The following is a 576,716-nucleotide window of genomic DNA, read 5'->3' on the forward strand; positions in this document are numbered from 1 at the left end:
GGCTAGGCCTTTGTTGGTCCAAGGAAAAAAGAAATACAAAAGTGTGAGCAATGAACACAGCTCAGGGACACAGTAAGCGTTCAATAAATACATACAGAAATTGGTTCTAAAACAAGGTTTCTGCAAAGCAGCCTCAGAGAGCCATATGATGTCATGGCAGTCAGCAGGAAGGAAATACTGTACAAGACAAGAATTCACAATATCTACTTTATAGTTATGCAAATTAATGAGTTTGTTGTATAGAAGATTTAATGGGAGCTCCTTGGGGTAAAGCAAACAAACATATAAACAAAAACTTGTCTTTCTTTGTCTCTTTACCCTCAGAAATCTACATAATAATGAAACACTAGAAAATGCCTATTAAAAGTATAAATGAGTGAGTGAATGATTGAATAGTAAGTTTAGGATAATTGCTCATTTATTTGGTATTCAATGAGGGTGACAAATGTTGGGAAGCCATTCCAACTTTGCCTGCCCCACTCTCACCATTCTTGTTGCTTCTCAGTCACTCTTGCCTTCTTTTAATGTTTTGAATGTTCTTTGCTTCCTTTCTGATTCAGAACCTGTGTCCGTTCTGTTTCCAGTATTAGTCACTTTTTTTTTTCTTTCCCATCAGTGGAATTAACTCTTATCCATTCTCAGACCTTGGCTCACACATTTTATTTTAGGGGAGATTTCCCTGAACTCTAGTTTTCATAGTTTGTTTAATTTTCTACCAATTACTTTAACCTAAATTTAGGGATTTTTTTTATTTGATAAGCAAATGATTTGAAAATTTCAGGTTTTATCATTAATTAAACAGTATTATAACTGAAAGGAAACATGGAATAATTGTCTAATTAATGCCATTGGTGTGAACTACTAATTTAGATAACCACCTTGAAATAATTTGTATTTTTCCTTTAGAGTAAATTCTTTTAACTTTGTTTAATTTTCCAAATGAATCTACTCAATTAACCTATCTAAGATAATAAGAATAGTACTGGATGTATTAAGCAATCTACTATTATAAATTTTTTTCTAGTAATAACATTTCTACCAGATAAATGAAGTATTAAGTATAAGGAATGTTTGAAAGTTATTTTGTTCTTACTACACAATCACATAGACATTTCTAGTTACTGCTCTATCTATTCCATTTTTAGATTTAATTAACTAATACATTTGATTAATTAAATGAGAAAAATATGTATGCGGAATTTTAGAGGGCATATACTAAAACTCACAGAAGAATCAACTTTAAGGGAAGTAAAATCACAAGCTTTTCTTCCTGCTGGTGAACCACTGCTCCAGGAGATTTTTTGGCAAGTGGACATGATGAAAATAGACATGATGACTTTCGACTATTAAACCCAACTCTCAACAGTTTATCCAATACCATTTCCTAGGCCTCATGAATCCACATGGAATCAGGTGAGTCATTCTTCCAATGGTGAATAAGCAGAGCTGGCCTGTCTCTCTGGTCTTGACATACATACGTGGATATGTTTTCCTCAAGCTTTATCTCTTCTCAGCAAAGGTATAAATAAAGGATTGTGCAGTGACAAAGTTGAGAGGAAGAAGAAACCTAGTCTTTGAAATACTTGCTGGAAGGCAGCCATAAACCACCTCATCAGCACTAGGCTTGGGTTATGTTATGCCAGGAAGATTCTGGATTTATTTATTACCATGGTGTAGCCTTGCTTTGCCTGAGTATAACATGTCTTGAGATGCCTAAACAAACTATCACAGATGCTTGAGAAACAAAATCAATCCACAAAATTCTCTTTAGTGAGAACTAAGTAGTATATTGCATATTGCAAACATAGACAGAAATATTATCCCTGCTCTCTAGGAACAAAAACTCAGCGGGAGAAGTCTGGTTTTACAAATCACTAAACAGAGTTATCATAGATCCTATAATCCCACTTCTGAACATATATCTGGAAAAAAAAACTCTAATTCTAAAAGACACATGCACCCTAATGTTCACAGCTGCACTATTTACAACAGCTAGGACATGGAAGGAACCTGAGGGTCCAATGACAGATGAATGAATAAAGAAGATTATTCATTCCAAATATATATAATGGAATATTAGTCACAAAAAGAATGAAGATTGTATATATATATACATATATATAGGAATATATATATATTGGAATATTACTCAGTCATAAAAAGAATGAAATGCTGCTATTTGCAGCAACATGAAGAGACCTAGAGATGATCATATTAAATGAAGTAGGTCAAAGGCAAATATCATAGGATATCACTTATATGTGGAATACTAAAAAAAATGATACAAATCAATTATTTACAGAACAGAAATAGATTCACAAGACATAGAAAGTGAATATATGGTTACCAAAGGGAATGAGGGGGATAAATTAGGAGTTTGGTACTAACAGATTCATACTGCTATAAATAAAATAAGTAAACAAGGATCTACTATATAGCACAGGGAACTATACTCAATATCTTATAATTATCAGAAATGGAAAAGAATCTGAAAAAGAACATAACTCTATCCATTTATCTATCAATCTATCTATCCACACACACACACACACACCAAAAAACAAGGTTATCACAATTTACAAGTTAAAAGGAAAACCATTAGCTGAAGAAGGGAGTTAGAGAGTGCTGAAGAAATTTGGAGAGGGTGAGAACATAGGATGTTAATATCCTTTTATATGTCATAATGTGTAGAAATTATTTCTAAATTTGATAAAATGATGTGATTTAAATGTAATATTTATAGATTCAAAAGCAATTAGTAGGATATCTAAAAATAATACTAGCAAATAAAACTTCAAGATCGTAAGGAAAGAAATTAGGTGATAAGTTTTTGGATTATAAGTTAGAAGATATTGTCTAGGAAAGTGATGTCACCAGGATGATGACATAGGTCATTCCTGACCTTGCTCTCCATCACAAAAACAACTAACACCTATTCAAGAACATGACACCAGTGAAAGAATCCCAGAATGTGGGGAAGAGAATGAAGCACTTCCTGCAGCTAAGGGATCAAAACAGACTGCTCTGGAAGGTAAGAAAAGCAGCCTGACAGTGCCCACATTTTCTCTCTCCCAGGACAGTGCAGCCTGAATCTCTGGTACTGAAACCTTGAGCTGAATTAATTTCACTTGTCTTCACTAACCAAAGTTATTTTAAGACTTGCATACCCTTCAAGCAGCATGTAGCCTAAACAAAAAGATGTTTCCTGGAAGCTGTTTTCCAGAAACTTGGGGTCAGCTGTGTCTTGTTCACACTGAACTGGTTAAGACTAATTGGAGCACCAGGTAACCCATGTGCACAGCCTTACTTACAGTGCATTTCAAACAGAAAAGACAGCCTGAGGTTCCCACTAACCACAGAGCAAAACCAGTGGCCTCACCTGACCAGGGAATTCAATGCACATTTGGGCCTGATTTGGACTCACAAACAGTGAGTTATACAGGTCCTGGGCCCTGGCCTGCTGCCCTACTAGCTTAGCGAAGCTAATTCATAGCTCTGTCTACTACTGAATATAAAGTACCCAGTCCTCATCCTCTAGTGAATCCAGAGAATTCAAGCAACTGCAGAGCCCATCCTATTGCCTCAACTGGGTAGGGAACAAGGCCAATGATCCTATTCAACTGTTCTCAGTCAGTGGCACAACCTCCACCCAACATCAAAGCTTGAATCATTGTTTTGCTCAAAAATAGACTATAATAGCAGGCCCTATCCAAAGAAACACCAGAAACCAAAAAAAAAAAAAAAAAAACAAAAAAAACAAAAAAAACAAAAAAAAAAAACCCAAAAAACAAACAACAACAACAACAACAAAAAACCAAAACCAAACAAAACAAGAAAACCCTTTAAGCATGGAAGAGGAACCCCTTTACTTAAATGAACAGGTATCAAGATAAAGAATCAAGGATCATTAAAAGTCAGGTAAATAGGACACCACCAAAGGAAACAAATAAATTTCCAATAACTGATCCTAAAGAAATGGAGTTGTGTGAATTATTAGACAAAGAAAATAGAATAATCATCTTAAGACTTGAAAAATATAACAACTGAACTGAAGAATTCAAAAACATTTCCAAAGTAGACTTGACCATGTAGAAGAAAGAATCAATGACCTAGAGGAACAATTAAAAAAAGGAATGAAAGGGTGAAGAAGGCCTACCAATACAACCCTGCCAAAACAATATTTACATCACAGAAATTCCAGTAGCAGAGAAAGAGTGGGGGACAGAAAGAATATTTAAAGCAATAATGGCTGAAAACTTTCCAAACCTGGGGATAGAAATAGACACCAAAGGATCCCAAATAGTTTGAACCTGAATGGGGCTACACCTAGACACACAAAAATTAAGTAGTCAAAAGTCAAAGATAAGTGAATTTTTAGAGCAGAAAGAGATAAGAGAAACTGCATGAAAAGTTACCACCTAAGACCATAGGCAGATTTCTCAACAGAAACTTTCCAGGACAGAAGAGAATGGAGTGACAATTCAAAGTATTGAAAGAAAGTAATCAACCAAGAATTTTATAGCTACTAGGCTATCTTTCAGAAATAAAGGACAGATAAAGAATATCCTAAACAAATAAAGCTGAGGGAGTTTCTTACCACTAGACAGACCTGTCTTATAAGAAATTCTAAATCCCGTACAATAGGAGATAAACTCGCAAAGGCTTTGGGACTGCTGCTTTAGCATTTTTTAGGTGTCCAAATATTTGTGACATCCTGAGACATGCCTTCTATGACAGAAAAATTTATTTCATCAATAAAGAGGTACATCACTGGTTGGGCCTTCTGAGTCTTTCAGCTAAGATATATTGTACCTGGAAATACTGGCCAACTGAAAGAAGAAGAAAAACATAAATCAAGCCTATACAACAATTCAATTGTTGTGAGATATTGGTGTGAGCCAAAAATGGACTACTCTCTCATTATATCCCATTTACAGAGTGGCTCTAAACTGAGTGGTAAATAGCACTGGTGCAATAAGCCACTGAACTGAGTGGCCATGGCCTCATAAATGGAAATATGCATAAATTTAATAGCATGCACTTCTTCAGTGTATGGATGAGTAGCTACAGCCACTGATGACCCCCTAGTCTGCTGGAAATAGAGACCAGTCATGACTCTTCAACATTGCACCATTCCTCAGGAATCCAGACATCCACTCAATGATACATTGATTCTAAATGGACATTATCTGTCTTGCACAAAGCAGTGATTTATTCTTATCAGAACTGAAAGCTACACTGGATATAGATTTTCCTTCCCTGTCTGCAATTCCTTTGGCAACATCACTATCTTGAATTTACAGAATGCCTAATCTATCGTTATGGTATCATTTACATCATTGCCTAAGCTCATACTTTTATGTTAAAGTATGAGTGACAATGGGTGAATAACAATGGAATTTTCAATATTTGTGCTATGTACCCTTCTCACTTAGAGAGAGCCAGTCAAATATAATGATGGAATGAACTGTTCAAGACATGGCTAGATTGATAGCTCCAGGGCCACACCCTACAGTTAAAGCCCAGTCATCTAGGACATAATATATGTTAAACTTGCATTTGATATATGGTGGTGTCCACAATGAGTGGAATATGTAGATTCATGAACTGAAGGGCAGCGGCACAATCATTCTTTCTTACCACCATGCCCAATTACCCAGTTGCAGAATTTGTGCTCCCATCCCTGCAATTTCAGAACACTTAGCTTAGTGGTTCTGAATCCTATGGGAAGAAAACTTTTATTAGGAGACCTAATAAATATTCTATGACCTGTACCTGACCTCCTTAATTATCTTATTCTAGTGACCCATAGAAAAAGAAAGTTAATATATTGCTGGGACTAGTCACCTTAATACCATTAGGAACAACATTTTCTACTACACAGTAGAGTCTTGGAGGAGTATATCTATAATGCTGACTGTACAATGGAATATCTCCTAGATTTTAGTGTAAAATTATTTAGGAAAAGGCAAGGGCAGTGATATGCTCTCACTAGGGCAAGGGATCTAAGGATACAGTCTCCCTGGGGAAATAGTCCTTGGTTACCCAAACCCAGACAAACTTCTAGCTGAGGGTAAGGAAAATGTAGTTTGGGTGGTAAAGAAATGCAATGATAGATATCAATTACTATCAACAGTTTCTGTAGAGTTGTAGCTATTTTTCTCTAAGCCTCTTGTTCCTAAGTCATTGCAGAGAATTTGTCTGGCTCAACATAGAATTAACTTGGTTACTGACCGGACTTAATGGAAGGCTTTGAGTAAATCTGAGTGGGGCAAAGTAAGAGGCAAATTCAAGGCCATTTCCTGCATAATTTCAAATCTTCTCAGTCAGACCAAATATTCAAGGCAATATTTCACCTAAGATAGATGTTACCTGACAAATTTTATCTTACACAACTCTCATTTTCTATTCAGCAGTTTTTCTGATTCCATGTATTGAGTGCACACACACTCTTGAATGACATTCATGCATTTGTATCATGGATGTGTAGAAGAGTTAATGTCTCCTAAAGCAATCTTGGACCAGTATGCAGGGTGAACACATGTGCTCAATGGCCCAAAATAGATCTGAGTTATACAAGTTGTGCCCTCACTACTGTTAATACTTTCTCCTTTCATTGTATGATTGCCTTGTTTTACATGATGAAGGAAATGATCACCTTAACAATGGATATGGAAGCAAATAGATAAATGCTTCCCCCAGGCTCAATCTCAGTGGATGTCCCAGAGGGGCATTGAATATGATACAATTTTTAGATGTTTACATATTATTGAACAATCATTCATACTTAGTGTTGGAAAACTCAATGAAACATTTTGTATTGGTTTTTCTTGCTCCCTTTTTAACTCTTCCTGCCCCTCTTCCCTCTGAGATCACATTTTCAAATAAATTACTCATGTGGAAGAAAAGACGAAAAGTCCTTATCTCTGGATCTGCTCTAAGAAGACTACAGACTACATTGATTTGCGTTCAAGGAGTGATAATATCTATGTTGGCCAGCTATTGCTGCATGACAAATCACCCCCAAATTTAGTGGCTTACAATAATAATAATTGATTTCATCTCTTGTGTTTACAAGACAGCTGAGGTTTAGCTCAACTGGGCTGCACTTAGCCAGGTAGCCTGCTTATTACCCAAGTATATGAATTAGCTAAAGAAACACTTCTCCAAGTATCTCTTGTTCTCCTTGGACAGCAGGCTACCCAAAACATGTTTTTTTTCTGATGGTAATACCAAAGGAACAAGAGGGTGAGAAGAAATAGGTGTACTGAAAACCTAGGTCCACAGCCAGCACCCTGTGACTTATACTCACATGCTATTGGTCAAAGCAAGTCACATGTCAAGTCCAAAACCAAAGAGCTCCACTTATAATAAAGCAATAGTAACTTGGATTGAAGGTAATAAATCAATCTACCACATGATTATGAAAGAAATACCAATACGTTGTCAGTGAGAAAAATCTGTGCAACATTTCTATTAATGATGCCAATGGGCCAAGAGGTAAATTCTTCTTCATGAAAACTGAGGAAACATATTTTCTATGTATAGCTGCTATTAAAACTCAATGCATCCTTGTCTTGTTCCAGATTTTAGTGGGAAGGCTTTCAGCTTTTCTCCATTGAGTATTATATTTGCTGTGGGTTTGTCATAAATGGCTTTGATTATTTTAAGGAATGTTCCCTCTATACCCACTTTGGTAAGAGTTTTGATAATGAATGGATGTTGGACTTTGTCAAATGCTTTTTCTGCATCTATTGAGATGATCCTGTGGTCTTTGACTTTTCTTTTGTTAATGTGGTGTATGACATTGATTGATTTGCATATGTTGAACCATCTTTGTGCACCGGGGATGAATCCCAACTTGTCGTGGTGTATGATCTTTTTTATATGCTGTTGGATTCAGTTGCCTAAAATTTTCTTGAGAATTTTTGCATCTATATTCATCAAAGATATTGGCTGATAGTTTTCTTTTTTGGTAATATCTTTGTCTTGTTTTGGAATTAGGGTGATGGAGGCATCATAGAATGTCTTTGGGAGTGTGCCTTCTTTTCCAACCTTTTGAAAAAGTTTAAGGAGGATGGGTATAAGTTCCTCTTTGTATGTTTGCTAGAATTCACCTGTGAAGCCATCTGGTCCTGAACTTTTATTTGTAGGAAGTGTTTTTATGACATATTCATGTTCATTTCTAGTAATCAGTCAGTTCAGTTGATCTATCTCTTCTTGATTCAGTTTTTGCAGGCTGTAAGTCTCTAGAAAGATGTCCATTTCTTCTACATTGTCAAATTTGTTAGCATGCAATTGTTCATAGTATTCTCTCATTGTTTTTTGTATTTCTGTAGTATCCGTTATGACTTCATTTTAATTTCTTATTTTATTTGGGTTTTTTCTCCCCTCTTCTTGGTGAGTTTAGCCAGAGGTTTGTCTATTTTGTTTACCTTTTCAAAGGACCAGCTCTTTGATTGATTTTTTCTATTGCTTTTTTAATATCTATTTTATTGACTTCCTCTTTGATCTTTATGATTTCCTTCCTTCTGCTGACATTAGGTTTCTTTTGTTCTTTTTCTTTTTCATTTCTTTTTTTTTTATTTTTGCCTTTTTATAGAATTGCACCCATGGCATATGGAGGTTCCCAGGCTAGGGGTCTAATTGGAGCTGTTCCTGCCAGCCTATGCCAGAGCCACAGCAATGCAGGATCTGAGCCGTGTCTGCAACCTACACCACAGCCCACAGCAATGCTGGATCCTTAACCCACTGAGTGAGGCCAGGGATCGTACCCGCAACCTCATGGTTCTTAGTCCGATTTGTTAACCAATGAGCCATGACAGAAACTCCTGTTCTTTTTCTAATTCATTTAGGTGGTGGGCTAAGTTGTCAATTTGAGATTTGTCTTCTTTTTTGAGGAAGGCCCTCTGAGCATTGCTTTTGTGGCATCCCATAGATTTTGAGTGGTTGTGTCTTCATTATCATTTGTCTCCAGGTATTTTTTAATTTACTTCTTGATTTCCTCATTGACCTATGAGTTTTTTAGTACCATGTTGTTTAGTCTCCATGTAGTAGGTTTTTTCTCATTTCTTTTCCTGTGGTTGATTTCTAGTTTCATGCCATTGTGGTCAGAGAAGATACTTGATATAACTTCCATACTCTTAAATTTGTTGAGGTTAGCTTTGTGCCCCAATATGTGATCAATTCTTGATAATATTTCATATGCACTTGAGAAAAATGTATATTCTTATTTTTTTTTGATGTAATGTCCTGAAAATGTCAATTAAGTCTAACTTTTCTATAGTTTCCTTTAGGATCTCTGTTGCTTTATTGATTTTCTGTCTAGAGGATCTGTCCATTGTTGTGAGTGGGGTGTTAAATTCTCCTATTATGATTATATTTCCATCAATTTCTCCTTTTATGTCTGTTAGCATTTGTTGTAGGTATCTGGGTGCTCCTATATTAGGGCCATCATTAACAAGTCCACAAATAACAAATGCTGGAGGGGGTGTGGAGAAAAGAGAACCCTCCTGCACTGTTGGTGGAAATGTAAGCTGGTACAATCACCACGGAGAACAGTATGGAGGTACCTTAGAAAACTGTGCATAGAAAAACCATATGACCCAACCATCCCACTCTTGGGCATATATCCGGACAAAACTCTTCTAAAAAAAGACACAGGTACCCGCATGTTCATTGTAGCACTATTCACAATAGCCAAGACATGGAATCACCCAAATGTCCACCAACAGATGATTGAATTAGGAAGATGTGGCATATGTACACAATGGAATACTACTCAGCCATAAAAAGAACAAAATAATGCCATTTGCAGCAACATGGATGGAACTAGAGACTCTCATACTGACTAAAGTAAGTCAGAAAGAGAAATGCAAATACCATATGATATCACTTAATATATGTCAGAATGGAAACTTTGAACAGAAAAGAAAATCATGGACTTGGAGAATAGACTTATAGTTGCCAAGGGGGAAGGGGAGGGAGTGAGAGGGACTGGGAGCTTGGGGTTCATAGATGCAGACCGTTGCCTTCGGGATGGTTTAGCAATGGGATCCTGCTGTATAGCACTGGGAACTCTGTCTAGTCACTTACGATGTAACATGTAATGTGAGAAAAAAGAATGTATACATGTATATGTAACTGGGTCACCATGCTGTACAGTAGAAAAAATAAATCAATAAGTAAAAGATAAAAAAAAAAAAACCTCAATGCAATAGTCGGTATATTTCATAAATGAAGGACAAGAATGGGAAAGCCCAACAGGTGTTTAAGCAGCTAAACTTTAGATTTTAGAGTTTATGTGCTGTGACCTCTTCAGTGTTTCTAGGAAATAGGATACAATCACAATTATTATGTATGGAAAATCTCTAAATCTTCAAAGTTAAAAAGATTAGACTAGAAGAGGAGCTGCATTAATGAAATATATTTATTTTCACTGAGGCCCAAGCAATTTACTCTATAATTTAGAAAGATCACAGTGGGCCTCACTGTAAATAATCCTCCTAAAATAGTGAGTCTTGCAGAGCAATTGGTGCTTATTAAAATTCAGTGTTGGAAGCAGCAGGTGGCGGGCAGTTCCATAGAACAATTTTGCAATGTCCTTCTGTGGTTGAAGCAAAACAATTCATGTCACAAGATACCAGGTCTTCCGTACTCCCTGTTGTAACTTATCATTGTGTAAAAATTTTAAATGACTTATTGGAGTATACTTTTCTTACTTGTGGTTGAAGAAGAATATATGCATTTCCCCGACACTAGTATCCCCTTGAAAAGCAATACATTTCAAAGCAAAATGTTGTATCTCTTTTTCCAAGAGGGAAGTGAATTTCTGTATATCTGTAAAATTATACATATGTGATATAAAGTGAAAAAAAAAATTCGTGTTGGGGCAAAAGACTAAGAAAACTGTTATCACCCTTTCCTCAATGTACATTATCCTGAGGGAAAGTAAATGTGACATGTGTACTGAATTTCTCTTCGTAACACTCTAATCCTTACCTCTCTCTCACCAAAAAGGAAGAGAAAAAGGTAAGGGAAAGAATATAGTTTAGAGATCTGGAACCATTTAGCACTTCTTTCCTTTTCAAAGCACAGTGGAGAGTTGGTACAAATATTTACATTAAGGCCATTTATATAAGAAATAAACAGTTCTATAAATAATATAGGTCTTAACTATCTACTTAATTGTAAAAGTTTCTGCGATTATAGCTTAAGGAATTGTGTTCACGAGAAACATTTCATTATGTCTTTAAGAGTGAGATAACCATAAAAATTACAGCAGTTATTTTTGCCTTCCATTTGAAATGCCAATGAACATGGCAAATAACTTCTGGCAGAGAAGTTCAGGAGACAGATGTTAGGGGTAATGGACCTGTGTTCAAATCCCCGTTTGGCCTTTTACTATTTGTGTAATATTGGCATGGTGTTTAATCTTTCCAAAAGCAGGTACCAATAAAGAAAAGGTGATAGTAACTACCTCATAGAATTGTAAAAATTAAGCAAGATTTTCGAGTTACTGTCTGAGAAAGCACTCAGGAAATTAGAGAAAATTGTTTTCATTTTGATGTCTTGGTAATATTAGGAGAATTGTCTATGGTGGGCAGAGGAAAATAAAATATATATTTTAAGCAAAGCTTATTTAGAGCAGGTGTGCATACCAATCAAAGTATCTGAATAAAGAAGAAAGGAAACAAAAAAAATAACATCAACAAGATGATACCTCTATGTTGGCATATCATATATCTTTAAATAATTGTATTAGTTCAATCAAGTGTTACATGTCAACCTTTCTTTTAATTCATTTAGAGAAAGAATGTCGTTAGAGATTTCTTCACAGTAAGGCAATTGTTTATGAGTGAGAATTAATAGTGATGTTTTTCCTGCAAGGGAAAGAAATAAATCAAGATTTTGCAGGGCTTGAAGCTTATAAAATTTGGGGGACCTACCAAGAGTTGACAGGTGAGAGGAGCCTATATATTCTATTGAAAAGTATTAGAAGAAAGGCACTGGATTTTTTTTTTTCCTCTCTCTCTCTCTCTCTCTCTCTCTCTCTCTTTGGTACAGGAGTGCAGAGGAAATTGCAACTATGAAAGGGAATTCTCCTCAAAGCCTTGAGGGGAAAAAAAGCAGTGTTTCTTATTTTCCTGAAGTTGATTTCACTATTGAAGGAACTTTGTAATGGACTTCCGTGAGAGGGGCTCTACACCTGTCAGTCTGTGCCTAATGTTGGGAGTCCTGCTGAATGATATGGCTCCACTGCACTGGGGAGAACCTGAACTGTTGGTTTCAGTGTCTCCCAGACCATGTGGGTATGTGGTGAATACATGCATATAGGGAGGCTCCAGACTCCCTGCTTCAGCCAAACGGAGAAGGAAGAGATTTCAATACAAAAGCCAGATACCACTCTAAACACAAGTCCACTAAGCAAACCTATCCAAAAGCAGAATAAAATAGTATTTAAAAGGCCAACTGTATGATTATTACAAGAAAGATACTTAAAACAAGGTGGCAAATATTTTTGTTAATGTGCAGGGATATATGAGAAAATGCAAACCAGAAACCAGGGATGCTTAATAGAATTCAAATTCAAGAGATGGAAACACATTTAAAAGGATTCCTAAAGATGCTGTAGTATAAAGATGCAATTATATATACATATATACTCCTAAAGATGCAATTCGCTGGATAGATATTATATAGAGAGATATTAAATACACTATATGTAGTAAGATACACACACATACACATATATAATGTTTATATATTAGGCAATATAGCAGCAGTGTGCATAGTGCAAAGGGTTCTTGAAAAATAAGGTTTACTTGTTTTTAAAAATCTTTGTGGAAAATATTTAATATGCCTCTCATAGTATTTGATATGTCAAGTAGAGAAAATGTAAAAAGGAATATAAAGATATGACTAATAAAATTAATCTTAATATGAATTCCTGAGCCAGACTGCCTGGGTTTACCTCCTTCACTAACATCTGGCTAGCTGCTCTTGAACAATTTAGTTATTACTCTCTGTGTGTTTATTTCCTTGTTTGCTATATGTGGAAAATAATAACATAATACTAATCAGGTTATTCTGAGGATTAAATAAATAACACTACCTGGCATTTATTGGGGGCTATAAAAGTTACCTCTGAATACCATCATCATCATTGTCCCCTAGGAAAATATAAGTGAGTCAAACTGACACAGGTAGATCAAAAAACGGATTGAAATGACTAACAATCATAGAAGAGATTGAAGAAGACAGTTTTCACTTTCCACTAAAATTAGTAATAACAATAAGAAACAATAATAAATTTTGGTCAGAATGATAGACTTCTCAATATTTATTTTTCCAAAGCCTTTAAGGAAAGCTACTATCTACCATCATCATCTTTTAATTTATTAAAAGTCAGCTTTTTTCTTTTTTTTTTGGCTGCTTCCATGGCAAGTGGAAGTTCCCAGGCCAGGGATCGAACCTGTACCGCAGCAGCCTGAGCTGCTGCGATGATAATGCAGAATCCTTGATGTACTATGTCACAAGGCAACTCCCAAACTCAACTTTGTACAGTATACTTTACATGAAATAAAACATACCCACTTGTAGAGTATAAATTTTTCAAATGTGCATGCCCATGTAATAGTATCACCCAAGGAAAAACAATATTTCCATCACTTTAGACTATCCCCTGATGCCTAATTGCAATTAATCTCCTCCCATCTCAGTCTTAAGGAGTCATTTTAGTTTTCCATCAAAATAAAATTGCTATGGCTTTCCTTTCCTTTTTGTTACCATCCTATTTTCTAGTCTAACTCAAGTATTAGTAATTTTTGTCTTTTTAGTGCTAACTAGTAATGCATTTGTGAAAGTAGCACAGTTTATTTTATTCTTTTTTGTTTTTGTTTTTGTCTTTTTGCCATTTCTTGGGCTGCTCCCACAGTATATGGAGGTTCCCAGGCTAGGGGTCTAATCAGAGCTGCAGCTGCCGGCCTATGTCAGAGCCACAGCAACGCAGGATCCAAGCTGCATCTGCAACCTACACCACAGCTCATGGCAAAGCCGGATCCTTAACCCACTGAGTAAGGCCAGGGATCGAACCCGCAACCTCATGGTTCCTAGTTGGTTTCGTTAACCACTGAGCCACAACGGGAACTCCATGTGAAAGTAGCACGGTTTTTTAATGCATTAATTTTCTCATGGATGTTTGTGAAGTTTCCAGCTTTTGGCTATTATGAAAAAATTTGCTCTGAATCTTCATTCACACTTTGTGTGGACACGTTTTACTTCTTTTGGGAAAACAAAAAGGAGTAGAGTTTCTTGGTAATAATATTTTAAGAAACTGCCAAATTATTTTTCAAAGTAGTTTTAACACTTTACACTCTTAGCAGCCAGGTGTAAGAATCCAGTTGTCTCACATCCTTAAAAAGCTTCGATATTTTCAGTGTCCTTAACTTTAGCCTTTCTAATAGGTATGCAGTGGGATTTCACTGTATTTTTCTGATAAATAATGATGTTGAATAACTTTTTTATGTGATGAAATGTTATTCCCATATCTTTGGTGAAATGTATGTTTATATATTTTTTAAAAAATTAAATTGGTTGTCGTCTTGTTATTGAGTTGTAAAAATTCCTTAATGATACACTTCAAAGATCAGTTATTTTCCATTTTGATGAAGCCCAATATTTCTATTTTTTTCTCTATGTTTTGTGTTATTGGTATAAATATGTCTGTGTGTATATCCTAAGGAATCTTTGTCTACCCCAATAACTCATTTATATTTTCTTCTAGAAGTTTTGAAATTTGACTTCTCACTTTGTAATCCAATTCAAGTTTTACTTTTAGGTTTGCAATCCATTTGAGTGTGTGTGTGTGTGTGACAGGTCAGGTTAATTTATTCCAATTAACCACCCATTTGTTAAAACACTATTTCATGAAATATGATGCTTTTATCATTGAATTATCTTGACATCTTTGTCTAAAGTCAATTGATTATATAAAGTAGTTCTATTTTTAGACACTCTATTATGTTCTATTGAGCTATACTGTCAATACTACACCACCTTGGTCCTTTTAGGATAGGGTAAGTGATACTTCCAATTTTGTTCTTGATCTTGTGTGTGTGTGTGTGTGTGTGTTTGTCTTTTCTAGGGCCGCACTTGCAGCACATAGAGGTTCCTAGGCTAGAGGTCTAATTGGAGCTGTAGCCACAGGCCTTCACCACAGCCACAGCAACATGGGATCCAAGCCACATCTGCGACCTTCACCACAGCTCATGACAATGCTGGATCCTTAACCCACTGACGAGGCCAGAGATTGAACCCGCAAACTCGTGGTTCCTAATCGGACTCGTTAACCACTGAGCCACAACAGGAACTCCTGTTCTTGATCATTTTGATTTTACTTTTCTCAGCTCTTTTCATTCGATATAAATTTTATCATCACTTGACACTACTCTAAGAAAACCTGCTGAGACTTCCATTAGAATTATTTTAAATCTAAAGGCCTATTTGTAGATAACTGAGATCTCAAAATATTGAGTTTTCTGGTTCATGAATATGGTATGTGTGTCTGTCTATCTATCTAGCTAGCTAGCTAGCTATATGTTTTTACTTATTTAGGTCTTATTTGATTTCTCTCCATACTCCTTTGTAATTTTTAGTGTACGGGCCTTAATTTAAAACTTTGGTGCCCCCAGTGATTAAAGATTAAGAAAATGATAAAATACCACCAAAAGTTTCTGAGAGGGATGAGCTAATGAGAACTGGAGCAGTTCAAACAACCGATTAAATTAGATTGAATATAGAAAGAAAAAGGATGAATTTTTTTTCTTTTTTTTATGGCCACACCTACAGCATATGGAAGTTCCCAGACTAGGGGTTGAACTGGGCTGCAGCCGCAGACCTACGTCACAGCCACAGCAACATGGGATCTAAGCCGCATCTGTGACCTACACCTCAGCTCAGGGCAACCCGAGATCCTTAACCCACTGAGTAAGGCCAGGGATCAAACCTGCATCCTTATGGATACTAGTTGGGTCCTTAACCTGCTGAGCCACAACAGGAATTCTTAAAAAAATTAAATAAATAAGGATGATTTGAAGATGATGAGTACGGATAATTCTTTTAAGTTGCTTTACTGAAAACAAGGCAGGGCTAGGGAAATGACAGAGGTAGCTGGAGGGCAATGTGAGATCTAACACATTGTTGACTTTTAACATGTGTGAAACAGTAGGAAATCTCCATGCTGTATTGATAGAGAAGAGGGGGAGAACAGATTCTGAAGAGGGGTACAATTAGTGAAAAACAGTCTCTTAAGTATGTAAGAGAGTACAGCAACTAATGCACTGTGGAGAGCTTGTCCTGAGGAAGAAGCATGGCTCACCACAGAAGCAGGAGTGAAGTCAGCGTCTGTGGACACAGGGGCAGGTATGTGACTAGACACAATAATAGGAGGTACTGGAGGTGTCTTCTAGTATTCTCACAGTTGTCTTCTATTCCCTTCTCACAGTAACAGGAAGAAAAGCAACCAGCTGTCTTTGAATATGGGCAGAAGTTTGGATATTTGACTAAAGAGGTATCCTTTAAATAAATTTCTCTTCATGGAAAAAACATACTACATTGTGACTATTCTTCTCTTATGTCCTCAGAAAAATTCAGCATGTTGACAATTTATAAGGAAATAATATTTTTATTTCAAAAGAGAGATATACCTTTAAATTAAAAAATGCAGAGGTTCAAGTAAGACAAATACCATCCCTATAAAATAATTCATCCAATTTGCCTCCCCTGAATTGGAAGAGTATAGCCCATTTTGAGTTTACCTAGTGTTATGAAATATTAACTTCTGTCTAAAGCCTCCTTTGATGGTGTTAGACTCTGTGTAGAAAAGAAGTATGTTTATATTTATATTTACAGAAGAATATAATCATAGAAATTCATAGAATGTAGTCATAACATGTAGTCACAGAAACCTCCTGGCTCATCATATGAAAGCAAACTGAGTCTGAAAGATACCCATACTTGATTTGTGGATTTCATATTCCCAATATCCATTTACTTTTAAAATGCTATAAATATCACAGACACAATGGAATATATCATAGACACAATGGAATGGAATATTACTTAGCCATAAAAAAGATAATGCCATATACAGCAACATGGATGGAGATTATTATATTAAGTGAAGTAAATCAGACAGAGACAAATATCATGTAATATCACTTATATATGGTGTCTAAAATAAAGATACAAATGAATTTATTTATAAAATAAAAATAGACTCAGACATGGAAAACTAACTTTTGGTTATAAAAATAGAAACAAGGGGAAGGATAAACTAGGAGGTCTGGATATAGTATATAGTATATATACATGCTACTACATATAAAACAGATAACCAACGAGGACCTTCTGTACATATGCTCAATATTTTGTAATAATTTCTAAGGGAAAATAATCTGAAGAAGAATGTGTGTGTGTGCCCATGCATGCTTGCATGTGTGTAACTGAATCACTGTGCTGCACATCTGAAAGTAATGTAACATTGTAAATAAACTATATTTCAATTTTAAAAGATTAAAATTAAAAAAACTAAAAAATTAAGATGCTGAAAGTGTAATTTATTTTTATTCCAACACAAAAATAAGTCCAAGAAATTTTTCTAACATGTTGTAGCCATGTGTGAATGTGTTGGTGTCTCTGTTTGTATACAAGTGCCCTTCCTATCTCTTAGCTTTTATTCAACAAGCTGTCACTCCCCTCAAAACCAATGGCAGAATCGAAACATTAAAAAGTTTAAATGAAGGACTGAGTGTGAAACACAAACAGCATCTTTTTCCTTACAGAGCTGTTTTGCAAAACATACACACAGTAGTTCACAGACTCAGATTATACATATGTTACTTGGGAAAGCTGCTATACTCTTTTGGACTTAACACCACTTTCTTTATGTGCTTACCTGTCTTCTGGAAGCCTCATACATATATTTTTAAAAATATGGTTTACAAAGGATTTAGTGAGAGTACATAAGATTCTCTGATTTTATTTTCCTTTTCTCTTCATGCTAACTAGTCGCAGTAGTTACAGGCATCCTTCAGAAAGCTTATGTTTGAATACAGTCTAAATCAGGGCAGACCCTTGACCAGCTTAATTGCTGCTTACAAATGACAATACATTGAAATCTGAAGAAGAAAAATATTACCTCCTTTCCTGTTAGAAACCTAATAAGTAGTTAGCCTGACCCAGTTTTCAATGAGAAATTTTCTGATGACCCAACAGGAGTGACTATCTCTAGTCAAAAAAAGGGGAGGGTGAATTTAATCTTTCATGCCACTGGAATGGCAGCTGCTCTCAGCTCTCTCTGATTCTGTGAAGGATGATGAAGATAGAGCTGGCTTTTCAATGTAGGGAGAATTTTCCTTTTGAATATTCCAAACGGGAGATTTGCACATGTGCCTCAAGAACTAATTGTCTAGGTTCCGTCAGGAATGCAGCAGGAGAGGAGCGTATTTTATGCTTAAGACCAGAGAAGAGACACGCAGTACTCAGTGGATAAAAGGCTTGCAGTCCCAGCTGGGAAAAAGAGTCCCATTATCTCCCAGCTGCATAGACATTCCATACGGCTTGGTTCTGCCTGGATGCACAGCATGCCTGGCTGAGAGCTTGAAACAGAGTTCTGCAGAAAAATTGTAAAGATCCCGAGACATTTCCCTGGTAAGATCTGTAAGTACAAAATTGTGCTGTCTGCTGCAATGAGAATATTGCTGGGCAAGCTGCAGCTTTTCTTCCTTTCAATGTCTTTGTATTAACATAACAGGTAAAAGCTGGGGTTGGGGGAGAAGTCACTGCTTTATTTATGCTGTATTTCTATAATGCTGATGCTTAAAATGCATTTATTCCTATGAAAGAAAATGTATTGAATCTGTATTCCGGGGAGCTTAGGATCAAACCAGGGAAAGAGACTACAGGTATATTGTTCAATGTTTCACTAGTCTTTGCTGCAGTAAAACTAATGGGCAAGACGGGATGACAGTGCTAATTCTGGTACTTTCAGATGGCTTCATGCCCTATCTGTAATGGCAAATGGATAAATGTAATCGCTAATTTTTTTTTTCATCAAAGGGTAGAGGGGTGGGGTTTGCATTGTCCAACGGATGATTTAAAGGAATGGTTATAAAAAGTTTCCTGGGGGAGGGTTTCAGTTAGGGGAGCAAAGCAAGACTGGAGGTCACATGAACTTACCAAATTTATCTGGCATTTTGCCTCTTACCTAGCATCTAGATAATAACTCCTGGAATTTCCATTTACAATACTTAAGCTTGTCAGTGTTAAGGTACATATATTACTTTATGAAAGTTTCAAAAGTTGATGACTTGGGAATAGAACTTTTAAGAGCTCTGAGATCAGCCACATATAACCCATTATGTTAATGGAATACTGTCAACTTTGGGGGTTTGGGGAGAAATTGAAATTCATAGTTTTGCTTCTCCAATTGTAAACTACTTATGTTTAAATAATCAGCATCCTGACTATGTCCTCTGAGAAGCATTCACAGAATGACTAAATAGTTATATCAAGAGAAAAAACAAGGAGAACAGTAGAAATACACAGAATCAATCTGGAAAATGAGGAATTCATAATCTTATCTACAGTGGCAATATTTTTCAAAGATCTTCACAAAAAAAAAAAAGCCATAAGTTGCCTGTTTTGAACAATTTTCTTTTGTCTGATGGGTTTATCATGTTGTTAAAGGTTTTGCCAATTGTTAAAGGTTTGTTGTTAAAGGTTTTGCCAATTTATTTTAGAAAAAGGAGGAGATATTTAAGCACACTCTCCCTTGCCATTCCTCCTCTCACATGTATAAACCTACACAAATTCACAAAACAAATATACCTACACACAAATACTAACATAGTTTGTATAACAAACAGAAATACAGAATCATTTTATCTTTGATGATTCAGTGATTTTTTTTTTTTTTTTAGAGCAAACTTAGGGCTGTGTACTCCAAAGATGTCAAACATATAAATCTGCAAACTTTTGTATAAGGCTTTACATGAGTTTATATAAATGCATAACTTATCACATCTTAGCAAAGGAAAAAAAAGCCCATAATTTATAAACTACAGTACATTACTTTCTTTGAACATTATTGGTAAAGTACCAGAATAGTTGGTTTTTAGAATTCTCCATGTAGCTTTCCTTAATAAAACAAATTTACATTGTAATTTAAAAATTATTACCTATTTGGTCCAAGCTTAAACAAAAAATTAATTATCTTGTAAAAATAATGTGAAGTATATTAAGTTATTTGCATAACATACTTTTTTGGCAAATAAAAATAGTGGTACAAAAGTAAATCTGCACCTTTTAAATTATTTTAGTGGAAGGAGGAAGGTTATGAAATATTTGCTTATTTATTCACTTATGTATTTATTTTAACATCATATTAATTAGAAAGCAGTAGCATAAGGTATACTCATTAGAAAAAACTCAAGCTAATCATAAAAGTTTGAAAAAGAAATCTCAACACCGTATATAATAGTTATGAAATTTAGACTGTCATTGGAAACATCCTATGCCAACACCTAAATTCAAATTTAAAAATGAGAGAGATAAAGGCTTTAGTAAGGACACTTTCTTGCCATACATATTCTTTATTTTTTACAAATAAGACATATAACATGATCGATGATAGATAAATGGATATAGATAGATAAACAGATGTTCTTTTAAAGGATATTATCTTACCTTACTCGTTAAGAAAGGCATTGAATTTAATTTTAGATTTGGGTTAAACAGAAAAAAACAAGCTTGTATGAAACAAGAAAAGGCTAAATTTCAGGCATTTGTTTCTTTCCAACAAGACGTAATTCCAGAAAAATTATCTTAAAGTTAAGAACAATTATGAGAATGTTAATAGTTTGAAGTCATTTTTAGAATGCACATTTAAATATTAAACATCTCTTCTAAGTCCTTATTGTGATAAAGAAATTAACACATGTACTTTACGGGTTGTCCCTTACACATACCACCTGAATTTTAATTATATTATCAGTTTTACATTATTGAGATTTACAGTATTTATATCCTGGCTGAATTCCCACAGGTTTGCTTTGGACTTATTTCAAATTTGAAAAGATTCAGTCTTTACCAACTGCTCAATTCACCATTACTGTATTTTTTTTATTTTGCATTATTTCCTGGGTTGTTGGAATTCACTGTCAAGTAGTGCCCCTCCACCAAAGAAACTATCATAGATGCTATATTTTTCACATGCTCAGATTGAATCTTTGTTTCATTTCCCTTATATATGGAACATAATTTGTCTTTCTTGACTCAGACTTAGTTTTTCCTTGCTGAGGATACTTCCCATATTGAATTCTGCTGTCCAGTGGTTTTTTGATATGTTTGAAATTTTTATCCTTATCTATAATTTGCTTTTATTGCAAATAGATGTGTGCACAATTCTTATTTGTGTGTTTGCTGCCAGAACATGTTCTGAAAGTTGGTTGGTCTTCAAGTTTGCTTGAATACAGATTACCTCATCAATATAAGATTCTTTTATTTCAAAAATTTTTGTTGTTACATTATGTATTTGATTTCTTTTTCCCAGGGACTGAGAGATTGTTTTTATACTGCTCCTTCTTTTTCTTCAGGATCACCAATTATGGGCATGTTGGATCTCATTTGTCTGTCTTCAATATCTATCATGGTTTCCAGATTGTTTTTAATTTTACACTTTTTTAGTTCATTTTGTTTGATTTTCTTTATAAAACTATATGCAAAAACAATGTGTTTTAGAGCTATTATATCTATGTAAGAGTAACTGTTAGAGGACTTTCCCTAAACTGAGACTGATTCTTCTTGAGATTTCATTTTTACACTGCATTTCCCCTTTTCCCTCCTTTGATCTTTTTTTTTTTTTCCAAAATGTATGCATGAGAGATGAAAATGTAGAGCACAGAGGATTTTTAGGGCACTGAAATAATTTTGTATGATACTATAATGGTAGCTAAATGTCATTATATATTTCTCATACCCATAGAATGTACAAGATCAAGAGTGTACCTTAATATGAACTATGGATTTTTGGTGATAGTGATATATCAATATAGGTTCACCATTGTAAGAAATTGTAGAAATATGTGTCAGTATGGTGGGGGATGTTGACAGTGGGGGAGGCTGTGCATGTGTGGGGGCAGGGATTGCAAGCTAGCATCTTTGAGGGCAAACTGCATGCTCCTTAAAGTTAGAATAGAGTAACTGTCACTTTTCCCTGATGCATCCTCCCTTAGGTCCATGTTTTTATAAGAAATTGGGAGTGATGGAAATATACCTCAGAGACTGTGTTTTGGGGTAATGTCTACTTACATTTTTCATTGAAGATAGAGGGTTTTTGGCTTTGTTTTTGTAGCCTACCACAACCATGTTTTTCTTCTTTGTTGTTTCTGTGAACAAGAGAAGAATAACAAATCTCTTTAATGAGCTTTAAGCAAAAGTCTTTCAGTTTGGGAAAATTCTTTTAAATGGAAATTTCATTAGAAAATTAAATTATTCTCATTATTCATATTGACAACAACTATTCTAGTTAAAATTTAGTTTGTGTGCACTGTGTATTCTAGGATTAAAAACCTGTTATAGTGAAGTTATAACACAGCACATAACCAAAAAAAGAAAAGAAAACAAGTTATTGGGCTTTATTTTTATTTTTTTGAACTCCTATTAATCTTTCATGATGAAGTCTATGGCCTACTTAACTACATTACAATGAATCCTAAGATAATTTGCAGTATATTTTAATGTTCTAAAAAAGTAATACATACACCTGGAAACAATAAAAATGAAATTTGAAACCACAGAAAGATACAAAGATAAAAAATATCTTCCCACACATTTTCAGTCCCACTTTTCAGAGAGAAATTCAACAATTTATTTTATTGTAATTATTGTTTACTGCCTTTATTGGATTGTGATTATTCTTTATACATTTTTTACTAGCTTAAAAATTAGATACTCTACTACATTTTAGTGAACATATATGCTCTAACATAAAATGTAACTCTATATTTTCTAATAAAGCTAGAGATAATGTATCTCTCCTCTTCACCAACAGGGCAGTGACTTGTTTAAATTTTCTCCAAATTATTTTACCCAGTGTCCACATTTCTACTGTTTTATTTTCATTTTATTTGTAAACTGTTTTCAATATTTTTTAATGTTTATTTAGATTCATGATGTTTTTCTGAGTTACTTAACATTTTTTTCTGCTAAATATATGTATCTCCTGGATTCATTTCCTATGTACTGAAGATAATTTAAAGTTGATTATAGAAATAGTATTAAACTCTCTTAAAATTTATATTTGAAAATTACATATTTTACTTATAATGTCAAATAGTATAGTTGTTCATAGAACTTGATAGTGACTGATATTTGATTTTTTATCTCAACATTTGTTGCATATGCTATTCCATGATCTTCCAGAATATAATTTGGCTCATGAGAAGACTGCTCATCATCTAATTATAACATCTTTAAAGATATACTTGTCTGTCATTCTTGTAGATTTTAAGAATTCTTCTTTGTATTGATGTCATAGGGCTCACTATAATGTATGTATGTATGGGTTTGTTTTAAATGTATCCTGTCTGGACTCCACAAAATCCTAAATCTATATTTCCTCAGTTCTGAAAAATTCTCAGCTACTGTTCATTTATATTGCTTCTCTTTCACCTCCTTCTTTTCTACTTCAGGACACTCATTAAGTATTTGATTCTTCTTCTATTCTTCCTTGCCATATTCTATATATTCTTATATCTTCCCTTTTTTTTGTGTTGTATTCTGTGTGACTTCCTCTGATGTGTACTTCATATATTTTCCTTTTCAGAAGATATTTTTAATTTCTGTAATTTCTATTTTTTTTAAAACTTATCCTCCTATTCTGTTTGGGCTTAACAGTTTTTTCCCTACTGTTTAGCTCTTCAAAAATTTAACTAAGCTTTTTTAAAGTTGAATTTTGATTGTTGAACTAATTTTAATTTTTTAAAGACAAATATTCCATTACCTGTGTCTGCTGGATTTCCCTAAATACAGCTCATTTTTTTCTGGTGTTTATGATTTCCTTTTATGACAAGTTCACCTTCAGGGGATGTTGATTTCCATAAGAGACCAGCATTATGTGAATAGAAGATATTTCTCTAGCATCACTTCACTTTTGCCTCTAGAGTGGCTCTGCAAGTTCCTCCTGTTTTGGACTAGTTTCTATGTTAATGTTTTGGACTAAAATTATATTACTATACATATGGAAAAAATTTCTGACCTACTACCAAGCTTGGTACAAACTTGGTGTTCTGGCTACCTGTGGAAGGCTCTTTTTCCACCAGATAACTAGAATCCTTTGAGATCCCTTATTTCATGCAGGGTCCTCTTTTCCTTGGGTTATTTTAGCTTTACTGCCTCCTCACCAGTCTTCCTTTGAGTTTCCTCTTCATTTGGAGACCCTAAGAATTTATCATTCTCATTTACAAACTTGACCATATATAGTTTTATATTTTTTGAAGTATATTATATCTATGTAGCATTTTATGGTGGAAATGATACCCTTTTCATTATATTGCATAATACCATATACTTTCCCATTGACTGGAACTTTCTCCATCTTCTTTCTATCTTTCAGAAAGTCATCAAACTTTCTGGCTGGCTGGGTTTTGTTGTTGTTGTTGTCATTGTTTTCTTTTCTTTTTCTGGTACTCTTATGATTTCATATATTTCCTTTGCTATCAGTTCAGTAGTGCTTTGGGGTGGAGATACATTTATTGCAAAATACTGAACCGAAAGTTAATTCCAAGGTTTAAAAACAGATTTTTCACAGAAATGAAAGATGGTTACCTTCCTTAATTTCCGGTAATTCACTAGATACTCACATTATCTAATAAGGAAAGGTTGAAATCAACCATATTGGTGTTTCCACTGGTTCTATAAACATTAACCTACTAAAATGTCAAATTTAGTCCAAAAGGACAGATCATTCAATGAGAAAATATACTAAGTAATACTCTAGAATTTAGTTAGAAAAACTGAAAGTATATATACATATACTTCAGGGAATGGTAGCTATATTAGTTTTTTAAGCTTAATGATGTGCAAATTCTTAAAATGTAGAGGCAATTGTTGATAATGTTTGTTAGCAAAGCAATTCCTAATGATAACAGTAAAGCTGAGTGCTAAACAGACCATTCTTCCTTTATGTGGCTTCTGCTGATCAAAAGTGAGAATAATAGATTGGATATATTTTTTAAAAGCTTTATTATTTTTTATTTTTTTGGCTTTTTAGGGCCACACCAAAGGCATATGGAAGTTGCCAGGCTAGGGTTCTAATCAGAGCTGCAGCTGCTGGCCTATGTAATAAGCCACAGCCACATCAACAGTAACATGGGATGTGAACCACATCTGGGCTTCAAACTCAATGCAATGCCTGAACCTTAACCCATTGAGCAAGGCCAGTTATCGAACCCACATCCTCATGGATACTGGTCAGGTTCATAACCTGCTGAGCCACAACAGGAACTCCCTTTTATTTTATTTATTTATTTATTTATTTATTGGTCTTTTTGCCATTTCTTGGGCCGCTCCAGTGGCATATGGAGGTTCCCAGGCTAAGGGTCGAATCGGAGCTATAGCTGCCAGCCTATGCCAGAGCCACAGCAACGCAGAATCCGAGCCACGTCTGCAACCTACACCACAGCTCATGGCAACACTGGATCCTTAACCCACTGAGCAAGGTCAGGGATCCTAGTCAGATTCATTAACCACTGAGCCACGATGGGAACTCCAGGAACTCCCTTTCAAAAAGCTTTTTAAAAGTCTCCTTTTAAGGCAGAAAGGAGAAGCTCAAAAATATGATATTTTGCAAAGTTTCTAGTAATTTTTTTCACTCTGTGTAAAAAGCAGTATGAACATTTTATTTTCAGTGCTTTTATTTGTTATTATTTCAAAGTTTGATTTATTTGGCTTCCCTTACATTTGCATGACTAACAGGACTGTGTAAAGAGCTGTGTATGGAGATTTTTATAGTATCTTTGTAAATATCAGGAGTGCATTACACTTGTTAGAATAGAGCTCTTAGCCAAAGAACATGTATCACATTCCTCCAATCAGTAAAGAACCACAGAAATCACATATTTCACTAATTTTCTAAAGGCTGATATAAGAGTAAATTGAAGAAAGTCTTTAAAGTTTTATTGAGATGAAAAATTACGATTACTCAAGAGTTGATAGAAGGTAATTTTTTTTCAAATGTGTAACATGAACATGTTTTCTAGGCATTTAATGTTATTAATCAGAAAATTCTTAAACATGCTTAACTGTGAATCTGCAGTGCTGACAGGCTAATTCTGATATTACCATATATAAATTAACACAAAAGCATGTATTCAAGAGTTCTCTTAAATCAGCATGGTGATTATAATTTTTTCAGAGGTTGCTGACTTTATTAAGTTGTTATTTTGTGCCATGTCAATACAGTTTGTAGACAAGAAAATGAGGCCTCTATCTCCTCCTACGAGGCATTTTGGTGGGGAAAGCTCTATCTTGGGTGACTTCACTCGAGTTCCATCTACTGTTATAAGAAGTCAGAGTGATTATGCAATGACAGAAACAGCTTTCTTATAGAAAAAGGAAGAATGAAATTTAAAAGAAATAATCTATTTGGCCATGTTTGGTACAACACAGAAAGCCAAATAGAAGTTTTCATACATTTACACACACACACATACATTATCTGCACACTCCTTGAAAGATTTCCTTTTACCATTAGTGGCTTCTTTACTTAAAAGGTAAAAGTCATTTTTCACAAAGAAACATGGAATGATGAAATAATTTTATGCCATTAAAGTTCGAGGATTTATAAATGTATCTTTGGATGTCCTAAAAAATATTTTTCCTTCCAGAGTTTTAGCCCTTGGGTAATATTTTCTTTCATTCTTTTTTTGTACATGAAATTAACTCAATTTATCCAAAAATTCTAGTTAATTCAGATTAATAACATAACATTTAATTACAATAAGATAATATAATCCAATAAAACATCCTTATAATAAAGCAATTGTAAAGATAATTTCAAGTTTAGTAAATTAACATCTCAGAACACTAAAATTTTTGAAAATCATATCTATAAGTAATTTAAAAATGTTATGCATTTTTTATTGCCTTAGAAACACAGTTTTAAGCTTTTTTTAAACAATTTATTTTCATGGAAGCTTTGCCCATGTTTTAACTTGTTTTATTATTTACTGTGATTTTGTTATCCCATAGAGACTAAGATCCTGAAAGCATGAACCCTGACTTATTCCTCTTTGTATAATCAGTGCCTGGTTCTTAGTGGACAATGATTTTCACTAACATGTTATTTTCACAAATATTGACTGAATACTTACTATGTGACTGATGCTATTCCAGGCTACTGTAAAATCAAAATTCTAATATATATTCTTGAATTCAGTTAATACTCATCTCTACAAACCTGGGAGGGGGGGAACATTGTTAATTTTAGATTTTACTTGAAAAATGAGCATTAGAAGTTAATAAATTATTTAATTCCAAAATAACTTTTCAATGAAATAAACTTATATAGTGAGAAACACTGAAAGGACTACATAAAAATTACACATATTTACTTGAAATAATAATTATTCCTCTATTGTTACAGATAGTGATGTATTCTAGGTTATCCAGAGGATTAATAAACTGAGAAAAAATAGCAAAAAATAACATCTCATACACATGTTCACATAATTTTCTAATCACATGTCCCAATTCCTTTACTTGAATGTTACTCATTTTCATCAAGTAAATGATACTTGTGGACTCACTAAGATGATAAAATATCTGCAAAATTTGCAAACTACACCAAATTCTTAAATAACATTAACAAATTACTTTATATAGTTGTGAAAGAAGTTGAAAACAAACAGAATATCACTTATTTTAATCCCTTTTCACTGATTATGAAAGTTGCACATATTTATTATACAAAATTTAGAAACGCAGAAAAAACATATTATATACCCATTATCCTGTTGCTCAAAATAATGGCATCCTTTCAGTTAACTTGTGTGTGTGTGTGTGTGTGTGTGTGTGTGTGTGAGAGAGAGAGAGAGAGTGTGTGTGTGTGTGTATAAAATACAACACTGGGATGAAATTACATGTTCTGCTATATTTTTGTTTTTGTTTGTATTTTTAGGGCCGCACCCGCAGCATCTGAAGGTTTCCAGGCTAGGGGTTGAATCTCAGCTGTAGCCTCCAGCCTACACCACAGCCACAGCATTGCCAGATCCAAGCTGTGTCTGTAACATAAATCACATCTCATGGCAACACCGGATCCTTAACCCATGAGCGAGGCCAGGGATCGAAACTGCATCCTCATGGATGCTAGTCAGATTCGTTCCACTGATCTACAATGGGAATTCTGTTTATAACCAGGTTTTCATTAATTAACATATTGTGAGCACTTTAAATACCATAAATACTCTCCTAAACTTGAAGGATATTCCACAGACGGTTATGCTGTAAATTTACACAAACCAATAAACCTGTCAACAGATACTTAGCTTTTTCCAACTATTTACTACTTATAAAAAAAACGCTATGATATATATACTATTGTACCTAAATCTTTTAAATCTGTTTCTGACTCTTTCTTAAAAATAAATTTCTAGTGTTACAATTCCAGTATCAAATTATACACAATAGTACACTATTTGAAGATTGTGTGTTTATTACTAAGTTGTCCTTTAGAAAGATAACTCACTTTGTACTTTCAGGCAGATGAATTCCTATTGCCCACATATTTGTATGATTCCTGTTATTACATGTAAATGCTCTCTGATTGAACTGACAAAACAAATACACAAAATCTATTTCAATATTTCTCTAAATTGCCTTTTATTCATAAATACAGGCAAGTATTTCATGAGTGTTTGAACTATTTGTATCTGTGCCTTTTGTTAACGTCAGTTCATCTTCTTTGTTCATTTTTTCCATTAGGGTTTTTTTCCTTATCCTCAAGAAATATATCATACAAGGAAATAATCCGTAATTTTCATATTGCATGTCTCAGTTTTTTTCAAAGTTTATAACAGATTTATCTTATTGCACTTTAAGTGTGAAATCTTTTAAGATGTATGAAATACTATCTGAGCCTCAGTTTCCACATGTGTACAGTGGAGCCAATCATACCTGGCCTGGATTCCACAAATTTAGAGTAACAGGAAAACTAAATGTTTCCACATGTACTTTTATAACTTTAAGTGATACAAAATTATTGTTGTCACTCTTATTAAGATTAAATCACTTCTTGACATAGATTTTTCACCAGATCACAAACAAGCCTAAATTAACATCTCTGAAGTCTACTAAGGAGAGGGACTTCCGTTTTAAACTTTTTAGTTCTTGCACCTAGCAGAGTGTCTGGCTTGTGGTAGGTGCTCAATAAATGCCTGGTGTATGAATATAGACTCTAAATATACTAGAGAAACATAAATTCAAATGCATCTGTGCTCATTCCAAGTATGCTATTAGAATGTCATCTAAATCTAATAGTGTAAAAAAAAAGCACGTATTAAAATGATAATTAACGTTAAACTTAAATTTATGTCTCTGGTCTTGGCAACCACAGTAATCTACTCCATAATGAAGCAATCAGGCAATTTAAGTCATTATTTCTCACATCACTACATATTGCATTTTGTCTGTCTTTGGAGTTGATGTATATTGTGTGCTTTACAGGACTTTGGTAGTTCAGAAAAGCACACACGTAACAGGAAATAGGTTTGAGGGTAAAACTTGTAATAGTAAATGTCTCTGCCTTTATAAACAATTTAAAAATTACAGAGAGAGTACATATGAAGTATGTAATAATTTCTTCTTCAGTTATCTCTAAAATATGACAAACATAAACTTCTTCTCCAGATGCTCAGTAGAAAAAAAAATTATTATTTTTGTCTTAACCTACACTTAGTATAAGTTGTTATATTCACATGTTATGCTATCTTATTTGGGAGGAAAATAAGGAGGTTTTGGCTTTGCTAAACAGCATTTTAGGAATAATTTTTTTGTTTGATTTAGACCTGAATATATTCATGCTTTGTTTGGCATATTTAATGATAAAAGATAAAAGCCATCAAACAAACATATTTCCCTTCTAGTTTAGAATCATGACATTCATAAATCAGGTTATGCTGCAGTAACAAACAATACCTAAATCCTTTTTTAAAATGAGAGATCTTGTTAATTTTATTCAATGATGTATGTTCAGTAAATGTCAATATAATCTACTTTAAATGAGAGAACAAGGACAGAAACAAGAAATCGAGCATTGATGCATGTTACTAAGTGCTATCTTCACTTTTTTTGGTTTGTTTTTTGTTTGTTTTTTGTTTTGTTTTTTAAAAAGGTATAATTGATATATAACATTATGTAATTTCAAGGTACACACATAAAGATGTGATATATGTATACTGACAGTCTTTGATGTACAATGGTTCAATTTAGGATTTTCTGACTTTATGATGGAGTGAAGGTGATACACATTCAGTAGAAACTACACTTGGAATTTCAATCTTTTCCCAAATAACATTTTCAGTATGATAATCTGTCATGATCCTGGGTAACATCTGTGAGCTGCAGTTCCCAGTCAGCCACAGAATAGCGAGGATAAACAAGAGATATACTTAAAACCATTCTGTACTCAAACGATCACACTAGTTTTCACTTTCATTATGGTATTCAGTAAATTACATGAGGTAACCAATACTTTATTATAAAATAGTCTTTGTGTTAGATGATTTTGCCCAACTGTCGGCTAATGTAATTGTTCTGAGCACATTTAAGGTAGTCCTGGCTAACCTGTGATATTTGATAGGTTAGGTGTATTAAATATATTGAGACAATGATATTTTCAACTGATGATGGGTTTATAAGGATTTAACTCCCCCATAAGGAGGAAGTTCTATACATCACAAAATGATTACCATAATAAGGTTAGTTAACATATCCAACACTTCACAGAGTTACATTTCTTTTTCTGGTGAGAACTTCTGTGATCTGCTCTTAGCTACTTTCAAATATACTATAGAGTATTATTAACTATAGGCACCATGCATACATTATATCCTCAAAACTTATTCACCTTATAAGAGGAAGTTTGTACCCTCTTACCACTTTCACCCCTTTCCTCCATCTGTACCCTAATCTACCTCTGGCAACCACCAATCTGCTGTTTCTGTAAGTTTCTTTTTTAGATTTCAGATGTGAAATTGTACAGTATTTGTCTGTCTCTCTCTGGCTTAGTTCACTTAGCTTAATGCCCTCAAAATACATTCATGTCATCATAAATGGAAAGATGTCATTGTTTTTTTCTGGTTGAACTATCTATCGATAGATAGATATCTGCCACATTTCTTTCTTTTTTTTCTTTTTTTTGTCTTTTAGGGTTGCACCCGCAGCATATGGAGGTTCCCAGGCTAGGGGTCGAATTGGAGCTATAGCCACTGGCCTATGCCACAGCCATAACAAGGGATCTGAGCCACGTCCGCCACCTACACCCCAGCTCAAGGCAACGCCAGATCCTCAACTCACTGAGCAAGGCCAAGGATCAAACCCGCATCCTCATGAATGCTAGTAGGGTTCATTAACCACTGAGCCATGACGGGAACTCCCAACCACATTTCTTTATTTTTTTTTTCTTATCAAGTGGTCTTAATTGTAACCAATTGTTATTTCCCCACTACATTATTTTTTTTTTCTACTGTACAGCATGGTGACCCAGTTACACATATATGTGTACATTCTTTTTTCTCACATTATCATGCTCCATCATAAGTGACTTTATTCATCTGTTGAGGGATACTTGTTGTCATGCTCTATGGCTATTATGAACAATGCTGCAATAAATATGGTAGTGCAGCTATCTCTTCAAGATAGTGATTTAATTTCCTTCAGATATATACCCAGAAGTGGAATGGCTGGATCATACAGTAGTTCTGCTTTAAAATTTTCGAGGAACCTCATATTGTTCTCATCAATGTCTGTAACAATGTATAATCTCACCAATAGTACACAAGGAAAACAACTTTAAATTTTAGGAGTTTGAATCAACAAAGATTATGCACATCTCTAAGGAAACCATCCTCCATGAGAAAGCTCAGGATAGCAATTTCATATGGACATGTGTGCTTCCACAATTTCAGGAAAGAGTTTTCTAGAATCTTCCAGTGGCAATTAAATGCTTCCTTCACTGGCTAAAGTAGATCACTCCAGGGAGTGAAGAAATGAAATTTCTTGTGCACCTTAAAGAGGAGGACAAGAAATATTGTTGAGTAGCAACAATATCTACCAATGTGAGTTTGCTACAAAAAAGTGACCTTTTTGCTAATAAATAAATTTATTTCAGTTGTGTCAAGTAGTTTCATTCAACATCTCAGTTATTTCTTTAATGTCACAGACGTGATCTTTCAAATTGTAGCTATTAAGGACTAATAAAAATTGTGATCAACTTTTTGTCCACTGTGTATTAAGCAGCCACTTCATTCATTGCACTTTGTTTTACTGATTCAATTCATTCTGTAATAATTCATCACTGATTCCCCATGTCCAAGACTCTGTTAGGAGTATTAGGTCTCTTAGAAAAAGATACCTCCTTGTACTCTTGGATCTCAGAGAATTTTGAGGAGATATATTTGAATGAAATTACCACAAAAAACAGCTCCTATACTAAGTGCCCAGAAGAATAGCTCCATGGTGCTATAAGAAGACAAGAAGGCAAAATAAGAAAAGCCAGTGAGGACTTCCATGGGGGAGTGCTGAATGGGTGCTGACTAGTTGGATGTGAGGGGAAAATGTTTACACATATTGGAAGAGCAGATGAGCAGAGGGGGACATGGGAGAAATGAGAGACTGAAGGAGGCAAGATTCAGGTCCAGGTGCAAGAGGAGGCTAGAAAAGGAGACTAGAATCTACCAGAAGGTTGTGTAGCTCATGTTAGAGCTTTGAATTTTCTTCATAGGAAATTAGAGAATCTATTCAGGATAACTGAGAAAAAAGTACAACCATCATAATTAGGTACTAAAGTAATCATCCTGTCTTCAGTGTGGGAAACTTCATCTTTCACTATGCAAATATTTAGCATCAGGAAAATTTGGAAATCAAAAAGCAATGGTATAGGCAACAGAGAGAATAACCATGATTCACTGTTTTTTCTCCTTTGATAACAAACAAAACTTGTTTTGAACTTCATAAATTCTGAAATTTTGTTATTTGTCCCACACCCTGACTTTTGCATAGAATGGTCATTTGAAACATTTGAGGAGAAAAAAAAAAGTAAACAGTTTAGTAATTTTTAAAGTATAGGTTCAAAGTGGAAAATTTGGACAGTATATAAAATAAAAATATAGAAATCATACATAATATATTCCTCTCAAAATAACGGCTATTTCCCTAAACATTTGTTTTAAGGATAGCAAGACTTCTCATATTTCCATTCTAAGCTAAAATTTTATTAAAAATATACAACGATGTAAGATTCTCATGGTGGTAGACAATTTTCAGAGACAGTCACCAACAAGCCCTCTACTCCCTGTATATATGTGCCCACCTCCACCTCCAAAAGGACAGTCTGATTCTTTCCCCTTGATCCAGTTCTGTACTCATAACTTATTTTGATGCAAAGTGGAAGTGAAACTATGCCAATTCTTAGTCCTTAAGAGGTCAGTTTCCACTTTCATTTTCTTAGAACCCAAACACCATGTTGTAAGGAAGCCCTTGTGTTTGCTGAAGAAAGAGCTCTGCTGTGTCCCTGTAGACACACCACACAAAGAGAGGGGCCACTTGGATGGAAACACAGGCTCCTCAGCAAAGAGTCTGTGCCAAGGCAGGAAAGAGGTTTTCTTGGGTCTTCCGGTCCAGGTGCGGCATGAGGGACCCCAGGTCACTAGATCCAAAGAACTGGTCAGTGAACCCACAGGATTTTGAGAAATAATGAACTGTGGTTTTAACCACCAATTTTTGAGGTGTTTTTTCTGGAGCATGAAATGATTGAAACAATCACAATTACTTCATCAATTTTTACAAAGAAAATAAAATGCTATGAAGTGCTTCCAAATGTCCCATTTTGCTGACTGCAGATCCCTAATTTATGCACCTCTATGAAAAATATACCAAGGCTCACATGGAACAAACCTGTCTCTAAAAGCTGTGTGTGTTTAATTTTGGATTATCAAGTCTTTAAAATTATAAACTGCTAAATCAAACCAAGGAAATTAAAAAAATAGACAAATCTGCTAGATTCATTTTCACCTCAAAGTGTATTATATGTGCAAGGTGGGTTAGAACTGAACCAAAAAATATAAGACTTATGTGATGATTTTGACCTTGGATGGGAAAAGAAATAAAGAAATAAAGAGTAAAGTAGGTTCACAGATACCCATATATTTGAGACAAGAATATATATGCCTTCTCCTCATTCTTGAAAACTTTTATAAATTTAAATGATTTTTTAATATCTGGACTTAAGTGTTGTGTTTATATCAAATTACAGATATGGTTGGTTAGAACTCTATCCAATGAATGTCATATATTTCTCTGGGCTCAGGGTTAACTAGAACAATTTAGAGATAAATACATAATCAAAGAGATGTATATATTTTTGAGCACAAATTTATTGTTACAATGAGTGTCACCATGTGGATTTCTGTTTGGAAGCACTATTATTTTGTTTTGCTAACATACATCCTTCTGGTCACTAATGACAATAATAATCAAACAACACTGAAATTCTCAAGTGTAGCAACATTAGTAGATAAAAGAAACTCAGTTGACCTGATTGGGAAGTTATTTTCACATGAAAGCCAGAGGAATGACCATCAAATATGTTATATGGTTTAAACTTATAATTTTTATTTATCCATTTCCCTAAAAGTTCCACTGTTCATTTGAAGACTAAATGTTAAATTGATTTAATTCTCTCTATAATTATGAGATGACTGGATACTATTCATAGAAAATTCAAGAGCAGTTGCCATTCATGCAGATGTCAAAAATGCCACTTTTTGTTGTATATATTGTGAGAGGGCAAAAATGAATAACCTCTCCTGCTTAAAATTTAGATTGCTTTTTCAATGTGTTATTAATCATATTTTTAGACTCCAAAAGATCAAAATGAAATGGTCCAGAATTTTAAATTTTCCAGGGCGATAAATGCTGAATAAGTCAGCAGTGTTTGACCATATTTCCAGGTCTGTTGGAGCATATCTGAAGATTATACACTTCCCTGTTCTATCCCCTTGGAGTTTTTATGTTAGGTGCTAATGTATACAATTAGCAGTATTTCATAGCTGTGACCCCGAAAGACAGAGATCTTTAAGAGTTCTGATTCAGCCTCATGTTAATGAGAGATCAATATGAAATGGATAAGGATTTAGTTGAAATACAGAGTTAAATGACTCTCATCCTGAGTAAAGTAAGTCAGAAAGAGAAAGACAAATACCATATGGTATCACTTATACCTTAAATCTAATATACAGCACAAATAAAACTTTCCACAGAAAAGAAAGTCATGGAGAATAGACTTGTGGTTGCCTAGAGGGAGAGGGAGTGAGTGGGATGGATTGGGACGTTGGGGTTAACAGATACAAACTATTGCTTTTGGAATGGATTAGGAATGAGAGCCTTCTGTGCAGCACTGAGAACTATGTCTAGTCATTTATGATGGAGTATGGGATAAAAAAGAATATATACATGTACGTGTAAATGGGTCACCATGCTGTACAGTAGAAAAAAAAATTGTATTGAGGAAATAACAACAAAAAAATTAAAATAAAAAAAAAGAAGTTAACTGTAACCTGGGTCAGGGGTTGCAAAATTGAATAATGCAAAGCCATTTAAGAGTAGGACTCACAAAAATTCACCTCCACACAAGGTGTTCAAACTTGAAGTCTTCATTTGTTATAGCACATATACTTACAATTAAGGTTCAGTATGTCTCTTGTATATGTTATGCAGAAAATTAGCCAAGGCATAGTTAGCTCCCAGCACCTATATCCTGATCTCAAATTTCTGCCCGCCAAAAGTTTTAATTCATTTGAGGTGATGAAGCTCCTTAGAGGGTAAATGTCTTTTAATATTAAAGTGTTTTATAAATAATGGTATTAATACCTTTGAGTTAAGTTTAGGATAAGTCTGTGTACATTAGGACCACTTCTGTGTCTTAATGTATAAAGTGTTTGTAATATTTAAAACTCTTAGGAATCTTTGTGAATTAGACATAGTTTCACTTTTAAGTTTGGAATCAAATAACTTATTTTAAACATACAAGTTTAAATTGAAAAATATATGAAAAGTAATTTTAAAAAGTTTTAAAATATTTACAAGTTAAGATTTACTATTTTATGAAGGTAATATAGGTAATATATAGCATTTAAATGCTCGGAAAGATTTTCCTTGTTAGGGTCCTAATGTTGATTGGTTACACCTTTAAAACACTTAAGAGAACAAAATATTTAAATTTTATAAATGCCATTTACAATATTTGAGGACATTGTAATAAATTAAGTTGTCAATAACCCTAATTGTTTTAGTGTGCTTTGTTTACTCAACTTGAAATAATTGGACATTAATGGCAAATGTGACAAAGATATTTCTCATTTTACTAGGATTATATAAAGAGTAGCCATTATAAATTAAGCAAATAGTTTTAAGAGAAAAACAGCATTTACATTTGAAACTCTAATGCACTGGATATTAACTTATGATCCCCATCCCCAATGACCACTGAGACCCTGAATTCTATGGAGATAAAGGGACTTGTCCAAGATGTCAGAGAAAACACTGAGACTCAGATTTCAGTGTGTAAATCTACTGGCTATCGTTTCTACATTCATTCTCAAAGGAAAAAGGTAGCTTTTTGTAGATTTGTGCAAACTTTTAGAGTAAAATAATGTAATGCTTGAAAATAGTCTGTAACCTTTTATTGCTAATTTCTGGTTTAAAACCTACCAAACAAAGCCAAAGGAAAATAGAACCTATGGTACCTTTTTTTTTTTTTTTTTTTTCCCACTGTACAGCAAGGGGATCAAGTTATCCTTACATGTATACATTTTTTTTTTCCCCACCCTTTGTTCTGTTGCAACATGAGTATCTAGACATAGTTCTCAATGCTACTCAGCAGGATTTCCTTGTAAATCTATTCTCAGTTGTGTCTGATAACCCCAAGCTTACCTTTTTTAAAAGTCACAATAATGTAAGTAAGATATTATCTGTCATCATTTTTCTCTTCTCTGTTTAAAAAAATAAGTTTGGGACTATGACTTTTAGCTCTTAACAGAGCCAGCAGTTATTCTACTGCTGTTGACTTTTTAAAACCGTATAGTTATATACATATAGTTATACTTCTATATTCATGCTCTATTCTTATTTAGAATATGTAATAATTCATTTTACATTATTTACTGTCCCTGAACAGCTTTGAAAAGAGGATCTGAGTAATATCTTAAAAATTATATCAGTTTTTCATTTTCCTCTTTTTACCAGTTTTGATGATGATCCTTTGAGGTAAATCTAAATGGAAAGCAAAGAGATCCATATTTCTATTTAAGTGCACATATTTGCTTTGAATTTGTATGCAGATTTTTGATAAAGGAATTAACAAACAGATTTATTTTTTCCAATGCCTTCTCTTGCTCTATTTTTTAATTATAATTTTAAGTATTAAATTTTTACACGTTTCTTCTCTATAAATGACTTTCACAGCTGTTTTCACTGGTAGGTCAATTGTAACATCTCTGGATGGTGTCTTATAATTATTGTCTAGTACTGGGGCACTTATTCATGAGCTGTTGTGTTACATTTGAATATTTCACATGGCCAAAAAAATGTACAATAAGAGTGCTGCTCTTCAGGAAAAGTGCTTTAAATTTTCTACATCTGACATTTACATCAAAGCAGTGAACCGAATCTTATGAAAAAGAAGAATCATTTTTTAAAATATTAATGTCTGAAAAACAGAACTGCTTTTTGATTTAAGATATATAAATATTCACTCTTATTAAAACATTGACTTTAAAACACATCTAATTCTGCTAAACAACAGAAGCTTTTTTAAATTTTATTTTTATAAAGTAGCCATATTAAGTAGGTATACACCATCATGGGGAAAGTAGGTACTTTCTATATCATTGTCAGAAAACAAAAATTGCTGCTTGATTTAGGACACCATAAACTCATACAGAGGTTTGAGTCACTGGAAGAAATCAATAGTGTCCATTGTGCCTTTGATTGTAGACCCTGCGTATTTATAAAACAGTCTCTCTCAAAACTGGTAAATTCAGAAAAAAAATAAGTAAATAGTTTTATAGATGAACCTGCAGAAAGGTGAGTCTCTTATAACGACTCTGTTAAGATTTTCATTTAATATAAAGCAACCCTGACGGTTTCACTCTACTTTATACTATAAATCAGTACCTCAGGAAAAAATGATAAACAGATTGATGGTGTTGTCAGCATCATGACTGAGATGAAGCTAGAATTGTGAAGGATGGGAAAAATAAGTCCTCCTGGATCCTGGCCCAACCTGTACCTGGATCCACAACCTCCGCTTCATCCCTCAGTCATAGGAAGATCTTAGATTCTTAGTCTAGCGAGAGACACTGCCTTTCTTTTGATCCATCAGAAGGGTAATGAGGAATTCAAGGTAGGGTCAGGCACATCTGGATTTGAACCAGGATATGATTTTTGACATCTCTAGCTTCAGTTTTCTTACTTGTAAAAATAGGAAATGATAACTCTTGGGATTATTTGGAAATTAATTGATATAAAAGAATCTAGAAATCTTAGCATATCTCCTGACACAGTCATTACTCATTGAGTTTCAAATAGCCAAGTATCATTAGATTCTTTATGAGTAAAGAAAACTTGTAGATGGTACAGCCCTCAAGGATATATAGTGACCCTATACAGTGGGCATTTGGCAGATCTCTATTATGAATTAATTCCAAGCTATTTAGTTCAAATTAGTGTTAATAAAAACAGGAATAGCTACACACTGTAGATAGTCTGAGGCACTCTCCTAAGTTCTTTTCTCTCGCTTTTTTTTTTTCTTGTCTTTTTAGGGCCGCACCTGCAGCATATGTAGGTTCCTAGGCTAGGGTCAAATTGGACCTGTAACTGCTGGCCTACACCACAGCCAAGTGGGATCTGAGCCGCATCTGCAACCTACACCACAGCTCATGGCAGCACCTGATCCTTAACCCACTTAACAAAGCCAGGTATCGAACCTGCATCCTCATGAACATTAGTCAGATTAGTTTCCACTGAGCCGCAAAGGGAACTCCCCTGAGATATTTTCTTAAAGTAATACATTTAATTCTCAAAAAAAAAAAAAAAAAAAAACCTAAGAGAGGAGTTTCCACTTTTTTTTTTTTTTTTTTGGTCTTTTTGCCATTTCTTGGGCCGCTCCCAGGGCATATGGAGGTTCCCAGGCTAGGGGTCGAATTGGAGCTGTAGCCACCAGCCTACGCCAGAGCCACAGCAACACAGGATCCGAGCCGGGTCTGTGACCTACACCACAGCTCACGGGAACACTGGATCGTTAACTCACTGAGCAAGGGCAGGGACCGAACCCACAACCTCATGGTTCCTAGTCGGATTCGTTAACCACTGCGCCATGACAGGAACTCCTGAGTTTCCACATTTTATACATAAGTAAGTTGAGACTCAGAAAGGTAAGTTGCTCAAAGTCAAACAGCCATCCAATAGTGGAACCAATTCAAAATCAGTCTTTTGCCAAAAATCAATGTGTTTTACCACCATACCCTCCATTCCCAAAATGAAAATCAAGGCAACCCCAATGTAAAATACAGTCAATTCATACAGGCATCACGGGATGTAAATAAATGTTCCAGAGAAACAAAGGGATGCTAGACATCTGTCAGTTACTGTTTGAACTACTACTTTGAGGTAGTTTTGTTCCAACATTATATTGTAATTCTTGCTTGTGATATCATATCATTGTTGGAGCTGGGTTTCCAGTGGTTGTTGTTTATCAAAGGCAAACACCTCATGAAAATCAATGAAGAACAGGAAATAAGGCTGCGCATTCTTTTTCCAAGGTTTGACAAGTTGCACTCTGCCTAACAGGCGCATATCGGCCATAAACAAAGGTAGCTACTTAAGAATGAAATAAAAATATTATCTTTTCTTTCAATGAAGACATATCTCAGAGATACTGTGGTTCCAGACCACCATAATAAAGCAAATATTGCAGTAGAGTCACATGACCTTTTTGGTTTCCCAGTTCATAAAAAAGTGATGTTTACACCATACTGTTGTCTATTAAATATGCAATAGCAGTGTGTCTAAAAAGTGCACATACTTCAGTTTAAAAAATATTTCATGACTAAAAAATGCTAACCATCATCTAAGCTTTCAGAGTCATAATAGGAACATCAAAGATAACTGATCACAGATCAACATGACATATGCAATAATAATAAAACAAAGCTTAAAATATTGCAAGAACTACCAAAATGTGATACAGAAGTATGAAGTGTTAGAAAAAATGGTATCAACAGATTTTCTTGATGCTGGGCTGTCACAAACCTCAGTTTGTAAAAAATGCAGTTATCTGTGAAGTGCCATAAAACAAAGTATGATAAAATGAGGTTTGTGTGTATATGCATATTATTTTCAAACAGTCCCACGGTTTTTAGAGCATAAGTTGTTTGAACCAAACTACATGCAACTGTTTGTTGTTGTTGTTTTTTTGGCCTAGGGATAGATTCCATGAGAAAATTATTGTGACTCTGAGAAAAACAGGATCAGACAAAGCTGTAGAACCTCTGCACTGCATTGTTCCATTCCTCAGAGAAAATGCTATCAGTTTAATTAAACCTTAGAGCACCTATGATTTCTCAGGTACTTAGAAATCCCTTCTCAAAGAGCTCATCACAAAATAGGAAAAATAAACACAAAGATTCATAGGAAAGTGCAGTGTGAAATGGTGGAGGGTAAGCTCCTTCCAGGCAGGTCACATAAAGATTCAAAAAGTCCATGACACTGAGATACAAAAGCCAGTTTTATTAGATGGAAAAGCAATCATAAGCAATTTCCAAGAAGAGAGGTCAAAATGTATAGAGCATATAGAATAATGGGTATACTAATAATGGAGCATTCCCTAATCACATCATCACTTATTAAATACATGTTAGATTCTAACCAACACAATAGGCATTGGGTTGTGAAGATAAAAGTCAGAGTGTCTTTCCTCAGGCTCTGTTATCTCTTGGGGTTCCTGACATGAAAACTGAGTTCATGTTGGGGGGTGGGGTGAGTAGGAAATGAGATTAGAAGGGAAAGATAGAGGTGGAAATAACATATTGCCTTTAACTCCTAAAGAGGCAAGAAACTTTTAGAATAATAAATATACTGTCTAATTACTTTGGATTAACTAGTAGCCCAATGCATTCACAAATATTGATATTATTCAAATCAGCCACATCTTAATGAAAAGATGTTAGATATTTATACCCTGCTGGTGAATAAACGAGAGGCATATGTATATTTTTCCAGAATCATGACTTATTCAGTTTATGGTCTAATTAATGGTTGAGAAGAGAAGTAAATAACAAATTATCATATGAAAAATGTAAGGCTGGGAGAAATTAATGCAACAAAATAGATTGCTCAATATGTGAACAACTTCATTGTAAATTCTATGAAATGGACTGATTTCTGAAAAAAGATAATAACATCAAAAAGCTTAAGGATTAAATGAATAGATAATTAAAATCACTTGCAGGATGTTGTATTCAAATTCAGTAAACAAATTCAGTGACTATTGAATCTGTATAGCCCTGTCTTTCCTAGGGGATTGATTCAGGTGGTTAAGATGCAGTAATAACTCTCCTGTGTCATCTAGTTAATCCTATATAGTACTCTAGTGTTAGCTGAAGACCTCTACTTAGTTGTAAGCTGTCTCAGGTTGCACATAGCAATTTGTGTATAATTATGCATAATGGAATTATGTTACTAAAATATATTAGTCAAAACTTTCACATACCCAATGGGTTAGGAGAATTATCTTCCTAAAATATTGCTCCATGAGTCTAATATGGGCAACACAGCTAGAATCCTTTTCTCACATACGTTCACCATTTATTTATCTGTCATTCCAATAGAGATTGGCATGGTCACAGCTAGTCACTGTGATACAAAAAGTCATACAGAATTCAAAAGGGAAAGAGATGATTTCCAGCTGGGAAACTACATAATTCTTTAAGAAGGAGTAGCATACAATCTATGTACTAGAGAATAGACTTTTCAGTTACATACGGTTCTATGAGTATCTACTATTCCACTCATAGGTTTTGGCAGAACAGGAAAGTAGAATTTAAAAAGAGAGAAAGAAGAGGAATGATTGCAAAGCCAATGCAATACTGGTAGCATTAATTGAAGAGCTTTTTATTTGTATTCACTAGTGTGAGACTACTTAGCCATTGCGTAACTTGAATTTAGGTTTTTATCAGTTGCAGCTTTATTCAACCAAAGAGTCAAGCCTTGGAGATGCTGAAAACTGAGCTTCTGTGTGTGTCAGGAAGGAGGAGAGAGATTAATAGAAGCAATGGCATAGAATAACATCCTCTTAATTCCTGTTATTACTGCAATTCAGCCAATGATTATTAAGCATTTCTCATAGCTAGATCCTATGTGAAATTACGTAGATACTAATTTAATAAAAGACAAATTTGCTTTCTCATAGGTCAAGAGGAACACAGAGACATATAAAGACTCATGATAAATGTAAATATCTAAATATAAACAAAGTAAAATGATAACTCAGAAGAGGCAAACAGTAAGTGTTGCTGACAGAAAAGAAAGACTTCACAGAGGTGCAATTTTTAGTCTCAAGATGTTGATAAAAGATATATCTTGCCTTGGACTCCTAAAATGACTCACAAATAACTAGTACAACAAGAAAGAGAAACCAAAATAACATTGTTGGTGAAACACAGAGCCAAGTTATAACCTCAAAAACTATAAGTACACAATGTGGAAAGATAAATCCAGAAAGGAAAAGATTTATGCCAAAATACTCTCAAAGGAAGGTAACTGCAAGAACTACATGAAATACCCTGAAGATCCCTCCAAAAGGACCAGGAATTTCTGCCACCTTGTAACCTGAAAGACAGTGCCAGGGATGCTACAACTGAAATAAGAGGCTTATTTGACTGGTTTTCACTTGGGCTCCCAGATCTACACTTTCTCCATTTAGTGGACTCTCTCTCTCTCTCTCTCTCTCTCACACACACACACACACACACAAACACACACACACACACACACACACACACACACACACACACACACACACAACCTATGGGGAATTGAAGAGTATTTGCAGAGAAAATGAGATACAGGGTCTCCATATATCCAGTCCTAAGACAGAAAAGAAAGTAGCACAAGGCTTGAGATAGAAAACAGACTTTGGATATTTATTCTTTGTAGAAACTGAGAGACCCCACAAATATAGACTCATAAATATCCATGTTTAGGAATTTTCCAATAAAAAACTGTCATCCTTAATAACCTAAGAATGAAGACCACTGGTCAACATACCACATACATGAATACAGATGTAGGAATAAATGTAAGTAAGGTTATCAGCCATTTGAGGAAGAACTTCTTGTAAGAGGGTAAGGCATTAAATGAAATAATAACCATTAAAATGGCATTATATGGAAACACAACAAGCACTTGAAGAAATGCTCAATATTACTATTATCAGAGAAATGCAAATCAAAATTACTATGAGGTACCACCTCTCACCTGTCAGAATGTCCGTTATTAATAAGTCCACAAATAACAAATGCTGGAGGGGTTGTGGAGAAAAGGGAACCCTCCTACACTGTTGGTGGGAATGTAAATTGGTACAACCATTAGGGAAAATAGTATGGAGGTACCTTAGAAAATTATACTTAGAACTACCATATGACCCAGCAATCCCATTCTTGGGCATATATCCTCACAAAACTTTCCTTGAAAAAGACACATGCACTTGCATGTTCATTGCAGCACTATTCACAATAGCCATGACATGGAAACAATCTAAATGTCCATTGACAGATGATTGGATTAAGAAGATGTGGTATAAATACACAATGGAATGCTACTCAGCCATTAAAAACGAACAAAACAATGTCATTTGCAGCAACATGGATGGAGTTAGAGACTCTCATACTAAGTGAAATAAGTCAGAAAGAAAAGACAATTACCATATGATATCACTTACACCTAGAATCTAGCATATGGCACAAATAAACCTTTCCACAGAAAAGAAAATCATGGACTTGGAGAATATACTTGTGGTTGCCAAGGAGGTGGGGGAGGGAGTAGGATAGACAGGGAATTTAGGGTTAATAGATACAAATGATTGCCTCTGGGATGGATAAGCAATGAGATCCTGCTGCATAGCACTGGGAAGTATATCTGGTCACCTATGATGGAGCATGATAATGTGAGAAAAAGAATGTATATATGTATGTGTGACTGGGCCAACTTGCTGTACAGTAGAAAATTGATAGAACACTGTAAACCAGCTATGATGGAAAAAATAAAAATCATTTGAAAATAAATAAAATGGCATTATATGAAACAAATAAGAAAATTTTTAAAAATTACTAATTTCTTCACCAAGATCTTAAAATATTTTATATCCACAAAAAAGAGGTTAAAAACATAAAGGAATGTAGTTCCCATTGTGTCACATTAGGTTAAGAATCTGACTTCAGTGGCTTGGGTAATTGAGGAGGTGCAGGTTCAATCCCCAGCCTGGTGAAGTACATTAAAGGATCTGGCATAGCTGCAGCTGCAGCTCAGATTCAATCCCTGGTTTGGCAATTTCCACATGTTGTGGAGGTGGCCATAAAAATGTTTTTAAATTAATTAATTAATTAAAGCAAAAAGTACAGGAATTGGAAATAACTCATGGAAATTTATATTATGATAGCTAAAATCAAAACAACAAAAATGACAACAAAACTGTAAAATAGACAGAATTATTCAGAAAGGAAATTAGAAATTAAAAAAAAAAGTTGTTAGTACAACAACTATGAAGTGCAGAGAATCTATGAAGTACAACATCCTAGAAATTTCTAAAACATAGATAAGAAAAAGTAAAAAAAAAAAAACCTGAATGGGAAAATAATATCTCTAAAACATCCCAAATGTGAAATGTATTGAAAAGAATACTCTTGAGATTTTGAAATATTTATTTGGAAGAGGTTTTAATGAAGAAAAATGAGAAGATTTGATCATAAACCTGTCGGTGTGGATACGGACTCCAAACCCAGGAGAGCAGGGACTGTAATATGAAGTCCCACTTTCATAAATAAATGGGACCTAATTAAACATAAAAGCTTTTGCACAGCAAAGGAAACCATGAATGGAACAAAAAGGCAACCTACAGAATGGGAGCAAATATTTGCAAATGGTGCAACTGAGAAGGGATTAATTTCTAAAAAACAGCTCATACAGCTTAATATCAAAAAACAACTCGATCTAAAAATGGGCAGAAGCTCTAAAAACAAGTTTCTCCAAGGAAGGCATCCAGATGGCCAACAGGCACAGGAAAACATGCTCAACATCACTAATTATTAGAGAAACGCAGATAAAAATTACAATGAGGTATCACCTCACACCAGTCAAAATGGTCATCATTAAAAAGTATACAAATAATAAATGTTGGAGAGGGTGTGAAGAAAAAGGAACACCCCTACACCAGTGTTGGGAATGTAAATTGGTGCAGCTACTGTGGAGAACAGTATGAAGGTTCCTTTAAAAACTAAAAACAGAACTACCATATTATCCAGTAATCAAACTTCTAGACATGTATCCAGAGAAAACTCTAATTCAAAAAGATACATGCCCCCCAATATTCACAGCAGCACTATTTACAACACCCAAGACGTGGAAGCAATCTAAATGGCACTAACATGAATGGATTAAGAAGATGTGGTACATATATACAATGGAATACTACTTAGCCATAAAAAGAATGAAATAATGCCGTGTGTAGTAGCAACATGGACCTAGAGAATATAGTAAGTGAAGTAGGTCACACAGAGAAAGACAAATATCATAGCATATCATATATGTGAAATCTGAAAAAAAAGATGATAAAAATGAACTTATTTACAAAGAAAGAAACAGACTCACAGCATAAAAAACGAAGTTATGGTTACCAAAGGAGAAAGGTGGAGGAGGGATAAATTAGGAGTTTAGGTTTAGAATTACTACATATACACAAATTTACATGAAACAGATAACCAATAAAGATCTACTATAGAGCACAGGGATATCTACTCAATATTTTGTAACAACCTATGATGGAAAAGAATCTGAAAAGGTGATATGTGTATATATCACACTTTAGTGTACACTTGAAACTAATACAACATTGCCCTGCTTTCATAAAAGGCAAAAAGTAAGAGCTTCTGGGTAAGTGACTTGCCCACTGTTTCACAGTTCACTGATTCAAAAGTCCTTAGATCCTTAACAATGAACTTTTTCCATCACTTCTTTGACCTGTTATTCTCATTTATTATTCTCTTTTCCTGAGGCTATCGTTGGTGGACAGGTGATAAATATAGGTAACATAATTGCTGAAAGATGAATATTTATTTATTCTCCTAAACCAATCCAAATTCATGTAGTTTTCCTCAATTTGAGTGCCAGTCACCTGGTCTTTCATATAGTCATGTCTAACTCATAACTGAATGGAAATAACTTTGGCAACTCCAAGAGGCATCTAAGAGTTAAGGTGAATATTTGTGCTGTTAATTTTTTCTGCCAGATTAATGACCTTTGTGTTAATAAGATGGCTGCTTTCCAATTACTCTATAGAAAATATCATTTCCTGCTCTCCTTCTACTTTTATTTACAAATGTTAATTTCTGATCCATAAACTCAAAAGTGAAAGTAGTGAGTGGCTAGCTTTCTGTATGATCATACATAAAGGGTCAAATTCACTGATCCATCTCAAATCTTCCCACCCACTTTTGGAAGAATATTGAGAAGAAGTCAATGTGGCAGAAGCAGAGGAGGGAGCTGTTGGCAAGGGTGTCAAATGCTTGTTAAGATTCCCCTCCTCCAAATAATTACAATATGAATTTTTTCAGCTGAACTATTAGTAAAGTAATTATCTCAGTGCTTTTTATGACAGTAGATGTAGATTATGACCATCATTTTATGTTTGTTGATTGTCTGATTTTAGGCCTTAGAATGTTACTATCTAGACACATTTGAGAAAGAGAAAGAGTAGCATTAGAAAACTCTGTGTGTATGATAATATTTGCATAATCCAAGGAAAATGCACCCTTGGTCCAGCTCAACTCTTAGAACACTTCAACTTAAAAATTCCATGATCATAATATTTATTTATACATATCCAAATATTGATGTTATTTACTAAAAGTTCTGAAAAAATACTTTGAGTTGTCTCATTACCAGGTTCAAAGGAACCATGAAAGAGAGCATCAGTAGAACAGATAGCATTGAAAAATGTTAAACTAGTACCAAAAGGATAAAAGCCAACATAAGCCTAAAAACTAATTGCAAATGTGCATAAACATACAAATTTAAAGTGATAGATACACATATTTTTCTGATTTTTCTACCCTTTCCTTCACTTGTACATTTCCCTTCATCCCATTTTACTTCCCTCCAGAGTGTTTTTAGTCAAATATACTGAGATATAATTTACATTTAATGAATATATACATTTTAAGTTTAATGAATTGGAATTACATATATGTCCCTGAAGCTGCCCTTCCCATCCAAGGAGGATCTAGAATATTTCTATCACTGACAAAAGCTCGTTTATGCTTTTTTTAAGAAGCAATCCTACCAAATCTATCCACAAGTATTGACCTAATTTTGGTTAATATAGTTTAGCGTTTTTTAGGACTTTGGAGGTTCGTATAAATGGAATCATATGGTATGGTATGGTTCTCTTTTCCACTTTACATTTAGCTTAACCTAATTTTCGAGACTTTTCTTTTGAATGCTTTGTAAATGGAATAGTTTCCTTAATTTGCTTTTCAGATCATTCACTGTTGGTACATAGATACACAATTGATTTCTGTGTGTTGATCTTGTACCCTAAAACTTTGCCCATTTCTTTTATTAGATCTAAGAGCTTTCTTGAGGATTCTTTGGTATTTTCTATATACATAGCATCAGGCTATCTACAAATACACATGGTTTTATTTTTTTTCATCTCACTTTGGATGTCTTTTATTTCATTTTCTAAGGTAATTGCTTTTCAGTGCTATTCAGTATTCTAGTACAATACTGAATAGCACTGGTGAAGAATGATGTTCATGTCTTTTTTTTTATCTTAGGGAAAAGCTTTCAGTCTTTCACTCCTGAGTATGATGTTAGCTAAGGGTTTTTTTTTTTTAATGATCTTTATCATTTTGAGAAATGTATTTCTATTCCTGAGAATTTATTTTTATTTCTGAGTGTTACCACGAAAGTGTTCTGTATTTTGTCAAATCCTTTTTTTTGTGTGTGTATCCATTAAAATAATCATTTTATCCTTTATCTTTTCCCCCCTTCATTCTATTAATGTGGTATATTCCACTAATTGATTTTTCTTATGTCAAACCATCTTTGCATCTCTGGGATAATTCAGTTCGTAGTTATGTATAATCCATTTAAAGTGCTGTTGGACCAGCAAAGATTTGCCCCCTACATAAACATTTGACAATATCAAGGTATTATTGATTATCATATTGGAAGAGAGTGGTACTGGCATTTGGTGTGTGGAGGCTAGGATATTGGTAAATGGTCTACAATGGATAGGACAGTTCCCCTTCCCCTACCCCCAGCAAAGATTAGCCATCACAAAATGTGAATATTGCCCAGGTTAAGAAACTGAGTTACAATATCACTTATATGTGGAATCTAAAGTATGAATGAACCCGTCTACAAAACAGACATAGAGAATAGACTTGTAGTTGCCAAGGGGGAGGGGAGAGGGAGTGAGATGGATGTTGACTTTGGGATTGGTAGATGCAAATTATTACATTTAGAATGGCTGGGCAGTGAGGTACTACTGTTCAGCACAGGGAACTATATCCAGTCTCTTGGGATAGAACATGATGGAAGATAGTATGAGAAAAAGAATGTACATATATGTATGACTGAGTCACTATGCTATACTGCATAAATTGACATAACACTGTAAATCTACTATACTCTAATAAACAAAATTAAACAAAAGAAACTCTGAGTTACATCAACCCTGTTAACATTCCTCCAACATTCTCTCTAACTTGTCATTTAATCTCTTTCCCCTCAGCCTCCTCAAATCACCATACCCTCCCCTACTCTCCTTTCCATGCTCTATTCATACTGACTGCCACTTGATTTCTTCCGTCAGACAACCTATCTTATGCTTTGATGTACCACACATTTATGACCCTCTCATTAGAACACATTTTCCCCTTCCTTACTCCCCAAGACCATGGAGTATTCTACTTATTCTTTAGTTCTCAGTTATTTCCTCCCAGAAGATCTTCTTTTTTATTTTTTTTAATTTTAATATGTTATTTATTTATTTTTCAACTAGTCTTGAATGTAACCAATTGTTATTTCCCCAATACATTTTTTTTCTACTGTACAGCATGTTGACCCAGTTACACATACATGTATACATTCTTTTTCCTCACATTATCAAGCTCCATCATAAGTGATTAGACAGAGTTCCCACTGCTACACAGCAGGATGTCACTGCTAACACATACATGTATACATTCTTTTTCCTAACATTATCAAGCTCCATCATAAGTGATTAGACAGAGTTCCCACTGCTACACAGCAGGATGTCATTGCTAATCCATTCCAAAGGCAACAGTCTGCATCTGTTAACCCCAAATTCCCAATCCATCCCAATCCCTCCCCCATCCCTTGGCAATGACAAGTCTGTTCTCTAAGTCCATGCTTTTCTTTTCTATGGAAAGTTTCATTTGTGCCATATATTAGATTCCAGATATAAGTGATATCATGTGGTATCTGTCTTTCTCTTTCTGATTTATTTCACTCAGTATGAGAGTTTCTAGTTTCATCCATGTTGCTGCAAATGGCATTTATTTTGTTCTTTTTTAATGGCTGAGTAGTATTCCACATCTTCCTAATTCAATCATCTGTCAATGAACATTTGGATTGTTTCCATGTCTTGGCTATTGTGAATAGTGCTGCAATGAACACATGGGTAATCTTAGACTATGACAGGTACTTTTGTAATATTTTCTCCCAATACCAACACAACTTATATTATATCATTTATCAGTTTATTAAAATCGTGTGTTAATTTCTAAAAGGTCTTCAAGGATTATACCCAATCCAATTTGCTCAGTAATCTCTTTAAGACCTTGGCCTTTGCCATTTGTGTGGTAGTTTTTTTGTTAGTTAGTTGGGTTTTTTTTTTGTTTTGTTTTTTCCTTGTTTTGTTTTTTAAGTTATAGAATGAGCACAAGAATAACTGTATGAGTCAGCCTACATTCCTTTTTCTTTCTCTGTAACATTCAGGAAATGTGTCAGTTAAGAAATATAAGTCAATGTTTTGAGTGTACACCTCAGATATCTTTGTGAAACAAATATAATCAATTAAAATATTTTAATTTAGTTATCCAAATCTTTACTACTCTGTCTTATGCATAATTGACTATTGATATATTTGATTGTTTTAAATTATCAAATTATTGATTCATGTCTGTGCAGAGATTAAGGCACAAACCCAAGGTTTTAGAGTACCATTTTTTAGGACTGGTTCTTGAATAAATTTTGAGATACACATGTAAGATTTGAAAGTGGAATTTGAAGCAAAAGAAAGCAGTTTATGTTCACCTTTTAAATCAACAGACTTGGAGCATGATTTCCTGGGAATTTCTGGTTTTCCCAGTTAAAGTCCAATTTCTGGGGAAAGAAACAAAATATAGTCTGCACACAGTCAAATGCCAGAGGCAATGTGAGTACTGTGCAAGTTCAAATCAGGTCAGAATAAAAATGACTACTAACCAGCCATTCAGCTTGTAAAATGATATAAGCACTCATTCTTACTTATTGGCCTTTACAAATATTAAAAAAATAAGTCATAGTGTCAGCCAGATGCCTCAAGTTTCAGTGTTGCTTTATGGACTAGAAGTGTGATGTGAATTTCTGTAAATCAAAGCTTATTTTCCCAGTTTATTTAATAAAGGTACTGATAATATATCCTAATGGTTATTTGACAAGCCCCAACACACTGAGATGGTATCATATTAAGAGAAAAAAATTTAAGACAAAAGCCAATACCATATTTCTACAGTGAGCTTTATGTATTCTGTATTTTGGGGACTGTGGTTTTCACTTTGTTTCCTTTTATATGTCATAGCATTTTTCAAATTCTAATATCTCCTTTTACTATTAGGTACACTTTGTAACAAACCCCCGGAGTCACAGAAGTTCTTAAGAGCCTAAAACTCTTCCAAACCAATGTTACACTCCTCAACGTATTTTTCTCTTCTTCACGTGCTTGCCTAACTATTTAAATTGATAATTGTATGGAAAGTTTCAGATTTCATGAGCTTATTTTGCTTGCTCGCTTTTTGAGCCTCCACTTCCTTATCTCCAATGTGAAAAATTGTAAAGAAAGTTCAATTGGTGCTTGGTATTAAAAAAGAAAGCAAGAACATGTATATGAATGTATGCTAATTATAGATGTTTTTAAAGATAAATCCGATTCTACCAGTTAAGATAAATCTGATCTTCAAACTCATTCCTCGCTTTTGGCTTATCATATAGTAAGGTAAGAGTTCATTTTACTAGAAAGATTTCCATTGATTCCACCTTCCCTAATCATTTTATCTAAAGTAGCAGCCATGACTCCCTATCTCACTATACCTCAGGTCACTGTCTTATTATTCCATTTATTTCTTTCTTCAGACTTACAAGTCTTTATTTATCATGACTCTACTTTCCTATTGTCTCTGGTACCACACCTCTAGAATAAAAAGCTCTAGGAAGGCACATACTATGTTTACCTTGCTCAACATTTTATCATTGATATGAACAGCTCTCAGTAGGTCATCAACCAATATTTGTTAAATTAGAATTTTTTTGGTTGCAGAGACTATATTTTAGGGATTGAAAGCAATACCCTGGGTAAAACCAGAAAAGATTAGAAAGATTTTCACAAGGATTTCATATTCTTTACATTTAGAGCTTTTTCTTGTGTCTCTTCCACATACCTCTTCTTTCCATCACCAAGTAGGAACTTTCCACTAGACCAGAAAAGATAAAAGGCAAACTATCTGTAGAGTTAGCACCTTTCCTGTTGGTCCTCAATCCTCTTGTCTCCTAATTATCTGACAGGTCATCACTCCATCACTGGTGCCTTAACAATCCTAAATTACACATACACACACACACACACACACACACACACACAGATATACACACATACACACATACATATATATACATATACACATATATACACATGTATATATACACACATATATAAACATATAGACATATGCATATATAATATAAACTATATAAAAGTGTATACTTTTTAATATATCATATATACTATATATATTTTGCATATACCCTTGTAGAAGTATTAATTTGCAATTAAAATGGAAAAGTTAAAAATTCCCATTTTCATCTACTAATGATATGGAAACACTTTCATAAAGGACATAGCTTCACATAATTCTATAATAATTATATAACTACCACAAAAAATATACTTAAATATTTCTATTATATTTCAACAAAATTATTACATAATGAACACAAGAAAGAAAATTCCATAAAATTGATACTTCGTGTTTTGTAAGCCAAATTCATTTTCAATTACATAAATTCTTTGAGTGCTAAAGTTTACAAGTCAAATTTATCTGTAATGATACTTATTGTCCAACATATATGAGGGCACATAGATGTCTCTGAATGACTAATTTTTCTCCTATAATCATGAAATGTAATTAGAGCTCATAGCTAAATAACACGAAGATAATTTATTTAGCTGACAACTGGAAGAAATCTGCAAAGTCAATGAACTAGTTTGATACAAACAATAGCAGGTTGATTGAATTTTCACTTTTTAATCTGTTACTTTGATATCAAGTATTTTCAGCATTAAATAAATTTTGTTGATTGAAGTATTGTCCACTGGGAGAAGACAATGTAACATATAACTAGAGGGCCTTTTCTATTTTTCCTGAATCTTTTGTAGATTAAAGCAATGGTTATAATGATATTCTCAGTATGTAAAACTTCAATATTTGATGCAGGCATTCAGTTTTGTATGTGTGTGTAAGTATATGTGTATATGTATATATGTGTATATAAAACATAGATTGTTTATAAACAGCTGTGAGAGATAGAAAGCAAAGGATATTCTTTGAAACTGAATGAGCACCCACTGTTCTGCCTAGATGTTCAAAAATTATGTAGCAAGGAATGGCTGTTTACAAGATATGTTCTAAATTGTTTGTATAAATGAGATATACATAAGTTGCTTCCCTTTAGCTACTTCTAGCTTCTACCTTGAGTTGGTTCAACTTATTGCTTGAATTTTAGAAACGCAGCCCTATCTGAATCAATTATCTTATCCTCTTGAAATTGCTTTCTTTCTTTCTTTCATCTCAGAATATAATTTTTCAGACCATAACCTTCAATGTTACTTATACACCATAAATGCTTTTGACATTTTGTTACATAATGATTACTTTGTTGCATTTACTCCTACATGATGGCACTCTAAAGTGACCAGGATGACATATGAGGCCAAGATACAGAGTGGGCACCATTCCATCCTGTGCCTCTCCATTAATCCAGGATCAATTGTAATGTTCCTTGTCATCAGGTCAACTTCTATAATTCATTTTCTGGATAATTTGGAGATCATCTGGTTCAACCGCCTCCCCAATCCATGATTCGTCAAAGAACTGACATTCAAACAAGCAGAGTACATTCATAACATCAAACAGAAAATTAAAGACGACTTACACCCAAACTCAGGTATACAGATAATTTAATGACTGACTCTCCTGGAAGCTTCCAGGAATGGAATTACTGAGTTTAGAAGTGAGGACTTTAGTTATGCTTGTTTCGGGGAAATTAAGTCACTAGTTATTCATTGAATTAGTTTTCCTAATGAAAGTCAACAGCTTCCTGCAGATACACATATTTCTATAAGGCAACATGCTTGAGGAAGCTGTTTGTTTTTAAAGGTTTTGATCAAACAAATGACAAAACTAGAACTTCTAATATTCCTTTTAGCAACCCAAATATATTCAAATTATAAAATGAAAGATATTGTACTTTTAATAATTCAAGCTTTCTGAGTACTATTATTATGTTCCATGAAGCTATTTTGTATGGGCAGTTTTTTCATTTCTTATCTGATATTTATTTCAATATTGAAACTCCTAGATATATATGCCTTCTTTTATTTGTATGGTTTACGTTTTAGTATGTATGTCAATGAATATAACTGAAAATGAGAAAAATATATTCCGGGAAAGGTATTAGAATACTTATGCAGCTAGTGCTAATCTTGGGAAGCATTTAAGAAAAAGTAGATTCGTTAAAAAAAGAGTTATAGAATATTATCAATATTAAGGATCAGCAGTATGTTATTATAGAATTGTAACCTTAGAGAAAAACTACAGGGCAGTAAAGAGCACCAAAGCGTTCAGCATATGCTTCTAAAACTATGTGCATATAGTCAAATACCAGGTAGAGGATCCAACTTTCCCTGTTGCCTGGGATGGTCCTGGCATAGAACTCAAAGTATTGCATCCCAGGAAACTTTCCATTCCCAGGCAACTTAAGAAAACTGGGCCTGTTGATCTGACCAAATGTTCCAAGTGAAATAGTAGCTGGAATTATACTATCTTCATGCATGTAGGCACAAACTGGAAAAAAGGTTTAATTTTCCGTAGTTTTATTATCTATAGCAAATCACCTGACTTTTTTGCACTGTGGCTTTCCATTTTTTATAAAATGTAAATAATACTTTCCTCACATATATTTATGAAGTTTAAGTAAAAATATGAATGTGAGATACATTTTAATATCCAAAATGCTATATAAATATAAGATGCTTTTCTTAACTCCAGCAAGTTTTTAGCATCCATGTTGGGACATAGAACACTTTTTACATGAAAAGTGCTGGAGGCTTATGTGCTATAACTTAAATGTTAAGTATGCATGAATTGGTTTTAAATATGAGTTTCTATGTAATTATCAATAGTTATTGATTTAAAGTCCCAAGTCATGCTTTTGAAAACTATTTATATCAGGCAATGTTCATTTATAAAAATATATTTTGTTTTCTTTAATTTTTTATCATTACTTTTATTAAATATTAAATCATTTTAAACAAAAAGCATGTTTCCTTAATAGGGAGTTTAAAAAGTGGTTTGAAAGGCCAAATTTTAATTTTTAGTGTGACATCTATTAATTGTTCTGTGTTTTCTACCTTCTCTTTTAATGAAAAAGTCAATTGCAAAACAAGAAGATTGATTAGTAGCAATAATCTTGGTATACTAGTAATAAAAACCTTTGCTGAAGTCCAATTTTTATAAAGGCACTGATTTTATTTCAAGACTAATGTATAACCCAATGTCTAATAAATGGCAGAGATTTAATAATTGTAGCAGGTGTTTTTCATGCTCTCAATGAATCTTCCACACCCACCATCAGTATTCACAACCACAACTCTGATGACTAGTTAATGCTGTGAAAACCTTACTATCTCTCTGACTGTTTTCTGGGCTGGAAAACATGCTTCTCTCTTTTCAGGACAAACTAGAATTATCTGACAGTTAATGCTATCAGAAACAACCCTCAATCAATAATGGATCAAGAAATGATAAATAAATACTCATCTTCTGTGCCCCTCAACTGGGATGACTAAACATTGTTCAGCACGCAGTGTTCTGCAGAGAGACTGAGATCCAGTAGATGACACCAATCACTGGCCTGAACTTTCAATGGCTCAATCTCTGTCTGAGTTAGCCACTTACCTTCCCACATTTCTTAGGATCACTTTCCAACCAAACTTTTTACATTAAAGTCCCTGACTCACAGCCTACTTTTGGGGGAACTCAGAAAAATAAAATACTGTTTGATAAGTAAATTAGTCCACTTTTATGAAAAGATACACACATACACAGGGAAGTATTTGCCTCCCTGTATCAGAATACAAAGCATTTCATCTTTCTCCAAACTGGTTTATCAGAGATGTTATAAATGAAGCACAGTTTAAAGTTGAGAGGCATGAACACTTTATTAACTAGCTTACTATTAAACTTATTGTTGAAACATTCTATTTTACCTCAAGAGATTCTTTGAATGTAAATAGTACAGTTGACACCATAGGATATAAAGAATAGCAGAGGAACTGAGAACTCTTTTTTTCAACTAGGAGTTTTACCAATTAAGATTAGAGGCAGATCCTGGAGATGTTCCATAAAGCTAACTTCTGCTAAAGTCTGCTCTGATATCTCCTATGTGATAAAAGTTCCTGACACTTAGCAGGAGTTGACATCTTGGTTTTCTACCAGCAAATGGTTGGTCTTCAGGGGAAATGGGGCTCTATAATATGCATCCTAGAAATTTAGCACTTGAGCTTAGAAGTAGAGTGTGAATTATCTACCACTAGTCACATAAACACTGATGGTCATGTCTCATACCTCATTCTGCCCTGGGATATGGGGTACCCAAAGAGACATTTCTTGTTGATGCTGGTGGGAGCTGTGTGCAATCTTCCAAAGGGAACAATTAGCCATTCAGAGTCTAATCAAAGGCCACTTAGGGGGTTGTTCTTGAATTAATGGGAGTATGAGTGTTCAGTGAGGGAGATTAGCCCCAGAAGACAGGGAAGCAAATTAAACCTTTATTTTGATTAGAACTGGGAGTGAATAAAGTATTGTGTGCTTACTTAACTCAAGTGAGACTAACTTCTCTGTCGCAAAGAAGACCTCAGGGCACTTTACACCCAGGAACATCCCAAGATAGAGCTGAGATGGAGATGGCCATTCATCATGGTCTGCGGTGATGGGGATTTTCAGTAAATGCTGTATCAATGTAGTTAAATCTTCCCAGAACCAATAAAAATGACCTGTGCCTTTTCCATCCTCTATTACAAGTAATTGCTATTCATCTAGCTATGGATATCTTGGAAGTAGTCACAGCATACTTGGAGTGCCTAGGGGATGAAAAGTTCGAAGGAAAAATGTAGCCGTATATCATTGGCATTCATGAGAAAATTCACATTAGATGTTAGAAAGGCAGGTCCCCGGGAGGCAATAGAGAAATCAGGAACAATATTGTGCCAAAAATACCACTCTGGCCAGGGACATCAGGGAGTTTATGTCAGGTAGAGTGAGGAAAAGCGATTTGGAAAGAAAAGATGTATGTGCTTTTCTATATGCATTTAGTTTATTTATATATGTACATCTCCTGAAAAACTAGTATGTCCTGGGAATTGACAAGCAAAGTGGGCCTGAAACTTATGAAATATGCAGCTCTGCTTATATTTCTTTTACTCTAAAGCCTCTGAATAAAATCTTGCAACATGATCAATGTTTTCAAATTCATATCATTTCAAAATCTGTTTACAACCAATAAGCCAAAAATGTGTTGTGTCCAGGTACCACCTTACACTTGAGGGGCTAAGCTTAAGCCACTGGAGATTCAGATGCAGAATCCAAAGTCATATCTCTTTTCTGAATATACACCTGTTTTTGGAGCCCAAAGATAAAGCGTCCCATTGATGACATGCCAACCATATAGACTGAAAAGATGTTAAGAGGAAGAGGGGTGATATTATTCTTGCCTGGAGTTGCTTTAGTGCAAAAATAATTCTTCTTTCACTTATTTTTTCATTCTGGACTGTTTGGATAGTCACGTGAAGGCAGTTAGTCCAGAGTAAATCTACTTCTCTTCATAAAGGTCTAGTATATCTCCTTTCAAGGAAATTGTACTGAATTCTATAAGGTAACAAAGAGAACAATAGCTTTCAAAATTATTATTGCTTCTGAATGGATTTTTCCATAACACACCTGAAATACACTTAAGGGTCATAAGCAGCAAGCAATCACCTATTCACTCAGTGAATTAATGTAACGTAATCCCTCCTATGTACAAGCACACACAAACACATGCGTGCACGCACGCACAAACACACACACACACACACACACACACACAAGGGCCTGAAAAAACAGACAACACAACATATATTATGGAAAATGCATATGTATCTTAAATAGTTTATTTTTCTCTTCATTAAAAACAAATTGATCAGGAGTTAAAAGGAAAATGAAAACATTTTTAAGTGAAGATATAATAAAAATCATCATGGGACAAAGGTCATTGAATACTGGCAGAATGTGAAAATTAGAGAATTATAGGAAGATGGACCATCAAAGACAGAGGCATCTTTGAAAATGACTTGATCTTTCAAATTTGTTTGTTTTGTACCTGATCATAGTGATGATGATGATATGATGATGATGACAATAATAATAGTACCTATTATTTAGTGAACTCTGGCCTCATGAGATGCTGTTCTAAGCAGTTGTTGTGAATTTACTTATTCTCATCTCAAACTTGGGAAGTAGCTACTATTATCTCCATTTTACTAATAAGAGAAGATTTAGGTAATATGTACCAAGTTCCTTTCCACACAAGAAGCAGAGGCTGGGTTGGAATGAGGCAGCTTGGCTATAAAGCACGGACTTTCAGCTATCACTGTCTCCCCTTGAGAAGCTTACAGAGTCAATGAGACATGACCGTATTTTCCTTTCCATTTCCCTTCAGACATGGGGGACTGACAGAACCAGTGACATCTTGGACTAGGAGGTCAGCGTCATAGTGGGCAGCTATCTGTATACAAAACAGACTGCTGGATCGGGTTGGGAGATATTCCCAGAAATCATGGTCTTTTGTTTACAATATGCAGAGAAAGGAAACTACTGTAGTGGAAATGTGACTGTTTCCTGGTATTCTCTTCTTTTCCCCAGATCTGCTTAGTCTAGTAGACAGGCATCAGGACTAGATGAAAGGCAGTTTTAAGAGCACCATTCTGCCCTTTATCTCACTGTAGCCTCTCCCTCTTTAGATATTTTCCTAAAACTACTTTTACATTCAACCTGTCACCTGTTCTGAAAAACACATTTTTTTTTTTTCAGAATAATCCTAAGTACATGTATTCAGATCACTGACAACCATCCTGTGTTTCCTATACATGATGTAGAAAGGGCCTTAGTCTTGAAATCAAAAGATCTAGGTACAAGTTCCAGCTTGGCCACATACTACCTATATGCTTTTGGCCTTCCACTTGTGCTGCAGTTTTTTAGAAGCCTGCTTCCTACTTGTCTTTGCTGAATTGCCTGCTCTTCCACCACAATATAGAATTCTGAGAGCAGAAATATTGCTGGAGTTACTAAAATTATGTCACTGATGATGGGCAGTGGTGGACTGTTTCTGAGCCATTTGGATCCCTGACCCAGGGATGTTTTCACTGGGCCAGTCTGCCCTTGGGGACGCTTTGCAGAAGACAGCATTCTTTCCTTCTAACCCATCTAAGAGTGTTTTTCACATCCTCCCTGCTGTTAACAGCTCACAAAACTCGTGACTAGATTTGGATATAAATTAGAATCACAGTTTTGTCCCAAGTCACCCAAATTTAGAGGGTGGAAAATATAAAACAATGCTTTCCAGAGAGTATGCACACTTTATCCTGTGTGGCTTCAGGAAAGTTAGTTCATCTCTCCCAGCCTCACTTTTTGTATTTCTTGGTAATTTAAAAAATCAAAATGAGACATTTTATTTGAGAAAACACTTTTCACACTATAGATCGATTTACAAAAGTGGGGTACCATTTATATAAACATGAGATCCAAGTATTAGAAGGCAGTTTAAATCCTATTAGTTAGAAGGCAGCAATCAGGCATGGACTGGGAGAAATCTGAGATAATATCTTAATATCTGCCCTTGGGGAAGTGTGTCATCAGGTCAGCAGGTGATTTTTTTTTGGCCTACAAATGACATCATCAAAGGTGAAAGAATGTGCAAAGGCCTGGGGTATGGGCCACAGCATCTATCCTCTTAGGGAACATGTTTTTAGTGAGAGTAACACATTCTCAACTGAAAGTGTGATCCGCATCACTACAACTTCACAATGCCAAGGAATGAGGCATTTAAGAGACTAAGGTGCAGTGCAATGCCTTGTTCCCAAATGAGTTCTTTGTCTTCTCTCTCTCATTCTTATTTATATTATAATTTTAGAAATTCTAGCCTCTCAAAAGCAGAGTAATTTCCTAGAGTTTTACAACAATAGTGTTGACAGGCAATTGCATTTTCCTCCTGAGATGACTCCTATTTTCGTGAGGTCAGGACTGCCAATGGGAGCACATATCAGGGGACAGGTTGATGGAAGAGAAGGCAAAAGGTCCAATTGTCCAGGGGCTGGGGATGGTGAACCTTAGCCAAAGGGAACAGAATGGAATCTGTGTACATCCTGCTGTGAGTGCTCACAATTTTTTCCCCTTTCCTTCCTTAATGGATAGCCTCAGAAGAAAGTGTGTTCCTTCTCAGCAGAGAGCTTTCCATTCATAGATTTAATGTATTCATGGTAATATGAATATATAGATAATCTTTTGATAAACTTTTCCAGGTATGTCAGAAATTTCATACACCTATGCATTTAAAAAATGATATGCCATTATGTGTGGTCAGAAAAATCACTGACTGGCATGAAAGTGATTAAAATCTAGTCAATTTCCCTGAATAGTTATGCAGGAGAAAGAAACATTAGTAATTTAATCCCTCATGTATATCTTTGGCTTTTTTCAATCTAGAGAGCTCTTTAAAATCCTTTATTTAACTAACCCTTATAAAAATTTGGAGCAGTTAGTAGGACAGATATTACTGTTCCAATATTTGCTGGGAGCAACCTGAGAACTGAGGTTACAAGATTTCAGTTACATCACTAGCTGTGGGCAGAGTTGAGACTTTGATAACATTGCATTTCTGGTCCAGAGCTCTTTTCTCTCGATTAGTTTTCCCAAAATGTGTTCTATGGGGCATTCATTCACTATAGGACGAGTGCTGCAGAAAACAGAGTCCTAGGATCATAGAGGTCTAAGTAACTTTACGCTGGTAACTTTTTTCCTCATATTCTATAATGTGCCTTAAAATAGTAGACACAATGGTAAATCCTGCAGGAAAGAACTTGTTCAGCTTATTTAACCTTGCATTTTACATAGTATTTGACTGCACACTACTTTTTCTTAAGTCCAAAATCACACTGTGGGAAACCCTGTTATGAAGCCATTTGTCTTCATAACAATTCAGGTTATTCACAATGAAAGAAGAATCTTTCTTTTGCAATCTGATAGGAAGATGTGTTTCCTATCAGAAATACGTTTGCTCAGAAATTTAAACAGAATCTCCCAAGGCCAGCTTTAGGCAAAATTGTAAATTCTGTTAAGATTGGCCATTGTGGAGGAAAGCAAAGACTCAGGATTGTAACAGATACTGGTCAGATGAGGGACTTTTTTTTTCTGCCACTTATTAGCTGGGTGCACTCTGTCCAAGTACTTATCCCACCAAGCTTTAGTACCCTTACCAGTAAAATGAAAGTAATTATTTTACATCCTTTAGAGGATTTCTGTGATGATTAAATGAGACAATGTACATACAGTCCTTGACCTGAAACCTGGTATCCAGTAAGTGTTCAGAAAACAATCTTATTAATACTATTGTTGTTAATCCTCCTCTTTCATACAGACTGCTGGTATTCCAGCAGCTGGTATCCCATTCTTTCTCTTCCTCTTCCTATTTTTCTACCCTGTCATACAATCTGAATGTATGGCTTTCAGCTATCTCACTTAGAGAATGTAGGGCAAAGATGGCTAATACAGCACCTTCAGAGACCAAGGAGGTGCCATAAGACTAAGCTGGGCTGGATTTTAGACAATCAGAGTCCAATTGTCTAAATTAAGCAAATGATGTTAAAGGGCCAAGCACGCCTGATGACTGTTGTTGCTACTACTTTTTCGTGGTGTTGATACTATGCATAAATGTGAACCCAGTGATGTCAAATCTTTAGATATTTAAAAAGAAGCCAGAATGTTCATTTTTATTTGGGTTTCCCAATATTCAAATGTTCTGCTAGGGAAATCCAGCTTTTGGGCCATCATCTAATGATCCCTGGTACAAAGGATTTTCGGCTTCCTGATCTTATATAGAAATAAAAAGTTACAAGTTTAGAAGGGCTTAAGAGGTCATCTAGTTTAACTTTCAATCTGATGCTGAGATGTCCTCTATAATATCCCGGAGGAGCTGTCCTCTAGCTACTCTGTCAAGATGCCTAGTCATGAAGAACTTGGTACCGCATGGAAAAAACACTTCTACTTTTTGTACACACAGTCCCATTGAGTCCTCATATAAACCCCATGCAGTAGATACTACTTTTTTCATTGTAAGTATCATAAAATTAAGGCTCAGAGAGGGTATTTAACTCCCTTTAAAGTCATAAAGCTATTAAGCATCTGTAAGCTCTGAGATACAAACCCTAACTGTCCAGGTTCCAAAGCCAATGAACTTAACCAGTGACTAAACAATTCTACTTGTTAAAATGTTCTGGTCTGATATCAAGCTGGAATTTGCTGCCCTGAAATGTCTACCCTTTAGTCCTAGTTCTGCTCTTCTGAGACACAAATAATAAGTATAATCCTTCTTCTATAAGACAGCCCTTCAAATACTTGAAGACGGCTCTCTTCTGCCTGCTAAATCCTCTCTTCACCAAGCTAAAGATACTTCTTCCTTTCCACTGACCCTTATGAGCTCCCAGCCACTTCATCATCCTCAACCTGCTCACCCAGAGAGGGTTGCAATTTGTCAAAATTGCTCTTAAACCCTGATGTTCAGAAGAGAATACAGTCCTTCTTTGTGGTTACACAAGTTCAGGCTAAGGCAGAAATAGCACCTCCCTTGTTTTGGATACTGTGCTTTTATTAGCGCAACTCCACTTACATCTGATTTGGGGCACCTATGTCAAAAGATAAGCAAGCATTGAATGTTGGCCTAGAATCACCCCCTGTTTTTTTTTTCTTTTTTTTTTAACTTGAAATTATGTAAAATCACTTTTCTCTATCCCACTCCTGTTTCTTTTTTATTTCCCCCACACTCCTGGCACGTGTAAGTGCCCCTGGCCAGTAGATCAAAGTTTTAAACCTAAGACTTAATATATATTCTTATTAAATACCATCTTATTAGATCCAGTTACTGTTTTGGCCTATACCAACCAGTGTTGCTTTGTTTTTCTTTAATTTGACAAGTTTAACAAAGCAGGAAAAAAAGAAAAAAAAATCCCTATAGTTCTGAATGCTTTTTCTTAACCACATTAATAAGTAATTTTTTCCATCTGATTCTCTAATACTTCTCCCAAACAAAGCAAAACAAAATGCTTCATACACATATTTGTTTCAAAAATATCATGCTATAAATATTCTTGTCTTGTTTATGCCTTTTTAAAAATTTGGAATATATGAAGAAGCAAAAAGAGTGAAAAGAAAAATAATCTGTTCCTCACTAAGTATATATGATATATATCACATGTATAACAGTATACATATCAGTAGTAAAATTCAGAAATATTTGTATTAAAAAAGAATAGAGCAAATGAATATAATCCATCCTTTTCAATCCAGATATTTCTGAATTTTGTTATCTGATATACTCATTAACCCTCCCAGCTTCCTGTCATTCCAGAGGTTAATCAAACATTCAATAGGCTCAGGCCGAGGACTTCCCACTAGAAGTTACCCTCCATGACATTCTTTAGCCAGGGGTTAGCAAACTGTGGCCTTGGATTAAATACTATCCCTGAACCTTTTTTTTATAAGTAAAGTTTTATTATAAGACAGACACTCCCATTTGTTAACAACCTGACTATGGCTGCTTTTGATGCTATAAAAGTTCTATTTAGTAGTGGCAACAGAGGCCAAATGATCTGCAAAAATGAAAGCATATTCTCTCTGGTCCTTTACAGAGAAAGCTTCCTAACTTCTGCATTAGTGGTCAGTTAGCAGTGCACATATCTTATTCAATTTATTATTGAGAACTGGAACGAATAATTCCCTATGCTTGTGTTAAACTATACTGAAAGCAGAAGTAATTTAGTTATTTGCTTGAAGAAGTTTTTGCTTCTACAGTATAAAACTTTCAAGACCAACATTAATCTCTACATTGAGTCTTACCTCATGCATGGTGCCCATCAACCTAAAGCTATTATACCTTATACTGTAAACTCTGTCCATTTTTTTGGGTCAGTTTCTCATCACTCAAGAGCAATCTTAAAATCACTTAGTTCAGGCCATAAAAACCTATAAATATTATCTATAACTCCCCCTTCTGAGATAGTATTAAGATTTTGTCAGGTCCATATTAAGTCTAATAAACTTGGATTTGTCTGAACAGCAAGTATTTCTTGTCACCATTTTCAGAGATGAGAGTTGATATTACAAATCCTCCATAACTCCATTACCACCCACACTGATTCTCTCATTGTGATTAACAGAAATACCTAGAGCACTTCTATGTGATGTAATGACTGGCATTTTTCAGTAGGGAAAAGAGGCTCATAGATGCTGAAGCTATACTTAGGTGCCCTGTGCAGTGTCACAGATCAAGAGGGACATGTAGAAGAAAGGAAGCCTTATCAGGGATCTGCCTTCAGGTCTCAATGTAGGTCATGGTCTGAATAGGGATAGTCATTTACCTCTTCGAGGCCTCAGTTCCTCACCTATGAAAGCAATATTATCTATAGTCAGATAGTTCCTGACTTATGATGGTTTACAAGTTTTCAATTTAACTTTGAATTTTGATATTTTCCTAGGCTAGCAATATACCATTTTCTCTCATGATGCTTGAAAGCTACAGCTTCCAGGCAGCCAATCAATCACATAGGTAAACAACCAATATACTTACACTGATACACTTAGAACTATTCTGTACTCACACAACTGTTTTGTTTTTACTTTCAGTATAGTATTCAACACATTACAAGAGATATTCAACATTTTATTATAAAAGAGGCTTTGCCCAAGTGGAGGCTAAAGTAGGTGTTCTGAGTACGTTTAAGGTAGGCTAGGTTAAATTATGCTGTTTAGTAGGTTAGGTGTATTAAATGCACTTTTGACTTAGGATATTTTCAACTTACAATGGTTTTATTGGTATATAACTCCATCATAAGTCCAGGAAGATTTGTAGTGTCTAGTCGAGTCTGTAATTTCTTTCAATACTAAAATTCATTGAAAGTGTGATTTCTTATCAGTTAGAAAACTAATTTCTCCATGCTGGTCTCTTTCAGCAAGACTCTACTGCCTCAGGCAAAAGGCAGATGCAATAGACTGTATTGATGACTAAGTTAAGTTCTACAGCTTGATTGCTCTAATAAAAAAAATGTAGAAATGATTCTATTTTTATAACAAACATACTTGCATTTGTTTCAAGCTGTTAAGAACTTAACATGTAATCATGCCTCCTCTAAGAAAAGAAGGAATGCTTTTTCTATGACTGTATTAAACATGCTGTGTTATATCTCTCTACTAATCTATCATCTATTATGACTGCCTATTTTGAGAGCTGGCATAACAATTATCATAAGTGATAGCATTATATTCTGAAAACAAAGAGTGTGATGGCACAATTTATCGTGCTACTTTGCCTGACTTGATGGCAGTTGGGATTTCGTAGTCTAACTCAAATTTTTCAGATCATAAATATTTCATTTTTTAATTTATTATTGATTTAGTTTGATAGTAAATACCTCCATGTATGTGCTGAGGTTGGAAATCTGTTGTACAATTATTAAGCATCTTCCCTTCTATCTGGCATGGATTTTTTATCACACTGAAATAAAACAGTAGGACTACCTAAAGAAAATGGATTTGGGATTTTTAATTTATCTAATGCAGTTAATTAACTGGTCAATTAAAAACAAAAGGGTAATTAGTGCCAAGCACATTTGTTCTGATGATAAACATGCCATCTGAAAATGGATCTTAATCTCTGCTATGAAATTCTTTAATGCCAACGCAATGTTGCCTAAGTAGAGAAAGAATAAAACCCATTCGGAGTAGTACACTTGCAACAATGATTCCCATTCATGCTAAAGCAACATAATTAAGATTGAGAGAGAAGTTGGCCAATGTTCCAACATTGGTCATTCCAGTACTCTGTATTTAAAGTGATCATTAAAGCCAATTACTAGTAGCTTTTTTTTTTTTTTTTTTTTTTTTTTTTGCCATTTCTTGAGCCGCTCCCATGGCATGTGGAGGTTCCCAGGCTAGGGGTTGAATTGGAGCTGTAGCTGCCGGCCTATGCCAGAGCCACAGCAACACGGGATCCGAGCCAAATCTGCGACCTACACCACAGCTCACGGCAATGCCAGGTCCTTAACCCACTGAGCAAGGCCAGGGATCAAACCCGCAACCTCATGGTTACTGGTTGGATTCGTTAACCACTGAGCCACGATAGGAACTCCACTAGTAGCTTCTTTTATCTACTACCAAAGTGAGAAAATCTTTTAAGAGAGTACAAACGGGGTAAGAAACAAGTAACTTTTAACTGACCTGAGGATTTCTATACACAGTATGTGTTAATGAACATAATTCTCCATTACCCAAATGGATATCACATAGATACATCTACAGGTATTGAAGAGCATCAGGTTGAAAGAGTTAGACAAGAATAACTCCCCACGTTTGCCTGTCATTTGGTGTAATGTGTCAGATCCTCTTAGGGATTCTCTGTAGCTTGTAAGTGTAGTTGGTGAGTACCAACTTGAACCCTCCATGAGCTCCTTCCAAAGGGTTTTACTGCGCTCCGAATGCACATCCACCTGCTATTTTACTTAAGTAAATGCTGCCACTTCTCAGTGCAAAGAGAAGCTGAAAAGTTCTTTTGTAAATGATAAAAATCAGAAATATATGCCATCTCACAGCACAGTTTAACATGGCAACAACCTCCCAGAATTACTCTGTTGCCTGAAGTCTAGCCAATACTTGACTTCCTAACCATTCCTGGTTTACTAGCATTTGTGTCACATTTATAGACTGATGAATGTTTTTGTATCCAAGAAATAGATTGACTGATGGCTTTCTATTTCAAGAAAATGGGTTACTCTGAACCAAACAAAGGAACTGCTCATTATTTGAGGGTTAAAAACAATTAGCATTAGGTACAATCTCATAGATAGAGCAGTATTCTTTGAATTTTTCTCTCACATGCCTTCTGAGTGACTGATGCTGATTAGTGACATGTGGTAAGAAAGATGACGTTAAGGCAGGACACTAACAGTCTGAGGCCACATCAAAATCAAGACCCATTTTTTTTTCCCCTACTGAACATGTGCAGTTCTTGCTGAGTATGTAAACATGGGGTTAGAGAGAGTTCCACATCCCTTTACCTGAAATCCTCACAGCCAAATATTCCTAGAGTTTAGAATATGCTAGAGCCGAGATCAGCAACAGCACTTCCAGAAACTCTAAAGCTATAAAGAACTGGATACTAAATATTTTCAGTTTGGGGGCCATATGGTCTCTGGCATAACTATTTGACTCTCCCTTTGTAGCACAAAAGCAACCATAGATAGTACATTGATACATAGGTGTGTTGGGTTACTATGAAACTGTATGTACAAAAATGGGTAGACTGAATTTGGTCAGCGCACTATAGTTTGCTGATCCCTATTTTAGCCTTTAGAAAGGCAATGTGGTGCAAATTTACATATATTTAGACAATGCCTTCAGCGAGCAACAGCTCTATTATCAACCAACATTTCTTGTTCAGCAGCAAAACCAAAGCATTCAGACCAAACAACCTCAACGAAACTTACTAAACAATCTCACAGTAGAGTTCCCATCATGGCGCAGCGGAAAGGAATCTGACTAGGAACCATGAGGTTGTGGGTTTGATCCCTGGCCCCACTCAGTGGGTTATGGATCCGGCAATGCCATGAGCTGTAGTGTAGGTGGAAGACACGGTTCGGATCTGGTGTTGCTGTGGCTGTGGTGCAGGCTGGCAGCTACAGCTCAGATTAGACCCCTGGCCTGGGAACCTCCATATAACCATGGGTGTGGCCCTAAAAAGACAAAAAGACAAAACAAAAAACAAAAACAAAACAACCTCACAGTAATTCAGTACAGGTTTTTACTACCAAGTGAATTTTGCCACCCAATTTACAAGAATATTTCGATTCTCGGAGGATTAAAAAATTTTTAATTGGCCTTGAAAGAAAGGATCATGGATCTATACATATTCTTGTGTTGAAGTGTTTGAAATTGGTACTTTTTGCATTGAGAAATGCTATAGTCTGAAGGGGACAAGTTTGTCCAGTAATAAAAGAGCAATAGCTTAGCAGCTGGGTCATGAACCATTCACTTCTCCAGGCCAAAATTATATTTAAAATATCATATGGCTTATAAACCTCATCTAAAACAAAGTGCTAGTGATACATTTTTGAAACTTTTTTAGAGCTTCTGGAAGTTCTCTTAAGTTGAGTTTATACACTGGCCTCTTTTATTCTGCCTCAAGCAACCTTTAGAATTCTAGGAATCTAGAAATAATTCCTGTGGCTATTTTGCATGTCAGTGGCCAGCATAAATTTTACCTGCTGAATATATCTACTCTATTTTTCTGTGGATAAGCAACTAGACTCTTCTTATCTGGATTGTTCTTATGGAGCCAGTGTATTCTCCTTCCTCAGGCAATTTAAACTTTTACAAATGGAACTTTTACAAATGGCAACTGATGCATAAATATTAGCTATTTAGGGTGTCTTTACAGAGCCCTGTCAAATAAAAATCTCCTGGGCTTTGCCCTCATTACAGGATGTTGATAAGCAATCAAATGGTAAAGGGCAATATTTGCAGTGAAATTCTACACTGGGTTGAACAAAATAATCTTAGAATATTAGAGCTGAAATAAATTTAAGAGTGATCTCTAGGTCAAGCCTTTCTATTTTCATAGGAGGGCACTGATAAATAATGTGATTGTAAATGAAAACACCCCAAAATTACTAAGCTAGTTAAGGGAAAAACAAAAGTAGAAGCAATGTCTCTAGATTCCCAGTTTAGCCTCTTCTTCCTAATATGAGACAATTTGCTTGTCAAATCAAACACATACTTACTGAATATCCATGAGTTCTACATTGCGTTTTTTGTTTTTTGGGTTTTTTTTTTTTTGCTTTTTAGGGCCACACTCCTGGCACATGGAGGTTCCCAGGCTGGGGGTTGAATAAGAGCTACAGATGCCGACCTACACTACAGCCACAGTAACATCAGATCTGAGCCATGTCTGTGACCTACACCACAGCTCTCGGCAATGCCAGATCCTTAATCCACTGGGCGAGGCTAGGGATCAAATTGGCAACCTCATGGTTCCTAGTCAGATTTGTTTCCACTCTGCCACAACGGGAACTCCTCTACATTACATATAACACCATGTATTATCAGCAAGTATCACACATGGCTTTATCTTCAAGATAAGGTATGAAAGTGCTGGCAATACAATGGAGCTTTTGATAAATACAAAGTTTTAAGAGTATCATAATAGTTTGCCCTTGTATCCTTAAGGAAAACTTTATATAAATTCAGGATGAAAAATGAATATACTAGCCAGATGATTTTGGTTGCAAGAGACAAAAATACAACACAAACTAGATTAAGCAAAAAAAAAAAAATGTCTTATTCACATCTGGAAATTTCAGGGATTTAAGCATGACAAGGAGTTTCATAATTTCATGATGTCAGATTAGACTATAGGTTCTTTAGATGAAGGATCACAACTTAATAACACTCAGATATGTGAAAGTGGAATGTATGAAGCAAAATTCTTGTTTCCTAAATATTCAAATGAGAGAAAGGACATGAAGGAGGGTGACCCAGGGACAGGATAACAGCAAATTGGGATTTATGTATGGCAAGTATGTATGGACAGGATAACAGCAGCTTATGTGTAACAAGTGGGGTTGGATTAGCTGGGTTTTGAAGGCTTCTAGGAGATTGGGTATTTTGTTTTTATTTTTTTATTAAAGTGTAGTTGATTTAGAGTGTTGTGTCAATTTTTACTGTACAGCATATGACCCACTCATACATATATATACATTTTTTTCTCATACTACCGTCCATCTTATTCTACCCCAAGAGATTGGATATAGTTCCCTGTGTTGTAGAGTAGGACCTCATTGCTTATCCATTCTAAATGTAATAGTTTGCATTTACCAACACCATATTTTGAATAATTCCACCAGCCCTAGGAAGAAGGGCCATGCCTGGTTAAATAACTGGAGGCCTCTGGAAATTGAATTTGTGTGCATTAGAATCCAGGAGTGTTAGACCTGATAAGGGAAGTAATAGGGGTGGGGACTTAGCAAACTGCCACGGGGCATTGAGAGTTTTTAGCCATGTCTTCAAAACTGAGTCAAGATACCACTTGTGAAATATTATATTACATTGGATCAACAAAATTATGTCTTAGCAATTGAACTCTCCTAAGAGTACTGACAAAGTTCTTGGCTCTGTTAACATTGGTTTGGATTGGGCCACGTGCCCATCCTTTTACAAAACACTGCAGCCAGGGCAGTGGATTCTTAATTGACATAGCTCATCCCTGAAGCTAGGGAGATGGAGGAAACCTCACTCAAATTATAGGGACTTAGGTTGTCCAGGGAAGCGGTTCCTCAAAACAAAACCCAAAACAACACAAAAAACACAGAGCTTTTATCAGAAGGAGGAAAAATTGTTTGGTTGGAAAAAATAACACAATGTCCATCAAATAAGTTGAAATTATACGTTTTTGCATTTTACTCTATCCCTTCCCTTCTATTCTCTACATCAGCCAGAGTGATTCTTTTCTTTTTTTTTTTTGTTTGTTTGGTTTTTTTTGTTTGTTTGTTTGTTTTTTTGTTTTGCACTTTAGGGCCACACCTGCTGCATATGGAATTCCCAGGCTAGAGGTTGAATCAGAGCTACAGCTGCCAGCCACAGCCACAGCCACAGCCGCAGCAACATGGGACCCAAGCTGCATCTGTGACCTACACCACAGCTCACAGCTATGCCAGATCCTTAACCCACTGGGTGTGGCCAGGGATCAAACCTGCAGCCTCTTAGATACTAGTTGGGCTCAAAACAACTGAGCCACAATGGGAATTTCCCAGAGTGATTTTTGTAAATTGTGATTTTCTAAATTAAATTGTTTAGTCCTACTTAAAAGTCTTTAATTATAACTTGAAAGTACAAAATTCATCCTTGTCAAAATGGCCCATAGGCCTAGCCTAGTTCAGCCTTTTTGTCCTGCTCAAACAAAATGTCTCTTGTCATTGTCCTTCTGAATAGCAAAAAGGATTTTTTGAGGTCTTTGAGAATGTACACTCAGGCCTCCCTCAGGACCTGTCACACCTTTCTCCCTTTTGCTTAGGCACCTAGTAGTTTCTGCCCTCATTCTTACCTATCTTTATCCTGCTGTCCTATACTCCCTACCTCAAGCATCTGCACTCTTTGCCTAGCTAAGAGCTACTTATCTTTTGAGCCTAAGTTCAAAAATACTTCTTGAACCCCACCTCAGAGATCTCATACACTGTACTTGTTTTCTTCAAAGCATTACAATATTTACCACTTCTAACTATTTAAGTGTTTGTGTGTGTGTGTTTGATTTTGCTCCTTTTGTTGAAAGTCTGTGTCTCTGGTAAGATGGCAACTCTTCATGGGTAGAAATGAAAGGTTTTAGGTTCACTATTAACACTAAAGTATTTAATGTCTGGCAGAGAATGAATATAAATAAATACTTCTTGAAAAATATAAATTAATGAATGGATATAGAGCATAATTTCTCTTAAGTGTAAGGTTGTTAAGTGCTCTGAACCTGTGGTGTCAAAAAACTGGAAAGATGATGTAAGATATGAGAGAATTCCTGGAAGGACATTATCAATTCAATATAGCATATTGACCTGAATATAGTTTATTTTCATTTTTATCTTTATTATCTGACTAAATTTGAAAGCATTTAACTTAGATTTTATAAAGACTTAAAGTTTAATATGGTCAATGTTTTTGGTTTAATTTGAAGTAACTAGTAACAGAAAGAAATTAAAGGTTTTTAGAATTTAAAAATACACCAAGAAATGATTAAAATTTTATTATTTACTAATTTTATACTAAAAATCCACATACTTCCAAAACATACTTGAAGTTGCAAAAAATACATATTTCCATTAGTAAAAAGTTTCCAAAGGGTTCTATCATTTGATATATAATAATTTTGTCAAATGTCACCTAGGTGAGTTTATTCTATACTTTTCTGAAATTATGAGTTTATGAGTCTCATACAAGATTTCATTTTTGGAGTAAAAGCCAAACAAACACTTTGTCTGGATTTCATTTATATTTAGAAAGTTTAAATGTCAAAATAGATTAGAGAAAATTATGACATGATAGCATAGGAAAAGTTTATCTAATATTTGAAAGATAATACTTCCAGAAATTGACTTCCTGAAGAAATTTTGTAGCCTAATATTAATTTTAATTCTAGTAACATTAGGAAAGATAATGTTTCCTAATTAATATATTCTCGACAATATTTATAAAAATACTTAAAAATCCATGAAATGTATAAAGTCACTGTTAACATATATATAATAGTGCAATGTTTTATCTTATTCCTAATGGTACAGAATCAAAAATAGAAGTCACCAACAGAATTGTGCTAGTTGGTTATATGTTTTTAAAACTCTAACATTTCAAAAATTACTAAATTTAAAGTTATACTTATAAAAATTTTAATCCACATAGAATATAATCAGTTGAATTGCATTTTATAATAAATTATACATAAGGGGTGAATTGAAATAATGGGAATATGAGTTTGTATTATGGAAATTTTGCAAATTACACATGTATGTAAAGAGTAGACCTTTAGGTTGCTTTATTTAGGTTAATAATATTTTAATGTTAATTTGAGTCAATATGTAACAATTTATATACATTTTAGAATATATATGTTTATATATTTGTAATTTCATGACAATTTTGTTTCTTTCAGACTCTTGAAATTCTGACTGAAGATAGACATTTTTTTTTCTGCCTGATTGTATGGGAGAAATTTTGACCTTAGAAGGTGGAAATGAGGTTGCTATGGAAACTGGTAATTCTGCTGCCACTCATAAATACTTGCTCAGGTAAAGTGTTCTATTATTATAAGTTTTGATTGATAATCTATTGGTATTTTATTCTTTTCTACAGGTGAAGCAATTTTCAAATACATAATATTTAAATGACTAAGTGATAAAATTTTGAAGGCAATCTCTATGGCTAATATAAGGGGTTTAATCCTTAAAAAATAAATCAAGTGCTCTTTTTAAATAGAACAAAGTTTATTTCAATTATAAATTTCCAATATGACATTTTATAGTAAATATTGTGATTAAATAATTCTGTCACCAATAAATAATGAAGAATACTTCTTTTTTATTTACTTTAGAGTGAGGTCTTTAAAAATTAAAATTGAAACGTATATTTTCCCTCAAATTTAGAATTTGGAATGAATAAAAATCTATACTGATAGAGAAGAAAAAGTGATATAGAATGTCATATCACACGTAAAATAACTTTAGAATTTTTTTCCTTCCATTTTAATGATACATTCTTTTATTTAAGATAAATATGTTCAGATCTGTGTATTAGCAGCTTTGCTGTGTAACAAACCATCCCATATCTGAGCAGATTAAAAAATAAAAAAATTCCATGTATTTAGTTGACAAGTCTGTAGGTTGGTGATTTAAAATGAATTCAACTTGGCTATTCCTTTGGTTTTGCCTGAGTGCACTACATTTGTAATTAACTACTGGGTCTCTGGGATCCCGCTAGTCTAGGATAGTTTCAGCTGAGAGTACTGCGCTTTCCCTCCCCTACGCCAAATGTTTTTTTCATCCTCCTTGAATCTGAGCTCCTTCATATAGTGCCTGCTCAGGATTCCAAGAGGAATCAGAAGTGTGCAAGAATTTTTAATGTTAATGCTTGTAAATAACACAATGTTATTTCTGCTTCATTCTTTCTCTCCCACCCCACTTTCCCGGCCTCATTTCTGGCCACCTCATGGCATATAGAGCTCCTGAGTCTGGGGGCAGATCTGAGCCACAGTCACCACCTAAGCCTCATCTGCGGCAATGCTGGATCTGTAACCCACTGTGCCAAGGCTGGGGATCAAACCCATGTCCCAGAGCTCCCAAGACACTGCTGATTCCATTGCACCACAGCAGGAGCTCCTGCTTCATTCTTTTAACCATTCCAAGTCATTCAATCTGTCCAGATTCAAGGAAAATGAAAATATAATGTATCTCTTGATTTAAAAAGCTACGAAGTAACACTGTAAAGGGGCATGGAAATAGTAAAGGAGAAGATAGTGACTATTCTTAAAAATAGTTAGTCACAGTCTGTTAAGAACAAAGAATTATATCCCGAATTATCAAGCTTACCTAAGTGAGTTGCCACAGATCATGGGCACTGGGTCATCTTATTGTCAGAGCAGCTCAGCATCAACTATGGCCATGAGTACTACTGAAGTTTTAAATATTCATAGCAAAGCTCTAATACATTGGGATAAACACAGGAACAAACATAGTAACTTACAAGTCAGAAACACAGGAACTGTAAGAGACAAATATTTAATAGCGAAGATACTACTCTTAAAAGCTATGAGAAAGCTAAAATACAAAGACATCAACCATTAGAATCAGAAAACCATGATAATAAAAGTATTTTTTACTACTACAGAATCCAGAGGCTAGAGGTGTGACAGCATATCTATTCAAAGTTATTACATTATTTTGATTCATGTCTGTAACAAAGAATAAGAGTTAAATAACAATGTATTTTTGTAGCAGATAAAAAAACAAACCAAAAAAAAGCAGTCACCAAGGTGGCCCCAAATTATACATATGTGGATAAATATTATATTCCTGGGAGTTCCTGTCGTGGCTGAGCGGTAACGAATCTGACTAGTATCCGTGAGATGCGGGTTCAATCTCTGGTCTTGTTCAGTGGCTTAAGGGAACCGGCATTACCATGGAGCTGTGGTATGGGCCACAGATGTGGCTTGGATCCTGCCATTGCTGTGGCTATGGTGTAGGCCAGCAGCTGTAGCAACAACTCAACCCGAGCCTGGGAATTTCCATATTCCGTGGGTGAGGCCCTAAAAAAGACTATAGATATAGTCCTACCCTCAAGTTTCAGCTTCTTGTCAAAATTTAACATTAACATTTTGCCTTTTAAATATCTCTACTGAATCAGCACAGTATCTCTAAAATACTTTTTGTTAAATTAAAATAAATTATTATTCTCAGAGCACATATTAGATCTGAGAAGTCTTCTAGTTCTTCTGTTAACTTTTATTTATCCAAATTGGATGTGATTCAACATGTCCTTTTGCTTTATCCTAAAGGGAAAAATAATCATATATCCTTGGTGTACAATTTCCTTGTGAAAGAACAGATTGGACCTTTTTTTACAAAAGCTACTGCTATTGGAGTTCCCGTGGTGGCGCAGTGGTTAACGAATCCGACTAGGAACCATGAGGTTGCGGGTTCGAACCCTGCCCTTGCTCAGTGGGTTAACGATCCGGCGTTGCTATGAGCTGTGGTATAGGTCGCAGACATGGCTTGGATCCTGCGCTGCGGCTCTGGCGTAGGCTGGTGGCTACAGCTCCGATTAGATCCCTATCCTGGGAACCTCCATATGCCCTGGGAGCGGCCCAAGAAATGGCAAAAAGACAAAAAAAAAAAAAAAAAAAAAAGCTATTGCTATTTAAATAAGATAATCTAAGCTAAGTATTGCCCCAGAGGTAAGGATGCTGATAATGATATACACAGGAGAGCATTTCTGTAAATCTGTTTATTTTTTAGTGATTGCATGATGTGTCTCTCTACTTGCAGATACTATGTTAGTTTAGAAAATTAGATTCTCTAATGACATAGTGCATTTCTATGCATATATATATATAAATTTATATATATGTAAATATCTTCTGTGGCTTCCCAAAACTTACCTTTGATTCATTCTGTAAGGTCAGCAAATCTTTCACAATTATGTGCTTTTTCCATCCTATTTTCACGTTACAATATCTCAAAATGCTGAAATTTTAAATCTCGCCACACACTAAATTAAAATTAAAATTTCCCCCAATTTCCTTTTTTTTAATATTAATTCTTCTAATACTTTCACTATGGACATTGGCCTTTAAGGCATCACCATGAAACATAATCTACCCAGACATATATTATGGTTGAGGAATATTTTTTAAATTACGAATATTTTAAAGTCTTCTACTTCTATCTTATTATTTTTTTAAATATTATGAGAAAACCAAGATTCATTTAATTAAACATGATTTTTAATTGTATATTTTTAAATTATTTCATTAATGTGTGTATTAGGCTAAATAACTGACCCCAAGGATATCTAGGACCTAATATCTGGAACCCATGAATTTTACGTTAAATGGCAAAACAAAATTTGCAGGTGTATGAAATGGATAGATTATTCTAGAATATCTGAGTGGGAAACCATAAGTGCCCTTGTGTGAGGTTGGCAGAGGGGGATTTGGCACAGAGCAGAAGGCATACTGACATACCGATACACTGTTATCATACTGACATACTGATATACTGATATCATACTGATGAGAAGGGAGGAAGAGATTTGAAGATGCTATGCTGCTTACCTTAGTATATAAGAAGGGAGCTTGAACCAAGATATGAGAGGAAAGAATCTCTAGAAGCTAGAAAAGGCAAGGAAACAGATGTTTTCTCCTTTGGAAGGAGTGTGGCCCTGTGAATACATTGGTTTCCACTCCGTGAAACCCATTTTGGACTTCAGACTTTCAGAACTGTGAGAAAATAAATGTGTGTTGTTCTAAGCCACTAAGTTGTGATTTTTAGAAAAGCCATAGGAAACTAATGCAATGTGTTTTTCCCTCACTAACCCTTTAAGCTCCAGGAGAGCTAGGACTGCATCTTCCTATCACTTAGTAGAGATTTCAGTAAGTACCTGCTGAATAAATGAATGAATGATTTAGATACAATGTACTTGGTCCTATCTGGATTATCATCAAGAAGAAAAAATTCAGTCATATAATTACCCCAGAGGCAGGCCTAGCCTATACCATTGCCCCTATATTATGATATTATTGTCATAGGATATTAGAGGTGGAACTCTCAAAACATTTGAAAGTTTCAAACTATGACCTATTTGAATGTGAACTCCATGAAAGCAGAGATTTCCATCTGTCTTATTCCCTGATGTTTCTCCATCACCTAGCAAATAGTCTGTAAATATTTATCAAATAAATTAAATAAAGCAGTTCCATTAAATTCAAAAGATAGTTTTAGTACCTTAAATATTCTAGACACTGAGCTAGATGTTGACTGAGCTAGATGTTGACCAGTAAGAGGGCTATGGTCCCTGTTCTCTTCAGCCTACAGCCTAAAAATGGAAACCAGCAATAAGTCAATAATTGCAATAGAGAAAGTACAAGCTGTTATTTGAGTATCATAGGAGGAAGCATATAACATGGAAAGGTTCTCAGAGGACAGCTGCTGTTTTTGTCAACCTTCAATCTATTTCTGCTTCCTCTGATAAGAATATTTGATTTTTGTCAGGGTGCCACCCTCCTATCAGTGTGCGTGATTTTTAAAATGCATAAAACCTCATGATCAAGCAGTTAGCATATTCCATCCTTCTCGACATACTGTTTGGTATAGGATATATTATATTTGAACACATTCCTGGGCTTTTGCTAAAATAAAATGACAGAGAAACTCTTCCTTTGTGCTGTTCTAGTTAGTATAATGATATACAAGGGACTGCTCTGAAGGAAGAGCTGGCCTGGAAATGAAATTCACACAGAGGCAGGACAATCTAAGGGAAGAAAGGAAGAGTTTCTTAACTTTTAGAACTTTAAGTAACATAAACCAATAAGGAGTCTTTTTCCTGTTTTAGGCTAATTTCCATTGAAAGGCTGTTCCTTGAGCTGGAAAGAATTTTTTCTAATACAGGTGAAAAAAATTGTTTTTAATATAAATTACTGAAGATGAGTGAAGAGGTTAAATTAGAAATAGAAATCCACAAGGGATAAATGCCTACTCCCTGCTGGGAATAAGGAACAGACAAAATAAGGGAAGAGAAAAATGGAACAGTTTTTCCTGGAAGAATAAAAAGTTAAAAGATTTAAAGTTTTGATATACTTTTTAAAAATACTAAATGCTTGATTAATAGAAAAAAGTGATAATCAGCAAAATCTTGTGCTACATATGTTATGAGTTATCCAGGCTTAAAGACAGTACAATTTTAAACATAGGATCTAGTAAAAGCCCTTAAGAATAGTGTCCTTAAGAACAGTGTCAGTGCCTTTCTCCAAAGAAGATGTGCATATAGCCAAGAAGCACAGGAAAAAATGTTCAACATCACTAATTATTAGAGAAATTCAAATTAAAACTACTAGGAGGTACCACCTCACACCAGTCAGAATGGCCATCTTTAATAAGTCCACAAATAACAAATGCTGGAGAGGGTGTGGAAAAAAGGGAATGCTCCTGCACTGTTGGTGGGAATGTAAATTGGTAAAACCGCTATGGAAAACAGTATGGAGGTACCACAGAAAACTATATATAGAACTACCATATGACCCAGCAATCCCACTCTTGGGCATATATCTGGACAAAACTTTCCTTGAAAAAACACATGCAGCTGCATGTTCATTACAGCACTATTCACAATAGCCAAGACATGGAAACAACCTAGATGTCCATTGACAGATGAATGGATTAAGAAGATATGGTTTATACACACACACACACACACACACACACACACACACACACACACACACACACACACACACAATGGAATACTACTCAGCCATAAAAAGAATAAAATAATGCCATTTGCAGCAATATGAATGGAACTAGAGACTCTCATACTAAGTGAAGTAAGTCAGAAGAGAAAGACAAATAGTATATGCTATCACTTATATCCGGAATCTAATATATGGCACAAATGAACCTTTCTACAGAAAAGAAAATCATGGACATGGAGAACAGACTTGTGGTTGCCAAGGGGGAGCGGGAGGGAGTGGGATGGATTGGGAGCTTGGGGTTAATAGATGCAAACTATTGCCTTTGGAATGAATAAGAAATGAGATCTTGCGTATAGTGCTGGGAACTACATCTAGTCACTCACAATGGAGCATGATAATGTGAGAAAAAAGAATGTATACATGTATGTGTTAACTGGGTCATCTTGCTATATAGTAGAAAATTGAGAGAACACTGTAAACCAGCTATAATGGAAAAAATAAAAAGCATTATACATATATATATGTATAGAAAAATAGTGTCAATGAAGGTCAAATGGCTGGTATTTTAGACAAACTTTAAAAAAATATAGTAAACATCACTAGTCAAGGGAATTTTATTTTCATGATATTCGGTACTTATATCATCTTAAGAATTTCTACCTAATAGAGTCTCTTTTCACTTTTCTACTTTAAAGAAAATATTATTGTTTAAATGTTTATTTTAAAAACTCATTTGGTTCATAAGTGTATCTGTGTACCATTTGTATTTGTTTTGCTATGGCCAGACACATGGGTCCATTTCTTATAAATTTATGGACTGAACACCTGTTTAGTTAGTCCTGAAGAAGTATTGCTTATGCAGGATGAGGTTCAGTTTTTCCAGAGAGAAACTGAATAATTCAAGGAAATGAACTTGAAGCTAGCCCCATTTATTGGCAGAGCAGGATTAAATGCTTCCTTTAAGCATTTAACTATTGCATTATATCATCAGGGCCTAATAAGCTGCTTTCTCCTACTGTATTAATTACTCCTGAGGAATAAACTGAGACTAGGAAATTAAAAAATGTTATTCCTGCCACTATTTTTATGTAAAGTCTACTGATAAATGTGGTCATATTATTTTTAAAACTTCTCAAGTAAATGAATCTTAAAACATTAATCAAATTGTTTTCAGGGATTATATCAATCAAGAAAAAAAATTGTGTCTTCAGTGTTTTTGCATAGCTTGCCATTTTACAAAGGGAGTAGTCCTGAAGTGAATCTGGATAAAATCTACCTTCTCCTAAATACTCAAAGCAGTGCCCTGTGATAAGGGGACACTGAAATGTATGTATGATTGCTAGAATTCTATGCTATTTCAAACATAATCTTCCATCAAATTGAGAACCAGAGTAATTGAACTACCTGGGAAAGAAAGCCACAAGAATGGAAATATGCACTGTGACCAAGATTTCTTCAAAGAAGACGATGTATCATACAGCAAATCCATGAAAATTGGCAGGTGTAATAAACCTGCTTTGCTCAAGGATCCCAGAAGCACATAATGGATATTCCTTTGGGTCAGAGTGTGATGAATATTGAGTACATCACAACCCACACTCTGCCTACGGTCTTGTTCAGATTTATTGTTAGCATAATAGTGCCTTTAGGAATGGAACACCAGGATATATTTTTAAGTCAAGTGACATCTTTGCAATTTCTAATAGAGATGGTCCAATTTAGAAATGCTGAAAACATCATTTTTATGCAATGCCTACTGACAAAGGCAGTTGTATGATTATCAAATCTTTCCCTAAAATAATTTATTCTTTAACCCTAAATGAAATTGTTTTTTAAGACAGATAACAATGCAGAATTATTTTTTTCTGTTTCTTTGGCACTGGAAGGAAACAATATGTATGAGGACAAAACATTCTACAGGGAATGTAGGCCCTTAGAGGAAGGGAATATGAGAAACTGTGTTTTTAACTTGAAGTTTTTGAAGAAGAGGGTCAAGTTTTATATGGAGGTGATAACATCACATAATTTTCTTTATTTTAAGGATACCACAAATAGCTATGCCACAAATTGAAAGTAGCATAGGGGGATTGATAGAGTTTTTCTTCTACATAAAACTCTCCCAAGATTTAAAATCATACTCTTTACCATGACTAGCAAGACCATTAAATGATCTGACTTTTGTCTACCTCTTCCATCTCCACTTGTACTAAACTCCCCTTTGCCTACTATATTAGAGCAATAATTCTTTATTAGGCTCCCAGAGATGTCAAGATAGTTTCCTGCTCAGGGCCTCTGTGTTTGCTGTTCATTGCCCCCAACACTTTCTCCAAATTTTTCTACAGCTGGCTCTTTCCATTATACCCACTTCAGATCAGTCACCTCCATAGAATGACTTTCTGTTACCTTAGAGTGGTAGCCAGCACCTAATCCCACCACTGGCCCCAGTCACTCTTATCAACCCTTTTCTACTGTCTTTAATGTGCCAGTCACTGTCTGAAATTAACTTATTTATATATTCATTACTTGTCCATATTCTTCCTGCATCTAGTAGAATATAAGCTCTATGTAGATAAAACTATTTCCAGTCATAATATTCCTGCAACTTTCATGCCTAGAACGGTGCCTGACACATAGTAATCATTCTATATATATATATATATTTTTTTTTTTTTTTTTTGAAATAAATAAATAAATAATTGACCAAAGTTAGCCCCTTAGGCTACTTAGAGCTAATCCAATATCCCCAAACACTTTTAGAATTTTATTAGACCATATTAGAATCCACTTTTTGGCATAGGTATTTTAATCACACAATACATAATTTGGTCTCAAATAGGTGCTTTTTTGTTTTCAATACAAAATCATGTTATAAAATGAACACACAAAGCTAGTCCTAATTTGTAAACCTAATACAGTTTGCTCAAACACACTTGACGCAGGTAGGCATACTTTTAGTATTGTCTGTTCAGGAAGTAGCATATTCAACATACAACCAATGCTATTTTATTATTATTGGTTAGTGGATACCAACTGATATTGCATCACAAATAATCTAAACATTTAAAATCTTTGTGTTGTGTTTTATCTCAAGATATATTTGTTCATTCATTCCAGTTACACAGTCATCAGTCAAGTCAATCCTGCATTACCTTTGCCCAAGGCTTTTAAAGTAGCCTTCTACCACTTCTTGTTCCAAGTCACCCTCTACATCCTTTCCAAGACATAGCTTATTGACTCAGGCTCCTGTGCAGACAACTTTTCATAAAGTACAGCTGATTTTGTCATTACTCTGTGTCAAGACCTTCACAGATCCCATTTCCTATGAAGTTCAAACTGTCTAATCAAGCATTCAAATTCAATTTCCTTCAACAAATATTGAAAGTTCTCCAATTAATTCAACTCCACCTGTGTCATGAGCCATGTCTTTCTTTTCTCTCCTTCATGTATCCTTCATTTAAGTCAGAATGTACTACTGGGAAAATCTCTGCAGTGTTTTAGAATTCCCAAGGTTCTTCTTGTATGATTGTCTCCACCTGAAATGCCTTTCTTCGGATTGAGTTCCTTCAAACTGAAGGCAAATCTAACCATTCTAGGGCAAGTTCACAAGTGACAATCACTTTGAATAATCCTCCAAGCAACGTATAGTTTCCCTTTCTCCTTAACTCTTAAAGACTTCGATCATTTCTACAGACTTTGCTTAAAAGAGGTCTTTTTTTCTGAAAAAATACATAATATTTGCTTTTGTTGAAAATATGTTTATGCCCAGTTTTAAAAGAAAATAAAGAATAACCTTTAATATTTGGTTAGTTATACCTTATACCTCATGCTTTATAATTTACAAAATGTTTTGTGTGCAGTGTTTTATCTGTGCTTAAAAGTAGACAGAAGATTATTAACTTACTTCTAGACTTGGAGAAGCAAATTCAGAGGTACAAGACTCACCAAAGATCATAGGACTAGAAAATGCAGAGTTTATGATGAGAGTCCAATACTTAGATGAAAACTTTGTTCAGTATTTACTCAAGACTTTGCTTCTTGACATAAACTCAAATTTATGTAACAGTTGGATTTTTCAAGTTGGTATCTGTCATGTACGGAGTCTAGTTTCTGCTTACAGGGTACTATGGTTTAAAGAGATAGTCTCCAAAATATTATGACCAAAAAAGAAGTATAAGATATAGACATATAAATTTGACATATCTATATTCATGTTATATATACATTACAAAACATAAAAACTAACAAAAGTATTACACAAAATAGACAGGTATAGAATTTCTAATATTTTCTCCCCTCACCATCAATAGTTCATCTTGTTTACTCTCTAGGTACAAACTACTCCACTTCAGAGCCTACATATTTTAAAGGTAAGAAAAGATATGTCCTAAGTGGAGGAGTTGAGGTGGGAAAGAAAACCATATGTGGTCACAGAAATTCTCAACTCAAAAGAATAACAGAGAAATTTGGGATAGAAATGCAGCATATTTGTAAAACCATGATTAATGTAAAAATAGGTAAAATTGGAAAAATGAGATTTACTGTATCTCATTTCATTAAATATATGCAAACCTTAAGAATATTTTTGCAATCCTGTAGATATTGTTTAAAATTATAGTTATATGTATCAGTTGCCTATAGCTATATCACTATATCCCTCCCCAAAATTAGTGCTTTAAAACAACAACTCATTATTTTTTCTGTGTGATTCTGAAGGTTGTTTGGATATTTTCTATTCTGGTTTCACTTTTTCTCATTCGTGTGGCTCCACTGAATTGGAATCAGAGAAAACCAGAAAGCTGGAGAGGTAGGGAGAGGCTAAACTACCCAAGGTCTCCTAAATCATGATAGGGAGCTAGATTTTCTTCAAAAATACCTCCTAATTACATGTTTGTTTGTTTTTTGGTAACTATATTATCATTTATTTCATTCTCTTTGTTTTTTAAAAATAAACACATTTGTATTTGAATTCTACCAAGTTTTATTAATTAGTTTCTAACAAGATTTGCTTCATTAAAAAATAATAATAAAAAAAAATAAACACATTTGTATATTTTAAACTGGCAACTTGACAGATCAGTTAAACAATATGGAAATATTCTGGTTTTCAAATATACTTTCATGTTGGAATCACATGAGAACCTTACAAAGTATTGTGCCAAAGTCCCATCCTTAGCAATTCAGATTTAATCATGTTCAGTTTGGTTATTGGGACCAAGTAAGAAGGTCGGCTCAAGGAATTTTCATAAACTGAACCCACCAATGTAACTAGCACTCAAGTCAGGATGCAGACCATGGCTGTCCTCCTGGAAGACCTGCCAATCACAGCTGAGACACAAAGGATAACCACTATTTGACTGCTAATCACATGGATTAGTTTTACATTTTATATCTAAATTGCATATAATACAAAACTTGTCTATATCCTACATATTCATTACTAATTTATTTATCCAGGGATATGCTGCAACTGACTTGTGGCACCTCTTGAAAGCTGAGTGCTAATTTCAGGACTTTTTTTTTTTTTTTTTTTGCTATTTCTTGGGCCGCTCCAACGGCATATGGAGGTTCCCAGGATAGGGGTCTAATTGGAGCTGCAGCCACGGGCCTACGCCAGAGCCACAGCAACGTGGGATCCGAGCCACGTCTGTGACCTACACCACAGCTCACAGCAACGCCAGATACTTAACCCACTGAGCAAGGCCAGGGACCGAACCCACAACCTCATGGTTCCTAGTTGGATTCGTTAACCACTGTACCACAATGGGATCTCCCTAATTTCAGGACTTTTGTAAGTAGGTCATTAAACACAGCCATCATTCAAAATTAAATTATGTAATCTTAAAAGTAAAATAATTATATTAAAAACATAATATCAAAATTCATTATGTCCTAATTAATTTGGTACATCTCACTATTATTTATAGTCTTGAGATGGTTTATATGTATTGTACCTGTGTGGTGGAAATGCTGGATCATGAAGAATCACTGTATCTCTCGTCCCAAATCCTCATTCGTGGCAATGCCAAGTTGTTAGCTTGAAATTCACCATGGGAGCATTTGTACCATAGAAATTGGCAAATGCTACAAATCAGGGTTTGAGTTAGTGCTGATGCTAAAAGAGTTTTCACCAGTGAAATAATTTGTATGAGACTGAGAAAGAGTTCAAGATCATATAACATATTTGATTTAATGACAATAAATCTACCTGGAGCAGTGTGAGTGTATTGGAATGCAACTGCAACTGTCAAGTTGCTGAATTGCAAACGGAGACTGGCTAGGGGTATAAGCATTCAATAAAACTTAACAAAAGCCTTCCGTGTGAATAAATTGACTTTATGGAACTTATAATAAAAAGTATTATGTATTTTACTATTATATTTAAATTGTCTGCTAACATTCATTGTATTAATAAAATTGATACTAAATACATATGTGTGTGTGTATATATATATATATATATACATACATGTATACACATATAAAGATATACAAACACATATATTCATGTATACACACATTTTCAGAGAGGTAATTGTTGAACATCTGCTAGTGTGCTGCTTAATTTAACAATTTTTAAATTTTTCTAGCTACTTTTTAGTGGAGGTATACCATGTTTACAGATTTATTAGAGATTTGGATCATGCTGGCTTCAGGGATATATAGAATAGACCCATAATATATATCACTACATTAAATATCAACATTCTACAGAGAAGGAGGAGTTGATATTTTAAGTGTTTTGTTTCTTTTAGCACTAATTTAGATTTTTATATTTTGTTTATCCTATAGGATTAGTGCCAATTTTAGAACAAAGATAACAGATTTTAACCATGTTAAAAAAACTCAATCTGAAAATGTGCCTAGTAGAAAACAGAAGAAGAGAGTTTCTATCCCTCCTTGTAATTAAAAAAATTGAACTTGCATTTCCTAAAACTTGTAGCTAACAACAGGTGTTGTGTGCTTACTTTGCCAGAAACTCACAGTGGAAAAATTTGGTACATACAGAATTAAAATCAACCTTTGATTAAAACAAACAAACAAAAAACCTCTTGCTGAATGCTCTGACCAGCTCTATAATCAGTTTTCAACCCTGAGCCTGGAAACAATGTCAGTTTCTTATTTCAAAAAAAGGCAGGAAGATTTGTCTGTTTTAGTTTATGTGTTTCACCTGAATTTGCATGCATAGGAATTAATAGAAAGCACTTATACCAAAGAACACAGAAGTGCTACATTTGTGACAAGAGCTTTATATACTCACAATGGTACAGCTAGAAAGGGAGGGAGGTTCAATCCTTCATCCTCTTCACAGAAGACATATTTAGAATCGCCAGTAATCAAGGGAAGAGTGCTGTCTGGGAGCAAATTATGGAAATCAACTGCATGGCAAGTGCATCTCTTAATAATTGCTAATTGTTCTTTCACTATGTTCTTGATGTAGCATTGCTAAACTAAACCTAAGGCCTTGGATATAATTTAATATATCTAAGTTCATGGCCATACACTTATTTGGCTTACTCAGACTCAGTCTCTCTCAAACAGAAGCTGACAATTTGCCAAATGATTTGTTGTTGTGTGATGAAATATTTGTGGAAGCCGGATCATGCTTTGTGTTTGAGAACACATTTCCAGAGTCCAAATCATGTGAGGATTGATGATGCAGATGGCCTGTTCAGAGAACTGGTTCCAGAAAAATCATCTTCTATTCAACTGCCAGGTTTTTCTGTTTACTTCCTGGCTGGACATTCTGCCCCTTTGCACCTGCCCATTGCCTATATTTTTACAACATCAAAATCTCTCCAAATGGAGATATAGGAATAGAAGAGAAAAAGGATGTTGAAAAAAAGTGCGACCACGAATAATAATCTAGGCCTGGGGACTGGCCTATCAGCTTATTTCCTATTTGGCTCTTGATTACATTAGTTTATAATCTCTGTACCAGCAGATGACCACAACCTTTTCCAGGTCTGATATTCAGTGATTTTAAAATGAAAAAAGCATTACACAATTTTGCTATTTTTTGACATAACATACAAGGACAATACCACTTCTTTTAGCTAAAAGGCACTTTAGGACTCATCTATGCATTTTATTTATCCATACTGTGATATCCTCTTGGGTAATTATGAGTAAATTGCTCAGTGCTGTTCTTTCATCTAACATTTTCTGATCGTTATTTTGAAATTATTTTCAAATGTATCACTGATGGTGTTAAGTCACAGATGGGTAATGGTTTTTAAGCTCTCCTGCCATCATCAACTTGTGGAATGCTATAATACCATGGCTGAAGTTGTGCTATACTCCAGTTCCAGCTTTCAAAGCTCATTGATTAGTCTGCCTGCCTGTCAATGTGGTCAATTTGTTAATTCAGTGAAACATTCAGACACCCCAAACAAACTATTAATGTGAGGAGACAGCCTCAAACACACGTTTAGCAGCTGACATGTTAAGGAGGCAAACACTTAGCCAATCTGTAATCATTTGATTCCTCTTCATTTACACTACCAATTATTTTCATTAGAAAACTGAGTGATGATCAGGGGAAATCTAAATCTAGAGGTAAGAAGGGCTGAAAAACTTGACTTAGCTAAAACTAAATTTACCCTCCCTGTACAGCTCTAGATTGGAGTTGATTCAAAAGGAAATAGGGTGAGATTTGGAAGGTGAAAATGACAAGGTTCTCTGAAATCTATATGCAAGTAACTGCTGAGAGAGACTCAGGTAAGATTAGAGCTTGTCCCCATATCCTTCTTTATTTAGCTTTTGTCCCAACTGCCTGCACTGCCGTGAACAACAGTGACCCTAGGTCCACTCCCAGTTTCAGAGATGATAGTCCACACCAAGTTCTCCTCATGTCCACTCTGGCAGCTGGACTTGCAGCCTTTCCAGATCCACTTGCAAGATCTGATTTGTAAACCTTCTCCAGTGCCCAAAAAGGCTTGTTGGTAACATTACTATGATTAGAAGCTCCCACTTTTGGACCCTTAGCACTCTAGTTTCTCTTACAATTATATAAGATCTTCCTGAAATAAATCCCCTATACTCTATTATCCAAAATGAGTTTGCTTTCCTGACCGAGCCCTAATACAGTTCAAATTTCTTATGGTTGATGGGCAAACAATATCCAAATCACTATAATGTGGTTTTCCCTGTGAGGTCTGATGAATGTTGAGGTTCTCAGGGAACTTAGATTTTCCCTACAAAGTGTGACTGGTATAGTGAATACATTCTTGGCAAATATTGTCAAAGGTTATTCTCAGATTATTGATATTTTAAATTCATTTTCTGTGCATAGAAGCCAACTATCATCTTATACCATTTATTTCTCAGTAGCAGTTCCTACTTCACTGCTCTCACTTCTTTTAAACCTTTCAGTAACCCCAAAAGCTAGCCTTGGTCCTAATTTCCCATGTTTCATGCTTCAACTAGAGAATATACTATTTTATACTCACAAACCAAGGGCAGAGAGAAAACTTTAAATCACTGTGCCTCTGGGTTAACTTACTATTGATTTGACCATGATTTTCAGTACTTAACCAGAAGAAAGAAAAATGCAAATAAGTGTAGGAGGGTATGGAGCTGTAATAAGATTATAGGGAAGTCACTTTTGTTTTTATTGGCAATATACACAGTGCTATACAGAATATAGGATATTTTCACATACCTCCATGACTGCTCACAATTTATCTCAAGGTTATTAGAAGGACTTGTCCATAATTATTTATGTGACATGAAAGAACTGAACAAAAGCCCAGTGCTCATACTCTAGTGATTGTTCTGCTGAAATATGTTGATACTCTAATGAGGTCAAGCCACTGATTCCTCCCTTCTCATGCCTATTATTATGTTTTCAAGTCTCTTCGCCTCTCACCTTGGTTGCTATAGGAGTCTCTGCAATCATCCTGTCTTCATCATCAACCACATCCTTCCCCTCGCTGAATCAACAAGAGATGCTTCACAATAGTTCCATGCTCTCCACTTTGAATTTAATTCTAATAGTCCATCTGCTCTGATCTAAGACCTAACATGCTGTCTCTTTACTGCAGAACTAAGCGGAATCTTCTTAGCTTGGTATTGAAGAATCTTCAGGACCCCAGCAAACCTTTACAAACTTTTTTACTACTTTTCTTCTTTAAGGACACTTTGCTGGTCAAGTTCAGCACAAGTACCACACACATTCACTTCTGCAAGGACACACTAATAATAATATCTGTAACAGGTATCAACCATTTATTAGCTGCCAAGTATCTTGCTAGTTCTTTACCTATTACCCAGATGATAAGGTATATATTGTTATTATTCCCATTTTGGAGATAAGGAAATCAGAATTGTATAAGCTAAATGACTTGCGCAAAGAAACATGGCAGATAGGTAATAGAAGTTGCATTTTAGCTAGATTGAATTTAGAAATGACACTCTCAACTAATTGTATTCTGTCCACATCCAACTGTAATCCTCAGTACTTATGTGATGATCCAGATTTTGACTGGATATTTAGCTCTTCAGGGATGCTGCAGATAATGATGAGAATTATTCATATTTCTGTAGCATGAACCATATTTAACAAGAGGCTAAAAATAATATAAAGAAGCTTTATGGTCAGGTTTCAAAGCTGAATTGGAGAAGTAATTCTGAGTAGTAGGATTTCAGTGAATTTTATTTCCTCTTTGTACTTTTCTAAATTTTTATATTATTTTTAAAATAAAAAGTAATAGATTTTAAAGGTTTTGCTAACTAAATAGACAGTTTGAGAAGCTGAGCCATTTTCCCCACTGAACTAATTAGACAATTGACCAAAACTTAATTTGATAAACACTGACCATTCTAAATTTCCATATGCCACCAAAAATTCTGACTCTGATAAATAATCAAATACTTCACAATTTTTTGTCTATTTTTTAGAACAATCAAGTTATATCTAGGGCATAGGTTGTAGTCATCCTAAATATTATTAGAAAATAGTATTTCTAATATTCTTATTCACATATACTATTCAAAGTTCTTTAAATATACTATCACAATTAATCATCAGAAATTTCTGAGGCATTAAAGGAAAAATGTTATTCTCTCTATTACATAGACCAAAAAAATGTCTTAAAATAGTCTTAACACCAGAAATACCAAAAGTAGCAGAACTGACTCTAAAACCCAGGATGTCTATCTAAATTGCAGATTTCCTTGGGAGGAGAAATACTTGATCTCTAGAGCCCTTTGAGTTTAAGAATTTGATGTCCCTGGAAAATACAGATGGAGAACTCAGCACAACTCATAAAAACCAAAGTAAAACATTAACTATTTGTATAAAACTCAAAATATCTCCCTTCTATAGCACTTACATTACCTGAGTCTTAGCACAAGGAACAGAGACAATCAAATTAAGAGTGTTAAAACTTACAGATCCCAGGACTTTTCTAATGCTTTTCTCCTTTCATTATCCCTTCCTCATATACACGGCTCTGTTCCTAATATTCAACAACGCAGGTTTTAGAAAAGGACATACCTGGGTACCTATCCTTTCTCTGCCCTTTAAGTAGATGAGTTACTCCTGGCTCTATCTCTTCACTTTACAAGAGGTTTAACACCTAATTTATCAAGTGAGTTTTACATAACACTATTCATTTGTACAGATAAGCAGAAAAACGCATTTTACATGGTACTCAATGAATGATAGCTAGTAGGAGAGTAATACTAAAAGTTGTATTTATACTAACAGCTAAAGCAGCAGCAATAGCCAATGCCACTTATCACTAGCTTGTGTATGAAAACTCAGTCACTTGGGAAAAGTACTTTGTCTTTCCTTAAGCCCTGGCCTTTGGATGGCTACTTCTTATTGCTATGAATCAGATACTCAGAGTTAAAAAGAAGGAGTCATGCTTTATCTCCATTATCATAAATGAATAACTGGGTTATTTATGATCACAGATCAGACCCCAAATTTAAATGAAGGAATAATTACAGGTGTCAGAAAGTCATGGTAGGAAACATGTAAATACAAATGAAATAGCCCCAAAGTTTTCTTCAAAATAATCAGGCTACAGAATCACATAATCTCCTATCTGTAAACTAGAGTTTCTCAACCTCGCCATGATTGACTCACTAATTAAAGATTTGGGCCCAGGACTTTTTTTTTTTTTTTTTTTTTTGCCATTTCTTGGGCCGCTCCAGCGGCATATGGGCATATGGAGGTTCCCAGGCTAGGGGTCTAATCAGAGCTGTAGCCGCCTGCCTGCGCCAGAGCCACAACAACGCAGGATCTGAGCCACGTCTGCAACCTACACCACAGCTCAAGACAACACGGGATCCTTAACCCACTGAGCAAGGCCAGGGATCGAACCCACAACCTCATGGTTCCAGATCGGATTTGTTTACCACTGTGCCACAACGGGAACTCCTGAAAATTATTTTTTTTAATTGAAATATAGTTGATTTATGATGTTGTGTTAGCTTCAGGTTTACAGCACAGTGATTCAGTTTGTGTATATATATACACACACACATTTTTTTCAGATTCTTTTCTTTTATAGGTTATTACAAAATATTGAGTATAGCTCCCTGTGCCATACCAAGAGTACCTGTTGGTTATTTAAGGCCAAATAATTCTTTGCAGTATGGAACTGTACTGTGCATTGTAGAATGTTTAGTGGCATCCTTGTCCTCTACCCACTAGATGCCAGTAACAATGCCCACCCAAGTCGTGACAATCCAAAAATATCTCCAGATTCAAAAAATCCATGGAGGAACAAACATGCCTCCATTAGGAATGACTTCTGCACACTTTTGACTTAAGAACTCTCTCCATGTTAAGAAACCATTAGTTATACTCTGCCTTCTAGTAAAGCCTCCGGCCTCTGATTTCACACTATCCAAACCTACAACAGCTGTTGAGTTTTCTGACCTGGGGACTCTTGATCTCTCCTACTGGAGCATCCCTCCATGGAGGCTGACAGCTACTCCAAGATTTCTCTCATCAAATCTGCTTGTGCCCTCTGAGAAGAGTAACTGCACAAACTTCACACTTCTCTCTTTCAACTATGTACCTATTTTCTCAGAGGTGCCTAAAAATTAGTATTTTTCACTTCTCTGAACCCTACTTCACTCTTCCATCAATTTCTGAGGGTCTCCAAAAACAGCAGGGTTATATTGGCTTCTGCAGATACTACCAGTTATAGAAAAAAATTAAAAATCAAAACAGGCTTTTGACCTAAAAGCAGTGTATTAGTAAGAAGGGAGATAGGAATGAAAGGAATAACAATGATTAAGCAACTACCACGTGCCACACTCTAAAGAAATCCGTACATATTATCTCATTTCATCCTTACAGTAAAACTTTTAGATGAAGAAACTGAGACTGAGGTAGATTTTATCCAACGTTGTACTATATTTAAACAGCCATTCCACATTGTTCTGCCTGACTCATTACTCTGTGTACCATTTCTAACAGTGTTTGGGTATTCTTGTGAAAAGTGTGAACAGCCTGAAGTAACCACATTTGTGTGTGTGTGTGTGTGTGTGTGTGTGTGTGTGTGTGCTGTGGGTATCTCACAACTTAACTCCTACTTTTGAATTAAGCATTTCACTAAAACCTGGAATCAACTATGTCCCAGAAGATCAAAGAGAACAGTTAGGTTTCTCAATAAGCATCTCTTTTACACTTTGGAGAGAAGGCAAGTTTCTATCTACAGACCTGTCATGAGGCAAGCTGTCTCTTTTTAAAAATGATTTAGAGGCATCTGGCCTCCAGTCTGCTAGTCCGTTACTGTCTCACTTGGCTATTCATCATCAGAAGCAAGAATCTCTGCCCACTTCACATAAGGTACATGTCTTTCTACTGGAAGATCTTTCTCCAGAAGCAGATGGGTTCAGGCCAAGGTCTCTGCTTGCAAAATAGAGACAGAACTCAGCACTATTTATATCACACTTGAACTGACTCAATGCCATTGCTCATTTAACCTACTTGTCTTCCTATCTAAAGATGTTCTTTTCTTTCTGGCCTTTCTGCCAGCTGTGACATCTCTCCAGGCAAACCTTAAGAAGGAGATTTTTAAGGCTTTCTCTATTTGCTTCATCTTGGAAGAGTTTAACACCCTTACTATAATTACAGGCAGTGGTTATATATATTATTGTCTTACTTCTTTGCAGCAGGAGTTAATCAGTCCGGTTCTGTTTAGTACTGTCTCCTCTCTGACTTCTTCATTTGGAAATCCATCCCTTATGCTAAAGGCTCTTATATCATCTGGCAGTTCGCATAGACTTCAGCACGAACACTCCAGTAAAAATAACTTCCCTTATTAAGCTTTCCAACATGTTCCCAATATTGTGCTAAATGCTTTACACGAGTGATTTCATTTAATTCTCAGAAAACTCTAAAGGGAAATAGGTATTATTATCTCCATTTCATAGAGGAAACTAATGAAGAGAAGTTAAACAGCTGTTCAGTTTCACACTAGTATGTGACACAGTTGGGATCTAAACCCAGGTCTACTTAATCCCCAGACCCAAGGTCATTCTATCACACTACTTTCCTATGAGTTTCTGTTGGGATTATCTTTTATTGCTGGACCGGTAATACCATTTTCATCTTCATTTTACTTTCTAGTGACAAAATGCATGTATTTGTAGAATCTTCAAAGACAAGGAAATTGAATTACAAGCGAAACAGTCTCTGGAAGTGCCTACTTCCTAATATTTTCCTTATGAAAGGAATCTTCCATAGGCTAATACTACTGATTAGGCCAGTATTCTAACTCTGTGTCACTACTTGCTCTCCCAACACCAGAAAAATCATGTTACTCTAGATTTTTGTTTCTTTATTTGAAAACTGATGCGATTGGATTTATGAATTCTTAATTCCTTTCTATCTCTGATATTCTGTGATTTTTCTCATTCATAGGATATTTCTGCCTCATGAAGGGCTTAAAAAATCCACTGGAGAAAACACCAGTAATAGGAAATTCTACATTTACTGCTAGTTAACTTTGTGCTCATTCAAACATCACCATAGTGCCTCTCTCCAGAGATTCCAAGAACTTATTTAATTTAATACAGCCCTTTATAAAATGGGTCTTCTCTTCAAATCTCAGCTTGAGGCATTTCTCTGGTCCCCACACAATACATTCCCTTTTGCAAAAGCTTTATTTTTTTCTCCTAAGAATTTCCTGTTCATTTAGCTACAGCCAGAGGTAAATCTAACAAATTTGTACATCTCTTCAGAGGCACCCAATTTACGAAATGTCTTTTAATTGTCATGGGAGCCTGTAGAATGCCCTCTGAGAAGCTATGGGAAGAATTATTTCTTTAAATACAAAGATATATAGGACACATTTTCAGACTGAATCTTTTCATATGCAGGAGAATGGACTCTACCCCACACTAAATTATTTTTCTGTACCTCATGAACTAAGTTTCTTATCACAAATACTCTCCTGTTTCATTTTCTGTCATAAATGTGAACTTCTAGTTTGAGCAATGGTAATGACAATCACTTAATTCTTCTTTCTTTTTTCTTTGCAGATTATAATTGTGATAGGAAATATAAGTAGTAAATATTTGTGTGGACTTTGCCTCATAAAATCTCAGACAATCATTTAACAACTACTAGTTACGTGTCTTCTACTGTTCACTTCTATAAACCAGTGTCTAAATCAGTGAGGGATATAGAGGAGAAGCCCAAGGAATAAAACTAAGATACTAAGTGTGGAGAAAAACTGACCAGGCCCAATCCTTACAATGTTTGTAATCCAATGAGTATCTTTACACACACAGACACACATCTGTATTTACTGCCCTAAAAGACTCATGTCTCTTTAAGAGCTTATAATAGGAAATCTACTTTGGTTTGGGGAATTCAAAGAAGACTACCTTGAGGAATTGACTTTCTAAAATCTGAATAAGAGGAGTTCCCATCGTGGCTCAGTGGTTAATGAATCTGGACTAGCATCCATGAAGACATAGGTTTGATCTCTGGCCTTGATCAGTGGGTTAAGGATCCAGCATTGCCATGAGATATGGTGTAGATTGCAGATGTGGCTCAGCTCCTCCATTGCTGTGGCTGTGATGTAGGCTAGCAGCTATAGCTCCCATTGGACCCCTTGCCTGGGAACCTCCATGTGCTGTGGGGTGTGGCCCTAAAAAGCCAATAAAATAAAATAAAATTTGAATAATAATTGAATATCAATTAGAGTGAAGAAAAGGCATTTGTGACATAGGCAAAGAAAACCAGGTGGAGGAAAACAAAGGTAGTTTAAGGTCAAAAGAAGGGTAGCTCAGATAGTCATGAAAGAAACAACAGAGGAGGCAGCAGGGAGAGACAGTGACCAAACCAAACAGGACTTTGTAGGTCCTTTTATAAGTTATTAAGGATTCCTTCCTTTATCCCAAAAGAGTATAGTCATTCAAGGTTTTCTGGCTGGAAAGGGGATGAAGGATAGGGAAGAGGAACAACCAAGATACTATCAAATTTGTACACTGAAAAGATTACACTGGCTCCTCAATGATGAATATATGGAAAAAATAAAAATAATGAGAGTTAAAAGGCAAGGCCACTATGTGGCTGTCTTTGTCTTCCTGCCCTCCTTTGAGCCATGACTCTGGCAAAGTGTAGAGGTTTGTTTTGTTTGTTTCCTATCCCTAGTTGCAATGGATTTTGACCACTTCCTGAAGTCACCTAGAGCTGAAAGCTTTGCTCCCAGAGGAGAAAAGGATATCGGTGGAATTTCTTGCCTTTCTTGCAATGGCTGCTGTTTCCTTGCATCTCTGGCCTCAAGAGTTTCTATAAGAGCCTGAAAGTGAAAGAGAATGTCTACTCTTATCTGCAGTCACCAGGCCCAAGCTCTTTCTTACCAATGTGTTACAAAGCAAACAAATGCTAATTATCCTCTCTCTTTGTAGGCATGTCTTTCTTAAGGTTTTGAGCTAGTCGATATTCTGTGATCTCAGCATTCTGACTGGTTCAAGGAAAGTTGTAAATTTGCAATTTGTCCAGTTATTTTTCATTGTTTTAAAAGTTGGCATAATGCCTTCCAGTTTTGCACATCCTAGGCAAAAACTAGAGGTACCTGAAATTTAAATTTCAAGTGCTTTAGCCAAAAAAAAAAAAAGTGGGGAGGAGAGAACATGCAAGAATGAGAGCAAGAAAAAAAACAATAATTGGTAAATCTAGAAGAAGTGAGTATGGGTATTTATAATACTTATCTTTCCATTTCTGTGTTCAAACATAAGAAGTGCTCAACTAATTATTTTACATGTTATTAAAACATAATCTGTTGAGTGACAGTATTATGGTATTCTTATTAGCCCCAATCAAAATGGGTGAATCATTTTTTTTCCACCCTACTTTGACGCTGCCACCCTAAGATGCCTTTTTGCTTTCACAATTTTAAAAACACACTTATTCTAAATATTTTATTTACCTCTCTCTCAGCAATGTTTCCAATAAGATATAAACGATTTTGCATAGATTAATCATTTATGGAGAGAATTGACAATTAGAAAGAACATTAGATTTGGAATTAGGAAAAAAAGGCTTAAGTGAAAGCTTACATATTTAACAAATATTTATGGAGATTTCACAATGCTCTCTTGCTTGTTTTAGAAGCTTGGAAGAAAACAGTTCTGCTGCTTACTAGTTCTTTGAACTTGCACTAATTTATAACAATCTTAAACTTCATCTCTATCTCTGTGAATTATGAGTAACAATACCCGCCTCACTTGTGAGGGTTAAATTCCTTGGTACACGCCAAGGCATTTTGTGAAATATAAATAAATTACCACAAAGCATATTATTACAATTTTCTTCTAGTTGTTTATTTTTTTCCATTTGTTAGAAGTATTCTTTTGACTCCTCCACATTTCTGTTAATGTCCTTGGCCTTTGTTTCCTACTTCATTTTATTACAACTGCTTACAATGTTACAGCTATTTACAACTTCATGTTAATCAAAACCATGAATTCAGCAAAGGCAACAATCCCTGACTAGTCTGTGACCTTTTTCCCTTTGATCCTGGCATCTGAAAGCTTTTTATACATTTTAATTCTCTTCTATTTTAATAGCTCTGTGAAGCAGTCCTATTTTCTTTGACTGATAAGATCATTGAAGGTGACCTGATTTTCTCCAGAGATGCACGATGAATAAAACACATTCTCATACACACTCACTTACCATATTCTACAAAGGGGGAGAAAAACTTGGAGTCACTGTTTCTCTATGGAGGTCACATTAAGAGAAACTGACTTCTCAAGTATTGTGATTATACATGCATCACCATCACGCAAGCTGCTTTACTTATTCCAAATCCTTGCTTTTTTTGAGAATTTATTGTTTTACACAAAAATGTAAACAAAAGATTTTTAAAAGTGTTCAAGAAATATAAAATTTATTTTTGCTCTGAGGTTTTTGTTTTTGTTTTTTTTTAATACAAACACCTAATCTTTTGAGCTAGATGTTTTTTGAGACACAAAGTTATACATAGTTTAAAGCATTTGTTTATATGTGTTTCTCCAGGTATTATGTTTATGCAGTTTTGAGTTTGCAAGGTGATTTATTTCTAGCTAGGTTTGTGCCTGGCACATAGGGTGCTCTATCCTTGTGATTTCTTTGTGTCATGTTGATGACTCATGACTTAAACAGCCAGGCTATTCATGGGTGTGGAAATTGATATTTAAGAGTATTTTATTCTGCTCAGTCAGGCTTATTCTTTATAAAGAATCCAAACAGTAGTACCATTTGCAAAAGACTACTGAATAGAATATTCAATGTGTACTTTTCCACACATTTGTGCCCTTCCACACACTCTTTCTGCCCACCATCAGCCATCACCTGACAACTCCATCCAACATCACCATCACATCATCTTATCACCACAGCAATCACTCCAGAAGATCTTTTCCTTCTGCTTTCAAGGCACTCAGCATATTGTCAGTGTTTCAAGACATTTTTATATTCATCCACTCTACTAATACTGCGTCAACCACTTCCAGCTACCCTTCTAAGACCGTTGTTCAGGAATGGTAGAAGAATCTACTCATTGTTTTACTCCAATATCCCGGAGAGAGAAAACTAATTTAGCATTCCTATGTATGAACTTTCAGTAATTATATTTCCCCATCAGAGTCAGAGTCTGACAAATATCACCTTTCTTCTCCATTTTTCATGGAGGTAGCTCAGTTAATGAACTTTCCACAGGATTTGTTTTCAGAGTCCTAGAAAACTGCGACATGGAAGACAGGGTGTTCTGTTTTTTGAAGTCAATAGAGAACTAGAGTTACTCAGCAGTTCATTTTGAGCAAGTCTTCTTGATTTTTTTTCTAATTCAAAATAGTATTACCATCCTGAGTAAGGATGGCAAATATATAATTACAAAGAATATCCTCTTAGTTTAAAACACAGCATTAAAATAAAGGCAAGCATTTGTTCATCTTCTATTGCCATTTTCTCTGGAGCTTTTGCTTTTAACCTTCAAAAAGACAACTCATATATAGAATATGTGTATATTTATATCATATATCACACATTCTAAATGGGTAAAAGAATAGAAGATTGATAAAATATGCCTGAGTGCTTGTGGCATAAAATTATATTTCAGTTCTAGCTATAAAAGTATAATTCAATTGAAATGTTTATCATGCATCTATGAATATTTTTTCTGGCATATGTAATGGTATTGCATGGACAATTTAATTTTTTCCTTTAAAAGTAAACCTAGGGAATTCATTCTATAGTTTTTCATAAGATACAACTAAAGATCAGCTCTGCAGGAGTCCAAGTCTAATACATAAAATATATTGTCTCAATAACTATTTTATTTTATATTAACTGTATTTTTGACTTAATGTGCTGAAAATCATTGGTATAATTTCACACGTTTGGTCTCTTTTTTCCTTTCATATATGAGCTAAAGTTGTGATTTTTTAAATGGTGAAGATGAAATAATCTGTATACAGGCATAGAATTTAAAAAGGCAACATATAATGCTGCTAACTTCATAATGAAGGTTGCAATTCTTGGAAAAATACAACTATTCTAACATCAAGATTATCAACAGAAACAAAAGGAATATATTGAAAGAGAAATCAGAGTTGAGAAAGTAAAGGCTTGGGAGTTCCTGTCATGGTGCAGCGGAAACGAATCCGACTAGGAACCATGAGGTTGTGAGTTCAATCCCTGGCCTCGCTCAGCGGGTTAAGGATCCAGCGGTGCCATGAGCTGTAGTGTAGGTCACAGACACTGCTCGGATCTGGCATTGCTGTGTCTGTGGTGTAGGTCGGCAGCTGCAGCTCTGAATAGATCCCTAGCCTGGGACCCTCCATATACTGCAAATGCGGCCCTTAAAAAGCAAAAAAAAAAAAAAAAAAAAAAAAAGTAAAGGCAGCTGTGAGTCTGAAGATAAAACATGATAAATTCTTATATTAAAAGACAATTTCACTTATTCAAAGAGAAACTATGACTTAATATTTACTATTGGTTAATTGGCAATTTTAAATGTGTGAAAATATATAATTAAAAATTTAAATTTTAAAAAAACTCTGGGAGTTCCCTTCATGACTCAGCAGTTAATGAACTCAACTAGGATCCATGAGGATGCAGGTTTGATCCCTGGCCTCATTTGGTGGGTTGGGGATCCAGCACTGTGATGAGCTGTGATGGAGGTTGCAGATGTAACTCAGATCCCACGTTGCTGTGGCTGTGGAGTAGGCCAGGGCTGTAGCTCCATTTCAACCCCTACCCTGGGAATTTCCATATGCTAAAAAGCAAAAGAAAAGAAAAAACAACAACAAAACCTCAGTTCATGGAAGGCTGATATAATGGTATAACGATGCTCTTGGTTATGATTATCTTTTTATCTTCAGTGATAATTAAGTACAAACTGTTTCACAAGGACCAGTATTCTACTTATTGTACAATATAGAACTAGATTTTATATTTTGTAATCTTCGGTGTTATTTCATTTCTAAGCACTTTTGACACATTCCCATATTTTCATTAAAAAATTTTATACTTTTTTTTAATAAGAGGAACACTTTTTGAAATCAAAGCCCTAATTCTGTTTCTGGCTTCAAAGAAAACCAGTGTTTGAGTCACTATGCTAATTTTCCGACGCTGCATTTTAAGTTACCACAAACTTAGAGACTTAAAACAATACACATCTATTATGTCATAGTTTCTGTGGTTCAGTAGGCTGGCTCCAGCTCATCTAGGTTCTTTGCTTCAGGGTCTCAAATGAAAGTAGCAATTAAAGTATCGGCCACTATTGGGTTTTGATCTGAAAACTGGACTAGGGAAGAATCTGCTTTCATACTCATATGGTTGGTGGTAGAATTCAGTTCACTGAATACTGTTAGAGCTTCAGCTCCTCACTGTCTATTGTCCAAATGATGCTCTCAGTTCATTAGCACATGGGTGTCTGCACACAGCTTCTTACTTTGTTAAGGTGTGCCAGCTGTGAATGCAATAGAGACATTTTCCTAGCAAAATGGAAGTTACAATCTTATGTACCTGATCATGGAAGTGTTAGTTCATCCTCTCTGCTAAACTCTACAGGTTAGAAGCAAGTCACAGGTTCCATCCACATTGAAAGTCACCAGAGTGCCTAATACCAGGAAGCAGGGTCATTAGGGGTCATTTTAGAGTCTCCCCACCATTTTTTATTATGTAACTGGCCATTTAATAATTTCGCCAAATGAATGTTATAGAAGTACAATAGAAAAGATAGTGTATATCACTGAATCTAGGTTGACCAGGAAATTTCAAGGAAGATAATGTTCATACAGTAAATTAAAAAGTTTTATTATTAACAATGTGCTTTGGCTGGTACCAAAAATTCTAATGATGTTTCATTGAGAAGAATATACTCTGAGATTAGTATATATCATAAAGATGCCACCCTTTAACTTAATGGTGGTAATTTGTCTATGAAGTCAATATTTGCATATAGGAGTTCCCGTCATGGCGCAGTGGTTAACGAATCCGACTAGGAACCATGAGGTTGCGGGGTTCGGTCCCTGCCCTTGCTCAGTGGGTTAAGGATCTGGCGTTGCCGTGAGCTGTGGTGTAGGTTGCAGATGCGGCTCGGATCCAGCGTTGCTGTGGCTCTGGCGTAGGCCGGTGGCTGCAGCTCCGATTCAACCCCTAGCCTGGGAACCTCCATATGCCGCAGGAGCGGCCCAAGAAATAGCAAAAAAGACAAAAATAAATAAATAAATATTTGCATATAGCATAATTACACACATAGTTTGTGTAACAGTAATACCACATTTGAAGAACACAAACAAATTCATGCTAAAATAAAACAACAAAGCCTAAATTTGGAACTAGTCCTACTATAGTACCATAACATACTGATTTCAATGCAATATAATGATGTCTCTCTCTCTATGAACATCTAAAAATAAGTAATGCTTTTTTTCCAGTGGTCCTAGGAAATAATTAAACAGCCAACTGCAGACTGAATGAAACTTGCATAGCCTAGGAATTAGCATATGTGTGAACAGCAAGTCTTATGAAATTATGTATTTTTTATTAGAACATTTTCATTTCTGGTATTTTTCACTAGAAGTTCAAATTAGGGAATCACATGGCGATGTAAAATTAATACTAATACATAAGAATTTGTTGGTTGTGTTTATAGCATTAGGAACAACCAGTGCTTATTTTAGCATTACATTAATATAACTTTGGTGTGAATTAGAGAAAAGAGCAACTCTACTGGAGATGGTAAAAAGATTAAATGTCTATATGCTTAAAGTATCAGCATCCCATTAAGAGAAGTTAGACAGTAAAGAATCATTCCTAAAATTTGTGGACTAATCATTGCTTGTTAAGTCTTTATCTACAAAGGAATTTCAGATGGTTAGGCAATAATGTATCCAGTCCTGTGGGATATAGGCACCTCAAAACCCCTTCACCTTAACATTATTGGATTTAAAAAGCTGATCCATGATTTCTTTCTATTTTTACTTTTTAGGGTTGTGCTTGTGGCATATAGAAGCTCCTGGACTAGGAGTCCAATTGGACATGCAGGCCTACATCACAGCCACAGCAACACAAGATCTGAGCCCCATCTGTGACTTAAGCTGTAGTTTACAGCAATGCTGGATCCCTAATCCACTGATGGAGGTCAAGGATCAAACCCACATCCTCATGAATACTAATTAGGTTCTTAACCTACTGAGACACAATGGGAACACCTGATCCAAGATTTCTTTACTGTAGTAAAAACTAAAGTAAAACACTAGGGATTTAAATACAATGAATATCATGTGTTTAAAAACAATGTTTATAAAACATGCAAAGCGAAAAAGAACAAAACAACTACAAAACATTTCCTTTGGTTTCTAAAAAAGATACCACATAAACACTTTAAAAGGATCTTGGGAACCCTTTGATTTTTCCAATCCACGTCTTGATAAGTTTGCATTAGAATAAAACCACACAGGTATGGAATTCTCAGTCTATGTTTAGCATTGTTAAAGGCTGGTTAAAGTGCTAATATATCCCATCTTGGCATATAGCCAGCTTCTGTAAGTATAATTTATGATACAAGTGAATTAGTGCACGTAAAGCACTTACAACAGACACAATAAATATTATCTGTTAGGAAAGCTATATATAGCATAGTAATTAAGAGCATAGCCTGAAGGCTGCATTGGTTCAAATCCTTGCTCTGCCACTCTGCCAACTTGAATAAATTACTTAATATCGGAGTTCCCGTCGTGGCGCAGTGGTTAACGAATCCGACTAGGAACCATGAGGTTGCGGGTTCGGTCCCTGCCCTTGCTCAGTGGGTTAAGGATCTGGCGTTGCCGTGAGCTGTGGTGTAGGTTGCAGATGCGGCTCGGATCCTGCGTTGCTGTGGCTCTGGCGTAGGCCGGGGGCTACAGCTTCAATTCGACCCCTAGCCTGGGAACCTCCATATGCCGCAGGAGTGGCCCAAAGAAATAGCAAAAAGACAAAAAATAAATAAATAAATAAATTACTTAATCTCTGTATCTCACTATTCTTATCTTTAACACTGAGCTATTAATTATGACATCTCATGAAGTTTTATAAGGATTATATAAATTAAAGTAGTGCCTTGCACCTATTATGAACTATGTAATTTTTTTAATTATTGCTATTTTTTTAGTTTCTAGAGACAGACGTCATCTTATCAATAAATTTTAGGGCTTTGTTAACTTACCTTCATTAAATGAATATGAATTGATTCATGTACCAATTTCAAGACACTGAATCAAATAATATGAGGACTATAAAAGGAAAGAGGATATGACTTTTGAGATGGAAATGTTTATTGTTTAATATGGAAGATAAGATTTTGCATATATGTTAGTAGTATATTGAAGAAACTGAAAGATAGTAGAAGATAGGAAAATCTCAAAAAAAGAACTATTTCTATGAATCAGTGGAAGTAGTCATTCTGAGCCATACCCCAAAGGGTGTCATCATTGAACCACAGAGATTACTGATGTTACTGAAGGGTTATCTATGCTTTTAAAAGAGATTTGTAGATCTACGTTTATATATGAAAATATCACATACCTTCAGACATTCGTGTGACTGTAAACCCAATTTTCACAGAGGGCTCCACAAATTTCAGTTACTCTCTCAAAATTACCCAGGAAAGAAAAATGGCCTGTTTCATTTTGACTGTTTGGGGAAACATGCACAAAAATATCTTTAATTTGAAAGGAATTTAGAAGGACCAAAATATTGAGTCCTACGGACTAACTGGCAAAATTAAATCTAAATGCAAGTCATTTAGCTCCTCTGCCTTCCACTGAAGTGTTTTCTTTTCTTTAACATTTCCTGGGAGGTAGGGCTATTTCATCTTTTATTTGTGGAATGAAAAGCTACATCGGCAAATCTTAACTCCTAATTTAGCCTTCTGGATGGAAAAGACAGCCTGAACATGGCCATGGTGAAGAATGCTGCTTCATCTAGTTGGCTGGAGACCTTTTACAGCCGGAGCCCCTTTTATAGTGGCTAAGTGTCTGCCACACTCAGAAGCCTTTTCGAAGTCACACCTTTGTATTCATGTGTGTGTGTGTGTGCGTGCGTGTGTGTGTGTGTGTATGCGTGTGTGTATTTTAATAAATAGGAGGGAAAAATATGTATAAAAATAGCCCTTTTCAGTATGATTTCTCCCCATTCTCCCTGCCCAAATACACTTATAAAAGAAACCTAGTCATCTATTATAAAGGTCTATTTTATGTTGCCTAAATGGAAAGAGAAGAAGTTGAGGAGTGAAGCCAATTAGGGGAAACAGGAGGTAAAGAGGCAAGGCCAGTGTGTCCTCATAAATGCCTCCAGTGTGAGGATTTTTACCTATTTTATCTATATAGAATACTTGCAAAAGTCTTTGTTGTTGTTTTCACAATTCATAGGCTTCCCACTGATCAATTCCAATAGTCAATTGCCCTCTAAAGTGAAACCTTCCATTGGGAGCTAAGCAAGCTCAAAAAACTGCCTGATGTGTAAGAAAGCACTTTTTTGGTAACCAACATCAGTTCCAACTATATATGTGTCATTTTTTTTCTTTCCTGCACCTTTACCTCTTGCTTTACACTCCTTTGAGTATATAGAAGCCAACAAGGATGAAATAATTACAGTGTGTGTCTGTTGCACAAAAGTTCTTCTCCCTGGGCACAGTTTCCATTTGCCCTTTTATAGAAAGCACAGTGTTTACATACACAGCTATAGGCCAGTGTGAGAGGCTATAAATGCTTTGTTTCCCATAATTTGGAGTCTATGTTATTCCAAAAGTATAAGCACTTTCCTCTAGTCTATGAAGTTTCTGAGTTTTACCTTACTTAAAAAAATATACCGAACCTAAAAGTTGAGAGTTACATTTTATTCGGGGAAAAATGAGGACTGCAGCCTTGGAGGCAGCATTTCAGATAGCTATGAAATACAGCTTCAAAGAGGGAGGGGGAATGTCAGTACATGTGTGATTTTGGTGAGTGGGGAGGTATATGCAACTGAGCACACATTTTAGAGAAGGTTGGTGCTAGTCTTGTGAAGATTACTGCTAGTCTCAAGGAGATGTCACCATGAAGGATTTTAGGCTTTTCTGTATATTAGGAGATGAAAGAAATGGGCTTGTAAAATCATCTCCTGAAAATACCTAATGATCTGAAGACCTGTTCTGCCAGTTTTCCCAGAGCATAGGTACCCTCACTCCTGATCTCCATCCTTAGCTCCTTTCAGGGGGTGTTGAGGGTCAGCCACTGCAGTATCTCATGATTCAATCCATGTAGAGACAGAGGGCAAGTGCCAATCTCCAGTTCACAGCCCTGAAGTTTTCCTGGGGACAGCAGTATAGATGGTGGGTGATCTAAGGATTCACAAGCTCTCACTCAGTATTGACTACATAATTTGTAAGCCAAGGGAAAAAGGAAAATACATAAATTATGGTATGTGGTCCTAATAAGCATGGAGTATATGTGTGGCTGCACAGCTCAGACACCCATGAAGCTGGTCCTACCCCTATTTAAGTCACGGGGGAGCTGAATTGTAAAGATCCTGTTATGTGGCTGTATATATATATGTATGTATGTACGTATGTATTTTTATTCCACAGAAAGCTTTATTCCACCTCTATTGGTTTTGCTTTATTTTTTAAAAAAGGTTTTTACGTTTCATAATATAGTTGAATATATATATATACATTATTTTCCTCACATTATCCTCCATCATATTCCATCACAAGTGACTAGATATAGTTCCATGCACTATATACAGCAGGATCTCATTGTTTATCCACTCCAAATGCAACAGTTTGCATCTACTAACCACAAATTCCCAGTCCATCCCATTCCCTCTCCCTCTCCCTTGACAACCACACTGATCTCCAAGTCCATGAGTTTGTTTCTTTTCTGTAGGTAGTTTCATTTGTGACATGTATTAGATTCCAGATGTAAGTGATATCATATGGTATTTGTCTTTCTCTTTTTGAGTTGCTTCACTTAGTATGAGAGTCTCTAGTTCCATCCATGTGCCACAAATGGCATTATTTTGCTCTTTTTTTTATGGCTGAGCAGAATTCTATCGTTTATATATACAGCACCTTCTTAATCCATTCGTCTGTTGATGGACATTTAGATTGTTTCCATGTCTTGGCTGTTGTGAATAGTGCTGCAATGAACATGCGGGTGCATGTGTCTTTTTCAAGGAAAGTTTTGTCCAGATACATGCCCAAGAGTGGGATTGCTGGATCATATGGTAGTTCTATATTTAGTTTTCCAAACTTTTTTCCATAGTGGTTGTACTAATCTACATTCCCACCAACAGTGTAGGAGGATAAACTTTTCTCCACACTCTCTCTAGCATTTGTTACTTGTTGACTTGTTTATGAGGCCATTCTGACTGGTGTGAGGTGGTACCTCATAGTAGTTTTGATTTGCACTTCTCTAATAATCAGTTATGTAGAGCATTTCTTCATGTGCCTGTTGGCCATCTGTATATCTTCCCAAAAATGTCTATTCAGTTCTTCTGCCCATTTTGCAATTGGGTTGTTTATTTTATTTTATTTTATTTCATTTTATTTTACTGCTGTTGAATTCTATAAGTTGTTTGTATATTTTAGAGATTAAGCCCTTGCCAGTTGCATCATTTGAAACTATTTTCTCTTATTCCATTGGCTGTCTTTTTGGGTTTTTTTTTTAATGGTTTCCTTTGCTGTACAAAAGCTTGTCAAGTCCCATTGGTTTATTTTTGCTTTTACTTCTGTTGCCTTGGGAGACTGAGCTAAGAAAACATTTATACGGTATAGATGCAGAAAAAGCATTTGACAAAATCCAAAATCCATTCATGATGAAAACTCTTACCAAAGTGGCTAGAGAGAGAACATACCTTAACATAATAAAAGCCATTTATGACAAACTCACAGTAAATGTAACACTCAACTTAGAGAAACTGAAATCCTTCCCAATAAAATCTGGAACAAGATAAGGATGCCCACTCTCACCACTTTTATTCTACATAGTACTGGAAGTCCTAGCCACAGCAGTCAGACAAATAAAAGAAATAAAGAGTATACAAATTGGAAGAGAAGAGGTAAAATTGTCACTCCTTGCAGATGACATGATACTGTATATAGAAAATCCTAAGGACTCCACACAAAAACTACTGGAACAGATCAACAAATTCAGCAAAGTAGCAGGATACAATATTAACATTCAGAAATCAGTTGCATTTCTGTATAGTAACAATGATATATTAGAAAAAGAATATAAAAATAAAATACCTTTTAAAATCACACCCAAAAAGATTAAATACCTAGGAATAAGCCTGACTAAGGAGGTGAAAGATTTATATGTTGAGAACCGTAAAAGATTAATCAAGGAAATTAAAGAGGATTCAAAGAAATGGAAAGATATTCTATGCTCCTGGGTTGGAATAATTAATATTGTTAAAATGGCCATACTACCCAAAGCAATCTACAGATTCAATGCAATCGCTATCAAATTACCCATGACATTTTTCACAGAACTAGAACAAACAATCCAAAAATGTATATGGAACCATAAAAGACCCAGAATCACCAATGCACTCCTGAGGGGGGAAAAAAATCAAGCAGGAGGCATACTCTCCTAGACTCCAGACAATGTTAGAAGGCTACAGAAATCAAGACAGTGTAGTATTGGTACAAAAACAGACATACAGACCATTGGAATAGAATAGAGGACCCAGAAATAAACCCAGACACCTATGGTCAATCAATCTTTGACAAAAGAGCCAAGAATATAAAGTGGGAAAAAGACAGTCTCTTCAGTAAGTGGGGCTGGGAAAACTGTACAGCTGTATGTAAATCAATGAAACTGGAACACACTCTCATACAATGCACAAAAATAAACTCAAAAAGTCTTAAAGATCACATAGGACAAGATCCCATAAAACTCCTAGAAGTGAACATAGGCAAACATTCTCTGACATCAACCATATGTGGCTATTTTTAAAACACAAGTCTGCAGGATTGGTAAGAGCAGCCCATATCTTATTCCATGAGGTACCTGCATCCTTCTACAATGGCCCTTACCTCAATTCTCCCTGCACTTTTAAAATTAAAAGCCAAACACTGTACCACCTCCTTAAATGGACAACGCTTATCTCTTGTGTAACCCACCTCCACCAAACTTCCTTCCTCTCTTCTTCATCTTCCCAAGTGCCCATAATTCACAGTCTATCCAACCACACACAAAAAATGCAAAATCATTAATAATGACCCAATAATCCAATGTAAATTGTCAAGTAATGCTGGATAGCAATTGAAAAACAGTGTTCCCCACCTCAAAGTAGGAAGGACTCAGTCTTCCTAAACTCAGTAGCTGGTCTGTGCTCTCAAAACTCAGGTCTCAGCAATTTTTTCATGTCTTCATCTATGACATTTCCCCTCCTAATCTGCAGAAGTGACTGAAAGAATTCTTATACCACTTCTCATAACCCACCTACCCACCCAACCAAAAAGAATATTTTACATCAAAAACTGAGCATTCATTTATTGAAGCCTGTGGAATTAGCAAGAATTTCAACCCTTTGGAAGTTGCAGAGGTTGATAATTATAATAACATATTTTAAGTTTACATTTTAATAACATTAGAAAAAATTTTAAAGATTACTAGATATACAAAACTAGCCACCTCATTATACATTTTCTCTATATGCTCTGAGGACTGAATTTATTTAAAAAACAAATTATTTGAATTTTTAAAAATTCTATTTCAATAGACCAAAACATTAAAAATGAGAAATGACTATATATTATAATCTCAAAAGTAAATATTGTCAATGACCAAGATAAATAATGGCCCAAAATATAATGAATATTCTTAATTTAAATATAAAGAAAGGGAACATTTAATTACTCCCTGGAGAATAACAGGCTTCCTCCTAAGCTTCCACTGAAATATATATGAAATTGTTACTACCGTTGTATGAAAAATGTTCAATTCAGTTTTCCTTTATTGATCCAATCCCCTAGTAATTAGAATACGGCTGCTGCTTCTTTTTTTCTCCCCTGTACAGACGTGATTGCTTATCTGACTAGAATAGTCTTGAGCTACTTCATATGATTTTATCACAGATCTGGCAGGAGCTTCACCTTTGGCATGTAAATGTCCACAAGTGAATTGAGAAGAAGCTGAAAAAGTTGTTTGCTGAAAAAGACAAGACTCAGCATGCGGTGACTGCCACGTAGCCAAATGTAGCTAGAGCTGACATATTATACCAGAATCTATTGTATCCACCAATATTTCAGAACAGCCCTGTGACCCACATTTATGATTTTTGGTATCAGAAGAAAAACACAGTACCTGAATCACAGTTTCCTATGAACTCTTTCCTCTCCTTCTCCTAAAATACACACACGCTTGCACACACACACACACACACCAAATCTCACATCTGAACATCCTTCATTGCAGTCATCACTGTCTACTTTGTTTTGTATAAATGTATGTACAGGCATCATCTAACAGCATCACATCTGCTCAACTCTAAGTCCTTTTAGGTTAAGACTTCTCTAGTTCCTTTCTGCATCCTTGCAAGTGCCTACCATGCTTGGGCATTCCGGCACACATTTAGAATTTGTTTAAGGAAAGGATATATGAAACAATCCATGTAACAACTGCAGACTGCTAGAACCAGGAAATTCAGATTATCTAAACCTGAACTGGTAGTACATCGTCTCCTCCGTATTAACTCCCATCAACTAGCTGTGGACGCCTTCATTTAGCACTGATTGCAATTAGAAGGCTTTTAAAGCTATACCTACACTCCATAGGAAAGAATTCTGTGATTGAATGATAGTGTCTGCCAAGCCAACAGAATAGAAAGAAGCCATACCACCTCTGCCATAAATTGACTCCCAGCATGTGTTCCACCCCCTTACTTTACAGGCAAACAAATTGGACTTTAGCATGCTAAGACATTTTATTCTATGTCACACAACCAGTGGCAAAATTAGGAAACAAACTGAGGCTCTCAGGCTCTTAACTATATGACAATATCTCTTTCCATACTATGCTGACTCTAGGTCTCTTCCCTTGAGACTTCTTTGCTTTTTCTATCATAGGTGTGTAATCCTTGGAGGATTACAAACAGACATCAGGGAAGAGGCACAGTTGAGCTGACTGGCAGGTGATGAACTAAACCATAATGTGAACAAATGCAAAGTGGCTGTCTGCAAAGTGGATGCATTCCAGAGGAATGTTTGAACCAAGCTGAGAAATTCAGGAAATTCCTGATCCCATCCTGAGCAGACAAAAATCTCAGCTGTTAGAACAGAGAGGCATAAGGAAAATTCCTCAGAGAGCCCTGCTTGAGGGATGGATGGCTTGAACTGTCTATAAAATATGCTCTGGACCAACTATAACCCATTTCCAATGGTAGCCACCAGTTACCTTTGGTGCTGGATTCACTACCTAGGGGCTCCCTTCTGTTCTAACACTCAGACTCTGGGGTCAGTCTTCCCAAAGCAATTGATTTACCAGGTAGTGGGCACATGTTATAAAAGACCAAAAGTCATTACCCACCACTTTATCTTCCTTTTATTTTTTTTAAATAATATGTATTACTTTCATTTCATTGTTTTCAACCATCTCAGAACATGGTTATGGATATATTCTCAGTGTGAGGAAAGGAAGTTACCACTAAATCAGGATTTTTGAAAAAGCACTGGTCTCTAGAATTCACATTTTAATCTCCAGCAGCATAGAGTCTGAATCCCCAGTAACCCTTCAGTCTACTACCTCCTTTTGATCCTTTTAGATCAGGTCCTCACTACCTTTTGTTAAAAGCCTCATATTTTCATTACGGACAAACTCATCTTAAAAAATCCTTATATGATAATGTAATATTACATTATCCTATGAGAACCTTGCACGGCCAGGTTGAGTACTAAAAATTCCCACCTTAACCAAACTGTGTATACTTTGTGAAGACCCTGTGTTTTTTTTTAATTTCTCCACACCTGTTTTACTTGCAGTGCCCCTTCCTAAAAGAGTTATACTTACCTTGTCTTCCTGGAAAACTACTATCTTTCAAAACCTAAAATAACTATTTTTTGCTCAAGAAGATTTTCCTTGTCCAGTATTCTGGTTGCCTATACTCCCAACATACAACCACTCTATAAAAACCTTCAAAACTACCCTCAAATTTCTCTCTCTCTCTTTCTCTATCTCTGCTCTAACTTAGAGAGCCTGGAACCATTCTCTCTTCAGTATGTCCATTATTGCTTCCTTCACTTAGTCACCCATAAAGCACTTAAATTAGCCCAGGTATGTGAACAACTCACAAATTATGCATACCCCGATAGGCCAAATACACAAAAATCTAGGGTCAAGGCCACAAGGATTACCCAGTAATGCAATCAGCTTCTCCTCACTCTTTACATCTTTATATTTTCTATGTACATTAATTTGCCTGAAGTTGCTGTATTGACTTTATGGAATACCATTGCCACCTGCTGGCCACATTGAGCCATTAAAATTCTGCCTTTACCAAATTAAGACACTAAATCAAGTTTGGCTATACTGCTGTTATAACTAACCTTGACATATTTAAATTTAGAGTGGCCAGTGTGATCCACCTTGCCATTGAATGTTATCATGCATAATTAAACTAGCTTAAACTAACCTGCAATGACTAAAATGGAATTAATATATCTCATTGTCAAGAACACAGATTCTGATATCAGAAATAGAGTTTCAAGATTTAGCTTTACGTAACCTTGGATAGGTCACTTAACTTGTCAAAACTTGCACTGTTCAAAGAGACAAAAATGGAACGACAGCAGTGACTTCTTCAGCGAGTTAGTGTAACCAATCAATAAGAGACATAAGAGATGTGAAACATCAAAACAGTACCTCGCACATGGTAAGTAATCTGAGCAGGTTCTCAGATAGTTTTTCCTCTAGCACTGTTCTTCTGGTTACCCAATTTATAAAGTCAGTTTTGTCTCTGAGCCTCCATTTTTTCATGAAGTCTTCAATTTATGTATTTTTCAATGCAGTTTCATCTGTTATATAAAGTATATATAAAAATATAAAGTTTATGGCTAGTGCTCTATTTGTTCAACCTTAGTTATACCCGAGGCAGTCAACCCTATAAACCCCAGGCTTAGATCATTATTTAGTCTTCTTAGAGCACTCATTTAACAAATTTAAGTATAATTAATATTCAATAAAATACAATGATCTTGAGTGTTAATTTCAATGAGTTTTAATAGTTGTACTCACCATGGAACCACAACTTAAGATATAAACCATTTTCACTGTCTGAGGTAGTTTCTCATTGTTTTTTTCAATATAAAAAAAAAAGAAAGAGAAAACATGGAACACCCCAAAAACATTTGTGTCATCCTTATGCAGGCTCTATGTTAATTTTTGTATCAGGTCAACTTTACCTCATTTTGCCAAAGTGGGCACACTACCCATTGTGTTTCTAGTTGCCTCCCTTATTCTCTCAGACCTAGTAGAAATTATAAAAAACAATAACAGTCTACACTTAATTACTCTTTTTTTAATATATTGAGTTTATGAGTTATTTGTATATTTTGGAAATTATGCCTTTGTCGGTCACATCATTCGCAAATATTTTCTCCCAGTCCATAGGTTATCTTTTCATTTTGTTTACAGTTTGTTAGGCAAAATCTTATAGTTTGATTAGGTTCCATCTGTTTATTTTTGCTTTTCTTTCTTTTGCCTTGGGAGACTGATCTAAGAAAATACTGCTACAGTTTATGTCAGAGAATATTTTGACTAGATTCCCTTCTCAATTATGTGATCTTAAATCTCATGAGTTTTCTATGAGTACTGAATAAAATATCTGCAAAATTCATAAGTTATCAAGATCACTCTCACTTCTGCTACCAACTACAACTTCAGGAGGTCTCAAGAACACCCTCAGGATTCATAATTCCCTTGAAAAACTAAACAGAAATTAGCAGACACTATACTCACTATTAATAGTTATGACAATGAAACCAGATTCACATTTCCTAGTAAAGCTGTGCAGAGAATGCCTATTTCTAGGAGACATGCATTGCAATATGCAAGGAAGCAAACAAGTCTTGATGTAGAGCTTTTATTAGGACTCAGTTATGTAGACATAGTTGATTGCCCATGTGGCTTATCTCAGGTCCCCCAGTAGGTCAAGCTGATACCACAGGGCTCAGTCTTTCTTTACTTCCCACCCTCTGTACCACCCATCACATTGTTGGCATAAACTATGGTCATGGACTAGGCCCCACATAAACAAACATTCTTATCAGAGAGGATATTCCAGTGGTTTAGAGATTACCTCCTAAGACAAAAGGGCAAACATCCTTTTGGGCAAGTTTAATCTCTTACTGTAGAAACATGTACACTAGTTGGCACACACATTCTATGACCATAATCATTAATATTATTATTGTTTAGTATCCATGCTATAATCTCTCCTGCCTAAACAGTACTGTAAAAACACTTTCAGATTTTTACTACTTTTGCTTTTGTTTTTTTCTGGGTCTATAAAGACACCTCTATGTTGTTAATAGGATTTTTAGCTATTCATGGTAACATATATCAGATTAAAACTCATAGATAGAACACAATGGAATATAATATGAGAAAAAAGAATACACACACACACACACACACACACATATGTCACTTTGCTCTGCAACAGAAATTGGCACAACATTGTAAATCAACTATACTTAAATTTAAAAAATAAAACTCATAGCTTTGGTTAGATCCACCCTAGTTCTATCTTGTTTCTTTACTCCTTAAACGACTTGGGTGTTCCCAGACTTCTTCAGGTACACATTTATAGACAACCCCTGGGGCTATTTTGACAGATGGTTGATCTCTTTCTTGTATCTTGAATCTTTCTAGTTCTACTTTAGTATAATTTTATTTCCATGTTGTTTTGGGGATTTGTCACTTTAACTTCCTTTAATTCCACACAAGAACCTATACCCATTATTTCAGCAGCCAAAGATTTTTTTTTTCATGAGCAGCATGAAAAGCTCACACAAAACTCAGCAACAAGTAATTCCTTTTTCCCCAGCTTGAAAAGGTACACTCTGCCATAAAGCAAAAAAACACAATGAAAGGTTAGGTTCTTATTGCTCCATCTCATTATTGTTGATGTAGAATTCTAAATTAATTTGCTTGTGCCTGTGGAAATATGTTTCTTAACCTTGGAGATTCAATGAAAAAGAATTTATCTTAGAGATAAGCATTGCTTAACAGCATTTGGCATGTGCTCAGGCTGAAAAATCATCCAGAGAGCATGTATCTTCTTTCTTTAGTGTAGTGATCACCACAGAGATGTTACATGGAATGTGGTGCAGAAAACCTTTAGCATGGTGGTTGATATAGAGGATTTGATTAGCAGCAGGAGCTCTATAGTTAAGTACTTGGGTTTACCCTGGAGCCAGTCAACTTATGACCTAATACACATAGAACTATCACTTCTTTCTTTTCAGACCCAGAAGAAGAAAGGGATTTTTGTTTATTTGTTTTGTTTTCTGTTTTGTTTTCTGCTGTACGCTTTGTCTCTAAAAGTAACTGGCTTGGGGAAGCACTCAATAAATATTTGTTGTTGAATGAACAAAGGGTTGTGATAAGTATAAGCTCACATCATGGATTCAAAACCCTTAGACCAGGACCTAGCACAAAGTAAGCTTTCACTGCATATTCATTTAAAAAACATACAGTTAAAACAAAAGTAGATTAAACCTTTTTTTTTTTTCCCCACTGTACAGCATGGGGACCAAGTTACACATACATGTACATCTTTTATACTTAATAAAGAGTTCAGTGGTGGGTTTATAGGATATCAATTAATTATTAGATTCCTATTTGTATTGTCCTTTTATTCTCCAAATAGTTATCTGGCAATTATCACATGCACTCTTGCAGATCCTGAGGATTCAAAGATTTAAAAAAAATAAAAAATAAAAAATAAAGGACATCCATGAAATGTTCTTCCCAGACCCTAGACATCTATGAATAACCAATCCCTGAGTGAGAATAAAACTATAGAACAGTGATGAAAACAAGACATTTGAATTATTAATTTTATTATTAATATTTTGATATTTCTGTATCCATTAGATTTTCTAAAACTCTTGAGATACAGGAGCATCTTCTCTGAGACAAGAGACTTTTCAGAGATTCCTCTCTTTACTGCCAAGGTCTGCCTTAGAGAATTTCTCAACTAGTTCTCCCAGATTATAGACATAATTGGCTCTTAGTTATCTTGGTGCCATTGTTCTTGATATACATCTAAGCATCATCTCTGGGCCATCTGAAAAGCAAGATTCCTGTTTCTAATTAATCACTGGCTGGTCATTGAGAATACTGAAGCAGCTCCTAGTTAATTAGACCATTTTATCTCTAATCTCTTCTATTTTCTGGATGTAATAGTGATAGAGGTGCCAACAATTCCAAACACAGCCCTGAAACCTTGCTAATCAGCATGTGTGATTTGCTAAGGGTACCATTGTTTGAGTTGTTAAAGCCAAATCTTTGCAAGAGGTTATACATAAGTGGACATTTTTATCTCCAAGTCAATTACACACACTTAATGAAATTTAAGGAGCTTATAAAGTTAAAAACTAAAAAAATAAAAAGCAGCATCTACAGCACTTGGTGATGCAAGTCAAGTGTACAACACTCCCCACCCTCAACACACACACACACGATAAAAATAGGAGAAATGCATACTAATAAGAGAGGAAGAATGAATATTGAAAAGAATGTAGGCTCCTTATTTTATCAGCCCTGTAAACATGAGCAAGTCATAGTCATTTGAAGGTCATCTTTCTTATCTTTCAAATGGACATAATATTAATACCTATAAGGTTGTTGTAAGGATTAAAATACATTAAATAATACCTTGCAAAGCATTTCATACAATGTCTGCTCTATAATGTGTGCTGACTATATGTTAGATGTTATTATTCTAGGAAACCACCCTATCGTCCCAACTCATGCAAAGAAACAATTAACTCATATTGAAAAGCAATTACTTCACTTCTACAGGGATTACAGAAAATCAGAGTAAAAGGCAAAGACAGACAGGGTTTTTTTAATATTTTCTATGGGCTTTTTGAGACATGTAATCTATGTATATGAAAGTTTAGAGCAGAACTCCAAGAGATACTGGAAGGCAAAACAAGAAATGAGCTTCATTCCATGAAGTATTTGAGGCTTGTCTTCCCTAACATTTCCAAGGAACTGTCCATAAAAATAACAATGCCTTGTTCCACTAGGTGTTCTTATAAAAATAATAATAATAATATACATTCAAATAAGTTTGGAAAATATTGAATATCAGATTGCCCCTGGCCCTTAAAAAAAAAAAAAAATCACAATTCTGGAGTTCCCAGTGTGGCTCAGCAGGTTAAGGACTAGACATTGCCTCTGTGAGGACGCAGTTCAACCCTAGCCTTGCTCAGTGGGTTAAGGATCCAGTGTTGCAGCCAGCTGCAGCATAGGTTGAAGATGTAGCTTGGATACAGTGTTGCTATGGCTGTGGTATAGGCCTACAACTATAGCTCCGACCATTAGCCCAGGAACTTCCATATGTCACAGGTGCGGCTATTAAAAAAAAGAAAAACAAATCATAATTATTATTTTAGTGTTGAAGGGTTTGAAAAATCTGGAACAGCCCTAATAAAAGAAAAAAAGGGACAGCTTTGAATTATTTTGTTTAATTTTCTTCAAATAACCCCTACATAACTTGTGCTCTGCACAAAACATATTTTAAAAAGATGCTGAATTAAATGTTGTGGATATAGCAGTGTTCTCCACATCATTTATGTTCAACCGAAACTAAGAATGAGATTATATTTGGAAATAGGGCTTTTGAAAATATAAATAGTTAGGGATACTGAGATAAAATCATAATAGATTTTGACTGGACTCTGAATCCAATGACTACAGTCTTTACAAGAAGAGAAGACAGAGGAACAGAGGAAGTGGTGAGGTGAATTTGGAGGCAGAAACTGAAGTGATGCATCTATGAGCCCAGAACCATCAGGGGCAGTCAATAACCACTAAGAAGCTAGGATAGAGATGTGGGATGATTTCTAGATGCTTCAGAGCCTCCAGAATGTATCAATCTTGATAACATCTCAGTTTTATACATTAAGCCTTTTGGAACCGTAAGAGAATAATATTGTTGGTTTGAACCTCTGAATTTGTGTCAATTTGTTAGGGCAGTCCCAGGAAACATATATACGGTATTCCAAAATAATGGCTAATTGAAATGTGAAAAATGCTATTAAATATAACTAAATGAAAGCTTTTTCTTTTTCCTCTCTCTTCTGCCCACTTGTTTTGGTTCTATTTCTCAAAGATGGGGGCGATGACAAGTTGTCCAAGGCAGGTGGAGAGAAGCACTGCTAAGAGGTGTGATTAGAAGCAAACTCATGGCTCAAAAGTGACCTTTTTTTTTTTTGCCTATTGAACAATTTTTTCTGTTGTCACTTGTGCTCCTGTTAACAAAAGTCCTTAGCACTTGTGAATTATTGGTGTTTGTGAAAAGATTACAAAACAGTCACCTTCTCCAATGCTACCTTAATGTTACAGAATAAACAAAAGAAATGATAAAATGCCAATATACCAATATGCAATAGCAATGTTTGCTAAATGTCAGTTGATCTCTCTGCTAGGCTTTGGAATCACCATAGAAAGTTAAGATTTCTACATTATCATACAGATCTGATAGAATTTTGTTTGTGTTTCTTTGTCTAGAAAATAAATAAAGCTCTCTTTGTGGAGCAGCATCCAGTCCTCACTATGTGAACTGAGTCTCATAGTATATGTGACACTTTGTCCTGGGACAACCAGGTTACCGCCAAAGAAGCAAAGAAATAGCCAAGGTCAAACAATCAGAAGCAGCTAGAGGCACGTGGCCCCTTTGGAGTTTGATAAGCAAATAAAGAAAAAAGTAGATGTGTCCTATATCTAGTTCTTTCTTATGTGGAGAGAACTTTCTATTTGGACTTCCTGTGAGGTTTCTTAAATGCAAGCACTGCAGCCACTGCTTTCTAGGCACATTTATATGCAGAATTTGGACATGGTTTTCAAACTGAAAATGTGACCACAAACTTAAGTCATGTTGATGGCCCCCCAGAGCCCTCAGAATTTGTTCCTCATTCTTTAAGGTGGCTAAAAAAAAAAAAAAAAAAAAAAAAAAAAAAAAAAAAAAGGCTTTTTTGTTTGTTTGTTTGTTTGTTTTTAATAATGAGAGAAATGAAAATCAAAACTACCACGAGATACTACCTTACACCAGTCAGAATGGCCATCATTAATAAGTCCACAAATAAAAAATGCTGGAGGGGGTGTGGAGAAATGGGAACCCTCCTGCACTGGTGGTGGGCATGTAAGCTGGTACAACCACTACAGAGAACGGTATGGAGATACCTTAGAAATCTATACAGAGAACTACCGTATGACCCAGCAATCATACTCTTGGGTATGTTTCTGGACAAAACTTTCCTTGAAAAATACACATGTATCCACATGTTCCTTGCAGCACTATTCATAATAAAAAAGTCTTCTTGATGTCATTTTGGATATCTGTCTCTCTAGCCCCATGTCTTGTCAACTCTTTCCATGACAAGAATTACTAGAGTTCTCCAAATTCTTGATCTCTCTCAGCTCAGGGCATTTGCATTTACTTACCCTGTCCTCTTTCTGAAAAAAAAAAACCAAACCAAAAAAACCCTCTCTATGCCTGATTCCTATACTCATGCATTGTTAAGATCATGGCTTCTGATGTTAGATTGACTGGTATCAAATTCTACCCTGTGCAAAATGGGGGGAAATCATATTTTCCTCACAGAGTTATGTTAAAACATAAATAATAAATACTAAGTAGTACATATAACAGAAAATTGACAACAATGTTATCATCTTCCAAACCCAACTGGGATAAAATTTTCAAAGAAAAGCATTCTGTGATTTTACCAGAATAAATTAGATAAAAATTAACAATAGTTATAAGAACAATCTAAACATTCTCTTACATTCATTAATTCTAATTCTAGAAAATTATGCTAAGAAAGTAATTGCAAATATAGGAAAAGACTTTATTATTGCATTTTTTACAACAGAAAACCAAAATATGGAACAATGTAAACATTTTCATTTAGATATACTAGTCATATGATGATTTATTATGAAAATTTCAAAGTATATAGTTTCATAAAAATAAAATTTCACAAGGCCTAATTAATAGCAGAGAAAATGCTTATATTTTTAACTGAATAATAGCATAGATGTGACAACATGTTATGGTAAAAAAATCCTGGAATTGTAGGAACTAATATCCTAATTTTGCAGCAGCAAAACTGAGTATTTTTTTCTTCAAATGTTCATAATCAGCCTCGATTATTTATATAATGTCATGAAGATGAAATGAAAACTTTAACTTAAAACAATACTGGTTGAGTAAATAAAAATTTTTCCTACTTATCCACACCAGTCCCTGCCAGTGAGATCTGTGACATCCTTCTCTTATCTAACTTTTCACCTTGGAAAGGAACATGGAAACAGGTTGGTAAAGAATGTGAAGAAAGGGGAATAAATGAATAGGAAGAAGAGAAAGCCTGATGCCTATGCAACTTTGTAACATATTTACAAAATCAATGTAGCATCACAGGGGAAACTGTTTATGTTCAAACACTGAAGTGAGGAAAAAAGGAGCCAAAATTCAGGACTGGCTGAACCTTGAAAGAGTAAACAGAAAATGTCAAGTGCTTCTCTCCCAGAGGGAATCAACCACTTTCCCCATTCATGAAAGAAAAAAAAAAATTTGTTGATTATGAGTCAGAAAAAATTTGTACTCATGTTTGTCATTTCTGTAAACTCTGTTATTTAATCTGTATATTGGGAGGAAGACAATAAAGCATAATGAATCAAGGGAATGCTATTTCATTTTCTCATTTCATATTCAAGTTTGCTCTAGTGTAATTATGGTGTTTAGGAAGTTTAAACTGATGTAGCAAGAGAGAAATAAAGAGAATAAGTGTTCATCCACTCTAAGGAGCATTGACAAATACAAGAAATGCATGAGAGGTTTTTATCAACCAATAATTTTACATTTATAAGAAATTTACATGGTGATCAATTGGAAAAATATATAAATCTACTTCTAAATAAATACATTTTAAACCAAAGTGAGGGAATCTTAGCAAAAATGTTTCACAGTTATAGGGAGACAGAGGTAAAACAAAAACACAAATACCTCAGTCCAATCTGTGAATAAAGAGCTGAAAAGAACCAGGAAATTATAAATGAGCAGATCTGCCCTTGGCTGTAGGCAAGATCTCTGAGACAGTAATAAGGAATGAGGTTACCAAACATCCAGAGAGAGATGAGCTGATAAAGCTTAATCACGCTAGTTTCACAAAGGGCAAATCTTTTCTGACAAATTTGGTGGCATTTTTGCATGGCACAGAGGGCAAGAAAAGTACGTGACTGGAATGAGAGATATAATTCAACGTGAGGAAGTAAAAAGGCATAGATGACATATATGGAATGAGATACTGTTTTAACTTTCCAAAGGGGGCCATGTGGGTGACATTTAACCCCAAATCCACTGATTCCATTAAGATAGGCTGGCAAGAAGTAGAAGCAGAACTGACAGATTAGCATGCTTCGTTGTGACACTGTGTTACAAATAATATACATTTGGGGTACCAGGTCTGCCATCCACAGATTTTGAGAGTCCTTTCCTCAGTTATTTATTTTTCTTTTTTCCAAATGTTCTTTCTCTTCTCAGCTTGTTATTGGTATATATGTGGAATCAATGCTATTTCAGGCAGACACAATCTTATTTCAGAGAGCAGCCAATAGGGCCACTTTAATATCTCAATGATAATAATAGGTTTCAAGGGGTTTTCTAACATCTTCACTTGGGGACATTTTAGGAAAGTGCTTTTAGGTGCTTTGTGTACTTGACAGCACGCTGTTACTTTTCAAAGGTTAATGCTGAAATGCTCTAAATTGGGCAAGTAATAGGGTCAAAGACTCAGAAGTTCAAAAGAGAGAATCTGAGTTTGCCTCTCAGTTGGCCTCTCAGTCTACAAATAGGCTTCTCCCTTTCCACCTAAAAATAGAAATAATCAAAACTGAAACATACACATACAGGTCCTGCTGTTACTGCTGTTCACCTCTCTTTTCTCTTTGCCCTCTGATTTCTTTGTAGAGTACCACATACACAATGCCATAGTTTTCTTTCAGATTTGAATTTATTTTAAACTTGGCCTTTGTGTCTCAATTCTTAAGAAACAAGACTTCCTGATGACCAACACTAGTGCTTTGTTGTGGTTCTTGTTTTTCATTAAGACTCTCTAACATGTGATGATCTTAACTACATCCTTTGTTAAAAACTCATTTCTTGGCCTCCTATAAAATGGGTGTGATGAGCAGAATAATAGCTCCTAAGATGTCCGTGTCCTAATTCCTGAATCTTATAAACATGTTAGATTACATGGTAAAAGGTAATTGAGACAACGGATAGAATTAAGGTTGCAGAGAGAATTAAGATTGATCTTAATAGCTAAACCCAGTGTAACCATAAGGATCCTTAGAAGTAGAGCAGAGACAGAAGAGAATCAAGGCAATGTAACTATGGAAGACCAGCCAGATGTCAGAAAGATTCCATGCATTGTTGTTGACTTTGAAGACAGAGAAAGGGGTCCACAAACCAAGGAATAACAGCTTGAAGAAGCCAGAAAGGCAAGGAAAAGGCCTACGTTCTACAGTCTTGAGAAGGTGACGCAGCTTTACCAACACCTTGATTTTAGCTCAGTGAGACCCATTTTAGAATTCTGACCTACAGAACTATAAGATAATAAATATGTGTAGGTTTGTGCCACTAAATTTCAGGTAATTTGTTATGGTAGCAATAGAAAGCTCACATATATTGTGTGGTTCTGGCATAGGCTGGCAGTTTCAGAGCTGCAGGTGCAACTCTCCTACTAGCCTGGGAACCTCCACATGCCACAAGCGCAGCCCAAAAAAGTGTGAAAAAAAAAAAAAAAAGAAAGTAAAAGAAAGTAATGATCCTAGTAAGACAATATCGACTTCTCATACAGATCTTCCTCAGAATTTCTGGGCTATTTTCTCACTTTTTTCAATTCTATAGCTATTGCTGATCACTAGTTTTCCATTTTCAGTTTTTTTTTTTTTTTTTTTAAATTCCATGTTGTTACTTACTCTTACAAAGCAATGTCATCCAACTCCTGCCTATAGGTAAGTACTGGTTCTTTATCGGAGTCCCTTTGACAATTCACATTTAATATGTTTTAATGATATTCTTTATTTTTTTTATTTTTATTCTTTTGTCTTATTGCCTTTTCTAGGTCTGCTCCCGCAACATATGGAGGTTCCCAGGCTAGGGGTCTAATTGGAGCTGTAGCCGCCAGCCTATGCCAGAGCCACAGCAATGCAGGATCCTAGCCGCGTCTGTGACCAACACCACAGCTCACGGCAATGTCGGCCCCTTAACCCATTGAGCAAGGCCAGGGATTGAACCTGCAACCTCATGGTTCCTAGTCGGATTCGTTAACCACTGAGCCACGAGGGGAACTCCTTAATAATACTCTTTAAATAACAAAATTGTGAATCTCAAACACATATACATAAATCCACTGAAAAAGTTTGTTTAAACAAATCAATTAATGTGGAAACCAGTAAAATGTTGTGGCTAATTCAGAGTAGAATGCAAAGAACCACACATGCATAGGCAATAAGTAATGCTAAAATTAATTCATACATAGATACAAAATGGGTTTATCATGGCTAAATTGTATGGCATGTAAATTGTTTCAAGAAAGTTGTTACAAAAAAGAAAAAAAAAGAACAAAATAAAACAAAAATGTGGAATTATCCATAAAGAAAAAATGGGAAAAATCAATGGCTTTCCACTGGACACAATTCATTTGCATTGCAATGGTTAGAATAATTTGTATTCTTAACAGTTTTTTCCTCCTTACATTGTTGTAAAATAGATATAAGACATTAAAAGGCAAAGTTAATGCAAAAAAAGTGCCCTGAACCAGGACACCCAATAATCTTTTCATGTCCATTTTGAAATCTTTCACAAATATTCCTAGTTTGTCCTATATTGGCATTCTCTCTCATCTATTCACTTTTTCATTTTCCTAATGATCATTTGACACATTATCATCTTTTCTCCCACTTCCCATATTTCCTCTCCCATCATCTGTCTCAGCCAATGGTATTCCTTTCTCCTTCTTGAGAAAGGAAGAAAAAAAGTTGGAAGATTATTTACCCTACATGTATCAGTACATGATCTGTCTCTACTCTGCCTTCCTTCCTATAATGGTGAAAGAAATCTTTCTTTCTAAGGCCAATTACTACATAGTAATCTAGACCCTTCCTTTGTCACCTCCTCAAGGACATCCCTCATTTGTCAAGGAGGAAGAGCCTAAGGTTCTGTGACTCTAAAATGAACCTGCTGTGGGATGGAAATCCTGTGAAATCAGATTATGATCATTATACAACTACAGATGTGATAAATTCATTTGAGTAATAAAAAAAAATGGAAAAAATAAAATGACAATTTTAAATTTAAAAAAAAAAGAAAAGAAAAGAAAATGAACCTAAATACATGCAGAATTTCTTGAATGATTTGTTCTCTAAATCCACTTTGGCTGCCTGTGAAATGATTCTTTTCACTGAATGGACATTTCATTTATTTAAACATTTGAACTTTTATTCACATTTGCATCACTTCAGAAAATACAGGGTATTGGAGTTTCCATCGTGGTGCAGTGGAAACGAATTCGACTAGGAACCATGAGGTTACGGGTTTGATCCCTGGCCTCACTCAGTGGGTTAAGGATCTGATGTTGCCGTGAGCTGTGGTGTAGGTCGCAGACGCAGCTCAGATCTGGCATTGCTGTAGCTGTGGCCTAGGTCAGCAGCTGTAGCTCTGATTAGATCCCTGGCCTGGGAACCTCCACATGCCACAGGTGCGGCTCTAAGATGCAAAAAAAAAAAAAAAAAAAAAAAAAAAAGAAAGAAAGAAAATACAGGGTATGTAGGGTAGTAATACATAAAGAAATTTTTTGTGTCTAAATAAATGTTTGTTGAATGAATGAGTGAAAAATGAATTACACTTGTATCAACTTTCTCAACTCCTTTCATCCTCACTACTCTGTCTTTATCCTTTCCCTTTTCCCTCCAACTATTAAGACCTCAACATACATATAATCATCCACACTAGCTAGGCCAGAGTAATCTTAAATGTTCTCCTTCTCTCATCTCTCACATCAAATCATTTATACCATTCTGTTGGTATTGCCTCTAAACACCTCAAAATGGCTCTCATATCATCCTCATTCTCTTCATCTATTCTGAAAATGCCACAGTTATCTCAATGTTTTCAAATATTTGATAAATAATCTTCCTTATCTGTGGTTTCTGTTCCTCTATCCTTCCCCTAGTTGGTCATAGATCTAAGTATCTCAAAATTCTTATTAAAATTGAAAACACTTCAATGTTTTCTAACTTTTACACATTAAGTTCAAAAGTCAGTCATATCACTGAAAGTCCTTCAAAGCTTTTGTAAATCTACCATTCCATCTTTATACTTCATTACTCTCCTCCTTTCCAGACAGACTAGTTACATTTTGTGAGTGATGGGTATTTTCTTATCTTTATTCAAGATATTCTTCTTAGAGTTTCCTTACTATACCCTTTTCTTTCAAAAGTTTCTCAGTCTCATTCTTTTACACATAGCTCAAAAATTGCATCTTTTGTCACTTGCCTATAACCTCTAGGTAGAATTAATTATTTCCATCTCTGAACTTCCTTAAAATTATGCTTGTGCTTTTGGTATAACACTGCAATTATTTAACTCTTTTTGACAGCTTCCTTTCCAGAGTATATGACATAGTGACTTAGAATATAGGTTCTGGAGTCAAATTGCCATGTTTCAAAACTGGATTCCAACACTCTATACCTGTTTGTTATTGAGCAAGTTATTTAAGCTCCCCAAACTTCAATTTCTTCACCCTCAAAACAGGACTATTAGAATATATGTGACAGAGTTTATATAAGGATAAAATAAGATAATTCCTGTACAAGCTGAACTTTGTCCCTGATTTTTACTACATGCCAAAATTGCTTTTAATTATAAGCTTCTTGAGTCCAATTCATTTATTTATTTTTGTATTGCCAGTATATAAAGAAGGTTCAGCACATAATTAGAGCTAATAAAATGTGGTTGAATTTGCTTATGTTGCACTTCATCACTGGGTGCTTCCAATATCTAAATAAACAATAATGTAGCATTTTATTGCAGTTTGGCTTTAAACTGAAGAGATCAACACAATGTGAAATATGATAATGCACGCTTATGATTTACTTTATGATCTGTGTGCCACTTGCAATATGTCATATACTTTGCGGACAGGTTTAATGCTTAACTTCTAAGTCAGTAGGTCACCATAGATGCCTGAATGGACTGAAATACTGCAGGGCTCTAATCTTACATTACATGTAAATCATTTAGTTCCTTCTAACTAGAAATAACATATAAAAATAACCAGAAACATCGCATTATGTTAAGAATAAACTCTCAATTAATAATTATCTTTTCAAATGTCTGTTTCATGAAAATATCAAGCATGGCCACTCAGCTAACTATTAAACTCCTCCTCTTCAGACTTTTGATGTTTATTTGAATAAAGAGTCACTGATTACTCAGGTGTAAAATAATGCTAAAGTCAAAGTTTGGCTTGAATGTAATTAGTGTTTGAAGTTAACGCTATTTTGAACCTACACTATTTTGCCCATTCTATTGAGATTCAATTGGCAATATGTAAGTCATGGAGACATGACAGCATTGTGTAAGTTTAAGGTGCACAATGAAATGACTTGCTATATGTATATATTGTGAAGTGATTACCACATAAGTTTAGTTAATGCATCCATCACTTAATGTAGGTAACAATTTTTATGTATGTTATTTTTAAAGCTTTATCTCTTAGCAAATTTCTAATATACAATAAACTATTGTTAACTATAGTCACAATGCTGTACACTATATCCCCCAAACCTATTCATCTTATAACTGGACATTGTACCTTTGACGATCTTGACCTATTTTCCCACTCCCCACTCTTCCTCACCAACTGGCAACTACCAGTCTGTTCTGTTTCTACAAATGCTTCTTCTTTAGATTCCACATATGAGATTATACAGTATTTGTTTTTCTCTGACTTACTTTACTTAACATAATGCCCTCAAGATAGCCATGATTCTTACAAATGCTGGTATTTTTTTCTTCTTTATTATTGCATAATATTCCATTATTTGTACTTGTGTATATTATGTGTGTGTATATACTTATACACATGAAATATTGTCTTTATTCATCCATTGATAGATATTTAGGTTGTTCCATGTCTTGGCTATCGTAAATAATGTTTGCAATAAACATAAGGACCTACATTTTTTAAACAATTTCAAATATACCTAAAAATGTATGTCATCAAATGATTACTACAATGAAATTCTCTTTTCATTAAAACTTAAAGTGAAATGAGTCCAAAAGTCAGTCTCTATACTTCAGCCCTTACTACCAAGCCACATCAGTATATTCAACTATTTATTAGACAGCTAAACCTATGAGCACCAAGGAGTCATGAAAATCAACACCTGCAAATCTGAACTAAACTTTTTTTAGCTACAAAACCACCAATATTCTCTATTCATCTATTAGAAAAAAATAAATCTCTGAACAATTTTGAATGTTTTTTTCTCCCATTCTCCCAAATTCAGTTAGTTGACAAATCACCTTATTTTTGCTTTCCATCCACATTCTCATCACCTTAGTTTAAGATATATCTCTCTGTTTAGACTATTACAGTAATCTCATACTACATTTTTGCCTTTTTTTTTTTTAGGGCCACACCCACAGCACATGGAGGTTCCCATGCTAGAAGTTGAATCTGAGCTGTAGCTGCCAGCCTACACCACAGCGACAGCAACACCAGATCCAAGCTGTGTCTGTGACCTATACCACAGTTCATGGCAACTCCAGACCTTTAACCCACTGAGTGAGGCCAGGGATCGAACCTGAGTCCTCATGGTTACTAGTGAGATTTGTTTCCACTGAGCCACGACAGGAATTCCTTTATACTATTTTTTAAGCTCTCCTTTATTCTCCAAGACAGCTAATGAAGCAGTTTCCTCTCTTTTTTTCCATTCAAACAATAAGTTTAGCATGTCTCCCCTGTATAAAACCTACCAAAAGTTAAGCATTAAGAGATAGTGGGATTTCAGTGCAGAAATGTATAGTCAGATATTTAAGATTCAGGTTTGCCTATAATTATTAAGTAAGGCACTTAACTTCCCTGAAATTACTTTTCCTCCTCTGTAAATTAGGTGGAAATTTCTTTGCTATATATATTTTTTTTCTCTATTTTAAAAATCTGTGACTTGCTTAAACGAATAAGGGAAATTGGTAAGAAAGAAAGAAAGAAAGAAAGAAAGAAAGAAAGAAAGAAAGAAAGAAAGAAAGAAAGAAAGAAAGAAAGAAAGAAATTTTCTTTTTATAGAACCTTAATTCTATATGTCCTGAGGAAGACATGACTGACTTTAGTCTAGGGTAGGTTCAACAGGCTAAAGAACCTGCCTTGGAAACTAAGGCAAAGTCTTAATATTAGAAAATCAAATAAATAAAGTAAGAGAGTAAGACTGTTTTCGCCCTGAAGTATGCAGAACTCCAATGGATGTATCGTGGGTATACAACCTTGGACTCGAATTCAAACTTTGATTTGAGTACCAACTCTGGAATATCACTATCAGTGTGACCTTGATCAAATCTTTTAACTTCTCTAAGCTTTAGTCAGGATCAGCTACATTGTTTGCAGGGTCCAGTACAAAATGGAAATGAGGGTTCCTTGTCCCCAAAACCAGGAAAGTTACTAAAAATAAAATTTTTCTTTCATGGTATCTCTCTTGATCTGGCATGATGGTTTTTATTTGCTATTTAATGTCACTCACCCTTGAGCACAGGGATATATCTCAGATAAAGCCCCCGAGGGACTCTTTCCACCACTTGGTGCAAACACGGCCCACCTGCTGCCACTGGCCACTGGGTTCCACCCCGCATCAGCTGCTTGACCAATATGTTGTGCCCTGGACAACATATTAGTCAAGCAGATAGACAACCTTCCCCCCAACTACAGCAGATAGACAATCTTCAACAGCATTGCTTTCTCTGTGCCAGGACACACCAGTTACTAGAACAGTAAAGGGCAAGAGGCTCACCCCTAAGAAGCAGCCCACCACTGAATGTACTATGGTGCTGCCAGCTGGGGGCAGGCGTGGCCACTTCCATGCCCTGCTCTGAGACACAGCAGCACATTCACAGCAGGCCCTCTAGCTATGTGAGTTGTAGTAGTCCTCGCCTTGGAGCTGGGGCTGGCGGCATAGGTAGTCATAGAAGGAGCAGGGAGCCCAGGAGAGGTGTGAGACATTAAGAGGTGATCAGCAAAAAGCCAAAATCCTGTCCTGAGCTGGCAGGCTTACAGGTGGTAGAAAGGGGTACCACCCATTAGCAAGGCTCCAAGCACCCAGGACTCATCGGACTCATTGGACTTGACTTACAAAGCACAAATTTAGGGGTAACAGTATTAAGAATTTTAAGATAGGACTACAGAGCATTAAACTAGAATTTCTAGGCCTTCTAAGAGTCTAGGTTTGTGTGGTCCTACTGGTTGTATACCCTAGTTTTACTTTCTTCTTTGGCAAAAACAAGCAAGCAAGCACAGGGATTTTTTTCTTTTACTTTTTTTGTTTTTCCTGTTTTTAATGAATTGGAAAATATTTTTAAAAATTGATCTTCTGCAGTAGGGGGTTGCCTGGGTGAGGAAATCTACTTCAAGGGATAGGACTGTACCACAAAGAGATATCCCAGGTACTTTCCACCTGGGTGTGACTTTGGAGATTTCAAGTCTACCCCACTGTGAAGCCTGAAATTTGTCCAAGCCAAAACAATGAGATTCAAGTAAACCCACTAACAGTATGCCTTTTAGCTTTGTGTTCTTTTAGATATAGTTCTTCTCATGTGTTTAATTTTGCCCCTAATAACTTCTCCTGAAAACAAACTGTTGCATGCCCAGGTTCTCTGCACTTTTATAGTTCTGGAGAGGAGAAAAGCAGCAGAACACTGGTCATTCTTTACTGTTTATTTGAATCTGCCTTTCCAAAGATCTGTCCTTCCAAAGATCTGTCCACTGCAAAAAAAAAACAAAAAAAACAAAAAAAACAGAAACTGTATAGTTAGTTGATGGTTCATGGAACCCAGAGACAGGTCTCACCACAAACTGGAACCAAGTATTAATCAATTTAGGGAATAAAGTCACTCTTCACTCATTTATTCTTTCTCTCCATCATTCTACTGTTTGCCTCCCTGTCTGTCTGTCTGTCTCAATCTTTGTCTCTGTATAGACCAGCATTCTCTTAAGCTTTCATGAATTTTATGGAAGATGGAGGCTCTAATATTCCTGAACAAACCCGTCTCTATTCAAGTAACAGTCAGAAAATACCGTCTCTTCATATTATTTCCCAGTTCTCAGGAAAGAGAAACATAATAGCCCAGCATGCCCTGTTCACTTTTGGTCCAGTCATCTATGACTAGAAGAATGGGGTAAAGTAAATAAGACATGAATTTAAAGGCCTATTCCTAACAGTTAAGAGCTGATTCTCAATAAAGTTGTTCATAAACTGTTCAGAAATAACAAAATGTGACTGCCTTAATCAAAAGTTTTCTATATACAGGGAGTAACAATGAACTTTAGACTCTGGTAGTTTGATCCAGTATTGGAGTCAGATAGTAGCATTAGTTTTTTTTTTTTTTTTTTTCCTTAACTCCATGGAAGATAAAAGAAGAAGAGAAATGGGACAGAGCCCTATATGAATTTTCAATAACATTGTTTAATTTGCTTTTAATTGCCATTTAAAGGTACTTATTTTTTAGTGTTCATCTTTTGCTAAGTTCTTGCTTTACCTCCAAGTAAAATATTTTTTATAGAGTAGGTGATTTTATAGCAGTACATATTGTCAATACAATTTTTATTAAAGCACTTAACTGCTCAAAATACCAACATTCTTCATATCCTCTAGTGCATTCTTAAAGTAAAAGTACTTGAAAGCATTTTTTTTAAAAAGCATTTTGATTTCATGTTTTTGATATATTGCGACATTTTCAGCTCTTCTTTTACGGAAAGCTCCTGTCCTTGATTTCTGACAGTGTAGGCAAAGCAACAAACTCCTGCTATTATTTAATCATTATATTACAGTATTAAAAAAATCTAAGGATTTACTAAAAGAAACTAAACAATTAGTTGATAAAAGCCAGGCCTTTTACTACTATGAATTCAAGCTCTTAAAAATTTTATAAAAACAAATATAAATGAATAAAAATGATATCAACTGATGATAATTCACCAAGACCAAGCTTTTGTATCTTTTTAAATGAACCAAAGTTTGTTATAAAATGCCTAGTTCCATTAGTCTTAAGTTCTTCATCTACCAAATGGGAATGGAAACTTAAGTCTCACAAAAGTTGTCATAGGAGTTTAATTTGTTGCTTGGTGTGTGTAAAAGTCCTAAGAAAACTACAAATTACTCTTCCAAATATAAAATAGTATTAAAGTCAAATTAAACTCCTAATACAGATTATAGGAAGACTGAATGGAGTTTTGCTTTGAATGAAGGGAAGGGAAGGTAAATTATTTAACATATGTTGTTTGCTTATTTTGTGCATGGCACAGTACTAGGTACCTAACATACATTATTTCAGCCAAGTTTTCTATCTAGGGGGGAGGAAGGGTTTGAAATTATTTAAGTTATAAAGATCTACAAAAAGAAAAAAAAACAGAAAAAATTCATATTTCACCATCAAAAATTAGATGACCATCTCAATATATTTGCTTCCAATCTACTTCCCTCATTAAAAATTGATTTTTTCTTTAACATAATTGCATAATTATTTTAAACATTCAAATTATAAATAAACAAAATGAAAAATCTCATCTCTAATAAAACTTTTCTCGAAATAAAAATTATTAAAATTTGGTAAATCACAGCTCTCTTTCTACGTACCTAAATACAAAGAAAGCAGATTAACGTGTAGACAGATAAATACATAGAAATTGAAAATACTGTTATAAAAATGGGATCATTTTATAGATACTACTTTTAACATCAGGGTTAATTTTCCTCAGCTTAACAAAATTAAAAATAAAACGAAGTAAAAATGAAGAGAATTTTGAACATTCAATAAGTGATTTGAGACAACAAAGATACATCTTTTTTTCCCTAAAAATTTCCTCCAATGGCAAAAGATGCTCTGAATAATACTAAAAGGTCAAAGTAATTACGTTTTTTAAAATCATAAATGTATATATATATATACATATATATTATCTATTGAATTTTTGCTCTGAAATAAGATATTAGCATTCACACATTTCAAATGATTTTCCTTTTACCACCCCTCATTTTTCTATTTACATTGTTATTTTTATATTATCCCAAAGTATGGTATTCATTCTGTTCTATAACAAAAACCAACATGTTTCTTACATGGCAGTTTTATATTCACATGTATTCAAAGTGCATCCTATTCTTCCCTCATTCCTGTGATCTGTATATTAGTTTTTTCAATCAGATGAATTTCATTGTTCAGTCATTTATTTAGGAGTAGTTACATATGTTTTTATTTGTTTTTGTTTTGCTTTTTAGGGCCGCACCTACGGCATATGGAGGTTCCCAGGCTAGGGGTCAAATTGGAGCTACAGCTGCTGGCCTACATCACAACCACAGCCACGCAGAATCAAATCAGTGACTGTGACTTACACCACAGCTCATGGCAACACCAGATTCTTCACCCACTGAGCGAGGCCAGGGATAGAACCCACAACCCCATGGTTCCTAGTTGGATTCATTTCTGCAGCACCAGGAGAGAAACTCCTTTTATTTGTTTTTTGATGTTAAAGAATGTTGAATGCCATCAGATTTGAAAGATAAATCAGTTGATGGTAGCAGTCATGTCACCCTTTTATTCAGAATACTGTAGACTTTCCCTCACTGCTTTCTGAACGCTAATGCTACTGTTATAAAAATCCAAAGTTAATCTGATTTTGTCTTTCACTCTTTAAAGTACATTTCTCTTTCAACCTAATCTTCTTGAAAGTCTTTAAATATTAAGATCAGTCACTTAATTAACATATACTTTGGTGTTAAGTGATCTCTCACCAATGTCTCTGGAATGTGGTGTATTCTTTCAATTCATAATTTTCTTGACTTTCAACACATTTGACTGTCTATCTCAGTGACATCAAGATTTTTATTTGGATCATCTTTATCTATCTTTCTCATTCATTACTTGCTCCTGAATTTTTTTATTTGTGCTTTTTCAACTTCATTGATTATAATTATCTCTAATCTTTTCTTTACATCAGTAATTTGACTATTAGTAGGTGTCTTTTATTTCTTGCACATTTTAGTTAATTTATTAGTTCTTTAATAATGTTCTTTTGGTTGCAATTTTTAAGTTACATCCTAATTTATCTGATTCTATAGTTATCTTACCACTTTTTGTTTTCTTTTTTTAATCAGCAGAGTGAAACAAATTTGAGAAATTTTGTAGGGGTCCTTGAGTTATATTTGCTTTTAGATTGAATATTGTCTATCTTTGGCATGCTATATTTTTCACTTTTATTGTTACAATATATTTTCATACTTACTATTCCATTTCTTTTTACTTGCTTATATCTGAGGAACTTTGTACAGGCAATTCATTTATTCTTTAGAGAGAGGGGTTTTTTAACTTTCTTCTCATCATATCAGGGACCTGTTTGTTTTTTTTTTTTCAGCTTAGTTCCATTTTGGAGGCTGAATAGCCATATTACATGAGTATCCACATTTTGTAGCCTGAGGGAATAGTGGGGTTGTGGGAAGTTGTGTATTTATTAGAGTATCTGGGTGCTTATCTCTATTTTAAATGTTTTTGAATGACTGATAGCAAGATTATTGGTAGAAGAGTCATAGATATATATCATTGGGAGATGCATCCTTTTTTACTTGGGTTTTAGAGATTTTACAAAGTGAGTACATAGGCATGAAGCTATTTGCTTGTGAAATAGAGTCAGCTTTACTATTCACACTTCTCTGCTTCATTCTTTTTTCCTCAGAGACTTATTCACTCATATTCAGTCAGGAGAAGGGAAAAAAAAAAAGAGAGTAAAATGCATTATGGGTATATCTACAAATCTGTTATCTCCAGAATTGGAAGTTGTTATAAGAATTCTCAGAATTTTGTCATTCACAAAAAATATCTCACTGGGGTTGGGGATGAGATTAAGGAACCAAGAACCTCTTTGCCTCTCTGAACCTATACAAATTCTTCTTACTCTACAAATGTTTTTTGTTGTTGTTGTTGTTTTGTTTTGTTCTTTGTTTGGATTATTTTTAAGTCAATGTTATTGGGATTTTTTTCCCTTTTCTTGTTCAGACATTGTTAATTTCTATTTGTCAGTGCAGAGTGGGAATAAAGCTGGGAGAAGATTTCAAAATCTGTACAGAATAAGGAGGACCTTGACAAAGGGGAAACAGGTGGAGGCTGTAATTATAAATTTGTTACATACAAGGAGATTGAACAAATGCATAAATACATTGAGGAAAGTGGAAACCAAGGTTCTCAGAGACTGAATAGGGACAGAAAAAAACCTAGAATAAACTGACTACAAATCACCACAGATGGACAGAGGTATGGAATATGAATATATGCATATATACTTATGTAAATATATAACATGTATAAGTATATGCATATGGATACTTACATGTCTTCATATATATTTACATATATATATATATATACATATACATATAATACATAAAACCTACACACATACACATATACACACAGAGGCAAAGAATGAAAGGTCCTCAGAGCAAGAACACCTCAATAACAATGAGTACATTCACATCCAGATAATGGTTTCTAAATACCATTCTCCAACAAAAGGAATGAGCCTTTCTTAGGAAAAAACAAACAAACAAACAAACAAATAACTATTTCCATGGCTGGAATGGAAGAAATACAAAATGATTCAGGAATACTTTCTTGTGCCAGAAAGTAAGGAAAAGTATGAAGAATGATAGGCATGTGTCAAAAAAACAAAGAACCTGAATGGTCTCCTACTGGCCAAATCAGTGACAATTCTGCCATCAAAATAAATAGCAATGGATTATAACTTATTTAATAAAATAAGAAACCATGGATTCACACTGATAGAGTAAACCATACTGATAGAAAGATATAAATAAAATTTTAAATATTCAATAAGGAACAGTACATTTACATTGTCAGAGTCTAATCACAAAATGCTTATTAATTATGAAGGAAAAAGTAATTTTATAGTGGAGAAGTCTGGCAGGGAACACCTTTACCAAGAGATCAAAGTTGCCTTTAGCAGGAATGGGAAAAATAAAAGTCCTGCACCACCTGATAGGATGCAATCTGAAGTACAAAGCATCCCTAAGTGTAATCATAATGAAACAACAGTGATGTACCCAGTGGGGGAGGGGAAAGGGGGAACAAGAGGGCCAGACAATGTGATTAGCATCCTTTGGCTGGAGGGGAGTTGTCTTTCTCATCCTGATAATTAAAATACATAATATTCTGTGGTGCCCTCTGAAGTGACTGGGGCCACAGTGGTGCCTGTTCATGGACCTCTGGTGGTGGTGGGCCATGACCACCTCTGGAATCAGAGATAACTGTGGTGGTTTCCCCCTACCACCTGTAGACCATGCAAGAAGTACCCCATCCTGCTTAATCCCATGCAGGAGGTGCTACCCAGGCTGCTCCTAGTTGCAGGGTCCTGGTAAGTAACATATGGGCATTGCCTGAAGCATTTGGCAGTGGCAGCAGCAGGGTGGGTGTGTTCCAAGGGGAGTGAAAGAAACAGCAGGTTGTGCTCAGTTGCAGTGCCTCCTTTTTGCGACCTCTGAGATGACTGGTGCTGTAGGTGGAGCCTGTTCAAAGAGCCTGCTGGTGGCAGGCCATGCCCCTGCTTTGGTTTCTGAGATGACTGCTGTGGTTTGTCACTGCCATTGTGGTTTGATTACACAAGAGGTGCTGCATCACGCTTAGCCCCCCACTGCCCTCAGCCCACATAAGAGGCACCCAGTACCCCATAGCCCGAGCAAGTGACCTCTTGTCACCTGTAGCCTGCACCAGTGGTGCTCTTCCCTCTGAAACCTGGGGAGTGCTCAGGTAAAGAGAATTTTATGGAGGTCTACTCCCCCATTTCACTCTCCCCAACAATGGTGCCTTGCTTCTTTTGTGCACCCAGACCTCCTCCTGGGTTCCCTCGCCTGTGATATTCTGGTCACCAGCTGGTGGCACACCACTCACTAGCCCTTCAGTCTGTCTCCACACAGCCAACCCTAGTCCTCCCCCTGAAACTGACCTCTGAAGCATGAGTCTCAAAGACCAGCCCCCACCTGAGCATCTCAGGCTGTGGTGTCCAAGCTGGTGGTGCAGATAATCTGTGTGACTCTCATTCTGCTTTGCCCTCCTCATTCCAGCTGCTGTGTTTTTCATGGCGACTTTGAGGTCCCTCCATCTTGGCTGAACTCCCCATCAGTTAGGTGTCTTCCCAGGGTGTAGATTCCTTTCCTCTTTAACAGCTCCCTCTCAGGAGTGCTAGTCCCTTCCTGATTACATTTCTGTCTCTCTCTTTTTTTCTTTTGTTCTATCCAGTTATGTAGAGGATTTCTTGCCCCTTTAGGAGGTTTAAGTTCTTCTGCCAGCATTCAGTAGATGTTCTGTGCAAATTGTTCTACATGTAAATGTGATTTTTTGATGAGTTTGTGGGAGAAGGTGAGTGCAACCTGTTACTCCTCTACCATCTTGATTCGCTCTCCAAATAAATATATGTGTTTTTTATCAGGATGAAAAAGACTACTACCCTCCAGCCAGAGGACACTAATCACATTGTCCGGCCTTCTTGTTGTTGCTTTCACTCCCCTGGGAACTCACATACCCTGCCGCTGCCACTGCCAAATGTTCCAGGCAATGTCTAAATCCACCTGAGGCTCATTACCACTTCCTAGGTTCCTGCAACTAGGAGTAGCCTGTGCCACCTTCCTGCAAATCCTTGCTACTGTCAAGAGCCCAGCAACCAGGCACTGATTACTAGTACTGCCCATTGCCTCCTTCTCCCTGGAAACATAATAAGCACCCTATCAAGGTGATAATAGCTCACACTGAAGAAAGAGACAGCAAATATCCAAATTCCCATGCCAAAAATAAGTAGTAGCCCCCTACAAAATACAAAGGGGCACTCTTGCATAGAAATAGCCCCCCAAGACTCCAGTAGTTGGTTTCCCTAAACTCAAAGAAAAAGAAAAATATAAGTGAAATGAAGAAGCTCGGAAACATTCCCAGTTAAAAGGAGAATTCACCTGAAGCATCGAACAATGAAACAGAACTCTGCAGTCTAATAGACACTGAGCTCAAAAGGGAGAGAGTGAAAATACCGAAGGAATTAAGAGTGAATATGAAGGAATTAAGAGCTGATATAAATAGTAATGCAGATTACTTTAGAAAGGAAGGAGAAAATATAAGGAGGAGCCAAGAAAAATTAGAAAATTCATTTGCAGAGACACAAACTGAGTTAAAGGCACTGAAGAACATAATGAATAATGCAAAGAAAGGAATTAGTGACTTGGAAGATAGAATAATGGAAGTCACCCAATCAGGACAGCAGACAGAAAACCAAATGAAAAAACATGAAAGCAATATAAGAGATCTACAGGATAATATAAAGTGGGCCAATCTATGCATAGTAGGAATTTCAGAAGGAGAAGAAAAAAAAAAAGGGAACTGAAACTATATTTGAAGAAATTATCTGAAAACTTTCCAAATCTAAGGGAAACAGATATCAAGATACAGGAAGCAGAGAGGGCCCCAAACAAGTTGAATCCAAACAGGCCCACACCAAGACATATTATAATAAAAATGGCAGAAGTTAAAGATAAAGAGAGGATTCTAAAGACAGCAAGAGAAACACAAAGTGTCATTTATAAGGGAACCCTCATAAGGCTATCAGCTGATTTCTCTACAGAAACACTACAGTCCAGAAGACAGTGGCAAGATAGATTCAAAGTTTTAAATGACAAAAATTTGCAAACTAGAATACTCTACCCAGCAAGAATATCATTTAAAATAGAAGGAGAAATAAAGAATTTTTCCAACAAATAAAAACTAAAAGCATACAACAATACTAAACCCATTTTAATAGAAATACTGAAAGGGCTACTATAATTAAAAATAAGTAAGAAGAAATGGGATGGAGGAATCCACAATTGGAAAGCAATCACTTAAATAAGGCAATATGTAGATCTAAAAAGGGATAAAAATCCTATTGTAAAAGTGAAAATAAACACAAGGAACAGCAAAAGGACAAACATGAAGATGTTAAGAAAGGACTTCAAAATCATAGAATGTGGGGAAGGAATATAAGAATATCTAGACCCTTTTTTTTAGAAAGTGTTTGAGCATATATGACTATCAGGCTAAAGCAAGCAGATATAGGAAGGTTTAACGTACTCGAAAAACAGGGCTACCACAAATAAAAACAAAACATTACATTAGCAAAACTTAAAAAGAAAAGTACAAAAGCATAAAAAAAAGAAAATCACCCAACCAAAAAAGAAAATAACAAAGGAGAAACATAGAATCAACTGGAAAACGAGGTTTAAAATGGCAATAAATACATATTTATCAATAGTCACCTTGAATGCCAATGGACTGAATGCTCCAATCAAAAACACAGAGTGGTAGATGGGCTAAAAAAGCAAGAGCCTACAATCTGCTGTCTACAAGAGACTCACCTTAGGGGAAAGGACACATATACACTGAAAGTGAGGGGATGGGAAAAGATATTTCATGCCAATGGAAAAGCTGATTTCTCTACAGAAACACTACAGGCCAGAAGAGTGTGGCAAGACAGATTTGAAATTCAAAAAGGGAAAAATTTGTAGCCTAGTATACTTTGCCCAGCAAGAATATCATTTAAAGTAGAAGGAGAAATGAAGAATTTCTCCAACAAACAAATGCTAAAAGAGTACAGCAATACTAAACCCATTCTAAAAGAAATACTGAAAGAGCTTCTTTAAATAAAATAGAAGTAAGAAGAAATCAGATGGAAGAAATCACTTTCTAGAGACTTACAGCCTGTTAAAACAGAACCATGAAGAAATAGATCAACTGAACAGACTATTCACTAGAAATGAAATTGAATATGTCATAAAAACACTCCCTACAAACAAAAGTCCAAGACCAGATGACTTCATAAGTGAATTCTACCAAATATACAAAGTGGAACTTATACCCATCATCCTTAAACTTTTCCAAAAGGTTGAGGAAGAAGGAACACTCCCAAAGACATTTGATGAAGCCACCATCACCCTAATACCAAAATCAAAGATACTACCAAAAAATGAAAATTATAGGCCAATAACTTTGATGAATATAGATGCAAAAATTCTCAAGAAAATTTTAGCCAACCAAATCCAACAACATATAAAAAAGGATCATACAACACAACCAACTGTGATTCATCCAAAATTCACAAGGATGGTTCAACATATGCAAATCAATCAATATCATAAATCACATTAAAAAAAGAAAAGTCAAAAACCATCACCTCAATAGATCCAGAAAAAGCATCTGACAAAGTCCAATATCCATGCATGATAAAAATTCTTACCAAAGTGAATACAGAGAAAACGTACCTGAACATAATCACAGCCATTTATGACAAACCCATAGCAAATATAATATTCAATGGGGAAAAGCTGAAAGGCTTCCCACTAAAACCTAGAAAAAGACAAAGATGTCCACTCTTACCACTTCTATTCAACATAGTATTGGAAATCCTAGCCACAGCAATCACACAAAGAAAAGAAATAAAAAGTATCCAAATTGGAAGAGAAGAGGTAAACTTGTCACTCTAGGCATATGACATAATACTATATATAGAAAACTCTGGCATTCCCATGTGGCTCAGTGTAATGAATCTAACTAGCATCCATGAGGACGAGGGTTTGATCCCTGGCCTTGTTCAGTGGGTCAAGGATCTGGTATTGCTGTGAGCTGTGGTGTAGGACATAGATGGGCCTTGGAACCTGAGTTGCTGTGTCTATGGTATAGGCCAGCAGCTACAGCTCTGATTGGACCCCTGGCCTGGGAACTCCACTTGCTGTGGCGTGGCCCTAAAAAAGAAAAGATAAAAGAAAAAAGAAAAAGAAAATCCTAAGGACTCCACACAAGAACTACTCAAACTGATCAAAAGATTCAGCAAAGTAGCAGGATAGAATATTAGCATTCAGAAATCAGTTGCATTTCTTTATACTAAAAATGAAGAATTAGAAAAGGAATATAAGAACACAATACCTTTTAAAATCCTCCAAAATTAAATATCTAGGAATAAACTTTACCAAGGAGGTGAAATACTTATAACTGAAAACTATAAAACATTAATTAAGGAAATTAAAGAGGATTCAAAGAAACAGAAAGATATCCATGCTCCTGAGTTGGAAGAATTAACATCATAAAAAATGGCCACACTACCCAAAGCAATCTACATATTCAATGAAATCCCTATTAAATTACCCATGACATTTTTCACAGACTGCAACAAACAATTCAAAAATTTACATGGGGAGTTCCCGTTGTGGTGCAGTGGTTAATGAATCCGCTTAGGAACCATGAGGTTGCAGGTTCGATCCCTGCCCTTGCTCAGTGGGTTAAGGACCCGGCGTTGCCGTGAGCTGTGGTGTAGGTTGCAGACGCGGCTCGGATCCCGCGTTGCTGTGGCTCTGGCGTAGGCCGGTGGCCACAGCTCCGATTCGACCCCTAGCCTGGGAACCTCCATCTGCCACGGTTGCGGCCCTAGAAAAGGCAAAAAGACAAAAAAAAAAAAAAAAAAAAAAAATACATGGAACATAAAAGACCCAGAATTTCCAGAGCAATCCTTAGGAACAAAAATCAAGGAGGAAGCATAACTCTCCCAGACTTAAGGCAATATTACAAAGCTACAGTCATCAAAACAGTGTGGTACTGGTGCCAAAACAGACATACAGTCCAATGGAAAAGAATAAATAACCCAAAATAAGCCCAGACACCTATGGTCAATTAATCTTTGACAAAGGAGGCAAGAATATAAAATGGAAAAAGATAGTCTTTTTCAGCAAGTGATGTTGGGAAACTGGACAGCCACATGTAAATCAGTGAAACTGGAACACACCATCACACCATGCATAAAAATAAACTCAAAATGGCTTAAGGACTTGAATGTAAGAAAGACACCATCGAACACCTATAAGAGAACATAAGCAAAACCTTCTCTGACATCAACCTTACCAAAGTTTTCTTAGATCAGTCTCCCAAGGCAGCAGAAATAAAAGCAAAAATAAACCAATGCAACCTAATGAAATTTACAAGCTTTTCCACAGCAAAGGAAACCATAAGAAAACAAGAAGACAATGTACAGAATGGAGAAAATAGTTTCAAACAATGGAACTGACAAGGGCTTAATCTCTAAAATATACAAACAGCTTATACAACTGAACAGCAAAAAAACAAACAACCCAATTGAAAAATGAGCAAAAGACCTTAATAGACATTTCTCCAAAGAAGATAAACATATGGCCAACAAGCACATGAAAAAATGTGCAAGCTCACTAGTTAGAGAAATGCAAATCAAAGCTACTATGAGGTACCACCTCACACCAGTCAGAATGGCCATCATTAACAAGTCAGCAAATATCAAATGCTAGAAAGAGTGTGGAGAAAAGGGAACCCTCCTACATTGTTTTGGAAATGTAAATTGGTACAACCACTATGGAAAACAGTATGAAGGTACCTCAGAAAACTAAGTATAGAACTACCATATGACCCAGCAATTCCACTCTTGGGCATACATCCGGACAAAACTTTCCTTGAAAAAAATACATGCACCCATATGTTCAATGCAGCACTATTCACAATAGCCAAGACATGGAAACAATCTAAATGTCCATTGACAGATGAATGGATTAAGAAGATGTGGTATATATACACAATGGGATACTACTCAGCCATAAAAAAAGAATGTAATAATGCCATTAGCAGTAACATGGATGGAACTAGAGAGTCTCATACTAAGTGAAGCAACTCAGAAAGAGAAAGAAAAATACCATATGATATCACATGTATCTGGAATCTAATATTCGACACAAATGAAACTTTCCACAGAAAAGAAACTCCTGGACTTGACTTGTGGATGCCAAGGGGGATGGGGAGGGGGAGGAAGTGGTACGGACTGGGAGTCCGGGTTTAAAAGATGCAAACTATTGCATTTGGTGTGGATAAGCACTGAGATCCTGCCATACAGCACAGGGAACTATATCTAGTCACTTGTGATTGAAAACAATGGAGGATGAAGTGAGAAAAAGAATACTTATGTATGTATGACTGGGTTACTTTGCTGTACGGTAGAAATTTACAGAACATTGTAAACCACGTATAATGGAAAAAATAGAAATCATAAAAAGGAGAAAAATAAAAGAAAAAAGTAATATAAAAAATATGAGCCAATTTCCACTGGTTTTATTACTGTTTTTTAAAGTTTTTCTAGACCCTTTTATTACCTACACTCTCAGCATACAACTCCTACCATGACTCCTACCATGTTCTTGCTCAGAGAAGCCCCAATTGAGTGAAACTTTACCAAATTACTATTTTGTAACTTCTAATGGTTCCAAGGCAAGGAAAACCAAAGAAAGCCTGGGAAATTGTTCTGCATTGAATGAAACTAAAAAGATTTAACAATTAAATGTAATCTTTGGTTCTCTACTAGATCGTTTTGCTATAAAAGAATTTTATTAGAAATAAAAATGGTGAAATGGGAACTGAGGATTAAAGGCTAGTATTGAATCAATGTTAATTTATTTTTTCAGTCATTTGATTGTACCCTTTTTAAGAAATATTAATTTATTTGGAATGATGTGTCATCAGTTTGCAAAATTACTCCAAATGGTTTAGAAAAAATAATCTGTGTACCATTCATGAAACATTTCCCAAATGTTTGAGATTATTTTGAGATAAAATATTTTTAAAATATATATTTACTTAATATCTGATATAGACTTTCATTCAAAGCAAGATCAAGTTTTTTCATATTGTGTAACTCTTTCTTCTTCTAGGTGATGGCCATTTGAGCCATCCTATTTTTACCCAGGAACCACAGGATGTTATTTTTCCTTTGGATTTGTCAAAATCTGAAATCATCCTGAATTGTGCTGCAAATGGTTATCCTTCGCCCCATTATAGGTAAAGTTCTACCTCAGAGCTCCATGCTGTTTTTCTTTTTTTTTTCTTTTTCCTTTGTTTTGGGGGTAAAATATACATACAATAAAGTGATCTAATTTGAAATGTAAAACTCAAAGAATTTTTACACAGGTATACATCTGTGTGCCCACAGTTCAAAAGATATAGACATTCCCAATCCCAAAGCATTTCCTCATGCTGCTTTCCAATCAATAATAACCACCCCTACTCCCAGGCAACCACTAAAATGACTTATTGATTAGCTTGGCTTACAACAGTTATTCTTCAGATTCGTGTCATGCAGTGCCATGTTGTGGTGAGAACTGAAGAAGAAAAAGACAGATAAGGAAGGAAAAATAAAGAAGAGGAAAAGATCAGTTTCCCCAAACTGAAAGAGTGTAAAGCACAAGTTCATTTTGCACTCTCCTCCTCACAATTTGAGGTTACTGCCTAAGTTGACCCATATAAGGACTGTGAAAATGTTTCCTTAAAAAAAAATATTAAGAAAGGTGGGAATTTTATCAGATTAATTTACAAAATTCCATTGACATGTCCCATCACACAAAAAGCACTGATTTTAGAAAAATATGTTGAAGATAGTTATGTACTGTTTAAAGCAGAAAAGGAAATTTTATTCTGGACAAGCAGAAATGGATGTATTTCTTTCTCACATATTACGTCTAGAATAAGGAAGAAGCGTTTGTAATGTTTTTGTTCTTAGAATATTGCAGTAAAAGCAGAATCTGATCCACATTGTGGGTGGAATTCACAGACTTAAAAATATATACATGTATATATTATGCTTGTGTAAATCACAAGGATAGTTTGTTGGTAAGAACTGCATATGCAGTGTGACTACAGAAAAAGCATAATAAATATTAAAATGAATACTGTGGCTTGGGATTTAAAAGTACTTTTTAAAAATCTTATTTTTTAGTAGTGAAAGTAATCGTCACACATAAAAAGCAACAATTTCAGTCCATTGGCTTTCCCTAATTTTTATGCTACATTGAAAATATCATATTTAGTAAGTCCTTATTGTTTTTTCTATTTTATATATAGTAGTGTTGCAACTTAACTATACTTTAATAAAAATAGTTTAAAATGCCCTATTTATATGTATAATTACTTTGATCTTAAAATTGTCTATACTAATTAGATAAATGACTTAATTTTAAGCACAAAGTTAAAAACTCCCTTGTGTTTTGTCAAAATAACTTCAGAATTTCTTGACAACAAAAGAGCTGAAAACTATGTCTTCTCTTTACAATGTCTAAAGTTTTCCTGTCTTTAGGATCTTCATCTATAGATGAAGATCACACAGCTTACAAACTGGTTCATCTAATTCATGTTTGGTGGGGTTTTTTTTCCTTAAATAATGATGTTTTATTTAACTTAACATTTAGTTAAAAATATAAAAATGTGATTAACATATTTTTCAGAATCACTTCATACTGTAAGTTGCAATTTTATTTTGAGAGCTAATTTGATTGATCATAAGTGTTGGTAGAGTCTGTTAGAAAAGGGGCAAAATGTATGAATCCCTATAAGGAACATCTGCTCACTGCAAATCATCAATTAATCAGTCAATACTTATATAAAAAGATCTATTGGCTTATATCATGCAGAAACATATAAAGCACTGCTTCTCACAACAATCTACTAATTTTATCTATGAAGGAATACACCGAGTGAAGAGATTGCAAACATCAATATTGAGAAATGGCTTCTATTTCTGTTTATAAATTAGGAGGCTAAAGATAGTAATATAGCTCCTTATTTCCAATCCCTATAGTCTGATTTAGCTCATTTCTAATATTATGGTATAAAATACTTATAAGCAAAAGGCTTTGAAAAGAGAGAAAAAAATTTTTGTAATGTGTAAATATCAGACTCAGACCCAATTTTCTTGGTAATAAAGCAAAGGGCAGAGGTGTTTCAGACAATGTATATTAGCAACTAAATGTAAAATACAGTTGTTAGTGGGTTTTTTATGTATTTATTTATTTATTTTGGCCATGCCCACAGCATGCAAAAGTTCCTGGGCCAGGGATCAAACCAAAGCCACAACAGTGCCAATGACCCGCAGCAGTTCACCAAATCTTTAACTGCTAGGTGATCTGGGAGCACTGAAATTTAGTTTTAATATGACGCTTTCTAAGTTAATTTTTTTAAAAACTTCATAATTGTATTCACCTTTGTGTGTGTGTGTGTGTGTATTCATGTGTGTGTATGTGTATGTAAGCGAAATATAAGGACGATCTTTATGATTCAGTCTAACATTGTTTGAGGCTATGTGGATATAGTGTAAAGTTGTACTAAAGAGTCCTTGACTTAGAGTTCCCATCGTGGCTCAGTGGTTAATGAATCCGCCTAGGAACCATGAGGTTGCGGGTTCGATCCCTGGCCTTGCTCAGTGGGTTAAGGATCCGGTGTTGCTGTGAGCTATGGTGTAGGTTGCAGACGCGGCTCAGATCCTGCGTTGCTGTGGCTCTGGCGTAGGCCGGCAGCTACAGCTCCAATTTTACCCCTAGCCTGGGAACCTCCATATGCCGCGGGAGCAGCCCTAAAAATGGCAAATAGACCAAAAAAAAAAAAAAGTCCTTGACTTAGAACAAAATGTTATCGTTTCTAGTCTCAGCTCTGTCATTCCATAGGTGACCTTGGAATAATCATTTCTTTCTCCTGGCGTTGGATTCTTTATTCACAAAGTAAGGGTATACTGGGTTTTAATATATACTTTATTTCTTTTAGAAAACTCCCTTTAGCAAATGAAATCTCATGGGAGAAAACAAGCACTATTTAAAGCAGAACTTTGGAAACAGTTTAAAAGTAACTAAAGTCTAAAGTTACTACCAGTTGGAGTCAATACCCTCACAAACACGACTTCAGTGAAAGCAAGAAGATACAGATGTTAGGCAAGTTGAAACAAAAGATTTGTTAGTTCCACCTCAGAATATATATTTTATTTGGGAAAATGAAGTAACACACATAAATTATTTTTATATAGGGTACATAAAAATGTCTTCAAACGTCATAGAGGATTTCTGACTCAGGTCTTCTTGAGCTGATCACCAGAGGAGGATCTTTTCTATAACTTAATCTCCTCTACTCTAGTCATAAAGACATGCTTAGGTCTGAAGAAGCTCTAGGCCCCTGAGTAAAATTCATAACAGTAGTCACTCTGCCCTTCTACTCTTTTCATTTGTTTCCTCACTTGATTTTTTAATGACCTCGTGAGACAGAGCAGGATATTTGTAGTGTTCAAGTTTTATAATTGTTAACTATGGACTTTTGGAGAAGACATATACACAGTAAAGGAATGTCAAAGCTAGGCCTTGGACTCTTTATGTGGGATCAATGGAGACACATTTAGTGCACATTATAATCACCCAGGGAAACTGTTAAAAATTTAGATTGTTGAGATTTTTTTAGGGATGGGTATTCTATGTAATTCTAAAGCAAGGCTCAGATTTGAAAACACCCCCCCCCCAACACACACAGATGCATTATCATAGGACAAAAAATAAATATGGCTCTCAGACATATTCTTGAAATAGGGCTTAACTACTTAAGAGTAAAGGATGTTTCCCAATTGAAGCTCAAGATTTTAGTTCAAATTCATTGTTTCATGGAATTAATATGATGCTAATGCAGATGCCTAAAATAATCATCCATAGCATATTTCCTAGTGTGCATCGTGGGAAAATCCTCCCCAGGCATGCAGTCCTATCAGCAATGTGTGTATGACAATCACTTGAATTCGTTAATGCTATTTTTCCATTGATTTAAACATATTAATTAGGAGAAAGCCCACACCACAAGTTGAACCCCTGATCTATATGCACAATTTAATAATCATTGTACCATAGTGATTAGAATGATTATGGTGATACTGTGAAAAATTCATTTGCTGCAGCTAAGCCAACAACTTTGAATTTGTGTTGAAAAACAATTACCGGGCTTAATTAGGAGCATGTAATGATGACAGCAGTTATTTCAGTGATTGATTCCAAAATTAAAGAGAGCTGGCAATCTAAGTATGGTATATCCTTTGCACTAAAAACGAAAGGGAACACAGAGGTTCAAAGACCATGCCCTGTAAACAAATTGTGAAAGATAGTACACAGAGCTGGCAAGGAGAATTTTGAAGATTTGAATGAGGTCTAAAGTAAGAATAATCTTCTACATTTTCTTCTGATATTGAGAACATGAAGCCATACAAATTTCTCTAGGAAAAAAAAAAAAAAAACAAAAAAAAAAACTTGGCAGATAGTTCAGACAAAAGAAATACACTACTTTGGGCTGCTGTCTTTCAACTTCTTTGATTAAAAAGAAGTTGAGGTGCATGAGAAGTGGCTAAATAATTTAAAAGTGACAGAGTTGGTTCAAGACCTCTGGATGATTTGTTATCTATTCAATCATTTCTCATCTTTAATCTGGTAAAAGATTACCTAAATTCGTATCTCTTTTCTACTGTCTGTGTCTTTTTTACTGTCTGGGGTAGACTCTATCCATGGGATGTTTCAGAATACTCCTAAAAAAAGTCAATAATATTTGGAATAGTAAAGCGTCATTTTTTTCTTAAAATTAGCTACCTCCAACAAAATAGTTTTTAATTTTTAATACGATCTTAACATAAAGGGAAGAATCATAGCAAAGTTGGCATAGACCCAAGATTGTTGGAAATATTAACTTGATAGGAAAGGTGGTCACCCAGATAGAGACCTGAAAATTTCATTGCAACAAACAATTAATAATCATGCATTTTACTATATGTGCTTTTCTCTTTGGTTAAAAAAAAAAAAAAAAACTTGCTTTTTTTGAATTTCATGTAAGTTTCTACCGCATGGTATACTTTGAACTAATATATCTGAATGAATGAAAAAATGAATGAATGCATATCTTGACATTTTTTGCTCTATTTTCATTCTCATCATGCCATATTCTGAAAATAAATGTTTATCTTTGTTTAATTATCTATACAAAGAAAATGCAATGGGCACAAGGCACAGGCAAATAATATACTCAGTTTATTTTTATTGTAATTGAATACATTGTCAGTCTAGTATTTATGTCACTCTCACATGAATTTAGTGATGGAGGCCAATACCTAGGAGCTGGATTATCACTAGGTATATTAGCAATTTTATCTTAAATGAAGAAAGCTCAAAATTACCCCTTGAAATAGAGGGTTCTCTGTAAGGTTTTCTCCCTTGTACATCTGTCTGAGAGTTCTGTCAGCCTTTATAAGGCAAAAACCTCAGTTACACTACATACTTCTCTCAAACTATGTAACATTAATTTCTTGAAAAGTCAGCATGATTATTGTGAATCCCTCTGTTTATATTATATGATAATATTGTTCATAGAACAAGAGAATATTGTGGCTAGAAAAGATCTTAGTAGCTATCTAGTGCAATCTCTTAAAGATGCGGAAACTAGACATTACTTGAGATTTAAAGGCTTGATGGGTTTTTGATGGGTCTTTTGAGCAATGAACTAATTCTGAATTTTCTACCCCCTGACTTCTATTTATATAAAACAAATAAATTTTTGTGTTTACTAATTCAAAAAAAATGTGATTTGAAAATTGGCTATATCCCATATCCAAGATATATCTACTTGCTTAGAATCTAAATGACTGAGTATCTTGATTCAATATTTTAAAATATCTATTTGCTTAAATGGTTTATATGAATACACACAGATTGTGCCCTAGGAATGCATCTCTTTAAATATATAATATTCTTGGGGTTTCTTGTGGTACAGTAGGTCAAGTATCCGGCTTTTTCACTGCAGTGGCTTATGTTGCTTTTGTGTACATGTTTGATCCCTGGCCTGGGAATTTGCACATGCAGCGGGCTCAGCCAAAAAAATAAAAATAAAATAAATTTAAAAATAAATAAAAATATGATATTCTTATTTCAAAATGTCTGACTATTTTGTTTATGGAAGTTAGGTAGTGCCTGCAATGTGGGGGAAGCAGGTCTGGTTAAAGACAATTACTAGGTATTCATTCATCTTAAAATGACCAAACAATTTCTAAAACATCTTACGTTTCTTCGTAAATAAATATAACAATAAGGCCCTTCTTATACTTAATTCACATACTAGAAGATTGTTTACTAACAGATAAAACAAGAAACAAGTTTCCAGCCTAAAATAAAAGCTTTTCAAACTGCATTTGTTTTGTTAAAGTATAATTTTAGTATGGCATTTCTAAGTACTATTGAAATACTTTCAGTGTGATTAATTTTCCAAGCAAGAGATTAACAGAGACAATCATGTTCTAAAGTAGTCACGTTATTTTTGTTTTGTTATCAGCCTTAAACTGGCTGGCTTTCTTTGTGCCATTTCTAATACATTCTTCTTGGATTTCTATATCTAAATCATTTTTGGCATTCAATTTTGTAGTATCCGTTGTGGGTGTTTGGGTATGTTATGTGTTATTTGAAAAATTGCTAAAGGAATAGGATAGTCAGGGTTATTGACCGAATGCCCACTTTTTATTTCTCATGACAAGAGTTCGGTTGCCTCTTCACACATATTTGGGTGAATGTCTGTAATCTGTAAAGAGTAGATCTTTCATATAACCCAGCTGTTGATGTCACCAAGCTCATGAAGACAGTTATCTTCAGTGAAACTGGTAGGTGTGTCCACAATGAACCATTTTTTAAAAAGTCTCAGGAATAACAAGTGCATGTGGTTGGTCACCAACAGTGGTCTACTCTGTATATTAGAAATATAATTTAATTTTTTTTCCTTGAAGGTGGAAGCAAAATGGCACAGATATTGATTTTACCATGAGTTATCACTACAGGTTGGATGGAGGCAATTTGGCAATCAGTAGCCCCCGCACAGACCAAGATATTGGCACATACCAGTGCCTGGCCACCAACCCTCTAGGAACAATTTTAAGTCGGAAGGCGAAGCTCCAATTTGCATGTGAGTTCATGGGGAAATTCTATAATCTTTGTGTTTCTGAAAATATATTCTTAATATATTTACAATGGGGGAAAAAAAAGCCAGCATTGCCAATCATATAATTTTTGAGAGCAAATGTGAATTTATTGAAGCAAAAAGTTTTAACATTGTGCACACTTTGTGAAGCCAGACTCCTGGGGACAGGTGAAATCTGTTTCACAATAAGAAGGAAATATCAGTGTTATTTTTAATGAATTATATTTAGAAACATCTCTGAAAGTTCCAGATGCAAATATTAAGATAAAGATTATATATATTATTTTTCTTTTTTTTGTTTGTTTTGTATTGGGTATCAATGTGCAGAGCAGAGAAAGAAAAAGCTGAGGGCAGAGATATCTTCTGGGAGATGCAAGTATTCTTCCAGGAAAAGTGATCATGCATCCACAGTTTGATGTGGGTGGAAATATAGTGGTTGCCAAAGGCAGACTTTATATTAACTGTAACAATGTCCAGCTGCGTCACATAAATGTCATCCAAATAATTACCTTCGTGACATTTGGGGACATTAGCAGATGAACAATAGACACACTGCTTCTTATATCCTTTATATATAATGTTTCCAGGGATTGAAATGTTTCATATTGTATCCTCGGAAAGCCTTGTTTGAAAGTAATTACATCTGTTGATGTGGATGAAGTGCAAGCCTTAAATTTCTCCCTTTCTACCTCCTCTCCCATTCAACCCCCACCCATATCTACCTCAGAGTATATATCAGGGGCTAAAGAGTAAGCAGCTGCTTTTCTGGGCCCTCATGAAAAAGGCCAGGCTTCTGCTACTTTAAAAAAGCAATTATTTTGAAATTTGAAAAATAAAACATATGTCCAAAGCCCACCTTGTAGAACTACTTTAGTCATCAGTAGATATATAAATTAATAATTGGATCTCTTTGTCATTGCAAGTCTTATGTTCCAAAGATATCTTGAGATATGTATGTGAATATATGTATATATATTCAGAAATAAATACACAAATACTTATACATGTATATATATGTGTATATATATGTATGTGGTCCTACATACATACATACACACATGTTTACATGCACATGAGCTTTGCTAATGTATCTGAATGTATTTAAATCTGCAGAAATCAAAGGATAATGCAACAGTTTATAGAGCTAAATGGAATATGAACAAAGACTGACGGCTATTTGAAACTTAGGGTTAAAATAATCAGCACACTTGACCTCTGCATTTCAGCTAAGATCATCACATGGAAAAAATAACAGGGAGCAAAATGCTGATGAGACACTTATTAACAGAAGTAAACAACTGCTCCACAGGCTTTGAATGATTCTGTCAAAACAATTATTTCTCCTACTTGGATAGGAGATGGGCCTAGAAATTACACGTGTATTGGCTCAGATTCCATAAGGATAAACTTCTGGCAAAGGAAAACCCATCCAGCATATTTATGTGGTATACCCTTGAGTTTCTCCATAGTGATGGATTCTATCCATTCTTGAAAATAACCACATACCTATGATGAAAGTTAATGCACTCTGCTTTACATGGCCATATATTTTCTCCTCTTTTTTGTTCTCCATTTTTAATCAAAAATGTAGGTTTTAATTTCCTACATTATTTTCCCTTTTTTTTCTGTTTTAAAAATATGTAATTAGAAGTTTGCCTAGTTACAAACATCTTCTCTTTTCTAAAAAAAAAAAAAGGAAAGTTTAAAATTAAGAAGAAATTGTATGTTTTCGTTTGGATGAATGGGAAAAATCAATTCTTTCATCCTTGCTGACTTCCCTGTCTCTTCAAAAATATTCCTTTTGGGGGGGGGGTGAAGGTGTATGACCCTTAATTCCTAAAAGCATTTCTATTTCTATTCATGCAGAAAGAAGAATGGCCTATATCCATTAACTGATCTTTCTCCTGCAGACTTAAAGGATCTTAGGTTACATGTCTGAAACTTGAAAAAAAAAAAACAAAATAAAACAAAAGAAAGAACCACATCATTCTGCCTTTTCTGTCCAGTACCTGTAGTGGTGCCATGCCCAAAACATTTTCTGTTGGGTCCATGGAGACATTTGGTTGAATATAATTATCTCTGCTGACTTGAATCATGTAAACATAACCATCACATTTTAATCAACTATAAAATATCTCCCTCCATTTCCTCTTTCCTCTAAGTAACCTTGCCATCTTATTTAATTCAGCTGTTCATTCCAAGTAGTACAGAACTTCTTTTAAAAAAGTGAACATACCACATCCAGATTTGCCACTGCTGTTACGCAATTCTGAGTGGTTTACTTTTTGTATGAATGAGTACAAAGATTTTAAAGGTGAATGATAAAGTGTTGATGATTTACAGCTCAGAAGACTACAAATTCTTTCTTCTAACTTCATTTAAGGAATATAGAATATTAATTTTCCAAAGTACATTTTTCTGAAATTTCAGCCAAAGAAATTATATTTGTATCTGCATGCAAATCTATGCATAATCTCAGACATAAGGTTACTCTTCCATGAGGAGAGGAAGGGAGAGAGAGATGCAGAGAAAGAAATAGAAAGAAAGAGAGAAAGAGATAGAAAGAAAAACATAGAACATAATAGAAGGGAAATAGCCAATCAACAACTTGTTTTTCTATGAAAATACCCTTAACATCACTAATAAGTATGGAAACATAAATCATAACCAGAAAATGCTGCATGAGGATAGCTATTGTTAAAACACACACACACACACACACACAATAATAAGTGTTGGTAAGGATGTGGAAAAATTAGAATCCTTGTGTATTGCTGGTGGGAATGTGAAATAGTACAGCTACTGGAGAGAGAGAATGGCAGTTCCTTAAAAAATGAAACAAAGAATTACCACATGACCCAGCAATTCCACCTCTAGATATATGCCCCAAAGGATTGATAGTAGGGATCAAACAGCACTTTGTAAACCAATGTTAGCAGCATTATTTAGAATAGCTAAAAAAGAAAAAAAATGCCCATCAACAGATGAATGGATTAACAAAACGTGGTATATACATACATTAGATTATTATTCAACTTTAAAAAGTTGTATTACAACATTACAATATGTATCAACCTTGAAAACATTTTGCTAAGTGAAATAAGCCACACACAAAAAGATACCTATTACACTACTCCACTAGTGTAGTCAAATTCCTAGAGACAGAAAGTAAAATGGTGGCTTCCATGGACCAGGTGGAAGGAAATATGGGTAGTTATTGTTTAACGGGTACAAAGTTTTAGTTTGAGTTGATTAAAAAGTTCTATAGATGGATGGTGGTGATAGTTACACAGCAATGAATGTACTTAATACTATTGAATTTTACACTTAAAAATGGCTTAAATACTAAATTTTATGTTATACATATTTTACAACATTTTAAAAAAAGGTAATATCAGAATTCAGTGGATTAAAATTAATCATTTCAAATGAATTTTCCCCCATCATAATTCTTTAAAAAAAAAAAAAAGGAACTAAATCTAAGAGTTCTCATTGTGGCTCAGTGGTGATGAACCTGACTAGTCTCCATGAAGATAAGGGTTTAATCCCTGGTCTTGCTTAGTAGGTTAAGGAACCAGCCATGCCACAAGCTCTTGTTTAGGTCACAGATGCAGCTCGGATCCCACATTGCTGTGGCTGTTGGGTAGGCTGGCAGCTACAGCTCCAAATGAACCCCTATCCTGGGAACTTCCATAAGCCGCAGGTGTAGCCATTAACAACAACAACAACAAACTTTTCCTAAAGTATCTGTTCTGTTTCTTTGCACAAAATGGAGTTCAAATACAAGCCCCCAACCAAATGGAAAGTACCTAAAACACAAGAGCTGTATCTTCAACTTAATTTGAATTCTCTACCTTCATAAATACTGAACATTGTCTATTTTGCAGAAAGGCTTTTGTACTTTTCTTAACATCATAACAATGGTGGTCAAATGCTAAGATTTTTGATACAAACAGATCTGAGTTCAAATTCTATCTCTATGAAACATCTAGGAGTGTGAAATTAGGCCACTCAACAATATTAAGGCTCTGTAATAAACTTTATACAATGAGAATTACAGCAATATCTATAGTGACAAGGAATAACCGAGATAATGAATATGAAGCCCCTGGTCCCTTACAAATATTCAGGAAATGTGCTTTGGCTGTGGTGTAGGCTGGCAGCTACAGCTCCGATTAGACCCCTAGCCTGGGAATCTCCATATGCCGCAGGAGCAGCCCTAGAAAAGACAAAAATAAATAAATAAACAAATATTCAGGAAATGGTAACTCTAATTCTTCTTTTTTATATTTTCATTTCCTCCCTCAATTTGGCCACATCCACATATTCAAACCACTACAGTTACTTATAGAAAATATCCTAATTTAAGTTTTAAAACTTTCTCCAAACCAGTTCCTTGTTCTTTTATTTTCAAGACTTTCAGGTGTTTGACATATATTCTTTCTTTTTTTCTTAAGGGCCTCAACCATGGCATAAGGAAGTTCCTGCAGAAGCACAGCTGTAACCTATGCTGCAGCTGTGGTAATACCAGATCCTTAACCCACCTGCACCTCCACAGTGATCCCAGCCACTACAGTCAGATACTTAACCCACTGCACCACGGCAGGAATTCCTATATTACCTTTCTTGAACAGTGAAACAACCATAGGAAGAGGAAGTTTTGCTGTTCCCATTTTATTATTATTATATTATTACTTTTTAGGGTCACACCTATGTCATATGGAAGTTCCCAGGCTAGGGGATGAATCAGAGCTACAGCTGCCAGCCTATGCCACAGCCACAGGAATGTCAGATGCAAGCCATGCCTGAAACCTACACCACAGCTCATAGCAACACCAGATCCTTAACCCATGGAACAGAGCCAGAGATCAAACCTGCATCTTCACGAATACTAGTGGGCTTCATTTCCAAGAAGCCACAATGGGAACTCCTGTTGTTCCCATTTTATAGTTTAGAAGCCTGAGGCTCACTGAAATTGGGACTTTTTTTTTTTTTTTTAAGTACATTATTAGAGAACCAGTTTTAATTTGAGTATAAAGTTCAGACTCCAAAACTCATGCCTTTTGTGTTAAGGTAGGAGTTTTCAGACATTGCCCACATGAATCACATGGGCCTTCTTTGTTTCTTCCATTTGCTATTGGCATAATAATTACTGAAATAGGGAGTTCCCGTCGTGGCGCAGTGGTTGACGAATCCGACTAGGAACCATGAGGTTGCGGGTCTGGTCCCTGCCCTTGCTCAGTGGGTTAACGATCCGGCGTTGCCCTGAGCTGTGGTGTAGGTTGCAGACGCGGCTCGGATCCCGCGTTGCTGTGGCTCTGGCGTAGGCCGATGGCTACAGCTCCGATTGGACCCCTAGCCTGGGAACCTCCATATGCCACGGGAGCGGCCCAACAAATAGCAACAACAACAACAACAACAATAACAACAACAACAACAACAAAGACAAAAAAAATAATAATAATAATAATTACTGAAATAACAAGCCATATCTCTAGAACTATAACCTTCACAATAAGACTTGTGGTAGATGCTATTGATGCTGGGTCCAGATCCTCTGTAATGGGCAGGGGGCCCAGCTGTGAATACCCATAGCTGCCCCTTTCTTCAGTTCATGCCCTGGAGCTCCTCATTGAATCAGCGGAGCTAGACAACAGTGAGACCCCTTCTTGCTTAATTTATTCCCTGATCTATCCTGTTTTCTTTCCTCCTGAGAGTGTTTCCTCAATAAATATAAGCACTTGAATTTCTGCATCAGGCTCTATTTTTAAGGAACCCAAAGTAAAACAGACACTAAACATTTAATGTAAGATATTTGATCTTCTTATTGACAGACAAATATGAATTTCCACAGGTAAGAACAAAGCTCTATATCAAAATAAAATTGTGCCAACAACTCTGCTTCCTACCAGTTGGCAGTCAATTGTACAGTGCCATTTTGACCTTCAGAACAAATGAACTATGAACAGCCTTTCAGAGCCTAACCTGTCTGTGGGAGAGACTCTGGAGGTAAATACCTCTAGATAATTGATGGCTTTTGTTTGTAACTTTTATCCTGATGTTCAGCAATTCAAAAGCACTCTTGGAGTGTATTTTAGACTCAAGCTGTAAAAGTCTGCCTCATCCTGAATCACCCCACCATGAAACCATCCTGAAATGCAGCCCATTAAAACAAAACAAAACAAACAAACAAAAAAAAACTGTCCCTGTTATAAAATATCCTCTTAAATCAAATCTGCTTTTAACCACCTATGTCACCCAGACAAGACAGTCATCTCTGTGGACTTATTAAAGGTATATTTTTCAATTGTTTAACTGCAGAAGCTACCCTTAGTTCTTCCTCATAGGAATCTATCATTCCAAATTCTCAGGTAGATTCTATTTTAAACACTTCTTCTCCAGCCCAATGTCAACCCTAAAGCAAATTCAACAGCTGCCTAGTCACCAAAACCTCCTGTTATCATCCTGGCATTCTTATATGATAAAACCAGTTTGACTTTTTACAAGCTACACTTGTAGCTGCTTTGGATTTCTTTTATTTCTCAAGGACTTTGGTGGTAAAGGTTGAATGAAGACTTCTTCCTTTCATATGTATGTTAATGAATTACTCTCTACTTGTGTGAGAGAACACTGCATCTGTCATTGCTGTTTAAAATGTCATCCTTGAGAAAGTAAAGGTAGGCCTTTTCAAAGAAACTAATGATTTCACTGAGCTGGTTTTTTTTTTTTTTGAGATTTATAATACGCAAATTCTCCCAATAAATAGATAAACATTAGGGTAAAAGTTACTTATAAATAGGACTTTTTGGTCCTGCACTTTTATACTATTTAATCACAAATATTATTTCAAATAAGTTTGTTCCATTATGGCTAGAGAGCTTCCTAGCCTAGCTAGGCTGAAACCAGACTGGATTTGGTTTCAAATGACCATTCATTTATTCATTCACCAAGCAACCAGAAAAAAAACCTTATTTATATGCATCAAACACTGTTCTGAGGACAAAAATTAAATGATAGATAAGTAATAGCTACTCCCTGTGTTCACAGAGCAGACAGGTGAAACCTTGAGTGCAATAAAAAGAAAGAAGAAAGAAATTGCTAACACTTATACACTATATATTATATAGCAGGCAGTGTTCCAAGTTTTTTATGAAAATTAACTCCAGTGATCCTCACAATAACCCTATGACATTACTATAAATCCCATTTACAGATGAGCAGGTTGAAGCCATAGAAAAATTAACTAACCTCCCCCAAATTATATACTTAGTAAGTGGCAGAGTCAGAATTCAAACCCAAGAAATCTAAACAAAGATTTCACGTTCTTAGTGCCCACCACACCACCTCAAAAACAGGATTGGGTGATGTGAGAGAGGTAGACTTAAGCTATAAAGGAGACCAGAGAGGAAGTGTAAGTTTGCCTGACAAGTAAAGCTTTCTAAAGGCAACGAGGTTTGAACTGAGCCTTGGAATATTAGTTTGTGTTCCAGACAGAGAAAGTGGGTGAAGGAGAAAATTCAGATTAACATCAGATTGAGAGGAAATGCAAAGGTGTGAGAAAACCTCAAGTATTGGAGAAAATGTAAGGAGGCTAGTAAAAATCAAGCAAGGAATGTGAATGGTCATTTAGAAATTACTAGTTTTCTAGGATGAAAATGGAAAATAATTTGAAGCTAAGTATCCAAATTTTGGAGGCTTTGATTACTTCTGAGCTTAATCTACAAACAATGGAATGATTGGGTAATATTATGAGGTACCAAAGAAACATGCAAAAATCCATTATATCATGAAACTTTAGGCAGAGGCACCAGAGGTGAACTGCTTATGTTTAAAAAATATTCCCCACTCAATATGATGTGCACAGGTATAAATTCAGCTGTAAAATGGAAGGGCAAATGGAACCCCCTTTATACAGGTTTATTGTAAGGCCCAAGTAATTATTATTACATGTAGAACAGTGGGTAAGGGCACCTGCTATATGGTGTGAGATGTGTACTGAGAGCTCATAGAGGTTTGGCCAGGAAGCTATGTACGGGACTTTGATATTTATTGTAAGAAAAATGGAAATATTTTGAGTGTTGATTTTAAAGTAGTTTATAAAATATAGGTTGAGATGCCATATAATTTTCTCTTGAAAAAATCAGTCTGATACACATATTTAAGGGTTCTCCAAACCTCACTTCTCATAGTTGTAGGACGGGGTTAACAAATTCCTTTTTTTTTTTTAAGTTTTATTGCAATACTGTTGACTTAACAAAGCTGTGTTAAATTCAGGCATACAACAAAGTAAATCAATTATATATATACATATATCCATTCCTTTTCAGATTCTTTTCCCATATAGGTTATTACACAGTATTGCTCTATGTCACAGGGTTGATTTTAGATGGCTCAAGGTTAAAATGCAATAATAATTCATTTTAAAGGGTATAAACATGAAGGCATTTATAATCACTATGATTTTTTTCTTTTAAGAGGAATGCCAAGGGTTTTATATATGTATTGCTGTTCATCTTTATTCTGTATCTGTAAGCTATTCCAAACCATGTTTTACAGGTGGAGAATTTCAAGAAATTCAAGAAGGGGCAACTATGCTACTTGCCCAAGGTTACCAACCTACAAAAAACCTAGAATTTCTCACATCATCTCAAAATAATTTTTAAATATATGTATTTATTTTTAAATAGAGGAAGTAAAACCAAATCCACATGAATCCAAAAACCATAGTCAGGGCGCAACAGAAAAGGTCTCCAGGTAAAAGTAATAGTATATAGATCTTTGACACTTTAGAGAAGCATTTCTATATGTTTGTGTCTTTGAAGGTGATATGTAATTTTTTTGTTTCTTGCCCAGGGTCTGTATACACAGGAAAAAAAACCCTCATATTTATAAATAAATGTTAAAAGCTTCCTGACTGTTGATGAGTTCAGAATGGCTTTAAATTTGATATATAAGAAATATAAAAACAGTAATATATGATCCTGATGATATGGTGATAAAGTACAGCCGTATATGAAAAATAAATTAAGACCCAGGAGAAGGAGTTTTAAAAATAACACTTAAAAATGCATTTGGAAATTGTAAAGGCTCTGATAATTGTGAAGTGTGTGTTAAGTGGGTAATGCATATCTAATTATAAATGAAAATGCTAGAAGGCTTTTAACCTTTTTTTACATCAGAAAAGTAACAAAAGTGGATAAAGAAATATTTTTCTTTAGTTTCTTCAAGAAAGTTAATAAATTAGTATTGGTTTATCATGGTCGTTTTTGAAATGGCACTACAGAATGTGGCAATGGATTTAAAACTCTGGATGTATCTTAAAGTAATAACCATCAATTGAATATCATAAAAAGGAGAAAACCTTGTCTTTGCTTTTAAACATAATTCAAGCCCTAAACAAATGGACTCAGAACAGTTGCATGGTTGAATTACAGCATGCCAATACCATATTTATTTTTAAAAATCAACAGGGGAGTAGATTATCCAATGTTTTAGCCTCATTTTTTTTTTCATCATCACTGCTGGACATCTATTTATGTATCTTATCAGAAATGATACTTTTTCAAAATGCAGGCCTTCTCTCATCCCCCGCCTCTATTCATATTCAGCAGGACTGAATATTTTTGGTCCATTTGAATAAAATTGAACATTCAAACTGCACAGGCTAAGATTTGGGGTGAAAGAAGAAAATGTTAGAAAGTAAGGTATTCATCCTATCAAAACTGAGAATTTCTGATTTGTAAAATGGAAAAGAAAACCCCAAACTGAAATGTTTATGACTCTCTTATTTGACAAATGAGTCTGAGGAAGTTATAAAGATATTAACATAATATTAACCCATAAAGATTTTGCTTTTGGGATAATTTGGTCGTGAATTACAGCAAAATTCCTATATGCACTAAAGAATACAATGAAATATTTTCTGAGATTAATTATTAATATGTTACTGGAAGAGCAATTTAGAAACAAGTGCTTAAAAAGTAAATTCACATGATAAAGAGGTTTTGGTGGCAACCTCTGGAAATGTTCATCATGTTCCAAGGCATTAATTTATGCACAATATTTTCCAAGAAGTGAAACATACAGAAAATTACAAAACATAAATATATATCCGTGAAGTATTATTAAACCAGGTCCAGAAACAGTAAGTTGGCAATACCACAGAAAGCCCTCCCTTGGGGATACTCTTTCAGTTACTACTTCCTCACTCCTCTATTTTGACTTGTAAAAAAGGCTATATATAGCCTTTTTTATTTTCATAGAAATAAAAACATGAAATATATATTTTTCTTTGAGTTTGGCTTTGTAGCCAACAATATTTATAAGAGCCATCTATGCTGTTGTGGGTAGTCATTGATCATTTATTCTCATTGCAATGTAATATTTTATTGTATAAGTATACTACAATTTATGAATGACTTCTGCTCTTAATGGAAATGTAAATTGTTTCTAGAGGCAACAGTGAATAATTCTCAATGAATATTCAAGAATCTATCTTTGGTACATTTGTGTATACATTTCTCTGTGGTATATAACATAGCATAGAATTACAAGACATTCGGATATGCATATTTAGAACTTTAAAAGACAGTGTCAACTGTTGCCTATAGTGATTTTATTAATTTAATCCTCTTGCCAGTGATTTTTTTTTTTTTTTTTGCTATTTCTTTGGGCCGCTTCTGCGGCATATGGAGGTTCCCAGGCTAGGGGTCCAATCGGAGCTGTAACCGCCGGCCTATGCCAGAGCCACAGCACCGCGTGATCCGAGCCGCGTCTGCAACCTACACCACAGCTCAGGGCAACGCCGGATCCTTAACCCACTGAGCAAGGGCAGGGACCGAATCCGCAACCTCATGGTTCCTAGTCGGATTTGTTAACCACTGCGCCACCACGGGAACTCCGCCAGTGATTTTTTTGATGACACTTCCTAATGTCAGGATTTTAAAAATTTTAGCATTTGAGGAGGATATATAAAGACATCTCATTTGGGCTTCATTTATATTTCCTCATAACTAATGAACTAGAGCACCTATTATACATATATTTGCCACATGCAAATCCTCCTTTAATAAAACATTTACATCATTTTTCTATTGAGCTTTCTTTCTCTTGGTGATTGATTCTAGATATGAGCCTTATTGCTTTTGTGTAGGGAAATAGCTTTGCCTACTTTATGGCTGGCCTTTTCACTCTTAATCATGTCTTTTGATAAACAGAAATTTTCAAATTTAATATAGTAAAATGATGCTTTTTGTAGAAAGTTTAAGAAATAGTTTCCTGTCCTGATTAAATGAAGATATTTTCTATCAACCTCTATAATTTAGAGTTTTGTCCTTTATATTTAAAATTGCAATACAACTGGAAGTTATTTATTTATCTATTGGCATAGTGTAAGGTAGGTTAAATGTATACATACATATATTTATTTTTTCCCTATAGGTATCTAATGCAGTTGCTTCACTGTTCTACAATGCCATCTCTGAAGATCATCAAGTAGGCACATCTGCTATTGGAACTTCTTTTAGGCTCTCTCGTTTCCCTTCCATTGGTATATCTGCCTATCCTTGTGCAAATGCCACACTTTATTAACTATAGCATCTTACAGTAAATCTTGATACCTGTGAGTTATTAAAATACATGCTATGGATTAAAAATGAGGCTCACATTGTAAGCTAATCTCAAGGAGAATAAAATCTCAAATAGAATAAAAAGGAAATAAACAATCACATCATAAAGTTCTATCCAGTTACTAAACTTGAGCTTTCTAGTGACTAAGGCAAAAAAAGCCTTTCCCTCCAGCAGATAAAAACATGCCGATGGTTCCTGTAAGCCTAACCACTCTGACTCTAGAACCCGAGGGAAGGTTCTCTTGTGAATCCGCAAGAGCAAGTGAGTCAGTTAGTGGATGACACTCCCTTCGCAAATCTACTCACTTACAACACTGGCTATCTTATGGTGGCTTCTAATATCATATCTCAGAAATAATAGCTTGCGTTCATTAGGTCTTCCATAAGCCTCTTCATAACATTAGTTAAGAGGCATCCCAAACCATGGGCCTAGTTGACTATTACCATAAGCAACATCACTATCTCTATTTGCAAATATCACTAACCACTGGCAATAACTATTGCCACACCACCAATAGGTCAACTGCACAGGCAATAGAAATGAGTTGCTAAATTTTTCGGACCTCAGGTGAATCTGATGCTTACTTTGTTCTTCTATTATGTGGCTTTTCTTGGTGGAAGGCTAACAAAGCATAACTCACTGCAGAGGTCCTGCCTATCTGAGAAAACTAGGTTAGAATATTTTTCTTGAACATTTCTTTGTGTGCTTCCATGAGCCTGTATCTCTCCATATACATCCAAGATGGATGTTTTGGGAAGAAAATTGTTCTTGTTTCTAAACCAGTGTTGTTACATTTATGTTACCCACTTCCCTATTCCTGTAGAAGTGAGGGATGCTTTAGACATATGTTCCTAAAAGGAAGCACAAACCTTCTCAATAGTTCTTTGTAGCTAAAGAGGATGATCTAACCTAATCCTTCAAACAATCATGTAACATAGAAACTACTAATATGATTCTAGTGAAGGTGAGATTTCTGCCAGAAATTCTGATGTTTTAACTTGCTTCCCTGATCATTCAAGTAGTGCTTGTCAAATGTTAATATTAATACAAATCACTTGAGGATCTTATTAAATGTAAATTCTGATTCAAGGGGAGCCTAATAGTTTAAGTTTCTAGCACACTTCCAGGTGACACATATGTTGCTGGCTTCAATAACTGTATAGGAAATACAGTGTAAAACTTAGACTTCTTTTAGTGCCTAAAAATAATCCAGTAGGAACATAAAGGGTCAGCCTAAGGTGATTCAAGAAAGTAGCTCAGTTATTTGTCTGCATAAATCCAGGGGAAAAGTGAATGTTAATCTAAATTTCCAAACTCTAGAATAGCCATAACATATTTATTTATACACTCCAAATATTGCATATTTATTGAGCACCTACTATGTGCCAAATACAGGTAGAAGCAGTAAGAAAAGTAAGCTCTATTTTCTGTATTTGTGTGTTTGCCCAAAGATAACTATAGACTTATTTATAAAACAAAACAAAAACAAAAACAATATACCAATGCCAGTGGAATAAAGAATGAAAAAAATGTGTGTGTGAGCATAGCAAAACAACAGGTTTTTGAACTGTGGTCCCCTGTCAGAAATTTTCACTCATGACATCATTAGAAAACACAAATGAGGAGGTGTCTAGATTTACCAGGGTGTGATTTAACAAGTCAATGGCAGGATGCCCCCCCACCCTTTGAGAATCCTGCAGTTGAGAAAACTACTTTCACAAACATTTAATGAATTGTTTTGCATAAGTCAATTCTATTTTATGAACAAAGATTACATAACCCTCATTTAATTCTTCCAGAAATCCCATCCATAAGAACTACTAGAGTTTATCTTACTAAGGTTCAATCCCTTGAGCACAAAGGATTTATTTTAATTATTTCATCAATTTTAAGCAAAAGTAATCAATGTAAACAACTGTGCTAGGGGACTATGCCCCCTGCCAACTGCCTATCAGCTTTCTGGAAGGCTGTTTTTGTTTTTGTTCTGTTCTCAGTATTCATTTAGAAAATAATCCTAGTGTTTTCAATTAAAAAGGTATGAAATTTGGGTGAATCAAACATCAAATTTATGACATTTCTTTTGGGCAAGTCTAGAAGATTGAGATTAATATAAATATTAATACTAATAAAGGCTAATATGTATCCAGTAAGACAAGCACTGGGAAAAGCAGATCCTGGGCTTGCTTAAATTCCCACAGCACATGTGTGGCAGAGCCAGGATTCTAAACTTGGCTCTGACTGACAATAAAAGTCAGGCTTTGAATACAACATAGGCCTTTCAAAACATCCTCAATGGCAAGTGTCTTAAAGAAGCATCTCATTCCTGCCTATGGTCCGAGTAATCTCATCTCCACCCTCCACTTCTCTTTCTATAAAGAAGAAACTATCAGTTTATGATGATCTGGATAAAACTGTCCCTTCAACTCTACATTCTCACAGCAGAAGTGGTAAGGGTGTTATGGCAAGACCCTCCACAAATGTACCCCCAGACATATATCTTTGCCCTGTAGTTGCCTGGACATCGCCAAACCTGATTTAACTTTATATAACCGTGTGTGTGTGTGTGTGTGTGTGTGTGTGTGTGTGTGTGTGTGTGTGTGTGCGCACACCTTAAATAACTTTTAAAAGCATTTGCTGCTAGATGGGATACAGATTTTGAGGGATAATATCAAAGATGGTCAAATGGATAGCCTTTTTTTCTTAATGATAAAGACTTGAAAAACTACTTTGAGGAGGGAATTAAGAGGTCCATTTTGGAGCTGACATAGTTAGATACAAAGTTCTGTATTGCAGAAGGAAGATCTAGCCTGACCATATGAATTTGAGAATGGTTGGCAGAAAAATATTACTTGAATCCATAGATTGGTTGAAGTCACCAAGACGAAATTTTCAAAAGAAAGACGAGCACTTCAAACTAAATCCCAAATAACTCTAATTATTTGACATCAAAGATATAGATAGACATACTGATGATTTTAAATGGCTACACAGTATCTGATTATATGAACTATACCGTATTATTTTATTTTAAATTTTTTACCATAGTATTTCAAATAACTGTTAATGGGCTTAGTTAGACTTCATTAGATAGTGATACAAATGAATATTACATATTCCTTTGCTCATTTGACCAATTATATCCTTAGATACTAGAAATTTAAATTGCTAAGGAAAATAGGTTTTACATTTTAAATGTGAATACATCTTGATTAACAACCCTTGAAAAACAGGCATACCAAATTATGCTTGCAGCATCACTGAGTATGCTGTTTCTTCAGTCCCTCTCAATATTATATATTGCTTACCTTTTCATTTAGCATCTGATAAGTGATAAATTTTTTTGTTTTTATTTGGACTTCATAGTTTATTAATAAAACTAAACTTTTCATATACTTACTGGAAATTCAAAATTCTTTTGCAAATTTCCTAAACATGGTTTCTGATAGTTTTTAACAGAGAGATTCAGATTTTTCTTATTAATTTCCAGAGGTTATTTATTCAAAGAATAGTAATATTTTTTCTATTATAAGTTATTTAAAATATTTCAACTTTAATTTTAACTTTGCTTATACTATCATTATCTTTTAGAGATGTTAGCATGTAAAATTGATTTTTTTTTTTTTGTCTTTTTAGGGCCACCTCTTCTGCACATGTAAGTTCCCAGGCTAGGGGCCAATTCAGAGCTGTAGCTGCTGGCCTATGCCACAGCAACAGCAACGCCAGATCTGAGCCATGTCTGTGACCTACACTGCAGCTCATGGAAAGCCCAGATCCTTAACCCACTGAGCAAGGCCAGGTATCGAACCCACATCATCCTCATGGATACTAGTCAGTTTCGTTTCACTAAGCCACAATGGGAACTCCTGACTTTTTTAAATCCAATTATCACTGACTTCTTTTAAGTTTGTTGTTGTTGCTGTTGTTGTTTTATGACACATGCAAAAACATTTTCTCAAGCCTAAGTTTATAAACCATTCTCCTGGAGTTCCCATCATGGCTGAGTGGAAACGAATCTGACTAGCATCCATGAGGTCACAGGTTTGATCCCTGGCCTTGCTCAGTGAGTTAAGGATCCAGTGTTGCTGTAAGCTGTGGTATAGATCACAAAGATGGCTCAGATCCAGCATTGCTGTGGCTGTGGTGTAGACTGACAGCTGTAGCTCCGATTTGACCCCTCGCCTGGGAACCTCCATATTTTAGGGTACAGCCCTAAAAAATAAATAAATAAAACTATTCTCCTTTGGTACTCTTGTTATTTCATTTATTACATCTAATGCTGTAATTCCTCTAGAATTTATTTTTGTAAGCAGCTTGAGGTAAACACTAGCTTTGCTTTCCCACCTCCATCCTGTGATGTTTTCTCATTTTTGTTTATTAAACAGTCTAGTGTTGACAGAGCCCATTTTCCACTTAAAAGCCAAGTCATTATTTACTGTGGAGGCAGTACAATGTAATAGTTAAAGAGTAAAGTCTATAATTACCCTAAATAATTCTCCTTGTCCTTATCCTGCCCCTTCTGGTAGGATATAAAACTGCTGGTGACATAGTAAATGGCTGTTCTACAGAGCCTAAAGCTGTACCACAAGGTGACATTTCTCCTCTAGAGAAAGCCTGTTTTTCAACTGAAGACAAACTTTTAAAATGGCAGTACTGCCTAGATTCTAGTGGTTTCTGATGCTTTATACTTCCTATGAATAGGTCAGATACAAAGGTTTCAAAGGCAACCATTAAGACCAAATGCAGCATCTAAACTGGAAAAAGTGAGTGAGGAGTTGCCTTCAAGCACATCCCATCAATTTCATTTTAACCTGATTTATTTGGCTATATGTTTGTCCCCCTCTGCATTTCCTATAGCAGCTTTATCACAAATCAGTCCCCTGCAACTTGTATTGGAAAAGCAATATGTGTGATTGAGATATTGTTAACAACAAAGCTTGTTCTAGTCCCAGAGCTGTTAGATTCTGATTGATAAAATTTAATATTTTGAAGGGAGAAAAAAAAAAGACTATTATTCCAACTCCTTTATTTGTGGTGTGGGTGAAGTTCTTTTTATCTCTTCTACTTTCATAGTAGCAGTATGACTGAGATTCCAATAAATTATTGAATGCAATATCCACATGTCCGGATGATTTTTTGGTGCTGCTGCTGCTTCTTAGTGGGCGAGAGAAAAGATAGTTAAGGTTCTAGAAAAAGTGTCAAAGCTTAGCAATAAAATAAGAATTTCATTGAACAGAAAGTAATGAAATCACCCAATTTATTTCCCTTTCACTGTTGTAATGCAGGTAAATCTTGCTTCATACGAGTCACAAAGCTTGAATGTGCAGTGGGCTGGCTCAGGTGGTACATGGTTTATGTGTGAGGGATTGGAAGAGTACTCATAAATACCTTTAATAAAAAAGTGTGGGTTGAAGCAGCTTAGTTTTCAAATAAAAAAAGTTTCATTCCTGTCTAGAGATCAAAGTTGCTGCAAGTCAGCTTTCTCAGGAGTTCCCTGGTGGCCTAGCAGGTTGAGAATCTAGTATTGTCACTGCCATAGCTCGGGTCATTGCTATGGTGTGGGTTTAATCCCTAGCCTAGGAACTTCTGTATGCTGTGGGTATAGCCAAAAAACCCAAAGTCAGCTTTCTCAGTTTTTCCCCCTAGTGTCATTCTTCCTAATATCACCAGATGTCTGAGGATTTATTATCTCCAGTTCATCTTGATGTTCTTCATATTCTTTTTTATGGCCACACTCACAACATATGGAAGTTCTCAACCGGGGATTGAATCTGAGCCATAGCTGCAGCAATACTGGATCCTTTAACCCATTATATTGGGCTGGGGATTGAACCCACACTTCCACAGCCACCCAAATTGCTGCAGTCATATTCTTAACCCATCGTGCCACAATGGAAACTCCCTTCTTGATGCTCTTAGGTTTGGCTTTTATCTGCTCCATGGTGCAGTTACCTTTGTCTGAGGATACCTTAATTTCCTTTCTCAGATCTCTTCATGGGTGTGTCAAATATAGATCTGCCGGGCTTGATCAAGATAGTAGCCTGAAGGATTGTTGGTGAAGGGGTAGACCAGGGTCAGTGTGCAACCTTTCTTTGAAGAGCCATGTAGTAAATAGCTTTGATTTACAAACCATGGTCTCTGCTATTATAGGGTGAGAGCAACCATACACAAACAAATGGGTGTGACTGTGTTCCAATAAAATTGTATTTATAAAAACAGACAGTTGGCTGGATTTAGCTCATGGGTCCTAGTTTCTAGAGTCCTGGAGGAGACAATATTTTTTAATATGTATCCTTCCAATGGAGATAGCTAATGCTCATTGAGCATCTACTTAAAATCTTATATCATTTAGCAAAACAAAGAGGCAGAAACTATTATAAACCCATTTTACAGATGAATAAGCAGAAGCTGACAAAAACCAAGTAATTTTCTAGGTCATGGTACAGGAACGTTTGAAGTCAGACTCATTCTGGTGCCCAGATTTTCTAACCACTAGTCCATAATGCTTTTCTAATTAATCAATAGGAATGAATAAGCCATAAAAATCCATTTTGATGAGACGTTTCCTTTTTTTCTTTTTTTTTTTTTTGGCTTTTTTTGGGCTGCACTTGCAGCATATGGAGGTTCCCAGGCTAGGGGTCTATCAGAGCTACGTCTGCAACCTACACCACAGCTCACAGCAACACTGGATCCTTAACCCACTGAGCAAGGCCATGGATTGAACCTAAAACCTCACGGTTCCTAGTTGTATTCATTTCCACTGTGCCTTGATGGGAACTCCAATTTCTTTTTTTTAGATGTTTCCATTTGTGACACTATAATATTTTTGTAAAATGAAGCATGACAATGTTCTAGCTTATTATTCATAGACTTCTAGATTGCTATTATTATTTAAATTTGTGTTAACAATTTTATCTGGAGAAAATTATCCATAAATATCCTGGTAGGGGAAAAGTACAAAGACTAAATATAAGTAAAGTCAGCATGACATGTTGGAAAGAATTGGGAATCTGAAGTTAAATGAACTGGCTGTATCACTCACAAGATGGATGAGTTTTGGTAAGTTGCATTTGAACCATAATTGCTGCATTTTTTAATTAGAACTGCACTGGCTCTATAGCTGCATAAAACATTATTTTGAAGATCAATTGAATTATTAAATAGCAACATACTTATATAGATGTATTAACATATAAAAATCATATAGCATAATATATAAAATGCATAGCTTATAATTATATATATGCAAATATACACACACGAAAGTATATGTTAAAAAGTCATCTTTTCTTTAGATAAGTAAAGAAATGTTTCAATGATATCAACTGAAAATCCTTTGAATATAAACCAAATTTTGGAAGAAATATCCAGATTCTGAGGCATTAAGAGTTCCTGAGAGTCATCTAGACCATTTCTCTGTCTTTAGGCAGAGATATCTTCAAGCCAATGCAGATGAGATCCTGACTATTTCTTTTAGGGGAACAATTTAGTGAAAGTGTTTATAAACAATTTACTGATAGAAAAAGAATCTCTTGAATATAAATTGACTCCCTGATTGTAAGTGACTTAGTGGTGACAAGCTAGAGAACTTTTCAAAAACACAATATAAAAACATTTTTTGTTTTGGTGAGCCAATTGCCTTGCTTGCCTGTGGCTTCTAGATGTGGGTTCAGGCTTAAAGCATCTGAAGGCTCCGTCCATACTTATTATGCAGCTTGGTGAATCTTTTGGTCCAGAGGTGAGTCTTAATACTTTATACCATTAACTGTGTAGTCCCAAAGATGGATTCAGGGCAGATGTTTGATGTTGCAACATGTTTGGGTTGCTAAATACTGTCTAGAATTTTTCTGCCTCTCTTCAACATTTTAACAGTGGTAACAATAATAACAAAATTTCCCTTATCATTGGTTCTTTAGGTAATAATTCACTGAAAAAAATTTTCTATAAGACATCATATTATCTGCTTTATGAAGAAATAAGGTGAACTAACTGTTCAAACCTAATGTGAAGCTTCAGAAAAACTCATGTGTGCCATACCAAAAAAAAAAAGAGAGAGGGAGAAACATGGATTTCCCACAGGAGATGAATCTCTTTGGCTGTTTAGGTTATTGCTGCATTTTCAGCTTCTGGAATAGTCCTTGGCATATAGTAGCTGGTTAATAAATTGGCAGCTGAGACTTGCTTTATAGGTCCATAGTAAACTCTTTTCCATTTGCTTGGCTTTCTCAAAACCAGACTTCATGACAAGGATGTGGCTTAAGTAGTATATTGGGTTGGTAATTTCAGGAAGCATGGTGAAGGAGAGGAGAAGTATATGCAAAAGAGAGGAAACCCACAAAAAGGAAGCTAGAGTGTGAGTTATTCTGGGCAACTATGGCTCAGTACGGTGAGCCCCTCTGAGAGGCTGTATAGAATACTTGACAATTGCCTCAACAGAGCGCAAGGAAGCTGGGGTGCTTACCTCCCAACTCCCTTACCTCCTGGGTTGAGGGTCACTCCTGTGGACATTAAATCCCCCTTAGGCATACAGGGGATCTAAGGCATAATGTGCCCATGGAATAAAGAGGTCCACAGAGCAGTTTAAGGAAGCAAGACCCGGGTGCTGAAGTTAACAAGTCCTCAACTGTATTAACTGTTCTCCACAGTGTCAGGTGACGACCTAGACAGGCTGAAGGAATACGGGGTGCTTGTATCTATAGTGTCTACTACAATCATCCCTACAAACCACTTCTGGTTTTCTAAGTGACAGTCAAGATGTGAGAAAACTGAAGAAATCGGTTTGATATTTACATCTATTACATAGTTTTAATTAAAAAGGTCACAGAGAGTTATCTAATAAGGCAAGAGGATATGTAAAAGTTCAAAGATAGCAGTGCAGGAATTTTACATTTTCCATATACTTGGCCTTAGTGTTTCTATGAGTGAATACGTTACTTTTCAGTTGTTTCTGATTACTGACTAAGTGATTACACCCTTATTCTATCCTTAAAATAAATGAAATACCCAATTGAGACAATTGGACACTGATCTTAATTAAGCATCATACTGAAGATGATAATTACAGATTCTGCCTGTCATAAAAGAGCAGGCTTAGGTTACTGGATGGATAACTTTTTTTTTTTTTCAAGTAACAGACAGCTGGTGTTAAACATTTCAGAAATTTTAAGTAAGAGACACAAGCAAAGTTCATGGTATGCTCAAGAACTGAGAAGGTTATAGAGTATCTAGGATAAGCCAAAACTAAATGCAGTCTGAGATTTTTATGGGTGAATGAAATACAAGTAAATGTAGGGAGACCAATTTGCAGAGAAGAGAACAGTGCAAATGTTCAAAGAAAAGCAGAGATGACAGAGACTTTGATGACCATGGAAAAAGGAAAAGAGAGACAGAGCAAGGGACCAGAAGGCCACTGGCACTTCTGTCCTCAGACACGTTTCCTATACTTCGTTGGCATGAGATTTCTTTTGATACCTTTTTATCTGCCCTTTGCTTTAGTTTAGAATCTTTTAAGTAAACGTCTGTACCCGTCAGGCAAAGAGACAAAGATCAAACAATGAACACATGATTATGATTGGAACAGAAGTTGGAAGGTAATAGAAGTTGGAAGTTCGTCATATAGGCATTGCGGCATTGTTGTAAAAACTGTAGGTCATGCTCCTTAGGATCTGAAACTTAGCTCATCAATTAATTACTAGTTCGGTGACCTTTTGGCAAGTTTTCTTGAAGTTTTGGAGTTTAGCATTTCATGTGCAAAATATGCATAATAGTACAGAATTATTAGGTATTTGTATAATTTACTGAGAGCTATTTGACATAATATATTAAACAGGTTACTTAGCGAATTCCATTTAATTCTCACAATAATCCAATAGCATAATTATTTTTTTAAAGTTTTATAGATTAGATCCACCCATCCATTCTTACTTTTCAACAAATAGAATGTTTGCTGAATATCCTTTATGTCTTGGATACTAAGCATATTAAGGAATAATGAAAAGAGCTGAAAAGTAAACTTTTCGTTGTCTCTCACTTTATAAATTCAAGAACTAAATTCAGACATGAGCTTAGCTAAATCTAAAACCCAAATATTCTCTTTTGACTATATGACCACTCTTTCTTTTTATATAAAATACATAAACTTCACATCTTCTCTTTGGTTTGCCTCTCTCTCTTGGCCATGGTCTTCTATATCCAAACTTGAGAAGTAATGTGCCACAATTTCTGCTGTACTGTTGGTCACATAGACCAGTCCCAGTACAATGTGGTGGGAAGGGACTTGATGATACAGCAGATGTTGTGAGCTGGTTCATTGGGGTCCATTTGGGAGTTTGGCTACCACATCATTTTTCAGGGTAAATCCTGGACTCTTCTCTGAAATCTTCTATGATCCAATAAAAATTGGTCTTACCCTCTCTTCAACTTCTAAAGAAAATATGCATTCACTCATTCTTTTTAGAGTAATAATTATTTATTAATTTATAAATGTATTAATTTATCAATACATGATTTATTAATTTATTAATGTATTAATTTATTTGTCAAATATCTGCCTTTTGTGAATACTGGTGACCTAGTTACTACAGGGAAAACACAAAGTCCCTCTTCTCTTGAAGCTTATGGTCTGTTGCGGAAAAAACTGACATAAATCAAACCAATGATAATTTTTTTATAGTGATCAGACCTTTGGGGGAAAAACAGAGTGATGGGGAACTGCTACTTAAGATTGGTTGGTCAAGAGAGTCTTCTCCAAGATGGTAGAACATAGGCTGAGATTTGAATGTCAGAAAGAATCTAGCCATCCAAGGATCTGGGAGTTATTTTTCAAGAAGAAGAAACAAAATGCTTAAGGACCATAAAAGGGAGGAAATGCAGTGTGTTCTGAGATACATGAAAATGTATCTGGAGTTTTCTGAACTGCAGATAAAAAGAAGCAGTAAGAAGGACCATATCATATGGAGGTTTAAATAAGTAAGCTATTTGAGTCATCTTTATTTCTCTGAGTTCATTAATCATTTGTCAGACATTTATGGAACACCTACTATGTGCCAGCACTATGCAATGTATTGGGGATACAAAAACACAACCACAGATGCCCATTTTGCAAAAGGAAGTCATACACACAATTACAGTTGAGTAAGGTCCATAAATAATTTCAGGAATATATGGGCTAATGAACAAATTCTACATTTAAGAGATTCTTAAGATAAATTATAATGAAATGCAAGCAACTCATTTGTTTTTTTTTTTTTTTTTGTATTAAATGTGTTAAATTAACCCAATATGTCTCCAGCACCTGTCTATGAGATGCAGAGATTAAAGGGGTCTGAGAGATTTGGGAGAATCCGTCTGAGACTGAGAGTACCAATTTCAGCTTTATCAGAAATGAGTCTTATATATCAGACCATTTCCAGTTATATGAAACTTTGATCAGCTGTCACTTTCAGTCTCTTAAAATCTAGATAAAATCTACCCAATCTTCTGTGGGAAAATCAGTGTCCAGATTCCTGTGTATCCCAGAGGACATAGTCCTATTAAAACTTCTAGCTCCACCTTTGCCTCTGCTCTGCCTCTTACAGCTTTTCCTCTTTTATTCAGCTTGCTTTTGGTCCAGAACTGAATGGAAGTCTTAATTCTGTCCCCCACATAACACACTCACTAAATACATTCATATTGTCTTTAGTTTGTATTAAAACATTTGTGGACGTTTGGGGGAAGGAAAGGCATATTGATCCAAAAGAACCAAAACATTTTAAGTTGAATAGACTTTTTCTGAAAGTCCTTCAGCATTCTGTATAAGTTGATTTTGCTTTTGTTTCTGTTTACCCCACCTGCTTACCCCCCAAAACCACCCCTGTTCATTCCTAACACAAACCACTCAGGTTCTCTCAAAAGTGTCCTGTCTCCTCATTCACCAAATCCTTTGGAGCTCAGACAGTCCATTTTCTTAAATCATCTCCAAACTTCAGGTATCTATACATTAATTTTGTGGCCTTTGAAATATCCAGGTACCATGTGTACTATTATCTTTTTTCCCAATTAAATTGCTTTGACTTTTTTAGTAAGTACATTTCTTTGAAAGGACATATTTGTTACCACTGGATCTAGAAAACTAGGGTCATTCATCATAACTAGAAGGAACCTTTAAAAAGCAAAGCACAACTATTGAATTTTTAAAATATTGGTTTGTATAACACTTAAGTGCATAGCCCATGCAATCAAGTATACCTATCCCACACATGGGTGATATCTTTCCTGCTCACTTCACAAGGTTACTCTAGTGGTCACAAAGATGACAGAAGAGTAAATGCTTGGGAAAAGAATGGGATTTTATTTAAATTAGGTGTACACTCTTGATTTGGCTTCAGCCCTTCCTCTCTCTGCTTTTGCTCTCTCAGTCTCTCCCTCTCAGTCTCTAAATGAAAATACATGCAAAAGTCCTTTTTACTGAACCTCAATTCCCAGGAGGGCTGCTAAGTTGTGAAAGATGCAAAGGAAATGGAGATTGCGGTTGTAACTCATAAGAGCTTGCTCAAAGTAAAACAATTTGATAGAAAACAAAACAGAACAGAACAGTATTTAGCGACAACCATAAAATCAATCTCCCAAATTCCAGTTGTGCAATTTCTTGCAAATTGAAGTCAGTAGGATAAAAACTCTGGTAAACTCAGAGCTTAAGTGTGTGGAAGGTCTTTGAAAAAGTGCTCCTATTTCACACTCTGTATAAACATCAGTAGTAACAGTTAGCCAGGGGCTCTGCCCCATTACCTTGAAAACTCTACCTTTTATATTCTACATAGGTTGCAAATTTTGAAATCGAATTTGCTGATTAAACTATCACAATGCATAAAAAGGGCTTATTAAGTGCTCTGTCAGAAAGGAACCTGTTGGTGTAAATGTTCATATTAACTCCTCTTATTGATCCAGGAGCCTGGAGCCTGGAGCCTTGCTCCAAGGAAATCATTCCCTTTTTACTCTAACAAACATCACAAAGGTGGATCGGAAGGGAGTTAAAAGTGGGATTGCTCCTGAAAAGACTCAGGTTCACTTTATTTTCACCCAAACTAATACCTCCAACCCCCTTTGCTGATGACCTCACACAGGAGCTAATTACAACTGAGCCTCTGGCCAAACTCCTTCAGACTCTGGGGGTCAGTTTGACTTTTTTGCTACCACATGTAGCAAAGACTTAAATACCAGGCTAGGACTTTCTTCCCTAAGAGGTAGGACGATCATTGGATAAAGAGAAATTTTGCCTTGCCTTCCTCTTTTCTCCTCCTCTTCCTATGTTTTTGCCCTGTCCTTCCATGGAGTGACCAGAATGGTACTCTGAACTGCTGAAAATGCTTATGGAGTCAGAGGTAGCTATGAGTCCCTTCCTGGCCCTCTTCTAGCTGTGTAACTTTGGGCAAGTTACTTGACCTTCCTGATATTTTGGTGTCTTTATTTATAATAGAGTGTCATATTATCTACATCTCAGGGTCACAGTGAAGATGAAATGTTATGATGCTTATAAAGTTCTAGGAACTGGGAAATATGTTAGTAAATAAGAATTCTTTTCCCCTGTGCTGGAGAGCCCCTTTCACCGCACATATCTGTAGCTCTTAATTGATGCATTCAAATAGTTAACAGAAATCTAGTTAACTCCAATGCTCCCAGGCTTAACTACCGTGGTGTTCACGATGGAACGTATTTTCCCTCTGCCACTCATGGTTCCTCAGCAAAATCCTTAAATGTTCATTCTGGAAAAAAAGACTGCCTTGATTCTCACACACACACACACACACACACACACACACACACACAAACACACACACACACGAGTCTACATCTCCTGACACGCTATAGTGCATCCTTTATCCACCTGAGGACTGGACTTGTTCCAGATTGTCCTTGTTTTGCACTTGAGCAATATTTGTATCATCCATTAATCTTGGGGAGCCCAAAGAGCCCTAAGAAAACTCTCTAGAGATTACTGACTAAGGAGGTACCAGGCCTGTCCTCCCTGTAGAACAAAAGGTGGGAAAATGAGCATTTGCCAAAAGGTGCAACCCAAGACTAAGAAGAAGCAGGGAAGCCTAGGATTTTTCTGGCTACTCATATACCAGGCCAAGAGGTTACTTTTGTCTCCAGCTTGCCTGGATCCCTTTCTGGACAGAGAGGTTCAGTGACTATCTAATAACTTGTGTCAAGTTGGCGAAACAGTTTCTATAGTAAAATGTAACAATATGCGACAGTGCTTGGGATAAAATTCATATACTTTGACTTTAGGCCTTTTTCTTCCATTTTCTCACTGAATATTTGAGCTGGCCACTGGGTGAGCAGAAAAGGGAATCCCATACTCAGTCTTTAAGAAATATGTTTTGTGACATCATCAGACAAACAGAGAATGAAACCCATTTAAAAATTCTAAACAGCTTCCTTTTGGTGATTATGTAGGTAGATCATTAATGATATAATTAAAAATCCTCCACATTATTTACTTAGTACTTAACAGCTTCTAAACATTTTAAAGACATTATTCCTCTGAAGCACTATTGTTAGCTTCGTTATAAAGTGGTGGAAACTGAGATAGAAAGAGACAAATTCACCTGCCCTATATCAACAGCTAATGCATGGCAAGACAAGCACCTGAACCTACACTGTCTGATCCTAATCCTGTGTTCTTGATCATTTTGTTGCATCACTAATAACTGCATACAGAATTCATTAGTGGGTTGTTTAATCTTTGCATGTATTTAAATGGCTTCTTTTCAGAAACAATGAAGATCTGCACTCTTTAGTAATCTGACATCTCGGTCTATCTTATGCTATCAAATTTATATCATTCCATCCTTCTGCTTCTTTTTCACTTAGTTTTAACTATAGGGAATATGCAAACTTAATAATAAGCAAGATTGAAGACAGGTCATGTCTAGAACTTTTTTTTTCAATCACAGGTGACACTGCTCTTACCACCATTACTCAGACAAATTAGTCCATTTATAGAAATTCAAATCCAGTCTTACACATATATTATAATAGAGCAATTATTTATTTAATATTTGTTTACCTGTTATATTTATTAAATGCTTATTTCTCTGAAAACTTTGACACTGGGTGGATAGAGAGGAACCTACTACCCTCTCCTCATTATTACCCTAAATAATTCCTCTTAAACACTACAAGAAAATGGTTCTCAGTGAATTCATTATTTTCAGAAAACCAAGAAACAACTCACTTGTGCTCCATTTATTTATGAATTTTTATAAAAATCCTTCTACACTGAAAAAAAAAGAGGAATTTTAACTTGGATTGTAAATGGATTTGACACCAGAATCTCTTAAAATACCTCTTTACTTCATGCTTGCATATTACCATTCCAAATTTATGTCCAATATCAAGACTTAGCTACTGCCTCTTTTACAGAATTTGACAATAGCATTGTGCTTTATTAGGTTATGTCATGTTAAGTTAGTGAATTGTGCTAGGAAACACAATAATATAGCCAACTCTGTAACTGAGTATATACAGCACCTCAAAAATGATGGCAGAAAATGAAACTGGTATAAGTAGAAATATTTTTTATATGCCACTTAATAAAGGCCTGGGAAAATTAATTACAGCACCAAGAACTTCGGCTTATTCAAAACCACCCAAGAAATAGGAAACAGTAACATGAATAATTTTAGTATTCTCCATGAGTGGTTAGCCCTCTTCCAAGGGAAAAACTGATGGAGATATGAATTCAGAATCACCTTACTGTAATGTCTTAAGATTCATAAAGAGTACTTTAATTTCAAAATTTACATGTATTATATCTGGGAATCCTACAAGAGTAATGTAGGACTGGACAACTATTCTTGGTATCTTTCGCCATTTCCCTTTGACTGGGCAGAGTACCAGCTTCTCCTCACCCAGCAAGATCTTTTTGCCATAGGCCCAAACAAAGCCCATACTTCCAAACTGGGAACTGCCTATCATCAGTCCTGTTGACTCCAGCACAAGTGTTCCATGCTGAGACTTCTTCAGAAGGATTTAGAAAGGGAGAAGACAGTATTTGATTGGTGGAAAGCCAGGAGCAGGGTAAAAGAAATCTTGGAGCTTAAAATCAGATTCAGTGTCTTCAAAGAAACATGTAACTGGAATTGCTTTTAAGGTGAAGAAAGAGAGATAATTAGCATCATCTCTGATCTAGGAGCAGATTATATGGTCTGTGTTTTGGGTTAGACACTAGCTAGAGAGGCAGTTAAGCCTAAGTTGAAACTCTAGTTAGAGATGTAATAAGGCCTGGTAGTTAAACAAGTGCCTTCTAGAGCCACAATATTTGGAAATGAAATGTAGTTCCTGTACTTATAAGGAGTGTGAACTAGGGCAGATCCATCAACTTCTGAGTGTAATAGGAGCTAGAGGGAGGTGAACTTTTCTGCAGAGCAAAGTGGGAAGATTTTCATTTCCTTGCTCTTTCAGAGAGAGGCCTGTAATAGAGAAATTGTAGAAAAGAAAGAGAACAGACACAGGCTGCAGGAGGGCGGGGCTAAAGGGCTTTTAAGGATTAAATATCTAATATTTGATTTCAAGGTCTTTGGGTCACATCTTACTAAATCAGTAAGACTGACAACAGAAGCACAAAGTATGATAATGGTGGTGCTTTGTGTGTGTGTGCGTGTGTGGAGTGGCTATGTCTCTACATGTGGGTCAAGATAAGGGGCTGAGTTCCTTGTTTGCAGGGACACAAGGGTGCAGATAAATCAAGAAACACACCAGAGAGTTCTCACTGTGGCACAGTGGAAATTAATCCGACTAGGAATCATGAGGTTGCAGGTTTGATCCCTGGCTTCGCTCAGTGGGTTAAGGATCTGACATTGCTGTGAGCTGTGGTGTAGGTTGCAGATGCAGCTTGAATCCTACTTGCTGTGGCTGCGGTGTAGGCCAGAAGCTGTAGCTCCAATTCAACCCCTAGCCTAGAAACCTCCACATGCCACTAGTGCGGCCCTAAAAACCAGAAAAAAAAAGAAAAGAAAAGAAAAGAAAAGAAAAGAAAAGAAAAGAAAGATAGAAACATACCAGAAGAGTAAAAAATAAGGATGGAGTGGGGTAAGGATATCAGAAATGGAGCTATTTCTAAAATACAGTACTCCCCACCCCAATGCAGGACTCTGCAGAGCTCTTTGGAAAGGCATTGAGATTCTGTGTTTGTTTGAACATGGAGTGGCAGTTTACGTCACCTATATATGCAGAAACTGGCAGGGAGACCCCAGTTAACATCTGGAAAGCCCAAGAGTGTTTGAAAGTATGAGCCCTAGAACCAGACTATCTCCTTTTCAATCCTGTCTTGACAAGTAGGAACTGTGTAGTCTTCAGCCAGATGCTGATTTTCTATAAACCTGTGTCCTCCTTTGTTAAATGAATGTGACATTTTACCTCATATCAGAGTCCTCATGAGGAGTCAATGAAACTGCTTCACTTAGTGTTTGTCACATAGTAGTAATTCTTGATATATGAAAGAAGAAGAAAGAACATTTAAAACACTAAAATAAAATAATTCATCCACAGCAAATGGAGAAAGATCCAATTAATAGCATCATCTATATTTTCAACAACTCAACTGCATAATGTCTTGTCTGAAGAATGGACATTTTCCTGGTGAATATTTTTTTTCCTATCCCTGTCTTTTAGGTGTTGTTCTCTTGGTCAGGGTCACTAAACTCTAGGTACCCAAAGCCTTCCTCCCAGCTCACGATAGTTGGCAAACCACTGTCCTTGCTCTGTGTCAGGGGCTGGCACTGCCTAGCATATTCTCTTATTGTGATTCTCAGGCTTTGGAAACCAATACAGTTTTCTCACTTTAATTGGGCTGAGATTCATTCCTACATGTGGCAGCTGCAAAGATGCATTCTCCTTACAATTAGGCATTGCAATACTTAGCCCTGCTTGGACTTAATTTTAAGTACATTTTGGTGGCCCGTTTCCCTCCACTGCACCTTGGTTGCTCCAGGAGAGAACATATGGCCCGGTAATTCGTTAAAGCTCATTTTATGGGCCATTCTCAGGCACTTCCTGCTGGCCTTTGGAACAGAGCCTTGCTTGTGACTGCATTTTTGCTTATGTTCCTGCCAAATGCTTCTTCCAAAACCAGCAATAAAACCACAGGATCCGATAAGCCCTGGTCATCAGAATGGCTTAATGAGAGCAACCTTGACAATTGGGGTCTTTAATAGCAACCAGCACAGCAGGACTTGTAGCTTGAGCACAAGGACAGCATGGGCAGGTCACCTTTGTGGTTTATGGGAATTTCTCCAAATACTATAGAATTTGAGACCATCTCAGGGAACAATCTTACACTAAGCTATTTTTCTCTTTAGCAAAAACGGATAGGACAAGAATAAAGAAGGATGTTTTTCTTTGGCCTTTCCTTATAGAAGAATAAATCTTTAAAGGTATAACAAAGCAAAGAAAATTTCACTGGATGCTTGTATGACTACCAAATTCAGTGAACCTTGCTTCAGAATTAATCTGAATTAGATCATGTTTCTGGCTAGCAAAAGGGTACTTGAAATATAGGTTGGATACTTAAAATACATCTTTTTCAAAGTACATTTACATGGGATGGCACCAAATTTAAAGATTAAAATCATATTTTGTCTATGATCTATATGCTATTAAACATTTTACAATCTGAATTATTAATTAAAATCTGTGAACTAGTCCTATTTTCAAATGAATATATTTAGATTACTACCGGAGCTTGTGTGACTTTTGAAAGAAGCTTATTTCTTCTGATGTCAGCTAATAGAAGCCCAATTGTAATCATAAAAGGCATGGAGAAATTATGTTACAAGTGGATGCTATTTAAATGGAAGTGAACACAGAATATATTAAAGTATCCATGGTCTTATCAACAGTGTGTTATAATGGCTTTGATTAACATTGAAAATATGATTGATATTACCTGTGAGCATGGAACACTGACAATGTGACACTGAGAGAGTTTAATTGAAAGCTTGTTAATTTCATGGAATCATTTAATTTCTCATTACTCCTTGTGACAGTTTTTTTCTTGGGACCATTAAAAAGTCATGACAATTTAATGAGACCTTTCAATGGTAATAGTAATACAAAAAAACTTTAAAATTCTAACTTATTATTACTGCTAGAAGGAGAAACTGTGAATACAATGTATTGATTTTTGGTTTTAAATACAGTTTGTTAGCCTGATTCTTATTGTGTAACATGTAAAATGATGCAAACCCAAGTCAAGACAATAGTTCACAGCAATGGTACAAATATTAGTACACATTAGTGTTTCTATGGCCAAAGAGGAAATGGGGCATGCTTGGTTAAAAATCCCCTAGAAGAAATATGTAAGGCACTCCAGGTCCTAATCAGGCTTAAGAGGAAAGGGAAGGGGTTTAGTTGGGAATAAGTAGAGTACATCTTGGACAAATATTTTATTATTAAAAGAGTACATATAAGGGTTATTACATTTACATATCAAATTTATTTTACTGAATTCTTTTACTTTTCATGGGTAGAAAGCAAAGTGTACAAACAATACTTATTTGGGAATAACATTATTTGGAGAGTTAAACATTGGATGTTTTGAATCCAATGTTTAACAAATCAAGTTAGCCATCTACAAAATATTCTGTTAGAAGTAAAATATGCTATTTTACTTGTATTTGTACATTAGTGTATCTGAACTTTGTAGTGGTCAGAGGAAATTGTAATGCTATGCCCTAAACACTTGGTATGTCATAATAATAGTAATTATTACATATCAACAGTACCTACTTTATTCCAGGCTATATTCTAGATACTTTAAATGCATTATGTTATTTAATTCCTATAAAAACCCTGCTAGGTAGGTATGTTTATTGTATCTTCTACTTCTCTAAATGGTTTACCCAACACTCTCTGATCAGTTTTTTCATGAAGAACTTCGAAATTACTGCAAAAAACTTGGCCAACACACATCGCTATGGTCCATGGTGTAACAACACATACGCTTTTTGTCTTGATTCCTCCTGCCTTGCAGAGGTCACCCCTTTTGTGAGGGCTCTGATTATCACTTTTTGGGGTTTACATCCTAAGTTGTCAATCTCTTTCTTGATCATTTACATCATTTTAGTACCCCCACCCTCCAAACCCTTCCCTGTTCTCCCTAAATCTCACTTTCCGTTCATAGCCAACTCTAAAGAGTTTGCATGCCTGTGATCTCCATGTCCTTACCCACTATCTATTTGCTCCTCAATTCACTTTGGCTTTGTCCCCGTAACTCCACCAAAACCCTTATAAAGACCAATGTGATCTTCATGTTGTCTAATCCAATAACCTCTTTCTGTTCACATTTTATCCCATGTCTTATATACTGCTTTCTATATTCTGTTATTCTTCTTTCTTCTTCCCTCCCTCTCCCTCCTTTTCTTTCTTCCTCCCTTCTTTCCTTCCTTCTTCCCTCCCTTCTTTCTCTCCTTCCTCCCTTCCTTCCTCTTCTCTTCTCTCCCTCTGTAGTCCTCTACTATATCTCTACATACTGAAGATTTTCAGCATTTGATTCTAGATGACTGTCTATCAAGTTGCTCATGTCAAAATTTTAGGAGTCATTCTATGGGGATTACGTTCAAGTCTATGGCGTTAAGTAATATCAATATGCTGACAAACTCTATTCTTATAAATCTAGACTACATTCTTTGAGTTTAGAGATCATTTGTTTCTTAGCCCACATGATACTATCCCTTAGATAGCTCATATATAATAAATACTTAAGGTATCCTAAATAGAATTCTTTAATTTCTCTAAATAGTTTATTTCAATTATACTAAAGTAAAATTGTTTAAAATAAGCAAGCCTAAAAAAATACACAATTAAAATTTTTATATTTTAAAATATAAAGATTTAAATAAAAGTTTAATTATCTACATTTCCACATCAATCATTCACTCCAATAAGATAACCAAGGTGAAAAAAAAATCATTCTCTAATTTTCTCTATACTGCTGTAAGAGATGCTTATATTGAGGTTTTGCTTTTTTTCTACTAAATGTGATAGTGTTTAGTGCTAAATGGGATAGTGTTTAAAGCAGTATTTAATGCTTTTCAAACTTTACTGTATAACTCACTTTCCAAGAACTTTCCAAGCCAATTCTGTAGATTTAATACCAGTTTTTAACAACTGATGGCATGCCATTTGTGAATGTTCTAGATATTATTCAACTTTGCATTGATATATTATAAGGTTGATATATTCCAGGTATTCTCTTTGTACTACTAATATAAATGTAATACAATAGCTCATAATATAGTGATTACTATTATAGTCTCATTAAAACTTGCCCAGTGCACACTTCCTTTCAATATCATGAAACTTTTTTTTTCCAAATTTTATTTATTTATATTTTTATTTTTTGCTTTTTAGGACCACATCTGTAGTATATGGACGTTCTCAGGCTAGGGGTCAAATTGCAGTTGTAGCTGTCAGCCTGCACAACAGCCACAGCAACGTGGGATCCAAGTGCCATCTGTGACCTATACCAAAGTTCATAGCAACACCAGATCCTTAACCCACTGCGTGAGATCAGGGATCAAACCTGCACCCTTATGGATACTAGTCAGATTTGTTTCTGCAGAGCCACAACAGGAACTCCATTAAACTTCCCTGCCATTTTTTACATCTAGGTTTTTAGTCCTGCTTTTTTTTCTGCAAGGGATTCTTTCTCTGTTCCATATCATCATTGCATAGCTGTCTTTCTTCTCATCCATCAGATCCACATTCTTCTTTTCCTTCACAGAATATCTTATTTAAACTGCTGTAACAAAGAGACTCTACTTCCCATCAAATGCCTCAAACAAGACAGAAGTTTACTTGTATCTAATACAATAAGCCAAAGTGAATATTTAAAATCATCTGTGGTACTGCTCCATGCAGTCACTCAAGTGTCCAAGCTAAAGGTCTTTTATCTTCAATAGCTTTCATGTCATTGGTAATATAGATGGTGTTGAAACTGAATGGGTAGGTGGAAAACATCAAAAGTTTTGGATATTTCCTCTCAGACATAATAGACTGATGTTCCACAATAGGTAAGAAGTTTCAGCTTATCATCTTTAGCTGCAAAGATGTCTGGAAAATGTGTTTTCTGGTTAGAAAGTGTAAGATATGTTCTATAAATCTATTTCTATAGAAGAAAGGAGAGTAGACTCTGTAGACAACTAGCAGTCTCCACCCTACAACATCTATCACAATGTATAAATTATATATATAGTTATTATATATAGTTAGTTTATTTTATATATATATATATATATATATATACACACTATTTGTATTATATAATATTGGTCTTTACTTTTCCTATAAAATAGTAAGCATGAAAAGGGCAAGGTTTTATTTCCCAATGTATCTTCTGTCCTTAATACCCTTCCTATATTTAGTGGAGGTTCAATTTAAATTTGTTAAATCACTACATGATTTTACACGTGAAGAAATTAAGGTTCAGACAAATTACACACTTTAGCCCTTCCTGGATGACCATTTTCTAGAAATGTTAAAAGATTTATATCTCAAATAGATAGGTAAACAAGATAGCTAGTAAGCTCCCTTCCAACACTGACTATCTATGATTCTTTGGTGTTACAGACATTATAACACTTCAAATAAGACCACAAAGCTGCTTTTTGAAGGAGTAGTTCAAGAGAAATTAGAGAATATACCTTTCATCTCATTGGATCAGTCACAAAACACTCTTTCCCTTACAACATTGCATGCTAAATTCTCACAGACTTCATCCTCACATCAAAATGGTTACCATTAATCTAAAATAGTATAATACTGGAGCAAACTAGAAAACTGGAGCATACCTTTTTAAAATCACATCTTCCTTGGGCAGGAAAAGTAAATATGTGTTGGGTTTTAAAGTTTTCCTTTAGGGCCATGTATAGGCTGCCTGGGAAAATAAAAGTAACAGAAAGTGAGTTAATGTTTTTTTATCATATACTCTGTTTAACTGTTTTAAAATAAAAGAAGGAAAGACAGACAAATTTTGAGAGATATAATCAGCATAATCAATTGATCATCAACTAAATCTTCTGGTCAGACAAATTGAATATTCATCACCATTTACAATAAATTTAAGATTCTTAAAATTCTTTTTCTGTAAAATAACTAGTTCTAAACCTGATTTTCTTTGTTTTTCAAGATATTGAAGACTTTGAAACCAAAACAAGAAGCACAGTGTCTGTCCGAGAAGGTCAAGGTGTGGTGCTTCTCTGTGGTCCACCACCACACTTTGGAGGTATGGTGGGTTACTTTGGGTCACACCATTAACACTGCCACTCAGGGAATAAAGTGGCCACATCAGTTTTTAGAGCCAACGGTACCCTTCATCATATCTGAGGGATCATGAAGTTTCTTCTAGTTCATCTTGTTGTATCTAAACAGTCCTAATCCAAAATTTTTAAATGTATTTGATCAGCCACTCAAAAGATATGCCCTGAAGGCAATGCAGGATGGTGTGACCAATGGGGCTATAATCTGTAATCTGGTGCTTGTCACCCTGCATGTACAAGGGACTATTTATTTAAACTTTTTATTCCTCACCTGTAAAATAGAGACACAAGAGTTCCCATTGTGGCTCAGTGTGTTAAAAACCTGACTAGTATCCATGAGGATGTAGGTTTGATCCTTGGCATTGCTTAGTGAGTTAAACATCCATCACTACTGCAAACTGTAGGGGAGGTTGCAGATGTAGCTTAGATCCCATGTTGCTGTGGCTGTGGTGCAGGCTGGCAGCTGCAGCTCCAATTCAACCCCTGGCCTGGGAACTTCCATATGCTGCAACTATAGCCCTGAAAAGCAAAAAAAAAAAAAAAAAAAAAAAAAAAATAGAGAGAGAGACACACAAACTGATACCTATATTGTAGTCTGTTGTAAGTGTTAAGTGAGATAATGAATGTAAATTGATTAATTTAATGGCTAGTATTTTATTTAAAAAAGAAAGTTATTTTATTTTTATTACTGGACTCTATGGGAAGCAAATTCCAATACTCATTTGGCAACATCATCTTAACTGTTGGAAGAGGAAACTTACCCCTTTAATTGGAAGCAAATGTTGGATGGCACTGAATCAGAATATCTCCTAGCAATGATGAAAATCAACCAATAATTCCAATCTCTACTTTGGAAGAATCTGGATTAGCCAATGAATTAGCCGGTTGCCAGGGATGAAAACCACTCACTGATTCTCACTCCCTTGGGGTTGCATTTTCTCAAATTTCAAATGAGTTTGGTACATTTTGGTAGATTCTAAACCAACAGTGATCCTGGAGAAGTCAGTGTAAGTATATTCATCAAGTCACTTTATTTAGTATAAAGTGATAGCATATTGACTACAGATACTAATAGCTATTAATACTAATAGCAAGTACTTACATAGTACAGCTCTAAATACTTTATATATATTAACTTTTGATTTATATAACACATACATTAAGGAGATACTATAATGATTATTGTTTTACAGATGAGAATACTGAGGTAGAAAGAAGTTAAGTAATTGGTCCAATGTCATGTAGCTGGTAGGCACTGAAGCCAAGCTTCAAATCCAGGCAGCTGGCTCCCAGACCCTGGGCAGCTCTTAACCACCACTGCCTCTGCTACTGTTGATTTCCATTCTGGAATGGAAGGATTCTTGGAAACAGTTCAAATAAATAGTTAAAAATAAAATGAAAGCATTTTTTCTTATAATACTAAACCAAATCTTATTTTTTTGATTCTTTAAAAGCTTGAAAATATTTTCACGATTATTTTTATTTCTATACAACCTTGTGAAATGCTGATATAAAAGGGGGAAGAAAAAACTAATTAGAAGTTGGCAAGCAATACTTTTATTCAATATAATTATAGAGTGGTATGTCATTATGCTCACCTGAAATATTAAGGGGGAGTTAAATGCTTTCAGTGCTAGCTGATATAAAATAATACTATTCCAAAGTACATAAAAAAATTGATGGTGCTTATTTTTTAACCATAGGAAAATTGTTTCCATTACCATAATCTAAGATAACAAGATAACCAAACCATGTTTGTGTGTGGTGTCAGTTTATGTCATTTTATGCTCTGACATTGGTCAAAGAGACTTGACAGAATCCAAGATTACTTTCAAATTTGTTTACTCTAAATAGTAATAATGGAAATGTACAATATTTGCAAATAAATGTTTTATATTTTAAAAAAGCAGCCTAAGAGGAGAAGCTTTCTCTTGTCACCTTGCTACCTACCAATGATGATGTATGTGTTGATATTTTAAAGCATGTGAAGCCTTCATTATAACAGTGCCTTTCTGTTTAATGCCATGAGACTATGTCACAGATATACAAAATCTGCCTTAAGACCATTATAACTGAATAATAAATCCCTGATGCATGTAATTTAAGTCAGACTTTCCTGATACCAAATTCTACTATGTAATATGTAATAATCTAGCAGGATCTCAAAGGTATTTGTCAATATTGACTTCATCCAGGTATTATAAGTACTTTCTTCCTGAGAGTCACAGCTTCCTCATCTCTACAATGGCAGGAACCCTGGAATACTATTCTACTGTTCTTTAAAGCTCGCTCAGAGCAAAGCTGAGGGGAATATTAACAGACACCTTTTGTTCCAATTATACAATTAGCCATTAATCATGAGAGTGAGCAGGTATTAATAATAATAATAATATCAGGTACCAATTATTGATAGTTACCATGAGAAAGCACTACTAGGCCTTCCATTTATTTTTTCATTCCTACCATTCTTTTTTTTTAAATTACTTAATGAATTTTATTACATTTATAGGTGTACAACAATCACCACAATCAAATTTTACAGCATTTCCATTCCAAACCCTCAGTGCATCCCCCCACCCCCCAACCTGTCTCATTTGGAAATCATAAGTTTTTCAAAGTCTGTGAGTCAGTATCTGTTCTGCAAAGAAGTTCATTCTGTCCTTTATTTATTTATTTTTTTATTTTATTTTTTATTTTTTATTTATTTTTTCTCTTTTTGCCATTTCTTGGGCTGCTTCCCATGGCATATGGAGATTCCCAGGCTAGGGGTTGAATCAGAGCTGTAGCCACCAGCCTACACCCGAGCCACAGCAACGTGCGACCCGAGCCGCGTCTGCGACCCACACCACAGCTCATGGCAACACCAGATCGTTAACCCACTGAGCAAGGCCAGGGATCGAACCCGCAGACTCGTGATTCCTAGTCAGATTCGGTAACCACTGCACCACGACGGGAACTCCTCTGTCCTTTTTATAGATTCCACATGTCAGTGAAAGCATTTCATGTTGGTGTCTCATTGTCTTACTGACTTCACTTAGCATGATAATTTCTAGGTGCATCCATGTTGTTACAAATGCCGTTATTTCTTTCCTTTTAATGGCTGAGTAATATTCCATTGTGCATATGAACCACATCTTTTTGATTCACTGTTCTGTTGATGGACATTTAGATTGTTTCCATGTCTTGGCTACTGTATATAGTGCTGCAATGACCACTGGAGTATATGTGTCTTTTCGAGTCATGGTTTTCTCTGGATAGATGTCCAAGAGTGGGATTGCTGGATCAAATGGTAGTTCTACTTTTAGTTTTCTGAGGAAGCTCCATACTGTTTTCCATGGTGGTTGCACCAATTCACATTCCCACCATCAGTGTAATAGGGTTCATTTTTCTCCACAGCCTCTCCAGCACTTATTGTTTGTAGACTTTTTGATGATGGCCATTCTGGCTGGTGTAAAGTGGTACCTCATAGTGGTTTTGATCTGCATTTCTCTAATAATGAGTGATGTTGAACATCTTTTCATGTGTTTTTTGGCCATCTGTATGTCTTCTTTGGAGAACTGTCTGTTTAGATCTTCTGCTCATTTTTTGATGGTGTATGTTTTATTAGTATTGGGCTGTAGGAGGTGTTTATAAAATTTGGAGATTAATCCCTTGTCAGTTGATTCATTTGCAAAGATTTTCTCCTATTCTGTGAGTTGTCTTTTTGTTTTGTTTAGGGTTTCCTTTGCTGTGCAGAAACTATTAAGTTTAATTAGGTCCCATTTGTTTATTTTTGTTTTTATTGTCATTACTCTAAGAGGTGGATCTGAGAAGAGGTTGCTGTTATTTATGTCTGAGAGTGTTTGGCCTATGTTTTCCTCTAACACTTTTATAGTATCTGGTCTTATATTTAGGTCTTTAATCCATTTTGAGTTTATTTTTGTGTATGGTGTTAGGAAGTGTTCTAATTTCATTCTTTTCCATGTGGCTGTCCAGTTTTCCCAGCACCACTTATTGAAGGGGCTCTCTTTTCTCCATTGTACATTCTTGCCTCCTTTGTCATAGATTAGTTGACAGTAGGTGCGTGGGTTTAATTCTAGGCTTTCTATCCTGTTCCACTGATCTATATTTCTGTCTTTGTGCCAGTACCATATGGTTTTGATGACTGTTGCTTTGTAGTATAGTCAGAAGTCAAGAAGCTTGATTCCTCTAGCTCCATTTTTCTTTCTCAGGATGGCTTTGGCTATTCTGGGTCTTTTGTGCTTCCAAACAAACTTTAAAATATTTTGTTCGAATTCTCTGAAAGTATCCTTGGTAATTTTATAGGGATTGCATTGAATCTGTAGATTGCCTTGGGTAGTATAGTCATTTCGATAATATTGACTCTTCCAATCCACGAGCATGGTATATCTTTCCATCTGTTTGTATCATCTTTGATTTCTTTTATCAGTGTCCTATAGTTTTCAGAGTACAGGTCTTTTGTTTCTTTAGGTAGGTATATTCCTAAGTATTTCATTGTTTTTGATGCAATGGTAGGCAGGATTGCTTCCTAAATTTCTCTTTCTGATCTTTCATTATAGTACATAGAAATGCAGTGGATTTCTGTGTATTAATTTTGTATCCTGTGACTTTGCCAAATTCATTGATGAGCTCTAACAGTTTCTGGTAGAGTCTTTAGGATTCTCTAGGTATAGTATCATGTCAACTGCAAATAGTGATAGTTTTACTTCTTCCTTTCCAATTTGGATTCCTTTTATTTCTCTGATTGCTGTGGCTAGGACTTCCAAAACTATGTTGAATAGCAGTGGTGAGAGTGGACATCCTTGTCTTTTTTCTGATCTCAGTGGGAATTATTTCAGCTTTTCACTGATTTCATGACTGAGAATGATGTTAGATGTGGGTTTGTCATATATGGCCTTTATTATGTTGAGGTAGCTTCCCTCTATGCCCATTTCCTGAAGGGTTTTTTTCAGAAATGGGTGCTGGATTTTGTCAAATACGTTTTTTGCGTCTATTGAGAGGATCATATGGTTTTTATTCTTCAGTTTGTTAATGTGGTGTATCACACTGGTTGATTTGCAAATGTTGAAGAACCCTTGCATCCCTGGGATAAATCCCACTTGATTATGATGTAAAATCCTTTTAATGTATTGCTGGATTTGGTTTGCTAGTATTTTTTTTTTTTTTGAGGATTTTTGCATCTATGTTCATCAGTGAAATTGGCCTGTAATTTTCTTTTTTTGTGTGGTATCTTTGTCTGTTTTTGGTATCAGGGTGATAGTGCCCTCATAGAATGAGTTTGGGAGTGTTCCTATCTCTGAAATGTTTTGGAATAGTTTCAGAAGGATAGGTGTTAGCTCTTCTCTAAATGTTTAATAGAATTCACCTGTGAAGCCATCTGGTCTTGGACTTTTGTTTGTCAGAAGTTTTTAAATCACAGTTTCAATTTTAGTATTTGTGATTGGTCCATTTGTCTTTTCTATTTCATCTTGGTTTAGTCTTGGAAGATGGTACTTTTCTAAGAATTTGTCCATTTCTTCTAGGTTTTCCGTTTTATTGGCATATAGTTGCATATAGTAGTCTCTTATGATCCTTTGTTTTTCTCTGATGTCTGTTGTTACTTCTTCATTTATAATTTTATTGATTTGAATCCTCGCTCTCTTTTTTCTTGATAAGTCTGGCCAAGGGTTTATCAATGTTGTTGATCTTTTCAAAGAACCAGCTTTTCATTTCATTGATCTTTTCTATGGTTTTCCTCATTTCTATTTCATTGATTTCTGCTCCAATCTTTATGATTTCCTTCCTTCTAGTAACTTTAGGTCTTTCCTGTTCTTCTCTCTCTAGCTGATTTGGATGTAAAGTTAGCTTATTTGAGCTTTTTCTTGTTTCTTGAGGTAGGCTCATAATGCTATAAACTTTTCTCTTAGAACTGCTTTTGCTGAATCCCATAGGTTCTGGAGTGTCATGTCTTTGTTGTCATTGGCTTCTAGGTATTTATTAATTTCCTCTTTGATTTCTTCACTGATCCATTGGTTGTTTAGTAGCATGTTGTTTAGTCTCCACCTGTTTGTGTTTTTTGCATTTTTTTTCTTGTTCTTGATTTCCAGTCATATACTGTTGTGGTCAGAAAAGATTCTTGATATGATTTCAATTTTCTTAAACTTACTGAGGCTTGATTTGTAACCCAGGATGTGATCAATCTTAGAGAATGTTCCATGTGCACTTGAGAAGAATATGTATTTTGTTGCTTTTGGATGGAATGTCATATAAATATCTACTAAGTCCATCTTGTCTAATGCTTCATTTGGAGCCTGTGTTTCCATATTAATTTTCTGTCTGGATGATCTGTCCTTTGCTGGAAGTGGGGTGTTAAAGTCCCCACTATTATTGTGTTATTGTCAAATTCTCCTTTAAAGGTTGTTAGCAGTTGCTTATATATTGTGGTGATCCTATGTTGTTGTGTAGATATTTAAAATTGTTATATCTTCTTCTTGGATTATTCCTTTGATCATTATGTAGTGTCCTTCCTTGTCTCTTAAAATAGGCTTCATTGGTCTGATACTGGTATTGTTACCCCACCTTTCTTTTGATTCCCCATTTGGATGGAATATTTTCTTCCATCCTCTTATTTTCAATTTGTATGTGTCCCTAGAAGTGAAGTGGGGTTCTTGAAGACAGCATATATATGGGTCTTGTTTTTGTATCCATTCAACAGGTCTATGTCTTTTGGTTGGGGCATTTAGTTCATTAACATTTAAGATAATTATTGATATGTATGTTCTCACTGCCAATTTTATTCACTGTTTTGGATTTGTTTTTGTTGCTCTTTTTCTTCCCTTCTTTTTTCCTCCTCTTGTGGTTTGATGACTATCTTTTGAGTTGATTTTTCTTATTTATGTAACAATTGTAAGATTATTGGTTTGCAGTTATTCTGAAGTTTTGATATAGGAATCTGTCTATCTATCTATCTATCTATCTATCTATCTATCTATCTATCTATATGAGATTGTTTTAAGTTGTTGGTCTCTCTCTCTCTCTATTTACATATATATATGTATGTATAAGATTGTTTTAAGTTGTTGGTCTCTTAATTGCAAGTGCATCTCCAGTGTCCTGCATTTGTACCCTCCTCTTCTCATGATTTCTGATTTTGGTAGCATAATTGTGCTTGGATGATTTCTTATCTTTACTGTATATATGCCTTTACTGGTGAGGCTTGTCATTTAGGTATTTTTGTTTCTGGTTGTGGCCTTTTATTTTCTGCCAAGAGAAGTTCCTTTAGTATTTGTTGAAAAGCTGGTTTAGTGTTGCTGATGTCTCTTAGCTTTTGCTTATCTGTAAAGCTTTTGATTTCTCCTTCAAATCTGAATGAGAACCTTGCTGGGTAAATTAATCTTGTTTGGAGGTTTTTTCCCTTTCATCATGTTAAGTATATCATGCCACTCCCTTCTGGCCTGCAGAGTTTCTGATGGAAAGTCTGCTGATAACCTTATCGGGCTTCCCTTGTATGTTATTTGTTTCTTTTCCCTAGCTGCTTTCAAGATTTTCTCTTTGTCTTTAATTTTGGTCAGTTTGATAAATATATGTCTCAGGGTGTTCCTCCTTGGGTTTATTTTATATGGTACTCATTGAGCTTCCTGGATTTGAGTGAGTGGTTCCTTTCCCATGCTAGGGAAGTTTTCCCATGCTAGGGAAGTTTTTGGATATTATCTCTTTGAATATTTTTTTCTGTCCCTTTCTCTCTCTCTTCTCCTTCTGGCACCCCTATAATAAGGATGTTGGTGCATTTAACATTGTCCCAGAGTTCTCTGAGACTCTCTTCATTTGTTTTCCATCTTTTTTCTCTTTTCTGTTCCACATCGGTTATTTCTACTAGTCTGTCCTATGCCTCACTTATTCATTCTTCTGCCTCCTGTATTCTGCTATTGGTTGCTTCTAATGAATTTTTTTCTTTCAGTTATTGTATTTTGCATCTCTTCTTGCTAAAATTTTATATCTTGTATTTCTTTGCTCATTGTTTCCTGTAAATTATCCATCTTTGCCTCCAGTTTATTTCCAGTATCTTTCATCATCTCTAGCACCAATAGTGTAAAGTCTTTTCCTGGAGGCTGATAATCTCCTGATCACTTATCTGTTTTTCTGGGTTAACTTATCTGAGTGATAGTTCTCTGTATTTTCATTTTTTACAGGTTTTTGGTGTAGTGTCCTTTTTGCAGACAATAGAGTTGTAGCCTTTCTTACTTCTGGTGTCTACTCCTCTTGTGGCTGAAGTTGGTAAAGAGGCTTGCTGGAGTCTTCCTGATGGGAGGAAGTGGTGCCTGCCCACTTATAGATGGGACTGACTCCTATCCCTCTGGTTGGTGGGTCTTTGTCTCAGGGTGAGGTTAGATGTGACTTGTGCCTGGGGCGGGGGGGGGGGGGTTTAGGCAGCCTGTTTACTGATGGGTGGGGCCATGATCCCACCTGGATGATTGTTTGGCCTGGGCCTTCTCAGTGCTGATGGGTGGGGCCAGATTTTCCCAAAATGGCCACCTCCAGAGAAACTCATGCTAATGAAAATTCCCAAGAGCTTTCCTTCCAATACCCTTCCCCACAACAAGCCACAGTCAGGCTTGTTTTCCCTGTTTTCACAGGAGTTCCTTCAATAACTGTAGTCAGGTCTGACCCAGATTCCTATGGAAACTTTGCTTTTCCCTGGGACCCAGTGCTCACAAACGTCTGTGTGCACCTTTCAAGAATTGGGTCTCCATTTCCCCAGTCCCATGGAGCTCCTGCCAACAAGCCCCACTGGCCTTCAATGCCAGATGCTCTGGGGACTCTTTCTCCCAATGCCAAATCCCCAGGCATGGGGATTTGACGTGGGGCTAAGAACTCTCACTCTTGTAGGTGAGTCTCTGTGATACAGTTACTTTCCAGTCTGTGGGGCTTCCCACTCAGAAGGTATGGGGTTGCTTATATCACGTAATTGCCCCTCCTACCTCTTGATGTGGCCTCCTCTTTGTCTTCTGGAGAAGGATATCTTTTTGAAAATTTCCAGTCCATTTGGTTGAAGGTTGCTCAGCATTTGGTTGTGATTTTGTTGTTTTTATGAGAGAAGTTGAGTTCCAGTTCTTCTATTCTGCATCTTAATCCCATCTCTCATTCCTACCATTCTAATAATTAAGAATAATTTTTAAATGAGGAAATTGACTCAGATAGAATAAATAAATCAGTTTTCAGATAGTGAATGAAGTCAAGATTCCAACCAGGACTTTCTGACTTCAGAAAATGTGTATGGATAGAAGATTCTATAGTTACTTCTTAAATCTCAAGTTGTTTATTAGTTTCAATAATCTAAAACCTCCAGGTTCATTAAAAGCCCTAAGAGTATCTTTAATTGGCTCATTAAAACACCTTCTTCTTTTTCCTGCCTCACCTTCCTCATGGCAGCTAATTGTGCCAAGAAAGATCTCAAGAAAGAGGAAAAACATATTGGTCAGATAACCTTTAAAGTGGAGTAGCAGACAGCTGGTTTAAAGTGGAATAACTCTAGAGACAGACATTGTTTATCTTTGTCTGTAATTTGTCCTTAAATACACACACACACACACACACACACACGCACACACACACACACACACACACACACACATACATATTCAAGGTCATAATCAGATAGCATATCTGGAGAGTCTGATGAAGAGTCTCCTTCTAAGCTCCTTCAGGTAGTTTGCTGAATTCAATTTCTTACCGGTATAAGACTTAGGTTGGCATTTTCTTCCTGGCCAACAGTTAAGGGCCACTCTCATCTTCTAGAGGCTGCCCATAATTTTTGCTACATGCCCTTCATCTTCAAAACCAGTAACAGAGAATGTCCTTTGTATCAATTTCCTCTAATACGTTGAATCTCTTTAGCCAAGAAGCATCCCATCCCATGGAGGGCTCACCTGAGCAGGTCAGCTGCACCAAAGACAAAGTCATTTTCTTTAAGTCAACTGTGCTGTGTAATCTAATGCGACCATGAAAATCATACTTCACCATATTCATAGGTCCTAGCATACTTAGATGTTCAGCAAGAGCCAATGGCAGTTATTTCAGAATCCTGTCAACCATAATATGCTGTCCAAACATGTTTCCTTCCTCTAATTCCATCTTTCTAAAGGCTCCATATTAGCTTACACACTTGGTAGTAACAAAGACATGCACTAGAAACATACTGCCTGGGAGATGGCGTTAGAAAGGAAGGATGGAGAAAATATTGCCATGGCCAAATTATTTTTATGTCTGATGTATGGAAAACAAAGACTCACTGTAAATATTAAAACAGCTTCTCATAAAGAAAAGTACTTTAGAGTCCATAGTGATAGAAGCTCATAAAGGCTTAAATTTTTATATTATTTTTTGGGCAATTTGGTCTTCTTGCCTTTCTCTCTGGTTGGTAGCTATGAGTTTAACAAGTAATTCAGTTACAAGGGAAAAATCATATAGAACTTGATATTATCAGAACATCCTGAATTTTTTATGCATTCTCTCTAATATATTCACAAAAATGTGCATATTTTTTTCTTAACAAGGTAGACCTATCAAATACATTTCAAAGTTTTTTGTACATACATATGAAATTTAGGAGAGTTAGGAAAATTATCAACTAGGCTGAATCCTATAAATTTATCCAGCAAAGAATAGTTCTAAGACCAAAACAAAAGAAAAAAAAAGGTGTATAAATGAATTTCCCATGGAAATCATTCGTGACAACTCAATAAATGAGCATAAATCGATCTAAAAGGTGCTGTTATATGGATGACCTTTCAAATAAACCAAAGGAGATCTGACTGCAGAGTAGACATTCTTGTGGATGCTTGCTTCCCAATTTTTAGGGAAACCACAAATACAGGTGTGCTACTCTTCTAGGAAGGGAGGATCTCCAGATAAGATTTTTCTAGGAGAAAATTACCCACAGTGGAAAAGAAAAAGGAACCTAGGCAATAATGCCAGAACACAAAATTGGCTCATTAGGCTGTACCTGTTAGAAATGTGATATTTGGAAACAAAGCAGGAAGCACTCCATATACTCTGAGGAGAGATGTATATTTTCTTCACTAATCCTATTTCTAAGCAGAGATAAGCTCCATGAATGTGACTGAATCTATGCCAGTAGAGGCAGACTCATTCCTCTGTTTCATCTTCCTAAAATATATCTCTAAAATGTTTCAAAGAAATATAAATTTTACTGAAGATTTTGTGGGGAGAATACATCAGATAAAAACACTTCATTTCTCATTAGACGTCACTTTCCTTTCTCACAAACTCTCTCATTGGTAGTTTATGACTTCCATTATCTTCACATGATACCTAACAACCCTTTCCATTATCTGTTATAGTTCTTATCCTTAATTTGGACATTATCTCAGAAAAATACAATTATTCCAGCTAGACTCTTGGTGCTTGGCAGAACTAAAATTTGGATAATCAGCTAAATAAAAAGCTTTTCTTTCCTCCACTCTCTCTCTAAAGGGTTTGAAGGTCATTCCTCTATACACAGGTTCATGTGGCAGAAGGCAATATGATATATTTCTTATTAATTCATGTGGGGCAAGGGTCACTAAGCCTTGAGGTGGACTTTGAAGTGTTATGCAGAGAAATCTTTGCATCTTGAGTTTTCACCTCATGGGTAAGCATTAGCTAAGATATTCAGTCACTTGTAAAAAGATTCTGCACAAGTCATTTTGCAATAGGAGTGAAAGAAGAGTTTCCTCTAAATTTTTGAAATTAACATAAAACTTTGAAGCCAAAGCTCTTGGATGAATATGAAAATAAGCAGTCAACAGATCTTCATGAGTGCAGTGAATGAGTCCAGGCTCACATTAAATTTTGTTTAAAATGAGAGAGTATAGAAATGATACATGCTGTCTAAAATAATTAAAATCACCTTCACTGTGAAATAATAGTTTCACCATATCGAAAGTAAAGCACATTCTTTCACTTTATTATATGGATATAAAACTTTCAATCCTGGGCTCATAAAAATCGTAGGTTTAAAATTTGCTTTAGAGGAAATGTTCCATTCTCTCCTCAGATACAACTTTTAGGTTTGTAGAACAATTGGATTTATGGCAGTAGTTTGGAGTGTCTATGTCTGTAATAGAAAGATAGCACTATTGTTTGAGCCCAGCATTTGTATTTGTGTCAATAAAAATGTTGACAATTCAACTTAAATTGAAAATCATTCCTAGCAAAGACTCAAAATTCTGTAACAGAATAAAGAGGAAAATTACACTGAGAAAACTGGCTAATTTTTCATATCTCCTTCCTCCTAATTACCTTTTTGGTTTTTTGCTCATTTGGAGTAAATTACACTGGTGTTGTCTTAGTGGGTAGGTCAAATCTGCAGTAACAATGTTACTCTTCAATGTTATTTGAATGTGTAAAAGGCAGGTAGACCCAACAGTAGCCTGTTGGAATGGTAACAGTAACTGCGACAATAAACGCCATTATTGAACTTGTCCTATATATTCACTCAAGAAATATTTATTATGTACTTACTATGTGCCACTCATTTTACTGAGTTTCAGGGATGTGGTGGAGAACAAAGCAGCAAAGGTCTTAGCTTCAGGAGTTTTAGAGTAAACAAATATAATAAAAAATAAAATGAGTATGACAGATGGTGATAAGAGCTAGGCAGAAAAATAAAGGGGATATGGAGTGATAGGTATAGCTATTTTATACTCAGAGCTCAAAGAAGCCTTCATTGATATTTGAGAACTAAAGCCGTGAACAAGACACTGAGAAAAGGCAATTTGAGAGTAGGCACAGCATGTGCAAAGGACCTGTGTTAGGACTGTGTCTGGCATGTTGGAAGAACAACAATGAAGCTCCTGTGGATGAAGAAAAATGAGCAAACAGGAGAGCAAATGAGGATGTAAGCACTACCTTCTAGATATTTTTCAGTCTTTAACTTTTCCTGAGAGCAAGGTTAGAACACACTGAATGACATTGAGCAGAAGAATGAGACATTTTCTTTGAGTTTCAGTTTTAACGGTTTATTCTGGAGAAGAGACCACAAAGGGGCAAAGGTATAAGGAGTTAAAAGGTTATTATAATGATTCAGCTTAGAGTTAATGGTGGCTCAAACCAGGATGATAGTAGTAGACAGGTGGATGAGTAGCCACATTCAGCATGTTTTTAGAGGTTATAGCTGAAATAACTTCCTGAAAGATTCAAAGTAGGTTGTAAGAGAAAAAAAAAAAAAAGTGGTGTGCTCTTATGGCACAGAGTGTTAAGACTCTGGTGTTGTCACTGTGGTTGATCAAGTCACTTCTCTGGCATGGATTCAGTCCATGGCCCAGGAACTTCTGCATGCTGTGGGCATGGCCAAAAAGAAAAAAAAAAAAAAAAGAGAGAGAGAGAGAGAGAGAAAGAGAAGTAAAAGATAACTCCAAGAACTTGGTGCTGAGCAGCTGGAGAAGAATTCCACGTATAGGGATGAAGCCAATAAGTGGGGAACAGGTTTGGGGATAGAGGAAATTAGGAATGTGTTTTTAAGACATGTTAACTTTCAGATGTCTAACTTCACAGTGAAAACTTCAAGTAGGCAGTGTCTGGGGAGAAAGTTCTGTTTAGAGAACTAAATTTGGAAGTTACCATAGGTAAGTAGTATTTAACACTACATGATTGGATAAAATGATGAGTGCCTACTATACACTGGGCATTCAACTCAGCATTTGGTAGACCTCAACTCATCTAACACTATCAAGAAAAATTTCTCCAATTTAGAAGCTGAATAACTGTGTTAAAGAAATTAGTGTTAGCTTGGCCAAGATCATGTCTCTGGAAATCAAGGGAACCTATCTAAATACCATTGCAGTTGTTCTACTGCCTAATTTTTTTCTGGCATCATCTGGCTATAACAGACACTTAATAATTACTAAATAAATTATAGAAGGATATAGCAAGCATTCTCTACAGAAGAATGTGTAAACACCACCCATAGAGATGGACTGATTTGCCTAAGTGTGTAGTTATTAGAACCAGAAGGATTGTGGCTCTCCTAATCCATGTAGGACCAAAGTCCCAGAGTTTATTTCTCTAGGTCCTGTGCTCCACATCCCCTCTCTCCACATTCAGAACATCAACAGTGCAGAAGCTGTCCTAGAGTTCACTGGAATGTAGCAATGATTGGGACTCAGAGGGCCTTTCCTCAGTGGTTGTTTGTAGGCCACAAAGGCAGCCATCTCCATGATTCCAAACAGGATGTATTGCAAACCAAGAGATCTAATAAAATCTAGATGGTCAAGCAGTAATTGTGGAACAAATGGGAACTCAAATAGGAATGACCATAAAGGTGTCAGAGCAGTTTTCTGGCTTACGTCATAAACTTGCTCAGCACCAATATCAATGACTTCATCCCAGAAAAGGAATTATTTTTCTCAGATTAGTTCTTTACCACTGAGCAAGCATAACCATGATTTACCACCTGTGAGCCAGTTGCATTTAACTCTGGAGCGCTACACAAGGCTTGCAGTAAAGTACACACATACTGAAACATTCCAAAGGGGGGATTTAGCCACTCAATCTGAGCACTATGCTTCAAATTCTTTATTCTGCTCATTTATTTTCTCAAAAAATGCGCTACCACTGTTGAACTCCTTTGTGCAGAGCCAATGGAAGTTCTCAGTGTCAGTGTTTATCCTTACTGCTCTCTTTCACAAGAGGCTTCTCTTCTAATAAAAATTACACACTATATAAGGTGTATACTTGCATATATTGTGTTTGCATTTTAAATATCAGAATACAAGATATATAGCCATAAAATACATCAAAACATAATCATGCTCTGGGGAAAATAGGATTTCTTGTATGCTTGACAGAGCAGCCAATAGTCTTCAATTGCTTACAGCAAATCCGCCACTTCTAATAATAATAAAATTGTAGAGGATTATGTCCATGTGAAACTATCAACAATGGTTCAGAGAGGACCAATTATTATTCAGTCCTAATGTTCCAGCTGAATCATCATAGGGAAAATACATCACGATCATTAATAACAGATAAATGTCATCGATGGAGGAGAAAAATATTAAAAAATTCAATGGTTTCGACTTAAGTGGCTCATGAATTATACATTTAATTAAGAAAAACCAAATGGGAAGGATTTTAAACTTCCAATTTGCAAGGTATTTTTCTTCTTTCCCCATTAAAAAATATACAAATTAAGCAGGCAGTGGCTGATGATGGAACAAAATGGATAAAAGCCCCCTCTGTAGGATGGCTGTTTGGATGAATGGGAAGAGGCAAACTGTGGGGAGAAGGGAGCAGGATAGGATGAAAAACAACAGTGACAGGAAGGTCCTACAGCTTTACATTTTCACCATTTCACAGAGGGGCACAAAAGGGCACATGGATTCTAGTCTCAGAGCTACTGCAATTTTCCTTTCTACTTATTTGCCTGTAAAATGAAGAGAATGGTCTGGAAGAAATCTCAGGTCCCTACCTCCAGACATTCTATGAATCTATGAACTGAGGAACACCTTTTTCTCGAGCCTCCAACATACCACCCAAAGGCAGATGTGCAAGGTGGCCACCATTCTATGGAAATACTGACCATTTCACTTCCCAGTGCTATCACAGAGAGGAGACTGAGTTTTACCATTAATAGCAATGATTTTCAAAGCAGCATTTCCCCAGCATCCTCACCACCTGGAAACTTGTTAGCAATGCAAATTACCTGGCTTCTCCCCAGACCTACTGAAAGAAACTGAGAATGGAGCCCAGCACTTTGCTTAACCAAGTCCTTCAGGTGATTCTGATGCACACTGAAGTTTTAAAATCTCTATCATAGAGGGCCTTTTTGGAGAGAAGAATTACTTTTTAGAGGTTTTAGCAATGTGATCTATATCCTACTACTAGTAGCTCTAAATATGTTGGAATAATTTAGAATGACAAGTTAATCATTTACTCTCTACGATTCTGAGGAAATTAAATACAGGAAAGGCAGTATGGACAGGGGAGGAAATGAAGGGGTGGGGAACAATTGTCCTAGATGTGAGTAGCTGCAGATATGCTGGGAGCTGTGGATTTGGAAGTCTGAGGGAATGAGGAAGAATAGACAATAACAGTATATTTGAGGGTCAGCTGTGCATAGAAAAGAAAAAAGGTGGTATTAGGGAAAGAACAAAAGATTTGATATCAGAAGGATCTAGGTTCAAGTTCTACCTCTTTCACATGTTAATAGTATGAATTAGGGAAATTACATTTATACCCTCTGCTTCAGATCCTACTCTATATAACAGGCATATTGGCCACAGACAATTAGCCACACAAAACAAATTGATGAAATGATGAAAGAGGTATGAAATGAAAGTGCTCCTTAGGGTTTTTTCTTTATTATTATTATTCCTTATGTAATATTCCTTATTTCTGAACCACATTCTTGGAGCAGTTTCTATTTTTTTTTCCCCAAGGAGTTTCTAAATGTTCTGCTATCGAAAAAGGATACACCACATGTCGGAACAGATCAGAAAGCTTTAGCAGCTAAAGTAAAATGAATTCACCAAGGAAGAGATAAAAATTATGGTCTCTGGTCCCAAGATTATAGGGTAAAGAATACAAAGATTTCTTGGGCACCAGTGGCAATATGTAATTTCTGTTAAGTGGAAAGGTTTACCTTGGATTTCAGAGAGCTAGAGCTTATTTTTCTCACCATACAGGCATTGATTAGAGATCCCTAAGCTGAACATGGCCCTGGGAATTTGCTCAAGATTTGTCTTTATTTCACAGAAGGTTCAAAAGATGAGTCACTGACAACAGGAAATCAGAACTACATTTTTCCCCCTCTTTATATTGCAGAAAAATTTACTATCTAGAGAGCTCTCCAGTTTCAAACAAAAACGCTTTGAGCATCTCTTTGGTGAAGTCAGACAACAGGCATAATAGTGAGGCAGTAAAGGACATCATTAAAGAAACTGAGAAGCAAGAGACCACATGAAATGATAAAAGACTCCAGTAGGGCCTTGCCAAAGAAAACAAAAATTCAATACCCAGGAACAGGATAAGAATCTCAAATCGTATTTAAAAAATAAAAAGTGAATTGCATTTATGCATACTTGATCTAAAAGCACAGACTTTTAGAAAAAAACAAAAGAATGCTGAGGCCGGAGTAGACCATTCATAGAAACATAGTTTTAACCTCCCATCCATTGCAAAAATAAATTTTTTTTTAACAACAACTCAAGCAATGATCATCCATCCTTTGCTTGGTCACCTCTGATGATAGCGAGCTCCCTACCTCATAAAGGATCTGCTGCTATAGCTCCAAAGTTTAAACTGGTCTTCACTGTAATAAGGGTCAAACAGCATTTTGTAATCTCCAAAAGCCATAGGTCCTACTTTTACCTTCTGGACATCAAAGGAGAGGGCTTTATTTAACCCTTTATGAACATGACAGCAACATGACCTAAGAAGATAGCTACATTATTCTTTCTACCCCCTCCCCCCAACAACGGGTCAAAACCTTAGTTCTTATCACTTTTTTTTGTGACCTTACTTCTGGCCTTTGCTATTTTCAGTTGTCTATTTCTTGATCTACTTGAGATTTTTAATTCCTTCCCAATAATGACTGCTCTGAATGTAATGTCTGCCATAAGACTTTGTAGGATGTTGAAAATACAGATCCCATGATACTTCACTCAGATGTTAAACAACCACATTGCTAGGAAGAAAGACTAGCTATATGTAGTTTAACAAGCTTCCTAAACGTGCTTGGAATAAAATACTCTGGTCTGAATGATTCAGAGTAAAAACAATAAATGCTATCCATCTTATTTTTTAAAAGTTGTAATTCATTTTAGTGTTTAGCTTCCCTGGTACTATTTTCACCTTATTCTTTTTCCCACTGACAAAAATATTACATAGTAATTAAAAATTCTAATACGGCAGACATGCACTATGTAAAAAGTCTATTGTTTTCCTTCCCATACCCTGAGAAAACCACTGTATACATTCCTAGGTTTCTAAGTTTAATAATTTATATGAACACACAGACATATATATATACATACAAATTCCCACACAAGAATACGTAATTTTTAATGGGATCATACTGAATATCTTGATTTATGTTTTTTGTATAACAACATATGGATTTTTTTTTCTACCCGAACATTACTTTTACAGGTTTAATTCCATTTTATGCATTTTCACATTTCATTCTTTTTTATTTTATTTTGTCTTTTTAGGGCTGCACTCATGGCATATAGAGGTTCCCAGGCTAGGGGCTGAATAGGAGCTATAGTGCCAGCCTACACCACAGACACAGCAGCACCAGATAGTAGCCGCATCTGTGACCTACACCACAGCTCACAGCAATGCTGGGCCCTTAACCCACTGAGCGAGGCCAGGGATAGAACCTGCATCCTCATGGATGCTAGTCAGATTAGTTTCCACTGAGCCAAATGGGAACCCCTCACATTTCATTCTTAAGTGGCATTTTAGTTGATGTTCTTCCTCTTTGTCATTTATTTCCCTCATATTTTCTTCATTCCTGAGAATGATATGAGTTGTGTATGTACAGATGAATTTATTTTTATCAAAATAATTTATGCATTGTTTTCAGAATTTAATATATACATATAACATTTAATATGTAATGTAAATATGTGATTTACCTTAGCTCTTCTTCACTATTTGTTTTAGAGTCGCTCTTTTCTTTCCTTCCTTCTTTTCTTTCATTTCTTTTAAAAACTGGCTTCCTAACTGTATTGTTAATACCTTTTTTTTTTTTTTTTTGGTGAAAGTGATGATAAAGATGGCAATATTCCCACACTTGCACTTTCCCGAGAATTTTTCTATATAAATCAGATTTAAGTTCAGAATAGCTCTCAGTATGCATTGCTTCCTCATCCTTTAGAGAATTAAAAATCAGTACAATTAAAGAAGAATATTTCATGTAGTCTGTTTCTATCTAGAAAAGATTGCTATAGCACACCAGACATAATTAGCCTTTTTGGTTTCTATCATGCCTTCTTCTGCACCAGGTTTTTTTTTTTTTTTTTTGTCTTTTGTCTTTTTAGGGCTGCACCCATAGCATGTGGAGGTTCCCAGGTTAGGGGTCCAATTAGAGCTGTAGCCGCCAGCCTATGCCAGAGCCACAGCAATGAGGGATCTGAGCCGCGTCTGCAACCTATACCACAGCCCACGGCAACGCCGGATCCCCAACCCACTGAGCGAGGCCAGGGATGGAACCTGCAACCTCATGGTTCCAAGTAAGATTTGTTTCTGCTGCACCAGGATGGGAACTCCTGCACCAGTTTTTAATGTAAGTGCAAATGACAAATATGACCAGCAAGTTCTGCCTGTATAAGAGACTCCAACTTGCTTCAGTTGCTCTCCTGTGAGCAGTGACTTCCAAGTAGGTGATGTCCAAGTTTATCTAGAGGTGGAGGCATTTTAACCTAGTCTTCACCTTCACCTCCAGCACCTATACCTTCCACTTATTTGGGAGCATACTTTCTGAATAAGTTATATTCTCCCACTTTCCTAGACATAAATTCAATTCTTCCTACTTTCCACAATACATGTAATGTCTTAACTTCCATTTTGTACTACACTTACAAAACCTTAATCATGAGGGTATTTTCCTCCACTCAAAGATTTCTGGCTAAAATAAAAAAAGACAATATAATTTTTGAAAAGCTGTGGGACAACTAACTGTCATATATTGCTGACGGAGATGGCAATTGGTACACCTCTGGAAAATTTTTTATAGTTTTTTAGATAAAGTAATGCATGCATCTACACTATGGTTCACTCCTAGGAACTTAATGAGGAAAAATGAAAATGTCCACACAGTGTTAGAAAAGAATGTTTATTTCAACCTAATATATAATGGTCCTGAGTTTGAAACAATTCAAATGCTCTTCAACAAGGAAGTAGCCAAACACATTTTGGTATATTCATAATATAGACTACTGCTCAATAATAAACAAAATACTGATATTCACAACTACATAGGGGAACATTAAAAATTTGTTAAAAAAACAGACACAAAAAAGTATATTATGCTTGATTCCATTTTTATGAGATCCAGATACTACCAGAAATTATCTATGATGATAGAAATCAGGTATTTGTTACAATGGTAGAGGCTGACCAGAAAGGGACATAAAAAAATTTCCAAAGAGCTGGAATTATTCCATATTTTATTATGAAATTGGTAGTTACATAAGGTTTGGATTGTTACAGCTAATTGAACTGAGGATGTGTGAATTTTGCAGTATGTTCACTATACCAATTATATATGTCTACATAGAGTTATATTCATATCTTATTCATATAAGATATCCGGAGTTAGATTGATTAATATTCAGCAAAAATGATGTTATCTTTAAGCTTTTGTTCATGCTCTTTGCTCTCTTAGCAATGTTTGTTCATCTGTTGCCTGAATAGCTCCGATTCATTCTGCTTGTTTGAACATGAAGTTCTTCTCAGGAGACTTTTTTCTTTCTTTTTCTTTTTTTTTTTTTTTAGGGTGGCACCCACAGCATATGGAGGTTCCCAGGCTAGGAGTCGAGTCATAGCTGTAGCTGCTGGCCTATGCCACAGACACAGCAATGCCAGATCCGAGCTGCATCTATGACCTACACCACAGATCACGGCAACACCGGATCCTTAACTCACTGAGAGAGGCCAGGGATCAAACTTGCATTCTCATGGATCCTAGTCTGGTTCGTTTCCACTGCACCATGACAGGAATTCCATCAGAAGACTTTTTGACCACTGATCATTCTAGGTTCTTTCTCTAGGTTCCCTCCGATGCTTCTGTCAAAGCACATATCATCCCACCTTAAGATAATCCACACTAGTTCTAATTAGCGTAACTGGTCAGGATTTATAAGGCATAGGTTTTGCTTTGCTGTATTTTAAGTCTGAAAATGGTCACACAATAAGTGTTCAGGAATTTTTTAATGATTGAATAAATAAATTCTAAGATCAGTGTTAGAGCCCATTAACTTAAATCTTGAAGTTAATTTTTTTAAGTTTTTATTCTATTTTATTTTATTTTTGGCCACCCTGTGGTATATGGAGTTCCTGGGCCAGAGATCAGACCCAAGCCACAGTTGTAACCTATACTGCAGCTGAAGCCTGATCCTTTACCCACTGTGCAGAGCTGGGGATTGAACCTGTGTCCCTGTGCTCCAGAGATGCTGCCAATCCCATTGTGTCACAGCGGGAACTCCTTGAATTTACATTTTTAACAAGTATTTCTAAGTGTGATTAATGCAGTCAATGTTTCTGATGCACACTGAGAAACTGCTTTAGCATGAGTATTCCTGGAGAAATTCAGTGTGTGTTTTTTAAGTCCATAGTATTTTAAATCTTATTGTATTTCATAATAAGTTCATCTACTTTTTCCCTTGATATCCCATCATCATGTCCTTAATCACATAAAACCAGTGGAGACCACATCATCCAAATTGGGATATATTTGACTTTAAGGGGATATTTCAATCACACAAGGATAGGAATAAACCAAAAAACAAAAACAAACAAACAAACAAAAAAACAGGGGCACAATTTTATTCCATTTATGGAGAAGTAGGACACAGAATTTTCAGGTAAGAAGGAATACAGTAAGGATTTTTTTTCTGTTTTCCAGATTTATCTTATGCATGGACTTTCAATGATAACCCCTTATATGTCCAAGAGGACAAGAGACGATTTGTATCACAAGAGACAGGAAACTTGTACATTGCCAAAGTGGAACCATCAGATGTTGGCAACTACACCTGCTTCATAACCAATAAGGAAGCCCAGAGGAGTGTTCAAGGACCGCCCACTCCATTAGTTCAGCGCACTGATGGTAAGATGATGAGTTATCTTGTGAATATATTTTGCTTCTCTTAAAGCCTGGGGAGGTCTATAAAGCTTTCTGCTTTCCTCTGGTTCAGTGGAGCCACATCAACTTTGAGTTGAGAGGTAATTCACATATATGATGAAAATCAGATATTATAAAAATAATAAGAAAATTATATAATTTACCTATATGGTATAGTATACATGCTTCCAGGTCTACTGTGCCCTTTCTTCTCTGCCATTAGAATATTCTTCATAAGAAGTATTTTGTAAAAAAAAAAGTTTGGGAGAGTAGGCATGTATTTTGCATGTGTGGGTGCTGCAAACTTATTATTCCAATTAATATACTTTCAATGAATATATGATACAGCTTCTTTTTAATGCCCCTTTCTTTTCCACAGTTGTATCTTTTGCTCACCCTTTATTTTTCTGGTTGGCAAAACATATAAACAATTTACATCCAAGGAAAGCAAATCCAGTTAACATTAATTTTGAACATTCCAAAGAAAAATGAAAAACAAAATTCATACTAATTATATTCCTCCAAGGGACATAATTCAGATTGGTCTCTGATGAATTCTGTAGTTTAGTCAAGTCATAGCTGGTACCAGATTTAGAGAGCTAGAAAACCTAAGGAAGTCAATGAAGTAGAAAAATCCTCTAGTTGATTCTTTAATTAAATATTCACAGTGGGAAATGTAAGGATGGAAAACCTGCTAATGCATTTTATGATAAGATTCTGGACTTGAAATGTAAAACTTCATAGAGTTTTTCTCCTTTCTAAGGAGTTTAAGAAAAGCAGGAATATAATGCTAATGATAGCTAACAGAATTTGAGTAAATAGCTCTATACAGGGAATTATGACAGTTTTATAATCACTAACCATTCAAATATATTTGCATAGTCTTAATTCAGAGCTCAGCAACTATTAGATTTACTTCTAAGTCTTACTGCTCCCCTTTAGTGAGTACTCTGCTCATGACTGGAGGAGATCATAAGTCAATAATATGCATAGAAACGCCACCATATTTTCCTTTTTTCCTATCTGCTTTTAGTTTCTGCACCATCTCTTCTTAATTTCTTCATTCTTTCATCTCCTCCATTTTTTTCAACACATTAATGGTAAAAAGAGACCATAAGCATCATACATAATTAAAAAGACAAATATCTTCTAAAAGTAGATACTCAAGAAATATCAGATTCCAAAGAAATAGAAAACAAAACATTTACCAATTTATTTGAATGAAATAGTACTCTCTACATGCTCAACCACAGCCTCTTTGAATGTTTGGAATGATGAAGGTCTTAAAAACTAGATATTCTTATTTTATATATATTTTAAAAGTTTCATCTTTTGTGCAATTGTAGTGGCCACCAATAAATCGTACTTTAGGAATATATTCTTCTGGTGTTTGCTATATAAGTTTTAAAAAAATAAAAATTTTTGAAGAATCTCAATTGATTGTTGATTAAATTAATTAATAGGATGGCATACTTGTTCCAATTTCTCTGGAGATAGCATATTTACAATACCTTAGAGTATTGCTTTATTCTTATCTATATGCATAATTCCTTTTGAAATTTTTAAAATTATAAAAACAGAAATATTTTTATAAATGTACACAAACTCATTTAGAGTAAAACCCTAATGGACTGACATAAGAATAACTGTCTTTATTTATGCCAAATAGTTGCTTCATAGGTTTTTTGCAAAAGTACTGATATTGCGGATTAAGAAGTTCTTCATCAGACCTCCTCCTCAATGCTAGCTGAAAACTTCCTTATTCCAAAATAGATCTGGCCCAGAAGTTCTATGAAAGAGAAATAGATCTAAGAAATCTCTAGAGAAGATAACTTGCTTGATAACTCAGAAGCATTTTAAAATCTGGTATATATGGTTCTTAATGGGAAACAGTAATTCTTCATAAGATGCTGTTGCAGAACATTAGGAAATTCTGAATGCCTCTATTCTGTTTGACGTTTCTTAAGCACCTCTTTTTGAGGGGACAGAGTAATGTAGTAACACCTTAGTTAGCATCATGAAGTTTCCTTACTTCCCTGTCACTCATTAAAGTATAGAAAAGTAATGTTAATTGAAGGACAGAATAATCAGATTTTGGTATATAAAGCATTTGCTACATAGAAGCCTTATATTCTCTAGAAATGCTGCTAGCTAGCTCTTTTTGGTGTTTAACAGGTGTGATGGGGGAATATGAACCAAAGATTGAAGTACGTTTTCCTGAAACTATACAAGCTGCAAAGGATTCATCTGTAAAACTGGAATGCTTTGCCCTTGGAAAGTAAGGTTGTTTTTTTTTTTTGTAGTTGTTTTGTTCTGCTTTTTTTCCCTCCTGGTTGTTTTAATTAAAACAAACATTTTGGTATTCAAACGTTGCTTTAAGGGAAATTAGCAAGCAGTTTTCATATGCTGGGCAAAAGTGGAACTTTCTGATTGGACTTTAAACAAACATACTTAGTACTCTGAAAATGATTGGGGCAGCAATTCCCCCCTAAATTTGTTGATATTTATTCAGCATTATGAATCCCACGGAGACAGCACATTGCCAAGGAATAAAAGAGCTTACATAAGAGAGTGAGCAGGCCACTAAACTTTTGACATATTCCTTTACTCCATCTCATCCTACATCCAGAAATATATTGCCTGGGGTGACTCCTTGCTTAATTAATCAGTGATTCTTGTAAATGAAAAACCTGCATTGCAAGTTTCAAAAATAAGGCTAATTAAAGGCCATTGTTCATAGCAGATAATTAGAATTGAGCCAAATCTGCCCTGGTAGGCGAAGTATTTTATTTTACTCCAATAAGTATTTATCAGCAATAGGTTTGGAAAGCTTTGAAGCTGGCCAAATATTTGCATTTTCTGCATAGAATACTCAGAATATCTCTTTGCTTTTTGGCAATATTAAAATTTCATTTTTAGGCCTCTAAACACCATTAACCATAAAAAAATAGATTGATAATTAGACCAGGTTTGCCATTTTTAAATATTGATATACATATGAATTACCTCGGGCATTATTCAATTGTGATTCTATAGATCTGGGGTGATGTCTGTTTCCTCCATTTCTAACAAGTTCCCAGGTAATAATGATTTCTTCTTGTCTATAGAAGAGTAAGAGACTTGATTTTCACTACCATCATTGAGTGCTTGCCTATAAATCCAGAATCTATTCTGAATGTGGGTATCACATTTAGAAACTGATTTATGTTCAAAACTATGGATAATATCCTTAAAAGTCTCCATCTTGTTAGTAAGTAAAAATACTAAACAATCCAAATAATGCTGGTTACTAAATCTTTTAGGCTCCTTTCTGTATGTGAAATCATATAGACCTTTAAAGTAAATTTCTCAGGTTACCCATTTTTCATATATTAAGAGATCATATTTTATTTTTAAACAATAACTGACCCATAGTACTTGTCCAATAGATAATTATTGGTTTATTAAATTATTTTTAAGAAAATGACAAATGTAAGTTTTTTGCCTGCCTTTTAAAATATGATGAACTTTCACCATTTAAAAGCTTTCTCAAAAATTAACGTATACAAAGAAATTAGATGTTTGTCAGTGACATGCTTTTGGAATTAGCTGATTTATTTAAAAAGAAAACCAATGAAAGATACTATCTGAAAAGAATATTCAGAGTTTATTCTAATATGGAGTCCTGTAATTTAAATAAATACTCTTACTTCCTGATGCCAAATATGATAGAATAAACTATCTTTCACATTGTATTTTGCTGACAAACATTTAATTTAGTAAGAAGAGGGCCATTCAGAATTAGCCCTGCCTGATTTTAAGTTCCAAACTTAGAATCATTTAAATAAATGGTTAAGATAACTGCTCTTAAAGGCGGAGGAGGCAGATTCAATTCCCAATTTTCTCAAGAACTGTCTGACCAATAGCACACATGTTTCTTCTATGACTTTCCATATTCTCATCCAAATGAGGTTATTATGATACCTGCCTCCTGTGTTTGTTTTGAGGACTAGAGAGTATAAATACATATAAAAACATGGCAATTCTCATGTATATTTGTACCAAAAAAACCCCTAAATGTTATAAAGTATATGTTCACTGTTAAGTTTACACAGAAAATAACTATTGCACATGAAATAAAATTAAGAAAAATGGGAAAATATGATAATTACTTAATTGTACTTCATAGAATATTGTCAAGGATGTAATCAATTTAATATAATCTATCCATAATATTTTATTTGAAAAAATTTATTAAATGAAATATTGTGTAAATTAAAGTCATTAATATCGAACTGAAATTCCTAGGGGTTAAAATGGAAAACCCAAAGCATCCTACAGGGTTAAAGTAATAGTGTTAAAATGCCGTATATAAGAAGCATATATTTTGTGTGATTGATCTATAGATAGTTTTCATTTTTCCATATGATATGAATGTACATAAAAATGCTTTGTACACTTTGGACAATATTATACAAATGTGAGCTATTAACAATAAACGTTTCATATGTGCTCACCAATAGCTTTCAGAAAACAAGTCGTATTTTATTGAAACATTGCAAACATATTGAAGAAGCTTTTTAATTTATTATAAAATTTGACATTCACCAAAAACTGTACTGACTTTTCTAATTTGGCAACATTAACAAACATAAAAAAGCATTTTCTAGAAAATTATGTGATAGGCATAATTAACAATATGAAATTAACAAAATCAAACTTATTGCTTTTTAAATTATAAATTTCCATTTGAAGGTTTATTGCCAAGCATTTTACAAAATATTGAGTGATAGTTATAAATCATGTTCTCTGACATCCCTTCCTAAAAATATTGTTGTACGGCATTTTTTTTTTTTTCTTTCCAAATGTGGGGACTGCTTTGTACAAATCTGTTTAAATCTCCTTGTTCACTTTCTGAGGTGCCCTGCATGTCTCTGTAAAAAGTTTCAGAAACACAAAACTGAAAAAAGCCGATCAATTCAGTGAGGAATGAAATAATTTTTTTTTATTAATTAACACAATTCCTAAGCACTTTTGCTAACCCACTACTGACTAATATTTATGCTCTAAACTATGCATTCACTAAACTAAGGTTTGTATATTTTGGTAAATAAGGGAAAGAAGGGAGGGAGAGAGGAAAAAAATCAGTAGGTAAATAGGTGAACAGGAAAGAGCCAATGAAAAAAGAAAAAAACAGGAGTTCCTGGCATGACTCATGGAAACAAATCCAACTAGTATCCTTGAGGATGCGGGTTTGATTACTTGGCTTGCTCAGTGGGTCAGGGATCCTGTGTTGCCTTGATCTGTGGTATAGGTTGCAGACGCAGCTGGTATTCCAAGTTGCTATGGCTGTGGTGTGGGCTAGCAGCTACAGCTTTGATTTGACCCCTATCCTGGAAACCTCCATGTGCTGTGGATGCGGTCCTAAAAAAGCAAATAATAATAATAATAATAAAGTCAATGCCAGATATTGTTTTTATTTAATTTTTCATTTTTAGGACCTAAAACAGGTCCCCAAATACTGATTGCTTTTCATTAAATATTTGTGGAAATATTTCCTAAATATTTAGGAAATAATTCCCTTTATCCCGGAGAATATTTCTTCTCTTGCATATGTAGATTATTTTGGTTTTTATCTTGCTTGTTCTCTGAGCTTCCTGGGGCTACAATTTGGTAGCTGTCATTAATTTGGAAAATTTTCAGTCATTACTACTTAAAATTTCTTCTGTTAATTTCTCTTTTTGTTCTTCTTCTGATATTCCTGGTATACAATGAATAATTGCATCCAGTTCTGGGATATTCTGGGTTTATTTTATTTATTTTTTTTTTTTTTGCTGTGGTTTTGTTTGTTTTCCATTCCTTTTTTATTTTTCTTCATATTTTAGTTTGGGAAGTTCCTATAGATCTTTCTTCTATTTCACTTACTCTTTCCTCAGTCATGTGCCTTTCAGTGACAAGCCTATCAAAGTCATTCTCATATGTATTACAGCATTTTTACATCTACCATTTACTTCTGATCCTTTCTTAGAATTTCTTTTTTCTATGACATTAATCATCTATTCTTGAATGTTGTCTGCTTTTTCCATTAGAGTCTTAGCATATTAAGCTTGGTAATTATAAACACCCACTCTGATAGCTTTAAAATATTTTCCATACGTAGTCTAGTTCTAATGCTTGCTCTGTCCCTGATGGCTGTACTTTTTAATGGGTCCTTTAAATTTTTTGTCATTTTCAAAACCTAAATGTGATATAACAGGTGAAAGGAATTAATTTTACACTAGATTTTGGTATAAACTTTTATGTTTATCTGGCAAGGAATTAGGCTGTGTTTACTGTTTGTTACAGCTGTGGTATTGGAGGCTAAAACTTCCTCTACAGCTTTTGTTTTTGTTTTCACTATTTTTTTTAGGCTTTTCTATTATAGACTCTTTCTTAATTAATTCTTTTACCTGTAATCCCTTGTTATTATACAGGAGCCCTAATAATGGTAGAAAAGTCCTTGTCTGCTAATTCTATCATCTCTATAATTTATGGATCTGTTTCTGTTGACTGCTTTTTGTCCTAATAATGTTTCCAATTTTTTTATGCTTCTTAGGTTATCCAGTAATTTTGGATTGAATTAGAGACAAAGTAAATGATATGTTATTGAATGTTGGATAGTGGTATATCTATATCAAGTATTGGATTTTATTGATGGGAGTTAAGTTACTGTGAATATGCCTGATCTTTCTGTGGCTTATTATTAAGCTTCCTTAGAATGGATGGAAAGTAGATGTTAGTAATAAGGCTAGTTTAATACTAAAATGCATCCCTTTATTATGCTCCAAAAGTTTGCTAAATCTCCCCTCTACCTTGCTGGAATTCTAACATCTTCCAGCTTTGAACTCTGAAAATTGTTCTTTGCCTACCTCTTGTGATACTCCTATATAGATCTCTAGAGCATTTTCTTTTTGTAGTCTCATCTCTTTAATATATGAATTAATTCTCCATATGCAGATGCAGTTGGCCCTCAATTCTGTAAGTGTTCTCTTTAAAAAAGTTTTAGGAGTTCCCGTCGTGGCACAGTGGTTAATGAATCCAACTAGGCACCATGAGGTTGCGGGTTCGGTCCCTGCCCTTGCTCAGTGGGTTAAGGATCCGGTGTAGCCCTGAGCTGTGGTGTAGGTTGCAGACGTGGCTCGGATCCAGTGTTGCTGTGGCTCTGGTGTAGCCTGGCGGCTACAGCTCCAATTCGACCCCTAGCCTGGGAACCTCCATATGCCGCGGGAGCGGCCCAAAGAAATAGTAAAAAGACAAAAAAAAAAAAAAAAAAAAAAAAAGTTTTAAAAAGTCCTGCTAAGGGCAACAGGAGGGTGGTGTCTCTGGAGCACTGGGATGTAGGTTCTATCCGTGGCCTGGAACAGTGGGTTAAGGATCTACTGTTACCACAGCTGCAGAGTAGGTTGTAACAGTGGTCTGTGGTTCAGTTTCAATCCCTGGACAAGGAACCCTATATACTGTAGAGTGGCCAAAAATTAAATAATAAATGTTTTGAAAAATTTCAGCAAAATGGTAAAAAAAAAAGATATTTGGGGAATTAAATTATGGATATATTTTCCATTTAGAGTCTCTGTAATTGTCAATATTTCAACAAAAAGAAGTTCATTTCACATATTAATTTGTTTTTTTAATTTTTTAATTTATTTTTTATTGTTAATTCCCCAAACACACTTTTCCCCCCACTGTACAGCATGGGGCCCCAGTTACACATGTATGTATATATGATTAACATGTATATATAATTTTTTCTCCCATTGATGTGCTGCATTGTAAGTATCTAGAAATAGTTCTCAGTGCTACACAGAAGTATCTCATTGTAAATCCATTCCAAGAGCAATAGTTTGACTCCATTAACCCCAAGCTCCCAATCCATCCCACTCCCTCCCCCTCCAGCTTTGGCAACCACAAGTCTGTTCTCCAAGACCATGATTTTCTTTTCTGTGGAAAGGTTCATTTATGCCATATATTAGATTCCAGGTATAAGTGATATCATATGTTATTTCTCTTTCTCTTTCTGACTTACTTCACTCAGGATGAGAGTCTCTAGTTCCATCCATGTTGCTGCAAACGGCATTATTTCGTTCTTTTTTATGGCTGAGTAGAATTCCATTGTGTATATATACCATACTTCGTAATCCAATTGTCTGTTGATGGACATTTGGGTTGTTTCCATGTCTTAACTATTGTGAATAGTGCTACAATGAACATGCGGGTACATGTATCTTTTTTAAGGAGAATTTTGTCCAGATATATGCCCAAGAGTGGGATTGCTGCATCATGTGGGAGTTCTATGTATAGATTTCTAACGTACCTCCATACTGTTCTCCATAGAGGTTGTATCAGCTTACATTCCCACCAACAGTGCAGGAGGGTTCGCTTTTCTCCACAGCCCCTCCAGCACTTGTTATTTGTGGACTTATTAATGATGGCCATTCTGACTGGTGTGAGGTAGTATCCCATGGTAGTTTTGATTTGCATTTCTCTAATAATCAGGGATGTTGAGCATTTTTTCATGTGCTTGTTGGCTATCTGTATATCTTCCTTGGAAAGATGTCTATTCAGGTCTTTTGCCCATTTTTCCATTGGGTTGTCAGCTTTGTTGCTGTTGAGTTGTAGAAATTGCTTGTATATTGTAGAGATTAAGCCCTTGTCAGTTGCATCATTTGAAACTATTTCTCCCATTCTTTTTTTTTTTCTTTTTTGTCTTTTTGCCATTTCTTGAGATGCTCCCATGGCATATGAAGGTTCCCAGGCTAGGGGTCAAATTGGAGTTATAGCCACCAGTCTATGCCAGAGCCACAGCAACACGGGATCCAAGCTGTGTCTGCAGCCTACACCACAGCTCAGGGCGATGCTAGATCCTTAACCCACTGAGCGAGGCCAGAGATTGAACCCGCAACCCCGTGGTTCCTAGCCACATTGGCTAACCACTGAGGCATGATGGGAACTCCTCTCCCATTCCGTATGTTGTCTTTTTGTTTTCTTCTGCTGTGCAAAAGCTTGTCAGTTTTATTAGGTCCCATTGGTTTATTTTTGGTCTTATTTCTATTGTTATGGGAGACTGACCTGAGAAAATATTCATAAGGTTGATGTCAGAGAATGTTTTGCCTATGTTCTCTTCCAGGAGTTTGATGGTATCTTATATATTTAAGTCTTTAAGCCATTTTGAGATTATTTTTGTGCATGGTGTGAGGGTGTGTTCTAGTTTCATCAGTTTGCATGCAACTATGCAGGTTTCCCAGCAATACTTGCTGAAAAGACTGTCTTTTCCCCATTTTATGTTCTTGCCTCCTTTGTCAAAGATTAATTGACCATAGGTGCCTGGGTTTATTTCTGGGGTCTCTTCTGTTCTATTGGTCTGTCTCTCTGTTTTGGTACTAGTACCACACTCTCTTGATGACTATGGCTTTGTAATATTGCTTGAAGTCTGGAAGAGTTATGCCCCCTGCTTGGTTTTTTTTTTTCTCAGGATTGCTTTGGCCATTCTGGGTCTTTTGTGGTTCCATATACATTTTTGGATTGTTTGTTCTAGTTATGTTAAAACTGTCATGGGTAATTTGATAGAAATCGCATTGAATCTGTAGATTGCTTTGGGTAGTATAGCCATTTTGACAATATTAATTTTTGCAACCCAGGAGCATGGAATATCTTTCCACTTCTTTATTATCTTCTTTAATTTCCTTGATTAATATTTTATAGTTCTTGGGATATAAGTCCTTTACCTCCTTGGTCAGGTGTATTCCCAGGTATTGGATTTTTTAGGGTGCAGTTTTAAAAGGTATTGTATTTTTGTATTCCTTTTCTAATATTTCATTGTTGGTATACAGAAATGCAACTGATTTCTGAATGTTAATCATATCTTGCTACTTTGCTGAATTTGTTGATCAGTGCAAGTAGTTTTTGGGTTGAGTCCTTAGGATTTTCTATGTATAGTATCATGTTCTCTGCATACAATGACAGTTTTATTTCTTCTCTTCCTATTTGGATGCCTTTTATTTCTTTTGTTTGTCTGATTGCTGTGGCTAGGACTTCCAATACTATGTTGAATAGCAGTGGTGAGAGTAGGCATCCCTGTCTTGTTCCAGATTTTAGTGGGAAGGCTTTCAAATTTTCTCCATTGAGTATTATATATTTGCTGTTGGGTTTGTCATCAATGGCTTTGATTATGTTAAGGTATGTTCCCTCTATACCCACTTTGGCGAGGGTCTTGATCATGAATGGATGTTGGACTTTGTCAAATGTTTTCTCTGCATCTATGGAGATGATCATGTGGTTTCTGACTTTTCTTTTGTTAATGTGCTGTGTGACATTGATTGATTTGCATATGTTGAACTATCCTTGTGAACCTGGGATGAACCCTACCTGGTCATGGCATACAGTCTTTTTGATATGTTGTTGAATTCAATTGGCTAAAATTTTGTGGAGAATTTTTGCATCTATATTCATCAAAGATATTGGCCTATAGTTTTCTTTTATGGTGGTATTTTTGGTTTTGGAATTAGGTTGATGTGGGCATCATACAATGTCTTTGGGAGTGTTCCTTCTTCTTCAACCTTTTGAAAAAGTTTAAGGAGAATGGGGATAAGTTCCTTTTTATATGTTTGGTAGAATTCACCTGTGAAGCCATCTGGTCCTGGACTTTTATTTGTAGGGAGTGTTTTTATGACATATTCAATTTCATTTACAGTGATTGGTCTGTTCAGTTGGTCTATTTCTTCTTGATTCAGTTTTGGCAGGTTGTAAGTCTCTAGAAATTTGTCCATTTCTTCCATATTGTCAAATTTGATGGCATATAATTGTTCATAGTATTCTCTCACGGTTTTTTGTATTTCTGCAGTATCTGTTGTGACTTCTTTTTCATTTCTTATTTAATTTGGGTTCTTTCTTTCCTCTTCTTAGGGAGTCTAGCCAGAGGTTTGTCAATTTTGTTTACCTTTTCAAAGAACCAGCTCTTGGTTTTATTGATTTTTTCTACTGTTTTTTGAATCTCTATTTTATTGATTCCCTCTTTGATCTTTATGATTTCCTTCCTTCTACTGACTTTAGGTTTTTTTTGTTGTTGTTCTTTTTCTAATTCATTTAGGTGAGGAGTTAAGTTCTCAATTTGAGATATTTCTTCTTTTTTGAGGAAGGCCAGTATTGCTATGAACTTCCCTCTGAGCACGCTTTTGCATCATCCCATAGATTTTGAGTGGATGTGTCTTCATTATCACTTGTTTCTAGGTATTTTTTAATTTCTTCCTTGATTTCCTCATTGACCCATTGGTTTTTTAATAGCATGTTGTGTAGTCTCCATGTAATAGTTTTTTTTCTCATTTCTTTTCCTGTGGTTGATTTCTAGTTTCATGCCATTGTGGTCAGAGAAGATACTTGAGATAATTTCCATACTCTTAAATTCGTTGAGGTTTGCTTTGTGCCCCAGTATGTGGTCAATTCTTGAGAATGTCCTATGGGCACTTGAGAAGAATGTGTATTCTGATTTTTTTTTGGATGTAATGTCCTGAAAATGTCAATTAAGTCTAACTTTTCTATAGTTTCCTTTAGGATCTCTGTTGCTTTATTGGTTTTCTGTGTAGAGGACCTGTCCATTGATGTGATTGCTATGTTAAAGTCTCCTACTATGATTGTATTCCCATCAATTTCTCTTTTTAAGTCTGTTAATATTTGTTGTATATCTCTGGGTGCTCCTATATTAGGGGCATGTATATTGACGATTGTAATATCCTCTTCTTGAATGGATCCTTTTACCATTAAATAGTGTCCTTCTTTGACTTTCTTTATGGCCTTAATTTTAAAGTCTATTTTGTCTGATATGAGTGTTGCAAATCCTGCTTTCCTGTCTTGTTCATTGGCATGAAATATCTTTTCCCACCTCATCACTTTAAATCTATATGTGTCCTTTCCTCTAAGGTGAGTTTCTTGCAGAGCACATTGAAGTTTTTTGCTTTTTTATCCACTCTGCCACTCTGTGTCTTTTGATTGGAGCATTCAGTCCATAGATATTTAAGGTAATTATTGATAAATATGCATTTAATGCTATTTTCAACCTTGTTTTCCAGTTGATTCTATGATTTTCCATTCTTCCTTTCTTTTTTGGTTGGATGGTCGCCAATTATTTTCTGCTTAAGCACTTTTCCTTTCATTTTTTGTGAATGTAATGTTTGGTTTTGATTTGTGCTTGCCCTTTTTTTTTAAGTATGTTAACCACTTCCTATAGTTGTGTGTTTTAGCCTGTGAGTCCTGTAGGTTCAAGCACTTACCATAATAAAATTAAATAAAATTAAAATAATTAAAAAAAAGAAAAGAGAAAAAAAGAAAAAAAAGAACTTGTTTATTTTCTTATTTCTCTTGCATACATTTTATGATTTTGACATCTTTTTTTAAATTTTATTTTAAACATCTTCATGATTAAATCTGTATGCTGGCTTATTTAAGTGACTGCTTTCCAATGTGGTTTACTCCATCCTAGTTCTTCCTCTTTTTTTTTTTTTTTTTTTTTTAATTTAGAGAAGCCCCTTCAGTATTTCTTTTAGAATGGGTTGGTTTTTTTTTTTTTTTTTTTTTTTTAGCTATTTCTTGGGCCGCTCCCACGGCATATGGAGGTTCCCAGGCTAGGGGTCCAATCAGAGCTGTAGCCACCGGCCTATGCCAGAGCTACAGCAACGCGGGATCCGAGCCGCGTCTGCAACCTACACCACAGCTCATGGCAACGCCAGATCGTTAACCCACTGAGCAAGGGCAGGGACCGAACCTGCAACCCCATGGTTCCTAGTTGGATTCGTTAACCACTGCGCCATGACAGGAACTCCCTACATTGGGTTTTGTATTGCTCTATTCTTTTAGCTTTTGTTTGTTGGAGAAATTTTTCATTTCCCCTTCTATTTTAAATGATATTCTTGCTGGGTAGAATATTCTAGGTTGCAAATTTATTCCTTTCAGAGCTTTAACTATCTCTTGCCATTCCCTCCTGGCCTGTAGAGTTTCTGTAGAGAAATCACCTGGTAGCCTTATGGGGGGTTCCCTTATAAGTGACACTTTGCTTTTCTCTTGCTGCCTTTAGGATCCTCTCTTTATCATTAGCTTTTGTCATTTTTATTATAATATGTCTTGATGTGGGTCTATTTGGGTTCAACTTTTTTGGGGCCCTCTGTGCTTCCTGTATCTTGAAATCAGTATCCTTTAGATTTGGAAAGTTTCCAGCAATAATTTCTTCAAATATATTTTCAATTCCCTTTTCTTTTTCTTCTCTTGGAACTCCTATTATGTGTAGACTGGTCTGCTTTATATTATCCCATAGGTCTCTTACATTGCTTTCATGTTTTTTTTCATTTGGTTTTCTGCCCGCCATCCTGTTTGGGTGATTTCCATTATTCTAGCTTCCACATCACTAATTTGTTCCTCTGCTTTATTCATTCTGGTTTTTACTGCACTTAGCTCAGTCTGTATATCTGCAAATGAATTTTCTAGTTTTTCTTGGCTCCTCCTCATATTTTCTAGTTCCTTTCTGAGGGAGACTGCATTACTGTTCATATCTTCCCTTAATTCCTTCAGTATTTTCATTATCTCCCTCTCGAACTCCAAGTCTGTCACACTGCAGAGGTCTGTTTCATTGTTGACTGCTTTAGGTGCGTTCTCCTGTTGCTTTAACTGGGAATGGTTTATGATCTTCTTCGTCTTGCTTATGTTTTTCTTTTTCATGGTGGAGGTCATCTCCCTGTGGCTGGGCAGGGTTTGCCTTGGTGCTACTGTGGAGTACTTCCTGAGGTTGAGTGGTGTTGGTCTGCCTGCTTTGAGGCAGAGGGGCATTTCCCAAGGGTGGGTGGGGCTAGCTATGTCACTCTGTGGCAGAGGGTGCTTCCTGAGGGTGGCAGGGCTAGCAGGGTCACTCTGTGGCAAAGGAGCACTTCCTGAGGGCAGGAGGTGCTGGCCAGCTTGCTCTGCTGGAGTGGGGTGTTTCCCAAGGGCAGGTGGGGCTAGCTGGCTCACTCCAAGGCAAAGGAGCACTTTCTGAGTGTGGGCATACTGGCAGATGCATACCACAGTGAAGGTGCACTTCCCTTGGCTGGGCAGGGCTTGCCCTGGTACTCCTGGGCTGTGCAGCTCTTCCTGAGGGAGGGTGGTGCTGGGTGGCTAGCTCTGCAGGAGTGGAGCACTTCCCCAGGGCAGGCAGGCCTATCCAGCTCACTCTGAGGCAAAGGAGCACTTCTCGAGAGCAGGTAGGACTGGCAGGTGCGGGCCCTACTCTTCTGCCATCTTGCCTCCTCTGTCTAATTTTTTAAATTGTTTAAAATATAACCTTTTTAAAATACAACTTGTTTTTGAATGAAAAGAAGAAAGTATTTCCAAAATCAATCAGGGCCAAGCAAGAGCACAGACCCATTGATTTTTATGTGATAATGGCAATATCTACTATTTATAAAAATCTGGGGTAGATGATTAGGAAGAGCACAGAAAACATACCAACTAGTCTAGAAGGCTGCTGCAATAACATGGCCAGAGAGTTTAGACAGTTAGGTCTATGGATGTCTGGTTAGAGTGTTTACTCGTAGACTCTAACCATCTCAAACCGTCCTGGGCTAATGTGAGTACAGAATAATTAAGACAAAACTTGAGATACCTCCTTGAACTTTAATTGCTATGATTTTGGGGATATGTAACTCACTTTGTATGTTGCAGTTTCAGAGCTGACATAATCACAGCTTTCAACTCTCGGCTTTGTCTCATTTGTTTAACATGGCAGACTCTTAATTATTTAAGCTGCAAATTAATTGTATTGTGAAATACCCTGAGAGACTCCTTGGATAGGTGCTATGCCAATGTAGTATGATTGGCAGATCTCTGTGTCTCTCCTTTCAAGAAACTATAGACCTTTACTCTTAGTAAAGAAATTAAACTGATATTCCTCATAACTCTTCTATGACTCTTGTAAACAACCAAACATACTTTCTTTTCTTTTCCTTTTTTTTTTTTAATCTTAATTTAGTAACTTTGCTGTCAGTGTTCAGAACACAAATAAAATTAGGAGCTATGTTGAATAGCCCTGTGTGTTCTGTAGCCTTCACACAAAGGACTCTAGTTATGTATATATGTAAATATTATTTATTTTTTTTCTAATTTATGAAGGAAAATATAAGCCAGCTTGGATATTAATGCCAAGTGGTAAATTTGAAATCTCATCAAGATGTTTTTATCTTTTCCAGAACTTTCAGGTGACAGAGCAGCTATTTGATGTCTGCTTTTCTTCTTACACATATGGGCATCACTGCAGATCATACCACAAAATGATTGCTCAGGTCACTAAGGAAAACAGTAGTATTTTAAAATCAAACTAGGTGCATTCATATTTTTCAGTCTATTAGCAATTGCTTTTTTCTTTTTTTAAAGGGAGATATCCTAAAAATTTCCTATTTGAAAATCTAGTAGGTAATTTAGGTTTTTATTTTCCTTGTTGAGTTAAATGGATAGAGAGCAGAATACTTTCCAAAGTGTATCTTGTCCCAAGCGACCCACATTGTATATTGAAACCTACTCTTTAGGTTCTTGCTAACTGCTTTGGGTTTTGTCATGATTTAATATTGCTTGGGATAAAATAATATGGTAAACTCAATGCAAATCTTATAACTAACAAATCTTCAAGCCAGTCTTTGAGAGATTAAAAGATATTACCATCTACAAACACACATATGCCCACATGCTCACTCTAGGACTGAAAGATTTATCAGTGGATTCACTCATATTTCAAGGCAACACTGTGTTCTTGAAAAAGTATAGACTTTGAATTCAGAGATAAGCATTTACATTTTTAGTTCCCCTGTCAAATGGCTGGCTACTATCATCAGTTTTATCTGTAAAACAAAAGCAAAAACTAGATAGATAAATTGATGGATAGACAGAGACATAGGTAGGTAGGTAGGTAGATGAGAGATGGACAATAGAGAGAATAAGATTGTTGCAAGGACTGAAAATTAAACTTCCCTACTTACCTACCAGAGTCTCTAGCTTATCATAGGTAATCAAAGTGTTGTAACAATTTTATTAATTGTATTAATTATGATAATTATCAGTGCTACTTTGCATGAGAAGGTAAAAAGGAATACATAGGAGAGAGAGAATAGGTCTCTGCACTAAATTTCATGCTAACACAATCCTCAAGGACTTGCTCAGAACAGTGATGAATTTACCATTTCAAAGAACTGTATTTCATCTTTATAAGGATTATTGACATTCCCTTATTCATTCATTTAGTAAATTGAGCTCCTATATTTATTTAGAATATATACATTGAATACTTCATTCAATGACTGATGCCTTTATTCCTTCTTTTATTCAGAAGGATTTCCCCAAGCAGCAGAGGCTTAACTAGGTCCTGGGGAAAGAAAGATGACATAAAGGCCCTGAAGGGTTTTAAGGCTTCTAGAAATAGAATGGGTGAAAGAACATGTGATCAAACATTTTTCCTTGGATTTTCTCTTTCCTTATAAATTTTTTTCCCCAATTTTAAAGTTTTATTGAAGTATAGTTGATTTACAATGTTGTGATAATTTTCTGCTGGACACAAAGTGATTCAATTATACATATACATACATCTATCTCCTTTCAGATTATTTTCCCATATAGATTATCACAGAATATTGGGTAGAGTTCCCTGTACTATACAGCAGGTCCCCGTTGGCCAGTCATTCCACATACTACAGTATGCATATGCCAACCCCAAACCCCCAGCCCAGTTTTCAAAGTCTGCTTCTGTTCTTCAAATAAGTTTACTTGTATCCTTTTTTTTTTTTTTTTTTGTCTTTTTGTTGTTGTTGTTTTGTTGTTGTTGTTGTTGCTATTTCTTGGGCCGCTCCCGCGGCATATGGAGGTTCCCAGGCTAGGGGTTGAATCGGAGCTGTAGCCACCGGCCTACGCCAGAGCCACAGCAACGTGGGATCCGAGCCGCGTCTGCAACCCACACCACAGCTCACGGCAACGCCGGATCGCCAACCCACTGAGCAAGGGCAGGGACCGAACCCGCAACCTCATGGTTCCTAGTCGGATTCGTTAACCACTGCGCCACGACGGGAACTCCTACTTGTATCCTTTTTACGATTCCACATATAAGTGGTATCATATGATGTTAGTCTTTCACTGTCTAACTTCACTTAGTATGACAAACCAACTTTCAATAAAGGATGATTCAAGGATACTCACTCTGGGAGCTTTAAGGATCATCTTTTCCCTTGTTGACCCTTGTTAAATTGAGACTGGAAGAAGACACTATTTCTTTGGTAGAACTAATATTAATTAGGCTGTTACTGAAGGGGTGTTTTGTATCTCTGAGAAATAGAAGATTCTTGCTTCTCTTTAATTTCATCATTTAAAAGATTTAATCAATAGATGACAGTTTTAGAGCAGAAAAACTGAGCAGATAGTATAGTGAAACCCCATGTAATGCCACATGCAGTTTGCACTATTATTAAAATGTTACTCTAAGATAGTGCATTTGTTACAGTCATTGAGCCAACATGAATAGGTTCTAATTAACTAAAATTCATACTTTATTCCGATTTTCTTGGTTTTTAACCTGATATCCTTTTTTTATTCCAAGATTCCACCCAAGGTAACACATTGAGTTTTCCTGTCTTCCTAGGCTCACTTCTTTGCTGTAACAGTATCTCAGACTTTCCTTGTTTTTCATGACCCAGACAGTTTTGAGGAGTGATGGTCAGTTTTATTATAGAATGCTCCCTTCAGTGGAATTTGTCTACTATTTTCCTCATTTTTAGACTGAGGTTTATGGGTCTTGGGCAAGAAGACTACAATGGTAAAGTGCTATTTTCACCACATCATATCAAGGTGATTGCTCTATCAAAATAATCTATGATTGCCGATGCTGGCCTTTCTCACTGGATTGAAGTAGTGTTTGTGGGATTCTCCACTGTAAACTTACTCATTTTTCTCTATTTCTATATTGAGTCTTTGGAAAGAGGTCAATACATGCTGTACACATTTAATGAATATGGGGTTATCCTTCACCTCCTCTAAGGTATTGAACCTATGTAATTTATTTTTAATTCTTCTGTATAGGGGAATTTTTCACTTCTCCCTCCCCATTTATTTATTTACTCATTCTTTATTTATATCAATATTGATTAGGGGATATTTATTTGATAATTTGGGTTACAAACCAATAATGCTTTATTTTTTGGCTCAGATTGTTTCAGTATATTCTTTTGTAAAGTGCTTTTTAAAAATCTTTTAAAATACATACTATGAGTGTATCCCCAGGTCATTAAAACATCATTTGTACTCTCAATTGTAATGATAGTGAGGCATTCAAATGTGTATTTTCAGCCAGTCTCCTGCCATTGGACATTTAGTTTCCTTTTGTTTTGTTTCCATCTTTTGTTGTCGTGAATAAAGATAAAATGAATATTCTTGTGGCTATATTTTGCCCATCACCCTGAGAACTTCCTTAGTATATTTTTAGAAAATTAGAATTATTAGATAAAAGGAATGTAAAAGCTAAGAGTTCTGACAAGTGTTTCCAAATACGCTTCAAGAATAATTGCAGAGGGTCCACACTGAAAGACCAGGACCCCAGTCTACAAATCGTGTCTCTTTTGATCTTACATACATGCTGAATCTATTGTCAAACATTCATTTCATTTTTCTCCATTTCAAAAACCAAAATTGGATTCTTACACTGCTGTTTCTAAAATTAATCTAATTTAAAGGCTCTAAAATTCATCCAAGAAGAATATCTATACTTTTGCAAGTAACTCTTCATCCTTTCCATCCCAGTCTATTGCCACCTTTCTCAAGAGACCTGCAGTTCTTACTTTTTGAGTAATTGGCAATTGCAGGAGAGAAAGCTTTCAAATCCAAGTTGGAACTGAGCTGAAGGAAAATAACTTCTTATTTTCCAGCTGACCTTGGAAATCATGTCTAGAACCTTTGTTGGAATTTGGAGACATCTCAGTATGCTACAAAAAACTCTGTTTTCATCTTCTGGCCCATGGACACAAGGAACTCTACCCACTGATTATAAATCATGTTAGTTCATTAGGTGAAGAGTATATTTCTAAGCATACTTTTTACAGGCTAACAAAGTGATTCTCGATGATAGATGGTTAGTTCATGCAGGAAAAGCAAAACAGGATGGTTTAGAGCTCAGTCACAATTAAAAGAAAGACTTCAAATTGTTTCTAAAAATTTACTGTGTGATATTGGACATGTTACCCAATCTATTCTAGTTCTAATCTCCTCATCTACAAAATGTTAATATTGATACTCCTATGTCTTATAGCATTATTATATGGTTTCAATGAAGCACTTAGTACAATACCTGGCATATAATGTTCTCAACAAATGTTAGATATATTAATATAGAATAATTAAACATTAGCAGATGGGAGTTCCCATCATAGTGCACTGGTTAACGAATCCGACTAGGAAACATGAGGTTGCAGATTTGATCCCTGCCCTCACTCAGTGGGTTAAGGATCTGGCATAGCTGTGAGCTGTGGTGTAGGTCACAGATGTGGCTCGGATCCTGCGTTGCTGTGGCTGTGGTATAGGCCGGCAGCTACAGCTCTGATTAGACCCCTAGCCTGGGAACCTCCATGTGCCTCTAGTGTGGCCCTAGAAAAGACAAAAAGTAATAATAGTAATAAAAATAAATAAATAAATAAATATTAGCAGATATATACAATGTCTCCTTTACTTCTTTATATGAAACTTTATGATTATGAACCGAGCTGAGGTCAAGTCTTATAATTCTGAAAGAATTATAATTCTGAATATAATTCCAAAAGCAACAAGGGCTACTAGAATGTACCTTGAACAAATCATCATTTTTTTCTCTATTGCTGAGCCATATAGCACTGAAATGATTGGTGAAGTAATTATTTAGAGTTAATATATATTGATAAAACATAGAGAGGCTGTGAATTAACTGCTAAATGCAATATCATTTTCAGCCCTACTACACCTGGAAATGATGGGCTCCAGTTTAGTTTTTATGTGACAATGAGTTGTTATACTGTGGAGTAGAAAATGCCAATAAGGAGTTCCCATCCTTGTTCAATGGAAACAAATCCAACTAGTAACCATGAGGGTGTGGGTTTGATCCTTGGCCTCGCTCAGTGGATTAAAGGATCTGGCGTTGCTGTGAGCTGTGGTGTAGGTCTCAGACGTGGCTCAGATCCCATGTTGTTATGAGTGTGGCGTAGGCCAGCAGCTATAGTTCCAATTATACCCCTAGCCTGGGAACTTTCATATGCCACTTTTTAGGTGTGGCCCTAAAAAAAAAAAAAGGTAGAAAAGCGCAATAAAATTCTTAGGGACTCTGGACAAAAGAACCTTTCTATCCTTATATGATGATCATGGTAATGAGGCAATTCAATAAGATTTATTATTCGTTCAAATTTTACATTTCAGAATATTTTTTCATTTTTATATATACACACATGTATATGTATACACACACACACACACACATCTCCTCATTTGATCTCTTCAAGAAATCTTTTACATACCCATTTTTATCTCTAGTTATAAAGAGAAACCTGAGGCTTCAAGATGTTAGGTAATTTGTACTCAGTTACACAAAACTTGCCTGTGTCCTTTCCCTCTGCATTCAAGTACCACTCTGTTACCACTACTATTATGACCAAAGTATTTGTGGCTTTCCAATTGGCTGTAGCAAGTGTAGTGTCAAATTCCAGACTAATACATGCATAAGACTACATTTCTCCCCAAGGGAAAGAGGGTAGACACTGACCTGTAGAACAGGATTGTTACTACATTTAGGTAACTCAGAAAAAAAAAAAAGAAAAAAGATTTTCCTTTTTCCGTAACAGTGTGATTGTTTTTCTACAGAACTCATGAATTTATCCATATTGTATCCCCATAGGACAATCTTATATTCCAAGCTCTTTGAATGAATACTTCAAGTTGAGGAAATGAAAGCAGCTAGCGGAACAGTCTGAAAATTTAACAAAGGCATTCTTTGCTGGTTTTGTTATTCTGCTTCCCTCTCTTCCATTAAAAATGGCTGCTGACAGGATTTTCTGAAATGAAGTTTGAGTTAAGCATAATCCCAAACATAAGCATCTTAGGAAACTGGTTCTCTGTACCAGTTTCTAGTTAAAAACTTGGTATGGCCTGGATTTAAGCTGTGGATAATGAGGTTTAAGAAATCCAGGGGAGAAATATAAGCTTTCTCAAATAGCACTAGTAATGAAAATTCTATTTATGGACTAAAAGTATAGAAACGAAGCAGAGTTCCTACAAGTGTGTAAAGGACTTTAATTTAACTCTCAATACAGGATGAACTAGGCCAGATGGTTAACATATATATTCTCTGTCTCCAGATAAAATTAACAGGATTCTTATTCCCTAAAAGCATAATGACATGACAGAATGGAGTAAAAGTCCTTATTTACAGCAATTACTTAAGCACAAAGCTAGAGCAGAGAAGGAAGGGAGGGAGGGAAAGAGGGAAGAAGGGAGGGAGGGAAGGAAGGAGGAAGGCAAGAAGGAACTTTGCTTTTAAGAATTGGTAGTAGAAACAAATCTGACTAGTATCCATGAGGACGCAGGTCCATCCCTGGCCTTTCTCAGTGGGTTGAGGATCTGGCCTTACTGTAAGCTGTTGCGTAGGTAACAGATGCAGCTTGGATCTGACATTGCTGTGGCTGTGGTATAGGCTAGCTACAGCTCGATTCACCCCCTAGCCTGGGAACCTCCATATGCCAGGGATGCAGCCCTCAAAAAAAAAAAAAATAGTATTTTACAATTGTGAAGAGTCATTTCAGGTAAATACAGAAACAAGAAAAGGCTTTTGAAAAGCTCTATTTGAAATACAAGGTTCATGACTACCTCATGTATGGTCTGAGGAAACTTGGGATGATAGAGTTGCTTCAGACTGGGCTCAATTTTGGCATCATATTTGTGAAGATTACAAAAAAAAAAAAAATGAGGAATTGGAGCTGAAATGGAAGTATTGCCAGAAATGGCTGATGTCTGTATTTAGGATGATGTGATACCATTTATTTTGACTTAACCTTCTATTGGCACATTTTCAAAGGACTTAATAATAGCCTCTATTCTGAAGACCCTTCAATGATCTCCCTTGCTTCATGGCATTCTTCACTATTAATACATTAACTTTGCATTTTAAATAGACCACTTATTTTAAATTTAAATTAAAATGAACTGCCAGAGAATGTTGAATCACTAATATCATTGACATGTACAAACTAGATAGATCCTAAAAAAAAAACACTGAAGTCACAGAAGGAGGAGCCTGCTAGTGCTATAACTGAATGGGTGTCAACTCTTAGAATTGGAAAGTAGATCATAATAAATTAGCCTCTACTGGAACCCTAAGTAGAGAAGAATTGACAGGTAATGATTTAGCAGAAATCACCTGTCTAAACGTGAGTACCATTACAAAAAGGTAATTAGAATTGTTAGCAGCGGCCAGCTGAGTATTTAACTCAGATGACAAATGAAAGCCACATGGCACAAGCCTGGTACATAGTAAGCACTCAATTAATGATTATTAATATTCATAAATAAATGCTCAGCTTTCTTACAAAGCATTTTTTTCTCTTTGGGGAGTGTTGTCTAATTCCTTTCTTCCCTTAGCACCATGGTCCTAGATGATTAGCCATGTTGAAGGAAAATAATGTTACAGAAAAGCATGTTTCACCTGAGCGACCCCTGCTCTCATGATGAGGAAATGAATTATCGCAATACTTCCTCAGCAGCCAGTGCATTAAACAATGAGAAGCAGGAAATTTGCTTCTAGAGATATATGTGGATGTTTGTGTACCCATTTCATTCACAGCGTAGAGATCTGATTTTAGTTCACAAATTATTCATAAAGCGATTTATGTCAATGCCTAGTCATAAGGAGACTTTAAAGGAGAATAGAAAATAAACAAATATAAGCTAGGATTCTTGCTTTCAAATGATAACAATAACATAATAATGATCTTTATTTTAACTTACCATTAACACAAAACATATTATTTAATGTGTGCTAGACAGTGTGTTACACACATGAAATGAATTACTTCATTTAATCTTCACTATAATCCTGTAAAGTATGCACTGTATTAATTCCTATTGTATAAGTGAGAAAATTCATGTTACAAAGGGGCAATAAAATGTAACTGATAAGTGTAAGAACTGCACTCTGCTCTGTACTGTATAAATAGTATTCTATTACAACAGCTTGGTTATTATTATTATTTACATAGAATGGCATATCTTGAAAAACTTGTACTTAAAAACTAAAGCTCATTACTAAAATTATTTCATCTTTTCTTGATTTTAGTTATTTCCACCCACTGTCCATTTAAGATGGCTTCAGAAAAGAGGGAGGGCATAAAGCTAAAGCAGTTCATTCAGTGTCTTCATAAGAAGCGCCCAAATGCATATGCATTTTTAAGAAATCTGTTTTACATTTATTCTCTCTAACCCTATATCTCGCATTACCAGTGGTAATAAAGAGGCTTGTGGCATTCATATTTAGCAGTGACATAGTAAATCTGAAAAAAATCTGTCTTTAAATAGTAAATGTGAAATCTTATAAAACTGCTTGATTTTTCTCCCATTAGCAATTTTAACATGAAATGTGGCCAACAAATGCACCTGATAAGAATTTTAATTAAACAAATAAATGTTTGTATGACTATTTTTTGATAGTTAGCTGCTCTGGGAATTCTATAATATCTACAGTATAAAATATAATATCCTGAAGGAATTTACCATCCCATAGAATTCAGTCACAGAGACAGAAAATAACCTAACTAGCCTTTCAACCCAGGCATTCAGAATCTATTCATTGTCTTTTTTGGATGAAAGCAGCAGGAAAATTTTTTAAATAAGCAAAAAAAAAAAGTCTATACTAACAGAAATGTTCAAAAAGAATTTTTGGGGGGGGGGCATTAGGCATGACTTGATGTAAGCATTTGAAGAATTCCAAATTTCCTTCCTCTGTGTTAGCTTTGGCCTTCAAAGGTATCTTCTCCATTTGGTGGGGAACTGTCGCCTAGAAGTTCCAAGTTTATATCCCAATGACTGAGGAAACCCTAACAACAGAATATCATTTCTTCAAAAGCTCTTCCAAAAACAGTCCTAGAATTGAGTCTAGCTGTCTCTGATTGGGTTGTCTTGTTCCCACAGTTGACCAACCATGATGGCTATGGTACACCAGCTTCTAATGGCAAGATCTGAATCTCATGCTCTCTTCTGAAGCCAGATGTAGAGCCTCTCACTTCACCTTAGATAGACTAACAATGAGAAGCATTGAGTTTTCTAAAGAAAATCAAAATGCAGACCAAAAAACCCAAACACACATCCACTGCAGATGGAGAACACAGGAGTCTAGTTCCTATACCCACCTTCAAAATTAAAAATTCTTATGTTAGATGCCCGAACGCTGAATCTTATAACCTTCACCATAGTTGAGTGGTTTATAAGAGAAGATTTATCACTCCAGTCATAAGTGAGGTAAGGAAAAAAAAGCGCACTGTTCTCAAAATACGTTCTATAGCCATAGTTCTTCACAACAATTCTACTGTTTAGTCTTTGGTCTTATATGCCATTAATGTTCAAATCCACAGAATACCATTTTTAGGTATGTCCCATGGCTATATAGAAATACTAGGCTAAGAAGTACTTAAGGCTTCTTTAAAGTTAGTGTTGTAATTAAAGTAGAACATGATTAGAGCATACTGGAGGTTATAATAAATTAGTTTTCCAAGAAGTAGATCTTGAGAGAATATTTTTTTTTTGAAAGTGACTTTTGAGAAGGGTTATTATGAAGAACTGATGGGAGGATGGACAACTGGGACAGGAAAGAAAAAGAAGCCAGAGCATAACATCAAGCAAAGCCCTACAGACGACAAATTTGCCTCGGTCTGGTAGGGAAGTTTGTAAAGAGAGCAGTCACACCTAGAAGTACCTCACCATGGTGGGGGATAACTGGAATATTTACACCTCAGCCCACAGTCAGTTATTGGTTAAGAACTACTCCAAGGAGTATGTAAATTCCTAACTGCTTTTAGCTCTTTTTCTTTTTCCCCTGTGAAGGAAAAGTTAGCTATAGCAGTTTGTGGATGGTTGAGAGCAAAAAGATGCATGTACTTGCACCCCAGTGTTCACTGCAGAAATATTTACAATAGTCAAGATAAGGAAACAACCTAAATGCACGTCAATAAATGAATGGATTAAGAAGATGTGGTACATATATCCAATGGAGTATCACTCAGCTATAAAAAGAATGAAATAATGCCATTTGCAGCAACATGGATGGACCTAGAAATTATCGTAGCAAGTGAAGTAAATCAGAGAAAGACAAATATCATATTAAATCACTCATATGTTGGATATAATAAAAGTGATACAAAGGAACTTATTCACAAAACAGAAACAGACTCAAGAACTTTGAAACCAAATTTATGGTTACCAAATGGGAAACATTGTAGGGAGGGATAAATTAAGAGGCTGGAATTAACATACATACATTACTATATATAAGATACATAAATAACAAGGAACTACTATATAGAAAAGGGAAGTCTACTCAATACTCTGTAGTAACTGAATCTAAAAAAGAATGGACATATGTATATATGTAACTGAAAAAAAGAAAAAAAAAGAAAACCACTATTTCCACAAAAAAAAAAGCAAAACCAAAAAGATGCATCTACTAACTCTTTAGGGTGAAAATACATCAGAATTGGGTTGGCTATGGGATCAGAAGGGACATGGGTGAAGCACTGACATTTTCTGCTACACTATTTCTATTGCAAAGGTGTATCTATGTAGGATATGCCATTTTATCCACTAAGGGAAAAATGCTTGTCCAGAGAGACTTCAATGTCATCAATGAGTTATTTTCTTTTGGTGTTGGGTTGGGGGGCAGGGAGTCAGAATAGTTGGGATTGGTGGGACTTGTTCCTTTTGCCCCCATTAATTTGGCCCCTTAAAATGGAGATCCACTTTTATAAAATTTCAAATATGAAAGTTATCAGAGGTTGATTTTACAATAGCTATGGGGTTTGTGTTGTCTGGTAAGCACACAGGTTCTGTAGCAAGGAAACCTGGAAATAAATCCCAGTTCTGCCACCTGTAGTTTTAGAAAAAGGAAATGAAATTACATGTACACATTATACACACAGTGCTTGGCTCATAGTTTGCGGTTAATAAACTGTAGCTATTTGTTCTGATATTATTAGTTATTATTTTTAAATATCAAACTGTTTAATACTGGTTCAGAGATTCAGATATTTAGTTAGGTTGAAATTTTACTTCTGTATTCATAGGAAAAATAAAGAACAATGATATAACAATGAGAAAATACTTGGTTTTTTGCTACAATATTTTTGTCAATGTTTCAGGTTAAAATCTTTTTTTAGTTGAATATTTTGCATGTATTTGTCATAAATCTCAGAGATACACTGTCATAAAAAGATAACAAAGGAACGTGAATTCAGATAAATATCAAAGCCTCTATTTATTTTTCTCTTTGTAAATAAATTTTCTTAGAAATTTTCTATTACATGGGTAATACATGCTCATTGTAGGAAAATAATGGAAAACAGAGATAAGCATAAAAGAGAAAATGAAAGGCATTCATATCTTCACCACCCATAGATACTAACTTTTATGTTCACTTAACCACTACACGCATTTTAAGAAGTTGGATAATACTGCCCTAGACTTGGCAAAAATCCTTTCTATGTGAGTAAACTTTCTTCTAGAGCTTGATTTTTATTTGTAGTTTGGTATTTCATAAAATGAATGAATAAGAAATAGTTATCTGAGGTTAACTATTAGCAAGAATAGGCCATTTTACTAAAATATCAACCTAAATGTGTGCTAAGTGGCAAGGCTTTTTAAAAGGACAAAAACAAAACTTATAATAATGATGTTATGTTTAACAAAATTCAAGTTGTATTTGTAACTATAAACTGATTCTGAGAAATACAGATGAATCAAATATTGATTGGGGAGTACGTTTTCTGAGAAATATGTGTGAGCACACATGTGACTTTTCTAAACTCTGTGTATCTTTGGTTTACACAGCAAGATCATAATTGTTTGCAAATGAAAAATTCCTAGTGCTTCATCAGTTTTCAAGCTTTATTTGAAGCCTCCACTGAGTCATCACCACTAATTTTCTGCAGTTGTTATTGCTCAGACTCTATACATCTTTATTTGTCAACCACTTTGTATGTGCTTCCACAATTCTTCTTCTACATTACTTTGGTAGACTTGAAATAATCCTGCATTTTCTACTGAGTTTATAATGTGGCTTTGCAAAATGCTTTATTATTATTACTACTATCAATATTATGATTAATTTGAAATATATTTAACGTAGAAGGATTTAAAGCACCTGAAAATCTATTAAGAGAGTGAAGAATTATGTGAAAGTAAGAAAAGAAAGATGTTAGTTAAAATAGATTAGAAATTGATTTTAGGAGTTCCTGTTGTGGTGCAGTGGTTAACGAATCCGACTAGGAACCATGAGGTTGCGGGTTCGGTCCCTGCCCTTGCTCAGTGGGTTGACGATCCAGCGTAGCCGTGAGATGTGGTGTAGGTTGCAGACGCAGCTCAGATCCAGCATTGCTGTGGCTCTGGCGTAGACTGGCGGCTACAGCTCCCATTCGACCCCTAGCCTGGGAACCTCCATATGCCGCGGGAGCGGCCCAAGAAATAGCAACAACATCAACAACAACAACAACAAAAAAGAAATTGATTTTACAAGTGATTCATTTATTAAGGAATATTTTCTGGTTATAACTTTATTTTCAGCCTACGTATCTTTATATTTCTACCCGTACAAGTGAGGCCTTCCTCACCATGAATTTCTAAATTCATCTCTAATGAATGTATCTCTAAAAATTAGTGATGTATTATAAAATGTATTCTGCTGTTTATTTGTTTGTTTATTTATTGCTTTTCAGGCTTACACCCATGGCATATGGAAATTCCCAAGCAAGGGGTAAAATCGGAGCTACAGCTGCCAGCCTACACCACAGCCACAGCCACGCCAGAGCCAAGCCGTGTCTTTGACCTATACCACAGCTCACAGAAATGCTGGATCCCAGACCCACTAAGCAAGGCCAGGGATGGAACCCACATCCTCATGGATATTAGTCAGATTCATTTCTGCTGTGCAATGGGGACTCCTATTTGCTGTTTTAGAACATAATCATATTAGACTAACATAATGGACTTAAGATAGTAAGCTAAACTTCTATAAATAAAGGGATTGTTTACAAATTCTTTCTGAAAAGAGACAATGTAAACATGTTATTTTTTTAGAAGATTGGTTATAAATGACTATATTCTTTTGAGGATCATATATTTTATACTCCCAATTCATGTGCCTCTATTATATTGTACTGATCCCCTTGGGTAATTTAGCTCACACATCATATATCTTCATTTACTTATTAGTACCAATTTAGGTATAGAAGAATATGTGTTTTTGTTTCAGTCTATAAATAGAGCACTTGCCTCTTCTTAAATGTCACATCCTCATAAACAATTTCCTGACCACCATGCTTAAACTGATATAATCATGTTACTATCCTCTGTACCCTATTTCCTTTGTTTCAATTATCACAATTTAAGAAAATATACTTTTATTATTTGTTTATTTTATGTTTCCCCACTAGTCTGTAAGCAACATGAGGGCAAAGAACATGTTTAGTTTATTCATTAATTCATTCCTGGATCATATAGTACCATGACTTGCATGTGGCAAACACTTAAACAAAGCGTTAAAAATCACCGATGAGTGAATGGCAAATGACTGAATGATCTGAAAATAAGAAGCAATATAATAGACTGACTGAATTTTTTCTTTGAGAGTTATATTTAAGGACATTTTTTATTTTATCCTGCTGTCACAAAGACAAAACCATCTTCTATTCTAATGAGGTATAACTGTTTAGTCCAGTCCCTGATATTAGTTGGAGGAGGTTGGACGGAAGCCCATTGCCAGGGAAAGTCAAGTACAGCAAATCCCAAGCTATCCTTGAAATCCCGAACTTTCAACAGGAAGATGAAGGCTTCTATGAATGCATTGCAGGCAACCTTCGAGGAAGAAATCTTGCCAAGGGTCAACTGATTTTCTATGGTGAGCTAATACAATTTCCAAAAGTATAAAAAATATTTGGTATTATTCTTTATAGGAAATAATGAAAGTGATTAGCATGTTATAGAAAACTTCCATAGGAGAAATAGAGAACATTTCCAAATTAGGATGCTTCATATAATGATTAGCATATGGGAATGATAATTTTTAAAATATAGCTTTAATTTTAGCATAGTCTGCGCATGATATTTTTTATTACAATTGTTTTGGAAATATCAGCAGTGTCATATTTAAGCCATAGAAGTTTATAACACAATGTAGCATAGAATTCAATGCATTTCCTCTAAAACCTTCAGCAGCAGCCTATATCAACCTTAATTATAACCCCACTTAGAATTTACAAAAGAAATAGAAAATGACAGAAATACAATACTTAATGGTGGTTTTAAGTATTTGTTTATATTTCTTATATTTATGTACTCATATGTAGGCAATAGAAAAATAAAGTCATTACCTTATTTAAAAATATAAGAGATGTAAGCATATATTTTCTAAAAGTTGCCTTTATGTCTTTCATCCAGGCCAAAATATACTCTTGCATGAAATTCACTTTTTTTTTAATGTCAAATACATACTTCATAATTATCAAAATACTTTGTGCTTTTAAAATAGTCTTCTTTGCTATTTAAATATGATGAAAACCTTTGTATTCTGTGAGAGACATGCATGTCTTATTTAAATATGTGAATATTTACAATTAAAAAAATAAAAATAAAAAATAAAATATTCTTCTTTGCTAAATTTAATACATCTGTAGTAGGGGACTTTTTAAAATTGCATCTATTTTATATATGGCCAAAAATCATTTTTTATGTGACATGTTTCTATGTGATATACTCATAATCAATGATTAATAATTGAAGGAAAATATGTTTTGATAACTATTAAAAATTTTAGACAAGTCTAAATTGTAATTGCTGCAAAGGAATGATTGAGTTTATACTCATATTCTTTTGATAGATCCTGCTTTTTAAAGGAAAGCCTTTGGTATCTAGAATCTTTTGTAAATAAAACAGTAAAGATGTAAGTGGGAGTTTTTGTGGGCACACCAAGATATTGCAGACTTTGGCTAGTTTTTAGGTATCTCATTTTTCTACTGAGTAAATAAATATATAGCCAAGAGATTAACCAGAAGATTGAGGTATCTATACACTGGGAATCATAATTAAGTTTTTCTCTCACCTTGATAAAGCAACAGTTAGCTTACATAGAAGATTTTACAAATATTAATTCATATGACATTTATAATAAGAGGTAGAAATATAATTTCAGTAATATCATAGGTAAGTAAACTTTGATGAATTGAACAAGATCTCACAGATAATATTTGTCAAGATCCAAGATAAGAACCTTGACAAATCTTCTGAAACTAGACTCTATCTACTCTACAATAACCCTTCAATATGGCAATCTAAGACCATTCACATGACATCTTATCACAACCAAATTAGCCATTTAATGAGTCCAAATGGTCCTTGTGGGAGAAAAATGGGCAATTGATTAATAAGACAAAATAATTCTTCAGGACACATTAATTTAGTTGTCACTATGCTCCCAAAGGAACAGAGAATTGACTCAATTATCTGAGAATTGAATAATTTCAAGAAAAGAATCTCTTAGTTCATTATATTGCTATATTTAAGTTTAATTTAAATTATAATTCAGAATCCTATCTATCTATAATGTTCTTTATGACCTCCAAAATAAATTTATAAGGTATTAGTATCATTATAAAAAAGGAAAACATTGAGAGGAGTTAAGTGAGTTAAGGAGTTAAGTGCTTGACAACCACAATTAGGTAAAAAAATATCTAAAACCCAAACCTACATGATAGGCTTAAAATCTTACTCTCTCTTCTTTATGTAGTTCCTACATAGTTGAAGATTTAAAATTTGTTCCTAAGTCTCTAAGAAATGTGCACATTAAATAAATAAATACCATTTAAAGTTACAGTAACTGCATTATGTCACAAACCAAACAATTTCAAAGTCCTATAAACTTTGTAGATTTTATATGAGCATGCATTTCCTCTCCCAGGCCAAACATATGTTAGGGAAATTTCTAAATGATTATCTACAATTTAAAAAATTTGTTAATAATGCACAGAAACATGGTTCAATTTCACCAATACACTCAATTCTTCTAAGCGATGTCTTAATTTGTCCCTTAGGGCTGTGAGAAGCATATTCTGTAACCAGAAATAACCCTGATTTCCACAGGAGGTAATCTAGGCTTACATTCCGCCACAGTGGGACATCTGATTCTTTCTTCTCAATGACTAGCTCCCTGAAGGACCTTCCATCATAGTGGAAGCAGGTATCACAGTGGGAAAACCCTGAAAAACCAGACATCCTCATACACCGTTTCAAAGACTCTTGGTACCACTTCTTACTAACCACTGCTGCAGTGAACAGATGAAACCATATGTTTTCCAAGTATAACCTGAAAGAATCATGTCTCAGGTGCTACACAAAGGCCATTTTGTTTCTTGCTCCAGTTTTCTTTGGCCCCTTCAAGAACTTACTCAACACTTAAGCACATATAACCTGGATGTACTAACAGCTAATACCTGCTCTGCTCTGGCATAACTATGGATAAGAGCCAGTGATTAAATGCTTCCTCTTCCTTTCCCTGGGTAGGTAGTTATAGAGACTCCTTAGACAATCACAGAGGATGGAGTACCAACAGTCCATGTTGGTGGTCAACTCAATAACTCATCCTTGCATTGACTCTTTCCTTCTTTGTTAACTCTCCCTTTTCCTGACACCTTACCCTTGGCCATCATTCCCAAATAAACAACGTGAACACAAGTCCTTGACCCAGGCTCTGCCTTCAGGGTTCAAACTAAGGCTTCTGTATTTTCTAACTATGTCTTCTTGCATAGGTTACCTAACATCTATGCAAAAGATCTGCTACAAAAGGTTGGATGGAGAATTAGGTGCAATTACACATTTAAAACATCCAGCTTGTAAAAGACTGAGATTCTAAAGGAAGATTCATCTATTCCAATAGAGCTAAACAAAGAAGATGGATTAAAAAGCAAATTCAGAAAGTTGGAGCATTAAATTATATTAATTTTAAAACATTAAATGTATACCAACTTTTTCCATGAATGATACTAAGGATAATACTACCTAATACTTAAGTACTATTTTAACAACAATTATATCCGTTGCTTTTTGCTTCTGTACTATGTAGAACTTTCTCAGATTAGAAAATAAGGTTTTAGAAAATCCATGTCCAGGATTAAAGTTATGTGCTGAATCTATATACAATTCTAAAAGTACTTATTCTCTGTTAAGAATTTTATTGAGGTTAAAAAATAGATATTAATCCTACTAAAATGTGATAAGGCTGATTTTGATTTATGCTGCCAACTATCAAATCAAGTTATATAGGATATAGATACAATAGTGTTAATTAGCTCAATCCAAATACAGTCAATGACCTTTTGCTCTCAGGGGGTTCAACTTTGATATGCATTTTCTAACTGATCTACATACTAATATTTATCATGGAAATATTCTCTGGCCTTGTTCCCACAATGCTCAAGTTATTATACAGGTGCAGAAAAATGACAAATGGCAGACATTTATCTTCTGCCAAAGGCTCACAGATATTTACAACAGAATTTCTGTGGTCCACATTGGGGGGATCCTGCATTTCCCTTCCCACAAATCATGATGTACAGTTTTACTGGATGCATTTAGCCTTAGTCTTATGATTTCTATAGTCCTTGAATATAGCATAATGTCTTAGAAGACTGACTTGCCAAATAGTTGTTCTTGTCTCTCTTTGAAACAGCCCCTCCAGAATGGGAACAAAAAATACAAAATACATACCTGTCTATCTATGACAGCTTGTTTTGGGAATGCAAAGCTAGTGGGAAGCCAAACCCTTGGTACACATGGTTAAAAAATGGTGAACGCCTCAATCCAGAGGTAAGAAAGTATGCTGGTATTAAATATTCACTTACTCTGCTGGATAAATTTCATTACAAACAACAGCAACTAATATTTCTGAAGTATTAAGTACATACTAAGAAATGTGTATAATATTTACATACTCTATTTAATTCTTCAACAACTCAAAGTAGCTATTAACATTATCCCTATTTTTCAAATGAGAAAATTAAGAAGACAACTTGTACAAGGTCACATGGTAGTTGGTGACTGATCCATACTCAAATCCCATCATCAACATCATCTATTGAACTCTTGTATGACGCAAGACCTATTGTTAAATATTTCCCATGCATTATATTATTGTATCCTCAGGATAACTTTATGAGAGAGATACAAGTATTACTTATACAGATGAAAAAAATTTGGTTTCACATTTGCCCAGGGTCACACAGCAGCTAGAAAATGTTGGAATTAGTAGGCTAAACATAATCTGTCTGATTCTAGGACTCAAGGTCTTAATCATTATTGCCCAATATCTTGCTCACATGAAAGCTAATGGCTGTCTCTCAACCTAGGAAGGTAGAAAACTAAGGAACTTATCCACATTTTTCAATCTAAAGCATAATTTATTCTCAAAATACAGAGAATGAGATGTTATTCTTCCCATCAAATTATCTAAATAATTGTATTAATTCTCCATTCTACTTTTCACTTAGAAGCACAGCTAGAGACACAAAAAACATCTGCTGTTTATAAGCTGAATAAAATGCTGTTGTTTCAGCTTTATTGGAATTTAATGCCTGCATTCCTTTTGCATACAACATTCCCTGTTTCCTCCAGCCTACTTTTATTATCTTTAGAGGATAGTAATAGGTCTGAAATATTTAAAGTTGTGTTTGCACTATTAAAATATTTCATTGTGTACACACAAAACTGTACCTCTACACCTCAAATGGGATTCTATAACAGGTTTTGGCTGTCTAAATGTACTTTATAGTATGCTGCAGAAGAGAAGAATTTAGCTCCTCCAACTTATGACTTAATTATAAAATTATCACATCATCACGTTTTAAGTCTTTCTGAGACTTTATGATGGAAAGACAAGGAAGCTTTTTAATCAATATATCTGTGTCTATCATTATTGTTAACCATGTTTTCTGGTAAAGTGGAATGGTAGAGTGTTCCAAATTATTTCATATACTATATAAAGAAAGGTATCATACATTCTATGCAGAGGCTATACTAACCACTAAAATTATGCTAACGACTAAAATGTACTAACCACTAAAATTATACCAAGAATATTTCCTTTCTTTTCAAACTTCGGAAAGCTGTTCAGGATTGTGAAGGACCTTAAGCTCATCTTCATAAGCAACAGTTTTCATATACCAAAACAGTGTAACTCACAGATATGCACAAATGTTTGATGTATTCTTGTTGCGAGTATACCTATGTTAACACACTAGCATCTTTATATGACTTTTCTTTTCTTAGGAAAGAATTCAAATAGAAAATGGGACACTTATCATAACTATGCTGAATGTATCAGATTCTGGTATCTACCAATGTGCAGCAGAAAACAAATATCAGATAGTTTATGCAAATGCAGAACTGAGAGTATTAGGTAAGTCATTCATTTATAGCTAAGAAATTCAAAATGACATTTTATAAAGCTATGATTATAAATAAATCCGATTTTTCTGTAAATTAGAAACAACTTTCCCTTAAAATAATGAGAAATGTCTAAATTAGCTTCTAAAAAACCACAAGGTTAGAATTATTATTCTGCTTGGGCAACACATTAGGGTTTGGAGGAGCCCAGCACTGGGTGAATCCAAATCAGAAGAGGCTCTTCCAAAGCTGATCTCAGAATGAAGTTTTGAATACAATTCAGAAAGTATCTATTAGGGAGTTCCATCGTGGCTCAGTGGTTAACAAATCAGACTAGGAACCATGAAGTTGTGGGTTCAATCCCTGGCCTTGCTCAGTGGGTTAAGGATCCAGCGTTGCCATGAGCTATGGTGTAGGTTGCAGATGCGGCTCAGATCCTGCGTTGCTATGGCTCTGGTGCAGGATGGTGGCTATAGCTCCGATTTGACCCCTGGCCTGGGAACCTCCATATGCCGCAGAAGTGGCCCTAGAAATGGCAAAAAGACAAAAAAAAAAAAAAAAAAAAAAAGGAAAGTATCTATTAGGAATGTTTTCACCTGCAAATAAAAAAAAAGTATGAAAAGAAAATCTCAAATTTACAGTCACAAACAGATTTATCTCAACAAGAACTTCAGGGAGGTAGCTGAGCAATGGTGCTGTGATTTGTTGATGTTGTTCTTTAAACTTTTTCCTTATGCTTATAGCCTTCTGGTTCCAGTATGACTGCTATAGCTATAGAAGTCAATTTCCACACTCCAGGCAGAAGAAGGAGGAGACAGAACTATTCATATCCATCCCTTTCATTGGAAAAGCAAAATTCCTCTGAGTTCTTAGAGCACACTCCTTTCCTGCCATTAGCTAGAACCCTGCCATGTGACAGACGTGAAAGGAAAATAAACCTCTATAGTGGAAAATGTTGAGACAGAAGCAGTTCAAGGATGATATTCTGAAACAGCTAACTAGTGGCATCTGTTACTGTAAATTACTCATTGATATCCCTCATCCTAAGTCTTTCTTAGTGGTGCAAAGACAAGAGATAAAAGAGAGGAAGAATCAAGCAAAAATACAAAGTTTCATGAGCTTATGGGTGATGGACATTGGTTCATTTGTTTATTCCTTCAATTATTACTATTTTTTAAATATTTAGTGTGTACTAAGCAACTAAAACATAATTATCAACACTAAAGTGATCTTTACCTTCATAGAACCTATAGTTTCACAAAGAAAAAAAGGTAAATTTTAAAATATCATGATTAGCATGGTCAAGAATGGAGCATTATCAGAACTTATAACAAGTTGAACATAAATTGAGGATGTTCTCTTTAAGCTAAGACCAGAAGACAAAGGACACACAGTGTGTCAGTGGAAAGGCAGAGGAAGCCATAACTGAAATGCCCAGAAGCAAGAGAATGTGGTGTATCTGAGAACTTCAGTTCATATAGACTTTAGGTTAGGAACGGGGATTGGACACACAGGTTCCCACATGTATGGAGTTGGAAAGACTTGAATGCACCCTAGGCAATCTAATAATTTATCACTATCATGACTTGGTATTTGTTCAGTATTTATTTAGTGAGGACAAAGCTGAAACTGACAAAGACTGAGAATTGTTTTTTTTTTTTTTAAGTTTCTACTCAGCCTGCCTGCTTCAACAGAAGGCAGCCTATTTCTATTTTTGCAGTTAAAAGCATGCCTAAAGAAATCTGAAATGATACAGTATTTCTGATTTAAGTTATTTCATTGTTTTATATATACTTATATCTTTTCCCCCACATTTAGGATCATTATCTTGGCTATAAGAGATTTAGTGATTTCCCTAGTCAGGATTAAAATTCTGTCTATGTCTCTTGTGGAATCATCTTCACCTCTTTATTATAAATGCTATTAAGAATGTAACCTTTTTGTAACTTGCTTCCTCCCCTCCTCCAGCTTGCTTTTGTTGCTGCAATGACCAGTACCAAAGCAAAAATAAATTACATTTACAGGGCATATACTTTGTGCTAGGCACTATGCTATTCTTCTTTATAGAACGTTATCTCATTCAATTCCCACACTAACTTTCTGAGATAATATCTGTTGTCACCTTCATTTTACAAATGGAAACACTGACTCCAAAATGCCAGGTCTGTAACTAGACCAAAAACACCTTGAGCAAAGTAGCTTGAAAAAGAGTTTAGTTACAGATACTGGAAATCTCTCTCTTGTATACTACATTACCTCTTTGGTTAATACATGTTAATTAAGTGAATAATTTAGCAATTTTGTAATTTTGTTTTTAGCCTCTGCTCCTGATTTCTCCAAAAATCCCGTTAAAAAAAATTCAGTTGTGCAAGTTGGTGGGGATATTGCAATCGAATGCAAACCAAATGCTTTCCCTAGAGCTACTATCTCCTGGAAAAGAGGAATGGAAAACCTGAGACAAAGCAAAAGGTAAACAAATCTCTCTTCTTTAATATTGTAAACATTTTGTAATTAATATTCACCAAATTTTTAGGGTTTACTAGATCTCCCAAAATTCTCTCCCTTATGATAAATTTACAACTGCCTATCTACAGATACCAGACATTTTTCACATGATGGTAAAAACAAAAGGATCTTACAAGGCTAGAAGCTGTTTGTATTATTTGACTGCAATATTTTCAGTGCATACACTTGAAATAGATACATTTTTAAAAATCCTTTAAGACCTTTTCCTATATTCAGCTTTGAGGCTTTTTCCTGACCCAGCCTGCTGAGATATCAGTGAGAAGAGCATTACACAGGGAGAGAGACCTCATACTCGTACACCTGGTGTTGTGGTTTTTAAATAGTCACACAGGTGTTCACCCCATGACAAAATGAATTCACCACATGAAGAAAATGTAGAGAGGTTCCTGTAGAGAAAGAAGAGAGGTTTCCTCCTATTAACGATATAGTTGAGAAATCCTGGATCGGCACTGTCATGTTTTCTAGGACAATGCTGACAGAACAAAACAGATGTTTTTCTTTATTTATAATACATTCCATTCCATTGTGCTGTAGAACCTTGTATACCCAGAGTTTGGTAGACTACAGTTGCAGTTCTATTTTAATGAGCCACTTGTGTTACTATGTGATCAGATTGCAAAAAGGTACTCCTATCAATTAGCCATTGTGCTGAAGATATGAAAATAGTTCAATGGGCACTTCTGCATCCTATGTGTCATGAACTCATACATATACCAGGCAGGTAACATAAATAATAAGATAGGACAAGTGAAAGAAAAGACAACAAAAGTGTAAAGAAAGAATAGGAATTTGTCAATAGTGCAAGACTGTAAAGGACCAGAGAGTGAGTTTGGCACCTAAAAGAGACAGTCACATCTTTGAATTCAGTCCCTGGCCTCAGGAGGGCTCCTTCCCATGTAGACAGCCTAGGGGATTGCTGCAAGCACTTCCAATAGCTCTGGATGTGGATTCTCTTTAAAAATGTTTTCTCTGCAACTCCTAAGTCCTAATCAAGGTTTAAATACACTTCTATAGAACACGAAAACTCAAAAATCTCAGAGCATCAAACACAGGCTCTGTACTGAGGACTGGGATAAATTGATTAGTTCTGCCTCTTTTATCACCGTGACTGTAAGTTTTCACCTAAGATCAAGAATGACTGCTGTTTACTTTCTATAACCTTTTATTTCATTTATTTATTTATTTATTTATTTATTTATTCATTTATTTATTTATTTTTGTCTTTTTGCCATTTCCAGGCCGCTCACATGGCACATGGAAGTTCCCAGGCTAGGGGTCTAATCGGAACTGTAGCCGCCGGCCTACGCCAGAGCCACAGCAATTCGGGATCTGAGCCACATCTGCAACCTACATCACAGCTGATGGCAACGCTGGATCCTTAACCCATTGAGCAAGGCTAGGGATCGAACCTGAAAACTCATGGTTCCTAGTCTGATTCGTTAACTGCTGAGCCACAATGGGAACTCCTCTGTAACCTTTAAAGATTCAAATTCAAGGTACATGGGGAGAAGAAAGAAAAGGAAGAGGGCTTGGAAGAAGATAAGAATATTAGAGAAAAGTTTTATAGGGTACGGGGGCAACTGCTTTTTAAAACAGCCTTTCAGGGAGTTCCTGCTGTGGTGCAGTGAGTTAAGAATTTAACTTGGGTCATTGCAGAGGCATGGGTCTGATCCCTGGCCTGAGAACTTCCATATGCTGCAAGTGCAGCCATTAAAAATCAAAACAGCTTTGGAGTTCCCATCATGATGCAGTGGTTAACGAATCTGACTAAGAAGGTTGTGGGTTCGATCCCTAGCCTTGCTCAGTGGGTTAAGGATCCGGCGTTGCCGTCAGCTGTGATGTAGGTTGCAGACACGGTTCAGATCTCACATTGCTGTGGCTCTGGCATAGGCCGGTGGCTACAGCTCCGATTAGACTCTTAGCCTGGGAACCTCCATATGCCACAGGAGCGGCCCAAGAAATGGCAAAAAGACAAAAACAAACAAACAAACAAAAACAGCTTTTATGATTTTTGTTTTATTTTGTTTTTCCCCATACGTAATGATTTTGGATCTTTTTAGCCTTAGAATAGTCACTAACAGTTATATCAGATTCAAGCATTGTTTCACCTGATTAAAGGAATCGTTCATATGATTTTTATTTACAGATTCTTCTTTCATAACTCTATTCACTTGTTGCTTTAGAATTTCATTACAGGTTTCAACAAAAGAAAACAAAGAAAACAATCTCTTGAACATGCATCCAAAAAAGTTGGGGAAAAAAAAATCGAGCCTCAGCAGAGTGTAGTAATTACAGAGGTATATCTCTGCCAGGTATAGATGACCTTAAGCAGTAATTTGCAAAGGTCACACACAGCCAGTTCTGTGAGACTTTGTGTCTCTGCATGTTTTCTATCCTGTCCCCTTCTCTATTGACTTCTGAAATGACTGGTTTTATTAAGTGCATGACTTCATTTTGCTTATTGGGAAATGCAGCACCTATGCTTCTAATTGCATTGGCCTGATGGCTTTTTTGTAGTCTTATCAAGATGATTTCCAAACAGGCTGAAGGTAAAAATTAGAACAGTGATAAAAAGAGAAGGAGAAAGGAAATAAGGAGGAGGGAGTTAAGGAAAAAAGGAAGGGAAGAAAAGAGGGAAGGGAATTACTCTTTACTACAGAGGTGGTATGGTGTAAAGAAGAGAGAGTACAGTCCCTGTTCTATCCTAATCAGACCATAACTTCAAGTAAGTCATATGTCCTCAATTGCTCTCCACCTGTAAAGTGGATTGGAAGCATCTCATCTACCTAAAAGAGGACAGAGAACCATCTAGTCTCTTCAAGCCCATTCAGGCCTGAGGTTGATTATTTCTTATATAGCATTGATGTGAGCCATTAGACAGTAACTGAGTCTTTTATCCAGGATTAGAAAACTTCTTCTCAAATAGGGTTGCCAGGACAGATCTCAAACCCTAGCCAAATAACAGCATTCAGCTTGTAAATAGCTACCACACTGGAAGAACACTTTGGAAAGGAGAATATTAAAAAAGTAGGTAAGGCCACAAAATATTTCTGCTAACATTTGGAATATATGAATAAAAGTTATTTGACTTTGAGTCTGTGTATATATTCGTATGTGTGCATATACCATGAGAGAGTCCATTGCTTGCAAAGCTAATGAAATTAATTATACTAAGAGACAAGGATGGAGTATTGGGCACAGAGGCTAGCTGGAGAATTTCCTTTTTACATTTGATTAACAAAATACAAGGTTTATTGCATGTATAGATGCAATCCTCAATGGAATCCTTGAAGAGACATTAGAGGTGAGCTAGTCCATTTTCAAAATTTTGTATGGCCAGATCTTAAATTCAAACACAGAACACTGAGTCTTAGTACACAGCTTTTAATGTCACATCACTTTGATTATTTTATTTAAATAGTAAAATAGATATGATTCCTATCCTTTTATACTTCTGTTAAAGTAGAATTGTGTATATAGGAAGATTAAAAGAGTCAGATAGAAAACAGCTTAAATGATTCCAAGTAGGTATAGTCTTTAGTTCTTGACCTTGGAAATACCTATGTGGGGAAATGTATGTTTTTAGTCTCTGTTATAAAATTTCTATATGGTCTTATCTACTTTAAAATTTCATTATCAACACTGCTTCCAATAAAGTGTAACTACCTAGAAGTGTTGAAAACACTCTAAAGCAGCCTAGCTAAAGTAATCTTACCGGCTTACTTATAAACAATGGTGGCTACACACACACACACACAACACACACACAATTTTCTACAGTCTTAACATGAATTGAGACAGCATACAGCACGTAGCTTAATGTAAAGCTTAGAAATGATGCCAAATCTTCCATCTCTGTTTCTATATTTTTTTCCCTCTCTACAAATAATGGAGAACATACTCAAATTCTTTATTTTTTGAATATCATCACATGATTTTACCAAATCTCATGTGCTGATAATTCAGATCAAAGCAACATTTCTGAATATGACTAGTATTTCTTACTGGCTTATGTCTTACAACCGAAGTCTTAACTATTTTAAGAGTTCCATTTTTACAAGTATCTATATTCTTGGCTGGATGTCAGAAGAGGAAAAGTTTACCTCCAACTAAAAGTAGGTAGGTAGCATCACAAAGTCTGAAAGCTGCCTAGTTTCCTGCTAGGAATGTATGGTCTTACTACATCTACCTCATTCTTTTTGGAGCTACCAATCACTTAGAAATAGCACCTAAATTGGAAAGAAGCAGTGATAGGTTCCTATAGGAGAAACTGGGGGTGTATTATAAAGAGCCTCATGCCGGGAATCAGAAAACAGGGATTCTGGTCCCTGTTCTGTCACTGATGAGTGGCCTGACTCTGGGTAAAATCATTAGCGTACTATTTTTTTTTTTTTTCCCCATGGAGGTCGTTGTTTTCTGGATTCACTTAAGATGAAATAATTTGAAAACAAGTTTCAGGAATACTAAACACTCTATCCATGCAGTGACTACCAGAATAGACATTAGATTTTATAAATCAATGCAGAACATTAGCCTGGCAGGTTGAAATCAGATTCTCTCATACTCCTGTAATTTTACATATGTTTTATTGATTTGCTTAGGTGACCAAGTGATTGAGTTGAACATAGTGATTGCTATGAATTGTCAAAACACCTAAAATTATCTCATTGGAAGGAATTAGAGATTATAAAAAGTCCTGGTATCTAGAATTAATGACGGTACTGAGCCCCACTGACTAACTCACCAGTAATGGCCTGGCACCCAGCATACACTTAGAACATAACAGATCAATATTTTCTACTCTTTTAAATCACTGAATATTAAAATTTACTTTGTTTTGTGTCTACCTGAATTAAATGATTTTGCAGTTAAACCAAAAACTTATTTAATAATGAATAGACCCATGATATGTTCATTCATTCATTCTGTCTGTAAACATCTGATAAGCCACAGTTATACCTCCAATTCTATACTAGGTGCTGTGGATAAATTTTAAGTAGCCAACTACATAATACATAATATCCCTTGATTAAAAAGTTTTTAATTATTTGGAGTCAAAAGATCTGAGTTCTGGCCTCAATTCTTCTCATTTAGTTGACAGCTTCTAGCAAGTCCTTTCACTTCACTGGTCCTCAGTTCCTTCATTTCAAAAACTGTAGAAAATACCTGTCTCATTCTTGGAGTTGTGTGAGACTCAAAAGACAAGGCACATGTAAAAAGGATGGGTAACCAGGATACATTCTGTTACCACTGAGTGTATTTATTGCTATTATCCTAACCTTTATGCAAATCCAAGTTACATCTTCCTACCTCCACCAGCCAAGGGGAAACCACAGACTTCACCACAGGCAGTCAAGATGAATAAAGATTAAGCTTATCTCTGCAAGGCATTCTGAGGCAACTGAGGGAATCAATTCCACATCTGCTATGTTTGATTAATCGCTTCTTTCTTTACCTTGTGGATCCACCTAGCATGTAAGCAGACAGAAATCAAAGGCCTAGATTTATCCCCTATGCCCAGTGAGTGCTGGCTACCTGTTCAGGAGTCACCTCATGGATTTAAGAGAAAACATAAGAAATGTGAACTACAGACAGCTCAACGTTGTCCACTAACGGGCAGCATTGAATAAGATGGCTAAATCACCTGAAATTTGATTAGAAGGAACATACAAGCTCTGAACAACAACAACAACAAAAAACCCCAAAGAGATGGACTATTTTTTTCCTATAATTGAATTAATAAGTAACCACATTGCTTCTTCACTTTCCAAAAAAAAAAAAAAAATTCACATTTTTGCCTCATTCCATATAATGCAATGAAGAAAATTAAATAAAATCTGGCTATATGTCAGACAAATTGTCATTAATAATGAAAATAACCATTTTAAGAATCTCCATATGCCAGGCAGTAAACCAGGCATTTAATATATGTCAAAAAATTAAGGCCAGTTTTTTTTTTTCCACATTCAAATACATTTCTGAGGGACAAATTTGTCATTGAGTATATGATTGAGTTTGTGCCACTTTTACCCTGGTAATCTCAAAGAGTTGAATACACAGGGGTCTTTGAAGAGTTCCACTGTGGTTCAGTAGGTTAAGCATCTAGCATTGTCTCTGTGGCAGCAAGGCTTTGATCTCTGGCCTAGTGCAGTAGGTTAAGGATCTGGTGTTGCTGCAGCTGTGGTGTAGGTCACAGCTGTGGCTGATTCGATCACTGGCCCCGAACTTCCATATGCTGTGGGTGCAGCCATTAAAAAAAAAAAAAAAAAAAAGGAAAAAGAAAAGAGGGGGGAAAAGAGCGCACTTTGAAACTCACAGAGAATAAAACTCACTCAATCATAGATATTCTGCCCCTGTTCCTTGGCATTTGGTTTCAGGATATGATTGTATTTCACAGACTTGAAATATAAGGATTGCTGGACTCTCGAACCAATTTCATTACCTCTTTCTACTCAGATCTATCTATCTATCTATCTATCTATCTATCTATCCATCTATCTATCTACAGATCTTATCAAATCCTGGATTTAGTGAATTGTCCTATAATAGTGACATCATTAAACCCTGCCTGAGCATGGGCACTTGACAAAATGCATGTACCCTGTGGGAATATATGAACCCATTAGGTAGCATGGAATCCGGTGGTGGTGCTTACTCTAGTTTTGCCTTCATTCCCCAAATATGGTGGGCACACTCCACTTCCACCTGCATAGCACTGAGACTAAGACCTCCTTCTTAGACACAATAGTACCCTGTGGGAAAGGGCTGGAGGAGAGCTGAAAGATGGAAGGGAAAGAGTAGAAAGGGGAGGCAGAAATGTGAGAGAAGGTGATGAGGAGGGAGAGGGATGAGATGGCATTCTCTGTGCCAAGACAGAATTGATAGATTAATCGTTATTGAGCAAGTCACTTGATCTTTCTCCTCTTCATGGATAAAAAAGTACCCTTGGGAGAACCTATTTGAAAGCCCTTTACATAGTGACATAGTAAAGGAACAGGAGAAACAAAAGGAGTCTGTCTTCATTCTTTTCCTTGCAAAGCTATCTGGATATTATAGGACTCATTGATCAACACTTAGGTACTATTCCACTTTTTCCTTGGAGCCTTTTCACAGCCATCTTGCCTAGTGGGGCATTAGCTAATAGGAGTCTGGCTGCCTGGATGTAAGGAAGCCAGTTAGATGATGTTCCCTCCCTGTTTGACCCATCTGTGTATATTTCAATAAATACTTTCTAGATCTCCACTATTCCCTTAAAAAACAAACAAACAAACAAGCCAAAAACAAAACAAAACAAAAAAACTTTACCCTAAGCGACTGGTCTTAATGAAATATTCCCTTCACACATGCCTTTTCAATACAACTTTAGCCAGAATGCAGCAACTGATAAGCAGGCTTCCCCATCCCTTCCTCCTTGCAGAGCTTCCTAATGGAACAAGCAAATAAACTTAATTTTATTTTGTATCACCAACAACTTAATGTAATAATGCTTAGTACATCAGGTAGCATGAGTATCAAATAGGCAAATGAACCATATGTGCCGATGTTTAAGGAAGAATGACAGTCTGCATAATGCCAGGCTTATTACAATCCCCCTTCTGTGCTGTCTCATTGTAATAAAATTTTAAATTGTTCATACTCAACTCCTGAGAGCCTTGTTAAGGTGAGTCTTTCCAAGGGAATACATGCTGAAGATGTCAAAAACCATCTGACACTCTCGCCTGTGTCACGCAAAGATGTAACAAGCTAAAATCCTGTGTGTGTCCCTGTCAGTCTTGCCCTATTTTTTCTTCTTGCCATCCAATCCTCCTTTCTTTATCCCCACTGGCATCCACTGAGCACTAACCCTTTGGCACAAAGCTTGCAGAACCACCTGCCTGCCATTGGCTGAAAAACTCCAGTCCATTCAAGATGTAAAGCCTGCCTTTAAACCCAGCTTTCCCAGCTGGGTGTGCACTGTTTTATACTGCTGCCTTGAGTTAGATTATCATTGCTCTAGTTCTCTATTTGAAATATTTTAATGATGAGTAATAACATCCCGTGGATTTAAGCCAAGGGCAAATATGACAAAACAAAGAACTTCCACAAATAAATATCATCTTACAAGTTCTTATACTGTACCAGTGAAAACATATAAGCTTCATTGTAGAGTTGCTATGAATTCATAGACTAGATCAGTAGGTTGCATCATCATGCATTAAGATGATCATGCATAACATGTCAAGATAACACATGCTTATGCATAAGAACCTTCTGAAAAATGCAGCTCCCAGAGTTGCACTCAAGATCTGGAGTCAGTAGGCATGATGCAGGATTGAGAAATCTACAGTTTTACAAGTTCACTCTTTGTTTCCATGTGAAGCTGAGCCAGTTCAATACCACCTAGAGAAACACTGCTTTGGTGCAAACATATTTAAAAAATAGAAACTTTGTTTTATCGTCTCTCCCCCCAAAATGCAGCATCTATCCTAACATGCACAGTTCCTCATCTTATCTCACAGCTGAGGAGACATGAGTTCTCAGGTAAGTTATTTTTTTTGAAAATATTGATACTATTGGCCCTGAAATGGTGTACTTACTTAAGCGCTTTTCTTTTTTTTTTTTCTGAGTGACATTTATATCTTCCAAGGTTTACATAAATACTCAACAAACAGCAATATTTTTATAGACAGAAAAGTTCAGTTACTAGCAAAATTTATACAAATGACCTTTCATTTTTGGTTTGATTTTGGAGGAAAGAAGTGACTACATGATACACTTCAAGTAATAATGTTCCTTACTTAGAAAAGGAATGGTTGCTTGAGAGGTATTTGTTAAACCCACAACTTCTTAAGAAATAACTGATGGGCAGACAGGAAATAAATAAACAGAAAGAAATAGGTAGAAATATCATTGTTGTCTTGATAGAAATTATGATCCAGGTGAACAAATAAAAGCCAGATCAATTATGCAGCGGTGAGTCATGTTAATATCTTCAAAATGAAGCACAAGGCTGTCAGAGTTTTTTTTTTTTTTTAAGTCACCAGCTATTACTTCCCAATCTTCATCTTTTTTTTTTCCACAGCAGGATTTAAAACATTTTTCCAAATAAAACCTATGCAAGAGCTCACTTCATAAAACAGTTAAAATTTAACCCATCTGCCTTATGTCCTAGAGGGAGAATCACAGCTCTTCCCCCATCCCTCTCCCCACTTTCTCTCAGCCACAAGCAGCTGTGGAGTGCCCTAAGAATCTCCTGAGAGCAGAGTTGGAGAATTACTGATTTGGAGTGACAAATCTGATTCTCAAGTGTGACTTGTCAAACTAGTCATTTATTTATAAGCATAGTTACAAACCAATTTCACAGGCCATGTGAAAGATTCTAGGTTTATAAATTTGAATAAGCTTAGGGTCTCATGGGGGAAGCAGAGAGGCCAACAGCTCCAGTGCAGTGGGGCATGTGTCATCACAGACAGACGATGGTATGGTGAATCACAAACACAGCTTATAGGAAAGAAAGGCCTCAGCAGGTTAGAGGTAACTGAGCTGGCACACACATGAAGGGTAGGGAAGAAATTTTACCAGAAGAGGAAGGTGGTAGGAGCAGGTTTAAGGTTTGAATGCCTTAACCCCTAATCAGCTTCATATATGATGCTACTTCCAAGGTTTAGATATAGACCTGCCTTCCTCAATACAGGATAAATTTCATTTATGATTTCTCAAAATATAGAATCAAATTATTTTGTGAGTCATCCCACAATTGACTCTCTTGCTAATCAAGGGATGCTTAGCTATACTTAGTCACATCATTCCATCTCAGATCAAATTAACCAGTCAGCCAGAAATCTATCCTTTTTGTAGTTGACCCTGTGTCTCATCATATACAATAATAATATCCACTAATATCCTACCTACAATGGGCAGTGTGTTAAGATGTTAGATATATCATTTTCACTTATTTTTTGCAAGATACTTATGAGAGTTATCATTTATTCACACTTCCTAGATGGTAAAAACTAAGGCTTAGAGAAGTTAGGCATCATATACACAGTCACAAAGATAGTAAATGATAGACCAGCATTCAATTCCAGGAGGCTCTGATTACAAATCCATGTGTAATCTTAAATACAACATTGAAGGTTTTTAATAAGCCTTCTGATGTAGTCCAGTGTCTGTCTGTAGACCTAAAGGCAGACTATCATACTATACATATGATTTGTTTCTCATTTTTTTTCTAGCAAAGACTAAAAGTCTTATGAAAGTAGAGATATATACAAATTCTATTTTTATATCAATAACAGGTGTAGGATAAGTCCATATATTGTCAACATACTGAAAGATGAATCTTAATTCATATCAATAAATGAAATAAATCAGTCCTCTTAGTGGCTTAGGAATCTGCTTCCACAATGTTCAAATGATTGCATGGATTTTTAATGTAACATACAATATAATTTTTGGTGACATGGAGATATGCAAATTCAATAAGTAGGAATAAACTCCTTAAGCTCCATAAAGGACTTGATCTAGATATGAAACTATGTATTTTAATTAAGAAGAAAGAATGAGAGTTAGCAGACAAGGAAGCACATCCAAGTTGGCCTTTTATTCTCATCCAGTTTGTAAGCTTAGTTTTGTAAAGACTCTAAGGAATATAATAATTCAGTAGCCAAAGGGGATTCAGAATGGGAAACTCCACTAGGATCCATCACTTTCAAAACCACCCATGTTCAAGATAGCAAGGAGAGGTATTTCCCAGACAGGCATGTTCTGAAATCGCTAAATTACAAAGCTGGAGTGAAAGGGGTAACAATCATGAATATTCCACCCAATTGCCTCACTTTTTATATCTGAGAGAAACCAAGGACTGTAGGGATAAAGTTGCTACTTAAAGTTCACCTGGCTGTGTTTAAATCTCATCTATTTCCAAGTATGCTGCAGATACAACTTTACATTTGCAAAATTTCAAAGCCTTCAGGAAATCACACAATAGGCTCATCATCGTAAATGTAATGAAAGTGTAGCCAAATGTCCTTGCAATGTTCAAACTTCTCCATTCTGTTATGCGCAACTCTTTCTCCCATTGTGTTTTCAATCGGTTCTCCTCTAGTTATTTTGGGAGCATACGTTTTAAAACATTTCTTTTATGTCCTATGTTCACAAACTTTTCTGTCCTTTGCCAAGTTTATAATTTCCTATCTTCTGATTTGCTTGGGCTGTAAGGCATTTTAGCATATGAATCTGTATTAATTCCCTTTTGTATTTTCTCAGGCATCCTAAAATACTGCAGCAAATGGAGACACTCTTCTTTATCTTTCTTTCTACTGAACAGCTAAATATTCCTTTTAGGCCTCTTTCACTGGATTAATTTAGCTAAGCTTTCCATCTGATGCTGTTTTGTTAAAGTTAAATCACATTTCCATAACATTTTATGGGAATCAGCCTAGCAGCACTCTCTTTGGCATGCCACTGAAATAAAGACACATTTTAAAGACACATCATGACACCAAATAATTATGTTATTTAGCAAAGGTTCTTATCTGCCATCTTCTAATTTATGTCACAATTCAGTCACCCTGCATTTGCATTTGTGTTGTGTGTCAGCCTCTACAAAGGTGATACTTACATTATTTGTGTGTATGAAATAAGGAGTCACATTTTGATGAATATCTGATGCTTGGTTTCTGCTCTGGAGTTTAGGACAGTTGAACCAAAGATTTAACTTTGAAATATTTGGTTGTTCACACTAGTAATTATGTATAGGTATAAAATGCAACTGCATAAACTGAGATTTTTTTAAAAAATTAGACACTGGTGGCAGTGATATTTTTATTTTCATGCAAATTAAAATGTGTTTGAATCCATTTTTATCTTCAAGTAACACTTCTAAAAAATTCCTTGCTAGTTAAAACCTTGAAGTTAGCTGTATAATGACCCTCCAATCATCTTTGATTGATTAGTTCATGGAAAACATATCTTTAGATATTCAATCTATTTAAATATACAACTGAGAAAAAATTTTTCTGACAAAACAGCAAAATTGAATTTATTTGTGCTACCAATTAGTGATGCCACTCTGTATAGTTTTTATTTTTGTTCACTTTTCCTATCCCACACACCTCCTATTTCACATATAAATTTAAAAACATTGTGCCTGATGTTATTCCAATACAAGACACTATTACTTGTCTAGAGCTAGGAGAAAGACTAAGAAAATACAACAGAGGAAGTTCCCTTTGTGAGATCATGTTCAAACAAATCCATGTTTCTACTCTGACTAGTATCCATGAGAATGTGGGTTCAATCCCTGGCCTTGCTAAGTGTATTGGGGATCCTACGTTGCTGTGAGCCGTGGTGTAGGCCGAAGACACAACTCAGATCCTGTGTTGCTGTGGTGTAGGCCAGCAGCTGTAGCTCAGATTTGGACCCTAGCCTGGGAACTTCCGTGTCATGGGTGCAGCCCTAAAAAGCAAAAGAAGAAAGAAAAGAAAAGAAAAGAAAAGAAAAGAAAAGAAAAGAAAGGAAAAGAAAAGAAAAGAAAAGACAACAGATATAATCTCTGTATTTTCCGTAAATCAACTAAATAATCAGGAACCCTCAACAGAGTCCATATTAATATAATAATTAAAAAAATATTATGGTCCTTATTAACATTTTAGTTTCATGATTGGAACTACGTTAAAGTATGATCAAGTTTTGCTCCATATTCTCAAACCTTATCTTTGATAAGAGTGTTGAATGTATTTATTTACCTCAACTCTTGTCCTACTTTATGTGACAAACTAACTGAAAGTGATCTAGCTAAGTAAGCAAAATGTTTATACCTATAGCAAGCTTTTACTTTTAAACAAAAATTTATTTGCCTATATGACTTTCCATAAGTTTAAATTTATTGGTAATAGTAATAAATATGCACCTGAGCCTAGAAAGAAAAGATCAAAGGTTTGGGTGTATACACAATCAGAAAACATGCATTTATTTAGCACCTCCAAATTATAGGTATTCCTGAAAACTAAAAAAGAAATAAAGAATAACAGCTACAATTTTTTTGGGGGGGTCATTATCCTCTAGGCTTATCTAAGTATTTTTAATACATTTAAAAAATTAATTCTCAAAACAAACTTATGTTGTTACTACTGTTATCCCTGTTTATGTGTTAATTTTGCATAAAATTCAAGCAAGTGGTCCAAAGTAACTAACACAGTCAACAAGGAAGACCCAGAACACAGAGCAGAAGCAAGCTGACTTCAGACTCCCTGGTCTTAAAACCCCTGTATCACATTCCTCAAAAAACTTAGCTTTTACAATCTATTTGGAGAGTGAAAATTTGTCTAAAAAGAAAATTATGACAAAGGAGCAAAGGCAATACAACAAAGCAAAGAAAGTATCTTCAACAAATGGTGCTGGAACAAGTGGACATCCACATTCGAAATAATGAATATAGATGCAGAACTCACACACTTCCCCAAAATTAACTCAAAATGGATCACAGACCTAAATATAGAGCATGAAACTATAGAACTCCTAAGGAAATAGGAGAAACTCTAGATGATCTTGGCTATGGCCATGACTTTTTAGGTACAACACCAGAGGTAGATCCATGCAGAAAAGACATATTTAGCTGGATTACACTAAAATAAAAAAATAATAATAAAAAAGAAACATTCTGATTGATGTCAACAAATAAAAAAATATAATAAAAAAGAAACATTCTGATCAAGCCACAGACTAGGAAAATATTCATCTGATAAAGGAATGTTATCTAAGATATGCAAAGAACTCTTAAAACTCAAGGATAAGAAAACGAACTACTTAATTAAAAATGGGCCAAACACCTTAACATACACTTCATCAAACAAGATATACAGATAGCAAATACACATTTGAAAAGATAGCCCACAACATAAATCATCAGGGAAATGTAACTAAAACAAGATACCACTATATACTTATGAGAATGGCTAAAATCTGGAACGTTAACACCAAATGCTGGCAAGGATATGGAACAACAGGAAATCTCATTAATTGGTGGCGGGAATGAAAAGTGGCTCAGCTGCTTTGAAGACAGTTTGTCAGTTTCTTACAAAACCAAATATACTCTCAACATACAGTCCAGATATTGCATTCCTTAATGTTACTCAAAGTACTCGAAAACTTACGTACACACAAAAAACTGCACACTATAGAGTTTATAGCATCTTCATTCATAAGTACCAAAAATTGGAAGCAATCAAGATATCCTTAATTTGGCAAATGGATAAATAAACAGGTATATCCAGGCAATGGAATATCATTCAGTGATAAAAAGAAATGAGGTAATAACAAGCCATGAAAAGACATGGGGGAATCTTAAATGAATACTACTAACTGAAAGAAGCCAATCTGAAAGGTTACATACTGTGTGATTGCAACTCTATGACATTCTGGAAGACAAATCTACAGAGAATATAAAATCAGTGGTTACCAGAGGCTGGAGGAGCAAAGAATAAATAGAACAAAGAGATGTTTTAGTTCAGTGAAAATACTCTTTATAACACTATAATAATGAATACATATTATTATACATGTTTCCAACCCCATAGATTGTACAATAGCAATGGTGAACTCTAAGGTGAACTAATGTCAATGGTTGAGTATGACATGTCAATGTAGGCTCATCAGTTGCAACAAATGCATCACTCTGGCAGAGGTTGTTGATAATGAGGAAGGATATGTATGTATGTGAGTGTACAGGAAATGTCTTTTTTCTCCATTTTTCTGTGAACCTGAAACTGCTCTTTCAGGAAGTCTTAAAAAGAAAATTCAAAATACAAGGAACAAAATGATTCAGAGAGTGATTCAGTAGAAATCAGGATGAAAAGTCCCGCATCCTTGCTGTGGCTAAGTAAATGATTAAATCTCCCTGCATATCAGTTTATTGATGTGAAAAAAATTGCCAATATTTGGAGAGAAGGAGACAGTACTGTGAACTGCACTGACTGAAAGGAGGAGTGTGATTGGGAAAGCTAAGGAAACAAAACAAAGAGTGAAGCAGGTAAATTTAGGCAGCAATGCAGGATCATATCTTATCACACAGGCTACTGACTCACTCTAAGCCACAGAGACATACAACAGGCAGGATGACTTCAGTCAGTGAAAAAGACTGGTTCCAGATAGAAACTACTTGGGGATAGATAGTTTTTGGAAGGAAAGAAAACGGGACTTGTATGCTGGCTGCCCTGTTGCTTGTGGGTTTGCATTAGCGGGACATTTGTCATCCAGTGATACTAAGAGAATTTGAGGAGATGCATACAGTGGAAATCAAAGTAGTCTTGGGAGGACAGATGGGATTCAGACAAGCAAACTGGAGGGCAAATCTTTTGCTAGATACTTGGGGAAGAGACTCTAGGCTTTCATCTGGCAAGTCTCTGAAGGATGTACCCTAAGAAAGACTTGCAAATTGTGAACATTTGTTTTCTTTTGGGGATTTACAATTCAGTACTGAAAAGAATATTTGTGTGCTTTCCTTAAAAGGCAAAAGAGATAATGACATATTTAAGAATTCCTTCCATAAATTTCCTTGAATTTTCTGGTATGTTTCCTCTTGCTTAGAACAGATTAAAGATTTTAAGTGTATTGTGCTTTGCTAAAGATGCTCCACACCATTTTGTAGACAGAATAGATTTTTTTTTTTTCTGGGCCCATTCAATCGTCTCTTTCTTGATATAATACTTCATTTTTATTGCCTCTATCTTTTTCTGTTTTATTCTCTTTTTTGGGGTGTGTGTGTGTGTACATGCATTTTTACTACTTTAACAATTTTATAAAGAATAAAATGAGATTTCATAATCCATTGATTAAACCTTTAAGTTTGTCCTAGACAGAGGTCTGAGATGTTTTTGGTATATAATTGCCATTATAGCTGTTTAAAGCTATTGATATAAAAAGATGGAAAAGAGAACTTTTAATTTAAATGAGGAAGCTTCAGAATTTACTTGTTTGTAGAACGTTTTTTGTAGCTTGTTAAAATAAGAAATTTTTAAAAAATAGCTTATTAAATGATAGTGAGATTGCCATAGATATTTTACCTCAACTATGATAATTAAGTGCTAAAATTATTAAAATTTAATACCAATATTTGATCTAAAATGGATTCTAGTGGGACATTTTACCTAAAAACTAAATTGTGCAGTCAAAATTTACATACTTTTCTATTTCTTATCTAATTTAATCCAATCTATTTTACATTTTCTAGATATCAGTAAAATTAGACAGTCAATTAAAATTTCATGGTCTACAGTATTATCTTTAGACAGAACTGGAAGCAATACTCCAGTTAATAATCTAACTATAAAAATAGCTGTGTTGCTCTAGTTTCAGCAGTAAGAAATTGTAATTGCCCAATGTCCTAATTTCTTTGAGTTTCAGAAATTTAGCTATTGGTAATCTTCTATGTCCTCAAATTTTATGATAGGCTATGGTTAGTACTAAACAAACAAACAAAAAATCAGAGCATTCCTCACTGTCTATTCATATGGTATCTATATATATAGATCTGCTTTTTATATGCAGGTAAATCAAAGAAGGGACATACATTAGATTAGTTGTAATGATAAACTAGATGTGAATGGTAATATCTGTTGTATTTAGGAAGTTTATAATGAACAGATATCAGGAGTTTCCGTCGTGGCACAGTGGTTAATGAATCTGACTAGGAACCATAAGGTTGCAGGTTTGATCCCTCGCCTAGCTCAACGGATCTGGCATTGCTGTTAGCTGTGGTGTAGGTCACAGACGTGCATCAGATCTGATGTTGCTGTGGCTGTGGTGTAAACCTGGGAACCTCCAGGTACCGTGGGTGCAGCCCGTGGGGAAATAAAAAAAAAACACAGATATCACATGCAACTTAGGAAAACAAGGGAAGGGTAAAACCATTCAATATTAGTCTATAGTCTCACTCCTTAGCATGACACAAAATTTGACACACATTCCAGGTAAAAGAATCCTGAGTTCATTTGATGTTTTAATCTGTCTCCCTGGTGTGACATTCACAATAGCTCATCAAGCAGAAGGCAGAGTACAAAAGTAGAAAGCAAATAGATAGGGCATCTACTACTTTTGTTTTCTGTTTATGCTGCTAACATTCCCTGACAGCGAGAAGATTGAAATGTTGGACATTCAGTCACTGTATATAGTCTGCCTTCAACTTATCAGTTAACCTTGAAAGGTTTACATATGTCGTTGGCTCAGTTTTCTACCTGTTCTCTTTTTCTAATGCCATTATAAAATCTCCCAATGTCACTTGACTGTCAGACACAGCTTTTAGTTTTGAATTTCTGCCTTTTTATGCCCAGAGTGCAATTAGAGGAACAAAATGATACATTACAAACACTAACTATTAATTTTTCTATTGTTGAGTGGTCTTAATACATCTATACACATAAATGTCTTTAAATCTAATTATTTCTGAATATTTTAAATGCAAATGCCTTAATTTATGATTTAATCATCTAAATAGAATACTAAAATTTGGTAAGTCAGGGAATATTTTTCTTTTTGATTGTGTGAACAGGTGAAATAGTCTAATTAAGTAGGTATTTGAGAATAGACACTCAAGAGGAACAGTGTTATCACTGAGCTGTAAAATGATTATAGTGGAAGAGTTAAGGAGGGAACATACATAGACTGTAAATCAACTATATGAACTTGGACACCAAAACAAACACAGTCCAGGAAATGTATGTTAGTTAGCTACAAAATGTACTGCTGAGTTCAGAAAAAAATGTTTTTTTTAAGATATCAGGCAAGAGTAAGAACTAATGCCAGATTCAAAAACGCTAGTCTGAGTCATGTCAAAGAGAGCAAAGGCCAAAAACTAGTATCCATGCAGAAAAAGAACAAGATTAATAGCTAGCTTTAATTAACTCAATTCTTACAACAATCCTATTTCCATTTCCAATATAAAAATGAGAACATTGCAGATCAGAAATATTGACTCCACAAGCACAAACAGGAAGTGGCATGAATTCAACAAAGGGTCTTAGGTAGTGAAACTTAATGCTGGTAATAATCTGACATTAGGCTCCTTTCATATACTGACATATTCTTCTCAGGTCCCTTTGTTCAAACTGAATTGTGACAAAACCTTTCCCCATTCCACTGTTGTTACATGGAATTGTAGAAGGGCTTACATTCCTTGGCAGGAAGAGAAACTGGTTCATTAAAAACCTACCTATTGACAGCTAACTAGGAGTTAAGCAAAGTGTTAAGCAATTTAAACAATTTATATCATTTATTCCTCATGACCCAGTGACACAGGTCATGTTAATATCCCCATGTTACAGATGAGAAAGCTGAAGACTTGGAAAGTAAGTTGACCTCAGTGTTACAAATATTAAATATTAGGGCTTAGATTCAGTCACAAGCAGTTGAACGAAACTCTAATAATAACTCTACTAATGATGAGATCATTATTGCATAAGACAGTGTATCAGAAAAAGAAAAATAAACCCTAGTATTAGCATCACAATCATGATTATCTCATAATATCTCACCATTATGGTTAAAGCTCTCCCATAGTAAGGGATATCATACTCACTTTTTTTTTTTTTTTTTGTATTTTTAGGACACCCACAGCATATGGAGGTTCCCAGGCTAGGGGAATTGAATTGGAACTGTAGCCACTGGCCTAAGCCACAGCCACAGCAGTACCACATCCAATCCATGTCTGCGACCTACACCACAACTCATGGCAACACTGAATCCTTAATCCTTTACTGAGTGAGGCCAGGGATTGAACCTGTGTCCTCAGAGATGCTAGTAAGATTTGCTTCCTCTGAGCCTCATCCAGAACTCCCAAACTCACCTGTAAGATTTCACAGAATCTTAGAATCCTAAGAAAATGTGCATATATGCACGTGCACAAATGTTCCGCCTCATTTGGGGGAGTTTTTGGACTCCTTAAAAGTCAAATTAAAAACTTTCGATATTAAAGATTAAATATTATGTTAATACAATTTATACATACATGCATATATACAAAAATATATATACACAAAATGCTCACATTTCTGCTCTAAATAACTATATTACTATTAAACTATACTTTGTAAATTTAAAGTGAAAGCATTTGCTAAAATGAATGGTTCCTGGTCTAAAGAGAAAGACTTGGTTGGAATCTTGACTCTGCACTACCTAGCAGGTACCTTGAGGTACCCACTTCTTTCTATAGCTCACTTTCCTAACTTGTAAAATGGGGATAATAATAGCCAGCCCAGAGATTTACTTAAGAATTCAGTAAACTGACATTTATTATACACTTAGTAGAGGACCTGAGCACAGTCAGCTGGCAATAGTAGTTCACAACCTGGTTGTATTTTGACCAATGAGTTGAGTTGTGAAAATGAGTATCTTTGATAGTAATATTCCCTATTGCTCACATAATTATTGTAACATCTAATATGGTACTTTGAACACAGCAGATATTTAATAAATATTTGCTGAATAAATTTAGAAGAAAAAAATGTCTTAGCATTGCTCCATTTACAACCAGGCTTTAAAACTACTAAGTTTTTAGAAGTCTTACCATATCCCATGGTGCTCAGATATTTTCAAACATACTTCTATTATCTACTGTCTATTAGTCAGCATTAAGTTCTAATTTAAATATATATCTATATTATATGTAATCAATCATTTCACTGCCTTTTGATTTCATCTCTGTAACAAATATTCACTCTGCTAATTATGTAAATCTCCATTTTTATCGTCAGTGTGTTTTCTGATTTTTTCAGATAACTGAGCATGTCTATACTTGTGGCTGTGTTTTGTTTTTAAATGCCAGAGAGGCTCATATGAATAAAGGTAGAATATTTTAAAATACTTTATTAATATATCTTTTCAAACCCTCCAGGTATCTTTTTAAAGTATCTTTTAGAATGTTCTAATAGAAGAAAAAGAAACAGTCTTTATCTTTCTCTCTGAATGTTACCAAACCATCAATTAAAATGTTCCAGTTAATGTTTACATGTGCATCTTCCCCTCTCAGAAAATGTCAGTTGCTCAGTTTGCTTAGTGCAGTTTGATGTTAGCTGGGTATTCTTTCTTTCTCTTTTTTAACCATTTCTACTAAACTGTGTTTTGATATGTGACAGAACAGAAAATTCTCACTTTAACAGTTTTTAATTGTTCTGCACAATTTTAGGGCTATGATTAGTAGTTTGAGTCTATATTGTTAAAGATTAAATTTTCTTAATATAGTTTAACATCTCAGTGAAAATATGATGTTGAAATATTCATACTATTTATCATGTTATAACATCTCTAATTACAGTTAAATGTCTGGCTTTCCATATATTAGGTCACTAGAGAGAATTATTTTTTAATTATGTATTTTCAATAGATGATAAACTGGTTTTTTATTAGCTTGGTTATTTTCATAAAACATTTAAATCTAAGATTTTTATCCTTTTACACATTTTTTACATATTGGTCTTATGAAAACAAAATGGATTCTTAGATACAAACATAATATTTAGAGACTAAAGGTTAGTATATGGAAGTTCCCAGGCTAGGAGTCAAACTGGAGCTGCAGGTGCCAGGCTACACCACTGCCACAACAACATCAGACCTATGCCATCAGACCTACACTGCAGCTTGCGGCAACACTGGATCATTAACCCACTGAGCAAGGCGAGGAGATGAACCCACATCCTCATGGATAGTAGTCAGATTCCTAATCCACTGAGCCACAACAAGAACTTGGCTAAGTTTGATTTGTAATGCATTAAACAATGTTCTCAAACTTTATTGTGGATACGAATTACCTAAAATTATGTTAAAATGCAGACGTGATTGATTCAGTAGGTCTGGGATGATACCACAGTTTGAGGAGCAAGGATGAAAGACTATCTTAAAGGCATCTAATGATAACTCAACAAAAGCTTCTTGAACGTCACTGTCAACATGCAGAACTATTTACTGCAAGTAAGGCAAAGGGATGGTTCTGGAAAGAGCGTGGTTATAACTTTCAATTCATTCTTTGATGCTTATTGGCCACTTAGTCTTGCACAGATTTTAACTTCTTCTAAGCTTAGTCTGCCTTCATATTATCTTGAGCTTAGGAAATGCCCACTGACTGATTAAGATTTCAAAAGAACTAATCAGTCTCAATGATGACAATTTCAATTTAATTTAACAAACATAACTGAACATATGCAATGAGCCTGAAAAGGGTAGTGGATTCAGGATAAAATAATAAACCACTATTTTTATGAACTGTCCTTTTCTGAAAACTAATGAAAAATTATATGACATATAAATATTGGCATTAGCAGCTGGGAAGTTTGTCTGATAGCCTTTAAGTATCAACAGATATGTATTCTCTTAACATTTAAAATGATTTTGGCCAGAATTTAATGTTTCTGTGTTACTGAAAACTCTTAGTTATTCCTAAATTCTAGAGTAAATTGTGTGCCCACATGTGTCTCACATCGACCTCTTCAGATAAAGAATTATATTTGGCCAGAAGTTTGCTGCATACTGGGAAAGCTTTGTTACTGTTTTAATAATGGTATGATTCAACTGTAGTATAAATTGGGAATAAGGAATCTAGACATTTCAGAAATTAAGATATTGAATGTCCACTATTGTGGAATACTCTAAGACAATGACTTAAAAAAATCTGATTATGTGCCATGGAACATTCTAAACCCAGATGTGGTCCCTTCCACTCACCTGATGACAGAGTAAGGAACCAGTCACTAGTAATAAACCCAATATCAGAAGCTGTTTTCATACAAACTGTAGTTGGCTGATATTCTCTGTGTTTCAAATTGGGTAATTAATTATATTAGCTACATTTCCTATAATACACATATTAGAAATAAATATGTTTGCAATGAACTACTGTTTTGTTATTGTTAATGGATGTGACATGCATGCCAACTCTTTCCTTTCTTTAAAATGATTGTCATTACAAATGAGTTTTCATTACTTATTTTTCCACAATTCTCATCACCTACTAGTGTTTTTACAGCTGTGTTTTTAAAAGGTTGTTAATTAAATTGATAAAACATGAAATTGGGAACATCGTTTGTTTTAATTTTTTTTCATTTTTTTGGTCCACTTATTAAAACATTTGATGGTGACTTCGCCAAGAAAACTATTTGGGGGTTTCCCCTGATTACAACGGTGTTCTGATGTTTGCTTCTATTTCTGAATTTCAGAGGAAATTTAATAAGTGTAATTTTATGAAAATGGAAATTCTTAAATAACTACACTTCTAGTGTGTACTATATGATTACATATATTTTTAGGAAGATTTAATTTGGTCTAATTCTTAAAGCCTTCATTCTTTTTACTTCCCTCCTTCTCTTTTGATGAGATAGGGCACATAACAGGATGGGCCTGAGCTCTCTAGCTATGGAACTATGTGGATTGTTCTTTCAACTCGCCAGCAAATATTTTCATGATTGAGAACTCTGTGGTTTGGGAGCTGAAAGTTTTCGGTAAAAACAGGTTTATAAAGCCACAGAGTAAACAATGTGAAAATTGGCTTGAATTTCTCCAATGACAAGTTCAATTTTCATCAGAGTTGACTTTTCAAAATATACAATAAATAGTTGCATTTGTTATTAATCACACAAGTAGGCACTGCAGCATCTATTACTCATTTGATTTTTAATGTGTGTTTAAATCAGCAATGATTCAAGTTACAGCATAATTATCAATGCTGTGTCTGAAAAAACAACAACAACAACGTCATTTATTCCAATATGTGGATTCAGAGATTGCTCACAATTAAATGCAGAATACTATGAAAGGAATACATTCATTAACTAATACACCCATGGTTTTAGTAATGCTTTCAAATGAAAATAAATGGTTAAGACATCAGTTTTAAAGAGTCTTACTTATATTAATTACAAATTTTATTTTTAGAGTGTTTCTCATGGAGGATGGCAGTCTCAAGATATACAACGTTACCAGGTCAGATGCGGGATTATATACTTGCGTAGCTACAAATCAGTTTGGTGTTGCGAAGAACACTGGCAGCCTTATTGTAAAAGGTATTTTATTATCTTCATTCATGCTTGATGAACATTGGAGATATATATGCATATCAGGACCTCTATCACAGTGTCATACTGTATATGCGAAATATTTGATTTGACAAATTATTTGAGTTGGGTTCCCATATTTATTAAGAGCATGTATCATACTGTATATGTGAAATATTTGATTTGACAAATTATTTAAGAGTTGGGTTCCCATATTTATTAAGAGCATGTTCACTTTGCCAGTGGGATAGCATGGTGGTTAAAAAGTGATCCAGTGGGTAATTAGATCGAATTAAAAACTGTGTTTAAAAATACCTAATTTTCACAAATGCTTCAGTGTAGAGAAGCCATGGACATTTTGATGACGTCAGTGGATAATATTTTTCTTGGTTAAGTTTTCTTCAGAAGCTATCATTTTGTATGGAAATTTTTACCTGGATATATGGCTGCCAAGTACATAATCAGTTCATTTATTTATATAACTCTAGGTGCATAACTAGTGAAATACAAACTCTCCTGTATGCAACTTAATAAGCAGTTCTTTTCAAAAAGAAAAAAATTAAAATATTAGTGGCCATGTGAGCCATTATTATATTCCCATCACAGTAAATGGAGATGCTCACACAATCTTCAGCTTTTTAAAATAAGATCAATCCAACGTACCTACATTCACCAAGGGACATAATTAGTATTAGATGTATCTATTCCCCATATCTCCTACTTTATTTATTGAATCTCAGTTCATAAAACTAGTATGTTTAGGAGAAGTGGGTCATGTTTATCATTTCATTGCCTCCTGGATAATAAAAATGATTGTCTTGATAGAGGAGTCTGAGCAGCTAATTAAGCCCAAATGATTAAATCCAGCGATTGGTACTTTATCACCATTTCTATTAAAAATAAATAAATTCTGTAGAAAGTAGTTAGCTGCTGCCCTTCAACTATCTTTTAAAATATCTCAAGGAAAACAAACACCTAACTTTATCCATGGAAGATATTTCTGCCAATTTTGTCTCAAGCCTATTACATTTATGCCAATAATTGCCTGAAACACTGGAGAAATGTGACTGATAGAACTTGTACTAAAATCCAATCAGTGTGGAATATTTTTAAAAACTTCACCTAAGATTGTACTGTCATCAGATTTTTAAGACAGACACAGACTTAATGTTACAAGAAATGTGCTGTAGTTATATTTAATGATAGGAAATTTCTCTAGGACATTTTTAATAATATTCATGTACTGAAAAGTGTGAATGCTTTATATTTGCAGCAATAACATGTCTATTAAGGGAAAAAACAGCACATTACCTCATCTGAAATTAAGAAAGTGTGGGTGGTATGCATTAATTTTACCACAGCAGAAGATTAAAATATGGTAGAGGATAATTTTTCCAGATATGGAGAAATCCAGTAGGAATTAAAATATGAAATATTAAGGATAGATGACATCAGTAGTGGCAATGTTATTTTTCAAAGAAAATTTTGGTAGAAAACTGGTGATGGATGAGCAAGAGCCATGGTTTTGTTGCTAAAATATACTGATGGAGACCCTTTCTCCCCAAAGGATAAGAAAAAAAAGTTAACGGATCAATTGAGCTAAGTGGATAGATACTCTTCCTCAAACATTTCTTTAGCCTTTGGCCTCATAATGCTACCCATTAGTAATCAATGGAAGAAATATAAAAGAAGACTCATATAAGAGACTCAGGAACAACTGCTAACTTACTTCAGAGTTAGCAATTGGATATTTTAGAGGTGAAACATAGCCCGGTTTTTTCACTGATATGTTCCTAATTCGTAGGACAGAAACAAGTTGATATAGATTTTGGGATATTCCATAAAACACACCATAGTCCTCAGGTACTCTATTCTATGACTTAGAAATTAAGATTGCTCAGATAAAAATCTGACATCTTTTTGTTTATTTCTAGTGTTCTTTGCTGGAGCTATTGAAACAAAGGGATCTCGATCTGTATTACTGGTCACCTTTATCTTTTCGACCGCTTCCTCTTCTACAGCACATTTCATCTTCTTAGGAATGATTTAATTCACTTATTTACATATATATTTTCCCCTATCTTTCCCTTCCTCAAAAGAGCATCATAAAGAAGGCAGGGATGTCATAAGTCCTAGTACTGTTCTGGGAATTGTTATGCCCAGGACATAACAATATTTATTGATTTTGAATGAAAGAATCTTATCTTATTCCCCTTAGTCCTCAGAGATAATTTCCATCTTGACTTATCTAAAGCCTGAAAGTTCTCAATTTTTTAGGGTTTACACTTGTTAGAATACTTCACAGTAAAGAACATCAAAGGAAACTAACAAACTTCTAAATGCTTTCATTTTCTCAATTTTAGGGTTTGTAGTTACATTGTTCTAATACACAATACACAGCGGACCCCGCACTCTGCAAGGGGCACAGATATGAAGTTACATGAAAATTAGAAAGACATCATGGGGAGAACTCTGTTCTGGTATTTTCAGCATAATATCAGAGGGTGATTTACATATGCAAAAAGGGCTTATGTTAATATGCATTAATATCAGGTTATTTTCACTCATTTATATTTAATAATGTGAAGGATATTATGTTCGTTATTTTTAACCTTTAAGAAATATCCACATTCCATTTTAGGCAGATTTTTGAGAGTCTTTGCTTCTTTGGCATTGATAATAACCATAATGTGCAATATAAATAAACACATACATACATAATAACACATACACTAAAAAAATAAACACAGAATGTGTACAGAATGGGTAAAAACATCTAAAGAAACTTTTCTTTATCATAGATCTGTGATACACAATCTTTGTCAAACTGTGAGAATTTTTATACAAATGTAATTCTAAGATCAGTCTATCATTAGCATGTCCTCTTAACTAGACTGCCATATCTACATCCCTTTCATGTGGGAAAGTATTACCTGCCAAAAATTATTATTTTACAACCCCAAATTTGAAGCTTTAAGTTGAGATGGAATCATAAACTATGTACTGATTCATTCATTTTCTTAACTATTAAGAGTGTAAGCATCTGGTTATTTGTTAAGATAATTTAACATTTCTGTGTGAGTATGTGTGTCCATGTGTGTGCCTCTGTGTAAGTGTGTTTGTATTTTTTGTCTGTAATATTCATCTGATGGTCCTGCAGAGTCAAATATAATTTTGTTTTTCAAATCAAAATCTGCTTATAGTGACCTTACTGGTAATAGGGTGGTAAGGAGCAAATGAGAAATTTCAGTAAAGCTGATAAAACAATCATCTTTCTTTGAATTTACTTATCAGCCTCAGTCATGCAAGAAATGTTGTTGTTAGATAACATATAAAAAGATAATAGTTACAAGAGTAAAATATTTTGCAGCTTAGTTTTTAGCTGATATGGCTTATCTGTGTTAAGAGGATTCTGAAGTTATCTGCACTCTATGTCGGAAATTTCTATTTCACTAATGCAGCAGGATAAAGCAATTTGCCATTCAAACGTTGGGAATGCAATTAGCGCCAGCCTTACCAGAGCCTCAGAAGATGCCTGGTGTTATTTGAGGACACGTTCCGTAGGCACAAACAGGGAATCAAAAGGCAAGAGAGTTTAAATGTTTTCATTTTGGAGGACTTGGAGTAAAATTACAATGTGTACATAGACTAAGAGGTATATGAAAATCACATAAAAGGGGAAATTATTTGATCTGGCATTTGGAAAATTATTAAAAAGCAAAGTAACAGCAGGCTATAAAAATGATCTTGTTTGCAGGCAACATTTGTTTTTGTTTCCCCACTGGAGAAGTTTTGGATGTTCAATTATAGGCCTCATTGCTTCAGCATTATTTTCAACTGAAATGTCGGAACTTGGAAAAGCATATCTAATGTGCAAATTAAGTTTATTGCTGCTCATTTAGTTGTTTATTCTTTGTGATAGAAGTCTTTATTATACCAGCATAGAGAGTGGCCTATCCATTTTCTTCAGCAGAATGAGGGTATTCACTAATATGTTTCCACATTTACTAAAAGAAATACCAGGATAGGTAGCTAATTGGACTCTTGGTGGCTCTACACAGCAGTTTAAAAGATTTGAGGTGTTGAGCCCAATTGTATACAGAAGCACAGCTTTACTGAGTAAACCAAAAATATAATTTCACAGAAATGACAAGACACAATGGAAGATATCCATCATATTGTAGTGGTTGAAAACACCTCTACAGAGAAGTCGACCAGTAGTGCTAATATCTTTCCACAAATGTTTAATTCTAAACTACAATTTTCCACAAAGAATAAATTAAAATATTTAATAGAAAGAAGGCTTTGACTTGAAAATCATTAAAGGAAGTATTTTTAAGGTGAAAAAATATGTAGTGAACTTTTATACAGTCAAGAAATGAAGTTCTCTTTTCCCCTCCAATACTGAAAGTAATGCTGAGTAAGTTCTTGAGAGGTGAATGCCATAATCTCTTCAAGTATAAAGGAGAAAAAAAAATCAAAAGCATTCATGTAAGCAAATAATAAAATGTCAAAAGTACTTCATAATAATTTAGTTCATAGTCTTTTAAAAATGTAGCACATATTACTCAGATAAAACTTCCAGGTATGTTAAGCAGCTCTTTCCAAAAAAAAAAAAGTATACTGTACAATATACAGTGTAAAGGACAGGTATCCCTGCATTCTAAGTTTGTATTTTTTTTTTTGATTTTTCAAGAAAATTTTCACTGAACCTATCTATAAAGTGTTGAAGTTTTATTTTGTTTTATGCATTCTTAATAAAAATAATGGGTGTATAGCTCATGGTTTATGGCAAAAAAAAAAATGGGCTAGGCAGATGAGTACAAATGAAATGTCACTTCTTAAAATGGTGAAAAGCAGAGTCTGAGATGAGAGTAACTTGTTCTGTTACTAAACAGCATGAGATCCTAAACAGTTTATTTTGATGTTACTGATCTTGTGCTTTTTATTATTACCATTAATTACCCTTTATTAAATACATCCTCTACTCCAGGCACTATAGTAGGTACCTTATGTATACAATTTCATGGAACTCTCAGAAGAACACTTATAAGTAGGTGATCACCATCTTTCTTCTACACAAGAAGTCATTGAGGCACAGACTGCCAAGGCACTTGCTAAGGTCCCTGTGTTAATTAAGTGGTAGAATTATTTTTCCTTCTTTTTCGCCACCTAGTATTTTTATGTGACAATAACTACGTAAGACACTTTTACTTGACATTGTTTAAAGCCCAGACAAAATAAAAATACAGTAACTTGCAGATATTAGTACTTCCTCCTAAATACTTGATTTCATTTATTAAAAAGAGTTCAGTATTTGTTTACTCTCTTTATCATTTGACGTAAATTTTACATATATAAAGAAACACATAAGTCTTGAGTGTACCTATGCTGAATTTTGGCAAATGCATACACCTGTGTAACTTCAAACTCTACCAACATATGGAACACTACCATCATCCTATTGAACTGTCCCTCAGGACCTTCCTTAATAAATCCCTGACCCCACCCCAGTTCTAGAAGCAACTCTTATGATTTTTTTCTGCAGTATATTTCATAGAAATCCAGTCATATAGTACATACTCTTTGGTGTCTGTCTTCCTTAAATCGGCTTAAACCACTAGCTCTCAATCTTTTGTTTTTATTAAACATGAACAAAACTAAACAAAACTCTACCTCAGAGTAGGTTTAGTTTGTGCAATGAAAAAAAAAAAATGAACTATAAGAATTTTGTCTCTAGTGTCCTTCCAAACTTATACACACTTCGGCCCTGAGTATTTGGCTAGGAATTGGAAGTTCAATAATTTTTCTTGATTCCATTCTGAGGCTAAAAGAAATGGTTAGATTCTTCTGTTGATCCGCAATTCTATTTCTAAAGTAGCACAGTGGTCACTCAAGCTCTAGTGGCATTCTTTTTAGGAATAATATGTGTGATTACAACATAAACAACCCTCAGATACAAGTTCTGTCCTCAGTCTGTGGATCTTGAATACTCAAAGAACAGCAAACTCTTTCAAGCCAAAAAAAAAAAAAAAAAAAAGGAATGGGGTAGAGTGGGCATGAGGGGTACAGAGTGGGGAAAAACAGATGAATTGATTAGCTCTTATTCTCCCCTTCTGTGTTTTATTTGCTCATTTTGCCTCCCCTTACACTAATGTAAATGTTCAGAAGAGAACGTTTTCTTTCTATTAGGACCTGTAGCCAGGCAAGATAAAATTTCCTAATTCCATCTCTTATAGAACAGAAAGCTTCAATCTGATGTTTTACCACAACCTAGAATAAAGTTACCATTGGAGGACCAGAGTGAACATTATCTATTTATAGGAAATATAAATATGATCTCATAAATAGTCATTGCCTAGTATGCATTAACTGCCTTGAAACTGAGTAGTTGGCATATTTAATGCATTAAGCAGAATCTATAGTGCATGCTCTTTTGAAATGGATGTCAGGCCCTGTTTTGATTACTTGTTAATATAGAGGATCTGTGTTTACATTTTACATTATTACTTGCTAAGGAATTTTTCAGTGTTACCTTTCATGATACTCAAACTTGTTTTCTCATTTCGACAACTCAAATTCTAGACAATTACTTTCTCTAGTCAGTCCTTCATTTGTTTCTATTACTCTGTGGTTTTTGGTAGTCATTTAATATTTGTTCTAAATCATTTAAATATTGAAGTGGAAGATAAATGGGTAATTGGAACTTCAGGGAAACTAAGATATTGGCATGGTTACTTTGTGCATTGGAATTAAATTATACTCTGCTTGTGGTGGAATATAATATAAATACAAAGTGCTGCACATAGATTTTAATCTATAAAACACATGTCTGAGCAGATCATTTTGCACTGGTGAAGAGGTTATAATACATGCTAGCCTAATGCAAGTACATGTGGAAAGAGGAAAAGTTTATTAACTACAGACTAAAACCTCCTCCACTTCTGGCTTGCTGGAAGTAGAGAATTAAAGATTCCATCACACTGACTTCCTTGTTTTCTCTGCAGGGTTTATTTCAGAGTACTAGCTTTGATTTTTCTTGCTTGCTTTCTCTAGAGTTAGTAATTTTCTTGTTTCTTTGCTTAGTCTTCTATGAACCTGACAACAGCTCATTCCTCAATTCTATCTCAACCAAATTCCTTCCATATATTGGCCCTTATGTGAGGGAGCCTGGTTACCTAAGCACCATGCCCTTCTCTTGACACACTTCTTCATCCATCTTCCAAAGGATTTTTTTAAGAAAGAATTCAAGAGAAATGCATTTTTTTATAGATTTTTTCATGTTTGACAATGTGTTTATTCTATGCTTGCATTTGATTGATGGTTTTGGTGGAAACAGAATTCTGGATTGGAAATCGTGATTCTCCAGAAATTTGGAGTTGTTACACTGCTCTAAAAGCTGACACCATTTTGATTTCTGACCTGTTGTTTGGGACATCTTTTTCTCTCTCTGGAAGTCTGAATAATTTAATAATTTACTCTGTTCCTTTTTCTGAAATCCCTACTACTTAATAGACTTGCTCAACTGATATTGAAGTTTACATGTGTATATATGTACACATCTATGTATCCATGTGTATAATTTATTCTATTTTATATAATTATATATATTTAGATAGATATAATTTATATATATATATATATGTTTATATGTTTTACATATAATTTTCTCTGGATCTCTCTCCTCTTATCCATTGTATAGCTTTTTATGCTGCACCTTCTAGGATATTTTCTCACCTTTATCTTCCAGAATTTTCATAGTATTTGTTTTTGCTACTTTTTAAGAAATTTTTCTAAGTGTGTCTTTTTTTCTGGCTATTCTTTCAAATAATACCTTGCTCTTCTTTCTCTTCCACTGAAAATATTGCTTACAGTTTTTCCCTTTTCTAGTTTACTTTCTTTTGCATGGTTTCTGTTGTTCCAAACTGCTTTGTACTGTTTATTAAGAGGCATACAAAGATACTTTGTGAATCTGTTGTCTGTTCATATTTACGAGTGCGGCACTAAAAATCTTATAGAAAGCTCTGATCAAGTGTGGGGCTTTCTGAACAAATGGACTTCACATTTAGATGATGTGGCCAGAACATATCTTTAGAAAACTCTAAGGTCATTATCTTTAGATCTTTTCTCTTAAGCTTATCAGAACCTCAGGGTAAGTGTGCCTCACCTCCTATCCAGGTTTCCTACCTGGAAAACAAAAGAAGTCCCAGCAGACAGCACCCTCAGAGCTGAAAAAGGTCACACACAACACATGGATCTCAGCACACACTATGTACATGTTTCCCTAATTTCCTTGTATTCAATAGGATTCCCCTGACCCTCGCCTTAGAGGGTGGGGGTGATTCCCCTGACCCTCACCTGGGCTTGGTGACCAGCAGTTCAGGAACCCCCTTTTTCATATCCTCTCAGGAAAATAATTTTTTGATCTGCTTCTAAAGTGGGAAAAACTCTAGAGACCAAATAGCATCCATTCATAAAACCCTAAAGAGGAATTGATGTGCTGAATAAGTTTTCTCCTCAGCTTTGCTACCACTAGCCTATGGCTGAGCTTTATAGTAAGTCCATTAGGAATCATTTGACTTTATTCTAGTTTCTCAAATTTTGTCTCCCTTTTTGATGTCTGTTTTGGTGGATTTATGTCTTAGAAAAACATTTTTTGACATTATTAGATATTTTATAAAGAACTTGAAATAAATAATTATATACTTCAAGTTCTTTATAAAATATCTAATAATGTCAAAAAATGTTTTTCTAAGATATCATTAATAAGACCACAAATAACAAATGCTGGAGGGGTTGTGGAGAATAGGGAACCCTCCTGCACTGTCGGTGGGAATGTAAGCTGGTACAACCATTATGGAGAACAGTATGGAGGTACCTTAGAAATGTATACATAGAACTCCCATATGACCCAGCAATCTCACTCTTGGGCATATATCCAGACAAAACTCTACTTAAAAAAGACACAAGCATCCGCATGTTCATTGTAGCACTATTCACAATAGCCAAGACATGGAAACAACCCAAATGTCCATTGACAGACAATTGGATTAGGAAGATGTGGTATATATACACAATGGAGTACTACTCAGCCATTAAAAAGAGCAAAATAATGCCATTTGCAGCAACACGGATGGAACTAGGGACTCTCATCCTGAGTGAAGTAAGTCAGAAAGAGAAAGACAAATACACATGATATCACTTATATCTGGAATCTAATATAAGGCATAAATGAAACTTTCCACAGAAAAGAAAATCATGGACTTGGAGAATAGTCTCCTGCTTGCCAAGGAAAGCAGTGGGATGGATTGGGAGCTTGGAGTTAATAGATAGAGACTATTGCCTTTGGAATGGATTAGCAATGAGAACCTGCTGTGTAGCACTTGGAACTAGGTCTAGTCACTTATGATGGAGCATGATAATGTGAAAAAAAAAGAATGTATACATGTATGTGTAACTGGGTCACCATGCTATACAGTAGAAAATCGACAGAACACTGTAAACCAGCTATAATGGAAAAAATAAAAATCATTATATAAAAAAAGAAATAAATGCTATGTAGTCAATTATCTTCACCAGGATATGGGACAACCCCCTTTTTTTGTGATACTATTTTTCTCTGCTACTATTTAGATAAACTAAAGGTTTAGCTTTTTTTTTTTTTTTTGCTTAAACAATATTTATCAAGTAATCAGGAAAGCAAAATTTTGGAGATAATGGATCATGAACTCAAATGTTCGATTTGTACACGAGATACGATACCCTCTCATATGGAGGGACATCCCCCCAAATCACTTTTTCTCACTTTGTGTTTTTCATCTCTTTTATCCCTTCTAGCATATTATTTCCATGCCATTTGTCTATCATTACAAAGTTATTTTCGGACCCTATTTCTGCTACATTTACTGTCATATTTACTTTTCTCCTATATATCAAAACTTTTTTATTATTTTAATTATTTGATTTTTAGGGCTGCACCTGCAGCATATGGAGGTTCCCAGGCTAGGGTTCCAATTGGAGCCACAGCTGCAGGTCTAAGCTGCAGCCATAGCAATGAGTGACCCAAACCATGTATGCAGCCTATACCGCAGCTTATAGCAACACTGGATCCTTAATCCCCAAATTTGTCAATTCCTAAGCAATCTGAATTAGAAATACAAGAATCCAAAAAGAAAGCAGAAAATATCTCAGAAAGAAATGTTAGTCTCACAGTTTCAGAAAGAAAAAAGTTGGGCTCAGAATAAACCAAATGGAACAAGGCCTGCTAAACAATTCAATCTTGAATCAAGAAGCCCAAGGGATGATGTCATAGTAATAAAAACAGAGAAAAATTGATGAGGACTTAAAATTACTGACTTCAGACTCAATGTATCAATTACTGACTAGATTCTTTTATTTATTTATTTGCTTTTTAGGGCTGCACCCATGGCAAATGGAAGTTCCCAGGCTCTGGGTTGAATTAGAAGGGCAGCTGCCAAGCCAGCCTATGCCACAGCCACAGCAATGCCAGATCCAAGTTTTGTCTGTGAGCTACACCATAGCTCATGGCAATGCCTGATCTTTAACCCATTGAGCAAGGCCATAGATCAAAACTATATCCTCATGGATCCTAGATGGGTCTGTTACTGCTGAGCCACAATGGGAAGTCTGATTCTTCTCTTTTTTAATTGCCTGCTTTAAAAAGTATATATTGAAATATATATAATGAAATAAAAATATTTATATTTTGAGCCATAATACCTGACTTTTGATTACCAAGAATAGCTAGAACCAGGACCAAATGACCAAAACCATGAGAAAAATGAGACAAAAGAAACAGGTTACATCTGAAAGAAATATGGAAATTATTTCTCAAGGGTTTTAAAATAATTATGATTACTAAGTTTTTTTAAAAGACAAGGTGGAGAATTTCAGAAAAAAAAATGGCAGGTCTTAAAAATCAATTGGACAAGACCTGCTGTACAGCACAGGGAACTCTACCCAATCTTTCCCTATAATCTATAAGAGAAAAGATTCTGAAAAAGAATGGATGTGTATATATATACATATAAAACTGAATCACTTTGTCATACAGCAGAAATTATCATAACACTGTAAATCAAGTATATTTCAATAAAACTTTAAAAATGAAAAAAATTCAACTGGAAGTTCCAGAAGTAAAATATACAAAAGCTAAAATTAAGAAAATAGATTGATTGAACATAAGATTGGATGTGGAAGGGAAGAAAGAAGATATTTGAGTAGCAAATACTCAATATGAAGTGATAATGCAATAGGAGTGACAAAAAAGAACATATGGAATATATTATTTATGGTGAATAACTCTAATATACATGCAATTGTGGTTCCAAAAGGAACAGAGAGGAGAGAAAGAAAATAAGGGATCAGCAGTTTGAAGAAATGTTTGCCATAGATTTTAAAAAGGTGAAAATGACCCCAGCCATTCAGGAAATCATATGATCCTTATTAGGATAAATACAATGTAAACTTTAAATAAGCACACAGTAATAAAACCAAAGGAAAGAAAATAATCCTAAAAAAAAGGATTATTTTCAGAAGAATAACAATGGCACTGGAAGTTGGTTTAACAACAAAATTAAGGGAATTGAGAAGACAATGGAATTACTTTTTTTTTTTTTTAATTTACATCTTTTTAGGGCTGCACATGGAGGTTCCCAGGCTAGGAGTCAAATTGGAGCTATAGCCGCTGGCCTACATCACAGCCACAGCAATGTGGGATCCGAGACACATCTGTGACCTACACCACAGCTCGAGGCAATGCTGGATCCTTAACCCACTGAGTGAGGCCAGGGATCAAACCTGCATCCTCATGGGTCATTAGTCAGGTTCATTTCCACTGAGCCATGACATGAACTCCTGGAATTACTTTTTTAATGGTCTGAAAGATAGTACCAATAAAATTCTATCCCCAGCAAGAATATCCCCTCACATGAAGACAGAATAGAGATACCTTTATACAAATAAAACACTGAGAACCCATCACTGAATCTGCACCGAAAGAAATGCTAATGAAGTTCCTAAAGTTAGAAGGCATATGATCACAGTCTGAAGGACAAAAATGGAAGAAATTAAGAGCAACGGGAAGAGTTAATATGTTAATATGAGGCTAATTTGAGATTTTGAGGAATTAGCAAGAAAACCAAATATTAAATGTTTTTATTTCTAGTCTTCACAAGTTAACTAAGGTGAGAAAAAGGAAAATTCTGTTACCTGTTTTAAGTGCTATTTATACACTAGTTTCATTTATGTCAGTATCTTAGCAACATTTCTGATAATGTCATAAATAAATAAAGGCAGTATCACATGGTGTACAGAGGGAGAATGGTTTGGTGGTTTTTCTTAACATTTGTCAATCTTTTGAGAGGTGTTGATAACTTCAGAACCACCTGAGCAGTTACTATTCTGAACAGTGACACTGAAGTGTTATCACTCATAGATGGAGATTTCAACTGAGTTAAAAGAAACAAACAAAAAGTGACCAAAAATAATATTTTCTGGATTCTTGGAAAGACCAATTAGATAATGCATTGCCATCCCTGGCTTATAAAAATGTAGCTAGGGATCATGATACATAATAGTGTGTTAGGCTACTGATATAGGGAACAAGTTATACCTGTTGTTTAAAAAAAATCATGCTAAACAGTTCTGACTGAAATTCTGACATTAGTTTTCATGTCTCCTGAAGTGCTCATAACTAAAGATGTATTCTGGAAACATTGGCTATTATGACAATGTTAATTTGAGTAAAGCTATTCATCAAAAGCACTATATATTTTAGTAAGCCTTTCCTTATACTTCTTAAGGATAAGATTGTCAGATCAAGCTGTTTTCCTAAGATTTGAATGTCACAGAAATAGAATTAAAATAGTAAATACTAAAATTCTGTAATTTTGTGAACTCTTCAGTATGTATGTCATTCACACTTAGAATAACCTTCAAAAAGTGGTCAGTCCTCATCTCTCTAGAAAGAAATGAAAAAGATGCCTTCATATATAAATATTCACCACTCCCATCAATTCTTTTTTCTTACTGAAAATTACAAAGACCCAGAAAAGTGGAGAAAATAGTATAAGGAACATCCATGTACTCATCAGTTGGATGAACATTCATCAACTCAGACCCAACTTTGTTTTACCTGTACTCTCACCTACTTCCCCAACATCCACCTCAAATATCTATAGGCAAATTACAAACACCATAAGTTCATCTACAGATATTTAAGAAATTTTAAATGACAGTGAAATCTTTCTAACATAACAGTAAACAAGTTTTCTTATCTTAAAAAATTAACAATGACTCCTAAATTTTTCAGAGTTCAAATATACATGATAGTCTCATAAATATGTATTTATATATGTATTATGTATGTTCAATAAACACACACATATGTATATATATTTGTGTGTTAATCCTTTTCAAACATGAAAGTCATATTTCCAAACATGTTTCTCAGAATTCTTTATATTCCAAGATGTATGAAGAGGTGTTATATGAATTAAAAATTTTCCATATCTAGTAAGTGTAGGAAACCCAGAATTAAATAAACTTTAAAAAGTTTCTTCTGGGAGTTCCCATCATGGCTCAGTGGTTAGCAAACCAGACTAGCATCCATGAGGACACATGTTCAATCCCTGGCCTCACTCGGTGGGTCGAGGATCCAACATTGCCATGAGCTGTGGGGTAGGTCACAGATGCAACTCAGATCTGCTGAAGCTCTGGCATAGACTGGTGGCTACAATTCCAATTGGACCCCTAGTCTGGTAACTTCCATGTGCTGTGAGTGTGGCCCTAAAAGACAAAAATACCAAAAAAAAAAAAAAAGTTTCTTCAATACAGGAATTTTCAGAGCTTTTTATTATGCAAAAATATACTATGAAACTCTAAAACTAAATCTGGTATACAGAATTAATTACAGTTGAAGAACCTTGGGAGTCTATCTTTTTTTAATTTTGAAGGGTCAAAAATCAATAGCATTTTACTGGATATGACTTTTTTCCTAGATCCAACGTATTGGTGACTTTCTGACAATATATTTTACATAGCTTGGCTTTTCCTTAAATATAAATTTCAGATTCAAATTTCAAAGCCTAAGGAAATATTTTCTCCAAGTATGGGCATGGACTGACTACATTAGATTCAACTAAAGAAGTAACCTGTTAAAAATTCATATTCTAGGTTCTCCCTACTGACCTGCTAAATCAGTATTTCTGGTGAAAGCAGAGAAATTCACATTGTGAACACATTCTTGAGGAAGTTCATGCTAAATTTTTAAACTATCAGAGAAGAATTTCTAAAAATGCTTAAGGAATAGGCAAGAAAAATATTATTATATGAAATGAAAATGAATCCCTCTACTTTGTTTTAGAGAGTGTTCTGTCAATTCCTACTGTACAGCAAAGTGACCCAGTCATACATATATACATACATTTTTTTCTTACATCATCCTCCATCATATTCCATCACAAGTGATGGATATAGTTCCCTGTGCTATACAGCTGGATCTCATTGCTTATCCACTCCAAATGCAATAGTTTGCATTAACCCCAGACTCCCAGTCCATCCTACTCCCTCCCCCTTGGCAACCACAGATCTGTTCTCTAAGTCCATGAGTTTCTTTCTTGTGGAAAGGTTCGCTTGTGCCAAATATTAGGTTCCAGATATAAGAGATATCATATTTGTTTTTCTCTTTCAGAATTCTCTTAGTATGATATCTCTAGTTCTATCCACATTGCTGCAAATAGCATTATTTTGTTCTTTTTTATGGCAGAGTAGTATTCTATTGTGTATATATACAGCATCTTCTTAATCCATTCATCTGTCAAAGGACATTTAGGTTGTTTCCACATCATGGCTATTGTGAATAGTGGTGCAATGAACATGTGGATGCATATGTCTTTTTAAAAGAAAGTTTTGTCTGGATATATGCCCAAGAGTGGGATTGCTGGCTCATAGGGTAGTTCTATGTATAGTTTTCTGAGGTACCTCCATACTGTTCTCCATAGTGGTTGTACCAATTTACAATCCCACCAACAGTGTAGGAGGGTTCCCTTTTCTCCACCCCCTCCAGCATATGTTATTTGTTGACTTGTCAATGATGGCCATTCTGACAGAGGTGAGGTGATACCTCATAGTAGTTTTAATTTGCATTTTTTTAATAATCAGTGATGTTGAGCATTTTTTCATGTGCTTGTTGGCCATCTGTGTATCTTCTTTGGAGAAATATCTATTCAGGTTTTTTGCTCATTTTTCAATTGTGTTATTGTTTTTTTTTTTTTTTTGCTGTTGAGTTGTATAAGCTCTTTGTACATTTTAGAGATTAATCCCTTGTCAGTTGCATTTGAAACTATTTTCTCTCATTCCATAGGTTGTCTTTTTTTTTTTTTAATGGTTTCCTTTGCTGTGCAAAAGCTTGCCAGTTTAATCTGGTTGCACTGGTATATTTTTGCTTTTATTTCTGTTGCCTAAATAGGATTCAAAGAAAAGGAAATATATTCCATGCTCCTGGGTTGGAAGAATTAATACCACAAAAATGGCCACACTATCCAAAGCAATCTACAGATTCAATGCAATCCCTATCAAATTACCCATGTCATTTTTCACAGAACTACAACAATCCAAAAATTTATATGCAATTACAAAAGACCCAGAATTGCCAAAGCAATCCTGAGGAACAAAAACCAAGTAGGAGTTGTAACTCTCCCAGACATCAGGCAATATTACAAATACTACAGTAATCAAGACAGTGTGGTACTGGTCAGAGGGATCTGACCAGAGGGATCAATGGAACAGAACAGAGAACCCAGAAATAAACCTAGACATCTACAGTTAATTAATCTCTGACAAAAGAGGCAAGAACATAAAATGGGAAAAAGACAGTCTCTTCAGCATGTGGTGTTGGGAAAAGTAGACAGCTGCATGTAAATCAATGAAACACAGCCTCACACCATGCACAAAAATAAACTCAAAATGGCTTATGGACTTAAACATAAACTCCTAGAAGAGTACATAGGCATGACATTCTCTGACATCAACAGTACAAATGTTTTCTTAGGTCAGTCTCCCAAAGCAACAGAAATAAAAACAAAATTAAACCAATGGAACCTCCTTTTTACAGTTGTTTTAATTTAGGCCGTAATGATCTCACTTCATTCATGCATAACAAGCAGTGTTTCAGGGTTAATAATGAGCCTCATGTTCCTGCACCTACTTCACTGGTAAGTATGCAATCCCAGGAAAGGAGTAGGCTAGATGTACACACATACAATCCCCTCCTTTCTTGAGAGTGATATGAATGGCTTGAAAAAAAAAAATCCCTCTGATGTTAAGAGTTTCTCAAGAAAGTAAAGTTTATTCAAAGGAGGAGTCTGAACTTATTACGGAACTCAAGCATAGTCCACATTCTTTCCCTAAAATAGCATCAACAATTATGTACATTTCTGTTGCTCAAGAACCACTCTTCCAGTCTCTGCAAGTGTAATTTTGACTCTGTGGGGTATTCGCACTTCTAGTTCTGAGCTGGAGCTATATGTGGTTGCTGAAGCCAACTCTTTAGGATAGCAATTGGCAGCCTTGTGGCTGTTAGAGAGCCACCTACACAGGATTAGGATAGGTCTACATGTGTTGTGGGGAGAGGATGCAGTAGTTATGAGCATTCTTGTCCATGTACCCCCTCACCCTTACCCTCATAGGAGAGTATTCACAGGAGAAACTATGCTTAGATAATCATGCCTTCCCTGCTTCTGGATAATAAGTCTGCCCACATAGAATTGTCTTCTTTTAAATACAATCCATTTTTTCACACTACAGATACTGGTATGTCTTTTTTTTTTTTTTTTTTTTTTTTTTTTTTTTTTTTTTGCCAATTCTAGGGCTACACCCGAGGCAAATGGAGATTCCCAAGCTAGGGGTCTAATTGGAGCTGTAGTTGCTGATCTACTCCAGAGCCACAGCAACTCAGGATCCGAGCCGCGTCTGTGACCTACACCACAGCTCACGGCAATGCCAGATCCTTAAACCACCAAGCAAGGCCAGGGATTGAACCCACAACCTCGTCGTTGCTAGTCAGATTCGTTAACCACTGAGCCACAACGGGAACTCCTGGTATGTCTTTATACTCTCTGTTTCATACGTTCAAGGCTTTTTATTTTTTATTTTTTGCCATTTTGCAAACATGGCATCCAGGGCAGGTTTCATCAGTGTGTGAACCAGTTACACAGGATCCTGCACTAATAAAGGCTCCATGTTTGGTCTACTGCTCCACTGTAACTGTCTTGAAATTCTTGATCATTTTGTCTCTGGACTTGTGCTCTGTAAGTGAAATCTAATGGGACAATGGAGCATGCACTTGAGCACAGGATATATGCTGGGTGGCGGCACATATAAGTGTTTATGATTCAGCAGCAGCAGCTCATGTACAAACCAACTCAGGTCTGTGCACCAAGCAGGCAGTGTTCATGCATAAGAAGTATGGTGTACATCCACATGCCTCACAGAAGCTGGGGGCACCAAGGCCCAGAGGAGAGGGACACATCAGGACCTGGGACCAGACTGGTGGAGGTGACGATGGTGGCAGATCAGAAACTTTAGGGGATGACAGCAAGGGAACAAAGGACTCAGGAAGCAGTCAGTGTCAGGATCCACTGTTAGAGGTGAGATTGCCATTTATCCCCAATGGCTCTCCAGGCGACATTTGTAGAAATATTAACTCTTCAGCCTGAGCACTATGACAGGAAATGGCAGTGCCCAGCTAGTAAACTTTGTCGCTAAAGTATTAGGAAATAAAAGCCTACATATGGACATTGCAATAAGGCATATCACTCAGTTATTTGAATTTTTGAGAGTTTAGCATGCATGATTTAGAAAATGTGTGCAACCTTGCAAAACTAATATCCAGAAGCTTGGAAATATAAATTAATTAAATTTAAAGATTATTTTACCCAATGGGAAAATATTATTTTTATACAATGCTCCAGGTGGACTAATTATTAATTAGTATATCCTTATACTCATTAATATACTGAAGAAACAGCAATATAATGAGTAAACAGGCATTTTAGATTATACACAAACCATTAAGCCACTTTTAGTTTCTTGTACAGGATATGCCTGAAGAATGTAACACTTCCATTGTTCAAATTTATATCTAAAATTCAATACACAAAATAGATATTATAAAGAGTTAAATCTTTTTAGAAAAAAATGTTCCTTGAGAACCATCAGCTATTTATGTTCTAAAATATATAATTCAAAATAATTTATCAGAAATTTATTACAATGTCATACCTATAAAATACTCTCAACAGTTCCATAATAGTTGTATCAACAGAAAGATCTTTGAAAAAAAAATTATCAAAAAGCATTTGTGGGAGTTCCCATCATGGCGCAGCAGAAACAAATCCGACTAGGAACCAAGAGGTTGCAGGTTTAATCCCTGGCCTTGCTCAGTGGGTTAAGGATTCAGCGTTGCCCCAAGCTGTGGTGTAGGTTGCAGACGTGGCTCTGCTCAGATCTGGCATTGCTGTGGCTCTGGTGTAGGCTGGCAGCAACATCTCTGATTCGACCCCTAGCCTGGGAACCTCCATATGCCACAGATGTGGCTCTAAAAAGACAAAAGACAAAAAAAAAAAACCATTTTTTTACATCTGCCATGAGCAATTAATGTGAATTATATTCCTTGAAAACAAAGTTGTTAAAAACATAAGTCCTGACAACCTAATAAATTCACAGAAAAGTGAGAAAAAATTATGATCAATCATGATAAAACTTTAATAAAGTACTATTTAATGTATTATATAAAATTGAACTAAAAATATTTTTTTGCAATTTGCACATTTATGCTGTTACTCATGTATTGCTAACACCCTGTTACATAGAAGAGGTAATATATTAGTTTTTAAAGCAAAGTGCTTTATATTTAGTAACTTTAATAGAAGTGTTTCCCCTATTTTTCAAACAAGACACACCACATTTTTATTTCATACTCCAACCTGCAAATTATGTAGGTGACCCTAAAAACATCTAAAGCTTATATTTTGTCTATGTCTATCACCAAGCTTCATATTCCCCAATTTCATTTCCATGTTACTCTCTAATACTAGACTTTCCAAGAAAATGCCTGCCTTTCATCTACCAGCCATATTTCTTCACTCAGATTCTTTGTAAATGCTCTTGCCTGCACAATAAATATAGTTACTTCTCCTTGTCTATTACATTTGCTTAGCTAACTCCTATTTGCCTTTTACTCTGTTATAACTTTCTCAATAAACTGATCCCTCAGGATTCACCATTTTATTACAATCATTTACTTCTACTATATGGTGCTTAGTACAGTTATCCTATATATTTCTGAGCATGATTTGATGAACATCAGCCTCCCTTTTTAGACATAATCTCTGTGATGGCAAGCACTATATAATTTTATTAGGCACTATTTTTTTTTCCTTCTCCTTCTACTGTATTTCCAATATCTATTAGATAGCTGGAATTTGATACAGATTTGATAAATATTAGTTAATAATGAGTTAACTAGTGAGAATATGTAAATGTTATAAACAATACATTTTTTTAAATAAAGTTTTAGACATTTTTTTACTATACTACCAACAAAATATGTCTATAGGGAATTATTAGTCTAATTTTGCTAATTTGTGGTGTTATAAATGAAAGGAATGGCTATCATTTTTAATGTTTGAAAAAAAATTTTTTTTGTCTCTTTAGGCTGCAACCGTGGCATATGGAGGTTCCCAGGCTAGGAATCAAATCCAAGCTGTAGCTGCCAGCCTACACCACAACCACAGCAATGCCAGATCTGAGCCTCTTCTGTGACCTAGACTACAGCTCACAGCAATGCTGCATCCATAACCCACTGAGTGAGGTCAGGGATTGAACTCGAGACCTCATGGATACTAGTCAGATTCACTTCCTCTGAGCCACTAAGGGAACTCCTGAAAATTATTTTTATTGCATGATTAAAATTTTAAATCAGAGCAGTTTTACTCTACCAACGCATTCAATTAGCCAACTCACCCTCCCATAAGTACAAACAAGATATTAGTGATATATTTTTTCCAAAGAAACCAGAAGAAAGAAAATGTTCTCTAGTCCTCAAAAAATGTTATTGAAACCCTGGTTAATATTTACCTTTTCTTTGCGGGAGACATGTAAAGAAGGCTTGGAATAAAAAATGGACTAAGCTAGAGTTCCCATTGTGGCTCAGCAGGTTAAAAACTCCACATAGTCTCTGTAAGGATGCTGGTTCAATCTGTGGCCTCACTCAGTGGGTTAAGGACCCAGCAATGCTGGATCTGCTGAGACAGGTCACAGATGCAGCTGGGATCCTGCATTGCTGTGGCTGTGGTGTAGGCCTACAGCAGCAGCTCCAATTCGACCCCTAGCCTGGGAATCCCTAGCTTCAGCTCCAATTTGACTCTTAGCCTGGAAACTTCCCTATGCTGCAGGGAAGTAAAAAGAACTAGGCAGTAAAACGAAAAAAAAGGACTTAGTTCACAAAATTATACTTCAAATTTTCTCCTAGAAATAGAGCAAAAAGTGTATGCATCTAATATAAGGGAAAGAATATCTTTAAAATATGAAAATATAAAACATATCTGATGTAAATGGAGTTAGATTTTCTCCATTATATTCAGAAATACATGTGCTTTTATTTCTCCATGACTCTTTTATCAACATGTACCTTAAATCCCAAGATTATGAATTCTTACTTTTCACTCCCAAAGCTTTATTAAAGAAACCATCACAGCTTTCAAATGTTGTGTAATACTTAAACATTCTATTGATACAATGCAGTGTCATATCCATTCATATGAACATATAAATTCATTATCAGTGTCACTTTGATTTCTTGAGCAGCACAAAAATGCCAGAAGGAAGGTAAAGCTTTCAGTCCATCTCCTAGAAGGTTAAACTTTAAGTGTGATCTTTCTTTAGAGAGATTTTCCAGGGTCCTGATTTCACTATTTTGAAACTTCTTTTTCTTTTTTCTTTCTTTTATAACTGCTTCTGTGGCTTACGGAAGTTCCCAGGCTAGGGGTAGAATCAGAGCTGCAGCTGAGGCCTACACAACGGCCACAGCAACACTGCATCCCAGCCACATCTGCAACCCACACTGCAGCTTGAGGCAATGCAGGACCCTTAACCCACTGGGCAGGGCCAGAGATCGAACCCACATCCTCATGAACACTATGTTGGGTTCTTAACCCAGTGAGCCACAATGGGAACTACTGAAACTTCCTCATGTATGATTTTTTTCACCATAATTTGCCCAAATCTCTAATTCTTAAATGTTAATCCCTTAAAACATAATTTATTTTGGCAAAAGAGTGCAAATCTAAATCCAAATATATGTCTTTTTTTTTCTTTTTTTTCTTTCTTTTTTGGAGGTTAATGAATTGCAATTTCGGTCAATTCTTAGACCGCTAAAGTCAAAACTATGTAATTTGTCATAAAAATGTTATCAAAATGACATCATTATGAGTCTCTTTTAAGAATGGAAAAATAGCACTCATCAGTCCAGCTGGAACACTGTTTGGAATTATCCTTTGAAAATGGTCAATGAAATGATGGGAATTGCAGAGCAAGTGTTGACATTATGACATATTTCTAGAGGGAAGTTTTGTTTTTGTTTTTTGTTTTTGTCTTCTCTAGGGCTGCACTCGTGGCATATGGAGGTTCCCAGGCTAGTGGTCTAATCGGAGCCACATCTGCAACCTACACCACAGCCCACGGCAACACCGGATCCTTGACCCACTGAGCGAGGCCAGGGATTGAACCCACAAGCTCATGGTTCCTAGTCGGATTTGTTAACCACTGAGCCAAGATGGGAACTCCGAGGGAAGTTTTTTTTAATGATAGATGCATAATTCTACAACTCCAAAATCTAGATGAAAATCAGAAAAGTTACCTCTTTCCTATTGCTATTGTACCTTTATCTAAAGTAGAAAATTATTATCACAACTATGTCAGAAATGAATAAAGAAGTTTTATTCACACTTACAAATATAAAATTATGATTATAAATCTCAATGTAAGATAAACTATTGTAGTTATGATTTTAAGGACATAATTTGTCTCAAAGTATATGAAGTTATCATAGAATATGTAGAGCTGTAACCAGTGAGTGGATGGTAATGTTGTAGAAGGAATTTCAGAATAAAAAAGTTATAAAAATGGTGTGGGTGCATTCTCTAGGTATGGAAATCTGTGTTTTGAGGTCCGCAGCTCTCTGTTAACTATTTATATTTGTTTCTATCATAAGTATAAAAACAAGAGTGTCTTGAATATTCTGACAAGTATTAGGTTATACTGATTAATGCAGAAATATTTGAAAAGTGGGAATATAATTTTTCATATTGGAGAAATTCATGTTGTATTTGCACAAATTCAAACAACGGCAAAAGCATTCAAAGTATGTATTTTATAGTCATATCTTAACATTGTGATAAGCTTTTATAATGATACTATTTTTTCTCAACAGAGAGGACTGTTATTACGGTTCCACCTTCCAAAATGGATGTTACAGTTGGCGAGAGTATAGTGCTACCATGCCAGGTGTCCCATGACCCCTCCATTGAAGTTGTATTTGTATGGTCTTTCAATGGAGATGTCATAGACTTAAAAAAAGGAGTGGCTCATTTTGAGAGGATTGGAGGAGTAAGTTGCTGAAATATTTAAGTACTTAATAAAGTGAATCAAGTCTTTTACATGAATCAACATCTTTCATAATTATTTTCCCCATACTTATTTGCATGGATAATCACTGCCTGTTTATGAAGCTGCATCTGTTTTTGTTTTCCTTTATTTTATGTCTTTCATAGAAATGCTTGTTTTCTAAATACAATTAGAATAAAGAGGATAATAAAAGGGATCAAATATGAGAAACTATCATGATACTAGCATATCTCCTAATTTCAGAGCTGTCTCATATTTAGTATTTATCCAGCTATAAAGAAAAAAAAATGAGGCCTGCTTGGTGTGAGGATGCTTTCATCCCTTTCTCCCTTTTTATCTGCAGGAATCTGTTGGGGATTTGATGATAAGGAATATTCAGTTAAATCATTCAGGAAAATATCTATGCACAGTAAAAACAACTCTAGAAAGTTTATCTGCAGTAGCTGATATCATTGTGAGAGGTAAGCATACATGGTGAAACTGTGAATGCACAACTGAAATGTTAATATGTGCATAGTAGATCTCTGAGTAACCACATTTTGGTAAAGAAGTGAGATGAAGAGTACAGATTTTTTATTTTCTAAACTCCAAGACTCCAGGTTATGGGTATAGATATGGATATTAACTTGAGTAGGTTTCGTCTCTTTGTAAGGAATGGTCAGCCTTAGCAAACAGTGTCAATCTCTAAAACTTGGACATGCTTTCTATTCATAATAAACCATTCCTGTCAGAGCGAGGTCAACATCACATGTTCCTGCAGATCTCCATATCAGCTACATTTATTTGAATTAGCTTTTGAGAGAGGAGTGAATGAGAGTGGTTCTCAATTTTTGAGATTAGCTCCCTATCGGATGATATTCAACCATCCCATGATGGGCATTTTCTAATCTTCAAAGGAAGCATTTCTAAATTAATCTCTCACCATGTAAGCTGAATTAATAGGGCTTTATCTCAAATAATGTGCTAAAATACATTTATGTTCAATATATTATTTTCTAAGCATAACAGATAGACTATCCCTGTCCCAAATCTATGAATTTAATAATTTACAACACAGTCATCATAAAACATATTTTTCAAGGTCCCCCAGGTCCCCCAGAGGATGTAAGAGTGGAGCACATTTCCAGTACTACTTCTCAACTAAGCTGGAGGCCAGGCTCAGATAATAATAGCCCCATTCAAATATTTAGTATTCAGGCTCGGACACCATTTTCTGTGGGTTGGCAGGCTGTTTCAACAGGTAAGTGACACAACTGTTTTTGAATAAATTTCTACAACAGTATATTTGTTTGAATAATTGATCATTTTTAATTAGTGCCAATGTAGGTGCCTGAAGCATCCCCTTCTTTTCAGTGCCAGAAATTCTCAATGGTCTGACATACAATGCAACAGTGGTTGGTTTGAATCCTTGGGTGGAATATGAATTTCGTGTTGTGGCTGGGAACAGCATTGGGATTGGAGAACCAAGTAAACCATCAGAATTATTAAGGACCAAAGCATCAGGTAAGAAATCATATCTTCTAAAAACACAGAAGATCTTTTATGGTATAGTTCTTAAAGAAAATAAGTGAGAATTCTTGTATGTTCAGTCCAAAATCAGGGGCAGTAAACCAGTGGCTCTTACTTTTTCATTTTTATGTGCACAGAGCAAGGTGTATTTTCTCCCGAAAAGTGAATTCAAAAAGAAATGACCATAATTAAGCAGATACATCAAAAATAACAGTTTTTTTTATAAAGTTCCTCTTATCTCATCTATTTTCTAGCCAAAATCCAATAGAGAATCTGTAGATTTGTAGATACAAATTGTTACTGCTTTTTTCATTAAATGCTGTAGCCAAGAATTAATTGAGACTGTTGGTGCAATCAGTCACACATTTTCATCTATTTCTCAACTCTGACCCAGCTGCAGCTTCATTGAGTAATAGTATAAATCTTTCCCCATGCAAATGAGGTGAATTTTAAACTCATTCAACAGAAGCACTAATTGAGTATCAATTAGTTGACTGAAAAGCAGAATAAAGTGGAACCTGCCTCAGAAATCACAGCTTTTTAAGCCCTTTTCAATTGATCCTCTTTGTTCCACTCTTAAACTTTCACATCCAAGGTGATATCTGATCTGCTCAATGCATATAGCCAGCAAAGTTCACATTCTTAATCAGTCACCTATGAAGTATCACTACTGTTGCTGACTTAGTTTAACAAGCACAAACTACTTCAATGACCTGAATACTGTCAGATGTCAATAAATCCTTTTTTATATGAAAGGTAATGCTACTAAGTTTATTTTAACAGTGGGGCTGGAAATCAACCTATTTGATAGCGATATCTTAAAATTAAATCTTTCTAAAAGTTGAGAGCTGAGAGAAGAGTCTTTACTTTGATAGAGGAGGAAAAGAAAGATCAGGATGTTAGTTGACTGTTTCAGATAAAGTCAGGATTTGAACACAGACATCCAGATGTATGTACCAGCACCAGCCATAACAGAGGGACTTAACATACATGAGATAAAGATTGGCATGCAGAAATTTATAAATGTAAAAATTCCCAGGCCCTACCATAGACCAAACTGGATAAGAATCTACAACTGTGGTCCATGACTCTGGACATTAGCTTTTGTTTCAGATTGCTTGTTTGCAGCTGGATTTGCATTACAGTAGCTTTGGGCAGGGTTGATACTAACTCTAAAGTTTTTACAATTAAGTTTTTATGTCACATTCTGGTGTTATTATTTAAAAGAACAGTGAGATTATTATACCACTATATCATTTATAAAATTAATTATGTATGAAATGGGAATAAATAAAATATAGAGTCTATATTTATCTGAATTGTATCCATGGTGGGAAAATTTTTGAAATGAGCAATTAAACATTACATACTTTAATTCAAAAAGATCAAATATGAATAATTTTATATAATTCAAAATTTAAAAAAGTATACTCTGCAGATTTAACCATTATCAGAGATTTAGCATACTTTTGCTATTATTTCAGGAAAAAGGATGCTTTTTAACACTTGCACGTGTATAAAGTAAAACTTCATTCTGATTATACACTATAATACCCTACACATGTTCACAATTGTCAATGATTTTACAACTTACTTTCAACTATTTATTGTTCATTCTACTAGTCCTCACAAATATATAGTTGAAGGACATATTGTTTCCTAATTTGTAACAATGATCAGTGTCCGTAATGTTCTACCACTGAGCCTTAAGTTCCTAGAGTTAAATCCAAGAAATCACTCAGTCACATCCTTGATCAGAGAACATCTTCATACTTTGATTGTGAAAAATTGGAGGAATACTGTTCTGTACTAAGAGATTTGAGATTCAAAGGCAGAATTATAAAATAAGAATTTTTTAATTTATAAATCTTTAAGGATTTGTTTTTAAATGTTAAAATATCCTGATGACTAACAAAAAGAAAAATTATTTTAGTTTGTTTATTGAAAAATTAATTAATAGACTGCCTCAGTAACTTGTTTACAGCACAACTGTATAATTAGGCACTAAATCAGCAGTGTCGCTGTTACCATCTGAATGGAACATCATTTTGCCAATTAGTAGATGATGCATAATAATGTCAAATACATGATGTTACTCGATTTTTAATTAATTTTGGAGCCAGGGTGCTCATGTATCAAACACAACTGTGTCCTCTCTCTTAGAAATCTGGATATGTGTAAACATAATTTATGTTCATTAAAAATGCAAGACTCTCTCATAAATGTGCCTGCGTGAGATTTTGAAAGGTGAAATCCAAAAACAAAAGTCTTCCCGATTAAGAGGTACTTTAATAACTGCCATCCTGCGTTTCTCTCCATTGCTTTCAGTACCTGTCGTGGCACCAACAAACATCAATGGAGGTGGAGGAAGTCGGTCTGAACTCGTCATTACGTGGGAGGTAATTTTTTATCTGAGTTATTTCGAAGGAAAAAGATTTATCTGGCCAAGAAGAATAAAGAAAAGCCAAAAGATATATTTGATTGCTATTGAGTATATAAAAATACATGGTATGAGAGAGTCCTCATGATGCATTATTTAGAGAAAGTATTGGAAATATTTTTTATTTCTACTAAAGTTAGAGAGTGTGACTTAACACAATACTCTTCCAAAAATAAGAAAAACAGCTTCCCAGTGTCTATCAAATGTGGCTCAGTAGCATTTTTGCTATTAGTTGAAGAACTAGACATTATTTGATCTATTAGCTCTAGAACTAATGATGAGTTTCACTCAGCAGAGAGCAGGTAGAAAATAATTATTTCCCTATCAGTGCTCTTTAAATCCTTCCAGTTTGTTCTTTCCTGCATTTAGATGAAAGCTTAGGCAGATGGCATAGCTTTTGTAGTCATTATTATCATGTAGGTTCATTTTTGTATTTTTAAAATTTTTTGACCTGGTTTATTTTCATAAACTTTAAACTTTTAACCAATCTAAAGTTTCTTGTCTTCAGTTGCTTAGGCCTGCCTCAGGTGAGGAATTCTATAGTGTGAAAGAAATACACAATCAGATTTCCACCTTTTCTCCATTCTGCTACTCAATTTCTCCTTTCCCAAACTAGTTCCTTCAGAGTTGTAGTGAATTGGGATTGGGAGCAGAGAAAAGGGACAGAACAGGTCCTGGTTGCTGGCCCATGTGTAGTTTGACTTCGGTATATTTTAGGAGTGGTAAATGACCAAGTGCTGTTATATCAAAGAACAGTTTTTGATTTGTGTTTTGGTGGTGAGGGGAGGGGGGACTGTCCAGGGAGGTGCCCCTTTGCAGACTTCTAGCTGTCATTGCTTGGTGAAGACTCAACTGGATGCTGGAAAGTCTCTTCAGTTCCTAGGGTCTGGTGATCCATGTCCAGCCTCTTCTGGTAGAGTTTATCTATCTCTTCTAGATGCTCTTTGTGGATACAGTTCCTTTCAAAGCTGCTTAAGGATGGCTCTCTTGCATAGATTCCACATTTGCATTCAGGAAGCACATGCCTCTGCTCCATGGCCCATGGAAGGGCAGGACATGCTCACTTACCCTCTCTTCACTCTGCCACCATACACTATTCAGGTCCCTTTCCCCTTCAAGAATTCATTAGTTAAAAGAATCTCCACCCCCTCCATTCCAGAGAGCACATACCTTGTGTTTCTTTCTGAAGCCTCTTTAGTTGGTTAGGCAAGAGGTAAAAAGTAACCACTTTACTTCCCCTTGGTGGAGGGTTAGGGATGCATAGCTGCCTCTACAACCATCTCAAAAGAAATACATTCCTACTACTCTCTCCCTAAACAAGGTGACACTCCCTTTCTGTACATTTCTCTTGGGTTATAGGCTACATTTTGCCATGTAGCCCTACAGAGAAATGGTTTGATGTCTCCCTTTGGAGACATGGGAGGCATGATGCTCCATAGCTTTGTCATCAGCTTTGAGCCTCAGCTGTAACTGAAAAGAGCCTTGCCCAATTTCATTGCTTTGTTTACATGATTTTGACACTGTGGTGATAATTTTCGTACAGCTAAAACATACACTTCCTTGGACAAGTTAATATCACACCTAAGAACATGATGGTCATGGATACTTTACTTAAAAATCATGATGTCTAATACATTAGAGTGGCTCTCATGGGGACGTTGGGGTGATTGCATCCCTCAGGAGATATTTTATAATGTTTGAAGGCATGTCTGGTTGTTTATACATAAGGGAAGAGGTGCTCTGGGTAGAGGCCAGGATGATTCTAAGCATCCTACAATGCACAGGATAGCCTCTCTTGACAAGGTATCTGCTCCCAAATGCCAACAGTGCTAAGGTTGAGGTTGAGAAACCTGTTGTAAAATAATACTAATTCATTGCATTCATAAATGATTTTACAGTAGTATAAGACTTTATATACATACATATATATATATATATATATATATATATATAGAGAGAGAGAGAGAGAGAGAGAGAGAGAGAGAGTCTGTTGTATTCCCCACAAAATTCCGTTGCAGATAGAAATGGAGTAATATTATTACACCCTTTTCATATGAGAGAAAACTGAGACAAAGAGATGTTTTCTTAGGTTGTAAATGACAGAGCTAGAAACCAGGTGTAACTGCTATTAAAACCATCATTTCTTCTGGATGCCTAGTTTCACACGTGTTATGGGCCTAGCACAAGTGCCTGTTAGATAAACAGATGTTCATAGAGAGAGATCGAGCCCTTGGAGACCTGGAGAGGGAGCTCATCTTTGGGACACTTACAGGGTTTTAGGTGCTATGTTGGACATTTCGTATCTTCGCTTCTCATTTCAAAGCTAGCAGATGGGTAAAGCCACGTTCAAAAAAGTTAACAGGCTTAGAAATATGAGATACATGGCCAGAGAAGCATCTGACCACAGAACTCTTACTTGACACTTTTACTTTGTCCTAAATTAGACTTCCAATTGTCCCTGTGCAAAGCCATGGTGCAGGGAGGGCTAGAGTTCTTCTGTGTCTACCAAATGCATTTCACACAAAACACTGACTCTCAAGTAGTCTAAAAGAGGATTGTTTTTGTGGGAAAGTGAGTAGGTTATTTAGGTTTCAATATTGTTTAAAAATCATATAAGCATTTCATAATTCGCCCGACTTCACATCTTATTCTTTCTCCTTCGTGATCAGAAATTAAAAGGTTTTTACTCAGTCTATATTGGAGGAGAAAGAGAAATCATATGTTTACTATTCTTAAATAGACATGATATGAATAACCAAAAAATACATCATTCTATGATTTATAATGTTTTTTATCTCTAAAGCCTGGTACTGGAAATAATCAGCTATGGGCCAAATCTGGCCTGCTCACCGTTTTCATAAACAAATTCCCCTATCACCATATTCATTCTCATCTGCGTTATGTATTGCTGCTTTCATGCTGTTGCAAAAGACCATATATTCCCCCAGTGTTTAAAATGTTTAAGCATCTAGCCCTCTATGGAAAAAAAAAATTCTGACAAATTTTTTAATTAAATTAAAACCATTCCCTCTGTCAATTTTTTCTTGGAATATCAGATATGCAGATACAGAAACTATATAAACGGATGCTAATTCCCATTTATCATTCACATTTGGTATCACATACATGCAGTTACTGAGCCAAATTCTTTGGGTGCCCAAACTTCTTTAAGGAATCAGTTATATATACTTAGGAGGAGATGCATACATTAGTTCAAGCCACCAGAAGGCATATAGTAACGCTTTCAGTTCAATAAAAACTCATGAGTAGTGACATTGTTCCAAGCAGTGGGGGAACAAAAATGAATTTAAAAGAAAGTCTGAATGCTCAGAAGCTGACATGACAGTCAATACACAGCGTGAAAGGAGATTTGGAAAGGCACCATCATAGTATGTATGAACTATATTTTGAAAAAGAACACAGGTAGGGAGACTGTATCAGTCCAAAGTCACCGCATCATGGATGAAGGGGTACCCGCTGAGCTTTCAACTCTAATGCAGGTCCAGCAACTGTTCTAAATTAAGTCAGACTCCACCATTATGTGTTTATAAATACATCCATCATGGTATAATCAACCTGTTTTCTCTAGTGCAAAAGTAATGTATATTTTGTGTATATTTATTTATTTTGGTTTTTTTGTTTCCATTTACCTAGAAACAATATCGAACTTTAGAGATGTAGTAACTTCTAATTCCTTTTCTAATGGTATCTTTATTTATAGCTTAGCTTAGTCTATACTCCCCAATACTTCCAAGTTTGAGGTGTTTGGGGTAAATGTCTCATTGACTGTAAAATTAGGCATATAGGATAAAATACTGTAGAATAAGAGATACACATCTAAACTGGAAGTTGACAGACTTTCTACCTAGAGGGTTAGCCAGTAAAACTATTCAGCTTTACAGGCTTCATGGTCTCTTGCACAACTTCTCAACCCTGCTCTTGTCATTCAAAAGCCATATATCATATATAAATGAACAAGTATGACTGTATTTCCAAAAACCTTTACTTCAGCAACCAGGCTACAGGCCAGATTCGGTTCAAAGGCCAGCATTTGCTGACTTTTGGTTTATACTACAAATTTAGTTCTTACAGATACTGTGATGGAAAATTATACTATTAGTCTTTATCGACTCTAATAGATTTCATTACCAGGGCAATTTGTGAATTTCTGTACTCTACTCAATACTTTCTCTACTTAATGGAATAAAACTCTTTCTGGCCATCTTAAGTAGCTATATAAATGTCTCCTCATCTGGCTCTCTGACTTTATGAGAAGAATGAAAGCAAGAGCCTAAACGAGTCTTTGTCCCTTCTAAATCAAACATTTTGGACTCAGATCTTTCTTGAGGGAACACCATGTGAAACATTAATTGTATTTGACTAACAAAAACAGAAGTTGTCCACTTTCTCAGATGAACTAAATGTCCTGATTAAATCTGAGATCAGAGGATCATCAAAAATAAGTCAAATGCTCTATCAAATACCATAAATTCTAATACATCTTTTCCATAACACTCAAGGTTAACTGTTTTAATTCTGATCTCCCTATAAAAGACAAGTGTTAATACGAGGAAGCATTTTCTTTCCTAAGATTTCAGGACCTGTATTTTTCTTCTTCTTTTCCCTATCTGTATTTGTTAGACTATTCCACATGGTAAGAAGTAGAGACCTGCTAAGGTCATCTTGGTTAAAGGGGGTTTATTTTAAAGCAACATGGGAAATGATGAGGATAGGAAAAAGTGTCAGTAACCAAGCAGCCAGGTCAAAAGAAGAACCACAGTATCATTCATCATTTTTTGAAAATAGTAGCTCTACCCTGCTGTTAGCACCTCTGGTAATCTAGTCCCAGTTCCAACGGTCTCTCCTGCTTTTCTCTCAGTTCTTCCCATTCCTCTTACTTCCAATTTTCTACTTGGCTTATAGCTAATTCTCTCTTCTTCAGCTTCTACTGCCTCAGTGTCCCTGTTACTGTATGTTTTCTACTGATTGCTTGCTCTGCTTATCTATTATTATCTCAACACACCTATGTTTCTTATTTGAATTTCATAATGGAGAGGAATTGATTGGGCGTATTAGTTACTACAGAAAACAGAGATTCTGTACCAGAATACCCCATAGATACTGACCAAGAGGGTATCTTTTGTTCTGGTACCTGTTACTGGATAATCAGATGTGGTACAAGTCATAGGATAATGTAATATAATGAATGGACACCTTTGGGTAAGAAAAACCTCAGAAATAAAATTGTGTCCATCAGAGTCAAGCATTATGTCCTATGAGGTATGCACTTATTAGTCCATGAAAATATTTGGGGAAAAATTTTTCCTTTAGAAAGACTAAACAAATTCTATAATTTTTAAATATGACTTTCTTATAAACAGGTGGACTATTTGTCTAAATTCAAGAACAAATTCATTTTCATTTGTTGATGTGATTATTTAGAATTAATTTACCTCTAGAGGTCGGAAAAGTTGTATCTATTTTTGTTTTGTAATTTTAATAAATTTAAGTTTTGAATGACTCAGGGAATTTGGTTATTTGAGACTTAGCAAACTTTTAGGTTCTTTGTTTTTGAATGTTAAGAAAAGTACATGCTGATGCTATGATTAATGAAGACGTAGGTTTAAAAAATATTGGGAGGTCCTTTATATGTTTGTGTTTGAGTAACAGTCTATAGTAGTCCATGACATTAGAGCAAATGTTATTACACATTGATTATATTATCTATATCTTACAATAATTTGTTGAAAATGTGAAAGGAAAACATGGCTAGGCTTGAAACAGTTAATAAGTGAATTTTGTGCTGCATTAAAAAATTCATATCGAAATTATGCTTCGACTTGTAAAATCTTGCAATCTTTTAAACCATTTTATTACTACAATTTAAGAATAATCAAGGAAGGATATATACACATGTAAAACCCATTTCACATTTCCATTTAAAATGTTCATGTATTTATCTATCTTTAATTGGAATCATTTTTCTAATTGGCATTCCAAATAAAAGTACTATTTTTCAATACTTCATTAAAGAGGGTAAATATCCATGCTTATATCTACAGAAAATATGTTATACAATCCATAAACACTATAGTAGCTATGTAAAATATGTCTGTAAATACTCAGTGACTGATCACTTCTGCCCAAGTCAATTCCAGAAGAACTCCAGAATGGAGAGGAATTTGGATACATCATCATGCTACGGCCAGTTGGCTCAACAACCTGGACCAAGGCAAGAGTACCATCTGTAGAATCGTCAAGGTTTGTTTACAGAAATGAAAGCATCATTCCCCTCTCTCCCTTTGAAGTCAAAGTGGGGGTGTATAACAATGAAGGAGAAGGAGCCCTGAGTACTGCGTCCATTGTCTACTCTGGGGAAGATGGTAAGTTGTGGTCAGCAAATGGAATGGTCCTCTTTAAGACTGTACATATATTTTGCACTTGTTTACTGTGAACTACTCTGCTGAAGATGGTCATATCTTTCTCTGCATGGTAGAACCCCAGCTGGCCCCAAGGGGAACTTCTGTTCAAAGTTTTTCTGCTTCAGAAATGGAGGTTTCATGGAATGCTATTGCCTGGAATAGAAATACTGGAAGAGTTCTGGGTTATGAGGTAATCCACATTAATATGACTTTCCATATGAATATGCTAGCTAGCAATACCTCTGTTCAATAGTCCTGTACTACTAACCTAATTTTTGGTATATAATAGTGTATGTCTAAAGCTACAGAGGGGATCTTAAGAAAGCCAATTAACAAACATTAGCATTTTTAAAGTAATCAGCAGTCATACTTGTTTCTGGGAGAAATGTAAGCATTTAATCTTCAATGATTTTAAACCACAGAATTTCACTGGAAGACCCGTTCTATGAACAGGTCTATGAAAAAAGTCATCTTGGAAAAGGCAGCTAAGTGATAAAGAAAAGCCTAGAATCTCCTAAACCTGTCATTTATAGTCTATATAGAATAAAGCAAATCACTTCACATTTAGGGGCTTCTTTTTCATTAGGGGTTGAGACTTATTAATCAATTACTATTCCTTTGACATAAATCTAATGATTCGCATAATGAGTAATCAAGTTTATTTTGGAATTAGAACAAAAGCATGATTATGCCTTGTTCTTTTTCATTTCCTTTTCATATGAACCCTCTTTTCCAAACAGAAAGTTTTACTAACAAGATAAGTGGCTGCCACTCCAACCCTAGAATGCCTTACCTCTTATCTGAACCCAATTTCCTTCTCAAAGCTCATATCTAGTCTCCCTTGCTCTTTGAACTCTTCCCTGATTACTCCCTGGTGTTATCTTTCTTCAAACTCTTATACATTTTTTCCCATATCACTTTTTTGGAATGCACCCTTGGCTTTTGTACTCTAACATCCTAACTACATTATAATTATAAGGGGCTCAAAGGTAGGCATGATACTTTTTTCTTTCTTGTATTTCCTATGTGCCCAAAATAGTGCTAATGAATAGGACAGGCTCAGTACCAGTAGAATTATTAATTCATCCCTGCGTCAAAGAACTCTGGAGGAAATGTCAATAGCAAAACATTATCACTTCAATCTTTGATTGATGGTATGAATCTTGTTTTGATACGACTTATTTGTTAAATAATTTTAATGCTGTTAACTTTAGATATCTCATGAAATACTTTAATAGGTAACTTAAAAAAAAAACCAAGTTCTCCAATTTCCATTATGAGTTGGAAAATTCTTTTTAAAAATTTCTTCTCTATAAATTTGGGACTTTGATGATTTTGTTGTCGTCATAAAGCCATTTTAATTGGAAAATATTCTCATTTATGTTCCCTGCTGCTTCCCATATGCCAGTGTTTGACGGCTGTTAGGAAATTAAGTTGTTTATTCTTTGTTTTGAATGAACAGATCTTATACTGGACAGATGACTCCAAAGAATCCATGATTGGTAAAGTTAGAGTCAGTGGAAATGTCACAACCAAAAACATCACAGGACTCAAAGCTAACACTGTTTACTTTGCTTCTGTGAGAGCTTATAACACTGCTGGGACAGGGCCTTCAAGTCCCCCAGTCAATGTTACCACCAAAAAGTCTCGTAAGTATACACTCACACTGCAGGAACCAAGATTCACCTATAATTAGAAACTTTGCTTTGCTCAATCTTCATTTCATTTCTTCTACCTTATTATTTTACTGATTGATTTATTTGGTTAGTGGGTTTGTCCCTTAAATATGGATAATTGTTCAAACTTTCTGGTAATAATCAAAAAGAACTGTTTGGATCATTTTGGAATTGCAAAAGAGAAAATAAATTAAGGATACAGATGAAAGACAGAGAATATAATGTTTAAGAACACAGGCTCTGATGCCCTCTCCCACCTTGAGTTCAAAACTTGACCTCCCATCCTTAGAATGTTAAATGGTTATTCGATCTTTCAGGTCTAACATCCTCATCTGTAAAATGAGGAAAACGTTGTACATATTTTCTCACAAGGCTTTACTCGAGTTTGAGAGAGATAACTAACAGTACATCTTTAGTAGATGATTAGTGAATATATTTTTTAATTTTAAGTATAGTTGATTTATAATGTGTTAATTTCTACTGTACGACAAAGTATTCAATTACACATATACACATATCCACTCTTTTTCAGATTCTTTTCCCACATAGTTTATTACAGAATATTGGATAGAGTTCCCTGAACTATACAGCAAACTCCCACAGACCATCCACTCCATAAATAATAGTGTGCATATGCCACTTGGTTTGGTTTGCCACTTGAGTTTTGATGTGATCCTAACACTGTCAGACACCTAGGTCTTTCCTTCTAGGATATTTTATCACTGCAGTTTACTTGAAAGCCCCTGAAACCCAAGAATTAACCGTTTTGCTTCTTTTTACCTCCCTTAACAATAAGCTAAACGTCTTTCACATAGATAGAGTTTGCTAAATAAAGGATGAATAGTTGATTGCTGCTGAATTTTGTCCTATGAGTGGGTCTGGTATTGAAGAAATATTCAACATGCAGTATTGCAGTATAGTACAGTGGTAACTGGAAATGGTCTGATCCAATATGACTTAGTCGGAGCTGGTAATTTGTACTGTCTATAAGTGCATAATATCTACATATACTGTAGATGAACATAAATCGTGTTAACGGGCTTTTTATTTATTTATTTATTTTTTTCATTATAGCTGGTTTACAGTGTTCTGTCAATTTTCTACTGTACAGCATGGTGACCCAGTTACACATACATGTATACATTCTTGTGTGTTAACAGGCTTTTAAAAACATATCCTTTGGTCTCTAAATCCTGATGAAAAAGAGTAACAAATACAATTGCTAAATTTTGAGAATGACTAAGACATGAATACACTGCTACTAACAAGCAGTAAAAACAGAGATTGCCTTTAAATATTGTACCTTCCCCCCCGCCACCCCGTGTATTGGGAAAGGATAGGTGGTTGAAAAGAGCTTGAAAATCAAGTATGCAAAGTTGTTGTTTTTTTTCCTATATACCTGCATACTTCCTATGTCTATAAGAATTTAGGAATCATCTCAGTTACTAGGTCCTTGGATTAGAGAGTTCACTATTCACTTGTGTCCATATCTCCAACCAGAAGCCAGAGACCTTTGTTCCAATTGTGGGTACATCACTGACTCATTCCCTGATACAGGACAAGACATTCCATTTTCCTGGTTTAATTTACTTATTTATTAAACAGAAACTTTCTCTGCCCTCACTATTTCCCCAGTGAGGCTCAAATGAAGCTCTGATTATAGAAGCACATGGGAAAATACAAGGTGCTCTGGAACTGCTAAGGAGGAAACAAACAAATGAACAAAAAAGCCTCTAGTATAATAAGGGAAGAGTATGTGTGAATCAATGATTCTTAAACCAGCTCTCCCTCAATGCCCATAACTTGAAATAGACTAGATCATAAGTGATCCTTAAGAATCAACTATCTAGAGATGCTATTCTATTCCTCTTCCTGCTTACCCCATGTTGACTAAATTGATGAAGTCATTGCCATATACCTGTATGAAACAATTTGCTTCTATGGCCTTTCTGGAGTCTAACCTCTTTCAGTTAATCTGCAAATGCAGACTGAAATCTCGAATCAATCAGTGGCCTTAAATTTGCCCAGACATTTCCTTCTTGCTGAGAGATGCCAAACTCACCAGAAATTCTTGTGTATAATTCAGTTTCTATCTCAGGCAAAATCAAGGGTGAATAGAAATGTGTAAAGATAATATCAAAAAAAAAAAAAAACAAACCTAGCAAATCTGACAGATCTGTGACAAACTGACAGGCAGTTTAGAGCAGTTGTTGAGGAAATATTCAAGCCTACTCATGGTACATGCAATCCCACTGACCAGTTTAAAATGGGTTGAGATTAGAACAAGAAACTAATTATCAAAAAGATACATCTATTTATATATAGACTATTTATCTATATAAAACCATGTACATACATACACACACACACACACACGCAGCTGTCCTTCGGTATCCAAAGGGTATTTGTTCTAGAAACATCCACAGATGCCCAAGTCCATGATATAAAATATCATAGAATTTGCATACAACCTACATATATCCTCTTTATACTTTAAATCATCTCTAGATTATTTATAATATCTAATATAATGCAAATATTATATAAATAGCTGTAAATAACAATGTAAATACTGTGAATAGCTGCTAGCGCAAAACAAATTTAAATTTTGCTTTTTTGGAACTTTCTGGAATATTTTTTCAAATATTTTCAATCTAAAATTGGTTGAAGCTGCCAATGTGGAACCCACAAATATGCAGATACACAGAGCCACCTGTACATACATACACACATTCATGTACACTTATGTGTATATATACATATATGTGTGTATATATATGTACACATATTGTAACATTAAAAAACATTTTTCCTTTAATTCAAATTTTCCAGTTTGATTGTCCATGCAACCTAAATCAACCATATAATGGTTTGTACTAATCTATTCATTGAGTTTAAGCTGAAAGCTTGTTTTTGACATGGTAGCACCAGGTATAGTCAATACACCTACTCAGTCCTACGAATGGGCAGACTGAAATTTGTATTAAATACCAAGAACATTATTAGTGGTTTATATGAGTATTCACATGATTAGCATCATCAAAGAGTGGGGGCATATTCTATGAAAACAATTTAATTAACAAGGTGTAATTTGATCCAAGATATTGTGGTAGAATATATTTGCTGAGAGAAATGTGAGAAGAGAGCCAGAAAGTATAAAGTGAAGTTGGGTTTCTTTACCATCCATATTCTTTCTTGATTATTGTAAATAAAAACCCTTGTAATTCCTAATTTCTTTCATAAAAACCTTACTTTGCTATCAATAAAATAGCAAAGTGGTTTAAGAAAAAATTTGGCTTTCACCAGCCTATGTGTCTCAGTGTTTTTATCAAGAGTCAACAAGGACTTGAGAATAAGAAAGTTCTACAAGGCTTCATCTCATATTTGAATACGAATCAAACCTCTAATTTTATTTTTCAACATTCTTCATTATAGACATTGTAAGAACAGAATAGAATCTTCTATTCATGTTACCACAACTTAGTGGTTTAAAGCAATACAAATTTATTATCATACACTTCTAGAAGTCCCAAGTCATGAGTTTCACTGGCTGGAAAACAAGGTGTGGGCAAGGGTTGTACTCCTTGTGGAAGCTCTAGAAGAGCACTTGTTTCCTGCATTTTCTGGATGTTATAGACCACATATACCCCTTAGCTTGTGGCCTTTTCCTCTTCACTTCCTGCCTATTGGACAGGGTGACTGTATGGTATAAGCTGTGTTCAGGGGATATATTTTTAATTTTTTTCCTGTACAATTTTTTTTTTTTTAAAAAGCAACTCATCAAATTACCTTGCAATGGTGTGTATTTGTTTCTTTTTTTAGACTGACCTCATTTGGCATTGTTCAATTTGAGTAACTTAAAGTTATAAGCTTATATAAATCTCAAATTGTTTATTAAAAATTCCAGGAGCATGGTATCTTCAAATACTACTCTGACTCTGACCCTCTACTTCTGTCATCACATTTCCTCTGACTCTATGCCTCCTTTTTTCCCTTATAAGAATCTTGGAATTCTATGAACTCACCTGCAGAATCCAGGATTATTTCCCAGTGTCAAGATCCTTAACTTAATCAAACCTGTAATGTCCCCTTTCCCATATACAGTAATGTATCCACAGGCTTTGTGGATTAGGATCTGGACATGTATGAGAGGCCCTTATTATGCCTGTTATGGTTATAAAATACTGAGCACTCATGTCCTAAGCCCAGTGTTAATGCTCTACATATAATATCTCATTCAAATACTACAAAATATCAGGGAATTTGGTATTTTAATTCCAAGACACGATAAAACTGATTCTTAGAAGGGTTCTATTGTGGCACCCGTTGGACTAACACAGTATGAACATGGACTCTGAAGCTCTTGATCCCATGAACACTTGCTAGCTTGTAATCTTCATCTTGAACAAATCTTTCCTCTGGACTCTCAAATCTTCCATCCAAACCTTCAACTGCCTTGAGATTTTCTTTCTTAAAATGGAATCATTCTCTCTTCTAATTCCAAAAATTCATTGTCTCCTCTATTTGAGAGAACAAAGACTAGAGAAATGTGTACAAGAACTTTCATAATCTTTTCTACTGATTTATAAATTTTTCTTTTAGTATATTTATCTGTTTATAGGCATGGTGGGCCACTGCAAACTGCAAGAATACATGAAATCAGGTAAGCAAGTGATTCAGAAGATCAGTAAGTCAGGCTCTGCGAGATCTTAATGAAGAATGTGATGGAAAGGAATTTGGGGACAGATTATGACAGATCTTGTACACATTTCTCTAGTCTTTGTTCTCTGGAATAGAGGCAACAATGAATTTTTGGAATCAGAAGAAAGTATGATTATATAACTTTGGCCCATGTGAGAATATTGTTGAAAAGAGCTAGAAAAGGACTTCGGAGCAAAAGAAAGTTGGGTGTGAATCCCAGCTCAGACATGAACTGTGGGACAAATCTAATTGCTTGATAACTCAGAATGCATTTTCTTGTCTGAAAAACAGATGATTATACTTTCCTCTAGAGTTTGCTCTGAGAACAAAAGGATATAACACACACCAAAGTGACCCAGAGGCAGCCATATAGTGAGAGCTCAGTATATGGTAATGGGCATTATTACATTTCTTCTTCAGAGATGATTTCACTTTCTTTGCATTTATTAAAGTAGGAAAGCATAGCTACTTTCTACTTTCTTTTTCTTTATAAATTTGTTGCAGAAATTTTCTTCAAGGGCCATTAAAGGACATCCAAAACAGAGAAGTGGTTTTAATGAAACAGCAAAGAGCTCTGATTCCAAGTGTTATCCCTAGATATAACTTTGATTTTCTATGTCCTTGAGATGACACCAAGATTATCTCTGAATAGTGGTGACAGCAAAAAATCCTGTATCCATCACACACTCATACTGCCATTGTCTATATTTTCCATCTGATGTTTGATCATCCACTATAAATTCTGAGGAAGCAGAGCTCATATTTTCCAAAATCTCATCCAATTCTGATTGGAAGACAGAACCTTTTCCTGGAAATATGATGAATCAACCAATCGCTCTAGTGCCTTCAATGAGTCAAGCACAGGGTTAGATGCCTAATGGAGATTAAAACAAGCAAGAGCCCTGCCTTTGGCAATTTCTCTTTTAGTGGATAGACAACTTAAAATAAGAAAAAATAAAATGAAATAATCAAATTATAAAAAGTACTATGAAGAAAGTAAGAGGCTGAGATATACCTAAAGAGCAGCTATATGGGAAGGCTGTATACTTCAATATGACATAAAAGAGAAAAAGGAACTAATGGACAAAGAAACCTCCAAGCAGAAGGAATGGCATTTGCAAAGCTTCAGAGTCTTTGTTATTATTGTTGATGGAGATGATGATAGCCTTATGGTTTTTTAAAAAGTAAATATCAGTGATTTAACATTAAGTATCATAGCTTAGTGAAAATGATGTCTTTCTAAAAGACAACTGAGGAGCACTGGAAATATAAATATACTGTGATCCACACAGACTCTGCTTAAATGGAATTTAAATTTACAACTAAAGGGAGAAAAACATTTACATCAATTCCAAGACCAAAGAGGAACTAAAAAGCTCTGCTTACGCAGACAGAAGTATTCAGACCAAGTAACAGAAAATGTTTGCAAATTTTGGTTCAATTTGGCCCCTGACGTTGACGGACCAGCATTCTGTACTAGATTTTTCTTGCTGTAAATAATGCAATCAATCCATATTTAGACATAAAGGAAGCATTAAGCTTTTATTTCATCTTGCACTTATGTTCTTTCTCTCTTTTCCAAATGTCAACCCCATGCTGTTACTTAGAAGTGTAACATAAGAAGTTGTTTTTGAATTGAGTTCATAGTGTGAACTACAGTTGAATATAAATGCCATCTACAGAAAAATTGATCACAGGGAAGCCATTAGAGCTGCAGAGGGCTAGTTTAATGTTGCTCTGTCATTTGATTAATAGAAAATGATTTACTCTTTGGAAATCACCTGGAAAATTTTTCAAAAAATTAGGGAAATGCTTGTTTGTCAAATTTACCATTGACCAACTAGAACAAAATCCATGGCTTATGTTTCTTATTATCCATATGACAGTGTTATGGTTTTTCAATGAAACAGAAATTTCAGTTTCATTGTAGATATTGGCAATCCACTTTAATCAAGTACCTCCAACTCATGAAACCAGAGCTATTAAAAGTCTTTATAATAAGATGATGGCTTTCTAAATACCTTTTAGAAACTTAAAAAATATGTGTATATTTATAGATATATTAGACAGAATGGATTGGCAATGGAGTCACACTTGTGGATAAAGATAAAAAAGCCATAGACTATGAGAACATCCCAGATAGTTAGCTGAGACTCCACCACTTTATATGCCTTTCAAAAACCACATAAAAAAGCCCAAGTAAGAACAAAATTATTAATGGAAAATCTTGAATGTACCCTAATTATATTTAAGAAGTGAATCATTTGCAAACTTTGGAACTATGTGATTAGCAACAAACCACACTGAACATAATTGAAAAATTGATTATGTTGCAACACCACAGTGGAGAACTGCAACTCTCAGGAAAAAGAATTAACAGTTACTGAGCTAACCAGTAAACAAGCGAAGGACAGTTCATATTTTATTTCATGGAAGCTAAAAATCCTAAAAACTAGGATATTTTAGTCTCATTCCAAAGACTGGGAAGCCAGGCCTCTTGAAAGAAACTGCATACAAATTTAGGTCTCTCTGACTTCAAAGTCCAACTCTTTCTGCCTCCAAAGTAGCAAGAGAGGTAAAGAATTCAAATAATCCACACCAAGAGCTCATTCCTGATAGAACTGTTCTCATTTTTGTCCATGGAATGCCTTAACTTCTGCTCTGGTAAATGAAGAAATAAATACAAATATTTCAGTATCACTGACACAGCCACTGCTTCTATTAGTAGAAGCCAGTACTGCCTCTCAGCTTGGAGCTTCATCAATGGATTCTGTGTTGAAAAGAATACTTTTTATCTAGCTGTATAAACAAATAGAACAGGCACAGCAATAGATGAAAACTTCAGAATCCATCACTGCCAGTGACAACAAACGAGAGATTTTATATTTTCACTGTATTGATTATATGATGTTGTTTATGGCAATACTTTTGCTTTATGAACAGAGATGAAAGAAATGTGTCACAAAAGTATACTAGATATTAAAACTGGTTTCTTGTGAGTTTTTTGTTTGTTTGTTTTATTTTTTTAAAATGGCCATATTCGAGGTATATGAAAGTTCTTGGGCCAGGGATTGAATCTGAGCTGTAGCTGTTACCTATGTCACACCTGCAGCAATGCTATATGTTTTAACCCACTGCACTGGGCTGGGGATTGAACCCTCACCTCCTTAGTGACCTGAACTGCTGCATTTGGATTCTTAACCCATTGTGCCACAGCGGGAACTCAGTGAAAATTTTTATATCTTTTATAGCTGAGAAGATTAGAAAAGGCACTTTGAGATAAGTTGAAGAAAAATTTATAAAACTATAATCGTTGTCAATAGCCCTTCAGAAATAAATGTATGACAAGCATTTAATGAGTTCTTACTAAGTGAAAATTTCTCAGGCTTTTAATTATGATTGAATTTATATTGTCAAGAAATGTACAAAGGCATAGTCCATCCAAATGGCCTGTTAGTTTCATAAGTTTATATGGCTTGGCTATAGGTTTGGCCATGTCAATTGGCCTTGATTATACAAGAGTATAATGAATTGACAGGCCTCAAAGAGTCACCTACGGATCTGCCCACAGCCCAGTACATAATTAATATGATCTGAGAACATCACACAGGACTATGAGAGTTTTTGTCTAGCCACATATTGCACAGTTATTTATTCAATGTTTATGAAATGCATGCCTCTTCTTATGTGCCTAGCACCATGAACGGGTCTGGTAATACAAAGCTGAATAAGACATATGTTCTCAATAAATTTAAAGAGACACAGAGCATGAATAACTATAATTCAGTGTTATAAATCCATAATAAAATATCAGCTGAGCCCCATGGGCACAGAGGTGGAAACATTTATCTCTGTACTATGTCCCAACTGAAATCTAAGTAACTAGGTGAAAAACAGCAATATCCCAGTGGCTTTGGGCAGGCAAGTAGCTGTGTGATAATGCAGTGTTGGATGTCCTGTGACACTTCCATTGATGGGTAAGACATTACATAGCAGTTGAGTTCAAAAATCTAAGAGAAATCATTTTAATTTCCATCAGTGTTATAATGAGTTAAATATAATGTTTATTCAGTCTCACAAATTCAAACAAGATGACAAAAACATCTTGCTGGGTAGTTTTATCTTCACCTCTGCTCTCAAGCTGGATTATTTTTAATCTTTCCAGTTTCTTAAATCTCAAAAATAATCATGCGGCCTCAAATCTTCAAGAAGCAGCATGTTGTCATGGAGAAAAACTAGATTAGAAATCACGAGACCAGGATACTGACTTGACTCAGCCACTCATTAGCTGCATACTTTTCAATCAGCTGACTCCCAATCTGGACCCTATTTTCTTAAATCTAAAATTTTCCAGTGTGTACCAGATCCATTACTTTAGGAGGCCATTTCTAAATATGTATTCACTTACTTCCCAACACCTTTCTCCAAGAAAATATTAATTTCAGGGAACTAAAAGCCACAGCTTGGATTTAGAGTAGATATATTTTGAGATGATCACTCAGTTTGTAATGATTTTTCATTCTCAGGGTTCCTACCAGCTCCAGTTATATTAAGTGACATGCATCTTTCTTACTATATAGCCACAAAAGATTGGGCTAAGACAGAATATGACCAAATGAAGCCAATCATGAGCTTTTACCTGGAACTTCTAGCTTAGACTATTTTTGGACAGAGGAGGTTTTAAACTTCAATTCTGGTGAACAGACATGATTTCTGCCACAGGCACTGAAAACAACAAACAGGTGGTCTATGGCACAATAACATGCAGCCAACACTACTGTGAGAGGTTGAAAGAGGAACTTTCCTTTTGGACATTTTTTGTTTTTGTTCCTTCTGAGGCTCTGCTGAATTCCACAATGAATTTTAAGATTCCCCATATATATTTCACACTCTACTACTAATATTTTGTTTAAAACATTTTTAGTTGCTTCTGTTACCTAGAGCCAAAGAATCCTAATACATGATTAAAAAGTATAGGACTACTAGGAATGAACACCTCTGTGTCAATATATGTAAAACATTTGCAGCCTGAGTTTGTCTGAGATTCTCACTGATTGTTGGCCAAATGAAACCTAGATAAAGGGGCCCTACATCTATTTATATATGGTAAAGAAAACAAACTCAACAGTGATTAATAATTAATTCTGGACATGTAGCACACCATAACTAATTCATAAGTTTGTCACAAAAAAAATTTTGAAATGACCAGAATTTGAATGAATTTGCTCACTCTTTAGAATTAATATGATACTTCAAATGACATGGAAAACATTTTAGCTCCTTCTATGTCAATTATCCAGGACTTATTTCCCCTTTTCCTCCTGACGGGCCATACAGTAACCATGAGCTAATTAATGTTCATTTGGATCTTTGATTATCTTTTTAAAGCTCCAAGTCAACCACCAGCTAACATTGCCTGGAAGCTGACAAATTCTAAATTATGTCTAAACTGGGAACATGTAAAAACCATGGAAAATGAGTCTGAAGTATTGGGTTACAAGGTGAGTATTTATTTATTTTTCCTTAATGATATCAATTAACTAACTTACTTAAGGAACCAGAAACATCAGAACCAAATAAGAAATAAATTTTACACATATGGAAATATAGGGATTTTTTTTCTAATGTTTTCAAAACACTTAGTATTTCTGCTTTTAAATTCTTCATGGAAAAACTTATATTCTTAGGTCAGTAATGTGTCTTGGAGTATTAAGAAATTAAACTTTAGAGTATGCAACATTTTCCTTCAAGTGACTCCCCTTGTCATCAAAAGACAATGGTGTGTGTGTGTGTAAGTATATGTGTATATGTGTATATATACACATATGAGATGAGGGTGAGGACAAAAATTATATTCAAATAGAATTTCTAGAACTTAAGCTATAGTATGATATCATCTCTTAATAACATAAAAGGAATCCAACAAGAGTACAGTCAAATACTCAGAGCTGTAGTTTCCGTTGTGGCTCAGTGGGTTCTGAACCTGACTAGTATCCATGAGGATACAGTTTGGATCCCTGGCCTTGCTCAGTGGGTTAAGGATTTGGAGTCACCACAAGCTGTGGGTGGGCTGCAGACACAGCTCAGATCTGGCATGGTTGTGGCTGTGATGAAGGCCAGCAGCTGCAGCTCCAGTTTGACCCCTTGCCTGGGAATTTCCATTGTTGAAGGTGTGGCCTTAAAAAGAAAAAAAAAAAAAAAAATACTCAGAGCAAATCATTTCCATCACTGATAACGAACATCATCTCTTGGCAAATGCATAGTATTCAGACATTTGAAACGGGTCCAAACTAACCAAGAACTTTTCACAGCAGTCTCCAAAGACAATGCCTCAAACCATGTAATTAATAGAGATAAACCTATTCTCATTTTGGAAGCACTGGTCAAAATGAAAATCTTTTTCTTAACTAAATTAAAAGAAAGGGCATAGGCCAGATATTTCCATCCGAGGGGTAGAGCATTTACAGTGCTCAGTGTTATAGTGTTCTGTAAGAGTTTCTGAACCTCAACATGTCCTTTTCACTTGATTCACCATTTTATTTAGATTCTATACCGGCAAAACAGACAGAGTCAAACTCATATTTTGGAAACAAACAACACATCTGCTGAGCTTCTGGTTCCATTTGAAGAGGACTACTTGATTGAAATAAGAACAGTTAGTGATGGTGGGGATGGAAGCAGCAGTGAGGAAATTAGGATTCCAAAAATGTCAAGTAAGTTGAATCACCATTGCTGTTGTAGATTTTGAATACAGACAGCTGCCAGTATGAAATCTGGACTCTATGAATCTTTCCAATTCTTTTTTAAATGTTGGGTGAAAAAATAAAAAGTCTATGTTTCCATTTTAATTTGAGAGCAAAAGGGGATAAATCAATTTTCTTTAACTAATCCCTCAAATTTGCAATGTGCTTGCATATTACAAATGGTATTATTTTTCCTCATTTGAATCAAAAAAAAAAAAAAAAGAAAAGAAAAAAAAAATCCACCACAGCTCACAACTCTGTGTCATTGGTGTAGTCTTCATTCTGTTGTTACGAAAAAAGCCCAGAAAGTTTTCCCACAGGTACTTGCAGGCTTCTGAGTGCAAGGATGGCAAATATTAAACACATGTATACATACCTCTCTTCCTATATTCATGACAAGGGTAATCAATTGTGACTTTCATACTGGGCTGAGTTAGCACTTTCATATCCTCTCAATATCATATCCTAAGCAGATCACACCAATCAGTCATATTTAGCACATAATAATAATTTATTTTTCTGCTTTAAAAGAAACACTCACTCATCTACCCGAAGCTATGCCTGAGTCTAAGTCATAATCCATCATGTGCTGGCCAATCCTACTCCTCCCTTTAATCAGACTTGGACAATTTAGGCATTTTTTGAAAACATTTTTACATTTAAAACAGATTATCTTAAGACAGGGAACTGAAGACACTTTCTAAAATTAAATATAATGTAAGTGAAACAAGTGTACTAAAATTTGCTATTAGAAGAGAAATAATAGTAAGCCTTTTGGCTCATGAAGAATTAATCCAACAAGTAATTTTACTTTATCTCAAGACATTTTGTTTCATTTTTTTTTTATATTTTTCAGGTTTGAGTTCCAGAGGAGTTACAGTCTTACAACCTGGTGTCTATTTCCTGCCAGTTGCCATTATGATTTTTTTTTACTGTTTTGCTATTCAGTCACTTATATGATGAATAAAACCATAAATCTTTTGAGTTTTTTTGAAAGCAGATCATTCTGTAAATAAGCTTTCCATTCCCATTACAAGATACATTCTTAATACAGACTTGTTTGGAGAGAAAAAAATGTGTATTATTAAGGTCTTATAAATATGGTACATTAATAAAACTATTTCAAACACCTTGGAATTTTAAAGTTCATACATGATTACAGACATTCAGAGGATGCCAAATTAATGCATGGAGTTGTCACTACTATGGCTTTTAAGTAACTTATATGGAGAGAATAAAGAACTCTCTTGATATTGATCATCAATATGACCCAGACTGCAGTTACCATAGCTAAGATAAACATTTTTTACATGCTTCAGGTAATTTACTTTAGTATTAAAAATTTTCACCCTACTTGGAAATAAAACATAATAACAATTCAAGCTATTTCAAAGCATAATATGCTTTTATCTCTGAATCAAGTTGGGACAAGAAATACCTGTACCCAGTAATATATCCATATATTTTATGTTCTTCTAAACCTATTTTTCTATGAGGTTCAGTAATAATAATGGCACAAAAGTGCTTTCTGGTAAAGAAAAAGAAGAGAAGGAAATAAGCACCCACCAAAAATAATCTAACAACTATAGTATGTATTTGTAGTAAGTAAGCAATTTCTCATAACAAAGTTTAATTTTAAAATCAATTCTGAATTTTCCCAAAGAAGACATTACATGAACAATACTCAGGTGACAATTATAAACTGTTAGCAATGTGTGTGGCTTTATTTTTACACAATAAATAAATCTGGGAACAGAATTACTTAACCAAGATTTTGACATTTGGGTCAATATATATATTTTTTTTTTTGTTAATTTTCTCTACAGCTATACAAATAATTCTACACTGTCCAAAGTTTAGAAAGATGTTTGTGGGGTGACTCTTCTCTAGGATGAACCTATTAGTGTCAGTGTTTTCACTTTTTGGGATTGCACTGTCTGGAGAAGGCAGTCTGGGAGGAGGACAAGGTTACCGAGAGGGCCTGATACATTCTACCAACCATCGATTTCCATCACAAACAGCCTCCAAGGGTTTGTCCTGCTGTCAGCCTCCTATAGCCCAAGCCAGTTGGGTTTGATGTCCTGGGGAGCTGGGAGGGAAGAATGGTCACACTAGTTTTTCCTTCTTAACTAGGTACAGCCTCTTAACTAAGCTGAACTATTTGAATTCTCCTCACAACTTCCAGTCACACAATCCTCAGAATTGGATTTTGTCATTTTGACCCCTAAAATTTTTTTTTAGGGCCATACCCACAGCATATGGAAGTTCTCAGACTACGGGTTGAATGGGAACTATAGCTGCTGGGCTATACCACAGCCGCAAAAATGCAGGATCCTAGCCACATATGCAACCTATACCACAGCTCACAGCAACTCTGGATCCTTAACCCACTGAGGGAGGCCAGGGATCAAACCTGTGTCTTCATGGATGCTAGTCAGATTCTTTTCCGCTGAGCCACGATGGGAACACTGACTTCTAAAATATTTTAAGCTATCTGACATAGTCAGCAGCAGATGGACAAAAACTTTCCATAGTTCAGAACATGCATCTTGCCTGAACAGTGTGTCAAGCACTTGGTACAGATCAAGGAGCCTTGTTATCCCTGCACCATAAGATCTGACGGTGTTTTTACTGAGTAAAATAAACAAGAAATAGAAAACACTGTTCAGCACACTCATAGCAACAGCTACCTGAACAAGACACATTTGTACTGATCAGACATACCAGTGATGGCACATGGTCTTAATAGTTTTCTCAATTTGATAATAGATTAGATTTGTGCCCTGGTCCCCAAAGTGGAGACTGAGTGTTAAATACACTATCAGATTTTTGTTTTTGCTGATTAAGTGAATTAGATGTATAGTCATTTCTGTATGAATCCAAAAGCTAAGCCAGTTCTTATCAACAACTCATATATTTTCAGGTGTATTTTAATTCATATCACTGGAGTATTGCATGTTTGTTTTATTGCATATGTGTTTTAATTCATATCACTGGAGTATTGCATGTTTGTTTTATTCCATATCTAACTTATTTATATTCTCACCCAATCATACTAAATTTTTCAGAATATAATGTGGCACTAATATTAAATCGTGTGAGATTTGACTCAGATGATTTGAATCTTTACTCTTAGTGAGGCTTCGAGCATATCTTTTAACATACCCATATCACTAAAGGATATAATGTACACAAGTATTGAGCATGATGTATGGAATACTAAGTTGTCAACAAATGGAGCTGCCAGCATCAGCTGCTATGAATTAAAGCCTTAATAAAATGTTACTACACTTCTGTCCAATAGACTATGAAAAAAGATTAAATCCCAAACAGTTAAAAAAAAAATGGGTAGTCCACCTACTCAACACTAAATGGCACTAAAGGATGAAACCAACAGTGGTTCCATCAATCCATTTCAGGAAAAGAGTCTATGCAATGTATGAACTCATCTGATTTTAGGAAGAATTTTCAGTGGATCCCTTTATTGACTGAGTATATTTCTGCTATACACTGTTATGAATATGATAACTAATTTCTATACTCCTTATAGGAAAGAGAAAAAGAAATGTGATCACACCTGGAAATAGCCAGAGGAGGAAAGGAGAGTGAGAGCTAGGACACTTGACACAGAGGAAATATAATACTAGAAAGCTATGTGCTGCCCAGATAGTGTTAACTTCAAATTCAGCCCCAATTTCTCCCTTTTCTTAATATTCATAATATAATTCTTCCAAATAAGTGTCACTTTTTTAACTAAACACCAGAAGGTGGCTTATAGAAGGGCATGCCTGATATCTATAACAGCAAATGCAAACAGTGAGCGATGGCATGGAATCTAATTTTTAGATTTCGAATACAGTAATATAATCATGACCTCTCTTGAGTAAATCTTTTTTTTTTAAGCCTTTATATGTTATCAGTTTGTACTCCATCTTGGGATGTCAAGTTTTATACACTTCCTATATGCAATAATTATGACTTTATGTGCAATAAAACACATTTAATTCAACAACATATTTTATTTTTTCTGTTCTAGAATTCAGGAATTTAGAGATAACATCTCAGTTGAATATACTACTTATATTAGCTAAGTTCTTGAATTTGTGTGCATATGTGTGTGTTTTGTATGTATGTGACAAAAGAGAGACTGACTGACAGAGAGCAAGAGCAAGGCAGAGACAGAGACAGAATTATATATTATAAGGAATTGGCCTGAAATTATGGAAGCTAAGAATTCCACACCCAGGAGAGCTAATGGTATAGTTCCAGTTTGAGTCTGGAAACTGGGAGATCCAAGGGTATAATTTTTATTCTGAGTGAATGTGATGTCAGGAGAAACTAAAGTCCTAGTTGGAAAGATTTTTAGGCAAAGAGAAAGAATTATTTCCCACTGAGCCTTTTATTTTATTTTGGCTTTTAATGAATTGAGTAAGACACATGCACAGTGAAAGGGTAACCTGCTTCACTCAGTCTATTGATTCAAATGCAAAAACACCTACAGACAGGAGGAAAATATCTGGGCTTTCTCAGGCCCTGTGAAGTTGACACATAAAATAAACCATCACACTACCCTTTTTGAACATTTTAAATAATTCGGTTCTAATCCCCAAAACTTTTTTTTTTTTTTTTTTTTTTTTTTTTTGCCACTCCTCAGCATGTGGAGTTCCCAGGCCAGGGATCAGATCTGAGCTGCAGCCACTAACCAAGCCATAGCTGCAACAATGCTGGATCCTTAGCCTACTATGCTGCACCTGAGATCCAACCCAAATCCCAGTGCTCCCAAGAAGCTGCTGATCCCTTCCCTTGTGTCATAGCAAGAGGTCCATGAAAACTTTTGAAATGCAGTTATGGAGACACTTATCAATTTATTCATTTGTAAAATGAGATATTGAGATTACATGACCTCCAAGTTCCTTTAAACCCTATCATTCTACACCAAGCTGCTCAGTGTCACTATTTTATTACAAAACAGATCTCATAACCTTTTACAACCCACACAACACTCTGCAGAGGTTTTCTGTTTTTTCCTCTATTTTCATGACCCTAAATAATAGTATTGAGCCCTCTTAATTGAGTTGTACATTATTAAAACAATAGGTAAACAGAATATGTTTTTTGAACAATAAAGAACCCTTAGAAGTAGTGGGTCCATCTACATATTCCACTGAGAATTGCTGGAGTATTTCAGTGGTTTCCAAGGGCAAGCCTATGTTTGTTTTCACTGTTCAGTGAAAAATGAGAAAAATTCAGAGAGCCTAAGATTTTAAAATAAATAATTTACAAAATATTTGCGAAATTAAATCTTTCTTTGGCTTTTTGTGGTGGAATGTTCATTCTTTTATGAAATGAAGTTTTTATTATTAGTTAAGACTTTCATCTTCTGATAAATACAAAAAAGTCTTAAAATCACTGGTGTTCATTTTACCTTTTTTAATATTTTTATTTCTTTTATCTCATTATCACCAAATTAGCAAATTTGATTTTGTCTATGGACTAAAGTCTGTATGTCAAGATCTTAATTTGTATTCCTGGAATACCAAAATTCTGAGTTACATGGATTATTGTTTATGTGCATAAATGCAATTACAGATCTAGGAAATCTAGTCTACATTTTATAACAAGCTATTAAAATAATTAAATTAACAACAAAAATGATTATTAAAAAACCTGTATTGTTTTATTATCTTAAAATTTGTAGATTATTTGCTTTCTACATTTAAACATTAACATTTCTTTGAAATTATAAATAGTAGCTATTAGGCTTTCTTTCATGTTTTGACATAGTAATTTCTATAAAAAGCCATATTTGTATCTATTATTATTTTTAATATTTCTATTTCTCATAGTGCTTGGTACAGTTCTGGGCAAAGAAAATGATATTTAAAACACACGTTTTGCTTTTTGGACTGACTGACAGCTAACTGTTGGGGCAAATTTTTAATTTCCTCAGAAAAATAAGTATTTCTCTTTTATAAACCAGTCTAAAATAATAAGCTAAAATAAATCCATATTTTGCCAGGTAAATAATATATTATTTAAATAAAGTAAAATTCATAGAATATAGCAGTTTTTGAGGACATATCAAAAAATGCTGAATTATTTTCCTATTTTCTTTTTTAAAAATTTATTTCATTGAGGTGTACTTGATTTACATTGAGTTAATTTCTTTTTTTTTTTTTTTTTTTTGTCTTTTTGCTATTTCTTGGGCCACTCCCACGGCATATGGAAGTTCCCAGGCTAGGGGTCTAATCAGAGCTGTAGTCTCTGGCCTACGCCAGAGCCACAGCAACACGGGATCCGAGCCACGTCAGCAACCTACACCACAGCTCATGGCAACGCCGGATCATTAACCCACTGAGCGAGGCCAGGGACCAAACCCGCAACCTCATGGTTCCTAGTTGGATTTGTTAACCACTGCGCCACGACGGGAACTTCCTACATTGAGTTAATTTCTAATGTATAATCTATTTTCCTATTTTCAAAAACATATACTTTACAGTTTGGTAAGGCATATCTTAGAAGATATTTATATTGTCCAGGTTAAACTTAGGAGAGAAGCAAACAAATACAGTGACTTTAAATAAAGGTAGGAAGTTGCAGCTCAATGACAGAGAAAAGAAATTCTGATTCAATAAAGTGTTTTTCTTTCCATTCCCATCAAAAACTAGGAAGTATGCGAGGCTGAAATCTTTGCAGGTCTGTCCTATTATTCTTGGAAGTGAATGTTGTATTGGATTAGTTACCTGTTTTTGGACAGTGAATAATTGATGTCCATAAATTACTTTGAAGATCAATAGCAATTCCTAAGTTCTAATAATTTTTATTAGGACGATTTTTCCCATAAATATAGTGACTTTTTGCAATGGCACTTTGAAAAAGCATGAGTTAGTGACTGAGAACATGTATCAAGCCAAGAGGAGAAGAGTAATTGAGAAGTTTGAAAGGTACTAATTTTGAGATATCAAATTTTAGATGAATTAATAATAGCCTGTGTGGACTAAATAATATTAATTCAAACATGAAGTAATCTACATCTATTTATGATTGAATTTCAAGCTTGTGAAGTAAATGTCATAACAAGAGAATATGTTCCTGATATTTACTCATAAAAAACCTCAAGTATTCTCAGAGGCTTCAGATAGCAATGATTATGGGTGTAGGCAACCTTTATTGCCTTTAGTTGGAGTAGTTATAAAATCTCCCAAAGTAACTCTCAGCAGATAAATTTTAGCCTATTTTTGTTGACAACAAAGAGTAACTGAATACATTACTGGCTTTTTACACCAGATCACTTAATTTATCTATTTAAAAGTGAAAGTGATGTCATCCTAAATTATTGTTATATTTAGAGTTGCAAACTCATACAGAGGTATTTTCATCCTTTTAAATTCTTAAGTGAGTATAGCCTTTAAAAGTTTCTAAAAAATCGGACTTCCCATCATGGTGCAGTGAAAACAAATATGACTAGGAACCATGAGGTTGCAGGTTCAATCCCTGGCCTCGCTCATGAGGATCTGGTGTCACCATGTGCTGTGATGTGGGTTGTGGACACAGCTCGGATCTGGCATTGCTGTGGCTGTGGCATAGGCCGGCGGCTGCAGCTCCGATTCGACCCCTAGCCTGGGAACCTCCATATGCCGCAGTGCGGCCCTAAAAAAAAGACAAAAAGACAAAAAAAATAAAATAAAAGAAAAGAAGTTTCTAAAAAATAGAGGGGAAGGATCAAGATGGAGGAGAAGACGTCGCATGCTTACCTTCTTCCACAAACACATCAAAAAAACACATCAACATGTAAAACCACTCACACAAAACATCTACTGAATACTGGCAGATGAACTTATACCTCCAAAAGGGCAAGAAACTCTTGACATAACTGGGTAGAACAAAAGAAAAAAAGAGAGAGAGAGAGAAAAGGAATCAGGATGAGAGTAGCATTACTGAGAGGGAGCTGTGAAAGGGAAAAGGAACCCACATCCTGGGAAGCCACCTTACCAACAGGGAGATCAGCTGAGATGGAGGGACCTCAAAGTCACCAAGAAAAGCTCAGCAGATGGACCGAGGAGGGCAAAGTAGAGTGAGCACAGATCATCTGTACCACTGGCCCAGATACCACAGCTTGAGATGATTGGGCAGGGGCTGGGCACTAAAACTTAGGCTCCAGAGGTCAGTTCCGGGGAGAGGACTAGGGTTGGCAGCGTGGGGACAGCCTGAAAGGGTAAGGAGCAATGTGCCATGGAGGGGGGAGCAGTGTGTTACAGGCTGGGGAGTAGAACACCAAGGAATAGGGAACCAGGGAGGAGATCTGGGCCCACAGGAGAAACAAGGCACCATTGTTGGGAAGGGCAAGAGGAGGAGGGGTCGACTGCCATAGGAATCTCCTTGTACACACGCAGAAGGGCTCTCAGAGGGTGGGGTGACTCTGCTGCAGGTTACTAGTGGCGAGAAGCCACTTGCTCGGTCTATGGGAGGCCAGGCACTTCTTGTGCCAGCTCTGGGTGACCAGGCACCTCTTGTGAGGGCTAAGGGAAGTGGAAGGGCTAAGTATGATGTGGTGCTTCTTGCATGATTTATAGGCAGCAGGGACAGATAGTGGAGGGAGGTGTGGCCTACCACCACCAGGGGCCTGTGAGTGGCCTCCACCTGTGGCCCCAGTCACATCAGGGGGTGGCCAAAAAAAAGAGTGCACTGCAACAGAATACCACCCATTGTTGCTCTCACTCCCCTAGGAACATACCTGCCCTGCTGCTGCCACTGTCAAATGCTCTAGGCAGTGCTCAGATGCTTCATCACTGTCCCTTCCCAAGACTCTGCAATTAGGAGCAGCTGGTGCAGCACCTTCTATGTGGGCTAAGTGGGACAGGGTGCTTCTTGCATAGTCTACAGTTGGCAGGGGCAAAGCACCATGGTAATCTCTGACTCCAGAGGTTGGCGTGGCACGTCATCACTAGGGGTCCATGATCAGGTACCACTTGCAATACCAATCACCTCAGAGGGCACCTCAGAGGAGGGCATTGTGACCGAACACTACCTGTTGATGCTCTCAAACCACTGGGAACTCACCCACCCTGCTGCTACCACTGCCAAACACCCCAGACGGTGCCCACATGCTTGATCACTGTCACTTTTCAAGATCCTGCTACTAGGAGCAGCTGGTTCAGCACTTGCTGCACGGACTAAGCAGGACAGGATGCTTCTTGCATGGTCTGCAGGTGATGGGAGCAAACCACTGCAGTTATCTCTGACTCCAGAGGTGGGCGTGGTCCACCACCAGTAGGGGTCCGTGAACAAGCAGCACTTGCGGCCCTAAACACCTCAAGAGCATGACAAAGGAGGACACTGCAACCAAACACTACCTGTTGTTGCTTTTGCATCTCTGGGAGCATACCAGCTCTGGGCAGCACCCAGATGCTTGATCACTGTCACTTCCTAGGACCCTGCAATTAGGAGCAGCCTATGCAGCACTTCCCTTGTGTGCTAAGTGGGACGGGGTGCTTCTTGCATGGTTTGCAGGTGGCAGGGGCAGAACACTGCAGTTATTACTGATTCCAGAGGTGGGCCACCACTACTAGGGGTCCCAGAACAAGCACCACTTATGACCCCAATCACCTCAAAGGAGGGCACTGCAATTGACATTACCTGTTCTTGCTCTCACTCCCTTGGGAACTCACATACACTGCTGCTGCCACTGCCAAATGCTCTGGACACCTCACAAATCTGCCTAAGGCTCATTACCACTTCTTAGGGCCCTGAAAGGAGGAGTAGGCTGCACCACCTTACTGCAAGTCCTAGCTGCTGTTAAAAGCCCAGCAACCAGGCACTGACTACTAGCCCTAACCATTGCCTATTTCTTCCTGGAAACACACTCACCACCCTAGGGATAACAGCCTGCTCACACTGAAGAAAGAGACAGCAAACATCCAAACTCCCATGCCAAAAATAAATAGTAACCTCCCACAAAATAAAAAGGACTGTTCTTGCATAGAAGTAGCCCTCTAAGACTACAGTTTGCCTTCCCTAAAATCACAGAAAAAGAAAAATATAAGCAAGAGGAAGATCAGAAACCATTCCCAGTCAAAGGAACAGGAGAGTCTACCTGAAGCAGCAAACAATGAAACAGTCCTTTGCAGTCTGAGAGACATTGAGTTCAAAGGGAGATAGTGAAAATACTGAAGGAATTAAGGCTGAATATCAAGCAATTAAGAGTGGATATGAAGATTAATATAGATTCCTTTAGAAAGGGACTATAAAATATAAGGAGAAACATAGAAAAATCACAAAAATTCACTTGCAGAGATGCAAACTGAGTTAAAGAGACTAAAGAGGAGAATGAATAACATGGAGGAATGAATTAGTGACTTGGAAAATAGAATAATGCAAATCTCCCAATCAGGACAGCACACAGAAAACCAAATGAAAAAACACAAAAGTAATATAAGAGATCTATGGGATAATATAAAGCAAGCCAATCTACACATAATAGGAATTCCAGAAGGAGAAGAAAAAGAAAAGGGGGTTGAAAATATATTTGAAGAAATTATGTCTGAAAACTTTGCAAATTTAAAGGAAACTGACATCAAGATATAGGAGCACAGAGGGCCACAAACAAGTTGAACCCAAATAGGCCCACACCAAGACATACTATAATAAAAGTGGCAAAAGTTACAGATAAATAGAGGATTCTGAAGGCAACAAGTGAAAACGAAAGTGTTAATTCTATGGGAATCCCAATAAGGCTATCAGCTGATTTCTCTACAGAAACACTACAGGCCAGAAGAGAACGGCAAGATATATTAGAAGATCTGAAAGGAAAAAATTTGCAGCCTATAATACTTTACCCAGCAAGAATATCATTTAAAATGGAAGGGAAGGGAGTTCCTGTCGTGGCTCAATGGTTAACGAATCTGACTAGAAACCATGAGGTTGCGGGTTCGATCCCTGGTCTTGCTCAGTGGGTTAATGATCCAGCATTGCCGTGAGCTGTGGTGTAGGTTGCAGACATGGCTCGGATCCCACGCTGCTGTGGCTGTGGTGTCGGCAGCTACAGCTCTGATTAGACCCCCTAGCCTGGGAACCCCCATATGCCACGGGAGTGGCCCTAGAAAAGGCAAAAAGACAAAAAAAAAAAAAAAAAGGAAGGGAAAGAAAGAATTTCTCGAACAAACAAAAGTTAAAAGAGTACAGCATTACTAAACCCATTCTAAAAGAAATACTGAAAGGGCTTCTCTAAATAAAACAAGAAGTAAGAAGTAATAGGATGAAGCAAACCAAAATTGGAAATCAACCACCAGCATACAGATCTAAAAGTGGAAAAAAAACCCACAAAAAACAAAAACTACTGTAAAAGCGATGATAAACACAAGGAACAACAAAAGAATAAACATGAAGATGTTAAAAAAGAGCTTCAAAATCATAGAATGTGGGGAAGGAAGTAAGAAAATCTAGACTATATTTTTTAAATAATGTATTTGCACCTATATGATTCTCAGGCTAAAGCAAGCAGATATAAGAAGGGGTTAAATACTTTAAAAAAAGGGCAACCACAAATCAAAATCAAATATTACATTCACAAAAACAAAAAAGAAAAGTACACAATCATAAAATAAATGGAAATCATCCAACCAAAAAAAAAAAAAAGGAAGAGAGGAGAAACATAGAATCAACTGGAAAACAAGGGTTAAAATGGCAATAAATACATAACTATCAATAATTACCTTAAATGTTAATGGACTAAATGCTCCAATCAAAAGACACAGAGTGGTAGATTGGATAAAAAAGCAAAAACATACAATCTGCTGTCTACAAGAGACTCACCTTACAGCAAAGGACACATATATACAGAAAGTGAAGGGATGAGAAAAGATATTTCATGCCAGTGTACAGGACAGGAAAGCAGGAGTTGTAATATTCATATCAGACAAAATAGACTTTAAAATGAAGTCCATAGGAGTTCCCATCTTGATGTAGTAGAACTGAATTCAACTAGGAACCATGAGGTTGCAGGTTCAATCCCTGGCCTTGCTCAGTGGGCTAAGGAACTGGCATTGCCATGAACTGTGGTATAGGTCACAGACACGGCTCGGATCTGCACTGCTGCGGCTGTGGCCCTAGCCTGGGAACCGCCATGTGCCTTGGCTGCAGCACTAAAAAGACAAAAGAAAAAAAAAATAAAGAAAAAAAATAAATGAAGGCCATAAAGAAATACAAAGGAGGACACTACTTAATGGTAAAAGGATCCACTCAAGAGGAGGATATTAAAATCGTCAATATATATGCCTAATATAGGAGCACCCAGATGCCTACGACAAATACTAATAGACATAAAAGGAGAAATTAATGGGAATACAATCATAGTAGGAGAATTTAACGCCCCACTCACACTAACAGACAGATCCTCTAGACAGAAAATCAATAAGGTAACAGAGATCCTAAAGGACACAATAGAAAAGTTAGACTTAATTGACATTTTCAGGTCATTACATCCAAAAAAATCAGAATATACATTCTTCTCAAGGGCACATGGAACATTCTCAAGAATTGAACACATACCGGGGCACAAAGCTAACCTCAACGAATTTAAGAGTATAAAAATTATTTCAAGTATCTTCTCTGATGCAATGGCATGAAATAAAAATTATTTTAAGTATCTTCTCACAATGCCATGAAACTAGAAAACAACCACAGGAAAAGGAATGAGAAGAAACTAACTACATGGAGACTAAACAACATGCTACTAAAACCCCATGGGTCAATGAGGAAATCAAGAAGGAAATTTAAAAATACCTTGAGAAAAATGATAATGAAGACACAACCACTCAAAATCTACCAGATGCCACAAAAGCAGTGCTCAGAAGGAAGTTCATAGCAATACAGGCCTTCCTCAAAAAAGAAGAAAAATCTTAAATCGACAACTTAACCCACCTAAATGTATTAGAAAAAGAAGAACAAACAGAACCTAAAGTCAGCAGAAGGCAGAAAATCATAAAGATCAAAGAGGAAATCAACAAAATAGAAATTAAAAAAAAAAAAAAACGGAAAAAAATCAATAAAACCAAGAGTTGGTTCTTTAAAAAGGTAAACAAAATTGACAAACCTCTGGCCAAACCCACCAAAAGGGAAAAAAAAAAAAAAAAAACCCAAATAAACAAAATAAGAAATGAAAAAGGAGAAATCACAACAGATACTGCAGAAATATAAAAAACCGTTTAGAGAATACTATGAACAATTGTATGCCGACAAAGCAACAACCTAGAAGAAACACCTAACTTTCTAGAAATTTACAGCCTGCCAAAACTGAATCAAGAAGAAATTTATCAACTCAACAGACCAATCACTAGAAATGAAATTGAATATGTCATAAAAACACTCCCTACAAATAAAAGCACAGGACCAGATGGCTTCACAGGTGAATTCTACCTCTTTAGGAACTTATACTCATCCTCCTTAAACTTTTCCAAATGGTTAAAGAAGGAATACTCCCAATCATTCTATGGTGTCAACATCACTCTAATACCAAAACCAGACAAAGACACCACCAGAAAAGAAAACTATAGGCCAATATCTTTGATGAATATAGGTGCAAAAATTCTCAACGAAATTTTAGCCAACTGAATCCAACAACATATAAAAAAGACCATACATCATGACCACGTGGGATTCATCACAGGTTCACAAGTATGATTCAATTTATTCAAATCAATCGTTTCATACACATTAACAAAAGTCAAAAACCACATGATCATCTCCATAGATGCAGAAAAAGCATTTGACAAAGTCCAACATCCATTCATGATCAAAACACTTACCAAAGTGCATACAGAGGGACCATTACTTAACATAAGCCATTTACAAAAAACCCACAGCAAATATAATTCTCAACAGAGAAAATCTGAAAGTGTTCCCACTAAAATCTAGAACAAAACAAAGATGCCCATTCACACCACTGTTATTCAACATAGTAGTGGAAGTTCTAACCACTGTAATCAGACAAGCAAAAGAAATAAAAGGCATCCAAATAGGAAGAGAAGAGGTAAATTTGTCACTGTGTATAGATGATATGACACTATATAAAGAAACCCCACAGAACTCAACCCAAAAACTATTTGAACTGATGAACAAATTCAGCAAAGTGGCAGGATAAAAGATTACCATTGAAATCAATCAAATTTCTGTATACTAACAATGAAATATTAGAAAAGGAATACAAAAATATAATACCTTTTAAAACTGCACCCCAAAAAACCAAATGCCTGGGAATAAACCTGACCAAGAAGGTGAAAGACTTATATGCTGAGAACTATACAACATTAATCAAAGAAATTATAGAGGATTCAAAGAAATGGGAAGCTATTCCATGCTCCTGGGTTGGAAGAATTAATATTGTAAAAATGGCTATACTACCCTAAGCAATCTACAGATTCAATGCAGTCTCTATCAAATTACCATGACGTTTTTCACAAAACTAGAACAAACAATCCAAAAATTTATATGGAACCACCAAAGACCAAGAATTGCCAAAGCAATCCTGGGAACAAAAACCAAGCAGGAGGCATAACTCTCCCTGTCTTCAGGCAACATTACAAAGCCACACTAATCAAAGACAGTGAGGTACTAGTACCAAAACAGACAGACAGACCAATGGAACAGAATAGATAACCCAGGAATAAACCCAGACACCTATGGTCAATTAACCTTTGACAGAGGAGGCACGAATATAAAATGGGAAAAAGACAGTCTTTTCAGTAAATGGTGCTGGGAAAACTGGACAGCCACATGTAAATCAATGAAACTCGAACAAGCCCTCTCATCATGCACAAAAATAAATTTGAAATGGCTTAAAGACTTAAATATAAGACATCAAACTCCTGCAAGAGAACATAGGCAAAACATTCTCTGACATCAACCTTACAAATGTTTTTTCAGGTCAGTCTCCCAAGGCAACAGAAATAAAAGCAAAGATAAACCAATGGAATCTAATCAAACTGACAAGCTTTTGCACAGCAAAGGAAACCAAAAAGAAAACAAAAAGACAACTTACAGAATGGGAGAAAATAGTTTCAAATGATCCAATGGACAAGGGCTTAATCTCTAGGATATACAAGCAACTTATACAACTTTAACAGTGAAAAAACCAACAACCCAATGGGAAAAAATGGGCAGAAGACCTGAACAGACATTTCTCCAAAGAAGATATACAAATGGCCAACAAACACATGAAAAAAATGCTCTACATCAATGATTATTAGAGAAATACAAATCATAACTACTATCAGATACCACTTCACACCTGTCAGAATGGCCATCATTAATGTATCCACAAATAGCAAAGGCTGGAGAGGGTGTGGAGAAAAGGGAACTCTCCTACACTATTTTGGGGATTATAAATTGGTACAACCACTATAGAAAACATTATAGAGGTACCTCAGAAAACTACACATTGAACTACCATATGACCCACTCTTGGACATCTCTCCAGACAAAACTTTCCTTGAAAAAGACACATGCACCTATGTGTTCATTGCAGCACTATTCACAATAGCCAAGACATGGAAACAACCTAAATGTCCATCAAGAGATGGATAGATTCAGAAGTGGTATATATACACAGTGGAATACCACTTGGCCATACAAATGAAGAAAATAATACCGTTTTCAGAAACACGGATGGAACAGAGACTCTCATACTAAGTGAAGTAAGTCAGAAAGAGAAAGACAAATACCGTATGATATCACTTATATCTGGAATCTAATATATGGCACAAATGAAAATTTCCACAGAACAGAAATTCATGGACATGGAGAACAGACTTGTGGTTGCCAAGGGAGAGGGGGAGGGAGTGGAATGGACTGGGAATTTGGGATTAATAGATGTAAACTACTGCCTTTGGAATGTATAAGCAATAAGATCCTGCTGTATAGCACTGAGAACTATGTCTAGCCACTTACAATGGAGCATGATAATGTGAGAAAAAAGAATGTATACATGTATGTGTAACTGGGTCACCTTGCTATACAGTAGAAAATTGACTGAACACTGTAAACCAGCTATAATGTAAAGAAATAAAAATCATTATAAAACCAAAAAAAGGAGTTTCTAAAAAATATGACTCAAATAAAAGGAGATGGTTCAAGTTATTTTGAGCAATGTTTAGAAACACTTACTATTTAAAGCTAGATGACTGCAGAAGTATTAGTTGTAACTAGTTAAACACAATTTGCAGAACTTACAACACATTGCTGACAATACACAGAAAAGGAAGAATTGATTTCCATTTTGTGTTTGTTGATAAGAATTAAGTCACTGGATTTGTGTTTTTGAAATTTATATTCCTCATTAGAAAACTCCTACTGGTTTATACTATATCACATTGCCTTATATTGAGTTATGTCATGTTATGTTATGTTATATTATGTTATGTTATGTTATGTTATGTTATGTTATGTTATGTTATGTTATGTTTATAACATTACAGCACAGGTATTCCTCAATATTAATGTAGGATTGAATGGCTCCAGGATGCCCTACATATTCCAAAATCTATAGACATTCAAGTTTCATAAAATTGGCTCTCCACATCCAAGAATGAGGAATCTGTAGATAGAGAGCTGACTGTAGTATATTATTTATATATTCAATTCTATCATGTTATAATATTCCTTGTTTCACTCCTAGAAAATGTGTCCCAGAAGAGCTGAACCTTATCTTTTTATTCCCATTCATCCACTACACCCAGTGGAATGCCTAAAATCCAGTAGTTACTCCAAAAAATAAATTGAGTGAATATACCACCAAAAGGAAGCATAAATTATGTACATAAATTGTTTGATAGAACCTCATTACTAACTTCTATAAAAGTGGCAAAGTTTACCTTTAGAATACTGTCTTTCATTAAAGCTTCTATGTTAAAATAGTATGATTTGGCACAGTGTGTAATTAATATAGTCTTTCTGCATATAAAATATTTTAAGTTTTTACAAATATTCTATAATAAAACCTTAAGGGCAATTTTTTTCATAAAATATACTGTAGAATTATGCAAAAATCTTCTTCTCATTCCACTATAAAATTTTTAATTAACAAGAGAATCAGAAGTTCGTAGAAACATGACTCTCAAAATTACATCGTTAAGCTTAGGAGGAATATCTGTAAAGAAGACTTATGCATCATTCCAAGGCCTAAGTAGTAACTATTTTTCATGGAGCCAAACTGACCATACATTATAATGAAATGTAATCATCTTGTGCTGCTGCAATATCAAACCCATCTATTCAGTCAAGAGAGTATGTTTTGTTGGCAGAGAGAACACAAGGTTATGACATCCTCTTCTAAGGTGCTACTTCTTTAGGTCACATTGTTAGACAGCCAGCTTTGTTTCCAAACTCTCTGAATACTTGAAGATTTACTGAAGTTTCAGAAAAAAAAAAAAAAAAAAAGTCTTTCGGCATTAATGAGGTTGCAAACATTTAGCCCAAGGTCAAAGCCAGCCACAGATGGGTGAAATATCATGAGTACCTATTTATTCAAAGATTAAAATAGTTATCAGTGTTTAGAAGACGTCATGTAGGGCCAGCTTTTCTTGAGTAATCCTGGGCCTGCCTTCCTGCATGGTGCAAAAGTAGTAAGCTTCCATATAGAGTCATCCCTTTGAGAAGCTCAGCTCTTCCCTTCCCATACTCCTTCCACCCCCAGCTTCCATAATCCTTTTACTCACTGGTCTGACTTTATGCTTTTGAGTTTGAGTCTTGATGTATATGACAACACATACTTAGAAAAGAATATTTTATGATGGAAAGCTACTGAATTAGCAATCCCTAGTCAGATAACCAAGATTCTTATTTGTTCTGAACTTCAGTTTCTACATCTGTCAAGTGAAAATTAAATATCTTCTCCACAGACATCATAGGACTGTTCAAAGGAATAAAGAAATAAAGAATGGAAAGGGTCAATAAATTTTGAAGAGTTAAACAATTAACTGATTGGCTAAGACTCACTTTGAACTTACTATACTAGATGAAGTGTAGGTAGTATCAAAAAACACCCGTCATAGCTGTCAAATTAGGTTGTAAGAATACCTCCTTTCTGTTTTATTTATGTTTTATATTATTTTAACTATGCTAATTGTTAATTTTACTCTATATTTTGAAAGATTAGTAGTAGATATCATTTTTATAGCATATTACCTTATTCTTGTATAACTGAACTTTATTTTAGCTCTCATGTGAACCATGAGTATTTAATATAAGAAAAAAAATATTTATATGAAGTGAAAAGAAAAAGTTACAATTAAGTCATCACATTTTTAAAAGTATATCTTCCTGTTCACATTGATGTCAGAAACACTGCAACTACTCATTCACTAGATCTTCATTTATAATATATCAAATAGTTCAAGAAAAATTTATTGTTTATTATGTTATACATTGTGCTTGGCTCCACAGAAATCAGTGAAGAGGAGAAATGTGCTACCAAGGTAGGGAGTGAGTATAACCAACCAACTTCCCCCAAACCCTAACCCACCCCACCAAATAATGATAATAATGATAATAATAATTACAAGTTGTGATAAGTGCTAAGATGAAATAAAGAAAAGCTATGCTGGAGAATAAAACAAAATCCAATAACTTAGATAAAGTTCCATTTACACTCAAATCTGAAAAATTTGCAAATGCTTTCAGGAGGCAAAGAGCTCAATGTTTGGTTTAAGGAACTGGTTTAAGGAAAGCCACTTAAAATACAGGATGGAGCCAGAAGGTGCAGTGGCATAAGTTTGTAGAGATAAGCAAGAATCTGGTTATCCTGGACTTTTCATGTCATGAGAAAGGATGGGGTTTTAAGTTTTATATATTATGTATGATTTAGGAAGATTACGCTAGTTATTAACTGATAAATGAATAGCCAGGAGTCAAGAGTAGAACCACAGGTTCTAGTTGTAGTCCCTGTGATGGATAATAGTGGGTTAGACTGAGTTGGTAGCAGGGGATGGATTTGCCAAGAACTAATAATGGTCTGGCTATAACCCAGTAAGAGATGCCTTTGGGTATTTGCTTGTTTGTTATTTTATTAGATGGAGAAAACTAGGGAAGGAGCATACCCGGGAGGACAGTGAGAAACCAAGATTTTTTGTGGAGGGCTTGGTAAGTTAGAGGTATGTCAGATATAAGCAGAGATGTCAATGGGACACATCACTGAAATTAAGGTCTAGGAGATCTGGGTTTCCAGCTCTCTCGTTAACAGGCACTAGTGAGTCATGGAGTCTGTGGTTACTTTTGAAGTAGCCCACTTCACTTTCTGTGTCTCACAATTTCCTTCTTTATAATTCACTGCTACGTCTAGGGAAATTCTTAAATCATTTAGGAGTGTTCAAGTGGTATAAATGATACATAATTTGTTTTATAACAAGGATCCACAACACTGTAAGATGTTGAGTCAACCACTCAAACAGGTATAGTCGGATTACCATCTTGACTTTCCTAAATTTAAAAACATTTTTTTTTCTTTTTACCCCCAAGAAGCTCAGAAGGAAAGTTAACTATAACTCAAAACTAACTAGGCAATTGTTATCTATTCTGCAGAATATTTGGTCAATTTCATTGATTACTGATTGAAATCTAAAAATTCTTCAGGTTTAACTAAATTCCAAAATGAGAAATAAACAGATCTTCTAGGTTTTGTTCTGTTTTTGTTTTTTTTTTTTTCCTTTGACTTCATTACCAAAAAAAGTTACTAAACTCTGAATTAGTTTGGGGTAACAAAATGATTTGCTATTCTGTGACATTTTTCTTTTGTTCCTTTAGACCTTTGCTTATGGCATTCTCTGCATGGTAAACCTTCCTTCCTTTGACTTCCTGGGGAATGGCATTTTCCATAGCCAGCACTAGCACCAGTCCCTGCCAGCTTGGAGAGGGTCGCACTGTCCTCCTCACTCTGTGCATGCACTTCTGCAGTCCCTTGAGCTTCTTGTATATACCTCTATTATAACATTTGGGAGTTGGTTTTTCAACTTTTGGTTTACATTCCTGCTCCCCTCACATCATAGTAAGCTAATGGAGGACCATAAATTCTCTAGCACTTATTATTTCGCTGAGCACAAGGAAGACAAGAAGTCAGGGAATAAATGAAAAAAGTTTCACTTTTTTCCTTTAAGCAGGTATGAATTTATTTTGCCAGATATACATATATATATATATATATGTATATATATATATATACACACACACACACACACATATATATACACACACACACATATATATATATATATATATAATTGAGCTATAACTGCCAGCCTATGCCAGAGCCACAGAAATGCCACATCTAAGCTGCATCTGTGACCTACACCACAGCTTACGGCAATGCCAGATCCTTAACCCACTGAGCGCAACCTCATGGTTCCTAGTTGGATTCATTTCCGCTGCATCACAACAAGAACTCTATAGCTATAGATTTTAAAACAAAAGCAATCTAAATATAAGACTATGGAATGATAACATTAAATACTCTAGTTGACCTGAAAAAAAACTTTCTAATATTTATATAAAGGGTATCTTGAAATAGGAAGGGGAAAAAAAAGCCTATTCCCAACCTGCATCTTTTATTAGTTCATCTCAGGCAAGCTGATGAACAAACATTTTAATGATACCATGACAAGTGACTTTATATGAATTAGTTTCTGAAATTTGTATTTGGGACAATTTGTGAGAATTATGACAATTAAAGAATCAGATATTTTCTGTAAACTTATATTTCAAGGCAAACAAAATTCCAGCTCCTTTTATCCAGAAGACAAGTTAATATCCAAAAGTACAATTAGAGTCTTAAATACCATTTAATATCACTTATACCTGGAATCTAATACATGGCACAAATGAATCTGCCCATGGCAAAGAAACAAATTCATGGACTTGGAGAACAAACTTGTGGTTGTTAAGGGGAAGGGATAGAGTGGGATGAATGGGAAGTTTGGGGTTAGTAGATGCAAACTATTACATTTAGAGTGGATAAATGAACAGATTCTGCTGTATAGCACAGGGAACTATATCTAGTGACTTCTGATGGAACACGATAGAGAATAATGTGAGAAAAAGAACATATACATATGACTGGATCACTCTGCTGTATAGGAGAAATTGATAGAACATTGTAAATCAACTACAATAGAAAAAATTAAAATTAAAAAAAGTAAAATGGTTTAGACATCGTCATCACCAAGATCAGTGTTTAATTTATTCTCTTAAATTGATGCCTTTTAACTCTTTCAACCTACCTTCAGTCTTGGCAGACAGTATCCCTAGAATCACACAGGTGGCTGAGTTCTTGGTGAATGATAACTCTAGCCATTCCCAAGCTGTAGTCTTCCCCCAAAAGAATGAAATATGATGCTCTTTCAAGGTACAGACATACACCAGTTTATGCATAAATTGTGTTGTTCAAAGAAATCTATCATTTGGTTGTTGAGACTTATGCTCACCTTTTCACAGAAATACTGCTGAAGAGGGTCACTCCTACACACCACAAAAGCTTATTATTTCATGATAGGTGGACAGTATAACATTTGGCAGTACTCAAAATCCCAATCTTAAAATGAAACATCATTCTCAGAAAAAGCATAGCTAGAATTCTGACATGGCTTATGGGAAACACATCTTCCTCCTCCCATAATTGCAACTTCACAGTGGGAAGAGGGCTCTAGAGCCACCCCATGACAGATTGTATCCCTCATGTTGTGAGACAGAAGACCCAGTAAAACAAGAGGGGAGAAGGAGAAACATAAAGTCAGTCCACTTGCAGGAATGAAAAGGACTGGAGGAAAATAGCTTTTTGTCAGTGAAATCCCCTTTATCAGATTAAACACATTCACCAATATACTGTTTTTCCACTCTTGTCAGGAATTTTCCTGCCTTATATCTTTCTGCTATTTATCTCACCTTCTAATAAACTCCTTACACTTATCTGTTACTACCTTTCTAGCCGTGTGTCTTAGTGTCCCAGCACAACTTCACTCCCCTTCACCCATGAGCTGTACCCCAACCCACCAAAGGACCTTTGCATATGTAATTATCTCCTCCTGGAACTTTCTCACTCATCTACTCTTTCTCCTTTCATCTGGTTAATTTCAGTTAACTCTTATTAGGTAAACCTACCCTCTTACATTCCTCCATTTCACCAATGTCACTCGTTCCTAACAATCATAGTTAATAATTTTTTTTTCATTTATTTGTTTCATTTTTAATTCCTATACTTTCCAATAAACTGCAAGCTCTATGAGGAGAAGGGCCTTATTGTTTTTGAATGATCATTATATTTCCAGTACCTAACGCGGTGCTAGCACGTAAGAAGCTCTCAATACATGGGATTTATTTAGAGACAAATAGAAAAAAACAAATCTGAATAAACATCTAAAAAATAAACACACATTATTTAGTTACAAAAGATTGAATTAATCATTGACTTAATAATTGTTACCTTTCCTGAAAGACTTTTCTGTTTTTCTGTTCTTAGAACTGAACTTAGAGCCTTTGTTGTGCTATTTATTCCTCGGAACAAGTACAATTCTTAGATTCCATCATGTTTTATGGAACAGAAAATAATCTAAAATCAGAGACATTTTCATTAAATTAGATTTGAAATGTCTATTTTATCTCACATCAACCTACACTTTTTTAAAATCAGCTTAGTGTAAAAAAGGTGACAATATCTGACATGCAAAACTCCACCATCCATAACCAAGACAATTCTTCCTGCTCACCTTCAGAATTCTTTTAGACACAATGCCACAGGTGACTAGCATTAATTTGTGTGTGGGTTTTTTTTTTTTTTTTTTTTTTGGCAGCATGAGATAAAATTGACTTGCAACCCTCCAAGAAATAAAGAAAAAAGTATCTTTCCATGACCAAGATAAATTTTTCTGAGGAATTATGGTGCAAAGAATATGCTTTCTAATTACCACATTTCTTAGATTCCAACCATATAACAAGAACAACTTTAAATTTTTCTATAACTTGGCCATAAAAGGTTTTTACAAATTCATATTCAATGTCACCTCTTCTTCTCACAATGTACAGCAGATGCTGTCTCATTTCTCTCAGACTTTTAAACTATGAATCCTGAAATGGGGGCTCCAAGATGACAGGATATTTTAGAACAGTGAGTATGGGAGGCAGAATAATGCTTCCTTCCTTCAAGGATGCCCCAGTCCTAATCCTCAGAAACTGTGAATATGTACCTTACATGACAAGTGGGACTTTAAAGATGTGATTCAATTAAGGGCTTTGCAGTGTGGGGAGACTGTCTTGGATCTAGGTGGGCTCAAGGATCCTAAGAGGTGGAAGCTAGAGACAGAAAGAGAATCAGAATCAAAGTGATTTGATGTTAAGAAAAACTAGATGGGCCACTTCTGGTTTTGACAATGGAAAGGGTCACAATCTAAGGCATGCAGGCAACCTCTAGAAGCTGGGAAGGCAAGAAAACTAATTTTCTTCCAGAGCCTCCGGAAGGAACACAGTTCTGCCAAAAACTCACTTTTAGTCCACTGAGAACCATTTTGTGTTTTTTAAGTCACTACGTTTTGTGGTATAGTCATAATAGGAAGCAAACATGGTGAGTTTAAGAAACTTGCCAAGTTCATACATTACATGGAGAGTCAGAAATAAAACCCAGACAGCCTGACAAGAAAACTCATTTTATGTAACTGGCAATGTAAAAACAACTCACAACTGCATGTGCACGCGCGTGCGCACATGCGCGTGCGCACACACACACACGAATATACCAACCTAGCATAAATATAAATTATTATATAATAATATATATGTATACATGTATGGTTTAACCACACACACACACACACACACAAAACACACACCCCGAAGCAGTACTGTCTCATTTATTTTGATTATTTGAAAACAGCGTATCTTTAAAATAATGAAAGTGTAGAGATAAACTTGGTTTTAATGTGCTGCTAATCACTGTTTATACAGCCTATTTCCTGAGATTCTGAAGATAAACTACATACAGCAATACTCAAAAGAGATTATAGTTCTACTAGCATTATCCTCAAGTTGTAAATTGATTGTGGATTATGGATTTTACTATGCGAGTGTGTGTGTGTGTCTGTGTCTACCTTCTTTTAAAGCATTGGGAATGTTTATAACTGTAATTGTTACTAATGACTGCTTATTAGTTATTCATGATTTAGATATAACGACTCTTGAAAACAAAACTAACCACAGCTGAAAAGAAGTGATAACCTGGTACTTAGAAATGCGTGAAAAAATAAGAGAAGTGTGCACCAGTACAAGAATGAGCTTAGACAGCAAGTGTAACTAGAGATACAGGGAAGCTCTCCTATAAATACTACTTTGAAACAGTTTGCAAGAAGTTTTTAAAATGTTTGGAGAGGATCAGAGTGGATATCCACTTCCTAGAACCAGGAAGAAGAGAGATCAATTTGCAACTCCATCATTTTCCAGTGGCATGGTATTGAACCATACACTTAACCTCTCTCAACTTGGTCCTCATCTCATAAAGAAGCATACTAATATCTACCACGTAAGGCTGTCATGATGATTAAATCAGCCAATGCATGTAAATCACTTAGGGGAAGGGAACTGTTCAGCAAATACTACTTCCTTTTTTCCACCCTTCAGTCTCCTGATACTTTCCTGCATGCTTTAGAGCAATATACCCTAAATTTGCTCTGTCAAATGAGCTGCTTTCGGACTATACACAGCATAGGGGTCTATGTTCATTTTTAAATGTTGTGTTAATTGAGTTTATGTTACTTTATAGTAGGATTCTACAGAACTTTCAGTATTGCAATGGGTCATGATTCTTTGAGGGACAGACACTGCATAATATGAATCATTTCCAAATTTCTTTTGACAGCAGAAACATTTTTTCATACAGAATCATATGAGACAAGTTCAATGAAATATACACTGTAGAAAGTGTTCATTTAGAAGAAAAACTTGGAATAAAGCATCAACACAGGAGCTTAGAGCTCCACCTCTATCATTTCATGGTTGTGTTTACTTTAAAATAAATATTTAGCATTTAAAGAAAATTTTTATCTGTACTGTCCTTTCTACAGAGATGAGAGGATAAAATCACACACTCCATGCAAAAGGCTATGTAGAGATAAAAGCGCCACACAAGCCTGAAATTAGTTTTACACTGTTGGACCATTTGACCTGTCATTTGTTCCACCATGTAATAGGAGTGAAGCTGATGGTTTCTAAAGACTTAATAGGTCAAAGTAAAGAAAAAGTACACATCATTGGGCTCAGAGGCCACAAGGTGGATAAATGAACACAATTATCCCTGTGAGAAAATAATTCAATTTGAGACAAATGTCCTGCATTTAGAGAGGTGGTAGAATTTGGTGCATGAGGGATACAAACTCTTTTAAAATTTTCATTGATGGTTAATCCATTATGATAATATAGAACAAAATTAGTTCTAGGATGATTAGCCCTACTCACTTCATCTTGTAGGGAAACCCATATAGGTTCCTTCTGTTTGGGACTCAATATTGAAAGAGAGGGAGACAGACAGAAAGGGGGGGGGAGAGAGAGAGGGAAAAGGAAAGAAGAGAGAGATTAATTGATTTTTATTCAAAAATTCCCAAAAATTTGATCTGTGAAATATTACACCTAGGAAACCCTTCCCCAAAAGGGAGTTTACATGGAAAATTATAAAAGCACTCCTCTATCCCCCCTTTAGTTGTTTCACAAAATGTTTTATCAAGCTAAAGAATCCTAGAAGTCCTACAGTAAAGAAAAGTATTACTTGGTCAAATCCAGTATTTCCAAAAAATATTTGACCACAATAAAATTAAATGCAAGAAATTAACACTAAGTGTACTGAATAATACCCAACAAAACCATGGGGGAAATGATCAGTAAGACAACATCACAAGTCCCTAAGAGCTCTATCATTTTCAGAGTGTACATAGCTCTTTGCAGAAGTGGCAAGGTGCCTCTGTGTCCTTGGTGTTGAGACCTTCTTTCCTGATAGCACTGTTCAGTCCCCAGAGTCAATCTGTGGCTGGAAGTACAACTTAGAGCAGAGTGCAGGAGGAATAGACTGGAGGGAAGAAGGTGCTTCTGGGGGACCAATTTTCACAAGGAAGTGTCTCCTCTCTCTCTGTCTCAGCACACACCAATTCTTCTAGCCAGCTGTGGTGTGTGCATTTGCTACTCCATGGGGATTATGCACTCACTTCATGTGGAGCAAAGGCTGAGAAGAGAATTGGCTAGTAAATGAGACACCTGCGACATTTTGGATAAACACGATTATATAAAGCCCTGGCTTCCTAGTTTCTCTCACCATTGTGGGGGAATTACCTTCTTCCTTAGCCTATGGATGAGAGCCATGGCATCGAGCACCAAAGGAGGGCTCCATATGCTGTGAGGCTTTAAATGGATCCCAGAATCTTCTAGTCAGGACTTGCTTTATCAGGCAAAGGGCAAAAGAAAAATCAAACAATTAACCAGAAAACTAAGACCCAATCTCTAAGCAACCTGTGGAATCACAAGAAGTTGACTTTAGCAAAAGCAATATACATTTGACTTTTTCTAATAACTATTGACATGACTCTTCAATTGCTTACCATCCATTGCCTGTTTACTATGCTAAGTAACACATATAACCTAATTTATCCTTCACAATAATTTTCCAAGACAGTATTTCTTATAATGGTCTTACAAATAGAAGACTAAAGCTGAGAAAGAAGAAATGGCTGCCCAAGTGCCATGCAGGAAAATGTCAGACAAGGAGTTCAAACAGGTTTAGCTAACTACAAAACCTATACTCTACATCCATTATGGTACACTGCCTCCCTTCCTGTACAGGGTATCTCCACCCTTTTCTGCCCTTTCCTTTGGGGATGATGATGTGTAAGGATTATATTAATGAGTTCCTTCTTTGCTGGTTTCTGGTTAAATACGTTCAGTAGGGAACACTGGCAGAAACTTGGAGGAAGGTCTTTTAGACTGGTTCTCTTCTATTGGTGTTGTTTTTCTGCTATGTAATTTGCTCCCTAAGGATTCTGATAACCCCTTCCTCCTCTCTCCCTTTCAGCCAAGAGTTGGTGTATTAGATTGCTCACAGACATGGAGGCAATTACTTCTCCTGTTGTTATATGGATGCCCTTTTGTAACATGACTTTGTCTCCCCTCTAATATGGAGGGGGAGTCTATTTCCCCATCCTGTTAATCTTAGCTTTTCCCTGGTTTTGACCAAGAGAATGCAGTATACATGATATATTTTATTTCAATTACAGAGGAGTGGCTTCGAGAGGCCTTGCAGCTTCTGCCCTTCCCTTCCTGAAACCCTGACATCATCAGGTGAGGAAGCCTTGTCTGACTCCTTGACATGAATGACCACAAGGAGAGAGTGGCCTAGCCATCAACCAGAAATGACCTTCAGAAATGTGGACTAGGCCATCTGGGCCATCTAGTCAGTCTGCCAATCACTGCACCTAAATGTGTAATTCCAGGCAAGAACAGAAGGACTGTCCAGCTATCTCAGACTAAACGGATAACTCACAGGGCTTTGAGTGAATAAGTAGTTGTTTAAAACACTACATTAGGGTTTTGTTTGCAGTAAATAGCTAACTGATAGAGTAACTGAACTGCCCCCATGCCTTTATGAACATTCTCTTAGTATGCAACTCTCCTCAAATTATCTGATGTTGAATATACCATCTGGACCCTGGCTGATACCCCTACCATTACAGTTCAATAAATAATCAAAATCTGCTTTGGAAGAAAACTAACCTAGGCTCTATCTCCCCATGCCTCTGAATCAACATAAGTATTTCTTTAGGAAATCCTAATTAAAATAGTAATAGTTATACATAATAGATACTTGGCAACAATACTGCTTGCATTACTTCTAATAGCTGTCACCACAGACTTGGAATTAGGTATTTTTAGCCTTATTTTACAGATGAGAAAGGAGAAGATCAAAAAGAGTAGATGATTGTTTTAACATATTGCTAGTAGGTACCATGTTCAGAATGCAAACCTAGGTCTTAGCTTCCTCCAACATGCATGTTCTTTCCACTTCATAAAACTATCTCAGAAATTGAAACTTTAGTTCTAAAAGCTAACCAGCAATAGACCTCACACCTAGACTCTGCCAACTTGGTAATCTCTGGATTTCCATTCTATAAAAGGATTTCAGAAGCTATAATTTCTTCTCCCTCCCCCAGAGAATAAAAGGTGAAGGTATAGCAGAAGCATATTTTGACTTTCTCAAGTGGATGTAACTTATTTTGGCCCTGAAGAATATTGATTTGGGGTCACTAGTATAGCTGGATAGTGAGCCAGGGCCTAGAGTTTATGTAGCTTCCCGGAAAATCTTCTTTATAAATCCATCTTGTTGGACCCTCAAGGGAAAAAGAGATGCATACAAATAGAGGGAAGTAACTTCTGGTCCTTGTTTGCTTTACTTTATATATTTAACATTTGGTTCCTTGCAAGGGTCTCCCGAGATAAGGAATTTATGTTCACAGATGTCTCTGAGAGAATACACCACCTAAAGTGACTCTAGCAGGTTCCTGAAATGTGACAATAACAATGCCAACTAAAGGATTTGTGCTAAAGTATCAGGCAGCCCATAGGAAATGAAATTAGATTTTTGTGTCAGAGAATGGTCTGCATTGTTAAAGGCCAGTTAGTAGAGGCTAGAATAATAATAACAGCTTATTCTTAGAAAAAGCAGCATGGGTATAGCACAGCACAAGAACACGTGGGCGCCGGAGTGAGATCAGCTTGGGCCTGAGCATTAGTTATGTTGTCTTCTCACTGTGTGGAACTGGGAAAATTACTGAGACTCTCTAAATATTGCTTTAATTCATTATGAATAAAAAGAATAACAGTGTACATACGTAATAAGGTACTGTGAATGTTAAACGAGGTAATGCTTCTAAAGAACTTATGAGAATACCTGGTACCTACTAACGGTTAAATCGTACTGAATCTTTTGGTGTGTATATCACAAGTGCTACACATGTATTATACATTTAGTACTTCTCCATCTTTCCATTTTTTGAAGTTTAGAAAACTGAGGCAATTTACCTACCCAAAGTCTCTCTGCCAGTATATACGAAAGCTGGGACTTAATCTGAACTTTCTTGGACTGCAAGAAGTTGGAATTTTCTCCTCTGTGTTACTGTTCCTCTATATCATCCTGCCTCTCCCAGAGCGGGGTGTGTGTGCGTGCGATATGTTTTGTATGTGTGTGTAAGAGAGAGAACATTTGTACATGTTTGCTCAATCTCTTCCATAGGAAAAACACAGCCAACATGCCACACATTTGGGGGTGCCCTTCCAAGAGGGAAGGTGCCTATGTTGTAACCCAGGAATGCTCTCTTAACTTCAGTGACCCCCTGCACATTATAGTAAAGCAGCTGCTAAAGGAATCTGGTTCCATTCACAGTTGCAGAACAGAAGAGAAACAATTGGGCTATGTATGGAGGGAGTGAGTCTGTGACCTTGGCCTCATTAGCAACATGCTTTAATCATCAAAGCCACACAACCACAGGTGGCTATGCCCTGTGAAAATGTTCTGCATCTCATTTCCTGAAGATGTCAATGTTTGAGAATATAAATATTACTTATAATCCTGGGATGATTGTACAGGTACTAATAGAACGGTTTTATGGTATTGATTTTCAATAGCTCATTTGCTATAATCAGCTTAACTTCATCTTCTAGAAAATGAACATCTAATTCCAGACTGAAACATATTACAAGAAAATGATTTCAGCCTTGTGTGCTGCCACCTTGAATCCTTTATGGAAGTAGATGGTATAAATCCTAAATAAATACACCAACTTTAGGCTCTCCCAGACTTTCATGATCTCACAAGATGGATTTCCTTTCATATATGTTTCTAATAATAGGGATATTTTCCTTGATACACAGTCCATAATTCTCTCTGTATTCATTATCATTCTCAGAGACTTCTTTTCCATTTCGAGAGAAAAGCAAGGTTTCTCAGAGAAAGGCAGAGTATGTACAGAACTGGAGGATTTCTAGGGAGAAGGAATTATCTTCTGGGTGGGCTGGGAAGAACAATTCATAGACGTGCACACCCCCTTCTTCTTGAGAAGTATGACACCATAGCTGTCTCTTTTACTCCAAGTTTTCTCTTTTATTTATATATCTAAAGAATTGAAAGGCCATTTGTCTAGAGAAGGAAAACAAACAAGAAATATGGAAGGTGAGCCTGGGTGGCAATAGACAGAACTCACAATAAAAGGTATTATTCAGAACACAATATGCACTTTATAAAAGGTTTACCCATATTGTAGTGTTAAAACATTCCAAGACCCCAAGATTAAGACTACTAGGAAGTTACTATCTTAAAGATGTTTAGAAAATTAGATAAACTTTCCAAAAGTCACTCAGCTAACAGAATGGAGTCAGGGCACAAAGCAAGGTAGCCCCACTCTAGAGCCCATACATTTAACCAGTGAATTTCATTGCCTGTGAGGATGTAGGATGGAGCACAGCTTGGGATGTTAGTTCTTATTTCCAATTTTGTCTATGGACCTTTGGACAAAGCACTTCACAGCTATAAGCCTCAATTCCTCTACCTTTAAAATTTAGATAATACCTGTTTCCTACCACTGAAGAAATCCATGTAAATCCATGTATTGTAAATACATATAAATATACAAAGTATGCTACCCAGCTCATGGTAAAACCTCAATGAATGATTACTAAAGTTGATATTATTTTGCTATTAGCTCAGTAATTATTTTGTTACCTAGACAAGTTATTAAATCCCTTGAGTTCTGGGGACATTATTATTTGAATGAAGCTAAATTCATGGCCCTTTTCATTTCACCTTGCTTGTGATTGTGAGGCTCAAAAGAAATAATCAAACACCTTACAAAGTCGGAAGGTATTTAAGGGTAAATTTGCAATAAATGAAACACCCGATTACTATTAATCAAACACCTTTACTTAGTAGGCCTAGACTCACTGGGTTGTTGAATAGACTACTTTTAGTGGGGGACAAACATTGAGGCAGGTGTACTGTGCTACCTTTTGTACCATGCTGTACACATATACACTAGAAAATAAATTCCTTAAGTGCAGTGATGCTACTTCTCTTTGTTCACAGCATAGAAGGATTGTGTGTGTGTGTGTGTGTGTGTGTGTGTGTGTATACAAGGGTGCTCTATGGGTTCTCTTATAAACAGCACAGATCTCATTCAGGTACCCTAAGTACCTCCCTCAGGCCTACCTCCTAAAACCATCACTCGGGGTTAAATTTCAATATACGAATGAGGAACACAAACACTCAGTCCAAGCACCAAGGGAATTGAAAAGCTATTTAAAAAACTTGATCATAACACAATACTGGGGCAAAACTGAACTAGAGTTCAGAATCCATGACATAACATTTGAAACTCTGATTCACTGCTCAGAGTTGATTTAGTATAAACAACCTACTTATATTTGAATACTAGGGTAGAAAGAATTGTCATAGTTTTGGAAAAAAGTGAGGAAGAAATAGTACATTTTTCAGTTCTTTAATGATAAAAAAATTTTTTTATGGCATTAGATTGAGTACTTTTGAAAGCAAGGGGCTTAAAAGTGAGAAGTCTTTATTTCAGAAGTAACACATAATGATATCCATAGTCAAGAGATGAATAAATTATTCATTATTCTTCTCTTTGAGAGAAAAATCAAAGAACTTATTCTGAAATATTAGATGGTTCACAGCAGTAGACATTTGTATCTAATGCCCACTATAATAATTTACCTAATTTATCTGCAGCATTACATTCAGACTCTTGACTATTCTTACTATCAAGATTTCTTCAGTTTGTGGAAAATCTTGTGTTGCATTGTTGACTTTTAGATTTGTAAGTCAATCTGAAGTTTTTTCTAAATAACATAAAATGTAATGTATTTTTTTCGTAGAAAGTTTTTGTGAAGGGTTATTGAGCTTAGATAGAATCACTTTCTATTGCTTTTAATGATCTCAACCCAACTATTTTATTCCTCTGTTATGCATTTAACACTGATAATAGTAATAAAAGAGCTAACATTATTTGAGCACTTACTATGTAACATGTCTTTTGTTAAGGATTGATTAAAATATAACCTAATATAATCATCACAGCACTTTGTTACTTTGTTGTATTTTCTACCTCACTATCAAAAAGAGTGCCAAGAAAGAGGTAGCTGTTTAGAAGCAGGAAAATGCCCTTAATTATGGAGAAATAATGAGTTCAAATCCCAACTCTGCTACTTACCAGCTATATAGCCTTAGGAACAACACATATAAAGACAATAAAATCAATTTTGCTAACTATAAATGTATATGACAATCTCTGATGAATATGTGAAATAGCATGTGAAAAACCTAATATGGCAAAGTAGGTATCTCTGTGTCTAATATGCATCAGGGACCCAATAGTTTCAGACTTTATTTACTAGTACTACTATCCACATGAATGCTTAGTTTACATAATCCTGAAAATATAAATTAAGATTTTATTCTCTGCCTAATTAACAGGGTTGATGTTTTAGATCTAATGAAATAATATACATGAAATGATTTGTGTGTTGCACAGTACTGTACAAAAATAGCTGTTACCATTTTCCCTCAAGCTTAACATGAGATAAGGAAATGCTAGTTTCTTACTTCAAAAATTCATGGTCAAGGAAAAAGCAGTCTCAAAGAACCCAGGAATATGTCCTAGCTGTTCAAAACAGGAGAGGATGGTTATAATTTAGTCCAGAGAAGATACTATTAAGATGTGACACCCTGGGTATGTGAGCAATGCTTCTGAGAAGGGCACAGAACATTTTCTGGGTTTTGTTCACTGAAAAGCCACCTGGATAAAACAGGCTACAAGAGAGATTTTGGTAGGATATAAAGAACTTCTAGACTATCAAGGTGATAAAACCCTGGCAAGGATTACCAATTGAGTTGTTGAGAGTCCTTTCCTACAGAACTTGTAGAAAAGAACATGCATCTATCTGTTCTAGGACAATGAGACAGTTAACTGCTGGAGGGCAAATTAAAGACTTCCTGCTAGACCAGACAATCTTTCAAGGTTCCCTCAAGCTCAGTCATCTTCTTACTCATCAATTATATTCCATCAGACAACTTCTCGGTTTTTAAAACAGACTCACTATATTTCTTATAGTATAGCTCATTTCTAAACTTTCAAATTACTGCCACAATTTCATTTAATTTAAATACGAAGTAGCTATAAAGCTCTGTAGCCGAATTTAACCTAGCGCTTACATTTAGCATTAATAATTAGGGAAAGTCAAACAAGGGACTCTGATGGTTCATTACATGTTAAGAATTCCATGACAAACATTTGAAATGAAAGAATTTCTGCAGTCCTATTTCAATGGTTTACTTGGGATATATTTAGTGATTAAATTTCCTAGTCATACATGACTATATTTTAATGAGGATTTATGTTTCTTTAGAACATTTTGTTTGTTAGCTTTTCTCACTTGAAGAACCTGACTTGCTCTACAGTTTACTCCATAATGAATCTTGGGAGATTCTTCTGTGTCTCTGATAGCATTTCTTCTAAAAGACACTGCAACATCTGAATCAATGAAACAAAATGTCACAACGCTGAGAAGAAAAGTTGAAGTTGTTCATCTTCATAATCCATGTCTTTGGTGGTTTCCATGGTGATTCCCTGGCTAGCAGCATCTTTGCTTACCAGATGTCTTATTTTTCAAGTGCTCATCTGTCTAAGGAGTTTAAAGTTTGAAAACTCAAGTCCAAGCATAATAATTTTTTCCTAAATATCACAAAGAAAAAAAAAAGAGAGTAAAATTCATATAACATTATAAGATGGGAGTGAGACAGAACAGGGAAATTGTCCTGTTACAGTCCAAATCAGTGCATGAGAAATAATTCACATTTGCATCATGTTCTTATATAATGATGAAAGGAGGTTTAATTATCCTGGAAATAGAACTCCTACCCACTTGAAAAAATTTATTTCCCTGTTTTCTCTATGATGTATAATTTGCTAAGTTTACACGGTAAGCCACTTATCCTATCAAGTGCTAATGGTCACAAAGTCCCCTGAAAGTTGATATTTGAAAGAATCTTCAATTCAAACAGGCCTTTTTTGATGAAATGTGAGTACATAGCTGCAAAGAAAATCTAGTGAGAGACCAGGTCCCATGTCTAAAGTTCAGATAACATCCTGAAATGTAATTTCTTACCCTGTTAAATTTCAACTCAGTACCAATTACCACTGTTCTTGCCTCAACTGTGTGCTGTAGAATGAGAGGCAAGTAGGGCTGGAAGCAATGCAGGATCAGGTGTGAAGATGTGGAGAAAGTTTTACAAAACATAGCATGAGCCTAGGACTCCCAGTTAGTACAGTGCCTGGTTTGATTTGTGGAGGCAGGCTGGAAGAAGCTACCATGAGGCTGGACTCGCTGGTTTACATTTCTCATCTAACAGTAGAAGAAACTCAGTGAGGTAAGTAAACTCTTCAAGGTGACCAAAAAAATTCATAGTAAGACTACAACTAGACTTAAGAGACTATTATTTCCCAGTCCCTGTAAGAGGAAATAGGTACTAAATATTAAGAGATGTGCACAACATTACCCAGATCTTTAGAATTTGCTTTTAAAAATTATGCCCCTAATATTACTCAGTCATAAAAAAGAATGAAATGACGCCATTTGAGCAATATGCATGGACACAGAGATTATCATACTAAGTGAAGTTATATAGTGAAAGACAAATATTAAACGATATCACTTATATGTGGAAAGCAAAAAAAAAAGATACAAATTAACGTACTTGCAGAACAGAAACAGACTCACAGACTTTGAAATTAAATTTATGGCTACATCAAAGGGACAGGTGTGGGGGAGGAATGGACTGGGAGTTTGGGATCGGCATGTGCTCACTGTGGTATATGGAATGACTGGCCAACCTGGACCTGCTGTATAACAAAGGGAACTCTATCCAATATTCTGTGGGGAAAAGAATCTGAAAGAGAATAGATGGGTATACAGGAATAACTGCATATACAGGAATGGATGTGTAAACAGGTATAACTGAATCACTTTGTTGTACAGAAGAAATTATCACAATGTAAATCAACTGTATCTCAATCAAATTAAAAAAAATGAAAAAAAAAAAACATGCCCTTAAACTGTACTTCAATGTTGGTCATTATCACTGGCTATCATTAGAAAACTGCTTCCTCATCCCTCAAGTTCCTCAAGTTGTCTTTTTATTGTCCTTGAATTGGATGCTGAGGGATAAGGGAAAGTTGACCTTGAAAAGCAATTCCTGTTACAATAAACCAAATATGAAACATGTGGAAAGTATTAGTTTCATTGACTTTCTGGTCAATGCTAATTTCCTAATCAATTGTCCAAGAGCTATTGGCTAATCACACAGAGGGAGAACACTGTACAGAGGACTAATGAGACACCAGAGACATAGCACCCTTTCGGAAGCTTACACTCTAGCTAGTGGGAAAAGGAATCCTCCATAAAAGGATGGGATAGCATACTACTCTTACATGACATCCTTGGATAAAAAGACAACACAGTTTGTTAGGTGACACCCATAGGGCATCAGAATTAAAAGAGAATCATTTCAGCTAGAATAAGAAAGAGAAACTTCCTAGGGAACAGCATGCCCTGAGAGAGGAATTGTGTATGGGAGGAAGAAGGGCACACAGAATATTTGTATCTATAAACTTGGGATTCCCAGTGCTTAGAGTTAATAGGAAGATGTATTGAGGGGTTCACATAAACCATTCAGCACATTGCTTTTCATGTTCAAAACATTCAATAAATGCCATTTTTACTATTAATGATCCACACAGAGGTAGAGAGGAAAGGATATAGTAGATGGGACTTAAAGTTCTTGGTTCTCAACTTAGTAGATAACTGGATAAAACGGAAAAATCCTTTAATTTTTTTTAGCATCTATTTTCTCACTGATGATATTAGAGGTTTAACCTAGAATGATCACTAGGATCCATTTTCACCGGTGTTTGCCCACAATAAACATTTATCTCACCTAAAGGGAACTTTCTCTGAATTATGAGCTGAGGACTACTTAAGACCATGACTTCTACTTAAGTCCATGACTTTGAACATCAAACAGCTACATTCAAACATCAGAACACTATCTGCTGACATCACCAACTGCATTTCTCATTACCATTAAGGGTTTTTGTTTTTTTTTTTGTATTCACTATACAAGGGCCATTAATTCGCATTTCAAATAAAGTTGAACAACACATATTGCTTAAGAAAATAAATGTCTCTATCCTATTTCTTGGTAGAAAAGTTAATTTACAATCCCAAAGAGAAAGAACTAAGGAAGGGAGTTAAAGATTCCATTTAGTGTGTAAGATTTTTTTAAAAGATTAGCATCAATGCATGTTGTGAAAATTAAGTAACTTAATGTGTGAGGTTCTCTTTAGCCATAAGGTATTAAATTGTCAGGCGATTTTTTCCTTTTTTAATGTTTCCATTGAGTAACTATCTTTATGCTTTCCTTGTACCTCATACTGTGATTGAGAAGATTAGTGTTTGGTGTCATTGCATTAATGAAGATTATTATTTACAACAATGGCCAGAAAGTGACTGGAGGATTAACTCTAGCAATTCAAGCAATTAAAAGGCTTGTAGGTTCCTATTAGGTTAAAAAAAAAAAAATACAGGTTTTTAAGTGGAACTTATCCATTTAAGACATGCAGCTATTGCCAGTGTGTCTTCTTCAGGGACCCAAAACTGTCTCTCATCAAAACTGCTTTTGGAAAAGACTATAATATTAATTAACACCTTAGATTTAAGAAAATGAGTCCCCTCTCCTATCAACAACTGGGTTTTGACCCTCTTTTCAGATCCTATAATCATAAAAGTCTAACTACCTTAATAGTAAATTATAGCCTCATTGGTTATTACAACAGACATCTACTATTTTGCCCATTCTCTTGGTCTCTTTCATCCACTTCTCCCTATAATTTCCATCTTTTAATATATTCCTTTTAGGAATACCAATTTCTATCACTAGCCTCCTGCTCCTAACTCTTGGTCAAAAAGCTGTCATTTGATCTAAACATGTGTGATCATACTTGTTTTCTCTGAAACTTGGATATTGAGCAAAGTGACAGAATTTAAGCAATGGGTATAAAGTTATTTTGGGAAGTGAGACTGTCCACCACTTTCTGCAATTGAAACCATAATTCTGACCTCCCGAGCTTCTTTGCTTACCATTTTTTCTGTAGCTTTGGTTGCTTATTTTTCTTTGCTTTTTCTTCTGTGAGTCCAGATGACTCCAATGATGAAGTCATCAAATACTTACAGAAGACACAGTACCAATTTTAACTTCATTCAGATAACGGAGAAAAAGTGAAAATCTCCCACTCTTTGATAAGGTTATTATGCGTGAGAAAAGTCTACAAACCAATATAACTCATGAGCATGGACAGAAAAGTCCTTTAAAAACAAAAGTACACCAAATATAGTAATATATACACTGGATAATATGCTATAACCAATTGAGGAATGCAAGATTGAATTAATATTAAAAAATAAGTCAATGGAATTCACCTCATTAACAAAAGAGAAAAATCATATCGTTACAATGGATGCTGAAAGATGGTTGACAAAACTCAATCTGTTCATACTAAATAAAAATGTACAGCAAACCAAAAAGTAGAACATGTTTAAGATGTAGTGCATCTACAAATATTCTAAGGTTAACATAATGTATAATTGAAAAATTAAATGCTTTTCTTAAAAAGACCAGGAACAAAGCAAAGATGTTTTCCCAGAATACTTCTATTCAACATAATGCTGGAGGTCCTATTTAATACAAGAGAAAAGATAAATAAAATAAATTAATAATGGAAAGAAGATAACATGATTGTGTTCATTTAAAAAATCCAAAGGAACTTACAGAGAAACTAACTGAACTATTAAGTGATTTTGGCAGGGGCATGGAGTAGAGGCAATGAAATACACACATGCACGTGCATGCACGTACACACATACACACACACTTAACAAACAACTGGAAAGTAAAATTTTCAAAATACCATTACAATAACATCAAAAGAGAAGCAAAAATGCCAGGAATAAATGTAATGAAACATGTATAAGAATATGTATACTGAACAGTATATGAAATTATACAAAATACTGTTACATTTTGAATATGATACAATTGAATAATATCAATTCTCTTCGAGTTGATTTACAGTATCATTATAGCCCAATAAAATTCCCCAAAGGCTTCAGAAATGAATGAGTTTACAGTAACAGTCATATGAAAATCCAAAGAACCTAGAATGTTTGAAGCTATCTTGAAGAAATACTACAAGTTTGAAGGACTTATTATAACTGATTTCATAACTCACTGTGAATCTACAATTAGGGTATGTATTCATATAACAATTCACAAATAAGGATACATAATTCAAAGTACTAAAATAGATATATATATATAAATGAATAAACTGATTGTGATGTCACTCCAATTCTATAGAAATATAAAAATTTTCAACAGTTGATGCCAAAGATGAATCTTGCTTCACATCATGCATGAAAATTAACTATAGATTTATCATAAACCTAACCATAAAAGGTAAGTATACAAATATCCTAGAAGAAAATATGGAAAAATATATCTATAATTGTAGCGTAGGCAGAGATTATTTAAATAACAATGCAAAAATGTTCACAAATCAGACTTTGTCCAAAGGAAAATGTTTGCTCATGCTGCAGATAAGAAAATAAGAGAGTAGCATTTCACATGAAGGCTCTGTGTGTGAAGATGCCAGCACCTTGGCTGATCCTTGTTACTGCCCCTGACACTGTACTACCACTGTAGAAAATGTTTGTAATTGATTTCTGACGAAGGACTATTATCTAGGATACAAATCAAGTATAATAAGAAAATAATCCAATTTAAAAGGTAGGGAAAACTTGTGAATAATTTTTTTTACAGATTATGAAAACCCAATGAACATTTCATATGATGCTTAGCATGATTAGTTATGATGAAGATGCCATTTCATACCCTCTAATATGCTTAATAGTAAAAAGTTTAACAAATACAAGAACTGGTGAGGATGTGGAAAACTGAACTCTTTAGATAAAGAAGATGGAATGTAAAATGATACAACCATGCTAAGAAAACTGTTTGACAGTTTCTAATTTAGTTAAAGAACACAGTAACTTATGGTCCAATAAGACCTAAGAAAACCGGAAGTATATGTACATAAAGGTTTGCACAAGAATGCTGATAGAGGATTTATTCATCATAACCCAAGCTTGAAACATCCCAACTTTCCATGAATATAATAGATTAATATTGTTCTATAGTCACAAAATAAAATGCCACTCAGGAGTAAAAGGGACAGATTTCTCAGTCAAGCAATATGGATTAATTTTTTCATTATTAGAGTAAGCAACATTAGCCAGACATAAATTAAGACTAAGATTTCCCATATATAAATTTTAAGAACAAGCAAAATTAATCTACAGTAGTAGAATTAAAGTTATAGCTTTACTCAGCAGGTGGCAAGACTGACAAAGAAAAATTATGAGAAAACTTTGGAGAATAATAAAAATGTTCTATGTCTTGATTTCAGTGATGGAAAAGCCACATCTACCTATTTATCAAAACTCAGTGAAACAGACTCTTAATATCTGTTTATCTTTCTATATGTCAAATAACAATGTTGGACAAAAAAAGAGCACAAACACAAAGAGAAAAACATAAAGTACTTATATTTGTTGGCTATGAAACAATTTTACTTAAAGCCAAAAACTATGTGAAAATGTCTTTATTAAAGAGATGTAGTAAAACAAAGGAAAAAAATTAAAAAAATAAAGTTTTAATTAGAAGTGTCTAATTAGTAATGAACAGCTGGCATTTCTATATATGGCTTTTGAAGAACTGACTTCTCTGGACTATGACCTGTTCATAAACGTTCTAAGAATAGATTTTCAAAAAAATAATGTTTTCATTTTAAAAAAACTACGATTTAGTCTTCTGGGTAACTAAGAGGATATATTAGAATTAAAATGATTAATTTGCAGAAGTCGATATGTTATTAATATCATTGTGTTATTTATTATTAAAATAATAATTCTTTGGAAATAATGATGCATATGATATATAGAAAAAATGCAATTTAATAAATGGAGAACTTAAACACTTTATCAATGCAACATTAAGTGCACTCATTAGAAAATCAAGATAGAGCAGTAAGATTCTGATGAAAATGTTTTACCCTCAATGTCTGGGATGTTAAATAGCAGTAAGATAAACTTGATTTTTTTTTTTCCTCTCTCAATATCCTGGTTACACAAGCCAAACAAACTGTGGATGATTTGTTTTTGAAATCCAAGATTACACACTCAGAAACCTCCAGCCTCTTTAGCCTCACTCATGGACTCTTAGCTCCCCTTAGTCCATGCCAGGATCCCTGAAGACCTGGAAAATTCCCTCAGTCTTCTCTGGGCTCCTGGTCTCCTTCTGGTCCCTCAGCATCTGCCACCACCAAGGCACTCCCTTCTTGGACAAGTCCTGGGTAGATTCAACCCAGGTGAGGTGCCCTAGGTAGGGTAGCAAAATTCTCTAGCTTGTTAATAAGCAGAATTACTGCTGGAAGCTTCTTGGGGCCTCCAGGAGATGCAATGTGGAGGAGAGGGCAGTTAGGAAGAAAGGGTTACTATTTCTTAGTGCTTTTATGGACCTGGGCTAAGGAAAGGAAAAGGTTAAGCTGTTATTGAGTACTTGTGTGCTCTGAGGCTCTGTGGGCTCAGTGTTGCCTGGATGGGGTGTGGTTTTCCAAATCTCTGGAAAATCAGTCCCATTAAAGTGATTGGATCCTGAAGGGCCTTGGGTCAGAAAATCTTGGAGTATCTTTTTTTTTTTTTTTTTTTTTTTTTTAGATTTTTGAGATTTCCTCCATTTTGACAATTATGGGTATGTTAATATGCTAAATGAAAACACTTAAAATACAGCTTATTTTTTGTGAACTGATTTTGTCATTTCTTTGTTTGTAAACATCTACTTGGACTCTCAAAGCACGGACTACTTTGGTCAGTTTCCAGATCTGCATCTAAATACTCCATAAAAAATTTCAGTGCTTAATGACTTCCAATTCACCCTCAAAAGGGCCATCTTCTACCTATTCACTTCTACCTATTCCTTCCAACAGAAATGTTCTGCGAGTACAGTGTTAGAGAGGGTAACAAGGATCAGCAAGGGTGTTTGCATCCTCACACATGGGGCCTGGTGGTTGAGATGGGCCGCAATAGCTCACTGTGTTAAGAAAGATAAGGAGGGGCACACACAGCTCAGGGGAGTCCTTAGAAGGGAAAGCCAACCCAGGCTGGGGGTCTTTGTCTCACTAGAGAAAGAGATGATGAGTTTGAGATTCAAGGCTGAGTAGAATTTCTTAATGGAGTTGGATGGAACTGTTATAGGAAAGTTGAAAAAAAAAAAAAGGCACAAGATTCAGATTCCAAGGAGAACATTTGGAATGCACCTTCATGAAACACATTGTTCATTATGTCTTGATCATGGATATTTAGGAGGTTAGAAGAAAAAATGGGATAGGAGTCCTGTATATGAATCTAGGGGGCTTCGCTTTATTTGAAGGCAACAGGAAGGATATCAAACACATTTCATTTTAAGCCATGGATTGAAAATATTCTCTGCTCTTTAGTTACCAACTCTGAGCTGAAAGTTCTAATTGTAAAGATTAACAGCTATAAAATAATAGTGAACTATTTTACTCAATCGTGTTCAAAATTGTATTGCACACCTGCTCTGGAATAGGCATGATGCTAAATGCTGGGGAGTACAATGGTGAGCAACAGCTCTGCTTCTTGTTGCAATGCAGGTAGCTTCTGGGCTTGGGTAAAACGGGAGGAAAATGACACCCTCTCAACATTCTTGGTCCTGACTGCCCCAGCTGGCTATCTCTAGCCAATTTTGCTATTCTGTATTGCACAGATCAGTGGGAGCCAGGGGGCCCTTCTTCACCTAAATTACCACAGCTCAGAATAAAGTGAAGGACAAATGGTCTTTCCTGCTGCCTTTTTCAGTCTGGAGACAAATTTCCAGTGCTGAAGAACAGCTAAATGCTTCCTTTTGTGTTTGATTGTGGACAGTAGTGACCAAAGCTGTGAAATCAAGTCAGAGAGAAACAAGTGGATTCACCAGTAAACAAACAAAACATTCACAATGGGTGAAGATGACATAGCACATTTTCAGCACTAAATGAAATCTTTACATTTCACCCAATAGGGTATCTTACCTACTCCCTGAAGTGTTCTTAGTTCCTTTTGATCTGACTTTGCAACTCAAGTTTAATAGAAAGACTCATGCTACTTTGTCAATTTCCTCAGAAGATACTTCTCTTGGGGTTACCAGATAAACAGGCCCACCAGATATACAGCAAATAATAGTTCTATGCTTGTATGCATTTCCACTTCTGTTACATTATTCATAGATATGCACCAACTTTAAGAGAGCTCTATTTATTTAATGGCAGGAAAATAATTCCAGGCATATACAGTATAATGATACATGAGGTAATATCAGAGCCTGGATTTCAAAGAAACCTTTTCAGACTTTAAAAAGAGAGAAAAATCATTGAATGAATATGTAAAAAAAATGAGGACTAAATCATAAATATAAAAGACTTTTGGGATTCAAAGTTTCAAAATGCTATTTTTATTATGATTTTGGTGCTCCCCCAAAGCAGTCTAGATATGTGTATGTGCACATGCATGTGTGTGTATATGAGTATATGTGTTCTGAGTACAATGGTTTTTCAAATTGTAAAGTACTCAGCCTTTTCATTCTATGGAATCTGTGGGGAAGATGATGGGGACTGGAAGTCCTAAAAGTACTGCAGGGGCATTAGGTCATTGGAGAAAGGGTTTCTAGAAGGGACTGATGGGGTCTGGGCATATTGAAAGGATTAGGGGAGTGGGAGGTGGTATATGACTCTCCTCAGCAGACACTATACTGCTCAACATTATTCAGTTTCAAAATCTCTACTGATATAATTTCAAAACTGACACATTTGTGGTGCTGCACCTAATAATATCACCATACAACTTGATAGAAGCCCAATGTAAAGATAGCATCAGGTAGGTCAGTGCTAGCAAGGAAGCATTTGTTTCTGTTTTTAGTGTCTTTCCACCTCCAGGTGCCATCTGTTCCACTCACTACAAAAGGCCTAAGAGTGTGGAAACCTGAGTGAACTGGCACTATATTTTTTTAATTATTCTGGAGATAGTTTAGTGCCCTTTGTATCCAGCTATATAATTTGTGGAGCCCAGTGTAAACTAAAAAAGTGAGGCCACTTGTTCAGAAATTAGTAAGAATTTCAAGGTGGCTATAGCAGGATGCTAAACCAAGGGCAGGCCCCTTCTGAGTGTGGGTTCTGTACAATGTCACACGTCACACAGACTCAGAGCCGGCTTGTTGATGTTCCTGGAAGGTTTCTGACTAAACTGTGGTCCAGAACTACTGTGGGATACGCAGCCCACATTTGTACTCACTTTTATACTCCTAGAAACTTTCTAATTTATCCTTAGGAAATTTGCTAGTGTGTCAGTTATTCACCCACCACTTGATTGTGGGATTACCTTCCTCTCCTCTCAATAGCCACTAGTCATCCTCAGAAAAAAAAAAAAAAAAAAAAAAAAAAAAGAGTTGGGGGCATTTGGCAGAAGCCTATGGCAGAAGGTGTGTAATACAGTGGTAGAGAAACCATGTTTTCAAGGTCAGAATATTTCAATAGGTACCATGCTTGGGGTTTTGTTTTAAGTAGCTGAAAAACAACTTTGATTCATGTCTCAGCCATTATTTCCTACAATTGAGCCCCCTGGCCAAGGCTGAATCAAGCAAAGGGCCAAATGTTAAGTGAATGCCTGCTAAGTAGGACGGCCTGAAATCCAGGTTGACGATTAAAGTAGCTAACAGCAGGAAAGAAAAACAGGAGAGTAAGCCAAAAGGGAAAATTTACTGCTGGCACATTTCTAGTGACCATACCTTTCTTCCTCTCTGCATCACCATGGAGTTGGTGAATAAACAGGTGAATAAATTAAAACCAGGCAATTAGATGCCATGCTGACTACCGCTGCTGCCCTAGAGCTGAGGTAATGTTAACACTAGTTAAACAGCAGGAGATACTATCACTGGCTAAATGTGTTCTCTTCTGGAATATTTCTTTTTACTCTAAGTGTTTAAATAGATGGATGGCCGAGATTTGCTGTGGGTTTTATAACAGAAGTCAGTTAACCACATTGAAGATCAAATTGACTGGAGATGATGTACTTTAAAATATACACAGAGCATTTGAGGACACTAGAATGAACATCCAAAAGCTAAAATTGCTCAGGGTTTTAGAAAAGTCCATTTACACTGTAACATCCTGGCAAAATAGTATGATTTTTCCTTACTCACAGAAATTGTACAGAAACTGGAACTTTTAATATACTTCAAATCTGCTAACATTTCAGGATAAAGAATGAGACTCTTCTCTGGAGCATATCAATTCCAGGGTAAACAATTAGCACTGGAGATGAACTTTTGTTGGTTCACATCAATCTTCTAGAATCCCTCTCAATTCATTATACTAAAGAAACTCCTTTGAGATAAAAACTAATTTTAAAAGATACATGCACTTTAATGTTTACAGCAGCGCTATTTACAATTAGCAAAGACATGGAAACATCCCAAGTTCCCATCAACAGATGATTAGCTAAAGAGGATGTGAGGGGGTGTGTGTGTGTGTGTGTGTGTGTGTGTGTGTGTGTGTGTGTGTGTGTGTGTGTGTGTGTCTATACCCACATGCATACACACAATGGAATATTACTCAGCCATAGTGTGTAGTAAAAATAATGAAAGATTGCTAATTGTAGTGACATGGATGGACCTAAAGATTATAATACTAAGTGAAGTAAGTCAGAGAGAAGAAAAGCAAATATTATATAACTTATATGTGGAATATAAAATTAATACAAATGAATTTTTTCAAAACAACAGACTCACAAACATAGAAAATATAGTTACCAAAAGGCAAAGCAGTTAGGATAAAATAGGGGAATAGGATTAATAGATAAGACTACTGTAATAAAATAGAAAAGCAACAATGATTTACTGTATAGCAAAGGGAACTATATTCAATATCTTATAAAAACTTATAGTGGAAAATAATCTGAAATATATATATACCAGATTACTTTGCTGTATACCTGAAACTAACACAATGCTATAAGTCAACTATACTTCAACAAAAAAAATTCCTTGACATTTTGTGATGTTTATACTTTAAACCCTATTTTTTAGCAAAATCTACATAAAGTAATGTATAAAATTGAGGAAAAGCAAGATAATAAAATCATTAATGATACGAACACATCATGCAAACTCAGTACTGACACTTCACTTGAGCAAATAATTTTTCATCTAGAATCTCTAGGTATTGACAAATTTTATAGTGATATTTGAAGCTTTTCATAAGACACAGAGAATTTCAGGAAAAATGGAGATTCAGGAGGATTCATGACATAAATGCATAGCTGTAATAGTAGCAATGTGACCAAGGTGTCATGCTTAATTAGAGAAGCACCAAGGGAAAAGAAGATGATTATCATATTTCATCCTCCACATTGTTGTTTGAAATTAACAGCCTCCATGAGCCACTCAGAAATGGTATGCAGTATTGAGAGAAAAGACCAGGGTTCTTAGCCTAGGTCACTAAATGTGTGCACTCAGATGAGTTCTTGAACGTTTACCATGCTCTGCTTCGTAAACTCCAAAATGGAAGTAAGAGTTCCCAGTGTGGCTTAGTGGTGTTGAACCTGACTTGTATCCACGAAGATGCAGGTTCCATCTACAGCCTCACTCAGTGGGTTAACGATACAGCAAAGCTGTGAGCTGTGGTGTAGGTCACAGATGTGGTGCCAATCCCATGATGCTGTGGCTGTGGTGTAGGCCAGCAGCTGTAGCTCCAATTCAACCCCTAGCCTGGGAATTTCCATATGATGCAGGTGTGGACTTAAAAAGAAAATAATAATAATAATAATAATAATAATAATAATAAATATTTATCTTACAGGCTTCTTTTGAAGTATTAAATCAAACCCTGTAAAGTGCTTAGCACAGTGCCTAATACTGTCATTATGTATGTGACCTAGTACTGGATACAAATTTTAATTTAGTCAATAATACTATAACTTTATCATTTATTTATATATATATTTTTTTCTACTGTACAGCATGGTGGGCCAGTTACATGTATACATTCTTTTTTCTCACATTAAGTGTTCCATCATAAGTGACTAGAAAGAGTTCCCAGTGCTACATAACAAGATCTCATTGCTAATCCAGCCCAAAGGCAACATTCTGCATCTATTTACCCCAAGATCCCAGTCCCTACCACTCCCTCCCCTTCCCCCTTGGCAACCACAAGTCTATTCTCCAAGTCCATGATTTAATATTCTTTAGAAAGTTTCCTTTGTACTGTATACTAGATTCCACATACGTGATATCATATGTTATTTGTTTTTCTCTTTCTGACTTACTATACTCAGCATGAGAGTCTCTAGTTCCATCCACATTGCTGCAAATGGTATTATTTTGTTCTTTTTTATGGCCGAGCAGTATTCCATTGTGTATATATACCATACTTCCTAATCCAATCATCTATCAGTGATGGGGTTGATTCCATGTCTTGGCTATTGTGAATATTGCTGCAATGAACATGTGGGTGCATGTGTCTTTTTTAAGTAGAGTTTTGTCCGGATATATGCCCAAGAGTGGGATTGCTGGGTCATACAGTAGTTCTATGTATAGTTTTCTCATGTATCTCCATACTGTTTTCCATAGTGGTTGTACCAGCTTACATTCCCACCAACAGTGCAGGAGGGACCTCTTTTCTCCACACCCTCTCCAGCATTTGTTATTTGTGGACATATTAATGATGGCCATTCTGACTGGTGTGAAGTGGTATCTCATGGTAGTTTTGATTTGCATTTCTCTAATAATCAGGGATGTTGAGCATTGTTTCAAGCGCTTGTTGGCCATCTGTATATCTTCTTTGGAGAAATGTCTCTTCAGGTCCTTTGCCCATTTTTCAATTGGGTTGTTGGCTTTTTTGTTGTTGAGTTGTATAAGTTGCTTGTATATTGTAGAGATTAGGCCCTTGTCCGTTGCATTATTTGAAACTATTTTCTCCCATTCTGTAAGTTGTCTTTTTGTTTTCTTTTTGGTTTCTTTTGCTGTGCAAAAGCTTGTCAGTTTGATTAGGTCCCATTGGTTTATTTTTGCTCTTATTTCTGTTGCCTTGGGAGAATGACCTGAGAAAATATTTGTAAGGTTGATGTCAGAGAATGTTTTGCCTATGTTCTCTTGCAGGAGTTTGATGGTGTCTTGTCTTATATTTAAGTCTTTCAGTCATTTTGAGTTTATTTTGGTGCATGGTGTGAGGGTGTGTTCTAGTTTCACTGATTTGCATGCAGCTGTCCAGGTTTCCCAGCAATGCTTGCTGAATAGACTGTCTTTTTCCCATTTTATATTCTTGCCTTCTTTGTCAAAATTAATTGACCATAGGTGCCTGGGCTTATTTCTGTTCTCTATTCTGTTCCATTGGTCTGTCTGTCTGTTTTGGTACAAGTCCCACACTCTCTTGATGACTGTGGCTTTGTAATATTGCCTGAAGTCTGGGAGAGAGATGCCTCCTGCTTGGTTTTTTGTTCCTCAGGATTGCTTTGGCAATTCTTGGTCTTTTGTGGTTCCATATAAATTTTTGGATTATTTGTTCTAGTTCTGCGAAAAATGTCATGGATAATTTGATGGGGATTTCATTGAATCTGTAGATTGCTTTGGGTAGTATGGCCATTTTTATGATATTAATTTTTCCAACCCAGGAGCATAGAATCTCTTTCCATTTCTTTGAATCCTCTTTAATTTTCTTAATGAATGTTTTATAGTTCTCAACATATAAGTAAGTCCTTTACCTCTTTGGTCAGGTGTATTCCGAGGTATTTGATTTTGTGAGGTGCAATTTTAAAAGGTATCGTATTTTTGTATTCTTTTTCTAATATTTCATTGTTAATATACAGAAATGCGACTGATTTCTGAATGTTAATCTTATATTCTGCTACTTTGCTGAATTTGTTGATCTTTATACAAATTTTAAATCTCCCCTTATAGATGGATCTCCTGGAAGCACAGATGCCTAGGGTCCACAATCAGAGATTCAGATTTTGTAAATCTTGGGTACTATCTTTAAAATCTCCACACATGATTCAAGTCTTCGGACCAGACTGAGAACACTGCTTTAGACAACAAATTTTTCGTGAATAATCACATTTATTTGCATTATGCAAGAAAATTACTGAACAACCTGACATATTCTAAGAATAGTGAGTTGATCACTTCTTCCTAATGCTCATTTTTCTTTCTTGCCTGCATGGAGTTAAAAGAACAAATGAAAAGTCAATGAGATCTAGTGAGTTTAGCTTTGAGCCTAAGGCACCTTACAGTGCTCTACTTAACAGGAAATAGCAGAGATATTCTTGGAAAGCTATCTTTAATGCAGATGGTAAAAATCATAAAATGCCAAATATGGTGCCCATCCTATAACGAGGTCGAATAACATCATTATTCCCATACCACCCTCATTTTATTTTTTTTAATCACACCTGAGTCTTTCTGAAAAAGCTTGAACTAATCCTTGGATCTTTTGTTAATCCTGGGGAATTAGGAAACAACCTCTCCCTAAGGAAAAGGACAGTCATATTTCTCCTCTCTCTCCCTCCTTTTTATTTATTTCCTTTTCCTTAAAATATTTTTTCTCTTTTTTTAAGATCTGACTTCCTTTCCAGGTGAGGAGAAAAAAATTTCCAAGTGAGGCCAATTAAAGTTGCCCAGATGAAGCAAAGTCCCTAGGGATCAATCAGAATGCCTACATAGATGAGAAAGTAGTAGTATGTCCTTTTCTCCTTGTTAGAGTTTACTTTCTGCCCTGAGGAATACTAGTTATTTATTTTCCATCAGAGAAAAGAATAAGCACTCAACAGAGCTTAACTCTTTCCTAGTTTATAAAAAGTAAAATAACCATTTCAAAAATTAAAACGTAAAAGTTCTCACTTAAACTTGCACACATTCTCATTGACCTGTCTTTAGCTAAGCATATAGAACACCACATTCATTCACATTCCACTAATTTTGAATTAAAATATGTTCATGAGAATTACTGTAAATCAACTATACTTCAATAAAATTAAATTAAAATTTATGTTCATAAGAATTAAACTAAAACAGCAGCACTATAAATGATGTAAAAGAGATTTACTAGCTGCCCAGTTTAACCAGGAGATTAGATTTATGGATATTTCCCAGATTGTGTACTCGGGAACATTAGTGTTCAGCAAGATACTAAGAAGTTTTGAGGTAAAATTAATTTGGGAAATGACAATTAATAGATTACAATTTCCTTCATACCCCTCTGAACACTGGTACTCAGAATGTAGTTTCCAGAGATTGGATGGGCATAACTGGCTGACCTGTTAGAAGTGCAGGAAATGTAGATGTCGCAGGCCCCAACCCGTATAAGTGAATTAAAATGTCCACTTTAACAAAATTCTTAGGTGATTCCTATGTATATTACAGTTCAATAAGCAATGCCTTGGAGAATTCCAAGGACTATTTGCATGTTAGCAAAACAAACAAACAAAAAAACCTTTAAGTTAGCAATTTAAAAATCCTTTTTAGTTTTCTCTCATAGTTTAATGATTTTTTTGATCATAGAAACATAGAGCTATTTTGTTTTTGAAACAGTTACAAATATCTCATAGCCTCCAAATTTTTCTCAGATGATAGAAAAAAATCAAGACAAATTATTTCCAAGTTTCCTTGTAATTCTCATAATTTGCTGTGCTAAGAAGACAGTAAAGGATATGCTTAACCTTCTTAGACTAGAAATAGTACTTAGAGCAATGAGCATCCTTTGTTGATGAATTGCCAATGAACATGGAAATTCTAGTCAGGGGTGAAGAGGCTTTTAATCTAGTATGGTCTGCTTCCACCTAAAATAGTAGCCTCTGCAGATATGATGCATGCATGCGTATGTGCATATATGTATGTGCGTGCTTTGCAAGGCAGTGTTTGGGTTCTCCTAGCTCCATCCACTGGAGAGGATGTCCTACAAGGAGCAGCTATGTTTCCCTTTCACCTCAACCATACCTTCTCCCTAACCTTCTGAGTTGGGGTGGAACTTAGCCCAAGTTTCACAGGGGTTGTACATGGCTCTTGCCCCTCATCTGACTTTGATAGAATCACTGAAGCCATTGAGGTACTCACTCCTTCCATACCTTCAAAGGTCACCAAGATTTGGGGATAAGGCAGGTCCTTTTCCATTCCCATACACATAAGGTCTTTTCATATCTTGCTGGCATGAACTATTCCAGGATTTTCCTTGCTTTCAGGAAGCCCTTGACCAAGAACAGACACCAGTCTCTGTTCCCATGTGTTGTCTCTCAAATTCGGGGACCTACTTCAAGTAGCAATAGAACTCTTTCCCACTGATTCTCTCCAGCAAATCAAGAGTGGGGCTATGGGTTCCCATGTTAGTATACATCCAGATGGGGAAATAGATGTCATTATTCCTTCTTGAAAGATAAGGAACAAGATGTCCTTGTTCTTTTACTAAAGAATGTTTTCTTATGTCTATATATTATATGAAACCAAAGTCATGTGTGCTTTTCAACCAGCCACATTGTGATAAGAGAAAACAACTTTATACTTGGTATGAATAAATCCAACATATTTTAAGTCTAATATTATTCTTCTGCTTTACAAAAGAATGAAAAATTATATATTTCATAAAGAAAAAGCAGATATGAGATTTTAGAGTGTTTTCTTCAATGAACATAATCTATTTTGGATTACTTTAGAAGACAAGTGGACATGTGACATTCAAAATGATATATAAATTTAAAATGATGTCATTCTAGCAACAAAGCACATCACTAAATTTCTGAATAAATAAATTTATTCTCCCTTGAATTAAAATAACGTAAGAAGGAGTTAGTTCCCATTGCGGCTCAGTAGTAACAAAACCGACTAGTATCCAATAAGGATGAGGGTTTGTAACAAAACCGACTAGTATCCAATAAGGATGAGGGTTTGACCCCTGGCCTTTCTCAGTGGGTTAAGGATGAGCTATGGTGTAGGTTGCAGATTTGGCTTGGATACTGCATTGTTGTGGCTGTGGTGTAGACCAAAAGCTACAGCTCTGATTCTATCCCTAGCCTAGGAAACTCCATATGCTGGGGGTGCCACACTAAAAAAATTAAATTAAATTAAATTTTAAAAAAAGACAAGAAACAAAATCAGTTACAAAGAATCTGTAATAAGGTGTTCTTAGTTTTTAGGTTCACTAAGTCATAATATCTCAATCATGGTTTTAGATGCAGAATTGATTTCAAAGTAACATTTTATACTACATTTGATTTCTATTTGTACTTATCAGTTTGAAGAGAATTTAATTAAGTCAATGAGAGCAGACAAAATAATAACTCCTTTTGGCTTTTTCTCAAAAATTTCCAGTGTTCAGATCAAAAACATAGCATTTTTCTCAGAAATTCTAATTTTTTAAGAGGTAAAGGTTAGACATCTTTATTTATGGCATATTCATTCCAAAGAGTATTCTTAAGAATGCCCTTGCTGGAAAGATGTTAAGTCTGAAAAATGAAGAACTTGAAATCTCACAAGAAAGCATTTTTTAAGCTAGCAATGAAAAAGCCTTCTACGTTTCAAGGTCATTTTACTGTAGGAGGAAACTGATAGAGTCTAATTAGAGTAGAAATGCTATGAAGTCTGTTCAGTAGAGACACACTTGGCTAGCACTGATAGCAGAAAGGAGTTGGAGGAAGTATGTAAAAATTTCTCTGACTGATTTACATTTTGTATGGCACAGTGTGTTAAATGTATGTTCCTATCACCCACAATGTTTTACCACTGTCAGTGACTAAAGTATGAATTTGGGGAATTTTCTTTGGTTTTGTTACTCACTATGATTATTCAAACAAACACTGAATTGTAGATTTAATTCCATATGAACTGCCTCCACTTAACAAAATTCTGAAACACTTACTCAGAAGCTATTATAAAAAGCACAACTGGCCTTAAAAGTGTGTAGGACATGCACCTCTGGCTTGAAGTGTTTATTACTGTAAAAATTATGTATCAATATTCCTTCTCTTCTTACAAGGAAAAAAATTAACTTTGTATGATTGTACCTGTTTATAGTATATAATTCACATCAGTGTCAATATATGTCGTAAAAATAATTTATGGGAATAGAGGAAAATAATTATAATTTTAATGCCTTGGCAAAATGTGTGTGTCACTAAATAGTGAGAGCCTGAGAAGATATCTGTTTTTAAGATAACTTAATATCTATTTTAAAATGTCCAAAATATAGCATCCATAATGAATGACATATTTCCAAATCTATTCTTGTTTAGCAGTTAATATTTTAATCTTGTTGCTTTTTCTAATAAATAATATCTTATTCTTAGTATAGTATAGAGTTGAATTCCCTGCTCTAAATCTGTGATGTCTGGTACAGCACCCATCTCATATCTCTCATTAATTTAATGATCCAGCTCTCTTTAATTGAGGAAGCAGAGAAGATAATATATATAGGTTTTTAGGACATTCTCTCTGTACCCCAAAAGTATACAAGTGAAACAATTCATTTTTAAAGCCAGAGGATCATCATAGTCATAGACAATTTGGGGTCATTCAGCCTAAAGATGGAGGAAGCAATTCTTTGCATTCTTGTCAAATCCTGTTTTCTTTCCAATACGAATTTCCCTCTACACTTTTCTAACTGTCCTTTTATAGTGAGGAGGAGAATCAACTTCATTTAACATCAGTATAACTTATCAGAGGGACTATGGTTCTATGTAGGCAAATTCTAAATTACATTAAACCCAAATTCCCCTCACTCAAGATCTGTAAGATTTACTGCCCATCCATTAATCCCACTAGACTCTAGAGTACTATTTTATCTTCTAATAATGTTTTTATGAGATTGCCATTGCTTCTAGTATGCTTTTTCTGAGATATGTGTGCATGGGAGGCAGATTTATTGTTCCTTACACACTCCTGTTAATATTGGTTTAGACTCTGATCCCGTGGCCCTTTAAAGTGAGAGGCAGCCTTCCAGGAAGAGGAAATAGGTTGTTTTGTAAAATCTGAAATCTTCTCATGTCAGGAGCTGCATGTGTTGGGATTTTTCATGAGGTATTTGTTTCCTACAGTAGCATTTCTCTTCAAAAGTATATTCTTTTAATGTCATTTCCTAGTTCAAATGGACTTCAGCTGATCCAGCATGTAAGTGGCAGAAGCTTTAAAAATATAGTGTAGCACTTAAAAGTGAGGGTTCTGGAGACAGATCACTTAGCTTTAAAATCTGTAATTACATGCTGTGTGATCTTGGGTAAGTTACTTAACCACTGTTTGCTAGGTTTAAAAAGGAGACAATATTGAGTCCAAGCTTATAAGATATTTGAGAATTATGCAAGATTATACACGCCTCAAACTTTCATAGTACTGTATATACTGAGAAGTCAATACTCACTTCCTCTGCTGTAAATCTGGAATCAGGCATATAATAAAACTTCACCATTGTACAAATGATCAAACTAAGGCTCAAACATAAAATAACTGACCTAAGTGTCCTGGTCCATTACAGTCCACTTTAATTTCTCCTTTGCTGAAGAAAGTTTGAGTGCAGAGGCATTTTTGGCAGACCTGAATTCAAGTTCCAGCTCCACTTAGCATTTGTTGTATGACCTTGAACAAGTTCCTAAATCTTTATGTGAGAATCAAAAGAGGCTAAGCAATTGATCCAAGGCTACAGGACTAATAAGCAGAGGAATTTGGATTAAACTCCAGTAGGTCTAATTCTAAAATCAGTGTTTTATCTTCCAACAACATCAAGAAGTCATTTTATGGACAGTGTCTGTTCATATTACTTTTGGTCAAGGGAGAAACACATTAAATGTCACACATATGGTTATAGCAAATTTAGACAAGAGCCCAAACTAGAACTGAAGTCACTGAGTGATCAGTTAAATGTTCACCCCACTGTATCAGTGATTCTCTACCTTAGCTGCACATTTAGTTTACTTGGAGAAACCACCTTAAAAATATACTTACCCGGGGCCCTACATCAGACTATTTCTTCAAAAGCTCACCTGAGACTATTTCTTCATTCTAAGACTCCAATGCTAAGAACCACCAATCTTCACCCAAGCAGCACAAAGACCATTCCCTCCAACAGCCACACAACCAGTCTTCTCCCAAATTAATTAAACTCAGATCTTTCCTAATACAGAGGTGGCAGAGGTTCTAGCCCTAATTCTTTACTCTCGACTCTTTAATATTTTGGCGATTCTGTCTCATACACATAAGCAGCTATGAAAAAAAAAATACTAGAATTATCCTCTCAGGCCCACATGAAGTCTTTCCAGATTTCTATTTCTTGACTGGTTTGTCTCCTCCTCTGACCTATGATATTCCACTTTTAGATTAGTCTGACAACTCTGATCATGCTATTCCACTGAAGAGCTTTAGTGATTCCTCCTTGCCTACAGACTAAAGTTAAGTGCCCCTTATCCAAAGCTACCAATACTTACATAATTTAGTCCTAAGGGACCTCTCCAAGCTTATCTCTGACTAGCCCACGTTCATTTACATGCTTTAGTGAGAGTAGTATCTCCGTGGTTTTCTGAAAGTACTCTCTGCTTTTCTTCATACTGTTCCCTCTGCCTAGAATGCCTTGCCTTACACTTCTATATGTCGTATTACATTTACTCCATGATTAAGCCCAAGCTGTTTTCTGCTTTTCCTATCTTCCCTACTTTTTTTTTTCTTGAATGTAAAAATCTATCCAAGGCCACTGAAGTGCTAGTCCCTTGAATCTTGATACCAGTGATCCCATTTTCCTCTGAATACTCCCAAGTTTCCACAGCACATTGTCCTAATCTCTCTGATGGAGTTTACCTCTTGGTAACATAGGCACTATTTAAATGTAGAGATTCTTTTCAATTCATCTTTATATTTCACATATCTCAAAACATAGTAAATAACGTTATGAAAGTTCCTAGTTTATCTTTTCCCATATTCAGCCGATTTCAATCCACACAGGCTTACCAGAGTCTAAACCCTAAGGATGGAGTATGTAACTCTGGCCTAAGCGACCTTGTGGGTCTCATTTTTCTGAGGAGTGGTACTTTGTTCCAGTCCAGGTATATGACCAAAGCTGGTCAAAGAATACATATTAGGGATTCTCTTGGGATTTAAACCTGTAAGTGTATAGATGTAATAATAAGCTTCTGGTAATCATCCTGCAACCAAGAGGCAAAAACTGTTTCAAGCAAGATCCAGAGATGGAGAAATGTTGTATACTAGGGATAGTATACTAGGGATGTACTTGAGACTTCTCTGTCTAGACTGACCTAAAGCTAGACTTACCTGGGGACCTTCCAGTTATATAATATAAGGTAATTCAAGTTAGATCTTTTGCATGTTGAAGTCTATGAAATAAATGATTTAAGATATTCACTCAGTAACTGTTAAAGAACCAATCATCAGAATACATTGTCCATTTAACACCATTAACATGGAGTTGGAGGAGTACACTCAACCAACTCCTCTGGTTTAATTTGATTTTTTTTTGAATTTTTCAATATTTGCTTATTATCTTAGCCTAAAAGCTATAGTCCACTAAAATTTACCTGCAATAAGACTACAGAATACATTCAAGGATATAAAAGATGTTGATGTACCTATTTTCTTCTATTAACCCCATGTAGAAGGGGGTCTGTGCAGAGCGTCTAGTCTGACTTTGTGGAAAATAGTGACAGTCTCCTCCAATTCACTTACTTGAAAATCAGGATATTCAGTAAGGCTCAGAAAAGATCAAAGATTAAAAAAAGAAAGAAAGAAAAAAAAAAACCCCTTCATGTCCAGATCATGTTCCTTATCTTCAAGACAACTTGAAATCCTTTCAGGTATTTGAAAGAGCAAGAGAAAAATCAATGAGAATTAAGGTCAGAGGAAAGGACTAATCAGACTATTACAAGTTTATCATGTTTTGGGTATACTGTGGTTGTTGCTTACCCTGAGCTCATCATCTGCCTGGGGATAACAGCAAGCATTGTTTTGTTCACTTTTAAAGGCAGGACTGAGCCAGAGATAATGCTGCTAACACCATGGGGCAAGGTGAAAGGCTCAAGGACACAGGGATCAAAGTTATTGTCTATGAAATCATGGATGGCAGGAAAACAACTTGAGTGGAGAGATGCTATAGGATCAAGGGAGGGAGATGAAGGGTTCTACACAATTATCAAGGAGGTACCAAAATCTAGGTATACACAGTAGAAAAAAAAGTTGGGGAGAGAAAGGAGATAATAAAGGTAGTAAAAGTGAGGAAGATGAAGAGATCTATGTTGCCTTAAATAGCATCTTTTCTGACTTGGATAGCCTCATTTCAATCGGTGATGGAGTAAGAATTGATGAACAATGTCTGAAGTTTCTCTCTTTGGATTTACCATGGTCATGCTGAAGCTACTGTAAAACTCACACTTTTATACACTCAACAAGCACTTATTGATCATATACTATCCTTGTGTTGGTAGTGGAGATAGAGATTTGAGATTTTTAAAAAGGAAGCTATTGAAGAGAAACTGCAGTGCTACTGTAGTTAATGTACAAATTCTGATGGTGCCAAGAAACCCACTCTCAGCTACAGGGTCCTATGTGTGACCAATCTAAAATGTGGTCTTTTGAAGCTGTTAATGAAAGAACAAATAGGTTGTGAATGCAAAGAGTCTACTTACCAGCAACTTCCAAGAAAAACATTTGCCAGACCCAGGAAAATGTCACAGAATTGCCAAAAGGATATGGAATCAATTACATAAATGGTGAAATATAACTCATCATTGCTATTTGCCAGTATTAGAAATTTGCTAAATTTTCGTAAGAATAGAAAAATGAAGAAAATCTTTGAGTGACATCTTCTACAAAGACATGTCTCTAACATGTCCAAAAAAAGTGTGTATCCTACAGGAAAGAAATAAAGATGGAGGTAAGCTTGAAAGGTATCAGTAAAATATACTAGGTTTTTGATCTAGAATAGTAATTATTTCAGGAAATTTAGTGTGGAATTGAGATTCATCTGGGTTTTTGATAACTATTACAGAAGCAGCACTCACACTTATTCATGAAACTAGTTTGTTAAATAAAAGCTCTTGCTTCTTTTGTTTTCTCCCTTAGTATTTAACTTGAAAAAAAACTGTGTGTCTAGACAGAGAAAAAAATAATTAGATAGATATATTGATAGATATGCATATAGATAGATACAGATAGAGTTAAATGTCAAGCTATCTCAGAAAATAGAAAAGGGCAGAGGTTGCTTAGGACTAGACCAGTTTTAAAATGGTTAAGTAGCATGTGGCTCTAATTAGGAATTGAGCAACCAGGAGCTAAGAACCCTTAAGAGAAGATGTCTCCAAAAGAAATAGTAGACTAATACCTCTTGTTCTTCAAAGTGATTGTAATTTGCCCTATATTATGCAGTCATGTATTATTTCCTCCAGAGATAAATAACTAGTGCATTATTCTAACATGTGAACCCATAACCCTTATTCCTCTCTCTAATCATACTCCTGTAAGTTCTCCCTCCCTGGTGGTCTCTGTGTTTGGTTTAATACAAAAGGCCCCCACATTTAACAACATGGATGTCTATGGTTCTGCCATAGCAGTCTTCAGCCTGAACCAAGTCAGGCAATTTTGCCATTGACTTTTCTAAGCTGCAAGGTTTAGCTCTTCCTTGAACTAGAATAATCTTTCCAATTTCACATACACATTAAAATACTTAAAAAGCTACAAGACAGATGGATGGGCTGTAGCTATCCAATGTTCACTGTGAAATTCAACTTCCCTGAAATCTGAAATTTTTCCTTTAAAATGTTGGAAAAATTAACAAGATGGTTTTTATTTTGTTTTGTTTTACCAATACTTATGTCACTCTTTCTGTCTGAAATGGGGCAAGAAAAATGGCAACCTCTTAGCCATGTCATTAAGAAATGGGTATTATAAAACCCCTGCCAAATTGAAATATTTAATAATTTTAATAAAATTGTACTTGATTTATAATAATTATTATTATTACCTTCCATCAATTAAGCTCTGCTATGTGCCAGTCATCTGCATGCATTATCTAATTTAATTCTATAATTGCTTGAAGAAAGTACTGTAATTTTAATTCATCTAAAAATGAGCTAGCTGAGGCATGGGGAGGTTAAATAACTTGCCCAGTGTGCTCAGACTAACCAGAGGAGCCAGGTTGTGAGCCCAACAACTTAGATACAGCATTATTTAAAACAAACAAACAAAACACTATTTTCATATGAAGCAGTGAGTAGACATTTTCTGTAAATAAAAGTGAATAAGAGACATTGAGGGAATACCATTGGGACCTCCCAAATAATGACAGAGACTTTAGCAAGTATTTAAAACTGTGATTATATCTGAAATTTGCCAACCACTAAATAAACATCACAGGCAGCTGCAAAAACCAGATGTGTTCTTTGTTTCTTCACCTGGGAGCCTGTTCACTGCCCAGGAAGAATGGAGCAATGCCTGGACTAAAAGGCTATCTCTGCGGCCCTTTCCCTCGTTAGCCTTTGTACAAACACTGCCAGCAATACATCACTTAGAACAGATAGTACAGCTGAGATTTCCATAACAGAAACATCAATCAATTAAATCCAAGAGTAAGCCAGCAAACACATCTCACTGAGATCACCAGCCAGCAATCATCACATAGATCATCAGATAATAATGATTCTTGACAAAAAGAAAACGAAAACTAGACCAGCTGTGAGCTGATGACTGAAGGGTCAAGGCATTGTTTTGTACACCTGCTACCTTCTGGTGTATTAGAATCATCTCTTGCTTTCAATTCCATTAGTCTCATCATAACTGTTAAGGTGTGGAGTGAATTTTTAAATTACTGTATGAATGAATTTTTGTCATTTTAAGTCAGAATTATTATTATTATTATTTTTTGTCTTTTGTCTTTTTCTTAGGGCCGTACCCACGGCATACACAGGTTTCCAGGCTAGGGGTCGAATTGGAGCTATAGCTGCTGGTCTACAGCACAGCCACAGCAATGAGGGATCCGAGCCATGTCTGTGACCTACACCACAGCTCACGGCAACGCCAGATCCTTAACCCACTGAGCGAGGCCAGGGATGGAATCTGCAACCTCATGGTTCCTCCTCGGATTCCTTTCCACTGCACCGCAAGAACTCCACAGGATTATTTTTATTTTAAACTCAAGAGGTACCTTACATGACCTTATTTGATCATGTGAACTGGAATTATTTACCCTATATCTGTTATCCCCCAAAGTAGTCAAATAAAAAAATCCATATGTTTCTATCTTGAGAAGTTATAAAAATCCATATTTAATTGCCAACCCTCCATAATATACCTCATATAAGAACTCACATGTCTTGAATATTCTACTATTCAAAACAGCTTACTTAATTTAAGTAAGCTGCCGGAGTTCATAGAGTAAGTAGTGAACCTAAAATGTGAATCTAGAAAATAGGGTTACTCTCTGAACACAGTGATGAGTGAAACATGGTGACATTTATACTTTGTAAGTATCACCACATGTCAGATGTTTATTTGGCCACATAATAACTTTTAAAAACTATTAACAATTTTGAAACCATGAGTAGAACACTTTTTACATTAAGACAATATCAATACTACTATTTGAAAGAAATTATGTGTTCAGGCCTAAACTTCATGTTTGAAAAAGTTACCCTATGACCACATGAGCCTTTTGAGATGAGGAAGAAAAAAAAATATTGTTTTGTCATTCTCCTCTTTAGAATGACAGGAAAAAACTTGAACTTCATTACAGTGGAGTATTACCTGCTGCCAATTGCAAATGTCTCAATTACGCAGCAATGCTTGGTAAAACAGACATGCTCCATGGACATCTAATCCTAATCAAAGATAACGACCTCTCTAATTGCTTCTCACATGCCCTACACCAATTAGAAACAGGGAAAATATCAGGAAATACCTTTTTGTGTCCAAAGCATTATTTCCTGCATTGATGGCAATAGGGGTTACAAAATCGTCACTGCCAATTATTCTGGTTCAGAATTTAGACAGGATTATTTCATTTACAAGTGTCACAAGCCCAATGCAGCCTATATAACCAAGAAATAAAAAAGTTATTTAGTCACATAGCCAAAGATTTTAGAAGCATCTGATTTTAGACATTATATCCAGATACAAAAGAAACAAACAAAAACTTGTCATTAGAAATTTCCCTCAGTCCTACTTCTCTGTAAGCTTTGTTTTCAGAACATTCTCCACAGAATCAAGAAAAAAAATCACCCCAGTCAAATAATATTTTGACCAAAAGAGGGCAGATGCAAGTCAGGACAAAAGAAGAGATGTAAGTATGTCATGGTTTCTTGATTGATAACAGTCTCTTTTGGGGCATCAGTAGTTATCAGGGTTGAGTCTTCTTGACAAACTAGTGTATAAATGCTTTTCTCTCATTTTACAACTCTCATCTTGGAGTTCTTTATACTATTAGCACTAGAACACACAGGGCTACCCAGTCCAGAACCTTAGTGACATCCCTCATTCTCACCAAACCCTTTACTTCTTTTTTTTTTTTTTTTTTTTTTCCTTTGTCTTTTTAGGGCCTCACCCACAGCCTATGGAGGATCCCAGGCTAGGGGCTGAATTGGAGTTGTAGTCGCTGGCCTATGCCACAGCCATAGCAATGCCAGATCCAAGCCACGTCTGTGACTGATACCACAGCTCACAGCAATACCGGGTCTTTAACCCACTGAAGGAAGCCAGGGATCAAACCTAAGTCCTCATGGATATTGGTCAGATTCGTTTCCACTGAGCCACAACAGGAACTCCTACTTCTTTTCTTAAATATTTTTCAAACCATTTATCCATATTATTACTGGTTCTCTCACTTGGATAATAGCAATGGTGTTATAATTAGTCTCTCTGACTCATGACTTGGCCCTTAAATTCATTCTCTATGCTATTGCCAATGTAATCTGTTTAAAACTTAAGTTCTGCCATGCCACTTCCCTTTTTTAAAATTATGAAGGACTTTCAAATGTTAGAAAGACATAAAATGGCCTTAGCCTCCTGTACATGGATAGCATGCACTTCTATAATTTTGCTGCACTAAATGGTAGCCACCAGCTCAATGTTACAATTTAAATTGAAATTAATTAAAACCAAATAAAATTAAAAATTCATTTCTACAGCTCACTGACCACATTTCAAATACTCAAAAGCCACATGTGGCTAGTGGTTATATATCTGTGTTTTGGTAAGTCCTGATATAGAACATTTCCATCACTGTAGAAAGTTCTAATAGAACATAAAACATTGCTGTTTTGTGACCTGATATCTGTTCACTATCCAACTGTTTTCTAAAAATAATGAGTAACCACTTGTAGGAGCTGAATGAAACATACATATTCATATCCTGATACCTTTTCTAATTCTAGTTCTTCTCCTTGGAATGCTCTTCATGTATCATCTCATAGTAATTACTATAGACTTTTGAAGACCCAGCAAAAAAATGTTGCCTTCTTGAGGAAGGCAACCCTGAACTCTGGGGTTCAGCTAAGTGCTTTCAAGACACTCTGGACCTACTTGTACCTAACCACGCAATGGTGAAATTATCTGCTTTGTGCCTGACTTCCTATGTGACAATAAACTTCTAAGTCAAAAGTGCTGGTTCTGCTGATTTCTCAGCACCAAGAACAATGGGTAGCACATAGGAAGAACTGTAATAACATGCCTGTTAAAATGTAATACATCAAGTAAAGAGGAAAAGCAATCCTTCTGACTTTGTTAAATACAATATCCACTTCTTTTTTTTTTTTAAATTAATGTAATATACCCCTGACAGTTCGGGGTTGGTCTTCTCTGATTGTGACATAACCTCAGCTCACCTCTGACATCATATTTCATCCTCAGTTCACTTTCACTTTAGATCTGATTCCCGAAGAGCTTTACCTGTTCAACATGGGGCAAGTCTACAACAAGGGTTGAGGTTCAAGGATGATCTAAAATGAATATCATTTTCCAGGAGTAACAATAAAGAAAGTTTAATGAATTACTGAGGCTGCCTCAGAGTGCTATAAATTCTACAGAATAATTTTACCTACACTAGAGATAATATATCTTCTTTACATGAATCTCTGAAGGGTATAGTATATACACACACACACACAAAAGACTTCACACCTCCAGAGATATGATCATTTTTTATTTAAAACATGATGAGAGAATGAAAGAAAAAAACAACAACAACAGATTTTAAACCTGGAATTGTTTTGTCCTTTTTGGGTTGAAATTTTTGTACCCGCCATAGAGCAGACAGGTGCTCATAAAATGATACCTGGCTATTTCTCCTCCCCTTCCCTTCTAGGAGAACCTAGGAAGGACGTGGTATTCCAAAGTGACTCTGCAGAGCTATTGGATAAGCTCAGGTCAACCTCCCATGATATGGAACCTAATATTACAGCAATATAGTTAAACATTTTGCATGTCAATCTTAAGATTGCACCTACATCTTTTGTTCTTTGACATTTAGCATCATTTGGTTTCAGTAAAGGTTGTTGCCTTTTTTTTTTTTGCAATGACTTTTTGACCTGTCTTTAAAGTCAGCAGTCCAATCAGTCTCCAAAGACATACAGAGAATAGTGACATACTGACTTTTACAAGAGATGAATTCAAAGGTGACAAAACATGAATAGATGGAAACTTAGCACTGAATTTCCCATCCAAATGCAAGTGTCAACTAAACAAAGAAAAAGGCTCCCTCTTTACATAGTCAGTGCAAGTGCTCTAGACACATAATACATATCTGAGTTATAAGTGCAAAGGTCTGGTGTTTCTGTGGAATTATGGGTATTCATTTTGCTTATTATAAAGTTGATTTTTATTCCCAACACCGGCATATTTTAACCAGGACATAGTTGGAAAAGTCGATTTTTAAATTCAGTCTTCCCATCTTCTAATTTTAGTTGTGAAACAACAAATTACTGAGACCTTAGAAATTTCTAATAAATTGCAAAATATAAGTGATTTAAATTACTTTGTGTGAACTGAAGTTTGGCACTTGCCATCAGCCTCTAAATGGATTAGCATGAGCCACTGCAGCAGCTGACCCGCAGCAACCCATGAGCAGAGCCCAGGGTGAAAATCAGAAGTGAGACACTCCTTATTCTGGGAAAACTGGAAGAATAGGTCTTCAGATAGTCAGATATTTTTAGGAGAAGATTTTATGTGCCCAATTCTTACATTCTCCTTATATCTAGAAAAACACTAAAATCCTTCATGGGATGTGTGTTCCTTGTGACTAATAGTAACCTTCAGGAGATCAGCAACAAACTATTCTAAATCATATGTATGGCTGCATGCACCTCTCCCTACATTTATTATATACTGATATTCCCCCTTTCCTCTTTGGGTGCTATCTCAGAGCTATCTGAAATATCGCTGCCCAGTCTGTAGTTAAGGATAAAGCAAAGAACATCATGGTCATCTGTGAATGCAGTTAGTTCTAAGGGTGAGAGCCATGAGTCCTGCAAGCTGTGAAAACTCTAAATACTGGCCCTGAGAGCAGAAATGCACATCAAAGGAATGAATTCTGTGAGCCCAGGCCTCTTTTTTTCCTGATACCTGCCCTTTGTTGCAAAGACTCATATATCCTAGCTCCCCTCTCACCCCCTCAGAGTGGTTTCTCAGGGCTACCACTGTGCTTAAGTCCTAATTTTGCCCCAAATAAATCTTAACTCTCAACTTTCAGGTTGTGCTTTTTTTTTTTTTTTTTTTTTTTTTTTTTTTTTGCATCAGCACTTGACTTTGGAGCTTTCTTTCTTCTAGATTTTATTTTGGAGTTCTGACATTTCCATTGACTTCTTCAATCCACATACCACTAGAAAGCATTACACATTCATTCTGGTGTCAAATCCTATTCCACATTTTGTTCTCGGAGCATTCTCACTGTTTTTAAGATTTCTCTGGGTCTTATTTCCATGATCCAGGAGATATGCACTAATTGATAATTCATTACTATTAATTATTACTTTAACATTGGCAAAATTTATTGGGAATTTATATATATCAGTTACTTTACTTTAGGGTGTATCTAAATTATTTAATTCCCAACATATTTTACGGTATTCCCATTGCGGAGATAAGAAAATTGAGACAAAGAATATTCAGGCATCATGTCAAAGATTATGCATCTTGCAAAGCTTCTTCTTTTTTTTTGGTCCTTTTAGGGTCACACCTCCCACATATAGAAGTTCTCAGGCTAGGGTTGAATTAGAGCTGCAGCTGCCGGCCACAACCAGACACAGAAACTCAGGATCCAAGCCATCTCTGCAACCTACACTGCAGCTAACAACAACGCTGGATCCTTAACCCACTGAGCAAGGCCAGGGATCAACCTGTGTCCTCATAGATACTAGCTGGGTTCATTACTGCTGAGCCACAATGGGAAATCCTAAAACTCATGCTTTTGATCAGATTATTCACATTTATTTTGTGAACCTATATGTTTTAAGATTTAAGAACATACCAACATTGTATATGATGTCAATCTTATCTTTGGAAAATTGTGTAGTAAAATACCACAGAAATACTGGCTAACATAAAACATATTTACTTTTAATTTGTTGCCTTTAGTATAGTTGTAAATTCTGATACCTATAAAAACATTCAAGTAACTAAGAAATACCAGGTATAAGTTAAACCTTCTATGAGAGTAGATAACTTTTTCTTGAGATTGTCAATTTCTCTCTGAAAAGGAACAAGAGCGATACTGAGAATTTTATTATAAATTATATATATATATATGGTATTTATACTGATGCATTATCAGTATAATGAGAAGTTATATTACTGCCACAGGTAGAGGACTGGTTTACGAGATGTTCTTTATAAACCATTTAAATCATCATTTATAACAGTACATTTTCAGATAACATACATGATTAAAATATCTTCACTATGGTCACTAAAGAAAACTCATTCAAAAGGACTGCAATCCATATAGGTACTTGGTGACAAATAAATCCACAAAAGGATGGGGAAAGAAGAAAACAACAGGTAAGAAATGTGAATAAACTTGTGAAAGAAAGAAAATAAATGGAAGAGTGGCAACCAAATTAGCAAGGTGTAATAATTAAGAACCCAAAGTCCACAAGATATTGAGGTAAGACTTGGAGCAAAAAAAAACAGGAGAAATGATTGCAGAAGTGTTCACAAGGAAGTGACCACATCGTGCAGCAAGGTGATGATGATCCTTCCTATCTCCAAGAAGACGGAGATAGGTATACTTTTCAGAGATATAATAAGAGATTTCTGGTCTGGGAACACCACATGCAGTGAAGACCAGGATGAAGAATGGTTCAAAAAGGGAGGAAGGAGGGAAACAGAGGAGTCTCAATGCCAAGCTACAGAATTTTGCTCCTAGGACACCAGAAAAAGGGTTTCAAAACTAGTCCCATCAGGCCTCCTCTTGATATAATCATTAAAGTTATGGAAATTAGAAACTGTTTCTCTGAAAGAACTGAATAGCCTTAAAGAAACAACATTTCCATTCTGACAATGAGGGTCCAGCTGATCATGCAATAATTCAGTGTGAAATCCACCAAACAACAGGCTCGCCTGTGCACATCAACTACCAACATTTTAATGATGTTTTCATTTTTCATTCTTAAATATGCACAGGCATACAATTATGACCATATGGTTGATAAAAGTCTCCAATTTTAAACATAGAGATAAAAACAAATTACCAACAAAGTGAAGGCACAAAAAGAAACATAATTATGTAAAGTTAAAAGTTTACAAAAACTAAAATTAACACCCTCAGATAAGTAAGGAAAATAATGGATCAGGATAAAAGACAAGAAAGAGAAATGAAATAAAGATAACTCATAAATATTGGATAATTAAATGAAAATTAAGGAGAAAATCTGAATAATAGTGATAGGGATAGAGTAGGCACAGGTACTTATAGAAGTCCCACTAAGGGACCATAGATAGGGTAACCTAGGGAACTTTGGGAGATCACTCTAAGTTAATAATTGCTCAAGAAAGCCATCAGGACAAGGCAGGCTTCCTTGACTATGGGATATGCCTCAGGTTATTAAGTGGGGGATGGGGTGAGGCCTACATTCAGGTTCCAACTCAGGGCAGGAATTTAAGCACCACCCTTCCACTGATTTGAATACCAGATACCAAGGAGGAACTACTACTCCCAGAAAGGCAGAGGTGGTCTTTTCCCAGGCCAACTTCCCTTGGATGATAAAACTGTAGCCCACCTAATCGTCAGGGCAGAGCCTCCTTGACTGCCTGCTTGCATCTCTCACAAGCATCCTATCTTAATAAATCTATTTCTTGCCTATCACTTTGTCTCTCACTGAATTCCTTCTGCTTGGAGGCATGAAGAAACTGAACCTCAGTAAGTCCAGACACTGGGTGGGTGATTCTAATTTAAAACTGCGGGTTTTAACTCCCAATCTGGGTTTAGGCTGGGTTCGAGTCCCAGCACATGGGATCAAATCCCAATCTGGGTTTAGGCTGGCTTTGAGTCCTGGCATGTGGGTTCAAGTCCCACCTGGATTCTGGCTAGGTTTAGGGCATTAGTGCTGTCAGTTTCAGCATAATAGTTGAGAAATATCCCAGAAAACACAGTAAAAAGATCAAATAATGAGAGACAGTGGAACAACATGAGAGTTGACTGCTAAATTCAAGAGATACATGTGAGTGATACAAATTATAGTAAAGGAAATTAATTTTTTTAAGTAGAAATGTTCTAGAAATGAAGTAATGGCCAGATTAACCAAAGATGAGCTCACATCATGAAATTTCTGAACTCCAGGAATAAAGGAAAGATTCTAAATAATTTATGTTATGGGCTGAATTATATGCCTTCAAAAATTCATATGTTAAAGCCCTAACACGCATTGTGACTATTTTTGGAGTAAAGTGGTGATTAAGGTTAAAGGAGGTCATAAAACTGGGGTTTGGATTCAACAAGATTAGTATCCTTAAGGAAGAGTCTTCTGTTACTGAGAATACAGAAAGAAGGGCTGTCTGAAAGCCAGGAAGAGATTCTCACCAGAAACCTGATAGGCTGGAACCCTGATCTTAGACTTTCTAGTTTCCAGAACTACAAGTAATACATTTCCATTGTTTAAGCCACCCAGTCTTTTATTTACCAGTATTTTATTATGGCAGCACGAGTAGTCTAATATATTTTCATAGGAGAAAAATCATATATGTCGGATCAGTTTCAGACTAAAATCGTAAGTTCCACTTGGAGTGCTCTCAACTAACTTCTCAATTTGCTTAAGACAGATAATATAAATTGTGATTCCTGTATTGGGGATCACAGTTTCAAACACAATCTGTGGGCACAAAATAAGCACTTAATAAACATGTGCTTGACACATTATGTCCTACTCTCCCCTAAGCACTTGGAATTCATGTTTATGCAAAAAATGGCATTTCTAACTTAACATACTACCTTGTAAATTATTTCTAGGTTAGTTCATTCTTCTTCCCAGCATGAATCTGAGACATCTAACTTCAGCATTATGTGATGTGATTTGGGAATGGAAACCAATTTTACCACCAGCTCATGAAGAAATAAACATGAAAGTAAAAAATTCCAAGGCTAAATGTCAACAGCCTCTTTTCTAGGTCGATGAATTATCTTACCATATTTCCCTTTATTAAAGACAGTAATGCTATAGTGTGAAAAGGAGTACTGGACAGCATTTAATCTAGCACCTCATTTTGTGGTGACATGACATGATTTGTCTGGACTTACATAATTTAGTAATGGTAGCAGAAGTACCAGAACCAGTATCATCAGACTCCATTACATGAATATCCCACCAGACACGCAATCTCTTAAGAGTTGGATGTCATTTCTCTTGTTGACATTTTTTGCATGCCATGGCCCAGACTAATGTTTATCATGAAATATATGATTTCAGGTTTGTTGGGTTTACCTTATCTAATGCTTAATTTTAGGAAAATTTATCTCTAATAATTTAGCAAGATAGCTGAATGCTCCTGTATATATGAAATGCTTGATACTGGGTAGCCAAATGAAATAATTTTAGTTCTAAATCTAGTCCTACCAAATTTTCCTTCTATTTCTTCTTCCTATTTTCTAGAAGAATACAGAAACAAGGTAAAATATCCTGATCAAAAGGGTACTTCAGGAAGATGGTGGACCCATAGAATTATTCAAACCAGCAATTGGAATGAGTTAGTCTATATTATTAAATTAATTTGAAGGCTCATTAAAGTATTTGGATATTTAAATTTCATAGTAATATGTCCAAAAGTGATAAACTATATAACTTTTTAGCTAATTGCTTGACATAGTATTTATAGAATGCTGTTACTTATCCAGAAATTCATTATTTGCTACATTTATTTTTCTTTACTTATTGTCACATTCTAATGAATCTCACATCCTATTGTTAGATTTGCTCATGTTTGAAAAAGGGTGGGAGTAGGAGCTATCTTTTATTCTTTTAATTTATCTCTTTCCTGAGGTTCATTAGTTGGCAATTCTTTCCTGTTGTTAGATCAATGGCAAAATAATAATCTGTAGTCATTCTGCCTTGAGCAATAATCTGAACATTCCTCTTGGAAATGATCCATTGTGCCCACTGGAAACTATGAGCAGTCTTTTTAATTGCTTTTTCATTAGATTTTGGAGTTGTGAAGCCCTGTTTTGATGGCCAAGACAATATAGAAACAATTTAGCATATGTGACATTGCAGTCTGTGAAAATGGTAACAGACTGCACATTAGTTTCAATGCTTTTTTCATACAGGTTTAATAATCAGAAAAAGAATGTTAACTCTTTAATAATTGAACATGGGTTTAATATTTAAACAGCCAGATCCTTCCAGTTGTTAAGCTAATATTAAAGTAGGGTGGAAGTAGGCTACTTACTGGCAACTGTCCATCTTATAAATGTCTTTTGAAGTTCATGGTAGTGATGGTATAGACTGCTAAGCTCAGGCTGGAGGGTGTTACTTCTCATAATCAGAACCAAAGACAAAGCAGAAACTTTCTTTTTTAAATTATAGCCATGTGTAAATCTACAGCATCACTTATACAATTTTTTTTAATCTCACATTTTATGTTTTTTCATTCTCTATGGCTATTGAATATAGGAATAAATTTCCTGAAAATTAAAAAGAAAATAGGGCAATGTTTACTGCAGATTATGTGTTGGTAGCTACTTCACTTGTAACTAATGTTCAAAATACAAAGACAATTGGTATTTACTTAAATATTTGTTATCCTAAATTTTCCTTTATTGTCCACAGTAATTTAACAATTATATTGAGCGGTGGGGAAAGGAATTGGACTCTAGTGAGCATTTGCAACACCCACATCCAGAGACTTCACTTTAGTGACCCCATCTCATAGTCCAAGCACCTTGTAATTTCTTATTAGTGCACCAGGGACCCTAAATTTATACAATCACAAGGTATTTTTTAATATAACAGTCATCTATTTCATAGACATTTGACAACCGCTGCTAAAGCACATTCCTAATTGAATACAAATCATAGGTGTAGGTATTTCTTCCTAAAATATCTCTTCTTGACATTACCGTTTTAAACCTCCTCCCACTTTTTTAAAGACCCAGGTGACTTTTAATTTCCTTTAGTTTGATTTAGGTCCTACCTCTTCCATGAAGGATTTTAAGTGACAGTCATGAAACTCAAAAATTCCAGATGGCCTTGAATTCTTCATATGGTTTCTGTTTAGTTTTGCATAAAGAAATTAAAATGACTGTTTTGTTCTTGATAGGCTTTTCTAGTCAATCTTCAAGAAAAAAAATGTCATTTTAATTTTTAAAAACAAGTAAAGATAAATGCTTGGGCTCCACATTGAAGAAATCTGATTCAATAATCTCTGGATAAGGCTCTATCTCTGGGTAAGGCTATATTTCTATTACCTACCATTGTTTGAGAAACACTGTTATAGACTAATATTTGGAGATGAATTTTATCTCTTTTTTCTGTTCTATTAATCACATGAATAGGAAAATATAAAATCATGAATCAAATATTTCATGAAAAGAATGGGACAGCATTTTTATTTTAAGATCTTTAACCTATCATTAAAGTTAAATAAGATAGATAAGATTTATCATGTGCTAGGTCCATGTGAGCCATGATCATTCTCTTTTTCCTTCTATCATCATTTAGGACACCTTACTCTGAAGACTATAATGTTTAACTTTGTTTCTTGGTAATCCTTTTTAATTTTGCAATATTTCAAGATGGCTTTATCAGGAAAGGCTACCTTATGTTTTCTCCAAATCACTCATGTCATGATACATGCCTCTTATTTCTCTTGTCATCACTGGAGTAAAAGCTATGCTTCATTCCTGGACTTTATTGTTATGAAGCTGCACCTCAACCATCCCTCCTAGAGAAGATATACAATTTATTTGAGGACAAAAGAATCCATGGATGAGATTTCCTTTTTTCTGCAAACCTGAAATGTATATTTATGCTTTGGCTGGTACTTCTCTTAGGTAATCAGAATGAAAATTTCCTAGCAAGAGATCATCATTTAAGTGGCGGTAGGAGAAAAACACTCTGCGTCTGTGCAGACGTAGTGAGGAGCATTTGCTAATATACATTCTCACCTTTCTCAGTTATTTTTTCTGTCCTGTTATGTGTTTAAAACAGCAGACCATTGGTGTTTACTTTTTTCAACTTACCAAGTGATCCTGAAGGTCCATAACCTGTGAATATCCCTCCTTCTTCTGATGCATGAATTTGAATCCTGGCTGCTTCAAGATGGGTAAGCATATTTCAGTCACTTAGTGACTAATCAGCATCAGCAACAAACCAAAACAAGGTTATATCTTCAAACACAGGCATTTGCTTCTTCCTTACACTTTTCATGCGTGCCTTGTCTGAATTCATGCTGGATTATCCATTGCCTGAATATATATACAAATGAAAGAGAAAGATTCAGGTTTTAGATTCTGAGTTCCAAAATACATACACACACATATATATATACTGCTTTTTAGGGCTGCAGCTGCAGCATATGGAAGTTCCCACGCTAGGGGATGAATGGGAGCTACAGCTGCCGGCCTACACCACAGCCACAGCAATGCCAGAGCCAAGCCATGTGTGTGACCTACACAACAGCTCATGGAAATGCCAGATCCTTAACCCACTGAGTGAGGCCAGGGATCATATCTGCATCCTCATGGATACTGGCTCGGTTCACTATCGCACAGCCACAATGGAAACTCCCGCAAAACAAAGCTTATAATTTACCAAACCCTGGCTCTATGAAAAGAATGCACAAATATATAGGTATATGTTGGAGTTTCTTCTATAAAAAGAGAAAACTTGTACTCTACAAAATCATACACTAAAATACAAAATAGTGGCGGAACATTAAAACCTATGTAACTCTGTAGCTGAAGTACAAATAAAAACAATAATCTTAATATAAATTTAGCTGAAATAAATCTTAACTGGCCTTGGCACCTAAGGTCGTAATCCATCAATTTTATTTAAGGTTTGGCCTCTTCCTCCAAGATAAACTTCCTTAGAGGGATATTCTCCCACTTGAGACTTGTTTAGTAAAATTAAAATTGGCATTCACAGTGGGGACTTGAGTCTCAGTCTTTTTCTTAACACAGAGGTAAAGTGTTTGTAGATCTATTTGCCTTTGTAGTTTCTACAGAGATACTGTGGCGAGCTTAACGGTTCTTGAAACCACTAAACTAGCTACTACGTATACTAATAGAAAGCACTTATGTAATATTTCCTACTTTCTGAAGTTATCTGTTTTAATTCTGGGAAAGCCTGTCCCAGATGGCTTCAAAATATTCACATGCTGGGAAAATTAGGTACAGACTGGTGAAATCTCCACATTTTACTGGTATTTTTCTGCTATATACCAACTGTACGTGCACTAGTTTACATTAGGGAAATACACATTGCAACAGAAAAGACACATATACATATACACATCCTTACACATATATTATACACGTCAGACACATATGTCCTGTGAGAAGCAGATGCCTCATTAATGAGAGCAAGTTCTCTATAGAGAGATAACAGCACAACCCCATGGCTTCCTCAGCCTCCTACACTTCTTGTCCAAATCAGAAAACTCTAATACATCAAGATACAAAGGTTATCCATAACTACTACATTGAAAAGGAGATAGAAGAAAACATTTCTTGCTGGACAAATTAAAAGGAGAAGAAAGATGAAGAGGAAGCATGTAGATTCTCCTTGGATTTGGAAAAACCGAGTCAAAACCACCCAGCTGGAGTCAGGCATAACATAGGAGCTAAGCCTAGTACAAATCCCTAAAACAGCACCTTGAATTTGATCTTGTAATAGAAATGCTGCCCCCTACTATCTTTACAAAGTGTACCAACATCTAAAGAATAGGCAACCTCCCTATTTAATGCCTCGGGAAACTTGCTAGAGAGGGCTCAAGATTCATGGCTCTGGTGGGGTGGGAGGAGCATTCGTAAAGAAAAAAAAAAAAAGAAAAATACCCCACCACCAACGGCAAATAAAATCTTTACCTTTGTGGACCTGAAAAGGGGCACCTTGAGATTCTTCTCTAAACCCATCTCTTTCAATGGTGGGTCCCTTGGAAAGGGGTGAGTCAAAGGCCCTATTTCTGAATTACACAAGGTGGTTACACATGGTGTCATTAGTGACCATTTAGTGTCACATAAAGAGATAAGCATCATTGTTACAATAAAATTATTTTATGGCCACTCCACCCCCACCCCAGATAGAACATTGCTATGGAAGTATTCATGAAACAAAAGTATCCTACAGACTCTGAGTATATTTTTCACAAAAATCAAGCATTCTGCTTTGTGGTTAGCCCTCACATTCTCTGCCAGAAGTAATAAATGAATGGCCTCTGGGCCATATTCAGTTTGCAGGTATCGTGTTTGGCCCTCTAGATATGTTTCTAAGGAATAAGTCACTTCAGGAAGCACTAGTAATACTGGCCTAACATTCCTAACATTCTTCCAGCCCCACTGAATGGGACATGCACACCTGAGGTGGCTATTATACTCATATATGTTACCTGCCTTGTCCTTCTAGACATTTGTGTCTAAGAAGTAATCAAAAAGTGTATAATCCAAGTGGGGCTGCATTTTTCTTTTCTTTTCCCAGCAGTATGTCTTTAATAATTATATTTGGGTTGAGTTAAATATTAAAGATTACATTCCCAGAGCATACATCCTTGTAAAAACTGTTCATAGATATTCTTCTTAGTGGGAATAGACTAATATTTAAATTTTCTGCACACTAAAGATAATTTACATATATCAAATTGAGAATTTGTGGAATCTGACATCCTAAAAGAAGTTCTTAGTTTAGTGTATGTGTAAAAACCAATAAATTATTACTATATAAAGTTTTTTCAACTTTATTTTGGTATTATACTGAGAGAAGCAAACCTAAAAACTACCTTGTTTTCAGAAAAAGATTGATATTATATATGTTGTTCTTGTCATCAATAACCAATGAAAAACACGCCTGGAGTTTTAAGACGCTGAGATACCTAAAAGTCAGTTAATACACAGCTGCCTTTCTGATCCTCAATTTAATTTTACCTTCATCCCCATTTTAGCATCAAATCCTGGGAATCTTTAGTCCAGACACCTTTGCAGGTGCTACACATAACTAACCTTTCAATAAGATTAACTGCCAGACTGTGACATTTGATGTGTGGATAATGCAAGGCTTTGTGAATTTTAAATGGTTCTGCAGATGAAGTTGAGATACAATAAAGCCTTTTTAAGATATAATTTAAGGACCAGCCCTAGCAAATATTAATTGCAGGAACTTTTACAGATATCCGCATAAAAGAGTTAATCTGTGGAGGAGAGTTAAATATTTGGACATATTTCTTGGGGTGTTTTATATGAAAGTCTGTCTAGAGATGGGGTAACTTTAACTGCCATCAGTATGGCACATTGCATACTGAACACCTACTGGGGAAGAGAAAACGATGCAATAATCTTCCTTCACACACTGGAAAAGTAATAACAACAGTGATAGAAGTAGCAAGGACTGATTCAAAATAGTTTGTTCAACAAGTTCCTACTATATAGCACAAGGAACTATATCCAATCTCCTGGGATAGACCATGATGGAAAGCAATATAAAAAAGTGTGTGTGTGTGTGTGTGTGTGTACTATATATATATATATACACACACACCCATATATTTACACACACACACATAAAAATGTCACTTTGCTGTACAGCAGAAATTGGCACAGCATTGTAAATCAACAATACTTTAATAAAAAATTAAAAAAATAGTTTATCCAAGTACTATCTTATTGACTTTAATAATTATCCAAACTTCTAACTTCTTCTCAGTTTTCTTTAGAGATGAAGAAACTGCAACCCAGTGATATTAAATAACTGGGCCAAAGGGTGCAAAAGAAAGTATCAGCCTATTCCTCTGAACCCAAGGTCCATCTGAACAAGTTGTTCCACAAATTTCCCTGATATAAAGAATCTTTCCTACAGATTCTGATGAAATAATTTCAAAGTAGGCTTGGGAATGTGAATTAACTCAGACTGACTAGAAAGTATTGGCCAACTTAATAGGGTGGCTAAAAAAATTGTTAACACTCACTGCCACACCCTCACCAGGAGATTCTATGCTCACTAATATAATCAGGGCAAAAGATAACCATTTTAATATATAAATACAGAAATCATTTCTGACTGAAGTTTGAGGGATCTTTGCTTCATTAGTGACTAGCCAAGTTTATAACAGAAAAATATTTAATGAAATCTTTTCAGATTTACATAATTTCACTTTTTGATTTCCATTATATATGCCAAGAAATTATAGATGTGTTTCTAAAGTATACATTAACTGATAAAATCCTCCCATGAGTCCTGTTTTGATGTCTTTTAATTCTCATTTTTTAGGTGAGAAGGAAGTCATGTCTGACTAATTTCAAGTAGGAATGAATTCACCCGAGTATGGCCTTGTTTTAATTTATCCAATATGAAAGGAAAGTCAAACAGTGTGCCTCTGCATGGTGATTGTGAAAATGCACTGTTGCAGTTTACTATTATTCCACACTTGACCTTTCTCATATCTACCCACTCCTATACTTCCCACTGCCACTCGCCATGCTTAGCAGAGCCTCAACCAACCAACCAACTAAGACTTGTGGTTGCCAAGGGGGAGGGGGAGGGAGTGAGATGGATGGGGTGCTTGGTGTTAATAGATGCAGACTATTGCCTTTGGAATGCATTAGCAATGAGATCCTGCTGTGTAGCACTGGGAACTATGTCTGGTCACTTATGATGGAGCACGATAATGTGAGAAAAAAGAATGTATACATGTATGTGTACATCATGCTATACAGTAGGAAACTGACAGAACACTGTAAACCAGCTATAATGGAAAAAAATATAAATCATTATATAAAAAATACATAAATAAAATATAAATAAAAATAGGCAGGCATTGTGCAATTGTTTTATGAAAAGCACAAGAAATTTGTGTTTAAAATAAAATAACAATAACCACAGTTGAAAACGTCTGCTCTCAACTAGCACTCTAGGGAGAGGGATTAGCAGGAATGTAAAAAATAAGTTTTTACATTCTATATTTAATAATCAAGACAACACTCCAAGTTTAAAAATAGGAAGGCTTGTTTAAGCAGAAACATAAAAATGAAAATCATCCATGGGTAGAGGTACAAACAGGTATCCAGTATTAATATTTGGCATATTTCATTATTTCATGGATAGGATATGTTCTGTGCATAAAAATACATAAGAAATCGTGTTGATGTTGTTTAAATTTTACAAGTGAAGAGAAGCATTATATATTTGTCACACATGTAAGGAAAAGAAATCCTTTAACCAATTGGCCCCTCATTTTAATTTATGCCAAGAAGAATGAATTTTTTCTTTAAGACCACACTCATGACATATGGAAGTTCCCAGGCCAGGGAATGAACACGAGCCGCAGCTGCAACCTACACCATAGCTGTGGCAATGTCAGATCCTTTAACTCACTGCACAGGGCAAATTGAACCCATGTCTCCACAACAGCCCAAACCACTGGAGTCAGATTCTTAACCCACTTCAGAACAGCAGGAACTCCCAGAAAATAGAAAAAATCAATTCACATACCATAAAAGTCATCCTTTCAAAGTATACAATTTGTGAAAATATGTTTAAATAACAACAACAAATTGACTATTAATCAACAGCCTTTCATTTTGCTGTGTTCTACAACATCAGCGGGTTTTTTTTTAATGCTTTCATAGTACTCCATTGCCTGTACTTCAATACTTTATTTAATTCTACTCTTTAAGATGTTTAGTATGTATCACGTTTTTGCTTTTAGATACAATATTTAAATGAATATCTATATAGCATAATCTTGTTTTAAAATAACCACCATTATTTCTTTTTAATGCATTCTTATACATGGAATCAGTGTCCCAAAACTCTATACATTTTTTACCCACAGGTAAAAATTTTATGTTCTTAGATTTAATTTTCAAAATTGTCAGAGGCTTCAGGGAAAAATGAACAAATACACATTTATAAAATAAATGAATATGAAGTGATGTTAGAAATATGAATTATGTTAGCTATTTTATAATATGTAGAGAATAGGTACCTTGTAACATCCAATAATACTTTAGAGCCCAAATTTAATAGTAAAGGTTATGTACAGTGTTAGAAAAGTTAGGATGAATATGAATTTTGCCCTGCCACTAATTGGCTGATCTTGAGCAAAATCCATGTTTGACTAAGTTCTACTTTTCTCATGTATAATATCAAACAATGCCATTTCTAGAACATAATAAGCACTCTAAAATGTGTAGGGTTTTGTTAATCTTTGTAATAGAAATCATTTGCATATAGTTAATAATATTATTGAAATATATGCTTTCCAAAGATAAAGTTATATTCTGTAAGTCATCTTATGTTTAATACTAAGGATTTCTTGGAACAAATCCAACCGTTTCTTTACATTCTTTTTTCATGAACCAATTCTTTAAGCTATAAATGAAACTTTCTGAGTGAACTATTAGGAATTAAGATAGGAAATGAAAGAAAAAAATTAAATATGGCTTGATAACTTTGAGTCAAAAGACATGCTTTCTACTACAGAAGCAAAAAAGCAAAAGGAGATAACAGATTGAAATGAAAATACTGCTGCATAAGATGAAAAAATCAATGTAATAAGAAACACTTGCAAGGAAACTAGATGACTTAGAATATCATTGAAAGCATGACTGAAAAGAAACATCAGTAGTATAAATTAAATCAATGATATAGAGATATGTTGGCCACTCTTGAATTTAATTTTTAAAAATATCGGAGTTTCCATCGTGGCGCAGTGGTTAATGAATCCAACTAGGAACCACGAGGTTGCGGGTTCGATCCCTGGCCTTACTCAGTGGGTTAAGGATCCAGCATTGCTGTGAGCTGTGTTGTAGGTTGCAGACGCAGCTCGGATCCCATGTTGCTGTGGCTCTAGCATAGGTCAGCAGCAACAGCTCCAATTAGACCCCTAGCCTGGGAACCTCCATATGCCATGGGAGCAGCCCTAGAAAAGGCAAAAAAAAAAAGCAAAAAAACTCTATTTATGATGAAATTGGTTTTTTTTTTTTTTTTTTTGCCTTTTAGGGTCACAGCCACAGCATCTGGAAATTCTCAGGCTAGGGAACTTTTTGGACCCTAGAACCACCAGACTACACAACAGCCACAGCAGCATGGGATCCAAGCCACGTCTGAGACTTATACCACAACTTGAGGCAACGCTGGATCCCCAACCCACTGAGCGAGGCCAGAGGTTGAACCCACATCCTCATGGATAAAAGTTGGATTCATTTCCATGAGTCACAATGGGAACCCCGAAACTGGTCTTTAATTCAATTATTTTAGACTATCCTTATCTCAATTTGGAATTAGAACTATGTCATCTCATAAAATGACTGATAAATGTTTCATTTTCCTCTCAATTCTGGTACAGCTCATACAAGATAGTTCTTGAAATTTTGGTAGAAGTCTCTTGTGAGGCCATCTGAGGGTGATGATTTCTCAAGGGGGAAATTTTGGACCATCACTTCAGTGTCTTTTATAGTTATTTTATTTATTGGGGGTTAAATGTAGTATTTTATAGTTTTCAAGAAATTCATTCTATGTCTTAAAATTTATTGCTGTATATTTACTCATACTACTTAAAATTTTAATCTATACTGGTTTTCATTCCTATTTTAATTCTACAAAATATTTGCATCTTCTTTTTCTTTTCCTTTGCTTTGTCATGCCCAAGGTTTGTCTATAACACAGTATTCATAATCATCTCTATTTCATTTTGTCATTATAAGCATTGCTGTGGTTCTGGTGTAGGCCAGCAGCTATAGCTCCGTTTGGACCTCTAGCCTAGGAACCTCCATATGCCATGGGTGCAGGCCTAAAAAGACGAAGAAAAAAAAAAAAAGACAATAAATAAATAGAAGTTTAATGCATTTCATAACTAAAAAACAAAAGTTCAGGGTTTTTCTTCTTTAGTATATTCAAAGCTATTTCTGTCACTCACAAGCACTAATTTATTGCATCTGTCATTTTTCTACTCTGGGTCTTCATTGTCATTCAGCCTGAAATAGTTTCTCTCTTACACCAATAATTATTTTAAAATATAATTAAAAATTTTTTTAATCTAAGTTTAGCTATTCTTGTTATTTGTTCCTAATTTAATTGCAGTGCAGTAAACGAAAACAATCAGAGGTGGAGCAGCATTATGTTGCTGTTTTATTTTGAATCTTTGGAAATCACTGAGGCCTTCTTTTTGGTCTAGTAAATGCCTGACTTTTTGTGAATGGGTAATGGGTGTTCAAAACATAGTATTCAAAATTTATACTTCCTAAATATTCTACCACATTTATAAAAGAGAGAGGATTTTTACATTGCATAGATCTTGCCGATCCCAATGTATCCAAATGATCAAACTTAGCATCACTAACAGAACAAACTAACTACAGGTTTCCCTGCAGTGATGCAATGGATAGTCATCAACAACACCTATGTGGAAACCTCTACATCTTTAAACTGAATCTAATCTTGAGAAAACAATCAAAAAAATATAAACTCTTAGACTGCAAGACAACTGGCCTAGATACTTGAAAACATCAACATCATGGAAACAAAAGAAAAATCATAACTGTTCTCGAATGAAGAGATGAAAGAGACACAGTAAACTACTGTAAACAACTGCAAACAACCGTGTGATTCTTGATTATCTCAAACTGGAAGAAAAAGAACAAACGGGCAAAGGAGCAAGCCTGAAGGGGTTCCCATTGACCAAACTTGGCATAGGCAATAACTGATTCAGGTCAGAAACTTCTGAATCCTAAAACCATTGGGCCTAAAGTTTTTAAGAAAAAAAATATTTACATGGTCGCAAAGATCAGCCCGTACACTACCAATTAATTAGTCTGCTTTAATCTATGCTCTTGAGGTTATTTCTAGCTAATATAAATATATGATGGAAATCCTACGTATTGGTGTGTTACTGCCCCTCCCTTCCAAGCACAATGTTCAGTGACATCATGCTGATAGCTTCAAATTAGCCACAACGGAAGTTTTTACACTATCACATTAACAACTGCCACACATCAGGGCTTGACTTATTGTTCTGTTGATTACCTAGCCTTACATGTAAACTGCAGATAATATTTTATGAGTTTTAAATGTCTTGGATGTGATAGCAACATTGCAGTTACATAGAGAATGTCCTTTGTGGAAAGATACATGCTGAATTACTTAGTGGTGAAGAGGCATGATGTTTGCAACTTTCAAGTTTATACACTTCTATTTTTTGTACAAAACTCCTCTTTCTCTTTCTCTCTCACACAAATAACCTTTGAGCTTCAGTACAGGAGTTTCTATTAATCTATCCTTCATTTCTTTCTTCAGCTGTGTTGAAACTTCTTCTTAAGGGAGAGCACTAGCAACCCATGACCATTTGCCATCTTTTTCAGATTTAAATGTTTGCAGCAGCATTCCTTTTTTTTTGGTCTTTTTGCCTTTTCAGGGCCGATCCCGTAGCATACGGAGGTTCCCAGACTAGGGGTCGAATCAGAGCTACAGCCACCGGCTTACACCAGAGCCACAGCAACACAGGATCCGAGCCGCATCTGCAACCTACACCACAGCTCACAGCAACGCTAGGTCTTTAACCCACTGAGCAAGGCCAGGAATCTATCCCGCAACCTCATGGTTCCTAGTGGGATTCGTCAACCACTGCGCCACGACAGGAACTCCAAATGTTTGCAGCATTCTTTTATTCAATCAGCATATACTAAGTTATTTATACCACATGATCTCAACTATGTGAGAAAAGCATGTTATACCAAGATGAAGTGAAATATATAAGCTAAAATATATTAATTATGGTTGTTTTAATTTTGAGATATATATTATATTCAGTGAATTATATAAACATTAAGTGCGCAGTTTAATGAGTTTTGACAGTTGTATATACCAGCTCAAACAAGAAACAGAATATTTCTATCATTCCAGAAAGTTCTCCAGCTTTGTTCTCATTCAATCCTCCTCTTCTTTTCCCAGTCCCTTGTACTCACCTTTCCTGCGAGGTGACCTTTCCCAGTAAAGATTATTTTACCTATTCTTGGATATCATGTAAATGGAATCATACGGTATGTACATTTTTATGTCTATTTCTTTTATTCAACATAGAGTTTTTGAGATTTATCTGTGTCATTTATATGAATCAATATTTGCCCTTTTTTACTGTTGTATTTTGTCAGTGTAGCATAATTTTAATACATTATCCTATTGCTAGACATATGTATTTATCTTAAGTTGTAGTTACTATAAATAAGCTGTCAGGAATACTCATATACAAAGAAGCACCTTTGTTGGCAAAAGCTTCCATTTTTTTTAGGTGAATACCTCAGACTCAAATTGCTAGGTCATAGAGTAGGATATACGTATGTTTAGCAATTTAAGAAAATATCAAACAATGGTTTATTCCTGCAATATATGACAGTCTATAGTTTCTCCAAAAGTACCCAAATGGAACACTGTAAAAATATTCTATCTCTTTTAATATATACAAGGTGGTTAACTTTTTTGGTTTTATTTTGCATGTCCCTATTAATGATGCTGAATTTTCTCCCCATATCTTTTTCTTTTTTTTTCTTTCTTTTTTTTTTTTTGAGGCTATTGACCATACATATCTTCTTTTTAGGATCGTTTGTTCAAGTTCTTTTCTCATTTTTTTAAAAACTGGATTGTTCCTCTTTTTATCATTGATGCGAAGACATTTCTTAGTCAGGTATATGTATATTCCTTTGTCAGAAAGTGGGACTATAATGGAGTCCTTTGTCAGCTACATTAATTAGTACATTTTTTTTCCTCAGTCTGTATCCTTCCTACTTATTTTTGTAATGGTGGCTTCTGATGAGATCTTATGACCTCAGAACATGTCATCATTGGTCCGTGATTCAGACTTAGCTTGTAATTTCTGGGTTCAAGACTCCAACACTTTCTCTAAAAAGTTTGGTCCACTCTCCCCTTCCCTCCTCCTACCCCTGCCACAGGTGATGACATTAGAAGTCAAATTCTGGAAACTAGCCATCCTTAATGTTATTGCAATTTCACTTAATCTAGATCATTCAGTGTAAAGAGCTAAAAAGTATTTATATTTTCTAAATAACAAATTTATATTATCACCTTTAATTAAATTCCAACAACACAGAGTTTTTCCTCCCCTTCCCTAATACTGAAAGCACTGGTTGCAAAGCACAACAATATATTCATTCATTTGCTCTATCACTTAATTCATATAAAATACTTTCAAAATTAATGTATTCATACCCTCTATTTTCAAAAAATCTCCCACATAAAGTTCAAAATTTCTTTTCAAAGAACCTCAGGCTATACTCTGATCAAATGCAACTTCTGACACTTGTTGTTTCTGTATGTTTACATTATACAAATACAGCCATTTTCTTTTGTTTATATTCAATTTTAGGAGGTTATTTTTTTGCATTTATCTTGATTTTATTTTTGAATAGGTAAAATATTTATACAGTTCTGAAGTCAACACAGTATAAAAAGGTAAATTCCTGAAAGCCTCATATCCACTGCGAACCTCCAACATTGTTCCCACTGAAACAGGTTCATGTACTATTTTAATTACTTTTTGTATTATCATCCCTGTGTTTCTTTATAAAATAAGCAATATGTTATACAGCTACACACATAATCTGATTTTATATGTATATGTATGTATATGTGCATATGTACAGATGTGTGTGTGTGTGTATACATATATATCTTCTTATTCTTCTTTGTTTTTTCCACTGAGGGTAATTTTTTTTTTGTACTTTCCCCTTTCTTTGCTATTTGTTATTATACAATGGAAATCACTCCTTATCAGATCATAGAGATCATACTCTTCCCCCCCCCCCTTTTTTTTAAATAACTGCACAGTGTTCTTGTTCTCCTCTGTAGATATACCACAGCTTACTCACCCAGTCTCCAGTGGAAGGGCACTTAGATTTTTCCAGTAGTGTACTATATAAAATAATGCTACATTGAATAAGCTTGGAGGAAAATGGTTTCATATTTCTGCATCTACACTTTTATACTGACAAAAATCTTTATTTTTTAAAAAAAGTGGTATTCTAATCTAAAAATTATTCTCTAGAGCCCAGAATATCTTGAACATTAACCCACTGCTATACATGCCATCAACAGCAAGTGTTAGGAAGAATTCATTTAGTTTGTCCCTTTTAATGTGCTTAAAACAACATAAAAGTATACAATTTGGGTTAAATTGGTCATAAAAGTTGAAATCAAATTGCTGTTTACTATGTTTCACATATACAGACCCAATATTCAATTATCCAACAAGTAAACGTATTTCTTACCTATTCTAATAAGAAACTTAAAAATAACCCTCTCAATCCTAAGTCCAAATTTCTGGCAAGATGGAACTTGATCCCACAGCTGTTTCTTCATATAATAATTAAAATAATATGAACTATTCCAATGTAGGAGGTAATCATGCTGTGACCAGCTAGGGTACAATAAACAGAAGAGTGAGGAAGAAAGAACATGCAAGGGGAATTCAGGAAAGAAGAAGCAAGAGTAGCTGCAACTGACATAGTCATTATTCTGGAGGATAAAATGACTTTCCTTGTGTTTTTTTTTTTTTAATTAATTAAACACTGAGCATTTTAACTGAAAGAATTAGATGTTTGCCATTGCATCCAAAAATTTGGAAGAAAAAAACTGTGTGCCTGAAACCCTAAAATTATCATTTTTCATATTAACTTAAAGAATTAAGGGATAACAATCCCCTTCCTTATAGTCATTCAGCAAATGTGAGCAATGATGACCAAGGTGTATGAGTAAAATTAGAATTGTACAATTTGCATTAATTCCAATATTTTGAAATTATCATGTGAGAATGTTACTCTAGCCACACATAATTCCTGTTTTTCAGTGATTTATCTGGAAAAATTACAGTCCAAATTCCAATAATTTCCTTTAGAAAAGAACTTTGTACATAATTTATGAAAATTTTCAATTTCTCATTTTTAATAAATTATCAGTAGTTTCCAAAGATGGCTATATATAAAAATTACATTTTTTTTAATAATGCAAATTCCTGAGTCTCATTCCAGACAGACTTGAATTATCTGGGGTTGTAGGCTAAGTGATTTGGTTATGTCACAGTTGATAACTTCTACATGGTAAATATATGGAAAGGGTATAGAAAATTAAATAAATTATCATGGGCAGAAGTGGTCATGAAAGCTTCCTAGGACATAGTGGACCACAGGCTTGTAGTTGGGTCTTAAAAGAAGAGAGGAGGAGAAGAATGTGGTAACTTTAAATTACGTTTCCAAATTCTTTGTCCTTCCTCCCACTTAAAGGTAGGGTTTAATTCATAACCCACCTCCCCCCCTTAAGAGGAGCTGTACTTAGTGACTTGCTCTTAATGAACAGAATTAATGGCATGAAACTTCCAGAACTAGATCACAGAATGGACTGTGATCACCCTCTTCTGTGATCACCCTCTGTGGGAGAAGTTGGCTGCCATGCTATGAGGACCCTCCACCAGTCCTTGGAGAGTCTACATAGTGAAAAAGAAAGGACTCCTATCACAGCCAGTTGACACTAAGATCTCCTTAGGACAAATACATTGGTGATCCATGTAGGAGATGTATCCTCCAATTCCAGTCAAGCCTTCAAATAACTAAAGACCTAATATCTTGACAGCAACCTCATGACAGAACTTGAGCCAGAGCCACTGTCAAGTTATTGGCCTACATAGAAGGTCTCGAGACATTTTTCGAAAGAGGAAAGGCAGATGGCCAATAGGCACATGAAATGATGTTCAACATTGCCAATCATCAGAGAAATACAAATCAAAACCACAGTGAGATACCACCACCTCACACCTATCAGAAGAGCTATCATTTAAAAAACAAACAAACAAACAAAAAAACACACAAATAGCAAATATGTTGGCAAGGATGTGGAGAAAAGGAAACCCTTATACACTGATGGTAAGATAAAAATTAGTGCAGCCATTGTGGAAAACAGTATGGAGGTTTCTCAAAAAACTAAAAATAGAACTACCAGATGGTCCAGCAATTCTACTCCTGGGTATACATGTGAAAGAAACAAAATCACTAATTCTAAAAGATACATGCACTCCAATGTTCATAGCAGCATTATTTACAATTGTGAAGATAACAGAAGCAATGTAAGTGCCCATCAACAAATGAATGGATAAAGATGTAGTATATAAATTATATATACCATGTAATACTATTTAGCCATTATAAAGAAGTCATTTTTACCATTTGTACAACATAGACAGACTCAGAGTGTATTATGCTAAATGAAATAAGACAGAGAAAGAAAACTATTGTATGCTGTCACTTATATGTAGAACCTAAAAAATACAACAAAAAAACAAAGTAAAACAGAGTCACAGATATAGAAAACAAATTAGTGGTTACCAGTGGTCATAGGGAAAAGGAGAAGGAACAATACAGGGGTAGGATCAAGAGGTGCAAACTATTTTGTATAAAAAAGATTTAAGGGGGTTTCCATCATGGCTCAGAGGAAACAAACCCAACAAGTATCCATGAGGATATGGTTTCAATCCCTGGCCCCATTCAGTGGGTTAAGGATCATGTGTTGCTGGGAGCTGCAATGAAGGTCACAGACAGGGCTTGGACCTGGCATTGCTGTGGCTTGCAGGGCTTGGATCTGGCATTGCTGTGGCTGACCCCTAGCCTGGGAACTTACATATACCACACCCGTGCCCCAAATAAATAAATTAAATTAGTTTTAAGCATATATTGTACAACACAGGGAATTTAGCCAATATTCTGTTATAACTATAAGTGGAGTATAACCTTTAAAACTTTTAAATCACTATCTTGTAAACTGTAACTTACATAATACTATACATTAACTATATGTCAATAAAAATAAGCAAAAAAAAGTGGCCCACAAAAATATTATAACAGTGTAATGCTTTAAACTGCTAGATATTGGGATAAATTTTATTCATGAATAGAAAAAAACATATTTATAGTTAATAAGGTTTCAGGATATCATTCAGGGCAAAAGAATATTGTATATATATATAAACATAAAATCTTAGTGAGAATACAGCATAATGTTAAATAATATATTACATTATATTAACTGATAATGCTTTGGGGCTGGATATTTTATTGACGCTGAGTACATTAGAAAGGTGTCATTATTATCAATTTTTTTTTTTGTCTTTTTGCCTTTTCTAGGGCTGCTCCTGCAGCATATGGAGGTTCCCAGGCTAGGGGTCGAATCGGAGCTGTAGCCACCAGCCTACGCCGGAGCCACAGCAACGCGGAATCGGAGCAGCGTCTGCGACCTATACCATAGCTCACGGCAATGCCAGATCCTTAACCCACCAAGCAAGGCCAGGGATGAAACCCGCAACCTCATGGTTCCCAGTCGGATTCGTTAACCATTAAGCCATGATGGGAACTCCCATTATCAATTATTTTTTCTTTTTGTAAGCTGCTTTAGAGTTTATAGAAATATTTGGATATGTTTTATTATACTTAATACTCACTGCAGGCCAGTGAGGTGTATGTTACCATTCTTAGGCCGTAAAACAGGAGACAGAAGTTTTGTTTAATATAAGTCTTACTAAACCGGAATCTGCATCTTAACTAATTGGTCTCTAAATGAGATTATGCATGTATTTTCCCAATTCATTTTGGTTTTTTTTTTTTTTTTTGGTCGGTTTGTTTTATTTGTTCTATATTTCAGCAAGGTGGGCTGTTTTTCTGGTTAAAGAGCTTTTGCAGAAAATGATGAGCTGTCCTTCATCTTGTTAGAAATCTTATATAAGAGACTGAGGAAAATTTATCAGGAATACCACCTGGGGTAATCCAAATTGAACCTTACTTAGCTGAGAATTTTGACTAATTTATTCCCCCATTTGACTTGCAAGATGGGTATAGTTTTTACAATATGTTGACTTTTTGCAAAGCAGTGCCAGATAGAGGAGTAATTGCTAAGGGATAAAAACCCATGGTTATACGGTAATAAGATATTTGTTATGAATATCATACAAATGCATGTTGACTATAAAACTGTTTTAAATGAGCTGAATGATCATTTTATAAGAAAGACAGATTCATTTAATTTGAGCCCTGCTTGGGGAAAGTCAATACAGAGATTGCCAATATAAGCAATTACATATTAAATGGAATTTGTACAGTACATTTGAGTGTAGATCTTGCTTTTCAATTTTTTTTGCATAATTGCAAATGATTACATTCCAATGAGGCAATCCATGCCTCAAGTCATGGGAAACGTCAGTGCTTCTCATCATTAACTTAGTGGAGTGAAACTTCAAGTTGAAAATACTGGATGGCAATAATAGAATCAAAGGATAAAGAGGTCAGTGAGAGACAATGGTCTTGTTTCTAGCCTGACATAGAATTACTTTTAATGATTGAATGCATATCCCTATTAAAGAAGGTTCTTAGCTCAGTAACTTATCACTTTAATATTTTTCTATCAGGGAATTCTCCTATGCCTCAAGTCACTCATATTACATTCTCTTCTTCCTGTGTTCCTCTTGATAAAAATGGGAATTCTTATACACTAGATCAGATGTTAGCACACTAATGTATCTTTTAACATCAAGAATAAGTTATTTAAATTCCTAACTTTTCATTCACTAAGGGGTCTAAGTCAGTCATGCATTGAGTAAGTGTTAATGAGTACTTACTATGTACCAACTGCCATTCTAGGTTCTCATATGGAAACTACACAAAAATGTCTGAAAAGCAAGATATGCAGTTAAAGGTACTGAACTCTTTATGCAGAGTTCCCGACAGTCTGAGAGAGAAAACAAATACACAAGAAAACACTTGTAACTGTGTATAATAACCACGTTGGAGAGAGAATGTGACAACCTATTTACCCATTAGCTAGACTCAGGCATCTGAGGCTCTTTACTGCTCCCCTGTCCTCAGAATGTGCATCCTCTTTGGACCTCCTGCCCTAGAAGCTGCCCCAGGAACTTGGCCTGGAGAGAGTGATGTGTAATTGAGGCCACCTGGATAGTATACAAGACTGACCATCTGTATAAACTTCTAAGATTCTCGCAGGTGAATGTGGAGATCTATTCATCTTGCTTCACCCCAAGACAAACCCAGTGTGTAAGTTCCTTGCTTATTATTCTGCCACTTTATTTGGTCTCTCCTTGCCCTCCCAGTATGGGGTAGGGGGCAAGTTTCAGATTTCACAGAGCAAGAGCTTGAGCTTTCACACCAACACACCAGTACTCTGAACAGAATGATACCCATACTTCTAAAGATACTTGTAATTTATATGCTTGGTTCCAGGTCTAACCGAGGACGTAGAAAAACCTGGAACTCACCTCCTCTCTCGGGCACACAGCATCTACACCTCTCCATGGAACATTTTCCTCCAAAAAGAACCAAAAACCTGATGGAGTGGCCCTTTTGCATGGGACAAAGGAGAAGAATGCCACATCTAAGCAGGAAGGAAAGGCTTAGACACAATCTCTCCATACACCTCACATTACAACCTACAATAGGCAGAGCTGGAAACGTGGAGCTTCTTGTAGAGGGGCAAGGATGGGATCCGACACTAGGCATCCTCCTAACCATTAGGACCTGCACCTGGGAGACCAGCCCCCAACACCTGGCTGTGAAGACTTTGGAAGGGGCGGGAACCACACCAACAAGACCCAGGAGACCCGAAGGGCTGAGCGGACCTGAGAAGAGACTCCCACAGACACACTCACCTGCTCAAGGGCCCCTGCAGAAGCAGTTCTTTGCAAAGTGCCCAGACTCGAAGTGAAAGAGGCTCGTTTCTTAATTCTATAGTGCACGGCTGAAGGGCAGGAACCTGCTGGGATACCCTCGAGATGAGACTACTGGGCGCCATCTTCCTGCTCTTTCTCTGTGGTGCTGGAGCCTAAAGGCACCTGCACCCCTTCCCTCCCCTTCCTTTTCTTTTTCTTCTTTCCTCAGAGGTGGCTCTTGGGCTCGCTTCTACACGCACAGTGTGCTAGTATCTCCAAGAAAGGAGCTTCTACAAACTTCTGGTGCGCAGCGTTTAACGTCTGCAGCTGCTGAGGAGCCTGAGCTCCCGGGATGTGGGCGGGGCAGGTGGGGGGGCGGGGTTGTGTTCTTGAGTCCCGCCTTGCAGCCACTGAAGGCACAGTTCGGCGGGGCTCAGAGAGCGGACTGAACCACTCCCCGACGTTCTGAGAAAAAGGCATTTTTGCTTATGAGGAACTCCAGCCTGAGGGGCAACTCAGGTCTGGTGTCGGAAGAGAGGCTGCCATCGCCCCTTAGGGAGTTAGGCGGCGCCATCTTCGTGCCCTTCTGCCTGAGAGCTCACCCGCGTCCTTCATATGGGAGCTTCCACAGTCCTCAGGAGCCCAGGCATTTGCTGCACATGGAACCCTAGAGACGCAAGGCTCTGGCAGTTTCTGCGCGTTGTCCCACAAGACTGTGCATATGCACATCCTTTAAGAGCTGGGCTTTCAGTCAGCCTGAGTTAGGTGCGGATGGACCGCTGAGACGCTGATGGATCTGGGCACAGCCTCCACCACTGGGAGACCCCCAAAACGGAGTAAGCTGCGACTGGTCACGGAGACTGAAAGAAGCGCAAGGGCTGGGGCAGGACTTCAGGATAAGGTGCCTCTACATGAGTCCTCTCCTTGCAAGGCCAGGCAGGAGCTGTTTCACCTCAGGCACAGAAACCAGCCCTGAGAATAGAGCAAAAGTGAAGAAAAAGAGGCCTGTGTTCTGAATGAAAGAGCAAGATAAATCCTCAGGGGGGAAAAATAAAACGTTCATGAGATGAAGGTAAGTTATTTACCTGATAAAAACTCCAAAACGAATCTATGTTCTCAGATGAGAAGACAGAGGCTGAGTCAAGTTAGGGTGAAGATTCACTCTCTTCCATAGCATTGACCGTTTTATCCAAAAGATTGAAGACGTTGTACAAGTATAAATGTAATAAAATTCATAGCGTTAAAAAAAAATTGAAGGTATGTTTTTCAAAATATTTTTTTCTGTTGTCTAATTCCCAAATGACTAAATGTCGCTGTGTTTGGTTGCCATATGTAAATGAAAATAGAGTAGAACCTAGTGGAAGAGTACTTCATTAGGCAGTAGCTGGAAGTTTTTGAAAGTTGTGAGAGTAAAAGGAAACAACTAAATCTTAAAGTCTTTAAATAACAACAGATGTCTAAGAATTTCAACTCATCACATGAACTCTTTGTTCACTTCTGCCTATGTATCTCCGACTGGTATTTGCAAAGCATGTAGTTCCTTAGGTCAAAGAAACTTAAGTTTCCTTATTCATCTTGAATGTAAATCGCAATAGAGGTCTGGAGAGGCATTGATTTATGTTATCATCATAGTAACTACAGTTGATTTTCATTTCTTTAGGTTTATAGTTGTATTGCCTACAATAAATTCAAAACCAAAAAATTTTTAATGGAAAACCAGAGATCAAATGTCTCTGTATAAAATCACTAGAGTCTGTCACCTGGTCTAAAGTTTTTGGAATCCAGCTAGAGAGGATGAAGAAGTTTTATGTGATCTTCCTTCTAGGAGTCTTTCTAAAATCCAGAAGTATGGATATTAAATCAATAATTCCCAAAGTGATACAAATAGATAGTTGTTCCCAAAGAAGAGAAATAAATAGTTGACTTGAAATCTAGATGAGCATGGTTAGTTTGACTCTTTGCCAGCTAATGCAGTTGACACTCACAAACAATACTGTTCTTATGTCAGCTTCACCCCCAGTTTAGATGAAGTTCTGTTTTATTCTCTTTGTCCTAAACCGTAGAAATAGAACAGTTGTGAAACAATTATCCAGTTCATTATGTGAGTATAAGCGGGTGATTCGAATATGACGCAGCTAACTCAGGTCCTGATTAAGAAGTTCTGTGATAGGAGTTCCTTTGTGACACAGAAGGTTAAGGATCCTTAATTGTCAATGCAGGGACTTGGGTCACTGCGGTGGTATGGGTCCAGTCCATGACCCAGGAACTTCCACATGCCATGGTCACAGCCAAAAAAAAAGTTATGTGATAGATCTGAGACTATTTCTTCAACTATGTTATTGACTGTCAATATCTTAATTTAGAGCATAAAGCCTATGACCTGGGGAAAATTAGAAATTGTTTGGTTGCAGATACTATATGACAGTAGTTGTATGTTCTATTTCTAAAACACTCAAAGGAAATTAAAAATGCAGAAAAAAGTTATTCCTGGATTATTATTTACTCCAATAAATTATTGTAAACAAACTAGGATTCCAGCAGTAGGGAGATGATTCTCTTATAATATGTTTGGGTAATAAACCACACTGCATATTTTTAAAAAATTGTGACGATAATATACTTATGACATATTAAAAACAGGAAACAGTCTGATCTAAAATATTCTAAATAAAGTTCTGAATGTAGACATATATGTATGTATATTTAAATTTAGTTCTTTTCTGAAAAAAAAAAATATATACCGAACTGTTACCTATAGTTGATGTTTCTAAGTGATATTTTTTTAAATTATTTTTATTAGAGTATAGTAGGTGCACAGTGTTGTGTCAAATTGTCCCATACAGCCTAGTGGCCCAACCATATATATATGTGTGTGTGTATATATGTGTACACACACACACATATATATACACATTTATAAATATACACACACACACACATTCTTTTTTTCATACTAGCTTCCATTAAGTTCTGTCTCGAGATACTGGATATGGGTTTTTATCCTTATTATTTTTGAGTATTAGTAACCCTTCTAAAATTATCATATAATGTTTTTGGTTTTTTCTATTTTTTGCCATGCTTGCAGCATGCCAAAGTTCCCAGGCCAGGGATCAAACCAGTACCACAGCAGTGATCCAAGCTACTGCAGTGACAATGCTAGATCCTTAACCCACGGCACCGCAAGAGAACTCTTATTAAAATTATCATATAATGTTTTAAAATAGACTGTAAATAGTTAACAGAGTGGAGGTGTATGATGATGTTTCAATAATTTATTCCACAGAAACATTAAAAAATCCTGCATAATACAGAGGAATAAGCATGCCATATATATTGTCTAATGCTAGGGTGACCAGATAATTTATTTTCTAAGATAAAACACTTGAGAAAGTGAGAGGAGGCATTGCTAATAAATATTCAGGAACAAATGGTAAATTATTGTCTTAGAAAACATTTTTTTTCTGGTAATTCTTATATCCGCTGGTTTTGCAGGCTAATATAAAAATATTTTCTTTGGTATATACAACAGATTAAAATTTAATCACATAAGAAAAGGCAATTATTTGGCTACACCGTCCCCTCATTAATGTTGTCACAGTTAAGAAAATAGTTTCTAAGAGCATTTGAGAAGGAACTCTCACATTTCCATTTTCTAAAGAGTGTCAAGCCTAGTATATAGCAGAATTAAAGGTGCCACTTTTTATCTGCGTCTCCTGACAAGTTTCATAAGCCCACTTAGACCATAAAATATTTAGACCTCCCTAGTTGCTAAGTTGCTAAGTGCACAATAGTTGCTTTAAAGAAATACACACTGATGCATAGTGAGTACATTTTTTACTAAATGAAAACTATCAAAGCACTTTGATTTTGTCACTGTGCCTTACATCTCCTGAACTCTACTCTGTTCAAGTGAAGGTATGACCTTTTTCACAGACATCAGTGAACCACATTGTTACCTTATGCTAATTGTGTCTTAGGGAAACTCTTACTACTTTTTAAAATAACTTTGTGGTATTGTGTCATTAGAAGAGCTATCACATTTTATGATACAAAAGGGCAACTAAATGAATGTTGGGGCCTTAGGTTCTGAGATTCAATAACACGTCAAAGTTCTTGAAAGTTCTTGACTTGTAGTAGCATATAATAAGAAAAAAGAACCAAAGCAACTAAAAAACTGTAATTAATTGGAGGAGCTATGGAAGAAATAAATTTTTTAAAGTGTTTACTGAAATGCTATCTGTAAATGTTTTCATTTGATGTTCTCAAGTAAATGGGTAATGGGAAGGAAAGAAAATGGGAAGGATATCAACAAGAAGGCAACTCTTGAAATCTGTCACATTTGTTTCTGTTTTTTGTTCTGGGGATTCTTTTTTTTTTTAATCCTCCTTGCTTTGTCCCAGGTATCATCCATATCCTGCACCCAATACTCAAAAATGAAAAAGAAATGATATATAGAATCCAAAGAAAATCATGCCAAACACAGCACTCTAATGCCATTAAATCTAAAGTTTTTCATATCATGGCATGGATGCAGTTGATATTTTATTAATAAAGTGCAGACTTTTCTTGGTAAAAATACGTAAGTGTAATGTTGATATGATAACATTTTTGACTGAAATAAACAATGGTAAATGGACTTTGGAAATGGATAAGAAAAGCTGTAGTAAAAGTCACATTCCTGTAGCTTTAATTTCCATTTTTTTGCCAATGTGTAATTATAACAGTATTGTATAAGGTGGTTGAAGGGACTCTTTTCATAGTGGCTTTGACAGTTCCTCAGCAGCAGAGCACTCTGTGGTGTTTGAATTTTGCAAAAAGGATCATTTAACACAATTAACATTGGGCCTCTTGGGATATAGGCAAGATCTTTATTTCATAATTCAAATAGATCTTAATAAGAAATGTTATTTTTGTACCATTCATCATAATTATGTTTATGATTAAAGATGCATACAAGAATATTTTTGTTGTATGCGACATTAAGACAATACGTTAAAGACCTTTCTTTCTGCTGTTTTTAAATGATGTGTCTTTCCTAATCATAATACAAAATGTCTCCATAAGAACCCTATTAGGTCAACTTATGGTTATAAATACTTGTAAATAATTGCACAAATCATTCCAAAACTCTTTTCCAAATTCATTGTGCTATTATTTGGCAGAATGAATTCATTGTCCAAAGTTTTATTTAAACATAAGATTTTCTGCCCTAGTACTTACCAATCGATTCTAGTGATGTTAGGGAAAATGCCAGTTTGATATTAAAAGTTTTTAAAGGATATTCTAATTATGACTGATGAAGAGTTGGGTGTTCATATATGTCTTGAGTATAGTGAGAAACAAAATGATCAAGAAAAGTAGAAAGGGCTTTTTCTCCTTATACACAGTGTCCCAAGTGTTTATGGAAAAACAACACAATCTGTCAAATCATGTTTTGTTAAAAATAGTATTGCACAGGCAAATCCTGGGATGATACATCTGTGAGGAATCTTGGGGATCACCCAGTCTAAATCTTCTTTTAAAAATAAAAAAACTTTTATTGCTAAGTATCATTAGAAATGATAATTGAAATATTTAAGATTAGAAAATTAGAACTCAAATCTCCTGGCTCTAATTGCATACACTTTCCATTATACCATGCTTCCTGTTTTGATTTAAATTGAGGCAGTGATGGAAGCATAGACAGGGCTGAAGATATATCCCAGTTTTATTACCTTCCCTTTTAGATCTCTAGCTGAAATCCAGTTGACATATATTGAGTGCCCTGTAAACTTTTAGGATTATATCATTATCACAATTTATTATTCACTAGTCAACTTCCCCTGTATGGTAGGGTTAGTCTAGTTTCTAAACTAGTATTAGTGGGACAGAAAGCTTTAGCATCTCCAAAAGGAAAGGATTGGAATTATATCCTCTGAGCTTCTACCTTGGTTCTCTGTCTAGCGCTATAGTGATACTTTGTAAATATTACAACTCTCTCTCTGAAATCACTTTTCCCTAATCCACAAACTTGCTGCTTTTTATTTTAGTATTACATTTGAGCAATTTAATAGCCTTTTTATTTTCATGGATGCTTGTCTTACAAATGCAGTGCATTAAACGGTCCCTCCTTTTCTCCTCAAATCCCTCAAATCACAGGATTAACTTGTTGAATTAGAAATGCTTCACTTCCCCTGTGACTTGCAAAGTAGCTGCCCCAATCACATTTGGTAAACAAAATGAGTAAATCGACATTTTGGTAATGTTCTTGAATTTCACTCATTCTGGAACTAGCAAAATAAATCACAGTTTTGGAATATATTGTATATAACATCTTCTATCTATAGATGGGCATTAAGTAACAATATCATATCAACATAAGGAAGATCATCCAAAAAGTCTGTTGAAGAAAAAATTCAATTCTAACTCATGATTAAAATTACTATCCAGTCTCTTAAAACATTGAACTCTTTTATTAGAGAAATAAAAAGTGCTTTATTAAGGAACAAATTCCAGTTATCCAAACCTTGTGTTTTGTGTTTCTGTTTGGTTGGGTGGTGAGTTTTTTTTTTTTTTTTTTTTTTCATTTGTTTGTTTTATTTTTCATTTTTGGGCCACAGGTGTGCAGCTGTGGCATATGGAATTTCCCAGTCAAAGAAAAACAAGGCCTCTGTCAAATCAGAGCTGCAGCTGCTGGCTTACACCACAGCCAAATGCAATGCCAGATCCAGCCATGTCTGCCACCTACACCACAGTTTACTGCAGTGCTGGATCCTTAACCCACTGAGCAAGGCTGATCTCGGAGAGACAATAGTATGTGATGGCTTGGAGCGAGATTTTACTTTTCTGCTCAGGAATTGATCCTGGGCAATCAGGAGTCCTATCCACTAGACTAACTAGAGGCTAAATGCAGTATTGCCCTGATTCTTGCCCCCTGTTGAAAGCAAGAATGTTTTAAGGAGGCAAAGACTGTGAAAACAGGTATAAAGTTTATTGTCGGTGACACAGCACAACATGTGGAAGAGAATGCAGAGAAGTAGTTTATTTAAGTCAGAAGCAAAGCAGTAATACACACCCTAAGGAGGAGTGTGGGTGCAGGTGTCCCCTCTCAATGAGGAGTGTGCCAGAGAGGAGAGGCGATTTAACTCACTTACATAGGACAATTTTTCTGGGTCTTTGTTTACCTTTAGCCAGTTATCTTGTTTTACTTCTCACACCTGACTAGACACAGGACCCTCCCTGATATGTGTGCTCATCATTTGGCAATGATGGATTCCAGAGCAAAGGGTGGCTGGGATGATATCAGGACTTATTATGGCCTGGCGCCCCCACTCCCTTTCTGACTCCTAAGAGTCTTATTGCACATGTGTAATTGAGGGGCTCTCCTTGACCCCAGGAGTGATTGAAGTGGTTGTCTTTTTACTCCAGCAGAGCTCAGCTCCTACAATTTACTTTTTCCTTAAAGTGTCAAAGAAAAACAAGGCCTAGTTTACTTGGCCTAGCGAGTCCCAGCTGTTATAGCTCAGGGCCCCATTTACCTCCTACTTCAAGGCCATGAGACCATGTTCTCATGGATACTTGTTGGTTTCATTTCTGCTGAGCCACAGAGGGACCCAAAATCTTACTTGTGCTAAGTGTTATTAGTTCTAAGTGGAAGTAGTACATAATCTGAATTTCCAGACAGCATAGCTGCTTATTCTTTTCACCTTCTGTAGTGAAGGAATTAGTCCCTATTCGACAAAGCAGAAACCATAGTGTATTCTTCAAAAATGGTTAGGTACCAATTTATGATTGGAGGCAGTCGAGCATAGGGGTTTAGAAAAATGTGGTGTCTGGAATTAGATCCCCTGTGTATGTCTCCTGAGTTTAACACATTCTACCTGTAACTTAGGCACAAAAGCTCAGCTTCTCTCTGGGCCTTCCACACTGAGTAGTTGATGGGATTAAAAGAGAAAATGAATGTAAATTTCTTAAAACAGTACCTGGCTACTGGAAAATGCTCAATCATAATAGGTCTTGTTATTCTAGGTTTGAAATCTTGTAATTTTTTAGAAAGAATAAGTCAAAATAGTAGACAAGGCATAATCCTTTGAGAACTTTGTTTTCCCATGTTCCAAATTCTAGGGTATAATTTCTTGAAACTTCAGTTTTTACTAGAAGGTCAAGGTTACTAGTCCATAGCAGCTGTTAACTCAAAATGGCTCACAAAACAAATATTACCTACTGATTGTTCCCATAAATAAAGTTTTATTGCAGCACAGTGATACCCATTCATTTATGTATTATCTGTGGCTTCTTTTGCTCTGCAATAGAATAATTGTATAGTTTCATTAAGAACACTCTAGTCCACAAGGCCTGAAATATTTATTATCTACCCCTTTACAGAAGTTTTCTTAACCCTGTTTATAGCAGTAGTTAGATATAGATTTGGAATATAAGGGAATTCTAAAAATAGGTTTTGCTGGGAAGAACCTTTGTAGATTTAACACTAAAAAAAGATTTATGTTGAAAATGGTTTGTAAAAAGTAAATTATCCAAAAGTCCACACTTATTAAAGCTTTATTGAAGCATAATTTACATACCATAAAATCCACTATTTTAAGCATAGGATTCAATAACATATTCCTACAATTATATATGGAATTGCATAAACATCACCATGAATCTAGTTTTCAAGCATTTCTGTTAATCAGATACTGCCCTGACCTGTCCATGGTCAAATGCTACTCTTACTCCAGCTTCAAGCAACTATTTAATTCCTCTTCCTCTCTACAAATTTGCCTTTTATGGACATTTCCTGTAAATGGAATCATATATCACTTTTATATCTGGTTTCTTTCACCTATGATATTATTTTTAAGGTCCAGTCATATAGATGCATGATCAGTTTTTGTTCCTTCTGACTAACAGTCTATCATCATAGGGGTATATGATGCTTTGTTTATCAATTCACCAGTGATGGACACGTCTTGTTTTAAGTTTGGGGTTTTTATGAATAATGCTGCTGCTGTGCACATTCACTAAGTTCTTATGTTAACAGCATATACCTACATTTATCTTTTGTAGATTCCTAGGAGTGGAATTACTTCTCATGTGGTAAGTTTATTCTTAAATTCTTAAGAAATTGCCAAATTGTTTTCCAAAGCAGCTATACCATGCTATACTCTCACAAAATGTAAATGTGGTTCCAGTTTCTTCACATCACCAACAACAGTTGTTATTTTCTTTTTTTTTAACCATTCTAGTGGGTGGAAAATAGGATCGCATTGTTGTTTTATTTGTATTCTCCTAATAACATTGAATGATGTTTCATATACTTAATAGCCTCTTACATGTTGTCTTTGGTGAAATGTTAATTCAAATCCTTTGTCTATTTTTTGCCTGGATTTTGGAGTCTTTTATTATAGAATCATTAGAGTTTTATAAATTCTAAATGCAAATCTTTTATCAGATATCTAGGATTATTTTTAACAGTCACTACTTCAGATCAGAGGCAGACCAAAGTAACATAAATCCTCAACCCCTGATAAGTTGCAATGCTTTTTAGAAAATAAAGTATAGACTTGGGAGTCAGACAGTCCTGGATTCATGTTTTATCCCTGCTGTTACCAGCTGTGTAGACCCTAGCTGAGTAGAGTATCACAGTTTTAATTTCCTTCTCTTTAAAATAGGATTAATAACACAAACTTTATGTGAGAGATGAGTGAGTGAGTTCAGGTCAGCAACTTTCTTTGAACTCTTCACTTAAAGTGAATAAATAAAACCCATTCCCTACCCTCTAATAGTTATATTCTCTTAGGGAGAAAGGTACTAAAATAGAAAATGTCAGTCTGTGATAGGTACTATTTTAAGATATTAACATTGTCCAACTGATACTAAGAAGAAATAATTTTTAAATTGAAATATAGTTGATTTACAATGTTGTGTTAATTTCTGCTATACAGCAAAGTGATTCATTTATACATATATATGCATTCTTTTTTTTTATTCTTTTCCATTATTATTTACCTCATGATATTGAAAATAGTCACCTGTACTGTAGAGTAGAACCTTGTTGTTTATCCATTCTACATATGATAATTTGCATCTGCTAATCCCAAACTCCCTCTCCCTCCCCCCTCCCCCTTGGCAACCACAAGTCTGTTCCCATGTTTGTGAGTCTGTTTCTGTTTTTCAGATAAGTTCATTTGTGTCATATTTTAGATTCCACATATAAGTGATATCATATGCTGTTTTCTTTCTCTGATTTACTTCACTTAGTATGAAAATCTCTAATTCTGTCTGTGTTGCTTCAAATGGCTTTATTGAGTTAAAAAGTAAGAAATTTAACTGTTTGAGACAGAATAGTCAGGAGGCCCTTTTGAGGAGACCTGATAGGAGATAGTGTTAAACACAAAGTAGAAGCCAGGAGGAGTGAACATTCAAGGCTGAAATCAGTGTATTTTTAAAAATATTCCCTTTGTGTTTGATTACTAAGTAAATCTTTTAGAAAATATTTATAGGTGAATTTTCTTAGAAAATATTTGTTTTCCATCTACTGACAAAGACACATCATTTATGTTGATGCCATCATGACAAAGGAGAACTAAATTCATGAAGATTTTTTGTCAGGTGCAATAAGATTCCTGAATGATTTGATGATAAGATTATTTGATAATAATTTCTAAAGGATTTAGAAATACATGCTGGAAGGGTTACATTGTAATTATATTTAAAAAGGAATCCAGAGTAATCCAAATCCCATTCTTTTCTATTTCATTGCAATGATATAGTGCTACAAAAAAAAAAAAAAATTGGCAAAGAAGAGAAAACATGTTACTTTTGTCTAGTTGAAATCTGGGAGACTATGGAAGGTATATTAACTTTTATCATGCCACCTGACAACCACCAAATACTAATAATGAAGCTTTAGAACAGTCCAATTGTGCATGAGTTTTGTGTTAAATTGATAGCAAAATGATAGTGTGACATTTAAGATGCTAGGGGATATGCCTGATGTCATTCAATGCCCTTTTCTTATTCTGTACATTTATTAGGAGCCTGTCTTCAAAGTATCTTTCAGTTGGGCTTAATATTCAAGATGAGGACTAATATTACATGAAATAAGAATAAAAGGATTGAGGGAATTCAAGGTCTCAGAGATGCTGAGAAAAGGGAGGGTGTAAAAAGTCCATGTACAGACGGAAGGTAACCCAGGGTATAGAAAGTTTGCACTGTTTTTTCTCCAAATTGTGATCTTTCAAAAAGTCCCAGAAGTAATCCATATCCTGATCTCCCTTACTTTCCCTCAGGTTAATCTGAAACTTAAGTATAAAAAATATCATTCATGGAAGTAACAGGCAATGTGAAATGTGTAGCTGTGTTCAAAGGGGATTTATTATCAATCACTGACAAATTCAAAAACAAAAAATGACTGTACTGCTAATGTTTGGAATGACAAACCATGTCAAATGTGGAAGAGAAAAAGAGTTCCAAATAAGTTTCATTCTCAAGTGCTGCCCTTACTTCTCAGCACTAAGTGATGGAATACAAGAGCAGCAGCAGCAGTATCTACCTGTAGTAATTTTCAGTTAAGCCAAGATTGTCAGCATGAATTGAGAAAAGAGATGGAATAGAGAAAATGAATTAAAAATAAGGCTTGTTGTTGCCAAGGGGAAGTGGGGAAGGAGTGAGATAGATGGAGGGCTTGGGTTTGATGCAAACTGTGACATTTAAAATGGATAAACAATGAGGTCCTACTGTACAGCACAGGAAACTATATTCAGTCTCCTGGGATAGAGCATGATGGACGATAGTATGGGGGGGAAAAGAATATATATATACATATATATATGTACATATATGCATGTATATGTATATATCCTGAGTTACCTTGCTGTACAGCAGAAATTGACACAACATTGTAATTCAATTATACTTGAATAAAAAATTAAATTAAATTTAAAAAAATAAGGCAAGAAAAAATATAGTTAGAGGAAAAGGAAGCACACACACATACAAAAAAAAGGGATTGGCTGGGTTGTGGGGTAGAAATATCTGTAAAGACTTATGTGGAATAGAGATCTCAACTTCCAGTATAGCATGAGGCACAGCTTTGGTGATTTTCAGTTTAACGTGTTCTTGAATCAAAGTACATTTTCCTTTCACTTGTTTTCAAGTATCAAATGAACTGGATGTGTTCTAGAGTTTCAGTTTTGGATGTACAGACCTAACATTTAGATTCAAGTGCATGGGACATATTAGAAAAAAAAATGGTAGGAAAACATGTATTTGAGTCATGAAGGATGGAAGAGTTTATGAGATAAATCAAAGCAGCTCCCTAATAGGTGATTTGCATAGACAGGGGAGGCATAATAAACAGACTATTTATCTTTCAAGGTCCAGTTCAAAGACCTTCTCCAGATATCCTGATGGAAATTAATCATTCTTTCTCTTACTCTCATTGTCCCTCTTTTATAGCAGTTATTTCATGTTCATTTTATTATTTACATGCTATATTTAAACATTTTAATTTTAATGTCCTTGAGGATAGGACCTAGGTCTGATCGAATTTCGTTTCTACCCTCCTCTGATTTCTTTACACATGTTCGTCTTCCACCCAGAGTATAGGGCATAATACCAAGCAAGTACTGGTAACATAGACTCTAAGTAAAGAGATACCCAAAATTCAGAACTTGGTTTATCACATGAAAGTTGATCTTAGATAATGTCTCAGGCTTTTAAGTTTTGCTTCTTCTGTGAAATGGAATAGTAATTCCAATTTAACCATTTACTACAAGGTAAATGAGATAATTTTCCTGCCTTGGTTGATTGAGGTAGAAATATAACTTGAAATCTCTTAAGCAGGAATAAGTGAAGATGGAGAGGGTAAACTAGGGAAGCTTACACATCAAAGAGAGAACACCAGGGTCTTCAGATATTTCTGAACTCATCTCCAACAGGATTGCTTCTCTAGGTCTTTAATTTCTGTATTAAAAAATATTAGCTTATTTCAGTCTCTGCATTTGTCAGGGGAAGGACTCCCCAAAGACAAAAAAATCTGTCTTTCCTTTAAGGTCTAGCAGTAAAATCACAGGAAAGGACTTGGATTGTCTCACTCTCTGTCATACACTCACTTTGGACTATAATCAGAGAATTACCAGAAAGAAATTCTTAGCAGAAAAAAAACAGTAACCACCAAATGCACTATACACCAAGTGCTTAACACAAGGCTCACACATAATGAATGCTTACAAAATGACACCTCATTTTTATATATAATTTTAATGAAGAATTAGTTAATTCTAGGTAAAGAATGAGTCAACATACAGTTGCTTGCTAAGTAATACTCTGTGACATGAGTTGTGTGTGGCCATAGGGTGAAAAAATCATCTGAATTATTACAATCTACACCTTCCCTCTATCAGTAAATTGCACTATCCACTCAAAACACTGGAGTTTTGCAGTTGATTTTTCTCCAGGTTAGATAATGATCTTTTCCACATATTTCCATTTCCATGGATACAATCCTACACTTAGCTGTCATCTTTCAGTGGATAGGCTTCCAAATAAATTCTCTGCTTCCACATTTGTCCTTTCAGTGGTTGTTTTCTCAAAGACTTTTTACGAGTAAATCTACCCAATCAATCTGCTGTTTAAAATGAGTGTCTTCCCATGGCAATAAGAATATCATCTACACCCTTAACCATGTTTATAATCCCTTCTTAATCTGGATTTTCCCTCCCACTGTACCTTCATCACATACTATTCTTATGTCCCTGCACCACTGACCTGGTTTAAGTCAACCAGGAAATGAACTTTGTTCTAGCTCAGGTTGTTGACACTGTTTTCCTTCTTGAGAATATTCTTATTACAGACCTTATATAGCTGCCTCCTTTGCAGTAGATGCATTAAGGATGCATCACCATAACCAAGAATCTTTCCTGCTATCCCTGACTAATATAGTACACCCTCACCTTATTGCTCATCTTCCCCAACTAGAATATAAAACCCAAGCAGGCAAAAATTATCTAATTATCTGCCTTGTGCATTACTTTATTCCTAGGGCCTAACCCATCCGAGGAATTTAATAATTACCTGCTAGTGACAAAGTGTGATACGAGTAGAAAACAGAAAAATTAACAACTCAGAAGTCCCATGGCGATGTTAATATTTGAGATGAAGGCACAGTCTCTATAAAACTTTTGTTAAAAAGCTGGATACTTAGCTAGAGATTATAAGGCATGTTGTCATTTTTACCCTACTGAGAAGTGAGTGGTGTTATGGACCAGGTGAGTGAGTGGTCACCTAATAAGGTCCTGAGGGAATAGAACCCAAATTAATATTTTTGAAGAGAAGAGAAATAAATGTCAGATAGATATAGGAACCTGCTTGGACTACTTATCTGGGGATTTGTACAAGAAAATCATATAAAGTGCAAGACCACTATATTCTTGAGAAAGGGTAGGAGACTATTTAAGGCATCTTTGCTTCTTAATTTTCCAAAGATGCATCCAAAGGATTGGCAGAATAACACTCTATCCTGAGTCAGTATACCAGACAGAGACAGTCATGAACTTTTTGGTAACTCTGGGAAAAATTCTCTCTCATCTGGTTTTCATCTGTGAAAAGAGAGTTGACTTAAAGAGATGGAGAGCCTTTCCCTGTATCTGATCCTGTAGACTTCCTCCCACAAGCATTCCTCATATGCAAATGAAAGTTTTACAGAGCCTTGGAGGCCTTCCTTAAAATCTGTAAAGAAAGGATACCAAGAAAAAGTGTATCAATTGCCAAGGCAGCATCTCCAAGGTATAAACTAGAATAGATGTCATAGTAACTGCTATGGGACTGTCCTACTTATTTTGTCAGCTCAGGAGAGGATAAATGAGGAATGGTGAGATGAGGCTAGTGTTCATGTGTGCCTGTGTTTTTGTGCCTGTGTATTTTTTCTGTCTTTTATATCAAAGTAGCTTCCTTTGAAAATTAACAAAAGGGAAAAGCAATTTTACTTTCTTGGTATCACTGATATAGCTCCCAAGAATCTCAATTAAGACTGGGGCTGCAACCTTTCTCTTGTGTGTAGCTGGTATTACACTCTTAATGTGGGTTACAGATGCTACCTCAGGCCTAAAAAAAAAAAAAAAAAAAAAAAAAAAGACAAGTGAAAGAAGTTACATGCTTAGCTCTTACTCATTTCCTCTAATACACTATGAGTGCACCTAAGTGGTGACTAATTTTCCAAGTAAACACTGGTGTGCGTCAGCATTTATAACAGGATTTATCCATCAAGGATTTCAGGTTAAATTCCAGTAGGCAATGACTGAGACTAACAAGCAAAATGAGGGACTGCCTCTTTGAGGGAGAATTCCAAAGAAGAGTATATTGGATCTATTGTGGGATGGATGTAGTGAAGCTTACTCTTGGAAACAGGTATTCATGAAGGTACTGACTGCAAATGTTTTGATCGTATTAGAAATGAACACTGAAAAATTCCATCTTTGTTGAAAATATTTCCTCTTTGCCCTAGACAAAAGGGAACCGAACTAGCGAAAGGCAGGAGAAATAGCTTTATCCTAATACATTTGCAAACCTCCCTCAGTCTCGTGGCCGTTTCCCAAAATAAATTCAAGAAAGTAGGTATATAATGTTTCCATGTACAAAAGATTAGAAATTGAAAAATAAAAACCAAAAAACCTGTCTTTGCTGTTGATTACATAGATTCCCTAATTTTTCTTTGCACTTATACTGTATTTTGTTTTATAGAGACATGTAAAAATTCAGACTTCTATAAAAACATTAAATAGTGGCATACATACACACAAAGTTTATCTGATCAAAGGAAAAAAGTGCCAAAGGAATGAGAAAAGGCTTAAAGGAATATTACTGAATGTTGTAAGCGTTAGAAGAGAAGAAATTCATTCAGATTCAAATGATCTAGAAATGCTTTTTGAATAATTTGAATTTGGGCAGAGTTATAAAGAAGGAGTAAAGCTTTAATGAATGGACATTGGGTTGTGAGCAAATGCAGAAGGTAAGAAACCTCAGAATACTTTGGAAGAGAGCAAGAGGTATTCAATGTGAAAATGTGGTTCAGTCTGAAAAAAAACTGCAAGTTGTAGAAAGATTTGGGATTATGCATTTGATTTCAGAGGAGTATAAACCCTTTGTTACAGCATTCAGTGAATGACCAACTCAAGGAACAATTCAAATCCTATACCTTTAATAAAGCATTTTCAGTCGTTATGACCCTTAGTGATATCTCTGCATGTTGATGCTTATTATCCAATACAGATTTTCACCTTCAATGCCGTATGTCTTGTCTCATTTTCTTACTGTTTCATCTCTATTCATTGTGTAACTCTCAAGATACTTATAAAACACTGAGTCTTAATATTATGTCAAAACATAGAGCCTGACACAGTTTTAAATAGTAAGTTAGCACTTAATGAACACATTGTTGACTAAGTATTGTGAAAAGAAAGAAAAAAATCATGCTTCCAAATTGAAACAATTGTAGTCACAACCTCATGTGTTTTGCTTAACCTATTGGACAAATATTGATCCCATCTGACCACAAGAACAGAACTTGCGTAAAGAGTTTAATTTTTGAACACTTCGGTCATATTCACTCTGCTGTGTGGTCAAAAATCCATATTAGTAGAGTGCCAGCAATGCATCAAATTTGCTGTTAATTTCACTCACAGCAGAGGTTCTGCACTTTGATGAGGACCACTTAAATTTAATAGATAAGCAAGTTGCCCCGTGCCTGTTCTAAAACAGGAAAATGACCCAAAAGCCAGGAGACAGATTTATGTGATATGCCCAGAATGTGATGAGTGTCTCTTGTCACAGAGCAGATTTTTGGCCAGAACCCTATGAGGCGAAATGACAGTTCTGGGGAAAGGACCTCCAGGGTGCTATGTAAGAACAGATAGGCTTGCCTTCATACAGGGCTCAGAAAAAAAGAATGACCCTCATATTAGAGAGCCTATAAAGGTATAAGACATTATTTCATCCAAGAAAGCAGCCCTCTGTAGACTCTGAAGCTGTGAGAACTGGCGGGAGCATGCAGACTGCCAAGAGCACGCAGACTGCCAAGGCAGTTGTCAGGAACTGCTGCCAGAGAATCAGATGCTGTGGCTGCAGAGATATTATCTGTGTCTTGGCATTTGGAGCCTACCCTAGAAGTTCAAAGAAGAGCAGGAATGACTGAACCATCTCTCAGGGGAACACAAAAGCTATATTATCTATAATTTATAGGACTTTAAAGACAAACTTTGATTTTGAGATGATACACAAGGAATGATTTTTCCTCTGTAAGGGAAATTGCCTTAGAGCATGTGTGCTGCAGTTTTCTCTGAAGATGAGCATGCAAATTGAAATGACAGAGGAATCTTATCATGAACTGTCTTGATTAGGTGAATTCTGATCATATTTGAGACAAGTCATGGCAGTAGAAGCATAACTCTAAAGGCGAAAAGCCTCATCAGTTCAGCAGAATTCTAACAACATAGTAGGATTCCCAGCCACCATATCTAATGACTTGAACAATAGAAATACCCAACAAATGACAGGAAAACTTAGCAAGTATTCTGAATCCACACAGCAGCTGTTGAAATGTCTGCCTGCAAATTGCAGCCAGGATAAGGATGGGCTAGATAAGCGATGGTGACCAGAACTTTATCTCATATCAAAATGTAAAACTATACTCATCAACTAGTTATCCTATGGTATTGTAGTAGGTCTTATATTATTTCTTTTTTCTTTTTCTTTTTTTTTTTTTTTTGATTTTTAGGGCCACACCCATGGCATGTGGATGTTCACAGGCTAGGGTTCAAATTGGAGCTATAGCTACCGGCCTACACCACAGCCATAGCAATGCGGGATCCAAGCTGTGTCTAAAATCTACCCCACAGCTCACAGCAATGCTGGATCCTTAACCCACTGAGTGAGACCAGGGATTGAACTGCATCCTCATGGATACTAGACGGATTCATTTACACTGCACCACAATAGGAACTCCCGTATTATTTCTAATGTATTATGATTCATCCATTTCTTATAGTGGATGAATTGTCTCATTTATTAAAGATTGACTCATTCCTTCATTTATTTATTCAATGACTAATTATTGAGTGTGTACTTTGTGTTGGGACTGGATCTAGTTGTTGGGGGTACAGAATTTAATATAAAGACAAATTTCTGCTCTCTTTATATTCTTTAGATCCTGCTATGTAGCACTGGGAACTAGTCAGTTATAATGGAGCATGATAATGTGAGAAAAAAGAAAAAAGTATGTGTAACTGGGTCACCATGCTGTACAGTAGAGAAAAAAATAATGTATTGGGGAAATAAAATAAATTTGAAAAAAATAAAAATAAAAAATATATAAAATATATATTCTTGTAGTAGTAGGCAAAAAATAAACTAAAGAAAAAACATGTACTTGGAGGCTTTTAGATGGAAAGAAACAACAAAATAGGGAAGAAGAAAGGCAATAATGGAGATGCAATTTAAAATAGAGGGTCCGTGGAATTCCTCAATAAAATGTTAATAGTTGAATAAAGAGGTGAAGACTGAGTCACCTGGGTATCTGGAGAAATAAAGTGTAGAAAACAGCAAGTATTGAAATCCTAATGCTGCTGTGTGCTATGTGCTGAGTAGAAAAATGTCTGGTGTGTGTGTGGTTAGAATGGAACAGAGGAACAAAAGGGAGCAGGGACCTAGTGAGAGGGCACAGAGGACAATGTGAGAACCTTGGCTGTTACTCCAAGTAGAGGGGAAGCCAATGGAGAGTTTTGAGCCAAGGAAAGGCATGATTGATCTTATGATTTTAAACATCACTCTGGCTTCTATGATTAAAACCCAGTGGGGTAAGGACAGAACAAAGGATCCAGTTAGGAAGCACCTGGAATAATTAAGACAGGGAATGATAATGGCTTTGGAGCAGTAGACATATCAATGATGAATTCAACTAGATGTTACTGAGTCTTCTTTAGAATCCATAGAGGGCATACACAATGAAATCAATTAGTTATACTGTAAGACTAATTTTTTTTTTTTAATGTCATAGTAAAAGGACCACATACTACATAGTGCAGAGAAAAGAATGACTAATTTAAGCAGGAACAGATGAGGATCAAGTAAGCAAAAAATCAAAAATGGCTTTCTGGAGGGGTTGGTGTAGATCCATCCCAGGACAAATAGGCATTTAAACACAGCCTCTTTCTACTTTCCTGGCAGTTGAAGAGAAAAGGAGAAGGGAAATGCTAAAAAGGGCTGAGGAGGAGATGGCAAATAGGTTTTGAGTCCAGTCACTGACAGTAGCTGCGTAGAATTATTCCAATCCTGGTATCTGAGATCAGTGGGGAAGAGTGAAGATGGTTGGTAATATTTTCTAGCAGCACATAAAAGGGTGAATGTATGTAGGCACTCCGGAGTGTGGAGGTGACAGCAAAGTATAGCAGCAGGAACGTATGCATCTTATTCAGGAAATAATAGATACTCTGTTGTGCCTGGAACATGGAGAAAGGATAAAACATCAAGTTTCAGCTACTCATTTTAAAAAGAAAAAAAAAATCAACTCTTTAAATAGAGAAAACTACCAATATGTCAAATAAATTAATTTTGTTGGAAACAGTAATTAACCTATTAATTACATATGTTTTTCACTTTAAGAAGCAAGCTATTTGAAAGCTGATGTTGAACCTTGATGTGCAATCATGTAGCAAAAACATTAAAACTCATGTATCCAAATGTTTTAGAAAGTTTTTCTAGTTAAAACAATTGCATTCAAAATTCTTTAAAAATGGGGGAGTTCCTGTTGTGGTGCAGTGGTTAATAAATCCGACTAGGAACCGTGAGGTTGCGGGTTCAATCCCTGGACTTGCTCAGTGGGTTGAGGATCTGGTGTTGCCTTGAGCTGTGACGTGGCCCAGATCCCACGTTGCTGTGGCTGTGGCATAGGCCAGCGGCTACAGTTCAGATTAGACCCCTAGCCTGGGAACCTCCATATGCTGCAGGAAAAAAAAAAAAAAAAAAAACAAAAAAACACACACACAACAAAACTTTTAAAATGAAATTAACCACTTAATTTTATTTTATCCCTAAATCTAGATTTTCATAGTTTGCCTACAAATTAAATATATACCATTTATATATATGAAAATCTTGAGGGCTTTTTAAAAGCTCTAGTAACATATTTAACATATTGTAATATGATTAAATGATAAATAATTTGGTTCCTATATCTTGTTATCAATCAGTAGTTATGTGGCTTAAGCAATTAACACCTCTGAGCATTAGTTTCTTCATCTGTAAAACAGAGTTGATTTCAGGACAAATTATTGGTGTAAATGCAATTTTGAAGAACTATAAATTTTTTTTCATGTCTTGCAATGTGTGTGTGTGTTTATAGTAAGCAATACAGTACCAAAATATCACACTGTTTAGAAGACATATAGAATCTGTCAGCCTTTAAATAATAGAGCACTTGGATAGTTAATTACCTAACAGTATACCTAGACTATAGATGATGAGTTGAGGTTGAAATGATTATAGGCATAACCTGCCTCTGAAAACATTGGTTGCTACAATTAGGACTATCCTTAAAAGAATGAAATCATACAAAAAATTAATCTTGATATCCACTATGCTGGGAATGCAGACATGGTGGAGGGTATATCAAACATATGAGCATTAATGTATTTTACTAGGGATCCATTGTCAGTAAGAATATGGCAAAAAATGTGATAATTACCAATTATTTGGGGTGTTATCTGTGATCTTAGCATATTATTTTTAGTTAATTCAACAACCATAAATGATCATTTTTTTCTCATGATTTATATATAAAGAAATTAAAGTATATAGAGATTAAATAACCCAATAAGATGCTATTGTTAAATAGTATCTCTGTGTGGTATACAATGCTTATGTGATGTTAAAATGTCATACTCATTTGTTCCCCATTAATCTCTTACTGTCACGAGAAAGAGAATGATTCTTGTGGAAAAGAAGAAATGCATGCTGATGGGGAATGTGACAAAGATACTGATTATTATGTGTATCTATGCCATGATTCTATCTAATAAGTAAATTATATATATGTTAAATATATATATATATATGATGGGTTTCACATATATTTCCCTATACAGTGAACCTGTGAATTGCTTTATTTAGCATTTTACAAGTGGTGAAATTGCAGAGCTCAGAGAAGTCACATAACTTGCCTGAGGTCAAACAACGTAATGTATAGTAGATCTGGGCACCAGTGCAAGATATCTGAGTCAAAAATCTAGTTCTTTCCATTTATCAATCCTCAGAGCATAGCTGTCCCATTTATGTTGGCCTCGGATATTTGATACAGATAATTTCAGATGCCACATTTAGATTATTATAGAACTATTTTCTGTATAAGTAATGTATAAATTATCTTATTTATTGTTATTTCTTGGCATAAATGACAGGGGATATATAGGCATTTGGATTCAGAAATGTCGATAACTTCCTTCCAAAGAGATTGTAATTGATTTTTTCCTGTGTCTTGTTATCAATGAACAGTTAATAATATATGTCACTCCAATGTAATATCTAAATTTCCTGAGCTCAATGAGATGTTCCTGAATCGTCAAGCTGAAATCTTTGTATTGTATTACAAGCAAGTGCAATGCTTTATAAAGTTCGTGCTTACATAATTGCAGGATCTTTATGAGTTCCAACTAAATTGTGAGTGACATGCCCTTTATGGTCTTAGGCCTAATCTTGTCATTTTTCCCCCCAAGGCAAAACAGATTTTAAAAAGAATTTAGACCCAGCAATGCTGGGTAGAATGAGATTTTTGACAATATGATAGTGTAAACACCACTTAAGGATGCATTACATTATGAATGCAGTTATTTAATTCAATGTCCATTATCATTAATAGACAGATTTGTTTGTGATTCCCAGTGTGGAATCTGTAAAGAATACAAATTTAATAGCAAACAATGGCATTGATCCATGTTCAGCCAATATGCAACTGAGAACAAAGGGCATGAGAGTTGTGTTTTCCATTCCAAGATGCCTGTATTCAGCATTCTAAAATACCAATAATATGTACCTAGCAGAATTTATGTGTGTACACTCTAAGTTTTGTCTTGTTTCTCACTCTGATAAATTCTACAACTTGGGATATGTAACTTTTTCTCTTTTTGGTGTCATTTTATCCTTTTGTGGTGTACCTACCCATGTTCAAAAGAGCAGTTCTGACTTAAATGAGCTATAAAATATAATCAGACATGACCATAGAAAAAATATTTTTAATACAGTGTCTTTTTAATAATGCAGAGATGTGAAAACTTCATTCATATTAAAAAAAAATCCTAAGGAGAATAGTAGCATTTTCTCAATCTCAGCATTGTTCTAAGTAGAAAGATAGTCAGAGCTCATGTCACTTCCATTCAAATTGACTGTAAAACTGGGGAAGGATTACGATATTATGAAAAAAAAAAAAAAGGAAGAAAAGATACTTATTTTGATTATGGATATTTACTTTGAAATTCATATTTTAACTATGCTTGATATATTTGGAATGCTGAGAGTTATTAAAAACATAATACCACTATGTATAATCAAAACATGTTGGATAAATAAAAAGGTGCCATTTATTTTTCTCTCTTTTTTTAAACTTTAAAAAGAAAGAAAAAAGCAAATGCATTGAAAGAGAACAGTCTATGGTTAAAGCCAACACAGAGCTACTATAATGATATACAATCTGTTAGCTATATGAAGACTGTAAACAGACTAATATTTCGAGAAGTATAGGATGAATCACCCATTTAGAAGCATTGAAGAGAAAATGAAGAAGCTATAAGTGAGTTGTGAAGCAATGAATAAGAATGTACTACACCACAGGAAGCCATCAATATTTGTTTATTATGTCAGTATGAGGAATAAATTTGTTAGCTAATTTGTATTCTCCACAGTTAATTCCAGTGTTCCTGCCTGAGCGTTTTTGTTCCAGAATGAGTGTTGCACAGCTGTTTAATGGTGCCATCAAGAATTCAGAAAGTCATGGTCCCTTGGAGATGAAAAGGCACTGCAAAGTATGGTATCAAACCAGAAATGATATAACAGCATTACCTTTGGACATTCAGTATCTTTTTCTTGCATTCTCTTGTAACTCACTCTCTTTCTTTCTCTCTCATATTTTACATCTTTTAATATTCTCTCCAGTTTTAAAAAATAGCTGCTTAGATGAAAAGCAAAATCACAATTAGGTCAAATGGTTAAAGCGTTACTATTTTTTTAAACATCATAAGTTTATTTAAAATGTTTTTAGGTTTATTTTACTTTAGTAATGACTTAATATAATTAAACATGGAAATTAAATAATTTCATGTTTATAGAGACTTAAATTGCTCTTCGGCATGTCACAATATAAAAATTATAACATATTTACACATATAGCTGTGTTAAAGTTGTAGTTGTAAAGAAATACTGTTATTCCTTTTTAAATAATATTTTAAACAAAAAGACAACTTACACAAGCGAAAAGTATTTTCAAATGGGGTAAATATCCAAAAAATGTAAACTACTTATAGAAGTTAATATCAAAAAGACAAACAACCCAATTACAAACGGACAGAGAACAGAATAGATATTTTACAAAAGAAAATATATAGATGGCTAAATGGCATGTGAAAAAATGCTCAACATTGCTGATCTTTGGAGAAATGCAAATCAAAACCACAATACTACTTCACACCTATCAAAATGATTATCATCACAAAGACTACAAACAACAAAAGTTAGCAAGGATATGGAAGAAAAGGCACCTTTGTACACTATTGATGGGATTATGAGGTGTTGTAGTCATTGTATAAAGCAGTATTGAGGCTCTCAAAAAACTAGAAATAGGACTATCATGTGATCCAGCAATTCCACTTCTGAGTATATAGCCAAATAAAACAAAAACACTAATTTGAGTAAATAGATGAATCCCAGTGTTCATAGCAGCATTATTTATAATACCAAAATATGGACTCAACATACGTGCCCACCAACAGATGAATGGATAAAGAAGATGTGGTATATACACAATGGAATATTACTCAGCCTTAAAAAGTATGAAGTTCTACTATTTGCAACATGGATGGACCTAGAAAATATTATGATTAGTGAAATAAGTTAGAGAAGGATAAATACCCTATGTTATTACTTACATGTGGAATCTAAAAAATAAAATAGATGAATAAATATGACAAAATAGAAATAGACTCACAGATGCAGAGAAGAAAATAGTGGTTACCAGTGGGGAGGGGGTGGTAGAAAAGTGGGATGGGGTATGGAATTAAAAGCACAAACTACTATGTATAAAATAAATAAACAACAAGGATATATTATACAGGATATGGAAATACAGCCATTTTTTAAATAACTTTAAGTGGCGTATGAATAGAGTATAACTTTAAATGGAGTGCTTCTATAAAAATATTAAATCACTAGGTTATATACGTAAAGCTAGTATAATATAATTCAACTATATGCTTTAACATAAATAAATAAAAGTATTTTAGATAATACTTATTACTTTCTAGATATTAGAAAGCAATACTGTCCATTTTTTTGGGTTCTGTAATGCCACATTCCTTCCCTTATTTTTGATTTTGCTTTCTTGCAAACATGATCTAAACTTGCTGCTTTCTCTTAGTGCAAAGGAAAACTGAATCCTTAATCTCATCTTAAAATTATGACAGGAAAGTGACAAACTGGTCTTCCACCTTTGAACGCTTTAAAAAAGCTTAAAATTTGCTCAGTGCAGTGTCACAAATGGTTCCAGGTGAGAATCTTACTGTACTGATCACAATCACCTATGTGTACTCATTGTAGATTTAAAGGCTGAGACGCTGCAGCCTTGTTTTTGTGAATTTTTTGCTGTTGTTGTTGATAAGCTAATGAATAACTTAGTGTCCATCTACCAATAGTTTCCAACAGTGGTTTTAAAGTCTTTGAAGTTAGGGAATAAATAATCTATGGAATAAATAATCTATGGAATAACAGAACACAGGATGAAATATTTCCCCTCAAAAAACCTTCTTAAGCCAAATTTATTTGCAACATCAAAATTAACAGTCATATTCCTAAATTTGCAAAGACAATAAAGAGTTTGTCTTGTCTTTTGACACGTAAAGTTTAATGTATATTTTTTCTTCGTTGCATGTAGTGACAGAATTTCTTCCTTTCATTCGCAATGTCTTTGTTTTCTTGCCTGATACATTAAATCCAATAAATATTAAATTGCTTTCTCTCTGTAAAAAAGTGTTTTTCTCTAAATTTTATTTGACCTAGAATAAGAATTCACGTCTTTTCACATATATTTATATAGTGTGTATGTAGTAAGATCATATATAATCGTATTTATAAAATATCAAGCATTGATTATACATAAAAAATTAATCAATCATAGTAATATTAACTTGCTTGATCCAAAACATTTGGTCATTTGACAAGATCCAGATGATTAGTGGAATACATTTTTAAATTTTGGTGGGTATGTACCTAAGTTCCATTTTTAGAATAAAGAAATATGGCAGCAAATAATAATGTGTATATATTTTACATATATTCTCTGGGTGTTAACTATTATTTAAAGATAGAGATTAAATGGTTATTTTTGGACAACTTTTTCCCATTTGTAATTTACTAAAAATATATTGCTCATCTTTTTGGGGGGAGGTTTGGAGGGGAGATAGTAAAAGGAGTATTTTTATGAATTGCTCAGTTGAATAAATGGACAGCACATTTCATTCCATAAGTCTCTAACATGCATCAGCAGTCAAATGAACATGTCGATTGTTTGTTCACTGGAGATTTATAAAGGTCTTCAGAGAAGAACTCATTTCAAAATCATTCCTCTGAATATAAGGAGGGTCATAAAGGTTTTCTGTTGACTTTTACTACTTGTTTTTCATTAATCATCTGGTTCAATAATTTCTAGTTTGCAGCACTATGAAGTTAATTTCTGACTTATTTTGAGAGACTAAAGTTGTATATCTTAGAAAATTGCACATCTGAGGCAAATGATGAAATGTGTAATTAAAAGTGAAATAACATACTTTGCAGGAAATATTACATGTTGTCAATTTGTTTGTTACACAAGAGATTTAAACAACTTTCTTTTCTATAAAAATCGTTAATATTAGAATTTTCCATTCTAACCACAGAGGCTTAAAGAATGGTTTATGTGCCATCTTTGGTTCTGAAAAAAGTCAGTCTCTTCTGTCAACCAACTGTACATATTTGATAGCATATGGCTTACTAATGTAATTTGCTCATGCAGTAGCATTAGAGATGACACAGTTGCACAATTTGCTTTATATTTGCTTCCCTAGAGCCACTTAGGCATGCATTATTTCCAAGCTTCAGTTATGTACTAGATGGAAGGTATATCAAAAACTCAGAGTATAAAGAGTCAAATGTATCATAAAGACATATTATTTAACCTGTGTGTGTAGCAGCAACTCTCTATCAGGAAGCCAGTGTTGTGAGGATCAACATCATTATTTTTCCTATAAACCTTGGCATCTGCTTAAGATGTAGGAAGTAGGGGGATAGTTTCTCATTTGTAGCTTTTGAGGGACGTTCCCTTAGCTCTGACTTTCTCAATGCAACTCAGTGATGCAAACTCAGCTAGCAGGTGGGAAGAAGAGCAAAATGTGAGAGAAAAATTAATTATATCAAAAAAGAAATACAGACAACTACTCAATTGATTACTATCAAGGATATGTTCTGAAAAATATCACTGCGGTTATGAAGTGAATGCAAGTGAAGATCATTAGAAAAAGTAGTTAGACTGGAAGTTGAGAACATTATATAATTGTTCTTAACATTTACACTCGCATGCAAGCCTAAGGATTATAAATAGCCAGGTGGTCATAATTAACAAAGTTAACTTCCATCTGTATTACTTAATGGAAGGATAATGAAAATTTTTAAATGGTTTTACTAGAAATTTGATTAGTATTTGTACAGTTTATTACTCAATATTTAAAATTAAAAACGGACAAATATTAATTGAATACCTACTTCATAGTTCTAGGCCCTGTGCTAGGAACTAGAGATAAAATAATTGTTGTGCTTGTGGTACAGCAAAAGAGGTAAATTTAAATATGATTCCATATGATATAATAAATGAGAAAGAAATGGGGAGTACTGTTTACACTTTCATTGTGGGAACTTTCAAATGAGCAAAGTAGCATGTTAAAACTATAACTTTAACTGTGTATTTAATATCATATAGCTCCATTAGTTAACAGTGTATTGCAAACTTTTTTTTATTATTTACTTCTATTCTTCCTTCAATCTTTGTTTCCTTACTTCAAAGAAAACCCTAGCCACAATAACATTTCACCCATTAAATTTTTCCGGTATCTTTGTCTAAAACATGTCCTTTTGAAAATTACAGTACCAATTAAATTTAAGATGCTTTTTTAAAAAAGCTAATAACACTATTTACTTAATATCAGGTAATATCACAATCAGTGTTTATATTTCCCTAGTTTATCTTAAGAAATATTGTTAAAGTTCATTTTGTTTAAATCAGGTCAAAATAAATTCCCCACATGACATTTTCTTGTTTGATGATTTTTTTCCCAGCATTTCATATGAAAAATTTCAAACTTACAAAGCTGATGAAAAGAAATACAGAAAATGCATATTTACCAAGTAGATTCAATCAGTAACGTCTTATGATGTTCTATCAAATATATATCCATCTATTGTTCATTCTATCCTTATTATTTTTTGAGGCTTTCTAACAACAGATGACTAGAGTGGGTTTTAGGGTGAGGTGTAGATGGAGTGGGGGTTGACTGAGAATGGATTACAAAAAGCCCTCTTTTCTTGGTTAAGAAGTATGGATTTTATCTTATATTCTTGTGTGGGAGACAGAAAGTAAACCTCATAAACAAATGAAAAAGTTAATATGTTACATACATAATGATAAATGTTAAACAGAAACTCTGAAAAGGAAAGTAGAAGTAAGGACAGTTGGCGCATAGCAAGATTTGCAGTTGTAATCATGGCAGCCAGGGTAGGACCCAGTAAGATGATATTTGAATAAAGATCTTAAAAAAAGAAAATGAGAAAGCCATGTTTATGTCTGAGGAATGAGGACTCCAAGAGAGAAAATAGTGAGCAGAGGCCCTGGAACTTGAATAAATTGGCATTTGTTTTATCACCTTAATAACGTATAATTATACCAACCTTATGAAGATACAGTAACAGGAATAACAGGCAATAATTGAATGAAAAGTCACCCATAATTCTGCTACTCTTGAAAGTCAAATTATTTTCATTCGTCCATCCTTTAGTCTTTTTGTTTTTATGCATTGTGTTCACCTTACATTTATGTGTGTCTGTATGTACATATATATGCATGCCTATATATGTATAGGTGATTTGGGCTGTTAATTTATTATACACATTTTCCATATTACTCTATAATCTAAATAGTTATATTTGGGTTTTTTGCTTGTTTTGGTTTTTTTGGCCATGCCCTAAGTTCCTGGGCCAGGGATCAGACTAAAGACACAACAGTGACAATGCTGGATCCTTAACCAGCTGCGCCGTAGTGGAACTCCATGAGTTATTTTAACAGCTACCCTCTTATTCCATGAAATAAAACATCAAGAATTTCTTTACCTATGGAGTTCTCATTTTGGTACAGTGGAAACAAATCTGACTAGAATCTATGAAGACTTGGGTTTTGATCCCTGGCCTCACTCAGAGGGTTAAAGTACCCAGTGTTGCCATGAGCTGTGGTGTACGTCTCAGATTCTGACTCTGATCCGGTGTTGCTGTTGCTGTGGTGTAGGCCAGCAGCTGCAGCTCCCATTGACCCCTAGTCTGGGCACTTCCGTATGCCTCGGGTGCAGCCCTCAAAAAAATAAAAAGAAAAATAAATTTTTTTCATAAAAATCTCTTGTTAAAGATTTAAGCTGTGTATCTTTTCATTCTTACAAATATAACATATATTTTATGTATTTAATTGCATTTATTTTTAAATATTCTTAAAAAATCAAAAATAGAATCATAGTATCAAAGGGATAAACATTTGAATGATTTTGTTTCCCCAAAATGTTATATTAAATTGCACTTCCAATCAACTATATGTAGTTTTACAAGTGTCATAAATAGGAATATTCAAGTTAAAAATTAGAGGATGAATTTTCATCATTTAAGCTCTAAAATGGAATTTTGTTTTACTTTGCATTTTTACTATTTTCAAGCTTTAATATTGTACTATGAGTTTTTTTAGTAGTTTTTGTCAATATATAGATTGCTGGGCCTTAAATTTTTGCATGGATTTAATTTCTCATTTGAAATATTTTACAAATGTTATTTGTTGAGTAAACTGATAGAAGACCAAATCCAAAGGCTGTTATACTTTTGGAAATAAGAGCAAATATCTGTAAAATATACCTGAAGTTTCAAACAATAATCATTAAAGTATTCAACTACTTAAACTTTCTGATTATCAAAGAAATACATGTTTTAGTTTTTTTTAAGCTTGTATTGAAACTTGAAGAGTAAGACAATAAAAATTAGCTTTCTTTGTGCCTCAGAGGGTAAAAGTACATGTAAGCCCTTTCTTTCCCTAGTCCTTCCCCTCCCCGACCCTAGATTAAAGGAACAGTAGCCCCTGCAGCCCGGGCAGCCGTGTTAGAGGACATGAAGTTTTTATTAATGACTGGAAAACAGAAAGAATCATTTAAAACAAAAAGAATGGAATTTTGATAGGTAAAAGACAACAGAGGGAATCTCTGCAAATCAGACTTGGGAGAGCAATGCAGTGAAAATGGGCACAGTGTTACATGAACAAACACTAAAATTTTCCAAGTTAAGAATCACCCACCCCTGGGTTCTGGAGCAATACTTAGGCAATTAAATGACTCTCACTGGAACAGCTGTATGTGTTCCTCTTGTTACCAAATTTTGCACAGTAAGGCCAAACAAACCAAAACATCAGAGTTTGGAACAGAGAAAAGCTTATTTCAGGGCCTTGCAGGGAGATGGGTAGCTTGTGCTCCAAAAACACCAAACTCCTCGAAGGGTTTCAGCAAAGCCCTTTTAGAGGCAAGGTGAGAGAGAGACATGGTGAATTGTTGCATACTTCTTTGTGTCAGAATATTTTGTTCTTATAGTTGTCCATGTAGGTCAGATCATGATGTTCTTATAAACCTTCAATAAAGCAAATGTTATTCTCTGTTCTGGAACTTTTTATCTCTCTATGAATGGACTCTTAAAGGTCAGAGCCCTGAGAATAAGCTATCCTATATATTTCAGGCTATAGGCAACATTCTTTTACAAAAAGTACAGAGCCAGCATGACTAAGCGCAGGCAACAGAACAGACCTAATATGGAATCATATCTATTCTTCCCTATTATGCTCTTATTTTATGTTTCCTGAAGGCGCTTAGGAAAAATCCATCTATTTATTTCCTCCCACCCTTCACCAGAATGCAAACTTGCTCAGAACAGGGACATCACCTGTTCTATTCCAGTGCCTGGCACTTAGTAGGTTCTCAATATGTATTGTGCAAATAAACCAATGAATTATTTAAATGATCCACATCCAAAATCTTCCCTTCAACTTTCAAATGGTACAAGTTGCTCTGCTTCTGGATATATATTTCAGAGGTCTCACCTTTGATATTTTATATTAAATATCATAGGCCTAGGTTCTTTCTGGTAATCTTTTCTAGGGAGAATGTCCTATCTATATTTCCATAATGTTTTTGTATTCATCTTTTCTAGAAACTTTAGAGGCATTTTAGTGGAAAGTAGGAAGAAGATTCGTCAAGATTGCGAGCCAGGAGTATCTGTGATCCATGTTTGTTTTGTTTTAATAATTTAAAAATGTATCCTTGGCCTCTATGACTACAATACAGGATGTCATATTTAATTGCTTATGTATTTTGCTTCAGTAGAGTGGGACCAAGAGGAGCTCTATAAAATTCTTCAATTATAAAAATTTTCCCAGCTACTTTAATGGGATATACCTTTGTGGCCTTCTGTACTTTTTTTTTTTTTTTTTTTTTTAAATCTATAGCAAAGTGGCAGTCTTGCTTGTGGCCACAATCTAACCATTCCTGAACACTGATCTAACTTCAGAAGCATAAAAAAAGTATGTGCGCTTTTGAAGTTTGGCAGAGAATGCATATAAACATATCCTAAGAGAGTGACATTTCTAAAAATCCATTTACTATTAAGCAGTTTCAGTGTTTCTTTTGTTTTCCTTTTTAAAAACTTTTTTTTTTCAGTCACTATTCTCTTTTGGTTTTGCTTGTACCTAGTTTATTAAAAGGAGGACTTTTGATCTTAAAGTTTTGTTTTTCTACATTTATTCCAACATTGTTTTTGTTTTATACCACATTGCTAAAGCATTTCTGCTGCTATGTTCCTAAGAGTGTTTCTGTTTTGTTTTGTTTTGTTTAATGTGAAGCTCTCAATAATGTTTGTTTAACTGTTCAGTCTTCATTTAGACTCTGGAAAGCTGCCTTACTGAAGGCCTGGTATAGAACAATAGGGAATTATGCATGTGATTTAAGATTTTTAATAAAAAGCGAAAGTTAAAAGTAATTTTCCAGCAAGGGAGTATAGTAAAGAAAATAGCAACCCAATGAAATTCCTATGTTAGGGTGAATACAGAATTATGAGAATGAAAAGTCATGAAGGAAGCAGTATATCTGACACTACATTCAGTTCACTAGAGACAGACACTCAAAAGAGGACTGAGAGAATGCAGTGCATTGTATCTTCACAGCAGACCCTAGGGTTGCAATATGAAAAGCATTCCAACACTTTGATAAATGAAAGCATCCAACTAGGCAATTAAAGTTTAACATCTTTACAATAGTTATTGGATTTTGGTCAGTGGATATTTATTAAACATCATCTGTCTGAAAAAGGCTTTTTTTCCCCCTTCCACATCCTTTATCTCAGAGACTTCTAACATTAATAATAGGATGTACAGAGTATTACCATTTCATTTAAGGGGAACTGAAGTTCAGATATTTTAAATAACTTGCAAAAATTACACAGCTAGTAATTATTCCAGTCGGAATTTTATTTCCAGATGGTCTGATCCTAAAGAGAGTACTTCTATTTTTTTTGCAACTTTCCCTGTTGTACCTACAGTAGCCAAAAGAAATGAGAAATAGGTGTCCAGTGTGTGCCTCATAGACATACTCTTGTTGGTAAGAATCATGATAAGCAGCAGTCATGAAACACATAAGGAAAGTCAACAAAATATTTTCTGATTTCAGAAAATAAAAGTATATCTCAAAAGAGAATTTATAAATGCCACATATATTTCTTATCTACCCAGTCCTTTTTGGTTGTTCCTGATTTAAACTTTTTGCCTATTTTCCTGGTCTGAGGTAAGACAATAACTCAGGTTAACAGTAATTGAGAGTAAGCTCTTTTTATTGTAATAAGATGCTTATGTATACATATATACATATACATATAGGTACACATAAAATATATATATATGTTTCTGAGTATAAATATGTGCACAGATTTTTTAAATATTTCATGCTAAGCAAAAGTAGAAATATACCAGAAATAGGCTAGAGAGGTATCTTTTACCATTCCAGTTGTAAGTTACATTGTGATTACTTTTATGTGGCTAGAATAGATCCATCAATGTATTTTTTATTACTCAATGAATTTATTACATTTGTAGTTGTACAATGATCATTACAATCCAATTTGATGGGATTTCCATCCCACAACCCCAGCACATCCCCCACCCCCCAAACTGTCTCCTTTGGAGATCATAAGTTTTTCAAAGTCTGTGAGTCAGTATCTGTTCTGCAAAGAAGTTCATTCTGTCCTTTTTTCAGATTCCACATGTCAGTGATAGCATTTGATGTTGGTGTCTCATTGTATGGCTGCCTTCACTTAGCATGGTAATTTCTAGGTCCATCCATGTTGCCAAAAATGCTGGTATTTCCTTCCTTTTAATGGCTGAGTAATATTCCATTGTGTATGTGTCCCACATCTTCTTGATCCACTCCTCTGTCGATGGACATTTAGGTTGTTTCCATGTCTTGGCTGTTGAAAATAGTGGTGAAATGAACATCGGAGTACATGTGTCTTTTTGAGTCATGGTTTTCTCTGGATAGATGCCCAAGAGTGGGATTGCTGGATCAAATGGTAGTTCTATGTGTAGTTTTCACAATCTCATCAATGTATATTAAATATAAGTCATGTAGGTGTTCCCATTGTGGCTCATTGGGTTATGACTAGTATCCATGAGGATGCGGGTTCGATCCATGGCCTTGCTCAGTGTGTTAAGGATCCAGTGTTGCCGTGAGCTGTGGTGTAGGTGGCAGATGCATCTTGGAACCCCTGTTGCCGTGCCTGTGGCACAGGACAGCAGCTGCAGCTCCAATTCGACTCCTAGCCTGGGAACTTCCATATGTCACAGGTGCAGCCCTAGAAAGCAAAAATATATATATATATATATATAATTTTGTCTATCTACATATAAAATATATATAATGTAAATACGTGCTTTAAAAATCTTAATATAAATTCTGTTTAGTTAATATTTTTAAACTTTATTTAACTAATACATCTGCATTTAGATAAAGCCAGTACAATGAAGTATAAATTTTTTCTTTACTAAACAACAAAAATTTTTTTTGGTATTTATTCTATAATGTCCTTAATTTGTGTTCTTTTTCTTCATATTTTTGTAAAGACTATTATGAGAAAAGGATGGAAGTAAACTTTTTTTTGTACTCTGGTTTACTCTTCATGCACTTTGTGGATTACATCTTTATCATTGCCTCCATCTATAGGATGTATGTCCTCCTATTTTTCTGTCCAAATTTCTCATATTGAAAATGTATTTAATTTAATTTTTTTCTTCCTAATGGAATTTACTCCCCCTTCAATGGCCTAACCAAATAGTTATCTATCTGTAGCCACTAAATCCATTGTATACAAAAGTACATCCTTGAGTCTTATTCTTGGTCTCTAGGCGTCTCTCTCTTTGGACAGCTACTAACGTTCTTAATGATTTTCTGTACAACAGTTGAAATTTGTAATGGATTATTTTTGTTATTTTTAAAAAAAGTTTTATTGAAGTATAGTTGATTTACAATGTTGTGATAATTCCTGCTATATAATAAAATGATTCAGTTATACATACACCCAATTGATTATTGATAACCATGGCATATTTTATTTGTCATATTTGAGGATGATAAGTATCATTAAAGTCACTAATAGGAAGTAAATTATCTAAGAAAGTAATGTAAGAATGAATGAGAACTCCAATTCCAGAGTCAAACTCTTTGGGTCTCAATGGTAGTTCCATCAATTACCTGCTCTGGGAAAATCAGCAAAGCTCTCTGTACCTTGGTTTCATCACTGTGAAATGAGCATGTGATTTATACTTATCCCTTGTGTCAATTTAGTGATCAATAGAGCAAATCTGAGTATATGCAAATCACAATGGAGAGTACCAATGCCCAATGTTATTTTATTACTTTTAAGTTGATATAATTATGATTTGCCTTGGATTTATGCAGTCTCAAGTATTATGCTGAATTTGACCAAGTTCATGGATCTTAGAGGTGTCTTGCTAGAGTCAAGCATATAATCCATTGCCCCCTGGGATCTTATCATAAGACTGTGGCCTTGATCTCATTAATAAAATAAACTAGGTTTAATTCATTTGGTGACTGTCCTTATTAGAGTAATTACACTGTGTGATTTTAAGCTTATCTTTGGCCAAAGAGGATCACGCTACAACTCAAATTTAAAAAATACCAATTGACTATAATTATTCTTTGAAACAACATATTTAGTTTCTCTTATATTACTCATATTATCAATAGGGCAAAATTTGACACTCTTTGTGTAAGTTGGAAAAGCAACTCCATCTTCATGAGTGAAGAAATTAATTAATAGCAGAGGCAAACTCCTTCAGTATTCAAATAGTATGAGCAATCATTTGTTTGCTGCATTTGTTTTTAACTGGATCCTTTTGGTTAGTGTTTTTAGTAATTGGGAGTAAGGATGTGCTAATTTACTGTGCATTATTAAAGAAAGTCCCCTGCCTATCCAGCTGTGAACTGTTGATAAGTCATGATATTGGCAGAAAGAAGCAGGTATGTCTGTGCACGTGTAATTTATACATCTATTTCTGTGTTTTCTGCTGCCATCTGTACAGTAGCAGGAATACTGAACCACATGGCTCAATTTATTTAATGACCATATTGAACTCCCACATTGTTCCCAAGATGCAATGAAAGTATATGAATGATTACAAGGAAAATATTAATAAAGAAACAAATCAGAGAGCTCATGGGTTCAGCCAAAATGAACTTCCTCATCCCCATGCCTGCCCATGTGAATACAGATCTGATTCAGGCTAAGTTTTCATTACCTTATTTCTCCATTTGCAAGTCTGCATGAATACTAATGAAAGAAAGAGGTGTCAAGTTAGGTAAACATGCAGAAGCTAATACTGAGAGGTTTTCAGTACTTCCACACAGAATCATATTTCCATTAAACACAGTGGTCCAATATTAATAATAAGTATGTAAATGATTTACTCTTGAAAACAGCTATTATTCACAGGTGAGGACCATTTATTTAATTATTTTTGCTGAGTGACTGGTTTGGAGAAATGCTGATTTCATTGTTTATGTGCTCTTTGGGAATAAGGCAGGCTGATTAAAATAAAAACAAAACAAATAATCAAACAGCACAACTATGTGGGTTATTGAAAGTTGTTTGTTTGCTTGCATGCTGATTTACATGCCTAAGCAAAATGGAAAAAGCTGAGAGTTCAGACCTATTAAAACAGATCCTTCCTTTTGCAAATAGGCCATGATTATAATATATAGTGGTGTGGTGTTGGATATAGATTCTCTGAAATGAAATTAAGTCTCTCAGGCACATTCTCACTACAGAATTTTATGGAAGGAAGTGAATTCTCCAGTTGGACTGTTAAGGCTTGTATTCTAAAAAATGAATACTTAATGAGTTCCAGCCATGTATGAGGCCTCATGTTAGGCACACTGGAAAATAAAGTAAAACAAAGAGTGCTGACGCTCAAGGTATCGAAACAATTAGAGATATAAACCTGTATGTAACATGAAGTCTTAGAAACTGGGCTTGTACTTGAATTCTGGATTCCTTATAATTTCAGTGAATTAATCAATTTACTGAAACACTGATTTGTCTATCTATATAATAGGAATAATGAAACCTATACTGAGAGTATTAATATGAATATAAACAATGATTTGCATGATGTTGTAAGCCAAATAAGATGTACTTGCATTTTGCATATCACTTATAAATTTCTCCAAATCTATAGGTTCATTAGAAGTGAGCTTTTGGAAATTTAAGTAACCACTACACCGCTGTGACTAAAAGACCCAAAAATGAAGTGGCTCCAACAGGATAAACATTTATTTCTCTAAAATGGTAGGTAGTATCAGGAAGGTAAACAGACTCTGTCCAGAAAGTCATCTAGGGACAAGTGGATCAGCTCTTGTTATCATTGTACCTTATTTCAGCCAGTTTGAGTGAAAAGGATCAACAAGTTCAGGGCAAGTATTATTATGAAGACACCTAGAAGTTGGCCCCATTGATTCTGTCACATTCTGTTGGTGAGGATTTACTCGCATGGCTACATCTAGATTTAAGAGGGTCTATAAAATGTACTCACTAGCTGCATGACCATATATGCCCAGGGATAAGGAAAACAAATAGATTTGGAGAGAGCATTAATTTGCCGTATTTGCCCACTGTTTCACAATAATAATGGAAATGTTGAAGTTTTATGTCAGCTTATCTCTCAAATTTATATCTCCAGGTTATATCTCTCTTCTAAGCTCCATACTGATAATTCCCTCTACTTTACTTAAACATCTCTTGTAGGTTTTAAAGATATATTTACCAAGCACATCTTATCTCTTGATCTTCTTCATAAACCTGATTGTTTTTTTGTTGTTTCCCTACAGCAGTGGAATATTCAGTTAGGCAAACCAGACACAAAGACAATGCCTTGATTAAGCTCTACTGCATCATCTCTCATAGCCAATTGAACACCAAACTCTAGAATTTTTACCTTCTAAATATGACATAAATCTACCTGCACCCCTCTCACCACTGACCAACACTCTAAGCCATAGTACCATCATCTCTTAACAGATCTAAGGTACTAGTTTCCTAAATTGTTTACTTAGGTACACTTTTGCATCCTGTTAGTCTATTCTCTGTACAACAGACAGAGATGATGTAAGTTTCATTTTGTTTTAACTCTGAAAATATGCCATTATACCTGTATTTAAAATTTTTCAATGGCTTCCTAATGCTCTTAGTTTAAGAGCAAAATAAAAATCTTCAATGTCCTCTATAAAACACTCCATGTACCAGCTCCTCTGTAGACTTATTTCATGTATTACTTCCTTTGCTATTTTATTTCTCCTATACCAGTCTCTTGTCTGTTACTCCTAAGTACCTTACTATTTCCCATTACAGTATTTTTCCATATATGATCTTCTCTGCAGTTGTTCTTTCCTTCTATTTTCAATTAATTCACTTCTATTTATTAAGTAGATCATCTCAAGTTAATTCCTATGGAAGGCTTTCACTGACTATCTTAATATTATCAAATTTCCTTCTTACATAGACTCAAGTACCAAGAGTATGTTGCTTGAATAACGCAATGGAAATATTACATTTACTTACAAGATTATTGTTTGTCTCTTACCCAATTGACTGTATTTTATACATAATACCAACATTTTCCCCCCTCACTCTAGAATTCTAAGACCTAATATTGTATGTGGTCCATAAGTACATTCTGTATTTTATTTTTTATATAATGATTTTTTTTCATTATAGCTGGTTTACAGTGTTCTGCCGATTTTCTACTGTACAGCATGTATAGATTCTTTTTTCTTACATTATCATGCTCCATCATAAGTGACTAGATATAGTTCCCTGTGCTATACAGCAGGATCCCATTGCTTATCCATTCCAAAGGCAATAATCTGCATGTATTAACCCCAAGTTCCCAATCAATTCCACTCCCTCTCCCTCCCCCTTGGCAACCACAAGTCTGCTGTCCAAATCCATGATTTCCTTTTCTGTGGAAAGGTTCATTTGTGCCGTATGCTAGATTCCAGATATAAGTGATATCATATGGTATTTGTCTTTGTCTTTCTGACTTTCTTCACTCAGGATGAGAGTCTCTAGTTCCATCCAGGTTGCTGCAAATGGCATTATTTTGTCCTTTTTTATGGCTGAGGAGTATTCCACTGTGTATATATACAACATCTTCCTAATCCAATCATCTCTCGATGGACATTTAGGTTGTTTCCATGTCTTGGCTATTGCGAATAAAGCTGCAATGACCATGTGGGTGCATGTGTCTTTTTCAAGGGAAGCTTTGTCCAGATATATGCCCAAGAGTGGGATTGCTGGGTCATATGGTAGTTCTATGTATAGTTTTCTGTGGTACCTACATACTTTTCTCTACAGTGGTTGTATCAGCTTACATTCCCACCAACAGTGCAGGAGGGTTCCCTTTCTCCACATCCCCTCTAGCATTTGTTATTTCTGGACTTCTTAATGATGGCCATTCTGACTGGTGTGAGGCAGTATCTCATGGTAGTTTTGATTTGCATTTCTCTAATAATCAGGGATGTTGAGCATTGTTTCAAGCAGTTGTTGGCCGTCTGTATATCTTCCTTGGAGAAATGTCTATTCAGGTCTTTTCCCATTTTTCCATTGGGTTGTTGGCTTTTTTGCTGTTAGAATGTACATTCTGATTTTTTTGGACATAATGACCTGAGAATATTGATTAAGTCTAACTTTTCTATTGTGTCCTTTAGGATCTTTGTTGCCTTATTGATGTTCTGTCTAGAGGATCTGTCTATTAATGTGAGTTAAAGTCTCCTACTATGATTGTATTCCCATCAACTTCTCCTTTTATGTCTTTTAGTATTTGTTGTAGGTATCTGGGTGCTCCTATATTGGGGACATATATACTGATGATTGTAATATCCTCCTCTTGAATGGGTCCTTTTACCATTAAGTAGTGTCCTTCTTTGTCTTTCTTTATGGCCTTCATTTTAAAGTCTATTTTGTCTTACATGAGTGTTGCAACTCCTGCTTTCCTGTCCTATACATTGGCATGAAACATCTTTTCCCATCCCCTCACTTTCAATCTATATGTGTCCTTTGACCTAAGGTGAGTCTCCTATAGACAGCAGATTAAAGGTTTTTGCTTTTTTATGCAGTCTGCCACTCTGTGTCTTTTGATTGGAGCATTCAGTCCATTGAAATTTAAGGTGACATTTTTTCCTTTTTTTATTACTCAATGAATTTATTACATTTGTAGTTGTACAATGATCATTACAATCCAATTTGATGGGATTTCCATCCCACAACCCCAGCACATCCCCCACCCCCCAAACTGTCTCCTTTGGAGATCATAAGTTTTTCAAAGTCTGTGAGTCAGTATCTGTTCTGCAAAGAAGTTCATTCTGTCCTTTTTTCAGATTCCACATGTCAGTGATAGCATTTGATGTTGGTGTCTCATTGTATGGCTGCCTTCACTTAGCATGGTAATTTCTAGGTCCATCCATGTTGCCAAAAATGCTGGTATTTCCTTCCTTTTAATGGCTGAGTAATATTCCATTGTGTATATGTCCCACATCTTCTTGATCCACTCCTCTGTCGATGGACATTTAGGTTGTTTCCATGTCTTGGCTGTTGAAAATAGTGGTGAAATGAACATCGGAGTACATGTGTCTTTTTGAGTCATGGTTTTCTCTGGATAGATGCCCAGGAGTGGGATTGCTGGATCAAATGGAAGTTCTACTTTCAGTTTTATGAGGAATCTCCATACTGCTTTCCACAGTGGTTGCACCAATTTATAATCCAACCAACAGTGTAACAGGATTCCTTTTTCTCCACACCCTCTCTCACACTTGTTTGTAGACGTTTTGATGATGGCCATTCTGGCTGGTGTAAAGTGGTACCTCAGAGTGGTTTTGATTTGGATTTCTCTAATAATGAGTGATGTTGAACATCTTTTCATGTGTTTTTTGGCCATCTGTATGTCTTCTTTGGAGAACTGTCTGTTTAGATCTTCTGCCCATTTTTTCATGGGGTTGTTTGTTTTTTGGTATGGAGCTGCAGAAGGTGTTTATAAATTTTGGAGATTAATCCCTTGTCAGTTGATTCATTTGCAAAGATTTTCTCCCATTCTGTGAGTTGTCTTTTCATTTTGTTTAGGGTTTCCTTTGCTGTGCAGAAACTTTTAAGTTTGATTAGGTCCCATTTGTTTATTTTTGTTTTTATTGTCATTACTCTAAGAGGTGGATCTGAGAATCTGTTGCTGTCATTTATGTCAGAGAGTGTTTGGCCTATGTTTTCCTCTAAGAGTTTTATAGTATCTGGTCTTATATCTAGGTCTTTAATCCATTTTGAGTTTATTTTTGTGTATGGTGTTAGGGAGTGTTCTAATTTCATTCTTTTACATGTGGCTCTCCAGTTAACATGGTTATTAATAGATACGTATTTATTGCCATTTTAAACCTTGTATTCCAGTTCATTCTAGATTTCTCTTTTCTTCCTTTTTTTTTTTTTTTTTTTGTTTGGATGATTTCCATTTATTTTATACTTGAGTACTTTTCAGTTTTTGTGAATGTAATGTTTGGTTGGGTTTTGTGGTTGCCCTGTTTGTTAAGTATGTTAACCCCTTCGTATATCCACCTGCTTTAGCCTGATAGTCATACAGGCTCAACACATCATTAAAATAAATTAAAAAAAAAAAGAATCTGTATTTTCTTACTTTCCTTCCTCACATTGTATGATTTTGAAGTCTTTTTTTTTTAAACACCTTCATGTTTAGATCTGTTTGCTGGCTTATTTAAGTGATTGCTTTCCAATTGTGATTTCCTCCATTCTATTTCATCTTACTTCTTTTGTAAAATTTTTATTTAGAGAATCCCTTTCAGTATTTCTTTTAGAATGGGTTTAGTAGTGCTGTACTCTTTTAGCTTTTGTTTGTTGGAGAAATTCTTTATTTCCCCTTCTATTTTAAATGATATTCTTGCTGGATAGAGTATTCTAGGTTGCAGTTTTTTTCCTTTCAGCACTTTAAATATATCTTGCCACTCCCTCTGGCCTGTAGTGTTTCTGTAGAGAAATGAGCCGATAGCCTTATCGGAGTTCCCTTATAATTAACACTTTGCTTTCTCTTTCTGCTTTTAGAATTCTCTCTTTGCCTTTAACTTTGGCCATTTTTATTATAATATGTCTTGGTATGGGCCTGTTTGGGTTCAACTGTTTTGGGGCCCTCTGTGCTTCCTGTGTCCTGATATCAGTTTCCTTCAGATTTGGAAAGTTTTCAGACATAATATCTTCGAAGATATTTTCAACCCCCTTTTCTTTATCTTCTCCTCCTGGAATTCCTATCATTTGCAGATTGCCCCACTTTATATTATCCCATAGGTCTCTTACATTGCTTTCATGTTTTTTTCATTTGGTTTTCCCACTATTTTATCTTCCATGTCACTAATTCGTTCCTCTGCATTATTCTTTCTGCTCTTTATTGCCTTAAGCTCAGTTTGTATCTCTGCAAATGAATTTTCTAGTTTTTCTTGGACCCTCTTATATTTTCTAGTTCCTTTCTGAAGGAATCTGCATTACTGTTCATATCTCTCTTAATTCCTTCAGTATTTTCACTGTCTCCCTTTTGAACTCAGTAATGTCTGTCAGACTGCAGGTGTCTGTTTCATTGTTGACTGTTTCAGGTGAATTCTCCTGTTGCTTTACCTGGGAATGGTTTCTGAGCTTCTTCATCTTGCTTGTGTTTTTCTTTTTCTGTGAGTTCCGGGAAGCCAAACTGTAGTCTTGTAAGACTACTTCTATGCAAGAATAGCTCTTTGTATTTGTGGCCGGGGCGGGGGGGAGGTTACTATTTATTTTTGGTGTGGGAGTTTGAATATTTGCTGTCTCTTTTTTCAGTGTGAGCAAGCTGTTATTCCCAGGATGCTCAGTGTGTTTTCAGGGAGAAGGAGGGAATGGGTAGAGCCAGTAGTCAGTACCTGAACGTTGGGCTCTCAGCAGCAGCAAGGACCTGCAGGAAGGTGGCACAGGCTACTCCTAGTTTCAGGGCCCTGGGAAGTGATAATAAGCTCTAGGCATATCTACAAGGTGACCAGGGCATTTGGCAAAAGCAGCAGCAGGTTGAGTGAGTTCCCAAGGGAGTGAGAGCAACAACAGCTTGTGTTCAATTGCAATGCCCGCCTCTGAGGTGATTGGAACCACAGATGGTGCCTGTTCAGGGACCCCTAGTGGGAGCAGGCCATGACCATAACTGCGGTTGTTTGCCCCCGACACCTGTAGACCATGCATGAAACAACCCATCTCAGCCCACATAGGAGGTGCTGTACAGGCCGCTCCTAGTTGCAGGATCCTGGGAAGTGACAGAGATCAGGCATGTGGGTACTGCTTAGAATGTTTGGCTGTGGCAGCAGCAGGGCGGGTGTGTTCCCAGGGATGTGAGAACACCAACAGCTGGTGTTCGGTCACAGTGCCCTCCTCTGTGTTGCCCTTGAGGTGAATGGGACTGCAACTGGTGTCTGTTCATGGACCCCTAGTGGTGGCGAGCCACTCCCACCTCTGTAGCCAGAGATAACTGTAGTGGTTTGCCCCCATCTCCTGTAGATCATGCCAGAAGCACCTCGTCCTACTTAGCCCCACAGGAGGTACTGCACAAGCTGCTCCTAGCTGCAGGTTCCTGGGAAGGGAAAGTGATCAAGCATATGGGCACCACCCAGAGTATTTGACAGTGGTAGCAGCAGGGTGGGTGTGCTCACAGGGGAGCGAGAGCAACAACAAGTGATGTTCCGTCTCAGTGTGCTTCTCTGTGGTGCCCTCTGAGGTGGCTGGGGCTGAAGTGATTTTTGTTCAGGTATCCCCAGTGGTAGTGGGCCACGCCCACCTCTGTAATCATGAATAACAGTGGCAGTTTGCCCCCGCCACCTGCAGAGCATGCAGGAAGCACCCTGTCCCGCTTAGCCCTCAAAGGAGGTGCTGCACCAGCTGCTCCTAGTTGTAGGGTCTTGGGAAGGGGCAGTGACCAAGTGTTTCTTGCCCTTTTTGCAGGTTTAAGCTCTTCTGCCAGCATTCAGTTGATGTTCTGTGTGAGTTGTTTTACATGTAGATGTGTTTTTGGATTGTTTGTGGGAGAAGGTGAGTGTGACCTCTTATTCCTCTTCCATCTTGCTCCACCTCCCATAATTTATTTTAAATATTATGATTGTTGAGGTATTCTACTTTTGATGAAATTTTAGCTGACATTGGTGCTTCATTCTAGCTTGAAATTTCTTTATTGCCTAATGTCTCTTCAATTGCATTTGTGACTTGTAAATAATAAATCAATCAAGAAATTCCATTATGGGGAGTTCCTGTGATGGCTCAGTGGAAACAAATCTGACTAGCATCCATGAGGATGCAGGTTTGATCCCTGGCACAGTGTGTTAAGGATCCATCATTGCCGTGAACTGTGGTGTATGTTGCAGACACAACTCGGATCCTGCATTGCTGTGGCTGTGTTGCAGGCCAGAGGCTACAGCTCCAATTCGACCCCTAGCCTGGGAACTTCCATATGCCACAAGCGCAGCCTTAAAAAGAAAGCAAAAAAAAAGAAATTACATTTTTTCTTATAATATTTATAGAGAAATTAATTTTTAAAACTAACAAAATTATAGCTTATTTCCAATTTTTTCTAATGGATTTTCATATTTTTTGCATTAAAGTTTTCCCCAATGGATTTCCTTACTATAAAATACACCAATAGTTTCCCACACCTGCTCAAGCTTAAAGTGTTAAAAAAAATTGTAATAAGATGAATAATTTACCACCCAGGGAAGCAAACCTACTTAGACACTAGGCTTAAGAGCTAGCTAAAATTGACTAGAATATTTTTATTCAATAAGAAAAATACATATTTCTGCTTTAAGAAGTAAATTTATGGTTGTTATACTAAGAAATATTTCAAATTGTTATTAACCAAAATTTATTAAGACAACAGCAAATTTTTAAAAATATGTAATCTACAACAGAAAAGAAAAATGGCACACATAAAAGTCTATGGAAAAATCTGTTTTATTACTAAATGTTATACATTTTCAGGATTTAAAAAATCATACAATAAAAAATGCTGATTTAGGAGTGATAAAGGCACTAGAGATGTAAATTAGAGAAGTTTCTATGACTTCAGCTTTTTCAAAAATACAGTCTCTTTGTTGATTAAAAAGTAAATACGTATTGAAAGTGCTTATCTGAATAGAATGGCAGATATTAATTGAATCTGCCCATAAGATTCCTCAATATGTTGGTGCCTTCATTTGGTTCCTTTACTTTTTATGGCAGTGCAGTTATTTCTAAGTTCCAATAAAACACGTTCTCTTACCAGGATATAATTGGACAAACTGAATTTATAACTGTGAACACAACTAGAAATGTCACATTTTAACATAAAACTCAGCTAATCTGGTATGACGAGCTCACCATTAAGAAACCTTGCCTGCACTTTATGCATGGAAATAATGTTTAAAGGGCCCCTCAGGAAATTCTGAGGCATTAAGTGTTACTTCCAGGCAGACCAGAGTCATTGGCAAATTTGGGAGATCTTGAAGGAAGGGAGAAAACTCATCTCATAAACATAGAAGACAAAAACTGGTTCAGAAAACTAGTTTTCTGTCCTCAGAGCAGATGACTTTAGAAAATTTATAAAAAGAAAGAAGAGATAAGAACTTTCATGATGGTTACAGACTCAGCATGTAGCTATTTTCTATAGGGCTTTAAGTTTATTCACTAGGGGACTTTTGTGTGTTTAATTAACAATATTGGGTCACCATGCTGTACAGTAGAAAATTGACAAAACACTGTAAACCAGCTATAATGGAAAAAAATAAAAATCATTATATAAAAATAAAAAACCCAATATCTTTTGTACCTATATAGATATAATAGATAACATATATACTACATAACTACACAAGCCCATAGACTATATAAAACAGTTACTAGGATTATTTTGGTAATTATACCCAAATGTGAGGATCACCCAGAGGAATAGTATCAGTATACTTATGAAAATATACCCTGCATTTTCAAAATCAGATAGAAAATTTGATATATGAGATGCTTTAAAAAGTTATTAAGGTAATTTAAAGTGAGAGCAAAGAAAGAAATACACTGAAGAAATAAATTTATAGAAAAATCTCATCAATGTTATTGAGTTCTTTCCAAAGCTAGGATTTTAACATTTCCAGATGGTTGAAGAGAAAATTCTGTGGTGGTTAAAGAGTAAAATTCTCATAATATGAAAAAAAAAATGAAATGCCATTCTGTACATAGGCTGGCTTGTGTGAAAAAAAATTGAAAAAGAAATTAAGACAGTGAAAAATATATTTTCTTAGTTATGTTACAGTTTAACATGCTACAAATGGTAAAAATGTCAGTTTTTAGATACTGTGTTAGTTTATTAGATACTGTGAAACTAGGGCTTGCTTTTATTTATTAAACTATAAAGTTACCATAACATTATTGACCCAGTGTTGAAATGTATTAATGATAGTACAGTTTATTAATTTAAAATGTAGCAATAAAACTGTATATGCTCAACACATCACAGGTGATTATAAAAATATATTCTGAAAACTGATTTCTCTATTTATGACCTTCTTCCACTCTATTTCAAACTTGGTATAGAAAGGTACATTTATAAAACCTTTATTTTTATTTGTTATGATATCTAGTTTAAAGCTTCTGCATCTTTTGAAGACATGAATAGCTCTCGAAGTTCACCTTATTATTAGAGAGAAAACAAAAAGTATTTCCTGAGCCCCAACTATGTAACTAGCCCTGAAATGGATTCCTTGGTTGGCATGGAAGAAAAATAAACAATTCCACATTTGGGGAATTCAAAATCTTGCTAAGAATTCTAGATGCACGCATATAAACAATAAAACACATGACTGAGCATTATTAACATAACACTAAAAATAACATTATGATTATATTTTTTGGCACTCTTTATATATCACTCAATTAAAAAAAAAACAAGGAAAATTTATAACTGTGGATTTTGGGATCAGAATAATGGCCATTCATCTCCACAAAGCATTATTTTATGAAACCATTAAAACTGACTTAGTTTATGCAGTAGATGCTATGGCTGTAATGTGCTTTAATATATTTGAATGTAATATATTAAGTCATCATCACTAATGACCACTGTTATTATTTGTCATTATTAAAAGTCTACTAATAGCCATATGAGGTCTAGTAGGAAAAAAGAATTTTAATGAACTAGACTATGTAAAATCTTTCCCCATCGTCAATCTGGGAATCAATGTGAAGTTGAGAGGTCTGATATTTACATGAGGGATGATAATTACTTTTTTAAAGATCTTAATATCTTACCATAGCAGTTTCCAAAAGTATTATTTCATAAGCTAACAAAATATTTTAAAATGGGTCTCTATAGGCTGAATGTTTCATCCCCTGAAGTTTCGTTATGTTGAAACCTAATACCCATGTGATGGTATTTTGAAGTGGGACCTTCAGGAGATGGAGCCTTCATAATGAGAATAATGCCTTTATAAAAGAAACCCTGGAAAACACGCTTGCCCCTTCTTCCATGTGAGGACATGGAAAAAAAATGAACCTCTATGAACCAAGAAGTGGGCCTTCATTAACTGTCAAATTTACTTGCAACTTGATCTTGGTCTTCCTAGACCACAGGACTGTGAGAAATAAATGTTTGTTGTTTACAAGCCACCTATCAATGGTACAGGGTTACAGCAGTCCAAACTGACTAAGACAGGGTCTATTGCACATTAAAAAAAATTGGCCAGTAAAGACATAATCTGAAAATTAAAGGTACTTCTAAAAATTTAACAAATTTAGCTCTTTAGGTAAACTTTCACTGAACCATCCTTATTTTTCTTTTTGCCACAGATCTCTGATGCCATTGGGTCTGGATTTAGGGATTCTATGGCTTAAGAGTTCTTTCTCCTATAGTCTACATTATATTTTACATCTTGATGAGGACCAGGCTTGTTGCTCCCTGATTTATGACACACAAGTAACCAGTGAAGGCTAATGTGAGAATGCACCTAGACCTTAAAACCATCACCACTAAAGGAAACTATCTAGGAGTCACCTTCATACGGTATTCTATGGGAATACTTGTCCCAACCCAGGAGAGCATGGAGAATACAATGTGAATGATGGTTTTGATTGTGGAAAACATGATCTGTCCTCTTGAAATATAGACAATATCACCTAATTGTGTAGAAGACCATGGACTGTTAATAAAAGATACATTGATTTAAAAGTACCAGAAATATTCCCATTGTTTATTTCCCAATTTTTTTCTTTTTGGTTAAAGAATATAATGGGACAAATGGTGTTATGGAGAAACAAGAGAAATACAACTAGGAGGAGACTGTTAATATATTTTGCAATTGCAATATTCAAATATTTCTATATTTATATTCTTTGTATCAGTCTATGAAAGGGGTATATTCTGTGCTCATGATGTACCCCCCATGTTTCATAGCATCAGGGAATTCTCTAAGATTACATGAACCAGAAAAGATTTTATCACCTTAGTGTTGTTTTAGTTATCTACAGTTTGATGAGAGCTAGAAGGAATTATATAATATCAATATGATGACTGTTTACATATCTAGCCAGATGAGCACCATGTCATTATATTACTAAGAGAGAGGCGTCTTGATGGCAACAAAAACAGTCTGAAACAGACTTGCCAAAATTATTTTATCTAAAAATCAAATAGTTTTAACTTAGAGTTTATATGTGTGAATGTATCTATTTCAGAAATCCTTCCTAGTATTTAGGTTTTCCTGCAACATTCTAAGAAGTTCTAATTGGAAATTATTATTGGATAACATTTGGTTATAAAAATTATTTAAGTACTTAACTGAGTTTTATGTCAAATTCCAGAAGAGAAAAAGACTTAAGCAAATGGTTTCCTTTGTCAGAATTACATAAACCCTTTGAAATGGTACCAAAAAGACTCTGAAACAATCTCTGAATGCAATAATGAACTAGATGTGTGACTGATTTTGGTATAAATTGACAGAGGGCTATGTACAGTCACTGTTAAATGAATATAATTTTTCAATATTGTAATAATAAAGCTATCACTCACTCTACCTATATACCTTTCAACATTAAACTTTACCTGAAATTGGAAAGAATATGTTGTAGGATACCTTCTGGACAAGCAAGTTTCAAAGCTTATGTGGAGGGTAAATTTACACCATGTAGATGTGGATGTTTTTAATTGAAGGCAAAATCCATCGCTGATGTATAAACAATTTGTAGAACCTCATAAAGTATTTGTGTTTTCTTTTTGGAGATAAAGGATTAAGAAGCAGATTCTGCAAGTACTGCTGCAATCATACATAGAGGATGGTTCAGAAGACATATTTTAAAAATATAGTTTAAGTCATTTACCCCAATGATGTGCTTGGTCACTTCATTTCATTTCCATTTTTTAACACTAAAGTATTTTTTATAGAGTTTGTCTGATGTGATGAAAATGCATTGCTGGCTCAGTTGAAGCTGAGAAGTCTCAATATTGGTCATGAATAAATGCCTAACTTCTTGATCAGGAATAGTGTTCTATAGAAAAGGTTAGTGTGTGACATTAACTCCATAATTCCTCAATGAGCAGAAAGAAATAAAGATAAATAATCTCTGAGTGGACTCAAAGAGGATGGACATAAATGATGTCAGATGACTTCTGAATGCATGGGAGACAAGAGAAATTGAATCCCATTACATGATCATTGCTAAAGTACACAAGTGAGGGGAAGAGAATATTATAGGACAAAGATGCCTCAATGAAGAAGGATGATTTGAGGCAAACATTGATGAATTAAATTGGAAAGAACTAAACTAAACAATGTCATATATCTGCTTCTTAATAAATGAGAAGTGAATGAGGAAGAACCATGTCAGAAGGCAGCTGCTGAGTAAATATGAATCAAACCAAGATTAATAATGTTCAAGAGTGGTTACTGAGACCAGCAAGGTGAATTAGGATAGATGATATAACTACCCATCTTTAAATGAATTTGTGGCAAACCAAGATCAATGTTTCAAATTGTAAAAATAATTAATTAATTAAAAGGGAGTATCCTGCAATGGAATTTTGAGAGATGTAATTATAAAAACTATATCTAGTGGCTACCACTTAATGACCCAGGATATACCTTTTAGCTTCAGTTAGCTTCTCCACTTCCAGATAACTTTTCTCAGCACAGGTGGGCAACAGAAATCCAAGTTCCCAAAGACATCGCTAACAGGTGATGAATTAGTGTATCCTACTCATACAGAATGGTACTAACTACATCAACCTTGGGAAAATTGAGAAAGTGTTCACTCAAACTATTTGTGAGATATATCTGTCTTCCACTGCAAACAAGAAGGCACTGGAAGCTGTTACAGTGGCTGTGGAAGCTGTCTTAAAACCCAAAAGATACCAGTCTTAGGATGGAGCCAAGGGTAACCAGGGCAGAGTATTTGGACAGAAGATATAGTTAGCTCCAGAGGCTTTCCCAACTTTTCAATTTTTTGTTATGTGAGATAATTTTCCTTATATTTCAAGGTAATCTTAATTTGTTCTTTTTATTGTTGTTTATAGTAGAATTTTAAATGATAAATCTCTTTCCTGAATACCATGTTCCCTCCAAGGTCTCTTTTTCATGTATTTGAGTGAGATAGAAACTTTGATGAAAAATCACCTCCAATTTGAGAAACATCTTTTTCAATGCTGTTCTTTCAGTTATGTAACATTCTTTAATTATCTTATTTTAACTGGAGCTGATTCTTTAAAGCCCACCAGTAAACATTGTGAAATCTACAACTCAGATGTTTGGAGATGGTCAAGGACGTTATTTATAACTAATCAAGTTCTGATAAACCTTGTCTAGGACACCTAAACAATAGAAGACCTTGTTGTTATATCTAATGGGAGCTAACCATCATCACTCTCTCTTTTATGTTTTTTGACTGAGAAAAAACTTTATGTGAAAGCTTATCTACTACTCTTAAATAGACCAAGATATAGAGAGAGCAAAATTACTGAAAAAAAATGTATCCTACAGATTTTACTTGCCTCTATGCCATATAATGGTCTATTTATTAACACATAGAAATGATTCTCACTGTAGGCACTTGGCAGGAATCCTGGAGCATACCAGTACGTACACAGTCTTTCAATTCAACACTCAGGCATTCTCCAGGAAGTTTCTTAAACATATCAATTATATCGGTTGTCATTCTCTAAATACTCCCAACATCTGACACAGTTGATGTTGGCACTGGGTGAAATGAAAAGAACATCTGCATAGTTAGAGAAAGTAGGTTTTGCTTGTGACCCTCTTTTTTACCTCTTCCTAGCATTGTAAATTTCAGGAAGTTTAACTAGAAGACTCCCAATCTATTAATTCTTTTTTTGAGCTCCAGATTCTTATTTCCAATTAGCTGGATAACTTCAAGCAAGAAATTATTTTCTTGACCCTCAATCCCCTCAAGTGACTTGACAATTTTACAGAGTTGAACCAGGTATCTAAAAGGACACATGTAAATGTCATCTGAGAAATGTAAAGTTTATAGCTATATGATTTTTATGAAATGTTTTCTTGAAGCCACCCATCCCCTTTCTCTCAACTCTCATCACAGATTGGGTTCTTAGGAAGCACATACTGAGATGGAGTTTGGGTGCAAGATATTATTATTATTTTAAATCAACAGATGTGAAGGCAAGGAGGAGGAAGCAGGATTGAGCAGAGAAATTGAACTGGAATGCAGGCCTGCCTGACATAGACTTGGCCAGACAACTATGGGGTACAGGGGAGTTGGAAGTGAGTATTTTCATTTGGAATTGCCCCCTGTCTGGTGGAGGTGGCAAATATGTATACCCCTGCCTTGCTCAGTCACTATGTTTGGGCTGTATCTGGAGCAGCATAACCTTGTGGGGGTTGGGGTGGTCAGCTTTCTGAAGCTGATGTAGATCTTGAAGAAGCTGACCTCCTAAAGTTTTCTGCTGATTGCCTCCCCACAACTGGGCACCTTCCTTTAAGAAGGATTTGAGAGCCACATCTCCAAAACATACCTCTTATGTAAGTCTATTATATGCTTTTTCTAACATTCTTGATACAAGTCTTTGCAACTGTTCAGTCTATTTCTTCTACTTCTCTCATTTTCTGTTTTCTTTTTTGATGGTGTCTTATATTTCTCAGACTTGAATCATCTATGAAGATAACTCATAATCCATGTCTGGCTACTTTCCTGGGCTCTCCTTCCACACTTTAGCTGTACTGTAGACACCTTCAATTTGATCTATTATGAAAACAAAAATTTTTTAACAATTCCTTGTCAGCTGTCTCTTCTGTTTACACTGGTACCAAATTCCAGAGTAAATAGCCCAAAGATCTTACCACCCATGTTCTCTCTTTTCCATCTATACTTTCCAACAATTCTTTAGATCTCCAAGTGAATTAAGTTTTCCAACTTATTAGATTGATGTAAATGATCTTTCGGATTCTGATCCAAATTTTCACATTCATAATTTTCCTACAAATATCCTCCCCTGAGATCATATGGGCCAGACATCAACTCGAACACAAATCATTTACTACCTTTATATACTGGCTCTTGTCCTTCCTGTTATCTGAAATATCAAAATATTCTTCTCTCCTTTTAGGAAATTTTTGTCACTTATGAAATACCTTAAAAACTGCATTATTGGTCATACCAATCTTTTACCCTTTTCATTTGATATTGTTTCTTAATCTCTTGAATTTTGATGATATTCATTATTTTTACTACTCATTTGAAACAAATTATTTTGATTTTTGAAAGCAAATTCATATTTCATAATAATTCTAAAATAGATATGGTGGGAGGAACAAGACGACGGAGGAGTAAGAGGTCTCACTCACCTTCTCCCACAAACACATCAAAAAAACACATCTACATGTAAAACAACTCACACAGAACATCAACTGAATGCTGACAGAAGAACTTAAACCTACAAAAAGGGCAAGAAACACTTGGTCACTGCCCCTTCCCAAGACCCTACAACTAGGAGCAGCTGGTGCAGCACCTCCTTTGAGGGCTAAGCGGGACAGGGTGCTTCCTGCATGCTCTGCAGGTGGCGGGGGCAAACTGCCACTGTTATTCATGATTACAGAGGTGGGCGTGGCCCACCACCACTGGGGATACCTGAACAAAAATCACTTCAGCCCCAGCCACCTCAGAGGGCACCACAGAGAAGCACACTGAGACGGAACATCACTTGTTGTTGCTCTCGCTCCCCTGTGAGCACACCCACCCTGCTGCTACCACTGTCAAATACTCTGGGTGGTGCCCATATGCTTGATCACTTTCCCTTCCCAGGAACCTGCAGCTAGGAGCAGCTTGTGCAGTACCTCCTGTGGGGGCTAAGCGGCGTGAGGATTCTTGCTTGGTCTACAGGAGATGGGGGCAAACCACTACAGTTATCTCTGGCTACAGAGGTGGGAGTGGCTCGCCACCACTAGGGGTCCATGAACAGACACCAGTTGCAGTCCCATTCACCTCAAGGGCAACACAGAGGAGGGCATTGTGACCGAACACCAGCTGTTGGTGCTCTCACACCCCAGAGAACACACTAACCCTGCTGCTGCCACTGCTGAATGCCTGCCCATATGTTGACTGTTAATCCCTCTCAGATGTATGTGTGTAAAATCCATGTAAAAATGTAAAATGATATGAAATATTAAGTCCTTGGCTACCACATCCTTGTTCCAGTATCATTTCTGTCCTAAGATGCAGATATTGTCAGTTTGGTATGTATTTTTCCAGACCTATCCATAGACATTCATGTCATTACATATGTATGTATAGAAATGGGATCATATAGAACACAGATCAGAGAACTATATCCTGGTGTTCAAATCTTATTGGCCATCTGTTTGTTTACTGCCTGTGAGCTAAGGTTGGTTTTTATTTTTTTTTTGTTTTCTTTTGTTTCCTTTTTAAGGCTGCACCTGTGGCATATGGAGGTTCCTGGTCTAGGGATCAAATCAGAGCTGCAGCTGCAGGCCTACACCACAGCCACAGCAACACAGGATCCTTAACCCACTGAGTGAGGCCAAGGATCAAACCTGCATCTCATGGGCTCTGTCAGGTTCTTAACCACTGAGCCACAATTGGAATTCTGGTTTTTACATTTTTTTAATTGTTACTTCTAATTAGTTATAGGAGAACCCATATGACAACCTCAGTTTTGTCTCTTAGTCTGAAAAGCTTTAAATATTTGCTATCTGACCCTTCAAGAAATGGTTTGCCAATCCTGGATCTAGAATGAACTCTTTCCCAAAGTATCTTAATGTATATGTAAAAACAAGTTTTGGAGATCCTTCCGTGAATTTTTCTTATTCTTTTTAGCTGATAGATGATCCTGCATAGTATGGGATTTTGCTATATAAACCATATATACCTTGATAAATATTAAGGTATTGTCCAATTTTTAATGTTACAAAGCCAAGATGCCTAAGGTATTTTCCCATGTTTAAAGTCACAAACAATGCTGAAATGCCCACACTTTGTTGTGCACATAGGCAAGTATTCGCACATGAATATTTTATACTGATGTTATGAATATTATAGTAATAACCTTTTTACAGATTCGATGTCATTTCTCATTTGTAAGATTTTTACCAAACTCTTGGTTTATTACTCTATGAGAAGTATTAAATATAAATGTAATTGTCATGTGGATTACTGTCTTAGGTCAGTAGGCCTAAGACACTTTCTCTGTAGACAATATTGTAACGTATGACAAATAAGAACCACAAAAGTATTTGGTGAACAAAGAAATAAAACAAAGGACACCAATCATATGAATTTAATGCTTAAAAACATCGAACCAATTCAATCTAATATATCTATCTCAAAAATAAGGATAATCTTGTTAACACATCATCAGTAAAAGCTACTGCTTCTTTTCAATAGATTCCAGGTTCTCATTTTAAATATATAGCTCTACCTCTATAGACTAATACATAATGGGAGCACATAATAAGATCACACATACTCAGTCCCGAAAGTTTGAATGAATATACTGACATATCTTTGCCTTTGAGATTGATACTTGGTGATGCATGATTTTAGGAACATAGATTATAGAAGGATAAATGAAATTTAATTATTTCAAATAAAGAGTTTATTATGGAAGAATAATCAAGTTGTATTATTATGAATTCTTAGAAACACTTATTTTAACCAAATTTAAAATGCTATAAGTAATATGTAGGGAGTGCAGAGCAAATCAGAGAGAGGAATATGTAAAACAAAATAAACAAAAAACATATTTATGGGAGTTCCTATTATGGTGCAGTGGAAACAAATCCGACTAGTATCCATGAGGATGAGGGTTTGATACCTGGCCTTGCTCCCTTGGGCCGGGGATCCGTAGTTGCCATGAGCTGTGATGCTGGTCACAGATGAAGCTTGGATCCTGCATTGGTGTGGCTGTGGCATAGGTCAGCAGCTGTAGCTCTGATTTGATCCCTAGCCTGGGAACTTCCATGTGCCATGGATGAGGCCCTAAAAAGCAAAAAAAAAAAAAAAGTATATTTAAAAAGATCAACTCTGCTTTTGGAACAGTATGAGTAAAATGTACTTTTGTGACTAGCTTACAAATGTTTTATCCACAGAATGTCAAAATAATACAAATTGAACCTTTCTATGTTGCTCAAAAGCAGTTGTTCTCAAATTTCAATGTGTGACAGAATCACCTGGAGGGCCTGTTAAAACTGCTAGGCCCCACCTCCTAGCACAGCTAGGAGTTTCTGAATCAGTACATGTGTTTTGGTGTGTCAGCTTGTCTGTGCTAAATTACCTCCCCAGAATCCATTTCTCAAAGTTTCCTGAATAGGTGTACTACCGGAGACAGTTTTTTGAGATCTGGAGAAAGAAAGGGAAGGAGCAGCCATTTTGTACCATAAGCAAACACCCTTTTCCAGCGATTTAAGCAAACACTAACCCAGGTGCTGCTCTCAAGGGGTTTTGAAGGTGTAATTAAAAATCCTAATTAGTTGAATTTAAATTAGGGAGATTATCTTGGTAGATCTGACTTAATCCATTGGAAGTCCTTAAAAGAGCACTTAGACCTGAGAGAGACAGGGAGAGAGAGAGAGAGAACCTCTCCCACTGTGAACAGCAGCTTCAGCCCAGGTCCTTAGTATTCCAGCCTCTTTGTAATCTGTCCTTCCTAACTGACCACCCTAAGAACTTCAGACTTGCTTAGCCAACCCCTACAATTGTATAAGTTAACTTCTTATATAAAACTCATCTCTCTCTCTCTCTCTCTCTCTGTATATATATATATATATATATATATATATATATATATATACACACATATGTACCCTGTTTCTCTGATTGATCCCTGTCTGATGCAGTAGTTTGGGATGGGACCCGAAATTTTTTTTTAATCTCTGACACGTTTTCAGATGAGACTAAAACTGCTGGTCTGAAAACTCTACTTAAAAGAGACACATGCACCCACATGTTCATTGCAGCACTATTCACAATAGCCAGGACATGGAAACAACCCAAATGTCCATCAACAGATGATTGGATTCGGAAGATGTGGTATATATACACAATGGAATACTACTCAGCCATAAAAAAGAATGACATAATGCCATTTGCAGCAACATGGATGGAACTAGAGAATCTCATACTGAGTGAAATGAGTCAGAAAGACAAAGACAAATATCGTATGATATCACATATAACTGGAATCTAATATCCAGTACAAATGAACATCTCCTCAGAAAAGAAAATCATGGACTTGGAGAAAAGACTTGTGGCTGCCTGATGAGAGGGGGAGGGAGGGGGAGGGAGGGGGAGGGAGGGGGAGGGATTGGGATCTTGGGCTTATCACACAACTTAGAATAGATTTACAAGGAGATCCTGCTGAATAGCATTGAGAACTTTGTCTAGATACTCATGTTGCAACAGAACAAAGGGTGGGGAAAAAATGTAATTGTAATGTAGACATATAAGGATAACTTGATCCCCTTGCTGTACAGTGGGAAAATAAAAAATAAATAAATAAATAAATAAAACTGCTGGTCTGGGAATTACACTTTGAGAACCACTATACTAAAGGATTAAACATGAGGCCATTTGTATAAATTAACAAGAAAAAAATATTAAACACAATATAAAATAGAGGTGTCTAATAACTTGGAATTTTCAAGAGTGAACAGTCTTGTGCAGAAGTGAAGTTCTCTCCATTACAAATGTTCAAGATGAGTTTGGATAATAATGTACTGAATACTTTCCAAGAGTCTGGCAATCTTCTTAACACTTAAAATGCCTTTTCCAACTTAATCTATTTATTGTGGGAAGTAAAAAGTACAAAATAATTTTCACAAGGTCACAGCGGAGGTGATAGTGACCTTGTATTGAAACTGTGATGGTCTGGTGGAAATCCCCATATTTCTGAATAATCAGCAATACTGCCTAAATGATGCTAAATCAAAGATGCTACTAGATAAATTATTTTATTAGGAGTGATTTGTATTAGATTATGTGGAAAATAGTTTTCAACCCTAACTATATGATATAGAAGAAATAACTGACTTGACTAATTCTTTCATGTTATTCTTTCTTCTCCTGTTCTCAGAATTTACTCCTTTGACTATTTGCTTTTGGAAGTAGTCTTAATTTTATAAACATGAATATTCAGCCTCTTGGTGAATTGGATAAATGTTAATATTTTAATTTTTATAATTACACACATTATAATGTTTCCTATCATGGGACAACTCAAGTGGAGAATTGATATAATTAAATAATTTAGACCTCAGTTTTATTTTTATACTAATATATGTGTTTTGCAAAAACTGGCAAGAATGCATATAAAGAAGTTCTGCCTAAAAGAGTCTTTATTATATGATACATGTTTTCAAACTTAACAAGGAGAGAGAAGAGAAAGCATTTCCAGGATCTAAAATGTTATTGGTGAATTATATCATCCTTATCATTAATCATAATCTTTCATGTCATGTTTGCTCTCCATCTGGTTGGGTATCAGGTGTGATGTTGAATAGTTTCAGTACATTAATTCACATCTAGTGACTATTGGTGGCGGGCAGATTAGGTTACTCTGTGACTATTTATTAAATGGGTTAATTGTTTGACAAATTGTTATTGACTACCATTCACACATTGACAGATGGCCAATAAGATGTTAAATAGCATTTTCTATACTTTTTGATCTCTTGATAGGTCATACATTTTAAAAAATTAAATATTAAGATGTATTTTTCCTTTAAGGGGATGAATGAGTCATAAAATCAAGGTATGAATAATTTTAGTATGAAAATGAAGTGTAATTTAAAATAGAGTAAAGAAGACCAAATTAACCTTAAATGCTCACACAATTAAGGGTTGTTTTCAGAATCTTTGGTGCTTCTCTGATAATGAGTGTATTAGAAAAGTGTTCCAGTAATCAATATTATAACAGTAGGAGAGCAAACCTGGGAAAGAATCCAAAGTTAGTGGAATAGTCCATGGTACAAACGCTTTCTGAATGGGATAATGAAAGGGAGACAAGTGTGAATTCATGCTGTTTTCCATTGCTTTTCTACATATGAAATTTCAGTAGGGCTTAAGCAAGAGAAAATAATGAAATGTTAATTTTCACCTTAAAATTTGAAAAAAGGTGTTTAATCTTCAAAATTTTGCTGATTTGGAATTTTTTTAATTTAGAAAATATAATGCGGAATTATTTGAATACTGGGAAACTAAACCTAAGAAATGAGGATGAATATTGTGTAAAAATTGACAGCAAAATTTATTTCCTATTCTCCTTCTCAGCTTGTATCTGACATACTCATCATGCCTTCCTGTGTTCACTAGAGTGATGCAAGCTAATGTGACAAATAAACTTCAAAGTTTCATTGACTTAACACAGTTGAAGCTAATTTCTCGCTTGGATATTAGTTCTGATGCAGGTATTCCTAGTCAGAATGTGGCTCTGCTCGATCCAAAGATTTAGGAATTCAGATTTTTCCACCTTGGAATTGTCTGTCTTATTCACTTGAATTCTCGAACCTGCTGTGCTCAGGTGGGATAGGAAAAAAAAAAAAAAAAAAAAAAGAGGGTGGAAAAGGCATTCACAGTTTTTAACCTTGTCACAGCAGAAGTGACATGTGCCATTCACATTCCATTGGCAAGAACTAGTCTTATGAATCCACTTAAGTGCAAGGGAGGCTGGGAAATGTTCTTTCTTTCTGGGCAGCAAGTTCTTAGCCAATACCTAGTCTGTGGAGGAGCAGCATAAATTTTGTTGAATGATTAACCCTTTGACACAACTGTCTCCTTAAAAGTGTTTCATTTATATCTGTGTAATAAATATATAAAGTTGATATAGAATAGTTTCATTGTAAAACTCCCCAACTCTCTTCCATTCCATGAAGGTTTTCCTAACCTAACTGAAACTATTGTTCTTCTAATGTTATATTTCCTTAAATATCTCTTTCAAAATGGCATCTTCTTAATTTCTTATTATACCCTGAACAGTTTTTATTTCTGTTCCAATTCTTACCCACCACACTCTCCATAAAAATATATCAGTATGTATGTCAACAAATATCTGCACATTACAAGGAAAAGGCTTCTTCAAGCATTCGTTCAGTGAATTAAGCTCATATTTGAAAGATGAGCTGTGTTACAATATATTAAATGCTTATTGATCCAAATAATACTGGGATCATTGGCTGGAGATTGAAGAGAGGTAGATTTTAGTGAACTATGAGCAGATGCTTTAATATTAGCAGAGGGATATAGTATAAAACACACTCTATTTGGAATCCAAAACCTCAGTTTGTGCCTACAATCACTTAATGGCTATGTAATTTCAAACATGTCAGTTAACCTCTATAAACCTTAATATCCTGATGTACAAAGTGAGAATTATTAATACAACCTTGCCCTTCTCCACACAATTTATATGAATTTGAAAAACAATATCAATAAGAGCCCCTTCTAAATTTTAATGTTCTGCTCAAATACATTATTATCACTTATTGGAACTATCTCTTCATGACACAAGGCATCTTACCAAGTAACAGGTTCTCTTAACCTTGAGACATGATGCATATGCACAGTGAATCTTCTGTTTTAGGTGCAAGTTCCACTGAGTGCCTGCAAGGTTGTCCTCAAACTGTGAGATAATCTGGCTTCTTTCAACTGAACCTCCTCATTTTGCAGATAAGGAAAGGAGAAAGGTGGAGTCACTTATACAAGCATACTTGTAGGACCCACAGCACACTTATCCTAAGGGCAGCATGCTCTGGAATCATGTAGGCTTTGGCTATTGCTCTACCTGAGCTTTCTTTAGCCCTTTCTGTCAACTTAGTTTGATTGTTGTTTTCTTGTATTCTATGGCCAGCAAATGCTCTTGACTTCATGTAAGATAACTCCTCCACACTCCAAGGGGGGTTAAGTAATATATATAATAATATCCTGATTATTCAACTGTTTTTTTTTTCTTTTTTTGTTTTTGTTTTAAAGAGACAGATTATTCAAATGACTCTTTTACTTGGTACTCAAGTTCAGTATGTTTTCTAGTTTAAGTTGAACCTGGCAGGGTCATCAAAGAATGAAACTATCTTAACAGATGAAAACTGTTTCCTTTGGAATGGATTAGCAATGAGATCCTGCTTTGTAGCACTGTGAACTATGTCTGGTCACTATGATGGAGCATGATAATGGAGAAAAAAGAATGTGTGCATGAAAAAAAGAAAAGAATGGAACTACCTTGGTTCTGTATGACTTAATACATGAACTAGTTCTATGATAAAGTATCAGTAATTTTATAATTTACAATGTCTGACTATATAATTTGAACTCAGGAAAGATATATCCATACCACTGTGGCATCTGTAACATTAATATATTTAGGAGTATGAACACTGATCATTCCTAAAGTCTAAGGAAATATTTCCCAATTAAATAGTTTCAGCAGATATTTTTTTCTTTATTTGGTTCATACCGTGTGAAATAATTCAAGATGAGATTATTTTCTTGCCCAAATAAAGCAGTCTAATATGATGGTGACAGAGGGGGTGGGGGTGAATAGTTGTTGATTCACACAGTTACTGATGGCTTGGTCCATCAGATTGTCTCTGTCAATATATACCTTGGCATGAATCAAGTTAACTTGTTAATAAAATCTGCTTTGGAAACATAGGATTACATTCTTTTCTCTGGTATCTTTTGGTTAATCTCACTGAGGTTCCTAAGTCTATTAAATTGGATATATCCCCCTTTTTCTACATTCTTACTATTATAATATTCTGGTCATAAATCTCCTAATTTAGAGAAATTAATTGTGCCATATTATTCTTAATATGGAGAGGAGAGCGTTGTGTAATTTTAATAGAACAAAAACATCAAAGTGAAGAGATATAATAGAATTATAATGTACTGATATGTTTTACTAACAAACCATAGTTGCTAATACTGAAAAATAATATAGTAAAATATGCTATAACTTGCATATTGGAAAACTATTTCATTTCTATAGGCTTTTTAGTATTGTTTCTATTCCTTTGAAAACTTTATCAAGCCTTAGAAAACCCAGGAAAGACTCTTGATAGAATCTTATGATACATAAAAACAAGGAAGCATTTTTAACTGACTAATTATGTCTTTTACACATGTGATTATCAGTTATTTAAAATAGGGTTTTCTAAAAATTTTGTAACTGGAAATGCTTCTCGAAGTTGCAGCTTGATTATATAGTTATGTGATTGCCAATAACTTTATGAACTCTGAACATTTCCTACATCCATTGAAAGTATTCACCATAACCTGTGGCATATAGTATGGCTCTTAGATGTTAGTTGCATTATTATTAGCTATGAAATAGAGGAGCTGAACTACATCTACATAACACATCCCAGTAAGCTAAGTTTATGCTTCTTTTCTGAAGTCTTTGTACTTCAAGCTATGTATTTGATTCTAGATAAGACATGCGATGTTCTCTCAGGAAAATTTTAATGTTTCAAAGATTTTCCTTCCTTTTAATTCCTGAAAGTGCAAGCAATGATCATCAAGAAACAAATCACTTTTATCACCTTTCCTTAGAGAAAGTATTTTTGTGCATGTATGTAGCTGTGAGATTAATGACCAAAACTTTTTGAGTTTTGCCCATTTGAACTCTCATAGTCACAGCAGCTAAGTGCTCAGATTCTTTCAGCCAATATGTAGACAATTTCAGTCCCACTATAGGATATCAAAACCAGAATTGTAATATGACCTTGATTTGAGTGAACTTTTACTTTCCATGCAATATAATTAAAATTATTTTTTAGAATCTGTATTTCCAGTTAGATGCTAGGCTTTGGGGGTAAAAATAAAGCATTATCCTTTATTTTTATTTTTTAAATTTTTTAATATTTAAAATGTTTATTTTTAATAAGGTACCAGGAGTTCCCGTTGTGGCTCAGTGGTTAACGAATCCGACTAGGAACCATGAGGTTGCGGGTTCGGTCCCTGCCCTTGCTCAGTGGGTTAACGATCCGGCGTTGCCGTGAGCTGTGGTGTAGGTTGCAGACGCGGCTCGGATCCTGCGTTGCTGTGGCTCTGGCGTAGGCCGGTGGCTACAGCTCCGATTCAACCCCTAACCTGGGAACCTCCATATGCCGCGAGAGCGGCCCAAGAAATAGCAACAACAACAACAACAACAAAAAAAAAAAAGACAAAAAAAAAAAAAGACAAAAAGACAAAAAAAAAAAAAAATAAATAAGGTACCATTGATTTACAAAATTGTGTCAATTTTTGCCGTAAGGCAAAGTAAATAAGTCATATGTATATATACATTTTTTATATTGTTTTCCATCATGGTCTATCCCAGGAAATTGTACATAGTTCCCTGTGCTATAGAATAGGACTTTATCCATTTGCATCTAGTAACCAAGCACCCCATCCATCCCACTCCCTCACACCTTCCCCTTGACAAGCACAAATCTGTTCTCTATCTGTGACTCTGTTTCTGTTTCATAGATAGGTTCATTTGTGTCATATTTTATATTCCACATATAAGTGATGTCATATGGTATTCTTCCATCTCTTTCTGACTTAACTTCACTTAGTATGATAATGTCTAGTTGCATCCATGTTGTTGCAAATAGCATTATTTCATTCTTTTTATGGTTCAGTAGTTTTCTATTGTATGCATGTACCACATCTTCTTAATTCATTGATCTGTCAGTGGAAATTTAGGTTGTTTCCATGTCTTGACTATTGTGAATAGTGCTTCTATAAAAATAGGGGTGCGTGTATCTTTCTGAATTATAATTTTGTCTATGTAGATGACCAAGAGTTGGATGGCTTAATCATATGGTTATTCTATTTTTAGTTTTCTGAGGAACTTCCTGTTTTCCATAGTGGTTGTACCAACTTACATTCCTACCAATGGGGGTTTTTTTGGACACCCTCTCTAGCATTTGTTATTTGTAGGCTTATTAATGATAGCCACTCTGACTGGGATGAAGTGGGACCTTGTTATAGTTTTGATTTGCATTTCTCTAATAATTAGCAATGTTGAACATCTTTTCTAGTGCCTACTAGCCATCCATATGTGTTCTTTGGAGAGATTATCTATTTAAGTCTTCTGTCCATTTGTTGATTTCATTGTTTGTTTTTTGTTGTTGAGTTGTATGAGTTGCATATTATGGAGATTAAAACTTTGTTGGTTGTATCATCTGCAATATTTTCTCCCGTTCTGTAGGTTGTCTTTTTTAAATGTTTTTTGTTTGTTTGTTTTTTATTTACTCAATGAATTTATTACAATTGTAGTTGTACAATGATCATTACAATCCAATTTTACAGGATTTCCATTCCACAACCCCAGCACATCCCCCACCCCCCAGACCATAAGTTTTTCAAAGTCTGTGAGTCAGTATCTGTTCTGCAAAGAAGTTCATTCTGTCCTTTTTTCAGATTCCACATGTCAGTGATAGCATTTGATGTTGGTGTCTCATTGTATGGCTGCCTTCACTTAGCATGGTAATTTCTAGGTCCATCCATGTTGCCAAAAATGCTGGTATTTCCTTCCTTTTAATGGCTGAGTAATATTCCATTGTGTATATGTCCCACATCTTCTTGATCCACTCCTCTGTCGATGGACATTTAGGTTGTTTCCATGTCTTGGCTGTTGAAAATAGTGGTGCAATGAACATCAGAGTACATGTGTCTTTGTGAATCATGGTTTTCTCTGGATAGATACCCAGGAGTGGGATTGCTGGATCAAATGGTAGATCTATGTGTAGTTTTCTGAGAAATCTCCATACTGCTTTCCACAGTGGTTGCACCAATTTACAATCTCACCAGCGGTGTAATAGGATTCCTTTTTCTCCACACCCTCTCCAGCACTTCCTGTTTGTAGACTTTTGGATGATGGCCATTCTGGCTGGTGTAAGGTGGTACCTGAGAGTGGTTTTGATTTGCATTTCTCTAATAATGAGTGATGTTGAGCATTTTTTCATGTGTTTTTTGGCCATCCATATGTCTTCTTTGTTTTTGTCTTTTTTTTTTTTTTTGTATGTGAAAAACTTGTAAGTTTAATTAGGTCCCATTTGGTTTTGGAGGAAAGGTTTTTTTTTTTTTTTTTGAGTGATTTTTATTTTTTCTATTATGCTTGCTTTACTGTGTTCTGTCAATTTTCTACTGTGCAGCAAATGAATGACCCAATTACACACACACACACACACACACACACATATATATATATATGCATTCTTTTTCTCACATTATCCTACATCATGTTCCATCAAAAGTGACTAGATATAGTTTGCTGTGGCTATATAGCAGGATCTCATTGCTTATCCATTCCAAAGAAATAGATTACATCTATTAACCCCCGATTCCCAGTCCATCCCACTTCTTCTCCTTCCCCTTGGCAACTGCAAGTTTGTACTATAAGTCCATGAGTTTCTTTGTGGAAATGTTCATTTGTGCTGTATATTAGATTCCAGATATAAGTGATATCATATGGTATTTGTCTTTCTCTTTCTGACTTACTTCACTTGGTATGAGAGTTTCTCATTTCATCCATGTTGCTACAAATAGCATTATTTTGTTCTTTTTTTATGGCTGAGGAGTATTTCATTGTGTATATATACCACATCTTAATCCATTCATCTGTCAATGGACATTTAGGTTGTCTCCATCTCTTGGCTATTGTGAATAGTGCTGCAATGAACATATGAGTGAATGTGTCTTTTTTAAGGAAAGTTTTGTCTGGATATATGCCCAAGAGTGGGATTGCTGGGTCATATGATAGTTCTATGTATAGTTTTCTGTCGTACCTCCATACTGTTTTCCATAGTGGTTGTACCAAGTTACATTCCCACCAACAGTGCAAATTAAGCCCTTGTCATTTTTTTTTTTTTTATTTTCCCACTGTACAGCAAGGGGGTCAGGTTATCCTTAGATGTATACATTGCAGTTACAGTTTTTTCCCCCACCCTTTCTTCTGTTGCGACATGAGTATCTAGACATAGTTCCCAATGCTATTCAGCAGGATCTCCTTGTAAATCTATTCTAGGTTGTGTCTGATAAGCCCAAGCTCCCGACCCCTCCCACTCCCTCCCCCTCCCATCAGGCAGCCACAAGTCTCTTCTCCAAGTCCATGATTTTCTTTTCTGAGGAGATGTTCATTTGTGCTGGATATTAGATTCCAGTTATAAGTGATATCATATGGTATTTGTCTTTGTCTTTCTGGCTCATTTCACTCAGGATGAGATTCTCTAGTTCCATCCATGTTGCTGCAAATGGCATGATGTCATCCTTTTTTATGGCTGAGTAGTATTCCATTGTGTGTATATACCACCTCTTCCGAATCCAATCATCTGTCGATGGACATTTGGGTTGTTTCCACGTCCTGGCTATTGTGAATAGTGCTGCAATGAACATGCAGGTGCATGTGTCTCTTTTAAGTAGAGCTTTGTCCGGATAGATGCCCAAGAGTGGGATTGCAGGGTCATATGGAAGTTCTATGTATAGATTTCTCAGGTATCTCCAAACTGTTCTCCATAGTGGCTGTACCAGTTTACATTCCCACCAGCAGTGCAGGAGGGTTCCCTTTTCTCCACAGCCCCTCCAGCACTTGTTATTTGTGGATCCTTGTCAATTTTTTTAATCAATCGAAACTATTTTTTCCCATTCGATAGGTTGTCTTTTTGTTTTTCTGATGGTTTTCCTTTGCTGCACAAAAGCTTGCCGGTTTGATTAGGTCCCATTAGTTTATTTTTGCTCTTATTTGTGTTGTTTTGGGAGGCTGACCTATGAAAATATTTCTACAGTAGATGTCAGAGAATGTTTGCCTATGTTCTCTTCTAGGAGTTTGATGGTGTCTTGTCTTATGTTTAAGTCTTTAAGCCATTTTGAGTTTATTTTGGTGCATGGTGTGAGAGCGTGTTCCAGTTTCATTGATTTTCATGTGGCTGTCCAGTTTTCCCAGTACCACTTGCTGAATAGACTCTCTTTTTCCCACATTATATTCTTGCCTCCTTTGTTAAAGGTTGACTGTAGGAATCTGGGTTCATTTCCGGGTTCTCTATTCTGTTCCATTGGTCTGTATGTCTGTTTTGGTACCAGTCCCACAATGTCTTGATGACTGTGGCTTTGTAATATTACCTGAAGTCTGGGAAAGTGATGCCTCCTGCTTGGTTTTTGTTCCTCAGGATTGCTTTGGCCATTCTGGGTCCTTTGTGGTTCCATATGCATTTTGGATTGTTTATTGTACTTCTGTGAAAAATGTCATGGGTAATTTGATAGGGATTGCATTGAATCTGTAGATTGCTTAGAGTAGTATGGCCATTTTTATGATATTAATTTTTCCAACCCAGGAGCATGGAATAGCTTTCCATTTTTTTGAATCCTCTTTAATTTCCTTGATTAATGTTTTATAGTTCTCAGCATATAAGTCTTTCACCTCCTTGGTCAGATTTATTCATAGGTATTTAATTTTGGGGTGAGATTTTATTCATAGGTATTTAATTTTGGGGTGAGCTGTTTTCTGAATGTTAATCTTATATCCTGCTACTTTGCTGAATTCATTGATCAGTTCTAGTAGTTTTTGTGTGGAGTCCTTAAGGTTTTCAATATATAATATCATGTAATCTGCATACAGTGACAGTTTTACCTCTTCTCTTCATATTTGGATGCCTTTTATTTCTTTTGTTTGTCTGATTGCTGTAGCTAGGACTTCCAATACTACACTGAATAGCAGTGGTGAGAGTGGGCATCCTCATCTTGTTCCAGATTTTAGTGGGAAAGCTTTCAGCTTTTCTCCATTGAGTATTATATTTGCTGTGGGTTTGTCATAAACGGCTTTTATTATGTTAAGTTATGTTCCCTCTATACCCACTTTGGTAGGAGTTTTGATCCTGAATGGATGTTGGACTTTGTCAAATGCTTTTTCTGCATCTATTGAGATTATCACATGGTTTTTTACTTTTCTTTTGTTAATGTGCTGTGTGACATTGATTGATTTGCGTATGTTGAACCATCCTTGTTAACTTGGGATGAATCCCACTTGGTCATGGTGTATGTTTTGTTTTTATTTCTACTGTCCGGGATGACTGACCTAAAAACATTTGTATGATTTACATCAGAAAATATTTTGCCTACGTTCTCTTGTAGGAGTTTTATAGTGTCGTGTCTTATGTTTAAGTCTTTAAACCATTTGGAGTTTATTTTTGTGCATTGTGTGAGAGTGTATTCTTATTTTATTGACTTACATGCATTTGTCCAGTTTTCCCAGCACGACTTGCTGAAGAGTTCGTCTTTTTCCCATTTTATATTCTTGCCTCCTCTGTATAAAATTGACCATAGGTGTCTGGGCTTAATTTTAATGCCATAAAAATTGAGAAGAGATGCAGACATATAACTATATATTTATATTATTTAGAACAGTATCATATTATATTTTTTTTAATAATTTGCTTAGACCTATGAGAGGTATACATTGTGTACAGATATGGGACATCATATAAAATAGGCAAATAGGAATTTAGTTTGGGGTTTTATAGACGTATATTTTAAAAACAAGGTTGATATTGAAGATGCAGAGGATAGAGAGAAAGTGAAAAAAATGAAAGGAAGTGGAAAGGACATCTTAATCTGTATAGATAGGATTAATGACAGGCAAATAAGAATTAAAATGAATTTGTGGGACACTAGCTAACAAACTATAACAGGTCATTAGAGGAGGAGCATAAAATATGGAATGTTTAGATAATTTTCTTAGAGGTTTTAGACATATGTAGCTAAAGCTTATAACCTACTTGAAAGTATTTGAATATCTTAGTACCCAATCTACAGGGGCATTCTCCTTTTCTGAACTTTGGCAGTCACTACTACATTTTTAATTAACTTGTCAATTATACATGAACTTCCTTGATATATTTCTAAAGTTCCTTTAATTTTCTTAAACTACAATTTAAGTTTTATTGCTTTACTTTTCACATGTATAAACTCTTTAAAGGCAAATTTTAAGTGTAATAACGTCATGTCTACCCTACATTGCATACATACCTCACATCCAGTTGATATTTGATAGTATTTTTCATTAATCTGTATGCTTAGCATTAATATTTTGTTTTGAGTTATTATTCCTGAGTCATCACCTCTGTTATAGTTTGTCTTGTGTCCCTCCAATGAAGTTATGTTAGTGCCTTACTTAACCCCTAGTGCTTCAGAATGTTGGTCTCCTTTGGAGAAAGTGTTTTTAAAGGGGTAATCAAATTAAAATGAGATCATTGCAGTGGATCCTAGTCAATTGTGACTGGTGTCCTTATAAAGAGTTGGAAACAGAGAGAAACATGTAAAGGAAGGTGGTGTAAGGAGACACAAGGAGAAGATGGCCGTCTAGACCAAGGAGAAGAACACAAAACAGATTCATCCTCACAGACCTTGGAAAGAACCAACTCTGCTAACTTGTTGGTTTTAGGATGTCTAGCCTCCAGAACTATAAGACAGTAAATTTATTGCTCTTTAATGCACTCACTTTGTGATACTTTATTACCATAGCCTTAATAAACTCATATAACCTCTGAAATGACTTTAGAGTCCTGCTGAAATATTTTTACCGCACCAAGCAGAATTAAGTCTTATAAGACCTAAAGTTTATCAAATGCCCTAGATTCCTAAGCACAGAGAAAATTACTCAACTTCTGCTACCATTGGTTTTGGAAGACTTGGCTCATAGGTGTGGCAGTTGATTTTGTATGTCCACTTGATGCGTCACAGAATGCCCAGATTAAACATTATTTCTGAGTGTGTCTGTGAGGGTGTTTTCAGATGAGATTAGTGTTTCAATCAATGGACTCTGTAAGGTAATTTGCCCTACCCAGTGTGAGTGATTATTATTCAACCTGTTGAGGGTCCGAATAGAGCAAAAGGCAGAAGAAAATTCTCCATTTATCCTATGCTGTTAGTTCTGTTTCTCTGGAGAACCCTGGCTAATACAATGGGTGATAAACAGGGAAAGTGTCACCATGCACTTTACCATTTCAAATATATCTATGTTCATAAGAGAAGTTCTATAAATACCTGTAAAGGTTATTTGTCAGTCAATTGCCAGTTGTCAATCATCTCTCAATTACCCATGTATGAATTATTCAGAGCTAGTTAATCTCAGGCTGATTTCTTGTTGCCTATCAGCACACATCTGATATCACTCTCTGTTCCAGCAATTGATTATGCACAGGAAATGCAGAATAATTTAAATATTAAACAGAATGAACACTGAAAAGGCTAAATCTGTTTTCTAAAAAAAAATAAAGTATTCTTAAAGACAAATATGATCATACCTACATTAACAGATATTTTGACTTATTTAATGTTGTGTCTTGTTTCCTTGATAATCAAGAGTATAATAATCTCTATGCTTAGAATTTTTTTAACTTTAGGTTATTCTTAATCATCAGTTAGTTGTTTTTCATATCAGTTTTCTGCATTGTTTAGGACAGTATTACAATGCCACCTGACAAAGGTTGGCACAAAATGAAGAATTCTAGCCTAGAATCTCAACGTTTAAGATTAGGAGACCTTGGAGTTCCTGTCGTGGCACAGAGGAAACAAATCCAACTAGGAACCATGAGGTTGCAGGTTCAATTCCTAGCCTCCCTCAGTGGGTTGAGGATCTGGTGTTGCCATGAACTGTGGTGAAGGTTGTAGACATGGCTCAGATCTGGCGTTTCTGTGGCTATAGCATAGGCTAGCGGCAGTAGCTCTGATTAGACCCCCTAGCCTGGGAACCTTCATATGCCGTGAGTGCGGCCCTAAAAAGACAAAAGACAAAAAAAAAAAAAAGATTAGGAGACCTTATTCTGTTCCAGGCTCAGCTCTTAACACACTTGTCTCTTTGGTGACTGCCCATTCCTAAGCATAAGTGGAGTCCAAGTTGCCCTTTCATGTAGTGTATCTTCCATCTGCCGAGTGCTTGTTCTTGTTGCTCTTGTGCACAATAAATTTGAATTAGATATTACTGGTACCTCTTTCCTAAGAATTTGGAATGTAGACTTATCGAATGAATCCAGCTTTGTAGGAGGATCTTATTATGTGACTTCAGAATCTCTGAGTGGCCAGGTTTTCTGGCTTATACAAAGTAGGAAGCAGATATGGCAGATCAACACATAAGAGAAGAGGGAAACAAATGTTTAAATATGAAAGACGTCTTGCTGAGCTGCTCAATCCCTGATTTAATTTTTTCCAGAATCTCTATTGCAATTTTACCCTTGAGTGCTATGAGACCTCCCTGTGTTCTTGTAAATTTTAAATATTTGACGAAGTTAAGCTAATATAAAAATCATTTGGTCAAATCCCCTTCTCTTAATGATGAGGATATTGAGGTCCAGGGAATTTAAATTGTGGGTCCTATTCACAAAGAATTAGTATTAGAACTAGGAAAATAATACATACCTCTAAATTCCCAGGTAATGTTTCATTTTGAGATGATTGTGCAGAGCACTTCTCTGTCTTTGAAAGTAACTGGGTTAGAAGCTAATAATTAGTAAATATATCTATTAGTAGAATAATTATCATTCACTGGCTAGATGCCTCCTATGTGCTATTTTCATCCTAGGCCATAGGGATATAGCAGTGAATGAAACAAATGGGATGTCTTACCTCATGACATATGTAAAAATTATACTCTGTCATCAATACAGTCAAGATCTTATGAATTTTTCTGGTAGTATGGATAGATGTGTAAAAATGCACCTCTCCTGCTGGTCCTCCCTGAGACCAAGTTCATGAATGTACACAATGGCTGGCTGCAGCCACAAGTATAGTTTGGTCCTCAAAGAATGTAGAGAAGCCAGCTGGTGAGGCCCAACAGGAGAGGGAAATACAACATAAGACACTATAGAGTGTATTTACACAGTGTGTGCTCCACAGCTCGGTCCTGTCCAATATGTCAGCACACTGAGAAAGTTTAGAAAAATTTAATAGTGCCTCAGAGAAAATAGTTTGTAAATATGTATTAGCCTTTTTGCCCCTTTCATTTGATTTTTGTCATGAATCTGTCGCTAATTGCTGTAGACTTCCTAGCCTCAATCAGGTGACATGTGTGCCCTAGCATTTAGGATACTCAGTGTACTAAAACTTGAAATGTGACCTTTGCAAGCACTATCATTTCAACTCCTTTACCTGGCATTTGGGCTCTTCTATGATCTGGCTATGTGTACTTAATGTACCTCATATATGTAAAATGAAATTAGCAACTGATAACTGAAAGAAAAATGTCTTATTCCCTTAAAATTTCACACACTCCAGTCAAATCAAAATGTTTTATTGTTTTGTTTTCTACCACTACTACCACCCACTTTCATGGTGCCTTTCCATCTCTGCCTTGGCTTCTGAAATTCAGTTCATCAAGAGGGCCTCCTTCCTATCTCAGAGCTTCAAATGCCTCCCCAACAGCTGTTATTCCACTGTTGTCCGTTGAGGGTAGGGCCAGTTTAAACACGATGAATATTCCAGGTATGTGCTTGCCTTACCTTCTTTATCACTAGGATATTTACCTGTGTGACCATCTCCAGGCCAACATGCTATGAAGAGAAATCTGCTAGGAAAGAATTTCCTCCACGGTAATTACTGTGCATAATGAAAGCCCCTTCCCCCTTTTAGCTTTAGCTGTAGAACTGAGATGCTGTACTATGGATTTATTGTAGCCACCTAACCACTCTGATGGGGACATCGAGGTTAACTCCAAGAAATCCATTCAGAGTACTGTCATTATTGAGGCACTCAACCAATCCCAGTGCCACCTGCCTCCAGACTTGATGTTAATGTAAAAATGATAAACCTTTTAAGTCACTTTTATCTGGTAAATTTTCATACTTAGACAAATCTATGCCAACGGTTCTTAGGCTACTGTATCACTCTACATTTGTATCTTTATTTGTTTAGTCCTTTATATATCAAAATCATTATAATTTACATGGAAGTTACATTTTATGATTAACTAAGCTGTTATTCTTACCATGTTAAACAAGAGCAAACTGAACCTTGAAGCAGTGCCCTATCTGAAGGTACACAGCTAGAAAGGAACAATTCTGATTTTAAGCTCATAGAGTCCTTGAAGTATAGCTTCTCTTGCATAATTAGCCATATGCTGGTGGTTTTTAACAGTGTTTTATTTTAATCGGTCCTTTCTCAAATAGCCTTCCAACCCAAAAGCTATGTTTGTGTGAATGTTTGTTGATGGATGACTTCATGGCTTCATGTGCTTGGCCATGGCTCCCTTTGGGGATAATCCTATGATTGGTTCACACATTAAGACAGTGTGTAGTATTCCTCAGAATATGTGGGAAGCAGTATAGCTTAGTGGTTATCTGGATGGACTTAAACCAGAATGTCAAGTTTATAGCCAGATTCCACATTTGTTAGCTGTGAGCCCAACACAAGGTAGCAGTAGAAATTATATTTAAAATCAGTTTTTTCTCTAAAGCCTCTTATGATATCATATGTCTGTTTTTCTTGTAGGAAACTATTTAAAAATTGTTGTCTCAATCCCTGAATAAAGCATACATGGCCTAGCATAACAAGTAATCAAAATGTGTTTAAATGAATGAAATGTGATAGGTGACAATCATTGAAGCCTTCTTTCATTGACATTAGTATTTGGTAATACATGTTTCCTAGAGAAAATACAGAGGGACAAATACTAGATACTGGGTTACGGTGGGTACTAAACCAGCTTTTCTATCATTTCTCACCTTGTGTCTCCCAATATCACAGGAATTATAGTGAAGGCATAATATTTTTTGTTACAGTGCTAAAATGTTACAGTGCTAAGTCTTTGAGCTACCAATTATATAAAAATGCATAATTGCCCATAGCATGATTTCTTTTAAGTCTTAATCCCAAAGCCCCAATCTAAATTTTCTTGCTATGTTAACCTCTTATAACTCACTATGGCAGATTCCTTACTCTCCCTCTCTTAATATGTATGGTTTTGTGGTCACAGTTCCTCTCAGAGTCGTATTTGCTCAATGAAACACTAGAATCCAGTTCTTTCAAGAAAAAAGCAAATTAAAAAGTTATTAAAGCGTGTATCGCCTCTTGACAAGCCCCTCTGGATCCATTTGAGCTTATGACCATGGTGAGTCTTCAGGAAGGTTTTTATTTCACAAACCACTGAGCCCTTCCAAGCCACATGCTGTTTGATAATTAGTGGCTATATTATCTGTGATAGAAACCCAGTACTGAAGAAAACAGTGAAAGAGACTAATAGAGACAACCAGCTGTTGTTTTTCTGCCACTGTACCGGTTGACTTAAACTATGTTGCCATCCAAATTTATTTTGAGCCAAAACCTTTTCCTCACAGTAATGCGACGGCAAACAGAACACTCTGCCATCCTGGCTGTATTGCCATAGAAATAGCTAACATCTGTGTAGGCTTTACAATTTACACCATCCTTTTATATTATTTATCTTATTTAATCCTCACAGTGTAACTGTGAAGTAGGAAAATGTGGCCTTGTTTTAGAAGTGAACACAGATATGTGTGACTCTTTATGACTTGTTCAAAGTACAGCAGAACCAGAACTGTTTGTCTTCTCTTTGGTTCTTCATAAATGTCATCATCATCTTTGTTTATTTTGATACCTATGGAAACTCCAGCTTGTTCTTCCTTATTCTCTCATGTGAGCTGTCCTGGAGTTTCTATTTTCACTGGTAGTAGAAGTCTTTGAATAACACCAGTGGCTGCTCTCCATCCAACCACTTTTGACTGAGGACCTCAGGTCTATTGACTATTTACCATTGGGTAAGTCCAAGTCACTTGAATAATTCCAAACTGCTGTCCCTACTTAGCTAACAGGCACTAATCCCTAAGAGAAACTTCAAACAAGGCAGCATGATTATTTCAGAGATGTCTCCCTTGGTAACTGCCTTCTCACCACAGTTCCACAGCCTTAGATGTGGACACTATTCAAGACAAAGTTTTACCAAATGAAAGCACATCTAGGAACTTTGTATAAAGTACCCATCTTTTTTCTTTCCTCTACAGGAAAATTCCTCAATTTTCTTAATCTTTGTGTTGCTTTTGAAGTAGAACCTACTGGTCTTGCAGATCCTGCATCCTGGAAGCTAGGATGCATATTTATAATCATTACTTCAGTTCCTTAAAGGCAAACTTTGGACTTTATTGATTGCTTTACATTAGTTACTACTCCCCTAGCATCCTTGAGTTGTACCTTATGGTATTGTCAAACAATTTTAGTGTCCTCATCTTTTATGTAACACATTCATAAATGAAGAATCTGTAGTTATTGTAGTGAGAATAGGAGTACTGATACTTTTAGAATGTGTGATACTGCCTTCATGTTGATGAAGAGTTGAGAAAAGACTGCTGTCTTCACATTGTTGTCACCTTCTAGCCCTTATTTAAAAGGTAATGACAAGATCAACATTATAGGCAATATTGTAAGATATATTTTAAAGTAAATTTATGCTTTTAATCCTATCTTTGCTGTTACTTCTTCCCTCTCTCTCTTCCTCCCTCCTCTCCTTCATTTCTACCTTCTTTCTTTCTCTGTTTTCTTCTTTCTGGTATTAGCTTTGATGTTCTACAGAAACCTAAGAGTGTCACTAATTCCACAGGAATCTTGCTTCAGTAAAATTATCTTGCTTCTCACTTAAAGATTGTAAACCAACATATAGCAGAAATTATTAAAAACAAGAATGTCACCCTTCTAATATGTTTGGCTTAATAAATATTTCAAAGATTTAGAATCTTCTTTCTTAGTCTAATTTTTCACAGTTATTTCTCCCTCCCTCCCTCTCTTTCTTCCCTTCCTTCCCTCCCTCCTTTCTTTCTTACTTTCTTTCTATTTTTGGCTTTTTAGAGCCACACCCATAGCACATGGAGGTTCCTAGGCTAGGGGTCAAATCAGAACTGTAGCTGCTGGCCTACACCACAGCCACAGCAACTTGGGTTACAAGTCATGTCTGAAACCTACACCACAGTTCATGGCAACACCAGATCCTTAACCCACTGAGCAAGGCCGGGGATCAAACCTGCATCCTCATGGATGCTAGTTAGATTCGTTTCCTCTGAGCCACGATGGGAACTCTGATTTTTTTTTTCCTTAAGCTTGGAATGTATATTTTAGAAGAAATTATAAAGATACTTAGACTTCTCTGAGAGGAGGGCCTGAGTCTGCAAAATTAAAGTGAAATAGTGAGCATAGAATCGGTGTCCTCTGTGTGGTGCTTCTAGAGGTATAATCATAATGACCTTCTCTCAATTCCTGGAACAAACCTAGCTTATTCTCATTGTCAAGCCTGAATATGTCCTAACCCTATACCTGGAATTTTCTTTGTCCAGTTGACTCCTTCTCAAGCATTAGATCTCAACTAAAATGTCATCTACTCAGGGAAGCCTTCCCTGATCGCTGCCATGTAGGTTCCTCTGTTATACTGTAATACTGCTGTAATACTGCCCTCTATGTGTCATTTGTTGTGGTTTTTTTTTTTTTTTTTTACTTGATTTTTGTCTTCATTCCCCAAAAAATGTAATCTTCATGAGTATAGAGACCTTGTTTATCTTGTTCCCTTTTTACTTCCAGCAACTGAAGCAGGGACCTGCACCCTGCAGGGACCCATAAATATTTGTTGAAAGAGTGAGTGAAGTAGTTTTTCCTAACAATCCTGAATTATCAGCATTGCTGGTAGGGAGCTAGGATTGGGGAATAAACAGAGATGAGGAATCCTGAAGCTGTTACACTGATTTAAATTTTTGTTCAACTTGAGGCATGACTAACAATAAATAGTTCCAATACAAAGTGTACAATTTGAGTTTTGATATATGCATATGGACGTAAATCATCATTGCCATCAAGATAATGAACATGAGTCCATCTTCTCCCACTGCTACTTTGTCATTCCCTCTGCCTTGCCCTCCTTACACATCATCAGACAAATATTAGTATGTTTTCTATGCTAAATATTAATTTTCATTTCTAGAATCTCATATAAATGGAATCAGAGAGTATGTAGGGTTTTTGGCCAGGTTCTTTACACTCAATAAAATTATTTTGAAATCCATCCATGGTATTGCATGTGTCAATAGTTCACTTACATTTGTTGCTGAGTAATAGCCCATACCACAATGTGTTTACCTCTTCACTGTTTATGGAGATCTGGGTTGTTTCCAGCATGATAAATATATGTTTGGATTGCTTCACTATTGTATTGAATTGATCTTTTCATTATTAAATAATAATCCTTTTTATCCCAGGTAACATCCTTTGTTCTGAAATCTATTTGATCTAACATCTGTATGGGTCCTCCAGGTTTGTATCAATTAATGTAGGAATGGTGCCTGTTTTTCCATTCTTTGACTGTTAACCAACTCTGTATTTGTAGTTAAGTGGGTTTAAAATAATACTTCCTCTTCCAGCCATCGTAGTTATACCCTTCTACCTAAAACAACTAGAAAACTGGATAAAATGTGAAACAGTTGTTTTCCTGCATTGAGCAGGGCAGCAACCCTCCAAGAGAGTAGAAACAAATGAGGTGAGTCCTATATTGTAGCAGTTTGCTAGGTGGAGAGTCTTTCCAGTTAGCAGTAGAAGAGGAGGGAAGTAAGACAGAGCCCACTGTTTGCTCCAAGTTTAGGAAATGAAGCTGGAATTCTAAGTAAGAAATTAATAGATCAGTGACATTGTAGACATAAAAATAGACACTATTTAAAATGAAACAGGAAAAAAAAAAGATGATCATCGAGCTGTAGGATAGCTTCAGGTGGCCTAATGTACATATAATTGCGGTTCTGAAGGAGAATGGGGAGAAGGAACAACAGGAAAAAAAAAGAAGATTAATTGCTGAATTTGCTGAATTTTCCAAAGTTTTATAAAAACTATAAATAGATCTAAGAATCACAGTCATCCCCAAGCACACAATATGTAAAGAAAATTACACCAAGACACATCAGAATGAAATTTCTGGAACCCAGTGATAAAGAGAATATATTATTAGCAGTCTGAGGAAAAAAATGACACATTCCATACAGAGAAGCAAAGATAAAGATGGCAGAATTCTCATAGGAAACAAAGAAGCCAGAAGACAGTGGAGCAGCATCTTCCGAAGTACCTACTGAAAGCGAAGTCTATTAGTGTAGAATTCTATACAGAGCAGGAATATCTTTCAATAATGAAGACAAAATAAAGATTCCTCAGGCATAAATAGGCAGAAAGCGTTCATCACCAGCAGACCTGTACAAAGGAAATGTTAAAGTTAAATCCTACAGTCGGAAGGGAAATGATGCCAGAGAGAAAGCCAGATATTCACAAAGGATTGGAAAGCAATGGACACAGGAAATGTGTTTGTAAATATTTATGTTTTTCTTTTTCTTTTTTTTTTGTTTTTGTTTTTGTTTTTTGCTTTTTGGCTGCACCTATGGCACATAGAAATTCCTGAGCCAGGAATCAAACCTGCATCATAGGAACAACCCAAGCCACTAGAGTGGCAACACTGGATCCTTAACCCACTGCACCACAAGAGAACTCCTGTGTTTTTCTGTATTTAAAGCATATTTTAAAAACGACTGACTGTTTAAAGCAAAAACAATAACATATACTGTAAACTGCAAAACAACCACTGACAAGGTATTGTTTATACACCAAAATAAATATAATGGAATTATAAAAACCATACCTAACCCAAAGGAAAGCAGTAAAAGGGAAAAAAAAAACATTGATTAATAACACATGTCATAAATACAAAACAAATAACAAGATGAAACCAAATTTTGCCAGTAAACACAGTAAATGTAAATAGAATACCCCAATTAAAAGTCAGAGATTGTAATGTAAGATTGGGTTTTTTAAGAAAAGGAGAGAACAACATCCAACTATTAAGTGCATAGAGCTACTTAGCTACAATATTTCTACTACATTTTTTAATTGTACCAAACAAAAGTATTAACTGTGGAACAATAAAACACACATACATAAAAATACACACAAATTGCCAGATAGATTTATGCATTTGGCTCAACATGAAACTAATGATTTAAAAAGAGAATAACATTTGAGTACAATTTGTAAAAATCACCTATATAACAATAGGTGTGGGGTAAGGTATCATTACGACCCTCCACTTATTCAATCTCTAAGCCCTCATTCCTGCTGGATATACTTACCATCCTAACTAATACACACTCAACTGTTTAATCTTCCCCTTTATCCATTCTTATCACTTCTTTCTGTCTTTGCATAAACTGTTCTCTCTGCCTGTAATCTTTCTGTACTTCTACATTTGAATGAATCCTGCCAGTCTTCCAAGATCTGGTTCATATGATATCTCCTCTGTGAAAACTTTCTCATTTCCTCAAGCTGTTTGATTTACGCATTCTAAATGATACATACTTTAAACAAAGCATTCTCTTAATGCCATCCTTGAGTCAGGCAATAATAATGTCAAAGAAACATGGGATGAGAAGTTAGATAAATCAAGCAAAGTCATATGTATAACCTATGGCAGAATCAGGATTTGAATAGCGGGTTTATAATTTATCCTAGTAAATAATAATTATTTCTAATTCATAATAGTGGACAAGGATATATATATCATTCCAGCATTGTTTCTCACTGAAGTAGTTATACATTAAATAAGCTAATGGAAATCCTCCTTGAGCTTCTTAAAGGGCTTATGGTGAGTGTGTAAGCCATGGGTGCTTCAGACAGTCTCTTTTAAATCAGATTATATGGGATAATATATGTGAGTGCATACAAACAATGTAATACCATTCAAATTCTTTTATAAGAAAATGAGATTCGCTGCTTAAAGTCTTCTATCATCTTCTCCTTATACCTAGAAAAAAAAAGGTAATTGAAATCATATATTTACAAGATACTGGGTTAGCCAGTAGCATTGTACAAGAATAGATTTAGAAGTCTTAGCTTTTCATGAGAAATGATATAGCTGAATTCCTAACTTGATCATAAGAATAGCATACAGGACTTAAAATCACTTTCATTTTTCTTCTCATCAAGATTAACACTGTTGCACTAGAGAATTTGCTTTCTACCTGGTGTCTATAATTATATACAAGACTATAACTCTCATTGATTTTCCCCATTGCAGTAGGATTGATATACCTTGCTTAGTTTTAATGCAAGACATTCCAGAAAGCTTACAAAACAGCTGATGGAGAAAGAGAGAAGTGAATAGGCCAGAACTAAGAGACACAACTTGACTATAGAATTGGTCTTTCCAATGATGTTGACAAGCAGGCTAAGTCATAATTTCTAATTGGCAAACTTTTGTCCAATTTGTACTGATATAGATCTTCTAGGTGTAGTGATGGGATTGGTAAGACACGTCAATGGAAGATTCCAGACACTGATGATACCTCCAGGGTAGTGGAAGCATCTTCATTTGGTTCAGATTGCCGTTAACTTCTCTGTAATAGATCCATTTAGCAGCCATGTGATTAGATCGGATGAAATCAAAATGCTAGTCAACAATCAGAAGTACAAAAAGAGACTCCAGACATGTCAAGCAGTTTATCTCCTGGCATATCATAAACTTTGACTTCAGAGCCTAACTTCTTATTAGCTGAAACTCCTCACTTTTTGTCAGTTTTCATTCTAATTATGCTCATTGGAGCAGAAACTGCTGTTTAAAAGACTTAAGTAACTGCTAGTGAGAATAGCAAATAGAGGAAACAGTCAACCATTGATCATGTTATTTAACTATTTCTACTTTTTAATGTAAGCTTTAGTCAATTTTTTTTTTTTTTTTTTTTTTTTTTTTTTTTTTTTTTTTTTTTTTGCTTTTTGGGGCTGCACCTGCAGCATGTGAAAGTTCCCAGGCTAGGGGTCGAATCAGAGCTTCAGCTGCCAGTCTACACCACAGCAACTTGGGATCCGAGCTGTGTCTTCGACCTACACTAGAATTCACGGCAACACCAGATCCTTAACCCAATAAGTGAAGCCAGCAATCAAACCTGTATCCTCATGGATCCTAGTCGGGTTCATTAACCACTAAGCCACAAAGGGAACTCCCTAGTCAAAAATTTTAAGAAAAGAAAGTTTCTGTTTAGCTTTGAAGTTTCAAATCAACTGATAGTAAAAAGACAAAGGGGGAAAAAAAGTAAACAGAGTACCCATTGTGGCTCAGCAAGTTAAGAACCCAACTAGTATCCATGAAGACACAGGTTCATTGCCTGGCCTGGCTCAGTGAGTTAAGGATTTGGCATTGCTCTGGCTGTGGCATAGGCTGGCAGCTGCAGCTCTGACTTAACCTCTAGCCCAGGAACTTCCATATGAAGCAGGTGTGGCCATGAACAGAAAAAAAATTTTAAAAAAAGTAAATGAAATTTTCCATAAAATAAAAATAATGCCGAATCAAAATCAAGAAAAGGCTAAAAATACTTCAAAATTAAAACTAGACGAGTAAAAACATACTTATGAATATTTTGGGAGTTCCAGTTGTAGCTCAGCAGAAATGAACCTGACTAGTATCCATGAGGATGTCGGTTCTATCCCTGGGCCTGATCAGCAGATTAAGGATCCAACATTGCCCACAAGCTGCAGCATAGGTCACAGACACAGCTTGGATCTGGCATTGCAGTGGGTGTGGTGTAAGCAGGCAGCTCTGGCTCTGATTAGACCCCTAGTCAGGGAACCTCCATATGCTGCAGCTAAAGCCCTTTAAAAAAAAAAAATCATAGCAACTATTCAGAATTCTCCCAAAGTATATTTCCCATTTTTAGGAGGAAAATAAATTCCTTTCATTGAATGAAAAAGTACTAGTAGTGCTGTTAGAGCATTCCTAACCTCTGCTCTCCAAAGCACCATAGTATGGGCGTGTCAGGAGCCAAGAGAAGAAGTGTAGATCATGAAGGGAACCAGAATGTCAATGTGACAGTGCCAATAAAATGTGGATGGCAATCAGTTTAAATCAGAAGAAAGACCTTTGACAAATCAGGTTGCACCCTGACCAAGACCAGACTAGAGATATATTAAGGAAAATAGCATTTCTGAGAGTTTATTTGACACAATATACTAAAATCCTCTGGTCACTCTTGCCTACTCCCCAACACTGTTTAAAAATTATCTGTTCCAAAGAAAAAAGTACTCTCATTAAAAAATGAATAACCATAACAAATACAAAGAAACTATGTAAGTTTCCTTAAATGAAAAACAGTAGGAGAAAAACGATTCAAATCATAAAATCTACAGAGCAGAGCAGACTTAAATTATGAACTATGTATAAATAAGGAATAAATATGACTTAAAATGCCTTAAAAGTAATGAAAATTAGAATTTCTAAGTGTTCAAAGAAGAGGAAAAAAATACCGCAAAATTAGAAAATAAAAAAAAAAAAACAGCTGGAAGGGATTAACAAAGAAATGAAAGAGATAAACAATGACAGTGTGAAAGTAAAAGTCACTTTGGAAGGACCAAAATCAAAGTCACTGCAAAACAGCAAAGATAAATAAGGTTAGCTTCAGAAAACTGAAATGGAACTGAAAAGAAGGCATGCTTAGAGAGAAAATAATAGACATAGAAGATGAAGGAGATCAACATACAAATACTTGAATCTCCCAATAGGAATAAGCTAAATAGAAAATAACCAATTATATGTATAGATAACACAAGAATAGTGACAAAAGTGACCAGAATAATATGTAGTGGAGGTGAGAGTGGGGAAAAAGGAGATGAACAGACATTGTATACAATCAGGGAACAATCAGAAAAGTGGAATCACTGAGAGAGAGCTCTCTTTCTTCTTCTCTTCCACACTGCCGATTCAATATGAGATTTATCTTATGGATTTGACTTTATGCTATTTAATTGTGAGAGGTGGTTAAATAATCTATGAAAAAGAGTTGCTTCTATGTCTGGGGGTATGATTTGAATTCCACAGGGCAGTTGGTTAGGGAGAAAAAATGGACAACCAGGAAAAGCATGGACAAAAGGAGACTGCAAGGATGGACTAAACTAGTATTAGGCTCTCACTACCTCCAAGGCCCCAACTTTTGCGAGAAATGTGACTTGAGGAGAAACTGCTGCCCTCCTTCTCAGAACTAAACACACAGCTGGCCCAGTAGTCTTAGGAACTAAAGGAGGCAATATAGCACAGACTGGAGGAGTTGAATCCTGCTTTTGTCCCACTCTAAAAAAGTAAGATAGAAGAGATACAACAGCCTGTGAGAGCTGCATGAATCTGTCATGCCCTACATCAAACATCTGTGTGTGAAAATTATGAAGACAATTTTTAAAAAGCAATAATTTCTAAGAGTTAGTGGGAGGGAAGGATGAGCAAGTAAAACACAGAGAATGTTTAAGGCAGTGAAATTATTCTGTATGATACTATAATTGTCAATGCAGATCATTATACAGTTCATCCAAAACCATAGAATATGCAACTCAAAGAGTGAGCCCTATACATAGGGTTCATTCAGTGAAGTATGGATGGTATTATATGTCACTGTAGATTCATCAATTTCAGCAAACATAGTACTCTAGTGAAGGATGTCGATAGTGGGATAGGAGGCTATACAAATGTGGGCACAAGGGGTTTGGGGAAAAATCTCTACTTTTCACTCAGTTTTGCTGTGAATCTAAATCGCCTTTAAAAAATAAAGTCTAGGAGTTCCATCATGGTTCAGTGTAAGTGGACCTGACTAGTATCCATGAGGACACAGGTTTGGTTCCTGGCCTCGCTCAATGGGTTAAGGATCCGGTGTTGCCGTGAGCTGTAGTGTAGGTCCCAGATTCACCTGGATCCCATGTGCTATGGCTGTGGTGTAGACTGGCAGCTGTTGCTCCAGTTCAACCCTGGGAACCTCCATATGCTGCCAGTGTGGTTCTAAAAAGACAAAAGACCAAAAAAAAATAGTCTATTAAATATATGTATATGCATTTTAAATATATGCATATGTATATAGTATATATATTTATGTATGTACCATAAATGTTTGTGTATGTGATGTGGGGGGGGGCATGTGTATCCACTTCCTCAACTTTTGCCTTTTGAATCTCATGTAAATTTTCTCTTGTGGCCCATGTTAACCAGATACTATGTATATAAATAGGAAAGAATCTGGAAAACATTGTTCCAGGTTGGTTAAACTGACAAAATATAATTCTACCACAATGTGTTCAGAGTATTAATTGCCTCATCTAAATAGATATCTTTGAAAGATGATGATTCAAATATTCTAAGTATAAATACACTTTCTAAAAGTTAAATTCCATAAATCAAAAAGATAGATAATGTTATAAAAAGTAAAGCACATTGTTCCAAATATGAGGAAGAGAAAAACATTTCCTCTTTCCCCCTCTAACACACACACACACACACACACACACACACACACACACACACGTTACTTTTAATTATGGAAATAAAATATATTGAGGAGAAGATAGGTATTACAGTTAGAATTACCAAGAGTTAGATTCCTGGCTGTCACTTTGATCACTTACATGATTTCAGACAAGTGACTTAACCTCTCCAAACTCAATTTGCACACACCTAAAATGATAATTATAGCACCTTCTTCAAAATGAAAGTGAAAGTGACCAAATTCATGATGTGAAATATGAATTTTCCCCACTAACTTGGGGAAATCTGGATCATTTTCCCCACTTGTTAAATAATTTTTACCAAAATGACTGAGTTGTGCAGTTTATGGAGTGGGAGAGATACAAACCTAAAGCAACCTGGGGGAGTGTCTTTGCTCAGTCAGGATCTCAGACTATTATGTTAATGAAGCCTTTGAACAGCACTCTATGAGTGGCAGCTGAGCTCCTAACACCTGTTTCAGACCATGAAGTGTTTGGTTGCAAAAAAAAAAAAAAAAAAAGAGGTACCAAGTCATCTCACAGTTAGGTAGGAATCAAAATTGTGCTCAATCCAGGGTCTCAAATCTTTCTCATACATATATAAGCAGAGATAAACAATGATTCCCTCAAGGACCATGAGATGATCTCCACTTCCTCTTTGGAAAATTGTCCTCCTCAATCTGTATATTATGTTCAGCTGTTGTTCTCATTTTAAAGCCATAGATTAATACCTCCAGTTGTTTTTGTTTTGTGGGGTTTTTGTTTGTTTGTTTGTTTGGTCTTTTTAGGGCTGCACGCATGGCGCAAAGAGGTTCTTAGGCTAGGGGTCCATTTGGAGTTGTAGTCTCTGGCCTACACCATTGCCACAGTAACACTAGACCCGAGCTGTGTCTGCAATTTACACCAGAGCTCACAGCAACACCAGGTCTTTAACCCACTAAGTGAAGCCAGGAATCAAACCTGCATCCTCAAGAATGCTAGTCAGATTCCTTTCCACTGAGCCACAACGGGAGCTCCAATCCCTCCAGTTTTGACAACATATAAACCTCTAGTTTGCTAGTTGAAGCAATGGTCTTGAATGTAACAAGTCAGTGACCTTGTTCCACAGAAGATTTAGGTTCTAAAAAGAACATTGGAGTCTGGGGAAGAGAAATAAGTATGTATGTGGTGGCTTTACTTTCAGCCATTTCCTCAAAGACTTTCTGCAATGTTGGCAGTGTTTAAATTAACAGATTTATTTATTTATTTTTGGAATACGTATTTTTTCCTCTCCCAGAAACAACTGTATATAATGTAAGGGCAATCATAATTTCCCATAGAAAGCCACATGATGCAGTAAACTATCTGAGCACTCTTTTGGCTTCTGTTATAATTTTCTTTATTCAGAGATTTTTGTAAATTATGTAGGTAGAAGCATTGTGCATTTTTCAATATCTCACCAAATATATTTAGAATGCCTAATTGAAGTTCAACCTCTATTTTGTTCAATACACATCTCTAGCTAATAGTGACGGGAAAAAATATTCTCCTAGGTCAACATCTTATATTTAGCTACTTCTGTTTTCCTTTTTTAAAGCTGAAAAAATGAGGTTCTGAAATGAATTGATATAACAGGAAATCAACAAGGTAAAGAATAATTTTGATGATTTCTTCTTGGCCGCCTTAGCCTATATCCGGTATACTTGATGATGAAATAAACAAATAGTTTAAACAAAGCCATTAGTTTTCTTCCTAGCCACACAATTTTAATTAGAAAGCTTTAATTGGACTTGGCTAAAATTTCTCAAGAAGATTGCAGAGTGCATATTTAAGTGACTTGTATATAAAAAATGTATTTTTCATCACATTACAATAAATAGCTGCCATCATTATAGATATTTCATGAAGAACATTCTTGTCAAAATTATCTTTTATCACAAAATTTAGTGAAAAACAAAGTTCTCTCAGGGTTTACTAGTTATTAAGCTTTTGCTATTTTAATTGTTATAATAAATAAGATGCATTTTTAATATATTCACTGCATTTTATATGATGTTATATTTTTATGGCAAGCAATAAATTTGTTCGATGTTGCAGATACTATTTCATCACTGGATTTTTTTACACTTTCATTATCATGAGGATTTCTGACATGAATTAAAATGACATGCAAATCTGCAAGCTCATTTAATTGAAGCAAAATTGCTAGAGTTGAATTCATAAGCCTTTAATTTTGGGGGGGGGAAATGGATCATTTTCAAATATTGGTAGAAACCATTATTTCTACCAGTTGTTTGAAGTCACTGTACTATGTTTCCTAACCAATAAACCTTTATACTGCCTAACATTTCCCAAGAGGTATATGATTCACAAAGTATTTACTATGAAATTTTTACAAATGCTTATTTGTGGATGTCTGTATTTCCAATTATATATACTAATAAAGGTGAAATTTAAAATTCTTCTTTAGTAATCAGGCAAAAACACCACTTTTTATTCTCAAAGTCTTGGAAAAGACATTTAGATTTAACCAGAGAGTTATTTAGGGATTTGGAGTCTGCAGCTAGCTAATATTTGAATTCATGAAATTCAATTTTAATTTTTTTCTAAATTATTTGTTAACTAAACAAATGCCAATTCCTAATGTAGTATTTTTTATAAACTTTCAAAAGTAACCACATAATTGTTAAATATATGTATATTTTAGAAATATATAGCACAAGGAACTTTATGCAGTTCCCTACAAGGATACAACACTTTGAAGAGTTTGATACATATTTCCCCAGATTATATATGTATCTTTTATTTTTAATGAAAATGACATGTACACATTAGTTTGCCCCTTATCTTTTTCATTGAATAATGTACTTTAGGAGTGAATAAATCAATCTGTATAGGATTAAAAAAAAGAATTTCATTAAGCTGACCACAGCCTAAGGCTTACATGGGTATCATAAATATAAAAAACACTGGCTCTGTTCTATCACATCAGCACTTCAGTTTATCCCTATAGACACACGGAGAAAGTAACTCTTCTTGTATAAATATGTTAATCAATATTTAATGATAGAAAAATTATGTGACTATAATATATAAATTTCTGGGACTTATCACTAAGAAAAATAGTCATCAAAAGCTTTTCTCTGCCTATTTAAAATATATTTTATACAATTTTTAAAGTTTACTTTCCATTTACAATTATTACAAAATATTGGATATGTTTTCTGTGCTTTATAATACATCCTTGTGCCTATTTTACACCTTTGTACTTCCTGCTCCTCTACCTCTATATTGCTCCTCCACCCCCTACCCACTGGAAACCACTAATTTGTTCTCTGTATCTTTGATTATATTTCTTTTATGGGGATTTTTAGATTCCACAAGTAAGTAATATCATACAGTGTTTATCTTTCTCTTTTTGGGTTATTTCACTTAGCATAATGCCCTCTAGTTCCATTCATGTTGCTGCAAATCACAAAATTGTGGGTTTTTCTTTTGGCTGTGTGGTATTCCATTGTATATATGGTGTATATGTAGGGTGTGTGTGTGTGTGTGTGTGTGTGTGTGTACCACAGATTCTTTATCCATTCATTTGTATGGACACAAGATTTTTCAGTGTCTTGGCAATTATAAACAATGATGCCACTAACATTGGGGTGCATGTATTTTTGTGAATTAGTGTTTTTGTGTTTGGATATGTACCCAGGTGTGGAACTGATGGATCATAGGGTAGTTCTATTTTTCAGTTTTTTGAGACACCTTCATACTGTCTTCTACAGTGGCTGCACCAATTTACATTTCCAACAGCAGTGTAGGAGGGTCCCCTTTTCTCCGCATCCTTGCCAATATTTGTCATTATGTTTTCTTTATCTATGGAACATATCTTGAAATGTGTAAGGCCAGTGAGGGACCTGCTTTGCCTTTCTCTCTGTATACTTGTTGGGATCTGCTTTAAAAGTTATCCTGGCTTTACTTTATTGAACGTATTGTGTCAGGCTAATTGTGTTGTAAACACAATAGACTATTGTTAGACTTTTGAATACCCCAAATTTGTAATTATTACCCTATGTAAACTTAATGACTACCTACAATATGCCCAGGGTTTTATAGGCATTTCCTCATTTACTTTAAATATTCAATAAAGTGAGTATTATATTTGCTCTCATGTTACACTGAGGAATCAAAGGCATGGAGCTTAAACAATTTAGCAAATGCTATACTTAGAGGAGGAACCAAGATCTGAAAAGTTGCAATTATGGTCTTGCCTCCATACTCCTTAATGTTACATTCCATGTCACCAAATAAAGCAACCCTTTTTCACAATAATTGAGGTATACTATACTTACTTACTTGGTTAATGAACTATATCTGCATATGCATTACCCTAGCCACCTTCTTGTTTAAAGCACATGATTCAACTTTAGGCCTAGAAATGTAACAATTTACACAAGCTTTGAAATTTCAATGATGCTTACTAATGATTGTACCACTTAAAGTTATCTCAGTAAATATTAAGTAAGATTATCTACTGAGTCTACCACAAAGTATGTTCCTTGAATTTTCCATTGAAATGTAATAGTGGTTATTTACACAAAAGTTATTAAGTAGATAAAAAATGTTATATGAAAATATACATTATGTCTCTAAAAATGGGTTCAAATATACAGATTTTTGTTTGCTTTTGACATATTTTATTTTGTAACCATTTTCTTTTTCTTTTTTTAATGATTTTTATTTTTTCCATTATAGTTAGTTTACAATGCTCTGTAAATTTTCTACTGTACAGCAAAGTGACCCAGTCATACATACATATATACACTCTGTTTCTCACATTATCCTCCATCATGCTCCATCATAAGTGACTAGATATAATTCCCAGTGCTATAAAGCAGAATCTCATTGCTTATCCATTCCAGAGGCAATAGATTGCATCTATTAACCCCAGACTCCCAGGCCATCCCACTCCCTCCCTCTCCACCTTGGCAACTGCAGATCTGTTCTTCAAGTCCATGAGTTTTTCTTCTGTGGGAAAGTTTATATGTGCCATATAGAGGATTCCAGATATAAGTGATATCATATAGTATTTATCTCTTTCTGACTTAATTCACTTAGTATGAGAGTCTCTAGTTCCATCTATGTTGCTGCAAATGGCATTATTTTGTTCTTTTTTATGGCTAAGGAGTATTCCATTGTGTATATATACCATTTCTTTTTAATCCATTCATCTGTCAATAGACATTTAGGTTGTTTCCATGTCTTGGCTATTGTGAATAGTGCTGCCACAAACATGCGGGTGCATGTGTCTTCTTCAAGGAAAGTTTTGTCTGGATATATGCCCAAGAGTTGGATTGCTGGGTTACTTCTATAGTTAGTTTTCTGAGGTACCTCCATACTGTTTTTCATAGTGGTTATACCAATTTACATTCCCACCAACACTGTAGCAATGTTCCCTTTTCTCCACACTCTCTCTAGCATTTGCTAATTGTGAACTATTAATGATGGCCATTCTGACAGGTGTTAGGGTGTGTTCCAGTTTCAGTGATTTACACGCAGCTGTCCAGTCTTCCCAGTACCACTTACTGAATAGACTCTCTTTTTCTCCTTTTATATTTTTGCCTCCTTTGTCAAAGATTAATTGACCATAGGTGTCTGGGTTTATTTCTGGGTTCTCTATTCTGTTCCATTGGTCTGTCTGTCTGTTTTGGTACCAGTCCCACACTGTCTTGATGACTGTGGCTTTGTAATATTGCCTGAAGTCTGGGAGAGAGATGCCTCCTGCTTGGTTTTTGTTCTTCAGAATTGCTTTGGCAATTCTGGGTCTTCTCTGGTTCCATATAAATTGTTGGATTATTTATTGTACTTTGAAAAATGTCATGGGTAATTTGATAGGGATCTCATTGACTCTGCAGATTGCTTTGGGTAGTATGGCTATTTTTATTATATTAATTTTTCTAACCCAGGAGCATGGATATCTTTCCATTTCTTTACATCCTCTTTAATTTCCTTGATTAATATTTTATAGTTCTCAGCATATAAGTTGTTCACCTAGTTGGCCAGGATTATTCCCAGGTATTTAATTTTGGGGGATATGATTTTGAAAGGTATTGTATTTTTGTATCCCTTTTCTAATATTTCATTGTTAGTATACAGAAATGCAACTGATTTCTGAATGTTAATCTTATATCCTGCTACTTTGCTGAATTTGTTGATCAGTTTGAGTAGTTTTTGGGTTGAGTCCTTAGGGTCTTCTATATATGGTATCATGTTATCTGCATACAGTGACAAATTTACCTCTTCTCCTCCAATTTGGATACTTTTATTTCTTTTGTTTGTCTGATTGCTGTGGCTAGGATAACCTCTTCCTTTTTCATAAAATTTGTTATTAATATGGATCTATGGAAAAGATTTATGAAAAATACTTGTCTACTCTGAACACTAAAGAACACAAATTTAAAGATATTATGACAAATTTAAAGATATTATGATATTATGTCAAGAGATTCTAATAACTCTATACTTTTTATATATTTTAACTCAGTCTCAGTTTTAACATTCATAAAGTGACAAAACAATATATATTCAATAAAATTTTGGAATATAAATTAATTAATATATATATGGAAAATTTCTGGAGTTTCACAAACTATTTAGTGTTCTTTCTAGGAAAAGGTAGAGTCTCTTGGGTTTGAGCTAGACTATAATTGCATTAACTGATAATCTGTGGTAGAAATTATATCTTCTTTAAAAGGGCTGACACCTTTTGAATTGGTGGTGTTAAAGCATGTTGTTATGCATAAAGTGCTGTTGTACCATCATACTGTGGAGAGGACTAACATGTAGTGAGGGTTCCTGGGCATGGAAAGACATGTGACAAAAAAATAAAAGAAGAAGTCATGGTAAATCCAAGTGCCAGGAGTTCCTTTGTGGCTCAGCAGTAATGAACCTGACTAGTATCCTCAAGGCCACGGGTTCAATCCCTGGACGTGCTCAGTGTATTAAGGATCCTGCATTGTCATGAGCTATGGTGTACATTGCAGATGCAGCTCTGACCCTACATTGTTGTGGTTGTGGCATAGGTCAGCAAATGCAGCTCTGATTCCACCCCTAGCCCAGGAACTTCCACATGCAACAGGCGTGGCCCTAAAAAGCAAAAAAAAAAAAAAAAAAATCCAAGTGCCAGACCTCTTTGAAAGTGTATACCCCAGATCAAATCACTCTAAATGAAGCTATATGGATTAAAATTGAACTACCCAGAGAAATGTTGTCAACACAAAAGGCAAAATATGGACCACTCCAAATCCTATTCATCCATTAAAGAAAGGAGAACTAGCAAACATTTCCAAAATGAACTTCGGAAATCAATCAAAGTCTTGCAGCAATGTGAAAAGCATTCACTCAAGAAAAATGGATGAATCTTAGTTTTAAGAGTGAGCTTTTTGTCATCCTAGCTTGTACTATTCTTATCCCCCACTATCTTGCTTTATGATACCCTTGAAAATGGGCAGCCTTGCAAATACTGTAGTCAGTAAGAACAAGCATAGCACCACTGGGAAGTGCAAACAGTTCTGAGTTTCCCAAATCCCATCCCTGGAAAATTTTCATGATTTGACCTGTCTGCCATTTCCCTGGAAACCACCAATCAGAGTTTGTCATTATTTCACCTGACTCAGAACCCGCTGACTACACCAATCTTTTCCCAGGACATTTATCAAAAATAATCAGTGGCATTTCAACTGTCTGAGGTGTAACAAGAGTTGATGCAAAGAAGAAGCATACATTACCAAATATGTAAAAGAAAAGTTGATTAGTGATATATCCATAAAAGTCTTTGTAAATCTCCTAAATATCTAAGGACCTATTAGACTAATACTGTGTACATGCCCAGAAAAGACACAGGCATGGCCTACTATCTTACTTCTGGCCAGTCTTGAGGAATTGTGGAAGCAGAAAGTGAAGACTAAGGCAGAGTTGTAAACCCTTATCATTGATGGTTTGCCCCCAACAAATACTAAGAGTACCTGGCAAATATGGTAGCATTATTAGTTTAAGGCATTTAAGGAAATCTGCCTAATCACTAGTTGGTCACTAGGCTGTAGGAGCAGAGATTTCAGAGACCACATATGACAAAGATTATAGATTTTACTAAATTAGTTCATGAAAATCACTAAACAAACCAGCAGCAACAACAACAACAACAAACCTTGGTAGGGGTCAGGTTCTGGTATTCAGAGTTGCCACATTACATTCTTTAAAATGTCTAGGTTTCAATTAAAATGTATGTGGCATGCAAGAAATGAGAAATTATAGCTGATACACAAGAAAAAAGTAATCAATAGGAACTGTACCAGAAAAGCCCCACTACTGAACTTAATGTCCCAGATGATTTGAGAAAGAAAGCAGAAAGGCTCTATGAATTTAATTAATATCTAAAAATGTCTATAATTTGTGCAAAACTTTAACCTGCACAACAAGGATCTCATTGCACTCCAAATAGATAAGCTCAAAGAAATACACACCTAACCACCCCATAATCAAGCTGTTAAAAGCCATAGACAAAGAGAAACATTGAAATTAGCAAGAAGGAAGATTTTCCCAAGGCCAAAAGACAGCAGGATGACATAGTCAAGTGATGAAGAAAAACACTATGAACAGAACAAAGCATTGAATATCTGGACTAACTCTCTCTCTCTCTCTCTCTCTCTCTCTCTATCTCTCTCTCTCTCTCTCTCTCTCTCTCTCTGTCTCTCTATGAGTTTCCCCAAAGTCCCATTCCTGGAAAATTTTCATGATTTGACCTGTCTGCCATTTCCCTGGCAAACAGGGAAAATGAAGGAAAAATAATCCAGATCAAGATGGCAGAGTAGGAAGATCCTGAGTTCCCCCTCCTCCCTTGGACATTCCAAAACTATCTACAGAACATATGGAACATATAGAATAGCTGTGTCTGAGAATGATAAAGACTAGTTGAACTGATTTTCTATAAACAAGGATGTAAATAAAATGCCACATCAAGATGAGTAAGAGGGGCAGAGCTGTAGTCTAATCAGACTCCATGTCCTGGTGGGGTGACCCACAGGCAGAAAGGATATCACAACTGCAGAGGTAGCCCCCCTACATGTGGCTCCCGAGCCTGGGGACATGCACAGAAAAGACAAGCCCTCATAACATCATGCTTTGAAGAATAGTGGGGCTCATATCCAGGAGAGTTAGAAGGCTCTAGGAAACAATGAATCTTTTCTTCTCCAGGATGTATCACTTCTTGGGCCCCAACAAGTTAAGACAGAAATAATACCAAGCATCTTTACCAGCCACAATGGTATGAAATTAGAAATCAATTACAATAAGAAAACTGGGAAAAACACAAACATGTGCAGGCTAAACAACATGCCCTTTCCACCACAAATGAGTCAATGAAGAAACTCAGGCGGGAATTAAAAAATACCGTGAGACTAGTGAAATTGGAAGCACCATGTTCCAAAATGTATGGAACACAGCAAAAGCAATTCAAAGAGAGAAGTTTAGGGTAATATAGCCTTACCTAAGGAAACAAGAAAAAAAAATCTCAAATAAGCAATCTAACTTTACATCTAAAGAAGAAAAAGAATGAACAAACTCAATGTTAGTAGAAGGAAAGAAAGAATAAAGATTACAGTGGAAATAAATAGAGAATTTGAAAAATGAAAATGATCAGTGGAACTAAGAGCTTGTTTGTGAAAAGATAAGCAAAACTGATAAACCTTTTGTCAGATTCAACAAGAAAAAGAGAGGCTTATTGGGGTTGGCTATACATCACATGTTTGCTGCTTCTCAACCATCAGGCTATATTGGGTATGTTTTTCTCATTGAGATTATAGAATTGAGGCAAACAAATAGTTACACAAGAGGTCTTTTAAGGTCTAGTTACAGATCAGGTTCACTATCATGTCTGTTTTATTTTATTGATTCAAACAAGTCACATGGCAGTGTCCAATGTCAGGGCGCAGGCACTACTAAATAATATCTCTAAGTTGAACAAACTAAAAATGTTATGTAACAATGTGTTTGAATATAGAAAATGATAAAGATTTGGACCAATAGAACAATTTATCTCCCAGGTTTCTACAACAGGCCTCCTCTACTATTGAAATAGAAATAAAATAAAACCCCTGCTTCTCATTGATCCTGCTTTTCAAACTCTTTAAGTGTATCAGGCCAGAAACAAAGGTGGAAACAGAAGAAAAAGAAGACCCCAAGCCGATGTGAGGATGGCAGTGTCCAAATTTCCATCTGTCTTGTTAACTTCTTTAAGGAAAATAATGAGGTTTCTCTGTTTCACTGATCTTCACACTTTGCTCCCATATTGGAAACATCAAGGCTTCCCAACAGTGAGCCACTTCATTTAGTGACCTCCTAACTCAAAGATGAAAACTTTCACTAAGTCAACAATACTAAATTGGATTGTGATGATCATTGTACAACTATAAATGTAATAAATTAATTGAGTAGTAAAAAATTTAAAAATTAAAAAATTTATATTTATAAAATGAAAACTTTCAGAGAAGGCAGGTTGTTATTCTACAAAAACAATCAATATAAATGTATTTTCTGATGTTTATTTTCAATATGTAGTGGTTAACTTTGGATATTCACTCTTCTATTAATCTAGCTTTCAAACAAACAGTATATTTGCTTTTAATCTGCCTTCTGCAGATCTTAAATCTTCCAAAAAGAAAATAATTACAAGTATAAACAAACAAAAAAACCCCTACTGCTAATAAAATGACATGTTCTCTCAAATGAACAGCTCTTACTAACATTGCAAAGAGTGGAAATATAACATTTTCATAAGGCATTTGATGTACGACACAGTAGTATCTGCTGTAAAAAAAGCAATATGTCTTGGAACTTAAATTATTTTTTAAAAAGTCATGTAGTTGGATTTCAGCTTGTAGACTATGAAAATGTATGAAGGCTACTCTAGTATTCTTACCAAGTTTAAAATATGGATCTCTGAAACATTTAAAACATAAGATCTAGAGGATTTCTTTAAGAGCCCACTGTATACTTCAAATGACACTTCATGTATTTGAAAGTGAATTGAGGCTCAGGCGTTAGAGAAGTGCAAATCCATCCATAAATTATCTATGAATGTGGCTGAGCAAATGAATACTCAGCCTTCAATTATTTTTAGAATCTTCAACTCGACAAACTAACATACGCCCATGAAACAGAACACAGGGAGTGCTATTCTATATCTAGGATTTCTCATCAAGATTGAAAATTCTTAATGTATATAACTTTGGTTCTGTATTTTTTTCTTTAAAAATTTTACCTATGTTAAAACATGAGATGCCAATTTTCTTACTTGATTTTATGATCTTGATGATTGAAGCATATATACTTGCAAAATATAAATGAATAAAAGTCTCTCTGTATATGCATTTTATCATTTAGCCAGTTAGGTAAATTAACTCATGATTGACCACATTTTCTAAATTCAATTGAATGGTCTAAGTTAAGAGTAGATGCATTTCAAAGCTAGAAATGACTGTACAGATTATAGCCTCCAACCCTCTTATTTTACAGTATGATTCAACACAATACCACGCCAGAACTACAATGAGGATAATTCATGTCCCAACTCAGCTTTTACCTTCATGGACAGATTTTATTTTTTTGGTTAATGTTTTACTTTTATTTATGCTATGGTTTTGGGGGGTAATATTTATAAATAAGTGAATACAAGTGACTTAAGGGTGAAAGTGACTAAAACCATGTCTGTAAAAACAAAAACTGGAAGAATTTTCTTTTCCCCTTAAAGAATATCAGTGACAGAAAATAAATATATAATTCCAACACCAGGTATGTGTCCCACATATGTAATATGGGATTACAAATATGTAATCCCAACACCAGGCATTTGAGTAAGATATTTATTAATTACTAGCTAGATTCTAAAGCTTTCTTGTTGAAGTGCTATTTAGAACTTTCATTCTTTACTTGGCCAACTTAACCAAGAAAATGATGTTGCACTGGATTTGTGATGGTAAGTTATGTAATGTCATTTTACTGTATCATTGCCTAAAATCTATTTTCACTATTTTGACTATTCCCTTCATATACCATAAATATATTATCATGTCAGTCTAAATTGAGAAATTTTCCATTCTCTTTTTAGCCTGTGGCACTACATGATGCCATCCATGTTTATAGTTACTCGGTTCCAATCTACTTCAAATCTCAGATGTGAAAGATGACATTTCTTACACATTAAGATAAACAGTGCATTTCTTCTATCACTTCAGGGAATATGTTAGTCAAGTGCTATAATTTTTGCATTTTTCTCTTTATAATATTAATAGCTATGCATTAAGAACTGTACTATTGAGCTGTCAGGAATGATTTGTAACCAGATGTTGGTATAATTTGCCAGCTGTCAAATTTTAATAATTTTTATTTGCCTAAAATGTGACACTTAACTTTCATGGTAAATCAAGACATATAGCAGAACTTATCTGATATTACAGAAGCTGAGGGAAAGCTCATGTGTGGCTTGAATTGAGCATACATTCCACACATGGTATTCTGAATGCATCTTTTTATGATAGTGCTTTGCTATGTGCTTTTTATTCACCATGTTTCATGCAGAGCTAGGCAACCTATAGATCTTCAATTGTTATAAGCCAGACACAACAATAAACAATTACATCTTTAAAAATGTTAGTTTCTTTATTTAAATATATTTCATCTTGTTTTCATTCTCTGATAATCTCATGCAAGTGCAAAAACAGGAAAAAATTATCCCTTAAAATGAACATGTATTAATGTCTCACTTTGAAATATTTTATTTCCATTATCTACTATATGCTAAGACTAAATGACATAAATTCAGTCTACCAATAATTTTTCTAGGCTCTGTGAGGTTGCCATCCTGGATATCATAAATATAATTACCTCATGACTATAGTACAGATTTGATTTGGTCAGTCCTTTCAACTGACTTGCAGTCTTGTGGGGAAAACAACACCAACAACAGCCTCCAGTGGTGTTGGCTTCACTCCCATTAACTTGCAATACATATAAAAATCTTCAGTGAGTTGTGTTTATGGAAAAGAACGGAACAGAAGTATTCTGTATATCAAGCAGTTTTCCTAATCTGAGATATTTTATTTTTATCTATTTTGTAATCAGTGTCTGGGGAAGGTAAAAATCTATAAAGTAATTTCCATTAATTTCACATTCAATAAAATCTTTAATACTGATTTAGTTGGGAGAGTTTTTAAATTATTTATTCAATCTAATTACTAGTGATTGTTCTGTTGAGAATTTCTGTTTTTTCCTGATTACGTCTTAGAGGAGTATATGTTTCTAGAAAGTTTTCCTCTCTTCAAAGTTGTCCAATTATTTGGCATATAAGTGTTCATAATAATCTCTTTTGATCCTTTTTATTTTGGTGATGTCAATTGTAACTTTTCTTTCATTTCTGATTTTATTTATTTGGGCCCTTCCTCTCTTTTTCTTGTTGAGTCACACTTATGTTTTATCAGTTATCAATTTTGCTTATCTTTTTACAAACCAGCTCTTAGTTTCATTGACCAAGAACTTGGGTTTCACCGTGAGTGAAATAGGAGTCATCACCATGTTATGAAAGAGTTACTGACTGTTGTGTTTGTGATAAACTGAAAAAGATAAAAAAAGAAGAGTGGAAGCATAGTTACTGATGATGACAATCCAGGGGAGAGTTGGTAATATTAGCAATGGGAATTAGTGAGAAATGATGGGGTCTGGATATATTGTGAATGCAGAGTCAGCCCAATATTCTGATTAGCTGTGTGGTGTAAAATAAAGATATATATTAAGAATGACTCTAGAAGTCCTTGCTCTGGCTTACTGGGTGAGGATGTGGGTACGATCCCTGGTCTCTCGTAGTGGGTTAAGAATCCTATGTTGCTACATGCTGTGGCATAAGCTACAGATGTGTGTGGGTCCATTGTTGCTGTGGCTCTGGAGTAAGCCTCACCTGCAGCTCCAATTCTACCCCTAGCCCAGAACTTCTCTATGCTGCAGGTACGACCAAAAAGAAAAAAAAAAATTTAAAAGACTCTAAATATGGGAGGTATCTACAAGGATAGAAATATCATTAGCTGTCATGTAATTGGAAAAAATTTGAGGGAAGATTGGAGTCTCATATTTCAGTATGTTTGGCTTGAAGATATGTATTAGCATCTAAATAAGAGGTATTGAGTAATCAAAGAAATTTGAAAGTAAGCAGGTCAGGGGAAAGAGAAACAGATTTAGAAAAAACAGCCAATGTGGTAGAAGAAGAAAAGGAGCGAGTGAGAGAGAGGTCCAGGACGACAGAAGAAGAAAACATTTCCAGGAAGAAGGATGTCTGCTGTGGCAAATGTTGCTACTGGATCAATAAAACAACTGAGAGTTGACTTTGGGTCAGTAATATGAAAGTCACAGCTACTGTAACTATCAATTATGGATGAGGGAGAGGGTATAGATGGAAACATCTCATCGAGCCAGAGAATATAAACTAATTCAAAGAGTCTTAGTCTATATGGGAACAAACAAAATGGCATAAACAGAACAAGGTAAGTATAGCCAAGAGAGGGTTTTCAGGAATACCAAAATATGTCTGCATTGATAGGCATGATTCAGTATACAGAGGAAAAAAGTGATATTCTGAGAGGGGAGGGATTTGCTGGAGTGATGGAGATGGTACTGAGTAGATGTAAAGAATTGGTATCAGGGACAAATGCAAAGTATTGGTCTTGAATAGCAGTGTGGAGAATTCACCTATGATTGGAGGAATAAAAGCAGAGACGGTAGGTGCAAATTCTGCTGAGGTGGGTAGATGTGGTCGTTGAAAGTTTATTCTCTTCCTACTGCTTCCATTTTCTGTAACTACTACCACCATTATTACTGTTACTAGTGGTAACTTCCCTCCCCAGATTAAAAAAAAAATTATTGGAGTATAGTTGAATTACAATATTGTATTAGTTTCAGTACAACAAAGTGAATCAGTTATACATATACATATATCCATTCTTTTTTTCATATAGATTATTACAGAATATTGAGTAGAGTTTCCTGTGTTTTTCAGTAGGCCCTTCTTAGTTATCTATTTTATATATAGTAGTGTATATATGTTAATCCTATCCTTATAATTTATTCCTCCTCCTACCACTGTTTCACATTTGACAACTCTTAAGTTTAATTTCAAAATTTCTAGTTTATTTCTGTTTTATAAATAAGTTACTATGTCATTTTTATTACATTCTACATATAAGTGATATTATATGATATTTGTCTTTGTCTGTATTCACTTAGTATGATGACCTAAGTCTATCCATGTTGCTGCAACTGACAATATTTTATTATTTTTGATGGCTTAATAATATTCCATTGTATATATGTCCCATATCGTTTTTATCCATTCCTCTCTTTATGGACATTTACTTCCAGGTCTGAGCTATGTCGATAGTGCCAAATGAACATTGGGGTTCCCTGCCTAGTTTAAACATTTATGTTGATGCCCAAATAAGGTTGTCATTGTAAATTACAGTTATCCCTTGGTATCCTGGGGGATTGCCAGGACCCCAGCAGATACCACTATCCAAGGATTCTCAAATCCCTTATTTAAAATGACTTACTCCAGTCAACCCTCTGTATCCACAGGAGCTACCTCAGCAGATATCAAGGGCCAATGGTAGCATTGAAAAGGATTAAATTTTATACCACATTTCACTTTCGATAGATCAGGCAATGAATAAAGATTATGATGTTCCAGACAGTAATATCTGTCTTGAGCTGAACACTTCTAATAACAATGTTTCCTTTAAATTAGCAATTCTTCGACTTTCTTTCAGCTAAATATTGTAATGACATGACAGACTCAAAGGACTCATTCTTCAGTTGAAAAACAGATCATTAGAATCAATGCCAAGATTTACCTTTCCTTGAATGGACTATCTTAATACAATAATATCAGGGCTCTCTAGAATGTGAAGAAGTGATTGGTTACTTCTGAAACACATAAGTGAAAATAAACACGAAAATAAATTTTCAATAAGAAAGTCATTGATTGTTAGTAATGCCTATTTGAGAATCATTATTCAGTCCTCAGAAATTCTTCAGAATGTCTTAGACAATCAGTAAATGGTTTGATTGACACATGAATGGATGAAACTAAAACTTCATGTTACCCTGAATAGTTACCTGTACTCAAGATTTTCTGATACAGTTCAGAAGAAGGGGATTAGGGGGAAATATCTCTTTATAAGGAAAAAAAATTTGAGTCTTTTCCATCAAGCACAAGAGGTGGAAAAGATATAAATTTCCTAATCAATGTTAGGTCATAATATGTAAAGAAGAGGGAAGAAAGAAAAAATAATGGAAAAAAATACAGTGTAAAGAAACCATGCATTTCATTGCATCTATTAAATTTTCAGCCTTTCTCTTGCTTTTACCTTGACTTGCCTTTGTCTATAAATGGCAATGCTTTACTACTACATAATCTGTTATTTATATGTTTTAATTTCAGCCAGATCTCCATCTATAAAGTCTTCTAGGTTAAGGATTAAGCTCTATATATTAAATTCTCATATTTGGTATCTATATACCTTCTTTCATGAGTACTTGATTTAACTGTCACCGCTTCCTCCTCTACATGCCCAGAATGTGTCAACATGCATCTACAATAAAGGCCAATACATTTTTAAATTATGGAAAATCCAGTGCGGGGGAGGATGTATTTAAATCTTCTACTTGGATAGAGGAATTTTTAGTCAGAAGTCTTGTGCTGATCTGTACCATTTGGCTGACCAGAATTATTTCTGGAGGAGTGTGTGTCATAACATTGTAATTTAGACAATCTTGAGTGAAAATATCAATGACAAAATAAGTCAGAAATTTGGAAAAGGTTAATAAAGCTGTTCCTGGGTTGTAACACATGTCCCAGTGGTCCCCAGGATCTGTGCTGTGACTCTCTGCTTCTGTGGCATGTGGTGTAGCTTGCTTCTGTGATCATTAGAGTGACAGTCAGCAACTGGGTAAATATAACTGTACTTACAGTTGCTTCCACTAATGTCTAAAAGCCCAAACCACAGAGAGATGCCTCCTAGGGATTGCAGGATGAAGAGCAACCATTCTGGTGGGTATAATTGAGAGCAGAATGTCCTTTTGCCTCCTGTAAAATCAAAGGCTGTGATAAAAGATCCACCTTAAAATGACCTGAAAGCTTGCATGTATACATTCAGATATGTGTGATGGAAGAGGGAGGAAAAAGACTTCGATGAAAAGATCGAAAGAGACAAGGGAAGTAGCCTTGGGCCCAGATGCATCATGCTCTCTTGTTGGAAGGAAAGAATGACTTAGAGGGGAGGTGTCCCTTTTTAGAAGGAAGAGATCTAGATATTCCAAAAATAAAGTGTTTTCCTCTGACATTTAATGTTCTGAAAGCTTCGCTTGAGGATTTTACTGGGAAATATGTAACTACACATCCAGGAGTCCTGGCTTCAGATAGAAAAAAGATGGATTGTGACCTGGTTTTGTCATTTGATAGCTGTGTAAATTCTAGGCAAGTTATTTGCTTCTTTAAACCTCTGTTTGTACAATGGAGCTCAACATCAGCTCAACTTAACTGAAAGAACATTTGGGAGTCTTGCTTGAGGTAGTGCATGGAAAGAACTTTGTGTGGTATGCTGCAACGTGGTCTAATATAAGACCGTGGAATTGAATCAGGCTTCTTTTAAATCCCTGTGTTACTACTTACTGACAGTATAACCCTGGGCACATTAACTTCACCTCTCTAAGCCCCATATTTCCAAACAGAAAAATGGGGAAGTTAATCAAACTCACTTCAAAAGTTTTCTGTGACGATTAAATGAAATAATCTATATAAAGTTTTTACTGTAATGCTTAGCATAAAACCTTAATAAGTAGTCATTATTAATAACTGGGAGGCATTGTTTATTAACACTAGTGACATCTCACTTCTTAACCTAACCTCTGTGAAAAAGAAATTATAGAACATGGGTTGTTTGTAAAAAGGAAATGATTCCTTCAGATGATGGCTCCTGCTGTTCCTGCATCTAAATCCAGGGAAGTTTCAAGGCTACATTTACTCTATACAATGCCTTTTTTGCTCCATGCTTCACAATCTTTATTTCTGAGCCACCAGACTCCTGCTTTCATTGGAACATGAGTAGTCTAAGGAAAAACACATTTTTCATGTTAAAATCTGTTCAAAAATTTTAGTTTCTTTTCCCTAATTTGAGCAGTGGAATGTTCTTGGGTGAGCATGTTTCTTATAAGAGGTTCAAGTATTTATTTATTTATTTATTTATTTATTTATTTATTTATTTATTTTTTTTTTTAGAGCCGCACCTGTGGCATATGGAAGTTCCCAGGCTAGGGGTCGAATCAACTGGCCTACACCACAGCCACAGTAACTCATGATTCATCTGTGACCTACACCACAGCTCATGGCAATGCCGGATCCCTAACCCCCTGAGTGAGGGAGGCCAGGGATCAAACCCACATCCTCATGGATCCTAGTAGGATTCATTTCTGCTGCTCCATGACAGTAACTCCCTCAAGCATGTAAATTAAACAAATAGCAAACTGAACACCTACTATGTTCCTGCAATTGTAATGTAACAAGTATTATGAAAGCAAATGCTTATGACCCCTAAAATCTGAACTATCATTTCCATTTAAATTAGGAGATAAAATATGCAGTATATGGTAGGATTAAAATAGTGGTTTATATTAGGAAAGTAAAGTCAGCGAAAAGTTTGTATAACCCAACCATGGAGAAAGACGGCTTTTTACATTCTACATCAAGAATCACTTCAAAACTTTATGAGAACTCCCAACTTTCTGTAGGCCGATAGAGCAGTAGATAATAATCAGTAGAAAATATTTCCTGATGCTCACTGTCTTTTATGGACAACATCTTACCTTGCAAATGTTCAGTCTTTGTGCTCTGTGGACTAGCTACCCAGTGAGGCTGCGTGGTTGGCCCATTAACTCTGCTCAGTGCATGCTTTATCATTGCTAAACAGGCTCAATTCCCAATTACAGGGTAATGGCATCATTAGTTTTGCCATCGTTATTTAGTCATAATGATAAGAAACAGAAAATATTGTAGAAAATTGGAGAGAATCTGTGCACTTTAGAGTCTTGATTTTTATGAACATATCATATGCACCTGCACACCTCAGTTCATTAACAGAGACAGAAACTCTTTTTCTAATGCTCATGGTTACTAATAAAAATCAATTGCAGTTGAAGGAGAAAGGAATAGGGAATAATCATGCAACATTTTCCATTTCTTGTGGCTCAAAACAGAAGCCATACTTAGAAGAATTAAAAAATAAATTTTTTTCCTCAATGGATTTCTCACATCAAAATAGCATTTCCTTAAGGAAAAAAAAGTATCACTTTTCAAGACATTTACTTCTCATAAAAGCTCATCTTCACTTTTCATTTACTGGAATAATATTTTCTTAAGTTGAATTAAAAAAAAACATTTTTTGATATCAAGTCTTGGCTCTTAGACCAACATTAAAGCCCCATCAAGTAAGAGAACTGTTAAAAATGCATTTCCCCTTGCTTTGTAGAATAGTTTATTTCTTTTCTTTTTTCCTTTTCTGTCCTCTTTTTTTTTTTTTTTTTTTTTTTTTTTTTTTTTGCCTTAGGGTGGCAGGTACAGTATATAGAAGTTCCCAGGCTAGGGGTCAAATTGTAGCTATAGCGGCTGGACCACACTATAGCCACAGCAATGCCCGATCCATCTGAGCCACATCTGTGACTACCTACACCACAGCACATAGCAACGCCAGATTTCTTAACCCACCAAGCCAAGGCCAGGGATCAAACCTGCATCTGCAAGTATACTGGTTGGGTTCATAACAGCTGAGACATGACAGGAATGCTTCTCTTTTTTTTTTTTTTTTTTTTTTGATAGTTTTTTTTCTACTGAGAATGTGTTTAAGCACTTATGGCTGGTAAATATATAGATTAAGTCACTATTTGGGTGTACATTTATACCATGGTTACAACTCAACTTTCCAGAGAGTTTTTCTGTTTTTTTTTGTTTTTTTTTTTCCTATAGGGAGCCCCATACATTAGTGTGACACATTTTGTTCTTCTTCTCCCCTTCCCTGCTCCTTCTTCTTCCTCCCTCTTTTTTCTCCTCATCCTTCTCCTCTTCCATCATCATCATCATCACTGAATATTTTTGTAACAGTTTACATTTTCCAAAGCACTTGGATATGTCTTCATATGTTCCTTCCAATCACTCTGTAGTGTAGACAGAATAGATATTATTTTAAGATGAGGAAATCAAACCACTTTTATTTTTGTATCTAAAAATAATATGGAAGTTCCCAGTTAGTTTACAAACTTAGTTTTTAAAATATCACTTTATGAGGAATCTATCTCTCTATCTTTATGTATTTGCAATTATGATTGTTTTATTTTGGAAAGTTTATTATGGATTATTTTTGTTCTTTTTTCCAATTTCTTAACATGTTGGCTTCCTCTTCACCTACTCTTGCTTTTGCCAAATTCACACAATATAGTTCCAAGATTTTTCTTTGTTGCAATGCTTAGACATCCTCTGGCCTCATTACTTTTTCCTGTTCCAATTATCATCAGTCTATCCCTGCAGCTCATTTTTGTGCTGCATTTGTTCTGAGTGCTCTGCTTGTTCTTCCCATTCCTGTCTAAGATGGGCTACCTTAGATGGCAAGTGGTGGCCTTTTTTTTTTTCTGACTACTTATTTGTGTCCTGACAGGTGTACAATGTTCACAGGGCCAAGAAGCAGCCTCAATGATGTGAATCTGCAACCTCTCTTCCAGCCCTGAAATGGAGAAGATATAATTCAAAACTATTTGGAGCCTCTTTCTGCTTTTAGGAGACAGATAAATCAAATCATCCACTTCAGATACTCTGTTTCAAAAATATATTATCAAGAAATGAATGTTTAAGTTACTGTGATTAATTATTCCATTTTTTTCTCTTCCTTCTTGATTTTAAATTATTGATTTGACTGCCTATAGCAATCATTTTTCTGTCTAATAAATCCCCGAGCATCAGTACTCAAGCTTTAAAAAGATCTGATGAGGGTCTGGTAATTTGTGACGTTTTTGTTGTTGTAGTTGTTTATTTTATTTTTTTTGGTAGAATAACTCAGCCTCAGTATATAGATTTGAGCTTACAATTTGTGTTTATATTTTTCATTACTCTTAACATCCTCAATTATATTCTTGACATTTCAGATTATTAATTTTTTTGCATATGAAGCATTACTTTTTTTATTTTTTTACAGAATAAAATATATACATTTACACACAATTACATTCACACAGATTATTATAACATGGATCTTAAGAAACAGATTAAGTGACTCCCACTGGAGAAGTGGAATGGAAAATATGCTGAGACAAATAGGAAATTTATTCTATACTTTACCCGTTTTATGGCTTTCATCTTTACTACTTAGTTTTATCTATTACATTTCAATTTTTCTTTAAAAATTAGCATTATATTAAATTCTTATACTATGCAACTAAAATTTATAAAGAAGAAAGCCTTATATACCATTAAATATTTTATATAGCATAATAAAAAGAATAACTTAACTGGTAAGCATAACAAAAATAATACACCCTCTGAAAATAAGTAAAATATAAAATGCATAAGTTGGTTAAAAAACAGTGTAACTATATAAATATGTCCTCACAATTTGTTCCATCTCATTGATTCTTCGATAAAGGCATTACACCATTCTAGGTGATGTGATAAACAAGACATTATAGACTTTACATTGTACCATGGAGAGAAGTGGTTATTAATAATACAATTGTAGAACAGTATTATTTAATTGTACAGTGGCATTATTTAATTATAATTATCATAAGTTCTTTGATGGAGAGGAAATCAGAATCAGATGTAAGAAGACTTCAGCATTCCAAGAATGATGTCAAATGACCCCCTTCATGATGGATTATGCACTTATTGACTATGAGATATATTTCTTCTCCAGAGATTCCTTGTTTGTGTATCAATTGTAGATTTTTGGTTTGCAGTTATTCTGAAGTTTTGATGTAAGAGTCTATATGTATATGAGATTGTTCTAAGTTGTTGTTCTCTTAATCGCAAGTTCATCTCTGGTGTCCCACATTTGTACCCACCTCTTCTCATTATTTCTGATTTTGATGGTATAATTGTGCATGGATGATTTTGTATCTTTACTGTATATATACCTTTACTGGTGAGCCTTGTCATTTGTGGAATTTTTGTTTCCTGTTGCTGATCTTTTCTTTCCTGCCCAGAGAAGTTCCTTTAGTATTTGTTGTAAGGCTGGTTTAGTGTTGCTGAATTCTCTCAGCTTTTGCTTATCTGTGAAGGTTTTGATTTCTCCATCAAATCTGAATGAGAGCCTTGCTGGGTAGAGTAATCTTGGTTGGAGCTTTTTCCTTTCATCATGTTAAGTATATCATGCCACTCCCTTCTGGCCTGCAGAGTTTCTGCTGAAAAATCTGCCAATAACCTTATTGGAGTTCCCTTGTATGTTACTTGTTTCTTTTCCCTAGCTGCTTTCAAGATTTTCTCTTTGTCTTTAATTTTGGTCAGTTTGATTACTATGTGTCTCGGTGTGTTCCTCCTTGGGTTTATTTTATATGGTACTCGTTGTGCTTCCTGGATTTGAGTGAGTGGTTCCTTTCCCATGTTAGGGAAATTTTCGACTATTATCTCTGGGAGTATTTTTTCTGTCCCCTTCTCTCTCTCTTCTTCTTCTGGCACCCCTATAATACGGATGTTGGTGCGTTTAACATTGTCCCAGAGTTCCCTGAGACTCTCTTCATTTTTTTTCAATCTTTTTTCTCTTTTCTGTTCTGCATCTGTAGTTTCTTCTAATCTGTCCTCCACCTCGCTTATTCATTCTTCTGCCTCCTGTATTCTGCTGTTAGCTGCTTCTAGTGAGTTTTTTATTTCAGTTATTGTATTTTGCATCTCTTCTTGTTTAAGTTTTATATCTTGTATCTCTTTGGTTAGTGTTTCCTGTAAGTTATCCATCTTTGCCTCCAGTTTATTCCCAATGTCTTGCATCATCTTCAGCATTGACAGTCTAAAGTCTTTTTCCTGGAGGCTGAGAATCTCCTCATTGCCCAGAGGAGGAGATTCTTAGCTGATTTTCTGGGGTTTTTCCATTATCCCTCATCTGAGTTATAGTTCTCTGTCTTTTCATTTTTATAGGTTTTTGGTGTGGTGACCTTTTTATAGATAATAGAGCTGTAGCCTCTCTTACTTCTGGTGTCTGCCCCCCTTGTCTGAAGCATTACTTTAAATGAAGCATTACTGAATGGCTCTTGTTATCTTTGGTTTCCATGCTAATGTCATTTCTTTTTTTTCCTTTTTTTTTTTTTTTTTTTTTTGTCTTTTTGTCTTTTAGGGCTGCTCCTGCCTTAGGGCATATGGAGGTTCCCAGGCTAGGGGTCGAAATGGAACTGTAGCCACTGGCCTATGCCACAGCCATAGCAACTCGGGATCCAAGCTGTGTCTGTGACCTACACCACAGCTCATGGCAACGCCAGATCCTCAACCCACTGAACAAGGCCAGGGATCAAACCCACATCCTCTTGGATGCTAGTCGGGTTCATTAACCACTGAGAAATGATAGGAACTATGTCATTTCTATTTTTATTCTTTTAGTTCAGGTTTGACCAAAAGAGAAAAAAAAAACTGTTTTAACATATTCACTTCCCATTCTATCTTGAGTTCAACAAAAACCTTCTTTAATTTAAGAAAAGGAAAAACTGCTAAAAAGAAAAAGAAAAAAAAAAAAAAAAAGAGTTCCCCTCATGGCACAGTGGAAACGAATCCAACTAGGAACAATGAGGTTGTGAGTTTGATCCCTGGCCTTGCTTAGTGGGTTAAGGATCTGGCATTGCCATGAACTGTGGTGTAGGTTGCAGACACACCTCAGATCTGATGTTGTCCTGTGGCAACAGCTGTAGTTCCAGTTCCATCCCTAGCCTGGGAACCTCCATATGCCACATGTGTGGCCCTAAAAAGCCAAAAAAAAAAGGAAAAAACTATAAATCTATTACCCTCTCACTTTGCCTTTATTCATTGAAGTTCCACAAAGATATCTTTATTGCATGACTAGCTTCATTCTCAGGTATGCAGAAAAACAACTAATTTTGTATAGATATAAAAACCTTTTTATATTTATGAATTATAATGAACTTTTTCCCTTCGGGTAATTGTAGTAAATTGCTCCTTATTTTGCATATAATATTAATAACATTAAGCTTAGAAGGTAATATCTGAGGAGTTGAATGTTATTATCACAAAATGCCCTTTTGATTCACTTGTGAGGCTTATTTAAAGATAGGTCTCCACATGCTACTGAGTGCTTCTTGAAAATGTATGAATTGAAGGTCTATACCTGGGGATATCTGAGTGGTATAACAGGTTCTCTTCTGTATAATACTGTCTTCCATGCTCCATTTATTCAGGTTTCATTTAATGGAGCATTACAGAACAATGAATAGCAATAGTATAACAGTTAGATGAAGAGATTAAATTTGGATAAACCTGAGTTGAAATACTAGCTCTTCTACTTACTAGCCGTGTGCTCCATCAAATACATGAATCCTGTACTACCTACCAAACAGGTTTTGGGGAGTAAATGAAAAAAAAAGTGTTTATAAAATGCTTAGTGCCTGATATATATTTATTGGGTGCTCACTTTATAGAGAATTTTATTATTGTTGTTGTTGCTATGGCTATATTTTCAATTATGATTCATTTAGATGCCTACGGCATAATAAAGATGTATATTTTTATCTCACAAGATAAAATTTTAAAATTTTGAAGTCTTTGGAAAATGTCCATGAATTTGAAAAGAGATTTTACTTAGGATAGAGAAGACTATTCTGTTTAGATCATATTAGTCTGTTGAATCTGAAATCCTCAGGAATGGTAGGGATTTTTGGTCCTTCAGATTATCCTTCCTCTTCTCTTGGTTCTCTTTTATTTTGACTAAATATTTCCAAACAGTGTCCAGATACTTTGACTTCTTAAAATATATGATAAAAGAAAATGCCTCCTCTCTTTGAATCATGCTCTCTTTTGCTTCTCTTAATTGATTCTAGTTCTGCAGTGAAAGCCATACAAAATGAATTTATTCTGAGTGCCCTCTGATAGAACTTTAGATATGATTTTGAAAACTTCTGCTATATCTCTCCTCCCCTTCATGTCTACTCGTCTTTCTGTGACATGCTTTCTAATTAATGTGGTTTCTAGTCAATTCAGCATGTCAGTTCCTCTCTACTCAATTCAGCATGTCAGTTCCTCTCTACTGAGTGTGCTCAAGTTTTCACAGAAGTGGACACAATACTTGAGTAGCTCATGCAATAGCATATCATTCAGATGCTATCACTTCTTTCTTCTTTATTTCCTTAACACAACATAATACCAATCACATTGTGTCACTAACCAGTAGCAAAGAATTATGCTTTCTTATCCACTTATATCATCCCCTACACAAATCTTATTTCTACCATGAATACAGTGGTGTATTTTTTTATTGTATGCCCCAAAGTTTATTATTATCTATTATATATTTTCATTGTTACCTTTAGTCAAATGCAATCTTTTCCTGGAATTTGATTCTTTCATGTAAAATATTTACTCTACTGGAACAAATCAGTATATCTATAAGTGACTTTACAGCCAACACTCCTTTTGTATAATTCAAGCATCTACAAACTCAGTTGATAGAAGAGGAATAGGATTTACTAATTGATAAGAGTCTGGTGTCCCTTTCCCTAGACTTCAGCTCATATCCCCACCTCCAGTATAAGAGGGTTTTTAACCTTTGCAAATAGTCTTTAATATTTTATAACACAGAATTTAGAAGACAGGCATTGAAAAGGTAGGTGGAAAGGGAGAAAGACTGGAATTGGTCTGAGGATAAAGGGATATGTAAAAGAAAGAATAAGGACTGAAGAAAGTATATATGGGAAATACTTTTTAATTATTTATGTTAGTTACACTGAGCTGCTTTTTCATGATTCCTACAGAAACTAATACATGTCTATTCTAAATTATACAATTATCTTGCATATGTTGTTCCATTTTACTTTTAGAAAGTCATTTTTAAAACATTTAAAATAGTTTTTGAGGTCCACAAAGCCCATGTCTGCTGTTTGTTTGTTTTCCTAGTCTACAGATCCACAAACTTTTACCAAAAAATAAGAACATTGTACTATAGGAGGAATCATGGATCATTTAATCTGTCTTTTTACCTTCAAACAAATGTGCACTTAAATGTGCATATAAGCTAAATTTAGTATGTTTTATATCTTTGTTTACTCATTTTTAAATGCATAAGAGTTTTAATACATTTTAAAATAAAATTTATAGATGTATACACTAAAAATTAAAATGACTTGCAGAGATGAATATAAAAGGACTTCACAAATGCGTTTGAATAAACACTTTTTTTAGTGACTAACACTTAACAGTTAGTTCCACCAGCTGTAAAGACTTAAGTACATACGAAATTGCAAAAATAAGCCCATTTTCTTTTTATGAAATACTTCAACTTAAATATTAGTCTAATTAAGTAGATTTTGCCCGGGGGTATCCCTCATACAGTGCATATGTGATATAGAGAGTGTTTACAGGGGCAGAGTGAACAGAAAGAGTGAAAACAGTGACTTGGAATTTAGTGCTATGAATGATTTATTAAATAGGATCAAGCACTCCCTCTTCATTGTCTATGTAGATACAGCATTACTATCATTGCTTTTTCCACATCAGCAAATTTAGTGGTATATGACTGCATTTTTCTAATACTTATGTGTAACCTATGTGTGAATTACATAATATTTATAATTAGGCTTATTTTCAAACTCTTATCTGAAAATACTATGAGCAACTTAGTTCCCTAAAATATGTCCTATCTGCTGTCAGTTCTTAAGGTACCTACCCTTTTCACTTCTATATTTCTATTAATATGGCCTTGGGCAAGTTACTCTACCCATTAATATCTTGAGCTCTCAAATAAAGGATTGGTCTAAATGATCTCTTCTTACTGTCTATTGGAAGATATCACAGTAAGGATCTGGTTCTTAGCAGCTGGAACAGAACTCAAAAAGTTCAGGTATTTTAAAAAGGCAAAATTAAAATATAATATAATTTTCACTGTAACTCTTTCAAAGTGGCATCTTGTTCTCAATAATGAGAATTGATGTCAATGTGGAGATAAAGGAAAACAATCAATAGAATTCTTTGACATTAATTGACTCATTGGATATATTAGCATCATAATTTTGTTATGGGCATTTTGCAAGAAAGTCAGCATAAAAACTAAAAAGGCCTAGGGCAGGTTGTGACAGAGAAAAGAAACTGCTTTAATTGTGAAAAAATCAGTAGGTACAGAGAAAGAAAACCAAATTATTCCTAGTATAAGCAAGATATAGTAGAAATAAATGAGCCATAGGAAAATAAGTACTTTGAGTAAATTGCTCAAAGACCTTAGAGCCATCATATAACCAGGTTAACATAATACAGAAGAAGGGATTTTGCAATAAATCTCACCTATTAATTTTATTGTAAGCCAATTGTAAATCTTAAGTTTCATAGAATGAAAATCAAGTTTTTGGAAACATCTTCCACACTGGTATAAAGGAAGATTTTTTGGTGAGTAGAAATTAAGATAAAACTGGACAACATGCTTGCCCTTCTAAGTAGTCATTGATATGTTTGATTTATTCATAGGAATAGCTGGAGCTGATATTGTACACAATTTTTAACAAGTGATGCCTTTTTTTGCATTTCTTCTCTTTGCACCTCTCTTTCCATTCCCAGTGTAACTGTTTTCATGATACCTGAAACTGTGTAGATTCCTTGGCCTAACTGAAGCTCCACATACTTTGTGGGATCTTCCCTCTGCTTCCAAACTTTACAATAGTGCTCAAGTAATTTCTTGTTATACCTTCACACCCATAATGGTAAGACTCATTCAAAAACTATTTTTTCAGCAACTATTGCCAGTTGGGCAAAGATCTAGGACCTGGATACAACAGAGACGTGTCCTAAAGGGCCTATAGGATTCATAGGAATTTACAGATTATGGGACTACAGACATTGTTCAAATAACTATAACTGTATATCAGATGGCAATGTTGCTATGTGGAAACATAAAGTAGCAACACAAGGGAAGGGAGAATAAAGTGGCAGAGGCGATATTCTCTAATGTCAAATGGTATGAATTTGAGAAGGAACATGAATGAAAAGAAGGAGCAAATCAGGGCACCTATAGAAAAGGAGGGATTACATCTAAAGGGATGACAATCTCAAAGGTTTTGAATGTCACAAACAGCAAGGAGGCCAGACAAAGTAGAGCAGAGTGGATAAAGGAGAAGGGTAGGAAGTGAAGCTAGAGAAGTGGCTAAGGCTAGATTTTATAGAGCTTTGTAGTGGAGAGGAAATTGGATTTTTTAGTAAAGCCACGATAGTGTTTTAGATAGAATATTGACATAATCTAATCACACAGGAATCTCTCCTGCCAGAGTGAAGGGAATAGAGTGCAGGGGAACAGGGCAGAAGCAGGGAGACCCATTAAGAGGCTATTGCAGTAATCCAGGCAAGAGATGACTATGGTTTAGATCAAGGCGTTAACAGTGGAGCTGGCTAGAAGTATTTGGATTTTGCATATATTTCAAAGTAAGAACAAGTACTGTGGGTTTTTTGGAAGAGAGTAGAGTAGAGGTATGAGAAAAAAAAATTGGGGAATCAAAGATATCTCTAAATATTTGGCCAGAAAAGGTGGAAACCAGAGGTTACCATTTCTTGAATTTGGAAGTACCAGATAGCTATAGAATAGATTTAAGCAGGAGGATGTGGAAGAGAACACCATGCCTCAGGCTTGCTCTCAGACTTTTCTAGCTATCACTGTTTTTACTTATTTTGCTCCAAGAAAACTAGATTTCTAGATGTAACTCAAATGTAATGGCACTTTCTTCCTTAGAGGCTTTACATTTATTTAGCTTGGGACAAATTAAACTCAGAAGAGATGTCACATGGGGATTTGGAATGCTAGATGGGAGTTCAGGGGAGAGGTCTGGACTGCTGGCTGGCATACTTTTAGGAGGAAAAAGATGATGGAAATGAAATCCTTAATAAGCAACCAGTTACATAGGAAGAGAATAAAGATCAGTGACCAGGAAGCCTTCTTTAGACCTGTAATCTTTGTTTTACTCCTCAACACCCCCAGAAGAATAGACTACTTGGAGATCAATGACTTGGATATGTTATTCATCAGAAAAAATACTTGCATTGCTCCTAGGGCATACTACATGCCTGGTACATTTCAGGTACTCAGTAAATACAATTTTAGGTGAAAGGATGAATGAAAGAGGGAAGGAGTAAAGGAAGAAAGGAAATTCCTAGAATCAAAATGTTTCTAGATCCTATTCTTTTTGTCAGGATACTAGTTGATTAATATATGAAATTAATTTCAAGGAAGACTTAATACCCTGTGTTGATTCATTGTGTTATGTTTTTATTCGCAAGAATATATGGCTTTTAGTGGAGAATTCCTAGAGATAAGTTTTTTTAAAAATGTAAAGGAATGAAATCATGATCTTGAAGCTAGACAGACCTTCCTTTTCACTTTTTATGTTCTACATAAACATAGTTACAGTTTTCTATACACATATTATTGGCCTTTCTTGCAAAAGTAGGGTGCTGGGTGATTTCTAAGCCATACTGTGAGAGCTGCCTGTCTCAAAAAATGTATCTTAGGAGTTCCCTTCATGACTCAGCAGTTAATGAACCCGTCTAAAATCCATGAGGATGCGAGTTCCATCCCTGGCCTTGCTCAGTGGGTTAAGGATCCAGGGTTTACATGAGCTGTGGGGTAGGTCGCAGATACAACCTGGATCCGGTGTTGCTGTGGCTGTGACATAGGCCAGCAGCTACAACTCTGATTCGACCCCTAGCCTGGGAACTTCCATATACTGAAGGTACAGCGCTTAAAAAAAAAAAAAAAAAGTAGCTGAAAAATATCACAGGAATGGGATTATGGTATTTTATTATAAGATTAAACTTGAGGATCAAAGTCAAGTTTAGTAGTTCAATTTAGTCTTTATAAAGACTAAAATAAATTGCCTGTGTATTTTAGAGATTAATCCCTTGTCAGCTGCATCATTTGAAACTATTTTCTCCCATTCTGTAAGTTGTCTTTTTGTTTTCTTGTGGGTTTCCTTTGCTGTGCAAAAGCTTGTCAGTTTGATTAGTCCCATTGGTTTATTTTTGCTCTTATTTCTGTTGCCTTGGGAGACCGACCTGAGAAAACATTTGTAAGTAAGGTTGATGTCAGAGAATGTTTTGCCTGTGTTCTCTTCCAGGAGTTTGATGGTGTCTTGTCTTATATTTAAGTCTTTCAGCCATTTTGAGTTTATCTTGGTACATGGTGTGAGGGTGTGTTCTAGTTTCATTGCTTTGCATGCAGCTGTCCAGGTTTCCCAGCAATACATGCTGAAAAGACTATCTTTTTCCCATTTTATGTTCTTGCCTTCTTTGTCAAAGATTAATTGACCATAGGTGTCTGGGTTTATTTCTGGGTTCTTTATTCTGTTCCATTGGTCTGTCTCTCTGTTTTTGTACCAATACAACACTGTCCTTATGACTGTGGCTTTGTAATATTGCCTGAAGTCTGAGAGAGAGATGCCGCCTGCTTAGTTTTTGCTCTTCAGAATTGCTTTGGCCATTCTGGCCTTTTGTGGTCCCATCATATTAATTTTTGGATTGTTCCAGTTCTGTGAAAAATGTCATGGGTAATTTGAGAGGGATGGCACTGACTCTGTAGATTGCTTTGGGTACTATGGCCATTTCTACAATATTAATTTTTCCAACCCAGGAGCATGGAATATCTTTCCATTTCTTAACATCTTCTTTAATTTCCTTGATTGATGATTTATAGTTCTCAGCATAGAAGTCCTTTACCTCCTTGTTCTGGTGTATTCCCAGGTATTGGATTTTTGGGGGTGCAATTTTAAAAGGTATTATATTTCTGTATTCCTTTTCTAATATTTCATTGTTAGTACACAGAAATGTGACTGATTTCTGAATGTTAATTTTATATCTTGCTACTTTGCTGAATTTGTTGATCAGTTCAAGTAGTTTTTGGGTTCAGTCCTTAGGGTTTTCTACATATAGTATCATGTCCCCTGCATACAGTGACAGTTTTATATCTTCTCTTCCTATTTGGATGCCTTTTATTTCTTTTGTTTGTCTGATTGCTGTGGCTAGGACTTCCAGTACTATGTTGAATAACATTGATGAGAGTGGGCATCTTTGTCTTGTTCCAGATTTTAGTGGGAAGGCTTTCAACTTTTCTCCATTGAGTATTATATTTGCTGTGGGTTTGTCATAACTGGCTTTGATTATTTTGAGGAATGTTCCTTCTATACCCACTTTGGTAAGAGTTTTGATCATGAGTGGATGTTGGACTTTGTCAAATGCTTTGTTCTGCATCTATTGAGGTGATCATGTGGTTTTTTATTTTTCTCTTGTTAATGTGGTGTATGACATTGATTGATTTGCGTATGTTGAACCATCCTTGTGAACCTGGGATCAATCCCACCTGGTCGTGGTGTATGATCTTTTTAATATGTTGTGGATATGGTTGGCTATAATTTAGTTGAGAATTTTTGCATCTATATTCATCAAAGATATTGGTTGATAGTTTTCTTTTTTGGTGGTATCCTTGTCTGATTTTGGAATTAGGGTGATGGTGGCATCATAGAATGTCTTTGGGAATGCTCCTTCTTCTTCAACCTTTTGAAAAAGTTTAAGGAGGATGGATATAATTTCTTCTTTGTATGTTTGGTAGAATTCACCTGTGAAGCCATCTGGTCCTGAACTTTTATTTGTAGGGAGTGTTTTTATGACATTCAATTTCATTTCTAGTGATCAGTCTGTTCAGGTGATTTATTTCTTCTTTTTTTTTTTTTTTTTTGGCTTTTGTCTTTTTGTTGTTGCTATTACTTGGGCCGCTCCCGCGGCATATGGAGGTTCCCAGGCTAGGGGTTGAATCGGAGCTGTAGCTACCGGCCTACGCCAGAGCCACAGCAACGCGGGATCCGAGCCGCATCTGCAACCTACACCACAGCTCATGGCAACGCTGGATCGTTAACCCACTGAGCAAGGGCAGGGACCGAACCCACAACCTCATGGTTCCTAGTCGAATTCGTTAACCACTGCGCCACGACGGGAACTCCGATTTATTTCTTCTTGATGCAGTTTTGGCAGGCTATAAATCTCTAGAAAGTTGTCCATTTCATCTAGATTGTCAAATTTGTTAGCATTCAATTGTTCATAGTATTCTGTTATGGTTTTTTTTATTTCTGCACTATCTCTTGTGATTTCTCTTTTTCATTTCTTATTTTGATTATTTGGGTTTTTTCCTCTGCTCTTCTTGGTGAGTCTGGCCAGAGGTTTGTCAATTTTCTTTACCTTTTTAAAGAACCAGATCTTGGTTTTATTGATTTTTTTCCTATTGTCTTTTGAATTTTGATTTTATTGATTTCCTCTTCGATCTTTATGATTTTCTGTTCTCTGCTGACTTTAGGTTTTGTTTGTTTTTTGTTTTTTCCTAATACTTTTAGGTGGTCGGTTAAGTTGTGAATTTGAGATTTTTCTTCTTTTTTGAGGAAGGCCTGTATTGCTATGAACATCCCTCTGAGCACTGCTTTTGTGGCATCCCATAGTTTCTGAGTGGTTTTGTCTTCATTATCATTTGACTTGAGGTATTTTTTAATTTCCTTCTTGATTTCCTCATTGACCCATGGGTTTTTTAGAGCATGTTGTTTAGTCTCCATGTAGTTAGTTTTTTCTTGCTTCTTTTCCTGTGGTTGATTTCTAGCTTCATGCCATTGTGGTCATAGAAGATACTTGAAATAACTTCTACACTCTTAAATTTGTTGAGGTTAGCTTTGTGCCCCAGGATGTGATCAATTCTTGAGAATGTTCCATGTGCCCTTGAGAAGAATGTATATTCTGGGTTTTTTTTGGATGTAATGTCCTGAAAATGTCGATTAAGTCTAACTTTTCTATTGTGTCATTTAGGATCTCTGTTGCCTTATTGACTTTCTCTCTAAAGGATCTGTCCATTGATGTGAGTGGGGTGTTAAAGTCTCCTACTATGATTGTATTCCCATCAGTTTCTCCTTTTCTGTCTGTTAGTATTTGTCGGAGGTATCTGAGTGCTCCTATATGTCCTATAGGGACATATATATTGACGATTGTAATATCCTCTTCCAGAATGGATCCTTTAACCTTTAAATAGTGTCCTTCATTTTCTTTATGCCCTTTGTTTTAAAGTATATTTTGTCTGATATGAGCATTGCAATTCCTGATTTAATCTCTAAAATATACAAGCAACTTATACAACTCAACAGCAAAAAAGCCAACAATCCAATGGAAAAAAATGGGCAAAAGACCTGAATAGACATTTCTCTAAGGATGATATAGAGATGGCCCGCAAGCACGTGAAAAAATGCTCAACATCCCTGATTATTAAAGAAATGCAAGTCAAAAATACCATGAGATACCACCTCAGACCAGTCAGAATGGCCATCATTAAGAAGTCCACAAATAACAAATGCTGGAGGGGGTGTTGAGAAAAGGAAACCCTCCTGCACTGTTGGTGGGAAGGTAAGCTGGTACAACCACTATGGAGAACAGTATTGAGGTACCTTAGAAAACTATACATAGAACTACCATATGACCCAGCAATCCCACTCTTGGACATATATCTGGACAAAACACTACTTAAAATTGACACATGCACCCGCATGTTCATTGCTGCACTATTCATAATAGCCACGACTTGGCAACAATCTAAATATCCATTGACAGATGATTGGATTAGGAAGATGTGGTATATAGATACACAATGGGATACTTCTCAGCCATCAAAAAGAACAAAATAATTCCATTTCTAGCAACTTGGATGGAGCTAGAGACTCTCAGCCTGAGTGAAGTAAGTCAGAAAGAGAAAGACAAATACCATATAATATCACTTATATCTGGAATCTGATATAAGGCACAAATGAACCTTTCCGCAGAAAAGAAAATCATGGACTTTCAGAATAGACTTGTGGTTGCCAATGGGGAGTGGGGGGGAGTGGGAGGGAGTGGGACAGACTGGGAGCTTGGGTTAATAGATGTAAACTATTGCTTTTAGAATGGATTTACAATGAGATCCTGCTGTGTAGCACTGAGAACTATGTCTAGTCACTTATGATGGAGTATGATAATGGGAGAAAAAAGAGTGTGTGCATGTATGTGTAACAGGCTCACCATGCTGTACAGTAGGAAAAAAATTGTATTGGGGAAATAACAATAAAATTTTTTTTAAAAAAGACTGAAAGAAATAATAGTATCCTGACTTTTGAAATCCTATTCAAGAAGACCCATTTTGACCTAAAATAAATCAGCTGAACCTCACTGTACTGATCTAGGGAGTATTTTAGAAATGAAATTTAGATGTCAGTGGTCACAAATAGCTGTATTCCTTTATGAAAAAAGAGGAAACTGAACTGAAAATGATGTTTTTTACTTTACTAAGTTTTCTTATAGAAAGTTTCTTGATCACCACAGCACTTCTAACTAGAAGAAAAATGTATATGGTGTTTTCCAGTTATATTCATGTCTTCAATGTGAGGTAATCATTTGCAGAGCCCTGTGAATGGAATAAATTTGCCCAAATTAAGAGTTAAATCATTCCACATACAGCTGTTTCCTATATTACACTTCTCTATCCAGATCATCTAAGCCTAAGTAAAGTACAGTGATCCCGCCATCTAGTAGAGTAAAATATTGACCAGTGGGGTTTATACTATGGTCTTTATTATTCTAGGACTATAAAGAATGCAAGTAGGATATAGGAAGAAATGTGAGAAAAGTTAAAATATTTTAAAGATGGCCTAGAGCTCAGAAAATGTGCTGTGATATGGTAGAGTGAGGGCAAAGAAATTAATGTAAGACTGGAAAGGTAGACTGAGACCACCACACAAAGGCTCTTCACACTCTCCTAAGGGATTTGAATGTGATTCCATAAGCCAAGGATAGCAGACAAGTCTCATCTCCTTTACTGGCTTTCCTGGGTACTGATAATCTCTTGAAAATATCCAACACACTGAGCTCTGGAATAAAAATAACCGTTATGAATTAGCAAAATCTATTGGTCAATGGCTTTATATCTGCCTAGTTTTGCCAAACTCCGCATATAAAATAATATCCATTATGCTTTTTTAATTTAATAAATGAAATATCAATGGTTTTCTCTTTGTTTTTGTTTTGTTTTTTGTTTGTTTGTTTGTTTGTTTTTTGGTCTTTTCTAGGGCCACTCCCGCAGCATATGGAGGTTGCCAGGCTAGAGGTCTAATTGGAGCTGTAGCCGCTGGTCTACGCCACAGCCTCAGCAACACTGGATCTGAGCCGCATCTGCAACCTACAGCACAGCTCAGGGTACGCCGGATCCTTAACCCACTGAGCAAGGCCAGGGATTGAACCCACAACCTCATGGTTCCTAGTTGGATTTGTTAACCATTGAGCTACAATGGGAACACCTGACGGTTTACTCTTTGGAAACACAGCTAATGACAATGAATGAGTACAGTGAAGGGGACGAAGTTAGCAATGGAATAGAGAGATGGGGCTGTGCAGAAATTCAGTTTAGAGAGATGAAGAGGACAAATGATGTCAGTGACAGGTGCAATGAATTTTAAGAACTGAATAAATTGTAACAGATCTCTATTCATGGAATACTTTACTAGGTCACAGTGTGTTAATCTGTTAGGTTCTTCTGGAAAAAATCCAACTCCCTTAGGCCTCTAGAATAGTGGTTCTCAAATTTTTCTGACATTCACCTTTTTAGGTAGAACAAAAGTTCTAAGACAACAGGAGTGAGAGAATAGACTGCATGGAGCACTGTCCCCCATGTTTTCACTTTCTAGTGGGAATAAAAAATGAGTTATACAAAGAACAGAGAGGGTTGAAATAACAATTCAGATAAAAACAGCCTAGGAATTAAAAGCAAATGGTGTCTAAAGATTAATATACAGATAATGGCGATTGGAAACCATGATCAGTCCAATATAACAATGTTCATAAAGAATTTTACTGAAAATTGTGAAAACTGCCTATGTGAGTTTAAGTTTGTAATACTGCTAAATTTATGTGGTGATATAACTTTTAAGACAGAAAAAAAAATCCCCCATAAACTCTAGTGAGTCCTGAATTTTAAATATTTTAATAATTCTCATAATTCATTCAGAGGATCCTAGAGAGTGACCCTTGGCCACAAGTAATTATGTTATAACAATAGCAGTAACAACAACCAGTTTTCATTGAGTAATAATGTTTCAGACACTGGACTACAAGTACCATGTAGTTATTATCTCATTTAATATTCATAAAATCTCTTAGAGATGAGTACTATTTCTAGTCCTACTTTACAGAATAAGTAACAAAGATATGGAGAAATTAAATACTTCTCCAGAGTGACATGCGTAGTAAGTGTTGGTGGTACTAGTTTTCAAACCTGGCAATCTCATTCACGTCAGCTTTCCTCCCAATCAGTATTCTCTTTTAAATACAGTCTACCTGAGTCAAGGTATTGTTTTTTGTTTTTTGTTTTTTTTCAGTTGGCATAGATATCATTTTAGGATCCATCAGAAAGATCCTAATTACTGCTGTCCCTACTTTGGATAGCACTGTTTTAAAGACTCATTTGCTTTCCTGTCACATACGGCTAATAAATGCTTTCAGAGACCTTGAATTCTTGCTAAAATTCCAACCTTTGCCCCTGAGGGAATCCTCACTGAACTTTACATGACAAATAATGATCTGTGCTTCATTTTTATTTATACATATGAATTTCCAATAATGTATATTAAATTTTCTAACAGGTTTAATTTTGAGTTTATTTTCTAATGTGTACCTAAACTGAAAAAAACTTATCACCATATTACTATTCTTCCTTCAACTTCCTGCAGCTGATCTGGTAGAACCTATCCAGAGGAATAAGTGCAGCCATTTTTATATCTGTATGATGATTACTTTTATAATTTCCAGCAGGAAATAGATAAACTCTTTATTGCTCTCTAGAACTTAAACATTTAAAAGGAATCTACTGCTATATTTATCATCCTTTACAGGAAATGCAAAGCGTTCAAGACATATAATGAACAGATAGGTTCATAAAAGACATTGCAAATTTAATAAGCCACACTATCATTTGCTGGTTTCTATTTACTCTGCATGCAAATGGGATTTAGGTGGCTCCTCTTTTCGCATTTTGTAATAGGGATTTCAACAGAAGGAACAAAGAAAAACAGTGCAAGCTCAGTGTCTCAGACACTATATTTTTAATTAATTTTTTCAGTTTATTTTAGCATTGTCTTAATAAGAATCAAAATTTCTTTAGATATTTTGGAAAATTACCCCCTTGCCAATGAGTCAAAGAATCACATGTCTTTGTGATAGTAGAATAGTGAAAATGCCTAGAATATATAAAGGTATACATACTCATATATAGACATAGATATAGATGCCTATATACACCTTCACATATATATGTATACTTTGTTATAGGTACTTTATTTTATCTTTATAATACATTTTCTCAACAAAAGATTAAAAACCACTCCAGCTCCACGTAAACCTGTGATTTCTGATTCAATCTCATGCACACTGAATCAGTCTTTTAGTACTTACGTGATTCTCTGGTTTTGAATCATTTTTGCAGTTAGGAAATTTCAGTGAATTTCCAAAGAGAGAAATTTGAATACACTATGTCAGGAGACAATTGATAACAATGCATATTCCTTTTCTAAAGATTTTAGCACACAAGAATTTGTTTCCTGTTTAATGTTCCTTTTTGTATAGATTTTGACAGTTTTACCAGCAAGATTCCAGAGCTTATATTCTTTGTCTCATTCATATCATGCATTCCTCATTATTTATGCATAAAACCCTGACAGATACTTATAAAATTTTTTAATTTATTTTTTAGTAACTTTTTCCATTGCAAACACTCAGTTATTACCGTCATTTTTGTTGACTATTGTCATAGTTTTATGAAATATTACAGAAAAGAAATTATCTTTTCATTGTCTCTAATGTTGATTAAATTATTAACATTAAAAATGATTGTCAGATAAAAGTGTAAAAATTTTATACTCTGATCTGTCAGTCACTTTCATTATGGTTTCTGGCTTATAAATTGTTATAGTGGCTTGCCTTTAAATAAATAAAATAGTAACTTCAGATAGTTTTACTCATTCTACATATGGATTCTTTTGTATCTGTACACAGTTTGAGATATGAAACTGAAAAATAAATGAGGATCATGTTCATCAATATGGACAAAATGAGAATTATATATATATATATATATAATATTTTAAAAATATATGTTAGTATTAGAGAAAATTTAAAGAAAGTTTTGATGAAAAGGAAGGATAATCACTCAGAGTCCCTCTGAGTAAATATTGGAAATCAAGTTCAATGTGATGGACAAGATTAGAATGTGGTTCCCACTAACTTTAATGGGTGACACATGGCTGAATCCCCAATACATATTCTGAAAATGTACTCCTTCCTAGCTTAACAAAAAGAGAAAATGTGTATTATTGTAATTACCAGCTCTTTAGTTATTTATTTTTTGTGTGTGGAAGTTTTATTGACTAGACTGCTCTGGTAAGACAGATATTCTGCAAATAAGATTTAAGAATCATGGTAATTCCTATTGTTAGTGATGGGGGTTATTCAGCAGGTAACAGGATATCAAGGATTTTGTTTGGAAAAATACTTATTTCTTGCTTCATTGTGTTTTGTTCTACCCTGTCTTATTTTGTTTTTTATTTCCATTTAAAGGGAGAGACTACTTCAATATATTGATTTGAGAATATGTTAGTATCTTATGTCTTTCCCATATACTGCAAATAAAATTTAAGCATTGGGCTTAAGAGTTCACTTTTCAATGCCAGAAAATACTACGTTGAATCTCAGAGTCATGGTATTTGAGACCTGCACAGAAACTTCAAGTTCATTTACACAAGGCCTAAGAGTACTTTTTTTTTTATTGCTCAAATGAATTTATCACATCTGTAGTTGTATAATGATCATAAGTGAAATCAGATTGTTAAGAGTACTTTTGAAAGTTCTCAAAGCCATGCTCCTGCCAAGTAGCCAGCACAGCATTTTGACCCATATTTCCTGATTCCTGATGTTTATTCCACAAAAATGATAGCCAAGACTATCATATTTGAGATGTTCATTCATGAAATAATGGTGTTCTAAAATGAATATAAGTCTTGCAATAGCAATCCTAGCTCTGGTGAAATAGAAATCATGCCAAAGAAGAGCTTTTATGCATTTGTAATTTTTGAGACTTTCTGCAGTTCTTGACAATTCCCAACAGATCAGTTGGGACTGGGTGAGATTGAGTTTGGAGACATCTGCTTTAGAAATAAATTTCCTGTTTAAAATGGGTGGTCAGCAGGAGGGCTTTGTTATAAAGCTCTTAAGCAGTAAGTAAGACACTCTTTAATAACACGAATTTCTTGTTATAGCCAATGCTGGTGGTGCGAAATCACACTATTTAGGTGCAATGAGTTATTTTATGGCCATCTTTTCAGAGCTCCACCATTTTTTGCCCAAAGAGAAATGTTTTGTCCCTCTGAAAAAAGTGCTGCAAGGATCAATGATAAATCAATGATAAAGAAGATCGATGTAAAGTATTTCCAGTAGTATAAAATAACTATGACTTACAGATTGGAATCAATATTAGTGAGGCTGACTTTGCACTAATGTAAGTCACTCTCCATAAGATAGTTAAGACTTTATGAGACAAACAGCAGTCATTCAGACAGGTCCATTTTGGGTAATACCATTCCCCTTCATTGGTGGTGAAGAATGGATAGAGGAAACCTTAAATGACATTAATAAATAGAAAATCAGGTGTGGGTAGCCGATGTGTCTTGGATCCCACATTGTTTTAGCTATAGCATAGGCTGCCAACTGCAGCTCCAATTTGGCCCCTAGCCTGGGAACTTCCATGTGCCATGGTTATGGCCCTAAAAGGCCAGAAAAAAAAAAAAAAAAAAAGTAAATAGAAGTCAGTGTAATGGAGAAAACAGTCTTTGTGCCAGAACAATAGTGCATATATCTCCTCCTCATCCATTGATAACCAGAGTTAATCTTTCTGATACACCTATTATAGGCTGAAACATCATTTTTATAGGTAGTGCTTCCCAGGGTTGGTGGACAACCTATCAAGAGTTGGAAAACCCAACTGTTTGTGCTGCTTCCTCAGAATTCCTTCTGGCTGTGAAGACGTGTAAATTGTCTTCCTTTTCTCTTTTGTGATGTAAAATTATTATAGACCATGTCATCATTTTTGAAATGATGAAGAAATCTTACAAAGAGGAATTTACAGGGGAGATATGAGAGCAAGTTGCTTTTCTCTATTTCAAGGGTCATGGTGTTGTGTAAATCCCATTTCTCATTTATTTTTAATTGTAATCTAAAGTAATGCTGCTTTGAAGAAAAAAAAAGGGAATCTTTTAATATTCCCACAGGAAGTGTTTACATTTCTGAAGGACTGTTTTACTTCACAGGGCTTATTTAGATTCTGTTTAATTTGTACAGAGATAAAAACAAGATTCAAGAGTGTTGTTGTGACAATTATATGAACATCTAGAAAACAAAGCTAGATTCTAAGCTACCTCAGAGGGGAATAAGGATTATATATTGAATTTGTACAAAGAAATCCCCCTTCTTAACTACAATTGTCACATGATTTTTGAACTAAGGAAGAGATAATATGGCATTAGAATGGAAATAGAAGCCATTTGGTTCTGAAGTCTAATTGTGAAAGAGTATGACTGATAATGACCTTAAAATGCCCAAAGGACTAGTCTGTTGGAGGAAGGCTTGCGGATGGTGATAAATCTTAACTCTGGGGTTAAGATACGGAAGATAAATATAGAATCTCCTTTCCAAAGGCCTTCAAAACCAGCTCGGGTTATCATAGCTGTGTTTCTCCAAAAAGTAAGCACTAATTAGAAGGCTTTTCTGAATCTTTTCTTGATTATTCTAGAGATCTGAAAACTCTCAGAGATACAGTAGGAGTCAACGTAAGTTTTAGCTCTATCTAGACATGGTAGAAATTATAAATTCTTTTGCTGTAAATACAGAAATACAAATATAAATGTAGTTATTAGTGGTGGTAATTTTTTAATATAACAATGTTATTATATACTTTACATACTTTATATACTTGTACTTTATATATGTATAAGTGTATATATATGTATGTATGTATTTATTTAGATTAGTTGCTCACAACCACCCAATGATGGACAGATATTATTATGTTTCTGTGACCAATGAAGAAATTGGCTCAGGAGTACATTGCTATCTGAAGAAAACAATGAAACATTGGAAAAAGATCTTCCAATTCTTGGCTCGCTGCCCTTTCACTTGCAACACAATATTTCCTACAAATGTGTTTTTTTTTTTTTAATCTTGATGAATGTGTAATCTGGGTGCTGAAGTCATCCTCAGTTTTAGTAATTTTAAATAATTAGGAATGTTGAACAAAGGTCTCCATGTGTCTTCTGATAATTCTGAGCCCCTTAAAATCTCATGGTTACTACAGTTAGGAGCTTCTACTTTTGCTGAACTTTCGATCTAACTTGCTTTTCATTTCCTAGTCCTAGTTTTCTCTTATTTTAAACCAGATATGCCAGTTTCTGTACCTAGCAGCCTTTCTGAAGTTTTTAAAACTGAAATTTAAAATTAGATCATAGGTATTAGTTGTTAGTTCTTAAAGTCTTTTAGTCACTACTTTAATGTCAGTTCTTGGCTGATCATTTTCTTTTGCAGACTCAAGTTTCCACATTGTCTGGCTCTTTCTCCCGTCTTGAGAGCAAGGCTTTTTCTCTCTTCTTCACACCTCAGTTTCTCTTCTTGTACATGAAACTCACTTTATCTATCTCTTTATTTTACTGTTCCTTTTCAATCCATGACATTAAATCCATGGCCTTCTATTCCCTATCATCAATTATTTTCCTAAATAAAAGCAGTTCCTTTTGTAGGATTCTTCAACCAAAATATTATTTTTTTTCCAGTTCATACTTAGGTCTGTTGTCTCTTTTCTCTGCCCATTCTTTCTGTAACTAGCTACTGAAGACTCCTTCACTTACTGGCAGACTTAATTTATAGTTAGCACCTAAGTGCTTGTTGAATGAATCAGTGTTTATAAAAGTGTGTAATTTTTCATTTCCTTTTCCTTCAGCTTTGACATTAGCCTCAAGCCTCACTCAAACCTCATCTCTAATCATTTAAGCAATTACATTATTAGCCTTTTATTTTCTCATAAATTTCAAATAACTTATTTCTTGGATAATTTTTCTATCGTGTCTTTGGAAAACTCCATGCCTTACTATTTAAATCCATTATTTGTTAATTGGTTTGTTTGCTTTCCAAATTTTCTTGGACTCGCCACCTTCATTTCTCATTGCTCTTCCTTCTCAAGTATCTTTAATAATGACCAGGGACCTTAATCAACCAATTGATTAATTGCATAAAGATATACACAAAAACAACAAAGTAGATGGGCCAAATGGCTCTCCCTTTAAATATATATCTGTGATTCCTTGTGAGTACAAAAATATACTTTTTTAGAGAAAAAAATCTGGCAATTTTATCATATATATATAAATTTCGCAGTGTATGTATATATCTACCACACACAAACACACACTATGTATTTAGATTTTTAGGGCCACACCCAAAGCGTATGGAAGTTCCCAGGCTAGGGGTTGAATCAGAACTATATCTGTTGGCCTACACTACAGCCACAGCAACGTAGGATCTGAGCTGTGTCTGTAATCTACCCCACAGATTTTGGCAATGCCAGATCCTGACCCACTGAGCAAGGCCAGGAATGGAACCCGCATCCTCAGGATACTAGTTGGATTCATTTCTGCTGTGCCACAACAGGAACTCCTTATTTACAATATTTATTTAATCTAGATACTTAAATGTATTTATGTTATGAAGCAGAATTCCACTTCTAGTATTTCGCCTATTAACATATATATGTACAGTTATGGAAAGTTAAAAATGATGACACTGTTTGCTGAGAATTAGTTAAAATGGTGAGGTACTGAAAATAAACCTCCATAATGTTTCCTATCATACAGTACATCCATAGAATCGAATATTATGAAGCTAGGTTTCAAGGAAATCTTTATCAAATTTCCTTTGTTAGGCTAAACTTGTGGAAACTGTAAAAAATTTTAATGACCGTGGTCTTAATATTACCAAGATAGGTAGAAATCATAATTCAGAAAACAAATTAAACATTAATGGTGGTAATACAAATATCCAAAACTTGGAAAAAGGAAAAAGGAAAACTGCTAGTCCTTTCCATTGCATATAGGGCATTTTTTTAATAAACACATATCCAAGGTCCTACAGCTGCTTTGGGAGAATTGAAGTTTGTTTACACAGTAGGTTAAGACCTAGGAAACGTATTGTTCTGGGAAACTTAATAGATATGATTTTACCAAAAAGTTATGTTTGGTTGATTTGGGGTTTTTTTGCCTTGTAGGCATTAATCTGATTTACATTTTTGCATTCTTCCCTTATTCCCCATGCCAGACAAAAAATCCCATTTCTCAAATTATCTTTTCTTTGAATTTCCATTGTCATCCTTCTACTTCTCTCATTAATGAGTTAAAAAAACAGGTCTCAAGTGAGGTGATAGAGCCATGTTTAGACACTATGATTCACAGCCATCACTGCAACTTATCGACTTTGGGAAAATTTGGAAGTGATTCAAATCAACTCTAATTTGAAACAAAACAACTCCCATTTGCAATTTCAAGAAAAAAATTATGAGTTTACCTCCCCATGGTGTGGAAAGTTCAGATATGGTAAGATTTTTTTTTTTTAAATCTCAGAATTAGTATATAACAAAGTGAATGTTTATAATATTTTCTGTGGCATATAAAGTTGTATAATAATCCCTCTCAGTCTCTACATGGAAATGGAGGCAAGATGCATTGTTATATAAAAAAATATTATTTCAAACAAGATTTCTACTATGAACTAAATCTGGGAAAAGATGTATAAGAATATGCCTAGAAAATACACATTAAATTATGTACATGTGCACACCTAATTCTGGAAAATATATACCAAATTATTCCATTTATCTGTGGGATCAAGGAGGAAACAAGATTTTTCATTTTTTAGATTATACTTCTCTCTGAGATATAAATTCTTTAAGACGATGAAAGATGAAATAGTTAAACCAGTGACATACTATTTTTTTATGAAAAACTGTAGCTGTTACACACATTGTCCACCCTTCTCCCTCTGTCCATGAAGCTCCAATTTTTGTTTCTATAGATGGTGGATAAAATATACTTCTTTTAAAATATAATAGTACAGCATATTCATAGTAAGGATTATTAATTTCTTTAAGCATTTTGTGGTCTTTGTATATTTAAAAGCTATGTGGTATACAAACAAAAGGTTTCACTTTTGAATGAACTCATTCAGCTTGCATGCAAAATTTTGTTCAACTGTAGTATTATTTATTTTCATGTAAGTTGAAAATTTGAACTATCACAATAGCTAAAGACTTAAAATACTATAGGGTTTATATTTAACTTCAAAAATCAAGATAATTTTGCCTCTTGGTTCATAAGATTTAGATTAACAAATATGTGGGAAGAGCTATTAGCCACCTGACACAAACAAGTCTCAGTTATTCAAAACACTTAAATCCTGGAGTTCCCATTTTCACTCAGCCAGTTAAAAACCTGACATTGTCTCCATGAGGATGTGGGTTCGATCCCTGGCCTGACTCAGTAGATTAAGAAACAGGCATTGCAGTAAACTGCAGTGTAGGTCTCAGATTCAGTTTAGATCTGATATTGCTATGACTGTAGCATGGGTCCCAGCTGCAGCTATGATTTGACTCCGGGCCTAGGAACTTGCATATGCCACAAGTGGAATTGTGAAAAGAAAAAAAGAAAGAAGGAAAGAAAGAAGGAAGGAAGAGAAGGAAGGAAGGAAGGAAGGAAGGAAGGAAGGAAGGAAGGAAGGAAGGAAGGAAGGAAGGAAGGAAGGGAGGAAAGAAAGAAAGAAAGAAAGAAAGAAAGAAAGAAAGAAAGAAAGAAAGAAAGAAAGAAAGAAAGAAAGAAAAAGCAAGCAAGCAAACAAGCAGCCTAAAACCTGACTCTTGGCTGTTGCAGGTTTTACTTATAACTTTATTTTGCCTACATAAGCATGTATTAATATTGTTGTTAACATTGCTGTTAATAATTTAGGGCAGTGACACTGTGCTATTTGCCTGAAAGTCATGAGTTAAATGGTCAATTAGAATCATCACAGCAATTATACAGAATAAGAATGGAGTTTGGCATTTTAAGTAGGGTTGTGTCTCTTTCACATTGGGGGTCTTTTATCTGAAATGTCACATTGATTTCTAAAACAAGTTGAGATCCATAATCAAACATTTTGCTATTATACAAAGTAACAAAATGATTCTTAGCAGCTAAATACAAAATAGTCTTTTACTGTCAGATTTTTTGGAAATTATGTGAGGATAGAAAAACACCTGATGTAGTAAATCCAAAGATAAATATTCCTATTTGTTTCTCTAATAAGCCTCACAGACACAGTTGATAAATACTACAAGCATAGAGCAATTATCTACAAATTATCATGAGCAAAAGTAATTGTTTTTTAAAAAATAATTGCTAGAATATCTGATTCCTAAAAACATAGTGGGTAGCATGTGGGGATTTAGGAGTAAAGAAAGGATTTTTTTATCCTCCTCTGGGAAAGCCCTGGGGTTGTCTCCTTAATGAGATCACAGGGGGATCCAGAATTACCCTTGAATCTTGCCCCTCTCCACATGTTCTCTGTATTGTTCCTCTGGAACCAGAACTCACAGAGCAGACCAGACTGCCTCCTGGCAAGAAGACATGCAACCAACATACCACTACATTATATGTGCCTGGACCATTCAAAATCCTGAAAGCTTCTCTCCCCCACCCCCGCCATTCTGGAACACAAAATTTTTTTGGTTGACATTGAAGACTAGTTTGAGACTTAAACAGAACACTATTTTTCACTCTGTAATATCTCTCCTGTAAACTTTAACTTCGAAAACATTGTTATAGTTTAAATTGGATCCTGCGGTGGAGGGGGTGCTTGAAGTCCTAAACCCTACTATCTTTGAATGTGACCTTATTTGGAAATAGAGTTGTTGAGGATGTAATTAGTTAAGTAAAAATGAAACCAGATTGGTTTAGGGTGGGCCTCTAAATCAAAATGATTGATGTCCTTTTTAAAAAGACACACACACAGAGAACACTATATGAAAACAAAGGCAGTTATACAGCTGCCAACCAAGGAACACTAAGGATTGTTAGGAAATCATTAGGAGATAGAAAGAGGCAAGGGAGAATTTCCTTATATGTTTTAGAGGTAGCAGGAGCCGGCTGACACCTTGATTTCAGATTTCTAGTCACCAGAACTCTGAGACAGTAAATTTCTGTTGTTTTAAACCACTCAGTTTGTTATATTTGATGTGGCAGCCCTAGGACATAAGTACAGATTTGTCACATAAATGAGTCATTACTAGATTTAGCTCTGGTGTTGCATGATAAAGTCAACTGTCTGATTCTCCTCTGGTGAACAGGATCTAGATAAACTGTAAATACAAACCAAATTTATTGATCTAATTAAAAAACTGTATTATACTACAAACAAATTATATTACAAACTATAACTATTAGCAGTTAACCCTATGATCTGTTACTTCATTTAAATCTGCTGAGCACCAGCTCTGTGCTGAATATCAGGGCAGATCCAGGAGAGATAGACTAGCCATTGCTATTCATGCCCCACCCATATTCTACCTGCATGCATTATTCTTAAGCACACTGACTCAAGAATTGTGCTAATATTTTTTAATGATTTTTATTTTTTCCATTATAGTTGGTTTACAGTGTTCTGTCAATTTTCTACTGTAACACAAAGTGACCCAGTCATACATACATATATACATTCTTTTTTTTTTTACATTATCCTCCATCATGCTCCGTCACAAGACCGGATATATTTCTCTGTGCTATACAGTGGGATCTCATTGCTTATCCATTCCAAATGCAATAGTTTGCATCTATTAATGCCAAATTCCCAGTCCATCCCATTCATTTCCCCTTCCGCTTGGCAACAAGTCTGTTCTCTTAGTCCGTGAGTTTATTTTCTGTGTAAAGGTTCATTTGTGCCATATATTAGATTCCAGATATAGGTGATATCATATGGCATTTGTCTTTATCTTTCTGACTTACTTCACTTAGTATGAGAGTCTCTAGTTCCATAAATGTTCCTGCCAGTGGCATTATTCTGTTCTTTTTTATGGCTGTTCTTTTTTATATCCATTTTTTGTATGTACCACATCTTCTTGATCCATTCATCTGTTGATGGACATTAAGTTATCCATGTCTTGGTTATTGAGAATAGGGCTGCAATGAACATATGTGTGCATGTGTCTATTTCAAAGAAAGATTTGTCCAGATATGTGCCCAAGAGTGGGATTTCTGTGTCATATGGTAGTTCCATATTTAGTTTTCTGAGGTTCCTCCATATTGTTTTCCACAGTGGTTGTACCAATTTACATTCCCACCAACAGTGCAAGAGGATTCCCATTTGTCCACACCCTCTACGGCATTTGTTATTTGTGGACTTGTTAATGATGGCCATTCTGACAAGTGTGAAGTGATACCTCACAGTAGTTTTGATTTGCATTTCTCTAATAATCAGTTATTTTGAGCATTGTTTCAAGTGCTTGTTGACCATCTGTATATCTTCTTTGGAGAAATGTCTATTCAGGTTTTGGCCCATTTTTCAATTAAATTGTTGGTTTTTGTGCTGTTGAGCTATATAAGTTGTTTGTAATTTTTAGAGATGAAGTCCTTGTCAGTTGCATCATTTGAAACTGTTTTCTCCCATTCCATAGGTTGTCTTTAAAAAAAAAAAAAAATGATTTCCTTTACTGTGCAAAGGCTTGACAGTTTTATTAGGTTCCATTGGTTTATTTTTGCTTTTATTTCCTTTTTTTTCTTTTCAGGGCCACACCCATGGCATATAGAGGTTCCCATGCTAGGGGCCCAATTGGAGCTACAGCTGCCAGCCTATGCCACAGCCACAGCAATGCTAGATCTGAGCCACATCTGCAACCTACACCACAACTCGTGGCAATGCCAAATCCTTAACCCACTGAGTGAAGCCAGGGGTCAAACCCACAACCTCATGGTTCCTAGTTGGATTCCTTTCCACTGCACCATGATGGGAACTCCTTGCTTTTATTTCTGTTGCCTTGGGAGGCTGACCTAAGAAAACATTTCTATGGTATATGTCATAGAATGTTTTGCCTATGTTCTGTTCCAGGAGTTTGATGGTGTCTTGGTTATTGATGATTAAGTCCTTAAGCCATTTTGAGTTTATTTTTGTGCATGGTACGAGGGTATGTTCCAGTTTTAGTAATTTACATGCATCTGTCCAGTTTTCCCAGCACCACTTGCTGAAAAGAATGTCTTTTGCCCATTTTATATTCTTGCCTCCTTTGTCAAAGATTAATTGACCATAGGTGTCTGGGTTTATTTCTGGGGTATCTATTCTGTACCATTGGTCTCTAAGTCTGTTTTGGTACCAGTACTACACTGTCTTGATTACTGTGACTTTATAATGTTGCCTGAAGTCTGGGAGAGTTATGCCCAGGTTCTAGTTCTGTGAAAAATGTCATGGGTAATTTGATAGGGATTGCATTGAATATGTAGATTGCATTGGGTAGTAGGGCCATTTTTATGATATTAATTTTTCCAACCCAGGAACATGGAATATCTTTCCATTTCTTTACATCTTCTTTAATGTCCTTGATTAATGTGTTATAGTTCTCAGCATATATGTCTTTCACCTCCTTGGTCAGGTTTATTCTTAGGTATTTAATTTTTGGCTGTGATTTTAAAAGTATTGTGTTTTTGTATACTTTTGCTAATATTTCATTGTTAGTGTACAGAAATGCAACCAATTTCTGAATGTTAAACTTGTATCCTTCTACTTTGCTGAATTTGTTGATCAGTTTGAGGAGATCTTTGTGGAGTCCTTAGGATTTTCTATATATAGTATCATGTCATCTACATACAGTGACAGTTTTATCTCTTCTCTTCCAATTTGGATGCCTTTTTTTTTTCTTTTGATTGTCTGATTGCTATGGCTAGGACTTCCAATACTATGTTGAATACAAGTGGGCATCCTTGTCTTGTCCCATATTTTAATTCGAAGGCTTTCAGTTTTTCTCCATGAGTATTATATTTGCTGTGTGGTTGTCATAAATGGATTTTATATTGTTAAGGTATGTTTCCTCTATACCCACTTTAGTAAGAGTTTTTATAATGAATGGATGTTTAGTTTTATCAAATGCTTTTTATGCATCTATTTAGATGGTCATGCAGTTTTTGATTTTTATTTTGTTAATGTTTTGTATGATGTTAATTGATTTGTGTATGATGAACCATCCTTGTGTACTTGGGATGAATCCAAGTTAGTCATGGTGTATGATCTTGTTTATATCTTGTTGGATTTGTTTGACTAAAATTTTGTTGAGGACTTTTGCATCTATATATTCATCAAATGTATTGGACAATAATTTTCTTTTTTGATAGTTTCTTTGTCTGGTTTTGGTATTAAGATGATGTAGCTTCATAGAATGACTTTTGGAGTGTTTCTTCTTCAACCTTTTGGAAAAGTTTAAGGAGGATGGGTATAAATTCCTCTTTGTATATTTGGTAAAATTTGCCTGTGAAGTCACCTGGTCCAGGACTGTTTTTTGTAGGAAGTGTTTTTTTTTTTACATATTCAATTTCACTTCTAGTGATTGGTCTGTCCAGTAGATCTATTTCTTCCTGATTCACTTTTGGTGGGCTGTAAGTCTCTAGAATGTTGTCCATTTCTTCTAGGCTGTCAACTTGGTTGGCATATAATTGTTTGTAATATTTTGTTATTTTTTTTTTATTTATGCAGTATCTCTTGTGATTTCCCTTTTTCATTTCTTATTTTGATTATTTGATCTTTTTTTCTCCTCTTCTTAGTGAGTCAGGCCAGAGGTTTGTCAATTTTCTTTACCTTTTCCAAGAACCAGCTCTTGGTTTTATTGATTTTTTTCTATTGTTTTTTTAATCTCTATTTTATTGTTTTCTTCTCAGATCTTTATGATTTCCTTTCTTCTGCTGACTTTATGTTTTGTTTTTTCTTGTTTTTCTGATTCATTTAGGTGGTGTCTTAAGTTGTGAATTTGAGATTTTTCTTCTTTTTTGAGGAAGGCCTGTATTGCTATGAACATCCCTCTGAGCACTGCTTTTGTGGCATCCCATAGTTTCTGAGTGGTTTTGTCTTCATTATCATTTGACTTGAGGTATTTTTTAATTTCCTTCTTGATTTCCTCATTGACCCATGGGTTTTTTAGTAGCATGTTGTTTAGTCTCCATGTAGTTAGTTTTTTCTTGCTTCTTTTCCTGTGGTTGATTTCTAGCTTCATGCCATTGTGGTCATAGAAGATACTTGAAATAACTTCTACACTCTTAAATTTGTTGAGGTTAGCTTTGTGCCCCAGGATGTGATCAATTCTTGAGAATGTTCCATGTGCCCTTGAGAAGAATGTATATTCTGGGTTTTTTTTGGATGTAATGTCCTGAAAATGTCGATTAAGTCTAACTTTTCTATTGTGTCATTTAGGATCTCTGTTGCCTTATTGACTTTCTCTCTAAAGGATCTGTCCATTGATGTGAGTGGGGTGTTAAAGTCTCCTACTATGATTGTATTCCCATCAATTTCTCCTTTTCTGTCTGTTAGTATTTGTCGGAGGTATCTGAGTGCTCCTATATGTCCTATAGGGACATATATGTCCCTATAGGACAATATATATATTGACGATTGTAATATCCTCTTCCAGAATGGATCCTTTTAGCATTATTTTTACTTTTTATTTATTTATTTATTTTGTATTTTGTCTTTTTAGGGCCACACCCACATCATATGGAGGTTCCCAGGCTAGGGTCTAATAGGAAGTGATTACTGCCGGCCTACACCACAGCCACACCAATTCCAGATCTGAGCTGCATCTGCAATCTATGCCATAGTTCACGGCAATGCCAGATCCTTAACTCACTGAACAAGGCCAGGGATCAAATCCACAACCTAATGGTTCTTAGGCAGGTTCGTTTCTGCTGCGCCATGATGGGAACTCCTTTTTTTTTTTTTTTTTTTTTTTTTTTTTTTTTTTTTTTTTTTAGCACTGCACCTACAGCATATGGAGGTTCAGAGCTACAGCTGCTGGCCTACACCACAGCCACAGCCACACCAGATCCGAGCCTCATCTGCAACCTATCCCACAGCTCATGGCAACACTGAATCATTAACCCACTGTGCGAGGCCAAGGATCAAACCCACAACTTCATGGTTGCTAGTTGGATTCGTTTCCGTTGCACAATGATGGAGACTCACCTTTTAGTGTTAAATATTGTCCTTCTTTGTCTTTCTTTATGGCCTTCATTTTAAAGTCTATTTTGTCTGATATGAATATTGCAACTCCTGCTTTTCTGTCTTGTCCATTGGCATGAAATATCTTTTTCCATCCCCTCACTTTCAATCTATATGTGTCCATTGCCCTAAGGTGAGTCTCTTGTAGACAGCAGATTGTAGGCTTTTGCTTTTTTATCCAATCTGCCACTCTGTGTCTTTTGACGGGAGCATTCAGTCCATTGACATTTAAGGTGATTATTGATAGATATGTATTTATTGCATTTTAAACCTTGTTGTCCACTTGATTCTATGTTTCTCCTTTGTTCCTTTCTTTTTTTGGTTGGATGATTTCCATTCATTTTATGCTTGCGTATTTTTCTTTTTAGTTTTTGTGAATGTAATGTTTGGTTTTGATTTGTGGTTGACCTATTTTTAAGTACTTTAACCCCTTCCAATATCTGCTTGCTTTAGCCTAATAGTCATTTAGGCTCAAACACATTATTTAAAAAAATTTGTATTTTCTTACTTTCCTTCCCCACAATTTATGATTTTGAAGTCCTTTTTTAATATCTTCATGTTTGTCCTTTTGCTGTGCCTTGTGCTTATCTTCACTTTCACAGTAGGTTTTATTTTATTACTTTAGATGTTTTTACCCTTTTAGATCTTATAAGTGATTACTCTCCAACTGTGATTTCCTCCATTTATTTCTTCTTACTTCATTTTTATTTAAAGAAGCTCTTTCAGTATTTCTTTTAGAATCAGTTTAGTATTGCTGTACTCTTTTAGTTTTTGTTTGTTGGAGAAATTCTTTATTTCTCCTGCTATTTTAAATTATATTCTTTCTGGGTAGAGTATACTAGGCTACAATTTTTCCGTTTTAGAACTTCAGATGTATCCTGCCACTTGCTTCTGGCCTGTAGTGTTTCTGTGGAGAAATCAGCTGATAAATGTATGGGGGTTCCTTTATAATTAACCCTTTTGTGTTTCTCTTGATGGCTTTATAACCCTCTCTTTATCTTTAACTTTTGCCACTTTTATTATAATGTCTTGGTGTGGGCCTGTTTGAGTTCAATTTGTTTGGGGCCCTTTGTGCTTCCTGTATCTTCATATCTGTTTCCTTTAGATTTGGAAAGCTTTCAGACATAATTTCTTCAGATATATTTTCAATCCCTTTTTCTTTTCCTTCACCTTATGGAATTTCTATTATGTGTAGATTAACATACTTTATATTATCCCATAGATCTCCTATGTTGCATTTATGTTTTTTCATTTAGTTTTCTGTCTGCTATCCTGATATATACTGTCCATATAGCTCAGATTTGACCCTTCACCTGAGAATTTCAACATGCCATAATTGCAGCCCTAAAAATACCAAAAAAAAGGATCAAAAGTGAACAAATTAAATCTTTTCCAACTGTGTTGAGTGTGATAAGATAACAAGAACTTTTAATAGGAAATGATGGTGAGAGTTTCTCTCCTTTGTGCAGGATGAGCATGGAAGACCTGCCTAAGCTGGTGACATTAAGACTTGTGGGAAGAAGAGTAGGAGCCACATGAAGAGAAGGGTAGAAGACATTACAGGACAATTACAGTAATACAAAAGGCAGTGGCTGCTAAGCCATGAGTGAGCTCCACGTCTTTGAGGAGCTGAAAGAAGTTGAGAGTGGCTTGAATTAAGAGAAAATGAACAATGGAGTTCCCTTGTGGCCTAGTGGTTAAGGCTCTGGTGTTGTCACTGCTATGGCTTGGGAGCTTGTATGTGTCTTTTTGTTTTTTGTTTTTCTGTTTGGGTTTTTTTTTTTTAACCTCTGTATGAAATGAGAAGTCACAGAATAGTTTTAATCAATGAAGAAATGTAATCTAATTTATACTTTGAAATCACTCTTCCACTGGGTGGGGAATGGACTATATAAAATGGTCAAAGTAGAAGTAAGGAGATTGAAATCAGTAATGATAAAAAAGCACTTGTTTACCTGCACTAAGTTGGAAGGAAGAGAGACCATTTACTTCTGCATTCTCTCAAATTTGAATAGCACACAACATTTTTAAGTTAAGTGATATTTTCTTAACCATATATATTAGATCTGTTTTTATGCCAGTCTGTTAGGATCTTTGTAACTCATTTTAACTATAAGTTTCAGGTGCTTTCTGCAATCTAGAGTGAAGATTTGAGATATAACCATTAAGGAGCTACAAGGTTTTTCTGATTGATTTAATGAGATAGAAAAATGAAAGAATCTAGGATTGCTACCAAATCTCTCCCTTCTGTGCTATGGTTCTTCTTATGCTGCCAGCATTAATATGAGAAAAGAACAAACAAAAGAAGTGAAAGAGCAAATAATAAAATGTAGACATCGCCAAATATGAATACAGATTTGTCCACATTACCTGCAATTGTAGAGTCTTATGTATAGTAGATAACTTTTTTTAGTGAATGAATATGAAAATTGTGCTCCCAAGGAGTTTAGACATATTCATAGACAAGACAGATACACTTATAGTAAGCATTTATTGAGAACTTATAATTTGCCAGGTGCTTTATAGATATTACCTTTATTTTCACCACAAAACTATATGAAATACCACTAAAATTCCTGAGAGCATTGGAGGATCTCAAGCAATCTACCTAAGGAACTGTACTATATGTTATCTACTCTGATAGAAGAATTAATAAGTATTACCTTTGAAGTCACAAAGGAAATAGCTATGAATTCTAACTGGTAAATGACAGAAAGTTGTACATCCATATGTTTAAAGATCACATGAGTTTTTTTTTAGTAGATAAAATGGAAGGGTATTTCAGGGAAAGAAAATCTCTTCTTCAGTGGCAGAGATGTGAATACCATGATCACATTTATACTTAAAGGACCATATTCCGGATTAGCATTTGTTGTCATTATATAATTAAAGTAATTTTGGTTTAATGTTTGCCACTTACTAGATGGTATCCTTCATGAGTGCCTGGATTTCAGCCAAGTTGTATAACATGTGAAATGGGTCAAAGTGAGCAATTACTCATTAAATGTATATGTAAGTGAATGAGTAGAGAGTAAATGAATGAATGAGTAAATAAAGGAACAAACATATGCATCCATGAGTCAACTGTGGTGAATATACTACAATTGCCATAAACTGTAGGTGGGAGAAGAGTAGAGTATAGCACAGTGGTTAAGAATATGAACCCAAGAGAAGACTATGTGAATAGCAGCTCTATCTCTTAAGTTGCTGACCAAAATTGGAAAAAGCTACTGAAGTTTTCTAAAGTTTAATTTCTTCAAAAATAAACTGATTTAAATAATAGTACTCTTCTCATTGGATTATGCTGATTAAAGCAGATAATGCATTTAAGTCTTAGCTGTAGTGTGTGGCATATACTTGGAATCCACTCAATTTTAGTTGTTAAGTATAGAGAAAGAGTTATTTGGAATTGGTGACTAAATAGGAAGAATTGTCAGGGCTATGGCATACATAATGAGACAACAAGAGGAGGCTGGGTTTTGGAGGTTTCCATTAGATATAAATACAAGATTTAAGGTCTGACTAGGTATGGAACATAAGGGTGTCATGGGAAATATGTAGTCCTGACTGGGTGTGCACAATTTGTTGAGACAGAATATAGATGGACAAGCATGGCTTAAGGAAATTACATCCATTTGGAATGTGCTAAACTTGAGGTCATCATTTTCATAAGCCAGACCTACAGGGAATTTTGCTGTAGGCCAGATATTCTGCTTTCCACTTGGAGGGGGTATTTAACAGCCTGTGTAAAGAGAAGAGGTACATGATGGATGAAATAACCATGTCCCATGCAGTGTTTTAGTTCAGGCTGCTGCAACACATAAACATAGACTAGAAGGTTTAACCAAAAACACTAGTTTCTCATAGTTATGGAAGGTAGGAAGTCCCAGATCAAGGTGCAAGCAGATCAAGTATTTGGGGGAAAGCCTACTTCCTGGTTTGCAGATAGCTATCTTCCTGTATCCTTACAGGCAGAGAGCAGAGAGAGAAAGCCAGCTCTCTCATGTCTCTTCTTCCAAGGGCACTAACCACATCCCTGGGACGCCATTATTGTGACCTAATTACCTACCAAAGGTCCCATTTCCCAATATCATCACTTTGGAGATAGGGATTTTAACATGTGAAATTTTGTGTAGGAGCACAGTCAGTCTATAGCTTATGGCTTTCATTCTAGAAGGAGAGAAAACATGCTTTCAAATTAATAACAAAAGGCAGTTTTGATTCCACTTGGAAGTTTACCTTTTTTACTTCTCTAATGTGTTTCTAGATGGTTTTAATTAAGAACCATCTTAGATTGCTTGCCGGGTAGTCAGATATGTATTTATTGAATAAAATGCTTTCACCTGTTTCCTATTGTCATAAAATACTGAATACTAGACCTGGCCAGCTAGATCCTGTGTGCATGATCTCCAGGGTCAACCAGTATAATTTCATGTTCCACTTCCTCATCACCAGCCACCCCTGAGTTCACTTATAATGTTCCTTTTGCATTTGCTTAAACCAGTGGTACTCAAACATGTTTTAGTTTTCACGCCCATCAATAAAATTTCTTTAGCATGAGATCCTAATATATGTTTATTCATCACATTTATGCAAATACTAGTAAACTAATACAGTGTCTTTAAAAAGCTGCATAAAAGTAAAACACTTTAGAGGTTGAAACAAATGAATATTATTAGAAGTTCTAACATTCACTTTCCACACCCAATGGATATGTCATTTAATTCTCCAGAACGCCTTCCTCCCTCCCTCAAGATTCCATATGCTGTGCCCTTGTATCTGTAATGCTCTTGTCCTGAAAGTAGGACTGATTCCTGTTTATCTTTTAGCTTAAATGTGACTTACTCAGTCTGTCCTGTCCTTCTCAATCTAGGTTAAGTGCTCAAGTACATGTTCTTCAAGCATATAGAAACCACCCCACTCTTCAGCATTTACCATTTTTGTAGTTAAGATGTATGTGATCTTTGGTTGATGTCTGCTCATCACTAGACTCGAATAACCATTAGGTCAAGGTATCTTTTGCCCTGTTAGATCTTCTACCTTTTTGGGGGTTTTTTTGTTTGTTTGTTTTTTGTTTTTGTTTTTGTTTTGTCTTTTTAGCTATTTCTTGGGCTGCTCCCGCGGCATATGGAGGTTCCCAGGCTAGGGGTCTAATCGGAGCTGCAGCCACCGGTCTATGCCAGAGCCACAGCAACGCGGGATCCGAGCCACGTCTGCAACCTACACCACAGCTCACGGCAACGCCGGATCCCCAACCCACTGAGCAAGGGCAGGGACCGAACCGGCAACCTCATGGTTCCTAGTCGGATTCGTTAACCACTGCGCCACGACGGGAACTCCCCTTTTTGGTTCTTAAATCTAACTTATTCTTTAATGAGTGTTGACAATTGGACCTAATCTTATGCCCATCACAATATCATTACCCTCTATTTCATTTCATTCTGTTTTCCCATGAGAAGACCACACATGAGAAGTTTCCACAATGCCATGAAATTTTAGCTGAGGAATTTTTGCAAGTCTTACTTCCATCAGATAAGAAACTACTTAATAATCCTGTCCAAGAGTCCTCATATATTTTAATAGCTGCATTAATCTAAGGTAGTATACCATGGTAGACAAGCGCAAGGACTCTGGAATTCTGTTGTCTGGGTCAGAATCCCAGTTCTGGCACGTATTAACTGTGTGACTTTGTACAAGTCACTTATCATCTCTTTGCTCAGTTTCCTCATTTCTTAAGTTGGTATTATTGGGTTATGGTTAGTTTTTGATGAATGAATATGTCTAAAATATTCAGGGAAGTGTCTAACAATCAAAAGTACGCAATAAATGTTAACAGTTATTAGTACATCTAGAAGGACTTTTCCGAAAATAACTGGAGGCTTGATTTAATTGTATACTAACAATCCAATCACTTCATTTTATGTATATAGTCACCATCTAACTTTTCGGATTGCGACTATATAAGACACTTTAAAAACATTCCAAAAATTAATTTAAAGAGTCACAGTATTTACATTTCAAGAATTAGGTAGAGCATATTTGAGCTCATTGTGATTACAGGATATTCCAAAGCTGTGACATGGAGACATTTTATTAAGAGAAGCAGGGATCTTTATTTATTGCTCATTTCTCTTCATGGTTCACAGCTTGTAATAATTTGAACTAACAAAATATCTATTATCAGTGTGTATGCATAGCATATAGTAAGTGTGAAAGATATATTTTCTAGTATTAAAGTCTTCCTTTTCTTTCTTGCTCATAATTGATGCACTCTTTCTGAAGGGGAGTTTGCAGTGGGTCTGAACAAAGATCACAATATAAAAATAAGTTATGGGATGTAACCCTCAGTGTCTTAATGATAAATTATTTCTCTCTAGTGATGCTCTTTTATATTCATAGGTAGATTTAAAATTTCTTTCCTGCATATTATTCATACAAGATATTGTAGTTAAGGAACTTGCCTTTTATAGCTGACATGCTAGTATAAAGTCCTGGTTTCAGGTGGGGCAGGAGGAAATAAAAACAGGAACTCTCTCTGCTTCTTTCCGCCTCCATTTACTATAACTCATTACTTCTTTTTGATGTGATAACTCATTACTTCTTTTTGATGTGACTTCTACAAACATTGTCAGTGAGTGATCTAGGAAGAAGAAAAAAGGGGTGGGAGGATACATACTGTGTGAAAACGTGGAGGATTATCACAGGGTTGTATTCCAATCTTTTTAAACAGAAAATCCAACTGTGCTCCCAGGCTCTACCTGTTTCGTTTTCACTGTGGAGTAACAGTACTCAACAGAGGTTTATAAACATCTAGAGACTTAAAAATGCTGATGACTGAAATGCTGCTATATTTATTATTTTTTATTTTTTTAAGCTCTTCTCATAATTTTAACACACAGCCAGGGTTGAAAACCAAAGCTCTAAATCATTAGTTCCATTTGGTGAATTCAGAAAATTCAGTCCAATAGAATCACTGAGTAGTCATTTATAGAGATGCAGATGATTTGTAGAGTTGAAGTACACACACCTGGAATTGTCAGAATACAGTACAGGCATAGAATTAGTCTAACCTGATAGAGGTACCCTGGAGCCCATCTAGAAGGTGGAGTTATAAGGCTAGGAGTAAGGAGTGTGCAGAGAATAAAAACTATGCAGAGAGTGCATTATAGTATCCCACCTGAGCAAAAGTTATAAAAGTCATAGAGTTAGGCAGGCAGAACCATCACAATGAAAGTCAAGATGCAATAATAAGCCAAAAACTGAGATCACAAAAAGAAACTAGGAAATTCAGTTGAACTAAGGAAAAGGACAGGACGTAAGCTGAACTAGGCAGAAATCTTTCTGAGCCAGGAAAGGATATTTTGAAGCAGAAACTGTGCCGTTGAACCAGTTATTCTCAGGGTCTGAGCAATGCAGAATTCGCAGACGGAAGCAGGCTAGAGAAAGACTCTCTTAAATTTGTTTTCTTAAATAATTTCACAGTTAAATATCCACGTAGCTGATTCTATTTTAGCCTAAATACACTAGCTGACCAAATGTTATATGTTAAGTAAACATTAAGCCCTTCAGTCTACCTGATTAACTCTGACTTGATCAATTTGAGAGTGTGATGGGCAGCTGTTCTCCTGGTAATCTCCAGGCAGATTTTTGAAGAATGGACAATTACATAAGTTAAGAATTAGTGAGTGAAAAATAGGATATGTGCTCCTTAATGTTGCTATATAAAGAATTTAAACTGTAGTTTGACTATCAGTAAACAAATGGTTGCTTGGAACTATAGAAGGTCACCAATGATATTAACATTACAACCTTGTACAGTCACGAATAAAAGTGGCCATGTGAAGGAACCAAAAACATTTTAAGAGGAAGAGCTCACATCTGACAATTTTTTTTTTTTTTTGTCTTTTTAGGGCCGCCCCCACAGCATATGGAGATTCCCAGGCTAGGGGTCTAATCAGAGCTACAGCTGCCAGCCTGCACCACAGCCATAGCAACGTAGGATCCAAGCCATATCTGTGGCCTACACTACAGCTCATGGCAATGCCACATCCTTAACCCACTGAGCGAGGCCAGGGATAGAACCAGCAACCCCATGGTTCCTAGTTGGATTCCTTTCCCCTGGGCCGTGACGGGAACTCCATGTTTGACAATTTTGATATCACCATTATTAAATGGAGGTAAAAGGAGAATAACTGAATTAATAAAAAATAATAAGTAATGCTCTCCCTTTGATAAGAGGTGAATATAAAATCCCCTTTCATATCCTATGGATTTTCATTTAATTTTATTAAGCTATTACAACATAAAACAATAACAAACTCCTCTTTTCCAACTCCCTTCCCAACAGTATCCCCTCCACCTCCTATCCCCACAGATACTTCTGAGAAGTTGAACATCTTAAGTAAAATAAAATTGAGATTGTTCTAATATCAACTTGGTGACCATGAATGTACATGACACTTTGAACTGATGCAGCCATATCACTACCAGGCTAAGGATAAAAATAACAGATGGGGAACTGAGAAGCAAGAGAACCACTTAGAATATTGAGTGAAACTCTGGCTTGATAATGGCTCTGGAGCTGTCATATGTATAGGGTCTTTGCCATATAAACAAATAAATATTTTAATTACAAGATATGGTATAAGGAATGGGAATTGCGAAGATACTATGCTAAAAAAGAAAATTATCTGTTACAAGATAATTGAAGATCCACTATTTAAATCTGGAACTTGAAGGATTATATAAGATGGTTGCAAAATGTTTGATTAAACTGTCACATGTTTGGAGGTTCCCTGGTGGCTCAGTGGGTTAAGGATCCATTGTTGCTGCAGCTGTGGCTTGGGTCACACCTAAGGTATGGTTTAGTCCCTGGCTTGAAGAACTTCCATATGCCGCAGGCACTACCAAAAATTTTAAAATTGTCCCTTTTTTAAATAGTAGACACCAATGAATTACCCCTTGAAGCTGTAGAATTAGGGAACAGTGATAGGAAAAAATCATACCGCTGATGTGTGCTGGCTCCTTACTAGGATGTTCAGTAAGACTCTAAAAGAAAGAGATGAGCATAGACTGCAGATGACCCTTCTAAAAGCAGAAAGGGAAAATTACAAAGCTTTTGAAAGTGATATTTTTCTTCCATTTTTTTCCTTTCTCAAAAAAATTATCCAAGGAATAATAATTTGGAGTCATACAGAGTTTTTTAAAAAATGCTGAATTTTAATGTCTATTCCAAGGTAAGGTTCGTACAAATAGAGAAAAATAAATAGGTAATTGGAAGAATATGATCAAACTTTAGTAAAGAATACCAACAAACCAGAGGTTACTTAACATGAAATAGTCAAAAATTTGACATGTATTTTTCAAGATAAAAAGAAACAAGGTGTGAAAAAGATAACAAATGAAAAACCAGGCTTATGTAATTAGGAGAGGAATCTAAAAATCTATGGTAAAGATAATATGATCTATGACAAAGACAATACAATTTATTATTTATAACAAATAGATAACATGCTTGATGGTTTGAGACTATATGTTCCAAAAATGCCTCAAAAATGTATTGATAACATACATGTATGAATAACTGGGTCACCATGCTGTACAGTAGAAAACTGACAAAACACTGTAAACCAGCTATAATGGAAAAAAATAAAATCATTATACAAAATTTTAAAAGTATAGATAATAAATTGATTAATTGTAAATAAAATAAAATTAAGGGGCATGGTATTAAATATTAAATATCCAACTATTTTGTTCCAAAAAATAGTGTCAGCCCTAAATTATTTATCTAAAAGGTATTAAAAAATAAATAAATAAAACCCCCATGTTATGTAAACTGCCTCAGTGATAAATGCAATTCTTCTAACATCATTTTATAGAAATATAAAAGGAAAAATCCAGTAGTAGACAAATCTGAGCAAGGACAATAGAACAAATAAAAGCATAGGCCAATCTCAGTAATGAACACAAATATAAGTACCTAATTTAGATATTAGCAAATAAATTCCAGCAGAACCTGAAAATAATAATACATTATTTCCAAGTTTGTATTATCTAAGAAATACAAGGCTTATTTAGCACTAGAAAATACACCAATTACTACATTAAATGATTATGGCAGGGGGAGATCATGTTTAAAAGCTGTTTTATAAAATGTTCCCCCAAATTCTTATTAAAAATTAATAACTAAAATTCTTAGCAAGCTAGAAGTAAAAGGGAACTTCCTTGACTTAAAAAAATTTATTTTCCAGAAAACTACAGAGCGAGCATCACATTTAGTGGTGAAATATTTGAAGCATTTCTTTAAAATCAGTAACAAGAAAAGAAGGTTTACTCTCATATTGTTAATCATCATTGTACTAGATACCCTATTCAATCCACCAAGCCACGGCACTAAAAAAATAAAATGTATAAATACTGGAAAGAAATAATGAGAAATAAATCATATAAACATTCCAAAAGAGGAAGAAAATGTCATTATATTTGAAATAGCAAAGATGCAATTTTCTATAGCTTTACTATATGCTAGCAATAATATAACATATAATAGCTGATAGGATCTGCTTCACAATAGCCACAGAACTATAAAATGCATAAAGATAACCCTAATAAAAATAAGACCTATATGAAGAAAGCTATAAAATTTTACTGAAGGACATAAAAGCAGATTTGAATAAAAGGTGAGCAAACTCATATTCTGAATCGGATGGCTCAATATTGTAAAGATAAGAATACTTCTCCAAATTAATCTGTAAATACAGTGCATTGTAATAAAAAATCCTATTAACATTATTCATGAAATTCAAAGCCCTTTTTATAAATTTCATTTAGAAAGGGAAATAATATACCAGGATAACCAAGAGAACATTTTAAAAAGATAAATACAGTAAGAAGAGATTTGTCTACCATATTTCAAAATTATTATAAAAATTGAATAATTAGAAAGTGTAATATTGGCATGGAAATAAAGACATCACAGACCAGATACAGACTCATTAGAATTTAGTACATGAAAGGGCAATAATTTCAGCTGATGGGAAAAGTAGGCAATAGCAATACACAGTGTTTGGTAAATTGTCTAACAACAGGAACAAAAATAAATTAGATCCTTATCTCCTATAACTTACAAAACTAAATTCATTTATTTCAATTTTAAAATGTAAGAAACAAAATTATGAATACATTAGAAGAGAATATTGGTCATTATTATTTAATATTGGAATAATACAAAACTACACACACAATGAAACAATATAACACAGAAGCCATAGGAATTAATAAATTTAAGAAAATGCAATTTAATCATTCTCTGATATAAATGAAATAATGTTAAAGCTAATAGACAAAATAATATTTGCTCTACAAATACATTTTTATATGTATTCTTCTGTTATATAAAATTATTAATATATGATCACATAAGAATATATATATGCATCATGTATTTTTATAGTGTGTTTACTATTCATACATAAAGAGTACTGTTTTATTATATGTATGTACATATATGCGAGAACACAGAAATCAATAAAAATTATGTAAAAAAGCAAGAGTAATGGGCCAAAGATCTGAATAGACAACTCAAAGAGTCACAAAATAGAAAATAAAAATGATCATTTAAGTAATGGAAAAGATGGTTAGGATATTCCTGTGTAGTACAGTGTGTTAAGAATCTTGTGTTACCATGGTGCAAGTTTGATCCTTGGCCCAAGAACTTCCCCATACTGTGGTTGGACCAAAAAAAAAAAAAAGATTAAAAATTGCTTAACTTCCCTAATAATCAGAAAAATGCAAATAAAAATACAAAGAGATCTTTGGTTCATTATCTTACATATCTAACAGGCTAAAATTAAAAGTTTTATATCACATTTTGCCAAGGAAACAGGGAAATAGTTCTATTAGAAGACCTCCATTGGCAATACATATTCAAATTTTACATGTGCTTCCTCTGAACTCTAGTACTACTGTGAAACATTGCATATGGGAGCAAAAGAGTATGTGTATATTAATGACCACACTGTTTGCAGGGGAGAGATGCTGAACACAGAATACATGGTGGAAAGTTTTTAAACACTGAAACTTTTTATAAACATATAAAAATCTAAGTTTGCAGAACAATATATGAAGAATAGTTTCTTTTTATAAAAATACACATATATGTGTGTGTGTGTGTATGTATGCATGTATATTTATATGCAATTAAATATAAATACATATAAATACACTGCCATCTAAATTAATGGTCACTCATCACTCTTACCAATTTATCCTGAAAGGGATTCTTTATCACTTTCTTTTGAGGTTTTATCTTTTTATTTGTTTATTTATTCACTGGCAGTCTCTTTTGGTTTCATGAGATCAGAGCAGGAATCATATGGATTTCATCACTAGTATACTCTTTATTTAGTACCTAAAATAGCTTTTGACTCATTGGTGACACCAAGTGTTTTTCTAACAAACAGAAATATCATATGACATTTATTGGCCATTTGATTTTACAGGGGGTGTGTAAGTAGGATCACCGACATTGTAATGAGATGTTTATGGTTATGCTCATTATAACCATACTGTCTGTTAATGTATACCCATATCCTTTACCATATGGTTACAGATCATAATATATAAATACATATCATAGCTCATTGGGCTTTGAAATTTGTGTTAAAGAATAATGTATCTATCATATTCTATGCTTGACAAGTGCCTCTTTTTCCTTAAAATAACATTTTGGGAAAGAATACAAAGACCTAAAACAAATGTTCAGAATGATTAAAAAAGTAGTAATTCCAGGATATATCAGAAACTCGGGAAATATAAAGGGTAACAAAATTATTTTACTGTATATACTATCAGAACTATGCTTTCTAAAGTTTTTAGTCATGAAAGAGTCAATACCAAATTAAGTTAAAATTTGTCATTTGTACCAGTACCACACTGTCTTGATGACTGTGGCTTTGTAATATTGCCTAAAGTCTGGGAGAGTGATGCCTCCTGGCTTGGTATTTATTCCTCAGAATTGCTTTGGCCATTCTGGGTCTTTTGTGGTTCCATATAAATTTTTGGATTGTTTGTTCTAGTTCTGTGAAAAACATAATGGGTAATTTGATAGGGATTGCATTGATTCTATAGATTGCCTTGGGTAGTATAGCCATTTCTACAATATTAACTTTTGCAACCCAGGAGCATGGAATATCTTCTTTATGTCTTCTTTAACTTCCTTGTTTAATGTTTTATAGTTCTCAGCATAGAAGTCCTTTACATCGTTGGTCAGGTGTATTCTCAGGTATTTGATTTTTGGGAGGTGCAATTTTAAAAGGTATTGTATTTCTGTATTCCTTTTCTAATATTTCAATGCGACTGATTTCTGAATGTTAATCATATATCCAGCTACTATGCTGAATTTGTTGGACAGTTCAAGTAGTTTTGGGGTTGAGTCCTTAGGGTTTCCTATATACAGTATTATGTCATCAGCTTACAGTGACAGTTTTACTTCTTCTCTTCCTATTTGGATGCCTTTTATTTCTTTTGTTTGTCTGATTGCTGTGGCTAGGACTTCCAGTAGTATGTTGAATAGCAGTGGTGAGAGTGGGCATCCCTGTATTGTTCCAGATTTTAATGGGAAGGCTTTCAGTTTTTCTCCATTGAGTATTATATTGGCTGTGGGTTAGTCATAACTGGATTTGATTATGTTAAGGTATGTTCCCTCTGTATCCACTTTGGTAAGAGTTTTGGTCATGAGTGGATGTTGGACTTTTTCAGTTGCTTTTTCTGTATCTATTGAAATGATCATGTGGTTTTTTACTTTTCTTTTGTTAATGTGGTGTATGACATTGATTTGCATATGTTGAACCATCCTTGTGAACCTGGGATGAATCCCACCTGGTCATGGTATATGATCTTTTTTATGTGTTGTTGGAATTGGATGGCTAAAATTTAGTTGATAATTTTTGCATCTATATTCATCAAAGATATTGGCCTATACTTTTCTTTTTTGGTGGTATCTTTGTCTGGTTTTGGAATTAGGGTGATGCTGGTGTCATAGAATGTCTCTGGGAGTGTTCCTTCTTCTTCAAGCTTTTGAAAAGTTTAAAGAGGATGGATATAATTTCTTATTTGTATGTTTGGTAGAATTCAACTCTGAAGCCATCTGGTCCTGGACTTTTATTTGTAGGGAGTGTTTTTATGACATATACAATTTCATGTCTAACAATTTGTCTGTTCAGTAGATCTAACAGACATATAGACCAATGGAACAGAAGAGAGAACCCAGAAATAAACCCAGACACCTATGGTCAATTAATTTTGACAAAGGCAAGAACATAAAATGGGAAAAAGATAGTCTTTTCAGTAAGCATTGCTTTAAACTTCAACAGCTGCATGTAAATAAATGAAACTAGAACACACACCATGCACCAAAATAAACTCAAAATGGCTGAAAGACTTAAATATAAGACAAGACACCATCAAACTCCTGCAAGAGAACATAGGCAGAACATTCTCAGACCTCAACCTTATGAATATTTTCTCAGGTCAGTCTCCCAAAGCAACAGAAATAAGAGCAAAAATAAACCAATGGGACCTAATCAAACTGACAAGCTTTTGCACAGCAAAAGAAACCAAAAAGAAAACAAAAAGACAACTTACAGAATGGGAGAAAATAGTTTCAAATAATGCAACGGACAAGGGCCTAATCTCTTATACAAGCAACTTATACAACTCAACAGCAAAAAAGCCAACAACCCAATGGAAAAATGGGCAAAAGACCTGAAGAGACATTTTCCCAAAGAAGATGTACAGATGGCCAGCAAGCACATTAAAAAATGCTCAACATCCCTGATTATTAGAGAATTGCAAATCAAAACTACCATGAGATACCACCTCACACCAGTCAGAATGGCCATCATTAATAAATCCATAAATAACAAATGCTGGAGAGGGTATGCAGAAAAGGGATCTCTACTGCACTGTTGGTGGGAATGTAAGCTGGTACTACCACTATGGAGATCAGTATGGAGATACCTTAAAATCTATACATAGAACTACCATATGACCTAGCAATCCCACTCTTGGGCATATATCCGTACAAAACTTTCCTTAAAAAGGACTCATGCACCCGCATGTTCATTGCAGCTCTATTCACAATAGCCAACATATGGAAACAACGCAAATGTCCATTGACAGATGATTAGATTAGGAAGATGTGGTTTATATACACAATGGAAATCTACTCAGCCATAAAAAAGAACAAAATAATGCTATTTGCAGCATCATGGATGGAACTAGAGACTCTCATCCAGAGTGAAGTAAGTCAGAAGGAGAAAGACAAATAATATATGATACCACTTATATCCACAGAAAAGAAAGTCTTGGACTTGCAGAATAGACTTGTGGTTGCCAAGGGGGACATGGAGGGAGTGGGGTGGTTGGGGAGCTTGGGGTTAATAGATGGAAACTATTGCCTTTGGAATGCATTAGCAATGAGATCCTGCTGTGTAGCACTGGGAACTATGTCTAGTCACTTATGATGGAGCATGATGATATGCAAAAATAGAATGTGTACATGTATATGTAACTGGGTTACCATGCTGTACAAGAGAAAAAAATTTGTATTGGGGAAATAACTATTTTAAAAAATTAAAAATTATAAAAATAAAAATAAATTGTCATTGATCCCTCTAAAAGAAATGCAATATGTATTAATGACAACCACATTATTACTTCAAACAGATTAAGGGCAAAAATATGATTTCGAAAAAGTATTCAAAGAACACATTTTTTTATGATTCCATGATAAGACTTTGAATGTTTCTTGTGTACTTATAAGTATGTGGATTTTGCTGGATTGAAATAAGCTGTACATATGCCTTTGTTGGAATGTTTTCTATTTCTCTCTGTTTTTGTCCTTAACTCTCCAGAACAAATGCTTTTATGTACTTTTGCGGGTTTTTGTGGAGTCTCCAAAGATATATCTCTTAAGTTTCACAAACATTCTAGAATATTGCTTTAGGAAAAGTGTTTCATTTTATATTTTGGTTTCTTAGGAAAGCTGTTGAATATATAGCATTTACCCTGACGATAAATATATTTGGTCATTATGATATTTTTAAGGCCAGATATTCAGAATAGAGCAGCATATACAATGTACCCTTTCTTTTACTGAATGTCCTTAAAGGAAACTTAAAACTTTTTTTTTTAATTATAACTACTTAGAAGGATCCATTTGTTACATAATCTCCAGAATTTGTCCAAAAACTCCTGGGAGGCACTGATGTCATCTCAGATAAAACAATCAATGAGGTGGGATATCATGTTTGGTGATTGTTCTTTTTGTTTGTTCTTCAAAACAACTAGCATTTCACTACTTAACTCACCACTTTTGAAGGGATAGTGTTGGATTATGTCCTTTAAAAAGCAATGTTGTTAATCTTGCTCTCATAAATAAGTAAATAAGTTTTGTTTTTATCTCACAATCATGCTGAGTAAAACATTAATTTGAACACGAAGAAGACATAATCAGAGGGCAAAGTGTAGTACAATTTTTGAAACCTTAGTATCTCTTGTGATGGATAACAATCATTTTGGCTATCAATTACAGTACAGTCACTACATACTGGGCATGGGGATAAAAGTATTGGATTTATTATCTTATGTTTATAGCAACCTCACAAAGTAAGCACAACCAAGTATTCTTATCCCTATTTTGTAGATGAGAAAAATGAGGTACAGAGAGGTTAACTGATTCTCCTATGGAATTTTACTTAATAATATTTGGAATTAAAGTGTTATCTAGGTGCTCACCCTAAAACTGAGGGAAATTTTCAAAGTCTGTGTTATGTAAGTTAGGCATATTGCTCTGTTACAGGATTAGAATAGTGTTCCTCAAAGGAAAAGAGAGTCTGTGGTATGTTAGTTTGAAGAACATCTGCTTGGGATTCTATGTTTGGCTAGGGGCATGAGTAAATTATAAACTTTCCAACTAGTGGGGAGCTTAGTTCAGTTATCTCTGACAACATATTCCCATATAATCAGCTGTGAGTATTATTTTATCTCATTTATAGGTACACAAAACTTCCTGAAGACTGGTTAATTATTTGTAATTATAGATAATTTCCTTCACCACCACAGTCTGGTATACTCTTGAAATATAGGAAATCTTGCCTTAATTCTTACAACTCATAAACAGCCATTGATGGGTTTGTATTTTCTTTAATGTATTTTAATTTAATTTATAAAGCACACACAGTGCAAAATTCAGGGGATACTGAGGTACAGGTTATAGTATCTGCCCTCAAAGTAGCTTACCATCAAGTGGGAGAGTGATACTGGTGCACAAATAGTGCAGGGGAATGAAAAAGGTCAATGCAAATTTCAGTAAAGTGGTTTGTGTTTGGGTATGTGTGTGTGACAGAAGCAGCAAAGCTGAATAGTATGGATTCATCATAACCTGGCTTTCAAAGCAGAACACTAAGGATTTTTGTGGAAGACAAGGAGGCATTTTAACCCCTTGTCATAAGTTCTTGACTAAGGTTAAAGCAGGAGACAATTCTGGGCGTTGGTAAGGCTTCAGCCTGCCAATATACACCTTTTGATTTAGAATATTCTCCACTTGTATGAATACATGGTAACTGCTACATGAAGGGGTCATATATAAATCTCATTCTAATATCAGCATAATCTCATAAAACCTCATATTTTGAGTTAATTTTCCAAATACTCTTGCAGTGATATTTATTAGTGGACTGAAACCTAAGTACAATGAATGCTGGAGGCAGAAGTGAGTCACAGGGAGGAAAATATTTGGAGATGAATGTAATATTTATTGGTTTTGATGTTTTAAATCCATTTACCACCATGCATCTGAAATTTAATAAGCCTTCCATCTGAACTATGTCTCTCAGGAATATGAGAAACTGTAAAATGGAGAGCTTATTCCTTAGAAGAAGTAGAATACCATAAGATTCTGCAATGCATTTTTAAATGTTGAGAAGCTATTTTACTGTTAAAAAAATGTAGTGTGCTGATAGTGATGCTTGGAGGATAGATCTGGAATTTTGACTGAATAGGCTCTTCATCTCTGTCTAAGCCACTTGTTTGATTTATATTTTGTTCACTAAAATAACAGGTACACTAAACTGACCACAATGGCTGGTGATATGGGTATTCTGTATCTTTATCTTCTCATGAGTACCTACTTACTGAAAGAAATAGACATGGAATGAACATAAAACTTTGGGTAATAGATATTCTTAATTTATGTGTAAAAATATGGCATTTAAAACTATGAGTGGATAAATCACCAGTTTTGTAAAAATCAATGCCAAATGAAAGGGAAAACAGCAGCAGGTTTGGCAGGAAGATGGAGAGTGAAGAGTGAGCTGTTAGGTCTCATTCATCTCCAATTCCTATGATTTTATGATTAAATACTAGTGTCCAGAAATAAGCAAGAGAAATGACAGCTCTTGAAATACTAAATGTAGACCAGAAAAGACTGTGAATTAATACCTCATCGAAGCAAATCCAGAAGATTAATAAGCTGGCCAAAAAAATGGGACGGTCAGACCCGGCTCCTTCCCAGGTAGCTAATTAGAAATTTCTCAGAAACTGGAATTGAATGAACAGGGGAAAAAAAAAAAGGTTATTCAGGAAAAATGCAACTGAAGCACAATTCATTTGCTAAAAGTAATTTTGTGAACAAATATGCCCTGTCACTTACATTTTATGTATTGCTATGCTGAGATAATGTAGACCCAAGCATAACAGATGAATAAACAAAAAATTCCTTCTAAGAGAGTTAATAAATGGTATTAAAAAGCATAACCTCTGTTTCACCCTTTTGCAAAAAATGTATTCATACCAGTAATTCTTAAGTGAGAAGACAGGATATGAAAGTTGTTTGGAGGTTTTGTTAAACTACACATATCTCCCATTCATCTTGGTGGCAGGGAGTGTGTCTCCTTTTCTCATTTTCGAGAACACATATTCTAACAATTTTAGCATACTGTACCTCTTCACAGCTGCAGATATGTGTTAAACATTTACCCTGTATACATCCACTTTGTATTTAATGTTCATTCTAATGCTAGCACCATGATATAAATGATATTATTAACCCAGTGTTAACCAGTAGAATAACTGAGGTTCCTAGAATTTACATAACTTGACTGAGGTCACAAATTATAGAAACTATGGTGAAACCAGAGCTAGAACCATTATTCTGACCTCAAAGTCTGTGTCTTCATTTATTATTTGTTAAAAACTATATATAGCATGTTGTGCTGATCGAGAAAAAAAAAAGATTAGAAACTTAACTAAAAATTTTGGCCAAAGTACTTAATAGACACACACACACACACACACACACACACACGAGAGAGAGAGAAACATACATGCACACATTTACACAGGTGCATTCATACATTCACATGTACTTCACACACAGGTTTGTTTTTCTTTGTAGGTGAGTAAAACCCATATGTGTGTTTAATTTTATGTATTTATGTATAGAATTTAGATTTATAATTGTATTCCTGTAGTTTATATGCATATTTAAATTCTTTTATATATAATTTATATATAATGTATAAATATTATATTTATTCAGATTTGTGAAGAACATGCCCTCTTTCTAATGTCTTATTATTGACATTAATACTTATCATCATATGTCTCCAATATGATACTCCCTGACTCTACTTTGGGACTTAGACCTAAATAAAAGAAAGTCAGTTATATTTAAGACTCAAAATTTAACTATCCTAATTTCTTTAAGAATAAAATTTTAGAAATTTTAAAATGATAGGAAAAAAACTGCAATACCACTATACAAACTGAAAATGCTTAAAATCCTAGAATACTTTGTTTAATATGCCATTGTAAGGCTTGAAAAAAAATTTTTGTTGCCTTACTTGTCATGTGTCTGTCATCTCTGTCTCCCAAGATCAAAAAATATTAAAAATATCATACTTTTCCCCATCTTCCCTCACACTAACTCCAAATTTGAGGGATTTTCTTTTGTGATGTTAATTGCAATTCAGTTCACCACGGTGTCTTTGATGCTGAGTTTTGTTTGGGGTCCAGCAGGATTGAATTGATTCAATTTATTGTCTAGCAGATTTGTTTTTTCCTAAGAAGGACTCCCAGAATACTCTTCCCTGGGATTTTTTTTTTTATTATATATTTCAGAATTTATGTGATCTGTATATCCAGATGACAGACAGATATGCTATTCAGCATTAAAGTCTTTTTTTCTCAGAATTTGGTAGACATTGTCCTTCTTCAGGTGTGAAATGGAGGCTTATTTAATTTTTCCCCTCTAGGTGACTTTTTTCTTCCTTCTTAAGAGACAGGTATCAAACATCTTTTCTTTTTAATCTGAATATTGATAATTTTTCCTGTTTGATTACCTATACCTGATTTTTTTCTTATTTTTCTTACTAATGTATTTCATTATTACAAGGAGCATATAAAAATACTTTTCTATGTGCACAGTTTTACACATAACTGAAGGTCAATTTTATAAGTTTTATTACCTGAACAGAGGACATGCATTATATTGATAGGTATAATTTCCAGTATCAAAGTATAATTGTTAATATTGCCCCATAATAGACCAATATAGTGCTTTTTTTAAAAAAAATTAAAATATCAGATAAGATGGTAAAAGCAGTTTCTTGTTTAATTTCCATTTTTAATATCATGAGTCTGAAACTGAACTAACAGCCTAAACCTAACCAGAACACAGATTGGGACTTGAACCCATGTGCTGGGACTCAAACCCAGCCAAAACCAGATTGGGACTGAAATCCACAGTTTTAAATTAGAATCATTCACCCAGTGTCTCGACTTAACTGAGGTTCAGCTTCTTAATGCCTCTGCACAGAAAGAATTCAGCGAGAGACTAAATGATAGCCAATGATTAAATTTATTCGAATAGGATGCTTGTGAGAGTTGCAAGCGGGCAGGCAAGGCAGCTCTGCCCCAACGATCCTGTGGACTACAGTTTTACCATCCAAGGGGAGTTGGCTTGGGAAAAGACCGCCTCTTCCTTTCTGGGAGTAGTAGCTCCTCCTTCCTATCCTATAAGTTTTATATTCATGTCAGCAAGAGTGGTCCTCAAGCTCTTGCTCTGGGTCTGAATCTGAATACAGGCTTCATCCCACCCCCCACCCAATGACCTGAGGGAATTCTCACGCCTCTCCAATAGTCAAGCAAGCCTGCCTTGTTCTGATGGCTTTTTTGAGCAATTTTTAACTTACAGTGATCTCCCAACATCCCCTAGATTTCCCTCTCTATCTATGATACTTTATTGGGACTTCTACAACTACCTGTGCCTACTCATCCCTATCAAGTCCACTTTAGCCCTTGTTTATATGTTAGGGTGTTTTATATGTCCTTTAAAGGAATGAGATTCATATCCTTTACCCATTTTATTGAATATTTTCTTTTTATATGTAGGCATTCCTTATAGATTAAGAAAATTAGTTTTAGAAAAGTATTTTCCTCCTCAATCATCTTTTAGTTTTCTATATAGTATTTTATCATGCAGGTCTTTTAATATTCAATTTTATCATCAATTTTATGGCTTCTGAGATTTTTGTCATGATTAAGAAATAGGTTTCTATTCAGATATAATATCTTCCCATTTTTTTACTTTTAAGTATTTTTATAGTTTCATATGAAACTCAAGACAAGTTTCTGTTGACATAAAAAAATGCACAACCTGAAAGTTGAGAGTTAAGTTCTATTTGGGGCAAAGTTATGACTTAAGTCTGGGAGATAGCATCTCAGGAAGCCCTGGGAAACCACTCCAAGGCAGTGAGGGAGGAGCTAGGATATATAGGAATTTTTGCAACAAAGGGCAGGGAGCAGGAACAAAAGAGGCCTGGGCTAACTGAAATCATCCTTTTGATATGCACCCACCTCCACTAACAGGGCCAGTATCTTGAGTTTTCACAGCCCTGGGGACTCACTGGCTTTCACCCTTGGAGACATTCTTTATCCTTAACTACAGACTGGGCCGAAATAGTATCCAAGGAGGAAAATGGGGAATATCAGGATATAATAAAGTTGAGGGGGAGGTGTGTGTAGCAGACACATTTTACAATGCATACACATATTTTACAAAAGTTTGTTGCTGATCTTTTTTTTTTTTTTTTGTCTTGTTGTTGTTGTTGTTGCTATTTCTTGGGCCGCTCCCGCGGCATATGGAGGTTCCCAGGCTAGGGGTTGAATCGGAGCTGTAGCCAGAGCCACAGCAATGCAGGATCTGAGCCGCGTCTGCAACCTACACCACAGCTCACGGCAACGCCGGATCGTTAACCCACTGAGCAAGGGCAGGGACCGAACCCGCAACCTCATGGTTCCTAGTCGGATTCGTTAACCACTGCGCCACGACGGGAACTCCTGTTGCTGATCTTCTGAAGGTTACTACCAGTCACAAGGAATAGATACCACCATGAAGGATTTTAGTGTTTTTCTAGATATGAGGAGATGCAAGAATTGGGCACATAAAATCTTCTCCTAAAAATATCTGACTGACTGAAGGCCTGTTCTTCCAGTTTTCCCAGAGCCCAGAGTGCCTTACTCCTGGTCTCCACTCTGAGCTCCATTCAGGGGATGCTGTGGATTTGTAGCTGCAGTGGCTCATGTTTCACTCCATGTAGAGGCTGATGGTAAGTGCCAAACTTCATGGCACACTTCCTAACATTTTTGCGCTTCTTTTTCCTTATCCGTAAAGTGAGGATACTAACTCTGTACTCTCTCATAAGGAAAAGCAGATTCTGAATTTATAATTTCTCCACTCTTCAACTATATACCTCTATTTTAACCCTGAGTATATTATATATAGCTATTGTTTATTTATCTGGATAGTTGTCATTATTTGAGAGGAAGCATGTTCTTGCACTCTTTGAGTACCCACTGCCTATGAACTTTATACTGTATATTTAAAATAAATATTTTAATTAAATTTTATTGAAGTATAAATTATATGTAATAGAATTCACCCAAATAACTTAATTTTGATGTAGTCCAATTTATCAAATATTCTGTCTAGTTTGTGCTTTTAGTGTCCTAGGAATCTTTGCCTAATCTAAGGTAATAGAGACTTCTCCTTTGTTTTCTTCTAGAATTTTGTTATTTTATTACTTACATTTAGCTCTACAATACATTTCAAGTTATTTTTGGTATATAGTAATAGGTAAAGGCTAATGTTCATTTTATTTTGTGCATATTATTACTAATTATTACAGCACTATTTTCCAGATGACAGTCTTTTCCATAGTGAATTAGCTTAGTTATAGTAAATATACTGTTCATCACTTGAATTTCTTCTTTTAGCTGTTTGTACCTTTTTGAAAACATTTGAAAACAAATTCAAATTATCTGGAATCTAATATATGGCACAAATGAATCTTTCCACAGAGAAGAAACTCATGGACTTGGAGAACAGACTTGTGATTGCCAAGGGGGAAGGGGAGGGAGTGGGATGGACTGGGAGTTTGGGATTAATAGATGCAAACTATTGCATTTAGAGTGAAAATGCAATGGGATCCTGCAGTATAGCACAGGGAACTATATCTTGTCACTTGTGATGGAGCATGAGGGAGGATAATGTGAGAAAAAGATCTATATACACATATATATGTATGACCGGATCACTTTGCTGTATAATAGAAATTGACATTATAGTTGCAAATCAACTATAATGGAAAAAATAAAAATCTTGAAAAAATTTGAATAACTTTAAAATGGAGATTTTTTTTTCTTTACGAAACAATGTTTTTAACATTTCTGATGTCTTTTCAGTTATTTTAGTTAAACTATTTTCACATTTGCTAGTGATTCATAGGCTGTCAGATTTAACAGAGAGTGTCCATAACAAAGATCAGAAAGACTAACAATCCAATTCCCACTCTGCCATTGACTTCCTGTCTGTGAGTTATTTATATAACCCCTAACCTTGGGGTTTTTTTTAATTATAAAATGTAGGTAATTCCTTTTTCTTAGACTTATGTGGAAGATTACTTAAAATGGCTAAGGTAGAGGCAGTTACTCATTAAGTATACTTTCTCAATTAGACTTACGAACTTATGGGATTCTCATAAAAGGAGTCCTTCTGTCAAGGCTAATATTTGTTTTTCATCAAGATTAGGCACAGATCCCACCCACAATTTCCTTATTTAAAGAAACAACTCGTGGGAATCTATATATTCTCTATTCTTAAATTGTGTGGCTTTTGCCTTGACCATGACCGATATGAATGATTGCTATAATTCTGGTGTTCTTGTACTCTGCTCTGTTGCTAGTAGGTATAGACAAAAGACAATTGAGATATATTAACTTATGATAATTAGAGAATGTGGATCCATTGTAAAATTTTCAGTCTATAAGGGCAGGATCACATCAAAAAGACCAAAAGCAGAGTTACAAGGAAAAGCAAAGATTATGTGGTAATATATTTTTATAGATTCTATTAGTGGTGTTTGATACCTCAGATTTATATGCTGTTGGGGGTAGAATTAGAAAACCTGTAGCTGGTACTGGGAGCTATCCTGAGACAGCTTCCCTGGAAATACAAGTGTTCCAGGGTGGAGTAGGTGCACAATGATCAGCTGAATTAAAAAAGTAAAACTCTGGGGCTTAAGTATAGTCACTCTGGGTTCCCTCCTTTCTGATCATTACACATAGAGAAAGTTTGTGTTTTCTTTCTTATTTGAAAATGGACTGAAGATTCTAAAAGCACAAGTAAATCAGCTGGTGGAGGCTACAGAAAATTTCTCTTACCTGGAACGTACAAGGAATGATTGTTACCTTAATGGGCCTATATTAGTTTATTTTCCCTAGGAAGGAAAGTAATCAGAACTAATTAACAGAGAGGAAGATGATTCACAAATTAATAATCATGGGAATTGTCATAAATTCTGAGGGAGGCAAAACATTGGATTGTTGCTGGGTTCTCAGTGAAAGTATCTTGTCCAAGCCCTCTCAAGAGTTAGGGTTCATCCAAAGAGAAAATACCTTTTAATTAATAATCAATACTCCTAGAAAAAAACATGTTCTCATCAAACTTCCATATTATTAAAGTTTGGGGAAATATTTATGGTCAAGAGTCCATACTGACTTTTAAGAGAGTGGAAACATCCTTATGATTAAGTGTAATCCATAGTACTATCCATAAGTATACAGGCAATATTTGGAACTATTACTTATAATAAAAAATTGCTATTTTAATTGAAAAGTTTTGAAGATAATCATATATTATTATGCAGTTGAAGAAAGAGTATCTAGTGATCCTATGTATGTACCCCTATGATAACAACATTCAATAAAATAGAAATAGAAGGCAACCTCCTAATCCTGGTAAAAGCCATATCATACACCACTGACCTCATACTTGATGGTGGAACAATGAAGGTTTACCCCTTAGATTGGAATTAAGACAAGGGTGTGTGCTCTCCTCATTGTTATTCCAGAGAGTACTGGGAGTTCTAACCACTTTAATAAGGTTATAAATAGAAATAAAGTGCATCAAGATTGGAAAAGAAGTAAAACTATTTATATTAGATAACTTGATTTGTATAAAAGAAATCCTTAGGAATGTTTGCAATCACCACACAAACACAGAAACAATACAGGAATATATCAAGGCAGTGAGAGTCAAGATCATTTTTAAAAATCAGTTGTAATTCTACACCATAAAAGAATAATCTGAAAATAAATTTTAAAAAAATTCCCTTCCCAAGAATATCAAAAGAAGAAAAAAACTTTCAAATAAATATGACAAAAGGAGTGCAAAACTTTTACTCTGAAAACTATAAACATTACTGAAAGAAATTAAACATCTAAATAATTATAAAAATATCCATGTTCATGGATCAGAAAACTTAAAGTTGTTATAATGGCGGAGCTCCCCAAAGTGATACACAGATTAAATGTAATTCCCATTAGAAGCCCAGCTGACTTCTTTATAGAAATTGATAAGCTGATTCTAAATACATATAGAATTGAACGGGGTTCAGAATGGCCAAAGCAATCTTGAAAACTAAGTAGGATCGAAATGTCTTGATTTTGAAACTAACTACAAAGCAACATTAATCAAAACAGTGTTGTACTGGCACAAGGACAGATGACAAATCAATGGATTATAATTGACAGTCCAGAAATAAACCCACACATCTACTATCAACTGATTTTAAACATTAATGCCAAGATCGTTGGATGGGAAAAAATAGTCTTTTCAATAGAGGATGCTGAGACAACTGGATAGCTGCCTTAAAAGAATGAGGTTGAATGCTTACCTCTCACCATATGCAAAATTAACATGAAGTGGATCAAAACCCTAAATGTAACAGCTAAAAGTATAAGATACTTTGAAGAAAAATATGACATAAATATTTATGACTCTGATCAATCAATTGTTTCTTAGCTACAGTAACAAAGGTACATGTGACCAGAATTCCCATTGTGGCTCAGCAGTAAGGAACGGAACTAGTATCCATGAGCACAAGGGTTCACTGGCCTCACTCAGTGAGTTAAGGATCCTACGTTGCTGTGCACTGATATAGGTCACAGGTACAGCTCTGATCCCATGTTACTGTGGCTGTGGTGTAGGCCAGCAGCTGTAGCTCTGATTCAACCCCTGTCCTGGGAACTAACATATGCCACAGGTATGGTCCTAAAAAGCCAAAAAAAAAAAAAAAAAAAAAAAAAAAAAGCACATGTAACCCCCCCAAAAAGATAAATTAGACTAACTACATCAAAATTAAATTATTTTTTATATCAAAATCCTTTAGACTCCATCAAAAAAGTAAAAGGAAAACCCATACAGTGGGAGAAAGTATTGGCAAAACACATCTTTGATAAAGGACTTGTATACAGAATATATAAAGAACTCTTGCAAGTCAATCATAAAAGACAAATGATCCAATTATAAAAATAGGAAAATAATTTGAATAGTCATTTCCCAAAAGAAGACATATGTATAACAAGGACATGAAAAGATTCTCAACATCATAAATCATTACAGAAATGTAGAGTAAAGCAACAAAGAGATATTACTTCACACCCACTAGGATTACTTAATCGAAAAGATGGAGAATAACAAAGTCTGGGGAGGATGGGAGAAATTGGATTGCTTGTGAAAATGTAAAATAAAGCAACTGATTTGGAGAAAAGTTTGGAGGTTCTTCATAGGTTAAACCTGCACTTATCATATGACCTAGCGATTCTATTTCCAAATAGATACCCAAAAGAAGTGAAAATGTATATACACACAAATACTTCTACATGAATGTTCCTAGCAATGTTCCTATATGTTCCTAGCAATGTTCCTATATAGTTTTTCTATATAGTCAAAGTGTAAACAATCTAAATGTCCATCAGTGGAGAGTAGATAAACAAAGTGTGGTATATTCATGTATACTGTATCAGCCAGAAGAATAGGTCAAATACTGACATATTCCAAAACACGGATAAATCCTAAAGTACTCTAAATTCAGACACAAAAGGCCACATATTGTACAATTTCCTTCATATGAAATATCTAAAATAGGTAACTCCACTGAAAGGAGATTAGTAGTTGGCAGGACTCGAGAAGTGAGAATAATGGGGGATTTCTGCTAACAGATATGGAGTTCCTTTTTAGAGTGCTAAAAATATTCTAACATTGATTATGGTGATGATTGTACAACTTTGAATTCATTAAAGAAAACTGACTTGTTCCCTTTAAAAATATGCATTTTAATGTAAATCATATCTCAATATAGCTGGTATTAAAGAAATGAAGCAGTAAGAAATAGCTCAGTTGAAAATATTGTCATGGGAAAATATAATTTTATTAAATGGGGTTTTATTTTTTCCCAATGGTTTTCAGTCTTTTCTTCCTTCTCTACATTATTTACATATACAACAAACATCTGTAGCATTTCTTATTTTCTACTGATTGAAAAACACTAATTTAGTCTGCTTTATAACATAAACCAAACTAGAAAATTATCTAGCAATTATCTTAATAATATAATGCAGAAATTGCTCTTACTACAAATGGCCAGTAATTGAAGCAATTTTTGCCCATAAATATAAGAATAATAATTTTATTTTTCTACTTGGTCTTATGTCTGTATTTAATGCATTTTTAAATAAAATTCTAAAATTGAAGCATTAAATAAGATGACAAAATATGATTTTGTCAAAGGGGAAAAATTATTTTTCTCAGACTTAACCCTGTAACACATTCAGAGATATACATGTATCATATACATAAAGAAATTCCACTCTGAACATACAGCTTCCCAAAGTGTGTGAATATGTGTTGTCCCTAATCCTGTCAAGATACTATATAAGATACAGATATATTCATACCTATGAAAAGTTAAATTCCATAAAATTTGATGGATTTTTGTGGCATTAGATTGGGCTCTGTTTTTTTCTTGTCTCTTTTAATTTTAACTATGAACTTCCGGTGAGCAGCTTCAGTACTCTTATTGTTTGGCGCTTAGTAGGCAAGATTAGTAGTCATAAAATATTATAAATTTGGTATAAATAAAACAAACATACTACATACTGATAAGGAGGGAAAAGGCCAAGGTTAGTATGACCATACACAACTACCAACACCACCTATTGGTGTGTTAACCAAAATTTCGGAAACAGAACTAATTGGAACAGAGGCACTTATTTGGGATTTATTAGTAATGCAGCCTAGGAGACACAGATCCAAGAAGTTCTAGAATTGTGTTCCTCCAAGAGTAAAATGGAAGAAGTGTACAAAGGCAAAAATACAGGGCCAGTTAGTTACAGAAGCTGTCAAGAATTTTAAGTGGAACTGTAAGAAGTCAGAGTGCTTGTTAAGAAGGAATGGTTGGGGTCTGAAATATTTGCATAGTTACAAGAGGAGGAAACTTGAGACCATAACGTTGCAATTGACATATGTTGTTCTAAATATAGCTTTTGGTGTCCTTGGGATTGGTTACACTTCAGAGAAAGTTCAATTTTTCCATGGTGCAAGGACCTGTCTGAAACCAGATCTTCAGTGGCTGTCCAACTTCCTTTTTTGTACACTTGAACCATGATCACTACATTATAATTTCAGTTTGTCATCAGGTGGCAGAAAGAATTGACTTGCTTCAGCTGTGGCAGTTACCATTTTTTACATTTATAGCAGTTCAAAGTTCAGGAAACTCTGAAAGACTTTTCCAACCACAGTTCTATATTGGGCCGATAATGCGCAGCTGAGTGAAAAAATATACGTCAAACTTTCTGAAATATGTTCTGAACTTTTCTTTGTTAGTTAACATTTAGGTGACCAAATATACATGAAAAAATCAAATTGCCCCAGAAAATAATCAAAAAATTTAAAAAAATCAAATTTTCTCAGGAGTTCCCATCATGGCTCAGTGGTTAACGAATTCGACTAGTATCCATGAGGACACAGGTTCAATCCCTGGCCTTGCTCAATGGGTTAAGGATCTGGTATTGCTTTGAGCTGTGGTGGAGGTCGAAGACGCTGCTCAGATCCAGCATTGCTGTGGCAGCCATGGGTCTGATTTGACACTCTGGCCAGGAAACCTCCATATGCCACAGCTGCAGCCCTCAAAACACACACACATACACACATAACAATCAAATTTGCTCAAGAGTTATTTTATTTTTGTGTGCATACATGCTACAAAGGCCAAAGCTTACTGTGTCTGCAAGCTCATGGCTTCCATTGTGACAATGTCTTTCAGGTTTTTTTTTTTTTTAAATCATCAGTCAATTATTGTGCATTAGCTGATTTTTGTTATCCTGACATGCTTTAGAAGTGGATACAACCCCTTGGTCTAATGGATACTACAGCATGGACTCTCACTTGACACTATAAATTTAATTACTGTCATTGAATCCAGCTGTAAACTCCATAATAAAAGCATTTTTATTTTTCTAGCTGAGGAACAGAAAATTTGACAAATTGTGGATCCATTTTATAGCTATATTTGGGGCATGCTTGCTCTCAAAATGTCACTGCAGGAGTTCCCATCGTGGCTCAGCGGAAATGAATCCAACTAGGAACCATGAGGTTGTGGGTTCAATCCCTGGCCTCTCTCAGTGGATTAAGGATGTGGCGTTTCCATGAGCTGTGGTGTAGGTCCCAGATGTGGCTCAGATCTGGCATTGCTGTGGCTCTGGTGTAGGCCAGCAGCAATAGCTCTGATTAGACCCTTAGTCTGGGAACCTCCATATGCCGCAGGTGCGGCCCTCAAAAAGGCAAAAGACAAACAAACAAACAAAAATGTCACTGCAGAAGTAGTGTACATAGTCTGTTGAAACCCATGATTCCACCTCCTTGCCTACCTGCAGCCAAAGGGGCTGGAGTATTTCCCTAATCCAAGTTAAGTCAGTCAGATGCATCTGAGATGCTGAAGGCCAATGGTAGCTGAACTAATAACACTGAAGATTAAGGGCCTTAGGGCTGCTATTTATGGTAAGCTGTAATGGACCCTTTCCAAATAGATGAGGGTGGGTTAGAAGCAGTTCTCAGAGAGATAAAAATGAAACAGGTGACAGAGAGTTCTGAATGGCATGGAAAAGAGATAAGCTGTTTTGAGAACTGGGAAGTAGACATAAAGAGTCCTGGTAGCTTTTTCCAACAAAGTTATCTACACTTGTTGCCCTCTCTAAAATTCTAGAAGATTCCTCTATATCCTTTATTTAAGACAGTTCTATGTATCTATCCTTGCTTCTCAATATTTGTCCAGAATGGCCAGTGAAACAGTGCATTAGAGCCTGGTACAATTAAAAGTTCCAGAAAGCTCTGATGTTCAAAGCATTTATATACTTTTTTATTTTCTATGTCCCTGAAAACTGCAGTATTCTATGGGTAATGATTTATTCTAGATACATGGTACCATGTAAACTAATCTATTGCTTTGGTAGCACTGCTCCAAAAAAAAAAAAAAAAAAAAAAAAAAAAAAAAAAAAAAAGTGCTAATTCTTAGTGCACAGAATGAACAACTTAATTAGCCAGACTGAAAAAATCAAATAAATCTCACAGTAGTAACCTCTGTGTAGTAGAATAAAAATAGACGTTAAGTTCGTGTAATAACTTTGTTTGAAGTAAAACCAAGCTTAAGTGGGGCCAAGTGTTCTCATTATTTATGCTGGAGAGTCTAGCTCAGAACCACTCCTGACTGGGAGAGGTTGGTATTAGGGTCTGGTTAATAGAAAATGATTGATCTCTCACCAAAAGGTAGTCTACTCCATTAATGATCCAAGAAAATACAACACCAAGAAAATAAATATTCTAACTCCTTCTCCTATACTAATTATCTCCTGGTGCTAAGTAAAGTCTCAGAACACGAGGCTGTCTTCAGATTGCTCACATAGAAATCCAGTTAAATAAATGAGATAGAAAAGGAATTGTATCATAAATACCTAGATGCTTTTCTATACAGCAGAAATTAGCACATTGTAAATCAACTGTACTTTAATAAAATATAAAAATAAATATATACATATATTTGTACATTCCTAGGTATGTTTTATGCCACCAGAGATAAAAATAGAACTAAAATCCTGAAGGACCAGAGAATCATGACCAGGGCTTTGTTACCTCAGCCAGGAAATTACACACTTCATTCAATCTTTTTGTTCATTTATTTTATTTTTTGGTTTGGTTTGTTTTTTTGGCCACATCTGCAGCATATGGAGGTTCCTGGGGCAGCATCAAATCTGAGCTGCAGCTGCAACCTATGCCACAGCTGTGGCAGTCCTAGATCCTTTTAATCCACTACACCAAGCTGGGGATCAAATCCATGCCCCAGCAGTCACCTGAGCTGCTACAGAGACAGTGCCAAATCCTTAACCAACTGTGCCACAATGGGAACTCCTTTTCAATATTATTTTTATTGGCCTAAATTTGTAATAACCCCCCTACTTAATTGCAAGGATCTGGGAAGTGCTATCTCCCGTGTGCTCTGTTTCTCTGGTCAAATCTCTGAAAACAGACTGTAGGATGGAGATTTGCATGCAGGTGACATATTGTGTTCATTCAGCAACAACATATGTAAGTAAACCAGGGAAGCATGTTTGGGCAGAGGGACAAGTTGAACAGCAATTCACTTACAAGGGAGGTTTCAGTTGATCCAGGAGGGAATTCTGGAGCTGGAATAGCCTTTCAGAGCTGTTCCAAATTAAGCAAGGGTATCATGTCTTTGTATCCCCATGCTAACCAGATATTGGATGCAGACTGAGCCTGGAGACAGGTCATAACTTTCAGTAAGTAGCTTCTTTAAGGTAAGTATGCTTGCAAAGAAACACTTCTGTGAACTAGCAACAGCCAACACTGCAGATAGCTGGGCAAATGAGGGTCTCAGTCCTCAAGAGGGATCTGGTCAGCACACCAAGGGATACACTGCAATTTACCCCTCGTGCCTCTAGAATGAACATGTTTATTATGGTACATTCACCTGCCTTGGGAGCTGCTTTTTCAGTAGTAGTTTTCTTTCCTAGGAAAATACAGCAGAGAAAAATGCGTGGGGTGAATCACAGCTCTCATTGTTGCGGCTCTTCTTAAGGCTATAACTGAAACTCCTCACCTCCCTCCTCTACTTCCCATTTTAGATTTCCATCACCCTATACTAATTCCGCTGCTATTCAAGGTGTCTTAACTAGCAGAGTAACACAGAACCTCTTCACTTAGGGGTTTGAGGCCATGGTCACCACATCCTTCTTAGGCTGTGGCTGCTGCCTTTGTTCATTGATAATTAAACTGGTCAACAGGGTGCCACAAGACACCCAGTGGGTTAGGAAGTGCCAAACCTATTCTTCCCCGCCTCCCACTGTATCATAGCAACCCTACTTCCTCTTATTAATCAAGGTCAGTATTTCCTATGAGTAAAGTGATTGCTTTCTTTCTCCATTGGTCTCAGTATATGAAGAGCAAATTCAGATAAATTCATAGATGAAACCTATACTGAAACAATGCATATGATGAAACAAGTGCATAGATGAAACAGAGCTGAAACCTAAATAGTGTTCTAACCTCTCCCCTTGTAGAAGAAACTGGACCTCTAGAGTTCCAGAGCATAAACCTGTAAAGAAGCAAGCACTTCCACCTCCTCTCTGGGTTTTCAGACTCATGTGTCAGACTTAATGTGTACATGATGACTGAATCCATGGACGCTATAGTTATATGCCTACCACCAGACCTCCTTTGCTATAAAATGGGTCTACATGGTCTGAGAAAATGTTATGCAGTATCCTCTTAAGTGAGCAAATGCTCCGTTGTAGATCCTTAGATAGTGGTACTGTTTCCAGTCCGACAGGCAGCAAAAGCAAATCCATACTTTCCAAATCTTTCAGTCCCAATCAAAATGAATTGGTGCCCCTTCCAGAGTAGAAGGTTTTAACATAACCAATATGCCACCAAAGGATTTGTTAGTCTCTTTATACTTTTTGCTCACTCCAGAGATCCATTAACCAGCCTTTTCCTCAGATCTCACTATCCTTGGTATTTTGATTTCTCTCCTTCCAAGTTCCAAATTAAACAAAGTTCTTGCCTCTGTCCATGAGTTCCTATAGATTCTCATGTTTGCCCACTTTTCTTTTCATATAGAATGGTTGACCAGAATAAAATGAATGACTAGCTCAAAGCTCAGTCTGCTGGGAGCCTTTCTCTCACTATCATCTTTTGGCCAAGTAGAGCCACAGTGAAGAAGTAATCCATTTTGTCTGTATTCATGTACTGAGCTACTTTATACATGAGCCACATTTGACCTTACTCCTCCTCCATCACCTTGTCAGAAGGACTCCCCATGAGAATAGGAGTGTAGGTTAAGGGAGAAGTATTTGTGCAATAGTGGAAAATAACCTGGTATTTTTGAGAATCTACTCATAAAGATTTCCTTTTGTTCCAAGGCACTGTTCATGCCCCCTCTTGGATCTAACCATTGGAACCCCTGAATCTTTGGCTTTTATCTCCTACTATCTGGAGAATGTGCATCTCCCTGAAACCTCCAGTATAACTTCCATTTCTTGTTCACTGGCCAAATTGATAGAATGTTATCGGTATAAGGGAGTGATATGCTGTTCTGTGGAACAAATCCCTATGAACTATCTAATGACAGAGAAAAGGAGCTTTCATATAGCCCCAGGTATAAGAACTTAAAATATACTTCTGTCAGCCCATTTAAAAATAAAATTGCTTTTTAAATTTTTCTTCTTGTTAGAGTTGGAAAAGAACACCTTTGACAAATGATTGGCCAGATGCTAAGTACCTGAGGTGGTTTAAATCACTCTTGAAAGAGCAGCTGAAATTGGGGGCTACTGCTTACAAATTTTCAGTAGTCCACTGTCATCTTCCAGGATAAAAGTGGTTTTGTGAAAACCAGCTGAATTAAATTTGGGTTTGATGAGAGCCACCATCTCTCTCTACTTTAAGTCTTTAAGGATAGCATTAATTTTTGATATTTGACATTCTCCTGCAATGTGATACCATTTTTAATTTACAATCTTGAGAGTAGCCTTCCTCACTATAATAGCTCCTCCCTCATAGACTCCATAGGCCAAAGAACCCATATGAATTTTTCCACCTACTGAAAATGTCCATTTCCATCTTACTGGAGACTGGAGATATCATCATTGATTACATCCATGGGTTCAAAAATGAGCTGGATCTAAGTCTGGACTTGATTTATTATGTCCTCATATATCACTACTCTATCCCAGGGGTGGGAGGTCATGCTAACACATTCAGTTTTTGAATGTCAAGTGTCACCTGGGACTTTGTGTCCAACAACATGCCTGGATGTTCTTTTTTCTTCACTGTATATATTTCTCCAGGAAATGACTCTGTAGTTTGTTAAGGGAAGATATGGTATAGTCCTTAGTACTTATACTTCCTATCGTGTTGAATTGTTCTTCCTCCAGGAACTGGACCGCTCCGTCAGTCAGCGGGTTATTAATCTGATAACTAACTCGGGATTAGAAACCTTTACTAGAGTAATTAACCTAACCCTCTAATTATACATCTTTAATTTGACACCCTAAGAACACCATATTCTATTAGCAGTCTCCATAACTCTTCACATGTCAGGCAGTCACTCTGAGCCTGTCTAACCTTGCCACTCACTAGAGATAATTGTACACATCTTACTTCCACCTGAAAACAGCTAGTTTGAGTTTGCATCAGCCTCATAGCTACTAGGATAGGCAGTTCAGTAACAATGTCTCTTATAGTTAGCCATGGCCTACAGAGGACATCCACCACTAAGCTTAATGATAATGGTGCCCCATTGGCAATACATCCCTTATTATCACATTGGTAATAATCTTAAGGCTTCTTTGTCACTGTTGCAAAACAGTGTCCGAAGGGTTTGTATTCCTTTGGGGTTAGATTCTTTTGTTCAGCGGGGTTTTGAGATTCATATGTATTGTTGCATACCAGTATTTCCTTCCTTTTGAAAAAATTACTAATTAGAATTCAATTCTATGTATACAGGATGATTTGTTTATCCACTCGATTTTATAAAGGTTGGTGGGTTATTTCCACTTTAAGGGTGTTATGACTAGGCAGCAATGAATATTCCTAAATACATCTTTTACCTAGACGTATGTTTTCACTTAAAGAAACACCAGGGAGTGTATTTGCTGGTTTATATGGTAAGTAGTATAAATTTAACTTTTTATAAAGCTGGCAAACTTTTTCAAAGTGATTTTACTGTTACACTTTCCCAGCAGCAATGCATGAGCATTTTAGTCACTCCATATTCTCCCAACACTTGGCATTGTCTTTTTAGTTTTAGTTATATTAATGAGGTATGAGGTGTACATAATTGTGTGGTTTTAGTACAAATTTCTTTGAGAGTGATATTGAGCATTGTTCCATGTGCTTATTTGCCATATGTATATCTTTCTTTGTGAAATATTTGCTCAAATCTCTTGCCACTTGTGGTGAGGAGGATGTCTTTTTTATTAAGTTGTAGGGTTATTTATATATTATAGAAGATATAAGACTTTTGAGATTATATATATTAATATAGCATTATTCTCTTTATGGTGCCTTTTAAATAATAGCAGTTATTAATTTTGAGCACATGCATTTTTTTGGCTATGCCTGTGGCATGTGGAAGTTCCCAGACCAGGGATCAAACACTTGCCACAACAGCAACCCTAGCTGCTGTGACAATGCCAGAACTCTAACCTGCTGTGCCACAAGTGAACTCCAAACATTTGCATTTTTTCACTTTATATTTTTCTTTGCTGATTTGTGTCCTAAAAAAACTTGGCCTAACTTAAAATCACAGAGATTGTTTCTTAAGATTTTCTAGAGTTTTATGTTTTAGCTTTTACTTTCAGCACTATAATGCATTTTGAGTTCATTTTAATTCCTTTTCCAGGATATGTGTTGAAGTTCATTTTTCCACATTAATATGCAATTGCCCTAGCTCCATTTGTTGAAAAATAATACATCATTTCTCCCATTGAATTGCCATGCATACTTTTTAGAAACTCAATTGAACATATCCATGTGGTCTAGCTTTGGATGCTATTCTGTTCCCTTAATCTATATGTCTACCTTTACATCTTGTTTGCTGCAACGTAATAGAGAGTCTTGAAATATAGGTAGTGATTTGATGTTTTGATCAACTTCGTTCTTCTTCAAAAAATATTTGGCTACTATAGATCCTTTGCATTCCTTAATAAACTTTAGAATTAGCTTCTCAACATCTAAAAAAATAGTAAAATCTGCTAGAATATTACACTGAAAGTATAGACCTATTTGAGGAGAACTGAAATCTTAGCAATAGTGTATCATCCAGTCTCTGATCATGACATAGCTCTTCATTTATTTTTAGGTTTCATTTCCTTTTATCTTTTGTAGTTTTCAGTGTGTAGGTCTTATATATTTTATTAAATTTATTCCTAAGTGTTTCACATTTTTGGTGCCATTATAAATGACATTGCTTTTAAAATTTTATTTCCTAAATTTGTGTTTCTAATACATAAAAATGTAATTGTTTTATGTATTGATCATACATATAACCAGAAACATTTCTATATTCACATTAGTTTTAATAGCTTTTTGTATAAATTTCTTTTTTCATATTCAATCATTCTGTTTATAAAGTTTTGTTTCTTTCTTTTCAATTTGTCCATCTCCCCTCACTCCCTTCTTTTTCCCCTTATGCACTAAGTCATCCAGTAAAATAATAAAAATGATGGAAATGGAAAATTTTTTTTCTTATTCTCAATTAGTCTTTCATGATTAAAGGATGCCATTAGACTTTATCAGGTTTAGAAATTTTCTTCTACCTCTAGTTTATTGAAAATTTCTATCATGAATAGTTATGGAATATTGCCAAGTAATTTGTGCCTGTTGAAATAATCATGTTTTGTCTTTTATTCTATAAATATCATTAATTATAATGATTGATATAATTAAATGTTAAACCACTTTGCAGTCCTAGGATAAACCCTATTTAGTCATCACAAAATATTTCTTTTTTACTATATTACTGGATAGCTCATCCTATTTTTTTAAAGGATTTTTGCATGTTTATTCCTAAGGACAATTAGTTGGCAGCTTTCTTGTTCTTTTAGGTATTGTTCTTGTGTAAGTTCTCTCTCCATCACTCAAATTCAAAGAATTGTTTTAAAAGGAAGCCCTTTTGTTTCTTCATTCATGAAAGCAAATCCAAAAAAAACAAAAAAAAAAATCATAGAAATATTAGCCCTAAGTGTTTTGTTCCAACAAATTTGGATTTAAAAATATGCCTGTACTTTATGTTTTTAATTTAGAAGTGGAAATCAAAAATGAGGGGAAAATACTGACTCTTTCCTAATTTGAATGATATTTTTACAAACACGTTCAAGATATTTTTCACTGCCACTGTGTGCTTAATATATGTAGTCCCTTCATTCTTCCATAGTTGAGACTGATAAGTCTTTGAAAGAAAATATACTAGCTATTGTGTCCAAGAGGTTACAAGAGAGGTAGTTTTCTTTCCTAGACCCTTGTGATTTGCATGAAGTATGGAGGAGACTTTAAATTGCTTTCTCTTCCAAACAGATCTCTGTAATTTTATCCATCATTGATTTCCCCTTCTCTGTTATTGCAGCTCCAAGTGGGAAACCACTGGTATACCAGTGCTGGTTAGCACAGCCACGACCAGACAGTTTCAGGATACTGAGTCCTCTGGCGGGCCCTCCTTTTAAGTGCATAAGGCACAGGTCTCAACAGCAGGGGCACAATTTAAATAGAGTTTTCCTGGAGCAACACCTTTATGACTCAGAAAAAGGCCCTTTTTAAGGAGTTGTGACACTCATATTAGATAAGGCTATCATAACTGTAAACAGGGCATACTCTAGAGAACTGACAATGCTTTTAAAAAATCCAATTACATGCTTTTATTTGCCGTTAGTACAAACAGAAAAATAACAAGCCAACTTGTTTCATCCCCACTGTGACTTCCTCAGGGCTAATTAAAGGGCACTCTGCTGATGCCTAAATCATTCAGCTCTAGGCAATTCAAAGATTTAAAGGGACACACACCCAATCAATGCCTGACTGTCAGTAAATGGTATTGTGTTTGGAAATGGGTACAATAAAGTTCCTCATTAACTTGAATGCTGGAAAGTTCCCATGGCAAAAAAAAATTGGACTAACAAATTTACTGCCATAGATTTATAGACTGGACTTCATCACTCTGCATAACGAATTGATAAGTTAAGTGTTCCATGATTCTCTACAACATATGGCATAATCAATATGAATTTTGGGAAGAGATAAAAAGACATTAATAATACACATTTTATGTACAGATCTGTACCTAAAGATTAAGGGCTCTTTAAATCACACAGAAGCCAGATTATAGCTAGAATACAAATAAAGAAATGCTTTGGTAAATGTAATATTTAAATTTTAAAAATCAGAAAAATGTTAACATTGTTTTCAGTGACCTGAAAAATATTTTAAAATATTTGTGAGGTTTCTATTTCATTGTGCAGTTTTAGGGGATATTGTTGTCCCTTTCATTCCCTAGTGATTTTTCTTGTCACTTCATTAATAATTCTAAATAATTACAAATATATTTCTGTGTGTAAGTTAGCTAGAACTATTTTCAGGGAACAAAAATCCTAACCACTCCCTAGGCAAACTGTTGGGACATCATTTCCATTATGGGGTAGTTCTGGTTAGTCCTCTCCACTTTCATTATTGGAGGTTAGAATCAATAGAGATGTCATTATTTATCCAAGTAAAATATGTGCACTCCATAATTTCTTAATCTCACAACTCCTCTCCAAATCTTGGATATGAGAAATGACAGAGCCTAATGGAATCTGCCGCCTTGCACTTACTCTATATTTTTACTCTTGCCTCTTACATTAGATCACATCCTTATGAAGATGCAAATTCAGATTAAGTTGTTTTGCATTTCTTATATGTCTACTCTTTCTGAATCAGGTTTGTTATGACGTTAGCCTTCAGTGAAGGATAATGTGTGATGATGTTTACTACATCATACAAGTCTTCTCTATGGAGGCCCATGGGAGAAATTTCATTTTTCCAGTAGCAAGAAAAGCTAATTTTCTCCTTAGAAAATGGCTTGTATTTGTTGTAAGAACACTATGGCTGTCACGAAAGATTACATTCATAGCTTATCAACAGTAATATGTGTAGGATATTATAAATTTCTGTGTAACTGTATCCCTAGTTTTATGTTCTTTTTACTTTGCTACAATAGATTGCCAGTTGTTGTTGTTTTTTTTTAATTCTACTGAATTTTTATAAACATTTTGTAAGTTGGCTTACATTTTATTTCTGGAATGAAGCTATATATTACTAAATACAAATGAGATTTAAATGTTGGCTTTGATGAGTTTTCAGAAATATCTTTTGTCAGTGTTTAGAAATTTTGTTAAAGATGTTTTCCAAATATAAGGTTCACTGCTAAGATAAATTGCTGAAATCTCTCATTCAGAGATCCTCGGTGAACTCTCAGACTTACTTAGAAAAACAGCCTATAGTTATTAAATCTAAGCTTCTGGTTTTCAATAGCATCTGGAGCAATTATGTATTCAGCCTCTCTGTACGTTTTTGTAAAGTATTTATAATGATATAGGAAAATATAAAAACTTAAATCCACATGGAAAACAGGATTATCAGTTAATATTATGGGAAATTTTCCATTTCTTTAGAGTTTTTGGAACTTCAAAATTGCAGTTGTTGCCTCACTTAAACTGTTGATATCTGGAAGTTATTTGTTCAGTTCCACCAGTTAACAGCTGCTAAGAAGCAGTATATGAGTATCTGCTAAAATACCTGGACATTTTCTCTCTGATGAATGGCCACTGGTTTTTGAGGAAATCCAAATATTTTCTTTCTGGATGTGGTTAGAAATTACTCTACCAAAAAGAACTATGTTGGGATAAAGACAAATGATTGTGGCTTAGTGCCTCTGGCAAAGTATAATTCCCACAAGTAAACCTATGTATGCAAAAGTGGAGACTGAAGAGATTTCACATCAGTACATTCTGGTGCTCCACCTATAATGAGTAATAGAGAGTGAAACAGAGAAGGTGGAAGAAGAGCCATCAGAACAGAACTGGACCTGGAGCTAAGAACAGTGTCTGGGAAATGGGTTCAAACAGAATTTGTGATTGAGGCAAGTCCACCCTCATTATCTATGGCCAACACCAAGTTAAGAAGAATTTTTCTGCATTACAAAGTGAGCAAATATTCTACAAATTTCACCTTTTCCTGATGCCTTAACATC

The 576,716-nt window shown here is 35.3% G+C and overlaps 1 protein-coding gene, 1 long non-coding RNA gene and 1 other non-coding gene across 5 annotated transcripts; 1 reads left to right on the top strand and 2 right to left on the bottom strand.

The window, feature by feature from the left end:
* The first annotated feature begins 18,310 nt into the window (after nucleotides 1-18,310).
* Nucleotides 18,311-313,741, top strand: CNTN6 (contactin 6). Its single transcript, XM_084989161.1, is given in 24 exon segments — nucleotides 18,311-18,711; nucleotides 73,222-73,357; nucleotides 142,327-142,453; nucleotides 149,223-149,398; nucleotides 184,209-184,304; nucleotides 205,949-206,152; nucleotides 208,343-208,445; nucleotides 235,153-235,337; nucleotides 239,160-239,296; nucleotides 240,755-240,884; nucleotides 243,190-243,340; nucleotides 266,294-266,421; nucleotides 288,926-289,101; nucleotides 289,463-289,580; nucleotides 290,201-290,359; nucleotides 290,473-290,622; nucleotides 292,957-293,027; nucleotides 299,217-299,451; nucleotides 299,565-299,680; nucleotides 300,953-301,139; nucleotides 311,256-311,368; nucleotides 312,412-312,580; nucleotides 313,467-313,534; nucleotides 313,536-313,741. Coding segments are annotated over 23 exon segments (3,096 nt in total). The 5' UTR covers nucleotides 18,311-18,711; nucleotides 73,222-73,302; the 3' UTR covers nucleotides 313,578-313,741.
* LOC146397404 (U6 spliceosomal RNA) lies at nucleotides 112,342-112,444 on the bottom strand. Its single transcript, XR_014825362.1, has one exon. It is a non-coding gene; the product is annotated as a U6 spliceosomal RNA (small nuclear RNA).
* Nucleotides 313,742-336,470: 22,729 nt separating the features above from the next.
* On the bottom strand, nucleotides 336,471-401,617 carry LOC146397405 (uncharacterized). 3 transcript variants are annotated; one of them, XR_014823639.1, is made up of 3 exons: nucleotides 401,262-401,617; nucleotides 383,584-383,808; nucleotides 336,471-339,056 (listed from the first exon to the last, which is right to left on the bottom strand). It is a non-coding gene; the product is annotated as an uncharacterized LOC146397405 (long non-coding RNA). The 3 variants fall into 3 exon arrangements; XR_014823638.1 differs by lacking the exon at nucleotides 336,471-339,056 and adding an exon at nucleotides 342,747-342,803; XR_014823637.1 differs by lacking the exon at nucleotides 336,471-339,056 and adding an exon at nucleotides 342,747-346,407.
* Nucleotides 401,618-576,716: the final 175,099 nt, after the last annotated feature.

The sequence above is a fragment of the Sus scrofa genome, chromosome 13 (genome assembly GCF_054392235.1).
Source record: "Sus scrofa isolate SSC_HxYL_T2T_F1_AM1 chromosome 13, Sscrofa_HxYL_maternal_Yorkshire_Landrace_v2.0, whole genome shotgun sequence".
In the NCBI taxonomy this organism is placed as follows: domain Eukaryota; kingdom Metazoa; phylum Chordata; class Mammalia; order Artiodactyla; family Suidae; genus Sus; species Sus scrofa.